This window comes from Cyprinodon tularosa, unplaced genomic scaffold (assembly GCF_016077235.1).
Source record: "Cyprinodon tularosa strain WSP-4 unplaced genomic scaffold, ASM1607723v1 ctg94, whole genome shotgun sequence".
Taxonomy (NCBI): domain Eukaryota; kingdom Metazoa; phylum Chordata; class Actinopteri; order Cyprinodontiformes; family Cyprinodontidae; genus Cyprinodon; species Cyprinodon tularosa.
In genome coordinates, this window is record NW_024039718.1 from 310,618 (window position 1) to 802,987 (window position 492,370).

General features: G+C 38.1%; 14 protein-coding genes across 25 annotated transcripts; 6 read left to right on the forward strand and 8 right to left on the reverse strand.

Annotated features, from left to right (window-relative positions):
• Nucleotides 1–42,351: 42,351 nt before the first annotated feature.
• Nucleotides 42,352–91,939, forward strand: rapgef1b (Rap guanine nucleotide exchange factor (GEF) 1b). Of its 8 annotated transcripts, none has more exons than XM_038275060.1 (27): nucleotides 42,352–42,679; nucleotides 66,923–67,068; nucleotides 68,758–68,936; nucleotides 73,091–73,247; nucleotides 73,334–73,422; nucleotides 73,502–73,660; nucleotides 73,991–74,041; nucleotides 74,575–74,689; nucleotides 75,071–75,215; nucleotides 76,213–76,734; nucleotides 77,880–78,082; nucleotides 79,982–80,140; nucleotides 82,666–82,812; nucleotides 84,574–84,666; nucleotides 86,069–86,154; nucleotides 86,479–86,584; nucleotides 87,158–87,233; nucleotides 87,454–87,538; nucleotides 89,091–89,183; nucleotides 89,319–89,504; nucleotides 89,603–89,687; nucleotides 89,797–89,891; nucleotides 89,972–90,050; nucleotides 90,128–90,229; nucleotides 90,304–90,401; nucleotides 90,490–90,618; nucleotides 90,735–91,939. In XM_038275060.1, the coding sequence occupies exons 1-27, from the start codon at nucleotides 42,652–42,654 to the stop codon at nucleotides 90,883–90,885; spliced, it is 3,564 nt and encodes a 1,187-aa protein (XP_038130988.1). In that variant the 5' UTR covers nucleotides 42,352–42,651; the 3' UTR covers nucleotides 90,886–91,939. The 8 variants fall into 8 exon arrangements, with proteins under 8 accessions (XP_038130988.1, XP_038130987.1, XP_038130986.1 ...); XM_038275059.1 differs by having other exon boundaries at nucleotides 68,761–68,936; nucleotides 75,071–75,251; XM_038275058.1 differs by having other exon boundaries at nucleotides 42,353–42,679; nucleotides 75,071–75,251.
• A 1,214-nt stretch (nucleotides 91,940–93,153) lies between these two features.
• uck1 (uridine-cytidine kinase 1) lies at nucleotides 93,154–96,393 on the reverse strand. The gene is made up of 7 exons (XM_038275066.1): nucleotides 96,203–96,393; nucleotides 95,603–95,762; nucleotides 94,668–94,764; nucleotides 94,440–94,582; nucleotides 94,279–94,373; nucleotides 94,151–94,199; nucleotides 93,154–94,066 (listed from the first exon to the last, which is right to left on the reverse strand). Exons 1-7 carry the CDS (start codon nucleotides 96,299–96,301, stop codon nucleotides 93,879–93,881), a joined length of 831 nt encoding a protein of 276 aa, XP_038130994.1. The 5' UTR covers nucleotides 96,302–96,393; the 3' UTR covers nucleotides 93,154–93,878.
• Nucleotides 96,394–97,587: 1,194 nt separating this feature from the next.
• dnlz (DNL-type zinc finger) lies at nucleotides 97,588–100,992 on the reverse strand. The gene is made up of 3 exons (XM_038274963.1): nucleotides 100,614–100,992; nucleotides 100,333–100,472; nucleotides 97,588–97,809 (listed from the first exon to the last, which is right to left on the reverse strand). Exons 1-3 carry the CDS (start codon nucleotides 100,899–100,901, stop codon nucleotides 97,659–97,661), a joined length of 579 nt encoding a protein of 192 aa, XP_038130891.1. The 5' UTR covers nucleotides 100,902–100,992; the 3' UTR covers nucleotides 97,588–97,658.
• Nucleotides 100,993–103,356: 2,364 nt separating this feature from the next.
• lrrc8aa (leucine rich repeat containing 8 VRAC subunit Aa) lies at nucleotides 103,357–121,444 on the forward strand. Its single transcript, XM_038274997.1, has 3 exons — nucleotides 103,357–103,548; nucleotides 112,710–114,828; nucleotides 118,584–121,444. Exons 2-3 carry the CDS (start codon nucleotides 112,720–112,722, stop codon nucleotides 118,857–118,859), a joined length of 2,385 nt encoding a protein of 794 aa, XP_038130925.1. The 5' UTR covers nucleotides 103,357–103,548; nucleotides 112,710–112,719; the 3' UTR covers nucleotides 118,860–121,444.
• Nucleotides 121,445–126,228: 4,784 nt separating this feature from the next.
• On the forward strand, nucleotides 126,229–137,651 carry phyhd1 (phytanoyl-CoA dioxygenase domain containing 1). The gene is made up of 11 exons (XM_038275095.1): nucleotides 126,229–126,386; nucleotides 128,974–129,132; nucleotides 131,529–131,604; nucleotides 131,695–131,742; nucleotides 131,810–131,865; nucleotides 131,937–131,999; nucleotides 132,089–132,110; nucleotides 135,558–135,686; nucleotides 135,770–135,886; nucleotides 136,167–136,293; nucleotides 136,605–137,651. Exons 1-11 carry the CDS (start codon nucleotides 126,354–126,356, stop codon nucleotides 136,651–136,653), a joined length of 879 nt encoding a protein of 292 aa, XP_038131023.1. The 5' UTR covers nucleotides 126,229–126,353; the 3' UTR covers nucleotides 136,654–137,651.
• Nucleotides 137,652–138,966: 1,315 nt separating this feature from the next.
• Nucleotides 138,967–142,594, reverse strand: dolk (dolichol kinase). 2 transcript variants are annotated; one of them, XM_038275053.1, is made up of 3 exons: nucleotides 142,420–142,594; nucleotides 142,086–142,151; nucleotides 138,967–141,819 (listed from the first exon to the last, which is right to left on the reverse strand). In XM_038275053.1, exon 3 carries the CDS (start codon nucleotides 141,674–141,676, stop codon nucleotides 140,105–140,107), a length of 1,572 nt encoding a protein of 523 aa, XP_038130981.1. In that variant the 5' UTR covers nucleotides 141,677–141,819; nucleotides 142,086–142,151; nucleotides 142,420–142,594; the 3' UTR covers nucleotides 138,967–140,104. The 2 variants fall into 2 exon arrangements, with proteins under 2 accessions (XP_038130981.1, XP_038130980.1); XM_038275052.1 differs by lacking the exon at nucleotides 142,086–142,151.
• A 2,935-nt stretch (nucleotides 142,595–145,529) lies between these two features.
• On the forward strand, nucleotides 145,530–159,614 carry nup188 (nucleoporin 188). The gene is made up of 43 exons (XM_038274978.1): nucleotides 145,530–145,555; nucleotides 146,808–146,862; nucleotides 146,980–147,053; nucleotides 147,346–147,430; nucleotides 147,509–147,589; nucleotides 147,708–147,752; nucleotides 147,873–147,965; nucleotides 148,078–148,197; nucleotides 148,361–148,572; nucleotides 148,902–149,016; nucleotides 149,116–149,316; nucleotides 149,408–149,488; nucleotides 149,583–149,669; nucleotides 149,760–149,879; nucleotides 149,967–150,093; nucleotides 150,172–150,330; nucleotides 150,497–150,623; nucleotides 150,697–150,784; nucleotides 150,870–150,946; nucleotides 151,031–151,145; nucleotides 151,234–151,354; nucleotides 151,441–151,507; nucleotides 151,877–152,002; nucleotides 152,105–152,345; nucleotides 152,431–152,637; nucleotides 152,715–152,884; nucleotides 152,981–153,050; nucleotides 153,183–153,250; nucleotides 153,339–153,534; nucleotides 153,792–153,869; nucleotides 153,945–154,030; nucleotides 154,111–154,256; nucleotides 154,332–154,510; nucleotides 154,602–154,802; nucleotides 154,891–154,983; nucleotides 155,639–155,791; nucleotides 155,983–156,120; nucleotides 156,198–156,272; nucleotides 156,348–156,560; nucleotides 156,674–156,805; nucleotides 156,884–156,957; nucleotides 157,634–157,763; nucleotides 158,937–159,614. Exons 1-43 carry the CDS (start codon nucleotides 145,530–145,532, stop codon nucleotides 159,114–159,116), a joined length of 5,232 nt encoding a protein of 1,743 aa, XP_038130906.1. The 3' UTR covers nucleotides 159,117–159,614.
• A 37-nt stretch (nucleotides 159,615–159,651) lies between these two features.
• cdk5rap2 (CDK5 regulatory subunit associated protein 2) lies at nucleotides 159,652–207,997 on the reverse strand. The gene is made up of 51 exons (XM_038274979.1): nucleotides 207,813–207,997; nucleotides 204,113–204,168; nucleotides 194,703–194,764; nucleotides 193,956–194,066; nucleotides 193,190–193,266; nucleotides 192,851–192,974; nucleotides 192,447–192,625; nucleotides 190,978–191,116; nucleotides 189,933–189,986; nucleotides 185,228–185,347; nucleotides 185,018–185,137; nucleotides 184,798–184,890; nucleotides 183,907–184,125; nucleotides 183,651–183,821; nucleotides 183,454–183,564; nucleotides 183,236–183,373; nucleotides 182,982–183,161; nucleotides 182,649–182,843; nucleotides 180,520–180,711; nucleotides 180,228–180,357; nucleotides 179,999–180,132; nucleotides 179,795–179,911; nucleotides 178,884–179,027; nucleotides 178,689–178,801; nucleotides 177,951–178,090; nucleotides 176,115–176,255; nucleotides 175,922–176,031; nucleotides 175,000–175,143; nucleotides 174,417–174,518; nucleotides 173,305–173,492; nucleotides 172,441–172,777; nucleotides 170,794–172,342; nucleotides 170,555–170,659; nucleotides 170,033–170,181; nucleotides 168,723–169,108; nucleotides 168,399–168,631; nucleotides 168,135–168,186; nucleotides 165,519–165,691; nucleotides 164,708–165,037; nucleotides 163,940–164,065; nucleotides 163,699–163,815; nucleotides 163,428–163,617; nucleotides 162,920–163,038; nucleotides 162,513–162,725; nucleotides 162,346–162,429; nucleotides 161,985–162,247; nucleotides 161,739–161,888; nucleotides 161,519–161,657; nucleotides 161,394–161,440; nucleotides 161,206–161,260; nucleotides 159,652–160,139 (listed from the first exon to the last, which is right to left on the reverse strand). Exons 1-51 carry the CDS (start codon nucleotides 207,866–207,868, stop codon nucleotides 160,027–160,029), a joined length of 8,790 nt encoding a protein of 2,929 aa, XP_038130907.1. The 5' UTR covers nucleotides 207,869–207,997; the 3' UTR covers nucleotides 159,652–160,026.
• A 3,665-nt stretch (nucleotides 207,998–211,662) lies between these two features.
• Nucleotides 211,663–292,061, reverse strand: col27a1a (collagen, type XXVII, alpha 1a). The gene is made up of 61 exons (XM_038275007.1): nucleotides 291,650–292,061; nucleotides 287,513–287,583; nucleotides 280,967–282,462; nucleotides 275,102–275,155; nucleotides 264,937–264,990; nucleotides 261,946–261,999; nucleotides 261,807–261,860; nucleotides 254,082–254,126; nucleotides 251,285–251,338; nucleotides 250,878–250,922; nucleotides 249,696–249,749; nucleotides 247,887–247,931; nucleotides 243,336–243,389; nucleotides 241,710–241,754; nucleotides 239,208–239,261; nucleotides 238,740–238,784; nucleotides 236,910–236,963; nucleotides 236,496–236,549; nucleotides 235,686–235,739; nucleotides 235,554–235,607; nucleotides 235,293–235,346; nucleotides 235,140–235,184; nucleotides 233,460–233,513; nucleotides 233,314–233,358; nucleotides 233,145–233,198; nucleotides 233,005–233,058; nucleotides 231,959–232,012; nucleotides 231,325–231,378; nucleotides 228,207–228,260; nucleotides 227,971–228,015; nucleotides 225,374–225,418; nucleotides 224,877–224,930; nucleotides 224,089–224,142; nucleotides 222,685–222,738; nucleotides 222,536–222,589; nucleotides 222,403–222,456; nucleotides 222,184–222,291; nucleotides 222,002–222,055; nucleotides 221,773–221,880; nucleotides 221,603–221,656; nucleotides 220,158–220,211; nucleotides 219,947–220,003; nucleotides 219,798–219,851; nucleotides 219,665–219,718; nucleotides 219,489–219,542; nucleotides 218,788–218,841; nucleotides 217,153–217,260; nucleotides 216,683–216,790; nucleotides 216,480–216,587; nucleotides 216,293–216,346; nucleotides 215,995–216,057; nucleotides 215,857–215,910; nucleotides 215,746–215,781; nucleotides 215,608–215,625; nucleotides 215,433–215,468; nucleotides 215,320–215,346; nucleotides 215,141–215,191; nucleotides 213,996–214,176; nucleotides 213,788–213,897; nucleotides 213,491–213,709; nucleotides 211,663–213,385 (listed from the first exon to the last, which is right to left on the reverse strand). The coding sequence occupies exons 1-61, from the start codon at nucleotides 291,700–291,702 to the stop codon at nucleotides 213,239–213,241; spliced, it is 5,292 nt and encodes a 1,763-aa protein (XP_038130935.1). The 5' UTR covers nucleotides 291,703–292,061; the 3' UTR covers nucleotides 211,663–213,238.
• Nucleotides 292,062–340,268: 48,207 nt separating this feature from the next.
• LOC119776594 (putative UDP-GlcNAc:betaGal beta-1,3-N-acetylglucosaminyltransferase LOC100288842) lies at nucleotides 340,269–341,816 on the reverse strand. The gene is made up of 2 exons (XM_038275088.1): nucleotides 341,733–341,816; nucleotides 340,269–341,641 (listed from the first exon to the last, which is right to left on the reverse strand). The coding sequence occupies exons 1-2, from the start codon at nucleotides 341,736–341,738 to the stop codon at nucleotides 340,547–340,549; spliced, it is 1,101 nt and encodes a 366-aa protein (XP_038131016.1). The 5' UTR covers nucleotides 341,739–341,816; the 3' UTR covers nucleotides 340,269–340,546.
• Nucleotides 341,817–344,508: 2,692 nt separating this feature from the next.
• psmd5 (proteasome 26S subunit, non-ATPase 5) lies at nucleotides 344,509–351,554 on the forward strand. Its single transcript, XM_038274903.1, has 10 exons — nucleotides 344,509–344,724; nucleotides 346,902–347,046; nucleotides 347,119–347,232; nucleotides 347,332–347,460; nucleotides 349,767–349,876; nucleotides 349,998–350,140; nucleotides 350,372–350,563; nucleotides 350,700–350,809; nucleotides 350,894–351,034; nucleotides 351,122–351,554. The coding sequence occupies exons 1-10, from the start codon at nucleotides 344,552–344,554 to the stop codon at nucleotides 351,377–351,379; spliced, it is 1,515 nt and encodes a 504-aa protein (XP_038130831.1). The 5' UTR covers nucleotides 344,509–344,551; the 3' UTR covers nucleotides 351,380–351,554.
• A 6,279-nt stretch (nucleotides 351,555–357,833) lies between these two features.
• kcnt1 (potassium channel, subfamily T, member 1) lies at nucleotides 357,834–411,245 on the forward strand. Its single transcript, XM_038274923.1, has 31 exons — nucleotides 357,834–358,263; nucleotides 361,186–361,353; nucleotides 370,448–370,527; nucleotides 370,689–370,833; nucleotides 371,415–371,462; nucleotides 372,220–372,268; nucleotides 372,375–372,434; nucleotides 372,750–372,824; nucleotides 373,936–374,019; nucleotides 374,312–374,406; nucleotides 379,321–379,501; nucleotides 379,585–379,749; nucleotides 379,828–379,964; nucleotides 391,103–391,166; nucleotides 391,288–391,396; nucleotides 393,844–393,952; nucleotides 395,850–395,999; nucleotides 396,490–396,719; nucleotides 396,831–397,047; nucleotides 400,254–400,359; nucleotides 400,494–400,666; nucleotides 403,531–403,602; nucleotides 403,732–403,866; nucleotides 403,966–404,077; nucleotides 404,157–404,258; nucleotides 404,495–404,578; nucleotides 405,207–405,335; nucleotides 405,414–405,708; nucleotides 405,801–405,863; nucleotides 405,932–406,016; nucleotides 408,936–411,245. The coding sequence occupies exons 1-31, from the start codon at nucleotides 358,100–358,102 to the stop codon at nucleotides 409,039–409,041; spliced, it is 3,792 nt and encodes a 1,263-aa protein (XP_038130851.1). The 5' UTR covers nucleotides 357,834–358,099; the 3' UTR covers nucleotides 409,042–411,245.
• An 835-nt stretch (nucleotides 411,246–412,080) lies between these two features.
• On the reverse strand, nucleotides 412,081–438,289 carry camsap1a (calmodulin regulated spectrin-associated protein 1a). Of its 4 annotated transcripts, none has more exons than XM_038275011.1 (19): nucleotides 437,921–438,289; nucleotides 437,351–437,538; nucleotides 429,805–430,067; nucleotides 428,766–428,927; nucleotides 428,602–428,682; nucleotides 426,438–426,470; nucleotides 425,391–425,532; nucleotides 424,201–424,340; nucleotides 423,926–424,022; nucleotides 423,596–423,722; nucleotides 423,116–423,198; nucleotides 421,567–421,666; nucleotides 419,203–421,450; nucleotides 416,923–417,059; nucleotides 416,619–416,827; nucleotides 416,083–416,170; nucleotides 415,871–415,947; nucleotides 413,552–413,670; nucleotides 412,081–413,445 (listed from the first exon to the last, which is right to left on the reverse strand). In XM_038275011.1, the coding sequence occupies exons 2-19, from the start codon at nucleotides 437,535–437,537 to the stop codon at nucleotides 413,155–413,157; spliced, it is 4,584 nt and encodes a 1,527-aa protein (XP_038130939.1). In that variant the 5' UTR covers nucleotide 437,538; nucleotides 437,921–438,289; the 3' UTR covers nucleotides 412,081–413,154. The 4 variants fall into 4 exon arrangements, with proteins under 4 accessions (XP_038130939.1, XP_038130937.1, XP_038130938.1 ...); XM_038275009.1 differs by having other exon boundaries at nucleotides 415,871–415,992; XM_038275010.1 differs by lacking the exon at nucleotides 426,438–426,470 and having other exon boundaries at nucleotides 415,871–415,992.
• A 5,130-nt stretch (nucleotides 438,290–443,419) lies between these two features.
• notch1a (notch receptor 1a) lies at nucleotides 443,420–469,304 on the reverse strand. The gene is made up of 34 exons (XM_038275045.1): nucleotides 469,039–469,304; nucleotides 467,978–468,059; nucleotides 460,548–460,810; nucleotides 460,122–460,460; nucleotides 458,533–458,655; nucleotides 458,190–458,423; nucleotides 457,946–458,101; nucleotides 457,654–457,839; nucleotides 456,734–456,847; nucleotides 456,048–456,161; nucleotides 455,727–455,960; nucleotides 455,513–455,623; nucleotides 453,489–453,681; nucleotides 453,254–453,399; nucleotides 453,034–453,147; nucleotides 452,352–452,471; nucleotides 452,101–452,253; nucleotides 451,778–452,006; nucleotides 451,468–451,669; nucleotides 450,728–450,881; nucleotides 450,462–450,646; nucleotides 450,148–450,280; nucleotides 449,795–450,052; nucleotides 449,587–449,699; nucleotides 448,904–449,475; nucleotides 448,387–448,827; nucleotides 448,157–448,302; nucleotides 447,861–448,074; nucleotides 447,661–447,745; nucleotides 447,388–447,550; nucleotides 446,916–447,214; nucleotides 446,673–446,820; nucleotides 446,469–446,566; nucleotides 443,420–445,894 (listed from the first exon to the last, which is right to left on the reverse strand). The coding sequence occupies exons 1-34, from the start codon at nucleotides 469,094–469,096 to the stop codon at nucleotides 444,638–444,640; spliced, it is 7,437 nt and encodes a 2,478-aa protein (XP_038130973.1). The 5' UTR covers nucleotides 469,097–469,304; the 3' UTR covers nucleotides 443,420–444,637.
• Between the last annotated feature and the right edge of the window lie 23,066 nt (nucleotides 469,305–492,370).

Sequence of the window (492,370 nt, forward strand, 5' to 3'; positions counted from 1 at the left end):
AAGCACAGATAGGAGCATTTCTCTACAATTCTGGATGATAATTTCCTTATAATTAAGTTTCTTACTTTTATAACTAATGGTAACAGTGTCAAATTTAACTTTCCATTGTTTTTAAGAACTATTATTTTTTTAAGTTGGTGCAGTACAGAGTCTAACTGCAAAGAAATTAATTGTCTGAAGGAAACAAATTATTTTGATGGTTTTTATTTTTATTTGATGCCAAGAGACCAAATGAAAAATTTGCCTAAATTAAACACAACTAACAAGCCTATTTTTACATTTTAAGGAGTAATTCCAAAAAAAATGTAAGGAGTAGAAGTTGTCTAAAAGTAAATAAATCAAATAGATAGATAGATAGTCAAAATTTCTTCTTAAGTAAGGTAAAAAAAAAGTATTTGTACTTTGTTACTTGAAACCTCTGGACACGGAAAACATTATACATGTCCTGAATATTTCCCCATTAAGAATAATAGTAATGGCTTTTTAAATATTCAGCTTTTAAATAATCTATGACTAAATTTCCTTTTACTCTTCCTTTCCAACTGCACTAATCCTTGGTTCCAGTGTGAAAAGATATGAAAAAAATGGGTATGAATACTTTTCTAAGCCATCGTTGAAACACATGCATACACACACATACTTATTTTGAGAGAAGCAGATGTCCAGCTGTTCACTGTCTTCATTAATTTGTTGTGTGCTGTGTTTTTCTAACACTTGTCAAAACCATTTTGTTGCTTGGTTTTGTCCCCAGTCATTCTTCCCTTCGTCTCTCCCTCCACATTCTTTCCAACTCAGATTGAACATCCTGCTGCGGTTACCTCCAAATGCCATCCTCCCACAGCCGTCGCCGCCACCATGCCTGGAAGAGTTTGTCCCTCATTATCAATCTTTCCTGCTCCCCAAACCAACCTTCCCACTCAGCATGGTGTCAAAGCTTCAGTGCAGCATTGTCTCATTATCCAGCCCCATTATCTCCACAAACTCCAGAGGTTCCAGGCATTGCAGAACACTGGACACTCCCCCTCGGTTAGTGGGAAGAGGACGCTGGCAGAGATAAGAGGTGACTGAGATGAGCCAAAGATCATACCAGGCGAACCAGAGGCTTGATGTTCTCTTTTATTCAACCTAAAATAAAAAAACAGAGCTTTTGCGTTTGCTTTTTTCAGCACAATAAAAACATCAAATTATTGCACACTGTATAGAAAGTAAATAAATACTTTAATATTTATCCTTTTTTTAATCTAAAAGTCAAGTTACGTTAGATCTCACAATGGGAAAATTTCTTTGCAAAAGGCACAAACTGGCAATAAGAAATAACTGCAATGCCTGTGAAAATGTGATTGATTTTCAAACGCTTCTGTCTTGCTTTTCTGTTGGATTTGTTTGCTTCAAAGCACCAACTTCTTCAGATAGCTGTGCTAACAGTATAATCCCTCTGGAGAAATGTTCCTTTAAAACAACCACTGAAAAGTTTACGTGAGGTAATGCTGGCTTGACTTTCCTTCACTTGAGCGTATGTGTTGTTAAAGAAACCTTCCTTTAAACCCAAACTGTCATAACGAGAGGATGCATCATAAAACATGCACTGTGCTGTCATCTAGCAAAAAGCAGGCAGCTTATGGAATATATCTTAGTTTTGCTTCATAAGGAAAGACTCTGGTGACCAGAAGAACACAGCTCCAATGCGCCTCATCATTGCAGATAAGCTGTTTGGTACACATCTGGTATTTTTAACCATTGATCTCTTGCCATACGCTCCAAGTCTTTGAGGTTGGAAGGTCTATTTGCCACTCTATAATCTCTAGTTTATCTTACACAGAGAAATATCTTACGGAAAATATGACTTCACTGAGGAGCAAAGTAAGATTTTAGTATACATCTTTCTCTGCCAAATCCAGCAATCAATCTGCATATACATTTAGACTCTGTCTTCATATCAGACTATCAATCTGTTTTATTAGGTTTGCAGTCCCATTGGCTGAACCCATAGACTCATTAGTGTCCCACAGAATTTAGAGTTTGGAAAAGATGCGAAACATTTCCAACCTGCTCTTTTACACAAAATATTTATTTAACATGTTGCTTAATTCTATGGCAAATATTTCACATTTTGATATACATCTATAGCTATCCATTTGGCAGAAACATGATGGGTGAGGTACAATAGTATTATAAAGGAAAAGTCCGGTCAGCAAGGAATAATCAATGGATCATTATTTATACCTAAAATAATATGTTCGCTGTGATTTAATCAATTTAACATTAATCAGTAAAAAAAAATTAAAATAATAATTTTTGCTGCAATAACTTAGTCCGAAAGCGGCCATTTTTGCCCAAATATAGTAACACCTCACTCCTGACATCTTCCGACAGTGACGTCATGGTGGGGTAAACCTAGCGTCATTCTCCACCGCTTTACAAGGAAAATTAATGGGAACTACGAAACACACATGCAATCAACAACAATTGTTTAAGATTTTGAGAGTTCACCTTTGAAATTCGCAAGAGCTATAGTTAATTGACTTTGCCCACATGCATGGCAATTGAATGTTAAAAGTGGAAAAAAAAAATTGTTATTTGACCTTTCTGTTTCATGGTCATCCACGGGTGGATTCTGTGTTGTATTGCCAACTTGAAGTGGGAGGATTTGTCATCAAACCTCTGGCTAGAGAAAAAAAATGCAATATGTAGCCAACATTTTGAAAGTTTTCAAGATGTCTTGGATAATAGCGCGTTGTGACAAACACCAGATAGATACAGCACTGGGACTTGCTCAACAGCCAAACGCCACAAACTGGTAGGTAGCAGTAATGTTATTTGACAAACATGAATGTCTTCAGTAAATCACATTCAAATGAAATAACTCTAAATTACAAACACTTCTGAATTCTGAATATGACTGGACTTTTCCTTTAAAGCTACAGTGTGTAATAATTACAGGCATATAAAGTCAGAAATTTAATATATTATACATAACTATGTTATTTATCATCACCTATGAGCTCAGCCTTTTAACCATAATATTTGCGTTGCCTTAGAATTCGTTATTTATAATTACATAGGAGCGGGTCTCCCAGCCATGGAGCCAGACATCTTTGCGTTACGGCAAGCGCAGAGGCAACAAACTAGCGATTGCGAGATCTCCCATGACGCTCGAAAATAACTACGGCAAGTTGAGAGAGATGAACTGAGACGGTACTGAACAGTAGATGGCAGTATTATGCCTGAGAAGCATTTAGTCTGCCTGAAACCAAAGAAGAAGAAGAAGCAGGTATACTGCGCCTCAGTAACAAGAAAGGTGAACAAGGCGGCAGGCGTGAGTGACTTTGCAAACTGTTTGGCACTGTGTGGCCAAACATCAGATGAATGGAGGATCATGCTTACTCTGTATCACAAAAAAAGCGGCGGACACCGAACCCCCGTCATCTAAGAAGCGGAAACACGACGAGAATAAACGCAAGCGTGACAAGAAACGACAAAAAACACGGATCAACATTGGCACGGCATTTACACGATGGAAGGCACTGACGGAGGAAAAAGGTTTTCAAAGTGACGCTCAAGTTGCCAGTTTTCTCTTGGACAGGTAATTAATCCTACACACACAATTGTCTAATATCACTGCAGTTTTGGGAGTACAGGATGCTCAGACCTGTCTAAAACAATAACATGCTGCGTGATGATGCTGTTACTCTCCAGTATACTTATTCAGCAACGTCCCTGACGTTTCACAGGTAATGATTCAGTAATTTTCTGTAAAATAATTTTCTGGATATATACCTCGGTTACTTCTCTCCGGCTCCTTTGGAGATCTTCAAGCCTTTCCTCCTCTGCTCTCACCCCGCTGGCTCCCCTCTCTCGCCTGGCCCTAGCTGCACGGCCTCCCTGCCCTCGTCCTCTCCCTCTTCCTCGCGTTGTAACCCCCGTGCCACCAAAATGACTTGGACTCTGTAAACGGGGAATATATATTCTTCTAGCGAACACAATCTCGCTGTTAAACTAATGACTACAATTACTTCGTCTGTTTATATCACCATGCAAAGCAGCTCACCAAAACGTCACAACGACGTAGAAAAAATAACGGGTATATTTATTATCTTAAGTCTACATTAAATCTATACCCTACACAGACTAATGAAATACTATCTGTAAAATTATCTATGTAAACAAATCTCATCACTTGAGAAGGTAGGTGATGTGGACGTCGTGGAAGACATTTTGTCCCGTAACGCTCGCCGTACTGTTGGGGGGGAGAAGCGGTGGGGGGGAGATGTTCATGTTGCTGCGGTCTGCAGTCTGACCGCTAGATGTCGCTGAAAATTACACACTGTAGCTTTAAGTCTAAATCTGCAAAGGGAATGACTAACATTGTGGTTGACTGTTTATTTGGCCTTGGGTACCATTGAAATCTGGACTGTCTGGAAGCCAGTTTTCAAGACAAATCTAGAGACATGGTTTTAGTTTGCTCCTGATTTAAATTATTAATTACAAACTATTCACAAGAGAGCTCAGAAGCACCTCACAAGACATCATAATGCCAATATAAAGATGGAAAAAAAACCCTGGTCCCAAATCAATATTTAAAATGTGCACAAATTGTTAACCCTCCATCACATAATAGCTGGACTGACACATTTCTTGGTTAGGTTACAGCTCATAAAGATATTGTGTTATTTCTCCTGAAAAGTAATTAAATCAACACTGTTGTCTAATGCACTGCCAAAGGCCTCAAGTGTGTGATACTTTATGCAAATAAAACAGAGAAAATAAAGAATTTGTAGTGTTTTTTCCCTAGATGTTCTTAAATCAACTGTTAAAACTATTTATTCTTAATTAATATGACATGTGCCTTTAAGCCATTTATCCTATTTAAAGGCAAGTTTATTTATATTGGACATTTTAGTAGCAAAATAATTCAAACATGTACTGTCAAACTGTACGATAGGGGAAAAAAAGAGTCAATTGCAGTGGCATAAAGGCAAAACAAATAATTCAAGAGAATAAAAATCACTAAATAAAATCAGACATTTAGTTATGTTATTTTTATCTCAATTTAAAGCTACTTAGCGTTTCAACACTCTTTCATCGGCGAGTTTATTCCAGATTAGTGAAGCATAAAAATTTCACAATACTGGGTACTTTGGTGTCGCTGAATGCACCATACAATAAAAGAGACAGTTGTCTAGGTAGCTCAGAAATAACATTGCAGATATATATCATGAAAAGTAAAACATGCAAGGCTGTCTCAAAGCAGCTCCATGTTCATGTGGTCACAGTTAACATCCATCAATCTGCTGCTTATTCACCAGGGTCACAGGGGCTGGTGCCTATGACCAGAACTTTAAATGCAGTATACACAAGGCAAAAAACAGACATTCTACAATGCACACACAGCCCCTCACACCTAAGGGCAATTTAGAAATGCCCAGGGAAAACATCCAAAGAGCATGCACAAAGACCCCAGGAAGGGAATCAAACCCAGCCCCTTCCTGCTGCAAAGCAGCAGCACAGCGACACCTTCAAGCCTTACAGTTACAAGCAGTCAAATGTATGATGAGATAATCAAACTCCCGGGACAAGAGGAAAAAGTTAGTTTTTGATTTCAGCACACCCATCTAGTAACACATCATATGTAGAAACGTTAAGGACTAAATGGACAAAGACCAAGGGAAAATGCATGACATTGAGCCACAAAGTTTACTGGAGATCATCTATTGGATTGATGAGTTTAAACTGGAGCTTTCCTGTCCAGTTAAAAGAATGTTTTCTTTTTATGTTTTTTTTTTTTTATATATATATAAAAAGAGCATAATAACTGGTGTGAAAACATTGAGAGGATTGGGTATGTAGCTACCAAGGGGAGCCTTGAAATTACATAAGACACAAGACATCTCAAGCATCCTGGAGTGAAGCATACCGCCTATTGTCAGATAGGTATAATATCTCTAAACTTAACTTATTTAAGACTAATTTTCTGACTTCCTGACTTCCAATATTTTATGTTTCAAATATTGTGTTGTTGTTTTTTATAACAGAGTACCGACATATTTTCCTATATCTTGTATGCCCGGTTGTGTAAAAAAGATATCGGTATATCAACAAACACAAAATTAACACATTAATAAATAAATGATAATACTGCACATTTTAAATTTAAAAAGTTTAAAGGCAAGAATAGCTTGTTTACCTCAAGGTCCACTTAACCAATTTTTTTACCAAATAATAATGCTAGTGAATTTGTCTTGAATTTTACTGTGGACTGAAATTAGTACTAAACAGTGAACCGTGTTAATACTTTGTGTTTAGAAATATCCACGCTTTTTAAGTTGAAATATTTACATGTTATTATTTTTGTGGGAAAAAAAAGTTGGCATTGTATCATGTTAACACATAAATTGTAAGTAAATCAGCAATACTTACGGTACTCTTAAGGTATTTCTCTTGCTCCGATCTCAGGAACTGGATCTGCCCTTAAATTTCTGCTTATGGCCCCAGATCCAATATATATGCCCCCCCGAACTACTAGAGGTAAGGTGAGTGTATTTCTTAGATTAGATTTGGCTACATTTCCAACTCAGAGATGAAAATAATTACTTGTCAAGGAGAAAAGAATAAACAGCAATACTTAATATATTTCTACATATCTATATTTAAAAAATGGACATCAAGTTTAACAACAAAAGTTTTTCTCTCCTAGCTGCTGATAAAATTCCCCACCAGAAACAGTTAGAGTAAAAAAAATAATAAAGTAGGCTGCTAAAATGGGGTGTAGGGGGTCAATCTTGTCCCTTTTCTTTTCTTCTTTATTTTCTGCCTTTTCGCTTTACATTGATATTAGGGGGTTGTTTTCTATATTTCTTATCTATTCTATCAATCTTTTACTTATCCTAAGCAGATATATATAATCATTAAAATATAGGCCTACACCACACTACAAACATGTACAGTAAAATGCTATATTTCCCTCAGATACCTTAGAAGTTGTTTAGTGAATCTTGGGTCATACTGCTTTAATCTTGTTACAGATTTTGTTTTTCAATTATATAACTATGGTCCACAATAAAGGCCTAAATATCAGGTAAACAGAAACAGTTTTTCTGAAAAACGCTTTGACACCTGTCGAGGAGTCTTTGACAGTTCTGTGGGCTTGCACTAAAGAAATCTGTAGTTGGAGCACTGCTTTTTTTTTAAGATCTGGAGGCCCATCCTCCAAAGCACATTAAAAGTGGGATGCAAATTAAAGACCCCCCGTCATTCTGCTGAGTCGCTGTAGTCTGTTTTTTGAATGGGTTTTATGTTTGGCTATTTGAATCATAATGTGTGCTCCTGCAATCTCTGCACAACAACACTGATAATGACAATCTGTGTTCAGTGATGGCTTTTCTCTTTCACCCCTCTTAAAATCTGTCCGTCCTCTGTCCAAAATCAGAAGATTTTGGTCATGAAAGGTGTGTCCTTGACTCTTGAGGAGGAACAGTACAGCTGAATCTTGCCCAGAGCTGCTGCTCTCCTGTGCTGTGCCACGCTGTAGTTGTTGTATTGTATTCTCCAATGCAGGAATCCAAGCCATCCTCATTGCACTGGCATTTGTTAAGTCTGCCAAAAAAAAAAAAAAAACTATAGGGAAAATAAACCCTTCATCTAACACAGTGGAGAATACAGAGTAACAAAACATTGTAGTTTAATGGGGGTCAGGAATTTCTGAGAAACTGAGGATTTTCTCTAAACATAACATACCAGGCCATTTTAGTCCCAACAACAACACTGACAAAATCTGGTTCATCCCGAAGACAGAGCACCCAAACCAAAGCAGATTGGCATTGTTTGTTTGTTTTCTGCACATTATTATTTATTATATTATATTTCTATGCCTACTGGCAAATATATATGATGAAATGATACCTTTAGAGCTATGTGGGAATTAAGTTGTTATGAACTTTGGTTGTTTTACTCCAAACCTGAAGAAAAACACTTTGCTTCAAAGTGAAACCAACTCTCCAGTCATGGTATCACTCATTTGATGACTCTGACCTATCACGCTACCTCTGAAGGCTGATCAAAGTTTGACCTCTCACAATCACAAAAAAAAACACATTTTCACATCTAAGACTTTAGCTAAAAAAGTTAATCTGTGCAGATTAGCTGCTAAAAGGGTCATTTTGTCTTAATGTTTGAGCAAGAATCATCATGTTCTGTCTCATATTCTCCTCCCTGAAATGAGAAAGTGGGTGTTTATTTACACAGCGGCACAGGTAGGTGCCACCTGAAGGCAGCCTTCTTAAGTAGATACTTTCCCTACTGCTCATTTTCACAGGACATGGGGGGCATGCTACTCAGCAGACCTGCATGAAGAGGAGAAATGACACTTTGTCCAGTATTTTGATGAAAGAATAGTATCATAAGATAGAAAACTAAAAAAAGTATTTTTTTCAATATATAGGTCCTTTAATGTTATGAAGTTTAACAGGGCCCCGAAAGCCTGTGGTCATAACATGCATCGTCGATGTATTTAAAGTTATTTTGTTGGATTTTCTTTAAGGAGTTTTGGTTGTACTTATTTTAAGTCTATTTCGCCCTGAAATCATTAAAATCAAAAAGATCAATCTTTGATTAATCTTCTTAATATATGTTATTATATCCACTTGGCTGTTATTCTCCTAATTGAGTCATTTCTCCCGCTTCCGTCTGTCTTCCCAGAGTTCCAAAAAGCAACATGTAGCATCAATTGTAACTAAGCTTTTTTCTGTCTCTCTCTCATTTCTTGGGGGTGGTGTAGCAGAGGAGCAGGGCTGGCGAAGACACAGCTCTGAGAAGGACGGGGAGGTGGCGGCGGCGGTGGTGGCGGTGGTGGGGGGTTGTCTGTCCTAGGAGACAGATGGCGTGGGGGGCTGGTCCATGATGGGCTGGTGCTGGATAGTCTCCATGTGCTGTAGTGGGTAACTGGGGCCCAGGGTGGAACGTAGGCGGCACTCTGATCCTGAACGCCACAGTATTCCTCAGGCACAGGAGTCCACTTCCCCCGCCCATCTGTTCCTTCCATCGCAGCTATGGCGAACGTTCCTGTACACACATGTACGCACTCAAAAATATACACTGGCAAACGTTCGCCAGCATTCATTTACACACATACGTCAGTGACTTGCCCCCTGCTAATCTGTAGTTTGAGTTCAGTTACAGTACAGCAGCAGCTCTTCCCCAGCATTCCTCCTCTCATCCTATAAAATTAGCCTTCAGGGTTTGACTGGATCCAACTACTTTCCACTAGTGTTTAATGAAAAATCAACTATAACTGTTGATGGAACACACAATGACGTTAGATTGTTTCCAGAGAACCCTATTTGTCACAACCTTCACATGAAACACTCAAAACCATCCATGGATTCTTGGCCAAGGTGAGATCAGAAGCGGGTGAAAAACATCCAAGCAGCCTAGCTGTAAACAGCAGAAAAACAAGCCGCCATAAGGTGTGTAACGCATGTTGCAGAATGATGTGCGACCATGGCTGATGCATGTCTCCAGAGAATATTTCGCAAATCATAAATGTTTTCTTAATCAGTCTTTTAATGAAGCCCCTGACACACTGGCAGCGCTCAGAGCGATAATGACTTAAACAAGATTTTACCAAGAGGATCAAAAAGCTGTTGGTGACTCAAGGTCAGAGTAGGAGAATACAAGATGTGTTGTTGTTTTTTTCGTCTTTTTGCATTCTATAAGATACATTAACACTGGATGCTGAATCGTTTGTAACTGGATAGGAAGGTCTTCTCTGCACCTTATACTCTACTGCAGAGAACTCACTTTCCAGTCCATTGGTTTTAGCCTTTCCTTGATGGTCAAGCTTTTTTTGCACATCCTCAACTTCCTTTTTCCTGTGATGTTTTTATTTCTTTGTGCCCCATGTTGGATCACCAGTGTATTCAATGCTGTGAAAAGCCAAATCCTTTGTTTCTATACCTGCTCTGCTCTGGCTGGTTGTAGTAACTTGCCTTGCGAAAGTATTCAGCCTCATTGAATTTTTTCAACCTTTTACCACGTAAAAGGTTCAAACATAAAGACATATGCATTATTTTATTTGCGAAAGATCAAGAAGTGGGACAGAACCATGAAGTTGAAAGAAATTTGTGGCACAGTAAGTAGCACTGCTGCCTTGCAGCCAGGCGATCCAGGTTCGATTCTGCATGGAGTTTGCATGTTCTCCCTGAGCATGCTAGGGTTCTCCCTGGGTACTCCGGCTTCCTCCCACAGTTCAAAAACCTTACTGTTAGGTTAATTGTTTTTTCTAAATTTTCCGTGTGAGTGGTTGTTTGTCCTGTTTGTCTCTGTGTTTCCCTGCGATGGACTGGCGACCTGTCCAGGGTGTACCCAACCTCTTGCTCATAGACAGCTGGAGGTATGCACCAGCACCCCTCCCGACCTCGCTTGGGATAAGCATGACAGAAAATGGATGGATGGAATTAATTGGTCCCTTTATTTTCAATGCAGCAAACATCTCTCCAGAAGTTCAGTAAGGATCTCTGACTGATCCAATAGTGACCTAAAAGATTGATGATGATAAGTAGAATGCAACTTTGTATAGTCTCAGAGGTCTGTTTAAAGCGCAGAGAGCATCAAGAACAAGTTCTGAGATTATGTTGTGGAAAAGTTTAAAGCTTGATTTGGATACAAAAATATTTCACAAGCTTTAAACATCCCAAGGAGCTATGTGCAAGAGAAAATATTGAAATGGAAGGAGCACTGAGAATCTACAAAGAACTGGCGGTCCCTCTAAATTTTCAGCTCAAACAAGAAGACGGATCAGGGAAGCAGCCAAGAGGCCCATGATTACTCTGGAAGAACTGCAGAGATCTACAGCTGAGGTGGGAGACTCTGTCCATTGGACAATAATCAGTTATGTACTGAAAAAATGTGGTTTGATGGAAGAAAGACATTTCCTAAAGAAAGCCTTAAAAAGTCTTGTTCAAAGTTTGCCACAAACCACCTGGTGTCAAATATCAAAAATCAAACATTTGGCACCAATGCAAAATGTATGTCTGGTGTAAAAGCAACACGGCTCATAACCCTGAACACACCATGCCCGCTGTCACACATGGTGGTGGCAGCATCATAATTTGGGCCTGCTTTTTTTTTGCGGGGACAGGGAAGATTATTAAAATTGATGGGAAGATGTATGGAGCCAAATACAGGAACATTCTGGAAAAAAAAAACCTGTTGGAGTCTGCAAAAGACCTGAGACTGGGATGGAGACTTATCTTCCAACAAGAAAATGATCCAAAACGACATTGTAAAATTTACTTTTACAATGCTTCCATTGTAAAAGTAAATTTTACAATGGAATGGATCAAAAATAAACTTATCCAGGTGTTAAAATGGCCAAGTCAAAGCCCACACCTGAATCCAATCGAGAATCTGTGGACAGAACTGAAAACTTCTGTTCACAAATGCTCTCCATCCAACCTCAGTGAGCTCCAGCTGTTTTACTGGGACAATGGACAAAAATTTCAGTCTTTTTTATTTTTTTGTCAATTTTTTTATTTGTTAAAAGAATTTTCAACATGTAATAACAATACATTTTGTTCCACTTCATGATTGTGTCTCACTTGTTGATTCTTCACAACATTTGTTTTTAGATCTTTATGTTTGAGACTTGAAATGTGGCAAGAGATTGAAACCTTTCTTGTTGTAACTTAACTTGCTTTTGTCAGGTTTGGTGGATGATAGCAAAGGACCCAAAAGCAGAGACTAAAGCAGAGAAGCAAATGAGAGTAAAATGAATTAAAAAATAACATAAATTTTAACAAATATAGAATAAAATTGAATAAAGCATAACTGAGAAGACAAAAAGAAAACTTAAAAGGAAAGAAAAAAGTCCAGATTGGGATGAATCACAACAGTTTTCTTTGGATCTATCATAGGTAAGTGAAAAAAGTAAATAAAAAAATTAATTTTTTCCAGTTTTTTTCAAATTCAATGCTCTAATTTATCATGGCAATTAATTAGCTATGTGAATAAAAAAAATTCCAGAATATGCAATTCCAAGTCTGCACATATAGACTTTACTTTCCATGAATTGACTTCCTGCTTGGATGATCGGCTCTGATCCAGACTGAAACCCCAAAGGGATGAAAACCCTGTGGAAAAATTTAAAACACCTTTAATTTCTCCAAATCTAGTCTAACAGTGTTCCAGGTAATATCAAGAATGTGGAAAAGATTTTTTTTTCTTCTTTTTCAAAAACCTCAATGTGAGCCATAACATTTAGAATCAGAAATTCTTCAAGCAACAATAAAATTCGATCCTCATGAATCAGTTTTTCTTCCATTGAACATTGAACATGTATGACACTGAACAGCAGGCTTTTACAGTAAAGACAACCTTTTTAGCTTGCTGTCTGAAGGCCAGTTAAGGAAACATTAGACTTTAAATATTAATACAGTAATATGGCATTGTTGGAATACTTACAGGCTCCAGAACTCCTGGGTTATTTGTCACACTCCACGTAGCTCACAGCTAGCAGCAAAGAAACCTCCATGAATAACAAAGCATTTTCATTTGAGAAGAAAAATGCAACACCTTTTGTCTGTGGAGGGCTGTAATTTATTTGTGGCTTCATTGCCTTTTAGTACATATTTTAGAATCGCTTTTAAAAAGTATGAATTTTTTGTTGTTACATCAGTCATAAGGTACTTAAATAGGATTTTATGTGACAGAACAGCAAAAATGTGACATGCATTTATACTAAGCCCCTCTATTCTCATACCCCTGAATAAAATCTGGCACAACAATTGAATTGAGAAGTAACTTGACCAATAAAGCCCAGCTGTGTGTAGTTTATAGTGTTGTGCAGATGCCCTTTTTTGGCCCTGATACTGTTTCCAGATACCTGGCTTTGCAGTATTGGCTGATACAGATACCATCTGTTTGAAATTGATTGCATTGAATTGAAGAACTGCATACTACTTAAAAATAAAATAATTGCTATCATGGCTTTGTCAAGCTGCTGCCTACCTTTGTGAAGCAGGAAAAAAACTATTACAAAGTGAATCCAGTAGAACTTTTTTATTGCCTACCTGGTATGGGTGACAATAGTTGAATAAACTTTTGGCTCTTAAAATGGTATCTGTGCCCTATTTGTTGGTATTTGCCGATACCACCATTTTAGTGCTCGATCGGGGCTCGCTAGTAATTTACTCTCAGTATATGCATAGATTAGTATAATTCAGAGGATCAATAGTGGAACCCTACTAAACAAGCAGTAAGAAAAAGCAAAAATAATGCAAACAGATCGGAGAGAAAGTTTTGGAGAATTCTGCAGCAAAAGCTTGAACCATTTCTTTTTAAGACACCTCTTATCCAACCTAAACTTCATCTAGTTAAAAAAAAGGCAAAAATGTTATATTATCTGCATATTAATATCTACAATGCAAAGTTGGTGGAAAGGAACTCTAAAAGACCTGCAGTAAAAATGCATGCCACACTTTTCAGATTTTTTTACACTTTTTTAAAAAATGTAACATTTTCCTTTTTACATCACTTATAGACAATTTTGTTTTTTACTGATTATAATGCATAAAATCAAACTAAAATGCATTGCAGTTATTGGTTTTGATGTGGTAAAATGGGAAATGTAACGTATATATATTTTTTTCTCAATCTAACATTTCTCACCTTTCAAGCTATTATCTGCGGCCAAGATCACTGACATGTCCTTATTCCCCAGTAAGCCTGCTGAGAACAGGTACAAAAACGCATTAAGCTCAATTGTCATAGCAGCCTCCTCTCTTCTCATCCCTTGCTGTGCGCTATTCCAGCAACAGATGGCCAAATGGAGAAATCAGCAACACGTTTATTTTCTACGTCCTGTATTTTACCAAAAAATGTGTCATAGTTGGACAGCTACCCGAATACACATATTTTAGTGCATGTTGACTCAGTTCCAGGGTGATGGTTTCATTTTACATTACTTTGTGAACTAAATGCGGGTTTCATTTGGGAATAAGTTGATTTTTCTCAACAAGTGTTAAAAGATTTAGACTCTGTGTTAGTAAGTTTAAACCTGCAAAATAGTGCTTTGCATAAGCTGAGAGTCAGAGAGGGGAAAAAAAGCTTTTAATGTATTTAGTTAACCTTGAAGGCACACCATGGTGCTTTGGTGTGGACTTGCTATGATGGTCTGAACTCAGCAGGGAACAAGATGATGAGAAGATGGAGGGAGAACTGCAAACAGACTGTAGATTTGGCAAGTGTGGGAGACAGTCTTCGGGTTTATATTTGTGTAGGAAAGAGTGTGTGTGGGTGTTCAGGTGTCCGTGTGTCTGAATCGGTGAGGTGAGGTCATGTTGGAGGGCAACATCTGCTTGATTGGATATGCAAAGAAATGCAAATTGAAGTTTAAGCACTGGATGCTCATGTGAGGATTTGAGGGGTGAAATAGAATAAAGATGGTGTGGAAAGATGGGTGACACGAATGTTTGGGTTGAGTTAGGGGATGCATGCAGTGGAAAGGGCAGCGCAGGGGGTGTGGGCTGTGGGGGGGTTCAGTGATGTGAATTCAATCGATCTCCGGCTCCCTGACAAGTGTTCAGTGATTTCCTGTCCCTGGCAGAAATATTGTGCTTGTTAATCCATTTGAGTCAAAGCAGAGAAGGGTTTCAGTGAAAGAGGTAGCCTGCCTTTGAGTGGGTATGTGTGTGTGGTTGGGTGTGTGAAGGTGCTTGGAAATGGTTGATTGGGGTGGTGGGGGGGTCATCACAAACAGGATGCTAATAAGGCAGTGCTAATCAATCTGTGCTTAATCAGCTATTCAGCTCTAAGTGGGCAAAGGAAGGGTAGAGGAGAGAAGCGGACAAAGTGTTGGGAGGAGTTCATGAGAAAGTGCAGGTCCAAGCTCTGATCCACTCCCTCAGCTGAAAACATCAGAGCTCAAGAAAGTCCTTGGTGAATGCAAATGAGCTTTCCAGGAGAGATAGAGTGGCCTTGTGTGGAAAAAAAAAGTTTCAGTACAATAAGGGCATTAAACAATTTAGCAGTACTGAATAATGACACATTATGGCATGGAGAGAAATAGATTATCTGAATATCAACAGGTAAAATCTACAATCCAGTCCAAATTTAAATTGAGTAAACACACAGAATTTTTCCCTCCTGATAAATGGAAGGCATCCCTCCATCTTGACTTCCTTGGACAGGCTTACAGATCAAATCCAGCCTGTCAAAGCTATTCATCCGGCCCTCAATAGCTCAAAAAGATATAGTATCATAAAGTAGAGGCATAATTTCTTTCAAAGTAAACAAAGTGCCTAATACCGTAAAATTAATCTAATTAAAGTTGTAATAACAAATCAGTGTAGTGTTTGTAAATAAAATGATGAAATCCAGTTTTATGTTAACAGCTGCATTAAAGATTTGATGATGACAAAGCAGCCTAATAGAAATATTTGTTTATCACCCCTCTCCTAGGGGGTCGGTGACCGGGTGGGATTGAGGGGGCTTGTATCTGTCTGCCTGGGGCCGCTCAATGCAAACACACATTTCTTCACATATGCTCGCACACACACACCCATGCACTAATACAAAAATAATCCAAATGGTGGAGGTGATATAAATGGATGTAATCTAGATTTCTAGAGTCACATTGTTAGGACTTCATCTTAAGAAACTTTTTTGTAGAACAAATCTGCCTCTGCAAACAGCTTCTCTGTATTGTAAGCCTAAAATTCAGAGAGAGAACACGTGAAAAAAAAAACTAAAATATTCAAAGTTAATGATAAACAGTCAAAAATATCATAAGAAAATAAGGAAAATGGTATATTATGAAAAAAAACGTATGGAAGAGTGTATTTAATTTTAATAACTGATCACTACATAATGAGAACATTTAGTTTGTTTATTCTGGCAGTTAATATTAGATTCTCTAAATATTGTATTAAAAAACTAAAGCTTTTCTCCTGGTTGAAAGTGTACGGTTATTGTCAGTCATGCCACAAAGCAGCTGGCTTTTGTTTTTTAGTTCCGAACCCTTTAGCTGAAAATATATTGAACAGTAGTTAAACCCCTTGTCAATAGGTTTTACTGGCTTTTATTAGAAACATATATCAAGTTCATGTGAAGAGTCAATATTTACTACTTGAAACCTTCTAGCTAATAACAGCAACAATGGACTGTTGTAAGATAGATGTCAATTTTTGGATGAATAATGGATTACTGGTTTTATGCAGCAATCTGCTTTTTTTCTTTCTTTTTTTTTACATTATATTTCTTACCTTTGGTAAACAACTCTCTTGGAATCTTAATTAAAAATAATTTGTGATTCAAACAGGAGGATGAAGCTAAAAAGTATTTTAAAAATTGGAAAGATATAAAGGCAGACTGGCCTAACCAGACAGACTCACTTACTCCATGTACACGGCATACATCAGTCTGGGAAGGAGCGGGTAAAGCCAGATTTCAAAAGCGGGACTGGGTTTGGACTTACAATGGTTACAACCAATCAAATAACTACAGATGTGATGCCAAAACTTATTTTCAAGAGGAAACGCTTTTAGAGCCACCAATTGTCAATGTTGTCAGGATATATCCAGCTCATTTGCGATATAATAAAGGGCTTAATTTAACATTGCTCCTGTGAGGCTACAATCTTGACTGTTATGGTTACAGAATGGTGGAGTTGCATTATGGGTACTGTGCTGTTATTGGTTCCGTCTGTTTTAGACCAAAGTCTGAGATTTTCCAGACTGACAAACACCTGTTGTAGTTAGTAGACTTCTGTCATCCCATTCTTGGAAGCTACACAAACTGTAACCTAGCATGTGGCCATTTTTGCAAAGGGTGGTTGTTTACACAGCAATTTACAATGAAATTGAAGGAAGAAGTGGATCCTCAATAGTCTTACAGTATGAAACATGTTCTCAGACTAGAATATGTGTTTTGATTTGATTAACAGAGACTCAATGCAGTGTAAAAACAGATCAAAATATGCATTTGTATAAAAGCTTTATTTACACACCAGACAGTAATTCTAAGCAGGAATGTTTTAGATCTTCAGTTTATTGGGGAAACGCTGCCCCCTACCACAGCTTTTAATAAAAAAATGTAGCCTCTGTGCATTTAACCCTTAGTCTAAATGTTACTATCGGTTCTGTTTTCCTAAAATACAGATATAAATTGCTATATCTTTAGCTTTACATATTGGATTCTTCTGAGGGTGATACTGTAGAGATCCACTTTTGCCTCTCTCTTCGCTAACCTAGAATCTCTCTCATTCTAGGTGTTGATGGGACTGATGGGACCAACTGATGTAAATGATAATCATACAACTAAAGAAATCACAAGTATTAGATAAAATATAATCATTCTGTGATCTTTGAAAATATCCAGATTATTTCTAATTGTCCCTGAAAATTAGAATTTGGGTAATAAAAGTGGTTTGATCCCACTTTTTCTTCAGCATACTTCATAGAAGCTGAGTATCACTGTGTCTAGTGGACCTTAAAGTTAGTGATGACATAGGAAGGAACCCATTCAGTTACTGCATTCTTAAACACATTTCGTCTTTCATGCAAAATGTTGGGTTAGATGGAAAACATTGATGAAAGGAGGTAATTATTCTAATTAAAAAAGAAAATATTTCACCCCCTGCTTTCACAGCAATTAATGAGCTAATTATATTAATTAAATTATTTAGCCTGCCCTTTTACAATAACCTTTATGGGGATATTGATACAGATACAGTAGGTAACTCCTCAATTTGGATCATTTTCTGCTCATGCAAAGAAAAATACAAATGTAAAGATATTTTTTCAAGCAAATAAGGAGGTTTCCTAAAAAAAAGATAAACATGATAAATCTATCCAACAAAAAGAACACTGTCATCATTAAAATAAAATCAAAAATAATATAGAAAACTTTGTAAAAAGGTAATCTTCATGGAATATTCCTTAAAAAAAACAGCCTATTAAAAAGAAGCTGATCAGATCCTTTGTGGAATAAATGAATAGGATGTTCACCATCAGCTGAGGTTAATGTCTCTCATCATAAGGAAAGGATAAGCTTAAAGATGGCTGTTTTATGTGCTTTGATAAACAGATACGTATATATCCAAACATTACCATCACAAGGTGTTAGGTTGGATTCTCAAGAGCAGGAAAATGAACAAAACAGCCTCAAAAAAGTAACCAGTTATTCAGGCTAAGCAATGCTTAGGGTCAATCCTAATCGGGGAAATCAGTAAGGACACTTAAGCCAGAGGTGAAGCACTTCAGTGTAGCCTGGCCTGCCAGATCAGTGTGGAAAGGTGCCCAATTCTAATAATGGTCTGCTTGCGAAAGCAAATCTTTTAGGCTATCATCTAGCTTTGGGATCAGTCCAGAGCTATATTGGTTAAACAGGATAAAAAATAAATTAAATTATAATGAAAATATAAATTAAACAATAATGACAAATGCTATCTTGATTTCATGACAGCCTAGGTTCAGTCTAAAAAATGGGCATCAGCCAACTGAGAATATTACAGAAGGCCAGCCAAGGCCTGATCATTTCAACACATACATTCACCCTGATCTTACTTCCATGACGCCCTGTTGGTGAAAAGCAACCCCTCAGCATGATGTTGCCGCCACCATGGGAATGAGTGCACCATTTTGTCTTGCTCTATCACTCTTTTTTCGCAATAAGATAAGAGTGTTTTGGTTTAAAATGTGAAGAAATGATTTAAGGAATATGAATATTTTTTGCCATGTACTAAATGATGTCAATTACATCAGGACACAAAAAAATTGCATTGCTTAATATTTTAAACATGTGACACCACTGCTCTCAGCGGTCCCTGATGAGAAGCACTTTAGCATGCAGGGAGTTTTAAAAGCAACCCTCAGGCACAATGGGACAATCGCTGTTCACAGAGAGAGTTTAGTGAAAAGTCAATTGCACAGGTAAGCAGCCCAGTTACATTTTGCACCTTCAGCACTCCATAAAGTCACAGCAGTCTAATGATCATTTATTCATTTTAAAAGGTTGCATTGTTATTTCCATGCACTCGTATTCCCATGAAAAATTAATAATACATTGCATAATTCCTTCATTTATAGACCTTCGTTATTTAACTCTCTCCCAGAGGACATTTTCTCGGCATGTGTATTTTCTTCCTTCCAACTTGTTGGTTTCAAGAGTTCCGCATTAATCCTGTTCTTTACCCACTCAGAAAAAGGCCACGACTCAATCAGTCTCCCGTCCCCAGGAACAGCAGCCTTTTAAAAAATGACTCTATACCCTGAGCTGACAGCCCAAAGATGGGAAGAGAGGAATTAATCTTACAGAAAGGCCCAGAATACAAAAATAATAAATGGGGAGGGGACCCAAACAGAAAGCTGTGGAGGTAACGGTAACAAGAGGGGGTATTTTGTGAATGCAGCTCACAAATTTTACACAAATCACGAGACATCCGCACACACACACATCATTTGTGTATAAGAATGAGAGGTGGGAGGGAGCGCGAGTAGGGATCAATCCATATTATGATCTAATCTGTATCGCCCAGGGCTGCTGCAAATGCAGAGGTTTGCTTGGGTGAAGGTGGGGGGGGTTATGAAGTATTTGCCTCGTGTTTTTATTCAATAACTGGAGCTGGCATAGGAAATTGGGGCCACTGCATTTGGTTGTTAATATTCTATAACAGGCCAGGTCAGCGCACATGCGTGGTTTACGGTGTCTGCACCTGCATGGCTGTCCACTGGGATGGTCTTGATGGGGCTGCTGAAACAGGTTGTTATTTTGGGTCAACAAACATCTTTGAGATCAAAAGTGAGGTAAAGAGCTGAAATGCTGCATAGCAGGGATTGAGGTAACAATATGTGCTGATTTATGGCAGTAGTGTTCCCTTTTGCTCTTATGGAGGGCCTCTGTGTTGGCATGCAAACTGTATGGGAATTAGGACAGGGAACGGAGTCAAGCGGAAGAAAGGAAAATGAATTGGGAGAAAGATTGTTAAAGACAATGGCAGAATAAAAAAGCTTTGGAGGACTTTATTTTAAGTTGTTTAACTTTCTTGAGGCAAAGTGGGAAATATATCACCGTCCACAATATTGATCGCCCCTTTAAACTGCAATTTCAAATCTTTATCCTTTGTATAATCACAATAGAATAGATGAAAAATCTGCTCTCTAATTTTATGTTTTTTTTCCTGTGAAGAAAAAAACCCTACTGATGCTGAGTTATCACGTCATCTCTATGCCATGTATTTGTTCTGACCAGGTGAGTCCAATCTGCACAGGTTAAACCAGATTGGACTCACCTGGTTCAGTGGCTGGGTAGAACAGATACATGACAAAGAGAACTTGTTGAATCTAGATCCCCCATCTCTGTGCTGAGGCATGCAATTTTCTCTTTGCATGGTGCTGCTAATAAAAAGTATGTTTTTTGAAAATGCATAAAAACGGGGTTATCTGTTTTTGCAAATGAACCCTTCAAAAATCAAAAGTATCATGCAATTACACACTTTAGACATAAAAGCAGTCGAGTATAAGAATAATCTCCAGTTGAAACAGTTTGAAAACTGCAGCAAAGAGGGTCTTTTTGGGGTAACCAAACTCTAAATAGCAAGTGGTTCTTTGGGCAATATTTAAAAAATATATATATAAATTATAATGTCGGTTTAACTTTTTACTGAGACTTTAACAGGGACTGGAACTGAGTTGTTCCATAAAAAATACTAGATGTAGTTATTCTCAGATTGTATAGATGTTAAAGATTGTCAGTGCTGCTATGTTTACTGCTTTCTTTCTTTCTTTTTGACATGATGACAACATGACATTGCTACCTTGTTTCTATTTTTAGGTCTGAGAACCTTTTATAATACACAGAATAATGATCTCTTTAAAACGCCTGAATGTCTTAAAAAAATAATCATTTAAAAAACTTATGGGCTAAGCCAGAAAAATAAAAATTGGTCCTCTCGACTCTTTCAACGACATAATTATTAGAATCCTTTGACTGAACTAACAAAGAAATATTTTCCCTGTTTAACCTGTTTTATTGTTAAAATGTATTTAAACTTAATATATAAAACGTTTGGTTAGATTCTAGATTTTTCATAGTAATGTCAAAAAGTATGAAATATTGAATAAACTCATCACATCAAACCATACAACACACCCAGCTTCATACCATTATTCAGTTTATTCTTTAAATCTAACCTATCAGAGTATATAATAATGTCTGGACAATCATAATTGTACAATTTGAACCATTTATTTAATTCATAACATTATTTAATTTTGTGCAAGGAAACACTTGATAAAGCTCCATCGTTGCAAAAATCTCCCACCTCTCTCTCTATATATAAATATATATCTGTTTGTGTAAATGAGCAGTGCCTCTCTTTGAGGCAGAAAACCAGAGCTGTCATTAGTCTGTCTCCGAATACACCCACTGGCTCTAATGATGTAAAAAAAGAAGAAGAAAAAAAAACGTCCGGCTGTGCCTGAGCGTGAGCCTTTTGATGGCTAAGAAGAAAGAGAAAAATAGGTAAAAAAGATTTGATAAAAGATGGATGGTTCCATGCACGTTATAAGGTGGGGACTTGGTTCCACTTGTAAGGTGGAAGGTGGGCCCTTTGTTTTTGGTTTTATTTTAATTTGAATTTTAACTCTGAATCTGTCTGTCTGTCATAGGCTCTTTGATGTCCCTCGGATGTAGCCTTTGAGGGGGCTTGGATATGATTAGGCACGATCAGTTAATTCCATGTAGAGATGACTGGATCCCTATTTTTTATTTTTTTTTTCATCATCAGTAAAGATGAGCCTGCTTTCCCTGTAGCCGAGAAGTACAGTTAACTGTAACTGCCTGGCCGAGAATTAGCTAAATTATATTTCTTAAGCATGGCTTAAGAAAAGAAATAAAGAGTCTCCACCCCTTCTCTGTCTCTTTTGCTGCTTCATCACTGCAAGCTCAGTGGTTGTGTGGTTCATACGAGTGATATGAGGCTGATATGTGGCGAGCTAATGCATGCCTGTCACCAGTAAAAGGAGTGTGAGCACTCCAAAGTGCACCGCATGCTGAATCCAAACGAGTGGGGGGGGGAGACATTAAATATTCCTTTTGATTACATATCCAGCTGCATATTCTCACACGGGGATTTTGCTTTTAACAGAATGTGCTGTACACAAGCACTTTGCAGTTTAACAAATATTTCTCCCCTGGCAATGTCTCAGCCCACTAGTGGTTTACTACTTAATCCTTTCCAACAAATCCAACTACTAGATCCACCCAGGGGTGAGCAGGGAGGTGCCATCCCTACAAAAGGAATTATTGACAGTATTAAGCCATCTGTTTACAGTAGAAAATAAGTTTTTTACCATCGACAAATGTATGCTTTCAATCCCTTTAGGGTATTTGTAGGCTAAAACTTAGTTGGTACAGTAATGATGATAGTGACCTTGCATCTGGAGAGCTGCTTTGGCAGGTTTTACTAATGTAGCTGTGAATTCTTAGGGGAATACTAATGTTAGCTGAAGCAACATCTTAGACTTGCTTACAGCAGTTCTTACCCCATGTCTCCTTAAAAAAAAGTCAGTCTTCTCATCTTTGGCTGTGTTCTGAAAACTCATTAGGACCACAGATCAAAGAGTGTGGCCTCTGAACTGGACACTGTAGGCTGTTTCCATCTATTTATCACCAGTACGGCTATATTGGCCCCCAAAGTGATCTACATCCAAATCACACCACAGCTTTCCTCTGTAATCATGCTATTTTGGTGGCAACCATCTGCAGCCCTGCAACAAGCATATTCTGGAATGTCTGCCGAATTAAGAAGTATATTAACTGGTTTGAACACAACAGACTAATTTAAAAAGAAAACAGAAAAAGAATTTTCAGCTTTTAATGTATTAACAGCTGTGATTTGGGGTGACTATAAAATAGCTTGAATGTAGGAAGCTACAGGATGTCGACTGTCTGTGGACATACATTTTTAATTCAGTTGTAACTGTGGGGTTGCAGTCCTGCTAGATAGTGAACCCCCATCCAAGTTAAACTATGTTGAGCTCATTCATTCATTCGTTCAGCTCAGTCAACCCTGCATGATAAAAGCATCCCAAACTAAAACTGCAATCACCACCTTTTGGTTGCCGTGTTTAAGGTGATACGGTACATTTCAGTCTTTTGTTGGACATTGTGGTTGAAAATTCTTATCTGAGTAACGCACTTTCATCCAGAGGCCTCACATGGCTATAAATAAACTGGAAAGTTACTTATTCTCAATGCAATGACTTAGTTATGACCATGGCTTGAACAGAGCTCTGTGAGATGTTCAAAACTTAAAATAAAGTTTCATAACCTAACCCCTCCATGATCTGTTTGTTCACTAATGTCCTTTAAGAAACCTCTAAGGCCTTCACAGAACAGCTACATTAAGACTTCATAACTATAGGTTGGTGACATTTGATTCCATGTCTTTCAGAATAATGGGTTCTCAATACAACTTTCTCAGTAAAAAATACACTTTTAAAACTTTAGTTGTAAAGTTTTTGATTTGCAATTTATAAAGCTGAAATCAAACTACCAAACTCTAGAAAATCAGACAGCAGAGCCACAGCCACCCCAATGTGAAATCAATACTGTCTACTGCATAAAATCCCAGAATGATACGCAGAAGTCACGGCTCTTACACTGGAAAAAATCTAAATCAAGATGAGTTATGCTTTTTAAAATAAGTGCGTTTTTATTGGATTGAGGAAGTAAAAGAGACATTTTGCCAATGGCACAAGATAATTTACATTTGAAATAAGAAAACACAACTGAATTCTCTTATTTCAAGTGCATGCTATCTAATTATCTTTATTTATATTTTAAGAGTAAAAATACTCATTCCACTGGCTAACTATCATATTTACCTACTCAAATTAAGGGTAATTACACTTATTTCGCGATCGTTTTTCCATTGTAATGTTACATGATAAACTGTTCACAAAGCAAGGACAACATGAGTAATTCTCATTACTTTAAAAAATGTCTGATATAATGCTCATGCTGCTAAGTTTAGAAACTGTTTTATGTCGAAAAGTCCAAAATGTCCAAAAGTATAAGCAATCACATGTATGCCTAACATTTGTCTTAACAATCAGAATACATTAAATTCCCTTTAGAAAACATCTCTCTTTCATTTTTAACCTACAAACTGTTTTTTTTTTATTATTATTATTCCTTGTTTCTGAATCAACTGCACATCAAGGGTTCAGGTCAAACAACAAGCTTCCTGTCCTGTCACCTATGCACAAACATGCCATACATGGGCTTAAACACATATTTGTTCACTTATATCAGTAAATGACCTCAGACAGCCCACTGGGAGCAGGTGATGAGCAGGACTCGCAGGCATGCAGTGCACATCCACATGCATCCTTTTCACTTGTTCTTGTCCCCTCACTCATGTCACAAACGTTAGCTCATAGCAGAACAAAGCAGAAGCTTGAGCTGTCAAAAGCTGTCCAAACATTTCATCCTTTGAAGGCCGGTCTCCATCTTCACTGCCGTCTCGTTGTACCTGGCTTCTTTTCAAAGCAGCGCACCCTGCTACTGATGCAACAGGATACTTCAGAGAGAATGAAACTGAGTGAGAGAGGAAAGAGAGGCCAAAACCCTGTTAGTATCTGTGTGCTGTGTATGTTTGATTGCCTTTGTCTGCTCATTTGAACTATGTTGGGAGATGGAGCAGCTTTTGCTGGGTTTGTAGGGTTTAAGCCAGATGCCTCTAGAAGGATTTCAAATGAGTATCCATATGGGGCCACTAGCAAAACTAGGGGGGCACATTGAAACCTAGAGGAGGAGCAGGATTCCAGTTTTATGATGTTTCCTCATAGAGAAAAAAGTGACAGATATTTAACTTGGCCACACCATGGAAAATATTTGGAAATGACAAAAGATTAATTACTTAAGAAATAAATAAATATTATCTTCTATCTATATTAACAAAACAAATATATAAATAAGACTCAGGGGACCCACCCCTGGCTAGCAAATTCACTGGTTTGGCAGAGCACTATAAATGATCGTTGTGAGAGGGAAAAAGTGAAAAAGGGACATGTAAATCATTTCATGTCATAGAAATAAATAAAAAAAAATATCTCATTCTGCAATGGATGTGTCACAATAAGCTTTTTACTTAAGTAAAAGTATAATAGTGCCTTTTTTTTAAAACTACTTAAAGTACAAAAGTAAAATTAATCCAGGAAAAAATGTTAAGGACAGAAGCTTTAATCCTTATATTGGTTACTGCACTACATAAAGGGATATATTTCTATATTCTATATTATGGATGATAACTTCCTTATACTTAATTTTCTTAGTTTTATAACTGATTGCAACAGTGTCAGATTTAACTTTTCATCATCTTGAAAAAAACATTTATTTTGGTATGTGGCGAACAACAAGTTGGTGACGTACTGAGTGCAACCAAAATGAATTTAAATATCTGGATGGAAATTATAGTAGTAGAAAGTAGAGATAGTTGTGAAAAAAAATGTAAGGAGTAGAAGTAAGAAATTTCCCAAAAATAAAAAAGGGTCCTTCTCCATTCAGTGCATATATTGCCCTCATGCAGGCCTGTCTTCTTAATGGGGTTTCTGCTCCTCCAGTCTAAAAACATCATTACATTGCCTTTAGTTATCACTATGTGTGCACATGGTTTCTTGACCTGGATGTCGTTATGTTGCACTGCCATGGACTGGTGGCCTGTCCAGGATTTAGCCAATGATGGATAAGCAATAGCCCCACCATAACCCTTACAATGAAAGAGGATGATTGGAAATTTTCACAGACTCAAAGCAGCAACATTCCCCAAAATCAATGCCTGACTGAAAATTCCCATTCATTCTTATAACCTTTTGTAAAAGAACAATAATATAGAACAATTCATTGTTATTGTCACTTGGATAACCATTTTTCAGGAAATGCACAAAAAAAGAACTGCTTGTGTCTTACACCAATAATACAAAATGTAGAAGGAAAACAAGGCAATTCAGATTTTTACACCATTTATTATTATCAATTACTCTGCCTTGAAATATTTTCATGTGATGGACTCGCTACAAGTTTCACAAAGGAAGGAATAGAAATCTGCGTCGCCTTCAAAGACAGCTTCCTGTGAAAACAATTATCACCTTTTATGTAAATATCAACCCCCCAAAAAACTTGAAGATGGTTCACTCACTGAAAAATAGTGTTTGAATCATCAACTGTGAAGCTTGTGCAATTTGAGTTGTTGTGATTTATACAAAATGAGGACGAGAGGGACCTGATCACCTGCATTGAGAGTTTTCAACGCTTATATTCTTTTAACATCAAAAAATCTTCCAACATTTTGCAGAATAAACCTGCTATATGATTTCTAAAGGTGATTCTAAGGTTTTAGATCTATAAGGTAAACTGAGTTACTTATTGTTTACATTAAAACATTCATTGCTAGGGCATCCAAAACTAGCTGTTGGGTTTTCTTGGAACCTCACAGATGCAGCTTCTGGAAAGTGAGCAGAACAGTTCTGCCAGAGCTGCTGTTTCTCCTCTTCTGTCTGTTTTAGTTGCCTGTTTTTCTTCCTCTTGCCTCAATATTTAGTGTTTGCTGACAGAATGTGGGAGAGATAATGACAAGGGTGTTGCTTCCTTTTGTCCTTGTGTCCCTGTTCTTTTTAAGCACTCCAACACACATTTATTATTCAGAGAATTACAACACACTATGTTTGTGTGGAGGTTGTGTCTGTGTGCAAGAACGTGCTTGTAATACACATTCTTTTTGGGGATCCTATTAAAATATTTTTGGGCTGCTCTGTGACAATAGAAGAGGCTGTCAAAACAAACAATCATACTGTAAGTCTTTTTACTTCCTCTAATAGAGTTTTTTTTCCCCACTTTTGAGAAACTACCTGTTATCATTTATGCGACCACAAATGCCTTTTTGCAATTATTGTATTATTTCATAGAGAGGTCAAGCACCAGTAAAAAGAATAGCTTTGCTGAATGTCCCTGAAGAGCAGCAGTATTACCAAGAAGTCGAATAAGAGTCAAGTCTATGCATTTTAATAATTATGCATCATATTTGTGTATTGTTCACATGTTTACATTACAAATAAGGAAGTACAGGTGGATTATTTAGACCAATGCAAGATGTGCTTAACTAATGATAATAGTACCTCCGTATAGAACAGTGGACCTTTGGGTTCTGAATGTAAGAAAACTGGTACTGGTAGGAGAGCTGATTTGTAGTTCCATTCGTTGTCCTCTTTTTAGTCTACAATTGAGTCATTTTTTTAAATGCTATTTAAAAAAAATTCAAGATGATATGCAGCAAATTTGACGAAATTAAATATTTCATAAAATTTCTGACACTTTATGTTCCTTTAGTAAATGAAAGGATTAAAGAGAGGGATAAAATAATTCAGCTTGTAATATTAAGTTAGAGCCTAATATTCAGATATTTAAAGTGGTTTTCTAGTTTGCAACATAATAATTGGTTTTTATCATCAATCCAAAATGTGATATTTACCTTTATAGGTTAAACAAGTGAATGCTAATATAAAATACTTGTTAAATAAAGACATCTGTTTAAAAATTACTTTTGCTGCGTGTAATATTTCGGGTGAGCTACATTAAACAAATGTAGCCTTTTGCAGAATGAATTTTCCGCAGGTGAACTGGTTATAATTCAGCAAGGGGAATGGATGTGGACAGGCACAGATTCACCCAGGACTCGACCGCAGTTCTAGATAGGGGCCAGCAGGGGCCAGAGCCCTGTTAGAATCAGTTACTGGCCCCTTTAATCCCTTTAGTCCCTTTAAAAATTGAATATTAAATATATTTCTTATTATATAGGCTTACAAAGAAATAATAATTGATAAAATCCCAGAATGATATGCAGAAGTCATGGCTCTTACACTGAAAAAGATCTAAATCAAGATAAGTTATTTTTTTCTTAAAATAAGTGCATTTTTTCTTGGATTGAGGAAGTAAAAGAGACGAATCGAACAAGACATTTTATAATTAAAATTAGAAAACACAGCTACATTGTCTTATTTCAAGCACATATTATCTAATAACCTTATTTTCAGAGTAAACATACTCATTCCATTGGTAAATTGTCTCATTTACCTACTGAAATTTAAAGTTATCATCCATAATTAGAGAAATATATTCCTTTGGTAACTTCGATCTATTCCTATTTTTTGTTTTTTGTTTTCTGTTACAGTTTAATTTCAACAATGCTTTCAAAATAAAGGTGCTACTCTTTTAGCATTGGTATTATTGAATTATAAATATAAAAAACACAATAAAAACTTATTTCAACATCACAAGATATTGCTTTACAGAGTATGAATGAAATTATTAGAGCAATGGCTTCTAAACATCAGCAAATGACAGATCTCCCAAAATAAAATAAAAAAATCATAGCCAATAAATCAGTGTATCCCTACTTTTTATCTGCTATACCTGGGGTCTTCAGATTCACAATTGATTCTTTGACTCTGTGTCTCACCTAAAATGGCAAATATTGAACTATTGCCTTGTTTTTGTTGTCGTTGTTTTTTAAGCCCCTATGCAAAAACACTGGCCCCACCCTGACCCCCTGATAAATTTGCTCTAGAACTGACACTGTTTCTAAAAATTAAAAAACTGGCTTTGAGAGGTCTTTTGGAACTATCAAATAAAACTCAAATGTATGGGAGTCAAAAGATTTAGAGACTGACATATAAATCTGAACTGTCTACCTGTAATGTTCTTCCTCTATCAAAATTGGTCTCTACTAATTCGCCATCTTCTCTAAACCCACAGAGATTGAATCAGGTGGATTAGAGACTCCAAATTTCCCCTCGGAGCAGCAGGACTGCATGTGTGTTTATCTGTCAATCTGTGTTAGCTCTGCAATCGACTTGGCAACATTTCTAGGGCTTTCCTTGCCTTCTGTGAGCTAGAGCAAAATTCATCCCCTCCTCTTTTATTCTGCCCCGAAAGAAAGGTGCTATGAAATTCCCTTCTCCTATAAGATGTGCCTGAGTAAATAAGATAAATGTTAAGAGTTTAGGGGAGCGTGCACACAACAACAGCACCTGAATGTTTACTGTGGTTTGAAAAAAATACGTTTTTAATTAAGAGCCTCACCCTGTTAATATGAGCCAGGTATATTTATACCATTACATTTTTAAACCTTTGTCATATTCTTGTGTAATGCAGTATAAACTCTGAAAAAAAAAAATTAATCAATTACTTTAACCTTAGAAAACCTAGTCAGTTTACCGTTAGATACAGACCTCCGGTGCTAAAAAAAATTATTAGTTCTAATTTTCTGACTGTGGTTTTCTTCACTTTTCAACAAAGTTATTCCAAGTTGACATCACCCTTCTACAGTTAGGGGAATCTTTACTGATAACTTCACAGAAGCTCACTTCAGAAGATCCAAACAGTTTTTACATCAATTTCTAAATAACTTCAAATGATGGAAAGGTTAAGCTTGGCCGCACACTAAAACTTTCTTAAGATTTACCCCTTAAAGGAAATATAATTGTTTGTAAGTACCGTTTAACTCTCTAAAAATCAGATTGTTTAATATTCAGTTAGCATTGTAATATAAATGTTGCCTTTTACCTTCTTAAATGTGGGGCAGGAGACTGGGAGAGTGGTATGTAGGCACAAAACAAGCTGAAATGTTTTTTTTTTTTCTTTTAGTATCCTAAATAGATTTAAAAAATGTTAGTTAATTGTCCAGATTGTCCAGATCATTTTATGAGAAATATTTTGGTTCATACCTTCTATTCAATGCAGCAACCCCAGTGAGCAGGCAGGAGACCGATCCAGGTCAAAGAAACAGTCCAGATCTGGACAGTTCCGAGATAAAGGAGTCTGTAGCCCAACCAGGGGTTCCGATCCAAACAGGAACAGACCAAGGGCGTAGGAATATGTTTACTATTGGGGGGGACACATGTCGGAAATCTGAGATTCGTATTCAACAGAAACATATCTTAAGTATGCTACTTTAAAAAAAGGCTATTTAATCTTTTACTTTATTGCTTTATAAATGTGTCTTGCAAAAATAATGCATTTAAAATTTACATAATGCATTTGTTCATAAGATGTGAGCATATCACCAAACAAAATGACTGGAGTCTTTTATTAAGCAAAGGGAGGTGTCTTTCAAGGGCTTCAACCCTTAGCATATTTAGTGTCTGCATCACACTAGAAAATCAAATATTTCAGTTTGATTAAAAACAATTCACTAAGCCACACATGTGCAAAGTTTGATATGTTTTATTTTGTCAAACTTGCAATAATGGTCAAAAATGAATTTATATAGGTTGACTGACAGAGGGAGCTGACAGTGTGTTGAAGAATTATGGACAGGGCGCTTTGAAGCATCTGGTTCAAAAACGCATTATCAACCTTTGGTAGAAATCCATCCATCCTTCCATTTTCTGTACACCCTGTCCCTTAGTGGGGTCGGGAGGTGCTGGTGCGGGGTCCACCCTAGACAGGTCGCCAGTCTGTCAAGACCTTTGGTAGAAATGGCGCCTTTAATTCCAGTTTGCAGTACAGAACAGAGAAAACTACAGAGTTGTCAATGTTGTGTTAATCTGTTTATCGTCTAAAAAGAGGAGCCAGCAGTTTATTTGAGGAAATAAAGGTGCAGAAGTTAATTAGTTGGTTAATTAGTGGTTGTGCAGTGGACTGCTGCACAACCAATGCGACCGCCGCTGCTAAGAATTAAAATTAATTCTCCCTGTGGTTAACTAATGATCAGGAGCGCGGCAGGTATAACATCTGTCAATTTCGGCGAATCAAAACCACGCAAAAAATAAAAAAATCCTCGTTAAACGCACGCCCAGATCGGGCTAATTTCAACACAAGTTGTGTTAGGTGACTGTAACTCACACTGACGTTTCTCTTTTTAAAAAAATCTGAGTCAGTCCTACTGCTGTTTCAGCCTTTTAGTTGGTGGTGGCATTGTACTGAAATGAGATCTATAAAAAAAAAAACATTTTGGCTAGCGTAGCAAACGTCTAGAGAAAGTTAGCAGTTAAATATTGGATGAGTGATCAGCCCAAGACTACGGAAGAGGATTAGGGCCACTGAAAAAAAAAAAAAAAGTTAAGTGATTTTTAAATTTCATTTCAGTTTAATACGGGAAAAAGGTCAGAATTCTAACTTTTTTTTCTCAGAATTCTGACTTTAATCTCAGAATTTTGGATCTTAATGTAGATGGTCACCATGAAGGCAGAGATGTGGAGCACTCAGCTTCACTGACAAAGATGTGAGTTGTTTGAGGTGGCCAGTGACACATTGGTGGAAAATGACGGAATTAGGCAACTTTTTACGTGCCCGTGGGGTCCCCTCATTAATGGAGGAGCAGAAGAGAGCTAGTCTCTAAAACAGACATGGCTATGGCTGGATGCTAACATGTTTGTTTTTAAACATACTTTTGTTATATTACATTTGTGTTGTGTTTTCCAAATAATGTAGAAAATGGATGGTGGGTTTATAATGTTTACCTTTTATGAGCAGGACAGGAAGCAGAGAAGTGTAGCATTACCTCCAACTAGTTAAACTCATAATTATGAAGTTATTCAACAAATTCCTCAAGTAAAAAAGTGCAACTTTTATTTTTTATTTCTTTTTGTTGTTTTTTTTTTTACCAGATTTGTTGATTAATTTCAAAATTATGTATTCCTTCCAAATTTCCAAATCTGAAGAATTTTTTAAACCAATATCTACATTATTTAACATTTAGTTTATGTTTTAGCAGTACTTCCTGTTATATTTCTTTATACGTATATTTTACATTTTCTTGAACAGCAAGCTCAGCAGATTTGAAATTGTGTGCTTGTGTAAACACTAGTCAATCTTTACTCTAAACATATATTCTGGTTATTTTTTAGTTAGACCTACTTGTTTTTATGTATCTGTATAAGTACCCCCCGAAAAAAAATAAAAACACTGTAAATTGATTAGAAATATTAATCATCTGTCAGATTTCTGAGAAAAAAGTCAGAATTCTGAGATTAAAGTCAGAATTCTGAGAAAAAAGTCAGAAGAAAAAAGTCAGAATTCTGAGAAAAGTCAGAATTCTGACTTTTTTTCCCCATGTTAAACTAAAAAAAATGTAAAAATCAGTTAACTTTTTTTTTCCAGTGGCCCTAATCCTCTTCCGTACAAGACTAAGATGACTAAACCAAAAAGATTCAGTTTCTATATATGAAAGTGAACTAAAAACAAAACGTTATAAATGGGCAATATTCATAGCAGCATCCCGACAGACTATTTTACCTCTTTCACAAGTTTCTGATTTCTGTGTCGCCGTTTCCCTCCCTGCTGACTGAGTGCTCAAACACTCAGCAGTTCAGAGAGGGGAGGGGGAGTACAGTGACGTAACGCTATGCTGCGCCTTCAAAATAAAAGCACGCTAGTTAAAAAAATGTCAAAATCTAATATTTTGCGGTACAATTTTTGGGGGGGACATATCCACCTGGCTTTTATATTGGGGGGGACATGTCCCCCCCGAACCCCCCGCTTCCTACGCCACTGAACAGACAGATCCAGGGTTCCAGGAATCCTCAGAGTGTTCAGGCAGGTTCAGAGTTCTATGAGTCCAGCAGTGTGCTCAGACAGACACGCTCAGATGAAGACAGGTAGGCTCAGTGGTAGAGAGGAACATAGACAAGACTTGGTACCAGGATAAATGCCGAACTTTAAACCGGAGCCAGGTTTACAGGAATTTAAAACTGACCTTCGCTGTGTTCTGAGACACAGCGAAGAGAAGGACCAGAACCTGCGCTCCTCCCACACACCGTGCCAAAACAATGAGGGCTCATTGGAGAAGAACCGGGACACAACCAAGAGACAGGACACAAACATCAACCATCTCAATCGACTGGAATCCAATACTCAGGGCATGAACCAGGAACTTAACTCTCATGAAACAAACACAACAAACATTACATGAAAAAACTAAGAATAGACGATTAATGATCTGGCCCCGATAGCTGGGTTTAAGCATATATATAACAGAGGAAGCAGGTGAATAAGATCAATGATAATTAGAGAGTGGGGAGGCAATGGCAGGTGAATGAAGTGAGCAATTAGATCAGCTACAGGGGCTGACAGTTGAAAAAACCTGTGCAGCAATCACTACTTTTCACAAATGCTGGAATTTAGAAAAAACATTACAGTACTGTAAGTGTGAAACATTGTAGAACAGTCTATAGAGCATAGCCAAAAAGTCATGTGAGTCTTATTGCGAAAGTTTGTGCAAACCGAAGATCAATGGTGTACAGTGTAATGAAAGCCATGGCACTACTTGGTATGTTACTTTTTGACATTTTATGTTTTGTTTGTTTTTTTCAAAACTGAAGAATTGGAACTCAACTTCAACATACTGCTAAGGCCCCAAGTCCTCAGGCAATTATTTTCCAAACCAGTCTTAATAAGCTATGTTGTTCCCCTATAGATTAGTAAATTACACCAACCTGATGTGAGATCAGATCTGTTGAGGGTGTGGGGTAGCATCCCATTCCACACCTCATTTTACCGTGCATCTAGGATGCATGTGCTAAAAACATCATCCACAGATTGAGAATAGCTTATGAAAATTGATTACTGTCATGCTTAGATCACACAAAGAAGCTTTAAAAATTCAGGTAAAACAAATGTGCTTTCTACTTTATCATGTTAAGTGGTTTTGCAATCATGCGAATTGTACCCTGTTGGCCAAAATATTAGGTACAGCAGGGAAAAGCTGAGTTTACGTGCTGCAAGGACGTTATTCCGTATCTATAATTTCCACACAACAAAGTCTAACTATATTTTAATATTATGTCATGGCTGCAACATTTGTTGAGCAGTTGGATTAAAGGTATAGTGGAGGATCTTTTTCCAGGTGGATCATCAAAATATGTGATCCTCCTATATTGTTAGTCATTCTGGTGATATGTTTACGTAAAGCCGTCCTACGTGTTTGTCCCCATTTTGGAAAGTAAGCTTGTATGAGTGATTCAAACCGCAACTTTTAAACAGAGCATACACTAAGAGAAATGGGCTCATGCACGCTCTCGCACTTTTAATAGGTGTTCCCTCTCAGGAGCATCTACAGGCTTGTGCTTCAAATATTCGTGATAATCCTCCACTATACCTTTAGGGTTTCTCAAGAAGTGATGCACATGTGCTGTTTTCATGACCTGGGAGCTCTGCGTCCAATAAATTTAAGGCTTGTTTATTTATCGAAAAGATTGTGTATTATATAATATCAAATATGCAGAACTGAAGTGTGGAAGCATTATTGTAATATGCTGTCTTTTTTATTAACACTGTCAAAAGGAAAGGCTAATCATCATTAGGGTATATTTGCAAAAATGGCTTGCATGATTTTTTTATAAATGTTTTTGTATTCACTTTGATAATGTATGTAAATATTCATAAAGTATGAGCAAAGTAATCAGGCGGGCAAGTACCTGAACTGCTAGGAAGCATATATATTTAAAATCTTTGGAAATGACGCATTGATCAGTTCATCATTATTCTTAAAATACCAAATTATGAGCAAAAGAAATGAAAAACCTATTAGGGAAACACATTTTTAACTAAAGTGTCTGTCAGTTTAGCCTCAGCCTACCATCTTTATTTGATTACTCATAGTCTTAATCAGTGATCCTGTTAAATGACCCTTTGTATAACACGCTTACAGCCACGCAGCTGAGGCATGTTGCAGAACTTCTCTGGCTACCTTACAGGTACCCTTCTCACCGAGGAGCTGGCAGGAGCGGAACAGTGACACCCACACACTCACTGCACCGCCTCACTCCGCACCTTTATAATAACTGCTCCTGTGAAAAAGCAGGGCGGCCCAATGTGAACATACGGTGACGCATCTCTGTCAACTGCTTTAGTCACTGAGAACACCTGCCAGCCGGTGCAAATGGCCGATGTCAAATGAAGAGGTGGTCAAGCGTAGTTTTGTTTTAAACACAAAAATAGGATGTCAGAGAATTAAATGTCACAAAAATATTCAGTCTTAAACATAAGGTGGGAAGAGCATTGCATAAAGCATGTATAAACCCAAGATTAAGAAAATGTTAGGCGTCGTGAAGGTGATACCTCTAAATAGCCATGAAATGCTTCCAACCTGCTGAGAAACACAAAGAAAAGGATGAAACGTGACATTTAGCCCTCTAGAGTAAAGAGTAGGAGTACAACAGGAAGCACTTTCTGCAGATTTGATCACAATATCCTAAGCTTTGTGCACTTTTGCAACCAAAGGGCCTCGCGCTCACCTCTCAGGCCGAGGGGGTCTGCAGTTCCCCCATGGTCTTCAGCTCTAATAGATGTGCGAGCCGGCCGGTGGTCGTCTCACTGTGACCCCCTGTGGCTCAGCTCATTTCATGCTCTTTGCCCTCGTTACCCTTGCCTCACAGCTAAATGTCAGTGGAAGGATAGGCGTCGCTTCTCCAAGAAAGGTCGACCCTGCCATTAAAAGGAACCTTGAGGAAAAGACGGATGTGGTTGAGGGAGGCAGAGCGGCAGTGTCACGGTGATAGGATGTGGCCATGTTGAAAGAGAAGCAGCTTTCCAAAACCCGCAGCTCCCAAAACCTGCTGAGCTCTAAAGAGCACACCACAAAACCCTGTGTCAGCACATAAATAATTCCTTACTGTATGAAGCTAATGTCTACTGCTGTCTGTTTCCTTTCATACAGACATTTACTATAGATCAGCTTTATGTGTTATGAGAGGACTCCACTGTTTGCAGTTTCTCCAAGTTGAAATAGCAGAGTTTTACTAAGTAATCTATTTTGTAACTACAGTTAACTGCTATTAAAAATTAGGATGTTGTAGAGAAAAAAATTTGTCGAATTTATTAAATGAAGGGTAACGTGACCAGCCATCAAAGAGTCTCAAGACATTTGGCACATCAAGACAGTTTATTCAGAGCCGCTGGAAATCATTTTGAACTGGTGCTGTTAAAATATATATACGGTATTTTTTGGACAAAAGACCTATGAGCCTATAGGCCTATTAAAATACAATAAATAAATAGACTGAGATTCACTTCTTTATTTTCATATACACTTCAGTGCATGCAACCAGGATCTCTAACACACAGACAACATCAGTTCTCCGGTAAATACATGCACTATTAATTAAGCTTCTCAATAACACTATAACAACGTATTTTGGTTAGCTGGCATGAAACTGTTAGCTTCTAAATCCTTTTTTCCTATTATCATACAATTTAACCGTTATTGAAAACCTCTCCACATCCATTACACAAATAACTTTTTTTATTTTTGAAAAAAGAACACAGGATCACTAGTGTGAACTTGTGTTGATCAAGCCTCAAAATAATTAAATTAAAATCCAAATACACGTAATAGTAATATTATATAATATAAAATCACCCCCACTTCCTGCGGCCATGCTTTAGCCTGTCTCAAAAAATGGGTCAAGCTGTCTTGATTCAACAGAAGTCTTATTAATTCTAATCATTTTTCGGACTTTTTTTTCTGTAAAATTGTATATGTAGCTTTATTGGAGTTTTAAATGATAATAGGAGCACACCCCCACCCACTGTGCACAGTGTGCAGTTGTTGGCTCTTTTGATGCCCACAAATGATGTCTATAGCTACAGACACACACACAGATGCACACTTAATGTACGTTTACATCATGTCATTTTTTATTTTTTTTGTCATACCAGCTTGCAAAACTAACCTTTACATTCAGTGTGGCTATATTACTTTTAAGATTCATGCTGGTTTATTGAGAAATTTCAGTTGGGATCCATTCTGGGATTTGCTTAGCTTTTTTTTAAAACAACTTCAACTTAACAAAATGCAACAAAGGACTGAATTCTTCAGCCATTCATGCATTACCTGTCTATTAAAAACATCATTTTGCTCTTCTCTTTATTTCTGCTTTATTTTACGCAAAAGACAAATTTTGCAAGTGGTTTGTTTCAAACGTTCAGGGCGTCTTATAAAAGTTAAAATGATTTTGCTTTTAAAATTCAGTCAGAAATAACTTTTTTAAGATTATATCACCTTATTTTAATTGTACTTTTCCTATGTTTTTACGGTCTTACGCTTCCTGTCTGTGAGTCTTTGTTTGTGACAATGACAAGATGTTTAATTTGTGGAGCTTTAACCAGGCTGTGCTCTCATTGCCTCTCATGTTCAGTTTCTTTTACTCTATCAACATTTATTTTGATACCTCAAGCTGTTCGCCCCACCTTGGCTCTGTCATGAAAAGCTCATCCCTTTCTGACAACAGGGACAAAGCCAGAGGACCCCGACTGTTGTGAGGGTTTTTTTTCACCCTCCTGATCATTTAAATGTATTCAGGCATTTAAGCCTTACTGATCCAACCCCTCTGTCTCCAAGTCATGGGTGTGTGACAGACGGAGGGGCCTGACCACTGGCCAAGGTTAACAGAGCCTTAAACTGTGTTTGAGCTCTGCATCCTATAGGCCCATTGCTCTAGAGATCAGACACCGTTCTTCTCCCAGCTAACTAAACTCATTTTTTTCTCCTTTCCTTTGTCACTCTTCCAGGAACTCCATTAAACCCACAGCGGACTCCAGGCCCAGTGGGAATCTTCCCACTGTGCACCACCATGAAACTAAAATACATTTAGTAGGCCTATTTGATTACATGATTTTTTTTGGATATGATTTATTTGGTGATAAATTTGCAATAAATTGAGGTGACACCTTATCAGCATTACATTTACTGTTTGCAATCTCATCAAGAAAGTAATACTTAATCTGCAACTATTCCTCTCTAACTACATTTTATTTGCATACTCCTTTTCTGTCATTTTACTTGCATCCACTGTTAAACGACAGCAGTTTGGTTTTTTGAGATCTATAATTCATGAGCACCACCCAGTGGTTAAATTAAAAAATGCAGCGTCTAGTTTGCAATAGCTCTGTGTAACCAACAGGTGGCAGCAGAGAGCCACTTTGGATTTTAGTGATTTCAGATTATAGTGAATTATACCATTATCCATTATTTTGATATTATTAATAGTTAGGGTTACCAACTGTCCCTTTAAAAAAAATAAACTGTCCATTGTAAAGAAACAAATGCAGTTGTCTAATTTAATTTACGTTCAATTTAAATGTTTTTTTTTTTTAAAAATCTATTCATTCACAAAAAAAGCAAAAATAAATTCATAAATGTTGGTATGATTGAAGACTATGCCTGGCCAAGCAGGATCCCTTATATCATTTTCATGGAGTCGGTAACTCTATTACTATTAAACCTAAACTTTTAAATATGTCTGATCGAATATGATTTTATCAGACCTGGGGAACTTGGTGGATTAAGTTAACACACTTCAAAACCAATCTACTATTGTTGTGCTATTTGAAAGAAATTGGTATACAAAAGTTTGGGTAAACTATTAGAAACTACTGTTATTTAAAAAAAAGTTAAATAAATACATTAGATGGCGACGAAAGAGGATAAAGCTGAATAAAAACATTATTTTCACTTAAGTCTTGTTGGGATTAGGCTTGTTTGGCTTGGAGTAAAAGAAGTACACATGAAAATATAGTTTTATTAAAATATTTAATATATAATTTACTTTTTAATAATAATTTACTTCTTTCCTATACAAAGATGCAGTTGATAAGTATTTTTTTGGTTAACTTTTTTTTCTTGCACTGGGAACACCCATACCACTTTAATTGATATTTTGTGATTTTCTTTTTTATTATTATTTATCTCAAGCATTTAGTCTCCTTCAGTTCAATTAGTTCATTTTTAAACAATATGATTGATTTGACTTTTCTAGATTTTCCTTGTTTAGGTGAAGTCAGAGTTTGCAGAAGTGACAAAAAAATGCATGCACCGTTCCAATGGTAACAGTCAGAGAAGGAAAGTAAAAAGGCTCCGGATATCATCTTTACATCAATTGTAATTGAGTCAACATTTTTCTTTTGAAACGTGTCATTTTCAAAAAAGAAAATTATATTAAAAAGAGCATTTAGAAACCGGTCAGGGATGCATTTAGACAATGAACGAATTGCAGGAAATGTTTAGATTTTTCTCTTCATATATCAGTCCAGTCAACTGTATAGAGTCAATACCTTTTCAGCAATCCCTTATTCTGAGCGAGACCTTTAGCAAATCCAGCCCTAGTCAGAGCAGCCATCTTGAATGAGAATATAGGGATTGAGACGACAGTGGAAAGCATATCTTTATTAAAATGAAATTACAATAAACAGGATACCAGCTTTTAGGAGAAATAAATATAAACCAAACTGAATTTATAAAGTTTTATGCAGCGATACAATTAACATGCAAGTGCCAAAAGCAAAGACATGCTCCAAAATATTGAATATGGCACATGACACCTGAAATTTCTCCATGTTCATGCTTTAAACATCAGTTGAAGGCATTTGAAAGTTTGACCGACAGGAAAAGGAATATTGCCGCTTTGCAAAGGGCCTGAAAACGAAAAAAAACCCAAAAACATACAACAGGTAAAAACATGTCACACTGCTCAAGTGAATCTTTGAGAAACATCAATGTAAAAAAAAAAACAATTATCATCTGGCAACCAATATGTTTAAAAGATGTTAGGGTTTTTCGTTTTAAAGGTGGGACTTTTTTTTTAAGTAAGGGACTTTTTTCCTTTACCTATGCCTCTTCATCCTGTCCCAACTAGTCTTTTACCACTCAGCAGTTCCTACTCCTTCTGCAGTGAGCTTTTACGTAGCCTCAGGTAAGGTATTTCACTCCTTCCTCACCCTCCCCCTGCACAACAAACACACCCACACTGCTCTCCCTCGTGCACAAACAACAAGCACTTTGCACTCTGGGTGTGGTTTGTGCTGTGCAAGCAATAACATGAAGAAGAAGGCATAATGACAGCCAGTTTAAATATAAACCCTTGACACTCAGCGCCTGGGTTTGATAACTGATTAAAAACAGCAGATGATGGGGTAAGCCGCACAAGCCTTGGAAAGAGAAGCATCCAACACCCCATAATGAACTCCTTATCTCGGCCTTTCAAGGCATGCCTCTGCTTTCAGAAGTACATTGCAGGAGTACATGCTGACCCAGATCACTCAGGGAACTAAAATCATTCTATCAGACGGATCAATTATTCATAAAAAAGGATGACATTGAATGTTTACTTTACATGTGAGAGACATGAACCTGATGTACGCTCCCTAACAGCCAGGATAATGTGCAGCATCAAAAAGACAAGCGTCATGGTTCAGGAAGTCTACAAAAATTTAAGTTTAATCAGATGTTTTGCTCTCTTTCTACAATCAATGTCTTTTTTTATTTTCTAGACATCAAAGCAAGTGATGATATAAAAAACAGCTTAAAAAAACATTGCGTAATTGTTCAAATGAAGATATAAGTGCAGATAGATAAAATGGGATTCATTACAGGAAGCTTTATGTTTGATAATGGCTTAGTTTCCTGTTTATTGTGCAATGTGAAACATTACACAATGACTTTTTTTCTAATCCATTTCAAGTTGAAAAAGTGCAGCAACAAAAATATAACAGGAGCTAATGCAATTGTATTGCACAAAGAGCAGCTGGGGCCTTTGCCAGTTTAATCAAGTACAATCTGTTCGGAGAAAATTTCTTAGCAGAAAAATTGCTGCTCTGGGGTAAAAGCTCATGGGGCACACCAGCACTGAAAGTGGGAACACATTAGTCTGTTACTGTAAAACCTTGTTTTAAAAACTGACGCCGTAAAAAGATTTTCCTTTTAAAATTCTTAAATTCTAAAATAAATTGTTTTAACTATGGGGTACAGCCATGACTAGGATAATGCTCACATAATTTCTTCCTACGTCATGGCCGAGGTTTGAGATGTGCATTAGTTTTTTGTTTAAATAAAACATAAAATAGCTTTGTGTTTTTTCAGCTTTGTTTAATAACTGGTTCAATCTGTATTTGATATCTTGTGATATTTAAGGTTAATTTTAAGTCTTCAGAATGTTATTTTTCTATGAGGTCAAACAATGAGTGTCCATCATTGTCTTGTGCTCAACATATATATTATAAATAGAGGAATTTAGAGAATTGTGTGCTTTTAAAGAAAAACCTTTAAAACCATTATTTTCAAACATGGGTCCAAAAACCTCTGACCTTTTGATGCAGAAAATGCAGCAATAAAAACCTGTGATGTAGACCAGAATATATACAGTGTTTTTTGTTGGGGTTTTTTTTGTTTTTGTTTTTTTCATTAACCCTGAACTCTGATGTGGGAATACTATTACAGTCAATTACAGGTTCTCTAAATGTTAATATATTGTTAAAAAATGTGTAAATCAATTTAATAAAAAAACATTTTGATTGATGCCTGTAGGTGTTTTCTGTGGGGTTATAATGATATCTTTAAATGGCCATAAATGGAATATATATGCATATTTCAAAGCACATGTCAGCTTAAGTAAGGTAAATACTCTTACCTAAATATGCCTTATTATTATCTTTGTGTTTGTTTTATTTTGCTATTTCAATAAGAAAACTAAAATATTCTTTCTTCTGGTGAAACCCAGTAATACGGAAGAGAATAGGACCACTGAAAAAAGAAAAAAACGTAACAGATTTTTGAATTTTATTTCAGTTTAATATGGGAAAAAGAAAAGTCAGAATTCAGATATTAAAGTCAGAATTCTGAGATTAAAGTCAGAATTGTGAGGAAAAAAAAGTCAGAATTGTGAGAAAAAAAGTCAGAATTCTGAGATTAAAGTCAGAATTGTGAGGAAAAAAAAGTCAGAATTGTGAGAAAAAAAGTAAGAATTTTGAGATTAAAGTCAGAATTCTGAGATTAAAGTCAGAATTGTGAGGGAAAAAAAGTCAGAATTGTGAGAAAAAAAGTCAGAATTCTGAGATTAAAGTCAGAATTCTGAGATTAAAGTCAGAATTCTGAGATTAAAGTCAGAATTGTGAGGGGGAAAAAAGTCAGAATTGTGAGAAAAAAAGTCAGAATTCTGAGATTAAAGTCAGAATTGTGAGGGAAAAAAAGTCAGAATTGTGAGAAAAAAAGTCAGAATTCTGAGATTAAAGTCAGAATTCTGAGATTAATGTCAGAATTCTGACATTTTTTCCCCATATTAAACTGAAATAAAATTTTAAAATCAGTAACTTTTTTTTCAGTGGCCCTAATCCTCTCTCCGTACAGTAAAGCCTTGTATGTACGAGGGAATTTTAAATGCAAAAAATGTACTCCTTAAGCACCACATTTATTTATGTTCAAGTAAAAAACAGACCAATGACGCTGAGGACGCACACGTTGTTAATTCCTACCACCAGGGGGTACTGTTCTATAAGATTTTTTTTTTTTTTCCCCCTTTTTTTTCTTCTTATTCCAGAGTCTGGGATCAGGGGATTAACGTGTGCCGTCCGCGCGGGTGCGTGTGTGTGTATATACCCAGTGAGTGAAAATCACCCGAAGACCGACAGAGACCGTTTTTAACCGTACAAATGTCTCTGTCCTGTAAATACAACGCCTCAAACCCAACGGAATCATCTCATGGACGAGGCGGGACATCGAAAATGAGGGAATAATCGGAGGAGTCGCGCGGCGAGGCTCGTCTGCAGCTACCGTTTTTGTTGAACTGAGAGCGGGGATCACAGCTGCCGCTGCTGCTGGCGACGAAAATGTCGAGAAAAATAGAGAGCAAGCAAGGTAAGTCTCACCCGGGCTGGAATCAAAGCGCACTGCTCCAAACCTGGGATAGTGTAACAACTCGGTCGTTACAGTGGGGCTGTGGATGGATTTAACCCGGGATATGTATTCATAAATCCTCCGGTTAAACGCTGCATGGATGTCTCCAGTATAAATGGTGGTTTAATTGGGCCTCATGGATTGCTGTTTTCTCGGCTATCCAACTGGTAATAAAGCTTCACTGTAACATTATCGCTGGTTTTTGCTGATTTACCATCCATGAAATGAAAAATGTCCTAAAAATAAAGATGCTATGATTCTTAGGGGACTTTACCGGCATTTAACCAGTCTGTTTTCCCTAACAGTCCCATAAAATGTCTCGGTTTAAATGTTTAAAAGCGTTCAGAAGCGTTTTTTTTTTTAAGTGTGAAGAAAAGGCCCAGAATAATTCTGTAAACTGGATGCACGTTACTGAAAATGTTCCTACTACTCGTTTTATCCTTATTTATTGCGGGTTTGTTAGGAATCGGGGCTGGGAGCAGCTAGCCGTTTAGGCTAACGTTAGCTGCGTCGACACCTGGAGTTTGTTCACGCCCAGGACCTCCGTGTGTAGCTGGGGTAAAATGATCTCTGCACTGTGCATGTTTTTATTTGAATGTATTTTATTTATTTATTTTGTTCATGGCAATGGTTTCTTGTTGTGTCTGCCTGCGTGGCTCGTTTCGTATGCAAATAAAGCACTGCATTGCACTCTGGAGCGTGAGTGCAAACAAGGGTCGTCTTAGGTATGCATGCCTTTGGGAAGGGAAACTTTATACCCGCCAGCTACACTTGCATCCCCATTCCAGCAGCTGTCTCTCTCTCTGCCTGGCCCGGTTCAGATGTACAGATCTGCCCGGTGTCTCCCCCATTAACCAGGAGGGAGGGAGGGAGGGAGTGTCACTGAGAGGATGATGACACCCAGTGATTCCTCACAGGCGTAAAAGTTTCCGATTCCTTTCTTGTTATTGCGGACAGATGACTACATATGGTCACAGCTAAATGAAAAGTCTGAAGGAGTGCAGTTTCTGACTCTCACATCTGCTTTCCCAAGCCTTCCTATTTATATTTATTAGGTGGCTTCACTGTTTGTTCCCATCCTACAATCATGAGCAAGGTTTTCCCATTCAGTTTTCTCTTAAAAACAGGAAATACCAATAAAATACTTTCTAGATTCATAAATTAGGTCACAGCAAAACTATTATAGCGATTTAAAAAAGCAATTTTTCTAAATTGACCCACAATTTCAGATCTCAAAGGTGGTTTGTTGCTGCATATCTAATTTTCTTTACAAGAGTTTGCAAAATCGCCTCTTTGGCACAATTGAAAATGCAATGTTCACCTCACAAGGTTTTGATTTCAGATTTTGACTGTCTTAGAGTATGTATATAAATTTTTACCTATGTAAAGTAATCCTTAAGTGCCATTTGTGCCTCTTTATATCTGAACCAGAGGCAGTATCAGAAGAGTATTCTGCAAGACAGCTTAGTTAGAAAAAAATACAATTCAAGTGATATTACCAAACAAACAGGACTGCAGACTTCACATTTCAAACTCTCTATAGCATCTTAGTGATTATTGTGATTGCTAACCAGACCCAGTATGGATTGCCTGTAAATTTAATGAACTCTAACTGTGATCCTCTCAAAAGTCTGCACACATTTCCTAATGCAGCATGAACTGTAACAGATCAGATTACTTTTCAGAAGTGGTAAAACTGCTGTTTTACTGTAATTTTTTCCGCTTCCTGTAGTTTTCTTAAAGCTTCCAGTACCTCTGTGCTGCTTCCTCAAACAGTTCATTAAAACACAAAACAGTAGATTAATTTTGTTTCCGTCGTTAATTCCACACACAAATTTCATTCCACAAATGGTTCTCAGTGCAATCAGCTAGCTCTTATATTGTTTATTTTTGATTGTTGTTCTTTTTTAAGGCAGTGTTTTTTAGTTTCTGATTAGTAGACCGCTAGCCATAACTCATCAATTATTAAATCATCTGATTCAAGTCACTAGCTTTTTTTTTTTTTTGCAGCATCTCTACTTTAAAGATCAAGTTGCATAAGTTCGGATGTGAGATTAACTTCTTTAAATGGTTGCCATAGTGCAAAGATTGTGTAGGTTTATCAATGCGGTGAACACACCAACACCAGAGTCCCACAGGAGAGTAATGGCCAGATTCACTGGCTACATAAACACACTCTTTACTCACCATGGTAACAGTGTCTTAAAGTCGCAGACTTTTTCTCCTCGGAGATGTAAGCACAAGTGTGACCTGGTTTTGGAACCTGTTGTGTTTAGCTTGATTTAGGTATCAGATCCTAAATGTAAAACATACAAAAAAAAAAAAAATAAAAAAAAATGACGTGGCTGATTTATCCACTGTAGCATGAGAAGCCGTTATTTGCACGTGTATCCGCATGACTTCATCTGTTAGGACTGTAATCCATAAACAGATACAGAGTCTTGAGTGTTACCCAAAAAGTTGAGAGCAGCTGACTTGCAAACTTGCTGTTCTGTGATTTCCTTGAGGGAGCGTGGACTGGGTGGAGACAAGTTGAAATTTTAAACACTTTTGTCGGTTAACACACTTCGTTCTCTTTGCAAAGTGTGCCAACTCGCAATATAAGCTGAACATAACCATTTAAAGTATGTTCATCCTCAGCACATCTGCCAATAGTGCTTAAGTTATAAAAAGGAACAAGCAAACAAGGCTCTATTTAGTGTTTTTGTTTATCTTTTCTCATATGTAGTCTTCTTTTGAAGCTAATTTATATGGTTCTACTCTAGCTACGGGCTGCTGCCTATTGCTAATCTATTAAAATGGTCAGTCTTATAGAGTACAGATGTTTTGATCTGGCAACCCTTGAAGGCTTGGATTTTTCTAAGATGCCATTTTACAAACAAATTTAAAGAAAACATCCTCCTCTTTTGTGGCATAGATTAGATCAGAATCAGACTGAGAACAGTGTTTTAATTTATAAACTTTAGTTTATCTCCATTTCAGTTTTGCAGTTTTTAAATAGAATGGGAATGAAATGTTCACAAGATGCACCACCTCAGTTCTACGATGAGATGTTTTTTAATAAACACTTTCTGTGGAAATTATTCCAGGTCTATACATTTACTGAGTTGATGTCCATCAGCTTTTGTGTAGTAAGTAAGGAAAATGTGCAATATAATGGAATATCTTTATTGTATTTTTTTATATTGAAATATCTCATTTAAAAACTGGTTTAAAGGGAAAAAACAAGAAGTCTGTCTTTATCCTATCCCAACCACTATCAGTGTACTTTATTAGAATGCTTTGAGATTGACAAACACAAAGTGAGCATTTCAGTTGTAAGCTGAATGCAATCTTTTATTTTTGTAATCAAAAATAATTATACTTTTGCATGCATATGTATCTTGTAGTTTTTTGACGCTCTTTATTAAAGGCCAGGTTTGGATCTTACTGGATCAGTTCCTTCTCCAGAGCTGTTATGGCTACCGAAAGGAAATGTACGATAACAGACCTGCAAATGTCAGGCTGGAGTTTCTTAGTTGTATTAAACAATTTAGTGAACAGGAAAATAATTTATTTCCAGGTTGAAATGTTATACGTTTTGTCCTGATTTCACTCAGTAAGCACCATTTAGTGATGCAAATTTCTTTTCTAAGATGTTTCCCATCAGCTGGTAAGAGTAGCCTTTTTACTGCAACAAAACTCAGATGACCCTCTCATATCCATGGAATAACTGAGCCAACTTATGCTAATGTAAAAAAGAAAAAAAAAATATTCTAACATTTAAAAACCAATTCCAAACTGGGTTTTCGAAGGTTTTCTGGCTTTTAAAGTGAATTTTATGTAATGTCTCTTTGTGTATTTTATAGTATTTACAAGTAATTGTCTTTTGATGCAGAACTCCACTACTTCCTGAATTTAAGGCAGTTCTTTTGTATCCTGTCTTTCATTACTGGATGAACTGATTAATCCAGGTGTGTCTGGCCATGATTGTTGAGGTCAGGCACACCTGCAATAATCAGTTCATCGGGTTAAAAAAGACAGGAAACCAAAGAGCTGCCTTCAGTTCAGGAAGTAGTGGAACTGTGCATAGAGCCCATTTGGAGCTAAAATTGGTTGTTAAGGATTTGTTTTCATTTGTTCCATTTGTTTTCAGCACCTTTTTGATAAAAAAAAAAAAAACAGTTTCAACTAAAGCAGCCCAGACTGTAAATATTCTCCACACTACTTTTTTTTTTTGGGCAATGCATAATCACTGTCCCACATTGAATAATTATACTGATTTTAAAATAAGGACTTAGGAAAATCTTGCACTTATAACAATTATATTAGTAATGGTTTGCCTGATATTTCTCTATGCACTGTTGACTTGCACGAAGGCTCCGGGTTTGAATTTGATCTGAGGTCTTTCTTAGTTGATGTTGAATGTTCTTCCCCTCCATTGTCTGACTCCAGGTACTCCCACAGTTAAAAAAAAATATGTGTTAGGTTAACTGGCCTATGTCTGTGCGGTATGTTGTTGCAATGGATCAGTTCCAAAATGCATCAATTAGTGCTAGTCTTATTCATATGTGTTTGATTGTTAGAATTCACATCTTAATTAGTCACTATTCCAGCTGTCAAGTTGGACTGCTATCTTTTAGTATTTCAGAATCGGCTCTTGGTAGTTTTGAGATGGTAGAGATGTGAAATTTTGGAGAACTTGATAAAAGCAGGAACAGAATGGAGGCAAATTACTATTTCCTTTTAATCTGTCCCCAGTTATTGCAAAATCTGTATTACTTTTCCCGATAGAGACAGAGATTATGACAAAAGTTTTGGCTCATCAGCGTTGGTCACACAACTGTGGGAGTATCACAGAGTTTTAAAATTAGCTTGCGGACTCCTCTCTGACTGGACAGTGGACGGTAGTAACCAGCCACAGCGGAACTGATCCATCAGTTTCCTATTTTAGACTGCATGCCCCCCCGCCCCCTTCTCTGTAAAGAATGGGAGTGTGGATCTGTGTGTTTAGCTGCAATGCAAAGAGTTAACTCTCTAGCATTCCTGGAGTTAAGGCTGAAGTGTGAGTTATTTAGATGGCTTTGTGCTTTTGAAGTGGTGACTGGTATGCTTTAAGCCTGAAATATATGTTTGTGTGATGTACAGAAATAGCAAGCCCTGCGTGCTTTAGTCACCAGAACTCTGAGCAAGAGCTAAAGAAGTTATGATTACAAAACGCTTCCCGAGACAATTTACCCATCCCACATTGCTGATGAGTTATCCCACTGTTGCACAGGGCAGGCTATGGGTCCTGGTCTGACACGCTGCAATTATTTGGGGTTTGATGGGAGCAAGCTTTTCACCCTCCCTCTACCGCAGAATGAGAGGCCTGCTGTTCCCATATAGGTTTAGCAGTGTTGTAATTACATTTTCTTTGTGCGTGTGTTCTGTGTATGGGAAAGCAAAGAAAAGGGAGGGAATATGGTCCTGGGAGAAAAGATAGAGGGTGGAGAAAGATGAGAGGAATCAAGGCTAAGGACAGAGGGAGAATCGGGTCGAGAAATGGATTGATTGCACGTCTGGTAATGACCGAGCCGAGGCGATCGATGGGAAGTGGAAGCAGTCAGGCATTTGTAACATGAATATTTTCAAGTCCTTTAGTCTTCTGCTTTTTCATCAACATCTTCCTGGGAGACGAAGACTGCAGTAAAGATTGTTTTCAGAGATCTCCTTTGTTAGTCGATGCAAGCTCCATTTGCAGGATTATGAAACGTTTATCGCATCAGGACTCTGAGGATGCTTTATTTGAGGTCACAGAGTCGTGCTGGTCTACACTCTAGTGTGGTCATTTATTCATACAGGTGGCCGTCGCTCTTTGCAAGTAATGGGGTGTCAATCTGGTCCAAGATTAACATTTTTATTCCTTAAAATTTTGATGGATAACTTTTCAGAAACCATTGTTCTGGAATGAAAGCAATACTTTTTAGTTCCTGTTGACTTCTGTCAGGGCTATTTGTGGCTCTTTCCTGCGAGGTGCTATGTAACGAGGGTGAGTCAAATGAGGACGGTCACAAGGACCTATGAATTCATGACTAACTCTCTGCAGTCCAGTTGAGTGATAGCTGTAAAAGCTCAAGGTTGATCAAAAAGACTGAACGTTCAAAAAGCGTGACCATTAATATCACCCCAATTAAACGCTGTGGATTAAGGCTTCTTGCATGGGCAATATAAGCTGGAGGGGCCAGGGGTCCCCTGAGGACACAGACTCATCACTACGGGAGGATGTGGACGAGGACACAGGTAAAGAAAGCATTATTTTTAATCTCATCTAGTCAGAAATTTGTGACTGATTTCCAAATGCAATCTTGCAAATACTAATTTTAGTCTATTTCGATTTCTCTTTAAGTGCTTTAACAAATCCACCACTGAGAATACATTTTAGCCTTTCTGTCACAAGTGGTAAAAATGTATTTACAGTATGTTGGGATCAAGTGCAGACCTGAAACAATTAATCGATTATTGAAATAATCGTTAACTAATTTTGTAATCAATTAATTGTTAACTGGAATATAGAGACTCCAAAAACTCAATTGGAAAAGTTTTAGTTTCACCAGGTGTAATTCTGTAAAAAAATATTTAAGGAACCTTTTACTATCCATTTATTAACTAATTAATAAAAAAAAAAAATAAAAAATCAACAGATTAATCGATTAGTAAAATAATCGTTAGGTGCAGCCCTAGATGCAGCGTCATGTCTTTGTTTGAGGGAAAACCCCTTTTTAAAGAGCTACTGGTTACAACATTGACATTTGAAATTGGTTTCATTGGCTTTCATTATCGCTTATGGTGGCTAACGTTGCTAAATAGCACCCCACATTGAAATCACTGAGATTGTAGTGCCTACATTTAACTTCAGATTTACAAAGGGCGGCTAATATTTAAACATGTGGCATATTTCATGAAATATGGGTCAAAAGCTTTCATGGATAAAACCTTATAACTCTGATGTACTCCATTTAGCCATCCTGTTGTCTGTTGGTAGTGTAGCCTTTTCAGTTTCTGAATAATTTGCAGACGAGATGTAAAAAAAAAAAAAAAAAAACTGTTGGCATTTAAAGGGTGCATTCCTTTGCTTTGTTTGAAGTAAAGCTTTTCAAAAAATATCCAAATATATGTTATTACCTGTGAGCAAAAAATTGATGCCTCAAAGAACTACTTTGAATGCAATATTGGTAAAGTATTATTTTCTAAGTTTCAGGCCAATTATATAGTCAGCCTGTTGGATGGTGAGTCACTACAGAAGATGTCCTCAGCGGACACATATTATGACCTAAATGTCAAAGAGAGTTGGAAGCATATTACACATAAGAAATAATTAGGTAAATGTATATTAATTCCACCAGATGTCTTTATGAGGATATTGAACAACATTTCCATTACATGTTCTTCTCTTTCCGCCCATTAAATTTATTTTCATGATGAATTTATAATTTCATGATGCTGAAAATGACTAAACAATGATTTTCAGGTGTTTGGGTGATTTTACTTTTGAAACATCTTAGATTTTATTTTAATTTGTAGAGATTGGGCACGGGTGAAACGGCAAAATAGATAAATGTTGTTCATTAGATCATAAATTACCACAGTGGTGATGTTAAAGACGTATACGATTTCAAGATTTGGTGCTGTAGAATAGAATGAAAAAAATAAATTCACCAAAAAGAGGGAAGGAGCCTTCAGTTAAATGTTTGCCTTGGCTGTTGCTTGCGTTCTGTCTACAGATGTTTTATTGTGTAAAACAGTGCAGCGGTTTCTCTGATTTCTTTTTTTAACGGCTTTAAACGTCTTGACTCAAATCTTTTGTTATAAGTTTGGAAGACTTTTTTTTTTAAGTTTGTTTTTGTTAAAATAGGTTCACTGGCAGAATAAAGTGCAGGGGACATTCCTTGCTGTGCTTTTTGTGTCATGTGGCTTTACAGACAGTGCTCATTTGCTCTGGTGAAGTTTTGGGTGGACCCAGTCTAGTGAGGCTGCTCTGCAGACCTGCAGCTTTCCATCAGAGGCTGCTACTTGACCTTATCACCTATAGACTGAAGCCGTAGCATCTGTAATCCTAGCACATCCGGTGATGACTTGCCACAGTGCCTGGATGTCATCTTTATAATCTTGTTGCACAATAAGAAAAATAAAACAAAACAGTTGCATCGCTTACAGAGCCATAGTTGCTTTGCTTCACCATGGTAGCTGAGTATGTTTGTTGACCCAAACACAGAGGTTAGCACTGCTTGGTTTATTAATGTTTGTTATGAGCTTGTGCTAACCCTGTCACACTGTGTGAAATGATCCGCCTCGGTGAGCTGGTAGCACGTACAGGCTCCTAAATTAAAGAGTTGAGTCCATTATTGTGTAATTACACAGGACAGAGGGACTTAATTCCTTGTTTTGAAAACACACTCTGATATTCCATCCCAAAAATACATGTATTTAACTACAGTAGTCAGTGTTTGTATCCGTTTTTGCATCATTTGTCTACCCTGATTTGCTCACTGTTTCTAGTATTAGGCCTCTGTAGGCACATATTGGGTCCTAAATGGGTTCAGTACAGGTTCACTTATCAATAGCATTAGCTTAGGAGCTGATTATGTCCCACAGATGTTATTCACACTTATATTCAAAGGGTTTGCAAATTGCATTGAAAATTAATGCTTAGATCGACTTGATACAATTTAGTTTAATGCCAAATAGAATAAAATGTGTGTTTATCTTTTCATTATTTTATCAAAAATCTTCAGAGTGGTGTAGCATACAGAGCAGTCTTTTTTGTTGGTACAACTTCATGATAATGACCTACATTTATTGCTCCATTAGAATACTAACCTTTTATTAGTTTTAAACACAGGAATATAATTTTATTTATTTTAAATTCCCTTAGTCCTGAATGTGGCCAAATTCTACACAAAATGCTTTTCTTTGAAAAAAAAAAAAAAATGCAGTCAAGTTGTTTTATGTCCACTTGTTTAAGTGTCAGTGCCTGGGCTGGCTGTGTCCAGTCATGGAGACCCTGAAGTGGCACCACACAGTCAGGGAGCTGGCACACAATAAAGGGGAAGCTTTACAGTTGCTGCCAGTTTCCAACACCAGTCTAAATCGGGAATGGAAGCAGAAGTTGGCACCGCTTGCAAACAAGCAATGCCACTGCTGTTGTCAAGGTGGACGTGAGCAAAGTTTCTGTGTTTGTTTGGATCCACCAAGATTGGTATCTTAATCCAACCCGAGGCCAACATGGTAACAGTGACTTGCAGACACAAAAATTGTGTCAACAGCTTGCACTGACCCACTTTTTGTTTTATATTTCTCCTCCTGGAAGCTGGTGCATTGGATTAGACAAAGCACCAGTTTGCTAGTGTCTAGTGCCTTAAGAATTTCAAAATAAATGTGTATCTTAAATATGACTAGGTGGATTGATGCATTCATTTTGCATCTATATGATTGGATCATTGATCATTTAATTGATGTATTCATGATTGGGTGACTTATTGTTACACTTGTAATGCTAAGGAGGCAGTTTATTGATTTTGTTCAGGTGTGTAGGTCCAAAGGCAAGTTTAAAAGTTTAAAGAACCTGACTCTAAATCAGAGGAATTTAGTTTGAGGCCCTTTAAGCCACTATTGAGTGAAATGCTTCAATATAGACTTGCAAGTACCTGGCCTAATGTTAGTAATGCTTGTCAAAAATATTGATATTCTAAAAAGTATTGGTCTTCAAACTCTGTACACCAATTTTCTATTCCGTTTATTTATATAGCACCAATTCACAACACATGTCATCTCAAGGCACTTTACAGAAACAGTTCAACCAGATCATTCAGTCAGATTGGTTCAAAGTTTTCTATATAAGAAAAAACAGCTGATTGCATTGACTTGAAGGCAATCATGCAAAGCATGCTTGTAGGGACAGTGGAGAGGAAAACTCCCTTTTAACACAAAGAACCCTCCAGCAAAACCAGGCTCAGTGTGAGCGGCCATCTGCTGCTGCCGACTGGCGTTCAAGGAGACGGAACCAGAATTTTGGCTAATATTGTTTGCTCAAATGTTTGCATATTTCTGCTGTTGTTAATTTTAGATTTCTTGATTATCTGAAGATTTAATTAATAATACCAAAGAAAACCTTTAAAGGAGGAGTCCGGTCATATTCATAATTCAAATTTCTGAAAGTACTCTAAATATGAAATGTTTACATACTGTTCAATAAATGATAAGTGTTTTTAGCTAAGAGTAATTTTTATTTGAATGTGCTTTACTGGAGGCTGTTTTTAACTGAATAACTCTAAATTCATTAAATCACCACAAACTTATTAGTTTTAGGTAAAGATAATGATCCATTGATTATCTGATTCTCCTTTTAAATTTGAAAAAATTTAATTTTATTTTGTATTTCATTGCACACTTATTTAATAGCATCTGTAATTCTGCTGAGAAAGCATGCTCCATGCGGAGATTGAAAAAGCAACATTTGTCATTTTTATTAAAATATTTTTATACTTTTAAATATTTGTCATTGTCTTATCTTCATCATATCCAAAATGGTACGGCGTGTCAAATATTTTTCTGGGTAATGATATAGAGTTAGACATTTTACTATCTTGACAATCCTAAATTTTGTATCTCTGATTGTCACTTGTTGATAATGCAGCTTGGACCAAATTTCAATAATGTACCAGTCTGATCAGCGCATTTGTTTGGAAAAAAAAGTTCTTCTGCCTGAAACATGTAAAATTTAGGGCTGCAACTAAAAATTATTTTGCAAATGATTAATCTGTTGATTATCTTTTCAATTAATCAGTTTAATAATCGGATGGCCAAAGGTTGCTTAAAGAAGACGTTTTGCGAAATTAAACCAGGTGAAAATTAAATTTTTCCACTTAAGGAGTTCTAGAAAGAGCATCTGTCAATATGCTCTTTCTAGAAGTCCTTAAGTTCTAACTCCTTAAAACAAAAAAGACATATATTAAATCAAAATGTTTACTTTTTTTGTTGGGTATAATTATTTCTCATGGTGGGTCGCTCTTTCAGTTAAAGGCATGCTTTATAGTCTCTATACTACTGTTAACAATTGATTACTAAATTAGTTGACAATTATTTCAATAACCGATATATATCACGATGAATCTGTTTAATTGTTTCAGCCTTAGTGAAATTGTATTCTTATATCACCAAATGCACTAACTAAATGTTGAGGTAGAATCTATAAGCTGATCTATCTACGACTGTCTTAAATAAAAGGAATCTACAGCAATACAGTCTCTATTTTTTACTCTAAGGCAAAAAAAAATCACAGATTACTGCAAAAATTTGATTAATTAAATCAGCTAAATAAAATTAGGGCTGGGTGCTTTATTGTATTTGCAATATAATCACAATTTTCAAATCACAGAAGCACTTAACAAGAGCAAGAGGCTAACTTTCTCACTTCAAGCCCTTGGTGGTAACAGAGAATTTGTTGAAGGGGAGAGAGAGCTGCAGCTAGGCATAGGTCCATGCATTCCAGTAGAAGAAAGTACTTTCCTACTCTTTACTGCAACAGTGGATTCTTTTAAAGCAGCTTTCAAGGTCATGAAAACAATGAAACCCTGGAGTGAAACGTCTACATACTGATAGTTGGTGCAAGCTGTAACTTTGCAATTTTTTCGGGGGGAATCGTTCTGTCCTATTTAAAATATGAATTCAGTGAATGCATATAATGGGATGATTGTTTGTTTTTGCTAAGAGTTGTTTAGGTGTTTTTTTTCCTCTTAATATAAGAACTTCAATGTATCAAATAACAAATGTTTATTGAATCTCTATTTAGACACTGATAGACATTCCCTTACCTGTGATCAAAACCAAAAGCAAAAGTAACCACAATGTTTGCTCCAATCATTAATTCTTCTCTGCTTTACTACAGATAATAACAAGCAAACAAAACAATAGGTTTTAAAAGTACCCGCCAGATTATTTTTGTTTGTTTGTAATGTATCAGCTATATAGCACCTTCGTGTCAGTCCTGTCCAGCGTTTGCTGGAAGTGTCAAGAAGTTGACAAGCAGGCCTCTGTACAGACAGAATGAGCTTTGTGCAGCACTAACAGGAGGAGAGTGGTACCACTCCTCACTGCTTGAGGCCATTTACTTTTTCCTATGCTTCTGTCTCTCTGGATCTGTGTTTTCTACTCGGCACTGAAGTGATTTGCTCTATTTTAGCTGTTTGTCTCTATGAGCGAGATCCATCCGTTTCTCAAGTGCTCTATAGTGAATGTTTGCTTTGTTTTCCCCCTGCCAAACGGCTGACATTTTCACCGAAATCCGTATTTAACCAGCAACTCGGTGTTGTTTTATATTAGTTGTTGCAGTGTCTTCTTCTGTGCTGTTTGATGTCAGAGATACTGACAAGAGGGGTATTTATAGTTCTTTGTCGTTATTTAGTCTGCTGGTTTCACCCAAGGGGAGCCTGCTGGCTGCCAGTAGGTGTGCGCTGATTCTGCCCAAAGATTCAGCTCATAAAGGAAGCTTGAAATGAAATGCTAAAAAATATGCAGCAAATCACAAAGCAGGAAGGTCACTTGAAGGATCGGGCTGCTTTGTGCTTTTCAGCGTTTCTGGGATAGTTTTGTGGCACAAAGTGCTGCTTGGTGTTCTTCATGTTTCTGTCTGTGTGCCTGCCAGGACTTTTAAATGAGGTTGTTTGAGAAAGCCTTGAGAAATCCAGAGGCCATTTTTCAGGCAGCTCTTGACTGAAGAGGGAGTGGCACTCAATGATGGAGACAGGGGACAGGAAATTTTACCAGTGCCTTCGGCTTCAGTAGGGAAGGAACAGGAGGGGTGCCTAGGATGGTGTGTATGCATGTGTTGTATGGTTTCCCATTTTCAACAATTTGCATCATACAAGTTTACACCCCACCCTTCCAGGAAACTTGGTGAGAGTGTGCCAATGCTAAATACTATTATTACTTGTGTTTGCTGAGCTGAAATAGTGAAATTTGCCCTTTTGTACAGGACAGAGCAGTTATTTACTATAAGCATATTAAATTAGCAAACTGTCCAGATTTATCTCAGGATTCTAAACGAAAATACGACAGCACCACTGTATGAAATGCATTCCCTTCTTTACCAGGATGTCCCCGCCTTAACCTTTTGTCCTGATTTCAACTTTATACCATATCCATCATCCATGAAGTTTGCACAATATAGCTTTGAAACAAATCAGCCTTTTCTACATTAACAGGTTTGCTATACTTCATCTCTGCACCACCTCACTACACCAGTCTTAACCAGTTCCTACCTTTTCTCAATTTATTACTTTTTAATGAAATCATGCAGATATGTTTAAAATATATAGCTCTAAAGCAAACAATGTTTTCTGTAAAATATTTTGTGTTTTATGTACATTTAGTAAACATCATGTTCAGCGATAGAAGCTAGATAAGTTAGAGGCTTAAGCAACATTACAGTAGTTTGCATTTTCTTGTACTTTTTTATTTATCATTCTGTATAGAAAAGTGAGGCATTTACAAAGATTGGTTTTCTAGACTTACATTAAGTTATTCTAATTAGATAAAGGCTCCAAATGTAGACTAGAAGCATCACAGTCTAAAATTGAATTTTCCGAAACAAGAGTTTTACATTGTGGCTCGAAAGGTGTTGGTTTTTTTTTTTTGTAAGCTTTCAGACTTTCACATATTGCTGAGAGAGGAGAGCAAATGCTGACCAAGTGATTGAGGTATTTGCCGTGTCTGTTTTACAAAGCCGAGTCAAAAAACATTCCTAAGACAATCGCAAAACAGCTGCTTTACATTAGCCTCATCTTCCAGTCGACATTTTGGTGTCAAGCTTAAAATCCTTAATTTGATTAAGCTGCTGCTGTCAAGTCGTACAGAGCAAGATGCAGACTCAAAGCTTTAGTGTGGTAGTGTTTTTTTGTTTTGTTATAAAAACAAGATTCAGGAATGAAACATGACTTGGATTCAACTAAGCCGGTGCCAAAGATAGAAATGTCTTGTTTAGAGTAATTACAGACAGGCAGAATATTGTAACCTAATTAAAGATGTCAGAAATGTGAGCATTATTGTTTAATTTGGATGCTCAGATTATATGGATCATAACTGTTTTACAAACTCACAGTAGAATAGTGCCTTTCCCACTCTTTTGTTTACTTATTTTTGTTCACACTGACTTAAAGGAGAAAAAAAAAGCCAGAACAATCAAAAGTCGAATGTTTCCGTGCCATAGACTCTGTTTTGCTTGTCACTGGTGCTTTTGAAAACTCAGGCCCTGGGGCATTTCACCCTGCTTTTGCTTGTGGTTGAATGTCTGTTAGAGACTGTTGTCTGCTTATTTGTTTATTTTACTGGAGGTAGATGTGCGTGTGAGCGCCCATGTGTTCCTTTTGTACATTGTACAATTGAATCAGCTACACCTTAGGGTTCACTGCATAGCTTTCAATCCAGCCCCTAATAAAGGCCTTTGCCAGGAGCTCCCATGAACATGTTTCATTAGCCTGTCCAGTGGCCATAATGAGATGTCGACCCATATTGAAACCATCCGATATGTTCTCCAGCTGCCAGAGAGGGCAGATTGTCTGAACTCATGCATAATATTGTAGAGGTCGATTATAAAGCACGCAGAACAAAGGGTTAAGGTTTACTTTTTCAACTGTGCCTACAAATGTTGTTCAGCTGAATGTTACTTCTGAACCTTTAAAAGGAAACTGTATTCTTGCAAATTGTTTTGTTAAAAACCAAAACAATGTTGCGTGACGTTTGAAGTTAATCAGAGATTGTTGTAATTGAAGACTTTTTGAGGAAATGAAAATCCTTGTACTTCCTAATGCAAGAACTCTTGAAAGTGCAATGAAAGGGGATGTGGTTACTTTTTTTTTTAATATCACCAGATACTGACGCATACACATTTGTATTGATTTATAAAGATCTGTTTAGTTTATTCTCAAGATGAAACCAAAAACATTAACTTTCTGTTCAGTTTGATCTGAACATTTACACTTATTTTATTTATATAATTTAACCACTAATTAAATAGATGACTGACAGTCTTTATATGCGGCAGAAATTATATTGACCCACTGCCCTCAATATCTGGAAAACATCTATTATATCTAATAGAAGCTTTTAAACCGAGAGTTTGTGTGTTGTAGCTTATTTTGAATGGTTTTTATGGATGAAATGCGTGATTTTATTTCTTGTTCTTTGCTTTGTTTATCAAGCTGTTGTAATGATAGACATATAAAATTTGCCTGATGGGAAATAAAGAAGACCAAAAAAATTTATTTGTATTGTGAGCTGCACCTTGTGCCATAAATAATTTGTTTTATGTTAGCTATCACCGCTGTTTCAAGCAAGCACACTGAAAAACCATAAGTGCCTCACTAGGGGTGTAAATCACATCCATCATGGCGATTCGATTCAGTATCGATTTCCTGACCCAACAATTCGATTATTTTCGATACTTAAGAATACACCACGATTCGATTCGATTAATCGGTTCATTTTTTTATTTTTAATTATTATTATTATTTTTTTTTTTTTACACCTTACAGGCTAAACAAAGTTTCAAGTTTGAAATAAATCATTATGCATTTTCTTTAGAAACAACAGCAAATAACAGAAGTAGAAAAGTTGCATCAAAAAATACTGCAAAAATACTGCACAATATCAGTGTAATGAGTTCAATGCAATACCTCGGCTCCAGAGAAACTGTCCAACATATTTTTTTAGAATGTAATAAATATATTCAGGAAAGAGGGATGTTGTGTAGAGAGTTAGACAGGAATAAAAATAAACTAGATATAAGGGAATTGTTTCAAAGGTCATCTGGGGATGTAGTTTTTGGTAGTATTTTTAATTTTCTAAGAAGAACCGGTAGGAAGGTGGCGGTAATGCACCTATAAGTTGTTTGCCAACCGCCATTAAAAAAAAGAAGAAGAAGAAGAAGGCTCCAGAGTGTTGACGTCACCGCCCCCTTGAGAGACGCTCCGCTGCTCCTCTCCCAGATTGTAGCTGACCGCAAACAGTGCACCAGACAGGAGGCCGGCTTGTTTTGTTTTTATGACCGAAATTGCGGAAAACAACTCGTGAAGTTTGACCCGCTAGAAGAGCGAGGTGCGCGAGAACGCTGGGAGCCTTTTTCCAGCTGAATCTCCGCTCTTTTTGCCCCATTGTCCCTCCGTCGTCGGACTAAACTCGCCCCCACTTCCTCATCGCCTCGGCCGTATCTAGACCCACAGCGTGTAGCCCAGACCACGCTTCAATACTGAGCATAATTTAAAAATGTCTGTGTGAAGCTTGCTGCAACAAACTGCTGTAAGAGTATAACCAGGAAGCGCGGTAGGAGGGCAAAATAGGTTTAGCGGCACCGCAGCACGGGAGGGAGAATTACGCCCAGGAGCAAATGGATAAAAATAGACCGGAGGAAAAAAAAAACATGAATCGATTATCTTGCGGACGTGTCGATGCATCGGATCGTCGGCTTTTGGATCGATGCATCGATACAAAACGATTATTATTTACACCCCTATGCCTCACCGAGGTGTTAGATGCAATTCTTGTTTAAACTTTCCGTGTTTGAATCATTAGTCTAGTCACACATCGTATTTCAAAATATTTCATATCTAAGAAGGAAACATTTTTTTTTTGTTTTTGTAAATTTAATACCTAGTTAGAACTATTCCAAAAATGAATATTGAACCAGGATTTTAGCTTGTAAGGGACAAAAGTTGAGATGTTTTTTTAATTAAACGGTAAATATGGTGTCTTTCAGTGATCTCTTTTCAACTTTGTGCCCGATTTAATTAGGGAGCAACCCTTCCCAAACGTATATACCTTGAGTGGTTGTGTGTATGATGCAGTGTTTTGTAATATTGATCCGATTACAGATCGTCTTTACAGAGTGCCCTGCTCTGTTAATCATGGATGATCATGCTGTCTGTTCTCATGCAATGCATCATGCTAAGGAACTCCATCACCACACTGTTTATTTGTGAACTGACCCATGGCTGCTGGTTCTGCTTTGCTGGTCATTGACACACTGAAGGATATTTTTGTTTGAGCTGCTGACAGAGTATAATAGCGGCTGTGGTGGAATTTAGCACAACCGAGATAAAGAGAAAAAAAAAATGGAACACATGCCTTGGGTATGCATGGACAGTGACTAAAGAAACTCTTCTTCTGTGTGAATCATATTTTGTTCCTGTAAAAACCTCAAGTAGATCACTTTAGTGAAGCATTGCTCACAGAGTGAGCAGGTTCTCCTGTTCAGACATGCTTGTTTTGATTCCAGAATCATTCCAATAAAACTTTTTGGAGAAATCCAATAATATACACTGCCAACTGTGTACATAGACCTCATAGAAAGCATTTGTTGTCATTTACTTTTTGAGTTTACAGAACACAATATATGTCAAGGAGACTGAGCTTTTAGCATCCGCTGTAAGTCATTTGGTTGCTCAGTAAGTGGACCTGATTCTCTCAGTCTCCCTGTTGCTTTCTACTGAACACTAAGCCTAAACAGCACAGCTGGAAGGCTATAAAACACACCATTGGTCTTCTGTCTCCATTACTTCTTAAATCAGCTGTAAGCCATGTTCCACATCACCCCTTTTTTTTCTTCACTACAACCCTAACAGTGTAGCTTTGGATGCCCACATTAGTGAAGTACAATGTTTTGTCTAGTGCTGCATGTTCTCTGCTTGGAACCAATGAGAAATCTTTTTAAGTAAATGTAGCTTAACACCTGTGACTTCTTAAATAGAGAGATTAAATACTTTGAATTAAAGAAATAACTACCAGTTTCTACTGCCATTAGAATAAACAACTCTATCTCTAATGACAGGGATGATAGTGTTTTATGGTCTGTTCCTAATCTGCACATCTGACTGGCTGGCTAACTTTATCTGAAGATATTATTGCCAAGAAAATGTTTCATTGTACACCATATATATGTTAACCCAATTTTGTACTTTTGTTTTTAAATATTTTATTCTATTTATTTATTTTAGTTTTTATATGTTTAATCACTCTGAAAAAGATTCCCTGCAGGGATTAATAAACACATTTCGATTGATCTTCCCAATTCAAACTTCCTGTATCCCGGTTTGATTTCCTGCTGGTATTTTTTTGGTGTTTATTTCCATTTCCACCATTTGTTGCTATAGACATAGATAGTATGTGTTCTTATTTAAAGACCAAGAGTTAACTTATTAGTTATTGCTGATTTATATGTATTTAAGAACTTGAATATAAGAATAAAATCTTAAGCAGTGTTTTTGGGCTTCCTATTTAGGTACAATCATTATTCTTTACAATGAAAGCAGAGGCAGCCATGCTACATTTTAGTTCTACAGTAGAAAGACGAAATGATTTATTAAATTCTGTATACAATCTTCTTAAAGGCACCTTTGCTGTCTGATTTATTGATTAATCAAAATCGATATATTCAGAAGCAACATCTGAGACAAGTTTTGATGTGAAAATTACATCCAAGATTGTTTAACAAATAAGTAAAATACCTTCATCAGAAGTGTGTCTCCACTAGTCACCTTATGTCTCCATGGTAACATGTACTTTACAGGCCAATGGTTTACTGGAGTCTCAACCATTTCCATTAATGATTTGGGATTTTACTTAAAAATGTGCCACAGCAGCAGGATCTAGGATTTGCAGCAGACCCACTTGTCTTCCTTTAGACAGTACGGTTTTAGCTGCTAGCCTGCTGGTACATCTCTGCAGTCAGAGATGTTGGTGTGGAGTCGGTCCAAAGGAAAAACACAGCATCCACTTACTTCCTGGTTCGTGCTAGAGTATGTGGGTACTCTTTGCTCAGCTTAATCAGCCAATGGCTTCTGTTTAATATCAAACTGTCTATCATTGATCATTACTGACTAAAGGTTTTACTAATTACTTCTGGGGAAAAATTAATCTGTTGCATTTTTCTATCTCCTGTTAATTTTCATGTCTTTGAAGAGAGAAGTCAAAATTTCTTTAGAAAAAAAGATAACACTTAAAAGAGCCTTAACCAAAGATGAACTTATCAGACTTAAAGTTGTCTATCGTTCCCAATATTAAAGAAAACTCTAGATCAGATATTGGTGAAAATAGGCCCTATCCATGGGGGCAGATCGATTTAAGTTATTTCTATATTAATTATTGAAGTTATGTTAATCTCTTGAATAGCAGAACAGTTAACCACATTTGGACACCTGCCTTTGATAAGAAATCCAGTACATTTCAACCCTTGAAATCCAAATTCGAACAGTGTACTGTTTTTATGGTTTTTAATGGTTCTGACTTTTTATACTAATCTCTAATTGGCCTTTCACACGTGTACTGTGCGTGTATTTCTTACATTGTAGATAAATAGATAGGTGGATAGATATCCCCACTTTAGGTCAAATAATGACCTTTTCAACTCTTCTTTCACTCCTCGCAGCATTCACACACTTTCATAGACATAAAGTCGAAGAGATGACAGCTGTTTGTGTAACCTGAATCGCAACCTCTCCTCTGTATCCTTTCACCCTGAATCATTCTGTTCTAAGGATGGCAGGAACCTATGATGGACTGAACAGCTCTTCATATGGATAACAACTTGACTGTTGTTATCCATATGCTCAAGACAGTTGGAAAAACACAAAGCCACTCACCTGTATTCACCACCAAATCCAGTTTACATTAAAGATCAGGTTTTTTGTATCCCGTTCCATTTTTTTCTTACAGAAAAAAATGGAACGGGATACATTGATTCTGTAAGAATCAATGTAAAACCATCATTGATTTATATTTCTTTCTGACATTGGTGCTTTATTACTTAGTAGCAGAGCTGTTATCACAACATCCGTGTAAGGAAACCATTACTATAAAATAAGGTTTGGCTACCGTTTCAAAGCTATGGTAACCATATTGTGGGTGTGTTAGTTGGTATAGTTAGCATTATTAAGATGTTCATCTGCGTGTATGTCTACTCACAAATGTAGATCCATAAAATAATGGTAAGATTCTATCATTTACTGCTCAAACTACTACAAAGGATAAAAGCAATTCACTTTTATGTATTGCCTTCAGCCTTCCTGTTATCTGCTGAAAGTCTTGCTCTTGTTTTTTATGTGAGAGCTCTGATTATTCAAACAAAAGGCTTTCTTTAAAACAGGTTCAATGCTTTCTGTGCTTTACCTTAATTCTGATGAAGGACTTATTTTCTGTAATGCATACACACCGAATAGTGTTCAGTTGGACCAGCGTTACATTAGTTAACACTTACACCATATATGCGCCAAATAACAAACACACAAACATTTTCTATATGTAGGGTGTGTGCTTATTTATTGTGGAACAAATCCTTGCCTCAAGCAACTGAAATGCTCTGTCGACTCTTACGCCACTAATTGATGTGTTATGTTTTGTTAAAGGTTTGTGTTAAAGATTTGTTTTAAAAGTCTAGAAGTATTTAAGCGAAATTTAATGGCTACAATAGCCTATTTGTTCACTAGCTCACTGGATTTTTTGACTCTGTCAGTCAGATTAAGCTGTCTGATGAAAGTCAAAAGGAAAGAAGGCTCACATTGATAAAAAAAAACAATTCTATCCATATCTATAGATAGATATGTGTGTGTGTGTGTATATATATATATATATATATTTTTTTTTTTTTTTTTTATTTGAGCTTTCTTTCCCTCTTTTGCTCAGTCTATGACTAGGCTGATTCACTACCAGAGGCGTTATAATCCATGATCTCACCCGGCTATAACTTTGGCCAGCAGCAGACAGGAAGCCAAAGCGACCCAGAGCAATGGCTGCTGAAGGGTGAATGGTGAGAGGAGTGCTTGAATGTAACAGAGAACCTCGCTGTATTTCCATTTCTAGTCACAGATTGTTATATTCCTTATGGCCATGTAATGCTCATGTCCATTTCTGATGGCAACAGTTTCTGGGGTTGTGAGGATGTCTGAGGAAGCAGTTATATCAAGCATGATGGTAAATCGTTTTACTTATCAGTGTTCCTCCTGTCTGCAGCTGCAGACTTAGACATGATACTTGTGGGAGTTTTTAACTGAACTGAATGTTGAGCCGATTGTCACTCTCGGTCGCTGCCCTTATGGCTCTGCTTTAGTCCATTCCCTGAACTGAAGTTTATAAAGATTATAGGAAGAGGAATTTTTTCCAAGGTTGTTTTGGAAAGAAAATATTATCTGTAAATTAGTAGCTTAGTAAGTCGATTTGTTTTTTTTTAATAGGGCAGCATGATTTTTGCCCAAAACCACAAGCATAAACATGTTTGACCTTAGAGTTTTGTTTTCATGGCCTTGAAAGCTCTCGCCTAGAGCCCATCACCACAGGACTTTAATGTTGTTTAAATCGGCCATAAACCAACGTAAACAATTTGACTGCCACCTAAAGGGTTGGAGGGAAGAATAAAAAAGTTGTAATATAACATTAACATAACGTAAAGAAAATGAATATTCATAAATTTAGTTGATATTGTTAATACAATTAATAGTCCTGTCCTAGGTAATACAGTCTCTTGTAATAATGCTAAGCCAGTATGCCAATAATTTACCAGACTAAATATTGCTAAGGAATGCCATAACTCTTTTCTAATTAATTCAAAAGGACATGAGTTCACAAGTTGCATGTCAGTGTAATATTCATCCTGTTGGATGTAGTCTAATGTTGGGTGATTGAACAAATCTATCGACCATGGACAACAGACACGCCCTTCAACGATTGTTTTCTTAACAGCTTTTTTTAATGTATTTTTTTCACCGTGCAGCAGCAACTTATCTACTTAAACTAGAGACGGAAGAACTGGTCAAAACTACAGACTAGCTTTTTTAATTCAACAATCAACCCAAAACCAGTAATAGTCTTTTTTTTTTTTTTTTTTTTTTTTTTCAGAGAGAAAATATGGTTTATTTACAACATACATCATTACCTATATGACCATTATGTGATGGTCTGATTTTGTTTGTCCACTTTTGTATTTAAAAAGAAGCTTATCTTAAAAAAAAAATACCACATTATAAATGTTTCCCCTTATTTTCAAACAAGCACAAGATTTCCTTCTGCAGAGTCATAATACATTGATTCAGACACTGGTTTACATGAAGATGTTGTCCCTCTTCACCATCTTTATTTTTCTGCAAAATTGCTATGTTTCCTTCCCTCTCATTGTAACCTCCCAGGCTGACTAGTTGGTGTTTTTTTTTTTTTAACTGTTACTTGTTATTAGGGCTGTTCCTAATGATTATTTTGCAAATCGATTAATCTGTCAATTATTTCTTTGATTATTAAACGGATAGCTAAAGATTCCTTAAAGGAGACTTTTTATGAAATCAAACGAGTTGAAACTCAATCTTTTCAAATTGAGAACTCCTGGATAGAGCATAATAAGAGACAAAACTTTTTTTGTCTTAATTGCAAAATATTTCCATGTATTTTTTACAAAGTTTCTCCTCTATACTCTCTGTTGACATAATAACTCCTCATGAAACCAGCTATAATGTCGTTGTTTGTTTTGAACTAGCAAAGGCAGCGCATTTATGTGTGGAGAATTATTTTGGCCTCCATATGCATGTGACTGATTTGACCTATTTGGAAACTGAAAACTAGGTCAAATGCATGTTAAAGGTAAGGAGGTGCCAAATGGTACAGATCCAGTAACTCTGCAGAATATTAAATCAGCTTTGTGTAAAAAAAAAACATCCCTTACCCTCACAAAGCAGCCTGTGCTACTTTTTCTTTCTGTAGATCACAAAATACTTTGATTTTTTTTCTTTCCAAGTGTACTATTAAAAAGAAGAAGCGTTCATTCCGCTTATCCCTCGTGCAACTATGAATGAAGGGGTATCGCTACTGGGACCATTGCTCATCAACATTTTTAATGGGACACACAGCCATCTTTGGCTGCCTCAGCGCTCTTTAGCTTCTACTCAGGGCTGAAGATGAGGAGGATTAAGGGCGGGGAGCAGGAACAGAGAGGAGGATATGTGCACCACACGTTGATCGATGGTGCAGATGAAAGCTCTGTGCGGCTGGAAGTGTGTTGCGTGCCGTTTCCCTGCTGTTGATGGCTGTTCAGCATTTAGTGTTTTTGTGCTGCTTGCTCTGGAATACCTGATCCGGCTGTCGTCCCGCTGAGCGGAGATCATGGCAGATAGAGTTGTAATTTTGTCACTGATAAAACCCACACTTCCTGCTGACTCCCAGGCCTATTATTAGCTTTTTATCTTATGAACTACTTATAATGGGCTAGAGATGTAGAAAGCAATAAAAAGGTGAAAGCAGCCATGAGTGAGCAGTTGTTGAACAAAGTTCTCATTCTTTAAATGCATGTTTCTGTCACTCCTGTAAATGCATCAAATTGGTAAAGGAGTTAGTGATGATTGTTAGTCGAGCACAATGGAGTAATCGCATTACTGTGTTTATTCCTCCAGAGTCAATACTAAGAGTAACAATGTTTTGCTGTAACTGCATCAGCTACAAGCCTTTTGGGAGTTCGTCTCCTAGATTTTCACATGCTCTGACATTGTAGCTCTTCCTGTTTTATAAAAATAGCTTAAGCTCAGTCGGATTGGATGCAGAGTGTCTGTGTACATCAGTTGTCTTGCTAATGCCTCCATTAAGTCTGTGTTTAGCACCATCTCTTTCCATCAGTTCTGAGCGGCTTCCCTGCCCCTACTGAAGTAAAGCATCCCCACTGCATCTTGTAAAGTATTCACTTTTTAAATTCAGCTGTTTCCATCGTCTGCATATGCAACAAATTAAAAAGTAATCTAACTATAATAAGCTAGAGTTGGTGTGCCACAGATCTTTTTGGTGTCATTGCTTTCATTATGGCCACGTTTATCTGCTCTGTTCCTGCCTTTCACACGCACACAGCTGGAAGAATCTTGACTGTCCAGCAGATTTATATGCAAGGCAAACAGAACAGATGAAATGCAGATGCTGCACATACTTCATAAAAAAAAAAGAAAAATCCCTGGTTATATCCCCATCTTAAGATTCCAATTTCGTTCCGGCATCTCGCTTGTGTCCACATCTGATCCTTTCTTTAGCTCAGTTTCACAAGAGCATTATTGTGCTGTCGAGCTTTAGTACTTCATTGAGCTTGTGCCATCTGTTTAAAGATAATTTCTTCCCCCTAAAGCATGTTTACGCCATCACTGACCACTCGACTTCCTCTTGTTTTCCGTCTGTCCACAGATTCTCAACGGTCCCATCTGTCCACTTTCACCATGATACTAAAGGACAAATTCCACTCCCCCAAGATCAAGAGGACTCCATCCAAGAAGGCAAAGCAGCTACAGCCAGAGCCAGCAGCCAAGAGTACAGAGAAACCTGCCAATAAGGTGATAATGCACCTTGTTACCCAACTCTTATGAGAAATTGATCTCTTTACATACCTTTTGAGTGTGTTTGTGAGTTTGTTGTTTTCCTGTTTAGTGTTTTGTTTTCCTCACATTGAGCTGTTCTATGTGAGATTTTCCCTGTGAGTTCCCACAGAGTTTCAAGCATAATGGAAGCTGGCTCCACTACAGCAGGCGTTTTAACTTTGCCTACTTCCCATATTAGAATCTCTGGTCCATCTGTAGCCTTTAAAAGTATTAGATGATTTTTCCAGCGTATTGCAGAGGTGTTAGGGACACTTATATTTTGATTGTCTCAGACTAGCTCTGAAACATTTAATCAGCTTAATCAATTATTGAGATAATCATCAATTTATTAATCAATTAATCATTAACTGGTGACCCGCTAACACATGTAATAAGCTTAAAAAACAGCTCACTCAATGCATTATTTATGCCAGAGTTGTAAAAAATGTATAAGTTTTGTTTTTAAGATGATAATTTTTTTTTGTCCATTAATAAGCTATGTGAAGAACTCCTCAATGGGCATAGTTTTAGCGTCATCTGATTTAAATTCTGTCTAAATTCTTCTTTAAAATCCCTTTTTCTATTTAATTAATTTATAAAAATATTAACAGAAAGATCATTTAGCAAAATATATTAGTTGTTAGGTGCAGGCTTACTTCAGACCAGTAATAGTTTTGTTACAGATATCGAGAAAGTGTATATGAAAGTTTTTAAAATCTATTTACAAAACCATGAAAATGTTTTATGTCTTATATATTATTAATGAGATCCCAGTGAAAGAAAATGTCCTAGATTGTGCTTAGCTTTTATGAGACATATGGTCTTTATTTCTTGCTTTTCTGGCTTGACTCTGAGGTGAGGAAGGGAAGGACTAAGATTAAACAATTGTGTCTCGTATCTACTTTTAGTCTGTTGATTTAAAAATTAAAAAAAACAAATACCATAGTGGTCAATTGGATTATTTTAAGGCAAAAAAATGTTGCCCTCAACTAAAAAAAAAAAAAAAATGGAGAAGCAGATTAACTGAATATTGCAAATGTTTTTATGTTGGAAACAGAAAATACGAGTCCCTTTTCTACTTTATGTAAAAGATTTTTCTTCACAATAAATTGTTGTTAAAAACTTTAGATACAATGATGTTATTTTTAGGGAAGCTTACCATATAAAGTTTGTTATGATTGATAGCAGTGGTCCCCAAACATCTGAACTTTAGACTACGATTCAACTATTTGAAGGAAAACATTTAATGTCAATGTTATTACTAAAGCTTGCAGTTAAAACTCATTTTCTAGATTTCTTAATTTAGAAAATAATTTCTTAATTACACCAGTTTGGTCCATCTGACTGACCATATGCATTATTAATGTGAGAATTTAAATCTCTGACACATAAAATACAGCATCAAATACTGTTTCTAATCCGGCCTTTGTAATTGTTATCTGACATCCTGATATTTTGGTGATGATTGCAGTTTGATTTGTGCAGCTCTACTTTTTATTCTTGTAAGTTATTTAAAGGTATGCAGGGAATCTTAAAAGCTCTGTGTATTCCTGACCTTAGCTCAGGAAACCACTGACTTACAAATGTTATTGGCATTAAATATGTCAGTGGTAGCATTCAAAGCTATGATTTATGAATATATCCCTTTTTTCCTCTCTTCTGTAGAAGGTCAGCAGGCTTGAGGAGCAAGAGAAGGAGGTGGTCAGCGCTCTGAGATACTTTAAGACCATTGTGGATAAAATGGTGGTGGAGAAGAAAGTGCTGGAAATGCTGCCAGGCTCAGCCAGCAAGGTCCTAGAAGCAATCTTGCCTCTGGTCCAGGTAGAGGCCCGGATACAGCATAGGTAAGCCCTGCTTCTGTTGGTCACTCTTTGAATGTATGCCTGTGTAAAATTCTCTTTGAATGTAATAATTACTGGAAAGTTACTGTATATAAATATTTATTCAGCATATTATTCTTTGCCTTTTATTCTCTTTTTGTCATTGAAACCCCTCATAAAGTGGTTTATAGGATGTTTGCTTCCTCATTCCAGATTGTTAATGTTTTGTGAGGGATATGCGTCGGCTTCGGGTTTCTCATACTTTATACAGGTGCTGGTCATAAAATTAGAATATCATGAAAAAGTAGATTGATTTCAGTAATTCCATTTAAAAAGTGAAACTTGTATATTATATTCATACATTACATACAAACTCATATATTTCAGATGTTTATTTTGTTTAATTTTGATGATTACAAATGACAACAAATGAAAATCTCAAATTCATCATATCAGAAAATTAGAATATTGTGAAAAGGTTCAAAATTGATGGCCCCTGGTGCCACACTCTAATCAGCTAATTAACTCAAACCACCTGCAAAAGCCTTTAAATGGTCTTTCAGTCTAGTTCTATAGGCTACACAATCATGGGGAAGACTGCTGACTTGACAGTTGTCCAAAAGACGACCATCGACACCTTGCACAAGGAGGGCAAGACACAAAGGGTCATCGCTAAAGAGGCTGGCTGTTCACAGAGCTCAGTGTCCAAGCACATTAATAGAGAGACGAAGGGAAGGAAAAGATGTGGTCGAAAAAAGTGCACAAGCAAGAGAGATAACCGCACCCTGGAGAGGATTGTGAAACAAAACCCATTCAAAAATGTGGGGGAGATTCACAAAGAGTGGACTGCAGCTGGAGTGAGTGCTTCAAGAACCACCACACACAGACGTATGAAAGACATGGGTTTCTGCTGTCGCATTCCTTGTGTCAAGCCACTCTTGAACCACAGACAGCGTCAGAAGCGTCTTGCCTGGGCTAAAGAGAAACAGGACTGGACTGCTGGTGAGTGGTCCAAAGTCATGTTCTCTGATGAAAGTAAATTTTGCATTTCCTTTGGAAATCAAGGTCCCAGAGTCTGGAGGAAAAGAAGAGAGGCACTTCATCCACGTTGCTTGAAGTCCAGTGTAAAGTTTCCACAGTCAGTGATGGTTTGGGGTGCCATGTCATCTGCTGGTGTTGGTCCATTGTGTTTTCTGAGGTCCAGGGTCAACGCAGCCACATACCAGGAAGTTTTAGAGCACTTCATGCTTCCTGCAGCTGACCAACTTTTTGGAGATGCAGATTTCATTTTCCAACAGGACTTGGCACCTGCACACAGTGCCAAAGCTACCAGTACCTGGTTGAAGGACCATGGTATCCCTGTTCTTAATTGGCCAGCAAACTCTCCTGACCTTAACCCCATAGAAAATCTATGGGGTATTGTGAAGAAGAAGATGCAATACACCAGACCCAACAATTCAGAAGAGCTAAAAGCCACTATTAGAGCAACCTGGGCTATCATAACACCTGAGCAGTGCCACAGACTGATCGACTCCATGCCACGCCGCATTGCTGCAGTAATACAGGCCAAAGGAGGCCCAACTAAATACTGAGTGCTGTACATGCTCATACTTTTCATGTTCATACTTTTCAGTTGGCCAACATTTCTATAAATCCTTTGTTTTTATTGGTCTTCAGTAATATTCTAATTTTCTGATATGATGAATTTGAGATTTTCATTTGTTGTCATTTGTAATCATCAAAATTAAACAAAATAAACATCTGAAATATATGAGTTTGTATGTAATGTATGAATATAATATACAAGTTTCACTTTTTAAATGGAATTACTGAAATCAATCTACTTTTTCATGATATTCTAATTTTATGACCAGCACCTGTATCTGAAGCGTGATTTATTGCTTGATTTATTTATTTTTTAAATAACGCTGTAGGTACAATGATTATTCTTTAACATTTGAACCATTTAGTTTTACTTTCAATATTTCTGTCTTGCCCTTAAGCAGCCAAACCTTCAAAAGAAATTTACCCTGCAGTTTTTGTGGAGTGTCGGGGCATGTTAAAAACTTTTTTCTTATTTATCATGTGTGTCTCCACCAGTACTGATAGAGGAATGAAGGTCAGAGGCCACCACCCCTCACCCTGTTCCTTTAACACTTTAGAGTGACCTTAGTCCCTGGAGTTGAAGCCCAACTTGATTCCAGCTTAGATTTGTATAATAAATTTGAGTTTTGGCAACTTGTACTGCCTAATGGTAAAAAGTATTTTAACAGAGGTTGCTTTGGGGTACATCTTCTACAAACTCTTATTTGCAATAAAGCAGTGTTTTCTGGTAACTCCCTAAAAATTTGAACCATGCAAACCATGTTGCTCAAAGCTGCTGCTGTTTTAGATTTACCGTATCCCCCTTTGTTGCACTGCAACGTATAGCTCATGTCTTTTCAGTCCTCAAATCCTTCTAATTCCAGTAGATTCAGCCGTCTCCCACTCACTTCAGGGATAAGCCCTGCAGAGACGGTCGAAGAATATGCCTGTGTTGTGAATCTGTTGCAACACGTTGATACAGGCTTACACCACACCTTAGTATTGGGTCTGAATGCACAATGAACTGCTTGGAGAAACATCCCGCTTCTTTGTGTTGCTGTTTAGGCTGCGTTCAAGGCTACAAAGCTTATAACTCCTGAGTTTGTTGTCAGCCATTTGTATGAGACCAAACATATATTTTGTCTTAAAAAGATGCATTAAAGCAGAGTGCTTTGTAAAAGTTTGTCGTGTTTAATATATGGTTTTATTTGATGGGCCAACTCAAAGTCAGGCGTTTTTTTTTCATTTATCCTTGTGAAGCAAGATTCTGTAGATTTTTTTTTTTTTTTTTGCAGCCTCGGGTGTTTTAGAAAATGTTTCCTCAAGCTTTAGATATGTAAAGAAGGAATCTTTGCCAATTCTTTTTCACAACATTACAAAACAGTCGTGTTGGATTTAAACCTTGTTAGAAAAGCAGTTATGTAAAGTATTTTTTTTTTGCAATTACAGCTAAAAAGTGGCAAATTATTCACACTGTTGATGTGACTTCATCCTACTGAAGTCAAAATCTAACAAAGAAGAATATCTCTTTAATTAACTCTCCCTCAAGACTCCATTTACATTATGAAGTGTATGTTTCTTTGCTAAACACAAAAGTGCTATTTAATCATGTTTTGAAATAGCTTGCGTTTATATTTCACTGAAACAAACCTTATTACTTTTGATCACATCAGAAATGTTTAATGTTTAGCATTGTTCCTGATTTGTCGAGAGTAAAAGTAATAATTGACCCAAAAAAAAATATTTGTGTATCTCTGCAGCTCCTCTAGAGTAAAAACAGGCCCCTTGGCCTCCTTTCTGATTAATGTTCTTCTTGTCTGGACTTTGTAGATATTTGATCTTGTTTTAGTGGGTTTAAAGTCATCCTGAAATTTTTGCGTTTTGAATAACAGATTTAACATTTCTCTATGTGATGTCATATCTTAGGATATTGTTTGATAGCTTAACATTATTCTCTAACTTTGTGTATTTCAGCCCGACTTTTGTGGTGGGATTCTTGGTCTTTATTATTTTCATTATCTGGTGCTGTTTACTATCAAACTCAAAGGTAGCCTTGTTTATTTGGAGTTCTTATAAAGGGAGACTTTATATAAAAAGTGGTATATGTTTTTAATAATTTAAATTGGTTCTTGGTATGGAGTATAAGGGTAAAGTGGGTGAATATAATTAAAATGCCAAAATTTTTTCTTAATTTTTTTGCAAAAACTTCTGAATACATTTATTTTTTCTTTGCAATTCACAACAATACTAGATATAATTTTTTTAATAAATATTTTGTGTGTGTGTTGATCTGGATATGTTTCCTATAAGGTAAGCCGTTTGTTAGGTTTGCAACGTGCTGAAAATCAAGTAGTGTTCTTAGTTTTTAATTTTTTTTATTTACTGCCTTTTGAATATGTGTTCATCCAGGACCCGTTTTCAATTTTTTCACAAATCCCATTTTGTTTTCCTATTTCCCTGTGCTGCACATTTGATTTTCCTATTATTACTCTACACCACTTTATTCCTTCCTTCCTACCTCTTACTTGTTTCCTTTTAATGGCTTTATACACGTTAACCTTCACCCTGCCTCAATCTCTCATGCTTCTCTCCAGCTCGGCCCTGTCTTCGTGCCACAGCCGCGTCTATCAGAGTCTGGCCAATCTCATCCGTTGGGCAGACCAGGTCATGCTGGACGGCATCGACCTGGACGACAAAGAAAGTGTGATCGCAGTCACCAGCGTTATTAAGGCAGTGCTGGATGGAGTGAAGGTATTCTTTTTAGCTGTTTTTTTTTTAGCATTCTTTTCCTCACATGCATGAATGAGTCCCAAACTCTGCTGCACTTCTGCCAACAGGAACTGGTGAAACTGACCATTGAGAAACAGGAGCAGCCATCACCCACCACCCCCAATAAACCGGCACCACCTGTTACAGCAGCTGAGAGGTGCACATAGAGTTTATCCGCTTGAATGAAAGAAACACACAGGACAGTTGACTTACACAGGTGGCTTTTGTGTTTGCAGCAACGTTTCCGTGGAGGTGCCCTTGGTGGATACTGAGCAGGATGTCTCGAATCGGACAGCTCCAGCATCCTCTCCTGCTAAAGCTGCCCCTGAACTACAAGAGGAGGATGTTGCTCCACCCAAACCTCCTCTTCCTGAGGCCAAAGTGGCAGAACTCAGGTGACCACCTCACACCCCTTAAGCAGAATATTAGGCCTTCTAACTGCACAATGAAGATAATAATCAAGCAACACTTTGCTGCTTCTTTCCTACTGTTTTGTGTAATTTAAAAAATGTGAAATAGACAGGTATAAATTATAGCTCAGCTATAAAAGGGTTTTGTTTTCAGCATTCTTGCTGTTCAGTGTTATTTTTGATCCAGTGTATGTTCCCAAGATTTGCACAACTTCTAAACCTTTTATGAGCTGTCCCACCATCTTTCTTACTCTTCCCGCTGTGTCTCTTATTTTCTTTGTTTTGTTTCATCCTTGGTCTCCATTCTGGAAACAGAGCACAGTTGAGTGCTGACGCTGGCCAGAGGAGACCCTCTCAGAAGGAGAAGTATGTCAGGCCATAGGGTCGTCCTATTTCATAATAACATCCCACCCTCAAACCTCACAAAGATTCTGGATTGGATGAAGGCATTTGGCTTGCATGGTTGCATTTATCCCAAAGTCTGTGGCATCCTTGGTAACCCGCTGAAGACCTCCTCATCCAACCAGAACGCTGTCTGGTGCATGAGCGTGTGTGACTGACCTATGAATTGTGGTTCCGCTGACTTCATATCATGGTCACCTTTGTTTGCTCGCCTCCCCCCTCCCCCACCGCATTTTGAGCTTATATTAACTCTGAGAGTATTTAAGTTTGATGGACAGGATAATTCTGTGCCTTATTTTAATGTAGCTTTACTTAAAACACTTTATTTCATCCTGGTGCAGAGGGATGACGTTTGTGTTCATGTTCATATATCCATGTTTTATCTAAGGGTATACATGCCTAAAAGTCTGGCCTTCTTTTTTGTGATTGACTGTACTACGGAAACTTTGCTCCCTCCTTTCGTATCTCTAACAGACCCCCTTTTTTCCCCTCTATAGTCCACCACCAGCACTTCCACCTAAGAAACGCCAGTCAGCCCCTTCACCAACACCAGTAGCAGTTGTTGCTCCGATGAGCCGTGGCTCCAGTTTACCATGCAGCGACCACAGACAGGTGAGAGACTGATCGGATCCTGGCTTTCCAGACTAAAAGCAAACACTGTATACTGTTCTACTTTTAGCCATACTTGTATACTTAATTTTATTTAAAAAGGTAATCAGTACCACTCTGGCAAAGTGCTATCTTGCTCTGTTAAGGTTGCTTTATAAAGCTAAAGGTAAAAATGAGAAAGAAATAAAATTTTTCTGCTTATGGCTTTAGAACAGCAATGGCCAGAATGTCTCATAATTGTTCTGATTTGTCTCCTTTTGCTGATCATCAACATTTTTTAATCCTTCACAGTCTAACAGTTATAGGAACACGTAAGCCACAGCAAAAGAAAAGCCCTTTTAGTCAAGAGAATCCTGAACGTGTGAATCTTCTATTTCTGGGCAGGAATACGAGCATGAATTTTTTCAGAGGCGTTTCTCTGGGGGGAGCCATTCCTACGGCGGAGACTCCCCTCGTCTCTCTCCCTGCAGCAGCATGGGGAAACTCAGCAAGTCTGACGAGCAGCTCTCTTCCATGGATCAGGACAGCGGTCAGTGTTCTCGTAACACCAGCTGTGAGACGCTGGGTAAGAGCACCGTGACAAATCCAGCTGGTGGGATTCAGTGGATTGTTTGGACTGCAGGAATAACTTTGATTGAGCTCATTTTTTTGTAGTAGATGTATACTGATAGGCTATAATTTGAGGAAAAAATAACACCAATCATCTGGCTACAACATAGTGTTATACTTAAGGTTTATTAGCAAAAACTGTTTACAGAATGTTCTTTGAGGGAAAAAAAAAAAGCCAGAGTCTGAGGTATTATCCATTCTCCAAACTCCAGAGGTAACAGTCCCTTAGTGATCAGACTACAGGGATCCCACCCTGTAATCCACAGAGTCTGTTACCTACAAGTAACCATCTAAGGGGTCTGTACTCAGTCTGAAAAAGCATGAAATCATACCTTAGGTAGTTTTAACAATTGCTTTTTATTCTGCTGTCCAGCAGCTGCACACATCTGTTCATGCATCCATTCTTTCATCATTCTCTCTGTACATTCATCAATCTATTTCTTCTAAAATTATAGAAATTCTTACATCTGCCTCTCCTTCCTTCCTGCCTTTCTTCCTCTCTTCCTCCCCTCCAGTTCATGCATTCTACAGTCTCTATAGCTTAAGAAATGTAAAAATATCTACAATGAATTTATTATATTCATGCTTCAACTGTTGCCTATAAAGTGGCGGAGAACTATGGAAATATACAATAGAAAAGTATGGAGTTGTGACATGAACAATGTATGGGAACCCCGTTTGACCGCTCAGGGATTTTCTTTTTCTTTTTTTTGTTAAATCATAAACTAAAGAGCTAATCCCAAACTAACAGCTGTAGAAATAAAAGCTTTTTTAAAATGTCTAACTTGATTTATTGATGATAACTTGATTTGTTTTTGATTATCCAGTCGAAAACATTTTTTCTCTTTTTGCCAACTGTTATAAGTCATTTACTCAAAATCATTTTACCAACATTAAATTTGTCGTTAACTTTTCAGACAACACGGAGAGTTATGACCCGGATTACGACTTCCTCCATCAGGACCTGTCTGCCGGCGATAACCTTCCCACAGCCCAGGTGGGAGGCTGTCTGAGCCCCCTGCCCGAGTCTCTCAGCGAGTCCTCGTCCCCTGTTCCCGGTCAACATCTCACACCCCCCCCTCTGAGCGCCCCTCCATCCCAGCAGCCAGAGTACTGGAGTCCCCAGCCCAATCAGACTAATCCACTCCTGTCATGCCGCACCAGCGCTCCCCCCGCCCTGCCTCTGAAAAAACGCCGTAGCACCCAGACGTCGCCCTTCCCTGACGTAGGCTCCAGGGTGCTGTATGAGCGCTACCCCTCCCAGTATGACAACCTGTCAGAAGAGGAGCTACACCCAACACCGCCATTCCCCCTGTTCACACCCATCTCCCCCATGCCCCAGACGAATGGAGGAGTTTTTGTCTCCCAGTTCATAGCCAGTGAGAATGCGGATGTCCCGGCCAGCCCTCCACCGCTTCCTGAAAAGAAAAACAGACACAGTAAGTGGGGTTAGGTTGTGAAGGACAAAGAAGGGACGCCCTCTGAATAAAATGAACGTAGAACTGAAGAGTACAAATAAAAGTCAAGAACAAAGGCTAATCAGGGGAAGAGTAAATAATGAGGTTGATTAGGAAGAGGAAGGGGACGTTAACATTGCTTCATCGGCAGCTTATTAAAGCGTCGCTCATGTCAAAGAAAGATTCACTATAGAGGCAGGAAGTAAATACTAGGATGTGCCACAATAGGTCTGGGAGAAGGGCCGCAGAGGGCAATATGTGGTCACTTCCTCGCCCGCTTTATCCATCACTTCCTCACATGCTACTGTATTATGTCATTCAGGCAATCAGCCCTACCTCATTGTTGAAGCACTTTTTGCAGATTATGACAACAGTCTAAAGAATGCCAAAAGTTCAACCAGCTTCCTGAAAGTTTAGAGAGGAGTTCATTCATTGGTCACTGGTTTCTTCTGAGTCACTGGAGGAGTTTATTCACCTCTCAGAAACTAACGGTGGTCGTCTCATTAATGCAGCCTGGACTAGTTAATGTTATCAGGAATATTCTAGCAACTTGCTTTATAGTTTCTGTTAAAATCATGTAGATGATGGACTGCAGATAAGAAGAAGTGAGACTTTTTGGGAATAAATAGGAGATATGTAGACATTTTCCTTCATTTTTTCAATGCATTTTATATGATAGACAGATACAATAAAATCGTAATTTTAATAGCTTACAGTAATTTGGAAGCTCTCTTCCAACTTTCCAAATCCGTAATTGTTTCCGTTCTATAAATGTTCAAATTATTTGTAATATGCTCAACGTTAGACAGACAGAGGATATTTGTAAACGGCTGATATTAAAGTCTTTTTGCAGACCAATGTTTTGGATTTGGGATTGAACTGTGAATAGGGCCTTCTAACGCTTTTTCACAGCGGCTAAAATGTTCCCACAGCATCATGTTGCTACCTCTGTGTTATTGCAGGATTTTGTTTTTTGTTCCTTTTTTAATCACAAAAGCTATAAAACTTTCTATGAGGAAATTTATGTAATACATTTTACTCAATATCAAATTGTAAATAGGTCTATCCTCACTTGGCTGATTTTAACCTCATTATTCAAATCTTTTATCTAATCCCCGTTCCTCCAGTTCTTCAATATATGCAGTTTATGGAGGACTACTCGGAGCCACAGCCCTCCGTTTTTTACCAGATGCCACAGAGTGAGAGGATCTACGAGCAGCATAACAAGCTTTTCCAGGAGGTGTACGGCTTCAACGACTCCTTCAGCAGCACAGACTCTGTTCACGAGCCGCTGCAGCCGCCTGCATTGCCTCCAAAACAAAGACAGCTGGTAAGAAATGCTCAACTCAGGCACTCATTCCTGAAGTTATGAAACCAGTTGGTTTCATACTGTTCCTGTCTCGTATAGCAGTGTGGTTGGAGTACATAAACAGCCTGATTCACTAATTTGAACCGCATGAGCTGGGGTGTACTTCAAATTCCTTAGATTTTCATGCCTCCTGTGGGGTGGCGAAAAAGAGAGAATCTGTCATGTATTTTTTCTTCTCTTATCTTGTCATCTCAGGACCCATTCAGCTCTCTCTGTATCTTTAGTCTTGGTCATTATTGTAGCCAAAGGAGGCAGACATCTGTGTGCCCAACCAGGCATTAGCTCAACGGCGAGAGACGGGAACAGATTTTATCAGCAGCACATCAGATCCAGAGATTTAATCTTAATCTGAGGCAGCGTTTGGGTTAATTGAGACAACACCCTGCAGGTGAATCATTGGCGAAAGAGACATAATAGGACAAGTCACCGCAAACGACCGCTCAATTTCAGACTCTAATGTCAAACTGCTTTGAAGTGAGTTTGAAAACCATTAATGTTAATTTTCTTTAAAAAAAGAAAACTCCTTTATATGTAGACAGTGTGACAGACGCCCTATTGGTCAAAGGTTTAGACACAGTTTGTAGCACTGCTCCAATGTTTGTAATTTAATAGAGTTTGCTATTTCTTTATCATTGTCTACATTGACGATATGTAGTGATGACATCAAAACTGAGGCAAAAAATAAGGACAAACCATTGATTTTAAGGGTGTCCAAACTTTTGACAGAGTGTAAATCCAGACTTTAAGCTTTTTGCTATTTTTAAACCTGCATGTTTGTGGACCATGAACTAAAAAATAAAAGATAAACTTCTGATTCATTTCATAGACAGGAAAATGAAATCCACCTTCTATAAATCCTCTTTTTTTTTTTATCCACACCTGACAGTTTTTTTTTCTTTTTTATTCTTATCATTCTTTTTGTCTATGAGCGATTTGGTCACACTGCACACATTTGTGCCGCTGCAGCAGGCCTTAATCCAGCCTCGTGTTTTTTGGAGTTGATGAGCTGGAGGCCTACTGGAATAAGCCTGTTTGCCCCCTGCATAAACCCATGTTACAGGCTTACATGCTTTGGCGACTTTACACAGCTTTGCAAAAAAAAAAAAAAAAGTAATTCCAGCTGCTGGGTGGATAAGGGCTGAAAATAAACCCCCTGAACAGATCGTATTGGCTCTGTTTGGACCATGTAGTAGTTGGCCTTGTTTCCTCCAAAGCTTCAAAGCGAAGAATTTTAAAATGTTACCTGTATGTGTCGTGTGAACTTTGAGTACCTAAGGTTTCTTTAGCAGACTGAAGAGGCCATTACAGTTCTGGTAAATCTTTCCATATCTTCTTGTATTATAACCACAGACTTCAACACAAAAAATAAACTAGTGTTTGACTGTGAAATGAAAGAAAAGATGCATGATTTTCAACTTTTTTTCATTTGAAACTTTCTGATTTGCACAAAACGCCGTGTGGTGACAACTCTGACTGCAAATCAGATGCACAAATCTGCTTGAGACAAAGGTCTGTGGTTTTAATGTGAAAAAATGGGTAAAAAATTCAAAAGATGGGAATATTTTTGCCAGATATTGTAATTCTCGCTCCATGAATCCTTCTTTCTGCAGTGTGACTTGCTGTGTCTCATCTTGGCAGCAGAAGTGTTCTCGGCTTTTATCACTCTGACTTTACTGTCGGGCTGCAGCTGAACTTCGATTGAATCTGCTCTAACACAGTCTTACTTACTACAGTAATCAACTGTTCACTCTTTTTTTTTCCTTTAACCCACTCTGAGCCTCCACTTAACCTAAATTACTCTCTCTCTCTTTATTTCTTTTCATCTTCTCTATCTTTTCCTTCGTTTGTTCTCCTCCTCAGGCCTCCCACTCCTCTTCCCCTTCTTCCTCCTCCTCCTCTCTCTCCTGCCACCTCCAGCCGTCTGTAGCGGCTATGGAGGAGGCGGGCTCTGGGCTGGGCCTCAGCATGTCCGTCTCTAACTCCTACCTGATCGGCCAGGCGTCTTTAACCACACCCACGGTGAGTCAGCCCCCTCCTTACCTCTTCCTGGGGAGCTCCGCCTCTCTCGCCAATCCTTCAAACGGAGGCTCCGTGGGTGCTGTGTGGTGGAGTGGTCCTGAGGTGGCTTGACCTTTGCGTGCTCCATATGTGATTGTCTGTTCACCCTCATGCTCACTAACAGGGCTTTTTAACCTCATAGAAGATTAGTTAAATCATGAATAATATACCCTTTCTATGATCATGAATGCTTGCAGTTGTTTGTTGTGTTTGTGTGCTTTTGCTGGCTTGTAGCTACCCTGCTCTGTGTGGCCGTTTGCTTTGCTAATGCTTGGTCTCTTCAAGTGGGGTGTTCTTAAGGTTTTCTTTGGAAATCTAACAAGTAAAAACTTAATATATATATTTTAGGTATATTTTGCAGGTGATGGAAAAAAAGTTAACAGTATTTCATTAGTTGATGCTGATTCCATTGATATTTTACCTTTTATGTATAGTATTAAAGCAACAACAGTCTGTTCAACTCAGTTAAGGGTAAAATCTATCCTTTAGATAGTGGGGGAAATAAACTTGTTGAGCAAAAGCAAAAAAAACATTCCCACCTTTCAGTTATTTATTAATATCATTATTGTAACCACAGTTATGACATTGCATGTTTTCCTCATATTGAGTAGCATTAGTTCCTAGTATCCTTGTGTTATTTTGGGCTTACCAGCTGGAAGGTTTGGGTCTAATGAGATCTCAGAATGTAAAAATCAAGTAATCTTTCTCATCAAAGTGAATGCTGCTTGTGAAGTGCTATTAACTGGTGAAATAAGTGACAGCGCTTATCATTTTGGGCCCTAGTTGGAAGATAGGATACAGTGGGATTTCTTATGTTTTTGGAGCTGATTACTTTACTGGCAATACAAGATGATGATCTCTTCCCTTCCATTAGTGCAATAAAATAGCTAACTTGCAGCAGTGTGTGTGCTTATGGTTTAACATCAGATTGCAATCTTGAAATTCAGAAATTGATATCTGGAAAATATCAGAACTTTTAACTGGAAGATGTTTTAGAAACCAATGCATAAGCAAACAATGTGTAAGACTCTTATTTTAATGTAGGAAAAAGTATATTTTCAATTGACCTGCCGTTAAAGAAGCATAGATAATTAACGTTACTAAAGTTGACTAAGGGTAATGCGTTACAAAGCATAGGAGCCTCCAAAGGTTTTTTGCTAAAAAGGCACATCAACAAGTAAGAAAGGCCCTGAATAATAGTATTGTTAGAATAGGGGTTATGATGATGCTATGAAAGCATCTAATACACCGTCTCCATCACTGCAGGTCACCTAGGACTGAATCATTATAAAATAGACAGGCTTTCTTTCACACAACCTGTGATATATGGAGCAAAAACACTCTTATAATGCTCTTTTTACTGTAGGGACAACACTACTATACACTATAAGTAAATCAGACTTAACTGAATGTAGTTCTGCTATATTTTTTCAAATGACTTAGTATAAAAATCTAGCTGGAATCAGGCTCTTGGGCTCATAACTAACAGGATCTCAGCCTCTATCTCGGTTTTATGAATTGTGTTTTACTTTTTTTCTAGAATTGAGAATCTGACCCTTATTTCGGCTGCTGTTGCTAAGTGTAACCCCCCCCCCCCCCCCCCCCCCCCCAAAAAAAAAAAAAAAGAGAGGGTCGCCCAGGGTGACCTCATGACATGTTGCATGAGGCTCGTTAAGACATGACGTGGATCTCCCTCAGGATCCCTCTGGTGGAATGCGGCACCAGATGGACCTGATGGAAAACACATTCCCTGTTTCATCTGCTTTTCCTTTCCTTTCCTCCTCCTCTTCGTCTTCATCCTCCACCGTCTGTCCTAATTCTCCACCATCTTGACTTACCCAATTCCCGAATTTTGCGCAAACCCCCCTTTTGTGAAATTCTGTGGAACGAGTGGATCCTTCTGCCAAGTGGGGAGACGCATTTCCTCAGAGCTTTTTAAGAGTTTGTGTTTTGGTCTGATCTTGTTTGTACAATACAAAAAAAAAAAGTACCACTTGTGTATGACTGTCGGCATTGATCCGCACATGCATGAGTGTGTGCAGTGTTCCTCACTGATCTGTGTCTGCATGGCTCTGTGCCGGAATGCTCAAACAGGGCTGGTATGTGAAACGTGTTCTAACAGGTTACTACTACCTCCCTGCTGACAGGCATCTCCTGTCCTGGTGACACACTGAAACATCTATTCTCTCAATAACTTCTAATGCTGGCTAATTGATCTTTCTGCAAGGTTTATGCCTCTCATTATTGTAGTACAAGTCACCATTGTCTATGTATCCGTGTGTGTGTGTGCGCATGCATGCAGTGCATTTCATGTTTAGGCACATCCTTCCCATAAAATAGAGTTAGTACTGGTGACACTACTTCCTATCCTGCTTTCTATTGTTCGCTTTCTGTTTGCTCTCACTTCTCTTCTCTGATCTCTCAGTTCTTTTGTTTTCTTTTTCCCTTCTTTTTTTCTTTTCCATGCTTTGGTTCTTCTCCACTAGAGCTTGGACCAGGTTGCTTTGACCAATGCCACCACTCTGGATGGCAGCGGGGGCGGTCCAAACGGTTCCTTGGACGGCTCACTGGGTTCTGTGGCTGTCTGTCTTCCCTCTGAGTCTTCTCTCACTGACTCTCTCCACACCTCTGCGGTGAGCTTATATGAAGGAGTTCTTCCGGCATTAATACAATCTGATCGTGGACCTCTGCCCTCTGCAGATTTAAGTTAGATTCCAGCTGTTTTGGGTTTCTGCACTGCTGCACATGTAATGAAAATATATAGTGAGTCATTCGCTCTGTGGCATCTAGGTATCATTATCACTTCCCACAATCTGTGTTCTGTCTTATTATTAGTCTTAAAGGAATCCCAGTAGAGCATGCTATACTGCATGTTCCTGCCAGAGGTAATATTTCTTCTGCATATAATGCACTCCGGTGCCACCTGTTGGTCATGATGGATAATACAGCTCCCTGTAGACACAGGTGCACCGCCATAAATTAAACTGTGATTCAAAAAGTTAATATAATTTAGTAATTAAACTCCTAAAGCTTAATTACACACTCATTAATTTTGTTTTGATTCTGATAATTAAGGTTTACAGGAAGGAAATCTGATGAGTTTCTAGAGAAAATGGACCACTTTAAAATGATCTCTAACACAGGAAGCACGTGGACATCAAAATATCTGCACTCAGGACCTAATGGGGCTCCTTTGCATAATTATTTTTGCCTTGTGCAGCCCAGCAGCGCAGCATTGGAGCAGTGAACCTTTAGCTCTGCTGCAGTGCTAGGGACGCCCTGGCTGATTTAACAGCAGCCTTTTCTCTTCTGTGTAATGTTGTCTGTAGTTTGTCTCATCTTTCCTTCAATGATGCATAGATTCTCTTTAAGTTTTTTTTGTTTTTTTTTATCAGGCATTAAGGCTGCCCAGTCAATTAAATTCACACCACAGTCATAAAAGACAGTACTGGTACATTTTGGCAGAGTGGACAGGAGCTAAGACCTTCTGGAGAATTATTATTAGTATTTTTGTAAAACTAGTGGGGAAATATCAAATGCTTAGTTATTTATGGATAGACAGCTGTGCTCACTTTGAATCAGATAAAACTTGATGGACCAACTCCAGTGGATTAAATGGCATCTCAAATCATCGACTCTGGAAACATCTCACTGGACCTTAAGAACCTTGGTTTCTGTTCCTCTATACTCCTTTCCCCACAAATCGTGGGCTTGATTTCTAAATGATTTGAACCTTGATTTTGGATGACTGTGTAAATGAAAATATCTCCTTATTCCAAGTTAAGAACCTCTGACTTTGCCTCTGGATTAGGAGTGACTGAAGACATGAAATAGGAAAGTTTTAGCCCGTATACTGAACAAATCTGTGCTGTGAGTCTCCAGGCCCAATCTAAGTTTTTGCATCTTCTCTAATGAGCTGTTCCTTAGTTCTCCAAGGCTGTGGTTATCCTTGAAGCCTGTGTGCCTTTTTCCTTTCACTTAACTTTCTATTAATACGCTATGATACAGCACCTCCTTGGTGAGAGTCTCAGTGACCGTTCTATGGACAGCTGTCAAAGTCTTCCCCATCATTTGGTAGACTACAATCTTTCTCTTAAGAATCCCTCCTAATTGGGTTTATGTATTATTTGTTGCTTTTTTCATAACACTTAAAATATATATCACTATATCTTTAGTGGATCTAGTGTACGAGTCTCTCTTCTTGAATTCAATTATTGTGACAAGTTAAGTTTGTAGTAATGTTCTAATTTATTGAGTAACCCCTGAAACTGACCTCGGCCAGCTGCTGTCTCCCTCATTAAGCCTGTTACTGCCTCAGCAAACACTCTGTGGCCCTTTCTCCTGCTTCATGCCTCGGTCTGTGTCCCTCCTCTTCCCCCCTTCCCATCCCATAGAGCGAAAGCGTGAATGACGAGGGCGGGGAGGGGGAGTATGTCAACCTATACTCATCCAGCCAGGCCAATGGGGAGCTGCCTCTCTCCCTCCGAGTAAGTAGCTGACCGCCAAAGGTGAAAGGTCAATCCCATTTGCACGTCCAATCGCCTTGGGGGGGAATGAATCGATTCAGATATGGGGGCGGCGATTTAAAAGTAAAAGCCCTGGCCTGTGTTGCTTGGCCCATTTCATTCTCACATGTTGCACACAGCACCTCCTATTGATTCATCCCCTAAAAAGCGATCAGCGGCAGAAATGGAATATGGATGTAGCCGAACCCGAACGGACATGATCTCAGCTTCACAGGTTCGCTTGTGACTGAATCATGTGCCGGTGTTGTGGAAATAAGGAAATTATAAAGAAAGAAAAACGTCCATCTGTTTGTTCTGCCTGCCTGGCTGGTGACTGCTTTATCTCTGGCTGCACTGAACATTTCAGCTTGTTCTGCTCTAACTCCTGACATCTCTTTGCTCCTAAATAGGATTCTCAGTGGGTTTCCAGTAACAACTGCCTTAATGAATAACATGCACCTCTGCATGTGTAACAGCTAATTCGTTTGTGTGGTTATGTTCCTTTGGGTCAGACTCTGCATTTGCTTCAGGGTTTTTTTTTTGGTTTGTTTTGCTTTTCTGGGTTAACATATAAAATGATACGATGTGTGTGCGGTTGCGTTATTGTTCAGACGGTGTTTCACTTTGAGTGAATTTTATCCCTTCTGGTGTTTTGTTTTGGCTTTCATGTGTTGGGTTTTCTTTGCTAGCTCCAAGCACCCACCCTGTATTTGCCCTTATGGGACGATGTGGTAAATGTGTTCCAAACTTCCATTCTTCCTTTTCTTCACCGCTGTGTTGCATGAGATCCTGGTGGTTCATATGATCTCATCTGTAGCTAGATTCTGGTTACTGCATGAAGTCATTCACAAATGTTGTTTTTCCACACAGTTCTGGTGAAAGGTTTGCTGAAATTCATCATAGGCATGAAGGCGTTTTTTTTTTTTTTTTTTTATGATTTATCTGTATTATGTTATTTTTCCATGGTAGACCAGTGATTCATGGTGGGAATTTCTAAAAAGGATAGGTTAACAGGTTTGGATTTACAGGCTTACATAAATATAAATAGTAATATTTGACCTTATAGTGGCTGGAAATCTAACTTCTTCACTGATAAAATTTAATTCTAGTGTTAGATTTCAAGCATAGCCCGGGTTTTTTTTAATCTTTTTGAGGTCAGGGCTGTTTTTTTCCCCACAACTTCCATTTATGTCCAGATTTTAATCACATAAGCCAAACTAACACTGTCAGATAAAGAGAAATTGGTTGTAAAAAAAAAAAAAAAAAAAAAAAAAAGTGGTTACAATAATGTACAAAGCCTTCATGCCATTGAATGCAGACAAACCTCCCGCCAGAACTGTAAACATCCGAGGCTGATGGTTACGTTCTTTTCCTCAACTGTTAGGAAACCATTGCAGCTGATGACGTACTTCAAGACCCTGTTCCTCAGATGCCATCCAGCAATAGTAAAGAGGCTTTAGACAAAGAAAGGTAACAGTGATAAAACTCACTTCCTGTTTTTACTACTGTGAAACTCAGTTACATCTTGATCATGTGGTCCTCATGTATTGGTCTGGAGGAAGTGATCAGACATGGTGCCATTAAATGTACCTTATTACTCTTATTTCTTAAGTTTGATCTTTAGCCTTTCACATGCTTGTATAAAGAAAAAAATGTTAAGTTATATATTATTAGGGGTTGTTTTAAAATGATTCTTTCTGTTTAAATGAACTGTTTTAAGCATGCAGTGTAGAACCTAGGCAGATGTGATACTGTCTGTGTTGATGATGGTGATGATGTGTGGGTGTGCTTTAGGAGGCAGAAAATGACAGAAACAGCCGGGAGCGTTGAGGAGGACGTAGACGAGCTCTCCCTAGTAGACCACAAGGAGATCATGAGCAGGATAACACTAAAGCAAGAAGTAAGTGGAGACCTGTTGATGCTTTTTATTATTTAAGAACAAAACTTAACAGCAGCCCTGGAAGCATTTTATCAAATAAATCAGTGTCTGTGGCGTGCAATCAGATCCTGCCCATGAGCATCGGTAGCCATTGCTGCCCTCTGGAGTTTAAGCTGTTAAATTGCAGAGCTAAAACTTCCTGTGCCTTCTCCACCACCTCCTTCTGCTTTGTCCTGAGTGGTGCAGTCTGATACACAGATGAGTGGAAATGCTGCACACCTCTCTGCAAGGTTAGCGGCACAGTCACAGCAGCGATTTACAGCGGAGAGAAGGGAGGTAGTCAGACACAGGAGGAGCACTCTGACCAGAGAGGCAATTTAGCTGTGCTGCAACACAGACATTGCAGTGAATCATTTTTTAGATTTTATTTTATGTACAAGTCAGACTTTTGTTCGTCATCAGAGGAGCTGCTGCAGGAAAAATGGGGTTGGTTGAAGAGAAAATGTGCATGCTACGTTTTGGGCTGAATTGCGTCTCTCTCATAGATATTTCTCTTCATATTGAGCTTCTCTTTATTATTCCGAATCTTTCCAGAATGACGACGGTCCTGACGTCCGTGCTGGGTCAGGAGACATCCTATTAGTCCACGCTACAGAAACAGACCGCAAAGGTAAAAACTGTCTAGGTCCAACTGTCTTTATCTTTTATTGTTAAAAGGTGTATTAATTTCATATTTGAATAATCCTATATGTTTGATTGGCCTTAAGTAACCTCAGTCTAATATTAAGACTATAATTCTATGTAGCAGGGATATTTGATATGTTAGGTTATATTTGTTTATTTAGCTGCAAGGCATCTCAAAGATGCTATTGTTTTTTTTTTCTTTACAGATCTTGTTTTGTACTGTGAAGCCTTCCTGACTACATATAGGACTTTTATAACCCCAGAGGACCTCATTAAGAAGCTACACTACAGATATCCTTTTAAAATCAATCAGCATGTCACTCTGGTCTAATTGCTTTTTTTTCTTAAAGAACTTTTTTTTTTTTTTAAAGCTTTAATCCATATTTACTTAAAACAGACTTGCCTGTTCTGATCTAGATCTGTACTGATAAATGCAGATTTTTTTTTTTTTTGCTTCAATGTTACTGGGATTTCATGTATTCATGCACACACTAAAGAAGTATTTGTGAAATGGAAAGAAAAAGAATCCTAAAAATATCGCATGATCAAATTCTGATCACACTAGGACTACCTGAACTTATCATCTCCACAGGGAAACACGGTAGTGGCAGCCTTATTCTTGGGGAAGATTTTCAGGCCTTATGGGCTGAGATAGGAGGGGGGGGGGGGGGACTAAATACTGGGTCTTTTAAGAAAAACAGAGGTTGAAACCTTCCTAGAGGTTAGAGATCCTTAAAGGGGTCATGGAATACAAAGCCGAGTTTATATTATCATAGATGAATAACGATAGTTCAGTGGGTGAAATGGACGTACAGAGAAGTGCAAACCCCATTGACACCTCCTTTCTCTGCAAATCTCACAATTCTAAACTTCCACCATAAAACAGGTGAATTCAAACAAAGCCCCATTGCTGATGTTGGCTTATTTGGTTCTACTTTTGTCACACCCCTCTCTGTTGACTGGACCTCACCTTAGCAGAGAGCCATGAGCTGCCCGTCCTCAGCTGGAGGAGGGGGGCTGGGGGGCCAGTAAGGCAGACGGGGGGGGAAGCATGGGGCCCCTGTGTCCAGGCTACCGTCACTGGATCGGGTTCGGTCACTCTGGCTCCCTGCCCCCGCCGGGTTTCCTGGACCAGCCCCGGAGCTGATGGCTTGGTTCTGCTGCACTGTAGTCGACCAAAATCCTGGACAATTTTGAAATTCCCCACTGACATCTTTTTAGGTATAAAAAGTAGGACATGTCCAGGAAAAAGAGGAGATCCGGTCACCCTACCATATCAACAATTTCGATGTTTCGGTGAGTTAGTGCTTGTTGCTATGATGCGTCTATGCTCAGCAGCTTCGCTTGTAAACCAACTAATCAGCGCACAGCTCATCTAAATATTCATGAGCATACCATAAAAGGAAGAAAACCTGTCGTTTAGTTCTGAGGCTTTTAACCAGGCCTGCATTAGGGCTCATAGAACAGCAAATATGCCATTTTCAGCCCAACCAATGTTACACACCCTATTCAGAGACCTTAAGGACCAGCACCAAATACCCTATATAATCATTCTATGACCCCTTTAAGAGTCATCCAGAACCACAGAGTGGTTAAGATAAAGCCATATTAATTAGAGCCGGGCAGATTTTAGCCTTAAACACAAGTAAGAATTTAAGGAAAGACCTGAAAAAGCTTTTCTGATGCTCTTCATTCGGTCTGAATGAGCCAGAGCTCTTTTGCAAAAAATAAAAGGAGAAATTGTTTCATTCTCTATGTGGAAATAGCAGAAAGTGTAACAAAATAAATAAAGAGGTTTGCAGCTCTTTTAAGTCTGTTCCATTATCCTTGACCACAAAAGCACATATACCACCTTCTGCCATAGTCCAGACACCTTCAAGAAGCGAGTCAGCAAGAACACGTTCTTTGTTCTGGTCCGTGTTGTTGATGAGTTGTGGTGAGTTTAGCTAATAGTTTAAAAAAATCCTCATTCATGTTCCCAGTTGCTGCAGTGAAATGTCTCAGTATATTTCCAGAACACTGATTTGGTAAGAGATTGAGTCACTTCTACCTCCCATCCTCTGTCCTCCAGCTTAGTGGAGCTGACTGAGGACATCTTGAAACAGCTCATGGACCTGGTGTTTACGCTGGTGTGTAATGGTGAGCTCAGTCTCGCCCGTGTGCTTCGTAAAAATATCCTGGACAAGGTGGAGCAAAAGAAGCTGCTGCGATACACAAACTCCCTCAAGCCCCTCGCTGCTCGAGGGGTCTCTGCAAGGTACCATCTTTGTTTCTATCTGTGTCGTTCTTTGTAATCCTCCCTGTTACTGCAGCTGGCGATAAATGTGAAGCTTAATCGCTTTTGGTTGTGAACAGGCCTGGGACTCTTCACGACTTCCGCAGTCATGAGATTGCTGATCAGCTCACACTACTTGATGCTGAACTTTTTTACAAAATTGAGGTGCAGTGATTTCCTTTCCTCCTTTTGGTCAGAATAACTTTGCTTTAACTGTTGGGAATCAGGAGTAATAAACAAGGTTGTGTTTTAACTCCTCTCCTGTTTCCTGTAGATTCCAGAGGTTCTGCTTTGGGCAAAGGAGCAGAATGAGGAGAAGAGTCCCAACCTAACTCAGTTTACAGAGCACTTTAACAACATGAGCTATTGGTAAAACAATCAGATCACATCCTTTTGGTTTTTGTATTTTAATAAATGCAAACAGCTTAACGTATCTCTCTGGCCTACAGGGTGCGCTCTTTGATAATTCAGCAGGAGAAAGCTCAGGACAGAGAGAAGCTGCTTCTCAAGTTCATTAAGATAATGAAGGTAAGGCGTCTCACTCTTCCAAAGAAAAGCTCATCTTTATCAGATATTTAATACTGACGCTTCTTCTCTTATTTCAGCACTTAAGAAAGTTAAATAATTTCAACTCCTACTTGGCAATACTGTCTGCTCTGGACTCTGCCCCCATCAGGAGGTTAGAGTGGCAGAAACAGACTTCTGAGGTGAGATATTTTAATTTAGCTTTGATAATTGTTTATAAAAGGCATCTTTTCACTTATCTGCTCCTGTTTTTAAGGGTTTGGAGGAGTATTGCACTCTGATCGACAGCTCCTCGTCCTTCAGAGCCTACAGAGCTGCTCTGGCTGAGGTGGAGCCCCCCTGCATCCCGTACCTGTGAGCACTTCATCCTGCTTTAACAGATCTGCTGCTCAGTGAAACAGGACATGGCTGTTTGTTTGATTTCCCTTTCTTCTCCTCACAGAGGCCTCATCCTCCAGGACCTGACCTTCGTGCATTTGGGGAACCCCGACCTCATAGACGGGAAGGTCAATTTCTCCAAACGCTGGCAGCAGTTCAATATCCTGGACAGCATGCGGCGCTTCCAACAAGTGTAAGACTGCTTTTACTGTCGAGCTGCAGCGTTCATATCTCATATAAAGTTATCTAAAGTGATGTTTGTTCAGTGAGTAATAGTTATTCAGCACCTCTAACCTGTTCTGATCTCAGGCATTACGACCTGAAGCGCAACGAGGAAATCATCTCCTTCTTCAACGACTTCAGTGACCACCTCGCTGAGGAGGCCCTGTGGGAGCTGTCCCTGAAGATCAAACCCAGAAACATTGTCCGCCGCAAGACTGACCGCGAGGAGAAGACCTAGGGTCCTGCAGGCCTTCTAACCCTGACCTTCAACTGTGCTTCATGACACTAACTCCACTTTATTACATACTAAGAGAAAGACGCATGGAAGCTATCCACTAAAGCTAATGGGTGACTTGTTTCCAAGGAATCCAGAACAAACTACAACTAAAACGTCACCGAGGTTTACAAAGAGCTCTGCCGCTCTGGGAGATTATAAATCGGGATTACTGTTGCTCTGATTTAACAGCTGAGGCTGTGGTCGAGCCAAAGGAAAGCTGGAGGAGTCAGAGCTCATGGGGAGACACTACGGATATTACCAAAGTCTGCTCCCTGGACTATTTTAGAGTGGAGCTGTTGCGTATGAGAGAAGAACTTGAATGGTCCATACCCCCCCACACATCTCTCTAATACCTCTTCCTGTATGTATGTGTCATTTATCGGTCGTCCTCTGCAACACTAACCCCGGACGTACAAGTTCTCCTTAAACAGCAGAAGCTCAGGTGCAAACCTGCCCCGAACTGAAAGGCTGCAGCCTGAGAATCTGCTGTGACTGAACTTAAGAGGATAGCTCCTATAGACTGGAAATCTGAGTTTGTTTTTAAACTTTTTTTTTTTTTTTTTGTAAGAATCGTGTATGGTTATGACATGTATTATATACAGTGCTCCTTTTGTTCTTAAAAAGGACGTTTATGCTTATGAGAAGAGCTTAGCTTCTCCTAAGTGCCGTATGTATGTGCACTAAAAAAGAAAAAAAAGGCAAGGCAAAAACATGAAAAAGAAAATTACTAAAGATGCTGTGATCTATGTATGTCATACTGAATCATGGAGTGCCGTGTTAAACTGTAGAGAACCACAAAGCAAACACAATCATGTCCCGGTCCCGTCTGCATGAGAGAGAGAGAAGTCTTCTGAGGCTTGTGAGTCTGTCATTCCAACGTGTGCTGTAGGAAATCATTGGAATCCTATTTTTTGTTTTCTTTTTTTAGGATAATGGTCACAAACCCCCTCCCCACCCAACACATCACACTGTGCTCTCAAACTCCAATAAAACAAAAGGCTCTGTTTCTATAAAAGCTACGTCTGCAAGAGTCTCATTTGTTTGATAGTAAATAAGGCTTCAAAAGTTTCCGTTTATTGATGTACAGCGTTTTACATGAATCGTGGAAAAATAGAAAAAATATTAAGGCATAGACTTGGAAGAAAATGATCAAACAGGGAGTTAATTCTCCCATAAGCCTCGCAAAAGTATTCACACCCCTTCAACTTGTCTACATTTTGACGCCTCAACCGCTGATGTACTTTTAACAGAATCTGTTAGAAACCAAGATGGTGCAAAATTATAGTAAAGGAAGACGAAAATAGTTTAAGGATTCACAAATTAAAATCTGAAAAGTGTGGCGTACATTTGTAAGCAGCTTTTGGGTTGTATCTACCAGCTTTTAATATCTTAACCTATTTTTATTCCTCACTGCTGCTGCCTGTTGAATTCATACCTTTATGACTTAAGACATTAAACTAGAAGCAGTTAACTGATGATTCTTAGTCTATATATATATATATATATACACACCAACGATCACTAAAACGTTGCAACCATCCAGTGATCAGACTGGTGTGTGAATTTGCAATTAATAAAATCTACCTAATTCTGCATCTTCTGGCAGAAAAAAAACATTAAATTACAGGTTAAGATCCAGCATTTTTTTTCTTGTTATTGAATCCAGTTGCCTAGACTGAACTTTTTCCAAGCTTTACCATGACCTGGATGAATATTATTAAAGCTCTTCATCAATTTTGACTAACCAGTGGCATATTGCCTATTGGTTTTATTCCTTGTTTACATCTAACGCCTCTCAGGTTTTGAACAAGCCTAGGAAGCCATGTGTCAGTTCTCTTTCTCTACACAACACACACCAATTAGTGTCTGTCTCACAAAAGCCATTAAGGTTTATGAGCTGGCAAAATGCTCAATGGGTATGAATGTTTCTGCAGCTTCTTTAAGAAGCTGTTACAGAACAGGTACAACTACTCGGCTACGTGCACTGCAGAAAATTGAAATCTAAATAAGTAACTTCTTTAAGTGCATTTCTTCTTGAATTGAGGAGGTAAGTGAGAAAAAAAGATTTGCATTGTCTTATTTCAAATGCATATTATCTCATTCCTATTTCAAGAGTAAAAAAATACTCATTCTGTTGGCAATCATCTTATTTACCTACTCAAATTAAGGGTAAACACACTTAATTTAAGACAGTTCTACTTATTTCTAGATCATTTTTGCAGTGTGGTATTTGTACCATTTTACTTTAAATGCACTAATACTTCTTAAAGTAGTGAGGAAGATGTTAGTCTACCATCAAACCACATTTAAAAGTGCAACAGCATTTTCTATCACTCATAAGACCTGGTTTAATAACCACTTATTTACCCATTTTAAAAATTAAAACAATGACGCCTCAAGAGAATACTGATTACTATAAACAGGGTTTCTACACATCTTATACATAAAGATTTCAGACCCAGCATTCTAGACATGACTTTAGACCATTATGCTCATTTGAATTATAAAATACTAAAATTTACAATACAATTATGGTTGTTTCTAAAGTGTGCAGATTTTTGTTTTGGAAACTGGAAAAAATAATTACTGTGTTGATAGAAGGAAAGGATTTAGGAAAGATGCAAGGATTTATGAAGATGGTAGAAGGTAGAGCGAATGGAATGAATGAAGGAGGAAGAGCACATTTATAATTCTAGGGATTAAGGTCTGGAAATGTTAAATTATTTCCTTTTTCCATACCATCCCAGGAAATCCCAGACAGTGTAGAAACCCTGTTAACAACGAATAAATCGGGGTTCCAGATGTCAAAACCTGTTACATTAAACCACTAATATATATTACCAAATAATTCAGTGGGTGTGTGAGATTCTGGCACAGTAGCAGCAGTTTTCACCCCACTTCCACAGTCTATCTGTTCCCATTCCTTCATAACACACATCTAAATCCATTCAGTCTCAGTGAGGCCGACTGCTGGGCTCCAGCAGGACCCTCTTAATTGGAGGGTTAGTGGATCCGTTCTGCAGGTCCCCCTGCTCCGAAGTCACCCTTTTGTAGCCCCGTCCGTTGATATTCCCACGCTGCCACTTGCAAATGTCTCCGTTTAGAATATCTTGAATGTGCTGAACGATGAGGTTGATGGCCACTAATGAAAAATTAGGACGTTATTCTAGGCATCATCTAACCTGGTGAAAATGACTATAAGCAGGTTAAATTTAAGGTTTCTCACCCATATTGTCTACTCCTCTTGGAATGATGACATCTGCATACTTTTTAGTCTGGAAAAAAACCCAAAACAACTCTTTAGACATAAAGAGAAAAATAAACCAGCACATCATCAGGGGTGATTATACTTACAGGCAGGCAAAACTCTTCAAAAGCAGGCTTTACAAATGTTGTATACTGGTTTAGGATTTGCTCCAGGTCCCTCCCTCTGTTCATGTCTCTCAGGACTATGAGAAATAAAGTTTAAAACTCACAAGAAAACTATTAAATAAGTGTGATAGAAGCTCAAGTACCTCTTCGGGACAACCTGACATCTGAATCTGTGTCCACAAAGAGCTTCATGTGGAACATCTCACGTATTTTCTGGGGGTAGAAAACAAGGATCCCCTCAAAGAGGACCACATCCGCTGGGTAAAAGGTGATCCTTTCTTCCAACCTGCAAACATGCAAAGAGCTTTCAGACTACAGAAGGGATGAGCTTTCATACATTGAATTACTTTAAAGTGTTTTATGATTCCAACCTGGAATGGGTGACAAAGTCATATGTTGGCACCTCCACTGCCTTCCCCTCTGCGATGTCCTTCAATGTTTTGTACATCAACTCGTTATCGAATGCCTCTGCGAGATGTCGGAAATTGTAGGAATTTAAAGACAGAAATCAAGTCTTAAGATGTGAAAATAAACTTTCAAATAAACCTGTTTTGCATTGAAATAGTGTTTGAAGTAGTGTGGATTTTAAAGAATCAAGCAATGAATCAAGAAAAACAAAGCATATGTTTGGAAATACTTGATGTATGCTGAAGAATTTTGGTTTTGATATTAGGTTTTAAATTGTCCTGATTTTTAGCATTATGAAGTCTTACCATGTTCAAAGATTCTCTAGAGGAGAAATAGGCCCACAGCATTAAAGATCCTGCGCTATACTTAACAGTAAAGTCATGTCAACCTTTAGCTCCTTCCTGTCAATCAAAAAGCCTTAATCCCAACCTGAACCGGAATGCACCAAAACTCTTGCCTTTATTTACTTAGAAAGTGATATTTTCATTCCTGCTGTTGACAATATGGTGAACAAATAACTGGCAGAGATTTTATAGTTGATCTTCTAAGCTACATTTGAAAAAATAGTTGTTACAAGAGCAAATACAATAGTCTTAAAGTCAAACCAAACAACCCAGCAATTGAAGTTACATGGAACTGGGTGCTGAACATTAAACCCTAAATAACTTTTGGTCAGATTTTATAGGATGGAGACATCTGCAAGACATCTTGAACCAGTGAATTGGTTACATCAGCTAGGGGGATGTCTTGAACACACTTTGGAAAACGATTATCTAAAGTTTGTACAACCTACTTACTTTCTACTGCAAAGAAATGAAACAACACTTGGTCAATTTCTTTTAGACCCCGTTTTTCCACAAAGTTGATTAAATTAAATGTCTGGTCTGAACATGTTTACCTGGGTGATCAAAGTTGTACTGTCCTTTAAGGGCTTTAGCTTTCTGATCGGGAGTCAGCACATTGTAGAAGCAGTCCTGGCTGATGATGGCCACCTTTCTCTGGCGGTGGTCCACTTTGTGCTGACCCAACAGCTCCATGATCTTGGCACAAACCGTTGACTGGGGGAAAAAAGAAAAACACATCTCCATCATCAATCTGTTAAAAACGCTCTTTAAATTACACAACTAAACCTGTTAATATCAGGAAATGTTTCGTTGTTTTCATTGCATCATTTTTGACCATAAAGGGAATAAATACATGAATTAGGCTAAATTTAGACATGAGTCTGCGTTCAATTTACGACCTGAGTTCAAGGTTTACGAGATGACGTCAAATATGCCCCCCCTAAAAAACCGAACTGTTACCTATTTATTTAATAAAATCAAGGCTGGAAATTGAGAAGTAAATCTGGACCAAAGTAACAAAGACAATGCCTCTTTTAGCTACATGATAAACTACTAAACAAGTGGGCGTGGCGTTTATTTTGACAGTTTGATAATTGCTAACATTGACATCGAGTTAATAAACCGGTAAGCTAACTACATTTCTACTGATTTACCTTCCCGCTGGCCGTTCCCCCGCTAACACCGATTAAGAAAGGCCGATGTCTGGGTTTCTCTGTCTCACCGGTGCCTTCAAGGCCTTCCATCTCAGTCATTCCAATAATATAGATAACAGAAGAATCGACAGCGTGTTAAAGAAGCTAACAGCCTGCTATTAGCTACAGTCCAACTCTCGCGAGAACGGAAACTATTTGGGTCATTTCTGACGCTGGATCCCACGACACCTACTTAGACGTTTTTTTTGTTTGTTTGTTTTTTTACCTGAACTTAATTCATGGTTTCAAGATGGAACAAATCAAGCAGTTTCTGTTTTGAGGCTTTTTATACAAAACAGACTTTATATTGATGGATATTACAGAAAGCTGCTATTTTAAACATCCTGAAAAGAATGTTAAAATATAAACTGGTGACTCTTCAAAATTAGAAGCTATACTGACCCTAAGAAGAAAATGAATTAGGAAAAAAAAAGGGGGGGGGAAATGCAACCAAAGCCAAGGCAGGGTGAGTCTCGGTGCCCTATATATGGGGATAAGGATTTTGATAAAAATAAATAAAAATAGTTTTCAACACCCACTGTCTCAGATAAAATAATTTCACCAGGTGCAGAGCTAGATGGGGGGCCAGGGGTGGCCATGATCACCCTTAGCCAATCATTGGCCAACCCTATCATATTTTCCCCCTCTAATACAGATGGTGGCAGCAGTAATACTCTCAAGTTGAATATTCAAAATATAAAAAATCTTCATATATTAACAATTACTTGACAACAAAAACACTGTGTTTAATGTGTTGATAATGTGGTTATGCACATCAATAAACTAACATTTAAGATGACAAATACAGAATTCATGCTCTTTTCAGAGCTAAAAATTGTGTTTCTGCAAGTCATCTAGGAGTCTTCAGTGAAATCATAGATACCTATATTAATAAAAACTTAATAAGTAATCAATTTATGTAGATATTAGTACTTGTAAATATCAATTTTATGCAGAATGATTATTGATAAAAGTAGGTAAGTAATGACAATGGAAAAGATGTTTGCAGCAGAACTCAAACCTGAAACAATTTTATCCACTATACATTTGATCTAGAAAGCACAGATGTTTAAATATATGTGTCTATTTGTTTGGAAAGGCTGTAGGAAAGGATAGTTTGTCTTTATGTAGAAAAATATCGATGTTTTGCTCGTTAATTTTCCTGTTGGAACAGTGTAGATTGACCATGAGATTCTGTCGCCTATCCACTATCGGCCACCCCTCACTGTACACTGGTTATTGCCTGGACACCCCTATAAAAAGGTTCTGCCTACGACTCTGCATTTCACTGAGTTTTAATATTTTTTCACTTTATTCTAAGAGACCACAATGATCAACCCAAAGGATAACCAAATAGTTTTTTTTATTTTAAATCTAAATATATAAACATACAAGTGCAGTGTGTGATCAAGGTAAATCACGTTGTTTCAGGCTCATTCCCCTTCTCTTCTCTCTCAGCTTTCTGCGCACTGTCTGTGTTTGATTCTTCCAGAACTATCTCCAAAGCAGCAGAGCCTTCCACCCTCTTCACAAACTCCCCTTTGGCAGCAAGGATTTCCTCGATATTTCTGAAAGATTAAGCAGCACAATGTGAGCCATCAGCAGATTATTATGGATAGTGTTGTCCCAATACTGATACCTGGCTGTGCAGTATTGGCCGATACCATCTGTTTGAAATTGGTGTGTGTGTGTGTGTGTGTGTGTGTGTGTGTGTGTGTGTGTGTGTGTGTGTGTGTGTGTGTGTGTGTGTGTGTGTGTGTGTGTGTGTGTGTGTGTGTGTGTATATGAAGAACTGCATACTACTTGGATGTTAAATAATTGTCATCATGACCTTGTCAAGCTGCTGCCTACCTTTGTGAAGCAGGAAAAAAAAAGACTAATACAAAGTGAATCAAATAGAACTTTTTATTGCCTACCTGGAATGGGGGACAATTGTTGAATAAACTTTTGGCTCTTTAAAAATAGTATCGTTGCCCTTATTGTCGGTACTCGCCGAGTACCGGGGCCCTGCGCGATACTGGTATCAGAATCTGTGCAACACTAATTATGGATGCACCTTGCAGAAAAATAATACTCATTTCCCTTCTTTTATTACATTCGACAAAAGTAAAGATTTTCAAAGAAGTCTGCCTGTTCTTGTGATACTAATGTTCTTAGAAACTACAAATTTAAACTAAAATTCCATCATATTACTTTCTTTACAATTCTTATCCATGTTTTCTTCAGTTAATATTTTAATCCCACAACAATACAACACCTCCAGATAAGTAGATAGAAGGTTTCTTTAACGATAGGTTTACTTTCATAATTCCCCTGAATGCAGCATCAACCATCTTCCCATTTTATCTCTTACCAGCTTAGAAGCTGAAGGAAACTATCCCTAAAAGCAGGATCCAGACACCACTATATCTGATGGACAGGAAGGCGGGCTCCAGTTGGTACACAGTTTGTTTGTTTTTTCCACACATGAACAAACAGCACCATTCTTCATGGAGCTGTTTGTTCACCTGTGCTCCAACTTTTTTTTATATTCAATTTATTTATTTCAAAATATAACCTTACAAGTCATATACACAAAAATACACGGACTCTAAAATCAATGCATCTTGAATGAAATGGAGCAGAAAGCAGAAAAGCCTTATGATAATTCTGCAGCTTCATTCATTCAGTGACAGGCTGCTGCACCATAAATACACCAGGGAGGGTTTTCACAGATCCTTCCTCCTAGCAGCTGTAAGACTTTTTAACCATCACTGCTTCCAACAACCTCAATTAGTTTTTACATTAATGCTGATTTTTGCAGTTTCTGTTTTGGTCATTTATATGACATGCTGCTGTATTTTTATAATTATTTTTTATTTTTTGCACATCATTGGTGTTGCTGCTATATTTCCACATTTCCATTACTGTAAAAATGTCCACAGCTGTTATTATTTTTATTCTCCAGATACAGAGTATTAAATTGTAAAACACTGTACAGTACTATACTCTATTTGTTTAATGTTCCTATCTCTATATTTTATACACTTTTCTAAAGTCCAGATTGTGTGACCACTTCTACTATAACCTTTTGCTGCTGTAACATCACAATTTCCCAATTGCGGGAAAATAAAGAGATTTTCTATTCTTTCTATTTTTACTTTTTTACAACAACTCTGCATCCGTTCTGTCTAAATATTTATATCCATCTTTTTTCAGTTATCCGCATTTACTTTGATTATATTTTATCATATTTAAAGTATTATATAAGTATTTAACTATTCAAAACATCATACTATCATTATGTCCATGTAGTTTTTGTTTTTTGAATGTCATCATCATTCTTGATTCTTTAATTCTTTGATTAAGTCTGTTCCACTAATTAATTCCTTTATTACATATGGTAGATACATTTTGGTTTTAAACCAGTTTTTTGTTTTGTTTTTTTCTAAGATATCTGTTTCTTTCAGATTATTTTTTTAGGTGACTTCCTCTTTTTTCAATCCTTACTTGGAAGTTAGCTGGCGATGTTTTCTTATTTGCCTTATACAAAACCTAGACAACGTTTTAACCTACTGAATCATGAAATTTAAATAACTTACTCTTAAGAAAAAGTGGGCTAGAAAATTTTGAAAAGGATGTTTCTAAAATTATTAATAGTTTTCAGTGCTCTTTTTTGTAATATGAATAAAGACTTAATAGGATTCGGACGGTAATCCCCAAACACCATAGTTAAGTATGACATGATCATTGTGTTGTACAAAGTAATTAATGCTCAGTGGTTTGGAAAAAGGTTTAATTCACGTAACACAGCTAAGGATTTTACCATTTTCCTTTTTTTATAACATACATGTTGTTTCTAGCTAATATCTTCATCAATAACTCCTAGAAATTTTGTTTCTTTAGCCCTTTGTTTAAAAAAAAAAACCTCTGTGGCTTTCACCAAACTGTAGCATCACAATAGACCAAATTATTCTGTTAATGGGAACATCAGTAAATAGCTGTATATGGATAGATTTTATTTTTTCAAACAACATATGTATTCAAATCTTTAAGTTTGATGATAAATTACCATCTTGCATCCTCTAAGTTTAAATCTCAGCTCAACCAACCTCTTTCCCTCCAGATCAGAGAACCAGTTCAGGTTGTCAGCTATGATGTGGTGGTTCTTGCATCCTGAGCATGTCACTATCACCACACCTTTATGGTAGGCCAGCTTAGAGATCCTCTGCATGGACCTGGTGGAGCAAATCTGCAAACATCATCGCAGACCCCATATTAATTACCAGCCTTGACTTAATATAATGACTCAGATTACATCCCACAACGAAAACTGGAGTGGACAGAGTTTGAACAGGACTGAAACACTCTCGCAGAGCATTACTTGTGGTACCTTGCATGTGTAAACAAGATGATAATGTGTTGACTGGATCTGCCCAACAGCGTCTTTTCTAGAAGATGGAGAAGATGAGAAACTTCTAGAAGAGTTGGGATGAGCCGATAACAGATGATCGAACCCTCTTTGGTTCTGAAGTGACAGCAGAGCTGTTCGGGTGGTGATGTTCGGACAGGGAGACCCTACACATGGACTGGACACACGAAACTTACTGCGATAACATCGCGATAACCGGCTGACTCTGGGAACCTGCATTAAACTAAGACACTTCTGTAGGACTATCATGATAAAAGACGGTTTCAAGGAGACAGGGGAGAGTCTGATGGAACTAAAGTTCAAATTGCCTCAACGGAGAAATTGACGCGCTTTGATGACGTCATTGTGCTTAGCGTTTCAAAATAAAAACAAAACCATAATAAATAAAACTGTAAAATTAAGCATTTATTAATTTCGATTTCTTGAGACGCATTTTGGCAATTAATTTCATTAAAAATATTTATATTATAGTCAATTTAACAGTTTTGGAATAAGTCATTATGCTTTCTGTAAATTGATTACTTGATTCATGTTGTTTTAGTTCATTTTTTAAAGCTGTTTTACATATTTTACAAAAAAGAAAATAAAAGTGATAGATTGTCAGTGGTTTAACGATAAGCATCATAACAGCATTCGGCTAAAGAAAAAGTAAATGGTTAAATATATTAACCAGCAAATAGGTAAGATACCAGTAGTAACACTCACCCTTTCCAGAATAAGCCATTTATTTACCAAAGATAAAGTAAAATGTTTCTGGGAACTTCTCTGTGTCCTGAAAAGTTCCAATCTATTCACATCTCAGTTTTATACCTGGCAGCAGAGTAAGGACAATTTTTCCAATTTCACCATCACAATGAGGACCAGTTGTTGTAAAGTGGGGACATTTTGAAGGTCCTCACAAACTATTTTGCTAATGATTACAGAAAAATAATAAATAATAATAGTAAAAAATAAAAAAACGACTAAAAAAAAATAAAATAAACATAAAAAAAATCCATTGGCATTGGTTTCCAAGTTTAAAGACGTTTTGCTTCTCATCCAGCAACTTTTTTCAATTCAAGTCAGTTATTTATTTATTTAGAATGACTATGACCTGGATGACTGAGAACCTTCACCAGTATTTTGCTAATGGTCAGGTTTAGGGCTAAGGTGTCAAATTGGTTACGGTTATTTGGGTTAGGGAGAGGTGTGCATTGATAATGGTTAAGTTTTAAGATTACGGTATAGAAAGGGTTGAAAATGACTGAAAATCAATGGGAGTCAATACATGGTCCTCACTACATACAGCAGAACAAACATTTGTGTGTGTGTTTCAACTGTATGTCAAAATACACTCGTGACATTATTGGAGTATCAGTTGGACTCATCCAGTCAAATTGTGAAGGACATCCTGGATAATAATATGATAAATTGTATCTAAAAAAAAAAAAAAAAAAAAAAAAAAAAAACCATAACAAATATCTGTCGTTTTTACTTGGTTTATCATGTTTTATTTCCTTTGTTATAAAAATGGCTTGTTTTCTTTATATCAACCACCACCAGGGGGAGACAAACAGATATATCCCATTTTCTGGTGTGAAATAAAGCACTTCCTCAGTCTTACTTGAGCTCAAATCAAACATATAAATAATAATTACTTTTCTATAAAATACTACTCAGGGTTTCAGCAGTTTAAAAAATGCATAGATTTTAATCTGCATTAGAGTTTACATTAAACCCAGGACCATATGTAAGGTAGGCCAATATAGATTAACTAAATGACCATATAAATTATAAATACATCGAGACTGAGATGAAAGAATAATTTTTTATTAATCCTAATGAAAAAAGATTAAGAAGAACTGTTAATAAAGGGGTTGTTTTAGACTGCCTGTATACCCCACCTAAAAGTAGAAGGCCTGTAAGACTCTGTGTAAAAGTGTAAAATGTTATAAAGCTATAATGAAAGTTTATTATGTGATATTTTTCTATTAAAAAAAGTAAATTGAAAGGAAAATTATATTTTATTGCCAACATTTTCCCATAAAATTCTGCATAGTGCAGTTCCAATTACCCCATGTTGTGCTGATACCCCTTAGTCTGTTTCAGTGGTTAATACTAAGGCAAGATTCGGGTTGTTGAAGAATATGTTCTGAATTTCTTTTGAAGCACATTTGAATCCACTATCAAATGTTGATCATCTCTCTTTTCAAAGTTCCTGTGCAAATGACAAGAATAGTATTAATCGGAGTAGCTGTCAAGATAGAGAAGGTACATAAATAAACAGTAAAGCTGGAAAAATCTAACAGTAGAACATCTAGACTTTCCTTCAACAATCATAAAAAACATTAAAGAAATTACTGAGAGAAAGTTTGTTTAAAGTTGGGGCGGGCGGGGGGCTTCCTCACAAAAACGAAAGAAAATCAACCAACAAGTCAAAACAAAATCTTATTCGTACAATGTTTGATGCGAACTACAGCTATTATTTGTCTAAATCATCTCCATGGTGAACCGCTGCTGTGGAAGCATTATGGGGTAAAAAAAAAATAAAAAATTAGCCAATAAAACGCATTTCAGGCTTTGACTATGTCACAATACTCGTTTAGCCAAACATATAAATATGTTAATGTTTGTAATAGCTTTTTCCACAAAAATGCATCTAAATACTCTAAACCTCACATTGCCCCAGTCGTGCTTTTATTTTGAAGTTGGGACGCTTCCAGCACTTCCGGTTGCTTTGTGAACACACCGCTCCTCCGCTCAGGCTCCTGTCTTCATGCTGTTTTCCGTTCCTCGCCTCGGCTGTCCTGGGAGGCTCCGGCCTGGTGTCCGAAGGGCCCCCAGTCACTGAGAACCGGTAGAGAAATGTGTCCGCCGTGTGCGGAAGAGGCGAGAGACACCAGTATTAAAAACACAGGTAAGTTTTTCTGTCTCTCTGTTTACTGTGGGGGAACGTTTGTTAGCTGGGAGAGATTTTCCTGCCGCAGCGCGCTGCTGTGGAGCCGCCGGGATGAGACATCGCTTCCCGTCTCTAGTCAAAGGGCTGCTGTTTACAGCAGAGGGTCCGCCCGAAAAAGCTCCCTCATAAATGTCTCTAATTAAATCATGAACAGAGTCAGAAAACCATCAGATTTAAGACAAACGAGGAGAAAAACACAATGCAGATAGAGGCCAGCTAGGTGTTTTATTATTTTGGCTGTAAACAAATAAAAATATAAATAGTTTCTGCAATCGTTTATGTTGTCGATCAAATAATAAAGCATTAATTAATTACTACCTGCGGTATCACAATATAATTATTTTATTGCCTTAGGCTTTTATCACGGATACTACTATCATTATTAGGGGAAGTCATGGAAATAAACCAATATATGTTAGATATATCACAGCTGCTTATTATAAGACGCTAATGTATTCATTTAGAGAATTAGAACTTAATCTTAGTCATATTTATCAATAGGACTGATCTCTTGTCAGATAATCTTCAGTGATTTTAAATTCTTAACTACCTGCTGCAGACTGTGAAATCTTCCTCCCCACTGTTGCTCCAAGCATGCTTAGTGTGAGGGATTGTCTTTGAGTCAATAAGTCGATCCGATCAACTGGTTTCCTTAGATAGAAAACTTTAAATCAGTTTGACTGGATGATCTAGTTGAATTGTCTTTGTACAGTGCCTTGAGGTGACATGTGTTGTGAATTGGTGCTTTTAAAATAAATAGAATTGGGTTAAACACACCAAAACCAGCCTGAAACATGGTGTTGGTGGGGTCATGCTGTGGGGATGGTTTTCACAGGTTAGAGCGGATAGGTAAGGATGTGTTGAGTAACTTGATATCTAAGACTGGAACTTATTAATGTTGAAAACACACTCCTTTATTCTGTCAGACCAGCATATCCATTGTCAATACCCGTTTATCACTTTAGTTTTGTACGAAAAATACGCTTTAAACTACCTCAATCCGCGTGCAGGGCCGGCGATTACTACAGGCGAGCTAGGCAATTGCCTAGGGCGACAAATGTGTTGGGGGCGCCCTCTAGCGTCGCCCTTAGGCTTACTTCCCATTAATCATAGAATTAGAAAAAAAAGCGAATTAAACCGGTTATGAAGCGTCCGTCAGTTTGACTTAACCTTACGTATATATAAATAGCAAAATATGAACAAATAAATATACCACCGTTTTTTTATTTATTTTTTCACATTTAAGAGAAAATCGGAAAAGATTCTGATCACTTTTCAAGCGCCCTCCAACCCGGAAGTCGTGACGTCAATCACTGCAGCATGTACACCAATATTTTGGAATGAAATTGTAAGCAAACAGATATTAAAAGTAAAACAAGTGAAGTCTGGCACTTAACTTTGCTCGCGACTCGAGAATGGCTGAACGGAAAAGACTCCTCCTCCTCCTGCCGCCGCAGTCGGCAAAACTCAATTTCGCCTAGGGCAACCAAAGGGCTAGAACCGGCCCTGCCCGCGTGTATCCCTTTAGTCATCTACAAAAAAAACAAAACAATTTAATTATTTACTTTTTGGTGTTTCTTTTTTAAGCGTATGGAGATCTGACTTTAAATAGTTTTTTGTTCATGACTAAAGGCATAAACATCCTTTTAGATATTTAAAAGTTTAAGCTAAAGGAATAAATGGGACTAGCATATACAAATGCAAATGTGATGTCTTGCGCATGTGTATTGACTATGGGTATGCTGATCTGACAGAACACCTGCTCTCTTCTATTTCCTACATATATTGAGAGGATTAAACAGACAAGCTGTGCAGAAAGGAGACCTTAAATCTAGAAAGGATTCTAACTAACTTGATTCTGACTAGATTAAACTTTCTGTCCTTATCCTCATGTTTGGTTGGAGTATTTTTTTCACACCCACAGGACTGTTAAAGTCTAAACACTGCAGCATTTTTGTTGTTGAAAATATAAAGAACCAAAGCAGAAAGATTAGATCGATATATGAGCATGGAAAAGGGGTTAACTTGCTTGAAAACTGTTCAACCGAAGGACAGTGGGAACAAATACCAAATTTATTAAGCTGGAGTGACTGAAGGGCGTGTTACCTAACTCTGCTCAGGGAGAGGGAGGTCTGTTTGGGAGAAAATTCAGTCTGTCTAAACCTTGGAGGCCTTTTTTCCAGTCGTAGGCTTTCACAGTCAGAGTATCTCGGTTTAAAAGCTGCGATAACTGTGTTTAGTAATCAAAAAAAAAAAAAAAGGTTGTACTGTTCTCCATAAATCAGTGTTTAAGTCCCAGGTTTGATTGTTTTCAGTATTAAGAATGTGTTCGTCTGCAACAGAGGGCTTTTTTTTAACTTAATGACTAAACATGTTTTCACTGCTTTCCTTTTTTCATTAAGTGAAGCTTCATGGGGAGAATACCATGCATACCAAAAACTAGGCTTAAACCTCAGTTCAGTTATTCTTGTACATAGAGAAAATCTGCATATTTCTGTAAGTCTGCAGATTCAGTGTCAGTGCTGCTGATGCTTTCAGGTTCTTTGGGTGTTTTTCAAGCACTTCTGTTTGAAGTTGTTGCAGGGAAAATGTTAACAGTGTGTTTTCCCATAAATGAGCTGCAAAGCCTACTGTAGTTTCCAGGAATGTTGGCATTCACCCGTCTCTTAATCTATGCATTTCTCCAAACCACATTTCCTGTTCTTTTATGCTTTCCAGTTGCTGCCTGAACGATTGGAAAACAAACAAACAAACAAAAACAAAAATAAAGCTCTGATATAGAAAAGCAGATAGAGACCCTAATCGCTCCTGTAATAAATGGTCCCACCTGGCATCATTTATCCAGTATGTTTGGACCCTCATATTTTATTTATAAAGGTTATTTATGCTTTTCCATTATGAAAATGTAAGAGGGGTTAGGTGTTTTTTTTTTTTTTTGCAGATTGCAAGATATGATTTTATTCAACTTGAGCTGAGATCCACCAATCATCAGAGTTATGAGCTTAACGGGCCTTAGTCAGGGAGGAGACACATACCCCATTTACACTACCCTTGAAAAACTGATCCATGCCGAGACCGGTGCGAGCTCGGATCAGTTAACCAGGCCAAGCTTGGTTCTGACAACCGTTTACACATCACACTATCTCCGTTCCTCGACTCCTCGCCTCCTACTGACGATCTGCGGTATTACTGCCAGTATTGAAGGAGGAAATCAAGCAGTTGATGGCAGTAATGCACCAAAAGTTGTTTGCCAACCGCCATAAAACACAAGAAGAAGAAGACGAAGAAGGAGGAAATTTAAGCAAATCAAAATGGCGGCGCCCGTGACATTCAGAAAGTTATGCTTGATTATTATTGCTGTACTTCGGTGTTATTATTTAAAATGCCATTATTTAAAATGTTGCGTGGAGAAGATTTTGATTGTTGTTTATAGTTGTTCTTCTTCTGTTTTGTGTTGATTGGCAAGCAATTTCCAGAGGGGCATTACTGCCAACTACTGGAATGGAGTGTGAATCGCGATGTGCAGCCAGACGGAGATGACGCGTTCTGCTCATGCGCTCTTGTTATCAGAGAACTGAGCCAGGGAAAAACCGAGCCGAGCCCACCTCTGGAACTGGTCTACAGTTGGCTCGGTTCGGTTGTGTCGGTTCAGTTCAGTTTGCTTTCCATTTACACACAATAAGTTATCTCAGTTACTGAGCTCGCACCGGTCTCGGCACGGTGCGAGCGCGGTGGGGTACAAGTGCCCCTATGGAGAGGTATGAGAACCCAGAGCACACAGATCTCAAATGAGTGGCTTCAGAACCAGTCTGTGTATATTCTGGTGTGGCCAAGCCAAAGTTCACACTTGAATCCGATCAAAAATCTCTGGAGAGAGATCTGAAAAAGGTCGCGCATAGACTTCTCCCTTCCAACCAGAGGGAGCCTGTACGGCGCTGCAAAGACGAATTCGTATCCATAATCCATAGTGAAAAAGACTCAGGGGTTTCATTTCTGCCAAAGTAGGATCATCAAAGTGTTAAACAAAGGCTCTTGGTGTTTATGTAATTTATTACTTATTTTTAGATTGATTAATTTGTTATAAACTTCAAAGAAATCTTATTTTCGCACTGGCATAATTGGGTTTTGTGTGTAGATTTTTTAATTTACCGTATTTTCTTGTGAAAAAAGTAGCGGCTTATCATCTGAAAATTACGGTAATTGGATACCATTTAGAAGAAGGTGTAACTTTATCAGAGGAGGAAAAAGTGCAGCACTGGAAAAGTTTTCCAGATGTAAAATCTGCTTTAGATGAAATTTAATTCTCAGGCAAGGCTGTTGATTTAGATGAGTGGAAATGATGTCTGGTCAGACTGAGGTCCTCGTTAAAGTCCTTAAAATGATTGAGAATCTTTGAATTGGTGTTTGCAGATGCCCCCCCATCTACTCTGTGTCCAAACTAGGGCTTTTTTTTTTTAAAGAAAAAGGAAATGATCATATGCGATGCCTGCCTCCTTTAACCACTCATGGTATATGACTGGTTTTTATTATTTCACTGCAATCCTGATGAGTTTGCCTATTTCTCAGTTACTATCAGCTTCATGAACATCATTGAAAATCTTTTCTCAAGAAAACAATCACAGCCGTCATATTATGCCATATTCTACCATAAACATGTTATAAGTTTGTGCTACTGAACATATGAAATAGTATAAAATAGCCTCCTATATAAAGTTGCTCTTTATGGGGCTGTAGTCCAACAAAACTTTTTTAGGTCAATAAATTATAAATAATAAAAAAAAAAACTTTTATTTGTTTAACTTAATGACTGTTAAAGGGTCATCCTGTACGTCACGTTGCGTTAAAGCTTTTCTCCCACAACCCGTTTGCCCCGCGCCCATTCCTCTTCTCAACAGCCTGACTTTCTGAAAGCCATGTTTATGAAAAATGATTGACATGCAGTAGCAGCCAATGAGAAGAGCTTTAAAACGATGGGCTGGACTGAGGAGATCATCCTGATCGATCGACTCACACTGTGGGATATTAAGCACTGTAATCTTGAAGGAAACTTTGTAGTCTTCAAAATCAGAATATGTTTTTTTTTTTTTATGGTCCATTAAGTGGTGAAAAGCTTAGAACAGAATTTGGCACATTGGGACTCATTTAATAGTAAAGGTCCTGCAGCATCAACATCTCTTTGATGTAAAATGTTAGCCACATGCTATCAACATTAACAACAAATTTAGAATATTATACCTAAATGTTATGATAAATGTCCAATCAGCAGCATATTACACGCCAAGAGAGAAAAAATATCACATTTTAAAAAATGATTTTCAATGCTATGGTTTAGGTTGTGTTAAAGTGACAGTGTTGGGGATATTTATTACCAAAAAACAAGAAGGTCTGCCTTTGAAAATACATCAAATTGCAAGCATGTGGGATGTTAGGAGAAGTTTTAATCTGTAAACTTTTTGATATGTTTAAGTTTTGTGTAAATTCTCAAATCAGGCCGGTGATCAGAGGATGAAACTTGTTTTTAGTCTTCACCCGTGGAGCAAAGCCTCATCTGCAGGTAACACTGGAACAATGGCTGCTCTGTTTATAAAAAAGCTTTAGAGATGTACTGGCAGATCCACATGCAGAGTCACTCTTTAATCCAGTTTTGATAAAGACCGGATCAAGCTAAACTTGGGTGATCTGAGTCAGGAGATGTGCAGCAAATATTTACTCTTCAAGCCCAGCTTATCTTCCTGTGCCGGAGAAATCTATTTGTATTTAATTTTTTTTTTTAAACACTCCACTCACTGCGATAATGTGACATTTTTCTAGATGACGTGACCTTTTTGTGGTCATACATGATCTTATGAGTTAATTCTTGCTCTAGGCCACTGTTTGAGGCTTGAATTATAACGTTTATCTATTCATGCCAAACCTCTTTTTTAGGCTTTACACAATGGATGACTGCAGACTGCAGATGGAGGAATTCAACTTACAGCTGTAACTGCAATATGGCAAAGTGTCAACAGAAACATTCCTGACCTTAACACCCATCTTTAAAAATCACAAATTGGGCCAATACAGAATTTTTTATGTTGCTTTTTTTTTCTAAAATTGACACTGTCAGTTGTTTTAAGGTCAGAATATAATTTCAATATTTCTCTTATGTTATTGAAAACAAATCAAACGCCCATAAAGCCATACATAAAGCATTAACAGCAGCTCATTTTCAGACCATAAACTGAAATTTTGTTTATGTCACTGATTGAGTCTTGTTGCAAATGATCTTATTGAAAGCTATTTTTGTAGCTAGGGATGTCCCAGCTTAAATGGCTTAAAACAACACCATTCCTGGCTCTTTGAGTTACGCAGGCATGAATTACAGCAAACAGAGAGAGTAATCGTCTTTTTAAAGCTTATTTTCCTGGAACCCTTCAAACCAAACATTAAACTGTCTTTCTTTCAATAAGTTGAATGGAGTATATAAAGCACCATCAGGCTGTGACCACACCAACACCCTTCAGGCTCCACCGGTTTTTCAGGCTGCCAAGGCGTGAAAGAGAGCTGGGCTTTCAGCAGATAACAGGAAGGTCATTTTGACATCATTTTGAACTTTCTGCTCTCTTGCTTGTTATAAAGATAATTCATCACCATAACAGCAGGAGAGCTTTTCTTCTACTTATGATGTATTGTTATAAAGAAAAAAGAAAAAAATGAAAATTTTCAAACAAATGTGGAGTTGTTTGGTCTAAAGTGGCTTTTTTCTCTTAACTGTTTTCCAACAGTTTCTTTTTCCATGTCTGTAGGTTTGTTAGATTATTTGAAGGAAATATTTGTAGTTATTGTTGTTAGTAATATTGAGCTATTTGCATCGCAGTGTTGAAAATTAACCTTAAAAGGAAAGAAAAAAATCTCAGACAGTAATTTTTCGCCCTTCTCATCATGTTCTTAGTAGTTCTATCAGTCATGCTTTGACATGAAGGAGCAGCTGTAAAGGTTTGCTCTTTTTTATAAGCTGTCATCAGCATAATACGTTTCACTTCCTTTTTTTAAATAAATAATTTAAGTGTTTTCCTGTTTCAACATTTTTCTGATGTTGTCTCAGCATTTTTTGTTTCTTATTAGCCTTGATCCATCAGTGAGGTGACCTGATTCACACACAGTGGCTCTTCAGTAGGTTCATGTGTTGTTTCGGTGTGATAATGTGGGATTATACATAGATGAAATTGTTTGATCTTAAACAGTATTCCAAAAAAAAAAAGTCAATATTGAGTTTTTAAGTATTACTCCCAGAGAAACATCTGTTTCCAGTTTGATAATCAGTAACATGTCCGTCCTATGGGCTGTATAGATGGCGATGCTTATTTTGGACTTGTTTGCCTATTTGGGTTTTGTTGGTTGTTAATTATTAAGAAGAACTTGTTTTAACAATCAGAGATTGTAGTCGTTTATGCATCACATGGAGTCAAATGTCAGGCGAAAAACATCCAGCTACCCAAAGCTGCTCCTCTTTAGAAGATGTGTCATGCTCTTGTTGATGTTGGGAAATGATGGCAGTGCAGGCGCTCTATTTCTTCAGAGCTATCTTCTCAGCATTTGACCTAATCATTTCCTCTACTCCTCTTGTCTGTGTTTCTCCTTCAGCTGAATAGATTAAACCACAGCTGTGAAATCATTCTTTTATAAGGGAAAAGTAAATATATCTTGATTTATTTCTGATTTTTAGAGGTTCATTATGGCTCATTTATATTGATCCATACTGCATTTTAAGAAGCCAATGATCATGGCTGATCTATGCTGATAATTAGGTGGGTGTCAATACTCAACAGCAACTTGTAAATGTTTTTTTAAATAAATGTATTTATTTTTGTAAAATAGTATTTGCATAATGATGACTTGTGTTTTTACACCTAAAATACTTCAAAGCAACATAATTTTCCAGCACCGCCTAAATCTTTTAACTCCAAATACAATTTGCAGGTGAATATCATCAAGAGTCACAAAGTTACTCTCCTTTTGTGAAATTGGATCTCTGTATAAAGGCAGCTGCTTCATGAACTGATCAGAGGTTTGTTAGAGGAAATCATCGACCACACAACATAAAGACCCAGGGACACAGCAGAAAGGTCAGGGAATCAGAGCTAGGTTATAAGACAAAATGATAAGTTTATAGCTCCTCAGAGCATCTTACGAGCCAATCTGTTTTCCTGAAATTAAAATAGTGTCACACAGCTGTAAACCTACCAAGACATGATCATCTATCTGAACCAACAGGCAGGAGAGAGAGAGGCCTGTGCTAACTGCTGAGGACTGCAGAGATCCACAGCTTAGGTGGAAAAATCTGTCAACATGAGAACTACGAGAGCTTCACTGCATAAATCTGTTGTTTATAGAAAAGAAACAAGACATTAATCCAGGAAGACCTCTGTTTAAGAAGATGCTCCTAACAGTAAATACTAGATAAAACCACAAAATATATAACCGGCATGCAAAACTCTTAAGGTGTGATGGAAGCTACTGAGCTGCATATTCCTTCAGAGTAGGGCTGAAAAAATGAATCCGATTATTTGTGATTGATCGATTGTTGAAATAATCGTCAACTCATTTAGTAATCGATTAATCTTTAAATGGAGTATAGAGGCTTGTAAAAAGAAAAATATAAACAATTTGCATTTAAGATTAAAAAAAAATTGTCTGTCCATATGCTCTGTCAAGAACTCCTCAAGTGGAAAAGTTTTTGTTTCACCTGGGGTTTTTGTAAAAAAAAAAAAATCTTTAAGGAACCTTCGTCTATCTGATTATTAATTGATTATTTGAAAAAATAATCGACTGATTATAGCTAAATAATGGTTCGTTGCAGCCCTACTATAGAAGGTTGGAGATGTTAACTGTCTAGCAGTGAAAGGATCCAGAAAGGTTAAAGAACTGTTACTGTTGTATAGATAAAACTGTTGAAGTGACCTAAATTCAGATGAGAATCTGCGGCAGCAGAAAGTCATTTAAAACTTTCATGACTCAAATATTCACCTTTTTGTCTCTAAAGAGCAGCAAATGCAATATTTTTTTATTTCAGAGGAACAGGTTAAATATTTCCTGTACGTAATCAATAGACTGTTTATTTTATTTCTGCTCTTTTACAGATAAACCATCATGATTCCCATCACAGAGCTTCGGTACTTTGCTGACACCCAGCCAACATATCGCATCCTGAAGCCATGGTGGGACGTGTTCACCGACTACATCTCAATCATCATGCTGATGATTGCGGTGTTCGGTGGGACGCTGCAGGTCACGCAGGACAAAATGATCTGCCTGCCCTGCAAGTGGATCCTCAACGACACTTGCGACGCCATGCCAAACGCCACGGGCCCCTACCGTCCAGAACCCAAGGGCATTCAGTATGACCTGGACCGACATCAGTACAACTATGTCGACGCTGTCTGCTACGAGAACAAACTGCACTGGTTTGCTAAATACTTCCCCTATCTGGTGCTGCTCCACACTCTCATCTTCCTGGCCTGCAGCAACTTCTGGTTCAAATTCCCACGCACCAGTTCCAAACTGGAGCACTTTGTCTCGATCCTCCTCAAGTGCTTCGACTCGCCATGGACAACGAGAGCTTTGTCAGAGACTGTGGTGGAGGAGAGCGACCCCAAACCTGTGGGGAAAATGAACGGCTCCATGGACAAAAAAGCCTCGAGCGTGAGCGAGGACGTGGAGGCCAGTGTGCCCATGCTCCAGCGAACAAAGTCCAGAATCGAACAAGGAATCGTCGATCGCTCTGAAACCGGGGTCTTGGACAAAAAGGAAGGGGAGCAAGCCAAAGCGCTTTTTGAGAAGGTGAAGAAGTTCAGGATTCATGTCGAGGAAGGCGACATAGTCTACCGCCTTTACATTCGTCAGACTATCATTAAAGTGATCAAGTTCATAGTGATAATAAGCTACACGGGTTATTATGTAGGACAGATCCGCTTCAGCGTGGTGTGCTCGGTAAACATCGAGAAACTCACAGGATACCGCCTGTTTTATTGCGCCCACCCATTAGCTACTCTTTTCAAGATCCTGGCCTGTTTCTACATCAGCTTGGTGGTGGTTTACGGTCTCATCTGCATGTACACGCTTTGTTGGATGGTGAGACGCTCCCTCAAACGGTACTCCTTCGAGTCCATTCGTGAGGAGAGCAGTTATAGCGACATCCCTGACCTCAAGAATGACTTTGCCTTTATGCTACACATGATTGACCAGTATGACCCTCTGTACTCGAAGCGCTTCGCCGTGTTCCTGTCGGAGGTAAGCGAGAACAAGCTGAGGCAGCTGAACCTCAACAACGAGTGGACGTTAGAGAAGCTGAGGCAGCGGATCACAAAGAACTCCCAGGACAAACTGGAGCTGCACCTCTTCATGCTCAGCGGGATCCCAGACACGGTGTTCGATCTGGTCGAGCTGGAGGTGCTGAAGTTGGAGCTGATCCCGGATGTGACTATACCCCCCATCATCGCCCAGCTCTCCAACCTGAGGGAGATGTGGCTGTACCACACTCCAGCTAAAATCGAAGCTCCGGCGTTGGCCTTCCTAAGGGAGAACCTGAAGTCCCTGCACATCAAGTTCACAGACATCAAGGAAATTCCTTTGTGGATCTACAGCCTGAAGAACCTCAGCGAGCTGCACCTGACTGGTAACCTGAGCGCTGAGAACAATCGATTTATTGTGATCGATGGGCTCAGAGAGCTCAAAAGTCTGAAGGTGCTGCGCCTGAAAAGCAACCTGACCAAGCTGCCTCAGGTGGTGACGGACGTTGGCGTGCATCTTCAGAAGCTCTCCATCAACAATGAGGGCACCAAGCTGATGGTGCTCAACAGCCTTAAGAAGATGGTCAACCTGACAGAACTGGAGCTCATTCGGTGCGACCTGGAGCGCATCCCCCACTCCATCTTCAGCTTGCACAACCTGCAGGAGATCGACCTCAAAGACAATAACCTGAAGACCATCGAGGAGATCATCAGCTTTCAGCACCTGCACCGCCTCGTGTGCCTAAAGCTCTGGTACAACCAGATCGCCTACATCCCCATCCAGATCGGAACCCTCACCAACCTGGAGAGGCTCTATCTGAACAGGAACAAGATCGAGAAGATCCCCAGCCAGCTTTTCTTCTGTCGCAAGCTGCGCTTCCTGGATCTGAGTCACAACAACCTGACCAGCATCCACCCAGACGTAGGCTTCCTCCAGAACCTGCAGTATTTCGCCGTCACAGCTAACAGGGTAAGAAGCTAAAACATTCGTATTGATCCGATTTAGAGCTGCGTCTAAAACAATTTGCACCCTTGAAGCTTTCATAATAAAATCGATATGATAAAATGTCTAAGTGATTAGAAGCAGGCTGTCTGGCTGATGGACTGTTACCTCCACAGGTGAGTAAACTTTGTTTATAGGCACCCCCATTCTTTTCATTACTTTTCTGTAATTAATGTCAGTTTTCTTCTTCATGCCCTGTTTATTTATTCACCGTATAGTGCTTTTATTAATCTTCTTTGGACTCCCTTAATAGGGTTCATGGCCCCACCTACTACAGGGATCTTTTGGAAAAACAAACATTTGCAAGGGGTCCACACATTCGGGTTAATTTTTAATTGAACTTGATCTCAAACTGGAGAAATTTACCTCTGCATATAACTAATCCCCTTGGGAAGCAGTGGGCTGCCACTGTGCGGTGCCCGGGGAGCAGTGTGGGGTTAAAGGTCTTTGCTCAGGGACCCAGAGTGCAGGTTGTCGGGATCAAACCGGGTATTTGCAACCTTCTCAGAGCACAAGCACGCTGTTCTAACCACTAGGCCAACACCAGGGTTAGAGAAACTATGTTTCAAAGTTAAAACGGATGAATAATCTAGGAATTAAACTGGTAGGTTTAAGGTAAACAAACAAGGTTTAAATAAAATGTAAGTATTTGAGATGACAAAGCAGACGACATAGGCTACGGCTTTATGAGGCGTTAGCTATTATGTTTGTCTTTCTTTAACACATCCTGGTTAATGACGAAATGGTAGAAACAAGAAATCCCTCAGATAGAAGCTGTCCAAACAGCTGGTTGCGTCCCGTCTGGCTGTGCAGAAAGCTCCACTTCTTCAGGGTCAAAGTTTTATATTTGTGCTGTTGTTCATCTGTTTGGAAGCCACTTTCACACATTTACAGTGCGAATGTAAACACTGAGTTTGGGGCATGCCCAGCTGCAGCTTATTTGCATAAAGGTGACAGAGACCTAACAGCTTTTTCTGAAAGGAACTCAAAATAGGAAGTGAGGAGGTGAAATCTCATTATGTGGGTGATTTTGTCCAAAAAATATAATAAATCACTTTCAAGTTTCAAGGTGTCATTTGAAGGTTTAAAAGAAGCATAATACGCCCCCCTTAAAATAAATATACCACATTTACAGTTTGTTCATGGAAACTTTATTATACAAACACTTTTGGTTTGGCTACGTTCATTTCCACTGCACAACTGGAAATATTCTCAGACAGCTATTCTTTTCTTTTTTGAACACAAGGGAAAGTGTTGTAGTGCCAGAGCAATGCTGCTCTACGCCTCTTGCTCAGTCAGACATTGTTTCACCCTTCAGCATAGAGACTTTAAGCCACAGGAATGGTGTAATGTAAAATTTTGCGCTTTGGGTACTGTAGCTTTTTTTAAGCATCTGTTAATCTTGATGCCTAGATGTTGCTTCAGCCTTTTTTGAGGAACTTGTTGAACGGTTTCGTTATTGCATTGGAAAAAAATTACCACATATTTCTTGTTTTAATTTTTATCTTAAAGAACTTTGATTTAAAACTCTGGTTTGTCTGTTTAGAAACGCAGCTTTGAGCTCTGGAGCGTGCAAACATAGTGTGTTTCCAGTTAGGACTACTATTAATGCAGTTTTACTGCGATGGTTTGTGTGGCTTCTTGCTGAAAATAACCTCCAGCAGGTCTGTTAGTAGCTGTGAATAGCTCAGGAACAGCTCTTTGCTGCTCCTTCCTCTGTTTACACTTTCCGCATATTATCAGGTTCAAATCAGCTTTAACAGTGAGCTTACATCATCCGTATTACGGCACTGCTAATATGCTGTGATTCCAGCAGAATTCAATAGGAATCTGTACTCTTTGCTATTTTTTGCTGCTGACTTCCTTGCAGAACAAAGTCAATACAAATCTTTATCACTCAATCCATTTTTGTCTTGTTTTTCTGTACTTTATATTTCCTCTGACATGTGGAAGATGTGAGCTGTGTTTAAAGGGGCCTTTTATCTTGTTTTCTCACCTCCTGTTTTCAGGTCTGGTTTGCATTTCATTCCTCCTGCTTTGACACGAAGTGGAAGCAGTTGCCTATTATTTTCATTATTGTTTACTGATCCATGAGAACAGTGCCCCGCAAAAGTATTCACAATATTTGAACTTTTCAAGGAGCAAACTCTTAATTTGGATTTATTTGTAATCAACCGACTTGTAGTAGAACGTAGTTGTGAAGGGAAATGAAGAAAGATGCATGCTGCTCGGTTAAGTTAAAATGATTTTTTATTCACCCCTGAATAAAATTAAAAACAGAAAATTGGCTTTCAAAGGTGTGCTTAGTTTGGATATTTTTTATTAAGGTTCTATGAAGATATTACGGTATTAGTAAAGATTAGCTGCTCCAAAAACCCTTATTACTTCTTTAAAAGTTAGATATTCTAAATGTTTGGGTTGGTGAAAAGCCAAAAGGTTGCCAGATTTAATCTACATTTTGACAAAATCATGGGAAGTATGTTGGTAACACATGGTGGTGGCAGGGTTATGCTTAGGGGACAGGAAAGTTGAAGTTTATGAGAAGGTGGATGGAGTAAAAGACTTGATGCTGAGATGAAGGTGGGGCTGACTGCATCATCGATTTTTATCCATATATCAGATTTTCTGTTTCAGTTTTTGGCAAATGGTGACTTTTTTTCCTTACCAGTGGTTTCATTGGGTCTCCATAGCTCAGAGTGACATCAGTTCACCACTGTTTGTTTGTAGATGTGTACTAATAGATAATAAACTAGCGAACTGTATGATACGACTAGCCGCAGACATTTAGAGTGGTTGTCAAGTTCCGTCAGGGTGGGGTCCACTTTGTGGCCTCTTCTGATCAGCAATTCCTCAGCCCGTTTTTACTGGCAGGTTTTAACTGCATCCCCCAATTGAAATGGATGGACTAATCTTTTCGATTAGTCTTTTAGACAACAGTCAGGTAAAAAGCTTAGGACAGAAAGATCTGACAGTTAGTGAACACATATTTAGAATAAAAATTATTGAACAACTCTAATTCCCATATATGTGAACAGTCTTACGAAATTTACTTAGAATCTTAAGCATAAATTATCTGATTAAATTATTAAATATCTGTTACCAAAATATAACACAATATTGCACATCGCCTATATATTTAACCATATATAATTTACAATATAACCCCATAAAACACAACATAAATGCCCATATCCCCAAAATGATTTACATCGCTGCTCATTCATTCACATCATTTGTTTTCAAAATAAAGCTAGTGTTTAAAAGTAACAGTTGTCTTTTTATTTCCAAAATTAAGGAAAAGCAAAATGGAGATTTTTATAGTCATGTTGCCCAACCCCAGATGGAGCTCTGAGGACAGTGACCATAACCATGCAAGGGTATAGATAAAGCACATCAGAGGGGTCCAATCAAAGTCCTATTGTTCCTCTAATCCAACAAAAAGTTTGCTATTTAGCCAAATATACTGTGTTTGTTTCAGTCAGGATGAGCTAAAGCTGGTGGAGACTTGTAGCTGTAACAGCTTTGAGATATTATTTACAAGGAATGAATAAAACCATGCATTATTTCCTTTGGATCTCACATTCATGCAGCATTTTGTGCTTTTATTGCATAAAACCCCAATACAATTAATTGTAGTTTGTGGCTCTAAGTGGACAAAATGCATTAAAATTTCAAGCAAGACTTTCTAATTTATCTAATGCAGTTCTTTTGATCTGTTTCAGATTGAGACTTTGCCCCCTGAGCTGTTTCAGTGCAAGAAACTTCGCACTCTGAATCTAGGGAACAACTGCTTGCAGACGTTGCCGTCGCGCTTCGGGGAACTGACCGGGCTGACCCAGCTGGAGCTGAGGGGGAACCGCCTCGAGTGCCTCCCGGTAGAGCTTGGCGAGTGCCAGCTGCTGAAGAAAAGCAGCCTGGTGGTGGAGGAGGACCTGTTCAACACGCTGCCAACGGAAGTCAAGGAGCATCTGTGGAGGGCTGATAAGGAGCAAGTTTGAGCCAAAATAAATAATGTTGACAGGAAATCACAGTCAGATATACAAGAGACTTGTTGAATCTTGGACAAAACCTTAAGAAGGATGCAGCTGCAAAGGTAAAAAGAAGAAAGTTGAACATCTACACATGATTTATGAGGAATCTTTTTCCAGGTTACAAAGCTGCAGAGTTGCTGTTAAATATGCATGCCATAGTAGGATCAATCTTAAATGATACTTGTTCATTGGACTTAAACAACTGTCAGTCAGCTAAATGTGCTCCTCTTGATAAATTGAGAGAGAGCAGGACAGTTGTACAAAGGGCCACTTTGAACACTGAATCTGCTCACCACACTTCTAGACTCCATATATTGGAGGAACTTTTATTTTTCCAGTTATGCACAACGTGGCTCATCGCATCCGCAGATGTTATCAAGCCATTTTATCCTCAATGGTTTCTTTTTCCTTTACGCTCTTTTTTTCTTAGAGTGAAATTTTTTTTATGGGCACAAAAGGACTATGATCACAAACAAATCATCACACAGGTAATCTCACAGCTCCGGCCTTAACCCTGTGACAACTGATGGGACATGTTGCAAAGAAATAAGATAAGAAACAAATGAAACGTAAAAACTCGTTAGCTGTAAATTTAAGCCTGATGCGGGCTGTAACCCAAACAGAAAGCTCCACTAGTATTCCATGGCTCAGTTTATGCAGATTTCATATGATACTTGTGATTTATGGGATTCAGAGACACGATTTGAGCAAATGAGGCTGACCCTGACTGAACATTTCCTGTTCACGTCCTGAACACACACACACAGATTAACTTAGGTGACCTTTGTTCATTTTCAGAGCATATTTTATTTCCAAGTCTAAAATGTAACTATACTCTTAGTCACATGTTTTTACCAACAGTTCAGCATGTTTTTCAGATTTAAATATAGCATGCAAAGAAAAGCCCCTCACACATTTCTTTTTTGTTTTTTGTCACCTTATTGAGTAAGATCATCAATCAAATCCTTCATATAACCAATATAAACCAAAAATAACAAAACACAGTTTTTAAATGTTGATTTGTTGATTTCTAAGGGGAAAAAGCTGTCCAAACAAATGTGGAGGTTGTATCAAAGTATAAATAACACATTTTTAAATAATGTCAAACACCATCCTTTAAATAGAACCCACCTAACAATATGAAGTAGGCTAAATGATTGGAAAAAAGGCAACATGAAAATAAAAGTGAGAAACAAAGACGGTTACAACTATTTAAAAGGGTTTCAAATATTTCCCTAAGGCTTTTAGACTTCAGCAAAATACAGCGAGAACAATTATCCACAAATGGAGAAAATGCAGAGCGTTTTTTGTGGAGTTGACTTGCCTACCAAAATTACTCGAAGACAACATTGAACACGTATTAAAGTAAAAGCAAAGCACTGAGGGACTGTGTTACAGTTAGGGGGGGATTTTTCACAGGATCAGGTTTTGGATTGCATTTTCCCTTTTAAAAAAAAAAAATAATTTTGTTATCTTAGTTGAATAAATAAATGTTTGTTGATCTGAAAAATCAATATGTGACAAACAAAGGTCAGATCTTAAAGAGGAAAGCTGATCATGCTAATCATTAAGCGAATTTATTAACAGACATTTCAAATTGAGGGATCTTTGAAAGTTATTTACAGAAGAGGTAGCCTGAAAGAGAGGGGAATGTCTGCGGTGCTGCTTCCATCCAGACTTTTACTGTACAGTCATCATGCTCGGGTTGCTCTGTGGAAAGGAGGAGACATTTGTCATTAACGTGTTTACTCACTCAAGGGGCAGTGGAGGACAAATAGGAAATTGCAAAACAAAGGGAACCGGTTTTGCTTCAGATTCCAAAAGGGAAGCGTTTTATCTTCTTTTTTGGCTAAGATTGTCGGGTTTCTATGTCCACCATTTACACTCCAAACCAGTGCTGCATGTTTATTGGCTTGAAACACTTTTCTTGTTTAGACGTTAATAGTTAATAGCATCAGATGGAGCAAATGTCTACTCCTGCCAAATGTCCCTTAATGCTAATGTAGCCTTAGCTTTTTGATGTTTTCTGTTTATTGGCTATATCCTGTTAATGATCGCAGACATCATCAGGTTTTTTTTCTCTTGTGCTTTAAATATCTTATGCTCTTTGATTCTTTACCAATGGTTCCTTTTATTTTAATTTTATCGGTAAAGTGTGAAATGGGCACAAGATTCTTCCGAATTGAGACCTCGAGTAAAACTAAATTATGTCACATCCTAATTTATTATATTTATAACGCAAAATCATCACTTAATACTAAAGCATGTTAAATATATTGTTATTGATAGCAGCATATTTTTTTTATTTTCATATAAGGTTGTCGCCGCCTTTCAGTCAGCTGATTGGCAGAGCCTATTAACGTGGTGGAGGGGAGCAATGCATTGCTCTATGCTTTATACAGTTTGAAAAGATTCAGCTTTTTTAAAACCTTGATTCCAGCGGCTCAAAACCGAGCGGGAAACAGTTAGAGATTGCTAGCATATTTTCTGCTTAAACTACGTTCTTGTGATTTCCTTTAAATTTTTATTTTAAAATAACTTTTAAGTGTTTTGCAAAACGTTTTTTGCTGAAAAAGAGGAGAGCAGGGGATTATGAATAGACGGAGAAGTCATCTGGTGACTATTTTTTACTGATTGGCCAATCAGAAACTAAAATCTCTTATTCAATTCAGTTTATTTCTATAGCGCCAATTAACAACACATGCCATCTCCAGGCATTTTACAGTTCACCAGATCATCCAGTCAAATTGATTCAGAGTTTTCTATGTAAGGAAAACCAGTTGATTGCATCGACTCATTGACTCAAATGCAATCCCTCACACTAAGCATGCTTGTAGCGACAGTGGAGAGGAAAACCTCCCTTTTAACAGGAAGAAACCTCCAGCAGAACCAGGCTCAGTGTGATTGGCCATCTGCCGGGGCCGACTGGGGTTCAAGGAGACAAGAAGCAGACAAGCCCATTAAGCCGCTAAAACAATAAAAAAAAAATACCAACTCCATTAACATATATTTTCTGTTTTAAAATAACAGTAACATGCTTTCAGAAATGTATAATTCTCATCTAAGCTTAAAATAAAATAAAAATCTCAGCTTTTTTTACAATAAAAATTTTGTAAATATGGTCCAAGTGCAAAATTATCCTGAAAGAAGAAAGATCTAAAATTTGAAATGTTGTTCTTTGTGCTACTTAAGGAGAATAAGCTTAGATCTGTATCAGCAGCTCAAGCTATAAAAATGTGTCCATCTGAAATCAGCAAAAAAAAATGTGCCCAGTGATTGTGGAATTTAAACAGTTTTTTTTCTTGTTTATAAAACGTTATAAATTAGTAAGAACACTTAAGTGAAAAGCAGCAGAAAACTACAATCGGCTATTTTAAATCATTCTCACTTTTTTGTTAAAAGAGGCAGATTTTTAATATTCAGCAGACCCTTAAGGACTTTGAGTATTTTGTCAGAGATTGATTTTCTTACTCTCTGCTCTCTTTGGAGGTTTAAAGCAAGCATTCCTTTGAAGATTTAGTTTAATGATTCCTCCCAGTGAAATCTGTGTCACAGAGGGCCCTTAACCAAAGTGATGACAGGTGTAATGCTACGCTAAGTTATCTCTATCTCTAGGTGTGAAAAGACAAGCCTAACTGAGGCAATGGTCTATAGATGGATTTTTCTGTTTTATAATACAGTGCCTTACAAAAGTATTTTGAGCTTTTTTTTCAACATTTTGTCACATTACAAGCTCCAACCTTAATGTGTTTAATTCAAATTTCATGAACCAACACAATGTAGTGCATTCTGTGAATAGTGTTAACACTCTTACATGTTTAGTTTTGTTCGAAAACCAAGAGCTCAAGGTTTGATCTGACCGGAGCTCCCTGAACTCCAAAAGGGATTTCTGTTTCCTTGCTTTCAGCAGGAACCATCTTTCGTCCACTCAAACAATTAAGGTCCAGATTACTGACATGTGCAAATCACAACAGGACGCAGTCATGTTCGTGGCTGGAACGGGAAGGAGTTCAAGAGGCATCTGTATTCTTGCAGAGCGCTGCAGGTCGAGACTGAGGCCCTTTGGGTGAACATTTAAAATCAAAGTTATTCATTCGCTTGCACAAAACACCTATACAGTGTGTTGTGCTACAGGGAGAGGCTGTGGGAGAATTTGATATTGCGAGCGATCATCAATGTGGTGCACTGCAGACCTCCCTCCTGCAGAGTATCAAATTAAAATGTAATCGCAGCATTCCTTGTTTCGCCAACGGTTCTAATGTTAAATTCTGTTAATGAAATCATGTGCAGCTTATTCAGATTTGATCAACGTCTATAGATTGATATTTATACATGTTTTTTTGTCTGTGACCTCTAGAGCTCTACTCAGTCATCATTTAATCTCTGAGTCATTCATTTCACTTGCTGCATGCTCTCTTTCCCCTCCTGTCAGCGTTTAGTAATCAGGCGAAGGCCCGACTTAAGGTCAGTCAGATGCTTTTCGAAAACCAAAGAAGGGAAGTTTTGGTTGCTCACTTCTTAGTCACAAGAACACTTGTATTCAATAATACAGGGTTTCCTATTTCTATTCAAGTAGTTATTGAAGGGAATTAAAAGCTTTGTTTTTTGAGCATTTGTGCTTAAATATTTCATTTCAACTTTTTAAAGTAGAGAATATCAGAAATGGTGCCGTTAGTGTGTGTTCTGTACGCTTTAGGTTATGTGTTTACTTGGTTTTAATTTCACAGACTTAGATTCGCATCAGCAGTTGGATCAGAACATCTGCATTTTCACCGTTTTTTTTTTATAGATATTCTGACACAGCTGAACAGAACCGGCCCATGACAATCTTAACTGGAAGCAAAGGCAATCTTCTTTGCGTGGATTTACATTCTAAGTAGGTCATATTTTGGCTTTAATTTGTCATAATCTCAGTATTAACTTATTGTTGAGAACATATTTTTTTGTGCTGAACTGCCATGGTTTCATTTATTCTCTGGATTTCTGTATATATTTTAAATACATGATTGTATTTCCGGTCTACAGTGAGTATTCTGATGCCTGTCTATCAGGGACTGACTTTTTTTTGTTGCTTTTTTTTTCCTCATGTGACTTAATAAAGCATGGGTTTGTAATTATGTGCAACACAGCCATACTAAAAACCACATTATTAACCCTTACAAATGGTCTCTTTGAATATAAACTGCAAACTGAATGGACAGATTTTTTGTCTGGATCATGTGTGACGATGCCTTCATGATGACAGTTTTTGACAGGTGAATGAAACACTGGCTTTTTAAGCATCTGTAAGGATGAATGTTCAGATCCTACTTTTATACACCTGATAATAAAATGAACAGTTAACGCTATTTCCTGCATTTTACAGTTTTTTTTGTTGTCCTCTTGGATTGTTCCTGTGTTAAAGAGAAGTTAAACTGCTGAGAAATAATTCTTACACACTATAAATAATGTTAAATATTTATTATTAAAAACAAATATTTAGTTTTTAATAATAAAATTTGTCATAAAGATATTTATATATGCTCATTCACTAATAGTGCCTCAAACTCTGTTATCTTGTTGCTGGATACAGGTTAGCAGCTTCTAGGTAAATGGCTCCAAACAGATAAAGAAGGGTGCTACCGACTGCTCTGAAGATTGATATAGATTTTAGGTACTCAAATGAAATGGGGCTGGGTCTCTGTTTTGTTTTGTGCGGATCCAATTAAAAAGTTAAACAAGCTTTTATCAACAAAGAAGTAAGTTTTTTTTTTTTTATATATGTTTGAGTTTACCTCCAGCTTAATAACCAAGCAGAGGAACAAAAAAAAAAATCAGCAATTTCAAAATAAAAATCTGGATGTTCAAAATAAATCTGCAAGTTTGAAAACAAAAACATAAAAAAAAAAAACAATCTGAAAAGTAGTTTTTCTTTAAAAAAAACAAACAAAAAATTGTCTTTTCTTTAGCAAGTTTTTTTTCTTCAGAATTTTTTCAGGGCTGGGTCTCTGTTTTGTTTTGTGCGGATCCAATTAAAAAGTTAAACAAGCTTTTATCAACCAAGAAGTACGTTTTTTTTTTATATGTTTGAGTTTACCTCCAGCTTAATAACCAAGCAGAGGAACAGAAAAAAAAAAAATCAGCAATTTCAAAATAAAAATCTGGATGTTCAAAATAAATCTGCAAGTTTGACAACAAAAACATAAAAAAAAAAAAAAAAACAATCTGAAAAGTAGTTTTTCTTTAAAAAAAAAACAAACAAAAAATTGTCTTTTCTTTAGCAAGTTTTTTTTCTTCAGAATTTTTTCAGGTTGGCTTGATTTTTTTATTTTATTTTTTTTTTATGGAACCGATTTGGCGGCAGAAATTATACAAGTCATCATCTATCCTTTGTTTACGGAAGAGGATTAGGGCCACGGGAGAAAACAAAAAAAGTTAACTGATTTTTAAATTTTTAAAAAAAATTTCAGTGTAATATGAGGAAAAAGTCAGAATTCTGACTTTTTTCTTATAATTCCTTTTTCTCAGAATTCAGACTTTAATCTCAGAATTCTGAATTTTTTCTCAGAATTCTGACTTTAATCTCAGAATGCTGAATTTCTTCTCAGAATTCTGACTTTAATCTCAGAATTCTGAATTTCTTCTCAGAATTCTGACTTTAATCTCAGAATTCTGACTTTAATCTCAGAATTCTGAATTTTTTCTCAGAATTCTGACTTTAATCTCAGAATGCTGAATTTCTTCTCAGAATTCTGACTTTAATCTCAGAATGCTGAATTTCTTCTCAGAATTCTGACTTTAATCTCAGAATTCTGAATTTCTTCTCAGAATTCTGACTTTAATCTCAGAATTCTGACTTTAATCTCAGATGTGGATCTTAATGTAGATGGGCACCATGAAGGTAGAGATGTTGGAGCACTCAGCTTCACTGATAAATATGTGAGTTGTTTGGGAGGAACAGTAACACATTGGAGGAAAATAACGCAATTAGGCAACTTTTTATGTGCCCGAGCGGTCCCCGGTGATGCCACTTTTAATTGATGGAGGAGTAGAAGGCGATTAAAACAAGAGAGCTGGTTGAGTCTCTAAAACAGACATGGCTATGGCTTGGTGCTAACATGTTTGTGAGATTAAAGTCAGAATTCTCACATTGTTCTCATATTAAACTGAAATAACATTTAAAAATCAGTTAACTTTTTTTTTTTCAGTGGCCCTTATCCTCCGTACTTTGGTACTATGGTCTGATTTTTTTTTTTTTTTTTTGCATTATTTATATCACAGCAGTGACATCTAGAGGCCATACTGTGTCACTGCAGTTCAAACTATGGGCGCTGCAAGGAAAGAGTTAAAATTGCAAAATCCTATTACACTACAGTTGTATTTAAATTGGCTTTGACAGCTCACGTGTTTAGACTGTCGATTACCCGGATGAAAAAGATAGGGGCTTCGCTTTCAAAAGGATCAAACTCCCAGTAGATCATCATGGATTTTATGACAGATCGGGACGTGCAAAAGGTAAGAATCACTTTACCGAAACACATCGAGATCTAAAGGGTAACGCTCTTGACCCCAAAAGTATTTCAATGCTGTAAAGAAAATGCACTGAAGTAAACTTCCTGCAGGATTGTAGCCACAGCGCGTGAAATGGTTAAAAATGTGGGATCATTACATAAACATGCTGCACCCATAGGAGGTCAGTCATGGGTGCAGAATGTTCATCTTTTACTGTCTTTAAAGCAACAGATAATTAGATGTTTCACTTCATCGCCTACATTGTGCAACAGATGGTTTTGATATATCTGCAAAAAGACTCCATTAGTGGGGAAAACAACAGACTGTTGATGGAAAATCCTTTTTTTTCCCTCCACATTTACATTACAGGTTTTTTATTTTTTCAATTGACGGGATTTGTAATTATTTGATATTCAGGTGGATAATTAAGCAGAAAGCAGAGGGATAGGAATTAATTTATCAAAGTAGTTACAGATTAATTTCGGAAGATACAAAAAAAATAGTTGTGAACATAAGCAGTTAAAACTTTACCTAAGTCTGAACTGTTGGAGACTTAATGTTTTATGACAGATTAGGCATTAAATTGTGTTTCTTACAGCAGAAACGCAATTTATAAAAAATAAAGCAGAAAAACCTTTCACCATCTGGTTTTAAAATCATAGACTCTACCATTTTAATTAAATTATATAGAAACGTAAATTTTGCTTAATATGAATCGCTCTCAATACTATTGAGAACTAAAAAAAGGGCTTGTTGTGTTGTAAGAAAATGCATTTGGTGTTTTTAGACTTAAACTCAACTTTATTTATCCGTTGGAATTACTCCTTCAGGGAAATTCTGGTTCCAGTAGCTTATATAGAGTGCAGAGATAAAGCAAGATGCCATTAAAGGTAAAAAATATTTTAAAAAAATACAACAGATAAAAAGAATAAAGAGACTGTATATAGTACTAAAGGGCGTAAGAAAAGTTGTAATGTTCTGGAATAAGTTTCCTTTAGATATAAAAGTTTCTGCACAGTGGAGAGCTAAGGAAAGACTACACAGCAGTTGAACTGGATTACTGCACTTGTACTGCAGAAATGTACTGGCCATAGAAATAAGGGCATTATACAGGCTACACAGCAGTTGGCATGTGTTACAGTGAGATAGAAGAATATTGCACAATAAGTCATGTTTTTGTAGGATCGATTGGTTTCTGTAAAATATCATCAGAGTGTAAAGAACTCAACATTTTTTCCAAAGATGTGGTAAACTAAGTTACATTTGCTTTGGCAAGTTTTGTATTAAAAAAAAACTACTTCACTGTACTTTTAAATGTACTAGTTTTGAAGATGTTAATTGAGAACAGTTTCTGGATCATCTACCCACCTGGACTCACCTCACTAAACAAGAACCTTGCATGTTTAAACCACCAGACAGATAACTCACCTGTGAAGTTTTTTGTAAAAGTTAAACTTTTTATATGTTTATTATATTATATTATATTTATTGTTCTAATTTAGTTTTCTGTCTTCTAAGCCAGATGTGTCATTTGTAGGTCACATAATTATATACAGTAAATTGTTCTGTGTATATTGTCACAGAAAGAAGAACATCAATATTTTACTTGAGACTTGATTATATGAAAAATGCTTTTTAAATCAAGTTCTGTGAAAATGTTTTTATTATGTTAATTGTGTTGATATTTCAATTTGCTCATAACTACATATTTCTGTATGTATGATTTCTTCATTTTCATCGTATAAAAAATAGATGTTATAATAAAATAGTTACTCACCAAATACTTTTTATTCATATGGAAATATTTTTTGGATTATTACTTTTTAATTCAACTTGTGTAAAGCTAATTTAAAGTACTTTTACTTTTACTTGAGTCAAATTTCTGACTCTTTTACTTACACCTGAAACCCAAAGAAATCCAACCTCAAAAGAAGAAGAAAAATGAAAATAGCTCTCAGAAAAAAATATATATATTTTTTTTTATTATTTCTGTTGAATTAAGAGGGTTTTTTTTAGCTCTAACTTTGAAATCCTGCTGCGTCCGCACAGTTTAACCTAAAGACACCATTTGAACTTTAGATGGGTCACAAAACTCGCTCTAACAAATTCTATGTTGTTGACTATGACTATAAAAATTCACCTGCTTGTTCCATATTAAAAATATTAAACATCAAAGAGGACATCATTCACTTACCCAATGATTTATCCATCCATTGTCTCATATCCTGGGCTTATCTCCAGCAGTGAGTGGAGTAATCTCCGTATAAATCAACAGTCTACACAGAGAAATCAACATGCACTCATACCTCAGGGTGCTTTGGAGGTAATCTAACAGTAATGACTTTGGGATGTGCATGCATCATAGAAAATCCCTACTGTCAACAACAGAATCCAGGATATTCCGCTACAGGGCATCAGTGCTTCCAATGGAGCCGGTGTGCAGCCTCAATATAATCCAGCTTTTCAATATACATATTCATTTAATGTGTAGGTGCGATGGATTAAACATGTCTGATCAAGAAGTTGCAGTTGCAGATCATTTCCAAACTTCAGTAAGAGCATCTTTTGTCCCTTCCTCTCTGGTTCTAAGTACAGGGAAGATGGATACGTGGTTCTAGACGGGCTGCTGACCTCTCAGGAGTGCGATGAGCTGAGGCAGAGAATGACAGAGATCGTGGAGCGTATGGACGTCCCAGAGCACTGCCGGACTACTTTCTCCACCTACCATGAGGAGCAGCTAAAAAAACAGGTGGCCTAATAAACAGAACGGCATGAGGGCAGTCAGTGTCTGCATTAAAACTCTTCAATCACCCAGATTTATTTATTTTTGCTGTTTCTCCAATGCTTTCCTTTACATCGATGAACACAGATGCAGGTAGGCCTGCAGAAAATCCCTCCCATCACTGTTACAGTGCTTGCAAAAGTACTCTTATCTACTAAAATGTTCCCATTACAAGCATAATTGATGTATTGTATTGGAAGTGATGATTTACACTAATACAACATATTGCAAAGTAGAAATTTAATTTACATACAGCTATTTTTGGTGAGTTTAGAGATTTATTAGAGAAGCAGCAGGTCAATGCGGAAAAAAAATGTTAAGATGACAAATGTCTGTTATATAGACTTGTATATAACCTCTATGGAAGAGTGATAGAGTTATTATTCTAAGATTGTAACCAAGACTTCAGCTCAAAATGTGTAAAACTAGTAGAAACATACCCACCTGGGTTTCTGCTGAGGTTGCAGAAGGTAGTGTTGACTAAGGGTGAACTTATATAGGTGCATGCCACATTTTTTGTTGTTGTTTGAAGCATTTAAAAAGCCATAATCTTTTCTTTTTTTGTCATTTCACAATAATGTATGACTGCTTAAAGGAATAGTACACCCAAAACATGATTAGCCTTCATTTTCTACTCACCTCCATGCTGAACAACACTCTGGAGTACTTTTTTGATATCTCAAATGCATCTGGAGATCTGGGAGGCTTCTTGCTGTCTGCTGACATTCAAATAATGGAGGTCCATGGCGCCCGAGACAGAAAGGTCCATAAAAGTCCACAAAAACGTGTCAATATTCCTCCATACTGCTCGTCCAATGTAATCCAAGTGTCCTGAGTGGGTAGCATCCAGAATTTACTCGAAACGAAGTCATTTAGAATGTTTTTAGAGCATAAACAGTAGTGTATAGGATTTCCTAATAGCGCCCCCATGCGCGCTCACGATTCTACGGAAGCCGGCAGACCAAACCAGCGCATTCAGCTCGGCAAAGAACTCATGCTCTTCCTCAACACTGAAGTCCTCAGACATTTTTCTTTCGTTGTTTCTTTCTTTGCACAGGTAAACAGCACATTTCTTCTTCTACGCTTGCATTATCGGCAGACCAGACGCTGAATGCGCACTTTCTTCCGGTTTGGTCTGCCGGCTTCCGTAGAATCGTGAGCGCGCATGGGGGCGCTATTAGGAAATCCTATACACTACTGTTTATGCTCTAAAAACATTCTAAATGACTTCGTTTCGAGTAAATTCTGGATGCTACCCACTCAGGACACTTGGATTACATTGGACGAGCAGTATGGAGGAATATTGACACGTTTTTGTGGACTTTTATGGACCTTTCTGTCTCGGGCGCCATGGACCTCCATTATTTGAATGTCAGCAGACAGCAAGAAGCCTCCCAGATCTCCAGATGCATTTGAGATATCAAAAAAGTACTCCAGAGTGTTGTTCAGCATGGAGGTGAGTAGAAAATGAAGGCTAATCATGTTTTGGGTGTACTATTCCTTTAACACTTTATAGGGCAAGTTACCATTTCTGAGCACTTGCATACTCCTTACAAATGGAGTCCCCTCTGACCCAGTGAGGTCTAGAAGCACAAGATCTATACCCAGCCAGTCAGCAAAGATACTGCTACATGGCTGTGCATCTTATTTTGGCATTTTACCAATTAGATGAACACTTAAATGATATATTAGCTACCGCAAATTAAGTTGAAAAAAAGGTAAAAACTTAATAACACAAGAAAAAAAGGTAAAACGTTAATTAAAAAGTTTAAAAGTCAAGAAAAAAAAGGTAAACAGCTAATTGAAAAGTTAATAAGCCTAGTTAACAATTATATTTAGGTTTATAAACTAAAAAATGTAAGTGCCACTATCAGCATTAATGCCTCTAAGGGTATGTTGGACCAAAAAAATGTGTTTCTTTGTGTTTTTCATGAATTTCTTATAGAAGCACTTATTTTTGTTATTTTTCTTAATATATTTGGGCAAGTTGGCATTTCTATTTATTACATTGACATTCATTATTGCCATCAAAATGTTACAAAGGTAATAAGGTCTTGTCCTGGATTCCAATAACACTGTTGACTTGAAAGTTGTATTTTTAAAGGATTTCACTGAGTGCCATAATAAAAAAATAAAGGGATAATTGTCTGTTACAAAAACAAGAAGTCTGGCTTTGACATATGACTAAATGCATAAACATTTTGCAAGGCAATCAAATGACCTTTGTCCCAAATTTCTCTCAGCCTAATGTCTTTGTTGTCATTTCTCAGCCTTATGTAAATAGTGTGTTTAGAGAGTGAGCCTTTCACCCCTTTCACCCTAGTGATGCAACAGCTGACAAGTGTAAATATCATGTCCTGCAGGGGAATGCAGATTATTTTATCACAAGTGGAGATAAGATCCGTTTTTTCTTCGAGAAGGGCGTTTTTGATGACAAAGGTGAGCTCCGACGAAACTCTTTCTGTCCTGTAAAATATTTCAACAAGTCATGAAAATCCAAATGAGCCAGAGCATATTATGTTCTTGCAGGGGAATTCATCGTACCGAAGCAGCAGTCTGTCAATAAAGTCGGACATGGTAAGATATCCTGATTGATGGAGTCGTGTCCCCTCTTTGATACCCTAACAAACTTTCCCCTTTTTAGCCCTACATGCATATGAACCTTTGTATAAGAAAGTTACACATTCAGCCAAGGTCCAGGTGAGTCATCTGAAGCAAAATATCAGAATATTTTTAATGGAAAACAAATAACCTGGATATTTATTCTTTAGGGGATAGCCAAGAAACTGGGTCTGGTTAATCCTGTGATTCTGCAAAGCATGTACATTTTTAAGGTAAAGGATGTTTGTCTTAAAATAAATGAAGAAACATCACAGAGTAAATGGTACAAAAGTACATTAAGAAAATAATTCATCCTTTTCAGCAACCAGGAATTGGTGGTGAAGGTATGAAAGCTTTTCTTTATTCTATTTAAGCTTTTATGCGTAAAACGTTGTAATCTCCAGAAAATCAAATGTCCATTTTTATTTATTTTAACTTTAAATCTCTGACTCAGACAATTACAATTATTAAATACTATGAATAATTAATAGTTCCGCGTCTCCATTGTTGTTGTTTTTTTATTAATCACTGTATTTAATAAAATTTATTTTTTATCAGCATTAAGCTTTGACTGAGCTCCGATTATTCCAATTTGTAATTTGATAAACGAAATAAAACATTGATGATGAATTATTACGGTGAAACTTTTATTTTCTAGCATCCAAACAAACTTTACTCATAGTGGAAGTCCCCAATCTATTTGGAAATGTCTTCCCTTGACAAAATCATTCAGGTTTTACCAATATTTTTAACAGTGAGGGGCAGATGAAAAAGTGGAAATAATGTTACTTCTACATCAATAAAATGATTAATATGCTGTCATAAAGTTCCATCCATCCATTTTCCGCCAAGCTTACCCCCAGCGGGGTCGTGAGTGGTGCTGGTGCCCATCTCCAGCTGTCTGCGAGAGGCGGGGTCCACCCTGGACAGGTTGCCGGTCCATCGCAGGGCAACGCAGACAAATAGGACAAGCAACCACTCACACACACACTCACAGGAGAATTTAGAGGAGCCAATTAACCTAACTGCATGTTTTTGGACTGTGGGAGGAAGCTGGAGTACCCGGAGAGAACCCACGCATGCTCAGGGAGAACATACAAACTCCACGTAAAAATACCTGGGCTGGGAATCGAACCCAGAATCCTCTTGCTGCAAGGTAGCAGTGCTACCGGTACTTGAAAGTTGATAAGTGTATTTATACATCAATGTTTCAATCCAAATGATTGAAATGAGAAGAGAGTTAAATGGAGGCATAGAGAATAACCCAAAACATTCTCGTTATTTATTTTCTTTTATTTATATTCTTCATGCTCAGCTGTTTGATGTGCCTCCAAATGTGACTAATGTGTCCTATTGATAAAACTGACTGAGAGTAAAGCAGCTCTGTAACAGACACTTATACAGAAAGATGATCACTGCTTTATGTGTCCAGTATTTAATCATATTCAAAATGCTTTTTTTTGTTAAAAATAGAATTAAATATTATATAAATATCGGTAGGATTATCCTATTTAGGGAATTAACTGTGGTAATGTTTTAATTTAGCCAATATAAAAATGACAACAATAGAGTCCTGCAAATAGCCAACAGAGACATCTTTTGGAGCCTTAGTTTTCTATTTTTTTTTTTTTTCATTTTTCGTTTGTCTGCTTCTGCTGCATAGTAGTCTAGTACTGGTAGTAGTCTTTGAGCTCCTTGTCCATTTGTAGGTTCTCTCTGGTTACTCTTATCAGCATGAATCTGTATGCATGGTTGTTTTCCCTCAGTGTTTCTGTGTTGCCCTGTGATTGATCTCACCCAGCAACTGTTAGAAATAGGTGGCAGCCGCTACATCACCCTGCATGAAAACAGCGGATCTACACTCACCGGCCACTTTATTAGGTACCCCATGCTAGTAACGGGTTGGACCCCCTTTTGCCTTCAGAACTGCCTCAATTCTTTGTGGCATAGATTCAACAAGGTGCTTGAAGCATTCCTCAGGAAGTTTGGTCCATATTGACATGATGGCATCACACAGTTGCCGCAGATTTGTCGGCTGCACATCCATGATGCGAATCTCCCGTTCCACCACATCCCAAAGATGCTCTATTGGATTGAGATCTGGTGACTGTGGAGGCCATTTGAGTACAGTGAACTCATTGTCATGTTCAAGAAACCAGTCTGAGATTATTCCAGCTTTATGACATGGTGCATTATCCTGCTGAAAGTAGCCATCAGAAGTTGGGTACATTGTGTTCATAAAGGGATAGACATGGTCAGCAACAATACTCAGGTAGGCTGTGGCGTTGCAACGATGCTCAATTGGTACTAAGTGGTCCAAAGAGTGCCAAGAAAATATTCCCCACACCATGACACCACCACCACCCGCCTGAACCATTGATACAAGGCAGGATGGATCCATGCTTTCATGTTGTAGACGCCAAATTCTGACCCTACCATCCGAATGTCGCAGCAGAAATCGAGACTCATCAGACCAGGCAACGTTTTTCCAATCTTCTATTGTCCAATTTCGATGAGCTTGTGCAAATTGTAGCCTCAGTTTCCTGTTATAGCTGAAAGGAGTGGCACCCGGTGTGGTCTTCTGCTGCTGTAGCCCATCTGCCTCAAAGTTGGACGTACTGTGCGTTCAGAGATGCTCTTCTGCCCACCTTGGTTGTAACGGGTGGTTATTTGAGTCACTGTTGCCCTTCTATCAGCTCGAACCAGTCTGGCCATTCTCCTCTGACCTCTGGCATCAACAAGGCATTTCCGCCCACAGAACTGCCGCTCACTGGATGTTTTTTCTTTTTCGGACCATTCTCTGTAAACCCTAGAGATGGTTGTGCGTGAAAATCCCAGTAGATCAGCAGTTTCTGAAATACTCAGACCAGCCCTTCTGGCACCAACAATCATGCCAAGTTCAAAGTCACTCAAATCACCTTTCTTCCCCATACTGATGCTCGGTTTGAACTGCAGGAGATTGTCTTGACCGTGTCTACATGCCTAAATGCACTGAGTTGCCGCCATGTGATTGGCTGCTTAGAAATTAAGTGTTAACGAGCAGTTGGACAGGTGTACCTAATAAAGTGACCGGTGAGTGTATATACATACAGAGGAATGTTTCTAAACTGTTATGTGAATGGCTCTAAACTTTGGAGACATTTTAGATCCTATTTTAAAGCTCAGCAGTGTTATTCACTTAATTTCTGTACAAAATGAGAGAGAAAGCACAAGGACTGTTAAAATTTTATAGACATATTTAGAATAGAATAGAGTAGAATAGCATAGAAAATCCCTTTATTGTCCCACGTTGGGGAAATTCCGGTGTTTACAGCAGCAAAAAGATTATAGAAAAAAAATGATCACACTAATGTGGACCTTAGAAAAATGTACTGTATAAAAATAGCACAATAGTGAAGAGTTAAAAGATAAACAAATGAAATACTGTACTGTAAAGTGTTTTAACAATAGAAATACTGTGCACCTGGAGAACAAATAACCAACATACAGCTATGGACATTTGTATTTGAAAGTAGCAGCAACATCAGAGATGTGCAAAATTACAGCAGCACGTTATTTAACTGACTAAGGTAGAAACTGTGTAAAATCAGCATGAATTTAACAATTTATTGAGGTTGTTGGGAACAGTGATGGTTATAAATCTTACAGCTGTTGGGAGGAAGGATCTGTGATAACGCTCCCTGGTGCATTTAGGGTACAGCAGTTTGTCACTGATGGAGCTCTCCAGTTCTGCAACAGCTTCATGAATGGGGGTATAAGCCTTAGATTATAGATTGTTGTGTGTTGCACAGTGACGCCACACCAGGATGCCACGTTTCTGTACACCGAGCCTCTGGGCAGAGTGATGGGAGTGTGGATCGCCTTGGAGGATGCGACTGTTAACAATGGCTGCCTATGGTTTATACCAGGATCACAGAATAGTAAGCACAAAAAATCCAGGGTTTTATCTCCTGGTTCAATTGGGTTTACATGTATTCCTTACTTTACCACCTCTTTTTTTAAGGTGGTATTTCCCGTCGAATGGTACGCACCCCGAAAGGCACCTTTCCACTGACTGACTTCATTGGAAGAGAGCGAACTTATGACGAGGAGAAGTTTGTAGCTGCACCTGTTAAAAAAGGTTAACGTACTAAAGCACGGCTTTGATTGGGAATTTTATTTGGATCAATTAAAGATGTGTGAGAGAATAAAATGCCTGATTTGGTCAACTGTCAAAATCAATGTTTGCTACCTTAATCTAAAATTTTATACTCAATTTATTTTCTATCTGCTGATTAGCCTGTTTGCATCAATGAGATAATCTTATTATCCCCAAATATATTCAGGCCTTAAAATAGTTCAGTTAAACCCATTCTAAACTGGTTTAATGAACTGATTCTGATCCATCTCTCTGCATTCAGGTGGTGTGGTTCTGATCCATGGAGAGGTGGTGCACAAAAGTGCTGAAAACACCTCTGAGGACTCTCGTCATGTCTACACCTTCCACATCATGGAGACTCTGGACACTCGCTGGAGCCCTGACAACTGGTGAGAACTGGTTTTAGTTTTCTATCATTTATTCTCTAAACATTCCCAGTTTAATAAACATTAAAGTCTAAGAAGGAATCAATGTCTAATCTTACTCGGATTTAATAAAAAAAACAACACAGATGTAAACATCAATTAGTATGCAGATTTACTTTTATGCACATGTAACACTTTCATTCTACCATAGAAACTATTAGATTATATTGTTTCTCTAACCACAATGTGCTTTATATTTGAATCGTTTTTATTTTTGTTTCCAAAATAGAAATGTAGCCTATTAAACTTGATTCCATCTGATTTTGTCCTCCTAGGCTGCAGCCCACTGAGGAGCTGCCATTTCCACCTCTTTACACCAAATGAAGAATGTCTCTGGCAGCTGGAGCTGAGCTCACAAAGGTGGACCAAGGAATAGTTTTATACTACGAGCATGCTGAACGAAGTCGTCTGCAGCAAGTTTTTGAGAATAATGTGTCATGACTTGGAGACTTTGGCTAATCTGACTTAATCTGACTTTTTGTTTAAATGTTTTCTGGTCACAGCTCCTGAAGTGGGCAAACTTACTCAAAATAGAACCAGAGAATTGACCAAACAGAACCTTGATTTAAAAACATAATTTCTTAAACAAAATCTTGTTTGCTATGGCTTATAAGGTTTCACAAACACTTCCAAAGTGAAAGCTGTGGATGTTTGTGAGGAGCTAATTCTTCTGTTAGATGACTGCGATGATGATGTTGTAAAAATGCTTTTTAATAATCAAAAACTGTATCATTAACAGCTCTTTTCTATAACTTTTCTTGGAGATGTTTATAAAATAATGATGTCAGTTGATTAGGGCAAGACAAGCTTGTAAAAGCAAAAAAGTATTGCACCAAAACTCTGACTCCACCTCTGATGATGACATGTTTTCTATACCCACATGGGGCCTAATGTCAAAATGCAGTATTTCATGCTTTCAAAAATAACGGAGGAATTTAGAACACCTAGTTATGAAATACAAAGATTTTTTTATTTATTTTTTTTTTTAGTACCCAATTGTCATTATCAGTTTGTTTAACAAACCTCACCCAACCTTAATCTAACAAAATACAGCTTGACCAAACTCAATTTATTACAATCAGAGTTGAACATTGACGTTCAGGCAAACCCTTGGAAGCTACAAAACCCCTGAAACCTGTTATTTAACAAAAATAAACATCTAAAGCTTTCTCTGTAGCCCTCCAGTAACCCACTATGACTGAAGTTGAAACCCACTACAAGAAAATCCAGTCTGTAAATAATCCTTCAAGACAATAATGAAACCATGTCTATTTTTTTAAACGTGAAAAATAATCACTGAAATAAACCTTAAGCTTTCATGATCTGTCTCATTGGTTGTTTTATTTGTTCATGTTTTTTGGGGATTTCTAGTGAGCTATTTAACATTTATATACTCCGCCATTAAGATTTTGTAAACATTGTCCTGAATAAAAATTTAACGTTGATTTACAGGATGTTTTAATTGTCACAATCAAATTCAATTTGGGGGATTTTATAAAACAAATCCAACACTTAGTAATGCATAGTTATAAAACGGAGGCCAAAAGATATGAACAGACATCCTTAAATTTATTAGAACTGTGTTCGCTGCAGGTACATATTTAGTCTAAATGGAGGAAAGTCTGTCAGATAGCAGCTTTAATCACCTGATTATAAGTCTTGGGGCATATTGTTTATGGCAGGCATCCCCAAACTCGGTCCTCAAGGCCCCCAGTCCTGCAGGTTTTAGAGGTTTCCTTGCTCCAGCACAACTGATTTTAATTGAAAGCTGATTAACAGGCTTTTGGTCTACTGCAATCATTATAACCAGCTGTGCTGAAGCAGAGAAACCTCTAAAACCTGCAGGACAGGGGGCCTTGATGACCGAGTTTGGGAATGCCTGGTTTGTGGGATTTAGATTCAACTCTGACCATTAGGTCAATAAGCACATGAAAAGGAGCGATATAAACCAGGGGTCTCCATCACTGCATCAGTTTCTTCAGACATTCATGGGCATCTCTGGATCCACACCTTTAAAATACATTGTCATTCTGAGGAGTTATTTTGGTTATGAGTTAGTTTTCAGTCATTATCCATGTCCGTCAGTTACATTTTGATCTTTTTCCATTCATCTGCCTTGTCCCCCATCATAACCCTCTTGGCTGGTCCTACCTGGGCTGTTAGGTCACATGGTCTGGATAGATTTGCAGTTGTGTCGGTCTTCATCTTTAGACGACCGGCGAAAGATGTTTGAAACTTGCAACGTTGTTTAATAACCTAAATACTGTTGTCAAATTCTTGATAATCTCATCTCTGATCTGTGTTCCTTGTTCATCATCATGTCTTTCTTTAACAAACCACTAAGGTCTTAATAAAAACAGCTGCCCATATTCTATGATCAAATTGAACAAAGATGACTTTTAATGAATAACTGCCAGTTGGTTACTCTAGGTTTTATTTTGATTTATCGATATAAAATGTACTAATCAGTAATAAATTATTCTGATTTTACATGATTACTATTCATCATTCTTTCTGAAGGTGAGTACAATAAAAAATAATTTAATTTTTTTCTATTCTAACTTTTTGATGGTATATAATATAAAAATCCCAATAAAATACATCAAATGTACCAAAATACTAAATGTACTACATGAGTTTTAAACATCAACATGTTGATCTTTTTTATTGAGAATCAAATTAAAAATGAAAAGGCTCATTTTTTGGGGCTTTTTAAAGTACAGTCATCCAGTTACACAAAAGCAATCACAGTCATCTATGAAGCACTCATCATGCAATAGTATAAGAACATAAAACAAGGAATAGTAAAGATAACAGCATACTACTATGCTAATAAACACATCAAATATTTAAAAAATATACATATAAACACTGATCAAGGATTGTACAACAAATTTATGTATAAATAATGAACTCGGACATTGTGACAGTTGCAAATACTTCTAGAAAACATTTTTGATTTATTTCAAATAAAATCTCACAGCCTGTTTAATAGTTTGACTAAAACATGCATCCTCAGTTTAGCAATGAAATAGACAATATGGGTTTAACTGTATTGGTCCAATTAAACCACAAACAAACTGCTCAAAATAAATATTTACTGTAAAATATAAATGTTACAGTACTGAAGTCCACATTAGTGTCATGCAGAATCATAAATAGAGGCAGCCATTGTAGGAAAGTGTTGCTTTAGTCTGCCAGGCTCTTACCTACATCTATTACAACAATCAATCACCTGTTAGAGATATTACACTTCTTAAGGCATAGTTTTACCGTGAGGTGGTTCATATTGCCATCTGGGAGTTATTACTAAAGAACCAAAGGGTTGATAAAGAGAGAAAACTTTAAATTATGTTCTTCCAAGGCAACGCAGGAATAAATTGGTTCCAAATAATGTAAAAAAAAAAAAACAATAAGAACACAACAATCAGTTATTTTGTGTGCCAAGTGTAATGTGTTCTCACTGTGCTCAACTCAATCTCCATTTGCATAATTTAAGAGTTATAGGTGTCAACGGGTCATCAGAATTAGGGCAGAAACTTACACCACTTGGTCACTGAGCTCATGTTTCTTTATAACCTGTTCCAGAAGCGATTAGAACCACTTGGCGACATTTTCAGCAGATTTTCTGTGTCGTTTGGTTTTATCTCTTCGTTCTCTCCTATGAATCCTAAAGGGCTTCTGCTATTGACTTTCCTTTAAGACATTTTCTTCATAAATTGTCTTCCTCACAATAAACATCTGAACACATCCATCCTTTCTTTTATTTGTTCATTTAAAGCAACAGCAGGATGAAGAGGTAGAGCGGGAGCAGCAGATTGTCTATCTGGGAGGTGTAGGCCTCCAGCAATGCCACCAGGGTGATAGAGCCAACAATCCATGAGTAGGTGGAGTTCAGATTGATGTTTGCATCAAAGATGAGGAACATCGCCACGGCTATGATCTGGGCAAACACGGACGTTGCTGTTCCCTCTAAGGTTTTCTTGGTCCCCGGCCAACGGATCTCCCCCATGGTGCTGCCAAAAACAGACGCCACGGTGTCTCCAACTCCCACTGCCAGCACGCCTGCATAAGGTACCAGGCCCCCTGCCCCGGGGAGGATCCCCTTGGGAGCACAAGGTCCAGGAAACAGCCAAATGGGCAAAGACATGCCAAGCAGCAGGTAAATGTGGGTCAGAATGAGAGGGCCAGAGTCCCGTTCGTCCAGGAACAAGGTGAGGAGCTGCCTGAGCAGCTGACCAAAAGGAAGAATTCGAAAGTACCGTACATACTCCAACAACAAGAAAACTGCCAAGCATCCCACAGACGCCACGTGGAGCAGCTGTCTGTCGTATATCAGTCCTGGAACATAGGTCGCCACAACGATCAGGTGGAAATACTTCCTGACAACCGTGGAGGCCTGGTGCTTCTTGGATCCCGACTGGCGCTTATAGTTCTGATGTAGAACGACACAGGTCGCTACGACCACCAGAAACACCCAATATCCAAGCAAACAGAGTCTTCGGTCATTCAGGGTGAGAAAGTCCAAAAGCCACATGATTGGGTGTCGGCCGATGAACAGCGACAGCCACGGCATCAGGATACCCAGAACCAGAACCGCTGTCATCATGTGGAAGAACAGGGAGGACACCCAAGTCTCAGACTCCATGAAGCAGAAGAGCAAGGCGAAGAAAACACCCAACAGCAGCGAACCAACAACCACCACTGGCAGGAAGTAGTTCACTGGATCCCCCTTTACCTCTGCCAGGTTCAGCGAGCGCTTGATGAGCTGGTTTACGATGAAACTTATTCCACCCACAATGAGGAGAGCCTCTCCTGGTGTGAAGCACCGTGGAAGCAAGTAAAGAACAATCAGGCAGAGATAAACAAAGATCAGCAACACCTCTAGGACCTCGATGACCTCGGACACTGTTAGGGTCTGCTTCGTCGCGTAGAGGATCGCGCTGCCGGACAATCCTGCAATTATGCATGTGTTGGTTGGGACGGGTCTTGTAATACCCAGAGCGATCAGGGAGAGAAACAGAGCCAGCATCATTCCTGTGATGGTAATCACCATGGAGAAGCGCTCAAAGTAGACATTCCCTGAGGCAGAGCACTTTTCTCTCAGAACCAGGCCCAGCAGTGGCATAACCATGGAAGCTGGAACGATACCACTGTTAGCAGATGGACGGAACTGGAACACCGCAGCACCGGACTTTAACAAGCGATCCCATTTATACTGGACGTAGAATGCCTGAATGACAAGGGCTACGCTGCACCAGGAGTGCTGGTTCCAAACCGCCAAATGGACGCAAAGAACCACAGCCAGGATGACTACGGACTCCACAAGGACTGGGTTTACTTGCATGGTTTCAGTGAGAAGGAGCCTGTAGGGAGATATGGGGGGAGGTGAGCCGAACAGGTGATCCGAAGCAGTTCAGGATATCTCGTCACTTCCTTTTTATATCAGTCTTCATCACTTGGCAGGTGTGTCTCACATACGACTGACATCTATAAATAATAAGAGGAAAGGATTCAATTAAATCAAAAGTAAATAGTAGCTGTTACTGAATTAAACACAGTAAAAATTATTTTCTTTGGGTTTAAATGGGCCTTTTACACTTTTTTATTATGTTGATTTTATCTGTCTTTTTTTTTGCAATGAAATCTATTAGAATATACTAGAATAGAATAGAAAATCCCTTTATTGTACCACAATGGGGAAAAGAAGAGCTCAGTTTAAAAAAGAATGTGGTGAGTGTGAGAAATACCCTGACCGAGCACGTGGGTGGGAAGCCCAGGAGACGTGGGTGATCTTTTTACACCAGCTGCAACCTTTGTTCCTGTGGGGGTGGAAGTAACCTCAGATCAGGAATTTTTTTTTTCTAAAAATATCAGGAATTTTTTAGAGGGAAAACTGAGAACACAGCCTCACATTTTGCTTATATTCCTGCATAAACAGTTCACTGGGTGTTGTTTCAGAGAGGATGCTGCAACCTCAGACGGCTGACAGTGAAATCCAGCTGATTGCAGCCAGTTAGCCACTGAGAACCGACAGAGGGGTTTTGCAGCCAAAATAGTGCCACAAAAAGAAGAAACAAGAACACCTACCTCACAAGTAGAGCTATACCTAGACCAGCATGCAAGGTGACAGAAAGAAGTTCCGTCGTTTCTATGTAGATCTGTTCGCTTTGTCAGCTGTCGCTTCTCTCACAGCTTGCAGGAGGGAGCCATGTTTGACAGCCATATCACGTGTTACAATCAGAACCCTCACCGCTAAGAAAACTAGCTTCTTCTTCTTCTTTTTTTATGGCGGTTAGCAAGCAACTTATTGATGCGCATTACCGCCATCTACTGGAATGGAGTGTGAATCGGGAAGCTATTTATAAATTCTCCCACAAAACAAACAAACAAATAAATAAAATACCATTATAATAATTAATTTACTAAATCTTATATTCTTTCTATTGATTTCGTTTTCTTAAGGTAATTCATTAAATTAAAAAAAGTAGAAAGCTTGTCCAAAATATCTTGTATATTTAATTGCAATAAATTTTCTGTAATCGACTAACTCCCTTCTCTTAACAGAATATTTAAATATAAAATATTTAAAACAGACTAAAAAAACATGTTTTACTGTCTCTTCTTGAAAACAAAAATTTCTATTTTGTTGGATGTTTTCCCATTTTAAATAATGTACTATTCAAAGAAAACTACTTTTTTTCATGATTCATTTATATTGTGTTCTAATAATAATAATAACAAAAATAATAATAACAACAACAATAATAGCGTAGGTTATTACGTTTTAATTCTAGATTTTTATATTTTATAAAATAATATGGAGGTAAAAGTAGATTGCCTGTCTATTAATGGGGGTTATAAAATGTTTTTTTTTTTTTTTTTTTTTTTTTTTTTTTTTTTTTTTTTTTTTTTTTTTTTTTTTACCGGTTTTAAAATCAATTTGAAATGTTTCACAATTTTACCGTTTGTTTAAAATAAGCACAATGACAAAATTATTTTTGGAAAATATAAAATTAAAGCCTGATTTTTACTTGTTCTCTCCAAAATTTTAGTTTTATTTTTGATCACTCTTCTCCTGTAACCGTACTTATACTTTAACTGTTGTTCCAAACGCTCTTTTAGCTTTCAAGTCACAGCCTGTTCATAGATACAAGTCTTTTATTGGTATTGTTCTTTTAAAATAAATAATCCAAAAAACATAATGAATGTTCATTGACTCAAAAAGAAAAAAAAATAACTAAAATTATGACTTTTTATGGGACTAATCATTACATTTCTAGGGGATTAATTTTGGGGCAGTTTATACCATCAAAACTTTTGTAACTGAGACCCGATACTTCCACTCAGGCAAGTATTATAAAGACGTGATTAATAAATTGTATATTCAATATCTATATAAATTACAGAAAAAAACAGACGCAAACTAAGTCAAAATCGTGAAATCATGCCGTTATCTTCGTTTAAATTGAAAGCTCTCGTAGTAGTGTCAGAATCCTTTCTCATTATTCAAATCTTTCCATCAGCTCGAAGCAACATATGACCTGACGTACTAACCTCTGTCCAGAAGATAGCACTAAAGCGAGCTTGAAGACGAATATTAACAACAGAAGAAGAAGATAGTGTGACGGTGATCCTCGTGAATGGACACAAGAAGTGTTTGAGGCTCGGTGGATGGTCGTTTGGTGCATGGCGCGTGTTTTGAAGCTGCTTATGGAGAAATGTCTTGGGCCGTGAGTAGTGAGGAAACAGGAAGCGATTCTTGTGGGATGGAAGAGGGAAATAGTGACAATGAAGGTTGGAAAATAGCAACATCAAAAAATGAGAAAAAGCGGAAAAAACAGAGATCAGTTCAAGGGGAATCTAGTTCAGAACAATCCAGTGATGATCATTCCATACATTCCACAGCACAACAAAATGAATTCAAAGTCATATTCAAAGTCGTTAATCAGGCAGACTCTTTTACAAATTGGAATCCGGTTCACTTAACAAAAACCATCAATAAACTTGTCGGAGAAGTCAAAGGTGCCAGAATTCTGTACAGTGGAGACCTGCTAATTAACTGCAGAGACAGCGCCCAGCAAGGCAAAGCAATACGTATCAACAAAATTGACGGGATAAGAGTTCAGTGCAGCCTAATGGAGAACAAAAAGATCAGCAGGGGAGTCATTGGAGGAGTTCCTCTAAAAATTTCTGAAAAAGAGATTCTGGAAAACATAAGCGGTGCAAAAGTAAAAGAAGTAAAACGGTTAAAAACAACAAGAAACGGAGAAAGATCTGACAGTTTATCTGTGCTAATTAAATTCGAAGAAGAGCAATTACCAAGCAAAGTATTCATCGGTTACATAAGCTATAATGTCAAAATCTACAATCCTCCACCATTGAGATGTTTCAAATGCCAAAAATTCGGTCACGTTGCAGCAGTTTGTAAAGGGAAACAGAGGTGTGGAAGGTGTGCAGGAGAACATGAGTACGGAAAATGTGGAAAAGAAGCTAAAATAAAATGCTGTAATTGTGGTGGAGAACATACTGCTGCCTATCGCGGCTGTGAAGCAAGCAAAAGGTCTGAGGAAATTAAAAAAATGAAATTTGAGCTCGGAATAACCTACGCTGAAGCTGCAAAAAGGATCCCATCTCAGTCAGAAAAACCCAAACCTACAGTTCAACACACAGCAAATTCCAAACCTCTAGAGAAATCTCCAAAAATTAATGAAGACTCACTTATTGTTAAAAAGACAAATTTTGTTCTTTTCATGGTAGAAGTAATTAATTGTACTGCACAGACAACAAAAAAAACGGAAAAAATCAAAATAATAGTGAAGGCTGCAGAAAAATATCTGGACATTAAAGATTTGAACTGGGAGATGGTTGGAAGTATGATGGGAGGACCGATGGGACCATCAGAAACTGGCAGAGTTAAGATGACCTAGAGTAAATTAAAATTATATGGGCAAATGTGATTTAGTATTATGTTGGTTTAAGTTACACAGGTTTTTTTTTTTTTTTTTTTTTTTTTTTTTTTTTTTTTTTTTTTTTGGGGGGGGGGTGAATCGTTTCCTGTTATCTTGCTTTACTCCATATCAGTTGGTGGCGGTAATGCACAATTCACAAGTCTGCCAACCGCCATAAAATCCCATAAGAAGAAGAAGAAGATAGTGTGACGGTGCTGAGCACTGACCAATCACAGAGCCGGAGCGAAGATGGCGGAATCGGAGATGAGCGTTAGGTGGGTTTACAGCCACACACTTCATTTAACATTTAGATTGTCTGAATTATTTTAACAAAAATATTAAGGAGAAAGTATATTCGAACGAAGCCCCGCATATTAAACGGAAGGCGTCGGTACATTTGACGGTCTGTCTTTATAACTATTAGCGCCACGCTCCGTTAGCTTAGCAACTACTGCTAATATTTGAAAGGCTATTCTTCAGTGCGGCGCCGCATGTCAACAACAGGAACAAAACTTACCGAGTGATGTTACTTTTTTTTAATGAAAACACCACGTTAATTCGAATTAGACTCTCTTTTAGTTAGTTTCTTCAACAACTATTAAAATTAAACTGCCATTAAGTGTTTAGGGGGAAAAGCCACGCAGCTGTTTGTTACACACAGGACCACGAAATTGGCTTACATTTATTTTTAGTATAATAGTTATGAATTTAGAAGTTTTAGTTTAAGCTATATATCCATGTCGATGGAATATCACACTTACATTGCAGTTAAGTATTTTCTTTGAGAATGCAGTTTTTTAAACGTTGATATAGCAATCATAGTGCAGATGCTCTGTCTAGTGTCGGAAAATTTTGATTTCTCTTATTTCATATAATAATTTATCCTATTTACTCATTATAAAAGTTTTCACTCAGTCTCTTTCACCTGCAAGGCCACACAATGCCCCTGTGTGAAGATGTTTGTTGGCCAGACATAGCTTCTTCCCAAAACAAGCCAGATTCTTTCTCAAGCTTTATTCATAACATGTTACTGTTAATCAAAGTGTCTGTAAATTGTTTTGACTCAAACTACTTTTTCATTGTTGTAAGTAAGGGGGAACAAATGCTGCTCAGGCAAAACAAGACTGAATGCTGTGCCATAAGGGCTGTACGATGAACTGTTCTCTCTTTGCAAAAATTTGTTTAAAAAAAAGTGGAGACTGAGTGAACTCCATCAATCTCCGATAATTTAACTAGGGTGAATAGTTGAATATTTTTTCCCACTACACTAGCTTCGTAATGAACATATACTCAGTGCATCTTGAGGTGATTTGCCATTTACTACTGTGAAGTAGCGATCATATCAGCTAAAACACAATCAAGTACCAAAGGAATCAGGACATGGATGTTGACATGTGTTGGGTTTATAAACTCTGCACAATTTGTGCTCCACATTCAAACTGCCTTATCCTGTGTTCTGTATCACACGTTGCTAATGTTCATTTCCAGCAGTAGTTTACCTAAATACACCACTTTCATCTCTTTCAGGAGCTGTCGAGAATTATGGACTATTTTGTTGGGGAGATCTGCATTGAGGGAGCCGGTATGTCTCCTCATTTCTTCTATGACTACTTTGAACATTTAATTGGTCAGTTTACTTTTGGTACTTCTAGCTCCTACTCCAATAAAAGAAAAACATGTTTGTTTTGGAACGTTGCAGGCTCAGATAGAGGGAGAGCTTGACAGAAACTGGGACAGACTGCATCAAGGACTTGGTTACTACAAGCTCCCCAGGTACAGGTTTAAATCATTTTGCAACATATGCATTGTTATTTATAAATGAATGACTAATGCAGGGATGTCAAGCTCCAGTCCTCAAGGACCGTTGTCCTGCAGCTTTTAGATGTCTCCCTGCTCCAACTTACATGAACAAGAATCTCCTCAGTTCTCCAAATTCATGCTAATTACCTAATTATTGAATTAAGATGTGTTGAAGCAGAGACTCCTCTAAAAGCTGCAGGACACCGGCCCTCAAGGGACTACAGTTTGGCATCCGTTGACTAATGGTTAGCTTCTTGTCCTGTAGCTCATCCTCTGCTGGAAAAGTGAAGGATAACAAAGATGTAGCACAGCCTCTAAAGGACTTTGGGTTCAGGATCAGTAAATTGTTGGTGAGTTTTCTTTTAGTTTCACATGCATGCATTGGATGTCAGTGGGTGTGCTAAGCTTTGCGTTCTTAAATGTCACAGAATCTGGACGAGCAGCAGAGCGTGCAGCTTTTACAGTGGTACCTGCAGGAGGACTACAGAGGAACTCAGGACTCGTTAAAAGTATTTTAACTTTTTTTCTTTTTAAGTGTCTCTCCCATCAGCTTTTTCAATCATCAAGTGGTACAAAGAGAGAAAGAAGTGCATTATTGGTGATGATTAATTAGGGTTTTCTCTACAGGTTGTTCTGAAGGATGAACGGCAAAGCCAGGCACTTCTCATTAAGGTGATTCTATAAATCTGTAACTATGGATTTTAATTGTAGTTTTTGAAATTACAGTGTTTATTCTTTAATTATGATTTTTATTTGTTATGCATTGTTTTTGGGTTGTTTTTTTTTTTGCAGATAGCTGATTACTATTATGAGGAGCGCATGTGTCTGCTTAGATGTGTTCTCCTCCTGCTCACATACTTTCAGGATGAGCGCCATCCCTACCGGGTGAGAAGCAGCTACATTTATGTTAAGTGCAGAGAAAGTATTTGGTGGTGAAGATTGTTGGTTCTATTATTTAACATCCGGTTTCTGCTTGTGTTTGTTTTTCTGTTTGTAGTCTGAGTACAGTAACTGTGTCAACAAATTGGAGAAAGACCTGGTGAGCAACTATCAGTCGCAGTTTGAGAATCTGTTCAAGGCCGAAGCACCGACATGGGAAACCCATGGCAACCTCATGGTAAGCGCCCTGCAGAAATATTCGAAAACTTTTGAGCTTTTCAACCCTTTTTATCTGCCACAACCATAAACCTCATCTGATTTAATTGGGATTTTTATATGATACATGAACACAAGGATTGTTTTACCGTTGGTAATGTTTTTTTTTTGTTTGTTTTTAACAGACTGAGCGGCAGGTCTCACGCTGGTTTATGCAGTGTTTGAGAGAACAATCCCTGGTGCTGGAGATCATCTTCCTGTACTATGCGTACTTTGAGATGAGCCCATCTGACCTTCTGAAATTTACCAAAATGTTCAAAGAACAAGGCTTCGGCTTACGACAGACCAATAGACACCTAGTAGACAAGAGCATGGATGCTATAGTGGACAGAATCGGGTAAGACTCATTAAAGAGTAGGTATTGTCTGGTTAGATAAACTTGAATAAGAATACACATTTTATAATTCCATATAAAAAAATATATAAGCAGTTATTTCCTTTCTGATCTGAAAAAGTCTGGAATTCTAGATAAAATTTAAACTGGTAGGAAAAATGGCTGAGTTGATCTGTGCCAAAACATCAGCTATAGATATGAGAAACATCTCTAAATAAGTCCTTCTTTTATATTTAACAAGAAAGTTGATAAAAGCCGTTTGATCTGAGGTTATATTTGATTGGTCTATTTTTAAGTAGTTTTTAATGGGTTTTTGTTTCTCTGGTTTGCAGATATTTGAGCTCTCTCATCCTGGTGGAGGGAATGGACATCGATTTTCTGCACAAGTGCGCTCTGGAGGATTGCACAGAGCAGCATCAGTTTTCTGGGGCCCCTGATGTCGTTAAGGTCTGATTTTAATGAGCAGTTGGTTTAGCCCCCCACAAAAAAAAAAAACCCTCAAAGGATGTAAATTAATGATGTCTGTGTATTTTCCGGCTTTTCCAGGAGATGGATCAGCTGCTGTTGACATTTGGTGACATCCCTCATCATGGACCCGTGTTGCTGGCCTGGGTCCTGCTGAGACACACCCTCAGACCGGATGAGTCCAGTCCTGTGGTCAGGAGGATTGGCAACACTGCTCTGCAGCTGGGGGTCTTCAAGTACCTCTCAGCCATGCTGAAGGGGCTTGGAGTCTCAGGAAATAATGTATGAAACCATTTTAATTGAATTGAGAGTGTCATGCTTCTCTGGTGAGCAGATTAAAGCAGATCTAACAATTTCTATGTCATCTTTCCAGTGTACAGCAAGCACAGCCAAAATGTGTATCTACGGCCTGCTTTCATTTGTGATTACCTCGTTTGAAGAAGAGAGCTTACAGGTATTACCTGGTGCTGTGTTTGGAAAAAAAAAAATCTCTATACCTTTAACCTGTGTCTGTTATTGACTTTTTTTTTTGCATTTTTTTGTTGCAGGCTAATGGTGTGGAGGAATCTCACCTGATAGAAGCTGCCTGTGAGGTCCTCTCTGCTCCCAGTTTAGCTGAAGTCTTTTGGGAAATGGTAAGAAAAATAAAACAAAGAAAAGGACAGAAACTGTAGCTAAAATTGTTCATTAATTTTGACAGTGTTGTTTTCTATATTTGAATCCAGAAGCCAAACAGGGGGCTGGGGATGATCCTGGATAGCGCAGCTGGGATGTTCCCCCACAAGATCGGACCTCTGCTGCAGCTTCTGACCGCACTCGTGTCCAACAAGTCGACTGTAAAGAAGGTGAAATATCTCACTGAACAAAAGTAGTTATGAGAGTCTCATACAGAAACAACAATGTTTTTTTTTTTTCCTTCTTGTGTTTGGCAGGTGTATAACTTCTTGGATAAGATGTCCTTCTACACACAAGTTTACAAACATAAGCCCAATGACATAATTTCCAAGGATGATGAGACGTTATGGAGGCGACAGACTCCTAAACTTCTCTACCCTCTGGGTTAGTCCTTACATTTAATCTTATCTTTATAAATTAGGAGATCTTTGACTCATCGTGTGGTCCTTCGTCAATAAACAGGCACGGGTCAGACGAACCTGTGGATGCCCCAGGGAGTGCTGGGTCAGGTGATGATAGCCGGGGAGCAGGGCTACATGGTGAGGTGGGACTATTCGTACAGCGCTTGGACTCTATTCACCTGCGAGGTGGAGATGCTGCTGCACGTCGTCTCCACTGCAGGTACAGAAACATCCGTCAGTCGTTCTGACATCAACCAAATCTGAATAAAAGTTGATTGAAAGAAAAACACCTTTATTTACCTTTAAACTGTTGACTTGTCACTGAAGTTATTCTGTTCCATATTCTGATTAGCATCTTTCTAACTAATTAACTGGTTTGTTTGAAGATGTTCTCGCTCACTGTGCTCGTGTGAAGCCCATCCTGGATCTGGTCCATAAGATCATCAGCGTGGACTGGACTGTGTCTGACTGTTTGTTGCCTCTAACTTCACGCATTTACATGTTGCTGCAGAGGTAATCTAACTCCAGACATATTTGTCAAAAATGCTTATTTTGTTGATCCTATGAGGCACGTCTCTCTTGTCAGATTAACGTCGGTCATCAACCCTCCAGTGGATGTGATTGCCTCCTGTGTGAGTTGCCTCTCTGTCCTTGCTGCCAGGATGCCAGGGAAGGTGTGTGTTTGTTTTCTCTTAATTTAGAAGAATAAATAAATCCAGATCTTTAATCATCTTATTTTGTGTCCTTTTTGACCCTCAGGTGTGGTCTAGTCTGCATCACACCGGTTTCCTCCCCTTCGCCTCCAACCCTCTGACCAACATGGCCCAGTGTATCAGGTAAACCAAAAACACCAGATTGCATTTGGCTGAATGTTTGGATTTGTCTGTAAAGTATCAGACGCATTTTGTTTTTTTCTTAAGTGCTGAGGGGATGAAGGCGGGTAACTACGGCAACCTGTTGGTGCAGATTGAGCAGCCCAGAGGGGAGTATGCTGTCACCATTGCCTTCCTTCGTCTCATTACAACCTTAGTTAAGGTAAAAAAAAAAATCTTTTTTTTTTTTTTTTTTAAATGAAGTAAGGATCTGAGATGAAGTCCTGCTCTTTCTACATAATTGCTTTCAGGGACAGCTTGGAAACACTCAAAGCAAAGGGCTGATTCCCTGTGTGCTGCTGGTGTTAAAGGAGATGCTGCCTACATACCATAAGTGGCGTTATAATACCTACGGAGTCAGAGAGAGAATAGGTAAACATCTGTTGTTGTTTTTTTTTTGTTTCCCTTTCCTCACTACAAGAACCCTGAGTAAAGAGTTGACATGTCTGTCTCTGCAGGCTGCTATATCTTGGAGTTGATACACGCCATTCTCAATCTGAGCCCGGAAGGGGAGGAGCAGGGCAGGTATGGGGACACTTTCTCTTTATTCTCATTTTTATTTAACGTTGTTAAGGTCATTTAGAGAGCTGGGATGTGGGGTTAAATAATTAAATATCAGTTTCCCCCTAAATCAGTCCTGCATTCTTTATTTATGTTAGATTGGATATTTGGTTAATTATTTCTGTTCTCTGACCTGCTGGTTCTAGTCAGTTTCCATCCTAGAATATTTCTAGCACCTTTATTTTTTAGCACTCTGCCTCCCTGAGTGTAGTTTGTCTTTTATCAACGTACTGCAGGTTTTAATGACTGCTGTTTTTATCTGTGTAGGCTAATGTTGTTAAAAGATTGTATTTCATACTTGTTTAAACGTGGCTCTTTCCTGTGTCCTTGCAGCACTCCCACCCTGCAGTCCCTTTGTATCTACAGTTTAGCAAACACAGAAGCTGGACAGGCCGTCGTCAACATCATGGGTGTTGGAGTGGACACCATAGATGTTGTCCTGGCTGCACAGCCAAGCAGGTAAACAACTCAATATAAAGTTTTTTTCTTCTCCTTATCACATTCTCTTTTTATCATTGTTTCTTTCTTTATTAATTTAAATGTTCTCTGGTGTTCTTACAGCTCTGGCTCTGAAGGTCCGGGTCAGATTCTGATCCAGACGGTCAAACTGGCCTTCTCTGTCACCAACAACGTGATCCGTCTGAAGCCCCCGTCCGATGCGGTGTCCCCCCTGGAGCAAGCGCTGACGCATCACGGCGGCCAGGGCAGTAACCTCATAGTGGTCCTAGCCAAATATATTTACCACAAACATGATCCAGCTCTGCCCCGGCTTGCCATCCAGCTCCTAAAGCGGCTCGCCACAGTAAGGCTTTCTCTGCCATGGCGCCCATTTAGATCTGATGCAGTCTTTTTTGCACTCATCCCCACCATACTCCTTTTGTTTGTAGGTGGCTCCCATGTCCGTATATGCCTGCCTTGGCAGCGATGCAGCGGCTATCAGAGATGCATTTCTTGCCCGGCTGCAGAGCAAAACGGAGGACATGAGGATCAAGGTGATGATCCTGGAGTTCCTCACAGTTGCTGTGGAAACTCAGCCAGGCCTCATTGAACTGTTCCTCAACCTGGAGGTGAAAGATGGAAACGAGGGGTCTAAGGTAGGGAGCAGACCGCTTTAATGTTTTCTTTAAACATTATAGCATCTAGATATATTATATCTATGATGAACCTGCAGGAGTTTCTAGTGGGGGAGTGGAGCTGCCTCCATGTGGTGTTGGATCTAATCGACTCCAAGCAGCAGGGAAAGTATTGGTGTCCTCCGCTGCTCCACCGGGCAGCTCTGGCTTTCCTCCTGGCCCTGTGGCAGGATCGCAGAGACAGCGCCATATCTGTCCTTCGCACCAAGTAAGAACACGCATGTAAAACAAAACAAAAGAAGATAAATATATGCATGTTTTAAGAGTTAATGAAAACCTGACGGTGTTTTGCTTTTGTGTGCAGGGAAAGATTTTGGGAGAATTTGACGACTCCTCTATTTGGAACCCTGACCCCATCATCGGACACCGCAGAGGTCCTCATTTTCCTTTATAAAAAACAAAAAAAAAACAAAAAACAATGAATTACATCCTAATTTCATATTTCTAAAATAACTGCTTAATGATAAACTGGATACTTATAAACACTGATGGTTTGTCATCATTAGCCGTGTGTTCTGGAGGCCTGTGCGTTTGTCATGAAAATCATCGGTCTGGAGATCTACTACGTCGTCAGGTAGACTTCTGGTTCTGAACTGACAACAGAAATCAAGATTAAAAATATAAAGCTGGTCTTTAAATGTGCTGTTCCTGTGATGTTACAGTGGTTCTTTGGAGCAGTCCCTGAAAGACGGCCTTCAGAAGTTCTCAAACGCGCGGCGCTATGACTACTGGTCTCAGTATGTGAAGTCCTTGGTTTGCCATGTGGCCGAGACTGAAGAGGACGGTATCTGCTTCTTCCAAGAGACACAGATGCTGATTTCTGCTTGGAGGATGCTGCTGATTCTGTCCACCACACATGTATGTTGATGCTTACTCCGTTAGCTTTTATTTTTTCATGTTTTTTTTTTTTTTTTTTTTTATGAATGGTTTTCATTACTTCATTTTTTTCACATCAATTAAGGTTGTTTGAATCTCATCTTAAAGATGCATTTTATTCTGACTGATCTCGAGATGTTTTTCCATGTTAAGGCATTTGATTATTGGTTCTGTCTGGATTGTTGGCCGAGGAACAGAAAGTCAGTTTCTTTTTATGTTTTTTTTGTTGTTTTTTTCAGGCTGATGTGATGCATCTCACGGAAGATTCAACCAAGCTTAAGCTGTTTATGGATGTTCTAGATGGGACTAAAGCTGCTGTAAGTCACAATATAAAAAACTTTCTTTGCTTTATTTTGAATTTGGTTCCAATGTTGCCCCTCATCTTTTTTCAGCTGACCACACCCACATCCATGGCTTGTTTTCGGCTGGGATCCATGATGGCTACTCTCCTGCTTATCCTCCTGAAGCAGTGGAGAAGGTGTGTAACGTCTGTTGCACATCTTTTATTTATTTAGTTATTATTTTTCTCTTCTCTGAACTCTTTTCTTCTGTGTTTAGTGTGGTAGCAGCGGCTCCTGACATCCTTTCTCCGCTCTCCATGATCCTGGAGAGCGTCCTGCAGGCTGACCACCAGATGATGGACAGAACCAAAGCCAAAATCTTCTCTGCTCTCATCTCTGTGCTGCAGATTCAGGGACTCAATGGTACAAAATGTTCTTCTTCACTTGTGTGTCCAATTTAAGCGTTCAGTGGTTGAAATCTTCTCGACTCTTAACTAGGTGGAGATATTTCCCAGCTGCCCCAGCTGTTGCTCTCAGTGTGTGAGACGGTGAAAGACGAGGCGCTGGTGCTCATTGACAACACACGACACATGAGTCAGATGGGAGACATGCTGGAGCAGGAGGACAGCATGGAGACGGACTGTCCTCGCAGTCTGCAGAAGGACCAGAGAGACGGGGTGGGTGACAGACGGGATCTGATTAACGTGGAAAACGTCATTTCCTCTCCATCCAGAGACTTCAGAGAGTTTTTCCATCTTGTTTTCTCAGGTGTGTGTGCTTGCTTTGCACTTAGCCAAAGAGCTGTGCCGCACCGATGAGGATGGTGAGCACTGGGTGTCGGTGATGAGGAAGGTCCCGGTCCTACCGTCAGTCCTGAGCGCCGTGGAGATCAGTCTGCGCTGCAAACACAACCTCTACTTCACCGAAGCCGCGCTCCACCTGCTCCTGACTTTAGCCCGCACTCCTCAGGTACACAAACGCAACCAAATGCTTCTCATTTCTAAAAGTTTTTACCATTCTGATCTAAAGGAATGGGGCGTTGGCTTTGTACTTTTAGGGGGCAGCAGCTGTTGCTGGAGCAGGAGTTGTTCAAACCATTTGCCTCCCCCTTCTGAGTGTGTATGAGGTCTCCTCTAACGGTGCATCACAGGTAAAACACACATTCAGTTTAAAAAGCTTAAAGGAAACTATGGATGTCTATTTTTTTACTGTTTGAAATTCAGATCAGTTATACTTTTTTGGAGGCTCTTATTGTGAAAGGGTTGTTTTACAGCCCTTCACAACAAGAGCTTCTGCTACAATGCAGTCAGATAAATCTGACCAGCTGTTAATGAGCAGGGATTCAAAAACCAGTCACTCGGCTAACTGTGGCCAAACTCACCATTAGCATCTCAGTAGCTGGTAGAGTTAGGCTAACCTTTATGTAGTCATCATTAAAACCAGTGATATTTATAGACACCGTAGAGCTGCAGGCATAGAAAAGGACTCCCTCTATTCTTGCAGCCAGGCAGTATTTTCTAATCCTTAACATCTAAGATCAACACACATTCCATCTATCAGATTGTTTGTTCTGCGATCTTTCTTTCTTTTCTTTGATCCCATTTTCATTCCCCTCTAACCTCCTCTTCCCTGCCTTATGTCATTTCTTTCTGCTCTTTCCTCATAAAAATCTGCATTACTGTAGATGTATCTTCCATAGATTCATAGGAAAATTCTATTTGCTTATAAAAGGGTGAGGTAGTGCGGTGATTTTCAAATGAAAGCTGTAAAGAAACCCTGATTAGAGCTGCATTCATGTGCCTCAGAGTTTCTCTAGGAAGTCGCAGGACTCTGCCTGCTGGCCAGGCGTGTACCGCCTCTGCATGTCTCTCATGGAGAGCCTCCTCAAGACTCTTCGCTACAACTTCATCAATGAAGCCCTGGACTTCGTTGGAGTGCATCAGGAGCGCATATTACAGGTTGGGCCGCTGTTATCAGATTCGTTAGCCTCCTTTTTTCATTCAACTTAAGTCTCACCCTTGCTATTTAGAATCTGCTAAACTTTAAAATGTTCTTTGAGGTTTGTGGCTGTAGTTTGGTTTCACCTTTAACAGATGCCATCAACTGAGATGGTTGAGGTGACATTTCAGAAAGTTTCCTCTCTGTTCAGTGTCTGAATGCGGTGCGGACGGTGCAAAGCCTTTCCTGTTTAGACGAGGCGGATCACACGGTGGGATTTCTGCTGCAGCTCTCCAGCTTCTGCAAAGAGTGGCAATTTCATCTCCCCAATCTGCTCAGAGACGTGCAGGTGAGTCTGACTTAAATCACAGCATCAGTAGAAGATTCTTCAATGTAATCTGTGTTCCTCTGTCATTCTGTCTGTAGATAAACCTGTGTTACCTGTGCCAGACATGCACATACCTGCTCCACAGCAAAAAGATGCTCCACCATTACCTACAGGTTAGGATCTGAGCTTTTCACTTTGAATTCGGTCAAGGTAGGGTCATTGTAACTGAAGGTGCATTTTGTGTTCAGTCTAAAAATGGTGAGGCGTTGCCTCCTGGCCCTCGAGCTCAGCGGCCTCCTCAGACCTTGAGTAAAGATGCAGCATCAGGAGGAGGAGACAGAGAGGAGGCTGAGCAGAAGGCCTTGTTGGCCGTGCAATGCAGCCTGCTGAAGATCCTCAGTAAAACTCTGGCTACTTTGCAGCACTTCACTCCAGACTGCTGCCAGATTCTGCTGGACCAGGTCACTCCCTCAGAATGAGTCTTTTCTCATCCAAAAACGATCAAATTATCATTTATATAACACTGTGATATTATTAGGATAAAATCCTGACTGTATTGGTGCCTGTTTTTCAGTGTATGGACCTGGCTGAGTACAGGACCCTGTTTGTGCTCAGCTTCACAACTCCTGCATTCGACCCCGATGTGGCGCCATCATTTGGGACCCTGCTGGCCACCATCAATGTGGCCCTGGGCATGCTGAGTGAGGTGGGTTTGGAATACCCCAAATGTCTTTCAATCAACCCAAAATTACCGGAGTGATGATTTTATGCTGTTTGTCTTCAGATGGAAAAGAGGAAGGAGCCAGCATCTCTGAGCATAGCTTCTCTGGCTTCATTGGAGGAGATCCAGGCTCTGAAGTAAGACAAAGAAAGAGCAGGATCGCTTTTGTCTTAGTTTGAAATTAGGAAACCGTTATGCTGAAATTATCATTTAATATTCCAACTTTGTCAGAGCTGAATCTGTTACGTTGCTGCCTCTAATAAGAAAGTTTGGTGTTTATTTTATTTCATTTTTATCTTCTAAGTTGGTACAAATCTATTTAAACTTTATAACAGTTTCTCAGCTAACTGGCTCTTCTTTTTATTAGGCTCTCTAACTGACCCCTTTTAAATTAATATTTGAATGTATTTATGCAAAGGCAGCTAATCCCACTTATTATTCTTTGTTTTTTTTCCTTCATTTATTTGAATCTTTTTCTACATAAATTAGTGCTGCTTAAATGGGAGCAAATTACAGAAATAAATGCACAGGGAGGTCCTATCTGGGCACTCTGCTGTTGACTTCTTTTATAAAACAAGTTCATTTTAAAATTTCAGAATTAAATGATTTAATTTCCTGCACTAAATCTAATTCAAATGGAAACAAATATATCTAATAATTCTGCCTAGAAAATAAAATGTATGATGGTGATGATTGTTGTATGGATAACATCCTCCACCTATAAAGTTCTAATTCAGACATATTGGCTGTATGTTACATTTATGCCATTGAAGCGGGAAAAATGGAGCATAATGGTTGAAGTTTTTCTTCCAGGTCCTTGCTGATGTTTACCATGGAGAACTGCTTCTACGTTCTCATCTCTCAGGCTGTTCGCTGTCTCAAAGATCCAACCATCCTCCCTCGAGACAAACAGAGGCTCAAACAGGAGCTCAGCTCTGAACTGGTGAGAGTCCAGGGCTGAATGTCCGCCATAATCTATGTAGTGATTTCGCCATTTTAATTGAGTGTCCGAACGTCTAGTGGATGAAAAAGTAGTGGACTTGAATTTCCCCAAAATTCACCTTGAAAAGTAGTGATCATCCATGGTCATTAGACAAATAGATATATCCCGGATTGCTATGCGAGGAGAGCTCTGCTCACAAAGCATTATGGGATTAGCTGTCACAGTGGCTCGCTGTCGCTACCTGATAGCGGCGACAAATAAACAAAGATGGAGCAGGCACCACACTGTGGAGGCGGAGTTACGTGACCAACAGGGATTCACAATTATTGATAATCTGTCTGAACGGTCAGTTAACGTAGTTCACTATAAAATCCACTATATACTCCTCGCTCTAAATAGTGATTGAGGGATTTAGGCGTTAGGGCAGACGTTCTGCATCGGCCTATTTCTGCTTTAGTGTCGATTCTTACTTCATCTTTCTGTGTCTAAGTGTTAATGTGCTAAATTTATGGAGTTTACATACCTGCAAGTTTTGAAAATATTAAACTATGAGGATAATGTTAGTTACCTAGACATAAAACAATATATTAAACCCAGATTAGTTTTATTTGGCATTTTGCTATTCTGTCATAAGTAACTAGAAATATTATTTGCTTCATTTTGCTGCCATTTTATTCCTATATTGCATCATTTGTCTTCTTACTGTAAAATAAACGGATAAAGCTTTTATTTAATGAGATGAAATATTCATTAATAGGATCCAAATTAGTAACAGCCAGTATTATAATCCTGCTTATTTAGTTTCCCTTTGGATTCACAGAACTTTACTCTTAGTGCACAGAAATTACATTTTTTTTTCTTTAACTCCTTAATTGTTTTGTAAATAGCTCCTATGACCATTTAGAAGACATCATTTCCTCTAGCTAGCTCTACAGCTTATTGTGAATCTGAAAGGGATTAACCCCTTACTGATTTTTCTTTTCTTTTTTCAATCATGAAAATACCATTAAAACTGATTCTAGATCATCTAAGAGCCAGCTGGCTGTGTGGTGGTTTGAAGGAACAGAATATTTCAACTGTCTAAATGCTACTTTAAATCAGTTTTACAGTTCAATATAAGATTTATTTTGTTGTTTTGATGAATAATTAACAATCTTTATTTTCCAACTTTAGAGCACTCTTCTCTCCAGCCTGTCCCGCCACTTCAGGAGGGGTTCACCATCTTCCCCAGCTAGCGGCATCCTGCCCTCTATTCAGTCCAAACCGCCCACCCCCGGCTCCAAGGCCAACCATGAAGGCCAGGAGCACATCATCCAGCTGGTTCAGGCCTTCGTCAGACTTGTTCAAAGATAAATGTTGGAGTTTGGTCCTTTATACAAACAAAATCCTACATTTCTGACATATTTTCAAATGGAACATTTTCTAACGGAAAGCCCTAATTTGAAGTAAACACTTGTTGTTCAGGGCCTTGAAATGTTTGACATTAATGTTCAATATTCAGAGTTCAACTGAATATTTCTACCATAACTTGAATACAGCCTGATATCTTTCAAACTTATTTTGATGGAGAACTGAGTCTGTAGGGATCTTGGTGCTCTTTCTTCCTTATTTGCTGACAGGTCCATCATTCCCAGGCCTAGTTTTATAGGTCACTGACAACCTGATGACTAGAAAGGTCTAAAGTGCTACTTAAATATATCCTCTGCATGACCATTTAAAAAAAATCCTATTCAGCTTCTTTTTGTTTTCACTTTTCTTTTTAAAATAAGTTCTTGCTCAGAAGTGATGGCCAAAATTTGTAATTTCAAAACAAATGTATGTTATTAAAGGAAGTTTTGTATCACAGTAAAAGTTTGGTTTTCTTTCAAATCAAACTGCATCAGACCTCTGGGATTCAACATGATAGTTTCCTTTACTGCATTTGAACACATTTCCCCACAGTAGCTTAAAGCCATCTCACACACAAGCTAAAACAGTAATAAAATACTTTGCCATATAAAAATGATAAAGGAAAAATATTTTTTTACAGCATTGGATGGATTGCTATTTACAAAGGCATTCTTTTAAAATAAACATACAACTTGAGTACCTCAGTTAAAAAAAAAAAAGTAAAGGTTGTGCAATTCGGGTAAAAAAAAAAAAAAGGCTTTAATTTCTGGGGACAAGCTCGCACCTCCCCAGCAGGACATGAAGACAGGATGATATCTGGGTTCAAAAGCTAAAATCAAAGGCAGGGTTGGGTTTAGTCGCTGCAGTGCAAAAATTAGGCAACGTTGGAATCTGATGATTCAGAGTCTTTGTCTGGTGTTTGTTTGGAAACAGGAAAACTTCTCTGTCCAAACGGAGTGTCCACTACTGCCCACCGACTGGGACCTCCTGAAACACAAGGTTGTGACGCCAGTTAGCGGGGATATGAGAGGGACCATTTAGTCTCAAACATGCAGGTCAAAAACTGAGTTGGGATACAGAAACATGCAGAAAATTTATAGAAACGGGACATTTTGATCTAAATGCCAACTCGGTTAAGGTTAAAACAAAGTGGTTCAGTGACTGACAACACAAACTGCTCCAATGGTTTTATTTCTGAAAGCTGATTCCTGGTAGATTTTAAAATGCCATTAATCAGGCATCAATTACTAAGATAGCAGAACACAGCAATAAAACATGTTATTTAATAAAGTTCAGAAATCACATTTTAAGCATAAATACAGTATATTTTTATATTTGTGTAAACTGAACAAACTGGTCTAGATGTATTTATAATAGTGTCTACTGAACCCAAATGGATCCATTTGAAACTTACGGTGCCCTGCAAGAGTTTCCTTTGAATAGTTTCCACATTTTATCAATCTACAAACTTCAACTTATTTGCATTTTAATGAAAGACCAACATAAAAGACACCTATAGTGTATGGAACACAGTTATTTTTCACTTTAAAAAAACTGGAAAATGTCTTCATATGTATTTAGCCCCCTGTTAAATGGGTCCAACCTAGCAAATAAAGGGTTATTTTCAGGGTATCCAGCTAAAATTCGTAACCAATGGCAACTCCAGGTAAGAAGTAAAAAAAAATAAAAAACTAGACAAAGATGTAATTCCAACAGAAAATCTGTGGAAAGGCTTCAAATTTGCTGTTTGTATTAATTTTGCTAAATCTTAAGCTGCTTTTCAAAGAAAATGTCAGACTAAAGATATGAAAAAGCTACTAGAGAACCAATATTTTTCTGCAGTTACAGAAGTATTGTTCAGGGGGCCGATCAGATTTCTCAAAGCACCGTTATCTTTTTTTAACAATGAGGCAATGTTTTTGTTGGTCCATTCCAGTAAAACACATTGAAGTTTGCGGTTGTAACCAAAGGGTTTCCAGCCTGTTTCCACTTCATGCAGGAGCATTAAACTCATGCAAAGTCTCACCCTACAGACTGCAACCCAAACACTAACCTTCGCCTGGTCCTGCAGACGGGCCTTTCTGGCCAAACAGAGTGCAGTAATTTGTCTAATGTTAGTTTACAGGAAAAGCAAAGGGACAAAGAAGAATGATTCACTGCAGGACAGTTTTCCACTGTAGAACAAAAAATAAAATCGATAGGACTCTTAAAAGTGGGCAGTGGGATGGGAGGTTAACTCACCTCTAAATTCCCCCGAGCTTTCTTCAATACTCCATGAGTCAGAGACACTGGAGGGACAGACGGGGATTTTAACCAACAGAGCATCAGTGTAAACATGCAAACAGGTAGAGGAAAATAAACCGTACGCTGGTCGATGATGACTCGCTCCATTCCCTCTTTCAGCTGGTTGGTGGTGCGCAGACGTTTCACAGCTCCACTCAGCATCCTCTCCTGCTGAGATAATCTGTTCTTCAGTCTGGCGATCTCATTTTTCAGCAGCTCATCCTGGTGTGAAAGAAAACAGGATGTTCAGTCTCTCTCAGAAGCTTCCTTAAAAGTGCTGACAGCATGTGAGGTTGTTCCTACCTGCTGGTTGCTGGAGCTGCCCTCTGCTGTGCAGCCGGACGGCAGAGAGACTCTCCACAGTAGTTTGAGCAGTCGGCTGGCCTCCTCCAACACCTGCTGCATGGTGTTTGTGCTGCTGGATAAACTCTTCAAATGTCTCTTTTCTCTTAACTAAAAATATTTTAAGAAAAGAAAAAAAAAAAAACATTATATCCTCACGAGTGCTGGATTCTTAAAGACATTATGTACATGAGGTGCAGTCAGTACCTCGCTGTCAGGGCCCTGTTGCCTGAGTACGTGCAGACATTCGTTCAGCTGTGCCTCCATGCTGCGAGACAGCTTTCTACCCTCTGAGATCTGCCTGCGAAGGGAGTTGTAGTCCTCGATCAGGCCGAGAATGTGGCGTCCATTGCGATTGGCCCACATCCGGTGGCCTGGAACCAGCCGGGAAGGAGCGCCTGAAATGCTTTCACCAGAGCTGCTGCACACTGAGACAGCGTCCGCCTCGGAGTGAAAATTATGTTGAACTTCTAAGAAAAACAAAGCGATAAAATTAAAATATTAATGATAGAATAGCTTCTTAAGAAATGAAGTGAGTGTTATTCCAGATCTGAACAGACTGTCTTACCATTGACAGTGATGTGCTGTTGGCTATGGAAGGAACGATGCTGAGGATCAGAGCCTTCACGACCCGGTGATCGGCCTCCTTCCTCTGAGACACATGAATAAAAACAGTCTACATTTCTTTCTACTCGTACGTCTTTCCATTTCAATAGGACTGAGCTTCATGTTTACCCGGAGAAGACAGCAGGTAGTTGATGTTGATGGTTTCATTGCGGCTGGGCCCTCTCAGCAGCTGCTCCTCCAGTTTCTGCCGCAGCGCTGTGTTAGTCTGGATGCTCCTCTCCAGCTGCAGCCTCAGATGTCGGATTTCTGACAAAAGCTCTGCAAGGTTCACCGAGCCAGAGGGAGACACAGGGACAGGCTGTGGGGTCTCCTCATGAGATTCTGATGGGGAAAGAAGGATAACCAAAAGAACAAAAGCAAACTGCACAGTTAAACAACTTTCTGCACTAATCCAATTGTAACTCAATCAAAACACATTTAATTTACAATAATTAGGTTCAAGGAGCAGGCGTACACCTATATGAACCTTTTAAATGTGGTAGTGGATTCAGAACCAAGAGATCTGGACACATTACCGTGCTTTTGGGAGTCATATTTTAGGTTTTCGTAAACCTGCAGCTCAACTCGCAGAGACTGGAGCAGATGCTGGGAGTCAGAGAGCTGCTGCCTCTGGAGCTTCACCTCTCGCTGCAACCTGGAAACAAAGTTTGAACTCTTTAATACAATTAGAGAGGCTTCGGTTAATCTCAAATGATATAGTTATTCTATGTACATAAACAGGAGTAGGCGGAGCCTGAACGGCCGCCCAAGCTAAGTGGCAGAAAGGGAGAGTGAACCCGATTCCTGGTGTCGAGTTGCGACTGCGTGTGAAGGATCAGGGTAAGCAGGTCACACCTTCATTAAGCTCATGTGCATGAATGCTTTCCTGGATGACTTTTCAAATGACAAACTCAAGTTTTATTGTACTTATAGTGTAGAGGAAAGCTATTGGTGATGCATTGTTAGAGTTGCACCAAGGAGTGTTGTGTGCTTGCTGATTGTAGGATGTTGCAGGATGAGCTGGAACTCTGTGTTTGTTTGTACCTTTGCAGCTCCTCTCTGCTGGAGCGAAGGGAATTCTGCAGGAGCGAGTTTTCATGGCTGCTGTGCTCCAGCGTCTCCTTCAGTCTCACGTTTTCCTGCCTCAAATCCTCACATTCCTTCCTGCTCTGCTCCAGTTTGGCTGTCCGACGGGCCAGAGCTTCCCGGAGCTTCTCGTTCTCCTTCTGTTTGTCTAAAACAACTAGAACCGTTTGCAAGGGAAAATCTGACACCAACGATGGAATCGTGCTAATTAAGTAGAAACCAAATTTACCTCTGGATCCCATGTTGAGCTGCTCCTTCAGTACTTGATTTTGTTCCCAAAGGAACCGCATTTCATTAACCAGCTGCCCCTGCTCCTCGTTCCCGTGGATGAAAATGTTTGTAGCTGCTAAAAACAGCACATAAACATTTGTTAATCAATATTTAGAGGAACGGCTGCATGCAGGAAATCTGAAAGACTAAATCTTAACGAAGACCTAGTAATGAATCAGGTTTGTAGCAGGATTCTGTACCTGGGTCCTTTTCCACCTCAGCTAATCTCCTCTCCAGCTGTTCTCTCAGGCGGTCATTGGTGCGAATGCTTTCCTCCAGGCGTTGTCGTAAAGCTCGGATCTCCTGGAGATGTTCAGCCAGCAGCTCTAAAAAAAAAAAAACAACCGAATCAATGTGACCTTTGTAACAATTGTACTCTGGCTGAGTATATATATATATATATATATATATATATATATATATATATATATATATATATATATTTGATTAAAATTAGCTGCTCGCACTTCAATTTGGAAGACAATTCTATTAAAGCCAATACAATTCAATTATTGTTAATCAAATATAAACCAAACTATAATTTTTGTAGGTCCAACCTAAGCTCACGCTCAACATTATGAAACATGTTCAGGTTTTGAAAGAGAAAGTTTGTCTCATCTTCTCCAACCAAATCCTTTATTCTACCCTGATCAAATGTTTACAGTGATGCACAAAATCTACTCAAACATCCATTTCCCAGGCTGAGGTAACGCATACTGACCCTTATTGCCTTGTCAGGACAACAAGCCGCTGAAGTTTATGTGGAAATAGTAGCACGCCCTTTGGTCTAACCTTTAAAACACAAACTACAGCTGGCCGGCTTTCTACTCTTACAGGATCCTTTAAAAACTTCTTATTTCAGAGATTAATATTATTTCCTTACATTGAAGGGATGGGAAATTTTATGTACTTTGGTTGTTGGTTTAATACAAAGTAAAATTTCCTCCTTTTTAATTCTTCATATTTACCTGAATTCATGTGTGGCTTTTCTCCACCTTTTTCATGTGAACTGATGTCTCCACCTTGTTTAGCTGCTCCTGTCTTTGGCTCTGAGATGTCCTCACCCTGATCCGGTTCCTGCTCTTGGTGATGAAAGCTCGTCTGAGCCATAATTGATCGATGCAGATCTAGTTCGCTGCGTAAAGTAGCGTTGAGCTCCTCGTTGCTCCTGAGCTGCTCCTGCAGGCGCCTGTTCTCTCTCTGCAAACCCTGCAGTCTGTGAGGAGGGAGAACTTTCTCCTGAGCTCCTCCTGCAGGAGAGACGGCTGTTCCTGTGTTATCAGCCCAATGCTGCTGGCCTGAACAGAAACAGGAGAATGACACTTGTTTTAAAATAAATTTACATTTCTTAACACTCTGACTAATTCCTAAGCTCCATGGTGCTCTACAAGGTGTATTTAATAAGCTTTTTATACATTTACTGCATATTGTCTCAAGGAATACACAATATGAGGACAGAACCAGATAGGTGCTACTGAATAATGCAGCTTTGAGTTTAGGTGGACTGAAACTGGACACCAGCAGTGGCATTGGTCAGGCTGCTTTGTCGTGCAGCACGCCTCAGTGCAACGGAATGGATCTGAGTGGAAAATAGTTACCATTTCAGACAGCAACCAGACTGTCTGTGCTAATAGTCAAGGGCTGAAGTGTTCATGAAGGACATTACACTTAGCAAGAAGTGGTGAAACATGCATTTTTAATCTTTTACACTAACCCTCTCCAGCAACACCTGAGACCACAGATCAAACCTTCTTAGTTATTTCCAAGGCTTTAACTCACTGTGTTCTCTGCTGCCACCTTGTGTGTTGGTGCTGCTTTGGCAGGAGGGAGCCGTCCGGTCCGAGTTGCTCAAGTTGCTGTCAGAGCTGTGGTGGCTGCTGGGAGTCTGGCATCCAATCTGACTCTGAAGGCTCTGAATGAGCTGATTCTTCGCCTGCAACTCCTTAGCCAACCTAGGAGAAGAAAAGAGTATGAGAGTTTTTACTTCTGTTGTATGGCACCTTATGAAATGTCAGACCTTTAGAACTTCTTCATATTTTGTCATGTTGCAACCACAAATGCAATTTACTGTGATTTTTAGTGATAGAACATTGAAAAGTACAGAGCAGTTAAGAAGAATCCATTGTTCATATCTTTATGTAAATTAAAATTTCTCACAAGTTTGGAGTGCTTTTATATTCACCCCCTCTTCAGTCAGTATAACTTATAACAGTGTTTACTTTGTGTCCAACATTTACATTTCTTTCATCATCAGCTGTCCATTCTATACATAAAATACATTAAAGTTGGAAACTGACAATACATGAAAATGATGGTGGAGCAAAAAATGGCATGCAAAAAGAAATCGAAAGAGAGCAGACATGCATCAAATGATCCTATCAAGGAGGATTAAGAATAACATTTATGGGAAACACTCAGAGGAAAATTCCAGCACAGCAACACGCCTGTCTAAATGAAACCAACTCACAGGGCTAGTTGCTCCCTAGTGTACTCAGCCAGACTGAGGTTTTGCTGGACTAGAAGTCTGATGTGCTGCTGTAACACGGCTCTCTCATCATCTAGCTCCAGACGCAGATAAACTATGTCCTGCTGGATTCTGGACAGGCTGTCATGGGGTTCCATCCCGCTCTCTTCATAAGAGAGAGGTACCTGCTGATGCTCCCCAAGACTGTCGCCATTAGCAATGAGTTAATTGTCATCACAATAATTTACGCTGAAAAAACATTTCAGCTACTTCAACAGCTATGAAAATGCTTGACCTCATTGGTCAAGCTTGAAAGGATTTTAATCTTCTTAAGTAGCCAGCACGGTGCCTCATGTTTAACTACCGTGGTTCTAAAACAGCGTTAGCATAAAAAAGGAGATATGGCCAGAGCGCCATCCATCTCCAGTCATTGTATTCTTTTGTTATTGGAAATATTTCATAAAGTTAGTTTATTGAAAGTAGAAAAAAAGCGTATTTAAGCCAGCTGACCATCAGTGTGCAGCAATAGTTAAAAATGTCTTTGAACCTGTAACTGGCCCATGATAACCGATAGTTAATTCTGGATTTTTATTTTATGGTGTAGGAAAATAGCTGTCCAATCAACAGTTAAGCTCTGATTTGCCCATTTATGATGTTAAAGGAAAATTCCGGTTTTTAACACTTTTAGCCCATTTTCTGTAGTGTCCAGGATGAAATCGAATGATCGACACCAAAATTTTGACGATTGGTCCTGTCTCGGCTATTTGGCTCATGTAGAATCCCCCCCTGGCTGCTTCAGAATGGCTTGCATTGTGCATGTCCGATAATGTCCTTAAAACAACCTTAAACGTTCTTTTTTTAAAATATGCTACTCACCGGGTCGTCAGCGCTGTTCAATGACGTTCCAAAAAAAGTTTCGTGAAGAAAAACCGTTCCTGTCTTGTTTTATTTAGCATTTTGTAAATCCCAGAACTATTTTTTCCGATACATCACAACCGCTTATAAACTTCCGCTTCCCGTTCGAATCTGAAGCGTTGCACACTCCAGACCACTAGTTGGCGACGGTATCCTCTACCGTCAAACTCAAAGTCCAATATGTCCTCCTCAAGAATCAACCTTTCGTATTCCATTTTCAGAGTTTTTTAAAGTGTTTAACAGAGACGTTAGCACCTCGACGTCGGAGTACACAGTGAAGCATAAACACTTGGGCCTAGCAAATAGACTACAACTAAGTGTAAACCGGCCCCCTTTCCGTTTCCGGTTGCGGAGGGATATTGACTATTCCAACAGAACTCAATGGGATTTACAAAATGCTAAATAAAACACTACAGGAACGTTTTTTCTTTACGAAACTTGTTTTTGAACGTCATTGAACAGCGTTGACGACTCGGTGAGTAGCATATTTAAAAAAAAGAATGTTTAAGGTTGTTTTAAGGACATTATCGGACATGCATTATGCAAGCCATTCTGAAGCAGCCAGGGGGGGATTCTGCATGAGCCAAAAAGCAGAGACAGGACCAATCGTCAAAATTTTGGGGTCGATCATTCGATTTCATCCTGGACACTACAGAAAAGGGGCTAAAAGTGTTAAAAACCGGAATTTTCCTTTAATAGTAAACTCGGATCAATTTTAAAGTCTAAATGTTATTTAGAGTAGATTGATTTTTTATTAGATCATTATATATTAGTCATTTTCCTCCCAGCTCACTGTCAGCTATATAACAGCTGCAGGTTTCTACATTTTCAGGCCAAATTAATTTTTTGGAGACCTGTTTGACCGTATAGGATCTGAACCAACAATATCTACAGCTGGCAACTCTAACCTTACACTTCATGCATGGTAAATGCTTTTTTTTCTAAACATATGTTATTGAAATGTTTACAAAATGTTACAAATTATTTTTATAATAAGTATAGAGTTTTTAATGTACCTGCGAGACAGTTCTAAGGCTGCTACGTCTTGATTAGCCAGATGAGATTCCTCTGGAAGACAGAAAAAAAAAGGTTTATCATGAATAAGTCTGTTTAAACCAGAACTGGGTGACTGCTCCTTGTATTCAACTCTTTCCACTGCCTTTGTTTTGCATGACATACATATCAGCAGAATATCTATAAAACTATTCAGTCATACATTAAAGACCTAATTCAGGAATAGAGTAGATATCACATTCTTTATTAGTTACTGTAGTGGTTACCTTTATCCAGCCGGCCCTCCAGCCCATCTAGAAGGTTCAGACTCTGATCCAGCTGCACCTTTATCACCTCCCCCATGTAGTAGTCCACTTCTCCAGCATCTAGCAGCTCTTTGAAAGCTTTGTTCAGCTCTTCTAGCTGTTGACGCTGCAGAGCTCCCAGCCGGCGGCTTTCCTTGATTTGCTGCCTTAGTTGTGACAACTCTCTGGCCTGCGACTTCACCAGAGAATCAAGCCTATAAAGAGGAAAACAGAAATTCACCAAATGTGTTTACAATATTAAAGATTGGATTATTATAATCAGAGTTATATTTTAAGAAGTATGACCTAGCAGGTGATGTTGAGCGGCTGCGGGTTTGGTTGAGCTGTTCGCTTGTGGTGCGGTTTGGTGTTCTGTCTTTCCAAAGGTCCATATTCACAACATTGGATCTAGACTGATTCTCAGCCTCCCTTTGCCCCCTCAGCTTCCCACCTCTTTCTGGACCATAATCCACTTTATGTGGGCCTTCTTTTTCCCTGATGCTGAGTGGGTCAGAGGTGTTGGCCACTATGTCACTAGACAGAGAGTTTCTGTGCAAGAGACTTTGCATTTGGAGGATGACTTTGGTCTGGTTTTCTAGCTGGACCTTCAGCTCTCTGACTTGTGCTTGAAGTTGTAGAGGGTCTTCTGATGCACCATACTCATCATATATCTGTAGGCCTTTCAGACTGACCTAAATATAAAAAAAAAAAAAAAAAAAACAAGTAGCAGATGAAAAGCTGAATTGAGCATATGAATTCACAGAGAAAAATAAGATTTAAAGTTGAAAATTTCATGTAACCCCATTAGTAGTAATTGATGTGTTTTGCTGACACTGCAACAGGTTTTTCTGTCTTCTTCCAAACTAGATTGGCCTCCATATAATCCATGTCAGAGATGGATCCTTTTATAGACTTTAGATGTGCAGTGTAAATGATAATTTACTCTGGTATGGAGATTAAGTTTCAAAAAGATATTTTATTTGGAAACTTTTATGTGACTATTTTTCACATAAACATGGTTGCAAATTATAAAGGAAAATTAAACTGAATTTAGTGTCTGATTTGCAAAGTATCCCAGTCAACTTTAAAGGGTTAGGGTTTGGGATTATTGACTGTGACTCTGTACTGAAAAATATATCAAATAACTGGTTAAAAAAACCCACAGATGTGGGATATTAGTAGAATTAAATCATTTGTCTATTATTTAGGGATGTCCCTATACTACTCTTTTATTTCCAATATGATACCATTGTTGTGTCTTGACCAATTAACAATATGGACTCAAATATGATATAAAAATTGAACATATGTACATTTAATACTTATATTGCAGAATATTAGAAAATACATAATCAAGGGACTTTCCTTAAACATGGAACCATTAGTCAACAACAATAAGTTTTAGAACAACTAAACCAATTATCATGAACATATGATAAACCTAAACTTCAAATAGAAACAGAGAGAAGTGGTATATTTCTATCAGCATGCCTATTTAGATGCAGGCCAATATATTCCAATATTCATTTTTTGGCTGATACTGCGTAGATTTCTGTTTTTAATATATGATTGTGTGATATCCCTTATATTGTTAAAATAAAGATTAAAATGCTTACTTTAGCTGAACTGAGAGCTGGGGAACTTGGGTATGGGGTGCTGGTGTTTGAGTCCAAATTTTCAGTGGACGAGAAGTTGTTCTGTTCATTTTTCAACAGGGAGGGTAAACTGGAAGCACTGCAACTAGGGTTCACACCCACCTCTAGATCTGAAAGAAAAAAAAAACGATAATGGAAAACACTGAGAGACATATTGCCACAGAAGGAATCAATTATTCCATATGCAGGTAGACTTGATTAAGGCTAGAAATCAGACTGAGAGGTTAATAAGTGTTTGAAAGACATTCCCAAACCTTAGAGTGAAACATGCAAGAACTGATCGGTGCAAATTCAAATTGGGGAAAATAGTGCAGAAGAAACCCAAAGTTAAAACCAGAAAATAGACTCTGTGTTATGAGAACCCATCTGAAGACAACCTGCTTTTCCATCCTCATGCATAGTTTTAGGGAAAGGATATATCCACAAGTGAGATTAGAGTCCACCCAGCAGATGACATGCAGAGTCTGCCTATAGTCCGTCTACCTGTGCTACTGCTTTCTTCCCTATCGTTTTCACTCTTGCCACTGGTTTCGTAACCCAGGTCCTGCAAATCCACCTGCACGCTTTTGTCTCCCTGCTCAGGAGCTGCTATTAAAAGCAATACATTTCATACAAGTTAGAAACTATGCATCAAAAGGTAATGTTGTATCGCTTTTCACAGTTTTTTTTTTTTTAACTATCAGAACATTTACTTCAACAGTTGCAAGAATACGTTATCTAACCTTTCTGTGCAGTTTCTGGAGACGTGTTGGTTAGAGCAGTGGCCAGTTTCTCTTCCAGGCTTTTACAAGCTTTCTTTTTCTCCCTCAGAGCCTTATGTAAAGTCTCTAGTTGGAGCTTAACATCTGGTGATAATCCTTTGCCGTCTTGTGCAGCCCTGTGGGTCTCGCTCTCTCTTCTGTGACTTCTCTCTTCTTGCATGGATGCCTGGAGATCAGCTATTCTTTGAGAGTAATCACTGAAAACCTTGTAAAGGTGACAAAGGTCCTGATGGAGCTTCTGTCCTTCAGTTTCGGCTGAAGCGGTGGACACATTCCTGCTGTATTTCTTTCCTTGCTCAGCAGATTCAGTTAGTTTGCTTCTCTCTTCAAGGGCTCTGTGAAGATTATCGAAATCCTTCAGCAGGTCATCGCTTGGTTCTAGTTTATCAGAAGCCAGGTTTGCAGCGTTTTTACAGTGGGCTGCTAACGAGGAGACGGCTGACTCTGTTGCACTAAAGCATTTCTTTAACACCTTTAGCATTTCCTGCTGTAAATCAGAGTTACTAGAACCTTTCTCTGCATCTTGGTCATCCCCATACTTATCTTCAAGCATCCCTGCAGTTGCTGGTCTTTGCCTACAGGTGGGGCCATTTAAGTGGGCATGGTCACTATACTGTGCAGCTGCATTTGCAGTTCTTAACTGCTCCTGGAGCTCAGCATTTAACTTACTTTGTTGTAAAAGTGCCTTTTGCAAAGAGTCTGCATGTTGCTGCAGCTCAAGGTCAGGATCCCCAGTATGGTCGCTGACATCATTTAGGCTATTTCTGCTTGACTGTGTATGAACCTGATGTATTGCCCCCTCTATCCTTGAACAAAGAGCATCAGTTTCAGGTGTCTTATCTTGGCTCTGAGAGGAGGTGATGACCTTTTCTGCCATGTTCAGCAGCTCAATAAGCTGGTTGTTGAGCTCCTCTTTCTCCTGTAGGGCTTTCTGCAACTCCATGCATCTACTGTGGAGGTCGACATCAAAACCCATGTTAAACCCAGAAAGTGTACGTGAATCAGGGTTGCTCTGGTTGTCCAGACTGTAGGCAGTCAGATAAGCAATGGTGGATTGTGCAGCCTGCAGGGCCACTGAGTACTCGCCGTTCAGTCTCTCCTTCTCCTGCAGCTGAACGTGGAGCTCCTCCATGTCAGAAAGCTGCTCATGCATCTTGTTGATCAGAGCCTCCTTTTCCTGGCATTCCTGGTTTAGAAGTTCAAGCTGAGATAATAGAGAGGATTCACAGTGGGAGGGATCCACTGGTATTCTAGGTTCAGTTTCCTTGTCGGAGCCTTCTGTGGGACTGCAGCTAGTGTGTGAATAAGTGATGGTGGAGGAAGGGGGGGTGTTGTGATGAGGTGATAAATCAAAGTTGGCATTTAGTTGCTGGTCTGAACCCGAAACACCATCCAAACTAGGGTGCTGCTGTGCATCAGTCTGCCTCCGGTCAGAGGGCACAGATTGCGAGTTAGGGCTACCCTCCACTCTGAGCCTGACAGGCACAGGGAGGCGGGATCTGACTCTAGCCTAAATTTGAAACAGAAAATCAGACAAACATTATAAGTACTGGTAGTTAGAAGCAATTGTATGTTTTTTTTTTCTCCCTAAAACCAAGGAAAACTTGCCCTGTGTCTTGCCACATGCTGCTTTGGAGTCTTGTTGTCTTGTTGACTTTGAGGCTTCAGACCTCTCTCATCCACAGTGCTGATATTAGCTACTGTAGAGTTTCCTTGTGATGTATTGTTAGTTTTCTTTGTAGTTTCCTTTGACAGATTACACATTATGGATCCATCTTCAGATTCAGGTTGAAATGTTTCCAAACTTCTCCTTGATTCAGCCTGACCATCACTGCTGTTACCCGAAACATCTGCACTCTCCTTTTCTTTACACTCAGTGGATTTCTGTTCCTTCAGGAGACCCCACAGCTTCAGGTTTTCCGATCTAAGTCGGAGTAACTCCTCTCTGCAATCAGCAGTTTTTAGTTAGTGTGATACTGAGTTAATAGTTATGCATCAAAGCTAACATACCCTTTAATTAAAGATAGAAAAAGCAGCGGCCAGTAAAATAAATTGAACTTGACAAAAGTAATAACATATAAAAATAATTTGAAATAATGAAAATCATGAATTAATGTTTAATATTTTATATATATATATATAATATTAAAAATTTATTCATGATTTTTTATATATATATATATATAATATTAAAAATTAATTCATGATTTTCATTATTTCAAATTATTTCTATAAGTTTTTCTGGGACTGTTTTTTTTATAGAATTATTTATTAAATAAAAATTAAAAATCAATATTTTTGGTTGCCAAATTTTCAATTGTTGCACTTTTATTCATTATTACCATTTTAGATTTTTGTTATTTGAATTCTTATGTTAATTTATCCTTTTCTTTAATGGGAGGGTATTTAAACTTTCAAGCACAAGTGAAGTGAAGATAAAAATGTTCTGGATTCCACTAGAAAAGGACGAACCTAAGCTGCAGGACAGAGGACGAGCCAAAATCTTCCAGCAGAGATGTAAACACCGTTGCATCTGCGTTCCTGTCTGCTCCCTCGCTGACTCCGCTGTCTAAGAGAGCCCGGTCAGAGTGAGCATGCTCTCTACTCTGACTTGACCTGCCGTCCATGTTTTCATCACCAAGCAGACTTCCAGATGCAATCTAAAGAAAAATAAAATAAAATATATGATTATTTAAAAATTGTAATAATTAATAATACATAAAAAAGAAAGTTTTACTTGCCTTAGGAAGACATTTGATTTAACAGTGTGACAGTGTCTTGCAGCAGTATCAATACAAACTGAAATATTTCAAATTTTGTCATGTCATACTATAAAAGTAAATGCATTATATTAGGATTGTGTGTGACAGAAAAGATAAGGTAGTGCATAACTATATTGAAAGAAAATATATAGTTTCTAATAGTGTTACAGACAAGAAGTGGGGCGTGTGTATCATATTTACCTCTCTGAATCCATACTTTTAACTACTTTTCACTGAGGTTAACCTGTCGGTATTCTGGGTACGTTTCTCTCCTTTTACAAATGCAGAGATTGAATAATTGTCCATTCTTCTTGGCCATGAAACCTTAAGCTCAGTCAGACTTGGAAAAAGGTGTTTGTAAGCATCACTTTCTACTCTTTACAAATGGATATACTGGAAGACTGGAACATCCCCCAGTCTAAATTGTTTAGCAGCATCTGCAGTGTATTGAGCAACATCCATCTTCCCATCAACCCTGACCGGTTTCCATGTCTAAACCCCCAAGCATTTTGTTTCCATCACCAGGGTTTAGGGTGATGAGCATTTCTGGTTTTCTTTCACATATTGCATAAAAACCAAAATGTCACTTTTGCTCCCATCTAAGCAAAGTACATGTACCCATATGTCTGCTGCCTCCTTTAGAGGACTTTTTATTGTGTTTGTCATGAGCAATCAGATTTGTGCAGCTCACCACTAATAGTTGTTACATCAACAGATCCTCCTAGAGAGGATTTCTATATCTACTCTCCTTCATTTTCTGTCCAGCCCATCAGTTTAGGTCAGGTCTGTAGATATGCTCTACTTTTCCCGTTTAGATCTTACCGGTTCTAAGCTGATGCTTGTTTGGATCCCTTTATCCCAACCAGGAAGATGTTCACTGTCAGAGTCATCCAATGGTTGCTTCTCAGGCATTTTGTCAAGCTGCTAGAGTAATGGGATGGAAGGTGATTGTGACACAGATGGCTTGGTAAAAAAAAAAAAACTTAAAGAGGGAACAGAATCCATAAAATACTGAACAGCAAGAGCAGAATGGCATGATGTGTCTAATGCAGCATGGTGAGGAGAGACCATTTAATGGGACACGGAGATAAAAAAAACAAACAAAAAACAAACAGGGACAGATTAGGAAAAGGGACAGAAGAAGAGGTTTGTTTCTACTACAGGCAAACACCACACTTATTTTAGAAACCACACACACTAGACCAGGGACATAAGTAAGAGGCTAAACAGAGCGGAGGTTAAGTTGTAGGTTAGGAGATTAGAAAGGAGCTGAAAAGGTGGAGGTTAGAACAATGACACTCTGGACAAAATCTAGATAGCTGCTATCTAGGCTAAGATTCTGTTAACATCTAAACAATTCACATTGAACTCTGGGCATCTCTAGCTGTCTTTAATGGTAGCTAACCTGTCGGAACTGGCTTCTGCTGGGAACATCTTTGACTTCATTTTCCAAAGTGTCCCGCTCCGACTTCTCCATTTGAGATAATCTGCTCTGCAGCTCATTGTTCAAACTCTGCAGTCCAGCAACACGTTCCTGTAAATCCAGCACCTGTGCCATAAAGGAAAACTTCGTCATCATTTTTATCATTTTAGCTTAATAACATAACTTAAAAAAAAAAAAAAACATGACATCTCAGCTGCCCTGCAACCCTCTTTTACTTTGTTTTTAGTTCGTGTTTTTTTAGGAGCTGCTGCTCACATTACAAAATGCAATTTTTTTTTTTTACAACAAAAGATATAAAAACACTTCACAAACAAATAATTTTAAAAAAAGGTAGAAAGGACGGAATCATATCGGAGGGGCAGTTTTAAACACTAAGAGCTGCCAGAAAGTATTAGTTCTAGATATGAAGCCTGAATGCACAATAAAAAAAAAGTTTCAGGTGAAGTCCACATATTGTTCTACAAGATAACACCCAGCTACATGTAATCAAAGACCTTAATTACGTTTGACGATAAGGTTTGAAGATTTCTTTAACCAAAATGACTTGTTTCAAATACAATAATCTGAGGTGAAGGTTACATTTTTCTAAATGACCTTTCTAACAAATCTCTAGCCTAAGACATGATACAGCAGCACATCAATCACACCTGGATGTCCTTAGCAAGCCTCGGTTGACTAAACAAGATGAAAACAGTCTTTGCTAGTTTAACAGTAATTCCCTTTCATTTTACCTGATTTCTTATGCAGAGGTTGTCTCTTGTTTTGCATCTTTATCAAATACATGTTATATTCCAGTCATGTAGTTTGCACTAATTAACTGAGCATGCCCATAATAAAATGTATGTTAATATAAAGGAACAGGCTGGTGTTCTCAGGCACTCACTTTCTGCTGAAGCTCCTCGGGAGACAGTTGAGATAAGCTGTCATCTGGTCCTTCTCCCACACAGATGCTCATGTAAGAAGTCTGATCTCCAATAAAACTGAAAGTCTCACCTAAACATAAAACAGATTTATATATCTGTGAAGTAAGTGTTGAAAATCCTTTAAAGTTTGTATTGGGCGGGGGTTAGTCGTACCAGCATCACTGGTTCCACCAACTCCACCTCCACGGTTCTGAATTGCTCCCAAGCGAGCCTGCAGGGATGCATTCCAGCGCTGGGCGTCCTCCAGCTGATTCCTCATCATCTCCAACTCTTTAGGATCAGTGAGGTCCATACCTGAGCAGATCCACATCAAGGTTTATATACAACTCCTGAACATTTCTGTGTATATTCCACAGTTTAGGAAATAAAAAAAACACCTAAAACTGATGCACATTTTGTATTGTTCCATTCAAAAGTAAAATATTCCAAAGTTACACAATGTATTTTATTTCCTATCTACTTAGAGCTGTGCAATATGGCTGAAAGATGTATCATGATTTAAGCCTTCCATAATAGTATATTCATGATAATTTTTTTGTTTCACCTTTTCAAAATGAGGACTGGGGGAAATGAACGGCTGAATTTAAATAGTAACCTTAAATCTTTTTAAACGTGACTTAGACCTCTGAAAAGAGATCAGTCCTACTGCCAAAATTTACACAGCTTGGACGGTAGTTTAAGAAGCTAAATACTTTTCTCCACATGCCTCCCCTAGAAGGCCATGCGGTTTCAGATCAGAGATTAGTGAAATTATAGAAGATCCTATCAGATGTATTTTTTTTATTTATAATGACAACTGACTATTGGAGTTTTTTTTATTGCCAACCCCTATGTGAACTAAAAAACAACATTTTGCATGTGGACTAGTTCCGACATGACTATCTTTATGGGAATAAACAATTAGGCTTTATCAGTTTTTTTTTATAATAAACTGGTGGCAACTCTAAAGACAAAGCAAACTAGCATAGTGGGTATGTTTCTATTTTAAAACAAAAATGGCTAATTACACTTAAAGTAATTACATATAAGACTGTAACATATATGCAAATCAAAAATTACATAACCAGAGTTAAAATGTTGACATGTCATTAGGGCCAATTAGCACGCCTCATCTGTCCAAAAGTCTGTGAGAAACATGGGTACTTTACTTACAGCTGACCTATTTTTACATCTGTTACCCTGCGGATAACGCTGTTAGAGGAGCAGGCACTAGATGTGCCCTCTGGCATGAGAACACACATGCATGTGGACATTTTTGTTATGATGTCTAGGCAACAACCTCAGTCATCAGCAATGACTTAAATCAGGCAGTGCAGTGAAGTCACATTACATTTGAGTGACTCATTAAAATATGATCGGTGCACATTGTAACACAGTTAGATGGGGATTTATTTCAGGAATATTTTTATTCATTCAATTCATTCAAGTTTTATCTAAGCTTTCACTCGTTTGAAAAACCTTTAAATATGATAGTGAAGCTGTTACCTCTTTATTTAAAATCAAACAGATGGTTGGAAGGGAGGGGGGTTAATAAAACAGGTGATGGAGAAGTGATAAGCACACAAACAAATGATTTAAAAGAACAGTTCATGCTGAAAATGAAATGGAGAAAGGATAGAGCAAAAGTAGCATTGATTTTTTATTGTTCATGGGTTGAAGAATACATGGATTTGGTGAAACAAGTTGGATCTCTGGTACAAACAAGGACATGCAGATGGAAAGATTGTTAGGTACAAAGCAGAGGACAAACAGATGAGAAGGGGATTAAAGAGCAGATGTGCATGCAGCATAAACAGACAACGACGAGCCACAAGCTCAATCAGACACATTTGTGAGTCATGAATCCAAGCAGTGGACAGAGATGACATGCATGTCTGTTTCCTAGTAGTTGTGTAAGAATTGACAGTAAGATATTGGTTCCTTTCCTTTCTCTGTCTTTTCCTCTTTATTTATCATGCTCATCTACAACCCAGCGTGTTTGCACTGCACCTTCTCTTAGTTTGGTTCTCTGTATCTCTCTCTCCAAGTCATCCCTGAGCTCCTCATTAGTTCTGATGCTGTCTTCTAGCTGCTGCCTGAGAAGCTGAACTGCTGTCAGTTCCAGCTGCAGAGCATGGAGACGCTGGGCGCTGAAAAACACACGAGGATCAAGACAGTTACACCTATGCACACAGCCTAAATCAATCATCAATATCACTAAGTGGGCTATTTTTAAATATTTAGCCAAGCACCGATCAAATCAGCCAGTGGCTTCAGCTGATAAAATGAGCCAATTTGTTCTGGATCCGCCGTAGCTAGCATTCTACAGATCAAATAGCTAAAAATCTGTTGTTTTTTTTTTCATTGAACTAGTACATTTAAGAACAGAGTGCTTTCATTTAATTAAACTTATATGTATAAGAAATCAGAAACGGGTCAGGAATATGTGCTTAATGGATGTAATCTTAAAAATAAAAATAATTCTGCAGCACTTTATGGTCAATTTTGTAACCTTTTCAAGCTGAATTAAGACAGAAATGGTAATCAGTTTTTTTACATACATTAAAAAGGTTTTCTTTATTATAATGAAGAAATTTAAACTCAGAAGGGATGATCCTAAGGTGAGCAAAAAAAAAAACGGTACTGGCTGGTAAAAGCCTGATCGGTGCATCGCTAACAGCAGCCACTTTTATATATTGATTACTCAAAAAAATAAAATAAACAGCAGCTGGTCAAATGACTCCTTACCTATCCTGCTCCTTTACAGTCCTAACTAATCTGGAGTACAGCTGTTGTTCAGCTCTAAGGGCTTTGTTTAGAGCGTTATGCTCCTGCTGCAAGGCTAAAAGATGAGGCAAAGCCTGAGGGCAAAAACAGGAACCATCTTACTAGTGAGCTTAAATTGTTGTTATGGATGAGTTAAGAAGGTATTTAAAGTGTTACATCTTGCTGGCTGTCTCCTCCTATTATGGTTATTTCTCTCTGAGGCAGCGTAGGTAGGGATCTATCCATGCTGGAGTCCATCAAATGATCCTGAGTGGGATCAGTCCTGCTGCCACCTCCCTGTCCAAGGTGCTGATGGAGAACCTGCTCAAAATTAAAAATGAAAAAGGTCCGTTATTAAACTCTAAGTTTAAATCACAACAAAATTAATTATTTTACTCCCAGTTTCTATAACGAATAACTAAAATTCAATATTTTTGCACTTTCATTTTTCTTCTTTTCAGATTGATATCCTTTTTTTTTTTTTTCAAAAACTGAATCCCAAAGTTCCCCAGAAATTAACCACATATAAAGAATCAAGACTTTATATATGGAATCTGAAAACACTGAGGATGGACATACAGATGGAAAAAGGACCTGAACAAAGTGATTGTAGAGGGAAAGAAAGGAAGGCCAGATAAAAGGGCTTAAGAAAGAAAGGCTTGAAGGATTAATGGAGGAGAGGGAGGGAGGCTGTGGAAAAGGTTGAAACAAAGACACAAAGAAGGACTGAAGAAAAAAATAGTGATGCTCTAACTGGTCTATGTTAAAAAAGATCCAGCGGGAAAGGAATAAAAAGGAGGAACCATAAAAATCAGATCAAGAGACAGATAACTGTAGATAATGTAAGACAAGACAGACAGTTTGACTGAGATGTATGCCAGAATCAAAAAGGAATAAAAAAACAGCCTAGGCGAAAACACTTATTTGTAGAAATTCGGATATTTATAATAAATACAATAGAAATGATTTAGTCAAGAAATACAAATATTCCTCCATACTTATCCAGACCTGAAAACCCAAACAAAGCTCAATACTTTTCTGTGTAGTACCCGTGCCATGCATTCACTAAGTTATGTAGAGCTTCTTACAGTAATAATCTCATCCTTGGTCTTCAGCATAGCGGTCAGGGAATCAATGTTGGCAGCTTGACCTTCCCTGCGACCGTCTAGCTCAGCGAGTAATGACTGGATCTCAGCCAATGAAATCTGGAAATGAAAAATCAAGCTCTTGAATAAATATTTGATAATACAATCCCAGCACCAGATGTGAAAAGCTGCTTCCTGCTCACAGACCTTCAGTTCATTTTCTCTTTTCAGTGCTTTGTTTAGTGCTTCAGTTTTTTGTGCCAATTCACTCTTCAGGACAACAACCGTTTGAATTGGAATCTTCTCCTGATTTTGCTCACCATTCCTCGTAGATAGTTCAGCTTTATATGAGAAATGAAATAGAATTAAACATGAAACCGATATGAAGTCTGACCATATATATCAAGACATAATTTCAAGGACCTCCGAGTCTCACCTTCTCTCTCATCAAGTTTCTCTTGCATAATCTGAATGGTTTGTCGGAGCTCCAACACATGATCTGCCTCGGCCTTGTGACTCATCTCTGCCAAGAATCTGTCTCTCTCCTGACCCCCCTGCAGAAGCTTCTGCATAATAAATCATTCAAAAAATTAACACAATATCAGATTTTTTCTTTAAATGAAGAAACCAAATAAAATAGTTATTCTTTTTTTTTGTTTGTGTAAAAATTTCAAGCCAAGAACATCTTATCAGCAGCAAAAAAGGGAGTTGTCTTTAAGGGATCTTACGTCAATGAGGCTGTCCTTCTCCGCTAGCAGGGTTCTTAGCTCTGCCGTCTCTAAATAACTCTCTTGGGTTGTTGACGAGCTTTTCTTCTCAGCTTTGGTGAGCTCCTGCTGCTTATCAGCCAACTGCTTCCTCAGTTCCTGAATCTCCTGAGCACGCTCAGACAGCATGCGGTTAAAGTGCTCAGCAGACTCCTTAGGAGAGAAAACGGCACATCGACGAATCAATAAGCTTAGACTTGTTAGTCCACACTGCATACACAGGTCACAAGTTTTTTTTTTGTGTTTGGCAGTATTAAAAAATTTTAACCTTATTTCATGCTTAATATAACAAACACAGCTGACCTTTCTTAAAGGGATAGTTCGGTATTTTTGACATGAATCTGTATGGCATCCCCATCACCAGTGGCATGCAATCACACTGACTTACCCCTGGCAGCGTCCTGTGAGCAGAGTTATCGTCCAGTTTTGGTCAAGCCGAAAGTAGTCCGGCAGGTTTTTAGGAACAGCGAAATAAAACTTTTCTCTTCCCAAAACATTATGTGTTCAAAAGAGCGATATTTTTGCATCCCAAAAACTTTGTAGTGGAAAAAGTCACACGTCGTTATCAATTGGTCCTATTTTCTCTCTGTTCGTATCAGTGCGCGCCGTCATTCAGACAGCGAGCTCAACAACAGCCATGTCTCCCTCCGCCCAGCTAGGCGGAGGGAGACATGGCTGTTGAGACATTTTCGCATGTTTTGCTCCTATGAATTTTTTCTGGACTTGTTATGAATACGCTATGTACATGCATAAAATTTAAAAGAACACATAGAAAGTTCAGCATATGCCAGTGTTTTAGAAGATTCTGGGATGTCAGGCATACGCTAGCTAAAACAGCAAGGTGTGACAGGGCCCTTTCCTGTTGGGGAAAGGAGATGTTTGAGAAAGGCTTGTTTTTTCTTTATCTTGGTTCTTTTTCTGTAGTGTATTAACCTTAACTGTAACTACAGCTGGATTGAATTTCAGAAATCCTTCTTATAATCATTCCCTATATCTTGGTTTCTGTACTTTGCATATGTTTTGGTAGACTCATTTTTACAATTAATTACAGGCATATTACTCTTTTTTGGTTTGATGTATTTCACTATTTATTGCACTGCATTTGCCATCTTTGACATAAGAAGCAGGTGCTGTTACAAAATTGGAATGATTTTAAAAGACTTTAAGTAATTCTTAAAAGTGTCAGTACCCCTTTAAAAGCTCATTTATAATCAACAGCAACAAGTAAACATGTCTCATGCCGTAAACATGCCATGTCTCCCTCCGCCTAGCTGGGCGGAGGGAGACATGGCTGTTGTTGAGCTCGCTGTCTGAATGACGGCGCGCACTGATACGAACTCGAACAGAGAGAAAATAGGACCAATTGATAACGACGTGTGACTTTTTCCACTACAAAGTTTTTGGGATGCAAAAATATCGCTCTTTTGAACACATAATGTTTTGGGAAGAGAAAAGTTTTATTTCGCTGTTCCTAAAAACCTGCCGGACTACTTTCGGCTTGACCAAAACTGGACGATAACTCTGCTCACAGGACGCTGCCAGGGGTAAGTCAGTGTGATTGCATGCCACTGGTGATGGGGATGCCATACAGATTCATGTCAAAAATACCGAACTATCCCTTTAAGAAAAACACACATAAGAAATACAAATGTAAGAAATATTGTCTTATGGTCTATAAAGTAACTTGAACCAATTGCCTTCTGCTAAAATTCCATTAAAAAAACATTGACATTTAAGAAAACTACTCATGGCTGAAGTCCAGAGATCAATTTCTCAGTGTACAACAACATGAGAAATACATTTTGTCTTCTCTAAACTCCACATTTTCAGCATTAAAATACATATAGAAAAATAACAACAAATTCTCTGGCAGAAATTTTTAAATTAGGTCCAACATCAAATATAGCAATAGCAATGACCGTAAGGACAGAACAGAATGGTGACTAGATGGATGGGTGGAATTTATTACATTGGTATTGAAAATGAGATCAGAGAATCCAAAAAACTTCTTTCATAAATAAAACGGCTTAAAAATACACATTTCCTGACTCCCCCTTGCTGTTCAAGAACATTGATAATGGAACACTGACCTTAAGAAGTTGGTCCTTGCTGCTAATTGTAGCCAACAGCCCCTCCACGGCACTCTCATTGTCAGCTATGAGTCTTTCTCTGGCTTTCACAGCCTCAGACAGCATAGTTTCTGTGACCTTCAACCTGTGGCCCATCTGCTCAGCCAGGTCCCGAGCATGACTCTGGGACTGGCTCAGCATTTTGTCTGCCATCTCCTATATAAACAAAGTGAAAGCTTTAGAAACAAAACAGTCGAACTAAAGAACCTGTCTGAAATAAGAGATGTCATACGATAACTAAAAGCTAAAATCCCTAGAGCTGGATCAAATAGGGGAAATAAAGTGCTAACTAACTTCCATATCTTTAATCTTTCCATCCAAGGAGAGCTGAAGCTGCTCGATGATGGCGTCTTTTTCCCTCAGTGATCTGTTTAGGTTATCTTCAGCATCTTGTTTGGCTCTCTGCAGGTTCTTCAGAGTGTTGGCAAGATGCTGCAGCTCAACATCTTTTTCCTTGATTAGACTGTCAAAACTCTGCAAGAAAAAAAAATACATGAAGTGGATTCATTTTTTACATTTTCAATCAAAAAAGCTTAAAAGCTACTAACATTGATCGTTTCTTCATTGTGAGTAAGCAGGTTATTAAGTCTGTCCAAGTCCCTTTCCCTTTCTCTGAGCAACAGCTGCAGCTGGTGGATCTCATTGTCCTTCTCCTCAATGGCAGTAAATTTCTCATCCAGAGCTTTCTGTGGGAGGAAAACAAGAGGTGTTAAAAATATAAATATAGTCTTTGTGATGACCAGAAAACATTAAAAGGCGTACTCACCTCCAGTGCACTCTCCTTTTCCTTTAGCCTCTGCCGCAGCTTGTTAAGCATGCTGTCGTTGCTGCCAGGGCTCTTGCTTTGTTCCATGTCTCTGAGCAGGTTTATGTACTCCTGATAAACACAGTAAGATGCAGTTAAAAATATTTTCAAGTGCTTCAAAGGAGATTTTTTAATGTGTAATTTTTTAATTGGGTCACCTGTAGCTGGTGCTCCTTATCAGCCAGTGTTGTTGTGAGCCTGTGGATGGTCGCTTCATGGCTCTGTAGTTTTCTTTTGCTTTGTTCCAACAACTCCTGGTACTGTTGCTCCAGAGCACTTTCCCGTTCTTTTATGTCACTGCTCACCTTTTTAAGCTGATTGGTAAGATCCTGGAGAAAAGAAAATTAAATGGAATTGTTTATATTTTTGGGGGCAAAAAATGTAGATAGCAGAACACCCTTGTGCGTTTTTTACATTTAGGGCTTTGTCTCCTTTCTTTTTCTGTTGCTGCAGGTCCTCCAGTTCAATTTCAAGCTGGTCCTTGGCCTGTTGCAAGTCACCAAGTTCTTGTTCTTTCCTGTCCAAGGCACGCTGTAGTTTTTGAGCTTCCAGAACCTTGCTATGGTGTTCCCCTTGAAGTTGGGCAAACTCGGTTTGTTTTTCGATCAAAAGGTTTTGGTGCTCCTCTACTCCCTAAATATAACAAAACAAAACGTTTGATTTAGATTTAGTCAAAAATGTAATATTCTTGGCTACAATCTCTATCAGTGAGATTTTGGAAGCTAGATTTTCTGACATCCTAGGATTATTCGATGTGTGATAGAAATAAAGAGAGAGCATAATACTTCAGCAGATAACAAGAAGGCAAAATATCTTGTGCTCAACCCTTTTTTATCATTAAACCTTACGATTTGTTAATATTGGTAGTCTTTTAAAGATCTGAGTTAACATACAGATGTACATTCTCTAAATTACACACAGGCTTAAGTTTTGATAAATGTCATATATGCAAACATTTGGTTTTTGCTTAAAACTAAAGGCAGAGACACATTTTTATTGTGACTGCTGTCTGTAATAACATGGCCTTAGCATGTAGTCTTTGTTTCAGATGTAAACAATTAAGGAGCACTCTGGTTTTTAATGCTATTCTTAAACAGCATTCTGAATCAAACTATATCCATTTCAGTAGGTACAAAAATGGTTTAAAAAAAAAAACTCAAAATGTAACCAGTGCATCAAAAATATAGCATAATAGAATTACTAATGTAAACCAACACCATTAATCTCTACTGACATCCAAATAAATGTTAAGTAAAGAATCAATGCTTTGGATCTGGGGAAAAACAGTAGGAGCAAATAACATGCCTGATATTTCTGCATCTGGGCTTTATGTGCAGCCTCTCTGGCTTTGGTCAAAGCATCATCTCTGTCCTCAATCTCCTGACAAAGCTCCTCAATCTGCAAAAGATAAAAGTCAGTTAATCAGCATAGTATAACTCTGACTTTGAAGTTATACCAAATTAAAAAAATAGAGTTTCCTTTGTAAATCACAGTTGGTTCATAAATTTATCTATTTTCTTTTTACCTCCTTTTCTTTTTCTTTGAGGACCTGGGTAAGACCTTGGATTGTCTTATCCCGCTTCAAAGCATTTTTCTTTTCTGTATCAAGCTCATTCTCTTTCTCCTCCAATGTCAGAGACAGGGTCTGTCCAAAACAGATAATATGGGATGGTAAAATTACATTTTCAAATTTAGTGCATTTGTAATGGAGAATGATGCAACCCATCTTACGTACCTTGTTTTGATTCTGTGAATGTTCCAGTGTTTTAGTCAGGTTTTCATTGCTGCTTTTTAGCCGGTTCAGTTCTTCAGTCAGCATTTTATTGATGGACTCCAAATTATTAACACCAGTCTTCTAAATAATTTCAAAGGACACAAACACAAGAATAGAGAACAAAAAACATTTAATGGTATAAGCTACTAGTAGGATACTTGGAAAGGAATTTGCCACTTCCCATATACCGGTAGGTGCAAATTCAACCCAACAGAGTATTAATGACATTAACTACCTTTATTTTGACAGGGGTGTATTCATCATTAAACTCTTCAGTGAGGTCATGCAGAGATTTCCAAACTGCCTCTCTGCTTCTTAGCTTCGCTCTAATAATGACAGTAGCAGCGTTGAACTTTTTCAGCACAGGAATACGACTGCCTGATGGGGAGGACACTTGCTGCTTAGAGATGCAGCGCAGGAGCTGGATTAGGTCAGAGATTAAAGATGGCTGATTTGAAGTCCTGTGGGCCATTGAATTTGGCAGAACCTTTTTTCTTGGGTCAGCATTGGTACTATGCCCAGAACCAATTGACTTTAAGTCCAAAAGTTTTCTTTTGCGCAGAGGATCAGCAGGCTGATCTGAGGGCAAGTCTCTTATCAGTGATTGCAGAGAAGTGGAATGACTTTTGAATCCTTGTCTAGAAAGCGTTCCTTTTCGCTGCACTAGATCAAGGTACATGCTCTGTGACCGGTGACGTGTGCCACTGAGCCCGATATTCTTCATACAGCCATCTAGCCCAGCTCCTGATCCCATCCTGCTGCTCCGAAGCCCACAGCGCCCAGGGGGTGCTCCTTTACTGATTCTGTCCAGACTCACACATCTTCTGATGCGATTCTCCTCATCAACATGTTCCCTAAACATAATTCCTTCATGGGGAGGCTGACAAGCAGCTTCCACATCACGACTGCCAACATCAGAGATCCTGAGAGGAATCTTAGAGCGGGTGCTTCCCCTACCACAGCTCCCAAGGTTGTTTCTGTTATAGACATGGACGATGCACTGGATTAAGTGATCCTTCTCCAACTGAAGTTTTTGAATCTTGCTGCTGTGTTCATCCTGCAGCTGATTGATATTAATATCACACTGAACCACCTTCTCCAGCTGGAAGACACATTTTCCACAGAGGAACTCTCCACGTCCATCCCGAATTACCTCCCGGCCCAGCACGTGGGATAGGATGACCTGGAGCTTCCTCTTTCCTGATGAACTGAATATCCAACGACACTGGCCTCCCACCAGACGAACACCACATATACGACACGGGTCCTTCATGGAGCCTTGGATCTTGGTCAAATACTTCAATTAAATCTAAAAGATCTCTGACTGCCACGTCAAGTGACCAGTGACTTAATGCTCATCATCCTGACGGCTATACTCCAACCATGCTGCATTTTTTTTCTCCCTCCATCAGCGAGGAAAACATAGATGAGAAAGACTGACTGCAAAGCACTATAAGCCCTAAGCCTTGATAATCCCTGCCTCCGCCTCTCTTTCGCTCTCCCCCTCATATTCAGCCAGATCAAATCCTTTGAGACTACTGCAGTTATTTGTGTTAGTGCCATTGCCAGAGAACTTTAAAGTATCATAACATATACTGTAATTTTTTACTATAAGGATGCATGAAATAATGAGATCTTATGCATGAACCCGTACTTGTATCTGTGTACAACAACAATGTGCAACATCGAATACTAATGTCATTTTCTCTCTAACAACAAGAATTGGTAGGTGCTCTAATACTTCAAATCAGCAAGTGGCAGTTATGAACATATATTAAAGCCAGGCCACAAGAAGAAGATCCCGTTGCACCAGCCAGAGCTGTGTAGATAGGAGAGTTACACAACTGGAAAACCAAGCAACTTAGGGCGTCCAATAATTTGCTCCACTCAAAATACAGGCAGATCTTTGACAGACTGGATACTTTTGGTAATTATTTCATAAAATACACAACCATTAGGAAAAAGCTTATTGATTTACAGGTTGTACTCAACATTACAGGTCTGTTGTTAGCCATTTGAAATGTGTTTTATTTAATCCACAGCCTGTTTCAGTTAAGGTCTGAGCGGCTCATGAATTAATATTGGCAAAAATGTTGATATAAATTCTGCTCCTCTGCGCCTCCCTTCCTGAGCACTAAGATGCTCTGTGCCGCCCCTCCCCTCAATGAGCTCCCTCTGTACCACCCATCTCCGCAAACAAAAAGAAACAGAGAGCATGATGTGATATTTAAATTTTTTTGTCTATTTTTCTGTAGTTTAGATGGTTTACTAATGTCTAGGGCATATAAGCGTGAGCGGCTAACTTCCCTCGAACTATTTAAGCTATTTCTGTTACCAATTCTCTTTAAAATGTTTAAAATGTTGCCTATTGTTTCCAATTCTATGGCTCTGGCAGGGGCAGTAGCAATGCTTAATAACTGGGTGACCTTAGCTAGGCCTGCTGTTAAGGAGGAGGTACACCAGCAATTTGGGCGTATTTTCAAGTGAGAATAAATGTCACAACAGAGGCAGCCACTATTCTCTGGTTAGCTTAGCAGTAAAACTGTTCAAATGCTTGGGTTTGAAAAGTTTAGTATCAGTATATCCATTGTTTACTTGTTGCTGTTGATTATAAATGAGCTTTTAAAGGGGTACTGACACTTCTAAGAATTACTTAAAGTCTTTTAAAATCATTCCAATTTTGTAACAGCACCTGCTTCTTATGTCAAAGATGGCAAATGCAGTGCAATAAATAGTGAAATACATCAAACCAAAAAAGAGTAATATGCCTGTAATTAATTGTAAAAATGAGTCTACCAAAACATATGCAAAGTACAGAAACCAAGATATAGGGAATGATTATAAGAAGGATTTCTGAAATTCAATCCAGCTGTAGTTACAGTTACACTACAGAAAAAGAACCAAGATAAAGAAAAAACAAGCCTTTCTCAAACATCTCCTTTCCCCAACAGGAAAGGGCCCTGTCACACCTTGCTGTTTTAGCTAGCGTATGCCTGACATCCCAGAATCTTCTAAAACACTGGCATATGCTGAACTTTCTATGTGTTCTTTTAAATTTTATGCATGTACATAGCGTATTCATAACAAGTCCAGAAAAAATTCATAGGAGCAAAACATGCGAAAATGAACGCTTAATTTAATATGATATATTTTAAAAAATCCCCGCCAGCATCCAGTATATGTGCAGTTTCTGCCCAAATATTTTCAGTTTGTTTTGGATTTTAGTAACAGGGATAACTAGGATCATACATAATTGGCTTGTATGGACTATGTTTGTTCTCTACTTCCAAACTCAGCATATTCCCCTCCATGCCTGTGATGATAGGTTTGTTTTGAAGTTGTGAGATGCGCTCTTGGAAGTTGTTGTGACTGGATGTTGTTGTGACTGGATTTTATTCAACTTTTAAGTCTCTTGGTATAAAATAAATATTTTGATTGTGATGAAAAATCCACTTCCTGGTATGTTGAAATAACAATATATTAAACAAAACAGAATTTACATTATCACAGATGAATAATGATAGTTCATTGGGTGAAATGGACGTACAGAGAAGTTCAAACCCCATCAACACCCCCTTTCTCTGCAAATCTCACAATTTTAAACTTCCACCATTGAACGCGGGTGCGGGGGGGTTTGCACTGTTGTCGACCAAAATCCCGGACGATTTTGAAATTCCCCCACGGATATTTTCTTTTTTTTAGGTATGAAAAGTAGGACATGTTCAGGAAAAGGAGGATGTCTTGTCACCCTACCATTTCAAAAATTTCGATGTTTCAGTGAGTGCTTGTTGCTATAATGCATCTTTGCTCAGCAACTTTGCTCATTTTAAACCAACCAATCAGCGCACAGCTCATCTAAATATTCATGAGCATACCATAAAAGGAAGAAATCCGATCGTTTAATTCTAGGGCTTTTAACCAGGCTTGCATTAGGGCTCATAGAACAGCAAATATGCCATTTTCAGCCCAATCAATGTTCCACACCCTATTCAGAGACTGTAAGCACCAGCACCAAATACCCTATATACCGTATTTTCACGACTATAAGGCGCATATAAACGTCTTTTTTTTCCCTCAAAATGTGTGGCGCACCCTATAGTGCGGTGCGTCCTATGTGTGTTACTGCAGACGTTGTTGAGACCACCATGAGAACGTTAAAGGGGGAAGTGTGGGCGTGGATTGTGTATAAAAGAACAGGTATGTGCTTTATGCAGAACTCCTCATCTCCTCATTGAGGATATGATAAAAGAGTGGCTGAGGGAGGTGTATGTAAGGAGACCAGGTGGTTTTTTTCCACGCATCAATTAATCTGTGACTCCATGCGTGCCCATCTCACAGACAATGTGAAAAACATGGTGAAACAAATGAACGCTGTGCTTGCCATTATTCCGAGAGGTCTGACAAAGGAGCTTAGGAGACAAAGGAGATATATCTGAATTTGAATATATATTTGAACTATTTACAGGCTGATACAGTGTCAATAGTGCATAGTAGAGCTTTGTTGTGTTTTTTCTATCCTTTTTCTTTTGACCTCTTGTCAAACACGAAAAGTCTGACTTAACAGAGAAAGTCTTGGGGAAAAAAAACCCAAAAAACATTGAGGTACATGTGTGCCAAATGAATTAAACATTGTAGTTTCAGACAATTCTTTTTGAGAATTACCAACCTGCTGGTCAGGCTGAGCTTTGTCTTTCTCTTGCTGAAGCTCGTCCCTTAGTTCCTGGGGAACAGACAGCCAAAAATCACTCATAATAAGAGAAATAGAGATATACTAATCAACTTCCTATCAGTCTTGTTACAGTCATGAAAAACAGAAAACAAATACACAGTTTCTGCTTCCTTAGGATTTTAAAGGTAATGCACAGCTAAACAAATGCAGGTGATTGACTGATCGTCAGCAAATGGCTCCACATCACTGCCAAGGTGGAGAGACGTGAGCAGTGATAAAAAAAAACAAAAAAAACAAAGCAAAATCACACCTACTGCTGCAAAAAAAAAAAAAAACTGTGAAAGGGTCAATAAAACAATCTTCCAAACCCAAAGTTCTACTCTAAGAAAGATTATTTACAAGTGATAATATACATTTCAGGGAAAAAATCTTTCCAGGAGGGATGTTCCAGCAATGTTATCATTTTGTCAAACAATGTAATGTTCAGAGAAATGCCCAAGAAAACAAACATTACCTTTACATCAAATACTATAATGTTCCGAATATAAAAGGTTGATACAAGTACAAAAAAATGAAAAAATAGAAACTGGAACAGTTAAGAATAAAAGCTTCTTCTTATCTCCCCAAAAATCTAGTCAAAACATCATATGTTTGTAAGACTGCTGCGACGTCTGGCCAAACTTCCTTCTAGCAGAATTGCAGGATCCATACTGCACCGTGGCTAATGTGAGTGTATGCATTAATTTTAATGATTTGAGTTCCTTGTGGCGCCTGCACTGCCGCTGCACCGCAGCAACACTGTATTCAGTGTGAGCCCAGTGTCAACATGAACATAAAGCTGTTATAAGATCTCTAAGGTGACAAAACCAAGAAACCTGATTTTTTCATGTAAAAAGTGTGTTGGTCTTTAGTTAAAACCTGACAGAAAATCCAGGGTGTTAAAGTGGCTTGTTTATTTAATGAGCATAAACACGAGTCAAATTCTCTGTCAAAAAGGAAAAAAAAAAAAAGCAGAATCTGTATGAACATTTTGAATTCATACCTTAAGCTCCTGATCTTTCTCTGCTAAGAGATTGGAGAGCTGTTTGGTTGATGGTGAATCCGTCTGTTGGTCTCTGCTGTCATGCTGTTGGATCAAAGCCTCCTGGTTCTTTATGGTGATCCTGAGCTGCTCGATTACACTGAAATAGGCAAAGAACATAGTTTGTGTGCTACCTCAAGCATTGAACTGGCCTCAGTTATGAACATACATAATTTTAATGTTCTACTCAGATCAAATAAGATGTTTTCTAGTTTTCATATAGGGAACAAGAAGCCAGAGGGTTTTAGAAAGCAGTGCTGCCTTTTTATCTACACGCATATGGGCTGAATGTCTTTCTAAATAAAATAAATAAATTATGTTATATTGTTGTAGCTAGTAATAATAACTTTGAAATAAATAATGTAGTCACAACAATTATTTTTAGGTTAAATGTATTTTGAAGTCTTCTGATGAGCATAAGGTCATTAGAAGAGTTTGAGAAGCTTGTGAACCAAAATATGAACACAATATACCAATAGGACTGCAACAAATAATTGGATTAATCAATTCATGAAATATTTGTCAACTGATTTAGCAATCAAACAATCGTTATTTAGTGTACAGACACTCTCACGTAGGCCATTAGCTGAAACACCAATCTCCTCACTGTAGCAATTATGCCAAAACTGTAAAAATAATATATAAACATTTTAGATTGATGGTGAAATAAATGTTTTATATGTAAATTTTTTATGCTCTATACAGATCTCCTCAAGTGACTTAGTTCCAGCTTCACCTGGTTCTAACTTTTGAATAAAATCTTCTCTAAAGATTAAGGGTACATCCAACAACATTTTTTGCAAATCGATTAATCTGTTGATTATTTTTTTCGATTAATTGATAAATAATCGGATAGCAAAAGGTTCTATAAAGAATATTTTTTGCTAAATTAAACCAAGTGAAAATAAAGCTTTTCCAAATAAGGAGATCTGGATGGAGCAGATTAACAGACAAAAAAGATTTTATCTTAAATGCAAACTGTTTACAAAGTTTTTTTTTTTTTTTTTTTACAATTTTGGTATAATTAATGCTCTAGGTGGATCACTTTGTCAGCTAAAGGCATTATTATCATTCTCTATACTCCAGTTAATGATTAATCGATTATTAAATTAATTAAGAATGTTTTCAATATTCGATTAATCTGATTAATTCAGCCCTACTCAAGATCATTGATCTAAAAAAACGGTTGTTGACAAACGTCAGTTGCAGCCCTTTTTGCCAGCATTCTTTATGCGACCTGGTCTTAAATGTCCTCTCCTATGACTTCTTGAAAGGGCCTGCAGGTCCAGGATTAATGGCAAACTGATGCATGAAAAATATATAAGACTGGTAGATAGACTATTCAACAGTATACTCTAATAATCACTATTAACTGCTATATACACTAAACACAATTCTTTCAAGTTCTTTGATCTGATTTTTGTTCTTACTTGTCTTTGACTTGTAGGGCTTGCTGTAAATCCTGCACTGGATTTGGGAGAGACAAAGGGCTGTTGCCACCTGCTAAAGCAACAGCCTGAAGTTGCTTCTCCATCTTTATACTCTTTAGTTTTTCCTGTTCAGCAATGGCAGCCATCTTTCCAACCTCTTCTTCAGCTGCCTGCAAATACTGAAAAAAGCAAACAGATGCAACTTTTATGCTACATTACATTTCCTAGACTAATGATTTTTATAGGCAAAACTAATATTGATCTGGAAAAAGTGCTTAAGAAATAATGCAACTGAACACATTGTAGATCTATAGCTGCAATCATGGGAAGGTTTTTCTTGTACATGAAAAGTACAAGAAAGCTAGTAAATCTTAACTTTACTAGCAAGTCTTTACTATATTTACCTGCTCCAGTTCTGCTATTCTTTTATTGAAACCATCTCTTAATGCATCCATCTCCCTCTGAGCTTGCTCTCTGACTCGCTGGGGTTCTCCTGATTCTCGACCAGCCAGACTTTCCAATGCTTTACTAGGATAAACATAGAAGATTTTAAGATTTATAAGAAAATAATTAATTGTATAATTAGTTTCAAATAATTAGAAATCAATAAATTTTTAATTACCGGTAATAAAAAAAAAAAAAAAAAAAAATCAGTTTTTAAAACTTAAACAGTGCCCTTTTCAGAAACCACTCAAATACTGTATATCTGACCTTAAAGGACAAGACAGCTAAATGATACTTACGATGCAGACACTAGCAGCTCTTGTTTCTCAGCTAGCTCTCTCTTCATGGACTCCAACTCCACTTTAAGCTCTATGTTCTATAAAGAATGAGCACTTTGTAAAGAACAAGCTGAATGTGAAAAAGCACAGAAAATCTACAGCATTATGTTGTTATTAGTCTAAACTCTTAACCTGCTATCTGTGCTGTTTTATGACCAAACTGGATATTATTTTATATTTTCCAAAGAAAATCAATGCAATTTGTGGATGAAGCTAAAATAATTTCAAACCATAAAGATGATTCTGGCAGACATCAGACTAAGACCCCATCTCTAACTATTTTCAATCTATAGCTACATCAACCAATAGCATGTTCTTTGAGTCCAATTTATATCAGATAGAGGTTAGGTATATAACCTATATGTGAAAATTTTTAACTCGTGTTCACATGGATTCCAAAACTACCTCTAAAAGATAAGCTGCATTTTCCTTAAAAAACTATTTATAATCAGTTAAATTTAAAGCCAGCAATTCAGATTTTAAAGAAAACCCAAAGGCGATGTGAGACAGGAAACTCTGACGTGTGCATTTCCACTAATGAGACTAAGGGCATATAATCCAGATAAAAAGACTTTAAAATCCCATTAGATAACTTTAGGATCTTTAATCTAGATTATTTTTGGATCTAATGCTCCAAACTCATTTACAGGGGGGCAATAAGACACAACAGTAATAGCTTGCCTGATTCCCACAGGACATTTTATTTAATATAAAATAAATTTAATACCGTTTTAAATATGTCTTCTGTGGAGTCATCACATTTCTGCTGGATGCGCTCCTCCATGAAGTAAATGCGTAGCTTGAGATTAAAGTTCTCTTTCTTCAGAGCTGTGATTTGCTGTTAAACATAGAGATATTTCATTAAACCTTTAAATGCATTTAAAAAACATTCATGTGGCAACACATTCCCCAGATAAGTAAAATCTTGGAAATAGTATTTCTGAACAAAGTAAATTTACATCAATTCAGACAGGGGGCATGAGGATGGTTATTTTCAAAATGAAGGGAGGCTTGTATGTGTCTAGCAGACTGTGCATCATTGTGCTGGAGGGTCAGAGCAGCATACATCTGGTAAGTGGGGGTTGGGGAGCACAGTTAAAGGGAGGAGTTAGAAATCTGGACCACTCTATAAAATCTCTAATCATGCAACTAGTAGACAGCACGTGCCTAAAACCTGAACATGCATTCCATTCAAATGTTGAAATGCAGAGTTAAGCCCACCTCAAACCCCCTCCTGTTCCTCCTACACACATGCTTCATCACCAAATGTCCATAAATGGAATTTCTTGGTTTATAACAAACTGTGGAACTGAAGTTCATAACTGGTTTTATAGCAGTGGGGTAAAGTGTTATTTCTAACCTGGAATTAACAGAGCTTCTCATCTGGCAACAATTCCCCAATTAGTGCAACACCTTTTCACCAACAGTAAGCCTAAATGTAAGAAATAAAATTTAAAGTTGCTCTTTTACTCACATTCTCATAGTCCTTCATGGTGAGAGCCTTGATAGGGGACATCGTATCAGGAAAGGATGGAGCTGAGAAACATAAACGACACATCTTTTACCACATTAAGATAAACATTTTAGAACAGAATCTGTAACACAGAGAAGCCATTAAGTTTAAACAGAAAGGTATCCCATTTATCCTCCTTTATTTATAGAGAAAGAAAGAAAGCAAAAGAGAAAGGGTTGTTTCTTTTTAGTACAGATTCACCAGAGGGGAAACAACTTTTGGAGAGCTTCCCTGTTTGAGCCAAATGAAGCAGTGAGCAGCTGATCATATAACAGTATGACAACAACACATTTCCCAACTCTGACTCTTGACTCAGGATTTGCTCCTGCTCAGCAGAAGGCAGACTCTGAATGTGTACCTCAAACATTCTCTTATTTGCAGTGTTAGTACATATGTTCCTAGATTTCACATAACTTCTCTATGTTTTTTATTTTTGTGTAAGCATGGATTTAACTTTTTTTTTTTTTTTTTTTATCAAACGTTAAAGGTATAGAGGACAATCTTTTATTTCTGGGTGGATCAGCTCAATAAGTGGTCCTCCTAATTGTCAATCATTCAGGTGATATGTTTACGTAAGGATGTCCTACTGCTCTTCCCGTTATCTATCTTTTTCTGCGCATGCGCACTCTGTGGTGCATATCTGTAGTGAGCTAAGGTTTCAGAAAGACAGTCATTGAAGCTCACCTTTCTCAACATGGTTCTTTGAAAATGGTTGAGGGCTGTAAGTGTCTATGAAGTGTGTGAGAAGAAAAGAAAGCCCTCAGAAGAGGCAGATATATCCTGGAATGCTTTGCGCAGAGAGCTTTCCTCGCCAAGCATTATGGGATTTGCCGTCATAGCAGCCCACTGTCACTACCTGACAGCATCGACTAATAACAAAGATGGAGCAGGTACCGTGTAGTGGAGGAGTTACGTGACCAACGGCACAAAAGAACTTTTAAACAGAGCTTGCACGAGGAGAAATGGGTTTGTGCATGGTCTTACACACGCATTTTCTTTTTAAAGTGGAGAGGGCAGGTCTTTCAAAAAATTCATGAAAATCTTCCACCATACCATTAAGTTAAAATACACAAATTTTTTGAAGACTTCTTCGGGTTTCTGCAATAAAAAAAAAAACTGACCCAGCCATATTAGCACCAGCCATGTTGATAATGAATGAAATCCAAGATATCCTTAAAAATTAATATTTTTTTGAAAACATTTTTCTATAATTTATATACTATGAGGAACAAAGCATGGTTCATGTTCAAATGAAAAAAAAGTCTTAAAAAGAGTCTTTAGGAATTGACCATTTTACTATTTTCATACTTGTCCAGAAGTCAATGTAAATATTTTATTGTAGGCTTTATAACAATCTAAAAATGTAATTAATAGAGGTTTATCTTAGGCTTGTACCGATCCGATCCACGTATCGGATCGGACGCCGATATTGGCAAAAAAATGCGTATCGGCAAGGCATGTAAAAATGCCGATCCAGACTGCCGATCCAGTTTTTTTTTAAAGATCCGGTCCGTATTTTCCAGTTTCGCTGATTGAAACGATTTATTCCACTATTTTGCGCCAGTGTTCCACGAATCCGGTCCGCATTTTCCAGAACACCTTCAACACACCCACAGGTCTTTTTGGGTCTGTCTCCCGGCCTAACCATTAAAACAGGTGAATTGGAAGATAGCGGGAAAAATGTCAGCCGTGTGGGATTATTTTATCCAGCACGATGTGTAGATGGAGACTAGGTGTGGAGGACATTGGGGAGTATAAGGCATTTTTGTGTAACTATTATTTGCACTGATTTTTTTTTTAAGCAGTGTCTTTTTTCAAGAGTAGAGTCCTGATTCTAAGTTAATAGACTATTTTCCACTCTTGTCTGTTTTGCATTTTTATTAAAACTTACAGTAATACTTGCACCTTTAACTGTTTACGGTTTTACTGTTCACTGTGCAATTTCAGATTGCTATTCATAATTTTGCCCAGTTTGTGTTTATATGTTAATAAACAGGTAAGTTTGTTGTTACCAGTCATTGTGTTTTATTCAATCTCACCTAATTTAGCTGGCTAGATGTTATCAAGAGTACTAAAACCCTTTTCAACATGAATCTTACAACTAAGGCTAAATACTTTAACTTAAACTTAAATTCATGCCCGAATAGGCTGGTATCCGCCAGTATCGGTATCGGATCGGAAGTCCAAAAAAAATATCGGTATCGGATCGGAAGTGCAAAAACCTGGATTGGGACATCTCTAGTTTATCTTAAAGAGGCCTATTCACATTCTACGACTGAACAAATTTCTGTGCCATGTTTTTTTTAAATTAGATTATTATGCCCTGCTAGCTTAATTTGTAATTTCTCTGTATTTTTTTCTGTAAAATTTACTAATAAACAAATGGTTCTAAATATTGCTAACATAACAAGACCACACGGTCAGAAGGAAAATATTGTGCATGTGTATAATGAGTAAAGAAGGAGAAACACGTTATATGGGGTGGGAGAAGAAAGAGTTCATGATCAAGTGTAAAAAAAGAATACATACATGCTAAAGCTACAGAGGCTTTCTGATATTGCTGCCCAGTTGATGGATATGTGAGTTAGGGGTGTGGGAAATAATCGTTTTGGCGATATATCGTGATATTCGGCTGCCCAATGTAATATCGATCTTTCACTTCTTAGTATCGATTTAAAAAAAAAAAATGGTTACATAAAACATTGATGGGAAAATGGGCTACCTCTGCACCCCCACTCTGGCAGAAAGCACTGTGGAGCCCTTTAACTGTGCGTGCAGCACCAAATCTGTATTTGAGGCAGTCACAGTGGAAGAAAACCCCAAACAACATGGATAATAATACCTAATCAATATTTTCTGATTAAAATATACAGCACTTGCTGTTTTATCTCATCATTTGATTTTGATAGCTGGGGAAAATATGGCAATATATAGTGATGCTGCAATATGGTGATAATATCGTATTGTGACCCAAGTATCGCAACATGTATCGAATCGCAACACTCATGCCAATACTCACCTCTAATGTGAGTACACACTAACTAATACAGATACTGTTGATAGCAGTGGTATTCTCAGGCTCCAAGTTCTAATGACAAACCATCATATAGTATCTAATAGGGCTGGGCGATAATTCAATAACGATATATATTGATCGATAGATGTGTGGCGCAATAGAAAAAAAGAGGGTCGATAAAAGTTCGATAAAAAAGAAACGCAGTTTTCCTTCCTTCTCATTGTAGCCTAGCATGTAGGTTTATGCTAGTCACTGCTTCCTCCCAACCAATCACAATCGCAGACCCAGGCACGCCGTCACCAAGCGCCGCCCTCTCAAACCACAACACAGAGCACATGAAGATGCAGCAAGGAGAGGCGGAGGAAATTGTTTCAAAGAAAGGTTTCTGTTGTTCGGCAGTCTGGCAGTATTTCGGTCATGGCAAGTCGGACCAAAAACAAACCACAGTCATCTGGAAAATGTGTCGGGAACCAGTGAAAACCAGTCTGATAACGAAACCAACTTTTTTTTATCATCTCAGCCGCTCACAGCCGCAGGATTACGAGCTGTTTAGGCCCCGGTGCGGCTCTCCTCCGAGGAATCTTTGGAAAATATATATATATTTTCAGTTCTGGGCAGTTTCCCACGTAGTTCTAACAATTCAGATAAAAATACTGAGGGGCCAGAAACTTCAAAGTAATAACTCAGGTTAAAGCAGGAAACGGGGGCGGCGGTGGGGGGGCATTTATTTATTTATTTGTTATATTTATTTTGGTCACTTTTCTGGTCACTTTAGTTTATTCTTTGTCAGTATTTAATGACATAACTTGGGTCTCTTAAGTTATTTTTCTTTAAAACAATTCTGTTATGGTTAAAAAAGTTGGTTAAATAAAGATTTAATTCGAAATCTGTGTTTGTGTTTTTTATTAAAATTAAATCATTTAGCAATATTATAAAAAGTCCAGGCAGAGCTGCACATAAAATATGGTTTCAAATCTTTTCAATAATTATCGATATCGATCAATATGCATTTTTTTTTATCGATAAGCTTTTTTTCTATATCGCCCAGCCCTAGTATCTAATGCATACAATATTTGCTACTGTTCAAGATTCCAATTTGTTGATATATAAGCAAAGCAACAATGCGATTGCTTTCTGGTCGCTCCATTATTTTCAGGCTAAAAAAGTACAAAGTAAACACTGTATAGTAGAAGTTTCAGATTTTTTTATTTAAAAATCTATAGCTTTACATACATTTCTTTAACTTAGATTATTTAACAAGGCAAATAAGTGGGCATTTATTTATGGATTTTCTGCCAGTCAATTAAAACACCATGATCAGTGAATTAGGGCAAATAGACAAGTTCTCCTTGGTAGATAAACAACAAACAATGTTATTTGAAAATAAAGTAATATAAAACGCTGCTTAATATTTAGACATAACTAACACTCTTGACAAGTGTTAAGCAAGCCTAAAAACACAAACGCAGCTCTAAAATTCTTTAACGTGCCAAACAAAATAAGATGTAATGCTTTACTCAAGATGCCTTGTAGATAGGGCTGGACAATAATTCAAAATCACTTTGTATAATAATATAATTGTATTCAATAAAGATATAACCTTTCTCATATTCCAATGTAAATTAAGATACACTATATTGCCAAAAGTATTTGCTCACCTGCCTTGACTCACATATGAGCTTAAGTGACATCCCGTTCCTAATCCATAGGGTTCAATATGACGTCGGTCCACCCTTTGCAGCTAGAACAGCTTCAACTCTTCTGGGAAGGCTGTCCACAAGGTTTAGGAGTGTGTTTATGGGAATTTTTGACCATTCTTCCAGAAGCGCATTTGTGGGGTCGCACACTGATGTTGGACGAGAAGGCCTGGCTCTCAGTCTCCGCTCTAATTCATCCCAAAGGTGTTCTATCGGGTTGAGGTCAGGACTCTGTGCAGGCCAGTCAAGTTCATCCACACCAGACTCTGTCATCCATGTCTTTATGGACCTTGCTTTGTGCACTGGTGCACAGTCATGTTGGAAGAGGAAGGGGCCAGCTCCAAACTGTTCCCACAAAGTTGGGAGCATGGAATTGTCCAAAATGTCTTGGTATGCTGAAGCATTCAGAGTTCCTTTCACTGGAACTAAGGGGCCAAGCCCAGCTCCTGAAAAACAACCCCACACCATAATCCCCCCTCCACCAAACTTTACACTTGGCACAATGCAGTCAGACAAGTACCGTTCTCCTGGCAACCGCCAAACCCAGACCCGTCCATCAGATTGCCAGATGGAGAAGCGCGATTCGTCACTCCAGAGAACGCGTCTCCACTGCTCTAGAGTCCAGTGGCGGCGTGCTTTACACCACCGCATCCGACGCTTTGCATTGCACTTGGTGATGTATGGCTTGGATGCAGCTGCTCGACCATGGAAACCCATTCCATGAAGCTCTCTGCGCACTGTTCTTGAGCTAATCTGAAGGCCACATGAAGTTTGGAGGTCTGTAGTGATTGACTCTGCAGAAAGTTGGCGACCTCTTCGCACTATGCGCGTCAGCATCCGCTGACCCCGCTCCGTCAGTTTACGTGGCCTACCACTTCGTGGCTGAGTTGCTGTCGTTCCCAAACACTTCCATTTTCTTATAATACAGCTGACAGTTGACTGTGGAATATTTAGGAGCGAGGAAATTTCACGACTGGATTTGTTGCACAGGTGGCATCCTATCACAGTTCCACGCTGGAATTCACTGAGCTCCTGAGAGCGACCCATTCTTTCACAAATGTTTGTAAAAACAGTCTGCATGCCTAGGTGCTTGAATTTATACACCTGTGGCCATGGAAGTGATTGGAACACCTGATTCCAATAATTTGGATGGGTGAGCAAATACTTTTGGCAATATAGTGTATTTCAGTTAATGTGCAAATAAAATATATGAATGTTCAAGTTTGATGATTACATTATGGAAAATAATAAACTTTACCACAATATGCTAATATTTTTAGAAGGACCTATATACTGTTTCTGAAGGGAACCTACATGACTCATCTTCAGTCACAGTCATTTGATATTTCTAAAGCCAAATCTTGATCTAATATCTTATATTCCTCAAATAATTATTATTTAAATCCATTTCAGTTTATTTATATAGCACCAATTCACAACACATGCCATTTCAAGGCACTTTAAATGGATCATTCACCCAGATCAAACAGTCAGATTGGTTCAAAGTTTTCTATCTAAGGAAAACCAGCTTATTCCATCAACTAATTGATTCAAAGGCAAACCCTCACACCAAGCATGCTTTTAGTGACAGTGGAGAGGAAAACTACCTATTAACAGGAAGAAACCTCCAGCAGAACCAGAACAAGGCTGACTGTGAGCGGCCATCTGCCAAGGCCATCTGGGGTTAAAGGAGACAGAGGCAGACATACAGAAAGAAGCAGAGATACAAAAGGTAACTATCAACCAGCTCAACTGGCGGCCCCACCTTGGAAACACAGCCAAGGAGATGAGCTCCGAGCCAGCTCCCATGTCAGAGGATGAAAGGGAGCAAATACAGTTAGTCACAGTCTACAGTGACTAACTGTAGACTACAGTGAAACAAACAGGCCAAGCTCCAATATCTGTAAAAAAAGGTGTTGATGGCAGCAGCACATCTAACATTTCTTTCCAGGATGGTGTCACAGCCAAACAGGAACAGACCAGATGAAGCTACTATGATAAAAAAAAAAAAACCCGAAAGAGCATGACGTTAGAGATTGAATGGACAATTACTGCAGAATGGGAGAACAGAGATAGAATTAAGCAGAATGATGAAAATATGTCCTCCAGCAGTCAAAGATTATAGCAGCATAACTTTAGTGATAGCTCAGGATAACCTGAGCCACTCTAACTATACTGTAAGCTTTGTCAAAAAGTAAAGTTTTAAAACTGCATTAAAAGTAGCCAAGGTGTCTAACTCATGGTCCGAAGTATGAAGATGAGAATGCATAGGACTATTCACATTTTGAATAATACTAATTGAGTCTAAGATAGGATTAAATGCTGAATTTAAGCTATCACCTTCAATGTCAGAATGGATGTTAAAATCCCCCACTATGATGACATTGTCAGTACTTAACATTCAATCAGTTAGAAACTCTAAAAACTCATCTAAGGACCTGGTGGAAAATACAAAAGTTGCAAAAAGAAGAGGTTTTGCTGCTTTACAATTTGGATGAGGGAAACTAAAGGTTAAATGTTCAAAAGAGTTGTAAATATTAACTGAGTTTGGAGTATTCATTAAGTCAGACTGAAAGATTGTTGCTACTTCTCCTTGCCCAGAATTTCTGGGTATGTAAAAATGTAAATATCTAGAGGGAGTTGCCTCCTTAATGCTCACATAATCCTCTTGCTACAGCCAAGTTTTTGTAAGGTTTAGGAGTGTGTTTATGGGAATTTTTGACCATTCTTCCAGAAGCGCATTTGTGGGGTCGCACACTGATGTTGGACGAGAAGGCCTGGCTCTCAGTCTCCGCTCTAATTCATCCCAAAGGTGTTCTATCGGGTTGAGGTCAGGACTCTGTGCAGGCCAGTCAAGTTCATCCACACCAGACTCTGTCATCCATGTCTTTATGGACCTTGCTTTGTGCACTGGTGCACAGTCATGTTGGAAGAGGAAGGGGCCAGCTCCAAACTGTTCCCACAAAGTTGGGAGCATGGAATTGTCCAAAATGTCTTGGTATGCTGAAGCATTCAGAGTTCCTTTCACTGGAACTAAGGGGCCAAGCCCAGCTCCTGAAAAACAACCCCACACCATAATCCCCCCTCCACCAAACTTTACACTTGGCACAATGCAGTCAGACAAGTACCGTTCTCCTGGCAACCGCCAAACCCAGACCCGTCCATCAGATTGCCAGATGGAGAAGCGCGATTCGTCACTCCAGAGAACGCGTCTCCACTGCTCTAGAGTCCAGTGGCGGCGTGCTTTACACCACCGCATCCGACGCTTTGCATTGCACTTGGTGATGTATGGCTTGGATGCAGCTGCTCGACCATGGAAACCCATTCCATGAAGCTCTCTGCGCACTGTTCTTGAGCTAATCTGAAGGCCACATGAAGTTTGGAGGTCTGTAGTGATTGACTCTGCAGAAAGTTGGCGACCTCTTCGCACTATGCGCGTCAGCATCCGCTGACCCCGCTCCGTCAGTTTACGTGGCCTACCACTTCGTGGCTGAGTTGCTGTCGTTCCCAAACACTTCCATTTTCTTATAATACAGCTGACAGTTGACTGTGGAATATTTAGGAGCGAGGAAATTTCACGACTGGATTTGTTGCACAGGTGGCATCCTATCACAGTTCCACGCTGGAATTCACTGAGCTCCTGAGAGCGACCCATTCTTTCACAAATGTTTGTAAAAACAGTCTGCATGCCTAGGTGCTTGAATTTATACACCTGTGGCCATGGAAGTGATTGGAACACCTGATTCCAATAATTTGGATGGGTGAGCAAATACTTTTGGCAATATAGTGTATGTCTAAATTTCTAAAAATGTTATACTGAAGGAGTTTTACAACTATAGCAAAAGATAATCATAAATTGACATTTTTTTTTTTTTTTATCAAAAGTGAATAGTTCTGAGGGTATAATTTCGGTTGCATCAATATGCAATGTGGAACCTTCTGTAAAGATAGTAAGAAGATGTTCTTAAAGGAGTAACACCCCCCCCATAACAATTTTACTAAACAAAACAGCAGCGAAACAAATGCAAATGTCCTGCTGTTATGCTTTACAAACTTCGTCCAAACAAATACCAATGTCCTGAAACAACAGAAAACAGTCCATCTACAAGAGGAATGCTTCAAACAAATAAGACTGAACTTGTCTGAAGTTATCATCTGACAAGCAAACACTGACAGATTTGGTTAGAGATTTATTTTGCTGAAAGTTATCAAAATGGAGAAGTGCATACTTTTATTGACTATCCTCCAAAGAATATTTTTATTTCAACCACAATCACAGAAAACAGATTTACATGTGACATTAAGTGACGGAGAACAAAAGTCACTAAAACGTATGTTTTAGTAAAAGAATAAAATATACGAAAGAAAACAGTTTAACCATTAACATCAAACAATCTGCTGAAAGTCTGTACAATAAACTTAAATCTGTTGTATAAAAGTCTGCTAACTTTTAACACACAAGAGGATTATTAAATATATATTATGAAAAAGAGGGTACGCTGATTACCATCAGCTTGTTAGTCGCTTGTTAAGGATTTGGGAGATTATATTGTAGGAGGGATCCACAATTAAAAGCAGAATTAATTAATACACATGAGAATCGCACACATGGGCAGGAAAACAAAAACAGGGAGTACAAAAATAGATTTTTACTCTACCTGTCATGCCGTCTGAAGAATATTCCGCTGCATTTATGGAGTCTGGAAGTCGGCAGCTGGAATAAAACATTAATTTGTTAATCGACACTTATACTGTTCTCAAGCAAATATAGATTTACTGTTACAACTGTTTTTGTTTCCCGAAATTACAATGATATAGCAAAGAAAAATCCCTGAAAGAAAAATGTCACTTGTTTATACAATAAATACTACGAAATGTTGTTCATGTAATACTCATAGTGGCTAGCTCCACTGAGCCCCAAGGACACTCCATAAATAGCTTAGGAATGACTCCGCTTCATTTACATTCACTCCAGCTTAGACTCTTTCTGTGTATGTATGTGTGAGTTGCCAAATGTCTCTATGAGTGGGTTCCAAAAAAACAGATTAATACAGCTCTGATAGCTAGCAATAAAATGAAAAATTTAATTACATTCTGTCTATGCTGATATCTTTAGCATTTTGGTCAAGTTGCAAGAAAGGAATTGACTTTTTGACAGGATGCATAGAAGATGCAATAATAGGGATTTGTGTGTAAGTGACATCATGTTCCAGAGGCAGCAGGGCTTTTGTATTCACAGCCGGAGGACACAAAAAAACCCTGTCAACTTAGAGGTTGGAAGGAGCTTTCATTTGCTAGACAAGCAGAGCACTGTGGCCTAAGACCAGCAAAGCATCACACAGTGAACGGACAGTGATGTTACAAACCCAGAACAAAGCACAAAGCAACGGTCACTTCAGTAAACAGGAGGACAACACAAATCATTTACATGTCTTATGGCTGATTTCTAAAGAATTATTTCAGAAAGAAGGAAAATTAGCTTTATATAACAAAGATGCCCAACCAAGCTCTGACCTTTATCATAAACAGTGCAAATCCCATATAAACATCAATCCGACTGCTCCACTTACTTAATATAAAGCAAGAAAAACAACAATTTATACTCAATTATTATTATTATTGCAATTTATTTTTAGAAAAAACAACAACATTTATCTAATGACAAAATGAAACTGAATATAGACTCTGCAAACTCCTCTTGAATTGCTAAAGTATTCTTGACCTTTCACATGTTTCTCACAATACAGCCAAACAAACTCAACCTATTTAACTGAGATTTTATGGACCAAAACAAAAAGGTAGTGAATAATCACTAAGTGGAATAAGAAATGAAAACTTTTTAGAAAGGTCTGAAAAGTAACATCCTGAAAAGTCCTGCATGCTCATGTACTGTATTCCACCCAATATACCCCTAAATATAATCCAATAAAACCCAACTACTTCTCAAAGTCAGATTTGATGCTACGTAATCCCTTGTTGATAATATTGTTATTCTATTTTTTTTTTTTTACAAAGGATTTAGCAGACCAGGTAAGACTTTAGTCATAAAAGCAGCCAATAATCAATGGAAACCTGAACGAGCTGTAGAGATCCAAAGCTGGACCATGAGAATCTGTCAACAGGATGACTGTTAGTCATTCACCCCACAAATCTGGTCTTTACTACAACAAGAAAAGAAAATGGAACATTGTTAAAACCAAGCGAACGGAAAATCTCATTTTTGCTGACTTTGCAAAATTGTAGAGGGTACACAAGCACAATATGATAGGTGCACATGTCTCCCTTTAGTGCAAACATATCAGATATCCTCAATAATTTTAGGAACCCAACAAATGAGGAGCTTTGATTGTATAAAACCAATGTTCACCCCTTTGAGCTATAATATAAGGGCTATGTTTAGCAGACAACTAACGCTGCACACTACGCCGGACACACCTTCCCCATGGCGGAAACATGGTGGTGTCAGTATCATAATTTAGAGTTAACTGGGTCCAGGGAAACTGAACAACACAGCTTCATATTGAGCCACACCGCATTTTTCAACTTTATTTGTATAAAAACTACAATAATATTTAAATATCATCCCAACAAAAAAAAAAAAGAAAAAAGAAAAGCTTAGTGGCTTTAACATTACATGATATTAAAAGGTACAAGGGCTGTAAATACATTCTGTAATTATCTCTACTTGTACATGATATAATTCTAGTTTTATTAATTTTATTTTCCATCTCTGTTTGTTAGGAATTTCATTATGACTAACACATAATGTTTTTAAATAATCTATAGTTTCAGGGTGAAACCATCATAACACGCCCCTATCTTAATTCAGGTTTGACCCATAGAAAAAATATGAGAGCTAATCAACAACAGTTACCAATGTCCATTGTAACACAATATTCCTCCAAAAGCACTGAGCTGACTGAGCCTCATTGCATCACAAGAGGTTTCACATGCCAAGCAGCGTCTTCCTGTGTAAATAAAAAATCAATCCTCTACAATGAGAGCAGCTGAAACATGAAAATTCATACTAATCTTAAAAATATTTAACAAAGCAACAAAAAAATCCACTACTGAAACTAAAAATATAAAGAGGACACTGTGATTACTCAGTGTTTTGTCAATGTTACATACATGCTAACCCTTCCAGTGGAAACAATGCAAGATTCTGTAAACAGTGACTTCCTCTTTTTTTCTCTTTTCAGCTTCAGATATCAAACGTAAAAGCAGCAAACAATTCAAAAATTTAGGACTATTAAAATGAAACAACAGCTAGATTTAAATGACCCATCCGCATAAAAGTTCATATTTTTAACAAAACTGAAAGAGCAACGAGAATCAGATTTCAGAAGTAGACAGAAAGTAACTCACACCAAACCACACATATCAGCTGACATCTTGTATTACTGAGGCACGCTTACCACCTGGATGGCTGCTCGTTCTCACACACCAACACACACCACAGCTGGACAGTCACGTAAAGGTGAAACAACTAACAACCAAAGCATGTGAAGACCAAACAGCAAAGATGCTATAACTAGTTTCAAAGCGGAACAGGAAAAGCTATGTACTAGCTATTTTAACAACCTCCATCCCGTAAGAAAGCTGTAATAAAGTACGTTTACCTTCCAAAATCACAATCTTCGGAGGCGGAAAGCAAGCGTGGGAAAGAAACAAACTGAAAATAAACACAGCATAACTGCCCTTCTTGCATGAAGGCTGCAGAGAGACGTCGCAGCCACAGTCGGAGCACATTGGCTCATAATTTCCGCTTTATTGCACCCTGAATGACAGCTCAAAAGCCGCCCTACCATCATAGTCATTTTACAACATCATCCAATCACATGGAGACGACCTCTAATTTCTTTTAAACACAGTTTATATCTTACGTACCGAGCAATTACACGCTATGCTTAATTCGTTCCCTCCTTCTGTGTTGGTAATAATAAAATTGCAGCACAATTTAGGTAGGAGGCATTATAGATGAGTTAAATTCAGACACTTTTTAAACTTATTTTCTATGCTTCGTCAAAAATGTACTTAATACCGTATATTACTACGTGATATGTCAACTAGCCTTAAGCAGACGTTAAAGCTGGATAAGACTTGATAATACTTTATAAAATATCACCAGTAAAAGGTATAAAAAAGGTCACCAACAAAAAGAGGTGTAAAAAAATACAGGCTAATTTAATACCCATTACAAACAACTCAATATGCCTAAATAAATACCAACTAAGTGACAGTGAATGCGGCGTTATTTTACAACTTTGTAGTAAGCTTTAGCTACAACAAAACAACGGTCTTGACATGCTAAGCTAGCAGCAGCTTGCTAGCTTTTCTTGTTTCACTTTTTTTTACCTTCCGTTGATATCGACGGGAAGCGTCACGTCGTCCCCAACGACAGAATCCATCATAGCGGTCAGATTATTTAACGTGTTTACCAGCAAATCATTTCACCTTTCCCTCCAGGCGCGGCTTAAACTTCGAAAAGCAGATAAGAATTCAAAACAGTTCAGGCTACCGCCATAATGATATGGGCAACGTCACCATTGTGCACGTTGAAACCTCGTGACGCTTTTGGGTGCTGTGGGAATTTTTTAAACTACTGTAAAAAGGGTCCCAATTTCACATTTAAAGAGGTGAAATAAATTCACCTACAATTGCGGGAACCCATTATATGTTGTAAATGTTCTATTCTCTTAAATATATATGTATTTATTAATGTGCAAATGCGCAGTGATTTTCTGTTATTACAGCCATTAGAACATTACCAACTGTTGGGAAGGTGGCGTTGAGCTGGGTGTATAGTGGAAAAAGAGCCATTGGTCAAAGCAAACACTCGAGGGAGGGAAGTGAGACTCAAAAATATCCCTGCTGTCATTTTTAAATAAATTCTTCCAGTTGAAATCTCCCTACTGGGTACGTCACTGTTTGTGGTTAAATGAAAACTATAAGAACGACATACTTTAATAAAATAAACAGTTCGTATAAATCCTTTTTTGTAAATATTGATACATGAAATCTAGCCAGAAAAACAAAAGATATATTTGAAATAAATTATGCTAAAGTTTAATAGCTACTTTGTCTGTTTTCCCTTCATTTAGACATTAAACGTGTGTAGGTACATGTTAAAATTGAAATGCTCCTTGATTGTGTGGTTAATGGGGTATGTTACAGCATAATTAGTTATTAGTCTATAAAAATGTTTAATACACAGTTGAATAAAGACAGATTACATGAATATGTAATGTGGACAGTTTTGTGAGGAGGGTAGAGTCTAGGTCAAACAAATAAACGTTGGTGTAAACAGCAGGCCAATCTGAAGTTGTTTAAATAATGTTGAAATATCATCAGCGACACCGTGTGGTGTAAATGTTCACTGCAGCCTAAGCAGATGTACTTTTTTAGATTTTTTTTTTCTATAGTGCCCTCAGTGGTACTGACGCTTTGCAACCCCTCATTTTTGATTATTTTAAGATTTTAAGCAATTTTATCCCTAATCTGTCTGGTGGGATCCTTGGTCTGTGTGATACTTTTAATTCACCAATCTATATTAACTATTATAACAAGCCTTTGAGGCTTTCCCAAGTCTTTTTATTTATTTATTTTTATTTTATTTTGTTATTTGTAAAAAGAAAAAAAAAAAAGTAGAAATGGAGCAACTATACACGTGGATCCATTTTATGGGATACCAAGCAACTTTTCAAAACCAAAAAGCCATTTTGTCTGCGTCCAGATCGATGAAGGTCAAACAGAGCAGCAAATACTTCTTTATGACTTTACCATAAAAGAAATTTTTTTTCAAATATGCGGCACAGTAAATTTGTGGCGATTTTAAAGAACTAATATTTTCTGTGCATTGTTTTGAGGAAACATGGAGTTTTTGGATGTTGGTATCTGTGGAGAATCATGTAAAACAATCAGTTCCTAAGCCAATGAGAAAAAAAATATATATATATATATAAATTGTTGGTTCTTTTAATTTAATTTTGTTGTGGATATTCAAAACAGATATTTTTCAATTTTCTGAAACCGCCATTTGTTATTCTACAATCAAAACCATTACTTGGTTATTTATCCTTTTTAGCCATGATTAACAGCCATTGTTACAGGTCCAAAGAACCACTTGTGGCCCTGGAGCTGCAGGCCTTTAGACTTCTGGTTTAAAGGATATGAATGCTTTTGAAAGTTACAATAATTCAGGTCTCTTGTATTCAACACATTATTTCTGCTTAGGATAAGTTTCCTTTAAACCCCCAAATAGCTTGGAACAACAACCCTCAGATTTAGTATTAAAATTCAATGGTCTAAAAATAGTACAGGTCAAAAGAGAAAACAAACAAAAGGCGAATGTCTAATTGGCTTTACGATCAGCACGCTTTTTGTGCAATGTATTTAAAATATATCAAATATTAGATGAATAGTAAAAACCCATAGACCGTTTAAAAAATATTTATTGAACATACAATGAACAATGACAAAAGGTCGGACAGATCAAAGATGACCGCATTAAAAATGATCTCATCAATAGTTTGATGACTTGCTGCATTTGGCTGATATTTCCAAACAGGTTTTAATTATGAAGGCATTAGAAACGTTTTGCTCATGTAAAATGATGAGGTATTCTTAGCTCATTTTAAGGAAAGATTTACAAAAAAGTAGAAACCATTTTCACATATTAGTTATAGTAGAGCACAGTTCTTGTACAGTACATGGTTGGTTATCATAAAAGAAACAAAAACAAATGAAGAAAAAAAATAGAAAAATAAAAGAAATAATATTGCAATAGATTTGTTCTCTGGAAACCCCAAATTTACACATTTGAAAAAAAAAAAAACCCATAAACTCCAAGACCAGTTGGGAGCACAGATGTATAACAATGTCAATAAGAGCAGTTTTGCTTATCTACTAGAAATCCGCGCAGTCTGTAACCACATTAACAAAATTAAATAACATTAAATTAGCAAGAGGGGATCCATTGTATACAGCAAGGTTTACAAAATTATACACACTTGTTTCCAGCTACTATTATTATTACTTCCCTCTCTAAAACTATCTAATAGATGCTAAAAATATTAAATACAGCTCAGCGGGGCTTTGTACATAAAGGTTTATTTTGGAAATGTTTCAAAACCTGTGATTTATGCTGGATATAAATGCAGAAATATTAAAGCATTTTAAAATATTAGGTTTTCTTTAACTACAGAGTGTGAATGTAATATAATTCAGAAACTATATCACGGTGAATGGGTTAGGTGAGGTTGTAGTGCAGTGGAGTGGAATGGGAAAAATGGGTACAAAACTAATTTATTTTGATAAGCCTGCATGCACTAGAAGCAGTTGAATAATTCAGCGTGTAAGTGGTGTATAACAGCACTATCATTAGCACCTTAGGAAATGTTCTTAGCACCAAGCACCATGAGGGATAAAAGATGGAGGTTTTGTTTTGATTCCTGTACCTGCTCTCCATTCATCTGTGGCTCAGATCTCCTTTATGAGTAGCCCCCTATCTGTAGCTCTATTTTAATTTTAAATGAAATTGGTGCTGACTTTGTGTTGATTTCATTCGTGAATGAGGAAGCAAGAACGTAAAGCTATACTCCACAGTTAGAGAAGATTTATTAAAACACTACTGAGAACTTGAGCTCCGTTCTTGTCTTTCTCAGTCAATCTATACTCCTCTCAGTCATCAGTGGCATCCATGTAAAACGTAATGATTTGCATCATGTAAATGGCTTTGGCTTGTGGCCACTGTTTTTCTCACAGCAACAAATAAAATTCATATCTTCTGTTCAGAGTACATAAAAAATACCACCTTTGCTTCTGGATAAATTCATCTATGAAAAACCATGAGAATATGAGCACCAAAGGCAAGTAAAATGGCGCCCCTTTCAACATTAAAAAATCCTTCCATATTACAGCTTAAACCAGATTTTTTACATACATTATATAAAAAGATACAACCTCTTTCCTCTGCATTGTCTGTGATGTAATCACACTTAATGTTTCCAGCTTTAGGACTTTAAAAACAACCAGACATATCTTAAAACGCCAGAATGAAGATTTTCTTTTTTGTATGTATTTAAATATATTTTCTTATAATTGTAAGATTTACCTTTTAAAATGCAAGACTGTGATAAAACATTTTGAGTATCCTTTGGGTACCCGTTCCATCTTCATTTTGGCCTCTTTTCACCAGACAAAACTGTGTCACTTTTTTGGGCTGTGTTGCTCACAAACATATTTTTGCATCCGCCTAAAATTCTCTTTAGCATTGACATCATGGCTTTGCAATGGCCTCTCCAAGACATTTTTATTTCCATTTGGTAAACAGGCAAGCTTTAATGTAATGGCTATTGTTTGGTATGATTTTATTTCCTTGAGATAACATCTATATTAAGAGGCGTAACATTGTTCAATTTGAAAATTAAGATATTTGTCCCTCAGTGTATTTTCAAACTTGAATTTCCTTTTTGTGTTTTGACATAATGACCTCTTCCTTGCAGAGCGGCATTTCAGGCCATGTCAGCACAAGACAATTTAAAAGTGGATATTGATACCATCTTCCCTCAGTATCGATACAAGGCCTTTGGCGATCGGAGCGGTACACACATTCATAGCGCAGACCTAGAACCCATTTCTTTCTTATACATTTTGAAAGTGTTTATTATTGCGTGTAATTTGTTTGAATAAAGGAACATGGCAGCTTTAGGATCTGGAAAATGTACTAAAAAATAAACCCGCCTTGTCACATTTTTTCTTTTGTCATATCTTGTCAGATTTCTAGTGGTTTATTTTAATTTTTTTCTTTGTCCTACAAGAGAGCAGTGTGTTAAGGTGTTACCGTAAAATTGATCCATAGCTGTTTTCCCAATTAAATCAAGTACTTTAATTTAACCTACCAGAGGCTGGCAAAAGAAGACATCACAACGTGGGCCTTTGCAAATTTCTTAAAGTCACAGTTATCCTATAGCATATGCAAGCTTCTGAATTTGAACAAGGTAAATACAATTTCTCCAAAACAAATCTCTCCTTATTCTGGCACTTAGCAAATACAATCGATATTGGTAATCCTAAGTGAGCTTTAACAGGATAAGTTTAGTCTAGTTTAAAGTAAGTCAGAAAAAAAAGGCTACAGTATGCACCTTTTTGACAGTGTATGTAAGCATCTGGTTTGGAGCTCTATGTTGCAAAATATTTTTTAACTTTTATCTATTGCACTTAAAGATTATTAATTTACAAAAGATATACATGTATAAAATCAATATTAGAGCATATATATATCTATATTTACACAATCCAAATTACTTTAGGTGTTATGAAAAAATCTGAATATTACACAAAGCATACAGACTGTATACAGTTGTGAAAATAAGTTACTTCGAACATCTACTTCTTAACTTGGCCTCCTTTCACTACAAAATGTCCTGGAGACATTGCAAGGTCTTTTTTTGTTTTAGCAGGCGTCCATCTGAGGATCCTGCTAAACAAGCTTAAGGAAGCTTTTGCTGTTCTGAGAAGCCCATTAGTACAGGGTCCCCTCTGCTCCTGTAATTCCGCCACCTTGGTTTCTCTGCTTACTCCCCCTTTTCTGTTGCAGTCCAACGGGAGTTCAGCTGTGAAGCAGTATCTGTTATTGGTGCGGGGAGGCAGTGAGTTTTTCTCACATGGACGGTTTTAGGCCACAATAACATGACCATTCTGGTCTCCTTGTCTGCAGAAAGGGGGTTTGCATGGGAGGTTGTCCATTCCTCTGTGAGCTAAGAGGACCTACATTGTGGCCCTCAGAGAAAACAAACCGGACCTATCTCCAGGTGGTAATGTGAAGATGGGCTTGTTTTTGGAAGGTTATAGATGTCAACCACGGGAAGCAGGGTAGGATCCAGGGAATGGAAAACAAAATGAGTCTGGTGCCAGCGCCCATCTTTTATCTGAAAAACAACATTACAAACAAAATTCCAATTTAGTCAGCAAATATGAGGATATCATGATATCTTGAGGACTAAATTACTTTAAACCAAGTAATAACACCCTACCCAGCAGGAATCTTCCAAAACATCTGGCTCCAGCTCTCCTCCAACATCAAACACCTCCCCGGTCCATGCCTTGAATCTCACAGACCGATGGTCAGGCAACTGATCCTCTGCTTGCCTCCAAACTGAGATATTTAAACAGTGGATGGTGATGTGCTGAATAGCCTCTGAGCTCAGGAGGTGCAGAAAGTTCATTTGGACGCGACCAACCTCGATTGTTGGCTGTAGAAGATAAGGGGATTATGTTAATGCTGCCCATGTGTTTAAAAATCATTAAATCCGCAGCTATGTCTTGTGTACCTTGGATACTGTTTTTGGTTTAAGGCAAGTTTGTCCACCACCAGTAAAGTTGCAGGAGACTTCTATTGTATCAGACGAGCAACCAAGGTTGGGGTCAATCCAATAAACACCTGATAAACAAAAAATAAAAAACACAAATTTGCTTTCAAGATGATCTAAAAACTAAAATATGTTACTCCAGCTAGCATGACAAATGTCCCCTGCTCACCATCATTCAATCTCTGTTCACAACTATGAAGGTCCCTGCAAATGCGGGCGGGGTTGTCTCGAGTGCCCAACGGGTTCTTCAGGCTCTGGATCAAGTTACTGAGGTAGTGGAGGGTCTTGAAGATCTCTGTACCCTGGTCGAGCATTGGCAGATCCATTGCTGGTTTATGATGGAGGACAGACTAATAGCCAGAAGGGTTTTTAGTTGGAGATGGGCCAAAAAAAAAATCAGCTGTTGACTAAAACTTGACAATAAACTTGCCTAAAACTCATAATAATGAGCCGTAATTGGTGTAAAAAATATTTTGATTTCACTGCATAAAAGCATCATACTAATAATATGACATGAGCAAAAGAGAGCAACACTTTTTACAAGTAACAGGAAGGCTGACCATAGTGAGGGAAAGATGTGTTGTTTGAGTTTTCAACATTTTGTCATGGAGCAGGCTGGACTTAGAAATATTGAAATCTTAAGAGAAAACAATCTACATTTCTTAAATATAAATAAAGGGAGTGCCCTTTTTCTTATGCTAGCCCTACTAACTGCTAACATAAGATGCAAAAAAATTTAATGGGTCTTTATAGCAATTTTGTCAGTGTTTCAAATACGTCAAAATTAGTCGCGCAATGACTCTATTAAAGTACATCCAAAGATGGGATGATAATAGTTCATAGTTATGGTCTTTTTTTTTCTTCAAATGAATCTCTCATTTTTGTATCTCTACTGTAAATTCATTGCAATGGTCGATGCCATTTTTATTTTGATGAAGTTTTAGATAGTTGGCCAATTGAATACTATTAACGTGAAAACACAAATAAGACAGGAGCTTGTTGAAAATGTATATGTATACGGCTAAAAAATCATCTTTACTATCTCTTAAAATAAAAATTATAACTTCTCAAATCAAGAGGTAAATTCAACAGGACAGAAACTGGAAGTTAGAAATCAGCCACTAAAATTAAACAGGAGGAATTAATTTTATAAATCAATGACGGCAGTCTGCTGGGTTTCTTCAGACAGAAAACCAACCTGTCTGTATGATTAGATTGGTTCTGTAAACTACCTTGATGTTTAAATGACCAGTATAAAAATAAACTGATCTGATTGTGCACTGCTTAACACATCAATTAAAAACTTTTACCAACCTTAGTCCTGTCAGGAGTAGGTGTATCAACAAACAAATGCCCATCATCTATCTGTAGAGAAAAAATCATATGTTTATTCTTTTCATCAGTTTGATTGTCACCTTTTGGAAGTAATCTTTTTAGTAATTAGACTTAAAATTTTGAACCAAAGCAAATAGATGTATATTAGCATGACTTACAAATGAAGGAAGGATTGCAGGGGGGCCCTGAGGAGAGGAAACATGTTAGTTAAATATTGAGTCTTCATCAGCAGCAGACAAATTTGGTAATATTGTTAAAAATGGAAACCTACTGGAGGTCCAGGACGTCCACGAGGTCCAGGAGATCCCTAATAGAGCAAAAAAAAAAAAAAAAAAGAGGAATATCCACTGCTTGCTGTTTAGACTACCTTGATTTCAGAAAAGTATCTCTGAAACCCACATCATTTTTAACAATTGGAAGAAGCAAAATGAAAGTAGAAAACATACCCTAGGACCTTGAAATCCCTGTGGTGAAAGAATATAGACATATATTTAGCCTGGGAAATATCTGCAGTTTAATTTTTATATATTGCATAATGGAAAGACTATTTAAAATACACCACAGACAAGTTTAAAAAAACGTACATTCTCTCCACGATTGCCTTTTTGTCCTCTAGGACCCTGTTAGAATACAATCATACACTGATTAATGTTGTAAAAAAGAACGTTTAAAGAAGTAGAAGGTGTAATACATACTGCGCTTCCACTGGGACCAATAATTCCAACAGGGCCCACAACTCCTCTTCTTCCCTTAATAAGAGAAATAGAAGATGATAAAATAAAATGGAAAAGTGGAAAGCATCAGAAAGCTGTCTGGATTATTAAGGAATGTACCATTGCACCCTGTGGCCCCTTAGGTCCCCGTATGCCCTTTGGCCCAAAGTCTCCTGGAGGCCCCTGAAAATGGAAGCACACTTCTATAAATTGACAGGACTAAAAACATCTTTATACAATTTATAAATAGAAGCTAGTGTCAACCTTGTGTATTTGAGATAAACTTAAAAGAGGTAATAGTAACACAGAACTGAAGCATATATATATATATATTTTCATATCAAATTCATACTTTTCGATCAAGGATTTATATTTTTTTTACACTGAGAAAGAGCAGAAGATTTTTTTATGAACTCACCCTTGGTCCAAAAACTCCAAGAATTCCTGGAAAACCTTGTTCCCCTGTATCTCCCTAAGCAGAAAGTAATTAAAATTGAGAAAAGCATTTCCTCTAAAGGAATTTTAACTAATTCATTTATCAGGAGAAAATATAACCCAAGCCTTTAGTGTTTATACAATAATGGCTATGTCTGATTAACACGTACAGGTTGGCCTTTAGGTCCTCTGTCTCCCTGTGCCCCCGGTAGTCCCATTCCACCTTTAAAACCTCTTTTTCCTGATGGTCCACTTTGACCTCGAAGACCTTGCTCACCCTAAGTAGACAAGCCAATGGTTAGATTATCATTGAAGAAATATGCCAATATGAAGATAACCAGACTTTCCATTTATTTTTTCATTTTCCTCTTACCTTGGGTCCTATGCCTCCCTGATCTCCAGGTAGTCCTGGAACGCCGGTTTTACCACGTCCTCCAGGCTTACCAGGAAGTCCTTCTGCTCCATCATCACCTTGGTCTCCCTATTCATATTAAAGAGAGGTAATGAGGGTTTAAAGTGACTGCATCTAAATATCCAACAGGGTGTTAATCCCAATGAACCCCTGCAGAAATATGGATATTATGTTTAAGAATTCCCAGCTGTATATTATAGAATGAGAATGTGACAGGAAGAAAGAAACAAAACTTCAATTCATTCAAAAGTCCCTGCCTTAAGGTAAATCAAAAAAAGTCATTGTTTTGAGGACTATTGTTGCTAGAAAAACAGTCTGCAAAATATTCAAATGATTAAAGTTCATGAAAAATATTGAAATACTTTTGTCTGCTAAATACTCCAGAGTGTAAACAGGTAAAACATATGAATAGGCTTAAAAGGAAGTCTCACCTGAATGCCTTTACTTCCATCTTTTCCTGGGACTCCATCCTGTCCAGGAACTCCCTCACGCCCTTCTGGACCCACTACCCCTCTGGGACCGAGAGGACCACCCCCACCCTGAGGAGAAAGAAGATGGTGAAATTAAATGCTTCACACAGAAACAGTGCCTGACAAATTCATTTGAATACTATATATATATATATATATATATATATATATATATATATATATATATATATATATATATATATATATATATATATATACATGTCATGATCTTGGCGCTGATGGTTCGGTTTTATCCTTTGCTCCTTGCTCCCCTGTCTAATTGGTTCGGCGGCTGATTAAAGCCCATAATTTCCACCTGGTTTATGTTGTGTGCTTGCCTTCCATCAGCGCCAGGTTATTCGAGCAGTTTGGTGAGATTAACTCTAGCTTTCTGAAGTCTGTTCTATTTTCCTGACCTGTTTCTGATCCTGAGTTTTGCCTTGCCCCTGTCTGCACCGTTTGTCTGATCTTTTCTGGACTGATTCCTGGATTCTACTGGCTTCGGAACCTGGATCTGTCTTCTGACTCCCGCTTTCAATATCCCCCTCAAGGACACTGTTGCTGCCCGGCGTCGGCTGGCGCCTGCTCCGCTCTTTCTAGGAACTCTGGGGGCGGCACCCGCCGCAACCTGGGGATTAACCTCCTTTTTGGATTCAACTCTTTCCTCCTAGAACGGACTGAACTTTGAATCAGGTCAGTGACTTTGCTCCTAGTAGTGATCAGCCCGACTATCCAGTCACCGAACTGTATCTCCTATCTCTGCAGAGACACGCCCCGCAGCTGACGAGCAGCCCCGCACTCCTGTTTGTTTTAAATAAACGTTTTGAACTTTCCCACTGCCTGTCTCGCCTCGAATTCTGGGTCCAACATTTAGAGATCATTACATACATATACATATATATACAGTATATAGTATATATTCTTCTGGGTGAAGAATAATATATATTTTTTCACATATTTTTTAACATTGCTTGCACAATTACACACAACTTAATGTTTGAATGTCATATAAAATCTAATTTCACTCAAGGTGTAACACCATGAAAAGTTAAGGAGATGGCAATATTTCTTTCACTTTATATATTTCTTGTATGGAGATAAAAAAAGAGATATCATATGTCTACATTACCCATCTGGTAAATGTTTTAAATAAGAATGATTTTCTTTAAATAAATAAAAAAATGTTTAATAGGATCTTACACATCAAAACATTTAGGGATTTTCTTTTTTCTCTTTTTAGAATTAAGTCTAATCTCAGCAACAAGAATGAGTCGCCTTCTCTTGCAGTATTTAACAAAGTCAAAATGACAGCTCCACCATACAGTAGCATACTTTGGAGTAACAGTCAGTTGGTCCTTTTAACAACAAAATCAAAATGAAAGGAAATAATGTCCTGAATAAAGATGGAGTTTTACTTGTTGTACATACATTTTTTTCATAATTTATTTGTTTTGTTTGAAAAACTTCACATTAGTGAAAATCCCAACCCTGACAAAAGAAAAAGTGCATAAAGCACGTGTGCTGCCAGGCCAGATTTGTATCACCATTAAAGCAAAGTAGAATATTAGGAAATATCTCATTATATTGATAACATACCTCAGCTCCTCTGGCTCCTTTTTGTCCAGGCTGTCCTTTTTTGCCTTTTTGACCCTGAATGAAAAAAATAAATTAAAAAGTAATATGAAATAGGTAAATACATTTAATTATAAATCGTGTTCTAATAACACTAATTTTCTGTGGATCTAGGAATGATTATCGTTTTTGTTATTTCTATTTTTCTAAATTCCATCATCTCATCATTTTAATAAACCTGTTAAATTTTGTTGTGATGCTAGTGCATGAAGAATGTTTTAAATGGTGCTATTATTTGGTATCTGAGAGTGTAGAACTTAACAAGTTCATTACATATACCTGATAAATCTCTAGCAGTGAAAAAAGTTCTCTGGTCTGTCACTTTAAAAAAAAAAACTACTGTAACAGCAAATGCAAAAAAAGTCCTGCTTTACAAAAGCATGAAAAAATATGTACATCAGTAAACATAATTGAATCAGACTTTAAAGCAATAACCTGATTAGTGTGCATCATCTTTTGACACTAAACTACAATACTGATGTTTCAAAGTTCAAGTTGTTTTTGCTATATTTTTTTAACCTTGACTATGGGGCACTGAAATCAAAAGACTCAGATACAGAAAGTAGAAATTTTACCCCGAAAATAAACATCTCTAATCCCTAATTTTAAATGCTTAACTCTGCAAATATGCTTACAGATATTTAATATTTTTACTACATCCTTACTTGATCTCCTTTGGAACCTTTAGGTCCTTTTTGTCCACGCGATCCAGCATGGCCCTAAAATTGACATTTTTGTTTTTCGTAAATTAAAGCATACCATAAAAACCTGCATCAACGGCTGTGGTGTTTTCTTTGTTTATATTCAGCTGTGCATAAAAACCAAATGTTGTGTCACTCACTGGTTGTCCAGGGGCTCCAGGTCTACCTCTTTCTCCATCCAAACCTATTTGACCCTAGATGCATTGAACAAAAGTTAAAACCCTTCATCAACACATATAAGAAAGTGTTTTCAAAATAATCTATTGTACCTACTTGGTAACCTGGGTCTCCTGATTCACCCCTCTCTCCTCTGTCACCTGGGGGCCCCTGAAAAAAGGAAATACATAAATGAAATGCAGGATTTATGATTTGCTTTAGTTTTGAATTGAAATAAACAGACGCATGAGTTAAATGGGACTTACTATGAGACCAGGAGGACCAGGAGGACCTTCTTGCTTCCCATCATCCCCCTGCTCACCCTGAACAAAGACAAATTCAATGTTGTAAATTTACACAAACTGTAATGCCTTGGAGGCCATTCCATTTATAGTGGGACATATGCAGCTAATGCTGAGATCAGACTGAGAAACAGAAAAAGAGATTTACTTTGCAAATAAATTGAATGAGGTGTACCTTTTCACCTTTTGGTCCTGGACGGCCCATGGGTCCCTGTGGTCCACGATGGCCCTGTGAGAAAGGGACAACAAAAGCAGTGACATAGTTCAGTTCCTTACAAAATGTGCCATAATCTCCATCCAAACCATCAATGTATATTTGCTTTCAGTCTCATTGAATTAATTCTTTGTAGAACCACATTTTACTGAAACTGGATCAACAAAACAGACACTAGCTCTATAGCTTAGGATCATTATACTGCTGGATGATAAACCTCCATCCAAGGATTTTGCAGTCTGTGACACATTTTCCCCCTGTATTTAGTGAAAGTCATCCATTTATCGTTTCTATAATTTCTTCCCTCCTAAATGCTGACACTATTTCATTTAACCCATTGGAATTCTATTTTGGAATTTTAATTTTGATTGATTGATTGACTTTATTGATCTCACCGTTGAGGTGTATGGGATATACACAGTGCAACAGCTTTTTTTTTTTTTTTTTAAATAGGATCATTATACAGGGGTTATTGCACAGGGTGTTTACATGGGTATCTATATAGATGGATATTCATAGTGACATATATATAGTTATTACACTGGGACTCAGATATAGAGAAACAGGTTACTGCACAGGGTACCAAACAGTAATTGCACATTATATATTGCACAAGGTATTGCCATTTCTAAAGGTTCCATTTTGGTTTCAAGGAAACAGGAACATTTTACATGTCTTGTTTGCTTGTCTTTAACAGGACTTATGATGGTCTTTTGTTAGGTTTTTATGGCACTAGTGGCTTTTTTTAATACAGTGGGATTACAGGAAACGGGGGATGAGAGAGGGTTGGAGACATACAGCAATGTCGCCCACGTAGATGACTCAGTTCATGGATCTTGCGCTAACTACTGTGCCACTGATAGTCTTAGTCTTTTTTTGACTTTCTTCTTGCAACGTTTTTTTTTATTTTATTCTAATATATTCTTCACTAGCAAATGTTTAACAACTTTCAAAACAGCCTGAGCTCAGAGTTATCTAAACATTTTATTTTTGACAAGTTGTAAAAATCATAAATTATTTTCCCTCTACGTCACAACACCTTTCTACTTTTTGTTTGTTGATCACATACAATGCCATTATAATAATAATAATAATAATAAATCCAATTTTGTACCGCACTTTTCATTAAGAAAAATCTCAAAGTGCTACACAGTGCAAATAAAATCAAAGATAAAAATCAACCATAAAAATCATGTGGTCAATAAAATCAAAGATAAAAATAAACAACATAAAAATCATGTGGTCAATAAAATCAAAGATAAAAATAAACAACATAAAAATCATGTGGAGGCAGAATAGGCTTGCTTAAATAAAAAAGTCTTCAAGCCTCTTTAATGCATTAAATTGCATTGAGGTTTAAGGTTGCCTTGTGACAAAATTTTAAAAACTTGAATAGTTTACCTTACCTCATAACCTGGAAGACCGGTTTCCCCTTGTTGACCCATCCGACCAGGAGCTCCCTGAAGGTAACCAATGTACAGTCAAGCCCACCATCCACTGAATGGTATCATCTTGTTTGTTCAGTTCACATAATGGCTGCTTTAAAAGTGTCTTCATCATTACTGTTCTACTTTACCGTATGTCCCATAGTTCCCCTGGAACCCTTTGGCCCAACAAATCCTGGCGGTCCAGTCTCTCCTACTGTTCCCGTTTCTCCAAGGTGACCCAGCTGACCCTTAGCACCCTACATATCCAAAGCATGAAAATTAACATAAAGCTTATGAAGCGGATAATTTGTCTTTCTCTTTGTGTAAGGTTTTAGGGTTCTAATTAGTATTTTGCTAGAGATGAGTTCATGTTGTTACCTTTGGGCCTGGTTTGCCTCGTTCACCAATTTTACCAGGCTTCCCTTCTGCACCCTTAAACAAAATTAGGATAACAAAATGTATGTATAAAAATCTAATTAATGTATATAAACCTAATCTGTAGTAAGTTTATGAAAAATATTGTTATGCCTGGACGTAAAGCAGAAAGACCTGTCACTTACCCTGACGCCAGTGAGTCCAGGCATACCAGATGGACCTTCTTTTCCCTTTAATCCAGTTTCACCCTTTTCGCCTTTGTCACCCTCCTGACCCATGTCCCCCTTTTCACCCTGTATGAACACGAAAACCTCTTAGGATTCTGTGTATCACAGCTGCTTTTTAACTGATTTGTTAAATGAGTCAATTATGCAGCAATGAATGTAGAATGTAATGCTGTTCACCTTGGCTCCATCAGGACCAGCTGGACCAGCTTCACCCTCTAGTCCTGGCGTTCCCTACACATATACAAAGCTACAGAATGAACCGATTCTCCCCCTTTTTAATAATATTTAAAAATAATTCAGACAAACTCACTCTCTGTCCTATCAATCCTTGTTCTCCAATGTTTCCTGGTGGTCCAATGCCCCCCTGCATTTCCAAGACAGAGTTTTAGTTAAAAAACAAAAACAAAATAACCCTTAATGAAGCATTTACAATAAACTCCAATGGTTTTGTTTGCTCACCTTCGGCCCAGATTCACCTGGAACTCCTGGTTCACCCTCTTTGCCATCAGGACCCTTAGAGAATAAAGTGAAATAATAAATAAATATATATTTAATTTAATTTAAATGGCAGACTAGTTCCATATTATGTTAACATTATATAAATGCTAAGTCCCATTATTCACTACGATGAAGGAAGCATATCTGTAGCAGTTGATTAGTTCAGAAGGAGAAATTGTATATTATAATTATAACAGTGTTATGAAATCAAAGCACCATTGGAGGAAGCTAAGAATTATTTTCCCAACATTTTATCTGTAGCTAAATATTCACTGATAGTTTAAAAAAAGGTGCAGTTTGGAAAATAACTAAGCTTGGAACTAATAGCTCAGGAAGCTTTCATGGGGAAGTGTGTCTGTGTGTGTGTGTATCTCTGAATGCGAAGGTGTAAGAAGGAGCTGTGATTCAGAGTGTTTTCTAGCTGCGTGGGACACACTTCAGAGGTACGAGGCCTTAATATTGGTTTGTTGCATAGCATTTGCCCACTCGTACTTTTAATCAAAAACATAAAATCTAAAGGAAAAGTAGCTTGCCACAAGTATGTCTTTGAAAACAATAATGATAATCTAAGTAACAAACTGCAGTAAATCTGATTGAGTTCTTTTTCCTAAGGGAAAGGATATATCCCTGTTTTTTACATATATATTTTTATTTTACACCCACAAACATAGCATGTGAGGACCTGCAAAATGTCCTCAGTTTGCAACAACTGGTCCTCAATTTGATGGTGAAATTGGAAAAATGGACCTCACTCTCAGAAAGAGTCTTAGTTATTTTTGTATTATAATATTATGAAATAAAGAACTTCTCTTAATATATCACTATCTTATTGCCGCTGTCCACACATCGGGGGTGCTGAAACCACAAAGTCTGCAATGGTTACAACACTGGTGTCATTTCAACATCTCATCAGGGTGGGTAAGCATATACAAGAACTCTGGAACTTACACTATGAAAATAAAATAAAAAGACAACAAAAAAATTATTTCTTTAATAAAAAAAAAAAAAAATATAGAAAAAAAAATTGGGGCATTTAGAGTGCGTAGAAAGACACACTGACTGACATTCATTGGTTAGAACAGCTAAAATGATCCAGATGATTTATTTTCCAAATCTTGTCTTATTGGTATGTCCTCAAAATTATAATTTAAATAGCATAGTCTATACCAGTTTGTTTTACCAACATGCCCATTAACTGCCCATACAAACTTTTGTTTGCACAAGCCATGGGTCATCTTATTCTTATTAGGGATCTTAGCTCTTAAATTGGGTCTTATTTTCACAGTTGTGCTGGTCTTCTAAATTAAATCTCAATGAAAAATAGTTTCAAGTATTAGTTTTCCATGGTATTGCATGTTAGCTTACCTTGGGACCAATTTCTCCTAAAAGTCCCACAGTTCCAGGTGGTCCAGATGGTCCCTGCAAAGAGATTGAGGTTGCATAAAACTTACTTATTTTAAGAAAACAAATATATTTTGACATGTACAAGAAACAATAACACAACAGAGAAACAACCAGAAAATATATGGATCGAGCCTGTTAATGATCTAACCGACACAATATGCAGGTTATTTACACTTCTTGATCCTAAAAATGCAGTATCTCACCAGATAATTTAAAGCATTCCCAAAATGAAGACTGCCTAAATCTACCACTTTTGTCATTGTTTAAAGAAAGCAAAAACCAGGTATCAGCAATACCTCAGAAATGTTTAGTCTACCACTGAATTCAGTTACACAAAAAGGCTGTATCAACTCTACAAAATAAGGAAGGAAGGAAGGAAGGAAGGAAGGAAGGAAGGAAGGAAGGAAGGAAGGAAGGAAGGAAGGAAGGAAGGAAGGAAGGAAGGAAGGAAGGAAGGAAGGTTGTCTTCCTGTTTAAATTCTCACAGGAAATCTAGATTAGCTAGATAATCTTCAAATATCAGAGGAAACATGCAAAGCATTTGTCAGAAATTATAGGAATAAATTCATGAATTTAGTTAAGGTTTACAAAAAGATAGGACGACATTTAAATGAACTAGATTGTTATCACAAAGAGAGGGTGGCAACAGAGCAAGCAGAAATAAAAGAGATTAGAGTTCATTGTTTTGAATTTGGAGGTAAGCATATCAATAAAAGGGGGTAATAAAGTATTTAAAAGTCTTAGCATACTGGGTCCCCAGCTATCCCCTTGTCCCCCGGAGGTCCAGAAGGCCCTTGGATACCCTGAGAACAACATAAGACAGTGAGTTTAGGAATACATCAGTGCCTCATCTAATAATCACCTGTCCAGTAGTTAACAAAAAATATTTTTTTCTCTTTTAATAGGTATGATGATATATTATGATTCAGATTAGTAACTTTCTTCCTCTGTACTTTCAAAATAGACTATGAGAGTCAATTAGTGTTAAAAATGACATCCTTCTCAGGTACCTTTTCCTCCGTTGTCTCTCATAGTTCCCTTTTAAACATTATTTGAACAATAAATCCATAATTCCTTCACAGCAAATGTCCAACAAAGTCTTGCAGCTCTATGGTATTCCAGTTTAAATATGCATTAAGTGATTAAAGGTTTACAAAAGTTGTTTGAATTATTAATATATTGAGCATCTATTGTTCTGTCACTGATCTATATTTTTAAATTCTTTAAAGAAGCATGCCAAACTTACAGGAAAACCTTTAGGCCCAGTGTCTCCCGGCTCTCCGATCTTTCCCTGGAACAACACAATAAAAGATAGGATTAAAAAAGTCTGAAATCAAACTTGTCTGAAAAAATGATTTCTTCAATGTAACTTAAACATAGTAATAAGGAAGGAGGAAATTAAAGTGACTCATCGATCATGTTTCATATACAGTAGATATTAAGAGTGTTACTAAAGGTTACTAAAAATACAGAGCCTTGAAAAGGTTTTGATGCTGATTCAGCTTTGTCCTATATTATATTTATTACATTGCATTTATGCAAAAGCCGTAGCAAAACAGCATACCGTATTTTCACGACTATAAGGCGCACTTAAACGTCTTTTTTTTCCCTCAAAATGTGCGGTGCGCCCTATGGTGCGGTGCGCCCTATGTGTGTTGTAACTGCGACTTTTGAGACCACCTCATTGAGGAGATGATGAAAGAGTGGCTGAATGTAAGGAGACCAGGTGTTTTTTTTTTCCACCCCTCACAATCGCTGTTAATATGTAACTCCATGCGTGCCCATCTCACAGCTGATGTGAAAAACATGGGGAAACAAATTAACCCTGTGCTCGCTGTTCAACCGCTCGACATCGGTGTGAACCGGACCCAGCAAGTGCAGCAGAAGCAGCGAGTTTACATGCAAAGTCAATGGTTGACGCGCGTATAAGGCTGGGTGGCTCCGTATGGATGCGTGGCTGAGGCAGGTGTATCTGAGAAGACTAGGTGTTTTTTTCCACGCATCACCATTGCTGCGTGCCCATCTCACAGCCGATGTGAAAAAAAAGGTGAATCAAATGAACGCTGTGCTCGCCGTTATCCCGGGGGTCTGACAAAGGAGCTTCCACCGCTCGACATCGGTGTGACGCGGCCGTTCAAAGTAAGGCTGCGAGCGGCGTGGGAGCGATGGATGACAGACTGAGACCACAGTTTCAGGAAAAGTGGGAGGCAGCGCCGGGCAAGTTACGCCACCGTTTGCGGATGGATTGTAGATGCTTAGACTAACGTGTCTGCTGGCTCTGTTCTTCAAGCTTTTGCAAAAGCCGGCATTATTTCTGAGGAGCTGCGCTGCACGGAAAGTGACTGACAGCGCAGAAGGGGAAACTGGCATGTCGGATTTAGCGCAGCTGTTTAATTCAGAAACAGAGGATGAGGACTTTGAGGGGTTTGATTAATACTCTGTAATAAATACTTGAATAAAGCACAATCATACTCAGTTTTGCTCCCGCTCTATTTTCCTACCTGAAAACTTAATTCAACAGCAGCCTATGGGCCGCGGGGCATCCGGACTCACCTCCGCAGGTGTTTTTTCATCTAAATAATCTAAATCTTTTTAAGTGATAAAGCCCACCTGAAAATTTAATCATTGCAGTCAGTTCATCCAGATTATTATCCTGCCTATGTTTTAAGTTAATTTATGCGTCAATAAACGAAGAAGAAGGGGAAACTGGCATGTCGGATTTAGCGCAGCTGTTTAATTTAGAAACAGAGGATGAGGACTTTGAGGGGTTTGATTAATACTCTGTAATAAATACATTAATAAAGCACAATCATACTCAGTTTTGCTCCCGCTCTATTTTTCTACCTGAAAACTTAATTCAACAGCAGGCTCTGGGCCGCGCATCCGGACTCACCTCCGCAGGTGTTTTTTCATCTAAATAATCTAAATCTTTTTAAGTGAGAAAGTCCACCTGAAAATTTAATCATTGCAGTCAGTTCATCCAGATTATTATCCTGCCTATGTTTTAAGTTAATTTATGCCTCAATAAACTGTATCAGAGGAGTAATCACAGCCCTGTGTCATCAGCATGCCGGTTCCCAGGTTTGAATAATACTTTGTAATAAATACACCTTGCAGCTTTATTTGCTGTGATCAGTGGGAATAAAGTAGTTTTAATATGTTTTTAAGTGGGAAAATCCACCTGAGAGGACATGTACCTGTATATAAAAAACGCGCCCTATAGTCCGGTGCGCCTTATGTGTGTGTTAAATACAGAAATGGCACACATAACTGAGACTGCGCCTTTTAGTCCGGTGCGCCTTATGGTCGTGAAAATACGGTAATTCTGAAGTGAGAAGAAAAAGATTAATGGGGGTTTCTTTGTTCTTTCTTTGTTTTTTAATTATAAACAATAAAAAAAACATGGTCAATCTTAGTTTTGGCTTCGAGTCATGGAAGCTGATTTAATCACCTAATCTGGAATAAAAGAATTTATGGAAAGTAATTAGAATCAAGCATTCATGTAGGATTTGCCATTTTTTTAGGATACAAGTATCTTTGAGACACACTGTGAGCTTTTACAAATCCTCTGAATGAAAATGAAATTATATATATCTATATATACCAGTATATAGATATATATATGGTCTCTGATCACATATTTATACCTGATCATAAACTTGAATATGTTATATAATATAAAATATCACTCTTTAATTAGATGACCAATATCAAAACATGATCCTTTCTGCTTAGCTTAATATCAGAATCAGATGACTGCTGGTACAACACATGTGCTCTAAAAGAGCAAAAAACTGCATCTGATGAAGAAAAAATAAAAGGGAAAATGTTCGAAAGCTTTACCTGTGATCCTGGGAAGCCTAGTTTTCCTGGAGGCCCTATGGGACCCTTTAGTTAAAAGAAAGGTGCAGAAAATCAGAGGTAAATTGACAGTATATAAAAAAGGGAACATTTGTACAGGTTGGCTTCAGTATCTTTAGATAGTTTTTCATAATGTCTGTCATGTAGAATATGTATGAAAATATAATTTGTTATCTGGAGTTCTAGAGTGTAATTTGAGTAAATGCCACCATCCTTACCTTCTTGCCCTCTGACCCCACCTCTCCTGTTGGACCATCAGGCCCCCTCGCTCCCTGAGTAAACAAGACATGTGTCACTTCACCAATAGAGGTCACTGTAACACTACCAGACAAACAAACAAAACATGTCCTCATGTCAGAGGGACTGTGTGGGTTGCAATGCCACTTATTTGGAAAAGTATGAAAGAAAGAACAAATTTTTGTTAGGATTATTTTATTATTCATTTAATTATTGAATTTTATTTCATAAAACAGAGCTTTCAATAACATCTCCAAATTATAATCTGGGGATGTAGTCAAGGACTTTATGTATAGAGTAATGGCGCTTCTGGCAATTTCATTTCACACCTAAATAAACACAAGATCAGCACAGTATAACTGTTTAGACTACATGTGCAGAACCTTCAAACATAATTAATCTAAACTGCTTTAACTTTTTCTATCAGGAACCAATAAAAATAAATGAGAGTCAGGCAGTGTACCAATACACTCCAGCTGTTTTGCACCTGCATCCAGTAAAATCTCTAAGCTCTATTCTGGAAGATGCTACTTTACTGATTATCAAGAAATGATGACACATTAACAGTAAATATATCATACATCTACATCAGCTTAATAATGTTATTGCATGTATATATGAGTTTTTTTTGCCTGGAATTTTCTCATCAACATCACCTTGAAGAAGCCCTTTTTGTTTGACTGATTGATGACCATGCACAGTGGGAGTTTAACCCAGAGGAAATAACAATAGCTGTAGTGCTATAAGCCTATTATCCATAGAGCTGAATGGGAACTGCTCATTAACATTCCTGTCTGGGGTACCTGCTACCCGCTGCTTGAGTTTACATTGGCTGATTAGCCGATGAGTAGTGGAAATATTTCCTCCACTGCTTGGAGCCAAATAAAAAAAAAAATTGAAAGAAATAAAACAAGAGAGGCAGGCAAATGAAAACCAGCAGGATGAATGTGACAAGTTCAATCCAAACCAGCTCAGACACAACTACAAAATGCTGAGTAGTTGGGATGTGCTCTGCAGCATGGTACATATTAAACAAGGATTTGTTGGTTTGACCAATCATTAGTCCCAGGTATGTTGAGATGCAAGTATTAGATCCAGCACATTTTATGGGACATGACATTCTTCATTTACGACATCCACAAGCCTGATTTCATAGTTTGGTTAGTTTGTAAGCACTAAAATATCATACACTCCTGGAATTTTCTCCACAAAGTCATAGTTTATTTTGAACTTTACAAACACAAAGAGGCAAATAAATGGTAACTTACAGGTAAAATAAATATCATCTTTTTAGCATGACCGCTTAGGTGTGACATCCATCTATAGGTTATTGGCAATAGGCCTCTAATTGCTTTGAAATCTATACTCTTTCTATGAAGCTGAATGACATTGAGTCAGACTGGTCTGAGGATTTAGCCAAGAAGAGTTAGCCTTGACTTCCTATGAGCTTTTCTAACACATGCTGGGAGCTAAACCTTAGCCCAGCTCTTTTAGCGATTTTTCTTCTAGGATTGCTGTTTTTTTTTTCATCCGACTTCTCATATACATTAATCATATACATTAATGTCACTGTCCCATTGGGACAGTGGTGGTTTTTGTCCAGGATTGGTCTACCTCTTTCCTATCAACCAGCTTACCCTTCCCTGCCGAAGAAAACATCCACTCAGAATGATGCTGTCACCGCCATACAGATGGTTTGGACAGGAATTCAGTGCCAAGGCTATGCATTCAAGCAAAAAGCTTTCTACCTGACCTGAGTTAACTTCTTACTCACATTTGCTGGGTTATCTACACGGCATATGGCAAATTGTTAACAGGATAAATCATTTGTTTTTGTTTTTTTGTTTTCAACAGGTTGTCTTTGATTTTTTTCTATAAAGGGACGACATGTTGAGTGCATGTCTCTCAGTCATTCCCTCAGTAGATTTTCAAGCCTGAGAAGTGGATTTCTGCAGAATTTCATCAGATATTCTGGCTGCCTCTCTGATTTATATACAGTTAGGTGGATGACCATGTATTTTTGCTTTGTGTTGGAGTCACACTCTTTCAGTTTTTAACTGATAAACTAGCCGATAGTCAGATGCCCCTTTTCATTATGTTATTTGTTAAACCAGTCCTGCAATAAACACTTTAATTTTTTTGTCCCTGGTCTTGTCTTTTTTGCTCAACAAGTTTAGGATCTGAGAAGAAGCAGATGTTTACTCTAAATCCAGGTTAACACAGAAAATACATGGTGTTCATATAGAGGAATTTTAAACTGGATCCAGCCTCACAAATTCGCCTTTCGGCTTTATTTCTGCATTTGTTGCTCAGAAGGACTATTGTGTTTTAGGGTCAATTTGGGTAACCGATTAATCTTGGACAAGTCAGGCAGGGTAACCTATGGATATCCACATTGACAAAAGGGAAAGACTGAAGAGTGCGCCCAGGTCAACCACACTGAGGCCAGTCTCCCATTCTGATTAAATAAAAAGAAACTATTTTCTCCTTTATACCTGGGATCACTAAACAAAGACAAAACAAAAACCAAACCTCACCACACAGAACTAATATTCTTAAATAACAGAAGGGTAAAAGGATAACATTTAGTCTGATTTAAGCTTCTTTACCTTAAAATTAGGGAACAAACATTACTAAATTAAAGTTGTAAGTCCCTTTTTGGGGTAGGTAAGTTTGAGTTTGGGTTTAAATCCTGATGGTGTCAGGAAGGGCATTATTTGCCCTGCAAAATTACAAGCTGTAGTGTCTGACTGGCTGTCTGAATCGTATTGACTCAGGGAAGATGAATATTATATCATGCCAAAGTTTCAATTTTTTTTCTTTCTCATAAAAACATAAAAGCAGATTTCCTTTTCCAGTGAATTCACAATGCTGTGTTACTTTTTCATTTACCTCATAACTGGCAGTAAAATGCCTTCATAGCTTGGTTTTAATATGATAAAATGAGTCCTTGGCAGCTCTTCATCACTTCCCTATGTTCTTCTAGTAGCAGTCCACAGCAGTATATTGTTTCTATATACAAACATCCCAGCATTCACACACACTTGCTTTGCCAAACTGTATGAGGAAGTTTTCAAAGACAACAACCTTCTAACTTACCCGCAAGCCTTTGGGACCTCTTGTACCGGCTGGCCCACTTGCTCCAGGAGGGCCCTAATGAAGAGAGAAAAAGAGGGGGATAAATAGGGAAAGAGAGGGGGTGGGAAAAAGAAGGATGGAAAGATAAAACAAAGGTTTACACTGAAGGACCAGAGGGCCCCCTAGCCATTGACCCCAGGGAGAGAGCAGCATGACCTCAGGAACACAGTATAGGGTTTGTTGCTAGATCTGTCACTCACACCAATTAAAGAGCTTGCTCAGGAATCCCATCCTGCTGCCCCCATAGCTCCATGTTTATGTTTGTTTTGGTGGCTCAGTGGCCCCCACTTTGAACCAGTGCAGGGCCTGTTCTAAACCAAGTATGGCTATAGTAAGGACACACCAAGAGGACAAGGGGGGCCGGTAGCAGCTTGTAATTGGTATTAGGTGTTGGGTTTTTGACTGACAGGAGGATAATGCACATTCAGCAGGAGGCTGTCACAGTTCATAATCCTCAGGAAACCACTGCAGCATACTGGGAATACTAGTCCTACAGAGCAAGATTGTCTACAGTTGCTAAACTTACAGTTGTAGTAAAAAGAGCATTCATTTTAACTAAAAAAAAAATTGGGAGAAATAAGGAGTGATGACTTACTGTTCTTCCTGGTGGTCCAGCAGGTCCGGTTTCACCTGGAGTGCCTGGGTGACCCTATTGTTTTGCACAAATGACAAAAAAAAAAAAATTACACAAAAATTATTTTGAGGAGGTTTAATGGGTTATAAATAAAATAAAAATAAACTATTGGTTGAACTGCACAGAAGTTATTCTGGAGTAAATTATCTGATTTGCAATTAATTAAAGAATTGTCTTTATTAATTCAGTCCAAAACCTAGACTGAGCATAGTTTGGCAAAGGGAAGCATTCAATTTTTCCTTCTGCAGAAACATTGTCATCATTTGAAAATATGTTCAGTGCATGGTTTTAAGAAAATCAGAAAGGAGAGGGCAGAGGACAGCTAGAGGAGCTGATTTTATATAGGAAAACATATCACTTCTGGCTTATTTCCTCTCTCTTTCCTTTTTTTCAATTGGACTTGATTTGCTGGCCAGGCCGTTAGTAAAGCCTAACGGAATAATGGGGAATGTTTTGGTCAGAATCCCCAGAACATCTGAGAACAATAAAGTCCATTCAGACTGCTGGCCTTACAGCATAGTAAGCACCTCTGACGTCATGAGCCCACAGAAATAAAACATTGATGCTTACAGTAAGAGCTTTCTGTTAGCAGCTTCTCTCACTTTCAGTGATGCCTTCTTTTCCAAGAGGTCTGTTTCTGTTTTAGAACTGAGGGAGCGAGCCAACAAAGATCTTCCTTTTAAGTGAGAATGTGTATGAGTGGTAATGTCCTCAAGGGAATCGAACTGGCAGTAGGCCAACAGCACTGATGACTAAATCTTAGCTGTCCAGTAGGTGGCAGTGTAGGGAGTGAAACCAGAATCAAGAATCTGAAAGTCTGAAATTGAGGCCAAGCAGAGAAAAAGAGGCGTGTCCCCACAACACTAAAAGTGCAAAGGAGTATCATGAGACACAGTAATCATGGGTCTACAGATGAACCATCTTGCACTTGATCTAGCATGCTGAGATGTTAAGTGGCACTCATAATAACAGATATTTTTCAGTGTTTTTTTTTTTTTTTTTTTTACCGTTGATCCTTTTACTCCAGGTGGTCCAGGAAGGCCCATCTCCCCTCGATCTCCCTAAATTGTACAAAGTATAAAACTTACTTTAGGACTTATTTTGGACTGAATTGACACATGCAAGTCCTTTGTTTTCATTTTCTTACCTTCTCTCCTGCCAGCCCTGCCTCTCCCACAGGTCCGATAAAACCCACCAAGCCCTAAAAAATAGAGACTCAGCGTTGGATGGATAAATGGAAAGTGTCTAATGGATAAGTAGCTTGGGAAAAAGTACCATCATTCAACACAGGAAGAGGCAATGTCAGGGATTCTTACTCTTTCTCCCATGGGACCAACTTTTCCTGGGATACCGCCTTCTCCCTGCAGATGCAAATCCACTATTATTCATGAAGTTATCATGAAAAGTGCATCTTTCCTGTAAAAAAAGGAAAGCACTGGCAAATGAGTTAGAGTTTATTCACCTTAACTCCCTCTTGGCCAACCTTCCCAGGAAATCCTTTTCTTCCCAATCTACCCTGAAAAAAAGAAGAGCAGCGGAATAACGAACTGTGAGTAACAGGCGGTCACTGAGCACTTTTTCATATTAATAACAAACTCTCAGTGAGTCGAAGGGGTCTGTTTACAAGATGGACAGTTTAGTGGGTGGGTGAAAAATATCTCCTGTGTGCATGCCATCATCTGCCAAACAGGAAGGTATTGCTGACAGCACATTTAGACAGGCTGCCTGCCTAAGTGTTCAGTGACTATGAGCTTTTTTTTCTGAACCAGCAATAACTCCAGGTCAGAAATGTCTCAGCCAAACTCCATGAGACTGAGTGACTCAGTTTTTCCAAAGATTTAGCTCACATTGGTTGGCAGCTTTAGTAAAATTGTTAGCTTACACTTTATTTCACTCAAACAGGCAATAAATGTCAATTTAAGTTGCAATATAAAGATAAATAGTTGCTCTCCAGTACTTGTGACTTCCTGTTACTTGATTTATATTAATGTCCAAAAGTTTATGACCAAACGGATAAAAAATAATGAACAAAAGGTGCAATGCCAAAGAGTAAAACCAAGGATGGTCATATGAAAATCTGTATGCATTGTAAAAAAGAAAAGCAAGGACTGAGGATGTGTTAGAGCAGTGAGGTACAGGTTCACGTCTGGCGGCTCGCCAGAGCTCCCACGGGAGCCAAATGCTACTTCCACTCGGACTGAAGACAAGAAACAAGTCAGATTATGAGACAAGCAGGTGGGCGGAAAGTGGGCAAGTGAGGAGGGAGTTAGACTGATAGAAAGTGCAGACAAAGAAAAGAAGATTCACATGATGTATCTGGGATAACAATTAGGTCGCATAAATACTTTAAAAACATATGTAGAGAAAATATATACATTTTTTTAACTTGTTAGTAAAACGTAGGAAAGGAAAATACAGGATTAATCTGTTTCTGCAATGACCCATTTCAATATTCCAGTTTCTCTTTTATAGTAGCTATAAATCTGAGCCATTCATGAATATGGTGATGACAGCTATCACCCCCTGGCGGCCAAAGTGAAGAGCTACACATGGTTGATTTTTAATCTGAGTTGCAGCAGAATCACTAAAACAGAAATCATGTTTTTTTATTTTTATTTGATCCTGAGGGAGAATAAATATATTATATCACCTCACTGCTATCTGAGAACGTCTGAATTAGATGCTTTTACCTTAAATGTGTACCTGTATTAGTTATCATGCACTTCTAAAGGGCATTTTTACATTGGACCAAACATACATGTAGTACAAAAATTATGTGCACATTTTTTAAGCAGAAAGAAGTACAGAGGGATCTATTTTTACATTTAAAGTTCGAACATTTGTTTTAGAAGGAGCAAATACGTACATGAAAGAGTAAGAAGCAAGGCAAGGCAAGAGGAAAAAGGACAAAAATAATCTGGCTCTAGAGATACAATATTAACCAAGTGGGACTATTAACCATGCAGAAGTCAAGTCGTCAAAGTAAGGGAAAAGTGATTATTGAGAATAAATAATTTTATTAGATATGTGGGTGCGTGAAATAATAATAATAATTAAAAAAAAGAAACAGAGACTATAAAGTTATCTCTTTTATCTTGCTATCTACTATCCCAAAACAACTCCTGTCTAATTATTTTTTTACCTCAAGTCCTGATGGTCCCGGTGGCCCGATCGGTCCCTCGTCTCCCTGGAAAAAAAAGAAAACAGATCTCCGTGAGACAACATTTTTAGGGATATTAAACGCTACTCACGGAAAAGGAGGCTGATATCATGAGGTAGTGTCTGTCGGTTGTACCTCTAGGCCAGGTATCCCTCGGGGCCCCGGTAGACCTCTGTCTCCTTGTTTTCCCTTCATTGGTAAAAAAGCATCAAAGTGTAATTTGACGTCGTTATATAAACATTCTTTCAGTCATGGTATCCTAATCAATACGAAGCTGAATCATGACTTCAATATCCAGCAGAAATCACTGCTGTGCAGCAATGACAGGGAATCAATGAGATGTTCTGATCATTAGTTGTTGATAGCTGAGTGTGTGAAGAGGATGGTTTAACTCACCTTTGGTCCTTCAAATCCGTTCTCTCCCGGTGGTCCCATGTCACCAGGAAAACCCTATAACAAGCGATAAGAGAACTGAACTCTGTTCTTAAAGTGGAGATAAACCTAAACAGAGCAGATTCAGGTGCAAACCTCAGGGCCTGGTGGTCCAGGTGCTCCATCAGGACCTTTCTCTCCAACTTTTCCCTGTTACAACAGTAACATAATATAAATGCCCTAGCATTGTGCTTATGTGCAGATTTGCAATGCTGTTATCTCATCCCTTTCCCTGTGCATCTGATAGTTCACTAGGCATACTAAACTTTTATTCAAAATGAGCTCTAATTACAGAGCCTTAGTCAGAATATTAGCGTTTTACACCAAAGCTCACAGTGAATCTCTTTTGATCCAATGACATAGTTCCATGTAAAGGCTCTGCTTGGTTTTTGGTTGGTTCAAAAATATTTAGATTTTAAATTATTTTAATTTAACCAAGAAATTTATTTTTAAGGGAAAATGAGAAACAATCATTCAATAAAAAAAGAACAGATTTTTGTTTTAATTTGTTTTTTTTTAAGGGCATGTTAAGCCAGTGTTAAGCACATTTCATGCAACATGCACCTTCTCCAGAGGTTTTCTGTCAGATTCAGTTTGTGACTAACTGGGCGAATTTGGAATGTGAATATTTTCTCTATTAAATACAAGAAATTTAATAAGCTTAACAGATTAGTCCCATCCTATAATAGCTGCAGAATCTTTGCTGCCGCCTAGAAGACAGCTACAGTCCTATGTTTTGGTCACAGGTGGCAGTATCATTAGAAAACTCTGTAATCCCAGTTAACAGCTAAAGTAGATTAGCTGTTAACTGATCTACCGTTAGATCAGCCCTCATGTTGAAAAGTGTGATGTGAATAATTGAACATATTAAATAAATCCTGGAAATGGAGGTGGATCAAGTCTAACCTGTGGTCCTGGTTTCCCACGAGGGCCTTGTAAACCTGGAGCTCCTTGGATACCCTAACAAGAACAAACAAAGATTGTTTAAAATTGTTTAAAAGCAAAACTTGATTTCTTTTTAAGGAAACAGATAATACACATGCATAAATCCCTGTCTACTCTGTGTCCCTAGAGGCCACTTTCCTCTCTGTTAGACCAGATTTTACTTACACACACAGAGACAAATGTGAGAGACTGACATAAGAATTTCCATAAGGTGGACGGCAGACATCTGGCTCAGTCATTTTGTGGAGGCATCAGTGCAACAAAGATTGTGCAACAAGGGACATGCATGATTGGAGGTAGTGTGCTTGAAGAGACTAATGAGGTTTAGTCTGAGGGGTGGAATGCGTGGGGACCATATGCATTAAAGTTACCTACCTTATCTCCTTTGAACCCAGCCTCCCCCTGCTCTCCAGGAATCCCAATGTCTCCCTGATATATAAAGAAGGATGCAAATGCATGGAGGATGATGGATGGATTTTGGACAAAAAGAGAGACAAATGGAGGGAAAAACATTAGGGAGGGGACTGTTACACTCAACCATATCAATCAAACAACTTCTTTCAACACGTACAACAAATAAGTGGGCTATAAATTGCAACTGTCAATGAACAATGAAAGCAGTTCAATAGAGTAGCCAAGGTTTTCATGTGGTGTCAATCTGTCTCCTAAAAGGCCATAATAAAAGCCACTCGGGTCCCATTGCACCATGTGTATCAGAGAGGACGTCAGTTTTCAGCAAATTGTATATTGCAGAGGTTTGCTCATTTTTAGCTCCCCTCTAAATAACAAATAACCAAATTATATGTTTATATTGCTGGTAGAAAACATATGTTCAAATCTTGATCCTTTCTGTTATTGGCATCTTTTCAGCCGGTATCATTTTCTCTGGATTTTTGTAAGAAAAGATCTTAAGATGGTAAAACATCCTCCCTGAATCACGTCATGTTAAAGACTCACATGTTTAAGTCTAATTCTGTTCTATTCAGTTTTTGTTTTAAAAAAAAAGCCATCTTAAATTTTACAATTCATATCCTCTTATATACAAGGAATGTAAAAGGGATACATACTGTTGTTGAAACGGTAGTTTTTTATCGGAGAAAACATGAAACAACACTGAGACAATTTCTCCACAACTTTTACTAAAATGAGACAATAATAACCATGAAGGCCAGCAATAACATAAAAGAGGAATTTGTGGTTATTACTAGTTATGTTTTATATCCCATCTTTTTGTCGGGATATAGGAGCAGCTTTGAAAGACAGAAACCTTTTCTTAGAAAAAAACTCCTAATCCTGGCAAGGCTTTCCCAAAACCTTGGCCTAGAATATACTAAGGACCGGTAAAACACATCAAAACCAAAAACAACACTGACCCTCAACACACAGACACACCACAAACACTAAACCAAGAATGATGCTGCCAGCAATGTGTTTGATGTATGAAACACATTGCTGACAGCATCATGCTCGGGGATTACATTTCTAAATTTGAGACCATACTTGTTTGTCAGGGTGAAAATTGATGATTAAAAAACTGTTGCACGTTTTGACCTCAAACTTTTAGCATTTTAAGAGATGATGAGGGATTTAAATTTTTATGCTCACCGTGACTCAAAGTCAGTTTAAATCAACACATTTAATCCCACTGTGACCCAATCATAAAATTACATTCATAAACCTGAAGCTCAATAAGCTCTTAATTACACTTTATGAAATTAATGAAGCCTAATTAATTGGCTACTAAACCATTAGTAATCCAAAAAAATAAAAAAAATGACCAAATTATTATTAATCATATATGTTTTACTTGACTTATATTTTATACTCATTTGTGTGCATATAAAAGGAGCAAATGTCTAATTGTGTTTCACAATGTTCTAATAATATGTAATTCAACTATTGACCGTTAAAATGGTTAATCCCGTTAAGTGTTCAAATTAAAAATGGAAAAGGTAAGACCTTACAACAAATGCACGTCAGTAAATAACATTATAAGCCAATATTTAAGAATATTTGTCAAGAACTGTGTTCTAAAAATGCTTTTGATGGTCTGTGTTGTTTTTTCTAGTCAGATGAAAGATGATAGTGTGGTGAAAGCATGCTCCATTTCTAAAGACTGATGGAAACTGGGACATTCGGAAACACATAGTACATAATCATCACATGCTGCATGAAACAGACCAATAACAGGAATATTCAGATCACCTTATCACCTTTCAGTCCTGGTTCTCCAGTATTTCCGGGTACCCCCTAAGATAAAAAAAAAACAAAACAAAACAAAAAACACATGGAGGTTAGAGTTACAACCTGCAAGTTAGCCCACAGGATGGAGGGGGTGGGCCGGCCCAATACCGGAAACCTGCATGTTTTAGATGTTTCCCTGCTGGAACACACTTGGATCATATGATGATGGCGATGATCACATTATTATTCTACTCACGCAGAATTAGTACCAATCTGAGGAGAAAAGTTAGCTGTTTTATGTCACAACAGCGACACATCTGAGACATGCATAAAGCCTGTCTTTAAGGACCTTTCACAGAGCTTCACGTAAAATTTTTTTTTTTTTTTTCATTTATATTAAGCAACAAATAAAACTATTCTTGTGTTTTATAACACTAAGATTAACAGCAATAAAAGGACAGACTCTCTCTGTGTGGTTTGAGAAATTACCTTGAGTCCAGCAGGTCCAGGAGGGCCCATTTCTCCCACAGGTCCCATGTCACCCTGAAGCCATGAAAAATACGGCAATGAACAATAACTGTTAAGTAATAACATATGCTTGAAGTGTGGATAAATAAAAATATACTTTAAACGCTTATAAACGTGAAGCATCTACATTTTGTTTATCAACTGCAAGATTCAATTCATTGTTTCGAGAGCAGAGTAAAATGGAGGATCATATGTTTGCATCTGCAGGCCAAGATTGTGATTCATCTCCAGCCTGAAATAAAGACGAGTTTTGGCTCAGGGTGTCCAACATTTGCCTCTTGAGTAGGGTTGTATCTCCATGTGTGACAAAGTAGATTATTTAGGAATATGGCAAATAAAAATCTCTTAAAACAATCTGATCCTTTGGCTTTGTGGTCTTAGATGTAGAGAAGGTTCTTTCTGGATATTTGGGAACATCTAATGCAAAATGATGATACTATTTAAGCATGGCGTTGCATATGTAGTTTTTGAACATAATCCAGTATCTTAAATGTTTTTAATTATTTCATAGTCTGGCAGAGATTAGTGCATAATTGTGATGTGGAAGGAAAATGATACAGTTTACAATTAATTTAACAAATAAAACTATGATGAACATTTGCAATCAGCCTGAATGCGTTGCTACTTTGCAGAGGTCTCTACCAGCTTTTGCAAATCTAGAGTGTTTTGCACAGTCTTTCCAAAAAGCTGAAACTAAATCAGTTTGGAAAGAGAACGACTGTGAAAAACATCTTTAATGTTTTCTAGAAATTCTCAGATTTATGTTCGACTTTGTCAGGGCATTTCTAAACTATCCTTCTTTGACTTAAACATTTACATTTCAGCGTCAGGTGTATGCATCTGCTGGAGAGTGAAACTCTGGGTATAAAATCTCAAACAGCTTTTTCTTAGCGTTTGGCATGTATGTATCTCCACTCCTCTTCTCGTGAACACAGCTTTATCATCTTAGCATGATGCCATAGTTCATAAGGAGGACTGGTGCGTTTAGGAAAATTTGAAGAATAAATTTACTGCAACAAATATTTTTTTATGTTTTTTTTGTCCCATTTTCATATAAGGGTTTCCTTATTGACTTGAGCTATGGCTCTGTTCTACCAGAGTCACTATGAAGCTCTTGGTTGCTTCCAAAATGAAAGCTCTCCTTGATCGGTCCATCAGCTAAGGTGGACAGCCATTTCTCGGTAGATCTGGACTCATGCCATATTCTTTCCCTTTTGGGGGGGAATTAAAAAGTTCATCATGTCACATCCAAAGCATTGGACATCTTACCTTAGTGTAAGATGTCTGGTTCTTCATGATGCAATCGGTTTGCTATATCTTAAATTTTTTTTTATATGTACAAAAGCTTGAAAACCCTGCATCGTGTTCCTTTGTTTTAGTACTACTTTTTATTGTGCTATCAATCTAAAACCAAATGTGGAAAAGATTAAGAGGTGAAAAAAAACTTTTTTTTTCAAGGTGCTTTAAGTTTTAGAATCATCAGCTACAACAAAAGGTTGCTCTGTTTAATTTTAAGGCCAGAGCAACCTGTCCAGCCAAGATCCATTTAAACAGAATGAGAGAAAAGTTACTTTTTAGGACATGGCTCAGAAATTACATTTCAGATACTTCAAATAAGAGACAAGGAGAGAAAACTTCTTTGTCTTTTGTGTTTGGAGTTGAGTAAACAAAAACAGCTGTCTAGACATTTTCTGCTCTCCTCATATCTACAGTGGCCAGGCTTCATTTAAAGGTTTCAGCAACGACTCCCCAGAGCAGGGTGTTTGTATACTTAAATCATTTAAGTGGGGCTCATTGTTTCTCATACAGCATGCATTGGAGTCAGATGGGTGTAGAGGACATGAAGCTGGAGTTTCAGCTATAATCAACCAGTCCGACGATTACAGGCCCACTACAACCGCTAGTGGCCTAGAATAGACCAGGAGGAGTGGCAGTGACAGCTGAGGATGGACACAACAAGAGAAACCAGTGAGATATTATAATCTGGTGTAATTATGTGGCTGTCGGGCCAGGGAGGCATGCAGGGCAAGGTGATGGGTGGGCAGCGGGCTGCTACTGTCCAGAAATAGTTAATGGGGGGAGGACTCCCAAAGAGAAGATGTGTTGTGAGGTTTTATCTGGTTTAACAAACTTTGGAGAACTGTTGATCATGTTGCCCATATTCACAACAAGGTCTGTTTCCCCCTTTCAAACACGTCCACGGTGATCTGTAGGCCTTAGTTTGTGGGAGATTTATCATAAAATTACCTGACAGCGTAAAATAACCGTAGGAGGAAATGGGGAGGTACATTTTTTTCAATTAAGCAGACACATTAGGTTTCATTAATAAAAAAAAAAAATGTTGTACGGGAAAATAATACAGAGATGCACAGAAGGTCAATGAGGACAACAGGACTCCCTTGAAAAAGAGATTGTTAATCTCAATGGGACTTTTCCTGGTTAAATAAAGGAATAAAAACTCACAATTAGTCCAGGCACTCCGTTTGGACCTGGGGCGCCCATGTCACCCTAGTCAGAGAGGAGGGGAAAGATAAAGGGAGCAGGAGAAGCAGAAAGGGTTACAGTTTATTGCGTGGTATAGTTTATAGTTATTAAAAAAAATACAAATAAAAAATACCCAGACGAGTGGCTCAGTATTCAGTGAAGCTTATGAGAGGAGACTGTTTTGATGTATGGGTGTGTATGTGTTTGTTCGAGGTAAAGGTGGTGGAGTATGTGAGCCCCATCGTCTCATATTGGCATTTACAAATATGCAGGTTACTTTTACCTCAAAGGGAAGGAAAGATACTTTTATGGACCACAAATTTGAATCCTTATTATCATGCTAAATGTCTTCTTGTTTTCTTGTGTGCAAACAAATCAGCATGTTCCAGATAAACTATCAAAACTTCAACTGACTGATCGTTAATCAGTCAGGAACCCCCCCCCCCCCCCCCCCCCCCCCCCACAAATTGACAGAACTGGTACTTTAACCTCTTTCTCTCTTTGTTCAATAACAGAAAAAACATTTTTACAAAGATTTGTTACATGCTAAAAAAGGAGAATGAATAAGATAACAGGCCAGATTCACAACATTCATTCAGTGGTTTGCAGTTTGAATCCTAGGATTTAAAATTTCTCATTCCTCAATGCAAGGAAAAAGACTAGGAGACTTATTTCAGCTACGCATCTAGGAGTGGGCAGCAACAGACGGGGGAGGGGTAGCCTCGAATTAAAAGGCCTGTAAAACTTGAGAGCAGAATTACAGGAAGGCTTTGAAAGCTTATATTTTTAAACACCTAGTTATTCATCAATAATGGCAACTGGCTTATTCCCAGTTGGAAGACAAAACTTACTTTCAGGAAACATAAAAGCTATTAATCTAATTTAAGGACCAAGTATTAAGGTTAAGAGCCTGATCTAAAGGGCTAAACCCCAATTGGAGAGGGGCTGTTGCTGTTCCTTAAATATGCAGACACAACATGTTTATTATTCAACTATAAGGGGGTCAACTTTCAACTTCCTCACTAGTTTGTATTTTCCATGAAGGCAGATTCGTAAAACTCTGAGTAAAAATACAAAAAAACTAAAATGTAATACAGTGAAACCATTTGATATCTTCCATATGAGCAGAACCATTTAAAATGCTGTGTGTTCTGACAACAGCAATATACTGAATTAAGTGTGATTTCTCATTCTGACATTTAATTACATTATTTAGTATTCTTAGATATCAGATTTTTTAAAGACTGCATGTGGCGGTGGACAGCTCACAGCAGTGAATGGAAAAAATCCTCTCTGCAAACTGCTCACCACTTCACAGTGTGTTTTTTTTTTTTTTTTGAAAAATCGGGGCCAACTGAAATTATTTACAACAGACCGAAGGCATGGGATGAAACTGAATACATTAGTAAAACTTGTTCAGAGTAACTTCAAACAAAAAAAAAGAAGACAGATGGGTAGAAAGCCTTCATCATTTAAGCAGCAGCTAAAACACCAGGGGAACTGCGTGTGCTGGTGGGAAGGTTTAACTCTCACTAGAAGCTCATGCATGTAAAAATGTGGACTGGTTAATGTGTTATGTGAGTGGTAGGTGAATACGGAACATACTGGCTCTCCATCTGGTCCAGGTGGTCCTCTCTCCCCAAAATCTCCTGGGAACCCCTGAGAACAAGGAGAAAAATTTTTAGATTGATGAAGTGATTTCCAATGTAAGAACAGACTTTTTTGCCACTTGAGGGAGACATAAACACCTTTTCTGGGTTAATTAAATGAGAAATCGAATGCTAATTAAAAATCCAGCATTTGCCTCTAGTAATCGGTTTTAAAGTGACTGCTTGTGGACAAACAAATTAAGAAGTTAAGTTTTGTCTTTTGCTCAGTTTTTGCACCCCAATAACCTCCATAGGATGTATCAAGCAGTCTGGAAAAATGATCTAGAAATAAGTAAAAAAATGTCTTAAATTAAGTGTATTTACCCTTAAGTTGAGTAGGTAAATCAGATAGTTTGCCAAAGGAAGGAGTATTTTTACTCTTAAAAGAAGACAATTAGATAAAATGCTCTTGAAATAAGACAATGCAATTGTGTTTTCTTATTTTAAGTGTAAATTGTCTTGTTCCATTGGCAAAATGTCTCTTTTTGCATTTGTTAATCCAAAAACAAATGCACTTCTTTTAAGAAAAAATGACTTTTGTAGTTTTAGATTTTTTCCAGTGAAGGGACTGGATATTACAAATTATCTGTACATTACTGAACATAAAAAATTTTATATGCAGCAACGTTTCATCTGCTTTGCTGTTAACAATGGTTTGATGCTAGAGAACCCATGGCAAGCAACTTGTAACAGGTCTCCATTGTTGTGTTTTCCAATACACTTAATAGACTCTTAATACCTCTTCGCCCATAAAAAACAAGTCATGTTATTCAAATTTAGGGCTAAAATTTACCAAGTCAATCTTTTTCCTGAACAAATAAAGCTACTATTGTAGCTAAACAGCAATTACAATAATGTTACAGGGTCAAAAGCAATGTTAATACAAAGTAATTGGAGAATATGCTTAAAACGAGAACATTTTGGTCCTATTAAAAACATTAAATCTAATAACTATAGGGTGTGGGCAGTTTGCTGTTGGTAGCTTTTAAACTGTAGAAACAAAGAGAGTGAGCCAAGCAATTATTCTGTCCATTTAGCAGTAATCAGGAGGCTAATCTGAGCTTTAAAAACCATTTGTGCTGCTGCAGAGAGCAACCACATCTGCAGAGAGCCCTACCGCCTAGAGCTTTAAAACCGAGACCATTCAGAAAGGCTCATAATGTCTACTTTCCGCTATTCTCGCCTCAATGCATTGTTTTAGTGTGCTAATTACGGTAACCTCCAGATAATGTCAGTTATTTCTGTCTGAGCGGTAATGTTCAGATGAACGGCATGTATGTTTTACTTTAATCACAGAGTCATCTTAGAAACACAATCTGCTGCCTAAATGTAGCTTTGTGTGTTTGACTTTTCAGCACTGCATAAAAAAAAAAAAAAAAACGAAACAGGGAAATGTTTTGGTTTTTGATTTATTTAGAGTAATAATCATAATCCAGAGCAATCTACCTAAGAAACATGAAAAAGGGCTCAATGATTTAGGCAGCTCAAAGTAATAAAGAGGAGACGCAAGTGTAAATGAAATTTTATGAAGTACGGTAACCCAAAGAACGACTCCACCCATGAGTAAAATCATAAAAAAGTAGTTAAAATAATAATAAAAAAATACTTGCACCTAAAAAAAGGGATAGTATTTCTTCACTGAACTGAAAGTTCAAAACAGTTTAACCCTACAGTAGATCAATTTCCAATATTCTTTATGTAGCTTGAATCCAAACCCAGCAAATGGCTAGCCTGAGAGGGACCAAGACCGAAGGAAAGTTTTTCTATTCTTTGCACTATTTTATGAACCTTTAAACCAAAATCTCCCTCTGACAGTTATTTAAAGAGAGGTTTATGATTATTTACTCAGGAAATGGAGGATAAAGGCAGTGTGCCACCAATAATGTTCCTGCAAGCTGAGCTTGTAAAGTTCCCTTTCCAGAGAAGCTCACAATTAGCACTGAAAGTTAGCAAACCTCTCAGCAGCAAACAATTTTATAGATATAGAAAGTATTTATTTGATGTAAAACAGATTTGTAATTTTGTATTTCATGCATATTCATTATCGGTGCTCTGTGTTCTCTATTAAATGTTCAGCAATGCTTTCTCAATTTTAGGGTTATTCTAATTTGCTCATTATAAAAAGCAGTTCACTTCAAAATATTTTTTGCTTTTTAAAAACATACTTTTTTTTTTACACTGCCTTTACTTCTATTTTCATAAGACAGTTACTGTGATTTGAAATATGTTACGAGAACCTATTTAATTAAATGTTTCACTCGGGAAGATGATTGTTGGCGCACCATCTCTTCCATTTACTGTAAATTGTCACTGTTCTCTTGGAATAACAACAGAGACAAACCAGACAATATTTTGAAGGGTTATAAGATTTTGCGGTTAGCAGTTGAATTCCAAAGTGTTAAACATATAGTTATCAAAGAGTTAATTTAAAACAAATTCAGAGTGGGACCAAATGCACTCGGATTGGTGCTAAATTGAATTTTTAAGTTTTACTTTAACACTGCAAAATTTAATGTGTGGAGCTGTCTTTTGGAGGTAAGATATGAAATTCCTAAAAATTATTAAAAAAAAACAGCAATAATTTATTTAAGGAAATCTCTTCCACATAAATAAAACTACATTTGATTCTAAATAAAAAAGCCAAACAGATTGATATGAAATAGAATGTGTAATACATGTTGTGAAAAAACTTCAGCTGATGAGGCTGACAACAGGGAGAGAAGAACTACCAAAAGACAAATGTGGGCAGACATTATTTAAAAACTGGCAATGCAGTTTGGAAAGTTTTTCTGCTGTTTCAGGTATATCTTGGTCTATGGGAAATGGCAGAAATCGTCTCCATGTGTTGCACTTTGACAGAGAACAAGCACTGCGGTTATGGCCATCAAGATGTCTGGCTCAGGATTGAGCTGCTTTTTCTTCCTAGAAGACAAGACCCATCTCTGATGGATCGTCTTGTCAACTGTCCTCATGGTCAATTTTTCCTCCAGGAGCAATTAGAAGGAGATTCCAAAACCACACCATTACATAACTCCTCCTGACACCTTATTCTCAGCTCATAATAAACATAAAAAAATGTAGGACTCATATTTAGCTCAGTGAAGCCTCGAAATGCATAACTGCAGCTTTCATACATCATCTGTTATGTACTGCAGGCAGGAAGAGATACAAACCAGAAGACAACTGTTCTATGTAAATACTTTTAGCTTTATACGATCTGTGAAACAACCAGAAAGAATGTGTTTATGGCAGATACGTGTCAGCTCATGAGCCTAACAGAGGATGTGTCTCCAGAGAGAGCAGGTAAAACGCAAAGTAATAAAAAAAAGAGAATGCAGCCATACTATCTTCCTATATACTCCTCTTTTTAAAATCATATAATTACCACCTCCAACCTTTAAATAGAAAATCACATACAAGGTATTTAACTGGGTTTTGATGCCCTTGTGGACTTTATGGAGTTAAAAAAGATATTTACCAAAAACAAAGCTATTATTTCTCACAAATTGTTGGGGAACACCAAATAAAGTAGTTCTACACTTAATAAAATAAAAGGCATTGGTACCATGACAATGTGCTACATAGGACACATTTATTTCAAGGCAATTTATATATCTTTTGGAGGGCTATAGTAACTGTAGCTGTTGCTGATCATTGTTAACATATAGAGCAGGTTAAGTGTTTTTTTTCTTGCTTTTCATAAAATCTCCATATTTTAATAGGGAAGGAAAGATATAATGCAGAAAATGAAAATTAGCAGATAGAGAGCCTTGTTTAGCAAGTATTCAGCAAAACTAATTCATACTTCAAGATTAAATTAGCACAGAATATATTTAGTCTGAGAGTTTTCAAACTCTGGAAGTATTGACTTTAATGGTATTGCTAAGAAATGCTGGTATTACACCTTAAAAGGTGACAGAGAGATGATTTGTGTAACCTCACTGATGTTTGCATCACCTCCTTACTGAACAGGGATTAGTCTTTTTGAAATTTGAAAACTAAGGTGGACAAGGGGGCGGCCATGAGACAGGGAAACTTTGGATTTAAAATTTTAGCTGAACATTTTATATCAGTGGATATGATTGGTATTACCTTCCCCCTTTCTCCCCTCAATAAAAACCGAAAAGGTAAAAAACCTCCATGCCTTCTTGTATTTCTGTCTACATGTTTGAAAGTATGATGAAATCTTATTTACTGAAATAGTTGTCGATTATAATGAGTTGAGAACCCCTGCATTGCAACATAGGGGTATGATAAAGGAGTATCCTTTTATTTAGTCAGGTGATGACTCAAGATCTCTGGTTGATATCACCGATGTATGAAGGTGCACCTAAGGTCACTAGTACACAGTTCTATTTAGCTGCTATGATGTGGATTCTGCATCAGTCTAATGCTGAAGAATACATTTTACACATGTAGTAAAAAAGTACAAATATGTATCTATCATAGCACATAAGATCACATTCAACAATGATTGTCTGTAAAGTATGTTGAGACAAAACTTTACCGGCCTACCCATCTTGCCCCTCTTCCCTGGTTCGCCTGGAATTCCCTGAAATCCAAAGAGGGTAGGGAAGACAGGGTAAAGAAGGAGTTTAAGAATGACATAGAAAAAAGAGAAAGTGGAAGTCAGTAAAAAACATATATTTAAAAGTCCAAACAACTTAAAAAATCACGGACAGCACTGATTTAACCTCAGAACAAACCATGGAAAAGCTGTGGCAGTATGTGTCTCCTATTTCATCTGTCGCCAGATGTGAGGAGCAGCTGACTGCAGCCCATTTAACATTTTTCCAAACCCTCATGTTGGATTCTCTACACTTCTATTGAGCATAAACACAAGTAGCTCTGGGGTAGATTGACAGACACTGTAGGGTTTATGAGCCGTTTTGTTGTCTGATGATGGATGGGTCCCGATTACAGCGCCCCCTGCTGTGATGCAGCCCCCGCCCACAGAAGCATGTTATAAGTAGGCTAATCTGTTCACGTTTTAGAGGCTGTACACAAGGAGGCGTGGGGTTCAGGCAGTTCAAAGGTTCCAGTTGGGGGTTTTATCATATGAGTCATCAACACTCCCACAAACCAACATCCTAGACAGCTGGAGATTATTTATCTCGTTATAATAACTTCAAAACAGCTGAACAAAATCAGCAAGAGAGCCATCATTTGTAACTCACTGAAAAATTGTAGGGCTTTGAAAAACTATTGATGCTTCTTGCACTTTTTCGCTTTAAAGTCACAAACGTCAATACTTTTTACATGGAAGTTATGTAAAATATCAACACAAAGTAGTGAATGATCATAAGGTATAGGGAAAAAGTGTACAGGCTTCAAATGTGGAATTTTAATTCTATCAATGGGTGTCTCTCTGACAGTGAAGTCCTGTTGAGCCAACAACATTAAGAATTCACAGGAGGAAATAAAGACAACCTGTTTGTGACTTAATGTCAGTATAAATACAGCTGTGCCGTGGAGGCCTCAGAGGATTGTGGGGAACAAAAAACAAAAAAACCCTGAAAGATAAAGATGTTGGGAAGTTTAAATGAGCTGGGGGTTATAAAACAAGTGTTTCAATTATAGAAGACCTTTTAATCTATCATATAAAAATGACAAAATTTCAACACAACTTCAAAATTGCCAAAAACATGATCCGTCGCTTAAACTGAAAGAAAGGACATGTATTTCACAGTTCAGGTTGGAAAACCATCTTTTTTGCCACATTTAATAATCACGCATTAAATGAGGCTAGTTTTTTTTTTTTTTTGAAGAGTAGAAAAGACACAAAGAAAATGTTGCAATAAAAAAAAAAGAAAGAAAGAAAACTAAAAACATCAAAGCAAAAAGTCATGTCAGGGACACTGTAAATATGTAAAAAGTGGTGCTTTGGTAATATGAGACTGCAAACAATATTTCTGGGCGAGCACTATAATGCATAGCAGCATTATGATGTGGTGATCATTTTACTTCTAAATGAGCTGGGAAGCTGGTCACAGTTGATGAGAAGACGGACTGAGCTCAATATCGGACTAGTTAAAGGCTAGAGCTAATAAAATAACAATTTATGGAAGAAAATATAGGCTAGTAGCAGAAAATGACGAGTTTCACTCACTTTCATGCTTACATCTGCTTATTTTGAGATTTATATATTCATATAAACATCTACTATTTCAAATCCCAATAAAATATTTTGGCATTTGTGGTTATAAAATATAAAAAAACTAAAATAACATACATATAGTTCAGGTTTCACTTGTTAAGAGCAAATTTTTTGCAAACCTAGAAACAAATGAGAAATATGCATTTGAGAAGAACTTACTCTTTCGCCATCAGGGCCGGGCAGGCCAAAAAGGCCTGGGATTCCAATGAAACCCTGCAGGGAAAGGAGAAGAAACCAGGGGCACAATTGTGAGTTCTTAGACCAAGTACTATACAGGAAGCAAGTAGAACAGCAGCTCCCTTCGGCTCTGAGGCTGGGTTTCAGGGCCCGAATTTCCAGCATGGGGCTTCCATGAAGAACCAAGCCATGAGGCAAGTGTATATGCCCATGGACTGCATGGTGCTGGCTTCCACGATGTAGTCCAAGGGCACATACCCTCACGCCAGGGATCTCTGAAGATAACCGGGGCGACACACTGGGCTGTCAGTACAGTGGAGACACACACAGAGGGAAACAAGCACAAACATCACAGTTAAACTATAGAGGAACAGTTAAGATGTGTGTTATTGACGAGAATGAACCTGAGCAGTTTCACTTTGCACAACACAGAATATGCACCAAGCAGGAGGGGTGATGTGGAAAGGTGGCTGAGTGAAAGGGGGAGAAGGGACTAGAGTGCCTCCTTAAGACAGCAGGGCCTCATACGGAGCTTAAACAGGAAATTCCAGCCTTCGGGGGCAGGGATCTTTGGACAAGCTAAGGAAAGCTGATAAAGGACCTTTATAGGAACACAACATAAAAATCAGTTTGTGTCCCTTTCTGTTTTTTTTTTTTCCTAAGAGGTCTATGTTTGTATGCAGAAGATTATCAACCTGCAGATTTTCAGAGAGCACTTGTATAAAGCGCCACAGTGTTTACACCACATGTGAGGGCGCTGCGATTTCAACTGACTATTAATAGCAGTGCATACAGACTGGGTGAGTGAGAATATGTTTATGTGTGCAGAGGTGGATGCTGGAGCACCAAGTACGCATTCTTTTCATGCATGCATGCATGCATGCATGCATGTGGATGTTGTTTCACTGAGCTACACAAGCATGCTTTCATGCAGCACAGCATTTACAGCATAAAGGACATATAGTGTGAGGCCCTAAAAAAATAAAACAACAACAACATTCTGCTTAAACACAGATTAACATCCCAATTCTGCTAAGACTGTGTCAGTGAGCTGTCAGGGTGAAAACCTTGCACATACATAATCACATCCACCATTTATGTTAAATCACCATATTCACTCGTTTTTATCAGAAAACATCCAACTTTAACAGCACACCCCCTTACCCGAATGCCTTTCAGTCCTTTTGGTCCAACAGGCCCCGGTAATCCCTGAAAAGTAAAAAGAAGGAATAAAAGTTAACATCTCATTTTTTCCAACTAAATGGATAAAAATAATAAATCTTAATCTACTTCTTATTCTAGCTTAATACTTAAATCTGTTCTAAAGCATTTTTGTATGATGATACTATATGAAAATGACTATTATTACGCTTAACTACAAAGCAAATACAAATACAAGACTATAAAATCCACTGCATACCAATTGATACAATTTAGGCAAACTGTTTGGTATTTTATGGGAAACTTTATTCCAAGTCATCTGATCAGCACAACCTAATTCCACTCTGGCTCTCTGCCTTGCTATGGCCCTAACAGCAACTGTACCAGTCACAGCAGAGGATTTACTGCACCTGCCTGCCAGGATAACCTTTGGCACCTGGGCTTCCGATTGGACCCTGTTCTCCCTGGTGGGCAGAAAAAAAAAATGAGTGGCAGAGACAGAAAGAAGAGAAGGATTGATGAACAAATTCACCACAAACAAACATTTGTGGACAATTGGTAACATTTGATTAAGTTTTCATAGATTTTAGTAATTACACTAGTAATGCAGCAGTGCTAATTGTGGAAAGTATAACTGTATTTTAAAGTACACTTTAAAACATCTGTAGTTGACTTTAACTACATAATTATGTTTATAGCACACTTGTAATATGTTAAAGTTAGATTTAGCCAGATTTTGTGATTGAACAGGTCTAGTGGCCTCGCTGATTTTCTTGGAAAGGGGGTTTTCCAGTATTTACATCTAAAATTCCAACTCAGAGCTATTAAAAGCTATAAAATACTGTTCAACTGTAAAGCTGTGTAAAATGACTACTGTATCACACGTAAACTGGTATTATCTCTGCTCTTTAAATATATTAAACATTTCTTCACTGCAAAAAGCCTCTTGAAGCTTTTCTTAAGGTAGAATAAAATAATAAATTAGTTAAAATCCTTTTCTCTCGGATTTTGTTCAGCTTTGGACCAGCATTGATACTATTCATAATGGCTTACAGCTTAAACGAGGTTTATAGACATTAGATCCTGTTTTTTTGCTTCTGCAAGGGTTCTAAGCATAATAAACTCTATGATAGATCCTTTTACCAATTAGAGAAAAATCTAAACTTTGAGTTAATGCACAAGTTTAGAATTATAGATAATTAGCTTGGTAAATCTCATCAATGCATCATGATGACTTATGGAAGTGCTTAAAAACACATTACAGATATTGGCTTTGATGAAAACTATCCTTTTCTCCCCAGTTTTCCAAATGTTTTCTGTGCAGAATCCGTAGATGCTGATTAGGAGGTCATGCATGTTTATGTAACTTCTGGAAAGCATAACAAACACACACACAAAGCAGGTTGTGTCTGAATTTCACAGAGCACAAGTATTCATGTATAACTTCCTTTGACGCAGCCCACGCATGCTACTTGCCATTCCTTCTCTTGGATAAATATAGTGCATAATGCTGCTAGTTAGAAGGAGACAAGGCTTTGGCTAAGGGTGGGTTTAGATCCCTTACTGGCCAGAAGATGGGAGGAGCTCTGACCACAGCCAGAGGTATATTACAGTAAGCAAAAAAAAAAAAAGTCAGCAAAGTCAGCAGAAACAGCATGAGCACCAGCTGCTCTATGAAGCATCCAATGCCAAACAGTTGTGCCTGTTAGTCAGAGACTGGTGCTATGGTGATTCAAACTGCAGACCAACAACGTTATCATCGTCATCATAATCAGCAGCAGATCTGTGGGAAACTGAGGGGAGTTTGAGGCAGGACATGTGGGAGATATTGTTAAGAGAGAAGAAGCGCTAATTCCTTATAAAGAGCAGAGTGGGAACTCCCTAAGAAGATGATGTCATCCCGTAGATGGGACTTACCTAATTGAATAAGAGTTTGTCTTAATAAGGAATCTGAACGTCTTAGTACTTTTATGAGAGTTATGAAAAAATAAACAATTATGAAAAAGCTGAGCAATAAGAGGAATGTTACACTGCAAATGATCGACAACTATAAGTATGTTTGTTTGATAGCTGGCAGCAGCAGGGAGACACAAACAAAGACAATAGGGAAGCTTTCTCCAAGGCTGCGGTTTAATAGCCATGAATGTGTCACTGCTGGCCTAGTTGGCTCATTCCTGTTTCTCTTCACTCTCTTCTCTCTCCCTCTCTCTCTGGCATCACTTTCTAATATCCTGAGGAGTGTCACTGCAGCACAGTGCTACAGCCAGATGTCAGTTCTCACACGTGATTCACGATGGATTAATTTAATCTGGCTCCCTGCAGGCAAACTTGGGGTGCACACGCAAATACTAACAGGTCAAAAAGCACCAAAATTATGATTAAGCAGTTACAGAATGAATGCAAGAAGGAATGATTCGATGTAAGTCATACAGACAAGATAAGCACGAGGATGATTAAAGCCTTTATATATTGGATTATCCTATAAAAATAGGTGAATAACCATAGTGCAATGCAAAAGATTTAGCATTGCTTAAATGTTTTTACATTTCATCTTGTTATGCATTAATGTGACTCTTTAATAGAATATCAAAGTCTAGTATTTTTAGGTTTATGCACAGATTCTCATTCATATTTAGATCAGGACTTTCACTGAACCTTTTAAAAGTATGAACATACTAGTATCCACCATAGCCTTCACTAATTGCAAGCCTTTAGCAGTTTGTTTCTCCAGGATTTCATTAAACTATCTTTTGATCAATTCAGACATGCATCCCTGGCTGTACTAAAAAAAACCCTACTGTATGACAGTGCCAACACTATTCTTCACCATTTGCACAGATTGTTTAAGAAAATGGGCTTTTGTTTCCCCCAGCACACAGTAGGACATGTCTAATCTGATCAAAACACCTTTGCCTACATTTTTCCATACATATTATGTCAAAAACTCCAAGCAGGGATTATTTTGCTGCCTGGTTGCTCCGGGTTTTACTTGGGATATTAAGAGGTCTGAATATAAACACATGCCATACTTTTTACATTTTACTATGGAAAATATATGCATATATTTTTTCTACATATATTTCTTCTTAAAAATTACAGTAAATCTGTTGAAAGCTATATAAGTTTTTTTTTTTTTTTTCTTACAATGTGAGGCTAAATAACATGCAAAAAACTTTACAGGTTATATATAAACAGGTGGAAACATACTGGCTCTCCAGGAAGTCCAGGTGGACCAGGGTAACCTTTCTGTCCCTGCAGAAGCGAAAAAAAGAGAAAATTATGAAAGTATGTAAGAGACAAAATAGAAAGCACACACATTCTTAGCAGGCTTTAAAATCAGCGAATAGAATAAATTGCAAAATCCTCAATAATACATGTTAAAATTAACAGCACCAACAGACCAATACAGTGCCATATGTAAGGAATCAATCTGCTCTTCTGTCAAAGGATAAGAGTTTCCACTAGCTGTGCTCACAGAGTATTGGTGCCAGGTTTGTGGCATGTTGAGGATATAAATGCCTTCCTGTTTGAGTCAGATATCAGGGCTCCCAGGCTGTGTACAGGGTGAATGCAACACAAAATGCAACCCAATAGTTTTGCTGACTCCAGTAATGCAACCCCCCGTCAATGAGTGTAGAAAAACTAAATAAAATGTGGGAGGATATGCCACCACAGACCACAGCTTGATAGATAGAAAGAACAAAGCAGAAAAAAAGGAAAGAGGAGAAAAAAGCAAAGTAAAAACAGACATGGTAAATAAAGAAAGACTCCTGTTGTCTGGCTTTCCTAGACCAATGCTTTAGAGGAGGCTAAACCATTTGATTGCAGCGTAGAAAATGATGAGGAAACCAGGTTGCCAGTATTTTACATGAACGGTCTCATAGGCTTAGAAATTCATTTCAAGACTATAAAATTTCCTCCTAAGCATAGATCTCTGCTGCTAAATAGCTGCTGCAAATGTACTGACAAAACATCAAATCTGGAAGTAGATAAACTAAGAACAGTTCTGTAAAGAAAGGTTCAGTTTAAGTCCCATTACTATTCTTAAATCATCTGATCTTATAAACAAAACTGCGGTGGAATAGTAGGACACAAAGTAAACAAAGGAATGAAAACAAGAGCAAAAGGAAAAAGAAATCAGAACCTTCAGGTTTGTAAATAATTTTCTATTCACCTTTCTCCACAAACTTCTAAATGTTTTCAATTGTGCAGTGTTGTGCAGAAAATCCCCAACAATGCTTAAGTATGCAGGTTCACATCCTTTATCAAACTTTTAAACTAACAAGGCTGTTTCTATCAGAGAAGATAAATGGTGCTGTCATAATTCTGTCCTTTCTGGAATTTTTGAGTTATGTCATCCTGTGTTTTCTTGGTCATTGGATATATATATATATATATATATATATATATATATATATATATATATATATATATATATATATATATATATATATTTATACTCTTCCTCTGCAGTTAGTGTTTTGTTTAGATTCTGTTCATCACTTGATTTCTTAAATCCACTGGTTTATGCTATAACGGGCATAGTGCCCCTGGTGGCTAAAAGCTTATTTAGATTGTGACAGACCGAAAAAAAGAGTGAAACTTTCAGTAGATAACAGGAAGGCTGATACTTATACTGTAAAGTTGCAGTATTTTCACATTCTTAGGTCTAAACCACAATTAAAAACCATAATAAGACGGTTAGTTTTTATATATTCTTATAGCTCTGAAAGGGAAAAAAACCCAAAGTGGCAATAATTAGTAAGTTTGTAAGACAGAGGTCGACAGAAATGTGAGATGAGAACTACGGAACAAGATTCTGATTGGTGGAGCTTTACATATATTTACTTGCTCTTTGAAGCAGGTTTGTCTAATAAAACATAAATTTTACAGGTCAGGATTGAAGAAGAATATAATCCATTTAGAGCTGAATTTGCACACACCAACAAATATATATATAGAGCTTGTGCATACCTCATTATTTCCCATCTTTTTAGATCACACATCCGTTGGTCCAGACATTTATAGTTCCTATTTTCCCAGGCTGTGCTTTGAGATCAAACAACCGCAAACATGCATACATGCAAACACATGCTGTGGATACTATGCGTTAACTGGAGCTTCTAAAGCTTGGATCATCTCAGATCCTTATCTCACTCATTATGTGTTTACTAATGAGAGCAGCCATTCCCATCAGTTCGAATGTGTTTACAGTGCCACTTGTTTAACAAGCATGTGGGTGCAATCAGATAAACCCTCCAAAATGTTTCTAATTTACAGCAGCTCCCCAGTAGCACCCTGTAACCAGTCTCTCTGACCTCCCCGCTATGCCAAGGAGGGCTCCAGGCTGGGAAAAACACATTTTGGCAAGAAGAAAATTGAAGACACATTGTGTCTACCCATGATAGGACATAAGTGATTATTTAGTTACTCTTTATTGTACATATTTAACTGTAGGGATGCTCAGCTGAGGCTTACATTGTCTCGACATCGTTGATAATATCTCTTACACTGTCTGCTTCCAGAGGTAAACTAGCTGGTAGCAGATATTCACCTCCTTAATTTAAGCTTTCATCTCTCTAAGATCCTTTTACAGCACAAAGCCAGAAGATGCCTAAGTAATCATCTGGCTCCATGCACGTGATTGCATGTACAGTAGAAAATAAATGTGTGCCTTGGACAGATGAACAAACAACAGCCTGAACTAAAAAGACAATTTGGGTAAAATTCAAAAGTTTGGGCAGGATCATCAAAAGGTAAGTAAAAGTGCCTTTAGGAAAAAGAACAAAAAAACAATCTTTATGCAGATTCTAAATGGACTTTTCAATCAAACTGTTTTGTTGTGTTATTTATGTTTTTATTGGTCTGGTTTAATTCAAAATCCTTTAAAAAACAAAATGAAATGCTGTAAGTGAAAAATGATATAATTTAACAGATATGAAGGCTTGAAAACACACAGACTGTGTGTAATTAACTTATACTATGTTTCACTAAGTGAACAGAGATACTGAAATAATTGAATCTTTGAAGTATTGCATGGTAAACCAAAAAAATGTTTGACAGCCTGTTTCCCATAGTTTTTAAAACTAAAATTTCTAAATGTTTTATTGTTTTTTTGTTTTTGTTATGAAATTCTTAAAATTATATGGGACTGTATTTTTGGAAGGCTCCTGAAACAGCAAAAAGAAGAAGCAGCAATTGGCAGTGTGGTAAAGATGTTTGATTCTGGTTTATTTTCTCCCAGTGACAAACTTAGATCGGCTTGGTTTCAAAAATGTACAACAGTTGCATAAGTGTGGTTCGTATCCATTCAATCACAAAAAAAAGCAAAAATAACAACTACAAACTTAAAAAGAGCTAAAAAGAACAAAACACATAACAGTATCAACTGGACCTAATTTAACACCAGGGAGAAACAAAAGGGAAATGGGGGTCAAGAGTCTCCCCACCCCCTGCTCAGAAAACCTTTTCTGGAAATATTTTCCTTACTCTGTTTTCTTTTTTTTCTGTATATCCAGACTTGCAAAAGTACCAGCGTTCAGCGTTATTGTCCCTTTGGAGGACTGGTTTTACTCAAACTGTAACCTCCTGCCTTTTTACATTATTATTTCAGTATTCCCACAAAATGTTATTATCAATTAGAATTATTCTTTTTATTCACAAGTCCCTCCTGCAATGGAAACACTAATCAGCATGATGCTGCCACTTTTGTACTTCACATGGTTACTCTCCTCAAAATAAAACAATGCATATGACAAATATAGCAATCTCCAAACATTTTAATTTTAGTTTCATCAGATCACAGCTCATTATATTATGGCCTCTTTTGTTGCTTTGCACACAGCTTCTTGCACTGAGGAACAGGACACTTGTACCTGCAACACACTTTTTTTTCTTCTTGAAAATGGATCCTGTCTCTTTCCTGAATGATATGGGGGCTGAATACCCCTATTGTGTTCATGCTTACATGTCCTCATTTTAAAAGATCATTGATGGACCTCTCTGTATCATGGTTCTATATAGGTTTAAACAAGATTTGTGAAGGTTGAGGATTCTTCTACCGATTTTTTTAGAGATTTCTTTTAAGCTTATCTATCATTTCACACAGGGAAGAAATGTATACTCAAATAATGCTTCCATGGTGTGTCTCTAGATAACTGAAATATTGAATATTAGCCTTTCTTTAAGTTTTTGAAAGTCACTCTGAACTAGAAAAAGTAAGATTCTGGCATTTAGGAAGTGGAAATATTTTGGTTATGCCGACTGAGCTAAAACAGGAATGGTCAAATGGTCTCACATAGAGAAAAAAACAACAGCTAACTGCATGGTTTTCAAAGGAGCAGAAACATGCTTGATGTTTTATTCGAAACAGTTTTGAAATTTAGGCAAAAACCTGCTATGCATAAAAAAGGAGAATGATTGATAAGTTATTTTAGCCTCTTCAGGGATGCTGCTTTAAATCTTTTTACTTTTGTTTTATGGGATAATCTTTCTGGGAACACCGAGACCCCTTCTGCATGAAAAATCATCTGGATGAAGTCCAATTAAAAACAACTGGTCTAAAATGAATCATATCTAGTACTTGTACAGACATATGCATTAGTAATTCTAAGTGCATTCATTTAAGGGTGTTACAGACCCTTAAATGATGGCATATGTGAAAAGTTAAAATACGTGTAGACATCATACAAACCCTAAAAATAATGCATCTGAAGGTAGGGGTGATATCCCACACTGTAGTCAAAAAAGTGGGCATATAGATGATGGATATACAAGTTGAAATACTTTTAAAAGAACAAGGTTTTCAAGAAGGAAAATCTTAGATTAGACAAAAACAGAAAGACAGACAAAAAGTGAGAAGAGGAAGCTCATATAGCTGTAGAGGAGACTTAGAGGGATGCAGCCATAAGGGGAGACGTGTGGCTTGTATTGCGGCCTTGTAACTGAGGTTTGGCTCTGAGCGTGTCCCCCTCTCCCTGACCCTGCCTGCCATACTGAAAAGCCATTCAGGGTCTGCTTAGTAGAACAAATGTTGTACAGAGCGGAACATGCTTGGCCTAACCAGCAGTGTAAAATCACACTCAACTAGAGTGCTTTTAAAGCGCCGCTGCTTTCTCCATTAAGGTTTTCCATGAAAAGCCCACAGCCAAATTCCTGTATTCCCGCTCGAAACATCAACTCTAAGGCTGATTTAGAGCTCGTTCTGTTGTGTGGATTTGGGTGCATGTGTGTGTAAAAGAGTGTCTTAAAAAAGGTGGAAGGGAAAAATAAATACAGGAAAAGCTTATGTTTTCCAGTTTTCTTTAACCATAGAAATCAAAGCTATATTTTGGGAAAGTTATACAGACGGTTTTTTAGATGACCTTAAGATGACATAACTATAAAAGCTGTTATTTGCTTTTAGTATTTCACTGCAAGTCTAAAAGCTGAATTGGGACTTTCCACCTGAGCCGACTGTGAAGTAGAAGAACAAGGACAGTATTAAGGCAGAGTTTAAAGACTGGCTCATGCGTTTGTCATTGGGTGGAAAGTTGTGAAAAGCAGCAGACTGGAGCTCAGCTGAGAGCTACAGCAGGTTACTGTGCATTGTTCTCTGCTGAGCAAGCTTCTTTGTGTTATGCATGGAAAGATGTTACTTCCTTGTGGTTAATTTAACAAGTTTCCTGAATAGTCAACATGCATGTGGCCTCTGACCAATACCTGAGTCTTACCAAGATGAGGTCAGCCTATTTGTGTATGCGCCTGTTGTTTATGTTGCTATAGCAATAACTCTCCAGATCCCAAGCTATGATGTCACTCTGATAAGTAGCAGCTATATTCTGCATGTGGAGTTTACTAAAGAGATGCTACTTTAGCTTATTATCCGATATAGAGGCAAAGTGCCGACTCCGACAAAGAGCAAACGATTCACATTTTGTCTTTCCTTTTGCTTGATGACTTCACCTTTATGCTAAACAATACCTTGATGTGTATTTAAGCATTGCCATAGTCTGGACTTCTCTGATTTATGAACATGATTGTGGTTTTAACCATCTATTGCAGCTCTGGCTACAGATTTAAGGTTTGCTGGCAAGTGAATATCCATTCCAGTTATTAATATTTAAAATGTCAAACATTAGAATTGTGTCTCATCAGATCAGAGCACTGTCCTCCTAATGTTGTTATAGCAAACTGGCTTTCATCTTGTCAACCTTTTTTCAAATGGGTAAATGTATGTGCATGCCTAATACTTGTTATTTAAACAGATTGTTCTACCTGAGCTGTGCATTTTTGCAGCTCCTCCAGCTACCTAGGCCTGAATACAAAAGCATGTCACGCTTATGTGATACTCTCTTTTGGTTAATTACATTAAAACCCAATAAATAAATTGAAGAGTCACAATTAGAAGATAAAAAAAATGCTGAAAGCATCCAGGTGGTGTAAATACTTTTGAAAGGCATGGTACATGAATTTTACAACGTGAATCAGTCGTCACCCTTAACTTTGATGCATTGGTTAACCCTCCAATAGGCCTTCAAATGACTCCTATCTAGCTTAAAAGGAATCTGTAAAGGTTTTCCGCCAGCCTAATTTCTTTTCCATTCTGGCTCAGTGTGTCTGTGTGGGTGAAAGAAAGAGGTAGAAAGACTCCAAGGGACACACACACTCGGAAAAGCAAGCTTTTAACAAAAGCCACATGTTAAGCGAGAGGTAAAAAAAAAACCCTGCTGGAATCAGACATTTGTAAATACAGTCCATTGTGTCCCTGGAAAGAAAGGTACAACATGCAGACTTGCTTTTACACCTTTGTAGAATTGCACATAAGCTACCGGTTGTATTCAATTACTCAATAATGTTTCTACTTTGTTTGACAAAGTTGCATGGCTCAGCTGTAAGAAATACTAAACGTGACTGGCAACGGCTCCTCTTTGCTTCTGTTTGTTTGGAAAAAGACCAGTCCGGCAGTAAAAAGCAACAAAACACATGTGGGGACAGAGGGATAAATTGCATGTTTCCAAAGCATTAATTCTTGATAAACAGATTTCATTTGAGGTTCAGTTGATGGAATATTGTGGCAGTCCAACATTAACATTCCAATATGACAGATGAATAAGTTGAAAGGATTTGAGGTAGGACAGCCTTAAAACATAGCAAAAGTTATAAAGGCCAGATCCGTATTGCCAAGGACATGTTAAGTTTGATGCTCTGGAAAATAAAAGATCTTTGCATATCAGTTGAGATGGACAAGATGGGACTCCTGAAATGTGTGCAGCCACTTTGAGAATCAAGAAAAGACATAACATTGTTCTACAAGCTCGACCTCTCCAAAGTAATAAAAAAAAAATAGCAAGCACAACTCCCACACTGGTCTCTTGTAGAACTGTGCAAGACTAGTTACAATCTAAGCCTAAAAGAAAGGTTAGTCTGTTAGTTAAAAAAAAAAACTCTTTTACTTCCACTTATCGGTTCATATAATAAACCCCAGCTTGTACATGTTTACAACCCTTTCTACAAAAAGTTAATCCCCTCCCCACTTTTTCCACTTGGGCTGCAAAACTCAGTGTGTAATTCTGAGTGATTGTTTGGTCAGCATCATCTTTGTTCACTGCTGACATAAAAATTATAAATAAAATCCTGCTTTTTATATATATATAAATCATTTATGCTAAGTCTAAGAAGTCATCAATATAAAATCTGGCAAGTATAAAAAAAACACTGGACTAAAGAGAAAGAGATGATAGAGGCAGCAAGAAAGAATAATTATGTACAAATCATACTGCTCTTGTACTTAAAGTTATGAAGTGATACAAATGACTCATGCAGGGTGTGATTTCAAAATATTTCAAGGCCCTCTTTATTTGAAGCTTACGTGTTGTTCTCCCTTACAGTAAAAGCTGGTAGATGGTCATTTGAGGGCAATTTATGCAGGGAAAGATAACTATTTGATCTTACCTTTCGACCTTCTTGACCAGGCTTTCCAACTGGGCCAATAATCCCTGAGTCTCCCTGAAATTCAATTCAAGAATGTCATTGGGGACAAGAACAGAACAGCTCTGCTGAGCGGTAGGAGCCATAAAAAAGGCTCAAATACCTTCTCTCCTTTAGGTGCTGGCCCTGGTGAAATGCCCGGATCTCCTTTTTTCCCCTGAGAAGGATAATGTTATATCAATTACACATACTAAAAAGGCAAGTCTCTAAATCTGATAGCATAATAAAAACATTTGAATTGATTAAATTGTATATAAATGATCATTTTTAAACAATATGAACCTAAATTACATGTAAAAAAAACCCTGATAAAAAAAAAGAAACATTTACAAATTACATAATTTCTTTTCATCAGTAAAAGGGAAGCTTTACTAGCAAACTAGCTGTTTGGTGTTTCTTCAGTCTCCCAAACCGACATGCACAGAAACACACCAAGCTTTATTGTCAGCAGGTAACAATAACAGGGTTTCAGGACATCAAAGCTGTGTATTCGGAAATTACACTGAGTGAGCGCTGGCTCCCTGTCTTTGCCCTTCAGGCTGTCTGCATTTACAACTTTACTTCATTTATTAATGATGAAAGGAAAAAAATTGCAGAGCCCCTGTAGACATCAAACACCTCGTAATCTTCCTTTCAACACAGTTACCAGGTAGGGGGAGCATAATCTCTGCCAGCTTCCCAAACAACAGACATCAGTGATGATTCATTCAGGGAGGATTTAAAATCTTCACTCATTCTACTCTACTCCCTTGTGATATTTGATTTAAAAGCTAAAAGAATAAGCTCTCTATGGGGTGGCTCATCTGAGCCTTAGTGATAAGGAGAAAAGCTCCATTATCCACTGCAATTTCAGATTAAAGCAGTATACTGTATATTATGATGTTTTTAGGAAGATTGTTAGATGGTCATTGAAGTGTATGGCTTAGTGGTGCACCCCAATCCACAACACAGACAAGAAGTAAAATCAGCGATAACTGAAATAATCTTTCTAAAGATATCTTAATCCTGAGATAAATGAAAAATGAACATGTTTTAGCTTATGGCTTAACTAAAATAAAATATTAGCCCGAGAGCCACACATGAACCTGATCTATGGTAGCACACAAAGAACCCTACAGTACCTAAAGGATCTGTTGAGGTCATAGTGTAGACAATATAAAAATGCAAAGAGTTTGCAACTCTATGTCCTGAGGAACCAAAGCCTGTTTATCAGGAAAAAAATGACCCTAACTAATACTAAGCAGAGGGCTGTCATTTGTGGCTGCCCCTCGTGAATAACAACATCCGTCCTTAGTCTTACAAGATCAGATCTATAAGTACAAAGTTCAAGAGGGAAACCGAGGCATCCCTCCCACCAGTAGCTCTCTCAAGCACATTGTTAAGGATTTCAAACCAGAGGTTAAATAAAGTCCCTCTGAGAAAAGACCCCAGGACCCCCTGCCCTGAGGTTTGCTCCCAGAGGGAAAACTCAAAACAGAGATGCCTAGGAGGGACTCTAATGAGCTTCCTCGTTAAGTTTAACTCTTTTAGCTATTTGTAGCCGACACCTGACCCTAACACTATTTCCAAACATTACTCAGATATATTGGCCAGTCTGATATGATAGCATCACCTACTGGCTTTAGCTTTGTCTGCTTAACATTCATGATGACAGCCGCCTGATTGGCCACATCTCAATGGTGTTTTATTGGACTAGGATCTTAAGACCGAGGAAGCCATCAGATTACAATAAAGATCTTGATTTCAGCTTTTTAACATTAAACCTTTAACTGCCCTTAAATGATGCCCATGATCCAAAACAACATTCTAAAGGCTGTGCAATGCAGGCAATGCTCAGCTGGTTATAAAGAAAGCCAATAAAATGTCGTCCACCCAGTTTATCTACCAGCAGCAGCCTAAGCAGCTGAAGACAAGCTTTCACACTACTAACACATAAATCTAAACCGACGGTACGAAAGCTGAAGCTGAAACTGAGACTTATCAAACCAGGCAGTGTTTTTCTAACCTGTCATAGCCCAGTTTTAGCGAGCTTGTAGTCTAAGCGTAATTATTGCCTCAGTTTCATGACAGGGGTGACACTCGATGTGGTCTTTGCTGCTTTAGCCCACCAGCTTCAAAGTTTGATGTAATGGCCGTGAGATGGTATTCTACATACTTTGGCTGAAACAAATGGTTATTTGTGCCACTGTTTCCTTTCTATCATCTCAAACACACCTGCCCATTTCTTCTCAAAAAGAGTTTTTTGATCTAGCCAAATGAGGCAACCGGGATAGTTTGTCTTTTCTGTGTAAACTCATGAGAAGGTTGTTCAGGAAAATGTTAGTAGAGAAGCAGATTTTTCTAGACTGCTTAGAATTACCTTTTCATCACAACTTAATACGTAATTTTTAATTACATAAACCCCTTTCTTCTGCATTTCTCCACGCCCTGATGGTAAATGCCTCAAGTTGCTATCATGTGATTGGCTGAGTAGCTATATCTCTTCGTGATTTTATAATGAACTTAAAACAAAAAATATGCTATAATAATATAAAGCTGAAGGTCATGAGTCTTTGCTACGCATACATCGTTTTCAGACCATTACCTCAGAGGATGCAGAGAACTTCTCTTGGGGAGGGATACCTCCTTTTCACACATTGATAAATCGACAACCCTTTGTTGTCGAAGTAGTATTCTCCTCTCTGTACTCAGGTTAAGGTAGAAGCACAGCCTGCTACTTCACACAGTACGTGCAAAATCTGTGCATGGTCTTGTATAAACTTCTACAAACATTGGATAATACTATGTCAACAATTAAAATCTAAAATAACTTTGGATCATCTTGGAAATTCCAGCATAAGCAGAGCGGTGTTAGTGAGTTAATGAGCTGTCAAGTGTCCTGGATATGCTGTGAACTTCACTGACCCCAGTTCTGCAGCAGTTAAGCTGTGTATCATTGTTTCACATTAAAGGATAATAGTTGCTTCACAAAACGCAGAAGATGCAACATGCACTTGCAGGTAAACAGGCAAATTACAACAGATGAAAAATCTCAGTGGGTGTCTTTTTAAGATCACAACTGCTTCTGATCTTAAGTCCGACTCAGACCGCTTACCTTAAGTCCAGGTGGGCCAGGTCTGCCAGGATTCCCATGGGGACCAGGGTCACCCTATTTAAAGGATCAGAGACCAGACAACACTTTAGAAATTATTGAAAGATTTATCTCAGTCAATATGTACAGATGCATGGAGTGTGTCTTTGGCACAACAAAGGAGATTAAAGAGGTCTGGAGAAACTTAGCCATAATACTTATTTGCCTTAGCTTTGTGTGTATATGGATGTGTGCATGTGGTATTTGGGGTTGATTTTGGGGGGGGTTCATGGAAAATTGGGCTCCCTCGAGCTTCTTCAACATATGGCTGTGTTTTCCTGTCCACAGTTGGTTCACGATCCAACCCCCACTTCCATACATATGCCCACAAACAAACACAACTGCCAGGCATGTTAGTGACTAATGCTGAAAGTCTAATGGTAAAGCCTTGTGATTTTTAACCAAGCCACAGATACTTGTTTCTGTCTTCACTGGCAGTTAATGGGGAGATGGACTGACACAGAGCAAGATCAGTCATGGGAGCACATAGGTAATGTGAACTCTTGCAGTCTATCCAGCAGCCCCCATGGGAAGGTTGAGCAAGGAAACTTTTTAAGCCAGGGAACGAATCTGTAACTGAATTTGTGTTTGAAATGTAGCCCGCAGACAGAAGTGTGGGGGTGGGTTGTATTGCCGCTTATTTACCCGTCTGTCTGTCTGCTTTCTGGAACTCTAAGGGAGTTTTTTTCCTGTTGGGTCTCTGACCTTACCCCTTCCTTACTTGTGATGTAGCACCTTGAGGCCCCTAACCTATCCCCATTCAGGGGTCAAGGGTTGGTTGTTGTGGTAAGTGTGGAAGAAGAGCCATGAGTGCTTCAAAGAACTGTGGTGGTGAATTTTTGCAGAGGTCATTCAAAGCAAACAAAGAGGCTTCAATGCTAGGGGTCAGATCTACTGCATCAAAAACAGATACGTGCTTAAAAGCTAGGCAGTCAAAGTTCTATTTTTTTATCCAAGAGAAAGAAAAGAAAAACATATTGGGGTTTGGACTTGACTATACAGCACCACAAAAATGTTCTGTGAGAAAAATTTAAAAACAGACATCTTGGTTTGGTGCAGACAAGACTGCATTAATCTTTTCTGCTGAAGTTAATCTTTTTGTCAGGGGCTGATGACAGTTTTCTCTAGCCCACCTAGAGTAGGAATTGATGTCATATGTTAGAGGTGTTTGATTCTATTTTTGTACTAAGTTTAGAATGATAAAAATGTAAAAAAAAAAATATTCCCAATTATGGGGTACTGTCAAGATAAATTATCTTACAAAAATATTCATAGCCCTCAACTCTGCCAAACTATTTCACAAGGTTTGGTGCATTTTATTGTGCTTTTGTGTGATGGAGCAACAGAAAATAGCAAATGATTATAAAGAGGAAAGGGGATAACATTTATTTAAACTTTTATACAACTAGAAAAAAAAACGAAGGAAGTGCAATTATGTTCCGCCTCTTTTACACTAAATTAAATCAATATCCAGGTTACCTAGTTAATAAAAGGAATCTATCCATGTGTAGTTTTATTGCAGTACTGGTGTTCCATCGAGGCTGCTTATTAGTAATAATCAGGGAACAAACTGCTTCATGAAGAACCAATGATCACAGCAGACAGGTTCTGGATAGAGTTCAGTGTAATTTTAAATCACAGTGAGTTCCGATTATCATTATTTAAAGCTGTTCAACCATAACAATTGGCATGGACAGCATCAACCAAAGAACCAACCCATTGCAACTACAGAAACTGCAAAAATCGACAACAAATTTAGGGGACAAATAAAACAATAAATCAGATGAAACCAAAACAGAACTTTCTGGCCTTATGTAAAAAACACAACGGCAACATCCCACACCACCCTAAACATATTACTACCAAAGTCCTACAAAGAAATGGCAGCATCATGCTGAGGAAAAAGTTTTGTTAAGCTGGATGAGAGAGTTGATTAAAATGGTGAGTGGATTTAAAGAAAGGGTAATCATGGAAGAAAATGAAAGATTTTGCACGACATCTATAATCCATACTGCCAAAACAATTAAGTATATTAAAGCTTAATTATGTAAGCTGTGAAGTATTTTATTGCTAGAGGTCATTTATTTGTTCAAGGTCCAAAACATTATCATTTAAAGACAACATTTCCAGATTGTGGTGTATGGTCAAGTTATTCTCTTGGTAATTTTCTGATGTTTTAAAGAGCTCCCCTCTTTTTATCCCACACACTACTCCTTTTACTCTAGGTTTGTGTGCAGCTGGCGATCCATGGGAGGCGGTCTGTCCGCACAGCGTTAAGGAACGCTGTACTGCCCTAAATAAACTTAAACAAACAAGGCACATTTGAATTACATGCTTCAAAATTAACCCAGCGGCTTACCACAGGTTGGGCAGTGCACTAGAGGGCACGGGCTGGCATGGGAGTTTGGTTGTATATGTTCTTGCTTTCATGTAATGTGCCTTTCTCTCACAACAGGTGTCTAATTAGAGAGTACCAGGGTGGAGCTTTAGCAAGTTGAGAGCCACTAAATAAAAAAAAGAAGAAATAGACCACTATTCAATGTCTTTGTGGTTTTTAAGAAAGTTCCAATGCTACACATGCTTTGTGGATCTAAATAATTCATATGATAGAAAGCTCCATGGAGAATTTCAGTGCTGAAGCATTCACATCCCTCTAGCTTTAAACAAGTTTTTTCTAATTTAGAACCTTCAACAACCTCACTGAAATGAACATGTGGACTGGGGGACTTCTGAAGACAACTAATAGTATTGCATTTCATTAGGGGCTACAAAGTTTGTATCATTGCTGCCTTGAAGCAAGAAGGTCCTTGATTCGATTCCTGGCCTAGTGTCTTTCTGCATGTTGCTTGCATGATCCTTCTGTGCATGTGCAGTTTTCTTCCACAGTCCAAAAACATGACTGTCTCTAAATAGTCCTCAGGTGTGTGTGTCTGTGAACATGGTTGGATGACTATCAGTCACCAGTCCATCACAAGGACATAAAGTCTGTATGTTGCCCTTTCATTCTGTCCAGGGTGTAACGTGTCTTTTGGCTACAGACTGCTGGAGATGGGCACCAGACTCCTTTAAAATGGATGGATTTCACTGACAAAAAAACACTTCCAGTGCATGATTATCAACTACTTTCTGGGCTCTTCAACATGAAATCCATATGAAATACATTGGGCTTTGTGGTTGTAATGTGATAAGTTGTTCAAAGGTTTGTGGGGTATGAACACTTTTGTGTTTCATTATACATAGTGTGCAGCTCAACTTGATTTCAAATGAAAGACCTCATGCCAAACATTATATTTCCACACAGGCATAAAATAGGCTACACAACAAACAAAGCCCGGGCTTTAACATGAGCTCATAAAAGACACCTTAAATGCATATAAAGGCATCGTATTAAAGATAAAAGAAGTTCTTTGAGCATAACTAGGCTCTACAGGATAACATCTGATGACCTAACATGAAGTTAAAAGAGTATTTGAAACCACTGGACGTCCTCATAATTACCGATTGTGAGACGGACATGCACATGAGAGAACCTTTTGCTCTAAGGGAAACATTTCACTGTTCATTAGAGATTTAAGAGCGTGTCAAGACATTGTTGAGTGAGAAGAACAGAATGTTCAGCCTAATGCTGTCACATAAAGTAGCCTATATTAGCAGACTGTAATAATTAATGGATTCAACAGCTTATATTTTAGAGGTAACTGCATCATGCACCGAGCAGTGGTGTGGAAAAGAGACTTTATTAATAACCAAATCATAGGAATAACAGTAAAAATCCCATTAAGGCCATGACAGGTTTGACAATAACAATGAAAACATTGAGATATTACTTTACCCAAATGTGATCTTAAACTGTATAAAGGTGCTAAAGAGAAATGCAAAATTTAGTAGTCTGGCAGTTTTATTATGCTGAAACATATTTGTCATTTTCCAGAGCAAGAAGCTGTATTCACAGTTTACTGAAGAAAATTATTAAGACTCTTACAAATCCGTTGCCTAGTTTTCTCGATGATACAAACAAACTGTCATCAGAAGATTAGGTTGAAGTTTCATTTAATTTAAACAGCTCTGGTTTACAGTTCTGGTCAAAATTGTGTGTACACCCATTCCAGGCATGAATTCCATGTTATTTTTAGCTTTAAATACTGTATTTAAACAATTTCTTCTGGGTGGAGAGATTATTAAATATACACCTTTAGTTAAATTACAAACACGAACAGGGTGAACAAGTTGGAATTTATTTTAAGTCTATATTACATATACAGACTGAAGTATATACACACACCCTGATGTTTAGTTAGTTATTTCACCTCCGTTATATGTTTTTTTAAGCCATGTGTAAGCTTCTTACATATACTAGTTGGATATAGCGACATTTCTTCTATACAGAAAGTATAATTCACTCATTTCAAGAGTGTTTATGTGAGGTCTTTGGTAGGGTCAGTCAGAAAGCCCAATTAAAGGTATTTAAAAAAACACCCCTGTTATGCATTTAGAGTTTTTCTGTATGACCATCCATCTATGTCCAGTGTTTGTTTATTTTATTGAAACTATGATCCTTAAAATATCTTCAACAACCTCCAAAACTCGCAACGTATTACAAAATGTTAAAAAAGAGATTCTGTTACAAAGAGGACGCCTCTAAATCTGATATCCAGCAATACCCATGGAGGAAACAAAACATCTTCTCGATAAAACATGTGCTATCAGAACAGAATATGCTTTTAGCAATTTAACTACATTAAAAAGATGCATCTTTGAAGTATAAGAAGAGACTTTGGTCAAAGGAATGTTGAAGCAATTGTCAAATATGATTGTTAGAGCATCATACAGAGGATGGGTGGGACTATTAAGAAGGTCCACCTTTGAACTCTACAATTTCATCAATTTCTCTATGGCTGAAAGTTGGACATATTTGGGGCGGCAATCAAAAAGCTGGTTTTAGAATAGGTAAAGAAGGCTGAAATTAAAGATTAGAACAGCCTTCTATTTAGACAAAATGAAAATCTATTAACCGCAATGAAAATTTTGGTCCATTCAAAGGTTTCAAACAATTTAATTTAGCAATGCAAATTCTGATAAGAAGGGAGGTCAAATTTTAAACCAATCAAAAGAATCCTGTATCTCTGAGTAGCGTAAAAACATTTAAACAAATATAAGTTGTGATAACATTTGAATATTTGATTTTTTCTCTATAATTCTACCTTAATTCTAAACCCTTTTTGGAGGATAGAAAGCCAAGCTCTGACAAGAACTATAAGCTCTTTCTTTTTTTTCTTGCTTTCTGTTCAAAAAGGTGGAGCAAGGTTGGAGAGATTTATTTAAGGACAGAAGAGTTTTGTACGGGGGAAGCATGAGGAAAGACGGGTGACAAGGATCTTTTACCAAAGAGACAAAGACCCCTTTGACCCATGAGGCACCAGACAGGTCCCTGCAGCCAGTACCCTAGACAGATACCGGCTTGTACACCCATGATGCATCTATGTTTCCTCTCACACCCTCCTACCACACTCATTATTGCACCCCCACAAACAAGCCTAGAGGAAAAGGTCAGTCTGGTCATTCATGGGCACCTTACAAAGCTTCTGAGCAGACATTTGTTTCTGCGACAACGGCATCTAACACTCACATGTTCCAGACCAAGGGTTAAGGTTCATGGGTGGTGCTTCTTGGGCTCAATGGGCCTCTGTGTGATCATACAGACCTTCAGTAATCCAAGGCTAAAGAAGGTCAGGTGGAAAGATTATGGAGAATCCCGGTCTTCGGCTGAACCCCATGAGTGGAAACTAACTTCTTCCTTATCACTTAGTTTTTTTCTACCTTGAGGCATATCGCCAAATACTCGATTATGTTGCCAACATGGTGAATCCTTTTCTTAAAATGGAAACCATACGATCATCTGGTTAAAAGGCGGGGTTTTTGGATAGCATTTGTTTGCTCAGCATGTTTGTTTCCATCTGTGTAAATATGTGTACATGTATCCATGTGTTAGCACAGACTCATGGCAGCTGCAGTTAAACTTGATTAATGATTTTGTTTACAGGAAAAGCTCCATAATCACTCTCAATCATTATATAGGAGGGCAATAGACAGATGCGTATCTCCCTGTCACAGTGTAGGATTAGTGCACAACCCCAAGTTCTACTATCACGTTTAGTTGTGAGGTCAGACACAGTTTAACATAGACATTTCTTTTTGTAAGAAACCCTTGGTAAATTAGAAATTAATTATCCTTACTAGGAAAACTTTTCTTTTCCATGTTGCACTTTACTGACCAACCAATGCCCGTAATAATGCCACAGCAAGCGTAGCAGAAAGGGCAGAAAAAGGCAACTAGGAAAATTACTTGAGTGGATACAGGCCATTTATCAAGCTCAGAAATTGTGCTTTAGCTGCAGAGATCCACATCTCAGGTTGGAAAATCTGTGTGAAGGACAACTAATAGTAATTTCATTCACAAATATGGTATTTGTGAGGTACACTGCAAAAAATAGAAACCTAAATAAGTCATTGTTTCTTAAAATAAGGGGATTTTTTCTTAAACTGAGAAGGAAGTGAGACACTTTGCCAATGGAACAAGACAATTGACATTTAAAATTAAAAAAAGTATCTGCACTGTCTTATTACAAGCGCAAATTATCTAATTATCTTATTTTAAGAGTAAACATGCTCAATCTATTGGCAAATCATTTTATTTACATACTAAAATTAAGGGTAAATAAACTTTATTTAAGAAATTTTTACTTATTTCTAGATCATTTTTGCAGTGTAGCATGAGACGCAGCACTATGCCTTTAGACTCTTCTTTTCACAGGGACCTAAGAAGTTAATATATATATATGTTTTTTGATGCAAGTAGAGCCAAAGATAGATGATGATAAATAAAAAGGAAATTCTTGTGGAAAATTCTGATAGGGTCTAATTCGAGATTGATGAAAACCCTTCACATATACAGCCAGAACTGCAATGAACTTTTGGCAATGAAAGTCTGTTCATGTGTTAGGATGGATCAAAGTCCAGACCTTAATCCAATAGAGAATGTGTTTGAAAACGTTCAAAAAAGCAGTTTACAGCCGCTCACATTCAGTTAGACTAAAATGGATCTCTTAGAAACAGGAATTGAAAAAGATGTGAGATATTACTTTGTAAAGATAAAAATGTATTGGATAAAAGTATGAACCATGGTTTCCAAGTTATTATTTGGTAAACTTTTAAATCCAAGCATCCTTTTCCATAGAAATTGTGCATCACGCTATGTTTTCCTGTTGATAAAATCCTCATCAGGGTTGTGAGAAGTTGAAAACCAGACCAAAACTAAAAGAAGGTTCCAATGAACCTAATATTTCACTGAGAAGTGGCTTGATATTGGTTTTCTTCACAATGTCCAAAACTTACAATAAACACTCTTTTTTTGCTGCTTTCCTTAGGTCTATTTGAAAAATTTTTTTTTGTTGAATATCAGAAAAAAAGCATAACAAATTGGGACTCAGATATGCACTTAGCCAAGCTTTGCTCAGTTGCACTAAGGAGGCATTTCTAAGCTCAATTAACCTCGATTTACCTAGGCGTGATTTGGAACAGGAGAAATGCAATTTAGGGTATTAAGATGAGGTTGTGGAACAGTAGGCTTCATTAGCTTTCATGAGAAAAATCAGACAAAAATCTTCTTTTACTCCTATTCTATTGGTTATATTAAAGTAAACCACAAGTAGAAATCTAGGGCTTTAAAGTTTCAATGATCTGGTCTTTATTCTTCAAAAAATGTAATATTATTTAAACTATGTACAGATCGAAAAAACTTTTTTATACTAATATATAAAACCCTGAAAGTGAAAAGAAGGATCAGTGCTACTCTGCACACCCAGCTCTAGAACCAAACATGTAGAAGCAGCTTTTTATTTTTATGCTCCACTAATCTGGTGATGTATGTAAACATTTTTAGTGTAATTTTGTAGTATTTTTTTTATTAATGATTCTATTAAAAATGTATTATGATTATCTCATGATTATAACTATTCATTTTATTCTAATATTCATATACATTCATTATTTAATTTCCTTTATGCCACTGCAATGTACTTCCACCTATGTGTTTTCCTATAATTGTTTTTCATGTATAGCACTTTGAATTGTCTTGTTACAGAAATGAGCCATATAAATAAACTTGCCTTGCCTTGTCTTAAGATCACCTTAAATGCAACTTTGCTCTTAATCATACGATGGAGTTGTTTGTGTAAAATTAACATTAACATTGTGACACGAAAGTCAAAACCTTATCAAACGAGTAATAATGCATTGGGAAAAACTGTGGATGATGGAGAACAGTTGATAGGCAACCAGTCTATTACACAGATGAAACCATCAGCATCTCTGTCAGTATTCATTGAAGTGCCATAAAACATGCTGCATATAGAACACAGTCTAATCGTTTAAGGCTGAAATCCTGATTCTCACAAGTTGCTAGTATCAAAGTAACTTTTTAGGTGTATGAAGACAGAATGGAATACTAAGAAATCTGATATTTTATTATTTGTTTCAACTTTGCATTTGTGCATCAATTTTAGCATGTGAGGTTTAAAATGTTAGCCTTAGCCAACACCACAGAGGCATCTGTTCTGAGGGGTTTCCACTAGATTGCCCATTCAAGCAGAGGGGTTCAAACATATTTCTATCTCCTTTATGATTGATTGCACAATGGTGCAGGAGATAGACAAACAAAAACAGGCCTTGCCAACCATAATGCAGGCGGTGCTGGGCTCTGCCATGGTGAAGGGGGAACTGAGCCACACATAAAGCTTTACTGGTCTCTCTACCTTTTATCCTAAACTATGGATATGAGGTATGGATTGGCTGAAAAAAAACCATGGTCATTACATGTGCCTGTCATACGCTTTTTCTGTATGGTGGCTAAGCCCAGCCTTTGAGCTGGAGAGAGAGGGAGAAGTTTAATTCACTTTATTTCAGGATAGAGGTTCTCCTGTTCTTCACAGAAAGGAGTCATTAAGGTGACTCAATTAGGTTTTCTTGGTACATCAAGGGGAAGACTAAGCACACATTGTTGGTACTACACTTCTCATCTGGCATTGTACAGCCACAGGTTTTACCTCAAATGTGCTGTATAGAGAAATTTAGGTTTCCTTGCTCTACGTGTGCAATGAAATCTAATCCTGTAGAAAGCTACAGATGGTCAGATGTCGTTTTTTTGGGGATATAAAATAAACAAGATCAGACAATGTCAAGACCATGCATTGACAGAAGAAGTTAGAAAGCTCTCTAGGTTTAAAGAAGCTTTTCCTGAAAGGTGAGAACATTTTATGCCAAAAACTAACAGAGCTCTTGAGGCAATTTACTAAAAACTACAACTGTTATCCCTAATTATGCCGCTAGTGGCAAAATCGAGATTAAATATCAGCAGTACATTGATTTAGGATGCATTCAGATGTTATGAAGATAATCTCCTTGTCGCTAGTAGAGTGTTCTATATATGAACCCAACTTTAGGACGCATTTTCACAACTATGAGTCACAAAGGGAAATAAAGAAAGCATAATATCTCTGAATGGAGACCCTTGAATGAGACTATATCTGGTGAACTACTTTGAAATAATGGGGCCTTTATTAGTCCAGAGAGGGATTCCGATGAGGTGTCCGTGAGGCCTGATGCAGCAGCTCAGTTGGGACAAGAAAGTCCAGTGGAGCCATGTGTTCTCTGTGTATTTACTGGACTTTTATTAGGCATCCTGTGGCAGAGGCAGCCTTTGAAAGACCGTCTTTATAACAGCTTTCCTGTTTATGCTTAGGGGTGGGAGGTCAGCACTCACAGCCCTGTGCTGAAAATGGTCAATCTGCCTGCATAGGAGAACTTTGTCTGTAAGTATACGAGAGAGTTTGTGTGTGTCAGCTGGTCTGTGACAGGGATTTAGAATGATGTGGGAGCGTGGCTTTGCAGGTCATCTTTGTAGCAGTGGAAAACAGTCCAGAGCTTTGAGGGTTCAGCACAGGCATTCGTTCTAGTGTAAATGATATACATACTTCTGTCTTTCTATCATAATCAACAACTACATGGTATCTAGGATTTTCTGAGGTAGTTACAGATACAATATGTCTAGATGTTTTTGATAAGTCAGACTTACCCGGGGACCCCTCTTGCCTGGCAGGCCTGGTTTCCCTGGAGGTCCCGGCAGTCCCTAGTGAGAAAAATTTTAATCACTGCTGAATATTAACTTACCCAACAAATGGCCCCTTGTAACACTCCAGCAGTTTTCCGCAGTCATATTTGTCAAACCCATCTGCTCATTTAAATGTTTTGTGCATTACACAGTAAAATTGTTCTGCTCTGTGTTTAAAGAGGTACTCTTCCCCTCTTCATCTCTGGTGCTGTGATTTAAACTTTATCTATCAAAACCTTTGGAGCCTGTGTGGCAGGAAACCACAGAAAGACTAGAAATAACAGGTCATTTCCTGCGCCCCTCAATACCTCTGTATGTCTCTTTAAGGCTTTCTCTCATTCGTTTTCTTTTAATCAGAAAAGAGGAACGGGAGCAGTGAAGAAAAACAGAGCGCTGGTAGCTACTTTGGCAGACATAGTGGAGTTGTAAGCTGATGGATCTTAAAATGAATATGTTATATACTCTTTTTTATCTTTAGTGTATCCTAATTACATGGATGGATTTGTGGTATAAAAGAAAATTCTTATTTACTCATCTCAATATCAGACATTCAACATGCACATATAATGAAAATAGATTAATTCTACTGAAACATACACTAAGAGCTGTAAGTCTTAAGATGACAACCAATTCCTGCTTACTTTATTTTCATCTGGAACTCATTTTTGCCCGTCTTAAGAATATAAGAACCCCCATCTACTTTTTCTAGAGTGACCCCATGGCTGAGGGCCCCCGTCTGTGCATCTGGGTGGTTAATAGGCCTGTTAAGATCATATTGCACTAGTTCACACTTCCAAGTTACTGCTTCAATATTCTTTCATTCCATTTAACTTCCTCAACTTCTTTATACTCCAACTGGTTCACTTTTTTTTTAAAGCTACAGTGTGTAATTTTCAGCGACATCTAGCGGTCAGACTGCAGCAACATGAACGTCTCCCCCCCACCGCTTCTCCCTCCCAACAGTACGGCGAGCGTTACAGGACAAAATGTCTTCCACGACGTCCGCATCACCTACCTTCTCAAGTGATGAGGTTTGTTTACATAGATAATTTTACAGATAGTATTTCATTAGTCTGTTTAGGGTATAGATTTCATGTAGACTTAAGATAATAAATATACCCGTTATTTTTTCTACGTCGTTGTGACGTTTTGGTGAGCTGCTTTGCATGGTGATATAAACAGACGAAGTAATTGTAGTCATTAGTTTAACAGCGAGATTGTGTTCGCTGGAAGAATATATATTCCCCGTTTACAGAGTCCAAGTCTTGTTTGTGGCACGGGGGTTACAAGGCAAGGAAGAGGGAAAGGAAGAGGGCAGAGAGGCCGGGGTGAGCGTGCAGCTGGGGCCAGGCGAGAGAGGGGAGCCAGCGGGGTGAGAGCAGAGGAGGAAAGGCTTGAAGATCTCCAAAGGAGCTGGAGAGAAGTAACCGAGGTATATATCCAGAAAATTATTTTACAGAAAATTACTGAATCATTACCTGTGAAACGTCAGGGACGTTGCTGAATAAGTATACTGGAGAGTAACAGCATCATCACGCAGCATGTTATTGTTTTAGACAGGTCTGAGCATCCTGTACTCCAAAAACTGCAGTGATATTAGACAATTGTGTGTGTAGGATTAATTACCTGTCCAAGAGAAAACTGGCAACTTGAGCGTCACTTTGAAAACCTTTTTCCTCCATCAGTGACTTCCATCGTGTAAATGCCGTGCCAATGTTGATCCGTGTTTTTTGTCGTTTCTTGTCACTCTTGCGTTTATTCTCGTCGTGTTTCCGTTTCTTAGATGACGGGGGTTCGGTGTCCGCCGCTTTTCGTTGTGATACAGAGTAGGCATGATCCTCCATTCGTCTGATGTTTGGCCACACAGTGCCAAACAGTTTGCAAAGTCACTCACGCCTGCCGCCTTGTTTACCTTTCTTGTTACCGAGGCGCAGTATACCTGCTTCTTCTTCTTCTTTGGTTTCAGGCAGACTAAACGCTTCTCAGGCATAATACTGCCATCTACTGTTCAGTACCGTCTCAGTTCATCTCTCTCAACTTGCCGTAGTTATTTTCGAGCGTCATGGGAGATCTCGCAATCGCTAGTTTGTTGCCTCTGCGCTGCCGTAGCGCAAAGATGTCTGCCTCCATGGCTGCGAGACCCGCTCCTATGTAATTATAAATAACGAATTCTAAGGCAACGCAAATATTATGGTTAAAAGGCTGAGCTCATAGGTGATGATAAATAACATAGTTATGTATAATATATTAAATTTCTGACTTTATATGCCTGTAATTATTACACACTGTAGCTTTAACATATAGGTAGAAGATTTTTTTTCTTTATTATTCAATGAGTATTTGTGTAATCATGGTATGGTATTATTTTCAATAGCCAAATTTAAGTATTATATATAACCTAATCATTGTGTTATAATAGATCCAATAGATTTTAAATACTGTAAATGCATGAATTGTACTTTAAATTGTTTTTTTGTAAACGATTCGAATATTAATTTCTAGATTTGCGTAGTTTACTATCCAAATATCTTTTTTTCCTTGGCTTTTTGACTTACATATGGTTATACACCTGTTAGGCAAGCTGGTAATTAAACAATTTAAAAACTCAACATATCTGTTTATAATGTGTTTAAAACACAGCTGTTAGCAGGATCAGTCTCTTTCAGTCCTAGATCACAGGAATGGTAAAAGATATCAGAGCTAAGGTAAGATAGTGAACCCGGAAAGGCATACAAAATGAAGAACATATAAAATGACCAGCGACTGATCTGCAGCTTTATCAAAACTCAGTGAGAAACAAGTGATCAGAACACAACCAGGTACACGGTAGAAGGTTTTCAATGATCTTTCATGATATATATTCAATGACACTATATCATCAACATGTAGTCAATGGTCTGTAATTTAACACATAGTACTGGACTGAACCACAGAGGCTTGCAATCTTGCAAACCCCTTTAAAGGGTAGATGCACAGGCCAGTCTTACGTTTATCAGCAAACATTCAAAGCATTCAGAGAAAGCTTGGAAGTTGTGAGATGAAAACCATGCTTCTTGGCATCAATACTAGCAGCTCTGTGTGGAGGAAGAGAAACACTAAGAAACATCCACACAGTTCAGCATGGTAGCATTAATATTATTCTTTATTTTTTTGTTTTTATTTGTTTTGTTGATAAGGGTAGGGGTGCCAATAGTACAGTTTTCTACCACTAGAAAATGCAACAATATTCTTTCTTGCTTTCCTCCTCTGATTCCTACATGCAAAATGACAATGCACAAACAGAATCTTATTAATAAGACATTGTATATATAACTAAATTGAATCTTAACCTTCTTTTAAAAAAGTTGTTTTACTACATCAACTTAAAATTCTTACTGCTGAAGCCTTGCTGTCTTTCTGTAATGACTTAAACTAAACATACTGTAGTCTAAAATTTTATTCAAAATGTTATTACAATCTTAAATTTGAAATCTTTATTGTAATAGGCTACATTACAGGCCTACCTCTACAGCCAGTTCAAAGGACATAGATAATACTTAATAATTAATGACCACAGATTACTTGTACTAGCTAAAGGTATTTGAAATAAATGACCGCTATGCATACATTTGTGGTAAAACAGTGGTCAGCCGTAATGCAGATGGATTCTGATGCTGAGTGTTAACTGACCTTTTGAAAGGGGCAAGCATTGCTTAGGTTTCAATCCACACACCAAAGGCTTGACCTAACCTTGAGCCTGTATTGAGAAACTCAATGTTTACTGAGTGTTTTGACCCTCAGCCTTGATCTGAAAGGGGAAGTCTGACCTTGTCTAGCCTTCTCTTACTAAGAGGAATCTGTTCGAGGGATGGGAAAGCATGAAACCCATCACATCACAACCATTCTAAATGGTATAATACAGGTGCTGGTCATAAAATTAGAATATCATGAAAAAGTAGATTGATTTCAGTAATTCCATTTAAAAAGTGAAACTTGTATATTATATTCATATATTACATACAAACTCATATATTTCAGATGTTTATTTTGTTTAATTTTGATGATTACAAATGACAACAAATGAAAATCTCAAATTCATCATATCAGAAAATTAGAATATTGTGAAAAGGTTCAAAATTGATGGCCCCTGGTGCCACACTCTAATCAGCTAATTAACTCAAACCACCTGCAAAAGCCTTTAAATGGTCTTTCAGTCTAGTTCTATAGGCTACACAATCATGGGGAAGACTGCTGACTTGACAGTTGTCCAAAAGACGACCATCGACACCTTGCACAAGGAGGGCAAGACACAAAAGGTCATCGCTAAAGAGGCTGGCTGTTCACAGAGCTCAGTGTCCAAGCACATTAATAGAGAGGCGAAGGGAAGGAAAAGATGTGGTCGAAAAAAGTGTACAAGCAAGAGAGATAACCGCACCCTGGAGAGGATTGTGAAACAAAACCCATTCAAAAATGTGGGGGAGATTCACAAAGAGTGGACTGCAGCTGGAGTGAGTGCTTCAAGAACCACCACACACAGACGTATGAAAGACATGGGTTTCTGCTGTCGCATTCCTTGTGTCAAGCCACTCTTGAACCACAGACAGCGTCAGAAGCGTCTTGCCTGGGCTAAAGAGAAACAGGACTGGACTGCTGGTGAGTGGTCCAAAGTCATGTTCTCTGATGAAAGTAAATTTTGCATTTCCTTTGGAAATCAAGGTCCCAGAGTCTGGAGGAAAAGAAGAGAGGCACTTCATCCACGTTGCTTGAAGTCCAGTGTAAAGTTTCCACAGTCAGTGATGGTTTGGGGTGCCATGTCATCTGCTGGTGTTGGTCCATTGTGTTTTCTGAGGTCCAGGGTCAACGCAGCCACATACCAGGAAGTTTTAGAGCACTTCATGCTTCCTGCAGCTGACCAACTTTTTGGAGATGCAGATTTCATTTTCCAACAGGACTTGGCACCTGCACACAGTGCCAAAGCTACCAGTACCTGGTTGAAGGACCATGGTATCCCTGTTCTTAATTGGCCAGCAAACTCTCCTGACCTTAACCCCATAGAAAATCTATGGGGTATTGTGAAGAAGAATATGCAATACACCAGACCCAACAATTCAGAAGAGCTAAAAGCCACTATTAGAGCAACCTGGGCTATCATAACACCTGAGCAGTGCCACAGACTGATCGACTCCATGCCACGCCGCATTGCTGCAGTAATACAGGCCAAAGGAGGCCCAACTAAATACTGAGTGCTGTACATGCTCATACTTTTCATGTTCATACTTTTCAGTTGGCCAACATTTCTATAAATCCTTTGTTTTTATTGGTCTTCAGTAATATTCTAATTTTCTGATATGATGAATTTGAGATTTTCATTTGTTGTCATTTGTAATCATCAAAATTAAACAAAATAAACATCTGAAATATATGAGTTTGTATGTAATGTATGAATATAATATACAAGTTTCACTTTTTAAATGGAATTACTGAAATCAATCTACTTTTTCATGATATTCTAATTTTATGACCAGCACCTGTAAACAAATGAGTGAAAAGTTACAGAAAAAAATAAGGACTTAACCTGTTCAAGATAATAACACCTCAGCTCCTTTTACATAACTTATTTATAAGCCCTTTTTTTCAAGTGTAACCGTGCTCAGCTTAAACCTGATCTTTGAAAAGTTTTGACATACGTTTTGGCAAAGTTCAGTACAGACTATTTCGACTCTTTGGAAAGGTTTCAGTTTTTCTACTTTTCCTGTGTAAATCCACTCGTTATCAATACAGACTATAAACTGGTAATACCTAAGGTTTTTTTGGTATTACTTTAGATTAAAGGTGAACAGATGTTCTTACCGGCAGGCCTGGGTCTCCTTTTTCTCCCTTGGGTCCGGGCATACTTGGAAACAGTGTTGGTGGCACCTCCCAACTCACGTAACTATCCGTGGCAGGTGGCGTTACTGTGTTGAATGTAGGCTTAGTAGGTCGTGGATTCATTGGAGCCTTGGTAGTTTCGGGTTTCCTTGTTGGCTTTGTTGTTTGTTTGGAAGTTGGCTTTTGGGGTTTAGCAGTTGTAGTTTTGGTGACTGTTGATTTTGATGGCTTTGATTTGGGAAGTGTTGACTTAGAAGGGGTAACTTTGACAGGATTTGATTTTGATTTAGGTAGAGTAACTGTGGATGGAGGAGCTTTAGACTTGGGTAGTATTTTCTTTGCTGTTGTGGGTTGCGGATTTTTCAGGACTCCAGCTTGGTCTTTTAAAACAGTGCCAGATTTGGTCTTAGGAGACTTGGTTGTTAAAGTGGCAGGGCTGCTAAATTTCTTCCTGTCTGGTCCTGCTGTTGTCTTTTTTAAGTGTTTTTGTGGAGTGGGCTTTGGTGGTGTTGGCTTAGCACTTTTGTGATTTGGAGCTTTTAAACCTGGGGTTTGTGGTTTTGTGCGTGGCGCTGGTGTCCTGAGTGGTGCTGTTACAGTTTCAGTCTTAGTTATGGAGGAAGGGACAACCAAACCCATTTGGGATGTGGTTGGGGTTACATTTATTAGCAGAGGAGTGGGTATAATTATCTGTTTTTGCTTTTTTGGAAGCGCATACCTGACAGCTGAGGCAGCAGCAGCAACATTTCTGGCAAGGCTTAACCCTGTGGTCTTTCTAGGGGTTTCTGAACTACCGCGCTTTGGAGTAACAGAAGAGGCTGAAATGTTTGTTACTCTTGGAATAATAGGCAGTAAAGGAGAAAGGTTAGGCCTATACGTGTCAGCTTCCCTGCATTGTTTCTTAATGTATCTGCAGTAGTTGTGAGCTGCCTGTGCAGAAGGGACCAGATCAAACTGGCAAATTGCTCCTTCAAAGGATCCTGATGTTTGCTGTTGACTTGATCTCCCCAGCAGGAAGGAGCCCTGGAGTTCTGGAGCCAGTCCTTCCTCACTATCCCACCCAAAGTCTGCCTGGACACTCTGCTCTCCGCAGGAGGCATATAGAGTCACTGTCTTTCCATTAATTCCAAGTGCCAACTGGTGCCACTGGCCATCATGGGGCTCATATGGCAGTGTCACTGAGGTGTTTGGTCCTGTATGTAGGACAAGACTGCCTGGTACAAGCTGTAGACCAAAGAGGAGTTTCTTGTTGCTTGAAAGCAGAGTGAAGAGGAAAGCACTGTTTACACGGTGTGAGCGTACACTCAGGACCAGTGCCAATTTGGGCCAGATGGCCGCTGGAAGGATTGAGTGCAGTGGAGCCTCAATATGCGCCCTCTGGTTGAGGATGATCCCTGCTCTGAATGGAATGACCCCTTCTGGCACAGAACGTGATGGCTTCTGTCCCTTAAGCCCCAACTTTTGGAGGATATCAACATCTGGAAAAAAGAGGATGCAGTGTTAGATATGCATGCCTGTTGCTGTATATTCCATTATTATCTGAAGGGCATACTAAGCTTTATTGTATAGGCCGAAGGCTTTATTTGCATCCTGTTTAAATCTTTTTAGCTTATTTGACAGATTTAGATCAATGCATAATATTCATGAGGTCATCATATATATTGCAGAAAGTATTAGCAAGAAAACAGCATGAAGACAACAATGAGTATTACAAAGATTACATAACCATATGCGAATTCCCCTACCTACCTTTATTTTGCTGTAAAGTTTGTTTAGACAACTCTATCAATAATTAACATCTTTAGATAGAAATTACACTGCAGTGATCATGAAAATGGAATCTGATGACATCTGATAACTGACTTAGGGAAAATGCTGTTATTGGCATAAATTGGTTAAAATGTCTAAAAAGCATTGGCTCAATTTAGAAAATAATGAATCTTTTTTAACATCCTTTACTGTGCATAATATAAAACAATTCATTTTAATGTACTTCTGAAATGTATAAGTTGTTTTTATTTAATCTGGTTTTATTGAAAATTATATTCAAAAATACATATACGACCTTTTGTTCCAAGAAGCTGATTATTGAATTAACAGCTCAGCATTGTGCCACAAGTTGCTATTTCAAGCCGTGTTCAATCAAGTCACTTGCAATGCCCAGGCAACAAGTGTGCATGTTTGCTGTTTTAACAACCTGCAAATTGTAAAAGGAGGGGTTTGACCCAAAATGTGATGCAATGTCTGTAACTTTTGGGCTTCATATTTCAGCTGAATCAAAAATACATATACAGTGAATATAAACTCTTCAGCTCAAACCCTACTTTTCTGTAAAAACGGCAAGTCATACAAATGCAAGAGCAGCCTTTAGGGGCTTAACAATTAGTTTTATCTTAAAAACTTTAAATATTTAATATTACACTTGCACAGTGAACTTCACTGCTGTTTGAAATGTGGAATTGCTGCACTTTCTTTGGAATATCTTGTCTGTATGTATTATCATATATTCTTATGTATTGATATCCTGTTTAAATACAGAGAAGTTTAGCACAGAATTTTTTATGTCTCACAGTGTGATATGACTACTGATTCCTAGCATTTATTGGGGGAAAAAAACAACAAAAAGGATGGCTAATGGACCCTAAAACAAATGAATAATGATTTGGCAATAATAAACAAAGGTAAATCACAGCTTTTTCATATCATGAGTTAGGTTAGGCAAAGTTGTTTTCCATTCTGACAAGTCCTTAATCAAATGTAGTCTTTTTTATGTTTTGTTATATAGTGCACCTTTGCTTTTGAAGGCTTGGAAACACTAAAGTAAAAAAAGCAAGCTATAATCTGACTTCTGAAGAAATACATTTTTTGGTCAGGTGTCAGTTGTAAAGATACACTATATTGCCAAAAGTATTTGCTCACCCATCCAAATTATTGGAATCAGGTGTTCCAATCACTTCCATGGCCACAGGTGTATAAATTCAAGCACCTAGGCATGCAGACTGTTTTTACAAACATTTGTGAAAGAATGGGTCGCTCTCAGGAGCTCAGTGAATTCCAGCGTGGAACTGTGATAGGATGCCACCTGTGCAACAAATCCAGTCGTGAAATTTCCTCGCTCCTAAATATTCCACAGTCAACTGTCAGCTGTATTATAAGAAAATGGAAGTGTTTGGGAACGACAGCAACTCAGCCACGAAGAGGTAGGCCACGTAAACTGACGGAGCGGGGTCAGCGGATGCTGACGCGCATAGTGCGAAGAGGTCGCCAACTTTCTGCAGAGTCAATCACTACAGACCTCCAAACTTCATGTGGCCTTCAGATTAGCTCAAGAACAGTGCGCAGAGAGCTTCATGGAATGGGTTTCCATGGTCGAGCAGCTGCATCCAAGCCATACATCACCAAGTGCAATGCAAAGCGTCGGATGCGGTGGTGTAAAGCACGCCGCCACTGGACTCTAGAGCAGTGGAGACGCGTTCTCTGGAGTGACGAATCGCGCTTCTCCATCTGGCAATCTGATGGACGGGTCTGGGTTTGGCGGTTGCCAGGAGAACGGTACTTGTCTGACTGCATTGTGCCAAGTGTAAAGTTTGGTGGAGGGGGGATTATGGTGTGAGGTTGTTTTTCAGGAGCTGGGCTTGGCCCCTTAGTTCCAGTGAAAGGAACTCTGAATGCTTCAGCATACCAAGACATTTTGGACAATTCCATGCTCCCAACTTTGTGGGAACAGTTTGGAGCTGGCCCCTTCCTCTTCCAACATGACTGTGCACCAGTGCACAAAGCAAGGTCCATAAAGACATGGATGACAGAGTCTGGTGTGGATGAACTTGACTGGCCTGCACAGAGTCCTGACCTCAACCCGATAGAACACCTTTGGGATGAATTAGAGCGGAGACTGAGAGCCAGGCCTTCTCGTCCAACATCAGTGTGCGACCTCACAAATGCGCTTCTGGAAGAATGGTCAAAAATTCCCATAAACACACTCCTAAACCTTGTGGACAGCCTTCCCAGAAGAGTTGAAGCTGTTCTAGCTGCAAAGGGTGGACCGACGTCATATTGAACCCTATGGATTAGGAACGGGATGTCACTTAAGCTCATATGTGAGTCAAGGCAGGTGAGCAAATACTTTTGGCAATATAGTGTACATCTACCCCAATACCAATTTTACAAACTTTATTCAATTGACTCATAGAGAGTAACTCTAAGTTGTCTTATGGAATTCAAACTAAACATATATTGACAGTTCTGTAATAGATACCAGATATGACCCAAATCAATAAGAGAAATATAAAGTTTAAAATATATATACTGTATTTTTGTAAATAAGCTAAATATCTTTCTGCTCTGCATGGGCAACTTTTCAAATTAAAGTCTGCACAAGTAATGAATTTTGTATTATTGCACCAAAAAGTACTTTCCCATCACAGCAGCTTACACAATTTTTTTGTTTAAGTAGCTTATATACAGCATGTAACACTGCGACAAATGACTGTAGGTAAGGATATAGAAGTCTATAAATAGTAGGTAATATCTACTCTACAGACACTAAATAAAATTTTGCTTATGATTAAATGTGGCTCTGGGTTGATCAAAGTCAACAAATTTTCCCTGGAATACATAATCATGCAATCTATTCTGGTTAAACTTTAAAATGTGTCAGGTAAACAAAGAATGATTTGACATGATTTCAACTAAATTATAGAAAGTCTATTAACATTGTGTTTTATATTGATATTTATTATAATGCCAGCACATTTGGGTACACATTCTCTCTATGATCCTCAGCTTTTTACTTAGCTTTAACCCTTAGCATTCAGTCCCACAGTAATCCCAGCTCTCATTCTCCTGATGACCTGTGACCCATAGGCCCCTCCCTTCCTCTTACTGCCTTTGGGCTAACTCTGACCTGTGGTTGCTGGTGCAATGGTGACATGCAGAGATTTTTTTTCTAATGTTCAACACACTGGTAAAGCATAGAGTATAAAATTTTTGTGTCCCCAAAATAAAAACCTTCAATTGTTAATAGGCCAAAGATCAAACTTATTATTATTCTAGTAGTAGATACCTGCTCTGACAGTAACAATATAAAGAGCATTTGTCTTTTGAAGAAATTAAACCTAAGTTAGGGAGTTGTTGTTTTCATTTTATAAAAAGGTTTTTGTGTGTATGAATCAAGTAAGTTCTAAAAAGTCTATTTTTTAAAGCTTTTCTTAGCTTCGTAATGTAGAAGAATGAAATAGACTGTGCATCATATACCCATCCTCAGTGATTTTTTTTCTCTCTGTGTGGTCGCTGGCAGCAAGGAACAGCATGACTTGGCAGTAAAACAGGGCATGCATTACATGTAATATATATACTGATGTTTTCAGTATCTTTATTTAAAACATTATACTATTAAAGGGGCACAGTGTATATTTACCGAGTGGTTTTACAGCATAACCTCTGTGCTTCAACATTAGTGTGTTGAGCACATGGCAAACGTTCATAGTCTTGTTCTGTGCCAAGTCACTAAACTAGGACAAATACAAAATCCAGGGGTTTACATGTTGTAATTTTATCCACTGTAAAGGATGAGGTCACTCTTTTTCACTCAAAAGAGCTTGCCTTAGCTGCGATGGAGCACTGCAATCGGATCAGTTAAAATTATTCTTATTACATTGGCATATTGATTGTTTTTTTCGAGTTAATTAACTAAAGAGTCAAAAGGTAGAAATTTTTTTCTCTTTACGATTCAAAAAATGTTTTTTGTCAGAAAGTAACTGCAGTCTCTTAAGTTTTTTGACCTCCATACAAAATAAATGAAGAGGACTATATGATGATTATTTGGACTTTTATCAAGAGAAACTACAATACTAGGCAAAATGTTGTGCAACTTATTTTATTGAATGTATGGGACCTTTCTGGATGGATGGAAATTTGCACACATTTTTTAACTATCAGGGCAGCCACTGCTGCAAATCAAACAAACACAAACCAATATAATTTAACATATTAGGTTTCTGTTTGTGGCTGTGTACAGTGTGCTACACTGCTGCTGAGTAATGTATCTGGCTCCGTTTTAAATGCTTTGTTCCAAGCAAGAAGGTCATAGATTCAAATGTTGGAGCTGGATCTTTGAATATTCTCACAGTGCATGCATGGTTTCCTTTAAGATACTCTGGTTTCCTGAAAGGTCACTTTTAGGTTGATTAACAACTTCAAATGACCCTGAGGTGCAGGTGTGAGTATGAATAGTTTGCTTGCTGATGCTATAGAGTGATGACCTGTCCAGGGTGTAGCTACCTCACCTCTTGCCCTCTTGACAGCTGAAGAGAGGGAGCTTATAATTGTGAGTCTTCACTTCCTTAACAACTCTTAACCTATTTAAATTCAACCAATAAAACCTGTTCCTTTTTATGCATTTAGTGATTAATGAACAGGCAAAAGTAAGCTACATAATCATCTGAGCATTATTTATTTATGTTTCTTTTTATTCAACCTGGAAAGGCATATGTGAAATGAAAGGAGATGAGAAAGGAGGTTGAGTCTTACCTTCAGGGTGTTCTTGTGTAAGTCCCAGGTAACAAGTACAATATAAAACTGTACAGAGCAAGAGGGCTCTCCTGGAGAAAGAAAGAAGATCAGTGTTATTAATGCTGATTGTTAAAAAGGGCAAATACGAATATGGGGTTAGGGACTTTCTTTGTTTTTCTGAACTATTCAGTATATTTTTGTCATCAGTTTGATAAAAAAATGAATAGCTTTGATTTATAATACGATTCGATAAAAAGGTATAAGTTAGTTGAAATAGTAGATGTAGATTAATTCTATGTTGACCAAACCACATTTTCTCTTTTTAGAGGTTAGCTTAGGGTTGTGTGACAATAAAGAAACATGCAACTGCAATATCACTGTTAATGCTGTATTACAAATGGTGAATAATTCTGCATCTTTTCCTTTTCCTATACAACAGTGTTCCAAAAACTTTCTCTGAGTTTGAGAATATTGTTCACTGGTATAAATAGAAGCTGCAACCAGCCAGTGAAAATTAAGAATGAACAATAATAGAAAAACATTTAACTACAATATTAGTTCTGAACATTTCCCCAGGTTTCCTTTCTGTGAATTTCACACATCAGCCACTAAAACTGAACACCAGTTGAGGGCATTTAGAGCAGATAGATTCCATCCAAATGCAGACTATATTGCTTAGCATTGTGTGATTGTTAGACAGTTTAAATGCAAGATTATGCCAAATAGGATATTACATTGGGAGGATATGATCGAATGCATTAGCAAACCCATTTTAAGTGCATTTAATGAATTAAAATTGTGTATCTTTGGGGGATTATTTTCAGATAGGATGATCAAAGCAGATGAAGCTGTAAGTTTCGATTTCAATATCATGCATCTGATATGCAGTGGTGGGAGAATCTTCATAAATCCAAAAAGGAGCACATCACATAAGATCAAGGAAGGTTAGTATCTTGTCATTTTTGCAGTATTTCATATTTGAGGAGCATTTTTATCAGTTCTGCAGCAAAGACACAAATAAATGGTTTACATGCAGAATTAAGGCTGCAGTACTTGTGTAGTGCAATAAAAGAATCGACATGACGTGCAAATATAGATTTTTCGAAGTTTGGCTTTAAAGGTCATCCTATGTGGTTGTATGTTTTACTTTTTCCATATGTATAAGCTGTCTTCCAGTCAGTAGTTCTATTGCAAAGAATACTCTGAAGTACCTCATGGCAAACAAGCTTACTGCAAGCTTCAATGAACTTTGATACTAGGAAATATCTAGCATGTGTCTGTATATTGCACAAATTCATAAATTGTCCTGAAATTAAGATTAGCATCCAACCCAAATGCATTCTTTAACAAAAACAAATGTCAGCAACTAAGTTTCCACAGGAATAACAACGGGAAGCTGGATTCTGCAAAAGCAATTACAGCACCTCTTTGAAACCCACGCACACAAACAGACAGAGCTGCAGGCTGTGGGTTTTGGAGGCAAAAATACTACAGTTCACTACTCCAAAAAGTCTTCCAAAACCAATATGCATATAGAGACAGAGTAAAATAAAAAAAAATCTGTCTCAGCAGTCTCTGCACAACCAGGTGTTCAGCAGAACCTAAAACCTGGATCATCTTAGCATTCAGAGCTCAGTAGGGGGACCAAGAAGTGAAAGGCAGGGGAGCCACTATTTACCATTCGAGGTCCTTCAGACACACAAAGTCACGCACACACACTAGAGGAGGAAATGCATATAGCAGCTGTGCCTCGAACCAGAGTTCCAAACACAGTGAGAAAGAAAGCAATGAAAGCAATTTTTTCAAATATATGTACCTGCACCACCTCTAGTAAAGAGCTTATGTGTCTCTATGTTTTAAGGATCCAATAATTAGTCTAAGTTCTAACAAGATGAAGCCTCCCCTTAAGCCCTGGATAATTATAATTAGAGAGTATGCGTGCAACATGTATATTTGTGGTGTCTGTCTCCCTTTTCAACCTCCTATACATGCTAATAAAGATTCATCCTAATCAACTCCACACACAGCTGTTTGTGGTTTTTACACAGGCTGTGTATGTGTCTATGTCTCTGTATCTCCAAGTTTGCAAGATGATTACAGTCTGATTTAGTCTTATCAACTGAGAAATCCATCCTCCTAAAGTGAGTCATGAATGCATCCCTTGTTGGTCCAGCACTGATGGATTTCATTTTATTCCTTGGGCAGTTTGCATCTGTGGAAACTGGAAGAAGTTTTCCTGGGGAAGAAGCAATGTTTTCCTTGGCTTCTGTCGGTTAAAGTTGTCGGTAGCTTGTTTAGGTTTTCATTAGTGCGCTTTTGATGTGACAGGTAGGGTTTTTTTCATTCTGTTGCACTCAGAGTGCCTGACAACTGTACATTCAGACTATTGTGGTTTTCTTGCTGCAACTCTGAGTTAAGACATGACTCCCACTGGAAATTCTACCCTAAGCTGAGTAGACAAAATGCAAGATAGATGAGCAACCTATTCCATGAAGTTATCCATAAAATAAATCAGCCAGAATTTTTTAAACTAGATCATTACAGCAACACCAACATAAAAAAAAACTCCTTCTGTGTTTTACCCTATAAAAAATAGCAGTCATTTTAAGAGCAACCGATAAAGTTTAGATTTATCAATGTAACAGGTAAAAGGATTGCCTCAGTCTGCAATCATTTTTACTGTCATTGTTTTGACAAATTCAAAGTTATACTGTTTTTCTGTGGACATCACTTCAAGGTTGGTTTGATGGAGAAGGGGGTTCAAGCTTAGATACAGTAAGCCTAGTGTATGGTTTCCATTTCTGTTCATGTGTTTAGACTACTCACTGATTCCCTGCAAAGGTTTCCCAAAGGAGACCCTTACCCTCTGAACACACACATACACACACTGAGTGGAAAATTCCTATGGATGAGCTGACAGAAATGATTCTTGATAATAAATACCCATGATACACTCACTTGTCCATCATCTGTTCTGTCTGCGATCACATGGTGACTAATGTGAGGTATCTACTAATTTCTTTTAAAAAAAAAGATGCATTAACATCTCCAGACATGAAGGTTGGGGAAGGGAGTCTGATTGTGTCATCGTCTGCTAATGCTGACAAGGTTTTTAATGAGAGATCGGTTTTGGAGCAGATTTTCAGTGTTAAAAACTGTGTTAGTACAATCCAAAATCAAATTTATAATTATTTTTTTTACTTGTTAGACATACAGAGCGACACCATGTGGATGGACATTGAAAAACAACGCAGATCGATTGCTTTATTGTGCAATAATAATAGTTAATACGACTCTTACTAAGGGCAAAACATCTGGACAAAGCTCTATAAACAAATGATTCTGATGACTCAGCTGTGAGCATCTCTTTAGCTGGGAAGTTGTGGAAAACCTGGAGGTAATTAAAAAAGTATACGGTAAGACCATTTTAAAATATTTAACTAATTGTTCAATGAGAGCAAATGTCACTTTGGGTAAGGAGTTCATTAAGTAATGAATGAATGAATGAATGAATGAATGAATGAATGAATGAATGAATGACCTTCCAGTCATATAAGACCCCCTAGACTAGATTTATTATTAAAAATGGTCTATCCGGGTATATTATTTGAAACTTATTGGCCACCATCCTTTAAATTTCAGATTAAATTACTTAATTGTAGCAATGTCGGTTTAAAACAAGCTGTCCTTAAAGCACTAATGCAAGTTTGGCAGTGCGTAAAATGCGTAAAATGGAAATGTGGAAAATATCCAACGGCGCGGGAGATGCTATAAAGGCAGTTAAACTTTATAGGTCTCAATAATTGACTTTTCATGTGTTGTCAGATGAGTCAGTTTAGTTAACCCAGCAAGGTGATAATGATGCATTTTGTGTGAGTTCGCCAAATGTTTGAAAAGTAAACACATAATGCAGCTGCAGTTATGTTTGGACAACGTTCATGTTTTATTTTAATAATGACTCTGCTCAAGTGATTTGCATTGTAAAGTTATATGCAACACATTTTCAATGTCCTAAGATCCAGCTTTTCATTTGACCCCATGTGGACAGCAACCCCTGGACCAGAGCCAGCCGGTACATCACAGGTACGAGCATTTCTGTATGGATTCGACAAAAGTTTAAGTGCATAAAAAAAACAAAAACCTTAGGCTACTTACTTTGTATCTAGATGAGAGGTTCTGCAAGCTCTCCTTCGGGTGCCTAAATTCATTTGTATTCATTTGTCCTGCCAGTCAAAAACCTGATCCGTTAATCACAGCGTGACTCCTTAGCGGGTGGAGGCAGAAAACACCGGCCGCCGTTTTACGCATTTGACAATCTTGAGATGAAGCTCCAGACGTAAAAAGTCATGCTGAGCTGCCTGTCAAGCTCGACATAAAATCCTCCTGGTTGTCTTGTTTGACAAAAGACAGTTTCCAGGGTGCAATCGTCTGGCGATATTCCCTTGTTGTTCATTCATTTATGCCGATCCAAATTAAAGGGCGCTGCGCCCGGAGAGGAAATCTGCGTGGGTTCTTCTCAGCGGGGTTACGGAGTCAGAAGCGCTGGACTCATCGCTTTCCTTTTTAAATAGGTTTTCTAAGGGTAAAAAGGATGGCAGACGAACAGCGCAGTCAGGTGTCAAGTTACAAGCCCAGCGGTTGGAGAGAGCAACTACACGCCTCTTTCTCCAGGGGGTGGCCACACGGATCCTGCACCAAACTCTGGTTAACCGTATGAATGAACCACGGTGACAAAGTTGGGCAGGATGAGTCCAGGGTTTACTGAGAGTGTCTTTATATACATGCACCTGTGGCACAACTAGGCTACATCTCAATAACTGAATGAATGCCATCTGCTGGGTTTACTTAAGTTCCAGTAAACTTTAACCAATCTGCAGGATTTTATTAAATTGACTCTGCAAAGTGACTCATGGACAAGTAAAGGTGGCAGCTTATAAATTAACTTATTTCATTTTGATTTGAATAAATTAGATTATGTATCGAAAGTAAAATATTTTGAGTTATTCAAGTCTATAGGGGAAACTCATGTATATGGAGGAATCCAGTGCTGTGAAAAACTATTTGCTCCAGTCTGTTTTTGCTTTGATTGACGTTTTAACCATCCCAGTATTTCTTTTAGTGTCCCTGGCCGCACGCAGCCAGTCGTCACTCCCAGAACTGTTTGATCAATAAATCACCTCACTGGAACCTGTCAGATAACTTTAAGTAAGGGAAAACATGTCAAAAACCAACATATTATACTTTAATTCAATCCCACAATTTCAGAACTAGATGACAAGGAAAGTCTTTGCCATCTAACACCCTTGAAATGTATTTTTTAGGGGCTTTGGGGTTCAGGGGAACCACAGTGACAAACATTATCCATAAATGGAGGAATCAACATACAGCACAGTGGTGAGCTTCCCCTGGAGTGGTCAGCTGACCAAAAGAGCACATCCGGGAGGTTACAAACAAACAAAGGCTAACATCTAAAGCCCTGCCTCTCGAAACAGCCCTGTTTGAGACCCAACAATCCAAACAAGAACAGACAAAGTTAGAACTCTTAAGATTTCTAGGGCTGAATTCCCAGCCGACCACAAACGAACATAAAAATGTATGTAACGCTAAATTAGTCCTTGTGTTAATGCAGTGAAGTCTCTTGCACTTAGACTTGTAGTCTTTAGTCATTTTTTTCTAGATTCTCTTTCATATTCCTGGTTACATTGAAATTTGAGCCCAAACCTCCCTTTCACCTGATGCATTGTGTTTTTGGTCTTTCTCAGGTTCTCAGATTCTACAATTAATTCAATAAGACTTGCTCTGCTTCTACTCTCTCTCCCTCAAACTTAAGTTTGTTACATAAAGTTCTTTGTGTTTTTTGTTGCTAAAATTATCAAACCTCTACCATGTTCATCCCAGTTTTCTGTTCATTTTTATTTTTGTAAAACTAAATGACATAATAATCAAATAAGGTTGTGGTATTTTGAGAGTCTGGGGCATTAAAAACCTGTCATAATTGACGGAATGCTGAATTCTGACCCTATGAATTAAGTTCTTTCATTCTTGGGCTATGCTCCAAAACGACAGGTCATTGCACAGTACTGATAATGCTTGATGCCAGCTGTTGTTTCAGGTGCTTTTACAATAATATTTTAAGGGATCCTTGTCACAATTCAGACCTGTTTTTGTTTTCAGTTAACTCTCCTCACCTGTTTTCAGTTACCCCATTTATTATTTAGGTGATGCCTTTGCAGTTGTCGCTTTTCTGTGGCTGTTCCCAGAAGTTTTGGTGTCGTTCCTCTGTTGAGGTTATCCTGTTGTCAGCCAACTCCTGGTTTCAAGATCAAATCTCCTTGACCACCACTCAGTGTCTGCTTAACATTTTTGGTCCTTCACCACAACAAATTATGACAAAAGGTTGTTTTGGATAGTCTGTTTTACTTTAAAAAAATGAATTAAACATGCTCATGGAAAACACGTATACTGTTTCAGATACTGTATGTTTTTATGCATCGATGACTATACCTTACAGTTTAAGGAAATACCAAATTCCCTTACTGAAAATAATTAATTTGACATTCAGAAATAAATACAGACAGCTGAAAACTGTGCTCATGCACTCCTTTTCCTCTTGTCAATACTCCATACTTTAGATTAATTCTGTTTAGATCAGGATGGTTTGCTGACAAATCAAGCAAAGTAAGAAAATAATAAGTAGTGGAACTTCCAGACAAATAATAATCTAACCATATAATAAGTCACAAGTTAATAAATCAATTAAATAACATGAATAAAGGAGAATTAACATTTAAAAGAGCATTTTAAGCAAGGTAAAGTTGCAAAGAGTAAAACATTGAAATTTTATAAACAAAATATAGCGATATAGTTTTACATAAAGTAAAACTTTTTCAAATACTTAGTCCACCAAGAAAAGTATTGCTTGCCCTCACAATATTAAAGACACTAAACATGAGTAAAGTAAAGGTTTATTTATATATCATGTTTTCATAGACTGACATCACTGAGTGCTTCACAAAAAGAGGAAACCCAACAAAATACATGCCGAGGTTCTTTATATTGACTTTTCATCTGCTTTTAATACAAATAAATCAACTGACATGTAGGCACAATGTCACTTTTTAAAAGGGAGTTTTATTGAGTAGTTTCTGATCATTTATCTTGCCTCTTGGTTTGGCAGCATGTCTCTGAAGGAGATGAGGTCATTGACAAGATTGTGAAATAGTCTGGCTGACTAATAGGGGAGTCACAGGTGAGCTTCAAACTGCCGTACTCTCAGCAGTCACAGTGTCTAGCCAGTTATATATGTACTTCGAACACTAGCCTGATATCCAATGATCCAATGTTGCACTCAGTGACAGGGACTAAATAAAAAAAAAAAAATGGGGAGTAATCAGTAGATTAGCCAGACTCCAAATATTTCTCTCACTCTTGAAATTAAAGTAAATGCAAGAAAATGCTGAAAAACTGGGAAAATTTAGTTTTTTTTTTTTAATCTTTGTGTAACTTGGTCATTTGTGAAATATTCTGAAAGAACTAGCTTGGGCTTTATCCCATCCCAATTCTGGTATTTGCAAAATGAGACCAAATAAAGCCCCAGTTTGGTTGTAATTAAATTAATTTAAAGGGAGTAACTGGAAAAACTTTAGAAATAGAGAGAAATTAAAGTCCAAATCAGACTGAATGTTTGCACTCTGAGGGTTGTTATTACAGCAACGATGGAGATGAAGGCTGCATTCTCCAAAAATAGTGGATAAACAGCTAAGGTGGCGACACGGACGTTGCGCTTACTTTTTTAGCTGACTAGCCAGAAGCGTTTTGGACTGAAAGGTCATCTTTAGTAATGCTGTGAAGTTAGGACTGAGAGGCTGCCTTAATGCTGGTGATCTTCACTCATTTTAACCTCAGGCAGTTGGCCAGCCAGCCACAAGGGTGGGTGATAATGGACATAAGTCATTAACATGCATTTACAGCCCCCTTCACACACACACGCTAGCCTTGTGTTTCAGAGCTGGGTGCCACCTGACCCTCCCATGCTCTTCCAATGAGCCACTCTGCCTCCATCTTCCAAATTACAAACTCTGTGCTTGCGAGTGCGCTCGCTGCCACCCCTTAAAGCAGCTTAATTATGGTCATTGGCACCAAGTATGAAAGCTCCCTTTATCCCCCCCACGCTCCTGAAATAGGTCCTTGACGAAGCACACAAGCAGCCCAGATCAAACGCTCCCAATAGGGAAGGGGTCATTACTGGTACGCAGGGCGGACACAACCCAATGGGTGCTGGGCCACGCCTTGAGCCTAAATTGCAGCCTGGGCCTGGTGAGGACACAAGCCTGTTCTTTGATGAATGACAAGAGTCACAGCAACACAGCCTCTTTGGATATCACTGTTTACAGTCAGCTATGTTCTGTACATACACATAAACATTCAATAAAGTGTCTTGTGGATTTGAAGCAAAGAAAACTAGGCACTGGGCTTGGTTGGGTGTTCACAAGTTTCTCATGGTTTATATTTATCTAAATGCTAGTGCTCTTTGAAATAAGTGGTATGCCTAGCTCAGATGTAGAGCTGTTGACTCCTAGTAGGAGAACTAGCAGGTCCATCCTCAGCTCTGACCTGAGTAAAAGTATCTCACTGTGTACGAGTGAAAATAGAAAGTAATGCATATAATATACATATTAGAAAGTGTGTATGGATGGCTTCTTGAATTCTTCTAGTTGAACCTAAATTGTAAAACCTAAATGAGGTTAAAGATGCACTATATATGTATTGCCTTAGGATATTATCACAAAATTACCACAGATTTTAGTGTAGTGCATTGAGGTATTATGTAAAAACCTAACTCAAATTATCACACAGTTGTAAAATCAATGAAAACAATCCATAATTTTTAAGATTGTGTATAAATTTGTTTTGAAATTTGAGGCTTTACACCCTAACCTGCCATAAGCCAGATTGATATGCAAGGCCAATTTAAATTCAACATAGTATCCATCAAGAAAGCATTCTCAAATGGTGGACATTCAGTATAATTCTTAGAGTTGATTCAGTAACTCGCCAATTGGCACCTGCCTCCCATGTCAAGCTTTTTGCCAATCACAGCAATAGCAGCTGTGATGTATGATGATCTTGATTTGATGTTAAATCAAACTCTTAACAAATCTAGTCCAAGGAACAGGCAATCATCTTTACTATCCACAAAGGTACAAATCCAGTCCTTTTGCTTATTAAAAAACAAAAAAGAAATAAAGGTTACTCAAGTTTAAAACCCGCACAGCCATGTTCATGCTTCAGCCCGCATTATACACATCACTGCATTTCATTGGTTCAAGGCAGTTCTGTATTTGAGGCAAATGTATCTATTGATAGGTGGCAAGATGTATTACGGAGTTTACAAATTAAGAAATCTTGAGACTGTTCGTGTTCCTTGCAAGGTAATTTTCAGCCTCCCTCTTGAAGGAACTCCCCACATCCAGATGCTGCAACCACCATGTTTCATGCATTCAGGGCCATGTGCAGTAGTTTGCCTGAAGGCAAAAAAGTATTTCCTCTTATCCTCAAGCACCTTCTTCCACATGTTTGTTGTGTCCTTTGTGTCATATGGGCCAGACTAAGGAGTATATGACTAACAATACTACTTTCATTCTTCCACATTAGCTGTGGATCTTTTCATATTTAACACTCTGATGCTCTATTCATCACAATAAACGGAATAGTGCTTCGTGGAATGTTCAAAGCCTCGGATATGAAACTTTTTAGAAATGCTACCCCTGACCTCTCTGCTCCATTCATTGGTCTTCATTAAGTGGCTGGTTAACAATACCTAAAATAAAAAAAATACAAATCTGTTCATAGAACAATTGTATTCATTGTGGATTTAACAAATTACATCTTTTTACAAACATATAAATGAAGGGTGAATATTTTTGAAAGGCATTATAAGTGCAAAAAAATTAAATTGAATATATATATTTTAGGAAGGAAAACAAGATTGCATAGTAAAATATGTGCAAGACTTTTAGAAGTCACAACAGTATCTTTGTAATTTTTTTTCCCATAATTGTATGACTGGGACTAAATATCTTTACAGTGTTGTTTATTATCCGCACTGGATAAAAAAATAACATAATGCCACCCAATAAATAAACATGTGTAAATACAGCCACCCCTGTGTGCATGTATTTTCACGGCGGGCAGTTGCAGAGGTTACAGAGGTGGCGGCACAGATTCAGACACTGCTGTCTCTCTCAGCTTCACTGAGCATAGGAGAACTGTTCATACAGGGAATGAGTGTCTGAAAGTGTGGAAAGCACACATGCATTTGTATATTTATGCGGAGCGACCCAGTGGTTTGTATTTTTCCCTTTACAGGTGGTTCTGTCCACTTGTTTGTGTTCCTGGTTTTGTCTCCTTCCTGTGGATGATTTTGTGACACACTGTGGGGTGGAAAATGGTCTGCTCACCTTAAGCTACATCTGCTTCTAAAACACCTATGTCTATTTACTGACAGAGTTCCTATGATATTCTTCACACTGACTTCTATTTTTTATTTAATTTAATTTTTTCTCAGGGGAGGGGTGTCGTCTGCATAATTTACTCAGAGTTTCCTCAGTAGAGCATTCCTGCTGCTGGCACAATAGAGAAGACAGCCACCCCAAGAAGTTGGCCACAACCATAATGAGCACGTTGACCTCTCATAATAACACAAGAATAACCTCTTTGGGGGAGGAAAGCTCTTTAAGGGGGGGCCGGCTTTCAGACCGGACCGACGTTGTCTGTCAGCACTGCATACAATTACAGTTGCTGAGGTGTGAAATATTTTCCCATACTTTTTTCTTTTTAAGTAAAGAATCTGCAGTGTTGAAATCTTCCAACTGTTTTGCAGGATAAGTGGTGTAAAAAAGGGTAACATATTGCCAGCTGTATCAAGCTGGGAGGGGTGGGGGGGTGGGGGGGTGGGGGATGTCTCAATAAAAGAGAGTTGCTCAATTCAGGATAAGTCAAGAAAATCTCTACAGAAGTTACTTCATGTAACAGCCAACATCTGCATGTTAAAAGAAAGCTCAGAGTTTTATGTATTTCTTACACTTTTAGGAGTAAGTCAGTTCAGCATTACATTTTGATAGTACTGTGAAAAAAAGTATAAAAAAAGCATACAGATAATTTTGATAGAAATTTTATTCAAATATCTCCAAAAATACCTCTATGCAAACAGAAATAAAAATCATGTAATTTAAAAATGTTCTGGTCTAGACAAAAATAACAACTGATTAATTTTCATAGATAAGCAATGATTTACATGCTCAAATTTCACTTAGGATAAGTGTGCACCAGTATTGCTGGAAACTGTTGGTACTGATTCAAACATACAGGTCCTTCTCAAAATATTAGCATATTGTGATAAAGTTCATTATTTTCAATAATGTAATGATAAAACTTGAATATTCATATATTTTAGATTCATTGCTCACTAACTGAAATATTTCAGGTCTTTTATTGTCTTAATACAGATGATTTTGGCATAGAGCTCATGAAAACCCAGAATTCCTTTCTCACAAAATTAGCATATTTCATCCGACCAATAAAAGAAAAGTGTTCTTAATACAAAAAAATGTCAACCTTCAAACACTTATGTACAGTTATGCACTCAACACTTGGTTGGGAATCCTTTTGCAGAAATGACTGCTTCAGTGCGGCGTGGCATGGAGGCAATCAGCCTGTGGCATTGCTGAGGTGTTATGGAGGCCCAAGGTGCTTCGATAGCGGCCTTTAGCTCATCCAGAGTGTTGGGTCTTGTGTCTCTCAACTTTCTCTTCACGATATCCCACAGATCCTCTAGTTGGGGGGCCAATTGAACACAATGACACCATGGTCAGTAAACCATTTACCAGTGGTTTTGGCACTGTGAGCAGGTGCCAAGTCATGCTGAAAAATGAAACATCATCTCCATAAAGCTTTTTAGCAGATGGAAGCATGAAGTGCTCCAAAATCTCACGATAGCTAGACCTGAAATACACTATATTGCCAAAAGTATTTGCTCACCTGCCTTGACTCACATATGAGCTTAAGTGACATCCCGTTCCTAATCCATAGGGTTCAATATGACGTCGGTCCACCCTTTGCAGCTAGAACAGCTTCAACTCTTCTGGGAAGGCTGTCCACAAGGTTTAGGAGTGTGTTTATGGGAATTTTTGACCATTCTTCCAGAAGCGCATTTGTGAGGTCGCACACTGATGTTGGACGAGAAGGCCTGGCTCTCAGTCTCCGCTCTAATTCATCCCAAAGGTGTTCTATCGGGTTGAGGTCAGGACTCTGTGCAGGCCAGTCAAGTTCATCCACACCAGACTCTGTCATCCATGTCTTTATGGACCTTGCTTTGTGCACTGGTGCACAGTCATGTTGGAAGAGGAAGGGGCCAGCTCCAAACTGTTCCCACAAAGTTGGGAGCATGGAATTGTCCAAAATGTCTTGGTATGCTGAAGCATTCAGAGTTCCTTTCACTGGAACTAAGGGGCCAAGCCCAGCTCCTGAAAAACAACCCCACACCATAATCCCCCCTCCACCAAACTTTACACTTGGCACAATGCAGTCAGACAAGTACCGTTCTCCTGGCAACCGCCAAACCCAGACCCGTCCATCAGATTGCCAGATGGAGAAGCGCGATTCGTCACTCCAGAGAACGCGTCTCCACTGCTCTAGAGTCCAGTGGCGGCGTGCTTTACACCACCGCATCCGACGCTTTGCATTGCACTTGGTGATGTATGGCTTGGATGCAGCTGCTCGACCATGGAAACCCATTCCATGAAGCTCTCTGCGCACTGTTCTTGAGCTACATGAAGTTTGGAGGTCTGTAGTGATTGACTCTGCAGAAAGTTGGCGACCTCTTCGCACTATGCGCGTCAGCATCCGCTGACCCCGCTCCGTCAGTTTACGTGGCCTACCACTTCGTGGCTGAGTTGCTGTCGTTCCCAAACACTTCCATTTTCTTATAATACAGCTGACAGTTGACTGTGGAATATTTAGGAGCGAGGAAATTTCACGACTGGATTTGTTGCACAGGTGGCATCCTATCACAGTTCCACGCTGGAATTCACTGAGCTCCTGAGAGCGACCCATTCTTTCACAAATGTTTGTAAAAACAGTCTGCATGCCTAGGTGCTTGAATTTATACACCTGTGGCCATGGAAGTGATTGGAACACCTGATTCCAATAATTTGGATGGGTGAGCAAATACTTTTGGCAATATAGTGTATTTCAGTTAATGTGCAAATAAAATATATGAATGTTCAAGTTTGATGATTACATTATGGAAAATAATAAACTTTACCACAATATGCTAATATTTTTAGAAGGACCTATATACTGTTTCTGAAGGGAACCTACATGACTCATCTTCAGTCACAGTCATTTGATATTTCTAAAGCCAAATCTTGATCTAATATCTTATATTCCTCAAATAATTATTATTTAAATCCATTTCAGTTTATTTATATAGCACCAATTCACAACACATGCCATTTCAAGGCACTTTAAATGGATCATTCACCCAGATCAAACAGTCAGATTGGTTCAAAGTTTTCTATCTAAGGAAAACCAGCTTATTCCATCAACTAATTGATTCAAAGGCAAACCCTCACACCAAGCATGCTTTTAGTGACAGTGGAGAGGAAAACTACCTATTAACAGGAAGAAACCTCCAGCAGAACCAGAACAAGGCTGACTGTGAGCGGCCATCTGCCAAGGCCATCTGGGGTTAAAGGAGACAGAGGCAGACATACAGAAAGAAGCAGAGATACAAAAGGTAACTATCAACCAGCTCAACTGGCGGCCCCACCTTGGAAACACAGCCAAGGAGATGAGCTCCGAGCCAGCTCCCATGTCAGAGGATGAAAGGGAGCAAATACAGTTAGTCACAGTCTACAGTGACTAACTGTAGACTACAGTGAAACAAACAGGCCAAGCTCCAATATCTGTAAAAAAAGGTGTTGATGGCAGCAGCACATCTAACATTTCTTTCCAGGATGGTGTCACAGCCAAACAGGAACAGACCAGATGAAGCTACTATGATAAAAAAAAAAAAACCCGAAAGAGCATGACGTTAGAGATTGAATGGACAATTACTGCAGAATGGGAGAACAGAGATAGAATTAAGCAGAATGATGAAAATATGTCCTCCAGCAGTCAAAGATTATAGCAGCATAACTTTAGTGATAGCTCAGGATAACCTGAGCCACTCTAACTATACTGTAAGCTTTGTCAAAAAGTAAAGTTTTAAAACTGCATTAAAAGTAGCCAAGGTGTCTAACTCATGGTCCGAAGTATGAAGATGAGAATGCATAGGACTATTCACATTTTGAATAATACTAATTGAGTCTAAGATAGGATTAAATGCTGAATTTAAGCTATCACCTTCAATGTCAGAATGGATGTTAAAATCCCCCACTATGATGACATTGTCAGTACTTAACATTCAATCAGTTAGAAACTCTAAAAACTCATCTAAGGACCTGGTGGAAAATACAAAAGTTGCAAAAAGAAGAGGTTTTGCTGCTTTACAATTTGGATGAGGGAAACTAAAGGTTAAATGTTCAAAAGAGTTGTAAATATTAACTGAGTTTGGAGTATTCATTAAGTCAGACTGAAAGATTGTTGCTACTTCTCCTTGCCCAGAATTTCTGGGTATGTAAAAATGTAAATATCTAGAGGGAGTTGCCTCCTTAATGCTCACATAATCCTCTTGCTACAGCCAAGTTTTTGTAAGGCAACATATATCAATATGAAAATCACAAATCAAATCATTTACTAACAGACTTTTTGAAGAAAGAGGTCTTAGAGTATGTGAAATAAACCATATCTAATTGTTCTAAAGTTTTCCCTGATTGGAGACATTTTAATTAGAAAATTAGATTATGTTGTGAAAATTGTTTTGGATAGCATTGTGAGAAAAGAGCCAGTGAAATGGCAGTTAGAAGATATATGTGCAGCCCATAAAACTGCCTTAACTGAGAGTTCCAGTATCAATAATGAAACCTCTTAAACTAAGGAATCTTGTTGACAGATAGATAATAGCTCCTGTGGAAAGCAGCACCAAGTGAATCAGTGGAATGATGTCAGTACAGAAAATCAATGGCACACCATGAATTGGTGTTGATCAAAGACAACTCATCAAAGCCTTTAAGAGAAGCCATTTTCCACTTCTGATGATATTTACCGGATTTAGTGAAAGCAAGTTTTCACTGAATGTGATGAAAAGCATGACCTTTGACGTGTAAAGCTGGAAGAAGAGTCAATCTATCAAAACAATATTTGCAACTTTTGTTGGTTGAATTTGTTGGCGGAGAATGCCAATGGGCATTAGTTCGCTGCCTGAAGTTTGTCATCACAAGCTTACACAGGCATTGGAGAACCACCCCGGCACTTACATCAATGCAGACGACTTTTTGATCACCGGTGACAAAAAACAGGATGCAATTAGTGGCAATTAAGAACTTGAGACTTTTTCTAGAAAGATGCAGAGAGAAAAACATAAATCTAATTAAACTAAATGTTGAAAAAATAAAACTTAGATGTCAGCATGTTGTTTATTTGATTATGGCAGAAGGTCTCAGAGTTGACCCAGAGAAAATACAACCAATGACAGAAATGCCTCCACCAATACATGTGAAAGGGCTGCAGACAGTGCCCGGATTAGTTACAATTTGTCCAAGTTTTACGACCACCTGTCAGACGATTGCGAAATACTAAGGCAGCTCACACACAGAGACAGTCTCTGGGAATAGACAGAAGTGCAGTAAAAAGCATTTTAGGGAATCAAATATATGACAACACTGGCACAAGTTCTGAAATTTTATAGTCCGTAGCAAGAGTCAACCTTGCAGTGAAATGCAAGGGCTAGGGGCTGCTCTGACAAAGAGACTTTACAACCACACGACATTACAACTGGAGTGTAGGGCAAAGTTGGCACACACTTGCACATGTTTGACAGCGAAGAGTATTTACTGACTGTTGATTATTTCTCCAATTTCTCTGAGGTAAACTATTTGCCAGATACATAGGAAAGCACAGTCATTCAAAAGCTGAAAGCTCACTTTGCACGACAAGGTGTTCTAGACACCGTCAGACCACCATACAGATCAGCAGAATGTTCTCATTTACACAAAACCTCCTATCTGGAAAGTAAGTGCAAGGTGGAATCAGCTGTTAAAACTGCAAATGAAAAGGGCACAGAAGGCTGGATAGGACCCAAATCTAACCATTTTGGATCATTGAAATACCCCGTCTGAAGCTTTGGGTACAAAAGTCTTTGTGCAGGAGAACAAGGACACTCCGATCAGAGACAACCTCCTTAAGAAAAAAATGACTGACAACATCAGACAGGCAAGGACATGGACTCACAAAAACCAGGTGAAGTTGTGAGAGTTCGGCCCTTTGAACTAAACAAGGCTACTGTGAGCATTCCACTTGGTCACAGTTGAACTGGACACGGGATGTATTCTCAGAAGGAATCATTACCATCGGAGAAAAGCTGTGAGCTCACAACCGGACAGGGCAGAAATGATTGAAAATGAGACAAGGAGACCCAGTGTCACAAAACACAGGGGGACCTGTAGTTAGGTCTGGATGTTTTGTACAAATTCAAACAGTCTTCATCACCAGTAGATGTCAATAACTTGGTTTATAATTCAAGCAGAGTTATTAATCATTAATCACAAGGACAGTATTTTGTCTGTCTATTCAGGTTAACTGAAGGACGTTGGTTCAGCTCTTAAAGACATTCGGTGGCTCCTTTAAAAACTAATCACAGACATCCAGAATAAAAATAATGTTACTTTTATTAAACCTTTAAATCCCTGACAAAGTATACATATGTTTAATAAACTATGCAATCACTACAACTACTGTGATAAACACAGGATGCATGAAAGAATCAGTAAATGTCAGAGAATGAAAGAGAGTACATACAGTTAATCACATTATAGACAGATTATGCAGTCTGTGAACTTCTTTGTTGTGCCAGGGATCCAGTACAAATAAATTAAAGTATAACATATAATCAAAATCTAAAATTAAAAAGCAGAGTTATACAAAAATTGTGTTTAAAATTGAGCAACTGTAAGATGTACAGCAAATAAACTGCATAGCAGGAAGTGCAGAAATTTAAATGTTTATTGCAATGTAGGATTAATAGTTGTTGTCTTATGTGTAAAAAGGCGTTTGGTAGCCATTTTGTTAATCAAAAACTTGTGTGCATGTGTGTGTGTGTGTGTGTGTGTGTGTGTGTGTGTGTGAATTTCAGAATTAACACAAGAAAACATTGATGCCTATTACTTTTATACAGCTCATGTTAATAAAAAATACATTTCTTGGCATACAATTTAGTATATGTATTTAACACTACATTGGCAGTGGGCTTTTGGGCCATAAGAACTGCTTAAGGGGTCTTTGTTGAATGAATATCCTTAAATACTCTAAAATCTGTGTGTTTAATACAGATTTTTTTCTCACCAAAATTATTGAGTGTTTGACAATGTACTAGATCAGGCTAACTAAAAGTTAATTTCATATGTTTTTAGATGTCAATTTATGGCATAAACACAGAAAACCTGTAAACTGTTTACTTTAAAATTTTACTCATAAAGCTTTTTAACTTCAACTTAACTTAATCTTTTAACAAAATACAGCTTTATTTCACATTTTTTCTAATCCTCTTATCATATGTCAAACACAGCCAGAATTCATTCTTATTGTGAACACAAGTCTCTGTATTCAGTTTGCACTGGGCCACCGGGGACCAGGTTAGCCTAAGTTGAAACAGCAGGGCTCAGTGAAACCTGCTCTCCCTGGCATAAAATCAATGTCCAGATTCCAGTGATGCCTTCTGTAAAAGGACTTCATTATGCTTTCAGAATATGGACTACACAAATATTTAGCTTGGTCATTATGATGCTCAGTCCACACCCCCATGATTCTCTAGGTCTTACACCAGACTCAGTGTTTCTGCATCTCAGAAACTCCCCGTTTTCCTCCCTCATGAGTCAAATGACGAAAAAACAAACAATCAAAATTATAGTTTAACTTGTTAAACAACAGCAAGCAATATATATTTTTCTTGATGTTGAAAACTTTATTTGTTATGCTGTCTGATTAATGATGATATACATGATAATAAATGCTGGTCTGTCTTTTCTCAGCTTCCGGTCAACCATTTTTCTTTGAACCCTTAGTCTCACATTTCTATTTTCTGGATAAAAAAAAGTATTTCTCATGTTCACAGGATACATTCATAAGGTGTTTTTACATATTGTTACATTTCTTATTACCAAATGTCTGGTGGTAAACAGTTCTCTCTTTTGCCTTTAAGGCAGTGATGATAACAAATGGGTAACACTTTACCATAATACCACACCAGAGAATTAATCAGAAACTAATGGCTAAACAGTACTTTGTGGGGAACACCCAGCCCAGCGTTTTTTTGGCTCTATTCCTCAGTTATCTTAGCTTGGCTAGCCATGGTGATACAACGTCTATCCAGCATATCGGTCTGGCAAAGTGCTGATACACCTGGATTTCAAAGGCAGGAACAACAGAATCAGCCTCAACAGGTTAGAACTAACCAGATAACCGCAAATTTGATCTGCTGGTTTTGCCTTAAAAATCTGAGGATATAAGCTGTGCTATCTAATACATTCCTAATTTTCATCAAAAAGTTGCTCCACTGAGGTTGCTAGCTTGTTGTTATGCTAGCAGAAAAGTACTGTTGCATTATGGGTAATTCTGGTGCTGATAATCATGCATCAAGTCCCACCTACCACTCTGTGATTGGTTCAGCTCCATAAGTAAAAACATAAGCACAAAAAAAAGGTTAATCTTCAAACATACATGAAGCATTCATCTAAATAGTGTTTACTTAGTCCTTTTTGAGCCTAAGAAGAATTTTTCCACTGAGCAGGACCATCAGACTAAAATATTGTTTTTTTATCTCTATCTACTGGCAGCTTATATTAACAAAATTAGAAACTTGAATGTTTGAAAGCATGAACTATTACAAATATATCATATGTTTTATTTATAGTATTAAGGTTTGTGTCACTATTAAGAAGAGCCTAAAAAGAGCATTGTTATAAATAATATGTAGTTGGTCGATTCCAATTCTTCAACCAATTAATCACCATTTTAAGCCCACCTTTGACCTATTGTTGGTTGTGGCTTTGTGCACTGAGAAGTCCCATGATTAAAGAATTGTGAAAAGTAGCAGCTTGCATAGAATATAAATAATATCCGCCTAAATACACTACGTTCCATGTTTAGCCATAGCTTTCTATTTCATTAACAAAAAGAGCAGGGGTCCATTTCACAAAGCAGGTTTAACAGACTAAATTGATCTAGCCTAAGTTTGCGACTACGAGATTTCAGTTTCACAACACCTGCTACAAATTAGTTTAGTAAACTCTAAATAGGTCCACTTAGAGGTAAGAAGCCTAAGTGCGTTACAAGCATGAAAAGCCATCATCTGTGAGTAGAATAGAATTAAACTTTATTGTCATTACACTGTCACAAGTACAGAACAATGAAATTAACTCTCTGCATTCAAGCCATCCCCTTGGGGAGCAGAGGGCCGCCATTGTGCAGCGCCCGAGGAACAGTGTGGGGTCAAGGGTTTTGTTCAGGGACCCAGAGTGGCAGTCTGCAGGAGTGGGGCTTGAACTCAGAACCTGTGGTATCCAAGCGCAATGCCCTAACCACTAGCTCACCACTTGCAGTGGAGCCGGAATTTGATGAGTCACCATGACAACAGGTAACAGGAAGTTCCTATTTCGCACCACTTGTATTAGAAGTTTTTGTAAAGAAGTAAAAAAAAAAAAAAGGAGAATGAGTTTAAAAGACACAAAAAAACAGTAAAACAGCTTCAAATGCTGCTCTGTTTGTAGATCACTAAAATAAGATTCTTCCTGATGAAAATCACAATCCTAAACTGAACCTTAAAATGTATATTTTCTAAATTATATTCTTACAGCAGAAACTGAATTTCAGAAAAATAAAACAAAAGTATACTAGTAAGAATTAGGTTAAATATACCTGGAAAAGTGTATATATTTTAGGTGGCCGTTTTGACTTTTATCTGCTTGACTGAATATGTAGGCCTATTTATGATATCTGAAATACATTTCTTCATAGTCAAAATAGTACAAATGCTGACCAGTAACAATAGGAATATGGAGATCTATAATTCATTTCTAGAGATCCACATGTTTATTATAAATGTGAAGGATGCCATTTTTTTTTAAATAGTCATTTTGATAAGGAAAAAAAAGTTTTTTGTAGATATCAGGAATACATATTCAATAAAACTAATACATCAAAACGGTTTGCCATAGCCTGCTTTCACCACGGTAACATTATTGGAGAATTACTTGAATGGCAGTGGACCAATGTATCTATTTAGGTGAATTCATCTTGCAGCAGCTGAAGATTAAGTCTAAAAACAGTGTAGATCGAACCCGTGCATCAACTCATGGTGTTCCTCCTCATGTTGATTCTGTCTTCTTTTACATAGTAGCTCTTTGCAGCCACTTCGGATGTTATCATCTCAATAAATCGTCGGTATTAGCGGTTATCAGTCCCATACAATGGCTTCAGATCGTGATAGTAGGCTCAGTAGGTCGTTATCACTGAGTGAATCCTAATCCAAAGGTAATCCCTTTTCCCCCTGCCGAATTGATTAATCTATTTACATGTTATCTCAAAATAATTTCAGTAGTTCTTCATGTGCTGTGAAAATAAATAAATAAATACAAATAAAATTATCCGCATGTCGCTCATATTAAACAAACCAAAAATAAGAAAATTTCATATCCTGTCAACTGAGTTGCAGAATCCTCTCCCAATGAATATTTCTCTGTGAATTAATGCTGATCATTCTTTAATAATATCATTGTCAAATGGACATGCAATGTTTGATTTTAAAACCTGATATGTTTAACAGGCCTAGTGAATTATTATTATTATTAGTTTTTTTTCTTTTTTTGCACAAAACTACCATAAAAATCAGGAAATAAAACAATGTGATTGGCTGTAAGGAGAGCGGAGACAGAGGACACTCCGAGTTTACCTGAATAAAACCCGCTACAGACCAGATTAGCTCTAGGAGAATATTATTACAGTGACTGAAACAGAGGTTGAAGAAACTCTCTTTGTGAAACATATTTCATATATCAGGTTTGTAAAACTTTGAGTTTTCAATAAACCTGCTTAATGAAATGAACCCCAGTTCATCTCTCAATATCAGGTACTTTTTTATGTTGAAGTTAATTTTAACAAACTTCAGTTGTTTCATGTCATTGGCATTTAGATGAGATACAGTAGACTGGAAGTTTTGCCTTACTGCTCTGTATATACAAACAAACCACAGCATTTTTATCCTTCTCAGTCAGTTTCATTTACCCACTATAATTTTGTCATTATACTTAATCAACCAATTTTATGAAATTAAAGAGAGGTTTATAAACAGTTGCCCTAAATTGATGGGCAGTGTGTATTACAATCACTCTGCTTTTATGAACATACTTTGTAAAGCTGACATAGCAACAACATCTAAAGATGGATCTGCTTGAGTCTATAAATCATTTAAACTGGAACTCTAATATTTTCCTACCATTTTTGATATCAGGACATTGGTTATGGATCTTTTGAGGTGCTCCATGGAGCATGATGGGGGATATGGCAGACTTGCTCCCACACAGCTGATACTGTGTGATTGATCAGATTGTGGTACAGTACAGGGGCGTTAAATTGTCAGTTCTTCTACATTTGTTGCTGTGTGGTTGATTATTTGATATAACATACATACATACAATGAAATCAGTTTGTGCTAGATTTAGATGAAAGATTATATTCAATGACTTTGTGGTATATAAAAATTTGTTGGGGCTACAACTTCCTCGTGTTATACTGCAGATATGCTACCACTAAGTTATTGTAAGGCACTTTGCACTTCAGCTGTAATACATACAGCCCATCCACTGCTTTTACCAAATACTGCAAACAAAAAGAAGCATGCTCAGACTTCTTTTGCATGGAGATCAATGTGCACTGCGCTCCCCATGTATATTTGTATTTACAGCTTGAAAGAAGAACACACAGCTCCAAATTGCATATATAAGCTCAAATTCTCTCGTCAGTGGTATACTGGTGAATTTCACATGCAATATAAACCTGTCAGAGTAAACCCCTTCCATTGTATTTAGTAAGCTGGGACAGTTTTTTCTTCCTCCAAAGAAAGGTCAGAAATGATGGTAAATGTCCAACACTTTAAAAGTAAAGGTTAATGCATTGAATTCTGCTCCAACAGATTAATTTCATATTGCTTTCATAAAGCTATAGTGAACATTTCCAAGAACTGATTTCAGTTTTGAATCATATTTAAGCCCGAATCGTATCTTTTTTAGATTTCCACAACAATGGCCTGTTTAGTAAGTAATCTCTCTGCATTTTAACACTTTATCGTTTTGCAAAACAAATTTCCAGACCAGTAGCTGCGCCTGGGATCCAGCCTGTTCTGATGGGGAAGTATTATCTGACTTCCTGTGCTGTTGAAGCTAGAGGAAATTAGAGAACTTTCCTATAGGCCAAGTGATGGATCTTGTAACCCAGTGTCCCGTTATTGAAACAATATTTTCTCTTTTTACATAAGTCATCACTATAACCATAGCCCAAGTGAATTATCCTTAGTATTAAAGAGACTTTAACTTAGAGCCCTCCCTACTTACTCAGTAAGATATTGCTTACAGGGTGCTTAACCCTTAAGCACTTGGTTTACCAAATGTCATATGATAACAATAATACTACTTACCTAATTCTTTTTTGGGAAATCTAGGATAAGGACGTTTGTTTTTTGCAGAAAATATGGCTAGGTTTGCTTCTTTCAATCTCTTTATGTTTATCAATCATCAGTATGCAGTAGGGATGTTAAAAGGAAGATTGAGCATTTAGAATTTGTCTATATAGATAAAAGCCTTGAGGCAATGAAGTAGTTTATTTTTATTGGCATCAAAGTTATCCAAGATGTACAGTATGAACTGGCTTGGACTGAGAAGTAGTTTTGAACATTTTTTTACCCAGCTCATCCAGTGCCTGCTTGGGAATATAACTGACAACACAAATTTTGTGTATGAACTAAAGATTGCAGTCTTGATTGTCATTTGCAAATGATCACAATTAAATCAACTCTTACACATGTTCAATTTGAGCTTTTTATTAGAACTATTATCTTCTCTAAGATGCTAGAACTGCCTCATGTGTTCCACTGTTTATTTTTTCTTTGTTTATCCACTAGTCAGGTCAGAAATCTGTTAAGTTATTGAACTCACTTTGGTTAAGTTTTCCTCAGAAAGGTTCATAGTCAATGACGAGACACAGTTGTCAGGTAGAGGAAGAGACTGTTAGCTTAGAGCTGAGTTTCCTAAACACCTGTTCTGAAGGTCATGCATCTTGCACCTTTAGATCTGTCTCTGCTTTAACACACCTGAGTAAAATGATAAGGTCGTTTGCAAGACTCTGGATAAACTAACTGTATACTGAGGAGGTAATTCAGACATCTAATTTAGGTGTGTAAGCAAAAACATAACCAAAAGGTGCAGAACACCGGACCTCGAGGACCGGAATTTAGGAACCCTGGCTTAGAGGAATTAAAGAGGCAGACTGGACTGAAAAAATGTGACTCTGATTTAGTAAAAAGGATTTCCACGGTACTTATCTTCTCTGTACTGTCTGATGGCAATCCAAAAAAGGGTCATTTGCTAAAATCCATGGTCAACAGGTTCAAAGCACCATCATTTTAGAACTTTAAAGAGCAAAAGATTATAATACATTTGGGCACGAGTGCAAAAATATATTGGATGGTGTAGCTGTGTGTCAAGCTTGAATCGTCAATTCATGAGAGGAAGTAATGCAAAAGCCCTTTTTCTCAATGAGATCACTTCACTATGGGTTGAGTGAGAAATAAAGATGCAATATTTTAGGGCTGCAGGACTAAAACAACTATAACCATCGCTCTCTGCTCTCTAGTAATACTTTTTTTTTTGCACATTGCATATTCTTATTGCACTACTTACTTAACTCCACCAGTCTAAAACAAGAAGTGAAATGCTATACATGGATGATGATGTAAACTTTTTAAAGCATGAGTACAAAAGTCAGAAGTCCAAAATCTTTTTATTTGTTTGTTTTTTGTTTTTTTCTGCTCTAAGGTGTCTTTCTTTTCAAAATAAGATGATAGGTGCCCACTCATTGGCAATACCGAAAATGATGTTCGGGGGTGAGTGAGCAAGTTAAATGGCAATCTTTTTTCTTTTCCACAGAAAGAAAAGTCTATTCACTTGAAGAACATTTGAATAACACTTTGTATGACGGCACAACTGCAATTTGAGTTTCACAAGAACAAATTAGCAAAGGCAGGACAAGAGAACCCCCCCTTATAAGACCCATCCTAGAGCAAGGGTGAGGAAATAAGACTCACAAGTGACACAACAGGTGCTGTGTGTAACTACGATCATCACTCAAGCGGGCATAGGAGCAAAAGGAACGAGGACATGCTGTTTTTACAGTACTGCACCGGAGATGCTGTAACGCTGTTTACTACATAACAATTTATGATCAGACCATGGTACATATTTTATGACAGCAACAAGCACCATGTCAAGCATGTCTTCTACTACCAATACTGAAACAACTGACTTCCTGTATCAATGCTGTCTGGGCCTGCAAGACGCATCAACTGACGTAACAGCCGTAGGACTTCGAGGAAGATTCAATCCTCGAATTGCAACCTTTGGTTTTGGATTTTAGTATTTAGCATTTAAAAATTGGACATGCATGTGTATTCTTTTATAGTTCATGTCCCTCATTTCTTTAATTTCTGATCAGGGAAGGAAATGACGGTATGCATATATTATTTTAATTCCTAATATACACTTCTGCTGTGGCACGTAGTCTTTGCAAAGATTCTCTTAATGCATAGAGGAACATATTATAGCAGAAAGTCTTAGAGATCGTTGGTGTAATGGCCAAGGCAGGGCTCTGTTATCTGCTGAATTTGGACCCAGAAGTCTGCAGAGGTATCAAGGTATTCAAAAATGTTCACTAAACAATTATAAACTATTCTATTAAAGGCCTTGCTGTCAAACATAGAACACCAGTAAAGCCTAATTGAACAGTAAAAATATCCACATAGAAAATCATAAAGTTAAAGGTATAGTGGAGTATTTTCGCAACTTTTTTGAAAAGACCTGTCCTCTTCACTTACACCGCTCCTGAGAGGGAATGCCGATTAAACATGTGCAAGAGCATGCACAAGCCCATTTTTCCTGGTGCATGCTCTGTTTCAAAGTTGCTGTTTGCATCGCTCATAAAAGCTTACTTTTCAAAAGAAGATTTGCAATTTTTCCACTATGTCAGACTTATCATCTGCAAGTGGAAATGTATTAATGACAAAGAACCGCTGTGAGAAAGGTGAGCTTCAATGACTGGCTGAAACCATACCTCATCACACATATACACCTGGAAGTGAACTTGCGCAGAAAAAGATAGCTAACAGGAAAAATATGTAGGATGGCCTTACGTAAATATATCACCAGAATGATTGACAATTGGGAGGACCATTTGTTTTGTTGATCCACCCAGAAAAAGAACACCCCCCACTATACCTTTAATAATTGTATAGTTTACTATAATGGTGTTAGATTAATTAAAATACTTTGATAAATAACAGTAGTTATTGGTGGTTTTTAATGAAGGCTGATAAAGAATACCAACAAAACAAAAAAAGAATCACTAATGAAAGTCACAGAATTCTGATGGTTTTTATGCTGATTAAACAGACAAGGCATCATTATTAGGTAAGAGTGGCTGTTAACCTAGTCTAGAACAGGCTAGCTGCATAAAATATATTTCCATGGTGACATGTGAAACTAATTCAAGGCTTAATTAAACAAGCATATAGGATAAAACATATGATTAAAAAAAGCCCAGCTTAATCTCGTATCTTGGTTTTGTGAAAAAGGCCTCAGTTCAGATTTGATTTGCCTGACTTAATTCTATTGTATTTTTTTTATTTCTATTTAAGACAGTGGTTTTATTTTCAAATTTTTCTTTGTACATGGATTATTACATTCTTTACATTTGTATTCAAGTTGCTTGGTATTTTGCTTAACTTCAAATGGAGAAATACATAAAACTGTCTTTGATAAGTAAATTGTATAATTTCTTCTGGTGCTGTTTCAGTAATGCTTTATAATATTTACTCTTTTTTTCTATATGTTACACATTTAGGAACTACCGTAATTTAATGAAAATGCAGCTCATTACTGCACTGTAATTTGTTTCAAACTTAGAAATAGTTTTGGAGAATCTTTATCTCATCTGAATGTGTTTGCAATCATCATCTTATTTCCTAAATCTTTAGCCCCATATTGCCCCATCTTTCATTGTAATTCCTGTGACCCTGCCTCTACTTCATGCCCCTCAGGTTCCACACAAGGAAGTCAAATTTAGAGACGAGGAGAGTAAAAAAAAGTCCCTTCTTTAAGTCAACCAAAATTCTCTCAGCTAAAGCCCTGGGGATACACAATAAACATTTCATTTCCTCTGGCAAGTAATGGGTAGGCTTATATGATGTAAAATTGCAGAAATGGCCAATGAAATGTTCTTATCATTCAGAGTTTTTTGGGCGAGGCTCATTCTTGGACCTTAAAGCCTAAAACTATTAATGAGGATTTTCTTCTCTTATTACAAAAGGATATAAATGTTTTATTGTGAACAGATCATGCACAGATGAAAATGTTTTATTCAAAGACGTAGAGCTACAAAGTACAAAACATGGAAGACATTTTGTTTATATATTTTGTTTACTCCTGAGTAAGAAAGAAAAAAAATTTTTTTGTGAATAAATGCACAAATTTAGAAAAAAAAACTTTCTTTGGAAATTGTTGAAAAAGATATGTACTCACATATTATTTATACGTATGTTCTTTGATCCCAATTGCATTTTTGTTTATTATAAAAACAAAATTTGCATCCTACAATACTCGATTTTCACCTTAAAATAATATTGACTTTTTAAATATATGTCTTTTCTGACTTTGAAACTGGCATCATTTCTCTAGGAGCTTTTCAAGATTCCCTAGAAGCCAGTATTCTGATCAATGCAGTGGTCCTTAACATCTATGGAGCCTATTTCTACATCATAGATAAAATGGCAAAAAAGCAATTGATAGAAAGAAAACCAGCAACACTAGTCAGATTTGAATTTGCTAATTAAGATCTCTTTAACAATTTATTACTTAGTTATTTCTAATAGTTGATTGGCAAGGTCTTTTCCGAGCTTGGAGGGGATTTTCACCAATTTCTCTTTACAGGAACTCTCTAAATCTTGTATGCTCCTTAGGTTTTTTCTGCAGCTCCATCCACTGGTTTGCTGCCAGATGGAGGTCAGGAAGTTGACTAGGCCACTCCATGAACTTGAATTGCATTTTGCTGGGTCAAATTTTTGTTGCCCAGGCGGTGTATGTTGGGTCATTGTCAAGATGAAAGGCAGGCACATGACCCATTTTTTGTGTTTTAAATAAGCAAAAGAGGTTTTCATTTAAGATTCCAAGACGCATGGTCCCATTCATTGTTTCCTCAGTTTGGTAGAGTTGTCCTGTGCCCTTTGGAGAAGAAACAGCCACAAAACCTAATGCTTCTACCTCCATGCTTGACTGTAGGGATGATGAAGCATATTCACATTTCTTCATTGAGTCTAATAGTAAAAACTGGATAATTTATTACCATTATTACTTTAAATGTTTATTTTAATTTCCATTGAGGACCCCAGTACTCCATACTTGTTCATGACCTCAATTTTTGGAAGTGGTTATCTGGATCAGCAGTAGTTCTTCAGGGTCCACTGTCCTGAATGTTTAGTGGGTGGCTTTTTTTCCCAGCAGACCTGATTCAAATGAATGGATTAGTTTCTTCAGTGGCCATCAACTGCTGGAGAAGCCTCTTAATCAAATGCACTGAGGATACAATGAAAAGCAAGCAGGACAGTGGTCCCTGAGGAACAGTATTGGGAACAATAACTCCAGATAAAATGTTTATGGTTCTGTTTCATGCTCTATTCTCTTCAGCTCAATTATAAATCTGGTGAGGCAATTCTGTTTAGATTTGAAAGAATATTACTTGCATACTAAAAGGCATAATATCAACACCATTTTTTGTCACAGTTAATACATTTTTTTAGTTATTTTGTTTTTTTCAACAGATATAATAGATTTCATGAGGCCTTTGGAAGAGAAAAGGCCCACATAATCACATATTCTCTGCCATACATAACAGTACTACATATTTGTCAGTTTTTTGTTTTTTTTTGTTTTTGTTTTTATTTAACACTCACATGAAGTGTTTGTTTCTGAGGTGCATAGTTTTGGTCATCCAGTTAAAGTGTAAGTCCAACATTTAGACTTGTAATGAAAGGATGAAAGGCTCCTATAAGTCTGAGTGCTTGGTTATAAGTGGAAATGGTGTCTTGCTCTCTTCAGGTTGGAGGGAAATTCCTGCCTCAAATGGAGTAGTTCAGCTGTATTGCTGTCTTGTTCAGGGATGAGGAGAGAATGGATTTAGAGATGCACAGGTGGACTGGTGCTGCTGTAATACTGCACCTGTTTGCTGCGGTAAAATCTGAGCCAGTGGGAGAATATCTTGACTTACCTGTCTGTCTATGTTCTTATCCTAAACTATAGTCATGAAAACAGAGTCATAACCAAAAGAATGAGATCCCAGACACAGGCGGCTGAAATTAACTTCCTCTGTTGGGCACTCCCTGGGGAAACTTGGCTATTTGGGAGGAGCTCGGAATAGACTGGGTGCTTCTTCACATTATCACAAGTCATCTAAGGTGACTCTGGCATCTGGATGCTCTTTATGAGAGAAAACCTTCTCTCTTAAGGGTTTAGTAGGAAACTCTGGGCAAAAGGAAGCCCACGGGATGGAACAGGACATGGATGGACCCAGCCTCGCTTTGGGATTTTCACCTTCCTTATCGTCCTCATTTCTTTGCATGGCATTATTATAAACATGGATGCTTATACAGGACTATCGCCCCATTTAAAAAAACCTGCTACTTTAGCATGTTCTTTTATTTTCTGCATTTAGGTAAAGGTCTAAGAAATCTGCGCCTCTATGTCATGTAATATTTACCTCTAAGACAATCAGCTAGTCTTGCTCACCTACAATTTAATAAGAAGTTTCTGCCACTCTCGAAAATACAAATAAACAACCTAAAGTTAATTTAAATGAATTAATTGAAAATAAATAACAGCAGAACCACTGACAATTTTAACTTTTACAGGTATTTGCTACAGGATCTGTTAGGAATCCAGTTTGTGTGGGTTGTGCTTTTGTTTGTTTGTTTGGCGCCTGGTTCTCGTTGGCCTCCTCACACACCTGCGGATGGTTGCCTCATTACCGGAAGACTCTCAAGCTGCTGATTGCCACAACCTCGACGCCAGAGTGCTTGCCAGTTTTGGGTACTCTAGCCAAGCTGAGTTTTGCTGAGTCAAACTGAGTTTTTGTCACCTAAGTTTTAACCTTGTTGTTTTTTGTCTTTGCCTCTTGGCAGGAAGTCATCCTGCAAACTGGATGTTTTGGACCTTCTCCCCCCTGGAAGGATTCTCGGAGCATCTAACTGAGCTGAGGATTCAAACTGGTGGTTTGGATCTACTTTTCCCCAAGGATTGTTTGGGCTTCTCTCTGAGCCGGGGATTCATCTCCACAAGAAACTGTTCAAGTACCGCAGGAAATCTAAGTGGTAGTCAGCTCCTCCCTTTCTCAAGAAAACACCTCAACCAGGTTAAACCCTGTCCGCCCTCCAACATACAAGTCTATTACTGGAACAACCAACACCGACTGGATTCAACAAAAGACACCTTTTTTCTGGGAACGTGAGTCCTGTTGCCTTTATTCCCTTCTTCAAATCAAAGACTCAAATTTCCCACTGAGCCTGAACTAACCGCAGAATCTTCCCTTTGACTTTTCAGTCCCAGTTCGCCAGTGTTCAGAGCAGCACTGGACTCCTCTCTACCAACTCAAAATAAAACCTGTTAAACCTTTCCCTGGTCTTTCTGTTTGGCTTTCTGCATGATGGTCAGATCTTTAGATAAATCACGACAGGATCATTGTTTTATTATGTTAATGAGCTTAATCACTGTCTGTAGCTTTGCTTTTTTACTCTGAAAGCTATGTGACACACAAAGGATAAATGTGTAGGGTTAAGGTTACCAATAATAATTTAATAAAGCCAAAATCCTTAATCAAGGTTTTTTTTTTATTTCTCTCTGGTGGGACAAGCAAAGTATCTCTCAGTGCCAAACTGCAAATTACTCCAAAAGATTTTTACACCCAAGACACACTATAATATTCAACTAAGCAACAATAAATATAGCTAATGATAATACTGAGGTCTTCTGTTGCATGTATGTAGGTATGAAGCCCACAAATGTTAAGTTTAAATGTTCCTCTAGCTTCCTTAATGCTTGCACTTTCGTGGGAGGTAAATGAGATAGCCTAACTGTGTATTTAGTTTATTTGGGATAAATGAGTAACCGTTCTTGTTCACACCCCTTGGTTCTTTTTAATCAAACTGTTTAGCGCTTGGTTTCTAATCTATGCTCACGGTTTAATTACTAACTTAAGTCGCCTCATTGTCTCAAGTAATGTTTGTGGTTTACACCACGTTTCAGCCTTGGAGGTAGTGTTACTTTAAGATTGTCAGTATCAATCTGTTTGTTAGTAATTTCACACTGGAACAAATATAAAGCTCCTTCATCCCACAGAAAATGAATCAAGTCTAATCTAGGGATATCTTAAACAGTGCTTTACTCTAGGAAAAGCTTGGAAATAATAGTTAAATTTTAAATTTTAAATCATTGTCTCTTTTCCATATATTGAAAGAATATTTTGGGAATCTATCAAATGTTTTGCAAATGAGACAAATGGCATTGAAATGCAAGAAGGGGGGGAAAGTTAATCTTGTTGACTTGGAACAGGTTTTCTTGTGATATTTTCCTGAAGGAATTTGGTTTGCTTATTATCAAACATTTAAAAATGTCCTCATATGAACTTGATTGGAGATGTACTAATGCCAAATGGCATCATAGTTGTAATGCAGTTATTGTTGGTAGGCTCAGAAGCCTATTACGGCATAGTGTCCACAGCATTTAATTTGATCTAACTTAGATACACAGTTTCAAAAAAGAAATAGTAAAATAGTGTAATAAAACAGTTTGTATACTGAACTACTGTCAACAATATAAGTTAATCTTTTCCCAAGTTTGTTTACTTTGTTATAGTCCTAAAACATTTTGGTTAAAAAAAGGGTCTAGGCTAAAACTACAACTTTGATGCTTGTTGTGGTTCTAGAGGAGGTTTTAGGAAATGCTGGCCTTCTTTATTAGCGTGTTAAGCTATTTTTCTATTAATTTATTTAAACATTTTGCTCAGATGATGAGATGTGTGAGTTGGTTTTCATTTTTAATTCTAATGACTAATATGTAGAACTAGTGTATATATACTAATGACTTCAGCTCATTTTGATGTGAAAAGGTGATTATTCCCTTTTATAATCAATTGTAAGGTAATTTGGCATTGACATTAACTTTTTAATGTATAAACACTAGTCTTTGTAGAAGCAATAGCTCTGAAATACATCTTTAAATCTTAGATTCAGGCAATTGCCTTTATTTGAAAGTTTTAATTCTTCCAGCTTTTAAAACAAATATTTTCTATTTTATTGCTTGAACCATGCCATAAACCTCTGCTTAGCGTCTGCAGCAGGAATAGAAAAGCTGTGCTGCATAAACTTTTTAATTCATGTTAAAAAGAGCCAAATGTCACACATCCCTATAATGAATTCTGGATGTGAAAATCTTTTCCTTTTTTTTGACAATTTCTCATTTTTTGCATTACATTATTCAAATGTATGTTTGGGTGATTTCCAGGTAAAAGGTCTTGGCCATGGCAGTTGTTTGGTGAAATAAGTTTTGGCAAGGATTATTTTAGGAGTCCACAGACTACCATAAAAAACCCAACAAAAAACACTGCAGTTAAATTTTTATTTGGGAGATTTTGTTTCCTTTGTTTCGGGGCATGTCAGTCAGATACCATCTGTCTAAATTATTAGTGTCATAAATCTAAAATTTATTCAACACAGAATATTTGGAGGGATTGTTATTAGACAAAAATCCACATCCCACACCGGTGCAAACAGTGAAGCTAAAAACAGCTAATTTGGTTTCAAAGTCTTTTTTCTTTATCAACATTTTCTATTAGAAAATGAAGCATGCTCTCAAAAGTTAAAACAAGCAATAAAAAAAGAATGATTTTTATTATATTTACATTTCAATAATCAACTAAACATATTAATTGACAGTGCAATTAACCTAACATGACTGTTAGGTTAATTGGCGTCTCTAGATTCTCCTTGTGTGTGTGTGTGTGTGAATGGTTGTTTTTCTCCATGTTGCCCTGCAATGGACTGGCGACCTGTCCAGGGTGTACCCTGCCTCTTCCCCATAGACAGCTGGAGATAGACACCAGCACCCCTCCTGATTAAGAGTGTAAGAAAATGAATGGAGATTAATTGACATTACAGAAACTAATCCCTTTGCTGGTATTCACATGATTTATCTTTTTGGATGAACTCCACATTTGTGAGTTTAGGAGGCCTATGTGTAGTTCTATTTTAAATTTAAGTTTTGTTTTATCTCTAGAATATGGACAACATGTTATCCCTGTGTATGCTTGACTTAATTCTGCAAAATCCCTGTTTTTGTGTTTTGGGTTAGGTACCATGGTTGTCTCTCTGTGTTGCTCTGTGAATGGTTGGATACGGATGGATGGATGGATGGATGGATGGATGGATGGATGGATGGATGGATGGATGGATGGATGGATGGATGGATGGATGGATGGATGGATGGATGGATTGAAGATTACCCAATAGTTGCTCAGATTTTTGAATATTGGAATTGAAATTGCCATAAGGAAAAAGCAACAACACATAACTATTGATGCTACTCTCCATTTTTTGCATGCTGTCTTTTCTAACCTGGGCATGTATCTCTGTAAAATTATAAAAGTTTTCTAATGTATCCCCTCAACATTCTATAACTCCTTCACAAGATACATCAGGAACAATATTAGACCTCACAACCTTTCTTGTTGTATTCAGGTAATATCCTTTTCAGCAAGGAACGGCAGAAAACAAGGTGGTATAATGATTTATTTTTCTTGACTGCTTTGGCTTTTCTGATCAGATATTTGAATAAAAAATAGATTATCTTTTAAACAATACAGATGTATTTAAGTACGATGAAAGATATTGCAGATTTTTTAATGCATGCATTTTTTCAAAATAAAACAAAAAAGCGATTAAATCTGAAGTATAAACCAAAATAAAAATATAAAATCAGATTACCATATGTTGAACCAATGACATCTCTTTGTCACAAAACCCCTATCCATGCTGTCAAAGCAAGCATTGTTTTCATTTGAATAAAACCACCTTGTAATTTCATTAATTCTCATGTGTCTTTTTTGGACAGAACACTTAAATAAAAAGGCATGCTGTCAAAATCTGCAACAGCAAAACCATTTATAGGTGGAATTTTATTCATTATTTTATGCTATAAAAGTAGTTGGACATTATATTGTTGGTCTGTGCAACATTCCCTTTGGCAAAGATTACTTATAAATGTTTTATGTTTTTTTTTTTGTTTTTTGCCTGTTCATAGTGTTCTTTATTTGTTTTTTGGAAAAGTATAGCCAATTTTCCTGCAGCGGGTCCCAGGTTCTGAGATTCTTCAACCTTTTTACGTTTCGATGATGGAAAATTGTCATCCTTGACATCAGTTCACTAAATTGCAGTATTCACAGACTACACATTAAGCGCAAAGAAGGAGAGGCCTGGTGAGCATCAGAGCGCCTATTGGAAATGAAACATCCAAGCTCCAAGAATACATCAGGAAAATGGCTACAAGGGATGAAGCAGTGACTCAGACAACGGAAGCTGTAAGACAATGGAAGAGTATATCCCTACATGGGATATACCACCAACAGATAGCTGAAGACAGCTGATATGACTTAGTCCTACTTTTGGGCAGTCCATCTAACATCTGGAATATTTCTGGAGTATCATAGAAGTCTGAGCTTTGCAGCTTCTGTTTAAAACCTCTACTCTATGTTGTGATAAAATGGTTTCAACAGTACAGTTCAGCTGGAAGATCTTTCATGTCAGGTATATTTGCATACTACTACATAGTGTAAGAGCTGTCCTGTATGCCACTGGTTGTCTGAATCTATAACTAATGAAAATTAAAAACTGTCATTCTGTTTCCTATTATGACAGATGGCTGATTGCTTATCACTCATAAAAGGTAAGTGCTGAACTGGACCCCCACTGTATACAGAGCCATGCTAATCTGCTGCTCAGCTCCACATGGACAAGTATAACAGCAGTGACCTGAAGTTCAGTTGAATGCTGGCTCTTTGTGACTTTGTTATTTCAATAGGGGAGCTCAGGAGAGGGGTACACCATTCCAGAGGCATTTCCAGCAGTATTTAACAAAACCATGTCCTGTTGGAACATAGCTTGCTCTAAAAGGCTCACATCGTCTTGTATCATGAAAGGCATCTAGAATGCACTAACTATGCTGTTCCTTACTTGTGCCTGTAATTTTTATCCTTTCTAATTATTCACCTTTCTTTCATTTTATACCTCTGCTGTCTATAATTCACTTTAATTCCATGTGGACAGCCTTACTCCCGCCTTTTCTATCCTAATTTTCAGGGTTACACTACCCTTTTACTGTCGTGTCTTCTTTTCTTTTACAGTAAGGTAAATGAGGGCTCTGATCAGAAAGGGGACAGAGTGATTATAGCCACTACTTCAGCGTGCTACAAATACTCTAACTCTTTCTCAGACAAAATAAAATTATTTTGACCAAAAAAAAATTCTGTAATCTTGTTTCTGGATTATGTCTGACCTGCAAACAAGTTAAGATCTTAGAAATTTGGAAACAGACAAACAAAACAAACCAACAGTCTTTCTTCATCACATTTAGTAGATTGCAATGATTTTATCAAATTTAAATCACAAACTGTTAATATGAATGAGAAGATGTATACTTATAGGAGCAATGCTTCCTCTAGTGGCTGTTTGAGATTAATACATGCAGCAGATAATAGTCCCATTCATCAATCTCTCTTCTCTGTATTGAAAAAGTTGGACAGAATATATTTGGTTCAAAAGAATGAATGCACTTCAATGAATTCCCAAAAATGAAATTTAAGTTAATCCATTATTGATTGTTGAAGAAAACTAAGCAAATATTTGATCAACAAAAATAAAAAAAAAGGAATTGGGAACCTGGCAAGTTATTTATTTGATCACGTTTGGCCTTTTGGCACATGGTTGATAAATGTTTATATGTCAACCTGTTATATACTCATAAGTTACTGTGTGATCCACTATACAGTGCCTTTCAAAAAAATGTATCCCCATGAAATTGTCCATATTTAAAACCACAAACTTTTTATTTGGATTTTTTCATGGGTTAGTGAGTTAAGGCTTGGATTTTCCATCTAAATGTAAACATTAGTCAGAGAAGCAGCCAAGTCTGTATACAGCTCTGTAGTAACTTTGCACAGGCTGCAAAAATCCATGTCAGGTGGAAGAGTCTGTCTACAGGACGACTGTATGTAATGCATAAAGCCGTCATGAGGAAAGTCATTGATGAAAGAAAAATATAAAAAACTTCCATTAGTAGTTTGTCAAAAGCAATGCAAGGCAAAAAAGCAAACATAGGCAATATAGGTGCCCCTGACACATGATACCAAAATAAAGCAACAATTTGCTTGCTAACAAATTGATCAATTGATTCATGAGTTATATATATTTAGTGTCATGCTCTACTTTTCTTTGGTCTATTATTAAAACAATTGTTATGGTTCTCCCCTTTTGGAGTTTGAGTTTTCCATAAACAGCCAAAAAACATGACTGTTAATTGTTAACTGTTAATTGGCTTCTCTAAATTCTCCTTAGCTGTGGCCTGCTTAGCCTGTTTGTGTCTGTGTTTCCCTGCGATGGACCGGCGACCTGTCCAAGGTGTACCCCGCCTCTCACCCATAGACACCCGGAGATAAACACATTCACCCCTCCTGACCTCTGCAGGGATTAAGCATAACAGAAAATGGATGGATGGATATATTTACAGTCAGGTTCTGCTTTCCTTTGGTCTATTATTAAAACTTATGTTATGGTTTCCCCCTTTTGGACATTGCGTTTTCAGTTATCCGTGTCATCTGTTTTGTTGATCTTTGGTTTATTTTCACTGTTGTGTTACTCTCTGTTGCCCCCCTGTTCCTGTCTCTTTTCCCCTAGCTCCCTTCTAGTAACTTCTATATACACCTGCTCCATATCAGCTGATAACACCAGTCTTTGTTCTGTCTTCCATATATACTCCCCCTGTGCATTTCTTCAGTGTTAGTTTTTTTGTTGTTAATTGGCTCCCATAAGTGTTTTCCCTTGATGTCTCCTGGTTTTTGGTTCCCTGCACTTTGTGTTTGGATTTTGTTTCTGTTGCCTTTTTGATTTCATTAAACCTGCAATAACTCATCTCTGCCTCCCTCATTTCTGCATTTGGGTCCTCAAGCAACTTCTACCCCAACTTGACAACAATAGTAATAACAAAACACTGATCTTATAACACCCAAAACATAACACTTTAATAGTGGGTAGGGTTAAGTACTTAATCTAGGAACTTAAGCTACTGTAACCTGCATTCACAACCACAACTACTATAATCATCATATAGATATTCATATAGTCTGACCTGATGTTTTCATTTGCTTTGAGAAACAAGTGTTTTGCCATGTCCAAAATAGGCATGTCAGATGGTTTGGAGCTATTGAATGTTTTCAAGTGAGACATGGCATTGTTTCACTTAAACTCACTTGCATGACCCCACATCACCACTGCCCAATTGTCCTGAATTGTAGTGACCAATAATGGTTCTGTCATTGCTTTTTTATCCACCTGATGCTCTTTGGTCAGTTCTTCTCCATGGTGTAAATATCGGTAAGCAGAGACTGGTGTTGCTTAGGGGCCCCCAACCTCTTAGTTGCCCCGTCACTGACTCCATGTCAGTCATATCCATGTCTGGGGAAGGTGAAGAATGATGAAGAGTGTATGTTTGTCTACGGCGGGATTGGGGGGATGATGGGGATGGGGTGTTCTACTTCATATGCGGCCCACCCACATAATGTTGCTTACGGGCCTATTCTTGTTTCGTTACACCGTTGGGTTTTCTAATTTGAAAAAAATGCTATATAAGTACAGGACATTTACAACATTTACCATATGAATTTAGCCAAAAATGACATGTGACAAAAGAATTGTACCTTTAACCCCCAGATGGTCAGCCAACTATAAAACATAAAACAGTTAGCAGACAGAAGTTGTGACCTGTGCTGTCCTCATGTATTAGTTAGTTGCTGATATCCTTCATTCTGCAATACAAAACATATGTGTATTATTAGAAAAACAGAATTCAAGGATGAGGCTTTGCTGGATGTGTCACCGAATGATATTAATCATACTAACATGCATATGTTTTTGATACTCTAACATTCATAGAAAAAGAAAATGTGTAACAGGTTAAAAACATGCAACAAAGGAAAGACACACAACGATTAATATTATGTTCTTGACATGACATCATACATAAATATAGTTCTTTTTTTCTATAATGCTGCAATACATAAACAAATCTAATCAATAGGAGAACCACCTAATAATTTAGACGAGCCAAAGAATTTGCTTCTGGTTTTCTGCTAATACCATTGCAAGCATTCAATGGTCTTATGACAATAGAGTGTTTTATAGGCTAACTTACTAGGTATTATCTAGGGTGTAAAATTGTTGTTCTCTTTAATCATTCATATCATATTATTTATATCATAGTATAGTTTCATGTTGTGTTGGGTATTGTAGAAGATTAGCAAGACAGAATAAGGATAAGTTGGCACTATATCTGCAACAAGAACCGGCTAAACAAATCCAATCCCATAATCCGCCTTTACAAGGAGAGGGCTTGTTACTTACAATCTAATAGTCAAGAGACAGAAAGAAAATTAGTAGCTAGCAACAGCCAGCTATATTTTTCTTTGCACATATACAATAATTAACTTTATATATATGTTCCCAGACCCGGTCCTTAGCCATCCCCAGCTGTGTATTTTTAGTGCCAGCAACCAGGCTGAGGCCACTGTCATTTCCCAATGAGGATTCAGTCTTATGCCGTCTCGTCTTATATGAAGCCTGCTGGCTTTAAACCACAGCACTTGTCACAGTAAACCAAACCTTAATGACAGGATTGTCTAAACATGGAGACTGTAAAAATTCCTCTGGGTACTTCCATTTGTCTTTGTCTATTTCCTATATCTTCTGCTCTGAGTTTAAGTGTACTTTTCTTTTATATGTGCGGTTTATGCTTCTGGCTAAGGAAGAAAGTGTTATTTCAGCTTTGAATAAAAAAAATGATAGTGATACTGTACTGCACACTGCTGCCTCCTGCAATTGGAATAAAAGATACATGTGTTGCTGATACATTTTTGTTTCTTTCCTTCCTTTTATCAAGGGGCACACGGGATGCAAGCTGAAATAAAATCACAGGAAAGCTCTGTTTTTTTCCTCCTTCTTTTCACAACCTATATTGAATGGGACCCTTCTACAAAACTCATTAATATCATAGCACAGTCACACCTATATTGGCTTGCTGAACTTCCTGCAGAAATCCAAACAGGGCATAGAGAGAAGAAGGAGACAGATTGACTTTTGAAAATGTCTCATGTTTGCCTCCTGTGTAGAGCCAGTGCCTTGCTTTCTGAAGGGTGCTCACTAAGGCATCACTGTGACTCATTTCACAGAAATAATCCATCAAAGGACTTCATTTAACTAGATCTGAAAGGTGAGCCTTTAAATCCTTCCACTACCTAGAGTTTGGCCTGCCCTGGCCTCTTTCATCTGTTTATTTTCTGATGCACAAACATGGAAAGCACCTCTGAGTCTCCTTCCTTCAGGATTTGTGATAGCCTGCAAGTTGTCATACATTCTACAGGATAAAAAAACCCTAACAACCACTCTCAAGTAAAAGTACTTCCGATTGTTTTGCAAGGGTGCTTTAATGAAATAATTATTTAGATATTTAGACCCCATTTTGCCAAAAAGTAGTAATTTGTTTGGTTAAAATAAACTGAATTTAACATTCTAATCTGTTGAATTTACCATGATCCTTTGCAACTACGAGAGGCTCAACTATTCTTTATAAGCTTTTTCAAAGTTAGGGTGCGGTAAGACAGAGCTTTAATTCTACATCCCGGCGCCTCTGCTGCTTGGACCCAAATTTAAAAGTAGGCTATTTCTGCCTTCTCAGATAATAATAATAATAATACATTTTATTTGTATTGCACTTTACATTTAAAAAAATCTCAAAGTGCTACAAAATTCATAGTTAAAACAAAACCGTATAATAAAAACGGTATACATAGTTAAAATGAGACATTACAGTAAAATAACAGATGAAGATAAAATACAGATACAGATACAGATACAGATAAAATAGATGAAGTTTTGAGGTGGAGGACATATTTTGTGACAAGCCTAAGGTATGAACAGCAACATTTGTACACTTGCCTTCATATGTTACAGCTGCCACTAGTGAATTAAGCACTGCAGCTGTAAGTAAAAAAGGCACTCCTCAAAAGCCCATACGATAATGGGTCTCTAGAGAGTCCAAAGGCCCAGAAAAATGAATTTCAATGTGTACAGAACTGTATATAGATGTATATTGTGTATACTGTACTGTATACACAATATACTTCTATTTATGCTATGAAGCCTTCATAATTACTTTGTCACTTAGAGTAGTTTGAAAGAAAAAAAAATTGACAGCACCGAAAGCATAATTTTTGGTGGCTAACTGTATTGTTAAGGCTCAGAAGCCATTCCGTATTGGTGAAGAATTGATCCTTCCTGCCAATAACGACATTTGCAGTGAAATTCAAGGAGAGGCTGCTGTTAAGAAGATTGCTTAGGTGCCTCTTTTGGCTCTCACTATTACTCGACACATTGGGGGAAAAAAAAGAGGGAACAAAGTAATGCTTCTTTTTTATGTAAGATGCTTATCAAGAGGATGCGCATGAAGATATGTTATGTGCACAATCATTGTCAACCAGAAACACTCAGTCTTAGACTTACACAAACTTTTCATATGCCCAGATTTCCATCTGAGACTCTTTTAACAAAAGTAAATACGTCATTCATATATCCGCTGACCACAGCTCAAACAACATGTAAAAACGCACATAGATAGCTATAATGCAATATAGAAGTTGGGCCTGGATTCCATAACACACTGAGCAGGAAGAAGCATGGCTGATGAAAGCCAACAACATGCTGAATCCACTGATGTCTGATTCATTTCCATTGCTCTAAATTAGTTTGGATCTGCCTTGATTTTTTTTCTCTAAATATGTAGAACTTTTCATTTGCATGTTGTGTGGACACCAGACTGGCTAAAGATGTCACTTAGATCCAGTGGTGGACAAAGTACTCAACAGTAGCACTTGAGTAAAAGTATTGATACTCACAGTCAAATCTTACTCAACTACATGTAAAAGTTACTTGGTCAATAATCTACTCAAGTTAAAGTATTTAAGTACTCACTTTTGAAGGTATTCACAAGTACCTGCATTTTGCATTTAAGAAATCGATAGTGCAGATAACCCTAACCTAACCTAACCTAACCTAACCCTAACCCTTTCTGTATAATATTCAGAGATATTTTATAGAACATTGTAATTTATTGATGCACTGACCAGTGCTACAAATTCTAAACTTCAGCATGCCACAAAAAACTAAGACCAGCTATTTTGATTATTGTTTCTTATTTAAAACAAACCAAAAAGAAAACAGGAGTGTTCTGATTCTACTCACACTTTCACTGTGGAATTGAGGTTTAAGGTTAAATCTATTACCACAAAGAAACTAAAACTCTGCTTTGAGAACTCATCCTGCTGGACATCCACATGGCATCAGCTAACACCATAATATAATCTATAAACTACAAATAATATCTGCACTGATTTTCTCTCATCGTTGGAACGCCATGCTAATCTCTAAATCAGTGGTGTCCAAATTCAGTCTTCAAGAGCTGCTATCTTGCATGTTGATACTGCAATTCAAGAAAGGAAAAACAGCAACTGCAGATTATGAAGTGAAGCTGAGCCAAAAGGAACAAGTAACTAGCAGTTTTCATAGAAATGGAGTGGAGTGTGGACTAGAAAGTACCATATTTGACATTGAAATATGGTGAAGTGAAAGTTATGAGCCTTCCTGCAAAAAAAAAAGAAGGAAAGTTACTTAAAAAAGGGTACTTAAGTACAGTAATCAAGTAAATGAACCTTTTTACTTTCCACCACTACTTCGATCATTTAGTTACAACTGATCTTGTTTATTTCCTTGTTCTTATCACAAATATTTCGGGGGCATATTAAAGCTCATTTACTCAGGCCCAGAATTATAAATTCTCATATCCTCCAAGACTTCTCTACAATTAATTGTGGCATTGTATATTTGAGAAATACCATATCAAGTATGAGTATGCATTTTTGTGGAAAATAGGTTCTATCCATTTTTCCCCACAATGCTATTATAACAAAATTCTAGCCCGGGTCACATCAGTTTGTGTCCGCCTCAACACTAATATAATCTTAAAAGAAAAAAAACCAAGCCCCCCTAATAATTTACATCAAATACTTTTTTATGCAACATCCTACACATGATCCCACTGCAAGAGTATAAAAACTCACAGCTTTGGGTTATTTTTCTTAACCATAAATACATATTAAGGGCACAGTGTCCAATTCTATGCTTCTGATATAACGATGTTTACTTTATGAAACTACTTTGTAGTTGAGGTAAAGTTAGAGACACTGATTCTGAGCTGCAACCCAAAAACCACCAACAAATCCAAAAAGGCCTGTAATAACATGTGATCTGATATGCTCCATTACTGGTTGAGCCTCCACCCAGTACTGCCTCTTAAAGACCCGAGGAGCTCTTTGATAATGAAATTCTCCAGTGACTCCATGCTTTAATGGTCATTCCCAAATACATTCAGTACCCCAGTCATGTGTTTGCTTCAAACTGATGTACATCAATTACAACTAAAGGAAACGTGTAAAATATAGCTCAAACAACAGCATCTGCCCCTCTAAAAAATTTCAGGTTTTGCCTTTTTATTACACAAAAAAAAGAGGGTATGAGACATGCGGCAAAGGACCAAAGGCCAGATTCAAACCCTGGTCGGCCGCATCAAGGACCAAGGCCTCCATACATGGCTCATGCGCACTAACCACTGTACCACCTGCACGTCCACACATATGTCTATATAAGATTGATGATTTATTGTGTCAAAGGTGACATTAGCAAAATTTCTCCACTCTGATTTTGCTCAGTGGGTAGCACTGTTGTTTTGCAGCAAGAAGGTTCTGGGATCCATTCCTGGCCCGGTCCTGGTCTTCCTGCATGGAGTTTGCATGTTCTCCCCATGCTCCAACTGTGACCAGAACAGAGCTGTGTAGTGTTCTGTAAATGTTTTAGTAGGAGTAGAAAAAAATTGCCTATCTTTTAATAAAAAAACATACTTGTCCAGTCATCCTCATCTTTAGCTACTGTTTGCGTTAGTCCCTGGCTGGGGGGGACACATAAAGCTGAGCCCCAATTCTTTCTTTTTCCTCAGTTCTTCGGTCGTGTATGTTGATGTAGTTTTTCTTTGTTTGTTTTATGTTGCATCATATTTTTATTTTTGTTGGTCATTTCAGTTAAGTTATGAGCTCAGCGGTACCTCATGCTATTGCTTCCTTGCTACAATGGCTGAGAGCACGAGGACATATTACATTTAGCGGCGCACACATGTGCAACAGAAATTTATTCCCACGTTGCATTTTAGCAGCAGTGTACCGACCAGCAAAAACACATTTATTTTAACTTTTAGAATAGAAAATCAGCCTTGATTACAGTGTTATTTCTTAGATGTAGAAACACGTGAGTGAAGTTTCCGGGATGTTGAGAGAGGAAGCCACTATAGCTAAAACCATATTAGTCATTATTAGTTAAAAATAAGTTACTTTAGTCGTAAAAAAACAACAAAAAACTTGGTTATATTTTGTTTTCATGTTTAAAATCATAGAAAAAAATTGTCTTTTCTTTATATTGTTAGATAAAAACTTTCTGCCAAAAGCTTTCTGACAATCGGTTGGGGCATGGAAAACAGCCAGAATGGCAATCAGAAAAAACAGATTTATAAAAATTGGAATGAAATTACTTTTTGATCGGACCGAATCGGACTATAATCTTCAGTCTGACATGTTTACATGACACATTTTTGATCTGATCCGGCCTTTAATACAATTATCTCTGTCCCTGTAAACGTAATTATTTATTTCCGAAATTATGATTTGGTCTATTTTAAAATAAAAGCTATCCAAGCAATGCTCTCACTTGTTAATGGCAGGATCTTCAAGTTACATTTTGCTTTTACTTAGTGATGGCTTGCAATACATTTTTGCTATTGTTTTTCGCCCTACATGTTCTATTTTTTGCCAGTTGTTTTCCAGTCTGTTTCTGTTGTGTATTTCTCAGCGTTTTGAGTTTATTTTGTCGTTAACTTCAGTGTTATTCTTTCTGTCTTTTTAGTGTGGGTTCTGTTTGGGTCATATTTCTGTTTGTCCTCTTAAAAGAAAGTTCTCCCTCAACCAGACTCTTCCAGTAATTAGTAGATTCCTTTCAGTTTTGTCTCTCATCCTTTAGCCCATTGTCTGTACTCCCTGCTCTTGGCACTGGATCCTTGTTTTGTTGTCTTTGGTTTTCCTCATCCATATCTGTGAGTTTGTTCATTTTAACATAATCGTCCTGCATACAGGTCTGCATCTTTGTCTGGAAGTTCTTTTTTAAAGCAGCACGCAAAAAAAGTCCTAAAAACCACTAGCGGGCCAAATAAATCCCTAGGAATGGGTCTATGTTCATACAAAGAGCACTATAAGCCTCAGCTGCTTCCATTGAATTTAGTGTTGCCTCTACTATAAGAAAGAGACTGATAAAAAATCACATGAAAACCACAAAGAACGAGCGATCAGTGAGCAACTTTTTTCTACAGTGATGTAAAAGAATCAACCAGTATTTAAGCTTAGGTTTGAATGACTCTTCTTTCTTAGTAAATGATACATCATTCAATCCATTTATCTAAAATATTTCTAGTGACATTTTGATTGTAGGAAGCTTTGTCTCCGCTGCATTCCTTCACCCCTCACAGCCACATCAGTCCCTGATTAGTTGATGCCACAAAAATTGACAGAAAACTTCATATTCTTTAAAACTCATGTCCATTGAGGGTTTAGCTGTACTTTCTGTTTTGCTTTATTCGCCCTAATTGCATGGTTTACATCGCTACAACCACGTCTTTGGCATAGCTTTGCTCCAGAACGCACATCCACATAAAGATAACATTTAAATCACATGCTGTATTTGCTACATTCACAATCACTGTTAACACACCATAACAGTGGAGAAATAGAAAAGTGGAAAAATATTTCCCTCGAGCGGGGGTTCCCAAGTTAGGATGGGGACCCCTGGACAGTCAAGAAAACTCCAAGTGAAGGGTCAATTGTTTTACAATCATTGTGATGTGATCCCTGAGATACATTGAGGGCCCAAATATACTATGAAATAAAATATGAATGTCCAATTAAATAAATGTACCATTAAATAGGTTAACGTGACACCTATTTTTTTGTTTTTGTTTTGTTTTTTGTTTTTTTACAGTGTCCGGTCTGGCAATGTGGCAATAAGAATAATTGTCTTGATGCCAAAAAGAGCCCAACAGATTTTACTTTCACAAGTGTAACAGTATAGCAATTGCCATATTGCTCCACTTGTTTCATGCATATAAATTGCTTTATTATAATTATGCAGGGAGTTTTATACGGACACTGCAATGTAAATAGAACGTGACACCTATTTAATACTTAATTTTAATATACCATATTGTAAAATTCACAATTAATCATCCCATAATTTTAAAAATAAATTTAAAATGATCAATGAAATGATAAAATTTTATTTCTTAATATAATTTATATCTATAAATGAATATAGTGTATTTTGAGGGGGTTGCGAGTCCAATGTATGGGACACCATATCAAAGAGCAACAGATAGACTCTTCTCTGAAGAATGTCATTGAAACCATATATGGGTTCTAACTTTAATCAGGTGTGAATTTGGCTTCTTTTAACCTCAGAATGTTGTTTTTTTAAAAATTAATAAAAAGAAAAAACAGCTATGCTGAATACTGATACATGAGATGCATAATTTTTTAAGTGGTCCAGATTAAGAAGCAAGATAGTTTGGAAAGGAAAATAAAACAGCATAATTCTATAATGCAAAGATTTCCAGCTGTGTTTGCATTCACTTGTTGCTCTGTTACACACAGAAATATATAGTCTTTTTATGATTAATGTGAGTAATTTTCTCCAGACGGAGTGGTTTTTGAGAAAAAGGACCGTATTTTCACGACCATAAGGCGCACCGGACTAAAAGGCGCACTCTCAGTTATGTGTCCCATTTCTGTATTTAACACACACATAAGGCGCACCGGACTATAGGGCGCGTTTTTTATATACAGGTACAAGTCCTCTACTACCTTTAAATACCTCTACTGCGTATTTAAAAATACAGCGGGGGCAAAACTGAGTATGACTGTGCTTTATTCATGTATTTATTACAAAGTATTAATCAAACCTGGCAGCTGGCCGTGAGACAGAGACATCGCAGATGACACAGCGCTGTGGTCACTCCTAAATTAACTTAAAATCCTGAAACCTGCTGACGGAATATGTTCGCTTTTATTGCCGGTATCCTGGTGCCTGCAGCTAAAATTATTTAGATGAAAAACACCTGCCAGCAGCCGCGGTGAACCCCAGGCTGCCCAGCCTAGAGGCTGCTGATGAAGAGATTTCTGCTGTCAGCGCACCGCTGGTATGTGGGGGTCTGAGCGCCTCCGACAGAAATAGATAATCTGGATGAACTGACTGCAATTATTAAGTTTTCAGGTGGACTTTCTCACTTAAAAACATATTAAAACTACTTTATTCCCACTGATCACAGCAAATATAGCTGCAAGATTTAGATTATTTAGATGAAAAAACACCTGCCAGCCACCGCGATGAAGAGGAGGAGACGCGCCGGGGCTGCTGTTGAATTAAGTTTTCAGGGAGAAAAATACAGCGGGAGCAAAACTGAGTATGATTGTGCTTTATTCATGTATTTATTACAAAGTATTAATCAAACCCATCAAAGTCATCATCCTCTGTTTCTGAATAAAACAGCTGCGCTAAATCAGACATGCCAGTTTCCCCTTCTTCGCTGTCAGTCACTTTCCGTGCAGCGCAGCTCCTCAGAAATAATGCCGGCTTTTGCGAAAGCTTGAACAACAGAGCCAACAGACACTTTAGTCCAAGCATCTACAATCCATCCGCAAACTGTGGCGTAATCTGCCCGGCGCTGCCTTCTTATCCTGAAACTGTGGTCTCCGTCGGTCATCCATCGCTCCCACGCCGCTCGCAGCCTTACTTCGAACGGCTGCTTCACACCGATGTCGAGCGGTTGAAGCTCCTTTGTCAGACCCCCGGGATAACGGCGAGCACAGCGTTCATTTGATTCACCTTTTTTTCACATCGGCTGTGAGATGGGCACGCAGCGATGGTGATGCGTGGAAAAAACCACCTAGTCTTCTCACATACACCTGCCTCAGCCACGCATCCATCCAGCCTTTTCCATTTGCGTTAATATCATATGTCATCAGAGCGCTGTCTGTCTCGCTGGCAGCTCCCAGATCAGCTTCTCTGATTGGTTGATGCGGCGCGTCCAGCAGCAAAACTTCAATTTTTCCATCTCGAGCAGCAGAAGCGCGGCGCTTCAGATGCTTAAACGCTCCCGACGTGCTGCACCAAAATGCGCTGCGGGACCTTTTGCTGCACCTATATGCGCGTCAACCATTGACTTTGCATGTAAACTCGCTGCTTCTGCTGCACCTGCTGCGTCCGGTTCACACCGATGTCGAGCAGCGTTAATTTGTTTCCCCATGTTTTTCACATCAGCTGTGAGATGGGCACGCATGGAGTTACATATTAACAGCGATGGTGAGGGGTGGAAAAAAAACACCTGGTCTCCTTACATTCAGCCACTCTTTCATCATCTCCTCAATGAGGTGGTCTCAAAAGTCGCAGTTACAACACACATAAGGCGCACCGCACCATAGGGCGCACCGCATATTTTGAGGAAAAAAAAAGACGTTTAAGTGCGCCTTATAGTCGTGAAAATACGGTAAGTCAAAACCTATAGAATCCATAATTAAAACTGAAGAAGTCAAAAGCAGCTGTACAGAAAGGCACCAACGTCTGGCATGGGAAAGTTACCAAAACCTCAAAGCATGGATTATGGAGTTTGTAAAAAGGGAAAGCACCAGAAACCACAAATGTCGTCAAAAAGAGGGTTTATCCTTGAGGTTACAGCTTCTGCATAAACGGTTGTGGGCTCGAGGGCCACACGAACACTGACCCTTAACTCTTAACATACAGCTCACAATCAGGTTTGTACTCACAATATAAAGCACACACTGTATGTTCTTTGAATGGCACACATGCACGAAGATGACAATTATTTATTTCATCAACTCTGGCATTAATACCCTGTGACCATCTCCTAAAGTCATCGGCCAGGTCTATGGAGTCTAAGACTACTTTTTTTTTTTTTCCAGTGTAAACATTCAAAATAAAACAGTCTTTTCTGGTTTGATGAGACCCTCCCTTCATAGATCCTACTCACTGAGGAGAGCTATTCATTAGAGTGCACCACCCACATGCAGTGTGCCATTCCCTTCAACCTCACATTAACAATCTCTACAGGCTGTCTTATGAAGGCATGTGTGGAACTGTGTGTTCATGTCTACAATCCGGTTTGCATATGGTTTGTGGGGGTGGTTAGTATTTTTATTTTTTTTTTTCCCATTCCTTCTATCCCTGTTTCCACTTTCTCTTGGAAAAATTCGACCAAACCTCAACAATGTCCTGAGCTAGTAGTCTGTCATGCTGACTTTGATGAAAAGACAACCGTCTCGTGTTTTGCCATTGTTTTAAACACAAGAATAACTCAGTCTATGAGCATCATAAGGATTCACATTTTTTTTTTATTGTGTACAGAAAACAAAAGGACACAATGCCCCTCCTATTGGAACTCCAGTGGTCAATATGTTTTTAGCTCCCTTCTAACCAGTAAAAGGACTTTTATTTTACAATGTTGGAGCAGAGAACAGCAAATGACTGTTAGTGTTCTATTGGACTCCAGTGATATCTAGGTGTTTCAAAATCAGTGCGGCAATTAGGGCTAAAAAAATAAACATTATTTTGCTAAAAATAAATAAATAATAAATAAATAAAATCAAAGTTTTTTTTTATTTTATTGCAGAATTTACTTTTTTACAAGTTTGGTATAATCACTATTCAAGGTGGGTCGCTCTGTTAGCTAAAGGCCTGTTTTAGAGTCTCTATACTCCAGTTAATGATCAATCGATAACTAAATTAGTTGCGATAAATCACAATCAATCCGATGAATTGTTTCAGCCCCTAAGGTGATCGAGTAAAAGGTGATTATAGCTTTTAGAAAAAATAAACAGTATCCCACTGTCAAATATTCTTCTCCATACTAAACAGCACATGAGGTTTTTTAACTTTCAGTTTTTATTTATTTTGTGTCTCTATATATTGACTGCTTGTTTAGTTCATTAGTTGTGATACAATTAGATTTACTTTGTGTTTTCCTCATACACCTGCTTCTGAGTGTCTTGTTGTTCTCGCAGTCCTTGCAATTTATGTGTTTTGCCATATTCTCTGTTTCTGTTTCCCTGTGTTTCCCTTTTGTGTTTAATATCCAGTGAATTTAGCAAAATTACCTCTCTTCAGTCCTAGCAACAGTTGTGATCTGTCTCACTTTATCCTTCTGCTTATATAATTGTCGTAGTTTTAATGCCTAACAGTTTTGTCAGTAAGGCTATTGTTGTGCTAGTGTCTATTTCTCAGTAAAGTTAGTAATTACAAAAGGATTTCTGTATTAAAGCAGAGTTTATTTCCTTCCCCCATGGCAGCATAGCAGCTGACAGAGGTGAACAAAATGCTAAACTTATGCTTTGAAATAATGTGCCTCATCAATTCCTAAATGAGACAAAATTATACCTCGTATTTGACTCATGAATGTGATTTTATACAAAAAACTGTTTAAAATGAATTTCATTTTTTATGTAATATATAGAAAAAGTAACAAGGACTGCAATAATGGATTAAACATGCTGATGTGAATTTCTTGTAGAGCAATTCAATTTTACACTGATGGCATCTTAGTCCAACTGTTGACATGACTAATCATCTGCCAGAGCTGCTTTTGACATGCTGAGGCGTTATTCTTTGAAGCTTTTTGGCCAGGATACAGAAAGCATAGCAGACACAGTGGAACCGTGCCAAAGTGAATGGAGTGTTGCAGTGTGAACCGCTGGCAAAGAGAAGGTTGTAGGACAGCCAAACATTTTGTTTGGGCCTTTCAAGATACCAGGACAGGAGCCAAACTTTCCCCTGGTGGAATTTAAAAAGAGGTTTCAAAACAACATTTACAGCACATAAATTTGTTCTTAATTTGCATGTTTTACTGACACATACTGCCTGATGGTGTTATTCAGTCTGCTTTTAAAAAAGAAAGACAGGAAAGCAGGTGAATTTCGACTGAAATGTCTAAACTGTCGGACCTTCAGATCAAATAAACATTCCAATCAAAATGTTAAAAAAATGTATGTCATTTTTTCCCTTAAAGCTACAGTGTGTAATTTTCAGTGACATCTAGCGGTCAGACTGCAGACTGCAGCAACATGAACGTCTCCCCCCCACCGCTTCTCCCTCCCAACAGTACGGCGAGCGTTACAGGACAAAATGTCTTCCACGACGTCCGCATCACCTACCTTCTCAAGTGATGAGGTTTGTTTACATAGATAATTTTACAGATAGTATTTCATTGGTCTGTTTAGGGTATAGATTTCATGTAGACTTAAGATAATAAATATTCCCGTTATTTTTTCTACGTCGTTGTGACGTTTTGGTGAGCTGCTTTGCATGGTGATATAAACAGACGAAGTAATTGTAGTCATTAGTTTAACAGCGAGATTGTGTTCGCTGGAAGAATATATATTCCCCGTTTACAGAGTCCAAGTCTTGTTTGTGGCACGGGGGTTACAAGGCAAGGAAGAGGGAAAGGAAGAGGGCAGAGAGGCCGGGGTGAGCGTGCAGCTAGGGCCAGGCGAGAGAGGGGAGCCAGCGGGGTGAGAGCAGAGGAGGAAAGGCTTGAAGATCTCCAAAGGATCCGGAGAGAAGTAACCGAGGTATATATCCAGAAAATTATTTTACAGAAAATTACTGAATCATTACCTGTGAAACGTCAGGGACGTTGCTGAATAAGTATACTGGAGAGTAACAGCATCATCACGCAGCATGTTATTGTTTTAGACAGGTCTGAGCATCCTGTACTCCAAAAACTGCAGTGATATTAGACAATTGTGTGTGTAGGATTAATTACCTGTCCAAGAGAAAACTGGCAACTTGAGCGTCACTTTGAAAACCTTTTTCCTCCATCAGTGACTTCCATCGTGTAAATGCCGTGCCAATGTTGATCCGTGTTTTTTGTCGTTTCTTGTCACTCTTGCGTTTATTCTCGTCGTGTTTCCGTTTCTTAGATGACGGGGGTTCGGTGTCCGCCGCTTTTCGTTGTGATACAGAGTAGGCATGATCCTCCATTCGTCTGATGTTTGGCCACACAGTGCCAAACAGTTTGCAAAGTCACTCACGCCTGCCGCCTTGTTTACCTTTCTTGTTACCGAGGCGCAGTATACCTGCTTCTTCTTCTTCTTTGGTTTCAGGCAGACTAAACGCTTCTCAGGCATAATACTGCCATCTACTGTTCAGTACCGTCTCAGTTCATCTCTCTCAACTTGCCGTAGTTACTTTCGAGCATAATGGGCGATCTCGCAATCGCTAGTTTGTTGCCTCTGCGCTGCCGTAGCGCAAAGATGTCTGCCTCCATGGCTGCGAGACCCGCTCCTATGTAATTATAAATAACGAATTCTAAGGCAACGCAAATATTATGGTTAAAAGGCTGAGCTCATAGGTGATGATAAATAACATAGTTATGTATAATATATTAAATTTCTGACTTTATATGCCTGTAATTATTACACACTGTAGCTTTAAAGAGAGGATATTATACTGAAATGCTCTAGTATTATTGTTGCTATGACTCAAACCTACCACCAGGTGTCCACAAAAACTCCTCTGTGGCAGAGTTAAAGGAAAGTTATCAAAACTGACTTAAGTAATTACACCCCTTGAGCTCTCTCACATTTAAAACAATATAACTGGAAAAACATAGTTGCACATAATCAAAAGTAAAGTGGAATAAAAAATATTATTTTATTTGAAAATTGTTCCATGAATATTTATCTTGTCTCCTCTATACTAAATATGCTAAATTAACTCCAATATAGGCAAATAACCCTAGTTGTAAAGAAAGTTTGTCTGTGGGGAATTTAATCCCGTTATAGATACAGCTGTTCAGTGAAGAAATCAGAGCTGTTTGAGGATGTGTTGATGGCAGTTTCGTGCTGTAGGGAGGCTTTCCTGCAGCTATTCAACTGGATAGTAAGAAGTATTAAATGATCTCAAATTTAAGAACACTATCCAAAGCTCTTAGCATAATATAAAACAATGTTCAATCTTACATTAAAATACAAAAGGAGCTTGATCAAAGGTTACACTGACCAAGACAATCATCTAAATTGACAGTCAAGGAGAGAGCGCAGCAGCCACGAAGTTGGTGGTATTCTGGAGAATCTGAAAGAGATTTAGAGATTTGTAGCTCTACGCTTAGGAAAACAAATCTGTTAATATTAATTTTTAAAATCAGACCTTTCAAAGCGGAGAACTAGAAGCCCTGACTTCTTACAAACATGTCTAAGAGGTTGAGCTTCCAAACTAAATCTCATCAAATCTGAACATTTTAACCAAAATTAGAAATCTTAGGAGCAAAATCACCCTGAACACAACATCTCTACCATAGTGTTGGCAGCTACAATGAGAAGATGAATGGAACTAATCAGAGTCCTGGAGGAAATCCAGTTAGACCTAGCAAAGAACTTTAGATTGGAAAGGATCTTCCACTTGGTACCATGCAGCGGTTTAGATGAAATTGTATTTATGTGTTAGAATAACCTTATCAAACTCCAGACCTGAGTCCAGTTTGCAGAAATATTTTTATCTGCTCTTTGTCATTTGTCACTTGACCTATTACAAAAAGTCTCCAGAGAACAATACCTGCAGGTTACAGATGGGTAATACAAACATTTTTACAGAAAAGTACCTCAAGAAGTTATAAAAAAATATATATATTACTGCCAAAGTTATGGAAGTTTTTATTTATTTATGGTTACTATGCTTTACTCTATCATTAAGCAGCTTGCAAGAGAAATAAAACCAGAGTTTCTATAAGCAGAGTATTTTCTTTATTTTGGTAGAAGTCATTTAATTTGAGAAATCAAATGTAGCACAAACAGCACCATCAAGTTTTAGATTGTTTGAAGATGCTTAATAACTAGATTCCTTCTATTTTGTTCAAGGAAATCTATTATTCAGATAACAGTTGTTTTAGATGTCAAGGCTACAGTCCAGCTTATTTTGATGTTTGTTGTAATACTTAGGATTTCTACAAAAACTAATAGTAACAGTAAAAAAAAAAAAGATTTAACCAGTTAACACAATTAAGTTTCCTTCTTTGAGTTGTCTAATAAAAATGTATCCAGATATGTGCGAACTTTGCAGGTCACAAGGCCATAGTAGATCTTTAGCAACGAACATCTTCCACCTTTCTGTTCGAGGTCTTCCCACAGCCTTTCTAACTCCTGGCTCCCCATCCCTGCAGTACTGAACAGGTGTCTGTAGCAGCAGGCATTGTAGTGGATATGTCTGTCTCCTGAGAACCGGGCACTGTGGGTTGGCGTGACACCAGCTTTCTTTGCACAGAGACCTACAAAAACGTCAACCGGGAGGGCTGCAAAGACTGATGAGGATGCAACGTAGATTTTACGGATCACATCTTGCGACAGTACGTAAGCAGTTCCTTCACAGTATTCTGGTAGATATTTGTCTGGGTAGAGAGTGCGGGGAAGGTAACGTGGACTGTTGGGGTCCCTGTCAGGGAACTCCTTCTGGATTACTCTGCCTAGATACAGGTCCTCTGGATGTCTGTGAAGGCCCAGCAGGTATCTTCCAATGGCAGGCAGGTTAATGAACACGGAGTCTTCAGTGAACAGAACTAAACGTGCAAGAGAACAGAATCTGATAACCCAGTGAAGAGCCAGCAATGTTTTATCCTTCGCTCCATAGAGGGATGACTCATTTACAGCATGGCTTTGGATCAAATCGCTATGAAGCTCAGACTCTCTCAAGAGATCCTGTTGTGTGGTAAAAGACTGAGTCGATACTGTGAAGAAGAGTATCTTAACAGGAAAACCTTGAATTTGTGTTCTGTTTGCCCAAGTTCGCCTCACTGCATCTCTTTGGGTGATATTAGCAGGAGAGCTGAAGACCAGAGCGAGGAGGAATAGGTCAGAGTTTTTGCAGGTTTCTGAATTAGAAATTGGATAAGCTTGGGACACATTCTCTGTTATGGTGCTCAAGTCCAGTTTCCTTGCTTTCTCCCTCACGTCAGCAACCATAACATCAGTGTAAACCACAGGGGTAGGCTGAAGGATGTATTCCTCAACAAAATCTGCCCCGAATAGCAGTGCATGGAACAGCAAGATGTTGAACAGGAGGAAGCACCACTGATGGGTACGCAGCTTACAGAAACAGCACTGCGGTGTCAAGAAAAAGATGGATTACTCTAAATACAGTAAAGGAAACTTTAATCAGAATTTATGACATGAAAAAAATTGTATTCTGTACCTTCATGACAGCAGCAGCAAAAGTCTTGCTTATCTGTTTATTAGCAGCAAGTGATGATTGAACCTACCGCAACAGAATGGCTCTACAACAAAAACAGATGACACAATGACTCTCTACTTACATGAAACCCTAGGAGTGTGTAACTCTGCACCCTGTTCTCAACTCAGGGCTTGATTTCGAGGAGTGCATCCTGCATTATGCATACCTATTCAAGCACACGTAGAAAAATAAGCTGATTAAAGTCAATGATATTCACCATTAATCACAAAAACATTAATCTTAAAAACACTTCAATAAAAATCTTGAGAAATGATGACCTTTGCTAAAACAAATTAAAATATTGTTTCTTAACTTATAAATTTGATTTCGGTGCATTTGACTACATTCTTTGAAAATACAACAAAATTATTGATATAGAAAAGATTATGGCATAAGTTCAACCATATCAGGATATGGTCATCTGCCTTAAATGACAGGATGGGTAATGAGATCAATAGTGGGAATATGTTGGATCACACATTGGATTTCTGTCTTTGTGTCCTTGGGCAAAACATTTCTCTTACTTTTCCTGCTGCTGGTAGTCACAGGGCCGGCTGGTGGTGATTGAATTGCAGGCTCATTTTGGTCAGTTCATCCCAGCACAGCTGTGGCTATGATGTGTCTTACCACCATAATTGTTTGAATGACTGAATGTAGTATGAAGCTCTTTAGAGTTGTCTTACTCTGAAGTCCTCTTACTCACCTCTTACCATTTACCATGTACCATCATCAAACAAGCAGCCCACAGTCCAATTGTTTACAAAGCAACTGTAGAAACAAACAGCTTGGTTTAGTAGGTCTGTCTTAACAATGAAGAACAACAATGCTGGCCAGGCCAGCATTAGAGACTCGTAGTCACTCACTGGTATATGATGATTTATAAGGGTATTCTGCGTCTGCTCCCCTCATACCTCTGTGAGTACATTCAACCAAGAGTGGGTGGACTGTATTCTCTATGTTCTCAAGAGTCTTTGCTTCTGTCTGTACCTAGTGTCCGCACTGAAGCTGGAAAGACAGCTTTTCAGTACTCTGCCCCCACAGCATGGAACAATCTTCAGAAAGACTGGAAGTTGAAGGATTTAATTCCAATCGGACATTTTAAACGATTGCTCAAAGGTTTGGAAATTATATCTATGGTTTGTAACTGTTTTATGAATTTCTAATTATAGATAGATGTAATTGTAAACTGTAATGTAATTTGTAATGTAATCTTTTGCTGCTGTCTTGGCCAGGACTCCCTTGAAAAAGAGATTGTTAATCTCAATGGGACTTTTCCTGGTTAAATAAAGGAATAAAAAAAAAAAAAAAAAAAAAAACAAGGGAAAAATATACTTACTAAAAAAGCACTGTATAGATGAGGCCAGAGTGGAACATTTTGATCAAATCCTGGTGAGGGCAGCATCAGACTGTGTGGTTAGTTTTAGGAGCATGTAACTTTACTCCATGTGGAATCGTTCTCATTTAGAGCAGTGCATCCATACTTATTCAGTAAAGACAACATATAAATCAATTCCCATGCCCAGGTTTCAGAAAAGAGAAAAAAAAAGAACAAAAACACACACACACATGCTCGTTCTGCTGTATGTAGTGAGGACCATGTGTTGACTCCCATTGACTTCCATTGATTTTCAGTCATTTTCAACCCTTTCTATACCCTTACCCTAACACTAACCCTCAACCTAACGATTACCAATGCATACCTTACCCAAACTCAATTGACACCTTTGCCCTAAACCTAACCATTGGCAAAATAGCATGTAAGGACCAACAACTTGTCCTCACTTTGGAACAACTGGTCCTCCATCTGATGGTGAAATTGAAAAAAATGGACCTCACTCTAAAGGCTAGACAGGTAGGATATACTGCAGACGTTTAAGTAAAGAATAAAAGGCTTAGTAGAGAGAGAGACAGCTGATGGAGCAGGAATACTAGCTGGCTCTTCTAAGAATTCAGGGATTTAGTACATGTGATAAAATAATGCAGATAAAAAATTTGCTCGGGTATACTTAATGATACCCAGTGCGCTAGCCATATAGATAAATACCCATCTATATAAATACCCGTGTAAATTCCCTGTGCAATAGCCCTGTATAATAATCCTGCTAAAAATAAAAAAGGAAAAAAAATAAACTTCAGCTGTCAATTTTGTGTGTCATATATACACATATATATGTGAACGCACTGTGCATACTGTATATACTCCATGTACCTTTTCTTCCTTTGGCACCTTCTTCCTTTTGACTATTTGAGCCGATGTAACAAGTAAATCTCTCCACTGTGAGATCAATAAAGTCAATCAATCAATAACCATCACTGTCTTTGATAGTATTGTCTGACCCTCAACAGGATACAGAGTCCTACACACAATGTATGTGTACATTTTCCTTGTGTCACTGGTATTTATGTTTGAAATAAGGTGAGTAACAAGCATAAAGAGATTGCATAAAGGTTCTTGTAACATTTTAGCCAATATGATTTTAATGTAATTGTTTCAAGATTCATGGCAACTGGAATTAAAAATTTTTTGTAACTTTGTTTGGTGTAGCTGTGTTTTTGAGATTCTCTATTTATTTACTTTAAAGATTCATAAAAGACACATTTTGTTGGGATTAGAGATTATACTATTATTTTAAACAGGCTAGAAAAAGAGGGGCATCAAGCACCTGGGTGTTCCCACTCAAACCAGTGGATGGCGGTAACGCGCTCCCTGGTTGTGAAGGGGTTAAGGTAACATGAAGAAGAAGCGGAAGTAACCGCCGGAGTTCCTAAACCAAACAGACATGGCTGCCACCATTCAAAGTCTGCTGGAAGAAATATCAGGAGTTGAAGACCCAATTGAAGAGCTCGAGAGCTTAAAAACTGCTTTGTTTTCCATTCCACTCAGCGCCCTCAGAGACTTCGTGAGCGGACAGCGTTTCGATGTGATTTTCTCTCTGCTAAGCTCCAATGAAAGGTTGGCGTGTCTGAGCGAAGATTGTTTACACTGTTCGTAGGATTCCCTGTTAAATGCTGAGTCAGTGAGAGTGGTACTCCTCAGCAATGATGTAGCATGTGTTAGCATAGCCTTAAGCATAACAACAGAAAACACAAGCGAGCTAAAAAAGCTAAGTTAGCATTCTGTTAGCATGCTAATTTAGCTATAATGCTACATGAATTTTATTTTGTCCTTTGTAAGATTCAGCCAAGAATTTATGCTTTTGTTCATCAGTACCCCCATTCGTTTCTCGGTTCTTTGTTTTTTTTTGTATTAATATCCATGTTTTAAGTCTTTTTAAATCAGTTTAATTCCTGTTCTAACAAATATATATTTTTTATATGCCTTACGTTGTGTAACTGAAAGAACAAAGCTGGAATTATATCACAGTTTTTTTTTTTTTTAATAGCTTGATGGAGGGAAATGTGTGCGTCTGGTTATTTCATTTCCGACTTTTTGTAAACATTAATACACCTCTGGCAGCATTCCACCAGAATATTTGACACTCTTCATGATTTTAATTTAAAAATTGTAAAGTTTTTTAGTTGTTCCCTAGTTGGCTTTATGGATTAGCCACAAATTATCTATAGGATTGAGGTTGTATTCAGTGTTGGGAAAGTTCTCTTTCTACGTGAACTAGTTCAAAGTTCAGTTCACACATTTTAAAATGAACTAGTTCAGTTCATAGTTCATAATTCAACATTTTGAACTAAGTTCACAGTTCCAAAAAATGAACTAGTTCAGTTCTTTTTCTTTTTTTTCATATATTGCTCAATTACACCATAGCCTACTGTAGAACCACAGACAGCAATTATTTTATCAGTTGTAACACTGAAACTGTGCATCAGATTTAATCTTCATATCCAGGTTTGAATCCTTATCCAACCAGGATTTACATTAGCATTGAGGGGACAGCATTTCCCCATTGTTACTTTAATGCTTTGTTGCTGTCCATTCACTTCACACTAGTAGCAGCTGCAGCTTTCACCCCTACAGTATATTCTCCAAAACATCAGGAAAAATGTGCTGCTTGAATGGTCTTTTTTATGAGGAATTATTAAAAGAAAAACAGGAAGGTAGTCTTTAAGGTGCAAATGTTTTTTTAATTTTAATAATTTTTTCAATTTGAAATTCCATTTCAGTACATACTAAAAAGGAATACTGGAATCCTGGAAAATTATACCAGGCAGGTTTAACAAACAAGTTACATGAATAGTAAAACCCTCAAGAACATTTTACTAACACAAACTGAGGGACCAGGCTGAGGTAGGAATTTAAGGTTACTGAAGTGCGGATTTTTTTACTTAAAGCCGGCGGGCAAAGTTTGCAGAGAAATGTCAGATTGTTGCCATCATCCTCACCGACCACCTGGTCATAAACCTGTTTTAAGTGATCATACTGCTGCTTTTTCGCATCCACGGTCATCTCCATGCTGCTGTGGCTTCCCCGCTGCATTTTGTTTTGATGACGCACGCGGCTGTAGGCTACGACACTGGTAGCTGGTGTTGCCAGATTGGGTGTTTTTCCCGCTACATATTAAGGCCTGTTTACGGTGTGACTTAGCCGGGGTTTCGCCTGGAGGACTCTATAGAAATTTGGCAACCTATTGAACGGAGTTGAACTGAGAGAGCGTGCTGTTCACAGACACCAGAATGAACGAGTTCACAATAACGTTCATCAGGCAGTAATACAGTACGTTCAGTTCACGTTCGCCCAAAATATGAACGAGTTCATGAACTTTCGTTCAATGAACGCGTTCAGGCACAACACTGCTTGTATCATTTTAGAAACTGATTTATCGGTTTAATTAATCTGAATCCAATAGAAATGGGGTTTTGCTATAGTTGAAGAAAGGTTTTTGCCAATATATCCAGGACCTTATCAACTGATGAAAGTGAGGTAACTGTTAAGTTTCCCAGTAGGTCATTTGACCAAACAGAAAAAATGAACCTTTTTGCTCCAATTTAATTCCTTAGAGTCAGCCTGTGTCTTAGCATCAGGTCTAACATCTACTCCATTACGGTACAGCTTTAGGTAACATTTGAGTCAATTGTTTCATTTTGCTTGGCTTAGGAAAACATTTCTCTTTGGATTGTACATGATTCATTCCCCTGGTTTACAGGGTTTGGAGGTATTAATGTGTCCTTTGCTTGTAGGGCACAGGTTGATCTGTGTGTGGACATTCTTGAACGGATCCTACTAGCCCTCAGCCCCTTGCACTTGGTCCAGAACTACAGAGAAAAGCTACTAGAGGGTCTAAGCCATCCTAATGACAATGTCCAGATACTGGCCTTGACACAGGTGAGCGGTTTGTATACATGCACAGCGGATAGCAACCAGTAAAACATTTATTACACTTTGTTTTTCTGTCAGATTGGCAGGGTGGTGGAGCACCCAGAGGCTGTCACAGAAATCCTCAACAACCACAACATCTTAAGAGCGGTGATTCTTTGCATTGGAGAAGAGAGGATTGCTGTGGCAAAACAGGTGAACACTTTAAATGCTGATATTGTTTTATTCAGTTTCTATTCAGCCTTTTTGGTGTATAAGACGTTTTGTTTTTTTCTCTCCCTTGTGTTGTTTTAGGCTATTCAATCCCTTTCTAAAATAAGTCACTCTAAGCCTGGATTGGACAAGTTATTTCAGAGTGATCTTCTTGACGTCATGAAGGAAGTGATGGCCAAAAGTGACATCATCCGATACAGAATATATGAGGTAATTTTATGTTCCTTGAAAGTTATGACTGTAAAATAATACATGCCCAATGTTTTTTTTTTTTAAACAAATTTTGATTACATCTGTTTCATAAAGTGATTATTCTATTCTAGTTTGTTTTCATATATCTGGTGAAATAAGTACCGTATTTTCACGACCATAAGGCGCACCGTACTAAAAGGCGCAGTCTCAGTTATGTGTCCCATTTCTGTATTTAACACACACATAAGGCGCACCGGACTATAGGGCGCATTTTTTATATACAGGTACACGTCCTCTACTACCTTTATATAGCTCTACTGCGTATTTAAAAATACAGCGGGCCCAAAACTGAGTATGACTGTGCTTTATTCATGTATTTATTACAAAGTATTAATCAAACCTGCGAGCTGGCCATGAGACAGACACATCGCAGATGACACAGCGCTGTGATTAGGCCTACTCCTAAATTAACTTAAAATCCTGAAACCTGCCGACGGAATATGATCGCTTTTATTGCCGGTATCCTGGTGCCTGCAGTTTAAATTATTTAGATGAAAAACACCTGCCAGCCGCCGCGGTGAGGCTGCTGTTGAAGGGATTTCTGCTGTCGGTGCACCGCTGGTATGTGGGGGTCTGAGCGCCTCCGACAGAAATAGATAATCTGGATGAACTGACTGCAATTAAGTTTTCAGGTGGCCTTTCTCACTTAAAAACATATTAAAACTACTTTATTCCCCCTGATCACAGCAAATATAGCTGCAAGATTTAGATTATTTAGATGAAAAAACACCTGCCAGCCACCGCGATGAAGAGGAGGAGACCCGGCCCAGAGGCTGCTGTTGAATTAAGTTTTCAGGTAGAAAAATAGAGCGGGAGCAAAACTGAGTATGTTTGTGCTTTATTCATGTATTTATTACAAAGTATTAATCAAACCCATCAAAGTCATCATCCTCTGTTTCTGAATTAAACAGCTGCGCTAAATCAGACATGACAGTTTCCCCTTCTTCGCTGTCAGAGTCACTTTCCGTGCAGCGCGGCTCCTCAGAAATGATGCTGGCTTTTGCGAAAGCTTGAACAATAGAGCCAGCAGACACGTTATTCCAAGCATCAACAATCCATCCGCTAAAGGTGGCGTAACTTGCCCGGCGCTGCCTTCCACTTATCGTGAAACTGTGGTCTCCGTCTGTCATCCACCGCTCCCACGCCGCTCGCAGCCTTACTTTGAACGGCCGCTTCACACCAATGTTGAGCGGTTGAAGTTCCTTTGTCAGACTCCTGAGATAACGGCGAGCACAGCATTCATTTGATTCACCTTTTTTTCACATCGGCTGTGAGATGGGCACGCAGCGATGGTGATGCGTGGAAAAAAGCACCTGGTCTCCTCACATACACCTGCCTTTCATCATCTTCTCATCCATCCAGCCTTTTTCATTTGCCTTAATATCATATGTCATCAGAGCGCTGTGTCTGTCTCGCTGTCAGCTCCCAGATCAGCTTCTCTGATTGGTTGATGCGGCGCGTCCAGCAGCAAAACTTCAATTTTTCCATCTCGAGCAGCAGCAGCGCGTTGGCAGATGCTTAAACGCTCCTGCAGCTCAAAACGCGCTGCGGGACCTTTTGCTGCACCTATACGCGCGTCAACCATTGACTTTGCATGTAAACTCGCTGCTTCTGCTGCACCTGCTGGGTCCGGTTCACACCGATGTGGAGCGGTTGAACAGCGAGCACAGCGTTAATTTGTTTCCCCATGTTTTTCACATCAGCTGTGAGATGGGCACGCATGGAGTCACAGATTAATGTTGATGAGTGGAAAAAAAAACACCTGGTCTCCTTACATTCAGCCACTCTTTCATCATCTCCTCAATGAGGTGGTCTCAAAAGTCGCAGTTACAACACACATAGGGCGCACCGCACCATAGGGCGCACCACACATTTTGAGGGAACAAAAAGACGTTTAAGTGCGCCTTATAGTCGTGAAAATACGGTATTCAACATGCCAAAATTTTTCTTAGTAAATATATTTCTAGGCCTACTATTGATATGACATTTTCATCAGATTTCAGTAACAATCCACCAATACAAAGAATTTAAACCAAAGATGTCCAGAAATTAGGTTATGTGTAATAAAGTGAAATGGAATTATATTTACTAAGAAAAATGGAGGGGTTTAATACTTATTTCACCCGCTGTAGAAGTACTAAGCTTATCAATTAATATAATCTAGATGAAACCAAATTAATGTTCTCATTTGGTTTAATCATATTTTCCAAAAGAAAAAAGCTCATATGATCAGAAGCTGCTCTTGTTTTTCTTTCTGCTTGCAGCTGGTGGTTGAAATCTCATCTTTTTCTCCCATTTCTCTTGGTTACTGTGCCAACAGTGGGCTCATTTCCCAGCTGCTCAGCGAGCTGACGGGTGATGATGTCTTAATCAGGTAGCAATAGTTTTGTGTCTGTGTCACAACTCGTATACTTCATGTCTTGTTTTTCTCTGAAAAGCCTGCTATTCTTTTCAGATAGTCCTTTTAATTCTTTTGATAATTTCTTTCCAACCAGGGCCACGTCGATTGAGATGGTGACCAATCTTGCCCAAAGTCAGCATGGCCGACAGTATTTGGCTCAGCAAGGCATTATGGGTAAGATCTCCAACATGATCAGAGGAGCCGAGACAGACCCGTTTTCCTCCCTCTATCTTCCTGGTGAGTAGATTTACAAGCTAGTTTAAAATTAGATATAACACTGAGTTCATGATTAAGATACATAAATATATAATAGGTATGTATTTTGTTGATCCACTTTTATGTGTGGGTTCTAATCTGAAGAGAAAAGAAGTTGAGAGAACTCAACAAGTGTTCTTTAAAACTTCACTTTTCAGGAAATGCTAATCAAAGTTCATCTTGGCCATTAATTTTTATGCATCTCTGGTTTAGGTTTGGTGAAGTTCTTTGGGAACCTGGCCATCATGGACAGCCCCCAGCAGGTTTGTGAATCCTACCCAGTCTTCCTAAGCAAGGTGTTTGACATGGCCCTGGATCCAGATCCAGTCATGATTGGGGTTGCCTTGGATACTTTGGGATTACTTGGTTCTACAGTCGAGGGGAAGCAGGTTCTGCAGAAGACAGGTAGGTGTGATTTCTGTCTTTACAGTTATGTTTCAAGGGTTATTTTGGGTCACACCTTAGTCATTTAGTGCATATGTTGCATATTTTGTATTAAAAAAATCATTATCATCCAGAATAATAGATTTTCTCTGAATAGGAGAAAACTTCAAGGCTGTGTTTTCAAGAATAAGCCAGCTTGCTGGTTCTGGAGCTACGGAGCTGAGAGTTCGAAGCTTGGATGCCATATCCCAGCTACTCACCCTTCAGGTATTGATGTAAACAAACTGTGCATATATTAGTGTGTTACTGTTGAATACATAAACTCAGCTTAAATCTTTTCTCCGTTTGCAGCCAGAGCATCAAACAGACGACCTTTTGTCCCTGACAGAGTCCTGGTTCCACCTTCTGTCTAACCATCCAATGGATATGATCCACAACATCAGTACTCAGCCTTTTCCAGAGCTGCACTGTGGGGCTTTGAGGATCTTCACTGTAATTAACAACAATATCACAATCATGGCCTAAAAAAACTAACTTTTTGCATTGATAGAATGTTTGTATATGTGTGTATTTCTTTAGGCCATTGCCTGCCAGCCATGGGGTCAGAAGATGATGATAAGCACTCCTGGTTTCATGGAGTTCATATTGAACCGCTCTACTGGCCAAACAAAGGAGGCCAAAGATGCCAAATTTGAACTGGTGGGATCTCTTGTCGGCTCATCTACCGCATCAGAAATGTTGGGCAGTCAAAACTACATCCGTCTGAAGACGTATCTAAAAGAAGGACCCTACTACGTTTCAGCGGTGGCCTCAGTCGGCACAGAAGGAGCCGAATAATCAGCACACACTATGGGCTGAAGGAGCTTTCCTTAAATATTTGGTACAGTCCTGTTGAGATTAACGTCACCTCAAATCAGTTGGTTACTGCTTTGTTTTAAAGAACAACATTAAAGGCTATAAAATCACATCAATCTGGAGCAAAAATACTTGGATAACATTATAAAATTGAGAATGTAATAGAAGAGACACTTGGCCAAAAAAAATATAGTACCGAAGTAATTCCTAGTTTTATTTTTTCTTACTAGATAGTTAAGCAAACTTATCAGATGTTAGATATTCCTAGTTTTCCATCCATATGTAGATTTTTTTTTCTACATTGTCAACCCACTAGCAGCACTGTTCTCCAAAATGTACAGTTCTTTGTCAATTATCTTTTTTTTTTTTTTTTTAAATGTGTTTACAAATGCTTCTTGTATTTCTTTATGTGTATCCCTTTCTGGAGGAATTTACCAGGAATAAATATTCATTTGGAGATTCAACATAACATTCAAAATTAAATTAAAATAATTTATATTTTCCTTTAAATGAAAATTTGAGTCCTTATACAATGCAGACAAAAATCAAAGTTACAGTTTCTTGTATTTTTAACTTCTATGCCTATGCATTAATTAGCAAATGTCGTCACCCACTATTGCGATCATGATCTATTAGGCCTTTAAATTAAAAGATCAAATTTTTGCCTTTGCCAATTGTTAAGTCAGTTACTTAAGAAAATATTCTATGTAATATCAGCAATTATTATCATTTGGTACGCAATATGCGATTTTCACGTAATAAATGTTTGTGCTGTTTTATTGGCGCTTTAAAAATCAAAGATTTCCCACAGCGATAAAAAGAAAACACAAAGGAAATTTTCATTCTTTTATGCATATGTGCTGAATAAAAAGTTCTTAATCAGTGTTAATGGTGTGCTATTATTGAAAAATAATAATTATCCAAACTTTAAAGATAATTAGTGATCAGTAGAAGATTTTTGGTCTTCAAAGTTAATTGGTTTAATTGTGCTGAAGTTATGATCTGCCACAAAAAATGCTGTCTGTTATATCTTTAATGTATCGTGAGTACTGAGTAATTAAGACAGTGATGCTGCAATTAAATCTTTTTATCACTTTCATGTGATCATCAGGTTTCTTTCAGTACAAATAAACATGTGCAGCTGAAATGATTTAAAACAATTTGCAAATCATATTTATGGCAAAAATACAACAATGCTGAGGTGCAGGAAGACAAATCACACAAAAGATGCTCTATTAAAACAAATATTACAGGTGCTTTTTTGGTATTTAGCACTAAGTCCTACTTTATCTGACTGCAGCCTTAAGATTAGTATAGTATACCCCTTTTATTAAATATTTCATGAACTCATAAGTGGCAAATTAGGTGTGTCATCCACTCGGATACCTGCTTTAATCTATTTCCCCTTTAAGATGAAGTATTTTTTAATTGGACTGAGAAAAATCTTAAACTGTGTATGTTAATCAATAAATGGCAGGACATTTGAGAAGTTGTATTAAAACCATATCTACTTCAATTTATTATTTGAGTACTAAATGTAATGCATTCCACTCAGAGACACTAGGTGTAAAATGCCTTTAAAGCATATCTGCGGTTGGAGCATAACAGACATGGTATATCCTTCTACCCCACAGCAGTAAAAACAACTCTTCTCTTAGCTCTGATTTAACCTCAAGCATTCATAATAAGCTGGAAACTCACGAATAACCTCACCTGTCGCCTGTGAATCATCTGTTCACCCACGTCTTCTCCTCCGTGTGTCATCAGATTGTCAGAAAAAATATCCCATCATTCGCTTTACTTGATTTCTAGCATTCACTTCAATGAATTTTACCCATGGAATAAATAACAGATCAGGGAGAAAAAGAAAAACAAACCCAGTGCAGGAGACATTTGTTGTATGAAGAAGCTATTATTTGTATTAGCTTACTGAGGTCAGAATACCCTCTTTATAATTACTGTAATTCTGTTATCTAAAAGCATTAATGCTGAAATGCTTGTTTTTATTTTAGAGTTAGTTATGTCTTATAGACCGGGCTGTACTTATCCTACTTTTTCTAAAGGTTGAAGGATCTTAGATTGACACAAAACAGAAAGTAGGAGGATATGTGAAATTTTGTTATGGTGAATCAGCCTTCCATCATCAATTAGGTTGTGTCAATCAGATTGGTGTGACAACTGGTTCGGGTATCTCTAATATCTAGATTTATTCAGCTCTTGTTACTTAACTTAAAATCTTTCTCTCTGTATATATATATGTATATATACAGAGAGAAAGATTTTAAGTTAAGTAACAAGAGACAGCATTTTTTGTGGCAGATCATAACTTCAGCACAATTAAACCAATTAACTTTATATATATATATATATACACTATATTGCCAAAAGTATTTGCTCACCCATCCAAATTATTGGAATCAGGTGTTCCAATCACTTCCATGGCCACAGGTGTATAAATTCAAGCACCTAGGCATGCAGACTGTTTTTACAAACATTTGTGAAAGAATGGGTCGCTCTCAGGAGCTCAGTGAATTCCAGCGTGGAACTGTGATAGGATGCCACCTGTGCAACAAATCCAGTCGTGAAATTTCCTCGCTCCTAAATATTCCACAGTCAACTGTCAGCTGTATTATAAGAAAATGGAAGTGTTTGGGAACGACAGCAACTCAGCCACGAAGTGGTAGGCCACGTAAACTGACGGAGCGGGGTCAGCGGATGCTGACGCGCATAGTGCGAAGAGGTCGCCAACTTTCTGCAGAGTCAATCACTACAGACCTCCAAACTTCATGTAGCTCAAGAACAGTGCGCAGAGAGCTTCATGGAATGGGTTTCCATGGTCGAGCAGCTGCATCCAAGCCATACATCACCAAGTGCAATGCAAAGCGTCGGATGCGGTGGTGTAAAGCACGCCGCCACTGGACTCTAGAGCAGTGGAGACGCGTTCTCTGGAGTGACGAATCGCGCTTCTCCATCTGGCAATCTGATGGACGGGTCTGGGTTTGGCGGTTGCCAGGAGAACGGTACTTGTCTGACTGCATTGTGCCAAGTGTAAAGTTTGGTGGAGGGGGGATTATGGTGTGGGGTTGTTTTTCAGGAGCTGGGCTTGGCCCCTTAGTTCCAGTGAAAGGAACTCTGAATGCTTCAGCATACCAAGACATTTTGGACAATTCCATGCTCCCAACTTTGTGGGAACAGTTTGGAGCTGGCCCCTTCCTCTTCCAACATGACTGTGCACCAGTGCACAAAGCAAGGTCCATAAAGACATGGATGACAGAGTCTGGTGTGGATGAACTTGACTGGCCTGCACAGAGTCCTGACCTCAACCCGATAGAACACCTTTGGGATGAATTAGAGCGGAGACTGAGAGCCAGGCCTTCTCGTCCAACATCAGTGTGCGACCTCACAAATGCGCTTCTGGAAGAATGGTCAAAAATTCCCATAAACACACTCCTAAACCTTGTGGACAGCCTTCCCAGAAGAGTTGAAGCTGTTCTAGCTGCAAAGGGTGGACCGACGTCATATTGAACCCTATGGATTAGGAACGGGATGTCACTTAAGCTCATATGTGAGTCAAGGCAGGTGAGCAAATACTTTTGGCAATATAGTGTATGTATATACACTATATTGCCAAAAGTATTTGCTCACCCATCCAAATTATTGGAATCAGGTGTTCCAATCACTTCCATGGCCACAGGTGTATAAATTCAAGCACCTAGGCATGCAGACTGTTTTTACAAACATTTGTGAAAGAATGGGTCGCTCTCAGGAGCTCAGTGAATTCCAGCGTGGAACTGTGATAGGATGCCACCTGTGCAACAAATCCAGTCGTGAAATTTCCTCGCTCCTAAATATTCCACAGTCAACTGTCAGCTGTATTATAAGAAAATGGAAGTGTTTGGGAACGACAGCAACTCAGCCACGAAGTGGTAGGCCACGTAAACTGACGGAGCGGGGTCAGCGGATGCTGACGCGCATAGTGCGAAGAGGTCGCCAACTTTCTGCAGAGTCAATCACTACAGACCTCCAAACTTCATGTGGCCTTCAGATTAGCTCAAGAACAGTGCGCAGAGAGCTTCATGGAATGGGTTTCCATGGTCGAGCAGCTGCATCCAAGCCATACATCACCAAGTGCAATGCAAAGCGTCGGATGCGGTGGTGTAAAGCACGCCGCCACTGGACTCTAGAGCAGTGGAGACGCGTTCTCTGGAGTGACGAATCGCGCTTCTCCATCTGGCAATCTGATGGACGGGTCTGGGTTTGGCGGTTGCCAGGAGAACGGTACTTGTCTGACTGCATTGTGCCAAGTGTAAAGTTTGGTGGAGGGGGGATTATGGTGTGGGGTTGTTTTTCAGGAGCTGGGCTTGGCCCCTTAGTTCCAGTGAAAGGAACTCTGAATGCTTCAGCATCCCAAGACATTTTGGACAATTCCATGCTCCCAACTTTGTGGGAACAGTTTGGAGCTGGCCCCTTCCTCTTCCAACATGACTGTGCACCAGTGCACAAAGCAAGGTCCATAAAGACATGGATGACAGAGTCTGGTGTGGATGAACTTGACTGGCCTGCACAGAGTCCTGACCTCAACCCGATAGAACACCTTTGGGATGAATTAGAGCGGAGACTGAGAGCCAGGCCTTCTCGTCCAACATCAGTGTGCAACCTCACAAATGCGCTTCTGGAAGAATGGTCAAAAATTCCCATAAACACACTCCTAAACCTTGTGGACAGCCTTCCCAGAAGAGTTGAAGCTGTTCTAGCTGCAAAGGGTGGACCGACGTCATATTGAACCCTATGGATTAGGAACGGGATGTAACTTAAGCTCATATGTGAGTCAAGGCAGGTGAGCAAATACTTTTGGCAATATAGTGTATATATATATATAGTTTATTTTTGCAGAGCTGGTCACTTTTTGCATCTCATACTGTAGTACCTAGAAAATGTATTTATTTTTTTCTGGAACCATTATATTATATTTTTAATCATGATTCATGTGATAGACCAACACAGAGTACTGGATAAGTCATAAGTGGAAGGAAAATGATAAAGATGTTTCTTTTTGGAAAAGTAATACAATAAAAGAAAAAAAACTACAGTTGTATTCAGGCGAAACAGCTACCTATCAGAATATTATATATATTATATATAATATGCCTAAAAGCTTTTCTTTACTTTTAAGAAGGTAAATGTTCAATTATTTTCTGCAAGATATCTAAACTTCAGTCAGATTGATAATAAATCTTTATAACATCACTGTTCATGTTTTGCCATAAACTGTCAGCTTGATTTGTTCCGGATTTTGCCGTGGGCCTTCTAACTCATAAATACGCTTTGACTTGGATTAATGTAGCTCACAATGAATGTTTAGGGTTGTTGTCCTGCTCTAAGATAAAACTCCATGCACCCTCGAGTCTCAAGTCTTTTCTTCCTGTATTGAGCACCCCCAATTTTTCCTTTTCGATGCTTAATAAAATGATCGATTAAGCATCATCCTGCCACTGCCATGTTACAAAATGCCGATATTGTTTTCAGGACAATGTGTATTGTTAGTTTTGAAAAAGTGTTCTATGTAAAAATCAAATTTAGATCTCATTTAACCATAGCACCCTCTTTCATGTCTTTTTGCAGTGTCTGCTACATGGCTTGTGGTAAATACAAAAAACAAACAGGGCTTCAGGTAGCTTTTTGTCAACAATTTTTTTTGTTATTTGAATTGTGTCGTGCACAGTTAACAGCTTTTCTGTCAATTCATTTTCTGACTTCAACTATTGATTTCTGCCGCTCCTTCAGACTCTAATTTTTATTTTTCATCCATCTTTAATTAATTCTCTAATGATGACCTCTTAGCTTAGATGGAAACTTATGTTTGTTTGAAGTTGTGCTTGACGTTTTCAATTACTTGATAACGGTTTGTACAGTACTTCAAAAGATGGAAAAAAATATATTTTCATAAAAAAAACTGTGTTATATTTCCCTTTAAATTACCCACAATCTGTCTGCTGTGTTTCCTGGTCTGTAATGACCTTTATATCTCCAGTATGCTCTGACAAGCCTCTGAGACCTTCAATGAACAGCTGCATTTATACCCACTATATCTATACTGATTTATTTATACTAAGTAATTGGATATATCAAATCAACTACAGCTCTAGATTTTATAAAGAGGTGTCATAAAAATAGCATCACTGATCTGTTACTCCAAAATTCATTAATTACTATGGTTGCAATTTTAGTATGAAATGAAAGTTATTCCTTCTCAATTATAATATGAATGGATGTTTTACTCAAGAAAATATGCAAATATTTATTTGGAATGGATTGTATTTTTATTTGATGTTTAATGTGTCCATACACTGATCCTCCACCAGATGACGCTGTTTTGTTTCCACCTGAGCTGGAGTCAGTGCGCGCTAGCGGAGAATCCTGTCAGGTTCACCGCAGCAGATCTGACTCTTCTGCGTCTCCTTCTGTGACGCTGTCAGCCTCGTCTCATGCCTCTCGTTTATCAGTCCACCGTTCATCATATTTTGCTAAAAAAGAAACTCATTAGTCACTTTATATGAGCGTAGGTGGAAAAACCAATATACTTCCCTCCAATATGCACCTGCATAGGTGAGACGCAAAAGTGGAAGGGAGGATAACTTTTATTTAATAATAGCTCTTTTTTTTTGTTGGGCTGTACACTTCTGCCTGGCAGATCGCCCTCCGATGCAATTAACCCAGGAAGACGACTTTGTGAAGGACTCCACGCCGACCACCGCAGCACTCCAGCCGGACAGAAGCGCCGGATCTCCGGCCAAGATGTGCAGCGAGTGCTACGTCAATCAGTCATTTGTGAACGACGACGGGACCGTGAGCGCCCATAAACCCCGGTAAGAGAGACAGAAACAAAGCTCCGGCTGCATGTGTGACCCTTTTCCTTCTTTCTTTCTCCTTTTTTTTAAGTTAACAAATATTACCCAAAGTTCCATTCTGATTAATTCACTGTATAGTTTTCAGATGCATTATTTAGTTTTATGAATAAACTACATTGTGGCCATGTTTGTTCATCCATCCCCACACCTGTCCTCAGCTGTCTCCTCTGTTATTTATTCAGCTGCCGACTGTCTCTAATAATTAAACAGTTATTGGCATAATACAGCACTGCAATAAAGAGCTTTAAAACTAAAAACATCCAATCTGTCTATATGCACTATATCCACAGGGGTAAAATTGTTGAAAACAGAAACTGTTATTTGTCTAACAGGTTTTTTAATGATTTAATTGGAGAATATAATTTATCAGATTGTTTTTCTAGCCTATTGATATTCTTTTTATGTAATATTTTTCTATAAATAGATACATTTAGATTGATTAAATAAGAAAGACATTGTTTGGTGCAATAAACAATTATTGTTCAATATCTGCAAATACAAGCTGAGCCCTTCTTTTAAAGCATACCATAAAGTCCTGCAGTTTTCGAGTGACATTAGTGCTACATTTGCTGCTTTTGATTTGTTTACCTGAATAGATTAAAAAAAATATTATTATTATAATTTTTTTAACTCTGAAAACTGTAATGCAAAATTATCACAAACACACATCAATGGAGAAAGGATGTGATTTTGAAGGTGTGCGTTTCTCCCTGTCTCTCTTTGGTCCCTTTATCCCGTTTGTTTTGCAAATGATGCAGTCTGCGTTTCTAGGAGACTGAAAGCAGCACCAATCTTTTCAGCAGACCATCAGCACTTCTGTCATTATGACAATTTTACAATGTTTTGCTCTTGCAGGCAATTCAGCGAGTATAATAAAGACGCCCCTATTTTTTGCTTGGAAAGGCAAAGTAATCAATACAGCCACTTTATCTGTCCTTAAGTTGATCTATTTATTTGTGATTTTGTTTTTTTTCTTCATTTTTTTGCATCATTGAATGTCAGCATTAATTTAGGGAAACATAGCATATATTTATCACACTCTTGCAGTGGATTTATGGGTGTATTTGGAGAAGCTTTCTAAGATTTTGTTAAATAGAAGTCAGGAGGATCTTTCGGGGAGTAAATCGAGCTATCCAGGTCCAGAAAATAAAAACCCTGCACAGGGATTAGTTCCAACCATTTGCATATCCAGTTCCACAACAAAGACTGGGAGCTAATCACCTGGTTTTGTCAACAGGATGAAGGAAAACAAGGCAGGCACCTCTGGATATACTTTCCATTCCATTTGAAACCCTGTGAAACATGGAGGTGGCATTACCATGCTGTGGGGTACGCTGCTTGAGTTGATGGGAAGGTTTATGAAGATAAATAGAGTGCAATTCTTGAAGAAAAACCTCTAATGATTTTCAAAATACTTAGAATGAGGCAGAGGTTCATCTTTCATTAGGACAACAGCACTAGTGGTATCCCTATACCAGATTTCTTCTAATCGAGTATGAGTGCAAGTACTGACATCCTAATACTTGTTGATACAGAGTACCGTGATGTGCTAAAGAAAGATTTATCAAATATAAATGTTTTGATCTGATTTTCTGAAATGCAAACTCAGACTTTTACCTTGGTCCAGTACAGCTTTGTTGCAATAGATGGGGGTTTCTTCCAATATGGAGGGTCTCTAAGTCTGAATGAACTTCACTGTTTTGACACTGGGATCTTTGCTGTAAAGGAAAGCTTTGTATGCACATCTTAAACTTTCTCTCCCCGATTCTTTCTTTAGAAGACATCACTCGGAATGAACACTTTATAAGGTTATTGTATTAAATGACTAGAAAACATGTCACAATGGTAATCTTAGAGATTGAATGGATATGATGGGCCATCTGGTTTGCTTCATCAGAGAGTCAACAGCAGCCCAAATTAACCGTTTAAAGAAGCATTTTATACATCACCGGGGTCCCACCCTGCCACATCATCACATCTCACATAATTAGTTTGTACTTGAGGATAAATCACTGGCTCTAACCATATTAAGATAATACACAGTCTTCTTAGATCAAGGACAACCTGAATGCACAGTGAAAGAGCTATACGTTAAGAATAATCCACTCTGTCTGTATGCTCCCATTTAATTCCCAGATCTTTGTTATGTACATAACGAAAATGATTATTTTCTACCCTGACAGAAGAGCTGTCCTAATTAGATAAACTGCTTGTGAAACGTATTTTTGAAAAGTAACAGGGAGCTAACAAGCAAATACATGAATGATCAAAAACAATCCTAAAACTGTCAAATATAAAAGTGTTACGGGTTTAGAGTATTGGATTGTTTTTATAAGTATAGGTACTTGAGACTGGTATCAGTCCTGATACCAATACGGTATTGGTACATCTCCAACAGCGCTAACACGAACCCACATCTATCCCTGTAAAGGTTCTCAGTAACTACCTGAATTACTGCCTAAAAATCCTTTGCTAATTAACAGAGATGCTGTAATTGTCTAAAATGTTGTTTTATACAATAAAGCTTAAGGCGTAATGAAAGCTAGAACATGTTCATATTTCTACCTTAGACAACGCCACATTAAGCTTTTAGAAGCAGCAGCAGTCTTTTATGGCACCTGCTATCTGTGTCCATAAATGTTAGGAGAGGCATTTATAGTTGATTGTTTTGTACTCTGATTCTTTGTAAATGTGTTAATTCTTGTGAAACCTAACCATTTTTCCACTTTTCCACCCCCTTTCTGTGTTTTATCTTGTTTCTGTGCTTCTTTTATCATCCATCCTTTTGTTCCATCCCTCTCCATTTATACAGAGCCCTTTTTTCTTCCCCTTTCTTAATTTCCCTTCTGCCTCTTTACTTATCTCCTCTCCCTCGTTTAGTCCTGCCACAGCACCACTTCAGACTAATAGCAACTGCAGCAGTGGAGTTATCCTAGACATCTCCTCACTGAAGATGGAGCAGCTGGAAAGCGAGGTCCCTCCGCTGCCGCCCCGTTTTCGCTTTAGAGATTTGCTGCTTGGGGACCAAAACTTCCAGAATGATGACAGGTAAGTGACAGCAAGGACATGAGGTAAAACTTTCACTCGCTCTTTAGGTAAGGCCGGAGCTGCAGCAGTGTCATGAAGATCAGTCAAGTCTTATGGTAGACACGCTTTTGACCATTCTGACAATCTTACAAATGAAACTAAAACAACTCTTAAAGCTATATTTTATTTGATTTACAAGTGAAAAATAAAACAAAAAGTATTTTTTAAAAGCTAATTGTTAGAAGTCTTAAGTTTATTTGTGCAAAATTACAATAAAGTGTTTTTTCTATCTTAATTAAAGTAATAAGCTGAGTTAAACTGACCTAAAATCTTTTAAACCTGCCCCAAAAAACACATTCTTCTTCTTGATGCAATGTAAAATAAGTACTGAGGTTAACAATTCAACAGAATTACTGATATTCATAAGTAGCTGTATATTAGGATTCAAACTTGATACCTTTGCTTTCTCTTACACTATCAGTTTTTTGTGTTTTTTATCCCTGTTTCACTAACAGTCAACAAGTGCCATTGATAAGCATGAAAACAAACTTGATCCAAATGGCTTATCTGTGTGTAGTCTGGTGTTCTCCAGTCTGGTGAAATTGGGTTTAAACACAAAGCTCAATGGCAGAAATGTTTTCCTCTTACAGTCTTGACAATCATAAATGGGATTAGAGATGTTATAAAGCGGAATATTATTGGTGCTTTTGCTTTGGATAAAAAAAAAATCCTGAATTGAGTTATGGGTGCTGTTTACTTGTTGCTCATGATGCTGATGTTTAACTCCTCATTTATTTTTACTTTTTAATGCTCTACATTTTGATTCCTTAAACAGTCAAACACATTATTTAAATGTTATGTTCTTGGTGCTTTTGCTTTTGAGGGTAAAATGCTTGAATTACCGTATTTTCACGACCATAAGGCGCACCGTACTAAAAGGCGCAGTCCCAGTTATGTGTCCCATTTCTGTATTTAACACACACATAAGGCGCACCGGACTATAGGGCGCGTTTTTTTATATACAGGTACATGTCCTCTACTACGTTTAAATACCTCTACTGCGTATTTAAAAATAGAGCGGGAGCAAAACTGAGTATGTGCTTTATTCATGTATTTATTACAAAGTATTAATAAAACCTGGGAGCTGGCCGTGAGACAGACACATCACAGATGACAGAGCGCTGTGATGACTCCTAAATTAACTTAAAATCCTGAAACCTGCCGACGGAATATGTTCGCTTTTATTACCGGTATCCTGGTGCCTGCAGTTTAAATTATTTAGATGAAAACCGCCAGCCACCGCGGTGAACCCGGAGGCGACCAGGCCCAGAGGCTGCTGTTGAAGGGATTCCTGCTGTCGGCGCACCGCTGGTATGTGGGGGTCTGAGCGCCTCCGACAGAAATAGATAATCTGGATGAACTGACTGCAATTATTAAGTTTTCAGGTGGACTTTCTCACTTACAAACATATTAAAACTACTTTATTCCCACTGATCACAGCAAATATAGCTGCAAGATTTAGATTATTTAGATGAAAAACACCTGCCAGTCGCCGAGGTGAAACGGGAGGAGACCCGGCCCAGAGGCTGCTGTTGAATTAAGTTTTCAGGTAGAAAAATAGAGCGGGAGCAAAACTGAGTATGATTGTGATTTATTCATGTATTTATTACAAAGTATTAATCAAACCCATCGAAGTCATCATCCTCTGTTTCTGAATTAAACAGCTGCGCTAAATCAGACATGCCAATTTCCCCTTCTTCGCTGTCAGAGTCACTTTCCGTGCCGTGCGGCTCCTCAGAAATAATGCCGGCTTTTTCAAAAGCTCGAACAACAGTGCCAGCAGACACGTTAGTCCAAGCATCTACAATCCATCCGCAAACGGTGGCGTAACTTTCCCGGCGCTGCCTTCCACTTTTCGTCAAACCACCTGGTCTCCTCACATACACCTGCCTCAGCCACGCTTTCATCATCTCCTCATCCATCCAGCCCTTTTCATTTGCCTTGATATCATATGTCATCAGAGCAATGTGTCTGTCTCGCTGTCAGCTCCCAGATCAGCTTCTCTGATTGGTTGATGCGGCGCGTCCAGCAGCAAAACTTCAATTTTTACATCTCGAGCTGCAGCAGCAGCGCGTTGGCGGCGCGCTCCCGACGCGCTGCACCAGGTGCTCAAAACGCGCTGTGGGACTTTTTGCTGCGCCTATACGCGCGTCAACCATTGACTTTGCATGTAAACTCGCTGCTTCTGCTGCACCTGCTGCATCCGGTTCACACCGATGTCGAGCGGTTGAATAACAGCGAGCACAGCATTAATTTGTTTCACCATGTTTTTCACATCAGCTGTGAGATGGGCACGCATGGAGTCACATATTAACAGCGATGGTGATGAGTGGAAAAAACCACCTGGTCTCCTTACATTCACCTCCCTCAGCCACTCTTTCATCATCTCCTCAATGAGGTGGTCTCAAAAGTCGCAGTTGCAACACACATAGGGCGCACCGCACCAAAGGGCGCACAGCACATTTTGAGGGAAAAAAAAGACGTTTATGTGCGCCTTATAGTCGTGAAAATACGGTAACTCTTTTGTTCCATCTACTGTGCTGTCCATGGTGCTGAAATTTAAGAGCGTACCGAAACTTATGTACTTGATACAAGGTGCTTTTTTTTCTTCTATTTAAAGCTAGAAGAATTGCTAGTATTTCTCTAAAATGAATTAAACTTTTTTTTTTTTTTTTTAAACATATTTTCCTTTTACAGCATTTTTTGTAAGATATCTGATTAGGGTCATTGGCAATCCTTCCAAAAAATATAAAATCCAATTTTGTTTTTATATAATATTTAAATAAACATTTTCAGATGATACCATTAGATTTTCTCTTATAGCAGATTTTAAATTTGTGATATCACCTTAAAATTCTGTTATTACAAATGTTATATTAGAGTGGAATATCTTTTTTTCTTCAGATGAAATACTGTGAAAATATTTTCATTGTGTAGGGAAAAAGTATGGAATCATCCTTTTTTACTTGAATTTATAAAACACTTACATGCAATGTGAAATTATGCAAAGTAATAGGCAGTTAGAGTGATTGTAGACCTTAATGAGCACTTGCACAGTGCTGATTGACAGGAAGCATGAGTCCCAACAAGACAGCTGTTTTACATAACAATAGAAAGATTCCTCAAGTATTTGGGTTTGTATTCAGTGCCTTGCAAACAAAATGGGAAGGTTATGAAAGGTAATTATTCTGGGGGACCAAGGATAGGATCTGGTCAGAAAATGTAGAACATTTTAATTAGATAAAATGGATATGAGCAGAGACAGGCGTAAACTTTGGCGGAACTCTAAAAATGCCATTAAAGACAAGTGGATTTAAGCCTTGTGTGGTTTTCTGGTCTGGATTCCTTTTTTATTATAGCAAAATGTACAAATGTTTATATTTTGTTCAAGCTCAGCTCATTTGTCTTGGCTCAATCTGAAGAACATGAATCAGGAAACACACTAGATGAGCACCCTTCTGTGCCCCACAGTTGATAACATTGTGTACTGTGAATCTGTAAATCAAGTAATTGCAGAAAGGTAAGCGTCTTTTGTGTATTTCAATTTAAATTTTTTTTATTGTGTTAACAAACAATACCATACATATAGCATGTCCAGCAGACCGATGAACACTTTATGCATAACGCAAAATATAAACATCACACAACAGTTAGGTCAACAAAACACATTAGTATCAGCTGTACTCAAGCAAAATATAATTGAACTTAAGAGAAGCTTTAGGGATTGTATGTAGATGATCGTATTGGATGACTATTGCGAATCCTGTTTCTGTGTTGGCCAGGGAGATTAGGCTGAAACATTTCTCTGGTGCCACACTGATTTAAATTAGAAAGATAAATATCAAACCGAGCCAGGGATTATCCACATCTTTATTATGAAAGCAGCTCATTACAGGCAAAGCAACAGAGCAGATCAATATTGATTACCTTTGCACAAAATACACATTAACTAGAAAGAGAGAAAACAATGTTCTGAAGTCATAGAGTTACTCCATACCTGAATCAGTGAACAAAAAGTTTCTTCTGAGCAATGTCCCTCAGTAAGATGAAGGTTTTTCATTAGGCACCATTGAGTTTCAGGTGAAATGTAAAATAAATTTTAATCAGATTAGATGTTTAAAAACAAAGCTGTTGATCCTCATTGGAATTAAACAACACATTAACATCTGTAACAATCATACAAATATTAAATGTATATTAGACTAACTTTAATGTGCACAAAATCAATAGTTTCAGAACTAGGGAAGCTTAAAAGTACACCTCTTGTGCATTTACTTTAAGTAGAATAAATGCATAAAAATAAAAAAAAGTATACTAAGGAATTAAAAAAATTACAACCAATGTCCATCCATCGTCTCCCGCTTAGTCCTGTCAGGTCACCGTTCTGTCGCAGGGCAACACAGAGACACACAACCATGCACATGCACATACTCACACCTAAGGTCAATCGAAAAATTAATCCATAGATTAATCGATTAGCAAACTATCTTCCAATCAGCAGAGGCACCGAACAAGGCTGTGAATTTTGCCCTCCTCTTAATCCAAAAGGGTTAAGGTACATCAGCGTACTTTACAAAGCTTCAATGTTCATCCATAAAAAAAAAGCACCTTTTCTTTTTTTTTTGGCAAAAAGCAAGATCAACCAAATGAGCAATTTCCTTATTTTAAGATTTTTAGCTTTTTCTTTTATAAAAATCAAAATGTTGCTGAGAATACAGTCAAGGGTTTTTTATAAAGCCAAAGTCTTGCAGCTTAAAAACCGTACCTTTTTTAAATACTCATATTTCCAGAGAGCATGCAAATGGTTAGACATGGTTTTGCATGCAGTTTCAGCAAAAAGCCTATGGACTAGATTGCTTCCAGCAATGTTTTTCAAAACAGATTTATTGGCTAAATGAAAACTACTTCTGCTGGAGCCTTTAGTCGAAGTTGGCCTTGAACCTGTCTGTCCTTGCACAAATAATTGTTTTCTTTTGATAAAAGGGTCCACATTGCAAGCTCAATTTTATGTCCTGGCTCTTACAAAGAACCCCTCTCTTCCTGCCAGTCAATAATGTTAACGACGAATACTGTGTCAGGTTATATTGTCATCAGTAAACAAATGTCACTGGTCACATTTTGACATGGATCATTATGCATTCATATATTGTTTCTTAAAGGTAAAAGAATGCTAAAGAAAAAGGCATACATTTATACTAAGTGGAACAGTAAAATAGCATCTTTAATTGCAGCAGGTTTCCCCTTTTTCCCACTTTAAGTTCTCCCATTATCCTGTTTCTAAGGGGATACGTTTTGGGATCTAAATATAGAAACTGAAAATGTCATATTTTGCAGCACAAGTCACAGTGTGGCAGAAAGTGCCCACATGTAACTTGAAAAGCTACATTAAGTGGATGTACCAGGCGTGGGCGAGAGGAGGTTCAAGTGGAGCGGCCTCTTCCGGTGTTTTCAAAAGCTGTGACTCATGGAGGAGGTTGTCTGAAAATGAGCGCTTGAGATGTTTTTCCCCATTCAGTGGAGATGGAGCCAAAAGTGGGAGCAGAAAGGAGAGGGGAGCAAGCTTTGATTATTTTATCTCCTTTAGGTTCTGCAGGTGTCATTTCTCAACAAAACCTTACACATTATTAGACCATGGAGAGCCCCAAATTAACACCAACACTGGAGCTTAACACTTTGCCCCCTTTCTTCTAATACAAGAACAAGAAAGTAGAAGGATAAAGGAAAACATATATAAAATCCCAGAAGATCAGATAGGGAGGCCTATAGATCTACATCCAACAGTCAGAGTTGCACAAACACAAATACTGCTTTAAATTGTTAAGTTAAACTGTTAAACAGCATATGAAAAAAAAGTTTTTCATTATTAAATTGCATTTTTTATATACAGATCTAATATCTCATCATGCTCTAACATAATAAGTAAAAGGTAACAAATAGAAGAAAAAAAATCCTAACCGTTATCATTATTATAACTACTACTGGCCTTAATCTTGTCATTGTAATTACAAGATAAACAAGCAACAAAAAACTTCTTTAGAAAAACAAAAGTGCAAAGAATGATCATTTTTGGATTTTGTTGGAAAAAAATTATATAATTGATATGTTAGTATAATTTCCATAGAACCAGATCAAACCTAAATTTCTCTTTATCCTCTACCATGTAATATTTTTATCAAATGCTGCAGTATTGTTGGAGAGCTCCATGCTGCACCACCACGATCATTGTAATGTTGCTGTGGCAACAGGTCCGCACATGAGCAGGGCGCAAAAAAAAACAACAAAACGCTGTATACAAACTCTAAAAATATTACCATTCCACAAAACACATGAACAAATTAAGGGCAGAGCAAATTCTCTCTCTGTAGCTCTAATCAGTGTTTTTTCTCTCGAAAAGCCCAGCAGTGATCATTTTCCTACATACAAGCTGTTCTACTGTAGCTCTGCATGGGGGTGCATTAATCAACAAGGCTGATAGTGCAGGAATTAGGACGTAACACTCGGCGTAGCAGGTGTCTTTGCATGATGGACCCAGAGAACATCATCCACACCTGGATCAGTCCATCTGTGGGAATTTGGAGGTCGGATGTTTTTGGTAGTGACGCTGGGCAGAGGTAGGTTGCTTGATGTCATAAAAATAGAGGAACTAATGTCTGTGGAGTCAGAGGTGTGACACTATGGTTGTTGATCTCGTTATTTGTTGCCCAGATAAGAAACATTATAGGCCTATTTATGTGTTTGGTAGTTAGAAAAGGATGAAAAGATACCCTGGGTCCTTGTGGTTATGAATTTGAACTTTAAATAAATATACTTATCCTGTTCGCTTACACACCCAATGCACTAAAGCTACTGATTAAGATTGATGTACATATTGTAAAGGAATAATTACATTTTGAAAGGACCTTTCCAGCCGCTGCATTGCCTGCAATGATAAAAGCCCTGGTGGGAAAAAAAAAGCCTTAAAGAATCAATGTTTTGAATCAATGTTTTTAACTTTTATAATTTGAGAAAAAAGAAAAACAATAAGTTGCACAACATTTGACAAAAGAGGAGCATTCTTTTTTTCAATATTGATCTAAAGGTTGGATCTTACAACAAGTCATCATTGACCTTTGTGCAATTTCCCAGAGAAGGTCCAGAGTCCTGCACCTTTCCTCCTTTGCTAAACCCAAAGGTTCAAAAAATAAAATAAAACATTTATGTCTGGGTACCTAATGAAACTAATTTTCATATTGGATCCCAATATCCCACACCCAATATCCAGGATCTCTTCCATGATGCCAGCAACACCAGGAGGATGTGCCAAGCCATATGGGCGATCACAGACTACAACACACCCTGCCCCCCCAGTAGATGCAGCAAAGACTGACTTCCTAAATTAACTGAACAACTTCTTTGGAAGGTTTGAGGCACTAAAAAGCACTCCAGCAGTGAAAGCTGTTCCACACCAGGGGGAGGAGGCACTAAACCTTGATATAGCTGAAGTGAGGAAAACTCTGAGGAGAGTCAACCCAATAAAGGCCCCAGGCCCCGATAACATACCTGGGCGGATGTACAAGGAGAGTTCTGGTTCAAAGTTTGTATAGGTTCTAACCTATTAACCTTTTTTAAGTTAGCTTGCAGAGACCTGCATGCCTTGACTCAAGAAATGCTTTTTAATTATTTGATGCTTCATTTGGTTTCAGTGGATTTAGGTCAAAATATATTCATAAACACAGTTTAAAGCCACATGAACCTTTTCATTACAAACAGATGATTTCTGCTTACTAATGGACCAATCATTTGTCATTTGTTCTTTCTCTGTGTTCCTGTCTCAGTGTAAACTTACTCTCTTTTGGCACTTTAAAATAAACACAAGACTTAGAATATTTGATCTCATTTGGAGCTTATCCTTTTTTCTAATGCACGGAAAACTCTCTGTTGCATGGCTGATGTCAGACAACTTCAGCTTTGTAATTGTGTAGGAGCTAATAAAGGGGCATCCTGTGCATGTGCAGATGTGTGGGCAGAGGAATGAGACAGAAAGACAGACGGAGATCAGTCTGTAGGACTCTCAGTATGTGGCAAGCAGCTATTTACTGAAGTGTTTCTGCTTCCACAGCTCACCTGTCTAGATGGATTTGCTCTTTTGAGATATTTCTTTACTTTCTGCTGGAATTGTTTTGATCTTAAGTGGAGGTTTATCTTCAAGCCATATCCATTAAAAGTGTTACTTTTTTGCATGCAACACCCCACTTTCTGTCCTTCTATCACAGTCATTTTATGACACTTAAGATTAGACAAAATGTAAAAAGAATCCATATAGACAGAAAAACCTCTGAACTTTATTAGAGTTATTCTAATCTCTTCCTTTCCCCTCATGTGAACTCTCCTCTGAGAGAAGAACTTTGAAGATTATTCATTAATGCTGTAAAGCTTCATTTAACTTTTCAGAGCTGCACAGCAGTACAACTCCTATTTTCTCGTTCTCTCTCTTTGCATGTGCATTGTCTGAAAAATTTGCTGTTTTTTAGTAATAATCATTCTGAAATTTTATTCATAATAAAGAAATGCAATTTTTTCGCAATTAACCACTACGTTTCAGTAAGCCAATAACAACCTGCGATTTTCCTTCCTGTTCACATTTATGCACTACTTTCTTAGGCCTATCAAATTATGCCAATAGGTGCTGTTTGTTTGAATCAATTTCTAAAGGGGTCATAGCCTTGATTTGATAAAAACAACTCAATTCTTTTAAATCAAGAAGTAAAGAGGTTGTATGTTAAAATAATTAGTCTTTTTCTATAATCTTGTTTTAATTTTCTTCTGGCTAAATCTTCTCTCTAAGCTGAGACAGATGCTCTTTAATGGCTTATTTCAAATTGCATGATCTGCAGTTACCCTGCCTTGTAATTGGAAAGAAAATAAGAGACAGATAATTACCCTACTCGACTTATGAAAGATAATTAGAAACGCAGCAGCATGATTATTCCTGCTCTATTACCATCTCTGTTTCACGAAATCATCTGTGTGGCCCCCAAGCGTTTGAACAGTTGTTCTCCCTGTTCTTTGCTGTTAGGGTGCAGGTCGAGTTTTACGTGAATGAAAACACCTTCAAGGAGCGTCTGAAGCTTTTCTTCATCAAAAACCAAAGATCAAGTAAGTGGGCGGGACTGCTGGTTTTCCTCTGATGTGTTAAAATGGCTTTTAGTGCTTTAAGATATTCCATTTTTGGGGGGATTTATTAGTAAAATTACAAACATTTTGAAGCTACAGCAAGTAAACAAGCAAAAAAGAAAAAACACTCTTTTTTTTTCCAGGCCTAAGGATTCGCGTTTTCAACTTCTGCCTGAAGCTACTAACCTGTCTGCTGTACATCATCAGAGTGATGACAGACAGACCTGGTCAGACAGGTGGAAGCCACAGCTCGCTGCAACAAAGCACTCCAAATGGCAACAGCAAATGGTTTGTTCAAACTCGAGGTCTAAGTCCGGTGAAGGGCAATAATAACACACATATTGCTCTCTGTTTACATAATGCATAAATATCAGAAAGATATTTATGCATAAAAGGGGACTAATGTGAGTTAAAACCTAACAAAGTACAAAAAGATGTTCAAATTAAGTGGTTCAGGGGGCATTACTCTGATGAAAGGGTTGAGACTCTGTGGCTTTATTGTTTAAAGGACTCCTGCTGATCAAGTACATTTCCCCGACAGTTATTTGCTTTTATATCCATTAACTTGAGGGGAAGCCTGAACACAATCATCCTATCAGTGAAACTACAACACAAGTCAAATCCCTTCAGTTGAATGATATATTTTTAACTTGCATGTGGAGGGACTATTTGTCTCATAATACAGGGCTGTTTTTGAATAAAAACTGCTAATAAAATCATTTGGAAAGTTGTTAAAATTGTTTACCCAATGTAGAAGTTTACAGGACTTTATTTTCACTAAGGGGGGGACATTTAAGAATTTTATTTTTTTCACTGTTTTATCCTGTTTGTTTTAATTTGTTTTCTGTGCCATCATCACTGCTTTGCAGTGTCGACTGTCAGTGGAATGGATCAGTGCAGGACAGAGAAATCAACTGGTAAGTCAATTAAAAACACAACATTTTCAGATTTCATTGTTGTCATTGTTTGTACCACCACTTCTTTGATAAATTTTGTATTTTACATTTTGTTTTTTGTTATAGTGCTGTTCATGCTTTTTGATAAAGATCTATAAAAAAATCAAATTATAAAGAGATAAAAAAAAACAAAATCCTGTGTTAAGAAAACATTTTTTCAACATAGTGATCTGTGGCATCTTATTGGGACTATAATTAAATTATTTTAAAATCCTTAAATTATTTAAAAATCCTTAAATCAAGTAGATTTTTGAATAGTGATCAATGGTTCAGTCATATGACACAATTTCTCTTTCCCATTATTTAAAATCTGTAACACTGGTAAATATGTGATTCATCTAGCAAAGATGTGTGAAATAAGTATAAGTAAACACATTTCTAAATGTTTTCTGTCTTAATCTGAAGTCAGTACAATTATTAGACAGTGTAACACAAATGGATCCATCAGAATAGGCTGATGAAATTATAAACATGCACACAGAGCCACATGGTAAGGGAAGGAAAAGAAATCTCTGAAAGCTCACTATTAGAGACTTGCGGGAACAAATGGGATCTTGAACTCACCAAGTCTCTCTTATTGCAATAAAAATTGTCTGAGTGGGAATTTGGGGAAAAAGAATTATGTTTGATTACCACAAACTGATTTAAGAAATGCTTCTTGGATTTTTACTACCGGTATAACCGCAGATGCATCTCAGATTTTGATTTTTCTCTGTAGGGACTTGATCTTCTGGGTGGAGAGGAAGGCTCCAGTCTGGGCCATTCAAGTGAGTCAGACCAGAATCCACAGTAAAGTGGGTTTTACCCGTTGGGGCTCTTTGACTTCTTGCTCTTGTAACGTTACCAGTCATGTTTATTCTTTGGTTTGTTTAGGTGATTGTGGCCATCATTAGTTTCCTGGAGACTATGTTGCTCATGTATCTGAGCTACAAGGTGAGACAGAGATGCAACAGAATAAAAACACACACAGAGTTTGAACATGGTTAAGCCATTCTGTGCAATTAATTGCTTTCACCTTGTGAGGCTGACAATTTGTAAGTGCTGCAATTAGCCCAAGTCATTTGTCGCAGCAACAGTCAGGATCCCTGCTAATTACACGATCTGGTTGAGGTGAGAAAGTAAGTGGTTGACGATGATGACAGACCGTGATAAAAAAAAAAAAAAAAACTGAATCTGTGCTGTGAGTCACACTCCTTTGTGTGGTTGCAGATCAAAAACTGAAAGTGTATTTATTTTGTTTGTTTTTAGGGGAACATTTGGGAACAAATATTTCAGGTGTCCTTTCTTCTAGAGATGCTCAACACTGTTCCCTTCATTATTACAGTAAGACTTTTGCCATTTTTAAAATGTGATCTTTCTTGCCAGAGGGTATTTTTGTTGTTGATTGCTGGCCTCAGAACAGAACTATCTGAATATAAATTTATCAATATGAAAAGGAAACAGAATTTTGTCTCTTTGATAATAATGAGACCCATAACTACCCCCCCTACACACCATCTCACTGTGCACACATTTAAATCTCTTTCAATATGAGTGGGCTATTTAAATATATGAGGTTTGTGACACAATTTGAAGTGTCCTGTTGACAACAATAAAAAATGTTTTTTGCATATCCCGGATCCAAGGTAATCTGTGTTACTTCCTTAAATTGATGGATTTGATACAACTTCTATAGACTGCCATAAGTTACAGTTTGGGCAGAAATAATTCAGACAAAAATATCTCTTTTTTTTTTAAGTAATATTATGTTTTAGGAGTAGTTCAGCTAGAGTTCTCACTTAAATCTGATTGAGAATCTGGGGAAGAAGCTAAAGATGGAGGCGATTGCATAGAGGCCTTCCAACCTCTAAATCTCTTAGCTCATCTTCATATATAAATTGTTAAAACACCAGTAAAAACATGCAGAAAGCTGATCAGCAAGTAAAAGAAGGGTTTAATTCCTGAAATGGCAATCAAGATTGTCCTCCACTGCTTATTGAGAAAGCCATTTTGATTAAATGAAAATTAAATACTTCTTCTTGTTTTTCGCAATCAGTATGTAAAATAAAATTTTCATTGTTTTGTTTGTTTTTGAAAGAGAGAAAGAGATGTCTGCCTAATCAGTTAGAAATATAATGTAGTATAATGTTCAAGCATTATATTACATGGGGTAGTGATGGCCTTGAGGTTAGAGCAAAGTCCTTGCATAAATAAAAAAATAAATTATGTACTTTAGGTTAAAAAAAGGGTAACTTTTAAATGAAAAAAAAAAAATATACTATTTTACTCAATAAATAAAAAGGGTTTTCTTGAAAATAAAGATGAAAATCTCAATAACGGCATAAATAAATAAAGGTTGAACGAAAAATTAGATTTAATTCCTGATACAATTTTTTTATTTTTTTTATTTGTTGAGAGTATTTTCACTTGTTGAACTGTTAAACTTTCATTTTAGATCTTTTGGCCTTCGATAAAGGACATCTTCATTCCTGTGTTTCTCAACTGTTGGCTGGCTAAATGTGCTTTAGAAAACATGATTGTAAGTGGCATACATATTCTTAGCTCTCTTTCACCATGACTTTTTTTTAAGGCCTTGATCTTCCTTCAAATCTAATTGCAACACACCTTTACTCCTCTTGAATAATGCTTAAACAGAAATATTCACATTGGGATCTTCTTGCCTTACAGTTCTCCTGCATGGATTATCTACATAAAAATAAACATTTACCAAAAATATAATTAATCATTAATTTCATGTTGGAAATCTAATACTTTTGAGCTGGTGGTGTGTGAAATAAATTATCCATGTAATGTTTTTCATTATGGTGCAGAATGATGTTCACAGAGCAATCCAGAGGACAAACTCGGCCATGTTCAACCAGGTCATCATTCTCATTTGCACCCTGCTGTGCCTCGTCTTTACTGGGTAAGGCTACATCTTCAGAAATACTGAATTCAACTGTGTCCATTCAAATAAAGAGGAAGGATAAAGACAGTAAACAAATTCTTCATAAACCAATTTAATCAGTTAAAAAGGTGCTGCTCCTTAAAATTTCAGAGGAAATCACTAATAAATGTTAAAAATCCAATTTTCTCCACTAGTGTGATTTGATTAATTTCCAAGCTGCTGAAAGCTATGTAATGAGAAATGAGAAAGCTGCTGCAATTTACTTTGAATATGAACTAGCAGTACTGTTGCCAGCATGCCTTTTAGTCACTAAAATGTTGATGTTTACTTCAATAACCTGAAATAAAGTTCAGCTGTAATTTGCGCCAAGAATCATTACAGTTTTTAGAAACCAATAGTTTTTTTTTTTTCTGCTTTATCTGTAGAAACCTGAACCATGTACCGGTAAAACCGCAAAGCTATTTGCATAGGTTAAAGTGATGCAAAGCAGAGATTTGACATCCTTCTAACTCTCAAGCTGTACAAAGGATTTGCTCCTAAATTAGTTCTACCAAGCATATGTCTGATTGTAATCATGTTTTATTTCGGTTATACTTAATACAATATTATATTATATAGTAATACTTTTTGTTAATTATAGTTATACTTTAATTTAATGAGATAGACCCCTAAAATGTTTTTACATCGGTGTCCTGGCCAAGAAGACAACATCTCAAGGCCACAGATAAAGTACATTAAATTACAAAACATACAGTGTTGCATGTTATTTAACATAAAAAAATCATTCTTACACATAGTTTAGAAGACACCTAACTTTTTCTGTCTAATTGACTTTAAATGAGATTAAATATTTTGTGTTTCAGTCAGTTAGAATAAGCAAAATAACGTCTGTTTGCTAAATGTCAGAATAACTAAAGGTTTATTTTAGGAGATCTTTGCTTTACATCTTCAAAATTTAACAATTATATCAATTCTAAAACCATGCCTTGAATCAATTATGTTGTCTATCCTTCATCAAGCTTCTCACCGTAGCTTGCTTTGATTTTTATCCATTTCCCCTAATAAATAAATAAAAAAAGAAACTAAGAACTGAAAATTATCTTTTAGCAATGCCCTTAAGTTTTTCAGGTGACTGAGTTTAGGGCGTTGTAATGGATTATTACTCCAAAATATTTGCTTTATTGTCCCTAAACCACTATGTAACTAAATATAGCTTTATATCCATTCATTGCTCTTTAGAAAGACCAAATCATAAACTTACTATTGTGGATTTTTTGAGATGATGCTTTAGTTTTTTTCTTAACAGGTGTGCCTCTATTTATGCAAATATGACATCATTATTTGTGTTTTCCAGATTGTTATGAAGTACGAAGTAGGTATAAGGTAGAAGGTATAAGTAAAGCTAAACAATGTATATATAAAAACTATATCTGCAAAATCTCTTATATTCAACAAAAAAAATAAAAAATACTTTGGCAATTTTTGCAAAAATTAGAAAAAATTAAAATCCAATCAGATTTATAACCCCGACACTGCAGATATATTAGAATCTTTCCTTAAATAACAACTAAACCCATTTACACAGTAACAGATAAAAACATTTAAATAAATCAAATATTATCTGCAACATATCTGACTCAATAACCATTAAAACAACTATTTTCATTAATTTCAGATGGAACTATTCACATATTTGGAATATATTAAACTGCACTTCCAATATTCACCACAGTTTGGTGGCAAGTGCCTTTTTCCTCTGACCAGGAGCAGCCGGCTTGTTTGGTCTGGCATCGAATCCTGGGATATCCAAGGCTACATAGGATACACCGGACCCATCCTTCAAATTGGACAAAAAGGACGCATTTGTAGGCCTCCTAAGGAGGAGTTTTTGAATCCAACCAGATGTTGACAGCGCGCTACGATGTAATCAGCCTTTGAATCTGGCCTTCAGAGGACGCAGCCCATGAATTTGAACACAGCCACTGTCACTATCCAATCCATTCTGGTAGCACAATCTGTTCCATCAGCTCATAAGTGCATGTGTGAACAGAATAACTTCCAATTAGACAATATTTCTTATTTTTTTATTCTGTTGTCTGTTTGGTGGGCAGGGGTCTCTTTTTGTATATCTTTGTATTTGCTTAAATATCGTATATATCTTAAATTGCCTTAAAATCATTACTAAGTAAGTAAGTAAGTAAGTAAACTTTATTTGTATAGCACTTTTCACAGACAAAGTCACAAAGTGCTTCACATGATAACATAAAAAACAACACAAGTAAAAACAGATAAAATGCAATAAAAGCTATAATAAATAAGGGAATAAAACAACAGGCTATGTGCTTTGGAAGGCTAGTGAAAACGTGTGTTTTTAGCTGTTTTTTAAAGATGTCCACCGAGTCCAGAGAGCGCAGGGACAGGGGGAGTTCATTCCAAAGACGGGGTGCCACCGCTTTAAAGGACCGGTCTCCTCGGGTTTTAAAACGGGTCCGAGGAACCATAAGCAGGTTTTGACCTGAAGACCGTAGACTACGGACCGACGTATACGGCTGGATCAGACCTGTCATGTAGCCGGGCGCCTGTCCATGAAGGGCCCTGAAAGTAAGGACCAGGATTTTAAACTTTATCCTGGAAGCAACAGGAAGCCAATGTAGGGACTTCAAGAGAGGAGTTACATGGGCTGTCCTATTTGTACGGGTCAGGAGTCTTGCAGCAGAGTTCTGGACAATTTGTAGGCGACCCAGCTCCTTCTTGCTCAGACAGGTAAACAGGCTGTTACAGTAATCCAGTCCTGAAGAGACGAAGGCATGGATGATTCTCTCCAAATCATCGTGAGAGAGGATTTTCCTTACCTTGGAGATATTGCGCAGATGGAAGTAACAGTTCCTGATCAGTTGTTTTGAGTGTAGCGCAAGGGACATCCCCTCATCGAAAATCACTCCAAGATTACGCAGACTGGATACTTTGACTGCTCTGAGGATACACAAATATGTCATACAGTGTATACATTGAAATTTAAGTATTTCATTTTCTCTGTATTTAACTATGCACTCCAACAGTACTGATCACACATTGGATTAATTTGCAATCTTGTGGTGTGAATTTTTTTTCCAAAAAATAAAAAGGATGTCTCTACATTTTCTATTTGAAGGTAAAACAAATCAAAAATTCAAAATAAATTTAACTTTAATGAACTCGCCAGAAATTATATATGTGTATATAGTCTGTAAGTTTAACAATTTTTCAATTTAATGCTTAAATAACAATAATAAATTTTTTTTGGCCCTTGGAAAGCAATGTTTTCCATTTCAAGCTCAATCTAGAATATATTACACATTTAAGATGATTATGTTCTTTATTTTATTACATTTTTTATACTGGTAGGCACCTTACAGTCAAAGTAAAAATATATATTTAAAATGTTAAAATCAACATTATTTTAGAATTTTAAAAATGTATCTCTAATTTAATTATTATTTATTTATTGATTATTGGCTCACCATCACAAAGGATGTTGATGATTGACTAATAAAAAAGAAATATGGCTCATACCTTCCATAACCAGCACCTTTAACTTTAAAGACTTTTAGCATGACCGCTTTCGCATATGGGCGCTGACGAGCTAAGTGACAGCTGTGTCCTTTGAAGGCATACATTGGCTCTGTTCGAATTTATGGGCTGCGTCTTCCGAAGGCCAGATTTGAAGGCAGATTACATCACAGGTCTGTTCGGATTTCAAGACTCCTCGTTATGTGACCTGTCACTACCTGATCCATCCCAGAAGCACGATCCGTTCTGCGCATGCACAAACAGATATATATGCGGGTTTCCATAAATAATGTAATTATGGTACTAAAACTACTTATTTCTATCCTTAACTCACTAAAGAAGGCTAATAAACATCTGTAAAAGATGTTTTATGACCTCTTTGAGACAATTGTTATGCTTTTTACATTTTCTGCGCTAAACAGCTTCTCTGACGTCATCATGGGACATGCTCAGGGCAGCCCGGCAAAATATTATTAAATCGTGTTTATCTGCATTTTAGTTGTTTCCTTCTTTAGATTATGCACTATATAGCATAAGATTAAAACAAAATGATAACAAGTTTGGGGCTTTCTTGGCTTCTTTTGTTAGAAACAACCCCCATTCCAAAGGGGAGGACCCCTTCGTCCATTTGCAGTGAGAATAGCTTCAAGCATTCAATGATCCAAGTGTGTGGCATAGACTTCCTTGTAATCAATCGAGACAGTGCTCAGGTTAGTGTTTCAGGTTCTGCAGTCTTGACCTACCTGCCACCTGTTCTCTTCTGAGCTGTGCTCATGTGTTGATCCATGTGCTCGCTTATCTTGGCCACTATGAACCCGGACATGAGCTTCCATGTTGTGGAGAGGCCGGTTATTGGCCAATAGTTGGATGGGACAGTACCCTGTGAGGGATCCTTCAGGATCAGGATTGTGTACCCTTTGGTTAGCCATTCAGGTTGGTTCCTATTTCTCAGCAGCTGGTTCATTTGTCCTGCGAGCGTTGCTGTGAGTTTCATAAGCCAGTAGGCATGCGTCATGTCAGGGCCTGGTGCTGTCCAGTTTTTCATACCTGGACGGTGATGTCTGATGTATTTCCAGGGATCTGCTGTTACCACTCTTCAATCTTCCAGAACAGCCTTTTACTTTTCTTCCCTAGCTGATAAATGCATTTGTTTTAAATTTTATGGTTTATAATTTGGCTGTGTTGGACCTTAAGCTCTCTGCAAGGACATTTTTTTCCCCATTTGTATATTTAATTACCGCATCGTCCTCGTGAATTCAGTGATAAAACAAAAGACATAGTGGCTGAGAAACATGCATGGAAAAATAACACATCCTACAAGTTTGTAAATCCTTCCTTGAGTTTATATTAAGTTGTTTGATTGCTTTCATTCGTTTGACACAGCACATGTGGGATTCAGCACCTGGAGCGAGCCGGCCAAAATCTCTCCCTCTTCAATTCTTTTTACTTCTGCATTGTCACCTTCTCCACTGTGGGATTTGGAGACGTCACACCGCGCATATGGCCCTCTCAGCTGCTTGTAGTCATCATGATCTGTGTGGCTCTGGTGGTGCTTCCTCTCCAGGTAGGCAGCTCTTGAACTTTCTATGTTTTACGTAGGAGGTGTTTTTTTGTCTTTTTTTAATAAATCTGTTTGATGTTTGGCAGTTTGAGGAGCTGATCTACCTGTGGATGGAGAGACAGAAGTCTGGAGGGAACTACAGCCGCCATAGAGCTCAGACGGAGAAACACGTCGTTCTTTGTGTCAGCACACTCAAAATAGACCTACTCATGGATTTTCTCAATGAATTTTACGCACACCCCAGGCTGCAGGTGCCCAACAGCATCCATTCATGTGTTACTTAATCCACTGCGATGCAGAAAATCACATAATTCTTTAACATTTTTCAGGATTACTATGTGGTGATCCTATGCCCAAGTGAAATGGACCTCCAGGTGCGAAGGGTGCTGCAAATTCCCCTGTGGTCTCAGAGAGTCATCTATCTGCAAGGGTCTGTTCTCAAAGACCAGGATCTCCTCAGAGCCAAGTAAGTGGCACCTTTCTGAAATGAGTGGAAGCATTCTCACAGCTACAGTGTGATATTGCTTTGTCATGTAAACACTCAACAGAATGGAAATAGGTGGAAAAAAAATACAGCTCGTTAAATATATGTTATATTATTAATGGGTTTGACATAGCCATTTTGAGACAATGTGTCATAAAAAAGACCTGATACAAGCAGGTTGATGTTTTGGTTGAAGCTTTTAATAATACATTGTTTTTGGTCATGGTTTGATAATGTGCATTAAAACACTTGTTTACTCTTTAGTCCTTGATGGTATCATTGTTGGGCAATTTCTGTGATGTTGTGAGGGGAAGTTAGTGCACAATTTGAAATAGGAGTCATATGGACCACTGTGATAGACAGACTTACAGGCACCAAAAACCCCTGCAAGTCATTCTGTATTTAATGTTTGAATTTTGCTTTTTATCTTCCTGTTATTCACTGTTGTATAAAATAATTTTTTATTGCTTAATGTTTTGCTTAAAAAAGAGATCAGCTGAGAAGCTAAAACTAATGCTAATATAATCCAACTGGAGGTACTCTGCTCCGATCTAATGATTATGAACCTTTTCTGGCATTAGAACTTATTGGAACCCATAGAGCTTCCCAGCATGAATTCTTCCTTTAAAGTTAATTTTTTGTATTTTAGATACACATTATGTGCAAACCCTTATGATTATCCTTTCAGATACAGAGAATAAAAGCCAGTTGAATCTTTAAAGGGCTAAAAATTCTTACTCATTATCACATTATCACTTTAGTCTTAGTTTTGTTAATTTATAATAACTGATTTATATCAAATGTATAATAAAAAATAAAAATTATTATTCTTTTTGTAGTTTAACCTAGCCTAACCTAAGCATTATATTTCCTATTGAAGAATTACGATTGTGATCCTGGGAATAAATGTATAATATTACATTCCTCTTATCCCTTACATTTGAAATTTAGACTCATTGATAGAGAATGGGTATATTATGTTCTAGATTTAAAACTAATAAAAAGTAATACTCTTAATTCAATAAAGATGGTATTTTAAAAGAACTGGTGCATTAACATTAACATTTGTCAAGCTTGATACTTAATGAAAATTAATGCTATGCATATATAGTAAAATAACACAACTTTGATCAGTACTACATGGTCTATATTGACTGACTCACAAGTATTGCTTAGGGGGTTGCACCTATAGCAGAAATTTTCTTAGATCGACATCTGATTTGACATTGTTATTGTCACATGAGCCAAGCCCCTCCTCTCTAACTCCTAATTCTGAGAGTAATAATCTGATGGAGGAATCCATCAGATTATTACTCTGATCGGTGTTATCATGCAATCTGTTTAAGCTTGTGTTACTTCCAGGTGTCACACTCCGCTTTAAATTGGAAAAAAAGACACTAAGTAGCCTAAGCATGAACTATCAATGACAACTTACAACTTGTTTAGTTCGGAATAGGAATAAAGTCCACGTAATGCAGTTGGACGCAACCCGTACGAATGATCATTTATGAACCATATATATTTTAAAAGAGAGACCAATACATCGGCTGGACAGTATTTTTCAGCAGCCATGCTTTTAGATGACATGAAGAACATTCTTTGCCACTCCCTCCATTTGCTCCATTGTTTATTTTTTAAAATTTGTTAATATATATTTAGTTTTTGATTACGTTGAGACATGTGTAACATTTGTATAATTGGGTCCTTTTAATAATGACAATGAAGTAAAAAGAGGCAATATCAGCTTTTGAATTTGCAAAAAAACGGGCAGCACATATAGGGGATCAGTTTGACTGATGTCAAATTAATCAGTATCGGCATCACTCTTGAGAAAATTGTATTGGTTGATTTCTTACTATTTTTTTTTTTTACCTCCATTAAAGAATTCAATCTTAAAAATGATTAAAATAATCAAATTTTACAACTTGTTTAGAATTTTATATATTTCTTTAATACGTAATAGTTTTGCTTTCAGTTGTATATACAGCACTTTGATGACCTTTGTTATTTTTGAATGGGCTGTATAATATAAATTATAGGGTATATATGGTTTGTATCAGCATGAATTAAAGAGAAAGAAATAATTAAATGTTAAAATATAATTAACCAATTCAACCTAACCCTCCCTAAATGTGGATGCTAATGAACTCTTAATGGGGGCTTTAGGGAGCAGATGATATTTTGTGCTCCACATGAAATGACTCGTGTAGGCTCTGTAGATTTCTTGAATAAGCAGCAAACTGTAATTAAGGTTCTCTTCCTTCTGAAAAGAATTATTCTGATGTCCCCTGTGTTTAAGATCTGGAATCTGCTGGGTCACAGGTGGATTAGGGAAACTTTTATACTGGTTTTTGGCTCATCTGGACAGTTGAGGGCTTGTATAGGCACAGAAGCTCATTGGCAGGTCCCCCTGAGATCGTAGCAACATCCAAGCTCCAAGGCAGTTTAAAGCAATTGGAACAGCAAATTCTGTAGGTCAGAGTCTTCCTGTTGATTATATCTCTGTCTTAAGTCATTGGGGTATTTTTTCCGAACCTGCTTAAAAGAGAGCTAAAATTGGAACCTCAGCTTTTTTAACAGGGAAACCAGTTTGTTTCTTTGAATGGCAACATCCTCTATCCTTTCTTGACTTTAGTTTTCCCCCAACTACTACTTCTCTTCTAGTGCTGACTTCATGTCTTCCCCAAGGACACAATGCTGTTATTCACTATTCTGAATCTTTTATACCTCTTTGTGATATCTAGGATCAGATATTTGATTTTTTTTACTAATATTTACTGTTTTTTTTTTTTTTAACTGCAATACCTTCCTTGCCTTCTGCCTTTAGAAGGGACAACTTCTTGGGTTTAAATGCGTTGCTAATGCGAGACAAAGTTCTCTTTCTTATGACTTGCTACATCCTTTCAGCAGAATCCTCTTACCCTTGAGCTATATGTTTATAATACAAGTTGTAACTAATGCAGTGTTGATTTTACACACTCATATTTTTACAGTCATGGTTGGACATGTACAATTAATTAAAGAACATTTGCAATCATTTTAAATGTAACAAATTATTAGAGATACAGAGAAATCATTTCACAATCTTAATGATCTAAATTATTTAATGGTTATGGCTGGATTACTACTGTAATAAAATAGAAGGAAATTAATACAGCAGAGTAATAGCCTTTCATTTTAGATGAGTTTGGTTCTGGGACTATAACTATCTTTTTATAACTATCATTTCTTTCTACTCTTTCTTTCATTACTGGAGAAAAATACTGTATTCCATAGTATGGTAACACAGTCCATAGCAATATAAGACCACGGCCGAGAGGGAACAGAAAGACGTAGAAGAAAGCCAGATGGAGGCCTTCTGGATGTCTTTGGTTATAGAGAGGACACACTGCCACAAACTCCTTCACATCTGAAGACAGAGAGGGACACCAAAACTGATCCTGAACAAACCTGATAGTTTTGGAAACACCAGGATGACAGATTAAATGGGAGGAATGACAGAAGTCACCTTCTTTCTGAGATAGTCTAGGACAGGCATCCCCAAAGTCGGTCCTCGAGGGCCACTGTCCTGCAGGTTTTAGAGGGTTCCCTGCTCCAGCACAGCTGATTTTCATTGATAGCTGGTTAACAGGCTTTTGCTGAACTGCAATCATCAGAATCAGCTGTGCTAAAGCAGAGAAACCTCTAAAACCTGCAGGACAGTGGCCCTCGAGGACCGACTTTGGGGATGCCTGGTCTAGGACAAACAAGTGATGACTTCGACATCCAGAGGGAGAAGGATGGTTAAGGAGAGCTTGTTGGACTTCTTTTTCAATGCCAACCATAGTTCTGGAACACCTGATCCCACTAAGGGGCCCATCAACTCTCCTGGGTCGAACATGCCATCAAATCTGCTCCCTACATCACCACTGGGCTCTCTCCATTTTTAGTCGTTTTCGGTTTTCAAGGTTATAACTAAGGTTCCCTCTGCCTGCCTGTCTGCTCTCAGGAGTTAGCGGGCCTGAAAAGGGGCTAGGACGGCCATGGCTAAGGCCTTAATTGGTAAAGCCAAAGCTGCCGACCTTCACAGGGTTCCTGCATCTAATTATCAGGTGGGCCAGAAGGTTTGGCTTTACACAAAGGATCTTCCCCTTAAAGTAAATGGCAGAAAGTTAACCCCGTGCTTTATCGGCCTGTTCCCTATTCCCAAGGTGGTGAACCCATTGGCAGTCTACCTCCAGCTCCCTCGTTCACTTAAAATGCACCCTCCATGTGTCTTGGGTCAAACCTGTCATTACCTCTAGGTTTGTGTCCATCTCTAGAACCCCTCCTCCCACCCAGTTTATTAAAGGTGGACCCGTCTATACGGTCAACCACCTCCTTAGATCTAGTAAAAGGGGCAGAGGAACCCAGTAATTAGTGGACTGGGAGGGTTACAGAACTGAGGAGAGGTCCTGGGTCCCTGCCCGGTTCATTCTGGATCAGGACCTCATTTGATCTTTTCATAGGGCTCACCCTGATCAGCCCGTTGGGGTATCTGTAATGATTTTGGCACCTTTAGGTTAGGTTTTTTCCTTGGTGTTGTCCTCTGCTTTGCTCCAACCTTTGCTCATTAGCTCTCATCTCATCTACCTGCACCTGCTGCTATTTAAGCCCCTGGATCCCAGCCTTTGGTGCCAGATTATTCACGTTTTCTGGCAAGACTAAGTCCCTTTGTTTGGTTCTGCAGGGTCCTGGTCTATTTTCTGCCCAGGCACCTCTGAGTTTTTTGACCACCCCTGTTTGCTTTGTTAGCCTGCTGTGTTTGTTCTGGACTGTCACCTGGATATTCCACCTGGTACCAACCCTGGACCTGTCTTATAACCACTGCTTGGATTACCCATCTGGATGATTCAATTCCCATGAGTGCTCTGGCAGCTGAAGGACGCTGCTTCTCTTCTCTCCTAGATCTCTAGTGCTGGCTCAGCAAAAAGCAGAGGAGTTCCACTGCTCTGGACAACAATCCTTATTCTGGGCATAGACTGAACTTTGCTAGGTTGTTGGCTTTCGTTCTCATTATTATCCATCGTTTGAGTTTTGAAGTCAATTACCTAAGCCTCTACTCCTGCAGAGTTTCCAGTGAGCCCGCCACAGCAGACAAGCAGCTGCACGCTTTATTAATAAACTATTTTTTTGGATATACCACTGTCTGTCTTGCCTGAATTCTGGGTCCTGTGTTCTAAGGCCTTCTGACGCATCATTTTTTTAAATTGAACTCTCTAATATTTAGAGAGAAGTGTTTCAGTTGCTGTCTGTACAGTTTTACCTGCTGTCCTGTAGATATTGTTGCTGATATGGCAGTATTGCACAAACAAACCAGAAAGTGTAGCAGTCTCTTTTGCTAACAATGTCACTGTAAAGATTTAGCAGTTCAATGAAACACTGTGCAAGCTTTTTTTCAATTCTACAAGCCAAGCAAACAAAAGACAACCATGATCTTTATATATCAAAAATAAAATAGACCAGCAAAAATTAGAAGTTGATTTTATGCAGGAATATCAATCTTAAAGCTACAGTGTGTAATTTTCAGCGACATCTAGCGGTCAGACTGCAGACTGCAGCAACATGAACGTCTCCCCCCCAACAGTACGGCGAGCGTTACGGGACAAAATGTCTTCCATGACGTCGGAATCACCTACTGTACCTTCTCAAGTGATGAGGTTTGTTTACATAGATAATTTTACAGATAGTATTTCATTAGTCTGTGTAGGGTATAGATTTCATATAGACTTTAGATAATAAATATACCCGTTATTTTTTCTACGTCGTTGTGACGTTTTGGTGAGCTGCTTTGCATGGTGATATAAACAGACGAAGTAATTGTAGTCATTAGTTTAACAGCGAGATTGTGTTCACTGGAAGAATATATATTCCCCGTTTACAGAGTCCAAGTCTTGTTTGTGGCACGGGGGTTACAAGGCGAGGAAGAGGGAGAGGAAGAGGGCAGAGAGGCTGGGGTGGGCGTGCAGCCAGGGCCAGGCGAGGGAGGGGTGCCAGCGGTGTGACTAGAGCAGAGGAGGAAAGGTTTGAAGATCTCCAAAGGAGCCGGAGAGAAGTAACCGAGGTATATATCCAGAAAATTATTTTACAGAAAATTACTGAATCATTACCTGTGAAATGTCAGGGACGTTGCTGAATAAGTATACTGGAGAGTAACAGCATCATCACGCAGCATGTTATTGTTTTAGACAGGTCTGAGCATCCTGTACTCCAAAAACTGCAGTGATATTAGACAATTGTGTGTGTAGGATTAATTACCTGTCCAAGAGAAAACTGGTAACTTGAGCGTCACTTTGAAAACCTTTTTCCTCCATCAGTGACTTCCATCGTGTAAATGCCGTGCCAATGTTGATCTGTGTTTTTTGTTGTTTCTTGTCACGCTTGCGTTTATTCTCGTCGTGTTTCCGCTTCTTAGATGACGGGGGTTCGGTGTCCGCCGCTTTTCGTTGTGATACAGAGTAGGCATGATCCTCCATTCGTCTGATGTTTGGCCACACAGTGCCAAACAGTTTGCAAAGTCACTCACGCCTGCCGCCTTGTTCACCTTTCTTGTTACTGAAGCGCAGTATACCTGCTTCTTCTTCTTCTTTGGTTTCAGGCAGACTAAACGCTTCTCAGGCATAATACTGCCATCTACTGTTCAGTACCGTCTCAGTTAATCTCTCTCAACTTGCCGTAGTTATTTTCGAGCGTAATGGGAGATCTCGCAATCGCTAGTTTGTTGCCTCTGCGCTTGCCGTAACGCAAAGATGTCTGGCTCCATGGCTGCGAGACCCGCTCCTATGTAATTATAAATAACGAATTCTAAGGCAACGCAAATATTAAGGTTAAGAGGCTGAGCTCATAGGTGATGATAAATAACATAGTTATGTATAATATATTAAATTTCTGACTTTATATCCCTGTAATTATTACACACTGTAGCTTTAAAAAAAAAAAAAACACTAATTTGGACTTGATCCAATTCAAACTACCACATATGGACATCTCTAGTATGGACAACATCCTGCAGTTGTTAAAAAACAATGTAATACATAAATATTGCTCTTATCCACTGGTAATGAATTATTGCTGTGATCTCTACAAATGTTAAGCTTGATTTATAACTCATTAAAATGTTTATTAAAGTAGCAACTCATTCTCAGTTTCAGCCAGTGTTGCTTGTGCCACACATCTCCTTTGGTCAATGGGCTTATGTGTCATCGTTGCATGTGTCATAAAGGACAGGAGCAAAGGGGAATCTATCGCTATGTCGGTCAGTCTGCAGCTGTGGTTGAGCTCATACAAATTGAAAAGACTGTTATTTCAAAAGTTTTGCATCGAAGAGTGACTCATACACCCAACAGGATGGCTTAAGAAAATAGTTTTCTTTAATTACAGGATTAATCTTTTTAGATATCATTCAGCTCATTTAAATGTTCTATCTTATAAAAATGACGCTTGTCAGTGTTATTGTGTGGTTTTATGTAATGACAATATTTGTAACTGTTCATTGAATTTTTTTGTTGTGACTCAACTGGTGAAATGACTCATCACAGAGGTCATTGTGATCTTTATAATATTTCCTTCTGGTTGTTTAATGAATGAGACTATGACAACAAAAATAAACTGTCGAGAGGAATTAAAACCTGCTTTTACGGCATGTCAAGCCAAATTTCTGTCTGCAGCATTAGACGTGTGGCCAAGGGCTTTGCATTTTACTTTCATTCAACATAATAAACCAATTTAAGATTAACTGTGCAGAGTTACAACTCTATAAAGGACCTGCTTTTCAAATTGTATTCACAGAATTATTTGGCTCAGCCCAGTTCTGTAAAGTTTGTCTAGAAAAAATTTGTTTGTCTAGATTTGTCATTTGTAATGGCGTTATTTAAAGCATTTCACCCGGTACAGCGCTTAGAGTGATTGCTTTGATGGAGACGGGTTACATAACTTCACTGTATAGATTTGTCAGGGTTTTAATAGAGCAATTAGAAGCAAAGCACTGGGTGTGTGTCGTGCTTACATACTTCATCTGGCGGTGTTTTAAATCCTCCCACACTTGTTTTGCATTCTGCACTCCTCTGGCTGTGTTAATCATATGCAAAAACATTTGCACATTTGCTGAACATTCAATATACAGCACCTCTTCTCTTGTCTGTATGTCTACTCATGCACAGGCCTTACAAAAAATATATTGAATCAGCAAATGTTGGCGTTATTTTACAGTTCAAGTAAGCTTTAAATGTTAAGATGTTGACCTTTCATGTGGTTGTTTGGCAGCATTTTTCTTTTGCTGTCTCTTTAATTTACAGTGCCCTCCACAATTATTGCCACCCCTGTGACCCCTAATGTGGTCAAGGACTTCTAAAGATTTTCCTTTTATTTTAAACAACATTGAACCTGAATGCAAAAAAGAAAAACAAATCCAACCTTTTATTTAAGTTAATTACTTTGTTGGTAAATAAAATTACATGTTAAGAAGAAAAAAAAACATGAAATCATGTCTCCCAATTATTGCACCCCTGATGTTAAAACTTTGTACAATCCCCTCTTGCCAAAAAGAAAGCACTTAATCTTCTAGAACATTTCACAAGACTGGAGGACACAGAGAGAAGGATCTTTGAGCATGCTTCTTTGCACAATCTTTCTATATTATCCAGTGTCCAGGTCCTCTCTTAATGGACTCTCCTCTTAAGCTCACCCCTGTGTTTGAGGTCTGGGGACTGAGATGGCCAAGGGATGACCTTGAGTTTGTGACTGCTGAACCATTTTTGCATAGATTTTGCCACATGCTTTGGATCATTAACCTGCTGAAAGACCCAGTGACAATCCATCTTCAGCTTTCTGGCAGAGGCCATCAGGTTTTCATTCAAAAATTCCTAGTATTTCAAGGTTCCCAGGGCCTTTGGAAGAGAAACAGACTGACAGCATCACAGATCTTCCACCATACTTCACAGTGGTCATGAGGTACTTTTGGGCATACTCATGTTTTGATGTTTTGTTTTACGCTAGACCCACTTGGACTGTTTGTTCCCAAAAAGCTTGCCCCCCACCCACCCTCAAGACCACTAAGGGTAAATTATGGCACTGGGTGTAACACAAAAGTCAGGAACCTAAAATATGTCAGTAGAAAAATATTATTTATTTCATAATTTTGCAGGAGTTCACAAATACAGCAGACAGAAAAACACATGGAAGCTTTAAGCCTCAGGGTCTCCAAGGCCAAAACAACAAACATGACACCCCCTTATATAGTTATAAAATAAACCACTTTCTTTCGGAGAACTGAAAAGAAAGCACAATACCTGAAGTCCCTGACTAACCATGAAACAAGGAGAAAACAGTTAAACAAAAATGGCAGAGAACCCCTACCAGCTTCAATTATTCAACATGAATCACACATTGACACTCAGCTCACGGACAAAATCAAGGCCCAGGGAATAAGAGAAAGGGGCCTGACATCTCAGGTTTGAAGCTCTTTATGGGGGGGCTGACAAGCTTCAACACATTGCACCTGTAACAACCAGGTATACCTGAAACACAAAGAGAGCGCTCTCTCATGAAGAGAGCCCCTAAAGGTCAGTGACCATAACACTTAGTCTCATCTGACCTAACCAAACAATCCCAGTTAAAATCCCAATGCCGCTTAGCAAACTCCAAACGTTTGCGCTTGCGATCGTTGTGACCAAAGGGTTTTCCTTGCATGCCTCCCAAACAGCTTGTTGGCATGTAGAGAGCATCTGTTGGTTTGTTTTGGAGACTTTGTGACCCCAACTTCCACTCTTTGATGCAATTCTGTGACAGTGGGCTTGGGACTGTTTTTTTTCCTCTTCTCTTACCATCCTCCTCACTGTGCATTATGGCATCATAAACTTGGGACAGCTTCTAGCCTTGTTTGTCACTGATCCAATTGTTTTTAACTTCTTAACGATTACTCTGACTGTTGATATGGGCAAGTTAAGGCGAGTGGCTATTTTCTTGTAACCACTGCCTGTATTATGAGGGATTATGAGGGACACATCTGCCTTACTTAAATGGTTTATTGTCTTGTCTTTGCCATGTTGACAAATGGGTAAGATAATTAGGCCTCTGTGTCACATCATATGTATACCCCAGGGAAACAGAGAGTCATGAATTACTTATTAAAAGTTCCTAGATACCCTCAGCTTGTACACCTAAATTCGGCCAATCATATATCAACGGTCATCTGTCAATCAAATTTTTTCAATCATAGCATCTTGATTCATATGTCACGGCTAATATATGCAACGGTTGAAATAAGAAATAAGAATCCTTTCCTTTACCATTGAGTTCCGTCCCAGTGTTCATGGGGATGGACATCTGTGTCTTCAGCAGGCGTAGAATAACAAAACTGGCAGCAGTGCAAGGCAAGGGCTCAAACATGTACGGCTGTAAGCCTTCTACACCAAACCAAGCTTCTGCCGCCATCACGTTCTCTTCCACAACAACTTCATCCTTCATCGGTGACCTCCGACACAAACCTCTCCTCCTCTTGCATGTTTCCACTGTCCATAGCGTTCCTTGACAGTGTCGTTGACAAGGGCTACTGTACTTGGCCCCAATGTAATTTCCCATTGGGAACCTACTAGAACTAAGTTGCTAACTGGTTAGCAAGATGCTTCCGACAAACCGGCCACAACCAAACCTGCTTGCGAACCTTCCGCCACAACAATCCCACCCCCTTGATAATCAACCAAACACATTCACTTTAATCACTTGTGTAAAGTCGGGCACCACGCAGGAGAATTTGGAACTGCAACCATTGGAACTGCCGTTTGCCTACGATTTTTAAGGAAATCAATAATTCAATTTACACCGGAATTGTTAGGGGTGCCAATAATTTAAATGTGGGACACATTATTTCATTTATTTTATTATTTTTTTTTTTTATAAAGGTGTGTTTGTATTTTTACCACCAAAGTAATGTACTTAAATAAAAGGTTGGATTTTTTTTCTCTTTCTTTTACATTTGGGTTCTTTTTTGTAAAGGAGAATATTTGGAAGCCCTTGATCTGATCTTAAACAGCAGTGCCAATAATTGTGGAAGGCACTGTATCTTTATATTAATCTCTCTTCATGTATTTATCAAAATGCTGCAGAATGGATGATGCAGAGGCTTGTTTCATCCTGAGCAGTCGTAATGAGGTTGATCGCATGGCAGCGGTAAGGTTAATGAGAATCTGCTCTGCTTTGTTTTTTTTATCATTTGAAATTAATTGTTTGATTTATTTATTTTTTTATCACAGCCGCCTGTCTTTAACAAATTTGCAATATTTCCTTATAGGACCATCAGACCATCTTGAGAGCTTGGGCTGTAAAAGACTTTGCTCCAAACTGTCCTCTTTATGTCCAGATACTCAAACCGGAAAATAAGTTTCATGTTAAATTTGCAGGTGAGACTGATAAACTATGTGGTTATATGTGGTCTTGAATTATTTTTACATGCAAGGGTGGCATGCATTTCATCTGTATACTTGTATGTCCATAAATAATGTTGTGCACTCAGTGTTATGTTCGTGGGTGTTCTAGTTTTTGTTTTCAGATGTGTTCTCAATACCTCATTTTTGTTTAAATAATGCATTGCCATATATTAATTTCATTCTTTTTTTCCATTATTGTTAGCCTACTGCTGCCATATAGGTTAATTCCTTTATTTTTTATGTATTTTCAGGTTCAGTTATTATTAAGCCCATATTAAGCCCTTGTTTTATAGTTTCATTTTTGTCTAGTTTATTTCTTCTCTATGTTGATTGTCCACCTTTCCTTAGCTATCCTGTTCTCCTTTCTTCCACAGCTGTTTCAACCCACCTTTTGGTTGCTCAGCTGCATCCATTCTTCACCCTTTCCTCTGTATTTAAGCTCTCTCGTTGTCTCTTTCCATTACTGGTTCTTCCTGTTACCCTGCCTGTACGTCATGTCCTGCCCTTCCTGTCATTTTCCCTGTAAGTTCTTCTTGTTATTGTATTATTATCACCCGGCTTTTTACCACAGCCAGTCTCTGTGATCAGGTCCTTTACAAACCACATCATGACAATCAGAGGTTACCTAATTTCTAAATACATTCAATGTTTTTTTTGGAAGGATCTTTAAGTCGGTAGTTAGTTTTCTAATAGATATATTTTACCCTTAATAATTTTGGTGTGAAAATCATATGTAATCTAAGTTGTCAAAGAAAGCAAAAGAGAAGTTTGAAATCCTCAAAAGGAGCTGCAGTTTTTAATCTGTATTATTTAAACTTTGTTTTAGGTTGTTCCTCCATACATTATTAGTCTGACCGAATTAAGATATGTTTTTCTACATATTGCATATGGTATAACAGGACTTCTTCTAGTATTATTTCAACAAGACCTGCTACTTGCCATTCTTCTATAAAGACCAAATATATGTAGTACACTAATACACTAATAGTTGCTCTGTCAACTATGCATTTACTGAATTTGTGACATACACTATATTGCCAAAAGTATTTGCTCACCCATCCAAATTATTGGAATCAGGTGTTCCAATCACTTCCATGGCCACAGGTGTATAAATTCAAGCACCTAGGCATGCAGACTGTTTTTACAAACATTTGTGAAAGAATGGGTCGCTCTCAGGAGCTCAGTGAATTCCAGCGTGGAACTGTGATAGGATGCCACCTGTGCAACAAATCCAGTCGTGAAATTTCCTCGCTCCTAAATATTCCACAGTCAACTGTCAGCTGTATTATAAGAAAATGGAAGTGTTTGGGAACGACAGCAACTCAGCCACGAAGTGGTAGGCCACGTAAACTGACGGAGCGGGGTCAGCGGATGCTGACGCGCATAGTGCGAAGAGGTCGCCAACTTTCTGCAGAGTCAATCACTACAGACCTCCAAACTTCATGTGGCCTTCAGATTAGCTCAAGAACAGTGCGCAGAGAGCTTCATGGAATGGGTTTCCATGGTCGAGCAGCTGCATCCAAGCCATACATCACCAAGTGCAATGCAAAGCGTCGGATGCGGTGGTGTAAAGCACGCCGCCACTGGACTCTAGAGCAGTGGAGACGCGTTCTCTGGAGTGACGAATCGCGCTTCTCCATCTGGCAATCTGATGGACGGGTCTGGGTTTGGCGGTTGCCAGGAGAACGGTACTTGTCTGACTGCATTGTGCCAAGTGTAAAGTTTGGTGGAGGGGGGATTATGGTGTGGGGTTGTTTTTCAGGAGCTGGGCTTGGCCCCTTAGTTCCAGTGAAAGGAACTCTGAATGCTTCAGCATACCAAGACATTTTGGACAATTCCATGCTCCCAACTTTGTGGGAACAGTTTGGAGCTGGCCCCTTCCTCTTCCAACATGACTGTGCACCAGTGCACAAAGCAAGGTCCATAAAGACATGGATGACAGAGTCTGGTGTGGATGAACTTGACTGGCCTGCACAGAGTCCTGACCTCAACCCGATAGAACACCTTTGGGATGAATTAGAGCGGAGACTGAGAGCCAGGCCTTCTCGTCCAACATCAGTGTGCGACCTCACAAATGCGCTTCTGGAAGAATGGTCAAAAATTCCCATAAACACACTCCTAAACCTTGTGGACAGCCTTCCCAGAAGAGTTGAAGCTGTTCTAGCTGCAAAGGGTGGACCGACGTCATATTGAACCCTATGGATTAGGAACGGGATGTCACTTAAGCTCATATGTGAGTCAAGGCAGGTGAGCAAATACTTTTGGCAATATAGTGTATGTGGGAAAGTTCAAGGGGTTTAAATAATTACACATGTGACTGTTTATCTTGAATAAGAAATTACAATATTTACAAAGTTCTTTTTATCTACTTATATCTCTGTTGTTCACTGTTGTTTCACTCCTACATGTTCGAATTTCAGATCAGGTTGTGTGCGAGGAGGAGTTCAAGTATGCTATGTTGGCTCTCAACTGTGTGTGCCCTGCCACTTCCACCTTGGTCACGCTCCTGGTGCACACCTCCCGTGGACGGTCAGTCATCCCAGATCACCTCCCAAGGCCATTCATTTCTCCCTTGTGTGACTGAAAAGTTCAACTTCTTCACATGTCTACTGCTATTTCTAAAAAGCTCCAAGGAGCTTAGCAAAAGCAAGAGCACAGAAGAGAAATGTGGGTTATTGTGGAGCACAGCAGGGCATGAAAGGAATTTTACAAGCAAGCATTTTAAATGGATTTTTTTTTTTTTTTGCCTTTCTTTGGTTTTGTTGTGTTTTTGTTTTTTCCCTTTCAAGCTGGAAAGCAGTTTTCAAAAGCTGTCGGCTGGCAAATTATTTTTCACAGCATTTAAACTGGCAGCTAAAGTATGTCATTGGCTGATGCAGTCTGTCCTCAGAGATATCGATAAACCTAAATCTTAAATAAAAGGCTTCTCCTTTGCACATATAGACGTTAATTACAAAGACATTTTTCCTTTAATACAAATTAAATTGACTTGTAGACTATTAAAGGACACTGGCAGAAAGAGAAGGGGTTTTGAGTGTAAAAACGCATTTCCCCCTTCCTTGATTTCCTGTTTTGGACTTTATGTGGGGTTGATGCCAATTCTAAAACAGAGTAACTGACTACTTTAAGTTAGGCATGTGATACTATCTTTAATATTGGGTTGATTCAGTTTAAAGGTCCCATATTATTCTACATTTGAAAATGGAAAATATTAACTAGGCCCCCAGATCATGTTTTAGCCATTCGTCTAGGAAAATTTCCCAAACCTACGAAAAATCCTCTTATTCAGCCCTCCTCTGGATGAGATGTTTTCGCTTTTCACGTCCTTCCAAAGTTAGCGCCCCCACCTCCCGCAACCATGATAACCAGTCAGAGTTTATAAAGATAGCCTAGGAGCAGGAATAATACATTAGGCAAAGGCTGTAGCTTGACCTATGGGCCTCTAGAGATCGTTCTGGACAGCTTATTTCCCATTATGACATCATAAAGGGAATGATTTTAAAACCAAGCATTTTGAGCACACATTAGCTAAGAGGCGGAGAAAGGCAGTGATTTATTATTTATTTATTATTTAGTTTTATTTTTTTTATTTGTGAATCTCATACACAGGCTTCAGAACACAAATGACTAAGACTGAAACAATTAATCGGAATAATTATGATTAATCAATTATTCAATTAATCGTCAACTAAGTTAGTAAAAGATTAAATCATTAAATGTAGTATAGAGACTCTAAAACATGCCTTTAGCTGATGGAGCAACCCACTTAAAGCAGTAATTATACCAAGATTGTTAAGAAATATATAAACATTTTGCATTTAATGTGAAAAAACTTTTTTGTCTGACAATGTGCTTTATTCAGAACTTCTCAAAAGGAAATGTTTTAGTTTCACCTGGTTTAATTTAGTAAAAAACTTCTTTAAGGAACTTTTGGCTATCTGATTATCAATCCATTAATTGAAAAAATAATCAACAGATTAATCGATTTGCAAAAAATATCATTAGTTGCAGCCCTACATTTTGATTGTTACAAAATGTTTATAAGGTGAATTTTGCATAATGTGGGACCTTTAAAGGTGATTTATTTTATGAGGACTTACAACAAAGGGACAACTGCACCGAATGCATTCACTTTTAGCCAATGGAAGTTATTATAGGTCTTTGACTACTCATTTAAAAGCTATTTTAGAGGAACACCAGCTGACTAACATAGATGGACAAATCTTAGATCTTTAAAAAGTAAACCTAGTGTGCATAAAGAGAGTTTGGAGAATTAGAGATCAGAGTTTTCACTTGGTTATTGATCTTTTCCTTTTCTTAAAAGTAGATCCTTGGGTAAAATCATGTTTTTTTTAATTTTCCTATGTTAGATTCAAAAGATATTTGGCTTATGGATTAAATCGTATTCTCTCTGAATCAATTGCAGAGAAGGACAGCAGTCTCCAGAGCAGTGGCAGAGGATGTATGGATGTTGCTCTGGCAACGAGGTCTACCACATCAGACTGTGTGACAGCAAGTTCTTTGGAGAGTATAATGGCAAAAGCTTTACCTACGCCTCCTTTCATGCTCACAAGAAGTGAGTTGACACGTAAGCTAAAATATCTTCATCTGAGGCTGGCAAGTTGAAATTTTAGATATTTTGTTTGCTTTAATTATTTCTTTAATTTTTTTCTTATTATACATAAAAGGGACTACATTTAAATCCCCCTTAAAGTGTATCATTAAAATCAAAGCAATTTCTGAACAATTTGGCTTCAATGGTAGGATACCACCATGTGTCAGCAGGAAGATCAAATGATATGAAGGGTGTGAAAGTATACATTATATATGTAAGAGCAAAACTTGTCAAGATTTTATTTACTCCACCCGGGTGATAAAAATCAAGATTCATTAGCACATTAAGGAAGGCTTTGCTTTAGGCTTATATTGCAACCAGTTAAGACAATCAAAAGTAATTTGCCCAATATTTCTCAACACTGTAGGTGTCATCGTAAACTATTTAACAGCTGTACAAACTATGTTTTAGCTGTAGCAATGCATGCTAACATTGGGTATGTCTTCTCCAGATATGGTGTCTGTCTCATTGGTATAAAGAGGGAGGAAAACAAAAGCATTCTGCTGAACCCTGGTCCACACCACATCATGGCTGCCACAGATACCTGCTACTACATCAACATCACCAAAGAGGAGAACTCAGCTTTCATCTTCAACCAGGAGGAGAGAAAAGGACGTCCTGTCGGAGGAATCTACGATGGGCCCTCACAGCTTCCTGTGCACAGCATCATTGCAAGCATGGGTGAAAGAGACTCACATCATGCTGGATGTTTTAGGTCACAACAGATAAACAGTTTGATAGGTTAAGATAATCCATGCAGTGATGTCTGAGACAGAATGGTTGTGTTTGCAGGTACTGTGGCCATTGATCTTCAAAATGCAAGTCCACCCACCATGTCAGGGGGCAAACTGGTCCCATCTGCTGTAAATGGTACTGGCAGCCGCCGACCCAGTATTGCTCCAGTCCAAGAAATTGCTGATTCTGCCTCCATCTTGCCATGTGACCTCTTAAGCGACCAGTCAGAAGATGACACTGTCTTTACAGAGGAAAAGGGTCGCTCCCCCACTGAGTAAGGGGTTCATTTTTCTCAGTGACTCCCAACCTTAAATATCATGATCAAAATATATTTGTAAAACCTTAAAGGTGCATAACACGTTATATGCCTGTACAAAAAAGGACCAAAACCATTTGATCATGATGAAATTAGGTTATATACACCAAGTTTCCATCCTGCTAGTATTTAGCAGACATAAACAGACAGGTGTATCATCTGCCAGCAGTACGATGAACCTATCAGAAAGCGAGGTGGTGACAATTGATGAAGCTAATTCATTGAGTCAGATGGAAAACAAGCAGTGATGAGAGGAATGCAATGCTTTTGTTACCACAGCAACCGATAGCATAGCAGCTAGCCAGTAGGCAAAAAACATGGTACTGCTATTGGGCTAACCCTGGCACATTAGCGGCAAGGCTAGGATGATAACCACAGGCCAAGAAATATAAGCTTGTGAGTGTGTGAGCAGCTGTTTCAGTGGCGGCTTCATTCCAGCAGGCCTAGGTTTTATGTCCACCTCAGTCACACAGGAAAACTGAGTACAAGTACCCCAAAGGTGGTATTGTGGAATCTTTAAGTTTTGTGGCACTTATGAAGCTTTCAAGAGAAGCACTCAGAACTCAAGACTGTGCTGGATTTTCAGCTCAGAGCTCTTACGAAGAGGAATGTAGTCCTTTATGACAACAAAAATGGACTACAGTTCCAGAGATTTTACCAGATGTAACGTGATGTCCAGCTGGAAGTTTAGGTCTCTCTTTCCAAAAAGGTTAAAAAACAAACCAACTTTCAGTTTTAAGTCTTAAGTTTTAAGACATTTCGCTTCCCATCCGGGGAAGCTTTTTTTAATTCAGAAAAGCCTTCAAACTTGAAAAAGAAAGTCCTTTGGTTTTTTTTTTTTTTTTTTTTACTTTTTTTGGAATGACTATGACCTGGATGATTGAGAATCTTCAGTAGCATTCATGTCTTTCTGTTCCATCCGGACTGAGGTCCAGGGAAAGAGAGATAGAAAAGGTTTTCTCTGAGGATTTAAACATTACGCAATTTATGTGATATCAAAGGGATGGACGATGTCAAATCACAACAGTAATTTGATTCTCTGATATGGGATTTGTAGTTCTGAACAGAGAAGTTGTAGTTCTGATCCGTAGCATGGGTAAGGCAGAGCAGGAAAACAGAGGAGGCACCAGAATGTACTTAGTCTTAGAGACTTAGACTACTTTTATTTTCATTTTGTATACACAGAGTGTATACCAGGTTTCAGAACATTTCCATTTCATAAAGTGCAGCAGTAATCAATTGTTAACAGCGTGGAAGAAAAGACATGTTGCAGAAAACACATTGATATGGAAGTTCAGAGCATTTAATATATATGGGACAAATATGCAGAATTTTGGTTTGGTGTTATCAGTCAGAGTCTGTGACATGATCTAGAGCAGAGGTCCCGGATTAGCAGACCGTGGTCCGGATCCAGACCCACCTGCTGAGTAATCTGGACCCAGCCTGATTTAAAACATTTATAAATCACTGCATGGTGTCAGATGGCAATGTCTAATTTCACTTGCGCTGCTTCTACTGTTTGTACGGTAAAGCCCTCCAGAGTGCCCCGCGACCAGGCTCAATTGGGTACAATTTAGCCAATGAGCTGTGTCAGTCTACTTTTAGACACAACAGCCAAACCTGTTGCAAGCTGGGCGGTGCAAAAGAAGGAGAAGACAATGAGAAAAAGTGAAAGCAAGTGTGACTGATGACAGAAAATTGAAATGGCGTGTTATTAGATGACCTTCACATTTTGAGTATGTTTGGCTCAACCTAATGCTGTGAAGCAGGATTCCCCACCATTACAATAATCAACGATAAATATCAATCCAGGCTCAAAATGAGCACCTTGATATGTGCTTTATAAGGGCTTTATCGCCATTCAAACCCAGGTTTAAAGGCCTTGCAGCGCAGCCTAAAGCCCACTTCTCATATTAAGCCATAAAAAAATAAAAAATAAAATTAACAAGCGGTCAGTTCAGGTGTTTAATAAAATATGTCAATCAGGAAATTGTCTATATACCAAACTGAACGATTTTTGTTTTCTACTTAAAATAACACTTTAGATTTTAAAATGGAAAAATGTTAAATTTTTTTATATATCTGTTTTTATTTAAAAAGTCAATGGACAACATGGATGCATAAACAAATCATTTTATTTCAGGGTTTAATTCTGTTTAAAGTAACAGATAATTAAAAATGTCTCCGGCCCTTTACTGGTTGTTGATTTTCTTTATTTGGACCCTGCTAGTTTTTAATTGGTTACCCCTGATCTAGACTTTTCTCAACAGTTCAGTACATTGGATGCTGCGAAGCCTCTCCCCAGAGGGCAGCAGGGAGAACTAGATGTATTCAACTTTGCTTTCAATTATCTGGTGCTGTTTGTCAGCCAGAGAGCAGATTATGCAAGGTGGGACCCAGGTGAAAATAGTTATCAGCACATACAGTTTCATACATTATATCCACAAACTGCTATTTATTTGGGGATTTATCATAGGACAACAAAAGATTTTTTTTGATCAAACCCAAGACAAACAGCTTTAAAATGCAAAAAAATAAAATAAATCTAAGATATAAATTTCTTTGATATGATGTGGCTTGTAAGAACAGCAGAATCTTCCTGTTACAGTGAGGGTAGTAATATTTTGATTCCCTGCTGGTTGAGAATATTTGCTCACTTAAAAAAAAGAAATTATCAGTTCCAAATTTGAATGTTTATTTTATGTGAGGAGACAGGGTGTCATCAAATTATCTAGAAAAAAAGCAATTTCGATATAACGGTGTATAAAGGACACACATGATTTATTTTCAGGACTGAAATTGATTTATTGACATTTTTAAGTTATACTTTAGGGACTTTGCAGGAATATCCAAAAAAGTCAGTGTTTCTACTTTCAAAATTAAAACATTTACTGTAGGATTTTCATGAATGTAGGTTTAAAAAAAGGCATACAATAAAAAAAAAATTACAGACTAAGACTTCTATATTGTATTTAACAAAGACTTTCATCTTTACAATTACATTATAACTTGAATATCTAACGAAATTGAAAAATAAAAAAATGTTTACATATCAAAAATATTTAGTCTTCTCCGGTCACAAGCTTGGCCTTTCTGAAATCTAATATTTTACAGAATCTTTTCTGATGAAATGCATCATTCATTCCTTCTGGATTTGTTTTCAGGTATGTGAAAGGTTATCCTCCCAACTCTCCGTACATTGGGAGCTCGCCCACCTTGTGCCATCTGTTAGCTGAAAAAGCACCATTTTGCTGCCTACGATTAGACCAGGTGGGCAGTCATTTTTCCTTCAACTTAGTCACTCAATTACATGCTGGTTCAATCATTCCCTGTCCTCTCTCTGTCCTTTACATTGTAAAAGTATACCTAAAATATCTCACCTGTTCTTTTTTCTGCTTGTGCAGGGCTGTATGCACAACAGCTTTGAGGATGCTAAGGCATATGGCTTTAAGAACAAGCTGATCATTGTGTCGGCTGAGACTGCAGGAAACGGTCTCTATAACTTCATAGTGCCTCTCAGAGCTTATTACAGAGCTAGAAAGGAGCTGAACCCCATTGTCTTACTGCTGGATAACCCGTAAGCTCTTAACACACACATACTGTTCCTTCGCTTTTCGCTTCACTCAGACTTCCGCCGTGTCATGCTGGGAAAAATTATGATTGCTGAAAGGCTCACGTCAGCAAGCACTTAGGACAAGGCTGTGGAGGTGGGACTCCATTGTTATTCCTGATATTAGATTACCACTGCTACTTGTGTTTTTAGTGACAAGGAAGAAAAAAGTCTCTGTTCCACCAGACAGTAACCATGGAAACTTGCTGTGCCTTGAACCTGCGTGATATACATTGCCACAGGAGGAGAAAATGATTTCTTTTGATAGTGCTAACTTTCATGAAGAGCCCCGATTTGTCCCTTTTTCAGCCCCCACATGCAAGCTGAAAGAACTCTCATAGAAACACACATACATACCAATAAATGCTCCCTGCGTGTTGCTCTATGCTCCCTCCCTTCCAGCAGTCTTGCACACACAAATGCAAACACCCACGCATTTGGAATTCAATCACTTACAACAGCCTTGGGTCTCAAGTCAGCAGGATTGGGAACATGCAAAATGCAATGCAATGTCAAAGGAGGTGGAAGAAGACAGACTCTGATTAAGTGTCTGAATGTCTCTCTAAGTGTGTTCAGCTCCAGATGGTCTTTTCCCTCAGCCCGAAATGACTCTAACCAATGAGATAGCTAATACACAGCAACTTCCAAGAGTCTGCGAGTTGCTGCAGGATAGGATAGTTCCAGAATTCGACTCCTGTCTGAAGAAGCAATGAAATAAAAATACATGTTGATGTATTTAGGATGTTTTTTTTGAAAATGTTGGTGCCTTAAAAATATCCATTGATTCTTTTTTGGTCTCATTGCAACCCCAACATTCAATGGAAAATGTGATTTAATGTATAAGATTTTCTAATACCTCTAAATGAAACCATGTGAAACCAGCTGCCTTGAAAAGTCATCGATTTATTCAACAAAGCCTTCCTTTGTTGAAGATGATCTAAGTATAAATCCATGTGTTCTTCTATTTTTGTGTTATATTGGTAAACATAAAGACCAACCAACATAGAAAATCAATCATGTATTACCAGAGAGGTTTAAAGTAATGTTATGATATAAACTAATATTTCAAGTTATGAACATACGACAGCACACTTTTCAGTCTAGAATTCAAAAAGTAAAAAGGTTACGATACAGATGCATATCAACCAAAACACTCCTGTTCATCTAAACTGATAGGCTGACGAGGAGAGCTTGTCATAATCGCAGCCCCTGTAGCTGATCTAATTACTCACTCCACTCACCTGCCATTGCCTCGACGCTCTCTAATTATCATTTATCTTAGTCACCTTCTCCCGCTGCTGTATATATTGTTCAGCTCAGCTATCGGGGCCAGATCATTATTGGTTGGTATTCGTGTTACTTATTAATGTATTCTTATTTTATTTGTGTTATGTTTTCATGTCAGCATTCATGTTTGCTTCATTCGTTTTGGTTAAGTCCCTGGTTCATATTCCCCTCCCCGGAAGCCAGTGGATTGAGAGGTACACGGGAGAGGTACATGGGGGAGGTCAGTTTTAAATTCCTGTAATCCTGGCTCCAAGGTGGAGACCAGCTTAAAGTTCGGCATTTATCCTGGTACCAAGTCTTGTCTATGTTCGTCTCTTCCACTGAGCCTGCCTATCTTCATCTGAGCGTGTCTGTCTGACACACTGCTGGACTCATAGAACTCTTAACCTGCCTGAATGCTCTGAGGATTCCTGGAACCCTTGATCTGTCTATTCCTTGTCTGATCTGAACCCCTGCTCGGGCTACGGACTCCTTGATCTCGGAATTGTCCGATTTTGAATTGTTTCTCTGACCTGGATCAGCCTCCTGCCTGCTCACTAATTTTGCTGCATTGGGGACACTTTGGACAGCATGTCGTTGGGCAGTCCATCGGCTAGATTTCAGCCACTGTCAGATGATCGTGGTCACTTACCTGTGTTTCTCCCTCCAGAGTGTCAGTGATTGGGCGGTGCTCCGCCCCTTCCTTCAGCCACTGTGGTCTGCTTATCCTTAGCAGCCCGCGTCCCGTTTTGTTTGTTTCATTATTTTACGTCAAAAAATGATTTGAAACTTCCAATTGTCTGAATTGCATTGAATATTGGGTCCATCTGTCCCATTTATGACAGAGCTATAAGAAGGAGCCGCCTCCAGATGAACATTTGGATTTCAATCATTCTCCTGCGAGAAGACATATTTAAAAGATTGGCAGGTGTCACAAATGCTTTAATTCTAAACATCTTGCATTCATCTAAGGGGTCCCAGCTGTAATCATATAAACAGTTAAGAATATGTGAAATTATGAATAGGAACATTTGAAACAGAACGAAAATCTGACATTTATTTCATGAATATTTCCAAGTTATTACTTACTTTTGGATCTCATTGTTAGGGAAAACCCAGATCTACGTAGGGCAGCAAAAAACTTATTAAAAGCCTATGAAACACTTAACACAGAGTGATATCCGCACACAGAAAAAGGACAGTACTTTCACAACAGGTATAAGGAGTTAAATGAAGTGAGGGACTGTGTTTAAAATAACTTGGAATTGCCTTTATCCACACTATACACTTTAGCAAATTTTGTTTGAATTCGATACATATTTCTTAAAACTGAAAATGTAAATTTTGACTCGAGAAACAAACAGCACAGATGAATAGTAGCAGAGACAAAGAAAAGAAACAAAAGACAACTCCTATTGTGGGAATCAACTTCTTTGTTTCCTCAAAGGCTTTCTCTGGATATTTAACATAATAAATATTTCTCAATTCTGAGTCTGTGCAACAAATCTTTTGTTGGGAAAAAAAAAGAAAGTTCCTAATTTTCATTTTCAGTTTTCTTCCCACAGCCCTGATAATCACTTCCTGGAAGCCATTTGCTGTTTCCCAATGGTGTACTACATGGCTGGGTCCATAGACAAGTAAGATAGTAGCAGAAAATATATTTTAATTTTTTCAAAAATATTTCATGTTTTTGTTCAATCATTTCAACATATATGCTTAGATATTTTTCATATGTTGTATTAATGGAAAATTGTCCTGTGTTGCAGTCTGGACAGTCTGCTCCAGTGTGGAATTATATATGCGGATAACTTGGTTGTGGTTGATAAAGAGAGTACAATGAGTGCAGAGGAGGACTACATGGCTGATGCAAAAACTATTGTCAATGTACAAACTATGTTCAGGTAAAATAAATTTACCAGTTGAATGGGATAACATGCATAAATCAGTGTTCAGTTGATGTAACACCACATGCACTAATTCTTTCACTTCTAAAACCTCAGGCTATTTCCAAGTCTCAGTATTATCACTGAGCTTACACATCCATCCAACATGAGGTTCATGCAGTTCAGAGCAAAGGACTGCTATTCGCTGGCTCTGTCAAAGCTGGAAAAGGTCAGGAAAGCAGGTTACCCTTGTATGAACTGCATGGTGAATTATAATTTAACGACTCTGATTTTTTCATGTTTCACAGAAAGAGCGAGACAAAGGCTCCAACCTGGCCTTCATGTTTCGCCTGCCCTTCGCTGCAGGCAGAGTGTTCAGCATCAGCATGTTGGATACCCTCCTCTATCAGGTTGGTAGGCAACTAAAACCCAACATGCAGCCTCCCTCTCCTGAACACCAGGTATTAGAATGTGCTTCACATCAACAGAGAAAGATGTTGCACCTCACAAAAGTCAGAAGTGCCCTCTTGTGCCCAGTTACTAAAGCATTGCTTGTAAACTTTTTCTTTATACTATGCTTTTATTTTGTCAGCTATATTTAAATCAACAAACAATTTGAACAGCTTTTTACGTGGTTCTTTTTCAGTCTTTTGTAAAGGACTACATGATTGTTATTGCTAGACTTCTGCTGGGACTGGACACCACTCCTGGATCAGGCTTCCTTTGTGCTGTGAGTCACAAATATCTTGCAAAAGTATTCATACCCCTGCAAATTCTCAGTCATCAAGGATATTTCAACAAAACAGGCTTAAATAGGAGGAGAGCCGACTTTCATAGAGTTTTTCTGAAGACTCGTAATTAATGTTGTGATAGGAAATAGTTTTTTCCAACCACTGGGTCTTTGTCTAATTGAAAGGTAAACTGCTTTATCAGTCTCAATTTTTTGCCTCTAACATTTTCATTTAGAGTTTCCATGTATTTATTCCCACCTAGCTTCCTTTTAACTCTGACCACCTTGTCATTCTTTACTGAAGATAGGCATTCCCACAGCATGATGCTGCCACCATCACGTTTATGGAATAGATTGAGTCGAACTAGAAATGAGACTTCTTCTTTCTACAAAGGATTTCTACTTAAACTACTTCCATAATTGTTCCTTTCTCTTCCTCTTTATGTGGACCACTTTAGGGCAATCCCATAAAATCTAACTAAACATATGGTTGACCTGTGGTTTAATGGGTAAAAATAAAGGATTAGAATAGTTTTGCAAGTGTCTTTGTAGAAAGTAGAGTTATATACAGAAAAACACAGTTGAATTGAAGAAACTTTTTTTAAAGTTGATTTTTTTTTTTTTTCAGATGAAAATAACAGAAGAGGATTTATGGATTGGTACCTATGGGAGACTCTTCCAAAAACTTTGCTCCTCTAGTGCTGAAATTCCTATTGGCATCTATCGTACAGAGTCCCACATTTTCACCACTTCAGAGGTGAGATTATATCAAAGTAGACCAACATATGACCACTTGGTTCAGAGGAAATTGTTGAAGTCTTACATCATTATTAAGTCCCAGGTATCAATGAGTGTAGACGACTGTGAAGACACAAAAGAAAGAGGGGACGAGTCTCGCAGCAATGACCCATCAGATTACCCCCTGCTGAGGAAGAAGAGTATGCAATGGGCACGGCGTCTCAGTAAGAAAAGCGTGAGGTGGCAGGGAAGCAGCCGAGACTCGAGTAAAGACCACGCGCAGCGCATAGCTCAGCAGCGTCTTAACCTCTACAGACGGTCTGAGAGGGAAGAGCTGTCTGAGCTGGTCCGTAACCGTATGAGGCATCTGGGCCTTCCCACTTCTGGATACGGTAACTATGGACATTTTTCTTTTCTACATCACCATTACATTTAAGACTTTGTTTAATTCTTCAATATGTCTGTTCCTTTTTTTTAAATGCAGATGATCTGACAAATCTGACAGCCAGTGATGTCATGAACAGAGTCAATTTGGGATATTTACAAGGTAAAACATTTTAGAGCTTTCAATATACAGAAGATAGGACCGTTTTGGACTGATTTTGTTTGTTTCAGATGAGCAGAATGACCACCAGAACACTTTGTCCTATGTACTCATCAACCCTTCTCATGACACCAGACTGGAGATCAATGACATTGTGTAAGTAAATGCGACAGTGTATATTTTTCTTTTTTGCATTATATGTTTTTTGGTTGCATTACCCTGCAAATATGTGTACTGCCATGACTTAAAAAAATATTCACAGCAGTTGAAATTTTTTATTTAAAAATTCACTTTTCAATCATAACTTAAATGTGTTTTATTTGGGATTTTTATCTGATTAACCAACACAAACACACTGAAGGTAAGACAGAAATAAAATATAATATTTAGTTTCTTCCCAAACTAAAATCTGGAAAGCATGGTGTCTGATTGTATTCACCCCTTTAAAGTCAATACCTTCTACTACAGTCTCATCTTGAACAGATCTTTGGGGTATATCACCTAGTTATACCTATCTAGAGAAAAATGTTTTACCTGCTGCCAGGGTGATATCTAGTGATAGCTTTTCCGCATATACTGCAATTTGCATGTTGACCAAAAAGTTTAATGTTGGTCTCATTTGACGAGAGAATCTCTTACCATGTTTGTTGGGATCCCTACAGTACTCAACTTGTTGTAAATGTAAACCCTGATTCCTAAAGACAGATTTCACCAATGGCTTTTCTCTCCTCATCATGGGCGTAGGTTTGCATAGGGACCATAGGGACATGTCCCTACCAAAATTGTGGACCGACCTAATTGTCCCTACCAACAATTGCATGTGAACAACATGCAAACATTTTCCTCTTGCAGCTCCTCTGCCTGGTAGCTGCAGCTGCCTGGTCTTTCCTGTACATTTTACGTAGCATCGCACCAACTGTACTGCAATGTTTAACTCCACTCTATGATTTTTCCACCTTAAGTTCCTCCTTCTCTCTTTCTGATTGCTTGTTTTCTCGTCTATGTGTGCGCGCGCGCTTGGAGCGCAAAATTAAAATTACGCTAGAATACGGCGGTTACCAAAATTAATATTAGGCCACGAAACTAGTCCCAATTAAAAAACTAAATGTCATCTACGCTAGAACAGGTGAAAGCTGCTGATTGCAGTTCTGCAAAGAAGCAGGAGAGGGTTTGGATTTGATGAACTTGAGAAATGAAAGTAACCAACGTTAGGATTTCTTTATAAAACTAAATATTCTGAGTCAGACAGGGGTTCAAAAAACAGCTGGTAAAATGAACAAAGACTGTAAACTATCAACATTTCTGATTCCCTTTTACCAATATTTCCTTGCTATTAATGTTTACATTTTTGATGGCAGTTCAGGTATAAATAACAGGTGTTATTTCTTTTGTAGAACATAACATGAGAAGGATGCTAAAGATCTGCTATTTTTTGTTTTCCATATTTAAATAGTGCTATTTAATTAACTTCTACTTCTAGAAATAGGATAAAGACAAACAGATGAACCCTACTTACCTTGATTCTATTTTTCAAGATTTCCACACGGTCCATAAGTAAATTAGTGCAAACATTGTCTGGTAAATAATGCTTGAATCTGGCTGTTTATTTTGGATATTATTACATTACAGATAAGATAGTGCTATATTGTTTTTTATAATTGTTAAAAGTGATTTTATATTTGAAAAAACTTAGGCTCATTCTTAGTGTTGTGTTTTGTAGATGATGCCACTAAAAAAGAAAAAAGACATAATGAGCTATTTAAACAGCCAGACGAGCAATATAGGATGATGAAAGGTTTTTTTTACATTTAGTCCTTTACAATTAAAAACCCACTTCTATAATAGAAACATTATATGACTGTAGGAAACACAGATATAATGCTGCAGGGCAGCCTTAGGGTGAAGCAGCTGCCCTTCGGTGCTGTATTATGAAAGAAATGTGTTTGGAATGTTACCATAAAATTAGGGCTGCAACTAATGATTATTTTGCAAATTGATTAATCCGTTGATTATTTTTTTGATTAATCGATTAATAATCAGATAGACAAAGGTTCCTTAAAGATTTTTTTTACTAAATTAAACAAGGTGAAACATGCATTTTGGCATCCATTTTTTTGCATAGGACCAATGACAGACCAATGAAAATGAAAACCAATAGTGTCCCTACCAAAGTTGAAATCAAACCTACGCCCTTGCTCCTCATTATAAAGAAGAGAAAAGTTGTCTTGATACATTCTACCCCTAAAATGTAAAATCGCATGCGCCTCTTGGCTGCTTGTGTGACTAATACTATCCACTTTTTATAATTATATACAAAAATGTAAAATCATGTCCTTTCTTTGTAACTTCCTGATTATTCACCACCTTGTGCTGATCAGTCACATAAAATCTGGACAAAAATGTACTAATTTGAGGTTCTTGTGTGATTAAAATAATATGTAAAAAGGAATATGATCAATTTTAAAATGACCTGTGGACATAAAATAAGAAAGTGAATTTCTTGTAAAATTGTGTTCCTTTGGCTCCTCCTAGTGTTTCAAGTTTAATTTGTAAGGATAAATATCATAATAGGAACTAAGGAGATGAGGACTCTGCCAGTTGTTTTAGTAGCAGCAAGGAACAAAGCATTTTGCAGCTTTTGGAGTATGTATATCATTGCATTAATGTCTTATGAATAAGCAGACTAAGCGTTATTGCTTTACTTGTTGTAATTATGGATGCAAGCAAGTTTAAAGTACCGGTAATAAGCTGCTACAATAGTTCCACTTTTAGCAAAAATTAGCCATACTTATCAACATTTAGCAAAGTTTTTTTTGTTGTTGCTGAAAATTCATGCTTTTTTGCCTTTTAAACATTTATTTTCCACAGCCCATTCTCATCAGTGATTTATACAAGCAGAATGACATTATTAATTGCCATAAAGTATCTATTTTTCAACAATTCATAAAAAATAAAATAAAAAAATATCTCAGTTTGATCTTCCTTTACCTTTTTATTTTTAAAGGTCAGAAACTAAAGAATCGATGATGGAGTTAAAGTAATGTTTTTGTTGCTAACATCTCTATTCTCTCACAGATATTTGATACGTTCTGACCCTCTGGCGCACGTTCCGGATGAGCCGCCCGTCCACAGCAGTAGCCTAAAAGAGAGACAGGAGTCCAGAGAGGACACCCCACTCTGACATAATGCTGACTTTTAACCGAGATGGCCTCCTTTCAGTTGGAATATAAAGAAGACAATTTGGTCTTTGGTTCCTTTAGTGTTGAAACCCACAAATGTATAATGTGAGTGCCTACTGCCTGTCTGATCCCATTGGATATCATGTTTGCAATTTTACTCATCTTGCTTCAAATGCTGTACATACAAAAGCTTCATCAAGTCTAAATACCGTAGACTTATTAGATGTGTATCTACAGTTTACCTAAGACTTACATTGTTGAAACATAGGGTACCACAGGAGAGTAAGACAATGACAGACATCTGCTTATACAGTTCTCAGCAAAAAAATCGAAAATATTTAGGCTTTAAGTTGTCTTTTGACTTTCCATGGTTGACACATTTGTCTGTTTAAAAGTCTGCTAAACTCAAACAACCCTAAGTGACTTAAATAAAAATGAGCATTAAAGTTTCAGATGTTTATTTTGTAGCTAAAATTTAATTTAATTAGTGCCAATAAGGACTATGTTAATGGGTTATGTATGTATATAATGATGCTAGTTATTTCTGTTTGTTTCCTTTGTTTAAAGTGTTATTTTCCTGAGGACTCTGCAGCTTTATTAACAGGTTGAGATTGATCTTTAGTATTCTAAAGTACTTTTTGTTGTGTTTTTTTTTTTTTTTCTTTTTTTTTTGTGGGTTTGGGCATGCACTCTTTGGTGTCGTGCATGTTTTAGAGAATCGAAACTATTTCCCATGAAGTATTTTCTATAAATGTAAGTCCTTTAAATAAGAGGCCTAAATGTCTGCAGATCTCGCCAGTACTATGAAACCTGCTGTGATTTCAAAAGCTGTTTTGAATTGTGTTTTCATTCATTAATGGAGAAAATCATTTTAAGGTTTACCAACCTTTGCAGCAACAAGTTATACCTTACCTTTTTCAATAGCCGGTATTCTGTCTTTTACACCACTGCAGAGGAATGTTGACGCCCTCCTCTTAGCAGACATGTTTTAATTCAGCCTTAATGGTTTCAAACTAATAAACATTCTCCCTCAGGATTGTCTGTTAGATATTAGAATACATGGTTTTAGCTGTTAAGAAATGTTATATTACTTTGGCTTGAAAAGTAACTTGCACCTTTAAAAAAATTCAACATTTCTCTTTTATAGATAGATACAGATATTTTCTACCCTGTTTTGGGGACAATCAAGAATTTTGTGAGACAGGTCCTTTGTGTTTGTTTCATTCAGGAGTCTTTTTGACCTTAGAACTTTGCCATCCATAGAACTTCCATTCTCTTTCTTACATTTGCAAACTAAACAACACAGACCTTGAGGCAATCGAGGCCTGCCAGGCCTGAGCTGTCCTTCTTTTTGCGACCCTCCTGATGTGTTTCAGCTTTGCAGTAATTTTGTAGTCCCTGAGAATCCTCCCCTTTAATTCATTTTGTCTCCAGTTGTAGTTTATGGATCCAACCATGGTTCTCCAAAGCCCCAAAACCTTATAAATTGCTTTATATTTCAAATTCTAAGTACCGTCTTGATTCTACATGTCAGCCAGTAAATAAGTTTGGTTCTGTTATTAAAACTAAAGCTAAATTTTTTTTATAAATATTTAGTTTACATACTATAATTTACTTGATCTGAAATATTTAGGTGACCATCTTTATCTGTGCATCGCCAATCAGCTGTCTTGTTAAAGTAGGTTACTTCTCTTTTCCTTACCTTGAAGGAGAGAAATCCAGCAGTCAGTCTTATAAGTGGCATGCATGTTAAGCAGCAGGCTGCCAAAGCAGTTAGCCTGTCTGACTAATAAGCTAAAATTAACTTGTTAAGCAAACTCTTATTAGATCAAGAGAATCTCTATTAAAGCTTTACCTGAAAATCGATATATAACCGATATGTTTGTTATACTGTAACCATAGCCACCTATATATTATTTTAGCCACAAAATAATGACTGCTTCCCTGTTTTAAATGTAAACAGTTTAATTGTTATACATTTTTTATTTATGTAAATGCAGTTAGAATCTGTAAAGGGGTCCATGCCCATTTCTCCTACTATAATCTTAAAGCCCCATGTTGTGATTGCTTGACAAAAGTGTGTATCTCTTTTTCCATTTCAGTGTTGACTCAATTTGTACTTAAACATAGCTTTATGTGCACATTAAAGTGCTTGAAAATACATAGAGTGGTTTGAGTTGTGTTCCTTTTATACTCTGTTCATTTTGACCCGATGGCTTCACAGAAATTATTATAAATGATCAATAAACAGTATTCTATTACTGAAAAAATAAAAAGTAAAGAATGCTCATATTGCTATTTTGTTATCATATATAGTCAGCATGTTACATATACACCAATTTTGAAGGGTTTGAGATGAGTAACAGTTTTATTTTTTGACCAGTTACTTTGCACTTCAGAGATTTCTTCATATTTATAAAAAGTGCATAAATGTTTCTGTGACAGACTGGTGACCTGTCCAGGGTGTACCCCGCATCTCGCTCATTGACTGCCGGAGGTAGGCAGTCTATGGGCGACCCTGACATGACTAGGTAAGAGAAAATGGATGGATACATAAATATTGTTTCAAACATTATCTAAAATGACCTTTAAGAAATTATAAAGAGAGTAACTATGTGTCTTATATAAAATATATTATCCCAACTAACTTGCTTTGGAGCAACAAAACCAAAGTGCCTTACCCGACATTTAGTATAAATTCTGACACTATCACAGCTTCATAACACAGATACAAACTGGATGGTTTTCCTTCCACCTGATATTATGCACTACTATGTGTTGGTCGATTACGCAATGGATGTAGAGAGAAAAATGTTTTACAAGAATCTTTTCACCTGGTGATTGAGTAAAAGCTTTTTTCTTTTTGTCTACATTTCAATTAACTGTTTTAACTCTTAGCTGTATTTGAAACAATACAACCTTTACAAACATACACTACAATCACATGCAGTTAGAATAAAAAAGTATGATAATACTAAGACTGAGAGACCTGCAAAGAAAGAAGATAATATATTTGGTTTATAAAGAACTGATACAACTGGTCCAACTTTAACAAGAAAAATTTCTTGTTGCACTTTATTATATCTCTTTAAAATAAATAAATAAACATAAAATATACAACTGAAATCATCAGACATAAGATCTCTCTAACATAAGAAACTTTAAAATAGTGCCTACTTTTTTTTATTAAACAGAACTTGTAAATAATGTACAGAAAATATTGTTCAAAAATGTACAAAATGCAGCAAACAAATATATCAAGTATAGTGCAGTTTCTTTTCCAAACATTTTACCAAACACTGACAACTGCTCATCAGCAGGAAATAGCTGAGCCACCGAGGCTGCATCAAACATTAATGCCTGACCAGACAACAAAATAGGAGCAAAAGCCGTCTGCTTGGCAACATAACTTGGTTGCTTTTGATTAATGGATTTTCACAGAGAGATGGTATAATTTGAAAAAATGCTTTATGTGTAGGATGAATAGTAGAATATTTCCCTTACTGTGAAACCAATGTTACTGGTCCTGGTTTCACTTTTAACAACAAAGAGACTCAATATTGAATAAAATTAACAAAATAAAATAACAATTTAAAGCAATGCTTGAACCCTTACTGACACAATCATTCATTTCTGCACACACCCTAAACTAGACCAATACTGCTAATATTCAACCCATCCGTATGCTCAAAGCTCATCGTCTGAGTAGGTACCAGTGTGAAGGAATCCCACTAGTTTTTTTGTTTGTTTTTTTTTTGCTTTTAAATGCGTAGCTGAGTTAACAAACTTTAAAGTCCTGACTTGGTACATCACAGCCTGCCTAAAGCTGCACTTTGCATCAGTAGCATAGCATGTTTGCTTCTGGGAGGAGATTTAGCGGGACAAGACTACGGTAGGTGGCTTTGGATTATGATAAAATTAAAATAAGTGTACCATGCATAATAAAAGGTAACGAATTGAAAAGACAGAGTACAGTGAGTTAGTGGGTGTTAAATACTCACACTGCCATAGATCATCTAACTTTCCTTCTAATCCCATCAATCTTCTCCAAGTTTGTACTTTTTTTGGGTCCTGCCCAACTGTAGCTTATTAAACACAAACAGTGTCATTTTTGCTCATTTTCTCCGAGCGCTCCCTGGTCTCCTGATCTGCCACAGGTGGTTGTGGATGGTCAGAGCATCCACGCTAACAGACACAGTCTTGGCGGGGATCACGGTGAATTGCTTGCGGTCTGAGTTGTATTTGTACAGCTTGTCGATCATCTTGGCGGTGATGGTGCGCGGCCCTGTGCCCGTGTACTTGACGATCACCTCGGTGTCTGGTGAGTATGTGTAAATGGCTCGAAACTGACACCCGCCATCGCGGAAGAGGATGAAGAGGTGGTTGGATTCACACTTTTCCATTTCCTGGAAATAATAACAAGAGACAAAAACACACATGATCAGAAAATCAAACAAAATGCAGGAAGCTTTGTGAGCACAGCTTAGATTTATCCTGGGTTATTTCACTGACCTCAAGGATAACATTCTTCTGGACCTCATTAACCTTCCCAGCCAGGCAGCAGTGGGCGATGGCATTGATGATGATTGGCTTGTTGGATTTGGAGCTTGGTTCCTTGAAGAGTTTAGGACCTGTACACAAAAAAAATACACACATAAAAATTGAATCACTCTCCTCAATAATTTGGATCAGAAGTTTGATATTATTAACAATCTAGTCCATGGAAAAGCTATGGAAAATATAAATGGCTAAGGTTAATTTTTTTGCTTGATCTGCCTAAACTGAGCAGTGACCAGCAATTTGGAAATTCACAAACCCAACCTTCTTTTATTGACTGCATCAGGTCACCCTGAAGATAAAGCCCTTCAGTGTAGATGTTATCAATGTGTGAAAAGCTTAAACTGAACTCATGGGTTGTTGAAATTAAGTCAGGGGAAGGAGAGAGTTAAGAAAAGCTGTTTGAAAGTAGTTTGTGTTTTCCAACATATTGAAGCAGTGCTAGAGAGCATGACTTATAGCATGGGCTGCTCAGTGGCACAGTGGGTAGCACTGCCCTGGGTACAATTCCCAGCTTCCTCCCACAGTCCAAAACATGACTGTTAGGTTAATTGGCTTCTTTAAATTCTCCTTAGGTGTGAGTGTGTGTGTGAATGTTTGTCTCTGTGTTGCCCTGTGATAGACTGGCGGCCTGACCAGGGTGAACCTCGCCTCTCACCCGTAGACACCAGCACACCTTGCACACCTTGGGATTAAGCGTGTAAATAAAATGGATGGATGTATGGAGTTTGAGCATGTAACAGTAAGACATTACAGCAAAGGTGCTCTGTTTTAAACTGTCTATAGATTTCGAAACATCAGCAGTGTTTTTAAACCCCAAAGAAAAGTTGTTTATTCTCTAGAAATTGACACATAAACTGCTTTTTTTCATAACGTTAGCAATACTGCCTTTATTTTGAATTGTTAGGTATTTAATTTTTCATTTATTCTTTTATTTTTTACTGAAACAGTAATCTCGATTACAATGCAAATTGTAGTTGACAATAAAGATTGATTGATTATTCTATTTAACAGCGACTGCTCTCTAACACCGCTGTGGGAAATAACCTCTACAGCAGGAAGGCTACAAAAATCTCTCAACTCTCATTCTGTTACATCAATTCTCCAAAAGGACAAAAAGAGAGATAAAATTAAATCTCCGTTCACCTTGATCTTAACAACCACTTGATGTCCAACCAGCCTGTTAAGAGGATTTTGTATTGTGCTAACAGCAACCTTCATTTAAACAGCCAGAATGGGTTTGATTGTGTTCTGTTGTCATTTATTTGACCAGGGGTCCATTTCATGAAGCAGGTGTAAAAACTCAGATTCATATCCGCAAATCTAAATTGATCTAGCCTAAAGTCGGGAACTCTGAGTGTTCTGTATCACAACAGCTGCTAGCAATAAGTTCAATCAATTTTAACTAGGTCCACTCAGAGTTAAGGACGTGCGAACCATGACAACAGGCAACAGGAAGAGCCTATTTCACCCCGCTATAACTAGAGATTTTAATTCAGAAATGTAAAAAACTAAAATAAAAGATGAGAATGTGTTTATAGGACAGATAAGCAGTGCTAGAGCTACAAAGAGGAAGAGGAAAAGGAGAAGACTGTTGCACCATTTAATGCGTAAGTTTATATCAAGTGGCCGTTTTACCATTTATTAAAAGAACTCTCCTCACTGTTGTTCCTTTTGAGGGTCACTAAAATAAGATTTTTCCTGATTAAAATAACACTCCTAGACCTAACTGTAACAATTTATTTTCTAAATTACATTTTTGTAGCAGAAACTGAATTTTAGACGGTAAAAAAAACCAACTAAGTTGTACTAATAAAATATTTATTTTATATATCTCGAAATGTTTACACATTTTAACTGGCCATTCTGAAATTTATCAGCTTGACTGAAAATGTACTTATGATATCTGAAAATAATTTTATTCATTAATAAAATAATGCAAATGCTGACCAGTAATTTTAGGAATATGGAGATCTGAAATAAATTTCTAGACATCCAGAATGTTTATTCTAGATGTGGAGAATATCAGTTTGCATGAAATGGTCATTTAGACAAAGAAAATTTTTTTTTTTCTTTTATCAGGAATACATATTCAGTAAAATTAGTACATATCAAAATGGCTTGCCACAGCGTTGTTACTGTGAAAATATTACGGGATTATTTCTTGGATGGTAGTAGATCAATGTATTTATTTAGGGAAAATTTTCTGGCAGCAGGTGAGGATGAATAAAAAAAAAAGGTGTTTTGTCTTGTCATTTTTTGTTTCTGACTCACCACTGTACTCCATTGAAATGACTGATGAGGCTATGGAAGCGCTCTCCCAGTCTCGGTCCATGTTCCTGCTGGATGCCCTGCTCAGCATAGGGAACGAATCCACAGAGCACACAGATGCAGCCCTTGTAAATATGTATTAAAAAAAATAGATATGTAAATAGAGATGCAGGATTTTAAATCTGATCAGTGCATTAACAAACACAAGTTGTCACCTGTTTGAGTCTGCCCCACCAGAGATGACGCTGTCTGCATCAGTCACCAACGACAGTGTTGATCCTCGATGACTGAAGCTCAGATCAGCTAATAAGGGAGCGAGAAGAAGGTATTACCAGTTACTTTCACTACTTGTATCTTAAAACAAGCATTTACCTTACTAGATAAGCCACACAAAATATTGTTAATTCATAATGATTCATAAAACCCTGTTTATTAATTAAACAAAACAAAAAAAAAAGGATTGAAAAAAGCATGCCTATATATAAGAAATATCATCTTTATTCTATGGACTTTCTTTGCAGACTTTCTTTGCAGTTTGCATTATTGATAGATGTCATGCAGAGCAGGTAGGAAAGTTCACCTCCCCTGCAGGCTGCTCCTGAACTCTGGTTTTTGATTAACATTGACACCTTCAGAGAATCACCTGCATGACACACATGCGCACTCTTACAGGATGACACAGCAGGCCCACAAACAGGTGCACAAATGAAGACAACACAGGACACTACTCAAGTAAAACAAATGTTCTTACGAGTTGTGGATCCTTTAGGAAGGCTGCTGGTTTCTCCCCGATGCATGGATTTGGGTCTGTTCCTCCGAGGTTTGGTCCTGGTGCGAGGCTTGGTGAGACCCTGTTCTTCCATAAGAGCTTCTTGCTTTCTCCGCAGATACTCCTGTTTGATAAGCTCTCGACGGGCCTTCTCTTCTTCTTTACGAATACGGTCCTCCTCTGCTTTCCGTCTTGAGTAAATAGCACAAGAAGTAAAAAAAAATTATCTTTAATATTTTTTGGATCTTTTTGGACTTTCTGTGTTTGAATCTTGGCCAGAACATACCGAGCCTCATCACGTTTTATCTCACTTTCTGCTTCTTGCTGCAGTTTCCGGAGTCTAGCCTCCTCAGCTTTGCGCTGCTGTTTGAGGAGGAAGGCGGCACGGCGTTTTGCCATTTCATCCTCTGCCTTCTCATCATCCTGAAAAATTTTAAATAACAACACATGATGCAGATCAAACATGCAATGCCCTAGAACAACTCCCTTGAACCTTTCCTAATTCTTTAACATTAACAAATAACAATAACATAGTGAAGATCTTCTATGATGTTTTGCTTCTGTTGGAGTGACAGGATAGGACCATCTGTGAGCTATATGACATAATTTTCACTCTCAAGGCAAAGCTCCGAAAAATTTATTCCTTCTTTGGAATGAAGACCAGTTCTATTATCCAACGGTTTCTTGACCAAAAGACAGAAACAATCAAACATGATTTTTCCAACTTCTACAAGACTGTATCGAATCTGACTGCTTTTGCATCCCTTCTCTTCAGCATCCTCATAACCAGTGCTACTTCAGAAAGAATGCTTTCCCACATGACTGCAGCCTAGAGTGAGCAGAAGAACCATCGCTGTTGGAGCTCATCAAGAGGGATACTCAAGTCAAGACCAACTTTGCAACTTTGCAATACAGTTGCAAAGAATTCTACAGCTTTGCACTTAAGCAGAAGGCCTTATTAGAAGCTGCACGCTCAAGCCAGCAGTATAAAGCCAAGAACATCTAAGGCAAGATAGCTGTCTAAGATATAGATTAGAATATTGTGAGCACTGAGCCAGAGTGGTGCTGGATTTTAAGACTGTGCTCTTTTCTTGTGTTTCACAGGCAGGTGCTTTCTGTGGTGCTGAAAGTGCATTGTCTGTGATGGAGAGAACTGAAAGACGTTTGACTGACAAAACATTTAAAAAAAATAAAAAATCAGCCAGTTTCTCTCCTTGGTGCTGGAAGAGCACTGATTTCTACTATGATGGAGAAAAATTGAAGAAATGTTTTTATTTCATTTAAGTTCTTTTTTCCTTCTGACCAGTTTTGAGTCATATTTCTGGTTTTGTTCATTTTTCTTTGGTTAAAATTGTCCAGTAAATGAAGATCATTTCCAAAAACATATATTTTATGCAGTTAATCTACAGGGTGTGATTCCTAGCTGAATGGGTTTTGTTTTTTTCAGAAATGTAACCTACAGTATTTCAGTGCATGTTCTACTTAAATGTGTGGTTATGTATATTGTTCTACTCGAGAAAACTCTTTATGTGGCGTTTGGAGATGTCCTGGTATTATGTTGTTGCTCCATGTTGTTGCAGAGTTGAGGAGTGGTGGCCTAATGTTTAGTGCATAGAGCTTGGAATCCTGAGCTTCTGAGTTCAAGCCCCACTCCCAAAGACTGCGACTCTGGGTCTCTGAACAAGACTCTTAACCCCACACTGCTTCCTGGGTGCCACCCAATGAAATTTCTCCAATGTGAGATTAGTAAAGTTAAATTATTATGAGACAAGGCACATTAAAATACTATATTTGAAAGAACAATTATAAACCTGACCGTTCTGTTTGATTATACACAGTCAGGTGTGTTAACTTAAGGCACTTTGAAATAGTATGAAAGCTCCTAGATTACTTTGTTTTCTCATGTGAGAGAACTTGGAAAAGTTTAATAATGCAATATATTTGTTATGTTTTTAATTGCAGGTTTTTATGTACTACTGAATCAACCAGATGGCAAAGCATAGTAATGTTATAAGCAAAGGGGCAAAACAGAAATTTTAAAGTTCTTTAAAGTTGTTTAAGACCTCCTTGATGCATTGATGTCTCACATTGTCACACAAAAACATGTTCTTTGTCCCACATGTGGTGAAATGGGATCTGTTCACCCTAGTTGCGGAACCCTGTCCCAGTCAAAGTCCAAACCAAAAAACCCCAAAACAAATGCAAGGAAGAACGCAAGAAAATAAAAATGCAGTGTCCTCCACTCGCTAGAGGTGCAACCCGTGTAGACAAATGCTTACTTTCACCTGTAATTGTAATTAAAGGTACTTTACCCAGTGCTGACTTATTGGGGCTTAAAAAAATATACACAGTCTATTTTGTTTCATTTTAAAGACCTTGTATCCTTTACCTGAACATCACAGTTTTACATTGCATGTGTTGTCTATCAAAAAAAAAATCCCTTTAAAAGTAGTTTGTAGTTGTAATGTAACACGTTATTTAAAAGGGGTGTGAAATGTTGAGAAGTCAAAGAAAGCTACCGTACATGTCAATAAACAACAACAAAAATAATAACAGTTGGATTTACCTTAAAGAAGAAGCCTATTACACCTTTCTGCTCGGCTTCTGCTGAGCTTTCTAGGACATCTGCGCCGGCATCCTCCACTGGATCCTTTAGCTCTGACAGGTCCACCTCGATCAGCTGACTCTTGATCCTGGCGCTCTCATCGGCACAGTCATTCTGTTTGCTGTAGTTGGCTGCTTGGTCTACCTCTTGTTCTGCTTCCAGTGATGCAGATTCAGATGTCTTGAACATAACTTGCGAGTTATGTGATTTTAGTTTGCCTGGAGAGTGCGCACTTCCCTTTTCAGTGCTTCCATGCACTCTGAATGTAGCACTCCTCTGAACGCTCTGTACTTCAGCAGCACTGGCTGTCTCCAGTTCTTCATCATTAGATTCCCGTGAAGAAGTCGTGATTACCTGGAGCGGGTCGGTGGACTTACTTAAAGCCGGTTTGCTTTTTTCTTTCATTTGTTTGCGCTCTGCTACTTTGTGTCGTTGGCTGGAAGTAAGTTTGGGAGGACGGCGGGAAGGCATCGAACTACTGCCACCGATATCTACAAAGTGAGCTGCAAAGGCTTTAGAGTCTGAGGTAGAGGATACTGTTTGGGGTGTATTTGGATCTATCCCGGAGTCTGTGCTTTTATCTGTTTGTGCATGCTCTGGTGGTGAGACCACATTTTGTTTCATCAGAAAGTCTTGCTGCAAGGAAAGCTGCATCATCTGTTGCTGGATAGAGCTGATAGCTTGATTGAGTAGATCTATAGAGTGGGAGCATTCATTGAAATCTGGTTCAGGACTGTTATCCTGAGAAAGAGAGTTCCAGCTCTTGTCTCTGTTTATCGGCCGTCCCTCTGTTTGACTTTTCAGAGCATCGAGACATAAATCATCTTTACATGACTGCGGCTTTGCTTTCCTCCTCTCTGTAGATGTTGATCCAGTAGACTCCTTGGACTTTTTTAGGGGTAAAGGAAGTGTGTCGCTCCTTCCTCCACCCTTCTTTACAATATTCAAAAATGCAGCTTTTCCAAGCTTTAGTCTCTGCTTAGCTGACAGGGCTTCCATCTTCTTCTTCTGATATTCTATTGAACGTCTCTGCTCTTCCAGCTGCATGTGAAGCTGAAGCAGCTCTGAGGGAACAAAAGATCTAACAGTTATATTCTTCCCCAACATGGGATTAGAATCCTTCACATGCCATGGAGGGGGAATCTCGGACCCATCAGGTGTGGTCTTTTGGGAGCTACTTGTACTTGAGTATCCCTCACGAAGGCCAAGTTTAAGAAGCTTTTTCTCTGCAAAGCTGGTCATTTTGACTCCTATGCTACCCGAGGCGCTGCAGCTGCTCGCCCACGACACGGTGCTGGGACAAGGGCTTGAACGTCCGCTTGCATCTTCTTTATCCTCATGCTCGCTTACCTTCAAGTCCTCTCTAAGCTTTGCCGACTCAACTTCTCCATTTCCAAATTCATCGATGTTGCTCTTGTCTAAACGATTCACCCTCAAAGTCTTCTCCAGCTCTGTCTGGTCGTCCTCCTCATCGTCTTCCTCGAGGTCAGCAATGTCGGAGTCCGAGTCTTGCCCTGCTTCTGTGACAGCTGAGATATGAATGTGCTTTTCTGATTCAGCCCCCAAGTGAAGAAAAAAGCCTGGAGACTGGGGGGCATCAACTGACCCCTCGACAGGGGGCCTGGGAGAAGTGAGTACTGAATCAACCACGGGGAACTTCCTTTTTGAGGAGTTTGGTATATTTGTAGGGTTTTTTTTCACTGCTGCTACTGCCCTGCAGTGATTCTCCCCACTTTCCTCCTGCTTGTTCACTGATATACACTTCTCCTTGGCTTGCTTTGGGACAGTTGGTATCAAAGGTTCCAGATAGTAACCTCCCGCCTGATGGTCATGACCAAATGGACTTGAGTCATGACGGGCAACATGAGAGCCATCAGAAACCCTGCTGAATGACGGTCCAATCTGTGCTTCCAGCTCATCCTGCTCCATTTCGCTCACGATTCGACGTCGAGAAAGATTGGATGGATGAATGACAGCAACCAGTTCCTCCTCCTCAAATTCCTCTTCTTCGTCCTCTATGCGCATGTGGCTGAGAAGGCTTTGGCCACTGAGTCTGTGAGGCAGAACTGATCCTAGCTTGTGTTTCGGGGTCATGCTAATGATGTTAGAGGCCAAACTGTCCTTGCTGATGGACCGAGCGAGGCTAATGCTGTCCTCATTATCTTCTTTGGCAAAATGCACTGCATACGGCACTGGCTGAGACAAAGGTCTAAGCAGGGAAGAGTGAGATGATGGGTTAAAACCATGAAATTGGTTTTCAACACCCACTTTCACTTACAATTAAAACCGAGAAATGCCTTTAAACAGAAGTAATCATTGCCTCACCTCGCCCTTCTTTCTGGCCATGCCAATATGGAGTCTTGACGCTGTCCATCTGTTTGCACAGTGGAGTTTGGCCTGTTTCCTACATCTTGAGAAGCAAAACCTTAATCATATTAAAAGAAATATTTGTTAAATCTGCAAAATCACTAGTCACTTATTAGGAATTTAGGAGATTTAAAAGATGGACTCAAATCTGATCAAAAGTTCAGGTCTGAAATGTGTAACAAACTCACTAATATAACTTTTCATAGAAGTAGTTAGTCGAATAAATATAAAAGAACAAAAGTCAGGTGCCTAAAGACTGTACGTTTTTAGCAACCTTTTTTTGGGGGCAAAAACAAAAATACAAGTATTCTGACCGCTGAAACTTGTTTACATTTTGTCACCATACAACCAGAGTTGATAATTTTTAACAGGTTTGTATTGGAAAGATCAACACAAATCGGTGCACATCTATGAGGTGGAAGAAAAGGATACATATCCTGCAGAGTCAAAGCTTTTTAAAATCACCTTTTTGCGGTCATTTGCACAAAGTCTTACGGGGAATGTCTTTGCCAGGGTTGCACCTCAAATATTAAGTTTTTACCCCTTCGTCTTTGTAAAATACCAAATCCTCCGTCTTCAAAGTTTTTTTAAAGAGACATTATGTAAGTTTTTAATGGAAAACATCTTTAAAATAGCCTTTTTAAAATATTTTTGACTAAAACATTGTTTGATGATCAGACTGACACCTCAGTAGTTCAGTGCTGATGCAAATATAAGCTTGTAGCCTATTTTCCTGAATTTACTTTTAGTTGGAAGTCCCCTCACCGTTCGGCGGATAGTCAAGCACGTCCATGTTAAAGGTATCCGACGTAACAGACAATCAAAGCAGTATATTAAAGATGGATTTTGTGGATTCAGCTAAACTAAGACACCGATGGAAACTCCAAGTGAGGTACAAAACTAAAAAAGAACCTTGTTAAGTATGAGCGTGGGCCTCAAAAATGAGCAGAAGACTGCTGCATTTCTGTGTTTTGGCAACAGGTAGCAATATTATTTAAAAAATCTTTAAAGTCTCATCCAAGTTTTTTTCTACACTCTATTGCAACCCTGGCTGTACATTCAGTGATGCTGTCCTGCTGGGAGGTGAAACTCTAACTACACCTAAAGTCTTATGAAGCCCTTCCAAGTTTTTTCCAGTTTAAATCCATCCTTGTCATTCTCATATTTCGAATACAGATTGAACATTGCTTCACGGTGGTGTTCATAGCTGTAAATACTTTGATAAAACTTAATCCTTCTCGGCATGTTGATCCATGACCTGTTCTGTGAGTTCTTTGGTCTTCATTAATGTTTTTCTTTGTAATTTTTTTCAAACAATCCAATAACACATTCCTGGAAAGGAAGAGCTGAATACATTTGTTTGGAATATCTTTAAAACACATAAAAGTTGTAGGTCTTGATTTATTCATCCTATTTCTTCATTTTTTGCTGCTGTTGGTGCGTAGTAAATATATCTTTATCAATATTTGGGACAACAGAATGTGCAACAATATGTGACGTGGACTACCTGAAGGGCCCCTCTCAACAGCGTTCTCTTGTCTCCGTCTAGGGGGCGGTAAGGACTGAGATGGGCTAGAGGGTGAGTTAGAGCTGAAACCCCAAAAAAAACAAAACAGTTATAAATATTATATCTAAGATCATTAATTACAGAGATAGTCTAAGAAACATATTTTCCATCCATTATATGTCTAATTTAACCTATTTGTACAAATCAGTTGATTTTATTTCTGTTTTTGTGTCTTGAATAGCAGTACAGTTGTTTAGTCCTGAAGTGTGGGGATTAAGAACAGCTCATACAAATGTACATCTCACACTACATACTCATTTTGCATGATAAACCTTTATTTTAGTAAAGATATACAAATTGTCAAGTAGAATTTAAAATGCAAAAAAGCCAGACAAAAGCATGCAATGGAAGTGAACTACAGTCTTAAACAAGAGTTTTTTTCTGTTGCAGTTTATTAGAGACAGCATTTTTGCTTAATACCTTGGCTCATTGCTGTGGTTTGTGATGAAGATGTCAGCTGAGTTTGACGTTGGCAGGAAGCTTTGTTTGGTGACATTTGAGATGGGTACATGAGACCGTGAATTTCTGGGCTGCAGCAGCACTCTCACTAGAAAAAGCAAACAAACAAAGAGACAGATTTATAAGCAAAACAAACCGACAGGTTAATAAAGTTGTTTATATTAATTAGCTTTCATCTAAATTAGTTATGTAAGCTTAAAGCGGAACGCCGTTTTTTTATTTTTTTATTTGGCCCATTTGGAAACGGCGTTCCCCTTTAAGAAAATCTATAATGCAACAAAGTAATTTTACCATCTTTGACCTCCTGAAGGTCTCTGGGGTGAACAAAGTCTGGCTTCAAATTCTCAAACCACCAGAAAAGCTCAGCAATGAAGACCATCACATTATTCTGCAAGACAACATTTAATAATAATAAAAAATAGGTGACTTTTTTAGGCTACACAAAGCTACAAATCTCACAGTCTGCATATTTCCCTGAGGCTGTCTACATTTCAGTCAGTTAGTTAATGCCAAACCAGATCTATACTACAGCCCAGTGTAACTCCAATGACACTTTTCGAATTTACCTTCAGTAAAGGTGGTGAGTAGAGAAGATCCTCTGGATTCAGATAGAAGCACTGGTTCAGATATTCAACAGAAAACTCTTTTAGCAGATGGATGTTGTACAAGCTGTCTGCTATGGAGGGAACTTCCTTCAAGCAGATATCTGCACACAAGCATGACAAAATAATTGTCAATAATTTGGCAAAAATTTTGTCAATAATTAAAAATTGTCTACTTTTCAGTAAAATTATTTTTCTTATTATAGACATTTATATTATCTTATATGACATACTAAAGGTATTTAGAAGAGAAAATGTTTATTACATATGCTTTTAAAATCAGCTATACTACTCAGCTCTAAACAGGGAGAAGCATGTAACAATTTTGTGCTTTGTGTCCAAATTTTAAGAATGAAAAGATTGTTCTCTAAAAACGAATAATACCAATTCTATTTGTGTTAATCGTGCACATTCAAAGTAAAGATATTTCAATATCAATTTGTTTGAAATTAGTGAAGCCATATTGCAGTGAATCCTAACTCATCGCCTCTGCCTCTAGAAAAAGGATAAACACTTAAAAGTTCTCTGGTGAAGGGGTAACATAATATCTGGTGTGATCTTTTTATATAGTTTCTATAGATAATTTATAGCTAATTTATTTATAAAAAATGATAGATATAAATCAGCATCAGCAAGAAAAAGCTTTACAAAGACGGGATGGATAAATTATACCACAAAGACTCTGAAAACAAATATTAATTTCTAGAGTTTTATATAACTATGCCAATATTTGAGAATAAAACATTGTTAAATCATGTTTAAGCTGTTTTGATTATTAAACGACCTAATGTCCCAGCTGCACTTGAATGCAGCATGCACAGCTTTAAGCGAGAATCCCCTTTCGCCGAGGAGGTTTCTTCAAATTGTATTGCATAAATAGTTCACATAAAGCTGTGAGTCTTATCTGTTTGGGTTCAGCACATAAACAAATTACACGTGTTAAGGTAAAAATCAACACTGTACCTGTTTGATAAACTTACTGTATGTACAGAACTAACTGGGTTCTACTGGGTATCTTGGGTATGAATATGTGAACTGGTACACCCCTAATATGTGGATGTTTCTGTTTTTTCATGTGATGACTTTATTTCTAATCTAGAAATGAGCAAATATTTTGTCAAAAAAAAAAAAGAAGAAAAAATAAAACATCTAACCTTCAAGTCTAATAAGATCCGGGCAATAGAAGTGGATCAGAACAAGCAGGGCTGTGCCGTCACTCACATCCTTCAATAAGTCTTCCAACAAGGGGAAGTGCTGAAGAGTGCGACCTGAGAGATGATCTCTGCGGTACCGTACCTACATAATGGAGGAGGAGCCAGGTTAACAGAAGAAAGACAACCTTATCTAAACAAACAGAAAGCCAGAGGTCCACGTTTCACACATAAGCACATTTCCAACTTTCTGAAAACTCTGCTCCCTCACTTTAACATGCATACAGTGGAGTTCCTTTCTCCAGGTGGTTCTGAACCGTTTATAAAAAACTCATATTTTGTATTATATCAATTCACTCTGGGTTTTGTCATTTTGGCAGGTAAAAACTAATCAGCCTTCACCTATGAGAACTGGCATCATGTCAGCAGTATTTCGTTTTAAAGATGAATAACTAAAAAACCACATTTAGGGTTAATGGAGATAAAAGGGAGAGACAATCCAAGGTGAAAAATAAACAAAAAGGGGTCAATGATGAGTACATTACCACGCAAGGGAACTCCAGAGGCTCCAATAAACAATAGGCCAGAGCATGCCATAAATCAGGCTGGTGAGGGAAGACAGAAATAATTGGGTGGAAGTTAACAATGAAATGAAACAAGCAGTGGGTGGGCATGTGGAGCCGTCTGAAACTGGACTCTATGCATGCTGCTTTATGGTAACAGTTGGGTTGAGGATATTGTAATGGAGGAAAATGGATGTAGATAGAATTGCTGTGGGGCTTAAAAATAAAGCAGACCAACAGAGAAAGAAGTGGTGGTTTCGTCTTTTGCCACTAGGTGGCACATAGTCACCTTCCTTGTACACCTTACACTGTAAGGCTTACAGTATCTGTTGTGTTGTATTTATTATGTTTTCTCCTTCATAAAGCCTTTTAAAGCTTATTTTAACTCAGCTTTCCAAGTAAGTGCTTAAGTGAGAAACTTAAATACACAAAACCAATTCAGACGACATGCAAACACTCACACATATAGGAAACATTTTACACTTACAGGTACCAGCTTCCAGTACCATTTGGAGGGGGACTATTTTCCAAGAGGCACACAGGGAGAAGGATTAGAGGGACACAAACAGTAAGAGCGGCAGGCAAGTCAGGGTTTAGATAAAAGGACACAAAATCAGAGTTATCTCTAAAAGAGATAGGTCTGATACTAATGTATACGGACGATGATTAGACTGAAAATAATCACAGGCAATGTTATTTCAAATACAGGTAACCAATTTCACAATACAGGCAAAAATCCCCAAATTAGAATCCCATAATTCTACATTGTGTTTTGATGTGAAGTTGTGTCATTGCCACAAACTCATGAGAACATGACATGACATGACCACAAGACGCCAAAAAATCACATCAAATAGGCTGGCTGTTACACATTACTGAAAAGTCGAGGGCTTCCAGAAAGCCCATATTCTTATCTTCAGGTAACACAGAGTACATGTCAGATTAAATAATACTACTTATACTTCAGCGATGGTATCTGGGTGTTACTTTGTTGTATGTATGTCTCGTAACATGTCTGTTGGTTGTGCTGTTCCTTTTGCATCTTTTTGAAGGTGATGAAGCAGACTCAGGATGTTTTGTCGTTGTCTCCCTTTTGTCTCCTCTTTCTTTCATCTTTTCTCCTTTTTTTTCTGTTTTTCCTTTCCGGTTCTACTTACATTGCAGTGTCCATATAATCTGAAAAACTCCCTGCATAATTATAATAATTTGTACACATAAAACAAGCAGAGCACTATGGCGATAGCCCTACTGCTCCTCTTGTAAAAGTAAATCTGTTGGGCTCTTTTTGGCATCAAGACAATTATCCTTATTGCCACATTACCAGACAGGGCACTATTAAAAAAAAAAGTTGAGGGCAAAGGAAAATGTATGCTTAAAAAATGTGCAAAAGCAACAGGAATAACTGTGAACTTTCTGAGTTCATATCTATACCCTAGAAAAGCAAAAGTCCTTAATTAATAGATAAAAAGTTCCTAATCCCTCAAATCAAATCAATAAAGAATAAAAAAAATGCTATATTTGCATTTGTTTAACAGAAAATGGTAAAGATTATTTTTTTCAATCAAATAAAACTACCTTTACATATTACATATTTCATTCCCAAAATTATTGTCTGCATTAAAATTTCACTTTTGACTTTTCAAATTCTTTCAGTCTTTAATCTTGATAAAGCAATGAAATAGTACTTTATCTTACAAGGTTTTTGCACCTTATAAGGGCTGCAAATGCTTGTAAAGGGTTTTGTCCATAAAGGGTTTTGTCAGCAGAAATTCTAAAGTTTGGAAGACAGTTTTAATGATATTCTGAGTAAATGAATGAGAATACAGGCAGATAAAATGCCGAAAGTTAAATGTCATTACTAATCAGTTTGTTTTACTGTCACACTGTCATGATCTTGGTACTGATGACTGGCTTAATTATTTATTCAAATTCACCTGTCCCACACTGCTCGGTTTCTAATCACTGCTCATTTGATCCACCTGCTCCTGCCTCTACTTAAGGTGCTTGCACCCAGTCATCGGCGCCAGATTATTCTTGTTCTCTCTAGCCAATGGTGAGTGTTTTTAGCTTTACCTGAGTGTTTCTGATTAGCTGATCCTGACTTCTTCCGCCTCTCAACCTCTGAACCTGCCTGTTTCAGTCCTGATCTATTTGCCTGACCTGGCTTTGGATTCCTGAACCTTTGATCCTGCCTATTCTGATCTGTCTTCCTGGCCCAGCTTTGGACTCCTGGATCCTATTGTTTTCTCTGGGCATGGACTGAACTGTTAAACTAGAGTTTCCTGCCTCAGATGCCTAGCTGCTGCTACTACAGTTCCGATTTATTAAGAAACATTTTTAAAGTAATCCTTATGTCTATCTGGCCTTGAATACTGGGTCCTCTGTTCTGAGCCTTGAATCGACTTTAGAGGTACTTCAACCACAAAGCAGCAGATTTAAAACAAATTACACAACAAATAAAAGTACCACATGGAGTCACATGCTGCCAGACACTAATATAAGGTGTCCATAATGCATGCCTACTCTGTGACATGCCATGTTTGTTCTAGTACATTTAAAAAAAGCACAACTTCATTCGTGAATAAGGACACAATTCAATACTCAGCCTTTTTAAACAGTGGAGTGACATGAGAAAACAAAAAATCATATACCTTATGGTGACCTGGTGACTCCATGAGGTGCTGCTTCATTTTATTCTCTTTTTCTGTCAGCTCCTTCATCTTCATGTTGACCTAAGGTAAAGAAAATAATAAATACAGTAAGCTGAAAGTGTTAAAAAAAATCCAAAACCTGAACATATTTGCCTGGTTAAAACCTTGTTAATCCAAAGGATCATAGCATCTTCCAGGTCATAAGGAAGCTCCTTGGAGGCAGTGATGTTTGAAAATCGCTTCACAGACGACACCACTTTCTCTGTGCTGATCATTCCTACCGTATAGGCCATCATCAGAGCATCGATCAGGTGGACGTGGGAATTCTGAGGGGACAGAGATTTGGATGATTTGTAGATCTGTTTTACTAAGTACATAGAAAAGCTATGATGCTATGATCATGTATTTACCCCACTGTGGGAGAGGGTTAAACAACCTCACTGTGGACAGAATCCCCATAAATAACCATGTTGCACATTGAGCCTAATAATTATTTGATAGTTGGTTTCTTATATTATCAGACTCAAAAACCACCAAAACTGTCAGATCTGATTTTAAATGATTGACTTCCAATAGCTGAATGTGGAGTTTGACCTACATAAAAAAAGAAATTATTTCACTATTTTCAGTGTATTATTGGACTAAAAAACACATATTCTAATGAATGTCTGATTAATACACCACTTTGGATCTTTAAATCAACTGAATAAGTTTTATATCACTTTTATGGCACTTTGAATTTGTATACAATCAGTGGCTCACAATCCGAATGACCAGCAGGAATGTTCATTAGTGCTGCTAATGAGCGACTACTTGTTGTCTTTATAATTCAAATTCCTTGTTTGGTTCTGTTGGAGCCACAAAGGACCTATGGAGCAGCAGGTTTCAGACTCACCCACTGGAAGAGACGTGGTTCCTCTTTAAGAAGCTTTTAAAACACTTCAGTAAATAATTATTCTTATAGAGACTTTTTAGTATTGTTTAGAACCTCTGAATGAATTTCAGCCGTTTCTTTTTAAGGAACTTTTTAACGAGATGTTCCACAGGACCTTTTAGATGTGTGTTAAACTCTTCATTATTTAATACATAATTGGACAAATTAAGTTAGCAAAAGTGTCTCTAAAAGGTTGTGTCTTTGGCTGATTTTAGCAGTTGCAGTTTTTGTTGTTTGCGCTTTTGACAGAGTCAGGACGAATTACAAACCATTTTAATAGGAAAGGAGCTGAGATCCCGATCAGACACTGGTGTGTTGTTGGTCTCCAAGACATAGATTCCTTTCCTAGAGAGGGCTTTGATGACAGACTGGTGGCTTTGCAGGGAGGCGGCCTGTTCAGCTGGAAGGATGAGCCCACACACTCGGCTGTAGAGCTCTCCAGACAGCAGCAGGTTGATGATGGGGGGCTTGATGTGCTCCTGCTCATACTGGTCTGTATAAAATGGATCCCGAAGATCTGTAGGGATGTTATCTGTAAAACGGAATGCCAATGACAACTTTTATTGTTTTTGTTGTTTGTTTGTTTTTTTTACAGAATGCTTTGTCTGGGTTTTGTTCTTTAATTTAATGTAAAGAAAGATATATCTTTGCAATAAATATCCTAACAGTTTGCCCCATCACCCACATAAGTTTTTCCTTTTCACCATGTTACATAACCACACAGCATACAGACTGAAGAGGAATTAGACTGTCTGGAGAGGAATAAACACAGCCCTAGGGCAAACTCAGATGCTGAACATGTCAGGTTGTAAGTCAATGAGTTAACAGACTTAGGACCGATGTTTAAGCTGGTGTTTTCCTGCTCATGGACACACACGTTAGGTGGTTATTTTTATATTCTTAGACTTGTTAATCCAGATTTAGAGGCTGCAGGATCTTTAGCTTCCAGCACGTTCGGTTCTGATGCAGAGCAGCGGTGACAAGAACAGAGCTGTTCTTGTCAAGCAAAAAAATAGAGACAAACCTTCTACTATCAGCAAAATACATTTGATTTAAACAGTGAATCAAATGAAGTGATATATAGGACTCAAGACTGCTTCAGTATAACATGTGTTTTATTGATCAATAATAGAAACCCAGGCCAATTTAAATTGTCTTTAAAACCAAAAAAGGTTTTTCAGCACAATAACATGCTTTAAGAATTTTTTTTCTTTGCACAAATAAAACAAAGAGCACTGTGTTCATTTTTCAAGTCTGAACACGGGCAGACCAGCTGCTTCCTTTTGGCTCTAAGCAGGAAGTGAATCTCACAGCCGATCATATTATAGAGCAAGACTTCTTTCCTGTCACACATTTGACAATTTTAACATTGTTTATATCAACTGAGCTTGCTGTGCCATTTGGAGGTCAGGGTAAATATTTGTCACTAGAGGTACCTTAATTTTTTCTGACATATGTAAATCTATTGATTTTATGCATTTTATGTTGGGAAATGTTATGTTTTTTATGGATTATGTTTTTGTCAGAAGCTGCTATTTTGCAATAACTTTTGTATGTTTTTTTCTGATTTTAGACTTAATGAAAAAAAAATGCACATAATTTTATATTTTTGTCTGTTTGGTCTTTTTTTTTTACTTTAATTGCAGAATTATCCTCAGTTACTCATTGCTTAAGTAGCTTTTTTAACTAATACTCTTTTACTCTTAATTGAGTGACAGCTATATACTGGAGAAAAAAAACACATTGCTTTTAAAGTTTATATGTAGCGGTGCATTGAGATGCCCTTTTACAGCAAAAAGAGAGAAACAACACTCTGAACATTATTCCTATTTAATACAGACAGTTTTTGTTAATAGAGAAGACATTTTATTTTATGTTTTCTATAAGTCAATAATTTCCTCTGTCTCCTACACCACATCTGAACACAATTTACGCTGTTGTTAGAACAATTGCTATACGAGCAGGAGCATGTAAGAACATATGTCTGGTTTGAGAATTAGACACATAAACTGTCATTTGGTCAATTTACATTTGTAATGAACAATGCAAACAGCTTTATATAAAAATCGCAGCAGTTTCATGGGAAATATCTTATTTTGACTCAAAGCTTTTTGTTATATTACTGTTTTCTTGTGTAACCAAAAGCCAAAAAATTGACAAACAAGGAAAATAAGTTCAGCTACCAAAAGAATAAAATGGATAATATTTGTCTTCACAAGTATGTATATTATTAACTACCCATATGAAAACAAAACTCAGTGAACAACAAAAGCACAGCAAGAGTGGACCTAAATAACAGAAATCTGTGCCTTTATCAACCCACTGCATGCTGGACACAGTAAACACCACACTTTCCTTCTGGCTCAGAGCTGATATAGTTGTACATATGAGTATCCAAGACCCTGTATATAAAATGCTCTTTGCACACTACATCAGGTTTGATTAAGTCTGCCTAGGTTTGCTCCAGCTCCACTCTGCCTCATCCTCAGCTACCCTAAATGTCCCCTTGTCCTTTCTTGGTTGCCGTGGTGATGGTTGATGAGGGGAGAAATGTCAGCATGGCTAATAGTGGGGGCTGGGATGCTGTCCCATCTTCTTCTCATTTCATCCTTTTTACGGTCTGTGACTTTAGGAAGTGTGTTTGTGTGCAGTTCTGCTCTAATCCTTGCTGCTCGATATGGACCGATCTGATCGAAGCATCACAGCCCACCCTGGTGAGCGTGTGTGAGGGGAATTAAGAAAGGTTGTCTTTGTGTGGCTTTATATAAGGAGAGTCTTTGTTCCAGTTCACGCGCTGTCTCAGGCAGGACACAAACATCTTACCAACGGATGATGCAGGGCTTTCAGACTCTGGGCAATGAAGCAGAATAATGCAGCTCTTCGATTCCAGTAAGACAGCTTAATGAAGAAGAGGGCATGCTGAAAAAACACAATCCTTACAATGCACACGTGGACACGTCTAAAGGCTTTACCTAGCAGGCCTAAAGCCAACCTAGCAGCTTTTTCAATTTAAATTAGGTGTACCTCTGGAGAAAGGTACTTAATATTAGAAAAATTATAAACATGTAGCACCTCTGATACAGTTTTTTTTTGTGTGTTTTTTTACATTATCATGGAATAATTTTTTTACATTAGAAAATTATTAATAAAAAAGCTTTAGAATCAAAATTGGATAAAAAAAAAACTTCTGGTACATAATCTAGTAAAATATGTCTCCATTGGGCGGGAATTAGCATGTTATGAGTGTAAACAAGAAGGCTTTGTTGAACAGAACACAAGCCTTCAGGTCCAATCCCATTAAACACTTAAACATGTGACTGGCTGACTCTGACTTTCACACCAGATTAAAACAAAGACAGTCCTCCTAACACCCCTGCATTTATGTTGAGGTTTGCATTTAAAGCTGATATGTCCTAAACTCTACCCTACGCAACCAGAAATATGTTCAATTTGATCAAATTAAACAAGTCCAACCAGGTTTATTTTGCTGCCATTTGCCACATATTTGACAATTCACCGATTCCTTTCTTAGGCAAGAAAAGATAAGTTATTAGAAATATAAAGGTGTTAGCTGTGGAAACAAAGAAACAACACACTATGAGCACAGCAGAAGACAGAGATAAAACTCCAGCTTTGATCTCACAAGTGAACTGCAATCCTGAAATATTCAGCAGACTCTGCGTTTGTCTTCAGCCTCACTCTATTCCAAGCAACTAGAATATATTTCAAGTAGTGAAACTGATCATTTTAAAAGGGTGGAAGCATCATTCTATGAAGCATGAAAGGAGTAATAACTAGAGGATGTTGAATTAACTTCAACATCCTCTCAAATTAAAGGTAAAGTGGAGGATTTTTGCGAATTTTTGAAAAGACCCTCCCTCTCCACTTTTAAAGAAAAATTAACATGCATAACCCTGTACCCGCACCCAAGAAGGAGAGCTATTAGATGCATGCGAGAGCGTGCACTAGCCCATTTCTCCTTGTGCACGCTCTGTTTTAAAGTTGCTGTTTGCATCGCTCATACAAGCTTACTTTCCAAAAGAAGATTTGCAATTTTTCCACTATGTTAGACTCATTACCGGTAAGTGAAAATGGGGACGAGCACATAGGACGACCTTGCAGAAACATATCACCAGTATGATTGACCACTGGTGGACCACTTATTTTGATGATCCACTCGGAAATCTTCCTCCACTATACCTTAAACAATCAAACGGCTGAATGAATCTCAAACACGCCTCAGAACTGGATTTAGAATGAATAACGAAATAAAAAGGTGAATTAAAATTGAGATTAAAATAATATTACTCCATTGTATTCTTTGAACTCTAAAAGCTTGTCAAATAATCAAGGACTAAGAAACTGAACAGAAGTGATCTATGGCTTTAAATGGTGTAGCTAAGCCCCAATGAGGATTTCATAGCTTTGGTATATCATGAGATCACCAGAGGAACTCCTCTGGAAGCAATTTAATAATAACACTGCAAACACTGGAAATGAATAAAACAAGAAAGAAACAACAACACAAGTCAGATTATTGATTCTGTTCGATTTCAAATGCCTACAGAAACCACTTTCATCTTTTTAAACACTTTCAAGTAATTAGAAAGTTCAGGAAGAAATAATTCTATGCTGAGATAAAAATCCCTGAACAGCCTCTCAGAGAGAAACTGGTCGTTGTTCCAAAAGCCACATTAAAAACAACATAAAGTTTGCAAATGCACAAAATAATAAAAAATGGATTCATCTCCTTTAGTCTGTTCACAAGTGTTTTTCTGTAAAGGGTATAGTTAAACTTAGGGGAAGCTTGCATGCCTGACAAAAAAAAAAGTATGAAGTAGGCAGTGTCATGTTGTGTGGTTCTTTTATGCCAGGATAGACCGTAGCACTTCCCAACATGGATGGCAGAACAAGGAAAGAATATTATACGGAAATATTGGAGCAACATCTGAAGACACTATCCAGGAAGATAATGGTGCAATGATCCTAAGCATCTCACCACATTAATAAAAAAGTGCCTAAAATGCAACATGTTTTCAGGTAGCTATTTGAAAAATCATTCTTTTTGTCTCACAGGAAGATCATGAGCACATCTGAAATGGTGCTTGAATAAGGCAGCCTAAAAATCCGACTCGGTTCCACCGGTTCTTTTTGGAAGGACAGATCCAATTTACAGTAAGTGTTTGGCTCACACAGTTTAAAGGCGGCCCTATTAAGCAGGAAAGGTTTATAAATTTCTGACTTTAAAGAAAGTAAAAAAAAAATGGCTCTGACTATTCTGTCTTTTAGCAAATATTAACACTTATGAGTGCCCTTCATTACCTAGACGGGGGGAAAAAATTGCAAATAGCAGCCAAATTGCTGAGCTCTCCTAAGCAGGATTCCAGTGGGAAAAGATTGTGTCTGTTATGGCTGAGTCATAAACTACAGCAACTTTTCTGTAACATGAGGACAGCCCCAGCATCTGCTTCCCAATCCAACAATGTTCTGCTGTGGCGTGTAAAAAGCAGCACTGACCTAGTCCTCAGAGTCCATGGCGAGCAAATAGCAAGTGGCACAGAAACCCACATAACAGGAGTCATTTCCAGACATCTACTAACCAGCACTGCACTGTAATCTGTATATTTCAGTAGTCTCATTTAGATCCAGCAATGTTACTGACCTCTCTATTAAAGGAGGAGACATATAGGCTGACTTCTCAGTCTCTAAGCTGAAGATTTGAAAAACTGCTCTCATTGTTTTTTTTTTTATTATTTAGAGGAAGCTAAAAAAAAAAAGTTGACTTTGATGAGTAATAAATGCTGTAAAAACATGTTATTATATTGGATTTAAAAAGAATAATGTATATAAAGATTTGGTCACAGAAATGTGCAAAATAAGATTTTATTTTTTTTTTATAATTTTTTTTCATGACCTTAATTATTAAACCTAAAATCAGCAGACACAGGGCTACAGTTTGGACAGGTCAGCAGCCCGTCACTGAGCAGAAACACAGAGCCGTCTGTCTACATTCAGAGTAAGAGAAGGCATTGATTCACAAATTAACCCATAAAGCATTTAAACCATAGAGGAGATCTCAGGACACAGTTGGAGCGAAGACAGACAAAAATCAGTACAAATCAGACCAGCACATCCAAATAATAATAAAAAAAGATGTACTTTTGGGATTTCTTTTATAAATATCCTTAGAGTAACCACACATAGTTAAAGCAGAGTAATGCTCCCAGGTGTAAATGACGAAAATGAGTCTCTAAAAGTCTGAATTATGTTTTTTATTTTTATTTTACTCAGCTAAATACTTTTTGGAGCAGCATAAATCTGATGGAAAATATAATAATCTAAACCCTGAAGGTAATATTATCAGAAAAGGTCAGCTAAGGCTCTGAAGCCTTGAACTTTAGCAGCTGGTAGATGCACAAGCTTGACTTCTCAAAAACAGCAAAACTATTTAGGTTATCAAAGATTAATGCAGCAGCAGAAAAAGGTTTAACCTCCTGCATTTGGTTTCTGCTTCTGTTTTTCTTTTCACTCTAAATTATCTACAAACTGCATGATTTTAATTCACAGAGCAAATTAGGGAAGTTTAATCATTTTAGCTGATAGCAAATCCCTTTACTGGAGCAGAAATACAAATTGTGTTGGATCAATTGATTCATTGATGTGTGCAGACATCATTTTTAAACTATTCCTTCCCATTCTTTATGGCATCTAAGTATTGAATTTCAGTGGACAGTGTTTGCATGCATACATACTTTAATTAAAACCCTTCCTTTACTGTTGGATCTACAAGTCCTGCTGGAAAGTTAAATCCCAGTATCAATCATTTTGCAGCTTTAAAAACGTTTTATTTCAGGATTTCATTGTGCATAACTCCATCTATCCTCAATATAATAATTTTAGACAAAGTTTCCTCGACCCTTCTGAAAAACACTGTTCTACTCTGGATTAATTAACAGGCATTAAAGTGAATGGGGCACCTGTGTGTACATGAAATCAAAATGAATAACTTTTAGGATCACTCCCTTATGTTCTTGTAACATACAAAGGGGTGGACTTAGAAAATTTCGGGCCCTAGGCAAAGACAGGCAGGGGACCTCTGAATTGAGAAGACAACACATAAAACCGACCCATTATACAGATACAGAAATTTGAATAGAATAGACATACATTATTTGTTCTACGTTTTGTTGTTGTTTTTCTTGTTGTTTTCCTCTCTATGTTTTGTTCACAGCTGACTTTTCATGCTGTCTCGAAAGGAATGAAGGATTTTTTTCCCAATCACTACACTCACTAACTGATTGCTCCTCCCTGTGTTTCCAAAAAGGCGACAGCAAAAGTAAATAACCCAGCCCTTCTTTTCACTGTAGACAAGCCATGATCTGCTTATCTGTTCTCCATTTTTCATTTGTATGAAATAATAGCTGCATGAATCATGACAGCAGACAAGATAGAGGAGAGCAGGAGGCGGGGTTACCAATCTACTTGCTCTAGAGAGCAGAGTTCGATGCTTTATATGTCGTTGCTTGGTCTCCAAAAGCAGAAAAAGTAGCTAGATTTGGCACTGAGACACACTTAATATTATAAGCATTCTAATGGCATTTCAGCGAAATTATTTTTTTATCAAAAACGTCATTAATCTGCACAAATAAGGAATAGTTATATTAACTATACATGTTTTATGGGGGCCCCAGGAACATACAGAGATGCAAACATATTTTCTTTTCTTTTTTCTGTACACATCAAGAGAGAAATGTCTGATTAAATAATTGCTCAAGAGTATGTGCAGGGAAGAACAGAGGGAGGAGAGATCCTTACCTATGCCGTAGGCTTTAGCAAACAACCAGCGTAGGTTAGCTTCTATTTTGGACCTGGCACAATCGTAGAGCTCCAGTGGTACAACCTGAGCCTCCATGCCTCCTCCTCCTGCTCCTCCTCCATCCTCCTCATCTTCAGCTCGTGCTGTTCTCCTCCAGGTGCTGTCCCTGCCAGCACTCACATCCATCCTGCAGGCAGAGACACAAAGATCTCCCAGCTAGTGGAGGCAAAGAGCATTACATCACCAGAGAACAAAACAAGCAGGGCCTGCTTCACCTGCTTGGTGATGTAAAATAAAATCAAATGAAATAAAATAATATAGATCTTCCAGGCTCGCCTCCTCTATCTCACTCCTCATAAGTAAATGCTTTAATGCAGTGATAATCAGATGGTGATGTGTCATGCTGAAGTCTGCAGATCATTGACAGCTCTTATTTATAACCCATCACTTTTGAACAATAAGGAACAGAGGTTCTAATGCCAGAATAAATAATTAAATAAATTAATTTAGCAAAGAATAGACAGTGCGTTATCCTATATAATCAATATTTTTTATAAATAGAGACTCACTTCTAAGAGCGCATTTGCGTCCTTGTGTATAGCCTCGGCTCTGCAGGTAGCTGTAATGTTAAAAAGCAGACATGCTGGGCCTGGATCCTCCAGCCAACGGTGGAATAACGGAGACTCCTCCCTGTCCAGCGACACAAATCTCCGGCCTGTCGGAGCGAAGCCGTCGCTGGATGTCCGTTAATCCAATGATGAAGAATAGCCTGTTTAGCAACCATCCGGAAGAACGTTCTGGTGGGAAATTGAAAGTGTAAACATTAGCTGCTTCATAAAGAAGCTGTCATTGCCCGGAGAAGTCAGCGGTCTACCGGTGCTAGAGGAGCGCTGTTGTAGGAGCCTGTATCTATGGGGACGGGTGTTACCTGCCTGGAATATACTGGTTTACCAGCTGAGGGCGCTGTTGTTCACGGGTTAGAGTGTCTCTCTATTTACTATCTGTAAGCAAAGATGGCAATTAGATTGAAAACTGTTGTTTTTGTGAGGTTGAAAGTGAAAGTCTGGAACACCTGTTCTTTGATTGCATTATAGTCCAAAGCTGTTGGCTTGATTTTCTGATGTGGATTCAATGTAAAGGAATTCAATTAAATAAATTTCAATGGTCTTGATTATGGTTCTGGATGGTTTATTTTCTATTTTTGCCAACAATTAAAGAGTACAATTTTTTCTGTTGTCCCACCCCTCTTGCACTGGTAAAAACCATAGGGTCTAAACCATAAATGCCTGCTGGTCCTTTCTCAGGCCCCTACACTTATAGAAAGTGGAATGATCCACATCACTTCCTGCCATACCTCAGAACAAAAAATAAATAAATAAGAAAAATAATGAAACAAAGATAAATAGAATTAACAATTATTAACCTGCAAATAAATTCTGTAAATAATAATAAAAAAAAAATACATTTAGGAATTAAAACAATTCAAATGGATAAAGAAATCAACAATAGATAGCTCCAACAGGCATCTTGCTTTTGTACTTTTGTACTATAAGCTACTAGAACCTCAATTTCCCCGAAGGAGTAATCCCAAGGGATAAATAATAATAAATAAGTTTTATGTGTAAGTCTAAGTATACATGTTTCCATTTAAGCCATGCCATGGATGGATCTTTTTTTTTTTATCTTATTCAACCTCTGGGATGATTTCATCCAGGATGTTGAGAAAAATATGTGCCTTAGCATCAATATCAATGTGTCAGAGTGTAGAATTGTATCTTTAGGTAGATGTTGATTGTAATTTCATTCAAAGCGGCTTAGTGTTTTGGAAGTAGAGCAAAACTAAAAATACTGGTCTTGTTCCCTCGGTTGGTTACCTTTTGCTTCCGCTTTATCAGAGGCTTGTAGTTTTAAAATTACAAAATACAAACAAGGTCAAAAGGTATGGATGCTTTTGGAGGCTGCTGCATGGGTTTGCTTCACACAGCTCAAATAATAAAAGCTTGGATAAAATTCAAATAATAAACCAAAACGTGAATTAATATAATTAATACACTCAATACTTTCACAACACAATGGAGTATTTTAATAAACTTTTATCAGAGTATTTTCATGAATATATTAGGCTGACACACCCTATGGCTTTATTTATGACTTGTTTAAGAGAAAGTTTGAGATGCATGAGACATTAAGACATTCCAATTTTTTAGAATGAAAAGGGAAATGTAATCAAACAATCAAAAACGTGTTCATCCATCTTTTCACTCATACATATAGTTCAGTGATCTAATAGATATAAAATATAACTGATCCTTAGAATCAAAGATGACAATTGGATGCAATTTAAGATATAGATTTATATGTTAATATAATTTTCCATTTTATTTGTGAGGAAGTAATGTATTTTTGCAGAAAACAAAAGGGTTATAGAGACATTGGCACGTGTGAATGTTTGTGCTTATTAGAAACTTTCAGAACAGAACAGAAGGGGGCGACTTTTCTCCATTTAAACTCTCTACAGTGGGTACGGATAGTATTCAGACCACTTTTCAGTCTTTGTTTCATTCCAGCCATTTGCTAAAATCAATAAAGTTTATTTTATTTATTATTAATGTACACTCAGCACCCCATCTTGACAGAAAAAAACAGAAATGTAGAAACTGAGGTCAATTTATTAAAAAAGAAAAACTGAAGTTTTTGCATTTTTTGCATTTATTTTTGTGTATGCGTTTTTTGCACCATGGTTTTTCTCCTACGCTGTTTACACTTGATCACTGCTGCACTTTGGAAATGTTCATTTACAGTCTGAAAAGCTCTACAAAATGAAATGTCTTATTGTATACATACACTCTAAAAAAAATGACAATAAAAGTTTTCTTAATATCACATTGTCATAGGTATTCAGACCCTTTGCTCAGTATTAGGTAGAAGCACCCTTTGATTTAGTACAGCCATGAGTCGTCTTGGGAATGATGCAACAAGTTTTTCCACACCTGGATTTGGGGATCCTCTGCCATTTTTCCTTGCAGATCCTCTCCAGTTCTATCAGGTTGGGTTTAGGTCAGGGCTCCGGCAGGGCCAGTCAAGAATGGTCACAGAGTTGTTCCCAAGCCACTCCTTTGTTATTTTAGTTGTGTTCTTAGGGTCATTGTCTTGTTGGAAGATGAACCTTGGACCCAGTCTGAGGTCCTGACCAATCTGGAAGAGGTTTTCTTCTAGGATATCTTTGTACATCACCCTAAGCACAGGTTCCCCTTAGGGCTGCATCCTGAGCCCCCTGCTGTTCACCCTGATGACACACGACTGGGTCCCCAGGTTCACCACCAATCACATCGGGAAGGGGACAGACGACACCACAGTTGTGGGCCTCATCAGAGAAGACAACGAGAAGGACTACAGAGAGGAGGTTGAGCAGCTGGTTGGCTGGTGCAGAGATAACAGCCTGATCCTGAATGTGGAGAAGACGAAGGAGATCATTGTCGACTTCAGGAAGAACCGGCCCCCACCCCACCCATCCTCACCACCTTCTACAGAAGCACCATAGAGAGCGTTCTGACCAGCTGTCTTGCTGTGTAATGTGGAGGCTGCAGCGCCTCAGACCGGAAGAAGATGAGAAGTGTGGGGAGAACTGCAGAGAAGATCATCGGTGCTCCTCTTCCCTCCATAAAAGACATTTCATCCCAGTGCTAACATCATAAATGACCCCTTACACCCCCACCATGGACTGTTCTCCCTACTGCCCTCTGGAGAGAGACTTCAAAGCATCCGATGCAGGTCCAGCAGATTCCAGAACAGGTTTTTCCCCACTGTCATTAGACTGCTGAATGTTGTATAAAATGGGATTATGTATATATTTAAAAAAACCTGAGTGTTGGAAACTGTAACAAATATATAGTCGTATGTTTACATGTTTCACTGCTGCTTACCTTTTATCTCTGCGGCACTTAAAAGAAATAGAAAGGAAAATAAAAATGTCTTGAGAGCTGTACTGAACAAAATGTATTTTTGTATATACTTTGTGTGTACAAAATGACAATAAAGTCTAAGTCTGCAGCTGAAAAACACCTCCATGGCACAGTGTTGCAACCATGTCTCACTGTCGGGGTTGTACTGGGCAGGTGATGAGCAGTGCCTGGATTTCTCCTCACATACCACTTAAAATTAACACAAAAAAGTTCAATCTTGGTCTCATCAGACCACAGAATCTTCTTTCTCATAGTCTGGGAGTCATTCATGTGTTTTTTGCACATAAGGCCCCGGCTGGTGGAGGGCTGTAGTGATAAGTGACTTTGTGTAACTTTCTTCCATCTACCTACTGCATCTCTGGAGCTCAGTCACAGTGATCCTTGGGTTCTTCTTTCCTCTCTCACCAAAGCTCTTCTCCCACGATTGCTCAGTTTGTCTGGATGGTCAGGCTCTTTCCTTGGCCCTCATGATTCACGTTTGCTCTGGCATGCACTGTGAGCTGTAAGGTCTTATCTAGATGGGTGTGTGCATCTCCTAATAAGTCAAGTCAGTTTAATTAAACACAACTGGACTCCAATGAAGGAGCAGAACAATTCCAAGGAGGATCAGAAGAGATAGACAGCATGTGAGTTTAATATAAGTATTACAGCAAAGGGTCTGAATACTTAAGACGATTTTATATTTCAGTTTTTATTTATTATTTTTTGATAAATTTGCAAACATTTCTTCATTTCTGTTTTTTACTGTCAAGATGGGCTGCTGAACAAAGAGTATATATATATATATATATCTATACATCTCTCTCTATATATATATATATATATATATATATATATATATATATATATATATATATATATATATATATATATATATATATACATATATATATACATATATATATATATATATATATATATATATATATATATATATATAGATAGATAGATAGATAGATAGATAGATAGATAGATAGATAAAAATATGATTTTGTATGAAATTAAGCAAAATTCTGCTTCATATCCACCAGTAAGTACTTTTGCAATAAACACAACTAATTTTTTTATATTTTTATTAATTACCTGCTCTTTCCTGCTCAATGATCTTTACCTAAAGCATGAACACAAATGAGGATTATTTAATATGTTGCTGCATGTAAATTTAAAATCATACATGTAAGAAGAGGACATAGTTATAATTTATTTTTTCTCTAAGGCACTGGTTGCCTTTATTTTGTTCTTTTTTTTTAAAGTAGGCAGTTAGGAAATGGGATAAGAGAGATTCCAGGCTGTGAATCAAACCTCTGATGGCTGCATTGAGGACCAACGCCTCTGTAAATGGTTGTTCACTTAACCCCTGCACCCCCAACATGATCCACATATATATTCTTAACACTTGGAATTAAAACAGCTGGGGGGAAAAACAAACACAATGTATATAACTACCTTACTGCGCATAAACCTTGAGATTTACACAACAACCACATCCTGAGGCTGTTGCTCTGAAAACGAAACCATGATTGCATAATAATCCTTCGTTTTTATTTTATGTTTGGACTATGGGCGTTATGTCTTTTATTAAACAAAACCAAACTGTGGTAACCCCCTCTATGACCTTTGGCAAAGTTTTGTCAGTTCCTCTTATGGATTTCTTTCCTTAGTGATTTTTTTATGCTACTCGTTTGTGCAGTACACAAGTTCCCAGTCTGTTAGTCTAAGTGGATAGGCATTTCTTGGCAGGTTTTAAGTTGTATCATGGTCTATTTTCAAACGATTGTTTCAGCTAGCATCTTTTAGATGTTTAAAGCTTAGGATATTATTTTAGGACCAATTTTTTTTTCGACAGTGTGGAAAGTATTTCTTTCTGTGAAATCTTTAAGGACATTTATCATGCGTACTGTTTTTAATTCAATTGTTGAGTTTCGGTTTATTTTTGTAAAAGTTCAAATAAATCTGAAAGAATTCAAAAGCATAGGCTTCACATGGTAGTATAGAGAAACCTCCCACAAATTTCTCATATATCATTATATGACAGGAATTTAGATGTTTATTTGATTTACACATTTGCAAAGAATAAAAAGTCGGAAAAAGATCAAATAAAACAAGACATTTTTAAGCTTTAATCATATTTTTTATTCAATCATGACAACTTTACAAAAAAATTTATCTGGAAATATTTCTTATCAAACTACAATTGTGCATGAAATTTTAGTTACATTTTTGTCTTAAAAACATCTTTACCTCTGGATTAGTTTATAAAACATGGCATGTAGACAACTTTATTCACACTCCATGACAAAAAGAGAGTGATGTCATTAAACATACTAAGGTCCCAGGTTCTTTTACAAACATTTTTTCTCCTCTTTAAAGACATTTTTACAAGAAATATCAATAGGTACTTTGCTTTTCGTAAGAAAAACGAATAAAGAAATCACACCGGCACTTTTAAAAACAGTGGCAAATGTAACATTTCAACATTGAACATCAGGTCTGCAACTTTAACACTTCACAGGTTAAACATGGTAACCATAATCTATGATTTGCAAATTAATATGACACAAAGAAGCAATCCTTGCATCATAAATGATCACAAATCAATAACTCAGCACCAGCCCAGACCGATAATGAATAAAAACTGGCTCAGTCTCTCAACCAACAAGAATTTTTTTTTTTTTTGTCGAAAAAGGTCCAAGAAATTTCCTAATCCTTGTATGTCTATTACTCTGCCTCTTTTTAATGTAGTATAGATAAGACAGCGCAACAAGCTTTTAAGGAAAGGTGGCACTTGATATAAATATATTAAATCAATATCTAACACAGACTCAGTGATAAGACTTAGTAAAATGTAGTTCGGTAATAAAACAAGTCACCTAAAAAAGACAAAAGGAGGTTAAAATATATATAATAACACTGAACATTTCAAAATATTCTATAAAAGTTGGGGAGAAAAACCTGTACAAACATAAAACAAACCATAACCCACAGATGAGATTTGCTTGGGTAAAAAAGATTAAAAATAAATCCAGTGAATATATCTACACAAGACAAATAAATAGCCAGTGTACACATCAATAAAGCTGTCTCTCTGATATACCACCTTTTAGACAGTTTTTAATGTTCTTAAAAAAACAAAACAAAAAAAACAAAACATAAATATAAAATCTTTTCTTTAGGTCAAAAAGCACATAAATAAATACAAAAATAACTAAAACTGATCTTATTAGTTTAAAAACTGGTGAAAAAGAAGAGTTTTAAGTCTGGAGAAAATATCTTGACCCTCTTTTTGTCAAATTAGTTTTTTGCATGAGCTTTTTATAAGAGTCTCTATTTAAACTGGTCAGGAATTAGATTCATCTGTGAGTGAATACTTGTTGGTGGGCTAGAGATGCCCTCTGACCAGTCGGACAAGTTGGAATGTGGAGATGAGCTGGACCAGTGGTCAGGAGAACCAGGGGAAGGGGTTAAAAACGGGTGGTCAGGCACCTGTAGCTGGTGGCTAGGTGTGTTGTCCATAGGTCCTGTATAGCTATGTTGTGAAGGGGGAGTGGGAAACTGAGTGCCAAGCATCTGAGCCTCCTGTGGCAATACGGTGTGAATTGGAACAGAGTGGCCGGAGCTGCCGTTTGGCTGCATGTCAGCGCCATTCAGCTCCACATTAGGAAAGCTCTGACTCAGGGGCTGACCGGCCGTGGTGGAGTTGGAGTTCTGGTGCTGCAGCTGCCGGGAGCGCGGTTGCTGCATCATGTGTGCAGTGGAGCCTAAGTGGCTGCTGGGCAGATTTTGGTATCCCATGATCTGCGACAAAGTGGAAGTACTGACGCCGTGCAGGGGCCCCATCATGTTGTGTGACATCTGCGGACCTTGGGTGAAGCTTCCCTGCTGGCTCACACCTGGGTGCATCCTAGTGAGCCAGTCGCACTGGCCTCCTCTGCTGCCTCCTACAGATGTTGTGCCTTGGCTGCTTGAACTTGACACAGGCAGGTGAGTGAGGCGGGGGGGATCAAAAGACATGCAGCTCATATCTTTACCCATATTAATCTGGCCTGCATGGGAGTCCCCATTGCCTAGGAGGTGATTTAAGGACATACGTGGCGACTGCTGGAAAGGTGACGGCATAGGAGGAGAGGCCACATCAGACAGATAGCCATGAGGCGACTCAAGTGACTCAACAGGAGACAGAACCCCAGTTGTGTCTAACAGGTTATTCTTTCCATCCGTTGGCTTCTTCTTCTTTACCCTGATATCCTTCCCTCCATCCTTCCCTCCCTTTCCTCCAGAGCTCGGCTTTCGAACCTTCTTCCCAGAGGGGGTCGGCTTGAGATTGCTTAGATAGTCATTGGGGGAGCAGAGAGGAGGGGAGAGGGTAGAGGTGCTTAATGGGGCACTGTGCAGCCCAGGACTCCGAACCACGTTATATTCGTCTAGGAGTCGAACTATGTCGTGATGCATGCGTTCCTGGGCGATATCTCGGGGCAGCTGGTCAAGATGGTCAGTGATTTCACGGTTGGCAAAATGCTCTAGAAGAACCTTTGCTGTCTCATAGCTACCTTCACGGGCAGCAAGAAACAGTGGTGTCTCCTCCTAAAAGCAACAAAAAACCCAGAAAGCTCAGTTAGATGCTGTTGATAAAATATAATGTGCAGCTCGCATAAGTGTCCATCAAAATATTCATTGCATTCTATTCAAATCTTATTTAAATTTATCAACATTAGCAAGTGCTTAACTGTAAATCGGAGGGAAGTATACTTAGAGTACTTGTTTAGCTGGAAGTAACAACTTTACTAATTTTAGTTCTATCTACCCATCAATTATGGTTAGATAGAACTAAGATCCCTGGTAAACAAAGCATTCCCATAGGATGATGCTGCCTTTACTCTGTTTCATTTATAGAACAATGTGCAAAAGCTGTGTAGTTTAGTTTTGCAACAGAACTACGCTTAATCAGAGTAAAGGGTGCTGAGTACAAAGTTTCTTACACTTTTACATAGATTTTTGTTATTAAGCAAATATGCAATACTACATAACATGTTTCTTCCACTTTACAATGACGTGCTAGTTTGTATCTTTTTATTACACAAAATCTTTTACATTTTTAAAAATGAATATAAAAAAAAATGTTTAAGGAGTATAAAAAGTTTTCTTATGTTGCCATTACCTTGTTGTCCTGCATATCTTTGTTAGCACCATTTTTCAGCAGCACCATAGCAGCCTCCACATTGTTTACAGCAGCGGCCCAGTGCAAAGCAGATTTCCCTGTAAAGATAGTAGATTAAAATGGTTTATTATCATAACTCCTGAACACAATGGGGTATGTGTAAAGGTGTGTGTTCAGATGACAGGATGATAAAACTTTAGCTACCAGAATCATCAGTGGCATTAGCATCAGCATGGCAATTGATAAGTTCTTCCACCATTCCCTCCACAGCCAATCGCGCAGCCAGAATCAGAGGAGTTGTTCCATCATGCATTCGGGCGTCAAGATCAGTGGCTCGATTTCGGATTAAAATCTGGGAAAAAGAAACTTTTTTTAATAAAAAGATCTAGGCTGATTGGGTACTGAAAATACAAAGAAACAAAAGCAATGTGGGACTTAAGAAGCTACCTGAAACACTCCCTGTGCATCTGCAGCAACAGCAGCATGCAGCGGTGTGCGTCCCATGTTGTCCTGTACATTGGCATCTGCACTAGACTCCAGCAGGCGTTTGGCAGCATCCGAGCGAGCGTAACGGGCGGCCAGGTGGAGGGCAGTCTCACCCGTGCGGTCAGTCTGGTTATGTAGGTTGGCTCCGTGGTAAATGAAGTCAGTAATTATCTCTGCTGATGGATCCTCTTCCTCTTCACTGTTACCATTGTCCAGTCCTCCACCGCTGCAGGAGGCTATCATCAGTGGCGTAAAACCATCTAAAAATAGGAGTAAGAATATTTTTATTGGTTTTGATTTTTTTTTATTGAATTAATGCTGCAATTCAATTAAAGTGTATTCATATACAAGATGATCATACTATAAAAAACTAACACCAGACCAAGCCTAATATCCAATATTTAGTTTTATTATTTTTACATATGTAGCCTACCTGGTCCTCTGACATTGACGTCCATGCAGTCATTCTCAATCTCTCCCTGAGGAGGTGTGGGGGCAATGGATGTTATCCGCAGGTCAGCTGCATCCAGATGTTGCTGGGTCCATTTCCTCTGGTCTGTGTGATCACTCAAATCCAACATTGCCTGGTCCTCAAACTGAAAGAGGTAAATATTATTATACTATCAAACTCTGTACCAGAAATCAAGAAGAAATTTTGTTTTTAATACATCTAAAACAGCAAACATAAACAAATTGCCCTTTTTACCTTGAAGTGCCGGCAATCTGGATCATCATCTCCCCATTCCGTTTGATTGTCATCCATAAGGTTGCTGTCAGAGTTCTTCATTGGCCTTTTTTAAAAAAAAGGAGACGTTAGATCATATGCAATTTACATATTGTGTTTTTGTTTTGGATTTTCATATATATATATTTTTTTGGCTGCAGTAAAATTTGAACTCTACTTACTTCAGACCAACAGAATCCTCTCCCAAAGGCTCCCTGCGTTTCTTTTTGCTTGGCTCCGATACTTTAAATCCCTCTGGAAACCAGAGCTGACCATGCTCCCGACGCCGCTTTCGAGATACTAGAACACCCAGGCCTATGAACCCGAAAATAGCCACCCCAATAAATGCTAAATAAAGGGGGTACAACTCTTCGGTTGGGGCAGTCGGTCTCACGCCTAGAGGGATACAGATATTTGATTAGGTATGGCTTAACATTTAGTTGAATGGAATTTTTTTTATATTTGTAACATGGCATACTTGTTACAGCTTCAATATAGGGAACATTGAGGTTCCCACTGGTGGCAAGTGCACCAAGAAAGGCAGCCACATCTGTAGCACTCTGGAAGCATTCAGAAGACTGCTGGTAACACTGACGATTGTCAATCTCCAGATATACAATCGATCTAAAAAACAGAAAGGAGTACAGAAATTAGCACTGTATGGTTTTTAAAGATCCTAACACCTTATAGTTTCTCATGTCTTCTCACCCTTTGACTTGCACAGGATCCAACTCTCTCCGTTTGCGTTTGTTGATCACGGAGGACACACTCTCCTTCACCTGACCCAAAACATTGGCAGGCATTGAAGTCCACTCAGGCCAGCCGTCCGCAGAGCGCTTGAGAACGTTGTGTTTCATCAGGTCCTGTTCATTTCCGTAGTAGGGAAAGACCATTGGCTCTCCTTTTGCATCACGGCGGAACACTACATTAGTGTGGAGAACACTGCTCAGCTCTCTGAGGAAAGACGAGGAGCGGTTCTTAAGCTGCTCTGGGGGAATATGGACAACAAGGACTAGATGTCCATCTGCAAGCTTTTCTGGCATGTTGTTGGCACAATCCAGGCCATCCCATTCGCATTCTGCGTTGTTGCAGCCCTGGTCGCAGTGACCATCCGCATAGTGGTCTTTACAGTACTGATCATATAGAGGGCTAAAAAGAAAGAGGAAATTATTAGTGTTTTTTCACAACCGTATTATTTGACCTATTCCCATTTTTCCAGACTTACTTGCACTGCCCTTCCTGTCCTTGGCAATCAAAGCCATCATAGAGACACCCAGGGCTGTTACATTGGCCATCACACTTCCCATTGTTGAAGTATCGCCAGCACTGCAGAGCAGCCGAACAGTTTTGCCAGGGATCGTCAAAATTGAGCGAGCAGTCACCTCCGTCCCAGCCACAGGCATGGTTGTTACACAGGGAGTCACAGATGTGGTTACCCGCCCACTCGTCACACTGAGGAATCTCACAGCTCACCTCCACTTCGGGAGGTGGCGTGATGTCTCGACCAAACCCCCCGATGAAGGAGTAGTCCAGTATATGGCAAAGCAGACCGTTGAAATTGCTGGGACAGCTGCATTGGAAAAATGGAGCGTCTGGGGTTATATGGCAGGTTCCACCATTGTAGCAGGGGTTTGAGATGCAGAGGCTGTCGGTGGGGGTTAGGCACTCAGGACCAGTGAAGGTTGAGGGACAAAGGCAGCGTGGGCCCAAGAGGCCAGACACACATGTACCGCCATTCCTGCAATTTAGACTGCCGCAGGAGCGAGAATCATACTCGCAGGAAGAGCCCGTAAATCCCTGTAAGGAAATTATAAAATTGAAATATTATTACTGTTTAGGGTTCGTAAAAAAAATATATATATATATATATATATTTCTACTAAAAGAGGATGTTCTAGCAGTACTTACAATTGGACATTTACAGATAAAACCATGGAGTGTGTTACTGGCAACAGCACATGTTCCTCCGTTCCTGCAGGGTCTTCCCTTGCAGCCATCAAACACCTTGTCACAACGTTGTCCTGTAAAACAGAAGCATTAGAAGTTAATCAGCTGCTCTTTTAAACATTTACACAATTAGATTCCAAGTCTTCACAAAAAGGATGATCATCCTTACCTGTATATCCGGTTCGGCATTCACAGCGGTAGCTATTGGGGAGCTGGATGCAATTATATGACCCTCTGGGGTCACAAGGGTTAGACAAGCATTCATTGACGTCACCCTCGCAGCGTTCACCTACATAACCCGGTGGGCACAAGCACTGATAGCCTCCAATGCGATCTACACACTTTCCGTTGTTGAAGCACTTGGGCTCATTTGTAAGCGGATCGCTGGGGGGGTTGCAGTCATCCAAATTAATCTCACAGTGGACTCCTACAAGTAGATATATTTTATTAGAAAACAAATTTATCACATGTTAAACCCCTGCATATTTAAACAATATCTGAATTTGGTATGCAGATATGTACCTTGTGTTCCTCTAGGACAGGAGCATTTGTAGGTGTTTATGAGGTCGATACATGTCCCTCCATTCTGGCAGGGTTGAGACTGACACTCATTGATCTCTTTTGAACAGTTCATGCCATGGTAACCAGGGACACACTGATAAAAAAAAGAAGTGTTTTTTGAATATTTAAATAATCAGTTACCGTGCAAATAAAACAATAAAAAATGTACTCTTAAGGAAAAGCCAAACTCTTGAACATTAAAAAAAGAACATAGTGAAAGGCTTATATTCATGTTACTCGTTTAATTTATTTGGCTCTTCATTTAGTTCCTTTACCTCGCAACTGTAACCTCCAAGATAATCATTACAGGTTGCGCCATTCTGGCAAGGATTAGGCGAGCATTCGTCCACCTGCTCCTGGCAGTAGCTCCCTGTATAGCCAGCCTGGCAGCGGCAGTAATGTGTGTTTCCAGCATCCAGACATTGGCCTGAGTTCCTACACAGCTGTGACACCTCAACACCTACAACCAAGAACAGCAAAAATTAATTAAGGAACTTTCCACCCGCATGCCTGTGTTAGACTTAAGTCTAAGACCATGTACCTTGTCGTTTGGCAGCAACTTCGCAAGACACACTGGGGATGTCACAGTACAGGCCAGTCCATCCAGTCTGACACTGGCAGGTGTAAGAAGCTCCCTGCTGCCAACAAGAACCTCCATTTTTACAAGGAGAGGAGTCACACCAGCGCACAAGGCTCTAAAAAATGAAAGAAGAGTATAATAAATTTTAAAAAGCTGTGTAAATAAAGGCTACAATCATATAATAATAAAAAAAAGAAAAAAATTCAAATTTTTTCATTAACACTGCAGTGTTTTAGGTTTCGAAAAATGGTTTTTATATACTGCAGCCTAATTTAATACCTGAATATTAAAAATCTGTCAGTATGAAAACATTTACTCCATTATCCAAAGAATTTCTGAGCTGATGTGAATTATGCTGAATGATTAGAGGGTGTAATATTTAACTTATTGGTGATATGAAAATAGAAAATAACAGAATTAATATAGAGAAAGCATTTTGTGTTTTGAAAAAACATATGTATTTGCATTCTTTCAATCCCCATGATAATTTGTTAACCTCTTAACTATACTACAGCGCAACATACTGTTTTCTATTATAGGCTCAGCTATTGCAAAGACTGTTCATGAGGCTCAAGTACTGTACCTCGAGTTTATGTCAAGTTGTAGTCACTGTTTTTTTGTCTTGCAATTGGGGTCCAGACATTAAGACTCAACCTTCCCTTTCTTGTAAGTATCACTGCCTTAATACAGTCTTATCATACCTGACAGTTGACTCCTGTGTAGCCTTGTGGACAGGTGCACTTGTAGGTCCCATAACCATCAAGACAGGTGCCCCCATTGAGGCATGGTTTGGAGTCACACTCGTCGATATCGTATTGACAGTAGCTTCCAGTGAATCCAGTTAGACACAGGCAGGTGAAGGTGTTAATCCCATCCACACAGGTGCCACCGTTAAAACAAGAGCTGTGAAAAAAAAGAAGAAAAAAACATAATCAGCTTGTTTGCAAAATTGAATTTCATTAGATTGTTGAGCAAATTAGGTTAGATTGTTGAGTAAATCCGACAGATTACCTGTCTGTGCAGTCATTGGTGTTGATCTCACAGTTGATGCCACTGAAGCCTGGAGGGCAGGTGCAGGTGTAGCTGTTTACGCAGTCGGTGCAATTAGCCCCGTTTTTACAGGGGTTGCTCTCACATTCGTTTATGTCATGCTCACACCTGCTGCCACGAAAACCGGGCAGGCAGGTACACGTGAATGTGTTGACACCATCCCGGCACAGACCTCCATTACTGCATGGATCTAAAACATAGCAAAGTGGGGTTAGACTGAATTTTTACACATGAAGCTGTTAATAATGGGAGGGACCTTGTTATGCTTCAAGGGCGTAACTTACTCGGTTTGCAGTCGTCGATGTTGGTCTCACAGTGTTGGCCAGTGTAACCAGGCTGGCACTTGCACTGAAAGCTGCCCATGGTGTTGAGACACACAGCGCCATTACGGCAGGGGTTCTTCACACATTCGTTGATATCTATTTCACATGTCTGACCTATATGTTGAAAGAAGAAAACATTACCGAGATACAGTTAAGTGAAACAGTTAACTAAGCGAAAAAGTGTTTGTTAAAGACAACTATTCCATGCAAACCTTGCCATCCTTCAGGGCAGATGCAGGAGAAGCTCTGATAGTCTTCAGCCTCTTTACACATTCCTCCATTTTTACAGGATCGGGGGCTGCAAGGGGCCAGCAAGGTCTCACAGTTTTCACCTAGCAACATAAAAAAAGATTATCCCGAACAATGGTTAATGATCTGCAACAGTTGCTTCAGCTATAGACTGTTGTTCTACAAACAACATCTACATATCTTCTTTGATCTGCTTAGTTAAAAAACAACAGTTTCTACATCCCATTTTCCATTCCACTTCCTTATCCATTTCCATGACAACTTAGCCAAAGAGGAAGGGCCTTCCTGTTTCCTGCTATTGTTTGATCTTAGGCAGGAAACAGGACGTGGCAGAATAGAGACTAGTGCTTAGAGTGCACTTCTGCCTCGTGAACCAGCCACTTTGTTATTCCGACACACACATATCGCTGCCAAACAGACAAGCAGGTCTTTCCATGCACAGAAGCCATAAACAGGCCTCTCAGTTGTTAGCTAATGTTTTCTTAGACAACATAGGAAACAATGGGATAAAAACATTTGTGAGGAAGCTGAGTAACTATCTTTATGGATTTCAGACCCGCATGCAAAGCTGAGACAGCAATATAGGAGTTACGAATCCAGAAAATAATGTGAATGCAAGGTGAAATATAGGCCCCTCTGTCATACCAGTATAGGGTAGCAAACAGTTGCACTTGTATCCAGCCACATCATCAATGCAGGTTCCCTGGTTGAGGCAGGGATTGGAGGCACACTCATTGATGTTAGTTTGGCAATTAGGTCCTATGTTTGCAGGATAAAAACAAACAACAAACCGGTTAGATTTTTACCACTTGAGAAAACCCTTGGCACCACCAAAAAACAAGTGGTAAGAAAAGTTGAAACTGACCGGTGAAGCCAACTCTGCATGTGCAGTGATACCCGCTGGTCATATCCTTGCATGTTCCTCCATTCATGCAGGGGTTGGACTCGCACTCGTTATTGTTGATATTGCAGTTTTTGCCGCTCCATCCAGAATCACAGGTACATATATAGCTTCAAAAGACATTAAATAAGTAAGTAACAGGTTTTTGTTTTCATTCTCATGGTTTTGTTTCTATTCTAAAAACTTCATATGTACTCACTCATTAATGAGGTCCTGACAATGCCCATGGATGCAGGGGTTGCTGGCACACTCATTAACCTCTGACAAACAGGTGGCATCATGGTAGCCCTCAGGACAGATGCATGTGAAGCTGCTGACACCATCAATGCATGTGCCACCATTGTGACAGGGGTTGATGACACAGTCGTCTATGTTGATGTTGCACATTGTGCCTGAAAAACAATAAAGCAGGATTTAAAGATGGTGTGGCAGGTTTGGCTTTTTCAGGATCTTGTGAAAAGAATGAATGCAACGTATTTTGCACCCTATCACCCATCCCTTTGCTCCCATTTACTGCTGCCAATATATAACTATATCAGATTTTGTTTTTTATCTAGAAAAATATTTGCCTGCTTCTAGTGCAAGTTTTTCAATAAATTAGACCTGAGGTCTGGAGTCAGAATAGACAATTAAAATTGAAAATTTTTATGCCTTAATCTAAAACATATGTTTTGTACCAAATGCCTTTGTTTACAGTTGTTGCTCTGAAAAAGAGGAGCATGTCTGTAGAGATTTTGTCATATTCATACATTTTTATATAATAGACTGAATAGTGTTCAGTAAGAATATTGTTTAACATTCTAAGCTTCAAAGTACTTAATTTATTTGTTGCTGGCTTTTCCAGCAGTATTAAATGTAATAACACATAAATTGACTCAGTGTACCACTTGAATTGGCTTTACTCTGCATTATTTTGGGACAGAATTTTAAAAGGAGTTTAACACAACTTTATATCGTACTTGTGTCCATCCATAACATAAAATTCCAGCTAAATATGTTAAAGGTTTGTGATTATTACTTGACAAAACGTGGAACAAATTAAGGGAAAAAGATACTCAAGCAAAGAGCTCTATCTGCAAGGATCATTACAGATGATAAACAGCTGCTGTCAAGTCTTATATTCTTTAAATCTGCACAATACGCAAGCTAGGTTGCTTTGTGGTCAATGCAGCTTTTGGATAACAGGGAAAGTAAATCTCACTTTTGCATTCAATAACCAGAAGCCACAGCAGCTTCAGTGTGTACCCAACCTTGTGGCCCCCGGAGGCCTTTTTACTTCTACCCATTGATTAAATGGGGCCATGCTGAATAGGAAGAAGCTGGATCTGAGGGAGGGAGGTGCTGCCAAGAGAGTGGGAGTGTGCATGTGTGTGTATGGGGTGGGAGTAAGGCCACTCTCCCTATTCTCTTTCTTGCTACCTCACTGTTCTATGAAGCAAAAACCTCAACCAGGATGAGGACAGAAGGCCAGACCCATTTAGAACATGGCCAAGTAACAATTAACCCCCCACTCCACCACAACCACCATCACCACCCACCACCTCTGATCTCTTACCCCTGGCCCCCACACACCCCTCCTTCCTTTCTCTTCATCAGTCAGGAGAGGAGGGCCCAACTGCCTGATATTTGGTCACAATAGACCTCTGTCCCTCTGTGTCTCAGTCCTGCTGTTCCCTCCACACTCACCCCATGAGTACAAAAAGATGGTTGAGAGGATGGGGAGGAGGCATGCACAGCAGCCTACACACACACACCCGCACATACTTTTTACCTCCTCATCGCCCCCTTTGTGAAATAATCACAAAGCAACTACCAGCCAGAACCAGCTCTGTTGGGCAGCGAAAAAGGAATAAAGACAAGTCTTCAACTTACTGTGGAAAAACTTTGTGGGTTCCTGGTTGGCTATGTTTTTTTCACACCAATAAGCATCTAATATGTGATTAAAAGCCACTCAGTTTTGTTTTTCAAGGATCACCTTATAGACTCTTTCCAGGGCTAACATCACAGTCTTTTCAGAGCACAAACAAAGTCAGGTCTTTGTGTGTGTGGATCAGGTTCGTGGGGTAGTCTTCCCTTTCTCTATAGCTGTCTATCCCACACAAGCAACATGACACCATTGTTCCACAGCAGCCGACCCGGCAGCCACCTGTCGAACCTGCCCCTCCCTAAACTCAAGGGACCCTGCCCCCTGCACCTGTAAACTTCATCCAGCCACTCACTCACCTGTGTAACCCGGCTCACATGCACACTCGTAACCATTGATCTTGTCGATGCACCTCCCATAGTCGCAAGGCTGGCTCTTGCAGTCGTCGAGGTTCACCTCACAGTTGAAGCCTGGTGTGTGTAAATGTTGTTTTTTTTTAGAGCAAAGTTTCAAGCAGTATTTAAATTTTTTAAAGAATGTGACATGTGATTTAAGCCTATCTGCTTTTCTCACCTGCTGTGCCTTTGGGGCAGGAACAGATGTAGGAGTTCTCCCTGTCCTGACAAGTGCCCCCGTTTTTACATGGCTGGCTGAGACACTCATTGATGTTAGTTTCGCACAAGCGGCCAGTGTAGCCAGGGTGGCAATGGCATGTGAAGGAAGCTAGGCCATCTTTGCATGTACCATAATGGCAAGGATCAGAGTAACACTCATTGATGTTAACCTCACAGTGCTGCCCTGTGTAACCTAAGGGAGATGAGAAAATTGTTTAAAAACAAGTACGAATAACAGGGTAACAGGGACATTTTATAACATTAGAAATGAATTATGTACCTTCAGCACATTCACATGTGTATTTATTGGGTCCATCAGTACATTTGGCTCCATTTTTGCAAGGCGTGCTGGCACACTCATCAATATCCACCTGACACAGATTTCCTGAAAATCCTAAAAATATATAAACAAAAAAATGACTAAACATTTTTTATGTCACATAATGGCAAATTAGCTATGAGGCTTGTAATTTTTCAGATAACAGTAAAGTAGACATAAAAAGAAAATGAAGTCCAGTACATTTGCATTTGAAGTGGGTCTGCAGAGTTCCTCACAAACCATTCTACAGCACTAATTCCACTCTAACCCCTCCCAGTCCCAGCTCTTACTGTGCAGTGAAACCTTCATTTTAAATCACAGCACAATAGCCCCTAGCTCACCAGCTCTAAACCAATCCCTGCCCCCCAATTTTGGCGCTAAGCACTGCCCGCCAAATATGCTAATGCTTTTTGTGGCTTGGTCCACTTTGTCAAATCTCCCCAGAAAGCATTCAGAGACACCATTAGAAGAAGTTAATAATTAACATTCGGTCCATGAGCCATGTGTCCCATACTCATTGACAGATTGGTTAATACCTTCTTTAGTACTATTTTCCTCTTCAAATGGTTCAAATGAGTTAAGATTCATTTTACAGGACCTCACAAACTCCTTGGACAATGTAAACATATTTTTATAAATGATCTTACCTTTAGGACATTCACAGTGGAACAAATTTATCTTGTCTATGCATTTTCCGTTGTTCAGACAAGGCTGGCTGGCACATTCATCTGTGTTGATGTGGCAGAAAACACCCTCATACCCTGGAATGAGAGAATAAGTAGTACTTTTTTGCATGTGTCTTAAACATAGGATAATTCTGTAGTTTGTATTTATATTATCCCTATCCTGTACAAAACTGGAATTAACACTCAAAGTACCGCTACAAAAGCAATCAACAGAGAGTATTACTTTCCTTAATTGACATCTAAGATCAAAATATCTTATTCAAATTCCTTTTTGTTCATGTTATGCTTTGGTGTTTATATTTCCTTGTAAAAAAAAAATATGTTTTTTATATAGACTGCAACATTAAGTATTCCTGTTCCTGTTTTGAAGACAATCATACAGTGTTGCATGCACAATTACAATTGTCACAGATTTACCACTTAAAAAAAAAAGTAAAAATGTTTTTTGTTTATTCTTTCAACTTCAATCTAAAACATATAAACATGCATTTACATGTAATTCAACAGTAACAGGTCTTCTCTTTTTATCTGTGTCAAGAGGGGAACTAAGATTATATATATATAGCAGTTATCAGTTATTCTGGCAGTGATCACCTTTTGGGTCAATTTGTTGTTCTGAAATAAGAAAGATTAGAGCTAAAACAATAACTGACTATAAAACAATGTTTAAAATGTCCTGATGTCAAATGTCAAAGATGCCAAAGTAGTTGCAGTTCGACACTTATTTGGTATAAAATGTGCTGAACAACTTTCTTAGGCACCTACGATCGCTGAGTATAAGTTGCAGCTCCAGTCTCGTCATATTAAGCACTAATTATAAATTTGTAACCAAATAAAAAACAACATACATGCACATGACTCAATATTTGAGATTGTCTTACCTGGCATGCAGATACAGTGGAATCCTCCAATCTGGTCCAAACAGGTGGCATCGTTTTGGCAGGGATTAGATATGCATTCATTAATGTCCATCTCACATCTGGGTCCCTCGTATCCTTGAAGACACTTGCACTGGAAAGACCCTAAGGTGTTGAGGCAACGACCGCCATGCTCGCAAGGGTTTGCACCTGCAGCAAGCATCACACGAGAGGTCATATACCCTGTGTTAACTTTCATACAACCCAAAAACAAACTTCATTTTGTGAAATAAAGAGGGCTAACTTAATAACTCACCCAGGGAGCACTCATCAATGTCTAGGTTACAAGCCGATCCCGTGTAACCCGGAGGACAGGTGCAAATAGCCTTGCCATTTACTGGGTTTGTGTCACAGTTCGAGCCCTTCTGGCAAGGATTGCTGATACAGGCATCATCAAGGTGGCACAGCAAACCTGTACAAGCAGACAACCCATATTTAATCTCTTCCTAATAAAGACTGTTTTCAGATTGCGTATCTCAAGGCTGTGGTGAGAGAGTTACCTGTGCGTCCATGTGGACACTCGCAGAAGAATGAGGCCACACGATCGTGGCAGGTGGCGCCGTTGTAGCAGGCCGCACTGGCACAGTCGTCGATGTTCTCGCTGCAGTCATCCCCAGTCCAGCCGTTGACACAGACACAGTGGTAGCTGCCATGCGTGTCGTGGCATGTTCCCCCATTCTGACAGGCATTGGGCATCAGCTCGCACTCATCCACATTTTCAGTGCAGAACTGACCTGAAAGGGTTTAATGAATTAGAGGATAAGTTTTTTTTTTGTTAGAGTACCTTACTCTATTTTAACTATTAAGGTGGGAATATAAAAATAATATAAAGTGAGGGTAAACCTGTGTAATGAGGTGGGCACTGGCAGTTGTAGGTGTTGACTCCATCCACACACACGCCACCATTCTGACAGTTATGACCCGGACAGTCATCGATATTGTGCTCACAGTTCTGGCCTGTAAAACCTGAAAGATAGAGACAAGATTAAAGGGCTTACAGGAGTACTGTGAAGGCAAACCTGCTCACTTTAATGTTAAGGTTAATAATCACATTTCCTTCCTATCCTTATCACAGCAAACATAAAAAGATCATCTCCATATCCTTGTGGCAAACTGTTTTAAAGCCTTATAGATGGCAGTAGAGTGTGTGTCCTCCTCAAACATCAAAGCCTAACGTTCGTGTTTTACAGTCTGATTAACAATCAACCCCCAGCTCTGCAGGTGCCCATGCAGCTTCGCTATCTAAACGCATTCCAGCACAGGCCCCCAACAGGAGACTCACAGCATGGATTAAACTTTAACCCAAAACACCCCCTCGATTTCCCTCATTCATCTGCTTATCTAAATAACATGTCCTTTGCAGATCAGCCGACAGCCTAAAAAAATTGAATGTTTAAGTAAATGCATAAAACTGAGTTGCCTGAATATTCCATACTTGCAGAGAGAGAAAATTTCATTGTGGTTTTAGGGGCACAGCTGTCAGTCTGACTTAAACAACAATAATCAAAATGCTGTAACAGTTTTCCGTATTCAAACACTAAAACTTGCAGCCACATTGGCTTGAGGTGGGGTAAAAACAAGATACCTTTTTGATTATGTGACCTACTCAATAGTGTGGGTATATCTGCAGGTAGTGCAATGTGGTGCTTTGTAGGCTCAGAGCTCATTATCAGAGGGAAACGTCTGCATGACTACATCCTGTCATTGGTGGCTGGCAGGAGGGGGCAAACCCAGAGATTAACCACCCCTCCCAATCAGATCTTTTCACAATGCAAAGCTTTCCAGGTTAAACATTTTTTAAAGGGAAAAACAAATATGCTAACTAAAATCCAACAGCAAGGTGTTCTGAAAGCATAACACAAGCCTAGTTGTAAAGATACATCCAGTTCATGAGATAAAACCATACACGAGATCAGATTCAATAACGATTTGTAGCAAAACTAAATCTTTGTTTCAACAATTGGAATTTTTGCTAATGCTGTTAGGGTTAGGGCTGTTGTTTGTTTTTCATTTTTTATGTTATTTTTTAATTTTAAAATGTGGCCAATTACAAACAAATACTAAGCTGTAGATAATAAAGGAACAAAGCATTTTGTCTTTGGGGTTCCTGGCTGGGTGTCAGGGATACACAGGTTTAGGGTTAGGATATGAAAGTGAAAAGTGTATGATTCATAAAAGGACCGAGACAGCAGACACTGGGAACCACAAGGTCTGAGATGCTTCTCTTATTAGCATCTAATGGTTAGTCATAGGCAGAAGTGGACGGCTATTGTCAATCCAATTATTAGACAACCGAAGAACTACAGTATTTTCATTTTACTTTAAAAGGAGTCTTCAACAAATTTAACCCTAATATCGCATAAACCAACTTGAACAGATAAAAGTGTCACTTCGTAAGATCTATTGACACAACTGATGTTTTTGGATTGTACCTGAAAGGCAGCTACAGTCATAGGTGGTTTCTCCCTTCTGAACACATGTGCCTCCATTCTGGCATGGTGAGGGGCTGCATGGGGAGTAAGGGGTTTCACAATGTTGGCCAACAAACTCTTGAGGACAGCGGCAGTGGTAGGAGCCAACTTCATTGACACACAAGCCACCATTGCGACACAGAGTTGGATTCTGGGCACACTCGTTTACATCCTGCTTGCAGGTTTGACCTTGGAAGTTGGAGGGACAGTTGCACTTGAAGGTGGAATCTAAAGCAAGACACTGGCCTCCATTTGCACATGGATTTGATGCGCATGGGTTGGGAGTCTGGCAAGTTTTGCCTGGTGAAACAAAACAAAAAAGAAAAGATTAGTAAATTATGATAGCTTAAGGGGAAATACAAAAACCTGATATGGTCAGCTACATACCAGACCATCCCGGTGGGCATCGGCAGCGGAAACTGCTGAGACTGATGAGGTCACATGTTCCACCATTGCGACAGGGGGAGCTCATGCAAGGATGGTTCCTCGGAGTCAGGCACAGTCTGTCGGTAAAGCCCAGGCGGCAAATGCAGTGGAAATCAAACGTGTTGCCATGAGAGACAGGGCGGCATTCGCCACCGTTGCGGCAGGGTGAAGGACTGCAGGGGCTTGGGTATTGGCATCGATCCCCCACATATTCGCTGGAACACCTGTGAAAGAGCAGGGAAGAGGTGGTCAAGATTACAAACCAAGGATGATTCTTTTGAATAATCATGGGAACAAACACCCAAACTAAAGGAGGTTTTCAGGAGGGTGGAAAAGGGGGGAGATTAAATTGTTTCCCCCACTGAAGCTGGACAGGGATGACATGTTGTTCTAGTGTGTCCCTTCGGATTAGGCGCTCTCAGAACCTTGAAAACACATTCTGCTGGGACAACAGCCACCACTATATTGTCCAGTGGCAGCAGCTTGTTCCCATCTACCTTTTGCCCCCACGCTGTCCAAATTCATCCCAAATGACTACAGAGATCAAGGCAACTCTGCCGCCTATGCATGTCCCCCATGAAGCCCTCCATTCATGCCCTAAGCTCTCAAAGTTTTTCCATCCTATCTAGTCATGAACAAAACAGCCTAAAGGCTCTCTCTAATAGATCATTGAAAAAAAAAAAAAATCAGGTCCCAGTAGTTATAAAAATAAATAGTCACACATTTCTGGTGATTAATAAGTTAGATTTTTCATAAATGAATGCCAATTAGAGGAATCTAATAACTTTGATTTTACAATAATAAAAAGGATGAACATTTTTGGGCTGCTTGTATCGTGAGGGCTCCATCTGTCACGTAAAGGCAAATTTAAAGTCAGCCAATAACGTGTTTATGTTTGAATTGGAGCTTGTGCTACAGTGTGTAGTTGTGCACATGAGTGTGAGTGTTTATGTGTAAAAAAGGGCATCTGTTGGCCTCTGAGTATCTCTGCAGGGAGCAGGTGCGCATGTTAATGAAGGCAGCTGTTGGACAGGGCTCCTCCTCCTCCCATTTTCCTTTCTCCTCGTCCTCCTGTCCCCTTATCCCCCTCGTGCCCCCCTGCTCCTGTCCTCTTCTCAGATGGGGGTACTGAAAAGCCAACCTTCCCTCCAGGGACATAAAGAACCCATGTGAAGTCAGCTGTTGCAACTTCTGTTGCTATAAGTCTCCAAAACCAGACGTCCTACTCCTAATTCCTCTCTTGCCTACCTGTTCTCTTTTCATTTTACTCAACATCCTCTTTCTCTCCATTTTAGTAAACATCTCAGTATCATTGACTTCTTTCCTGCAGGGATTTCTTTCTTTATGAGTCAGTGCTATGGCCCTGCCCTTATGTCACACAAGACTGCTGAAACGGTGATTGTTGACTTAGCTAGGTGAGACCAGTCGAGGGGGTTTAACAGTCCCCTGTGTACCAACAGGGAGTCCAGACAGTTGCAATTGGCGGACAGCCGTAAAGGTATTTAGGGCTGCTTTGAAGTTTCCTGCTTCCCTTTCTCTGTGTTTCACTCTCAAAACATCCTGGATACTAGGAGAGGAGTTGACTGGTTCGGTGTAAAAATTCTCACTCAGCAGAATACAGCAGACCTGCATTAAAGCTAAATGTTTCCACTCCAGTGTGTACATCAATGCACGCTAAATAGATGTAACAGATCCTCTTTGTCGTGAAGTCACCCCATTCAGAGACAAAGATCCACCCACTGGCTGAACAGACCAGCAGCACAAACCACAGCAACAGGTCTCTCCCGGCGATGCAATGTCCCCTCAGGCCGGAGCAGATGCTTCCCTGACCTCTGACCCTAAGCACTTTTGTGAGTGTGGGACGGCCTCTTTGCCTTCTCTCCCCTCTCTGCTCTTTCCCCACAGGGCCTGATCTGCCATCTGTCACATCTAGGGGTGACTTTATCCTACAACACAAAACCAGCCCCACTGTGCAGTGGAAAATGCCACTGCTGTGGAAAAAATGTATGTGAAGGGGTCAGGGGCAACATACAGTAAGCAAGCATGTGTGAAGTATTGTACATCCTTGCCTGCTGCTTATAAAATACATTTCAGCACTTAAACCAGATGATTATGGTTTTCTGTCCCAACCCTTTTTTTTCCCCCCAGCAACTGAATATCTTCTAAATGTAATTAATCTTTACCCAAGGTCTGACCCCTGGGGTGAACATCCGTTAAAGACCAAGAAATAAGTAATGTTCCTTGAAAAGAATATTAAAAACTTGCTGCTCTCATTACTGATACATTTAGAGATGTAAAAACAAATAATCACCCAATCAAAAAATCACAAACAAGTTTATAACATTCTATGGAACTGTGGTTAAAAATGTATGGACATACTGCATAGTGCTTTAGCAACAATATAACAGCTAAGATAGCACTGTGGATGATAGTGAGGGGAGCTGAGAGGGTCACTAGCAAATTTCAATACTTTGTGCTGACCTACAAAGATTCTACAGCAATAGAAGCAGATGGCTAATAGTATGTCTGATTATTTATTTCAACAGTTGCTTTAGCTGTATTTGCAGATTTCTGTTTAAAAATAATATTTTGATCTATTCAAGATTGACATCATTCTGTTTTTGTAGCAACTTGCTTGGCACAGAAATTAAAAATAGGTTTTCTAAAATAAATTTCTTGCCTGCAAGTAAAAAACAAAGCTTAGCTGCATAGCTTATGGTGTCTAAGTGCAATGGACATTGTTTTTGGCTCTAGCCTTTCACCAGCCTATCATCTCACAGTCAAATCAGTGAAAACACCGTCCTATGAGTCTGACTCTATTGACAGTTATCAGATGTCAAGTGAGCATAGTGCATATCAGCTTCACATGCTCAGTGCACAACCATTTCATTATGTTTATAGTAATTTCAGCATATTTTAGCTAAAATATCAACAATGTGAGTCACTGTTTGTGAGGCTGACTTTGTCATAATAAGACTCACATATTGTGAGCTTTGGACCAGTGGGGAGAATGGTTTTTCAAGTATTCTAGGGGCCTCTAGGAGTGTTGGATAAAAAAAAAAAAAGTTTTATAAATTCATTTATTTCTGCCTTTAAGTGTTTCCCAACATGTTTAATATAAAATAGAACCCTCGGTCAAATATAGGGGGTCATACAAGTTTTGGCTGGCTGATTTAAGGGGAAGTAAGAAGCAAAGTATTGGCCAATCTGCATTGAATCGACATTTCCTCTTTTACAGTAGACACATGAGGTGGCATTCTGACAGAGGACAGAAAATTTCATACACGTAGGCTCTTTTCTGGGTAACTAACACTAATCCCTCCCTTGAGTTATAGTTATTTAAGCTTGCATCAAACACTAGTAAAGTTTAGGGATCCTGAACAAATATACACTAATTTTTAAAAAGTCCGCTCCCAAATCTGGAGCACTAATGGTATTGGTCAACATGAACAGGAAACTCAATGAAAGAATATCAAAAAATAAAACGAAAGACTTTAACAGGGCTATGTGTATTTTGAAGGTGTCATTTCTACCACTTGACAGTCTCAGCTGGTGAATGTGAGCTTTCAGAGCCTACTTGAGAAAAATAGCTTCTTATCTGTTTCTTCTGAGAGCAAAGCTTTGATTGCCTTTCTCTGATGTAAACCAGATCAATCCACTTAAAAGCCACACCAAACATGAATATGAGACATATCTCCCTTTGATAGATCGTTCAGGGTAATGGAGACTGAAACTTTCTCCACAGGGTACCCCAAATCCTGTTTCCCTCTGTATGCAAGGGGTCCCTGGTATCCTAAGAATGGAACTGACCAAGGGAGTGACAGGCTTGCAGCCTTAAACCCAATTAAAGCCAAACATCAGTTGGCGCACTTAACCCCGTCATGCACATGCTCCGGAGCTGATTTCATGGAGACCTGCGGCGTAATCCTATAGGAGGACAAATGAAGAGCAGCATTCCTGGTGGAAGGGCGTATCATCTCCTGAGCGGTGCAGTGAGTCACTCAAGGTGGCCCTTTTTTAAGTGAGACACGTTATCATCAATACAAAGCACCAGGCAAAGTTACAAAAGCTCACCACAATAACCCCAGAAAGTCCGGAAGCTATTTGATACTCTTAAATCTTTTTTTTTTTTTTTTTTTTTTCTATCAGATGTCATTAAGTATTTAAAATACCAAAATAAAGTATATTCCTAAGTTGTGCAAGGGTGATTTTTAGGGTCATCACCTTTTCAGCCTCTCCATGCCCTGATAACTTTCCCAACAATGGAAACTAAATTTGACTCAGAGAATATTGTGCTCCTTCATCTTGTGTTCTGAAGCAGCCCACATAGGCAGTCAGCTACCAAGCACCATAAGTAACAGGAAGTCCCAGACCTTCAAATAACCCCTTGATTCTCAGAGTCCCAACCAAGAGCTTCCACTGTACTGCCATATGTTTTAGCCCTTTCAGTGCAGTTAAACCACAACAAGCTGTTTCTGTATGTAGAAACAGTGTTAGTTTCTCAACTAATGTAGAATAGAGTATTTTTTTGCTGGGCTAAAAATGTACAGAGAGTTAAAAACACAAGACCTCTGTCAAGTGAAAAAAAAAAAAAAAGCTCTTGGATGATCTCCTGGGGGAAAAAAAGGAACTATCTGTGCAAGAAAGTGCAGCATCTGTGGGGAAGTTCATTATTGTGGTCGGGTCACATGTTTATTTGCATCATATGATCCAGTCATACTAAAAGAGCAATCAAGTTTTATTTTGTGTCTGTGGCATGCCAAAAAGTCCTCTAAACTTCAAAACCTTTCTGTGCCTTTCTGGTGTAGAGACAGGAAACAACGGTACTCGTCAACAAAAGAAGAGTGTGATTCAAATCAGACAATTAAATATACAACTAAGCACCGAGCAGAGTCCTGTTTAAGGAATGATCAGTGTCCAGTGAAAGAGAGATTCTATTTTTACTACTTGGACGTGAGAAAAACATCCGTTTATGTGGCTCAGGGAATGGGGGGACGCAGGGGGGAGTTGTTGTTTTAACACACGTCATTAAAAATGCATCCAAAACAGCCCTTTTTGCCACATTACAAAAACCTAAACATCAAGGCACTCTATGTTTATTTATTGATTTCTAAATTTGTTGAGTTGCTGTATATTTTCTAAAGTGTATTTCTCTCTATGTTTGCTGTGTTTGACTTCTAATGTCTTTTTTTCCCCACTTGTAGTCTGAAGTGGAGTCTCCCACCTGAGTAGTGGATCTCTGCAGCTCCTCTAGAGTTAATATCAACGTTGACATCACTTTCTTGTCCGTTTAGCGGGGATGTTCATGACATGCAAAGTTCACAGCTTCATCATACTCCTTTTGTTTTTGGATACTGGATCAAAAAGTGTTCTAACTTTTTTTTCCCTGCTTTTGGGGAATAATTTTATAACCAAACTTTACTTTAAACTTCTTCACGAAGATTCCCCCTGATCTGTCTGCTGTGCTCCTTTATTTCATGATTATTGTTATTATTTCAGATTAGAATATTTTGTCTTACACAGTCACGTGTAGCCTAATAATATCCAATAATGTTTACGGTTGTTCTTTGGCAACAAGTTAAAAATGTATTATTGAACACTTTTAAATGTGTCATATCTGCCCATTTTAACCGTATTATCTATTGTAAATATTTTAACCGTGGGAACTGTGCTGGAGGAGGATTTAGCTTTCAGAACTTAAATCTGTGTCACCAAATGCTTACCCACGGCAGCAAAAACCACAAAGTGCATTGTAACTCATGGGTGTCATCTGTGTGTATGAGTGTCGGTGGAATAGCTGGTATGAGGTGTTAAATCGTTGTTAAACTTTTGAACTTTTATTTTCCAATTAAGCCCTTTAAACTTCAACCTTGGGCTTTCCAATTGGGGCATCAACACAATCTCTGGGTAAAATTTCCCACCAGTGATGTAGCATCAGAGTTCACGGATGTGACATGAAAACATAAAAACTGGAAAGCTTCTTGGTATGAAGATGCTGCACAACTTAATGCTGCTTGGCTATAGATGATTAACGAAAACAACCATGAAAGAGGGAAGCCTGGTTGATGAAGTGATGCCCAGATCCTGCCTGTTTTTAATTAGACAGAGCAGAGATGGGGACCACAATAACAGCTTTGTAGGGGTGGAGAGAGTTTTGGTGAGCCAGGGAGTGCACACGTGCAGGGTATATAAGTGTGTGTGTGGAGCGTGTAGATCAGATATTGTGAATTGGTGGCCCCTGGGCTAGGAGCGAAGGCTCTTCAATAGCTCCCTGTTGTCACCACAGAGCAGAGAAACACCCGCCATGACCACAAGCAGAGAGGGTAAACCGGGCCACCTCTAAGCTTCTTTCAAAAAATGCTACTGCTGGGAATCACAATGAAAAAAGCCTTTTTTTTTTCAAAATGCACCTGTTCCAGCTACAAAAGTGCAAACCAACGTATTTCTGTTCTGTTTTTTAAATAACCAAGATTGGAACAATGAGCGTAGTCTGACACAAAGGTCAACTCAAAGGACTATATAACCACATTAGGTGTCTAGTCTAAACAAACAGGTACCAATCTGCCACTATGCTTCTCTTCCACTTGTTTGCCCTTAAATTTTTGCACTTTATACCAATTAATCTCACTCTCTTGACATCCAATCCAATTACATTTCACAGCCATCTGGCTTTCAAATGGAGATCACAAGCGCTGAGTTGGGGTACAGGGGGGTTATTCGATTCAAAATGATGGAGACAAGCCTATTGGAAGATTTTGGGAGGGGGGCAGCAGGGGTTTGGTGTGTGTTGAGGTGTCTGTGGCATGATGGGAAGCCCTATTCAGATTAGTCACAGCATTATTCTGACTGCGGGGACAATAGAGTGACGGGCGGCGGGCGAGCCCCAGCTGTCGCCCATGAAAGAGCAGAACAACAAGATTTAGGGCTGGATGCGTCTTCTCACTCCGCTGCTGTGGGGGTCTTGCATTCATTAATGGGCTGCTGTTGACGGGGGAGGAGAGTGGTGAACTGCTTTTGTCTCTCTCCCTCTGAATACTTTGGATCTACACTCTCTTTTTATTTCTTCACTTTTCCAAAGTTTTCCATTTTTCTGAGTGTGTAAGGGGCATGGAGGAAAAAACGGAGGGGGTTTACAGAAGCATAGCAGACTAGAGGCAGCTTCTGAGAAGGGCCTCTATGGTTGCTGGGTGCACAACCTGTTCAAATGCTGGAATGGAAAAGGGGGGGATCTGCAGCCCCTTAACTTCTCCAACTGAAATACACTTCCAAGGACCACACAAATGAAACATATAAACACAAAAAACAATAGCTGTATGTAGGTATGTGTATGCAGGTATGCTGTGTAACATCTAACACATGTTGCTCTTTTTTGAGTCTTTTAGATGACTTACTTGCACTCCCCATCTCCATTTGGAGTGGCTTCACATCTTCCTCCATTTAGGCACGACTCAGTAGGGAGGGAGCATTTTAAACCTGCAAAGTGTATGGAAAAACATATTAAATCTGAGACCCAAACTGAATACTAAATTAACAAAATATGTTTTATTAATAACTTCTTCATATCTCCAGTCATGCTTTTGCTTGAAATACGCGCATGAGTCTCCAGAGATTTTAATTGATTTATCACGAGTGTCCACAGGGGATACTTTTGGGGAGCCTGCTGTGGACACTGGTGGAACCAGGGGAGAACGCGTGGAGAGTGGTGCGTGGCTTTTTTGGGGGGGTGCGCACGCTTTTTTGGAGGGGGGAGGAAGAGCGCGCGGCAGCTGCGGGGCTCAGATACGGAACAAAAGAAATCAGAGTCCAGCACGAGCCATAAAACACTCTCCCCGGCATTGTTTACCAGCAGACGGGGTAACAGTGGACCCCTCCACCAACCCCCACCCCCCAAACACTCACAACACTCTCCCACACTTGCAGACAAAAGGTGCCCACCCCTCCTGATCCCCCTCAGCCCCCGGCTTCTTTAGCGTCCCCCCTCTACTCCCAACACACGCACCAACTTTTATCCGCAATCATGTGCTTTATAACCAGTTCTCAGACCTAGTTAAACAGAGGTTATTTGATTTACACCTTATTCATTAAACACAAATGCTTAAAAGATAATCACAACATAGGTAAAATATATATATATGAAATAAAAAAATCATAAAGCAAATTATGTATGGACCTCTGTTCATGCAGAACACACAAAGTAAATGACTCTGATTCATTAGAGAATACCAGGGAAGTCTGCAGCAAGCTGCGCAGAAGTTGTTCCCACGCTGGATAAATGAAAGCATAACAAGTTAAATAAAACAGAAAAATCTCTCTCTATATATACAATCATTTAAAATTATCCAGCAGTGTCTGTCTCTGTCTCTTAAATGCAATGAATCAGAAAAATCTTATTTGGCAACTCATACAATAATCATCTATATTTTCCTAAACTACTTGTATCATTCAGGTTTACCTTGTGAGAGGACGATTGCTGGAATCAGAAATGTCAGTTTCACTAAGAAACGATACATTCCTCCTCTTCAGCTTCACAAACGTGTTGGAGTTTTGCGTTGGGTTCGCATAGATCCGCAGTTTGGGGCTCCAGGTGTTGCGTCAAAATAAATATCCTTAGCGCGAGGCAGAAAGATTAATCCCAGCAGAAGTAGAGGGAAAGTTTTCACCAGGTCTCAGATCATTGATGTTAACCTGCTGCTCTTTGAGTTCTGAATGAAATCTGCTAGTAACTCCACAAGTTCCTCTTACTCCTCCTCCCCTTCTTCATTCTCCTCCTCCTCCTCCTGTTGTGGACAAATCAGAGCTTCCCCTCCCCTCCACATGCTCCAGGAAACATCTTCCTCAATGTAAACAGACTGTTAATAATAGAAAGTTGTGTAAAATGATAACTTTATAAGCCATTGGAAGCATTTATGAGGGACATTATTTATATCTAGCCATTTCTTGAATAACAAGGAACATCAAAAAGAAATATGGGAAAATACTTTCCTCCAAAACATTTATTTCATCTGGAACTTTCACACACTCTAGTGCGCTGATACCAACATTTATTTTATTATAATTTAATGAAACAGACAAACACCAAGGAAGCAGTGTTGTCTTCGACTTTCACACAGTTGTGAAAGTGAAACAATAAATATGTGGCCTTCGTTACCCAACATTGTTTACAGAATATATATTTGGAAAGTGTAAGCGTCTTTGTAATCAGTCTACAAAACTTATATCTACCTTTGGTAGAAGACTGACAAAACAAAAGGTTATTGCTAAAAGCAAGTGTACAAGAAATTTTGACTGGCATGATGGACAATTATGTGTCAGATTTAAATGCCTCCAAAATAGGTGCAGATTAGTGGTTTTGATTAAACAAAAAATGTTAACTATCATTGAATACATAAAAAGTATACACAGTTAACTTTTATGCATAATGAGACTAAAAAGAGTGCTGCTGGAATGTGATAGTTCAATGCAAATTCGGCACTATTTAACATTATTCTTGCCCTTGCTTAGATTAACAATTTTTGGCACATTTAGTTAATTCCATGATGTTAAAACCTGCAGCCCGCATCATATTATTACAAAGGCTAGTATTAACAACTGATACACATTATATTGGATGTAGATCTGCTGCTTTTTTGTAGAGCTTAGACAGATACATCAGCCAGGTGACGATTTTGGCCGATGTTGGCATTTCTTCTTGAAACTTGAGTATATGCAGCGTCTTGCTAATACAGCTTCTGGGGGTTGTTTAACTTGAGACTTATATAATATTTGTTATCATTGTGTAATTTTTATCAATAAAATGTAATGTCAGCTTTAAGAATCGTCCTGACAGGATTTGGTCAAATATTTAGTTAAAATAATTGGTATGAGGTTAAGAAAAAAAAAAAAAAAAAAAAAAACAGTTGTTAACCAGTCTAAAAAGCGTTATTTCGATTGTTGGAGATCGGAGCTGCATTCATGGGCATGACTAAGATGCTGAATCAGACATCATCAAGAGTCAGAACAAGGCAGCAAATGTAATACATTATATTATGTAACACAAAAGTTGTTAAACCAGATTTAATTGTACTTTATGATGCTTTCATCTGTAAGAGAGGTGATTTATCTGAATTTTTGCAATAACTATATTTAATTAGGTCTGATCAGTGCTGCCAGAGTTCAAATAGGGATCAGATGTAGGTCAGCTCATAAATTGTCCAACTGAATGGTTTCATTTCTTTGACTCATAATGAAAAGAATAAAAACAGGAAGTGGTTTTCCCCACTATGCCTGCATCTGATTTTATGTTGTAATATCTGATGCTATTGAAAATGAAAGCATCCAGTTACTAATAGTTGAAGGATTAATAACTAACCAATAAGAAAGAATCAATGCAAAAACATGCAGAAATAAAATAAACAATTATATTTTGATTATGTTTATCAGTTAACTCTGCGAATGCTTCAAGGAAAAAACAGCAGTTCTATTTTATGGGGAGACGAATGACGTAGATAAGCTTGTGGTCTTTGCATTCTTTGAAGTTTGCATTGGCCTAAGATGAGCAAGCAGAAATTTTAAAGAAAGTTAAGGCCTGTATTTGTTTTAGCCACACATTTTTGCCATCTGGCATCCAAGGGGACTATAAAATTAATAAATAGATTTTCTTGCATGAAATGGAAAACGAAAAAACATGTTTAGATTTTCATGAATCCTTTTAAGCAGAGTAGTGTTTAATAACACTTTTAAAAGCTGTGTGATCGCAACATGTTGTGGGGGCCCAGTCGTTAGGGCATAGAGCTTTAATCGAATCCTGAGGTTCTGAGTTCGAGCCCCACTCGCACAGACTGCCACTCTGGGTCCCAAGAGTGCCATTGCTTCACAAGGGGATGGGTTAAATGCAGAGAGTTCATTTTGTTGCTCTGTACTTGTGACAGTGTAATGACAATAAAAGATGAAAAAAAATAAATAAATTTTGTGTGCCCTAAGATTTGGATACAATATTCTAAGGGTCACCTTACCCATGTGTTCTTTAAAACTTAACTGAGGATTTTCATATGCACTCATTTATGTGCCGTGTTTGAATTTACAAACAACGACTTCAAGTTCAAGTCAAAAATTACTTTGCAAAAATCTCGGTCACATGTGGGTCAAATCCCAACCATTTTAATTAAAATGAGCCTTTTGGAAGTCAAAAATAACTTTTTTGAGACACTTTAAAACAAGACTTACATATTCCACAGTTTGTTACATACAACAGACATTTTAGAAACTTAAAATTCTGGTGATTTGAAAATTAAAATGTGTGCATTTTCTGATCATGTTATAACTAAAAACCACGGTAAATCTCATTGGAACGTTATATGATAAATCAACAAACAGTATAGTACTTAATTTTGATGAGAAAAGAAGGAAAAATGGTTACAAAATATTGTAATTATTGAAATCGGAAAAGTTGGGCATACATCTTTATTCAGGCATACACGCCACACTTTGTTGACGCACCTTTGCTGCAAAAACAGCTGCATTCCTTTTTTTTATATCTTTATCAGCACTGCACAAAAATAAACTTTTTAACAGTTTTTCTTTGCAAAAATGATATGGAGTACAATCAGAGCATATGTGGACATTATTTTAATTGTCTTGCTGCAGATTTTCCAATGTAGTAAATGGTGAACTTTAATTGGATTACCACATGAATTTACTTTCTTGTTCCAATGAGTAAAAAATGCAAAAACCCTCCACACTATTCAGATTTTGAATCTATGAAAATTACATGAAGCTTTTATAATTTAACTTTTCACTCTGGTAGAATTTAGCAATGATCTATTACATAAAAATCATAATAAATATGCTCAGTGAAATCCTTTTCAAGGTATTGTTATTGATTGTTAATCCAATCCTTGTTCAGTACCTTACATATCTTTTTCTAAATAATTGGTCTAATATTAAAATATACAATATCTAGGATTAGACTTACAGCTTCCATCAGGTTCTAAACATTTCCTTTTATTTTTGTACAAGGATAGGGGTTTAAGTTGCTTTCAGTAATTTTCCCACATCAGACTTTTTTAAATAAATGAGAAATTATTGGCATTTCTTCTGCAAATCTTAGCATGTGAAAATCTTAAGTCCAAGACCACTTAAATGCTCTTGCATAACATAAAGACACATTTCAGCTCTAAAGTTTCAGTTTTAACACCATAATCAAACACGTCTCCAATTTTTTACTAAGCAGTTAATCTCATGTAGTGATTCTACATGTAGCACAGTTTCAATCTACCGGTACTTTCACACTACAATATGTATTACCGTCTTGACAGTTATGAGTAAATGCCTATTTTTTTTTTTCCTTCCCTGAGGGCAAGTGAAACTGTCATGGAGTAACTGCAAAGTTTCATCACCCCGGGGCAGAGATTATTTTATTATGAAGCCTACGCATGTCGGTCCCTCTGCTGGCGTGCCTGCTAAATGGACCAACGCCAAAGGGAGATAAATCTCTTGAGGTGCATGAGATGTGGGAAACAGTGAAGGAGCTGTATTAAAGAAAGAGAAGGTGCTTGAGTAATTAGTTGCAAACCTATTGCACAACTGCAAAGTAAATTCTACCATTGAGGGAATTTGTTGGATGGGACAAAATAAGGGAGATGTGCACAGACATGCTTGAAGGCACCTGACCCACCGTGGGAAATGTCAGATTTAAGAGGCACACGCTCAGCACAAACCATGGTATACTGTTAACACTTGCCCTGCTGCACCTTCTGCTGACATCTCAAGGTGTGGCTCAGAACTCAGTTAGAAAATGTAGGTTTTTTTTTTTTTTTTTTTTAGCAGAACACACTTATTTTCTTATCTGCTATGGGATCTAAGCTTCTGTGTTTGCTCCAGTATTACTTTAGAGTCTTTATTTTATGAGGTAAGATTTAAGGCCATGAGAAAACACTCAAAAATTGATTCACAGGGTTGGAAAGGAAAGGCCCAAAGCTAAGAAAATACTCGATTGAGGCTTAATATAGAAAACCAAACTGAGAGATCAACACAAAGTGCAAGTAAACATAATAATTTATTAAAGCTTTGGATTAAATGTAACTGCCCTCTGCAGCCTGAACTCTGGCTGAAAGTACCTTTGCTTTCCGACCTGGAGCACGTTGTAGTTCCTTCTCCTCAGCATCCCTTCCTTCCTTCTGTGGGAGCAGGTACAGAGCGAGGCCAGAGGTTCAGATAAAGAGGTTGCTCTTTTACAAACCAAACATGATGTCATTCTTCTATCAGTCCAACTGATAAATCTTCTGTTTCCCACTCAAACAGTAGTGACATTTTCTTAGAAAAGCACTGTGATAGTTTGCTCATGCACTAATCTCTACAACACTGTTTCCATGGAGAGTTATTTTAAACTATGTGGAAAAGTTTTGGCGCTAAGGTCTTTGCGGTCACAGCCTGTTTTGGATCAGCCTTTATGCTCTTGGTTTTAACCAGTTTGAACATTTCCCTTTTTTGATTAAATACAAATATTTTTACATAAGATTCATAGAATTCCAAATAGATGTCACGTTTTTTATCTTTATAAGAACACTCTTTGTTTATATAGCAAGGTATTTCACAGGTCTTAATGGTCCTGTCATCTGTTTCAGCTGCATTCAAAGATCAAAATGAGGAATCATACATTTCATAATATCCCTTTGACAGTAGAAATAAAGCAGATAATCTGTAAAAAAAAAAAAATTGCTACTCTGGGTCCTCCCAGTGGTTCTATATTTGTTTGCACAAATACACGTTTACCTGTGTTTGATGGCCCGCTGATGGTTCTCCTGGTACAGGGTTGGGTACTTCGGTGGGTGCTGTCTCATTCCTGGAGGCTGCTGGGCCAGGCCCCCTGACCCTGTGGGGTCCTTATTATGGCACCTTGGCACCATGGCCTCTTGGGTTGGGACCTACACATACCTACACATACTTAACAACCTGAATCATATTGTGTAATCACCATGGGTTATGCCTTCCACATGGATATCCAAGGTATACCCGCAGCTCTTGAAGCTTTTTTGGGTGTTTACTTTGGTTGCCTGTTGTCTACCTTTTGCTGTTGTTATGTTCTCTGTATGCTTTCCCTCTTGTCTCATACAGGTGTGGAAGCAGACTTCGAGGAGTTCCTCATAATGACCTCAAATTTTTATTCATGCCTTCATTATCTCTTGATGAGATTAGTGTATCTAGTATTCCGAGCTAGAACAATATTCACTCCATTTACTGTAGATAATTCAAGAATGTTGTTGCACATTTTCTAACCGACACCCAAATGCATGACCTCATTACCTATGTTTGTGCACACCTACATTTGCTGTTTGTTCACTTTCATATTGGATTCTTTCATTTAATTAATTTGAAATTGTTTTGCACCCATTTATTTAGCTGTTATTGTTTATTTTGAAATTCCAGAAAGAACACTGAGATGTTCCAGCCAGATTCTCTTAAAGCAGTAACAGCCAAATTCAAGGAATGAAGAGATGGGTCTTTTGCAGTCCCCATATGGTAGAATAAACTGACCTTTAATAGAGGACAATATGGACAGTTCAAATCCCTTTATTTGTTGGTTTCATGAGTGACTTCTGAATTGAGTGAAGCACTTAGATCAATGTTGTTTTTTTTAATGTGCTATATACATTAAATTCAAATAAACTATTGAAACAAAGGTTCTGAGTTAGTATAAATATTTGGGTTTATATTGTGTAATTGTAAAAAGGCTTAAATTGATTGGCTAAAAGTCTAATTTTAGTTATCTTTTGACTGTTGAAGACTAGATTTCTTGTACTTATTTGATAGGAGGGACACCCAGTGGGTCCTTCTACTACTGTAGTTCATTTCTGCAGGATTCGATCCTTTTCTGATTCAGAAATGTGTTCTGCACACCCCGGTAGTCATTGGACCTACTCCTTCTTGTTTCTTTTCCATCTCCAGAAAACTAAATGCATAGAGTTGCTGCTACATGAATTATCTATTTTAATAATTTTGGCAATTTACTAATTATATCAAAGGATCTACCAAAACGTGTCCTCTGTGTGTAGAGGTATAAATATGACATGAAATTATGTACCTTTGCCACCGGTTTCAAAGCTGTAACCTTGCGGCAATAATGTTCTAGGCTCAAATCCAGTTAAGTTGCAAATCTCGCTGCAGGCATGTGTTTTTTAAGTATTCCTTCCTCCTGTTTGAAAAACTCTATTGTTATTATACTCCTGGGTGTGAGTTTCTATGCATGGATGTAATTCTCTGAGTTGCGCTGGTAACTATTTAAAGCTGTATACCTCTCACCCATTTAATGCTGGAGTCGGGCACCAATACTCTGTCCCCAAAAACTAGAACTAAGCTACTTGTCAGACTGGATTGCATTAAAGGCTGAGCACAAAAACTTAAATAATTTCAAATCACACAACTTTATCTGGTCTAAAGCACAAGATAAAAAAGCTGATTTTTTGTACAAAAGCAGCTATAACATCAGTTCAGGATGTATAAGATAAATAAAAATGCAAAACATTAACCTAAAATGTATTAAACAATAAATTTTAAGATTAGGGTTAACTGGAGAATATCAATACCATTTCTTCAGGAGAGGAAGCATTTTAGCTTTTAATTCTGGCTAAAATTTTCACCCCAGTGTAAGATAAGACTCCCCAGTTTTACAAATAGATTAGCAAAATATTTAGTTTAACTTAATTTCAATTTTATTCTAAATCTTTGGTCTGGATTTTAATTATAGAAATGCAGCAGCTGTTGGAGATGTGCCACTTCAACATCAGAGAAGATGAATGCAATGCAATCGATTTTATTATATTTTTATGATCTACAGAATAGAAGCATTTGCAGAAAAACAGCCAGAGGATTGCATATATATAAAGAAATCATAATACTAACTGTGGAAACTGCTAGTAAATGAAAAGTCTGATAGATATAGAGTTAACGAAATGGGTCTTTTTAAAACTAGACATGAAAGCAAACTACAGTTTTTAATGTGTGTAATATAAATGCTAGGTTTTTAACTGTGATCTTTCTTTGGGAGATTTTGGGATTGAAACTGCAGCCAATTTTGCTTCATTGTTTGACCATTTAATCCAACTGGCATGTATAGACATATATATATATATGTCTAATAAGAGCTTACTGATATTTAATGATTATGGAGGCTGACTGTAAGGAGAAGACCTAGTCTGTTCATGCACTCTTTGGTTTGGTTGTGTCTGGCACGGTACGGTTCAGTTGTCTGGGTTACCTTGCTCAGCACAGTTCTTTTAAACTACAGGGTAGTGTAAAAGAAGCTTAAGTTGAAGCCAGAGCAACAAAGCATCAATGCCTTTTGACCAGCATTTGACCCAGTGTCCAAATTTCGGTATTTAGGCGTTTTTAATACCTAGATCCCGTTCGGTGTGAATCTCCTCATTACTACTGTTCACAAACAAAATTAATCAAATTCAAATGTCATCACAAAGACCAGAGAGTTTTGTCATGAGGGATAAAATAGAAGACCTGCACAACACTTGGATGGGCTAAAAGAATAAAGGGGAGCAGTTTTGTAAGAAGGCAACAACTCCTGGTGCAATTGTATGAAAGGGAGGAAGTTCAAGATTAAGTCAATCTCCCTTGGTCTGGGGCTCCATGTAAGAACTTACCTCATGAGGCATTGATGTTCATAATCATAACCTTGGAGCATGGTGGTAGGAAAATTATTTTTTAGGGATGCTATTCTGCAAAAAGGAAAGTACAACTGCACTGAATTAAAGGAAGGATGGACTGAGCCCTGTGTCGAGAGAACTTAACACATAACTTCCATTCCTCTGAAACACACAGGCACTGGTTTCTGAGCATAAACCAGGCATTAAGGTCCAGGGTGTCTCCAGACCTTGACCTAACAGAAAGATCCTTGGAGGGAGCTGAAGTTCTGTATGGGACAGCAACAACCACAAAAATAACATTCTGGAGAAGATCTGTATGGACAAGTGCTCCAAAATCCCTGCAACAGTGTGTGCAAACCCTATGAAAAGCTACAAAAAATGTCTGATATCTATAATTGCAAACAAAGATTTCTGTACCAAGTAATACTTCTTGGTTTTCTAAAAAAGATAAACAATGTGATTTTTCTACATTTTGTTCTCTTCAACATGCTTTACAAGAGGGAAAACCCTGTGAAATCAGCTTGTTTTCTGCAGTAAAGTGAGCTGTTTCTGTTGTTTTGGGGAAAGCAGTTCCTTTATGTGTGATATCAAGATAAGAGTTGGGACCCCTACCACCGTTTAACATACAGCAGCTTTTCTTGTGTCTGTTTTCCCTCAGGTGTCCCAATTATCGCCTTTTTCCAATGGCCTTCACCGCTGTCTCTCTTTAGACTTGTCATGTCAGATAACCATGCTAATGTAAAACATGTTCAGACATTTACTGGTGAGAGGAGTGGTACAGATTAAACACATGTCCAACCCCAGAGGCAGATCAGTGAGTAAATGATTGGCTAATTGTCTCATTCACAGCATGACAACCCTTTGGAGCCCACTTATAACGCACAAAAGGTAGTATTTCAGTGCAAATGTCATCTTCACACTATTATAGATCTAAAAATTTCCCATGATTACTTTTAACAATGCATTATTAAAATCACTCTTAAGAGTTAAGAGTTTTTTTATAGTCTATCTACTTAGATACGCTTGAACTGCTTGTTTTTACAGGTTACAGAGGAGATGGCCCTCACACAGCAAAACTCATGACAATTACTTAGAGATGCATTCATCAAACGGAAACCAATTTGTGCACGATTTCGATGTAGAAATCTGATAATAATTGTTAAAAGCTTAAAAAAGTTGATTTTGCATGATACAGGCCCTTTAGAATGTCTTAATAGAAACCAATGTAAATAAATAACTGGCTTCAAAATTCACCCATAGAGTTTTTACCTCAAACTTCACTCCTTAATCATTGTGGAGCAAACTCCTTTACAAATAAACCACCATTTGATTTGGGGGGTTGAATCCATAAAAAAATTGATATCTTGCATGACACTGGCAATGGGGACTGAGGTAAGATACTCCAGAAATAAATTGTGTGTAATTCTTTCTCTGTGTAACTATAGCTGCTCTGTGAAGGGATGAATCCATCCAAACTTGAAAGGAGGTTTGTGCAACCCAAACACAATAAGGACAAGTTTCTGGTATCTCTGGAGAAGCTGTTGAGATCAACAACTCAGGTGGGAGAATCTGTTGATAGAGCAACTGATACCCTTCAAGAATGTGTCATTTTTAACGAACAGAACAAAAGGCACATTTTAAAGGAATTCCAGTTCAAATATTTCAATAAGCCTTGTAATGGACACAGCAAACATGTGGACACAGAAGCTTGGGTCAGATTAGACCAAAATGATCTTAGATGCAAACTCCATGAAGAAAAAGTAACTACACATCCCCCTGAGCTTATTTCTCCTGCAATGACATTTAGCGATGCCAGTATTAGGCTGGACAGAAAATCTGGGCAGAGCTGACGATGGATGGAGCTACACAGAAGGCAATCCTGGAAACAAATCATGTTACAAGCTAAGTCTTCCCTCTCTAAAATAAAATAATAATAATTGATTTTTATTGATCTTACATTGGAGAAATTTACTTTTGCATTTAACCCACCCCCTTGGGGAGCACTAGCTGTCATCCTGGGTCTCCCGGGGAGCAGTGTGGTGTTAAGGGTCTTGCTCAGAGACCCAGAGTGGCAGTCTGTGGGAGTGAGGCTCGAACTCAGAACCTCAGATTCCAAGCTCTATGCCCTACTAGCACTACAGTGGGCCATGTTCACACATGGATAAGTGCTCAACATCTTCTGCTGTATTTACAACTAAAAATGTTTAAACTTTGTTGTCATTTCAAGTCATGCTTTTTATATTTCACACAAAAAGTTCCTCTAATAAAACATCTAAAAAGACAATTAAATACACTAAAATTACCAAGACACAATGCAAACAGGTTCACACTTTAGTAAGGTACTGCATTTGCATAATTGCCAAAGGAAGGTTCTGAGACGGTGGCTGAATTTGAGCAAGGTATACATACATAAGTGGCTATTTGTCATTGTTTTGGTGTCCTTCCCCCGCCTTAACAGCCCAAAGAGAACAATTCAGGAGATTGGCTCTAATTCACAGTCCTGCGACCAAAATGACAACACAGACTCAATTATCACTTAAAATCGGTTAAACTAAAACAAATCTGAATTTAAATGTTAAAATCAACTTTTTTTCTTCTGGCAAACAATCATCACCAGCCTTATGGCTTAAACTAGAACAGATCCTCACTGAAGCAACACAAACATAAGCCTAAATAAAGAAATCACTTTCACAAAGCATGACTCATATTTACTTCCCCACTAAGCACTTATTTATAACCGTTGATAAGAGACTTTGCCATGTAGCAGGCCCACTGATCCAAAGCTTAACAGCTACTCAAACAGACTGCAGTTGCATAGTTCCATGTCTAACCTCTGTCAGAGTTTTCCAAAAAGGCAGAGGATCTCATACTTTATACTCACCTGCCTAACCAGCCTTTCATATCTCCCTAAACAAATCAACAATATATAACTGAGATATTATGCAAAGATTGCAGATTCTCAAATCCTGCCTCAATAAGATATACTCTTCAGTGGGAAAAATTACTGATGAGATTAAGTTCTGGAATTGGAGTTAAGAGCTTTTGAGTTTTGGAATGTAAACTCTAGGGCTCATGAGAAAATGCAAAATCCACTTGATTTTACATTTTAGATGGGGGAAGCATGGTAGGATAATCAAAAGAGAAGAGAGGCTATGAACCTGCAGGCACCTCTAATCTTATGTTTTTCTTATAAGATCAGCTAAGAAGACGTTGGCAATCTGATTAATGCATGAATAAACCGAAAGACATAGATAGCACAGTCAGCAAGATCTAACCAAAGCGTGCTGATATGCAGGAAGAAAATCAAGTTGACACTTGCCTCTGGTCTTTACACCAGTCACTTAGAGTGCTATCCCAAATTATTCTCTTTCCTGGTGAACCTGTGCATAAACCCTTATAATAAACCGCTCTTTTGCAGAAGCGTTACATAAAAAAAAATCTAGACAAAATAGGCCTTTAATTTAAGTAAATTAGTTACATCGTGTAGACAAACATTACTTTATTTGTACAAAACAACTATGTTTATAAATTAGCCAAGACACACTTATCCACCTATAATCCAACAAATAAACAACTAAAGTTAAGGGTTTTGTCTGGGTGCCCTTAAAGGTGTCTTAGAGAAAGAATGTGGTATTGGACCAACACGTTTCTGATTGCAGGACAGCCACTCCAGCCACTAAGCTGGGATAATCCTGCTCTTAACAGAAGGAACATATCATCATGAGGATTTCCATAAGTGAATAGCCTCATATCCAAACTAATGTATACAGTGAGAGCACTATTTTAATTTGTGAAGTAGAGAAAAGTTTAAATAAGTAAAAAAAATAAATAAAATAAAAAATCTCCAAAACTCACTGTTAAAGAACAATGACAAATTAATAGCATCTTCGAGTCACAGAGTCTCCAAACATTAGAAATGATCATTGTACTGACAAGTTTTCTGGGACACAAACCAGGAGAAAGATTAATCCCACCATAAAAAAATATCTGTGTCTGTGACATTCCAGGTGGGTTTGATGGGAAACAAGATAAATAAACGGACAAGCACAGCATGCCTATTATTCCATTATTCCAAAAAAGTAAATAAAAAAACAATCCCCTGGAATTTGTTTCGAGGAATGAAGACAGACGTTTCGCTTCCCATCCAGGAAGCTTTTTCAATTCCCATCCAGAAAAATCATTTCCAAAAATAGATTGATGCAAGTCCATCACTCAACCTCAAACTTTGAGTTGCTTATTTAAAGCCACAGTGTACATAGTGCTCTTTAGGTTTAGAACATCATTCATATTTACTAATAAGAGTTAAGAATCTATATTGTATAATATTGTATAATCTACAGAAAAAATTATATATGCAGAGACAGAGAGGTATAAAAACACCCCCACAGATTCAGAGAAGAAGTGTCAAAACTATGTAAACAGAAGGCAAAATACTGAACAAATGACAAAATGTATAAAATAAGAGAAAAGAAACACCTGTTGGAGAATAAACAAATACAGTGTAGGTATTAAGAATGTTTTTTTGTTAGAATAATGAAGAAAAAACAACATAGCAGCAGCCGGCTAATAGAGAGGTGGACAAAAAACCTCCACAATAAATTACTGCAGTTACAACCTTTTCCAGAGCAGGTAAAAATAACATCTGTAAAATACATATTAAGTGGATTAGTGGATTAGAAAAGCTGTAAATTATTATTGGTTTGGGATCTTGGGAGTAACAAAATGTATAAAGTTTTGCAGCAGCTGGAATGTAGGGTCTGTGGAAGCGCTCCCTTGTGCAACCAGGATGCAACGGACCGTTACTGAATTAACTCTATATACCAATAGTGATGGTACTTTCCTTACATTTCTTCTGTCCCCAACCATCTGCTCTGTATTCAGGGAGTATCCAAGGACAGAGCCAGGCCGCCTAATGAGCTTATCTAACCACTTCCTCTCAGCTGCAGATAGGCTGCTTCTTCTTGCCACACCATAAAATATGGATGATGCCACCACCAAGTCAGGATAATCTTTAGGAAAGCCCCTCTCTCTCTCCATATCTTACTCTTCTGAGGAGGTGGAGTCTGCTCTGACTCTTCCTGCAAAGAGCATCAGTGTTCTTATTCCAGTCTAGTTAACTGTTAAGGTGACCACTATTTGATCTGGATTGTATGCAGCTGAGCTGTTTTCCTGAGGCAAGTGGGACAAGCAGTGCTTTGTTTGGGCGGTGGGATCTATAGCAATGCTTTACTGGACTCGTGCAGTTCTAAATATTTCCTATCCTATGCTGTGAAACTCCCATACATTACAGTCATGTCAAGACACAGGATTCTTCAGTCATGGTAGAAGATTGTAAGCAGCCAAGAATAGAGATCACTTTGCTTCATCTTCCTAAGAGAGTGGAGTCATTGATGTTACTTCACTAAAACCAATTATGGATATTTATTGAAATGTCACTTAACTATCAATCCATGCTTCATGTACTTATTATCAATGTACCGGTACTTACATGTTATCAATGGAAAATGGGTATGTAAAAACTTTAATTCGTAACAGTCAGAGAATTGTAATTACCTCATAAAATATTAGTGAAGCCTCCAGACATTGCTAAAGGAAAATAAAGCATAAATCAAAACATAAACAGACCCAACAACCAGGCTGATTGACATTTTTTCTCTCTGTTCCTAATTTATTTGCCACAGCCAGCAGCGGAGCATTAGTAACCAATAGGCTAGACACAGGGGAGCCGGGAGAAAAAATAGTTCTGGCTCTTAGAAACATTTAAACTCCACACAGAAGGTTCAGAGATTCTACTCTTAGGTCACAGTGCTGGTGATTATACCTTTCTATCAGGCTAGAACATTAACCCTAACAGCCATTAAAGATAAACAGCCATTAAAGTATCAGTGTATAGTTATTGCAAATTGTCCTGATGCTTTTTGTGCAACGCTAATTTGCTTTTTGCGACAATTGTGGTGTTTAAAACCATTTAGAGATGACCACCTCCCTTTTTTGGGGCCACACCACCTGACTGTGGTGAAAGACTGAAATATCAACCATGGGGCTCTTATTATGATCCATGCCCAAGGGGCGAGTGGGCAGACGAGGATGTATGCAGGAAAGTGACAGGGCATGCCACTGTGATTATGATTGAAAGAGTTATGGGCACTGCATGGCTGTGGTTACAGGATAACCTGAGGAATTTGTTCCGTGGCCTTAAGATAGTTATCAGCGTGCGTGCGTGTGAGCCAAACAGGGTAGACGTAAGGGGACTCAGATACTGGGATTTCAACTCCCCCCCAGCAGTTCCACGTTCATTACAAATCCGTCTTTGCAAAGTGAATGTTAAGACGTTCCAAATTAACCCTGAGAGTGTCAGAGGCAGCCTCAGCTGTTTGTGGTATCACTTTCCATCCACATGGTATGGATGTGGGTCGAACAACTGTCACCCTGACCTTGCTTCTCACTACTCTTAGAGACTCACGGACTTTGAGGCAGGGTGGGACGAGATTACCAACATTTACAATCTCTCCTGTCGGTCTAAAAACTCTGCCATCTGCCAAGCACATAATGCAGCGATGATGAGCTCGATGACAACCTGGCCACACAGAAAATTTGGGATTTTCCTCATACAGATTTATATTTAAAGAATTTTTAAGTCGTAAATAAGTAGGTACCTCTTCTGCATGTTACCTAGAATTAAAGCTGAAAGGACATATTCAGGCTGAATTTTCCTCCTAACTGGCCTACTGGTTTGCTACTTCTGATTTGCTACTAAATGCCAGAGACAGATCACATTAAATTTTTTTTATCTAAATCTTATGGTACACTCTGTTCTCTTCACTAATCTTTGCCTTTCTTTAGTATTGGGGCCTCGTCTATTAGATATTTTATTTAGACTGTTTAGTGTACTTTAAGTGTAAGCTTTTTTTTGCCTTTACTATTTAACTACTTGCCATCTAACTAATGTATAACATAATATTCTAAAATCATTGACTTTTTCTGCAACAAGACATAAAAATACCAGTCTTCCAAAGTGCTTTTCACTTGACGCCAATCTGTGCCTTTTTTGGTTCTAGATCACTTCACCCTTTCAGATGTTAGGTTTTGTCCCCCCTATAAAGAGACCATTGCATACCTATGTACCCAAACTATTGCGCTGCATTATATTTTTCCTCATAGTAAAGTTGTTTTTTTTATTATTATTATAAAAGGTAGTTAGAAACTGAATTGTTCAAATCGTATGTAAAGGTTTTGTTTTTTTTATATTTGAAATATTTGGTATTCTGATAAAATGCATCAGATTTTGATATCTTATTTTCTAAATATTTCCCTGCTGGTATGACTAGATTAGAGTACAATCTAGAAAATTCTTTTAATCTATAACTTGTCTAATTGTTATGAAATGTTCACCGGTCAGGTAACATGCAGTTAAGGAGGAAAGAAGACTGGGAGTGGCAGTACCAAAACTGGCTTAATAATGCTTGTGTTAGTGTCTCATTTGTAAATTTAAACTGGTTCTAAATGAAATAGATATTCGATGTTCTCAACCAAGTTTAATGTTCTAGTCTAAGGTCCAGTGCTCGCTCCGAGGGAGTATGGGTAATTGAAAGATTCAATGAAGATTATGATTATCATACTGAACTTTACAGCAGATAAACTGTCCATGGAGACATGAAGGAAATAAAGAGTCCACTAATAAACAAGAAGGGCTAAAATGATGGGGGGAACAGGTGCAAGCAATAGGCAAGATGAGGAAACAGATGATTGAAATAGTTAGAATCTGTAGATGGTTTTGCCTGCATGAGAACAATTAACAGAAGCAAACAGGGAGAAACCCAAGGAAGAAACCATCAGATCCTGTCCAAATGGTACAGCATAATTAGATTTGAATGTCATGACGTGAGTAAATTGCAACACTAAAGCGAAAAAAAACAAAAACACCTAGCTATAATGAGCACACACAATGCCAAAAATATAAGGAATATGGCAAGAACTATAGAACATGAAAAAAAGAATGAAAGTGCTGGGAAAAAAATCAACACAACCTAAAAGGCTAACCTAATATTTTACTTTTTTGTGAGTCTGGTCTGGATTTGATGATCTTCTGTTCAAAGTCTAAAAAGAAAAAAATTTACCAAAGTTAACTTGATGAGGCACATCAATAATTGCAAGCTCTATCTGAATAGTGCTGACAATAAGATATGAAAAGGAAGAAGGATGCTTTGTCTATTCAGCATAGGGACCTTTCAATCCCTCACATAGGAGCCACACAGTTGCCCATTATCCTTTGCATGGCAGGAAGTATTGGCATGGCCCACCTCTCAGAGATAAACAAAAATACATTATTTTGTGAAATGTACTGGGTAAACCATGCAAATGTATGCATCTTCATATATTCAGAACTCTATAATGACCATTTATTTAGCCGTTCACTACATTTGTGTAACTTTTTATTTTTGTAGTTCTTTTCTGGAAGGTTGTAGTCCCAATTAAACAATCAAACATCTATCTGTCACATAATGTCAGTAAGACTGAAGGCTGTCCAGATTCAGCACATCAGTCTGGAAACTTTTCCTAACCTAGATAGTGTTCTTACTGTTCACCCGGCCAAAAGTGAAGGGATAGGAGCTATAGACAGGAGGTAGGAGTTGGAGTATTTGGCATCAGCCAGTGAGAGGAGTTGTTACATTTTATACATCTTGTTTTGTTCCACAGACAGTGCTCAGCAGCCCACCTAGTGGTAAAATGTTGCTTTTTGTTCCTTTCATTCATGAAAACACAAAAACAGGTATGAAAACTGCAAAATATAATCTAGGCTGACCTTATCATTTACAAAATATTAAAAGTTTCGGAAACCTTTACTCTATTTGTTGAAACTAAGGATTACATTTTTATGTAATGAAGAGGATTTTGACAATGATACAGAGGTGATATTTAATGTTGTTGGGGGTCAATAGAGCTGATGTTTTTTAGGACTAAACTGAACTTCATCCAGACGGATGTATATATTTTTAGGGGCTTCTTATTAGTAAATGTCTTTAAAATTTTTATTTTGTCTAAATCTGTCATAACAGGGCAGATGGATGCTGGATATTTCCACCCTTAACCATTTCCTGCTTTTGCATTTCTTGTATTGGACTAAACAACTTCATAGGAAACATAATAGCAGGTTTAGGACAGACAATAATCTCTTATAACCCAAAACATCATATTTAAAGACTGAATATGGAATTCACTATTCCAAGTTCAAGATAATTTATCTGTAAACTTTGAGTACCAATGGGGAGCAATCAATTAAAGCTAAAACTGGGTCTTGCCATTAAACTGGTATCTGATACTCGGTCAAGGCTACTGGTTTCAACCAAGGCCAAGCAGGAGAGAGAACCGTGTCCTCTTGGGGATGCCAGAGGGTGTGTGAAGCAGTGGCGTGCGTGCCGTCGGCCAGCCGCTCGAGACAGAGGCACATGGTGCCAACAGCTGCCGTGGTGAAACGCTAACCCCGCTAAATGCTCCGGCCAGTAAACAACGCTGGACCAAACACATGCCAAGAGGGGAGCCTGAGTGAGGAAGGGGAGACGAGGGTAAATGGAGCGACCCAGCTGACGCCGTGGAGAAAGGGGAATTGACCCCTGTGAAATGGATTATTAAAGAGTGGTGGTCACCATTCTGGGGGGCCGGTGCAGGACATTGCAGTAAGAGAAACTCAAAACCATCTTGTGCAAACCGAGCATGGTGTAGGCCACAAGCCACAGACAGGAAGCCAAGATTCAGAAGATATTTCTATTGGATGGATAACAGACACGGACCCCAGCACATACACTAAATACTGATGACAGATGCTTTTATTTTCTCTCTCTTTTCCAGAACTACCATGTTGCTATTCTGTTGTATTCCAACTGGCGGCCCAGTAAAGCTACTGGGGTTAATTTATCCACTCAAGTCAGACCTATGCTTTGGTTTGTTTACTTTTGAAACTGACAAATGGAAAGATTCATTGTAAAGCCTGTTGCAACCACTGGAGCTGGTGCAGGTTCCCATGCTCCCAAACCCCCCAGGGATTGTCAGGAGCAGATGTGACGTCTGCACTCCCCTGCTCACTCCCACCTTCAGTCCTTCCCTCTGTTGCTTGTAAATCTATCCATCTTCCACTTGTAAAAACATTGCTCTCCCCTGTAATTGTTCCTTCACATCACTCTCACTTTAATGAGCACTAAAACAAGATTATCCCCAATTGTGTGCTGTGAAAATTACATCCACTCTTTGCTGATTGTTAAACCTGATACAGGACAGTTACTGTAATCAAATAAGTGCTCTGCAGGCTGTCATTTCTTTTTACTCAACATAGTTAATCAAAATACATACATAAAAGATTATTTTAAACTATTTTTGTATGCAGATTCAGAATAAGTACATTAATTTGAACTGTTGACGAAAAAATGTACTTTTCAAACTTTGTGTCTTGCTCTCATCAGCTTATGCCATATGCTCAGTATCTAGAGCAAAAATGTCACCATCTGCTGGTGCTTTCAATGTTTTCTGAAGTTAATTGTATTTCCTGCTGCATCCTCCCCTCTCTCTATCACTATATATCGTATACTTTGTGCTAGGGATTCTCAATTTTTTTTAGAACAAGTTATAAATTATTTAATTAAAATATGAGTACGAGGTGTAATGTCACAACCAGAGTCAGACTCCATAGCTTGTTTTTTTCTGTTTAAAAAAACTACAAAAACTTTGTAGAAAGGTCCTGTGAACTCTGATTTCAAGATAGTAAGATTGCTCCCTGGCCCTGAGCTAAAAGTCCAAAAGGTTTGCTTGTAAAGTTAGTTCTAGGGGCAGGAAAAAACCTTCGTTTCTGACAAAGTTGTAATAAATTAGTCAGACATGTAGTTCTATGCAACCTGCTTTAATGAACATGTAAAATATTTATGCGTGTATAAATATTTATGCGTTATGTGTGCTGCTAGAATGATATTGTGCAGCAGTCCCTGGCTGCAATTGTGGTAGGCTACAAAAAAGTACAATTTCCCTTAAACATGAACTCTTCCTAAAAGGGGAACTGTTGAAATAAGAAAGGGATAATACAACCCAGTTGTCTTTAAACCATATCATTATTTTACTTCATTTTAGTTTTAGAACATCCAATAACCTTTACTCTAAATGAAACTTCAGGGGAAACTATTCAATATAATTGTCTAAATAAAGCAAGCATTAAAAAAAAGAATGACACAAATCCCATTATTGTTGCTAAGCATGGATTATAAATTGTTTCTACAACAAAAAAGAAAATATGAGCCATTTTGTAGTTCTGTGTTCTTGCATAGTTTGGGGCTGTTTTTTTTTTTTTTTATGTAGTTTTAATACATTGGTTTGGATTGGTGGTGGTATTGTGTTTGTAAGTGAATTGTCTCTTTGACCTATATTTTTGCTCTAACACAGGTGGCGCTGTGAGTGAAACCTATATGTGTCAAGGTAAGGGCAGTGTGGGAAGGGTGTGGGGAGGTCACAGGCTTTTTTACCGCTCTCTCTTAAATACTGGTTTGCTTCATCATATCCACATATAGATCAATATGACCATTTCCTTTGCATGCTGTCATAGACTGCCATCCAAGAATCTGGATCGCATTCAGTGTGTTTGCATAATAAATAGGAGCATTTCCAAACTTATCTCTCAGTCTGGACATTGCCCCTTGAGCGCGTTAGAACCTAAATGTCCCGCACCCAAGCGACCAGAATTAGAGGCAATTTGATGGTCGCTACAAAAAAATGAAAAGAACATACTTCTCTTTGAATACCTGAGACCTTTTAATGCTTCACCCCTAAAATGATTCACATGCCCCACCCCCCACCCCCCCTTTTTTTTTAAATAAAAGCTTGACTAGATTGATCTGAATTAACAGACAGATTTTTAATCACCAAGTAGCCTTAACAATTTAGATCAGTGCAACCAAAAGTCCAGGCTCCTCTCCTGTGGAACCAACTACCAGTTTTAGTCTGTGAGGCAGACACCCTGTCTACTTTTAAATGCAGGCTTAAAACTTTCCTTTTTGATAAAGCTTATAGTTAGAGTGGCTCAGGTTATCCTGAGCTATCTCTATAGTTATGCTGCTATAGGCTTAGACTATAAGAGGACATAGGGACCCCTTTTTCATCATTCTGCTTCATTCTATCTCTATTCTCCCACTATGCAGAATCTGTTAGTTCAATCTCTAACTTTATGCTCTCTCTGCTTTTTCTCATACTAGCTTTGCCTCATCTGTTCCCGTTTGGCTGTGACTCCATCCTGGAGAGAAATATCAGCTGTGCTGCTGCCATCAACACCTTTGTTTATAGATGTTCGAGATTGGCCTCGTTTTCAGTGTAGTCCTGTTTCTCTGGCTGTGATTGGCTCTCTTCGTCCTCTGACATGGGAGCTGGCTCGGAGCTTGTCTGCCTGGCTGTGTGATTCCTGGACAGGGACACCTGTGGAGCTGGTTTACAGTTGCCTTTTGTATCTCTGCTTCTTTCTGTATCTCTGCTTCTGTCTCCTTGAACCCCAGTCGGCCTCAGCAGATGGTCGCTTACGCTGATTCTGTTTCTGCTGGAGGTTTCTTCCTTTTAAAAGGGTTTTTCCTCTCCACTGCCGCTACAAGCATGCTTAGTGTGAGGGACTGCCTTTGCGTCAATGAGTCAATGCAATCAACTGGTTTTCCTTAGATAGAAAACTTTTAATCAATTTGACTGTATGATCTGGTGAACTGTAAAGTGCCTTTGAGATGACATGTGTTGTACATTGGCACTATATGAATAAACTGAATTGAATTAAAAAGACCAATGCTTGAACCACTCATATAAAGGGCAATCCTTGATCTTAGCTCAATGTTACAGTTTGTATTTTCTTATTAACCTCAAAAATAATTAAAACTCCAACTATACATCTTCTGATTATCAGTAAGGGTCACGGTGGGGCTGGCGCCTATCTCCAGCAATCTAAAATCATGCAGAAAACGCTTAGGGACAAATCAGAGACAATTAATGTAACAGTCATGTTCTTAGACTGTATGATGAAGCTAGAGACCTTGGACAGAACCCAAGAATGTACAGGGCTAGCAATCCATCCCAGGACCTTCCTGCTGGAAGGCAACAGTGCTACAAACTGTCCACCGAGCAGCTCCTAGGTAATTGAAACTATTAGTGCCAAAAGTAATCAAAAGCAAGTAACCCAAACGTTAGCCCAAATACCACATTTATTGAAATAAATGTTCACACTAATGATTCTCATATATTAGCCCAAATAAAACACCCTTAAGAAATATTTGGGCAAAAGGAGATGGAATGAAGGAAAAATACAACTCAAAATGTGATATACTTGGACTATTATAAAATAGGTGATGTCAAATATCCAACTGTGGCTCTTTGGACTGTCTTGCTGCAAAAAACAAAAACAAAACAAAAGATAATAAAAAAAACGTAAATTTTGTTCTAGTCTCCAGTTTTAAATTGTAATCTAAAAGATATTGTTGTTTGATCATTTGCAGTTTCAAACTAAATACTATAAACACTTTTTAAACCATGTGCAATCTTAAGAGTTAAAAGCTAGTGTACAATAAAGGCTAACCAGAAGATGTAATGTAAAAAAAAAAAAAAATACAGGAAACCTTTCTGCAACATAAAGTTGGCTTCTTCTTTTGAGTCTCCAATAACTTGGTGCTTGCTGGTCTATATCTGCTGGATTGGGCAGAGCATGTAGTGGGTCTCTTAAAAAGCTCAGAATGATTTATCATCAGGGGGTTCAGGAGACTTCCTGCATGTAGGTGTTCTAATATGATCCCAATCTTCACATCCTGTGTTGTGAAACCATGCCCACTTCTGCCCAAGCAATCTTTATACAGCTTCAATGCTTATACTTGTAACAGTGTGTGTGGGGGGGTGTGCCTTATTGTTATCCTAAGAAAGAGCGGTATAAGATGGGACTTGGTCCAGACTTCATCCTATCCATTCAAAACAATTTTATCTTCTTGGTTTCTATCTCAGCCATCACGCACCTGCCGAACAGGAGCTTACAAAACAAACATGCCTCTGCAAGGATTAACTATCTCTTTTGTGCCATCGTCTCAAGACTCTGTGCCATTAGCAAACTTCAGTGTTTGGGCTCATATCAGGAGTTTAGACAGCGGTTAACCAAACAATCTGGCAACTGCTTTTTGCTGGATTGGACTTAACGGATAGAGAGTGTCTAATAAATTAAAATGATAGTTGTATTTCATTTAGTTTATTTAATTTTCTTTAATTCCCCTTTGGGATTAAAAAAATATTTTAAAACTTGTATTGTATGCTAAAATTTGAATACCGTTCTAATGACTCTAACTGAGCTTATTGTTTTATATTTCGTACAGTTAGTCAGCATGGGATAATAGCAGCGATAAAGCAGTTGGATGTGAGTTTTTTATTGTTGGAAGCAAGGTGCCTTGTGGTTGTGCAGCTTCTAGCTGTCTAACTCAGATCAGTCATTAATTGCATATGAAGGGTTTTCTAGGGCTATTTCACTTTGAAAAGTACAAGAAAGGATAATGAATAAGAGAATCTTCCTCCTCCTGTTTACATTGTCCTCTACTAGGCAAGCTACGGTCTGCACATCCATGTATTACCTATACATGTTTAATCTTGCAATCGGCCAAATCTCCAGCCCTACAAATGCACACAGACACACAAACTGAAATCAAATTTATAGACACCAATTACCCTAAGATTTATGTATTTGGATACTTAGGGAGAAGACTAGAGTTCCAGGATGGAACTAACTCCCGTCCGAGGAGGACATGCACATGACTAGCAGTAAGAGCTCAGGGCTACATACAACCTTCTTGCTGCGAAGGTGTACAAACCTCAGTGTCAAGCATTTCCTTGATTATAGATTGAATAGGCAACAAAGTACATTACCTCAGCAACATGATTCTGTTTTTAACAAATTTGGTCTATTACTCTTCAGTAATTATTTATGTGATCTGATGATTTCATGTAAAAGATTGGATTTTTTCAGCATCAATTTCACACTAGTGAGGAGCACCTGATTGCTCAACATATCCCTTCTTCACCATTTGGGCAAACATGGGGGAGTTCAGATATAAACGGGCAGGTCTGTTCCAACCTGCCCCTACAGTCAGGTGGGAGCGCAGGTTTCGGCTGACAAGT

Coding starts and splice junctions, on each gene's coding strand:
- lrrc8aa (XM_038274997.1), top strand. CDS start 112,720: ATGATTCCCATCACAGAGCTTCGGTACTTTGCTGACACCCAGCCAACA. Junction 114,829..118,583: donor TCGCCGTCACAGCTAACAGG/GTAAGAAGCTAA, acceptor GATCTGTTTCAG/ATTGAGACTTTGCCCCCTGA.
- cdk5rap2 (XM_038274979.1), bottom strand. CDS start 207,868: ATGATGGATTCTGTCGTTGGGGACGACGTGACGCTTCCCGTCGATATC. Junction 185,138..185,227: donor ATTCACAGAATCAAAACAAG/GTACGTAAGATG, acceptor TGTTTTGGACAG/ACCCTGTCTCTGACATTGGA. Junction 173,493..174,416: donor CAAGCATCAGCTTAGAACCG/GTAAGATCTAAA, acceptor ATTTTTCTTTAG/ATTGCATCTGGAAGTCTGCT.
- notch1a (XM_038275045.1), bottom strand. CDS start 469,096: ATGTATCGTTTCTTAGTGAAACTGACATTTCTGATTCCAGCAATCGTC. Junction 453,682..455,512: donor ATGTGAGCCGGGTTACACAG/GTGAGTGAGTGG, acceptor ATTGTTTTTCAG/GCACAATGTGCAACATCAAC. Junction 450,053..450,147: donor CTGTCCTAGAGGAACACAAG/GTACATATCTGC, acceptor ATCTACTTGTAG/GAGTCCACTGTGAGATTAAT.
- kcnt1 (XM_038274923.1), top strand. CDS start 358,100: ATGCAATTAACCCAGGAAGACGACTTTGTGAAGGACTCCACGCCGACC. Junction 396,000..396,489: donor TCCTTTCATGCTCACAAGAA/GTGAGTTGACAC, acceptor TGTCTTCTCCAG/ATATGGTGTCTGTCTCATTG. Junction 405,336..405,413: donor ACATTTTCACCACTTCAGAG/GTGAGATTATAT, acceptor ATCATTATTAAG/TCCCAGGTATCAATGAGTGT.
- phyhd1 (XM_038275095.1), top strand. CDS start 126,354: ATGGATTTTATGACAGATCGGGACGTGCAAAAG. Junction 131,866..131,936: donor CACATTCAGCCAAGGTCCAG/GTGAGTCATCTG, acceptor TTTATTCTTTAG/GGGATAGCCAAGAAACTGGG. Junction 132,111..135,557: donor ACCAGGAATTGGTGGTGAAG/GTATGAAAGCTT, acceptor TGTGTTGCACAG/TGACGCCACACCAGGATGCC.
- col27a1a (XM_038275007.1), bottom strand. CDS start 291,702: ATGAATTTAGGCACCCGAAGGAGAGCTTGCAGAACCTCTCATCTAGAT. Junction 235,185..235,292: donor GAGGGATACCTGGCCTAGAG/GTACAACCGACA, acceptor TTTTTTTTCCAG/GGAGACGAGGGACCGATCGG. Junction 225,419..227,970: donor TAGGCTTCCCAGGATCACAG/GTAAAGCTTTCG, acceptor GTGTTGTTCCAG/GGAAAGATCGGAGAGCCGGG.
- camsap1a (XM_038275009.1), bottom strand. CDS start 437,537: ATGGATGTGAGTGCTGGCAGGGACAGCACCTGGAGGAGAACAGCACGA. Junction 417,060..419,202: donor TAATAGGCTTCTTCTTTAAG/GTAAATCCAACT, acceptor AAAATTTTTCAG/GATGATGAGAAGGCAGAGGA. Junction 413,671..415,870: donor CATTTCAATGGAGTACAGTG/GTGAGTCAGAAA, acceptor TTTTGTGTACAG/GTCCTAAACTCTTCAAGGAA.
- psmd5 (XM_038274903.1), top strand. CDS start 344,552: ATGGCTGCCACCATTCAAAGTCTGCTGGAAGAAATATCAGGAGTTGAA. Junction 349,877..349,997: donor GGTGATGATGTCTTAATCAG/GTAGCAATAGTT, acceptor CTTTCCAACCAG/GGCCACGTCGATTGAGATGG. Junction 350,141..350,371: donor TTCCTCCCTCTATCTTCCTG/GTGAGTAGATTT, acceptor TCTCTGGTTTAG/GTTTGGTGAAGTTCTTTGGG.
- dolk (XM_038275052.1), bottom strand. CDS start 141,676: ATGCAAGTAAACCCAGTCCTTGTGGAGTCCGTAGTCATCCTGGCTGTG.
- dnlz (XM_038274963.1), bottom strand. CDS start 100,901: ATGATAGTCCTACAGAAGTGTCTTAGTTTAATGCAGGTTCCCAGAGTC. Junction 100,473..100,613: donor ATCTTGTTTACACATGCAAG/GTACCACAAGTA, acceptor TGATGTTTGCAG/ATTTGCTCCACCAGGTCCAT. Junction 97,810..100,332: donor TCTGATCTGGAGGGAAAGAG/GTTGGTTGAGCT, acceptor TTAATCTTTCAG/AAATATCGAGGAAATCCTTG.
- uck1 (XM_038275066.1), bottom strand. CDS start 96,301: ATGACTGAGATGGAAGGCCTTGAAGGCACCGGTGAGACAGAGAAACCC. Junction 95,763..96,202: donor GGGGAACGGCCAGCGGGAAG/GTAAATCAGTAG, acceptor TTTTTCCCCCAG/TCAACGGTTTGTGCCAAGAT. Junction 94,765..95,602: donor GTACAACTTTGATCACCCAG/GTAAACATGTTC, acceptor GACATCTCGCAG/AGGCATTCGATAACGAGTTG.
- nup188 (XM_038274978.1), top strand. CDS start 145,530: ATGGCGGAATCGGAGATGAGCGTTAG. Junction 147,753..147,872: donor GCCAGGCACTTCTCATTAAG/GTGATTCTATAA, acceptor TTTTTTTTGCAG/ATAGCTGATTACTATTATGA. Junction 154,984..155,638: donor CCTCTAACGGTGCATCACAG/GTAAAACACACA, acceptor CATGTGCCTCAG/AGTTTCTCTAGGAAGTCGCA.
- rapgef1b (XM_038275058.1), top strand. CDS start 42,652: ATGTCGAGAAAAATAGAGAGCAAGCAAG. Junction 84,667..86,068: donor AGCTGCCTCTCTCCCTCCGA/GTAAGTAGCTGA, acceptor CTCAACTGTTAG/GAAACCATTGCAGCTGATGA. Junction 90,402..90,489: donor CCCCCCTGCATCCCGTACCT/GTGAGCACTTCA, acceptor TTCTCCTCACAG/AGGCCTCATCCTCCAGGACC.